This window comes from Gymnogyps californianus, chromosome Z (genome assembly GCF_018139145.2).
Source record: "Gymnogyps californianus isolate 813 chromosome Z, ASM1813914v2, whole genome shotgun sequence".
NCBI lineage: Eukaryota > Metazoa > Chordata > Aves > Accipitriformes > Cathartidae > Gymnogyps > Gymnogyps californianus.
In genome coordinates, this window is record NC_059500.1 from 2,753,783 (window position 1) to 3,300,044 (window position 546,262).

At 39.2% G+C, this 546,262-nt stretch overlaps 5 protein-coding genes across 13 annotated transcripts; 3 read left to right on the forward strand and 2 right to left on the reverse strand.

Moving 5' to 3' along the window:
* Positions 1 to 119,919: 119,919 nt before the first annotated feature.
* On the forward strand, positions 119,920 to 132,358 carry ARRDC3 (arrestin domain containing 3). 4 transcript variants are annotated; one of them, XM_050912498.1, is made up of 8 exons: positions 119,920 to 120,407; positions 123,818 to 123,899; positions 126,425 to 126,572; positions 127,812 to 127,914; positions 128,312 to 128,568; positions 129,572 to 129,734; positions 130,550 to 130,704; positions 132,159 to 132,358. In XM_050912498.1, the coding sequence occupies exons 1-8, from the start codon at positions 120,128 to 120,130 to the stop codon at positions 132,213 to 132,215; spliced, it is 1,245 nt and encodes a 414-aa protein (XP_050768455.1). In that variant the 5' UTR covers positions 119,920 to 120,127; the 3' UTR covers positions 132,216 to 132,358. The 4 variants fall into 4 exon arrangements, with proteins under 4 accessions (XP_050768455.1, XP_050768452.1, XP_050768451.1 ...); XM_050912495.1 differs by having other exon boundaries at positions 120,044 to 120,407; positions 123,833 to 123,899; XM_050912494.1 differs by having other exon boundaries at positions 120,044 to 120,395.
* Positions 132,359 to 200,759: 68,401 nt separating this feature from the next.
* Positions 200,760 to 484,976, reverse strand: ADGRV1 (adhesion G protein-coupled receptor V1). Its single transcript, XM_050912471.1, has 91 exons — positions 484,794 to 484,976; positions 482,650 to 482,799; positions 481,442 to 481,537; positions 480,245 to 480,349; positions 478,727 to 478,840; positions 474,941 to 475,506; positions 472,525 to 472,795; positions 471,380 to 471,709; positions 467,863 to 468,039; positions 466,569 to 466,792; positions 458,706 to 458,738; positions 456,886 to 457,012; positions 456,612 to 456,797; positions 455,534 to 455,714; positions 454,757 to 454,920; positions 453,979 to 454,102; positions 453,333 to 453,599; positions 450,704 to 450,830; positions 447,789 to 448,006; positions 445,891 to 446,634; positions 443,426 to 443,799; positions 441,396 to 441,572; positions 439,513 to 439,693; positions 438,694 to 438,896; positions 437,920 to 438,049; positions 436,305 to 436,385; positions 434,842 to 434,981; positions 433,798 to 434,407; positions 432,636 to 432,851; positions 431,172 to 431,387; positions 429,768 to 430,012; positions 429,391 to 429,572; positions 427,849 to 428,660; positions 426,275 to 426,484; positions 422,142 to 422,272; positions 421,776 to 421,875; positions 420,548 to 420,727; positions 418,829 to 418,992; positions 418,187 to 418,280; positions 417,542 to 417,571; positions 415,389 to 415,467; positions 414,618 to 414,756; positions 413,953 to 414,094; positions 413,261 to 413,523; positions 411,493 to 411,668; positions 410,652 to 410,776; positions 409,339 to 409,505; positions 409,113 to 409,256; positions 408,523 to 408,630; positions 407,781 to 408,033; positions 406,949 to 407,071; positions 406,521 to 406,743; positions 405,845 to 406,049; positions 404,688 to 404,834; positions 398,850 to 399,105; positions 396,964 to 397,172; positions 396,056 to 396,229; positions 395,468 to 395,650; positions 394,552 to 394,731; positions 393,753 to 393,917; positions 392,398 to 392,515; positions 391,709 to 391,832; positions 390,391 to 390,529; positions 390,067 to 390,252; positions 389,508 to 389,740; positions 388,871 to 389,019; positions 388,570 to 388,771; positions 387,856 to 388,075; positions 386,471 to 386,710; positions 384,766 to 384,915; positions 383,443 to 383,916; positions 382,525 to 382,668; positions 381,115 to 381,286; positions 380,591 to 380,726; positions 378,097 to 378,944; positions 375,938 to 376,055; positions 374,887 to 375,058; positions 371,984 to 372,226; positions 369,135 to 369,542; positions 367,929 to 368,113; positions 366,514 to 366,763; positions 366,198 to 366,337; positions 364,364 to 364,524; positions 361,750 to 361,850; positions 292,179 to 292,295; positions 284,675 to 284,853; positions 257,601 to 257,758; positions 241,085 to 241,206; positions 212,544 to 212,735; positions 210,421 to 210,598; positions 200,760 to 201,266 (listed from the first exon to the last, which is right to left on the reverse strand). Exons 1-91 carry the CDS (start codon positions 484,974 to 484,976, stop codon positions 201,148 to 201,150), a joined length of 18,702 nt encoding a protein of 6,233 aa, XP_050768428.1. The 3' UTR covers positions 200,760 to 201,147.
* Positions 484,977 to 511,973: 26,997 nt separating this feature from the next.
* On the forward strand, positions 511,974 to 516,573 carry LYSMD3 (LysM domain containing 3). Its single transcript, XM_050912477.1, has 2 exons — positions 511,974 to 512,243; positions 514,449 to 516,573. The coding sequence occupies exons 1-2, from the start codon at positions 511,974 to 511,976 to the stop codon at positions 515,055 to 515,057; spliced, it is 879 nt and encodes a 292-aa protein (XP_050768434.1). The 3' UTR covers positions 515,058 to 516,573.
* Positions 516,574 to 519,517: 2,944 nt separating this feature from the next.
* POLR3G (RNA polymerase III subunit G) lies at positions 519,518 to 536,277 on the reverse strand. Of its 6 annotated transcripts, none has more exons than XM_050912481.1 (10): positions 536,251 to 536,277; positions 535,761 to 535,953; positions 533,608 to 533,736; positions 531,240 to 531,369; positions 527,000 to 527,062; positions 526,215 to 526,265; positions 525,602 to 525,703; positions 522,703 to 522,773; positions 521,695 to 521,823; positions 519,518 to 521,221 (listed from the first exon to the last, which is right to left on the reverse strand). In XM_050912481.1, exons 3-10 carry the CDS (start codon positions 533,725 to 533,727, stop codon positions 521,135 to 521,137), a joined length of 753 nt encoding a protein of 250 aa, XP_050768438.1. In that variant the 5' UTR covers positions 533,728 to 533,736; positions 535,761 to 535,953; positions 536,251 to 536,277; the 3' UTR covers positions 519,518 to 521,134. The 6 variants fall into 6 exon arrangements, with proteins under 6 accessions (XP_050768438.1, XP_050768439.1, XP_050768437.1 ...); XM_050912482.1 differs by lacking the exon at positions 536,251 to 536,277 and adding an exon at positions 534,876 to 534,989 and having other exon boundaries at positions 535,761 to 536,082; XM_050912480.1 differs by lacking the exon at positions 536,251 to 536,277 and having other exon boundaries at positions 535,761 to 536,082.
* A 245-nt stretch (positions 536,278 to 536,522) lies between these two features.
* MBLAC2 (metallo-beta-lactamase domain containing 2) lies at positions 536,523 to 542,102 on the forward strand. Its single transcript, XM_050912479.1, has 2 exons — positions 536,523 to 536,967; positions 539,717 to 542,102. The coding sequence occupies exons 1-2, from the start codon at positions 536,523 to 536,525 to the stop codon at positions 540,100 to 540,102; spliced, it is 831 nt and encodes a 276-aa protein (XP_050768436.1). The 3' UTR covers positions 540,103 to 542,102.
* Positions 542,103 to 546,262: the final 4,160 nt, after the last annotated feature.

Consider the following 546,262-nt stretch of genomic DNA (forward strand, 5'->3'; position numbering starts at 1 on the left):
CAAGTAAAACAAATATCTAAATGTTCCAGGACTTTTTTTTATTATTTTTATTTACTGGCAGACTTATTTGGTGTTCTACAAATCAAAAAAGTCACAGTTTCTGCCACTGCAAGTTTGTCACCTTTGCTAAAAAATAGCCTGTAGAGAGACTGCATATTCCCTCAGGTTGAAGGTCAAAACTTCAGGTTTTGTTTGTGTCTTTTGCAGAAAAGCACATTTTTCCTAGTCAGCCACTTTCCATTGGAAGCTGTGCATTTGTAAAAAGGTTGGCTAAAGACTGGAAGCTCTTCGTGCAGCGTTCGTTTGCTGTATTTTTATAGCGTGCTCAGCACGCCAGAGACAAGGCCTCCCGGGCTGTGGCTGACCATGGCTGGTGCAATACAAGAAACATTTGGAAAATAAAAACAGAGTGGGAACAGGGTAAGGAGATTACAGAAAACAACTCTCCTGCCATCCTTCTGCGGACTCTGGGCACCCACAAACACACAGACATACACAAATAAAAGCTGATGGATAAACCAGTGTATCCCCAGTCTCTGGGAAAGCATCATTATCAATATTCTTACTTTGGGAAATGAACCCCTGAACAGCATCCTGTACCAGCAGTGCCTCCCAGCCTGTCATTTCTGCTTTTCAGGGGGAAGAAAAAAACCTTATCGTGATATTGGAGGAAGGAAAGGGGTTTCTCAGGTTCTTTTCCATGGGTATGAAAGAACAGGAACAAACGTAATAGCAATTACCCTCCAACTGTAGCTGATTGTCTTACTCTAATCTGCTTTATCTTTTGATTTTGTTACAGCACTCACAATGAAGTGCAAAATCTAAAAGCCCACAGGCCCAGCTATGCACAGACACCCATGCACGCAGGGCATTGCTCTGATTACATCCAGCCAGCACTTTACGAATGCTTAAAAACTTTGTTTCTACAGAGCTGAAACTAGACAAACTCTTTCCTGAGATTCAGAAGCATTTGTCATTTCTGTTTCCAGCTAAAAGAGAAACTCAGATGCAACTGTGATAAGAAAAAGTTGCTCAAGCGGCGTTTTTTGATCAAAAAGGAACGTAAGTTAATTCCAGAAGCACGCCATTTAGGGGATGAAGGCCTTTTGCATCAAGTCAGGTTAAGCAGTTAAACTACCGGGGACTTGCCTGACACAAACAAAATTTTAAAATCTCAAGAAAGCACACTGGATATTTTCTAGTGATTTTCCATGTATCGCTGGGAAACACATCACTCATATAGTTTTCTTATCACAATTTAAAAATATATTTAAAACTTTTACTTCCAAATATAAAGATTACAGATAGTGACAGAATTTAGGAGAAAAACATTCACTGAGAGAGATCTAAATATATTTCAGCTTTTATGTGAAAAATAGCCACAGTCCTGATCTGTTCTCAGTCAGTTGGACTTTTGCCAATATATAATAAGATTAAAATGTAAAAGATGTTTCAAGATACTTCTGCAATAACTAGCCTAAAGGTGAATTCTCACTTCTGTAGCCAGTACGTAAACACACAATCTATGAACAATTAAATAGGAAAGTAAATTTTTCATTTTTTTTCCCTTAAAAGAAAAAAAAAGAATACTATTAATTCTGATATAGACTATTTCAATTACAGCACTTCATGCCTTCCAACTCCAGTGCATTAAGTGAAACAGAAAGGTTAAATTACAGAATCTCTGGAAATGTATGAAATCTTTCCAAAGGAAATCTTAATTATTAAGGAACTCCAGATTGTAATTATTTTTAGCTAATTGGAGAAGAAAACATTTTTAAACCAGCATTTTTGAGAAGGTACAGTTATAATATTCCTACAAAGTCTCTTGGTTTTGAAATGTGGCATAGTATTCAGCCCGGGTCCTTTGATGTGTGTTTTTCCCTCAATCCATGCTCCAACAATTCTGTCATACAGAGAACTGAAAATTAAGTTATTCTCACCAGCAATACTCCCCCACAAAGAATCTATCAAACCATAGATATAAACCTCAGAACAATCCCTGCCAGGTTTCTCATGCAAATGCCGCAGAAAAACTTACAAGAGCACTTTAAGATATTGAGAACCCTTCAATACAACCCAGTATAATAACTTTTACTTGCTAATTTCTATGGGTCAGTTGCAAAGGAATAGACCTGTCAATCTTTTTCAGATGTAGCAGAATTTGTCTGTCTACAAACAGGGATGCTTTGTTGTTGCCATAGAGACTAATCCTCCACTTTCCTTCTGTTGACACAGCTAGTCACACTCTAAACTACCTGATCACACTTCTAATAGGCAGCTGACTCCAGTACCATAAAATGCTCAAATCAAGTTCGCAACACTTGACGCATCTACTGTTGCTTTTTAAAATAATAATAATAATAACAAAAAATGATAATAAAGTGTTGTGTAAGGAAAATTCTACCAGTCTTGTCTCAAAAAGTAGATTGTATAGAAATAGTGACTGTCTAACAATTACTTTGCTCAAGTTCCAACTTAATTATATTATTCTAAGTGAATAAATTGTTATAATAGAGGAAATGTTATTTTAAACTTTCTTTTTTATATCTTAGATATGAGTTTCCTTTAAGCATCAATTGATTAAACATACAAAGTAGTATAACAATTACCCAGAAAATCATTTCTGCTTCTTTTCACAGAATTCAGTATATTATATAATTTTCTCATTTTTAAATTTTAAAACCTGACAAGAAAGCAAATGTGGAGGCGACTCACGCCCTGCAGTAAAGCGATGTTCTGAGAAAGGCAATTTTCATTTGGGTGACTTGAAACTTTGTGATGTTTTAATAAATATTCTATACTTAAAGCTGATTCAAAGTCTATTCATACCTTCTTGGTTTGCAAATCAAATAGTCAGAAGTGAGCCTTTTTCTTTAAAAAAAAAGAAAAAAGAAAAGAAAAAAAAGGTTCAAATACGTTTTCTTTTGTCCACGTTAGAATAATTTTACAAGCTTTTTCTTTTATTATTCATTGCTTAAATAAAAGGTGAAAGGGACAAAAACAACAAAATGGAAGGACATTAATACGTTAAATCAACTTTTTGCTTCTAACATGACAGAAAATCTTAATTAAATTTTTCATGACAGCATTATTTTGATGTTTATTTTATCTAAATTCTTTTGCACATTGGCAGTAAAATGTCTCTACTTCCATTCTTCAAACTGTCTTTAGCTGCCTTCAGTGTTAAATTGCTAATTCTCTTCCTGGTTCCTCCTGATACAAAATGAAAATTCTAAAGGTAATTTTCCAAAGCTATTTTGCCCTGCTTTAACATATATTATAAAAAGTTTGTTGTGACTCCTTCAATTAACAAGAAAAAATTGATGTGTATCATTAATTACGTCAGTAGAAATCATAAATCATCACTGAGTGCTGCAATTAATTATTTTAAAGTCATGTGAAGACAAATGACAGGCAGAAGATAAATCCACAGACCCTTCAGATCAGAGTGAAATGGGAGAGAAAAAATGGAGAAGAAGAAAAGATTCAACAAAATCGGCAACAGTTTATGAATTAAAACACATGAATCATTTTCCCCTGTTTTAACAATGTTAATAAAGAGATTATAGCAAAACTAAAACATCAGTAGAAGTCAAAGGTGTTTCCATTACAAGCCTTAATTTTCAAGGGTTACATATTTTTATTTTCACTATTTATAAACTGACTGAAAAAGATTCTCTTACCGGCTTACTCTTTTTGCTTTCTATTTGTCTTTGTTTTGGAGAAGGGTGGCTAAAATGCCAGAAGGATCAAGCACTCTTTTTTAATGTATTTTACCGTCTTTGCTGCTGTAATGTCAGTGAACAATATGATGTTTTAACCGGCTTTTTTTCTGGTTGAAAAATGACTAGCGTGAATACAAAATAGCAATTTTATATATATATATTAGTCATATTTGAATAATACAGCCTATTAATTTAACTCTATTCATCCTTTTCTCTAACATTTGCACTAAGAAAGGTGGCTGAGAGCATCCAGGAACATGTAGAGGAGCGATGTTAGTACCGCATACCCTAAAACACGGGCTTTTCCTGAAAACTGTGCGAAATAGATAGGATTATAAAGCTCGTGCCTTTTAACAAAAGTTGCTATTCTTACGATCCAAGTGTAGGTATTTGCCCAGTATTGCTACCTGTATGGATACACGGAGGTGCACAAATGTGGGCTAATACAGTCTCACAAATTCTTGCAGGAAGATAGTGTCTTGGTGAAAAAAATGAACTTGGAATTTATCTTACAGGATAAGAAATTTCCAGAAAAACATGAGGATTTAAAATCTGTACCAACATTCTTCATATGGATTTTCACAAATAAAACTATATGTACCAATTCTGTATGTACCTATACATACCTACATTTCACTAGCAGCTCACACAGTTCTAACTCCCTTTCTTAGCTGCAGTCTGGGGTCTTAGGACAAAGTACAAATACCCACAGTATTAGAAAGTTTTCAAGTTCAGAATTTAAACACAGGTTTTTCCAGTTAATTAAGCACAGACATAGTATAACTGTTTTGAAATCATTTACAAAATGCATAGGCATTCATACTTCTCACATACACTGAATGACACCTAACCCTTTCCTAAATTTTTTCCCACCGTAGGGTACATACGGGGAATGCCAGTGTGAACGTCAATGTACACAGGTAACACAACTTAGCATCCTCATTGAATCACCAGCTATGAAACTAGGAAAAGCTCTAACAGGGTACGAGCAGTTGTACTTTGTAGAGGAGAGGAACACACTGCAGAATCAAAACTGGCTGTGCCTTTTACCTTAATACTTGAAGGGCATGTGAGCTTTCAGTCTGCAGAACTGATTCACAACGGTGAAGCAATACCTTTTTTAAAGCATTACACAGGACGCCATCGGAAAAATCTGCAAAGAGGGTGAGTGGGTTCTGGGATCTCAACTCACCCTCATGTCACAAGCACATGAATTTTACAATCTTTTGCTTTAGGTAGTTCAGCTCCTGAAACGAAATCGTAGCTGTTATCACTGCCCATCTGTTACCTGCAGAACTAGGGCCAGTGCTTTTAAATCCCTTATTTGGTTTAAAATTCAGTTGTGCAACGTCGTGTTTAAAATGTCAGCAGCCACTTAAATTTTATTCAGAAAAACGCTTCTACTTCGGCTACCAGTAACGGAGCCAAGCAGGAGACAAGAAAGTGAACCGTTGTCAAAAGGACCCTTACAAAAAGCCATGTTTTCTGTTTGAGTCTCACACCATTGAGAGCATTTGGCAATTATTCTTGTCCGTATCAACAATATTATCATTTTTTTGGATAGTATTCATCATAAAAATATTGCTTTCTCAACTTATCATTGTGCACAGAGGAATAAAAATGGTACATACAGATGAAGGTGAAGACACAACATCTTGTCATTACTTTTCCCAAAGACATAGGGAGCCATAGCATTTCCCCTGACCTTAAAGAGACCCCTGCATTTAGAGTCCTTCTCTTCTTTTTTTGATAAGTCAGCCAACTATAATATCCATGTGATAGCAAGTACACTCTAAACTAAATCGTAAACAGGCCCAATAGGATCATTCGTCGGTTTGGGGGGTCAGCAATAAATGTCCCTTTTTGACATTCAACTCTTCTTGACTACTCTATTCCTTGAATAATTCCAAGAAAATCAATAGGATTACCCACTGAGTAAACTATATGTTAAACACGAAGTTAAACGGTGGGAAATATAGTTCATATTTCTATCAGGAAACATGTCTTTGTTATATTTTTATCCCATATACCCTTGTCTGTTGTGGTAAACATATTTCACTTCACTGAAGCAGTGCAGCAAAAAGTAGATGCAAGGTTCCACGTAAACTCAGTCTTGTAAATGAAGGTCCAGTGCAACTAACGTGACCCTCAGCAGTCTAGTTTGTAAACTTGTATTAAGATATTCATTCCTAAACTACTGAACCAGCAGACTAGTCCAAGTGAATTTTTATACTATACTTTAACAAGACAGCGACATCCTACTTGTTAGATGTTTTTGTAGACCACTAGTCTGGGAACCACTGTTTCTTAAAGCAGTGTAGGTAGCATTTCACACACATGCAAAAACATATATGCAAACTGTCCTTTGTGCAAAGTGAGAAAATAGTGTCATTTTTTGCTATAGGGGATTTAAAAGTAAGTCCAAGTGTAAATAATGCAATGATTCTATTTTTATAAGGAAATGTAGTCAATTAGGAAGGCCTAATTAAAAAAAAAACAAAAAACATTAAATAATCAGAATCTTTCTACAACACACTTTGGAAACAGTTCCTCAAACATAATCATTTACTGGAATATATCTTGTTTTCTTTTTCTTAACTTTTGCTTACATTGGTAAAGACGACCTATTGCAGATCAATTTTCCACTGTTTCCAATCCTTTGTCTTCCTGGTTGCACATTGCATCCTCTCCTTATGCAACTTTCTACTTGCAACAAGAGAAAGGATTTAAAGATCAAAGAATATCGATCTTCATTCCAAAGTCAATGCCACATATCCTAATGTGCGCATCAGGGAGCGCAAGTTAATTTACAGTCATGCACATGAGGCCATGCAGGACAAACCTCTCTGTCAGAGCTGCTGTTCAGAAACAAAAAACTCCAACAGGCCAAAACTCACTTAACAAAACTGCCAGATTAACTATTGATGCAAAATGGAAAAACTGAGCCATCAAAGAGGAATATAAATGCAAAAGTTACATTCCTTCACTGTATTTCAATGCTAGTTTTCCCCCTACTAATTTTTTTTACAGACGCTGCACTGCAGCACATAACCTATTTCTCTAAGTTCTGCGTGCCTTGCTTGGTCTTAAAATTACTACCATGAACAATTCTAACTGTTGTGGAGACTCTAAAGTCTTTATTAATTAAAACCAATGCTAAAAGGACTTCTGAGACAACTTTCTAAAACCGATTTCACTGTACTGTTCGCATTTCTTCAGCCATACTTTGTGTAGCACAGTGGCCCTCGATTGTGCTAGATTCTCAACTATATGATGCAGATTTATCTTTATTTCTGCCCTACTGTAAAGAATAATTGTCTTTGATTAAAATATATTGCTTCTGTAAAAACTGGTAGTAGCCAATGATTATATTTCTTTTTAATATTTTTTTCCCCACAAAGATGGAGTTACTATTAAAGATAGCTCCTCGCCTCCAGAATTCTGGGTAGGGAAAGAGAGACTGAAGGGGGAAAGAGTGCATGAAGGTTTTTTTGTTATTGTTCTTTTGGTTCTTCGTACTTTCAAAAGATAGAGATTTTGTTCACAAAAAGATTACAGAACTATACCCTGCTGCTTATAAATCTTAAGATGTATTTTGTCTATTCTTCCAAAGAGCCCGCTTTTGTCAGTCTTACTCCTCCTGAGCAATATTTTATATCAGTATTAAAGCAGTATTTTCTCTGTGTTAATAAATGGCAGAACAGAAAAGGTTTCTTTTTATTAACTGCCTTTAGAAGTCTGCTCCTCTAAAATGTATTTTTAAATGTAGAATTATTCAGCTTTTGTAACAATCCTCTCCCCTTCAAAAATAAATCAAAATGGCTGATACATAAAAGTTCAAGATAGGTGAGATTTCAAAGGCTAATCCCTGGAAAAATAAAACAGAATATCAAGAAACCCGTTACCCAATTCTACTAGTTCTTGGACTGGGAAGAGTAACACAAAGGACATGTGTGATGGTGAAGTCTGGAAAGTTACTTAAATGCTTTTCAAACCTACTTTAGACCTGGCTATGAATACGCTATGAATTCATTGTTCAAGAAAGAAAGATATTCTTTCCGACAAAATGAGTGAAATCTGTCTTGATTGACGGCTATGATAAAAAGTTCTCCTTGGCATCTGTGGGACCAGGATTTTTCTATGGGGATCTACCCTGCTTCTTATTTGCTATCAGTTCAAGAAACAATCGCCCTTATAGCTAGTTGCTTCGGCATGAAATGGAGTGGTATTTACTCCTGGTGAGGATCCGCAGTAATCATATTTGGCTGGGTGTGAGGAAGCTGCTCACCTACACTACAAACACTCTTACATGAGATAATGAAGTGCTTTTGTCCATCTATAACCCACCCAGGTCATTCTATCTCCCTGGTCATAAGAAAACTTGTCAAAATAATTTGGGTGTAATATCATGAGTGTGAATTAATAAAATTTCATTAATGTGCTAAAATGCATTTTTTTCCTATTACATGGGCAAGACTGAGGCTGAAATTTAAGCTAGTAAACTAACTGAAAATGAAGATTAAAGAAGGATAATATTGATGAGTTAAAGAAATACTTCAGCTATAAGAGGTGTTCTTTCACACAGTAAAATATTTTACGCAGATAACAGCATAATTTCAAATTATTAAGACTATGCAGGCACATCACTTACTGAAGTTGCCTATTTGTGTGGCATATGTTACATTTGCAGCACACCTGACCTTACAAGGTGGACGTTTTTAGAAGTGTGTCTTTTCTGTGAAAAATATACATTGCCTAAGGACACCTGGACTACAACAGTGTCTGGCTACTAATAATTAACAGATTAGTTTGCAGCACGTAAACATCTGAGAAGGTAAACGTCTTTATGGACCTTTCTGTAAGGGAGCTACTCCCTCCCCTTGCACCCACTCATTGGGGTTGGCTGATAGTCTCATAATCTTAATGTTATTTCTGTGTGACTAGACAGCATTCCTGATTAACAGCTTAGCATCTGAGGAAATACCACCATCATCACCCCTCCAGCTGACAGAAATAACATTTGGAAAAGTGAACATGGTTTTATTTTCCAGGAAAAAAGACTGAGTCAGAAATTTTTACAGGGTTATTTTTGCATCTGGTGAATTAATAAGTTCTTTCACTGTTGTTTTTGGAGATTTCTATTAATTTGGATACAAAAAGTAGAGCTCTGATTGGCACGAAGACAATCTTTAACTGTATTTCTCCTGATTGTAGCAAACTTCCAGATTACTTTATCTGCCTTTATTACTTGTTACTCTGTAGAAATATGCATGTATGTACAAACATTAACAGCTTTACAGCAGAGAAGCAAGGATTAAAGAGCCTTTATCCTTTTATCCTTTCCATCATTATCAGCCAGCATGGTATGTGCTCCTGTATTACATGAAAAAGAACATCCCCTGCCTCATCCCCATTTAGATTATGGTAGCGTACTCTTCATTATGTGTGCCTAGAGATATATTAAATAAACATAGTCCTTCTGTTTATTAGTTCTTTATGTATGATTAATACTGTAACTGAAAAAAAGCTATTCCAGAAAGTTTGGCAGTTAGCACGTCCATACAATTACATGCAAAGTATTTGCTGCATAGCTGAAGATCACTTCGGACAAGGAATAGCCTTTACACACAAGCTTAATAAACAGGCAGGTCAAGAAAGGTATGAGAACAATGTCCACTCTGTGAAACTCCCTTTGGGTACATAAAGAATAGAATTATACAGTCTGCAGAGAAGGCACTTCGAGGTAGAGAGTTTAGCTTTTATTAGCTGAGGGCCTCTAAGTAGTTTTGGGTGTATCTATCACATTTTTTTCAGCACTGGAGTAAAGGTAAAATGGCCTTAGTGCAAGCAATAAGTTGGACTCCAGCCTTTTTTTGTTTTTTAAATGTGATTTGGGCCAACAAGAAAAAAAAATACCTGCAAGACAAAGAATAACAGAGACCCAAAACAAAATGAAATGTTTGTGCTGCAGTTCCATACAACAGCTGAAGTCCTTCCTGCTGGTGGGAAAAAACAGTTGCACAGTTTCTTCCCAGCCACGGGTCTCCATTTTCGCTTTTGAATGTAAACCTATACAGCAGGATGTTTGCTACTCAGCGGAAAAGTCTCTGACTTAGGAGCAAGGACTGAGAAGCACAATGAAACTGCTTCATACAAATTCTCTGTAAAGTCCTAAAGGCTGCTAAATTAAAGGAGTGTCAATGGGTACTCTTCTTCGGAAATTTTCTATCCTTTCCGCTCCTAAGGTTTCTTATAACTTTCCAAACCAAATTAAATTATTATTATTATTATTATTATTATTATTATTATACAGTTCAATGTCTCTATTTTCTGAGAAACAAACAGACATTTCTGTATGGGTTGAACCACAGTATGGATGTTCCTTTTTGCTCCTTATTTAATCTTTGGGGGATTTTGTAGCTGAAAATTTTATTTACATGATCCTGTGGACCATTTTCTTCAGGGTTTCAATATTATTTTTAAAAAATCTTATTCATATGCATGGAGTCTTATGTACCTAAAGTGTACTCCACAGACTGAATGCTGCTATCCAGCCAAAAAGCTACATGGGTTACACTCACAACTGACACAGCTAGGAATCTGCAGGCAGAACACAAACCCATCAAGACCTTGGTGATGTAAACAATTGTGAAAAGTGATGAAATACCACTGGCTTTCAATATTATAAAATATTTTGAACTGGGAAAAAACACAATGCTAGACTTGCTTATGTGGACCATTATTTGTGGTGAGCTTTCCCAAAAGCATTGCACGTTGTATAAAGCCTGCTTTAAAATACGTAATTATTTGCGGAGCTAAACTCAGAACTCTTTCGGTTTTAAAAAAAGGAATTAAATTTAGGCAAGTTTTTGGAATGCAGTTTCAGGCAGGAATGGTCATGTGCTTGTAGACAGAGAGTGATGCTGCTGCAGCTGCTTCTATTCATTGTACTGTATTTCACGTTTTCTTCACTGTCAGCCTTTTATGCATTGAATCAACAGCGTTAGGGAAGGACTTACTCACTACAGGAGCATGTTTCTGAGGTACTCTGGGCTTACAGCTATGCACATGAGAGCAGAATTTGCCCTAATATGAAACATGGGAGAATTTACTGAAAGAATCCTTCTGTTTATCCTTCTCCTGATTTTATTTCTTCCGCTTCCTCACTTATCAAACGAAGCAACAGCTTTCTTCCATAACATGGGTAGAGAGTTAATTCCCAAGATTCCCACTTTGATACTTCCAAGTTCCTGGGAACTCACATTCCTGCCAAGAGCAAAAACCATTTAGTAAAGCTCTAAGAGCTTTTGTAAATAGGATGCCATCCAGCAGATTAATCAGACTTTCAAAGCAAATAGCTGAGGGGTTTGGTAAACAAGAGTTATAATAAAGCAGGGTGTTAAAATACATGTATATATATATGTGATTTTTATATATATATATAAATGCTTGCATTACAGGCAGGAAACGATTCACGCCTGGGACGACTGCATTATTAGTCACAGCACTGTGACCTCTCACCCCAAGTGATAAAGTACACAGGTCAGAATTGACAATACATACTCATGGCTGATCATGGCTGCCAGTTATTGATCCGAGGAGGGGAAAAAAAAGAAAACTTTGCAGGAAAAACATTGCCCTGAATTACAAACATGCATTCTCCTGAGACTCAGTAGCTCTCTGGGTTTCTCCCACTGGAGCTGGAAAGCAAGAAGTGAGTTCAGCCAGTATTTAATATCAAGTGAATGTGGTGTTTAATCAATACTATTCTGCTTTTGTTCCACGATGTGGAAAGCAGTGTCTATTCATTCAGTAAAGGTTAATGCCAAGGGTCAAGTGATTTCACACTCTCTGTAGGATCCACAACATTTCAGTAGTTCAGATGCCTTGGACAATGATGACTCAGTTGGACTGATTTATTGCCACTCTAAGGCCCTGCTTAATACTAAAGTGCTATCTTATGATAATACCTCAGAAAATAGCACTGATAAAAGAGGAGGCAATAATTACCTACATTTTGAAGTAATGTCTTCATTTCTAACATCCTATAAAGATGTAAGGTCCATTTAAAATGATCTGCTCCTTGTATTAGCAAGTCAGTTAAATCAGATATTATCAGTGTTCTCTGGTTTATGAAATGCTATCTATGCAAAAGAAATCTGGCGGATGTATTAAGAAAAATGCAAATTGCAAGCAAATGTAATACAGTACATCATTTAACATACATTTTAAAGAATAACTTATTTCCTTGTCTACTTGTGCAAATAAAGAAATACTGTTCTAAGACAGATTAATAAGACAAAAAAGGGAGAAAATTGTCAGACAATGTAGAATAAAAATATAACAATCACAGACGCTCTATGTTCTAATCAGACTTTAATATGTGAGACCACATAACCAACAGTATTTACAATTACTTCTAATTTTTTTTCTTTAAAATTTCTAACTTAAGGGTAGATATGCAAAAAGGGGAAGGCTATATATTCCCCTTCAATATGATACACTGAAAATGACATTAGGTGAGGTCATTGTCTAAATCAGAATGCATTTGACTTTGTCAGGGGTTCTAATTTTGAACATGTTAGGATCCCTGATTATTATTCAGCAATGTCTTATTCAAGATGTGTTTTATATAATGAAAGAAGTTCAGATGTCACCAGGAAAATAGTGTGAGAAGAATTAATTGGAAGGCTTATCAGAGAAAAGTAATTTAGAATCCAGCTCTACCTAATATATCATTGAATGATGAATATACCAATCAATTAGCGAAATAAAATAAATTCTGCAAATTTGACTGAAGACATCCTATTATTATAAGTGGGAGGATATTTGGAACAGTTAATTACTCCTTATTTTAGGTTCTAAGTATGCAAAAATCCTTTATGTGAATTTTCAGCATCCTTCTCTCCCCCCAATTACAGATATTTAGAAATTTTCTCTGACTTGTTTTAAATTACGATGTCATATTTTCTATAACACTACGGCAGATATAGAAGAAAGGCATTTTAATGTGAGTTAAAGGAAAAAAATTCTGCATTCTTACATTTGTAACATACTGTGTTGTCTTACAAAAAAGAGTAATCAGAGCAAAAAACCCCAAAATATTCAGCATTGTATTTATTGAGAGATGGACTTGTTATTGTGAAAGAAATCTATATTGTAAGGCAACCAGTTTACTGTCTTGGATGTAATAAATTGTTACTGATATTGTGAAATTTTTAGTGAGTGAATTTGTCTTTCCACTCTTTGACTACTCTTTGAATAGGAGATGTCAAAAATATCCCTAAAGGTTATGAATGATGGTGAAACAATACTGCTAAAAACCAAAACCCAAAACGCCAAGACTCTCTGCTTAATTTTATAGATTTAAAAAGCTCTAAATAGTTCATAATTCCAGACAACACATTCATACTATCTGACATCTGTTGATTTCTTCCTCTCCCAATGAGGTTTCAAAGTCACAATCTGAACTATAAAACCTGCCACCTTTCCAGTTAAAACTTCGTACAGAAATTTAGGCGTCGGTAACTAACGTGCTTCAGAGATATCTAAGACCATCTCCAAAGACGTCTGGAACAGGAAACAAAAAGTTTGCCTACCTAAAACTGACGGAATTCAAAAAAATAAAATCCTTTGTATTAGGAAGGAAAGTTTGTCTTTTTACTTCAACAAGATGCTTTCTTTAATTTATTTAAAACCAGAATGCCTTGGATGATCTCAGTTTACGATAACAAAGACTTTGTCACACTAAATCAGACCACTGCACCATTAAGTTCAGAATCTTGCCTGCAGCCCCAGCCAGTGCCCAATGTATCAGACAACAGGAACATCCAAGGAAAAAGACATATTCCTTCTGACCCCATAGAGTGTGAGTACCAGCCTTGAAGCACGAACTTTATTAATCCCATTTTTTTCTGCACAAATCAGTATTAGAGATTATTTGCTGGTAGAGCTTCACAAGTTAGCATTCAGCAAACTTATACAGAGGAGTGTAGAAAACACAGTCCTTCTTAACACTAATTAATTTTCTCATGACTACATACAGGCCCAAAACATGTGTAATATGCAGTTTTGCTCCGAACCGGAATAGCTATATATCAGCAACATCCCAAGATCGCAATAAAGAACTGGACTATTTCCAGTACTTAGTGGTATAAACAGCAAGGAAAGCTGAACATGGCAAAACTGGGCCAAAAGCTGTTCCTAGACAATTTAACGTAACTGTGTGATCTAATGATTCAAACATTTCAGCTTTAGTCTAACGGCTGGACTGCATATTACTTCTTTCTGTTTCACACACGGCGGTGGAATTCTAGTACAGCCTGTATTTTGGAAATGAAGTAGTGAAAAATAATAAGTTGTAGAGGGAAGAGAACGGCTATTCAGATCAAGATCACTGTAATACCTAATAGGATACCAAGAATTAAAAAAAGAAAAAAAGACATGCCTAAAATTAGGCTTCTGAATCCATACTTAGGCAATTAAATAAAAGGCCTAATTACGAAGACTGCTAAGCAGCCAGGAGCTCCTATTATAGTGGGTGTCATCCTATTGCAGCGAGGGCAGTGAACTAGCTGGCTCCTGAAAAATGTGGCTGAGTATCCAGGCTAATTATGCAAAATACTTGCTTTGTGACAGAGTGCAACATCAGTGAGATTTATACAGGCAGATTTAGCTGCCTTTTATATACTGAGTGATACAGACTGAATTTGGATCTCCGTTCATGTACAAGTTATATGTGATACGAATGAACATGTGAATCAATCATGAATAAAGCGTTTATTACTACTCTGTTACTTAGTTCTGATTTATACTTTGTCTACTGTTTTGTTCCATTTTTACCACTTTTTTTTGTTTAATCTTCAGTTGTGTATGACTTTGGGGTTTGGCAGGCTTGCAGTTGACTTTTAACAGTGTAACATTATTAGAGTACAAAAGAAATTAAAATATTACAAATAAAACATTTTCCAAATATTACAAATCAATAAAACAAAATTATTTAAGAATTTAGTTATTAGAAAACAGAAGTACTGACTTCATATTACTAGGCCACCTGCCAAAGATGGTCAAAATAATGAAAAAGTTGATCTTGCTTAGTTTTATGAAAAATAACACATCGTTTGAGATAATTCAGTTTGAGAGAAGTTATTTGTAAAACAGCAGTTTACCTAGTGGTACTAAATACATGCATAATTAAAAAACCACCCATGGTAATCTGAATTCTACTCCAACAGCTGGTGTTTCTCTGCAGCTCACGGACGGTAAAAGGACCCTGCCTAGGCTCAGGGCTCTTATGGGAGAGGACTTCCTGAAGGACTGAAAACTTGATTTGCAGGAAATTTAAACAAAAAAATCCTTGCTAAAATGAAGAGATCACCAAACCTTGAGATGCAATCTTTCCTTCTAGAATTGTTTCTGTGCCTTCACCGAGGTGTGCAATGGATTTCATGCACTCAGGTGCAACCTGTTGAGAATGCATACGTGCATCTCAAATCTCTTAAAAATTTCAATCTGAAGTCTCCAACTGTTAAAGGTTGGCTTCCACTGACCTAGAAGATTAAACAGCTACTGCCAGCGTGCTGAACAAGTTTGGCATGCTAACTGAACCCACGGAGTGACTTTGGAAAGACAAGCCACTTACTTTATGCTCCCAGCCGCACAAGAGTAGAGTAAATGTGGCTTTTCGTATCACTATGAGTTGCGATGGACACCATACCAAACTGAAATAAATAAACAAGCTTTCAGAAATTACTCAGATGATAACACGCTATAGTCACTTCAGTCAGAAGAATTAAAACCAAAACGGTTCACCAAGACTAAAAAAAAATCGGAAGAATAGCAAATAATGTATGTTGCTTACCTTCTCATTTTCTTTCTTTCAAGAATTTCTTCAAGCAGTTATTTATGCTGGAAGTGCAGGTCACCACGAGGGAGAGTCTAGGAGAAAAATATTTCCCTTTACTTCTAATTCTAATGAAAACCCCCATCTTTCCTCAAAACACTCATACCATTTGTAAAGTGCCATTATTCTCTGCACTGTGTTCACTATTCACAATGTCTCTAAAACAGGAAATTAAATCCATCATTATGGACCCGTAAGCCAAATCCCCGCCTTTACTCATGGTTATAATATGATGTCTCTCAAGAAAATACCCAGGAGTAGCTACACCCTGTACCTCCAGGCTGCACAGCTCTTGCTGAGCTCCCTGTAATTTCACTTGCTGTCCTCCCTCCATCCTGCTAGGCTTGGCAAAGCATCCCCCAAGGGCATGGCTCCCATGGCTGTCCCCTCTCTGTCGTACATCGTGATACACAGGGCCCACCTGAGAGTGCAGCATCCTGAATCCTGACCCTAGGCATATTCAACAGCCTTGAAATTTTCCACACCTGCAAAGCAGACGGGGGAGAATATGTCAAAGGCAACTGTTTTACCGTGCAGCATTAGTCTGTTTTTAATCTCTTCGCTTCAGTTGCTGAACTGAAATGTTATATAAATATGTCATTCTTTATGACAAAAGCCAAATAAATGCTAATACTATCATTAAAAAGAAACTTGTGTCTGGGGTGTAATGGGGAGATCAAGTGACAGAGGCAGTAGCTTTTGCTCAAGGAAAGCAAATGTAAGCGTTCTTCATCTTAAAAGAGTGATGCCACTGCAGCACATCAGTTGGGTTACATTGATCTGGGTGCTGCATAGCACAAATACTCCAAACCAGGTCTCCGTCTGCTGTTATTAAGCACAGAAACACTGAACTGTGATCCCCAGACTGAAACAATACGCTGGCTAGCTGCTGTGATAAGCCTGGTGTTACTGTTGGAGACTGGGTTTGACTGACCACATTCTGCAAAGAAGCCTCTAATTGGCCCTGAGAGATGACATACGTTGTGCAAGTGCACGACCTCTTTGGTACAAAGTGCATAGTTTTCCAGGAAATACCATTTTTACCTGTAATATACATAACTTTCCTATGAATACGGCCTTGCCACTTCATTTCTTGAGTGTGATTACCAAATAACACATACTTAAACTAGACGACAAGAGGAACCAGAACTCTCTTTGAGTCAATCAAAGACAGTATGGTTTGTCTAGCTGGGATAAAGAAGTCTTTAATCTTTACATGCACATTATTTGTTCTGCCTTTGCACAGTGCCCACCACAGTGAGACCCTCATCCAGTGCTGGAGCAAATAGACAGTATAAAAATACAGAATGCTCTCACTTCCTTTCATAACTGATGATTTATCATCTTCTCAGGCATCTAAATACTGTGCTTACACATAATGCTGACTGAAGATCAAATGAGTGTGTAGACAGCATCCCTCCACAATCTTCCACCCCTCTCCACACAGCTGTTCACATCATATTTGAGGTCAGTTCAGTCAAAGCTACCTCAGCTTTGTTAAATTTTTTGACAATACTGTAGCTTTTGGATGCCAGTGCAAACAAGCTGCCATCACATCCCCAGGATTAGGAAAAGATTTTAAATTTCAGTCAACTTGGCCTTGTTTGTTTGCCTTAGCTAAGATGAGGAGTTGTCAAACTACACAATTTCCATAGCTGTCAAGGATGTTTTTGAACATGCAAATCTGCAGTACATTTTATCACAAACATTGCAAAAAGCTTTAAAACCGGGACGTATGAAATATGTATACTTTCTTTTTGTTAAAAAAAATCAAGTCTCTAGCTCAGCATATAGGCCTTCACCCTGTATATCCTTGTATTACTGTCTTGTTTGTTTTGTAGCCAAATGGAAACAATAGCGCATCAACAGCATTGTCAGCTCCTTCGATTTATCTCATTTGAGCCTTTTATTATACACAGGCATGAAGAATGTTATTCTTATTCAGCTTTTATTTTGCTTGGAAGCCTTGAAATTTTGTAAGGATGTGACCTAATCCCACATACCAGGCTTAATTTACCCCATCAAACAGGTATTGAAGAGAGGTTGGTGTACAAAGCAGCAGCTTACCTAACATACTGAGAGGGATGATGAGCATTCTGGAGCTTATTGGGACCATTTATCGGTTCTCAGGTATGCACTCCCCTTCCTCACTCACTGCCAACAGAAATTTCTCACAATCCAGAAAACGTCTGACTATGGTCTCTGCAGCACACTAACAGTGAGTGGAAGATGTCAGTCTTAGCACTTAATGCATGAGAAACCCATGGTTACACTGACTAGGAAATGACAGCTAATTATTTTGAACAGCCATCACCACAATTTAAAGTAAGTTATTTTGTCCAAACAAGTACATTTAACATTAATGAACTTAACATAAAATATTTTTTGGGACGTGTGTGTGTGTGTGTGTCCCCAATTAATTTAAGTTTGGGGTTTATGCAAGCAAAAATGTGTAAATGTATGAACTTCAGACCCATGCCATTTACTTTAGGCACACAGCCGTCTCCTTTGGCTCTTTCCCCCGGTGCTGCGCTCTCCTCCCTCTCCATAGACCTCTATCGCTGTTGACACACATAGGAGCAGACGTGGCGGTGATTCATCAGCCTGCAGGTCTGCCGCTGAACTCTGTGTTCTTCCACTGGTGTCTAAAAACACACGTAAGCTGGGTCTTGCACACACGACAGAATTCTCTGCTTTTCGTGAGAAAACGTTGCTCTTTGAGTTTTACCTGCTTGGAAGTTTTCATCTGGGTTACAATTAGAGATTTCACGTTAAATGGGCTAACTCTGCTACAGCAGCAAGGGAATATTTGAAATGCTAATGAAAGACCCAGACAAAACAGACTGAAGGATCTGTTGGAGAAACTGCAGAATCAACCAGGATGCAGAGGAGAGAGACTGTGAAGAGAGTACAGTATTTATCTCTGCTGTGGCAAGCGTGTTGCCTTCATCAGGCAGAAATGCTGGAGAGTATTCCCTGGTTTGAAGCCTTTACTTCAGGTTCTTTTCGAGTCATTTATTTCGAATAAGCCAGATCACTGTGTTCTGCCTACAGAACCCCAATACAAAATATCCTGTTTCCCCACTTCCCACATGGAATAAACATACAGGAGCAAAACAGAAAAGATTTCATATTATATTTGGCAGTTAGTCTAATGACTCATTGCCAATATACATTTCTTCTAGAAACACATTGCTTATAGTATATATGGAGTGTTAAAACCTTTATATTCTAGAATATTATAAGACTAAGCTGAACACAGCTATTTCCAGTACAGAAATACAGTTGTCAAGAAATAAGAGCAATTCAAATAGTACGCTTTTACTTTTTCTTAAGGACAACAATCCTCTGTGCTCCTGCAGACATCTTGAAGGGGTTGTTGAAATGTATTGTTCTGCACATTTAATACCACGTAGGACTCTGAGGAGATAAAGTTATACAATGCCTTAGGTAATTATGAACAAGGATTATAGGGAAAAAGAAGGCTGTAATATAGAGTATAAGCGGCATGATATAAGCAGAATATTTAATATTTAGGACAACAAAATAAATACCACACTGTCTTGGCTACCGCAATAACAGAAACCATTTATTTTCTATGCACTTCAGATCCGTTTATCTGAACCAGCAATGTTCAAATTCATTAATGAAGCCATTATTGATTTGTGGAACATGACTTAAAATCTCAGCAAACACTGAACAATCTGTGAGGAGCTCTTAAATACTGAACGTATGTAACTAGACATCTCAATTTAACAACCAGACATACATTAAACAGCATTAATAGCCGGGCACTTAATGGATCAATTCCCACTGTTTGTGTAATGTGGAAATAAAAAAGGCTTATTAAATGACAAGCTTTCCCTGGTTTGTGCTAATTAATTATACACTGCATCTGACTGCTAATTTAGTGGAAAAATGCAGCCCAAAACTATGGTTTCTGCTTGAACTTTGCCTCAGCACCACCTAATTCAGCGCAGAGTGCAGCTGCGACCTGCCTCTGAACGACGACAGTATTAAATTAGAGCACAAGGCCATCAATTTAATAAGTACTGTAGCAGGTAATTTGAATAAGGACAGTATTAGTATTCTACCAGTGCACAACTAAAAGCAGCTGACCTTTCAGACCAGAGAAGATCCTTGAACACATCTAGCTGAATCGGAGAACACAGTAATAATCTGACCATGTTAAGAGTGCCAAGAGAGACTTTTACAGCTCTACACCCATTACTATACATCAGCTACTCTACAGTATATAAGAACACTTTATGTACAGAAAAACAAGGTTATAAATAGAACAAAGGCAATATGAAAGATATATTTGCAGTGGCACATTTGAAAATTCTCCTTATTACCTTGATTTATTGTATAAAGAATGTAAAATTAATCAATGCACATAAAAATGCACTATGAACACCCACATAACAACTCAGCGACTTTTCACCACAAATTTAGTACCAGGAAGAATACAGGTATGTGTTGTGTAGTAAAAGTATAGCATATAAAATTATTTTGCTATCATATCTGTTTTAAACGCAGCAATGTAAGATGAACATAGCATTCAGGCAGGAGAAAGATAATGTTTTTCAGCTAATTGGCAAGTTTTTTGGAGGTTTATAACTACAGTAAAAATTCCCTATCAACAGACTGTTGTAGTCACAGCTCTATGTGAAATTCCTCTAAATTCAGTGAAGCCACTTTGAAAGGAATGAGGAGTTTTTTTGCGAGGGTCTGCTTATAAATATTAAAAATCACACATAATATCGACAGAAGAAAAATCACAATCATACTCATATGATTGAGGGCAGAACAATTTATGTGAACACCCAGAACAATGATTTTCTGTTTTGTTCATTTTCTGAGGGATTCGGGGCAGGGGGGAGTTACTGGGTGAGGGGGAGGTTTTTAAGGAGTAGGTAATACCAGGCTCAGGGATTCATTCCTTATGGATGTCTTCTAGCAGATTTTTTAAAATAGGAGTAGATTTTTCCATATCGCCCTGGCCCCTGTTTATCAAGTTGTCCCTTTCACAACTTGCACAAATAATTCTCAGAACGCACCAGGGGAAAAGTACACTACCCTACCAGAACTGCTCCAAAAGCTAGGATGCATGGTAAAAACCTGATTGAGAGCCTTGTCCTTTATTTCCTTCCTAAGAGATACAGTGCAAGTCCCCAGGTCCTACCATATCCACCACCTATTTCAGAAATGGGCATGCATTCACACAGTGCCAGTGATCATACGAAAAACTGTTTATTGATGCATGACTGAGATGTTTAGTAATGCCCGATACCTCTCAAACCAGCAGGTCATTTATTTTCAATGACATAAGCCTGTTTTACACGATTTTGCTACGTCTTAAAGCAAAACTGTGCAAAAAACTGTGGTGCTTAAAATACAACACAGTTATATGGACATATGAATTGCTAAATAGCCATGAAAGAATTGATATTTCTTTTGTATGACAGTGTACGCTGTTTCCTGGAGCATTGCTTACAAATATTAAACACAGTCTGAGCTTTTAAACTTCTCATCAGAGCAAACAGACACAAGTTCATTTTGGATGTCTACCTTTTATCCTCCTGAGGTGGAGCTAATGATACCCACCTGGTCTGGTTGCCAGTAAGACTCAGCAGAACAGCCATGCATATTTATGCAGGCTCCTGGAAACTGACACAGTTTGTCACATCTCCCCAGAAGCCGGGTTCAGAAAATTCAGGCTGTTTTTACTTTGTTAACACTGGCAGGAAAATCGACCAAATTTGGAGGGACAATTGATATTTTGATATTATTGTAATACTGAACGCATTTTTCGTAGCCATAACCGGGCATACATCATACTGACAGACAATTTACAAAATGGGTATTGTTCAGTTAAAATATGCATAAAGCATTGTGGGCTATATAAAATATTTATGGTCCAGATGCAAATGGCAGGTAGAGGACCCCTCTGGGGCAGAAGGGGTCCAGTCTGGAAGGAACACAAAACAAAAGCAACATGGAGGATAAAAGAGCTGATATGGAAATGGGGAGGATAAAGCCACATATGGAGGTGACTTGCTGCCTAGAAAATAATGTGATCCTCTGTTGTGGGTTCACAAAGTCCCGTAATGTTCATGCCATGAAAATGTTGTTATTATCTGTACATATTCCAGATTAACACCAATGCGTTGTCCCAGATTACAAGTTCAACAAGTATGAAAGCGAACTCTCTGAAGAAAAAAAAAGAAAAGGGCTTAAAATTAGGACATAATATTTAAAAAAAAAAAAAAAAAAAAATAATGACCAGGAGTCAGACAAAAAGAACTACATAATTCTAGGTTTGTTTGTTTGCCCATCCCAAATTCTAGTCTAATTCATGCCTTTACCTATTAACAGGCTAAATACATTGGATATATTTATGTCCAAACCATCCTTAATGAAAAGGGCCATGAAAATAAGGTTTGAAAAAATCAGAAGAAAAGGAGAAAGATAATGAAGAATGAGATATGAAAAAGTATCTACGGAAAGAGGATCCCTTTCCTTCTCCATCTATTTCAGCCTGTGCAGATTCTGCAGTTATGCAAAATCATGCAAGTTTTCTCCTAGTTTCCTGGGCTAAATTAATGCAGGGAATTGAAAATCATAAAGTAGACTTGTAACTCAGTGTTTTTCAGCAAAAAAGTTTTACAAACTCATTTAAAGTTTTCTCTCTATTTCACTCATGCTTAGCACCTCCTTTCTTTTTTTCTTTTTTTTTTTCCCCCCATGATTTTAAAAAAGGTATTGTTACATGTTTAAGCCACAGAGGACTGAGTGCAATGTTGAAACATGCTACACAAAAGACACATGACAAGATATTTCCATTAAACTTACACTACATAAAAATGGAGGGTAAACGGGACATGATTCATTCATGAATAGAGCCTTTAGTCTGATTTGTGGCAATAAGTATGCTGTCATAGGCTTACTTATTGCTAAGAATGTATCAAATTACCTTTGCTGCAATTATTAAAATTCCTTCTCCACCTTACAAGTGAACTTGATTTCAAGTGCCAAGAATCTCCCCAGTGAGCTTTCCCATCAAATATTTCATAACTAAAACGTTAAATACATCTGCTAAAAGAGGACAAGTAATAGTATAATCCATTTTATTTTAAAAAGGCATGCAATTTTGGAAAGTACTAATACTAATAATATAACCACCTAGTTTAAATGTGATGCTGTATAATACCTTACCTGCCAGTCTGCTTATCTAGCATCCACAGTAGCTGTACATACAGATGGCTCTGCTTAACACAAATTGCTTAACTTTAGAACTAAAGTGTTTGAGATCAGTTTTAAAACAGCCCAGCAGAAAATGATAATTACTGCATTAAATACTGATTTTCTTCAGGGCATTCATGTCATACTAGAAAAAAATTCAGTGTCTTAACTCTACTTAATTAGGCAACTCGTGTTTTCACTACCAAAATGGGATAAAAGTAGTCTATAAATTTGTTAATTAGCTAATTGTGTTCTGGCATTTCTGACATAGCTGTGTTCTGGAGAGAAGGAAGCAAAAGGATGAAATCCCACTATGTAATCTAGCAGAAGTATAATGATGAACCCATCTTTCTAGATAAATATATTATTTTTCACTGCTAAAACTGAAGCTCTCACAAAAGAAACAATGACAACCAGATCTCTCTTCCCCACTAGCAATACATATTTTAGAATTATTTTTAATGAATAGATTATTAGCTGTAAGGGTAAAAAATGTTGAAGCAGGTATAGTGTGCTACTATAAGAATGTTTCAGCATAAAGCAAGCTTTACATCTAGCCCTGAATATAGCACAAATAGCTATTTTGGTGGCTGTCTTTTTGGCTGGCTGGTACTTTTGCTCTCCCTCTCTCTTTATTGGTTTCCAGACAGTTTGGAGGTGACTGCTTTGAAGTTTTGGGCTTTGGCAGTATTGAGAGTCCCTTATCGTCAGGCAATTTTATTGCGACAATAGAGCACTGCAATGGAGGGCTGTGGTTGGGAAAAGTTCCTGCTGGTGTGAAGACTAGTCCCGTACCAGGATTTGTAGATCACAAGCTTGAACGGATCTGTGTTCAATGGAAAGCCAGTACACAGTATGGTACTTTGATTCAGATGGTACAATTTACTTGCTCTAGTTTCTGCATTTAAACAAATAACAGAATCTCATTTCCTTTACTACTTCTGATTGTCAATGCTCTCTCTCCTGTTTCTGTGCTAAGGTAATTTAATGAGGTCTTTACATTCATTGTGTGATGAAATTAATCTTCTCTGAATCCAACCTTGATAGTCCCAATCCTACTTGCACCTTGGTAAGAGCTCTGTTAGTCTTTAATGACCTTTTCCTGTTCATCCTTATTCCTCTTCACACAATAAATATCTTTAATGCCATCAATGACACAATCCCTTTTGCCCTATCATTTCTGTGACTCATCACACAGGGAAAAAGCTAATTCTCATAAACATCCCATTCCTTGGCTCTACATTAGTACTTCTTGGGAAAGAGCTCTCTGAAAATGCTGGAAAGCATTACAAAAGTCAAAAGTAATGTTAAAAATTATTAGGAATGGACTTGTGAATCAAACAGCAAATGTGTCATGTAGCAGAAAACTATTTGACGAAGTTCTGAATAAACTCACATCTTGAATGTTACTTCAAATCTAGTCACTCCAGCTCAGAAGAGTATCATAGAGCCAGGTAGGATTATGGCACATAATTGAACAAAAGAATGATAGAATGCAGGGACCAATTTTCTATGAGAAAAGGCATAATAGGTTAGGAATCTATTGGGGGAGAAGAACCTAAACATAACAAGGAGGGGGATGATACAGCAAAGATCTGTACAATCATTAAGGGTACAGGGGGGGTATTTAGAGAATAATTACTAGTTATTTCACCCTGAGAACTAGCAGGCATTCAGAGAAGCAGGTTTAGCACAAACTGAAGGAACCAAACGCATCATGCAAATAAACAGATGCAATCTTTGTCTTAGGATACTGTCAAGCACAAACGGATTCAAAAAGGATTCAAGGAGTATAGGTCCAGATGTAGTCTGCATCCTTCTGGATGTCCAGTTCTCAGCATAACATTAACATGGTCAAAGAAAACTAATCTTTCTATCCACTCAGGTGTCCCGTCATTTAACAGTACAAGGCCAACACAAACACTAAATCATGGGAATTTTCTCAAAAATCAAAATGCCAGGTTTTCATTGCTCTTGTTTATGCTTTATTGCAAAGTCTGAACTAATGGAATTATTTTTCTTCTCAAATACTTCACGTTCATAATTTTGATCCAGGCCCCAATCTCAGTTTATTTATTCAAAAAAACAAAACAAAACAAAACAACCACAAGCCACAAACATTACATGTGCCTGAATTCAGACTTTCAGGTTTATCATTCTCTTCTCAGTGACTGTGGAAACCACCCTGGTCCTGTTACTCATACCGATAATTTGGGCACCATTTTTGACTAGGTCCCCATCCTAAGGCTTCAATTCTAGGCTTTAGCTAAGTGTGCTGATTCTTCCTGCGTAAGGAAAAATCTCCAATATACTGTCTTATCTATTCATCCTCATAGCTAAACCAACTTACGTCCTGATTACTGAGACATCATCTTCCATGACCCTGTTAAATAAAACCTTGCCCTCCTCATATCCTTCATAATGCTACTGCAAAGATACAACGTATTGCTTTTATGTGTGATCTTTGTCTATTTGTAATACAAACAACCCACAATATTATTACTAATAAAAGTAACAATAATATCATGGTAAATACAGTAATAATGTTTAAAAGTAATTACATAGTACACACCACAACACACAAATCTCAAAAAAAGATCTATTCTCCTTTCAGTTTTATTAAGGTAGACCCAAAAATGACTTGATTAACTTCTCTGTATTTACAGCAGTTCTCGCAAGAGGAAAAATCACTATCTTCTAATCTTGACTGGCCCAAAGACCCTAAAACAGGCAATTAAAAAATGCCTAGGGATTTTCCTAAGGATTCGCTTATACTGTTCTTGTTCTCGTATCTATCTGAACCTTCCAGACTGATAAAAGACACATCTTTCCTTGAAAGGGGAACACTGCTTGTTTCAGTATTTCTAACATTTCGTCTTGCTTTTAAAGAGCCCTTTTTAGAATCACAGAATCACAGAATCACAGAACGGTTTGGGTTGGAAGGGACCTTTAAAGATCATCTAATCCACCCCCCCTGCCATGGGCAGGAACACTTTCCACTAGATCGCATTGCTCAAAACCCCCTGAGCGCTCCCAGTGATGGGGCACCCACAACTTCTCTGGCAACCTGTTCCAGTGTCTTACCCCCCTCATTGTAAAAGATTTCATCGTTATATCCATTCTAAATCTACCCTCTTTCAGTTTAAAACCGTTGCCCCTTGTCCTGTCACTACAGGCCCTGGTAAAAAGTCTCACTCCGTCTTTCTTATAAGCCCCCTTTACATATTGAAAGGCCGCAAGAAGGTCTCCCTGGAACCTTCTCTTCTCCAGGGTGAACAACCCCGACTCCCTCAACCTTTCTTCACAGGAGAGGTGTTCCAGCCCTCTGATCATTTTCGTGGCCCTTTTCTGGACCAGCTCGCACAGGTCCATGTCTTTCCTGTGCTGGGATGCCCAGAGCTGGATGCAGGTGGGGTCTCACCAGAGCAGAGTAGAGGGGCAGAATCACCTCCCTCGACCTGCTGGTCACGACTCTTTTGATGCAGCCCAGGATATGGTTGGCTTTCTGGGCTGCGAGCACACATTGCCAGGTCATGTCCAATTTTTCATCCACCATTATCCCCAGGTTCTTCTCTGCAGGGCTGCTCTCAATCAATTCATCACCCAGTCTGCACCGCTACTGGAGCTTGCCCCGACCCAGGTGCAAGACCTTGCACTTGGCCTTGTTGAACCTCATGAGGTTTACATGGGCCCACTTCTCCAGCCTGTCCAGGTCCGTCTGGATGGCATCCCTTCCCTCAAGCGTATCAGCCACACCACTCAGCTTGGTGTCATCTGCAAAGTTGCTGAGGGCACACTCAATCTCACTGTCCATGTCATTGATGAAGATATTAAACAGTATTGCCCACTGTTGCAGTCACTCCGTCGTAGAAGGCCACTAGATTAGTCAGGCACAACTTGCCCTTGGTGAAGCCATGTTGGCTGTCTCTAATCACCCCCTTGTCTTCCATATGTTTTGATGTGTCTTCCATGAGGATCTGTTTCATGATCTTTCCGGGCACAGAGGTGAGGCTGACTGGTCAGTAGTTCCCAGGGTCCTCATTTTTACTCTTGTTTAAAATGAACACGATGTTTCCCTTTTTCCAGTCACTGGGGACTTCACCTGACTGCCACAAGTTTTCAAATATGATGAAGAGTGGCTTGGCAACTACATCGGCCAATTACCTCAGGACCCTGGGAGGCAGCTCATCAGGTTCCATGGACTTACGTATCTTCAGGCTCCTCAAGCGGTCTTGAACCTGATCCCCCTTACAATGGGAGGGACTTAATTCCCCAAGTCCCTGCCTTGAGGTTCAAGGGTTTGAGAGGTGTGGGAAGAGAGATTACCATTGAACACTGAGGCAAAATATTGTTGAGTACCTCAGCCTTCTCCATGTCAGTTGCCACTGTTCTCCTGCCTTATTTAGCAGGGGGATACGTTTACATTTACTGTAATTACTGCTTAGAAGGGATGGAAAACTGCATAAACCAGTAAGTGATGGAAAGACCTTAAACCAAATACACTGAGAAAGAGAAAACCCTAATTTGTATTGAATAAAATTTGCAATTTTGTAACCACTAAACTGGGTTTCTTAAATTGGCCAATACAGACTCTTATAGCTCTAAGCTTACAATCAAATGAGGAGTAAAATTATGTGTAATGAATTGACAACATTGTGCATTGTAAGTCATTGAAAACAAGAGCTTTAATGTGTAACTGGTTCAACAACTCTGCGATCATATCACTTTGCATCATTTTAAAAACTGAAGTAATAAAGCCTCTTAGGCAATCTGGCAATAATAGTTTTGAGGAAACTTAATGCACTGGCATGAGTCAGTGACTATTATGAAAGAAAGTAAAATTAGCATAGGTAAACCTGTGAAAAGGTAAGCTGCCTGCCACATATCAAACATGCCTTTAACTAGGCCATTTTTAAAATTATTCATCTGGGGTTATTTCTGTTCAGATCTATGTAAAGGAAAAAAAAAGTTGAGGGGTTAAACAGGAATAAATATCAAACAATATCAAACAATAACCTGTATATTAAGACTGGAACCAGTTGTCTGACAACCTTCTCCAGCACCGTATTGCTGTTTTCAGGAGACGGCATGCAGGGCTTATGGCACCGAGAAGAGACATAATCAGAAAAAAAAAAAAAATCAACAAAAAAGTTATGAAAATACCTTAGGGCCTTATGATACCAAAACCCAGCAAGAACAACAGGAAATGATCCTATCACCTTTGTGTTTATGTTTATTATCACCATAAACTTTTAACATCTCTGAATGAACTCTTTCCATGCTAAATTCATTCCTTAGACAGAGCCCACATTTCCTGGGAACTATCAGAAGCTTTACTTTATACAATTGTTCACAACAGCTATGATTAAAAAAATAAATCTCAGAAGACATAAAAACAAAAGAATTGCCATAACAGGTCAGACCAAAGGTCTATCTGATACGGTAACCTGCCCCCAGCACCAGCTAGATGAGGAAGTTTCTATAAAACAGGAGATGCACGGAGAAATCCTGGCACACCACCACATCTTCCAGCAGTTAGAAATGTAGGGTCTTCCTGGCTATGGTTTGCATTCCAATCGTATTTAGCAGCCACGAGTGGATTTACCATTCATGAACGTAACCAAATTTAACCTATTCATCCCCTTTGCCTCCATGATACCCCCTGGCAATGAGCTGCACAACACAGCTAGGAGTTGTATGAAAAAGCACTTTGTTTTTGTTCATTTTCAGCCTGCTACCTGATTATTTCTTACAATAAAAGAACCAGCAGGAACACAATGAAACTGCAAATAATTGTTTCTTGTACACCCCCTTGCTGGCTGTGGAGCAGTTATCGCCACCCCTCAGCTGCTAGTGCAGCAGCAGACTTGCAATAGATGTTTTGTCTTGTGCTCCTGTTACCAGGGGACTGTCAGCTTCTAGATTAGTAATAGCACACCACAACACAACAAGGAGACTTTAAAAACAAACAAACAAAAAAAAAGGACTATGTGCTTTAAAGCTTTCCAGACACGCAATGAATTGTTACAGGACCTGAACTCTTCTACTTCCAGTGGAACTGCTTTCCAGCTAGGGAGTGAATTTTGTGCTCATAAGCATGAAAAAGGGTACTGCACTGCACGACACTCAGAGTGAAGGTGTCCCCGCAAATGTTAGGTACAGCACTTCGTTCCAGACCCACGCAGCACCGCTGTTATCCCAACCCTGGTGCCTCTGCCGAGCGAGGATGGACAGCTGTGTCAGGCAGCGCGGTGGCTTTCATTTTGTGGACAAATGGGGCAAGAGGGAGAGCAAAATTATTTCTAATTGACACCTGTATGTGAAATTGGGTCTTGGAGGTGAAAGGCTAGTGCGGTAATACTCTACTGCAGCCCAGCTCCGGTTACACTTATTTCTGGACCTAGATGGATAATGGCAGGACTACGGGAAGGAAAAAGCGGCAAGGTCTTAGCTTTACTGTAGGCGTGAGAAAATAATCATCTTCAAACTAATGGGAAAGTGCAAGAAGAAAAACAAGGACAAGAAAAGAGTAGTTACTTTACCCGGTAGTTACATGACGACACGTGCTATTCCAGGTCCCAACTACTTCATCAGAGTACAATTATATACTGTAAAAAAACCCTGTCAAAATCAGAAGGACAAGAGAAGCAAAAATATCACTCATCCTGCTATACTAAAAGGTAACAAGGCTTACTTGAAATAGACACCATAAAAATAAAATATACTCTATTACGTGAGAAACAAAACCTGAACTGAGTTGAAACTGACCCTGTCAGTCACAGTGGTTATTGTTTCTACGTCAGATGTTTCTTTACCAGAGAAGCTATTTTGCAGATAGATTAAGTTAGGTTGTCAAGTGGCATTCCTCACAATGTTATTATACAGTGTAATAGAAAAATAGTGTATAGAAAATAAAGAACAGCAGCATCTAAAAAACAGTCTCAGAAAGCAACAGTTACCCTGCAAAAGGCAGAAAATAACTTTCACTGCTCAGACAGAGTAAGTTTTCTGAAAAGAGAGCCTGCAAATAGGGGGGATAAAGAAAATAAATTAACTTCCAAAAGTGAAAATTCAGAACTTTCTTTACTACCCTCACAACAGCATTATTTGGTACATTAGCATAACAACCACCTAAATTAGTTTATTATATGCAAAACACTGTGCATAGTTTTTGCTCAATTTGTTTTCCATGTCCAGACAAAATTCTGTCAAAGCACGGCATGCACTCTAGTAGCAGAGAGCCAAAAAATTTTCAGGAGAAGAGGGATTGCTAGGATTTGGAAGAAAATCCATGAGCTGGCAAAAGGTATGTATGTTCTGCTTTGTTCCCTCTCTGGAGAAATGTCATTGTCAGGTGTTAGAACAAAAACAGGTCCAAGCTTTGCAACTGTGTGGCCTGAAAAACTTCTAAAGGTAAAGCACGTGTAGATCCAACCAGTGGCTACCAACAGCTATCAACAGGGGTCAAGTTGTGATCCCTTCTGAAAGGTAGCTGTGAAAGGAGACTTTTACGAGGGACTTCAGCATGGGAACAGAGGAACAGAGTTAGACCAGGAGCCTGTGTCATCCCACAGCTGCTGTACAACACCCGGCCCGCAGCAGCATGTCCTGCCTTACATGCCATTTATCACAGAGCAGCTGAGCCATCTATCAGTTTTACACAACACAGCCGAGCATAAAAATAGTCAATAGCAGGTCCATCCAGCCCAGGGTCCTGTCTCTTATGGTGACCAGATGCTTAGGGAAAGGGGATGAAGAGAGACAGGGTGGTAATGCACTCCCTGCTACTGCCAGAGAGCCTTCCAGCTGCTGGTAGCTGGATGCTGCCACATGTCCTCAGGAGGCATTTATATCCACATCTTCATGTGGATACATCCAAGGATGTATTTAATACATTTTAGACGCCATTTATAACTTTCTTCTCCACTGTATGAGAAAATGAGCTCTACAACTTAATCATGTGGGAAAAAATGCTTTTTTTTTTTTTTTTTTTGTCTGTTCTAAATCTGCCGCCTCCTAATACCGAAAAGAATAGCCGTCCGCTCTTCTTCACCTTGGCTGCTCTGGGGTCAGCCTCCACGTGCCACAAAAATCTCACGCAGCCCGCCGCATTCATTGTGCACTCCGTTAAGTACTGCAGGGAAGAAGTTCTACTTGTTCCCCCATTCTTTATCAAATACCTGCCAAATAGGTTACATACCGGCCAGGGTAGGCTGAAAGCACAAGCACAGCTCTGTAAAACACGTGCTGTATTTAATGTGCTGTTGACTACACCAGTGGGGCAGTTGAGTAATTCCCATTTTACTGCGCATCCTTCATCCTGGGTTTACACTAACCTGATCAACAGGAAAATGCCACGTGCATACACTAGCACAGTGCTTTATCACACGTCCCAGACTTTTTTTGGTTGGGTTTGGGTTTTTTTTGAGCACACCTACAAACATTAGAAAATTTTCTCCCTGGCACAGATGAAAAGCTGAATTTTCATTCCAGATGTACAGTATGCATTGCTGTAAACATCTCTGGCGTTGTTATCATTTCATATACATCTCTTTCGTCTGTCAGATCAGGTGAGAAGTGGAGATCAACTTCAAATTGTTCCTGTCCATTCCTGCCCGGTAGAGGAATATTGAGGTTGAGAGTGTCTTGGATCCTCTAAACTCTCTTTCCATCTCTCTCTTGCAGCAACAAGAGTGTGTTTTCCCTATCTATCTGGTTTAAATAAGTCATATTAAGATCTAGTCTTAGTATTCAGAATGTATGTATAAATACTTCATAAAAAGTTCTAAATTAATTGTTTATAAACCAATTACAGAAATTCTTTGTGATATAGAAATTTTACGGAGATTCTTGGCCTGGTAGACTTAATACTAACTAAATATTAATAGCATATTAACTAAACACTAAAATACATTTTAACTTACTACATTTCTAGGAGTTATTTCTAGCTGTGTTCTCAAGCATGGACCAGTTCACACACATTCTTAGGTGGTGTTGTTTGCATATACGGTTTCTGGGGAAGGGTTAATTACTGCTCAGTGTTAACCAGAATAGAGTATCCTTATTATTATCTTGAATGTCAAAAGTAACTTAGGAGGGTGTACTGGGAAGAAGAATTTGTGTTTTGGAATCAAATATATAACTCTATTGATAAATCAAAAACTGAAAAATATGAGGCAAATTCTAACAGGATATTCCTAGGATGAGCCAGTCTCCTTCACAGTTTAACCAGTCCAAAGAAATCCTAGAAACACCTATATTCATATGTAAAATTTAAAAGAAGTTGATATTTTTATTGACTAAGAAAGTAGTATATGCCTATATAGCACAGTAATGCTAGGGAATATATTTCTAAACCAGTTCACTTGGCTTCTGCATTAAAAAAAATACAAAAAAACCCAGCATGTTTGTGTGCAGAAATTAGACTTGCACATAAAGTAATCAGATGCTTAGCTAGTCCTATGCCTGTTGGCATTCATTTATTTGAATACATGCATTTAGTTATTTGGTGCATATAAATGTTCACGATCTACCACTTCAGGGATACTGAAAAGCAGTACTATTAACTCCCTATAAGCAATGGTGAAAACAGTTATCTGCTTTACCTCATTATTTGATAAATTATCTTTCTTTACTAATGTAAAATGATTTATTTCACAAATAATAACTAACGAATTACTAAGGAACTATATTAGTGTTTTTGTTTTGAAATATCTCAGCTGCACAGGTAAGAATCCAGATTTCACAATACTTTCCAGAGTATTAGAATTCCTTCCTAATCCCTTTATAAAACGTTTTCTATGTTTTATATCACCTTCTCTGAAAACACTGAGACATCACATCTTTCCAGTAAAGCTTCTGCACAGACTGACTTTTGCCCAAATCTACAGAAATTGAAGATAATGTAAAGAATATGGAACAGTAAGCAACAGAGATAAAGCATTTTGTCATATTAGGAGACTGAGCCGATAAATAGACATTCATTACATTATGTTATCAATAAACATGCAGGCAGTTATTTTTGCTGGGCAATGCTAAGTAGATAAGCTTCAGAATATTGATCAAAAAAAAAAAAAGGTTTATTTTGAAACCAGAGTTTGCGGCCAATAAACAAGAAGAACCAGAAAATTTTCTCACGACACAACGTATTAACAATCAAAATCTAACTATGAATGTGACAGATTAATCTCACAGTGAACGGTTGCACATTATCTAGAGCACTTTGAACCTACTAGCTTATCTGTATCTCAGGAAGTTAATTTCTCCAGAGAAAGTAGTTTTTACCAGTTAGGAAGATACTCTAGATTCAACAAATATTTGTTGCGATGCAAAGCTGGGAAGTTTGCTCTTAAACTACTGGAAGCGCGGCTGCTGTCCATCCTGCAAGGGGAGGTGGCAGCCAGGAGAGCCCTGCAGAGGGGAGGTGATGGAGTGCACAGCTGCTCCAGAGGTTGTGGCACCTCTGGAGGTCACAGAGGAGCAGACACAGGTCATTAGCAGGTCGTTCTGCGAACACGCTGCCACGGGCCATTTCAACCACCATTTTCTTTTCTACCCGTTTACTTGTGTCTACGCGCAGGCCAGATATATCTTATGAGTCATAAAGTGCACATATTTTTAGGCACATACCTTGGGGTGCAAAGGAGAGCTGAGGGAATAGCAATAACAGTAAAACCTGCAGCAACAAGTATGTGTTAGTCTGACATTAATGGGTACAGTATGGATTTTGTGTCATTTTGCCAGAATGGAGCAGGAGTGTCAAGGCAAATTCAATTTGCCACAATACTCTTGCAAGAATATCTGCATAACAAAAAGGTCAAGTGGTCCAAAAGAATATCTTTTAATGTATTAGAGCTGAATAGCTGTGTGCGGTCTACCTAGCAAAACACACTATTTCCTACCCGGCTTGCCCCTGCATTAAATAAGATGGACTATATTCTGCTGCTCTGATCTTTTGTTACTCTTTTTTTTCTATTAGGAAATTAGAAGTGAAAATGGGTCTAGAAGAGATGATTTATGACAGCCATGGCAGATTGTGCATCTGACAAGTATAAGCTCTAAGAATAAAAGAGCTTTTGATAATTTTATTCCAAGTGACATTCGATGGGATTTAGGCTTCTACATTGCTCAGACACTTTTGAAATTTTTCCCCATAAAAGGAAAAAAAATGAATCCATTCATCAGATGAGAAAATTACAATCTTAGCTTCAAGCTGCAAAAGTCTTCTCAGAGAGGCAGTTTCAAGATGTAACAGTGGTTTATACCAGAAATGACATAGCAAAAAAGCCTACCAAGTCGAGGCAAAGCCTTCCCTACTTTTGCCACTCAGATGAAGACTCTCCTCCAGACTCTGAGATGTTTGGGGACTTTGCTTTTGATGGGTGATGGTCTTTCTCCCTCTCACTGAATATTGAGGGAGCGTGGATAAGAACCATACTGTTTTCTTGTTAGACTTGAAGGTGGGGATAAAAAAAAAAGGTGGGGAAAGAAAAAAAAAAAAGCACAATGGCTACGAAAATGACTGAAAAAAATTTTACTAAATGTGCTGGCATTTCTGCATAAGTGGATCACATTTTGTCTTGTGCTTTGTTTGTTTTAAAAATATCTAAATAAATGACAATCTGCTCTGACCTTCCTTCCATTGTCAAAAACATGTCAAAAACCCAAGACGTTTATCTCCTGCTAGTAACTTCCAGAATAGAAGTGCTATAGAGAAAAGTCAAGCAGTGCAATCTCATGTAGATAAGATGCATAAACTGCAAAAACATCTACTCTACCCATAAAAATCTTAATCTCCTCAGGTCCCTTTGGGCCTGTTTTTTGTTGTTCTTTGCCTTATGGAGTTGCTTACACAAGTACAGAGTAGGTGTAAGGTTAGGGCAAAGACAAATTAAGTCTCTTCAACTACAGAGGAAAGCCTGTGCAGGTGGAAAACTGGTTGATATTTTCAAACTAACTAAGGGATTTAGCCACACTGTTCCCATTGAAATTAATTAGAAGTGAGCAGATTATTCTCTCAGCTTGCCTTAAGAAGCCTCAAGCACAGAGTATAAATGAGAAAAGGGATGGGAGGAGGCGAAGAAAGTGAAAGCCCCATAAACCTTTTAAACAAAAATAGTCTAAGCAGAATGTGTGTTTCAGTTGTAACAGCCAAAAGATTTGGATGCTTTCTGTAATATAATGCATACCAATGCACAAAGCTTATTAAGAGTACTCAAGCCTCTTGGGTTACTTTATAAGTATGAATTACTTCATAAACCTATCCTTTAGAGTATGGGTGTATGCAGGCACACAGAAAAAAAGAAAAAAAAGAAAAAAAAGAAGAAAAAAAAACAGAAAAAAACTTGTACATTGGAATGTAAGGCTGTAATCTCCCCTAATTTTTCTCAGAAGCTGGAATAAAGCCAAATATTAAATATCAGCTTTACTACTTGCAGTATAAGTTAACTACAGATACACAATGGCACTGCATACGCATTAAAATGCTTAAGGCTCCCTTTCCTTGGAAGTTCAACATCAGTCCATATTGAATGTATTTGCACTGGAAAGCTATGAAGAACAGGTTCCCATAAAATGCCCAAATCTTTATCCATCCAGTTGGCCAGCCAAAAGGCTGCCTTTTGGTATTTTTCAGTTTCCATTCGGAGATACTTGAATATCTTTATATTTAATAGATTAAACTATAAATCAAAGCAGATTAAATCATACCTCCTCATGTTTAAAAATAATACTCTAGTTCCTAGTCATAGTATTATTGCCACTGAACTGATCATCTCTGGAAGCATCGCCTGAGACATGGCTTTCTGTTGGACGTAATGACTCCTTTACAACGGCCACCTCAGGTAAGCAGCAAACTGAGTTTTACAGGGCACTCAGTGAAACGCTGTCACGGACGTTGCACACACTTCCCCTGTTAATTTGAAACTCCATCCACATTCCTTTTAAGTCCCGAGCCTTTCAATTACCATGGTTTGCTTTGAAATACAGAATTTTGAATGGTCAATCAGGAGTCGGGTAAAACTTTTATTTGAGTTTTGTGGAAGAACAAAGCAACAACTTGTAGTTCTAGTATATTTTTCACTAAATATGTCTTTTTCAACCAGTTGTTCACAGCAATGAAAATTTAAGTCTTTATTCTTAAAATGAATAAATGCGCCTAACTAAAACGGGAAATCTTATCAAGCAATACAGAGTATGTGAAAAACAGGAATTGCTATGAAAGAAGGATGTAACAGAGCATTCATTTAAGATAGTATAACGTAATAATTTTTTTTGCATAAAAACAGAATGACTCTCCCGAAATCATGGATGCTGGCCTCAAATTTCCTTCTTCCTCTCTTCTCTCCCTCCTTTTCTGGATTGTTGGCAGTATTTTCGGAAACCTAGTGCCCAAAAAATACATATTGAAATGCCCTTTTTGGCTTTCCACATGGATTTCTATGATGATGTGTTTTGCTTTCATTGCTAGAAGCAGGAGTCACTTCAGAGCCACCTCCAGAGCCATGGCACTATCTTTAGTCTATCTTTAGCAGAGTCCATGCTATTGTTTTTATTCACCTTTCACCTCTCACTGAAACATTATCTCTATTAGATAATGACAACAGCACTGAGGATGACCATCTATCCAAAAGATAAACAAATTTACTTTAAGGAGTCAGACGTTCACTCTACCACGGTGGCTTCCAACAATGCAAATACAGAACGGCTTGATCCGCCTCTTCCTCCAGGCTTCAAGTTAACAAAGTGCTCCTTATCACCATCAGTCCATGGGCCCACATTATCACAGAGCGGACCTATATTCTTGGCTGTCTTTTGTGCATCACCATAGCTGGTTACACTAATGAATGCCAAAATAATGTACAAGAAAAATGAGTGGAAATACATAAGGACAAGGAGGTGGTCCCTTCCAATTGGTGGTCCCTATGCTCATGGTAACAGCCTTTTTGAGAATAAAGGGCATGGATCAACTGGTGAAAAGTCATTTTCACTTAGTAGCATTTCATTGGCTTTTTTCTAAAACCAAAATTTGTTAAATGTGTTCTGTATTGTGACAAAAATCTGCTAAGGTCAATCTATTCCAGAAAGATTTCTGAAAAGTCCAAAAACAATGACAATTGTTACAACACAAAGACATTTATAGATAGCTTTAAGGGTAAGGAAAGCAGACTTGAACAGATGAGCTTTTACAGCCAGTTCAAAATTAGGAGCCGAAATAAAGCTTTACATTATTCATGATTCTTTTGGAAGTTTCTTTAAAAAAAAAAAAAAACCAAACCAAAGAAGCCACAAAACGGTACATGTTTTACAATGTGGTTATTTACTTGCTGTGCTAGGTGATTAAAAAACAAATAAAAGGTGCCATCCCTGCCAGGAAGACTTTACGATCTAATTTTATATGTCACCCAGATGAAGACAAGGTAGAACAGGGCGAGAAGAGAAGACCTTATAACAGTAAACCACCATAACTTTTGACTGTTAGCACTTGGATTGGAAGGGATGTGTGTCTTCTGAAGAAATGAGGAGAAAAGAGGTTTTGGGTTACAGAACTAGGGAATACATTGTGGGGGACCCCAAAGAAACCTCAAAGGACCCAAAGAAAATCTGGAAAAATTAAGGGAACCTAGAAATAAAGGCTAAGCAATGAGATCTGACAGGTAGGTCCAAACACAACTGTGTAGAGACTTTAAAAAAATACTGTGCAAAGCCAGAAAAAGAACTGGAATATGGCATGATATGGGAAGGTCAGTAAAAGGACAGACTTTTGAGGAAGTAGAAGAAAACAGTACGACAACTGAGATGAGGGGGACGGAGTATCCTGCGGAGAAAATGACTGAACCCAAATAATATTTTGATGACAATGGCAGTGGTAGGTGGATTTACAAATGGACTCACCGAGCAAAAATCAGAAAAACTTCAACTCCTCCAAGACTGCAAAAACAACCCTAGCAAATTGTCATTGATGCCATCTTCAGGAATAAGACGACCTTGGTATTTTATCTATGCAGATATTCAGTATTAACACACGACATTTGATCTTAAGCCTCTTTGTGAATATACAAAAAAAGGATGAGAAAGAACCAGATAAATAAATGGGGCAGAGGGAAACAAGTCTGAGGAACAGAATCAGTTTTGCAAGCCTGGACAATAGCCGCATCCAGAAAAACTGACACCATCCTGCAGAGATGCAGTACAGAAGAAGAATGAAAACAAGAAATAGCAGGACTCTCTGGGTAGAAGTTACACAGAGAGATTGTATGAATTTATACCTTTCTGGAATGCTTATACATCCTGAACATGCATAGCAGGCTGCTCCAGTTCCCACACTTAATGAGCTTGCTTTTTGACCTCTGTCTGACCCTGTTTAAGTACTTTTTTCTTAAAATAGAAGTCAGGATGCTTCCCTCTAATAAGTTTAGCAGAAAAGAATCATATCATTTCTTGGGTTACAAGAATTCAGACCTAAAACCTATTTGCAATTCTTTGTCATAGACCTACTGTTTTAACTTTAGGCAACATACAGCTTCCCTTTGCCTCTGATACCCTGTTTTAAAAAATGAACACTTCTTCCTCTAGTAAGATTGTTGGTGAAACTAAAACCACTCCATTGTCAAATACCTTGAAATACTGGCGTTTAAAATGCTTCAAAAGTGCTTAATTGTGGTAAAAGTATAAACTTTTGCTTGATGACATAAGGATAAGAGCTAGGCCGGGGGGTAAAAAGCAGAGATGAAAAGAACTTTGTCAGTTAAAAAAAAAGAAAAATTCGCAGATTTCTGTATATATTTTGCAATTTGCATAGGCATATATATTTTCTCAACATCCCATGTACTGAAATCTCTTGCTTGTCCTATAATCAAACCATTCCTCTGTCTCTATATAGGTTTTCTTGGCCTTTCTTCTGCTTACCACCTGCATGTCCATTGCTAGGGACCACATCACAGACTCTAGAAGACTTCCAGACTCTTCTCCAATCTCACTTACAGCATGGTTCGGTGAGAAGAAACAGAAAATAGTTTGAAGACAGCACAAACAACAAAAATACAAAAGGAGGGTAGTGAAAGTAGGCACACAGAGGAGCCAGGGGTACACTGGTGGCTGGACAGGAGCGCTGGGTCCAGTTCTGGGCTCCCCAGTACGAGAGACACATGGACAGACTGGACAAAGTCCAACGAAAGGCCACCGAGATGAGTAAGGGAGTGGAGCACCTCTTCTATGAGGAAAGGCTGAGAGAGCTGGGACTGTTCAGAAGGCTCAGGGGGATTTTATCCATGTGTACAAATACCTGGAGGGATGGGGCAAAGAGGAGGAAGCCAGGGTCTGTTCAGTGGTGCCCAGTGACAGCACAGAGGCAGTGGGCACACACTGAAACACGGGAGGCTCCATCTGAGCATCAGGAAACACTTTTTCACTGCGAGGGTGACCGTGCACTGGCACAGGTTGCCCGGAGAGGTCGTGGAGTCTCCATCCTTGGAGATATTCAAAAGCCATCTGGACACGGTCCTGGGCAATCTGCTCTAGGTGGCCCTGCTTGAGCAGGGAGGTTGGACCAGATGACCTCGAGCGGTCCCCTCCAGCCTCAACTACTGTGTGATTCTGTGACTAAGGCTGGGAGCAGGAAGATAAAGAGGAAATTTGGATGTGACAGGAAACTAAAAAGGACCAGCAGAGCTCCTGCAGAGGTGTACGGTTTGTGAAGTACATAGAGTTTGCGTACAGAGACAAAGCAAATGTTTGGACTAAGATTAGGAGATCTCAAAAGGGTCAGATATTAAAATCTTACATGCTTCTATCAGTACTTTTAACAAAAAGGGATTTAATTAAAAGAAACACATAGGAGATATAAGGTTTAGCTGCCAGATTAGCAAATAGCCTCATGCAGTTAAAATTAGTAGGATACCAAATGAAGTGGAAAATGACTGTAGCTAAGTGATATTACTGCTCATAGCAAACAGGACTTTAAATTAATAAACATGAATATATTTCTCCACTGTACATTTGTCCTGGTTTCAGCTGGGATAGAGTTAATTTTCTTCTTAGTAGCTGGTACAGTTCAGTGTTTTGGATTTAGTGTGAGAATAACATTGATAACACGCTGATGTTTTAGTGGTTGCTAAGGAGCGCTTATCTTAAGCCAAGGACTTTTCAGTTTCCCCTGCTCTGCCAGCAAGCAGGTGTGCAAGAAGCTGGGAGGGAGCATGGCCGGGGCAGCTGACCCCAACTAGCCAAAGGGGTATTCCATTCCATGGAATGTCATGCCCAGTATATAAACTGGGGGGAGTTGGCTGGGAGGGGCGGATTGCTGCTCGGGCATCGGTCAGCCGATGGTGAACAATTGCATTGTGCATCACTTGTCTTTTCTTGGGGTTTATTTATCTCTTTTTTTTGTTATATTCCTTTTCATTACAATTATTATTATTATATTTCATTATTACTATTGTTAGTATTATATTTTATTTTAGTTATTAGATTGTTCTTATCTCAACCCACAAGTTTTACTTTTTTTTCCGATTCTCCTCCCCATCCCACCGGCCACAGGGAGGAGTGAGGGAGCGGCTGCGTGGTGCTTAGTTGCTGGCTGGGGTTAAACCACGACAACATTGTGCAATAATGAGGGATGCTGATGTTACACATGCATCAAATGTCAGACCACGGTGTGACAGACCAATTCATAGCAACGCAGAGGAATGGGCAGAAGCCTGGGAGAAGACCTCCACTGAAGAAGTCGCCCAATGTGAAATCACCCTAACGATCTCATCGAAACTATTCTAAAACACATTGTGAAATCCTGAGTTACAGAAAGAAAAAAGGATCAAAAGAGTAGATACACAATAGATCTTATTCTGCCTAATCTCTAGCTCTTAGAGGGAGAGAGGCAGAGATGGTTTCTGACTCTCAGAGAACTGCTTCCCTGTTTTCAGTAGCGAAGAGGCCAAATCCTGTCCACTCACTGCCATCCCAGAATAGTATGAATGCTTCTTAGAGTGGGGCACATTGACAGTCCCAGGAAAAGGCAGAAACACTGTCTGCTTTCAAGATGTGAAACAAAACCGCTGGTACCACCTAACATGTAAACTCTTTATCTATTTCCCTTATCTGCTGCCACCATTCGGCCTCAATCCTGCAAGCAGCAGGAAGCTCGATGGTCTTAATTAGGCCTTAGCATAATATTAGCCTCCATTTTTGTGGATCTAAAAACAGGACTGGCACTCACTTTTGAGCTTTGAACTTGTTCATATAATTTAGTCCTTTCCAAAATTTCATTTTCAAAAAGTGCAAAAAATTAACACTTAAAATAGCACGGAGGGATGCCTTAGTTTTTATTCAATCTAGAACAGGCCAATCTAATAACCAAGGTCACCAGTCTTGAGCTTCTATGTGACATGTGGTATAACTAAATATATGTACTTATTTGCATTGATTTTTGTTGCAAGCCAATTGAATTTGCAAATCATTTCCATCTGCATACTTACATAATTTGAGAACTTTGCCCATCCTCAACTAACTTATTTTTAACTTGCTACAGCAACTCAGAAACGGTAAATAATTATTACTTATACTACCTTAGTTTGCAGGGACCACTGCAATCAAGTTTGCAACTGAGACTGGGCTACCATTGGAGATTCCCTGTTGTGTCTTTGCCCAAAAAGAGTTTAAACAGGAAAGGATGAACAGAAATGAAACAACAGCACTAAGTAGTGACTTGCCTAATGTTGTTCATCAGATTCATGTCCTCTCTGTTAGGGTCATGATGCCTCTCAAGTGGTGAATGTTTTTTCCTTAGTTGCACTAAACTTTCCTTAGTTCATTTTGCGAAATTTCTTTTTAACTTTTCAAAATATCATTTGACAAATTTTGAGGATCCAAACGTTTTTCCACAGACACGTTTGTTAAATTAATTTCTAATTCAAAATGTCATGCTTTTGCACTTCATGCATTCAAAATGTCATATACAAGTGCCATGGCAGCAGACTATGGAAATCTTGGCTTGTGGAGGGAAGACGGGAAGGAATACAGTAACAGATGCTCACACATATTTATAGACTATTGTACATAGAGACAGACACACAGCAGGTAAGGCTAGGACAGAAAGGGATGCAGTTCTTCTCTGGAGCCCCTGCATGCTCATTTAAAACCGCTTAAATATTCCTGGTTAGAATACAACTTTAAGCTCAATTGCCAGTATGGCTGGAAATTTCCAGTCAAACAGTCAAGTGTTTCCACAGCTTCCTAATAACAGATCTGCTGTCTCCTAATGGCACAGCTAACCCTGGTGCAAAGCGCCACCGGCTTCGCCTGGTTGTTACCACCAGATTTGCCGATCTGCAGCACGTCACGCAGAGGAGGCCAAGGAAACACAGCACAACTTTACCGTTTACTCCTAACAGAGCTCAAGGCCATTTCTTTGGCAACTTTCAGCTCCTCTGCATAGCTCAACGGTTCAAAGTAGCCATAAAAATGATCTAATTCCTGGGCACTTGGTAATCCTGGCAGGGTCAGCATTCTTCTCTTCCTCCACTCCACGCTCCTCCGCACCTCTCTAGACTGGAAAGCCAAACCTCTCAATAACTACAGGAGTAGCCTTTAGAAGATGCTGGCAGGTGGCAAAGACCATCAGGCAGCCCTAAGACTGATCTGCACTCTGCCATCCTTTGCCTGAAGCTGTTTCAGTCGCCACCTTCTTCAGGTATGCCTTTAGAGTGTTTAAAACACTTTAAACACTTTCTTAATACTGCTCTTTCATTTAGACCGTCACGGGTATCAGCAAAAAAACACATTAAGTTTTCATCCAAGGGATAATCTTTAATAAAAAATGTTGTACAGTATTAAAATGCGTAGGAAAACATTGTCTAAGTGGTTTTAATAACCATCATTAAGATATTTATTTTTAAATATTCTCAGTCTGAAAAAGAAGTATAAAATGTTTACTACTCTTAATGCAACTGAGAATTTCAGAAGAATTATTCTGGAGCCCAAACTCCCTGTAAACATTTAATTTTGTAAGCTGGCAGAACACTGTTAAAAATTTCCTCTTTGGTATTTTTTTTTTAACCAGAAACAAGAAAGTCAGCAATCCAGAAACTGAAGTGGCTTCTCAGTCTGTTTAATCCAGCCTTGAGTTAAAATAGGATTTAGCACCCTTCCACTTAAATGCAACTTCATGGTGGCAGAGAACAATAATGCACACAGACAAAAAGTGACAACCTTCCTCACCTTGGGGCACTGCAAAACTGTATTTCACAAGATACAGAAAGATGAGAGAAAAGGTCATTTTTTGCTGCCCTTTTTTTTTCCTTTTTTTTTTTTTACTTCTAGTCCTGAAATTCATCCGCAAAGCAAGAGAGTCTCACAAAAGAAAAAGAGGTCACACACAAGAAGGAGGAAAAGGAAAACATCCTTCTTTTACATGCTACTCCAATTATTTTCATTATATTAAAGTTTAGATGCTAACAAAACCACTGCTTTGCAAAACAGATTGATACTGAACCACTTGATACTAAGGGTATAGCAGGTCCTAGTAAATAATAGGGCCTTAGTAGCTGTGATTTCTCTGTGGCTGCTTATGGCAGTTCACAGTATAGCTGGTGATAAGAGGTTACGGAACAAACTCAACACCAACAGCGAGCAGAAAAGTCATGTCACGATGATCATATTTCTTCCTGAAATCTTCAAGATGGATGTCTAGTACCTACGGCACTTCTTCCGTTATAGACATATGCATTATAATTCCAAATTTCTGTAACATCACAAACTGAACTATGACGGGGACATAAAAATAAATTGGCGTAACTTTCCTGGAGTCCTGACCTTTTCTGGCTCTCACGTGCTTCTCCCTATCAGTTGTATGTCAGATCTTGTCCCAACCACAGACAAAGGCACCAGTCTAAATTAAAACCAACTGAGGAATCATAGTGAAAGAAGAACTCAAGAATGGTTTCTAAAAACAAATGGCTATTTAAGTCCATCTGTTGTTAGGATGGTATACTATATATACTTTACCTATATATGTACACATATATTTACATATATGCACACACACCCCTGCGTGCACGCACACACACACTTAGTTTATGCATGCTCACACATACATGCATTGAGGTGAAAATCTCACTATCCAATAGAAGGTAAAGAATCATCTAAGCTAAAAATCAAGAGGAAGAACTGGACCTCTTGGAGCATTGAAGTGTTTAGGCTGAAGAAATCTCTTAGACACAGACTCATATCCCAGCTATACTCTTGTGAGGCCACACACAGGACTTTCTTCGTCTTGTCCGTTCACAAAGTCTGCAAATCCTTAGGATACTACAAAGGTTCTCTAAGTCTTGGCCTGGACTATCATATTTTGGAAGTGACTACGGAGTACAGAAGTCAAGTATGGATGTAAGATGCCAGCCCAAATACAGAATCCAAACCACTGCTTCCTTCATGGAAATAGAAGCAAAAGGCCACGTTTGGGGTTTGAACGTGGCCCAATCACTAATGCAAAGGAATTGAGAGTTCTGTGAGATATCATCTGCCTTTACTATCAGATTTGTTCCTGTTTATTTAAATTATTTCAGGAGTCTCCATGTGTTTCAACATAAATAAGTATCAATACCTGGGAAGGAAAATAGAGGATAAGAGAATGATCTCTTGCCTTTTCATACCAAATGCTGCAAGAGCAAAGGTATAGGAATAAACGATCAAGAAAGAAAGGGGAGGAGGAGCAAATACAAAATGAAAACATGAAGCATACCTTGTGCGGTGAGATGTTTCTCAAGTTTACAGCAAAATCTGCTCCTTGTGGTTTACTGAACTCCGATCATTTTTCTTGAAGGATTAGTAGCAATTATCATTAAGGTTCAAGCATTTAACTGTGACTGCTGCAATAAATCTTATTAAAATAACTGAAACATACTTTTTTTGCATGTGGCAACCTGTCTCTGAATCACAACCATCTGTACATAGTTATTGCCTGGTGCACACAGATGGCAGTAAAACAACTATAAAGCTATACCATTCTTTAATCATAACTTCTAACACAACTAAACAAAGTGAAATTTGAGTCAGACCATTAGCATTTGAAAGACTATATGATCACCGTAATTAACAAATACACTTTAGAATCCCGTTATAAAATGTTTTATTGGTTTCTGATTGAAAAAATAATAACAACACTTGCACTGGGCAACAGCTTGTTTTAATCTTTGACAGCTCATTTAAAGAAATCATATGTTAACAATAGAATCACAGTCTTAAAGTTTTTATACTGCACAGTTCCTTTACAGATTTAAAATGACAGTGAAAGGTAGTAGAATAATTTATTCCTTCTTGCTTAAGGCACAGAATCATGAATGCTTCAGGTCAGTAACTGCAGGGCTACACTAAACCCCTGTCACTCCAAATCAGTTACAAAGTGAGCATCTGTACTCTCTGCTTAGCCTTCAAGCAAAAAAAAAAAGAAAAAAAGAAAAAAAAATCCACATTACTTACAAATGTTGGGCCTCTGAACATGAACAGCTCTAAATGAAGCCAACAGGCAGCTTCCCAAATGTCTTTCTTCTGCATAATACCAGATATTGACCTGCTAGATCCAGCACCATCTTATTAGATAGAAGGCACCTGCATATTTCTACTTCAAATGATCTTGTACTGTAATTTTGGGTTGGAGACAAAACGGGAATTTATACTAACGGCTGTCAGCTGATTCAGGATCTGAAAAGTGCACTCACTAGACAGGTTTGAGACCTGTAAGACTGCTACCAAAATAAGCTCTCCCACAGAGACATATTAGTATTTCCACCAGAACACGTCTCTGCTTTACCTAATAAAGGTCACCGTAAAGTACTGTTCATCCTTCATCTCCTATTCACTTCCAAAGAAGCTATGGACACAAAACATCTTCCGAGTTTATCACCTCACTTTTATCTGAAGCAACACGGAGAAGAATAGGGAATCACAAGCAACTGCGTTGTCATGGCTTAAAATTTTACAACTTATCATCTGACCTGCATGAACTAAAAACGTGGATGCTTTTACCTCATTACAAAAGCAAAGGCAAAGGCAAAGCTCTTTCCATTTGAAACGAGCTAGGAGCCTGAACGTGGTCAGTTGCATGGTTCATTTGAGGAGAAGTAGCTTGTCAAGCTATAGTGGCTTGCTCCAAATCCATTAATGTTTCAGAAGGTGTTTTACAGCCTCCTCTGGTTGGTTCAATCTTTGTGAGGATAGCTCTCAGAGAAATCAAAAAGGAACTGAAGAAGGCAGCAGGTCCCCAGATTAAGGCTGCTTGTACTATGTTGTGAGACTGTCAAAGCACCAGATGAAAATGAACAAATTTAGATTTAAAGTACTTGAATAGGCTGTCTTGGTATTTAAATGGATGATTTGGTCTTTTATAGTTAAAGTACAGATCAGCTACAGAAACATTTCACAGAATATACAAAAGAAGTTTCATTATGAAATTATTCACCGAGATGTCTACAACGTTTGTCTTTTACAAGCACCTTGTTCTTGCGCAGTATTAAAAAGGCACATGTTTATCTCAGTCCTTTGTCAGTTCCAAGTGCAAATAATAGGAGACAGATGTAGCGAATGTATATGTATCTTGCGAAGCATAGTAGCGATTCCTTGATGGGCTTAGGGTAAGCAATTGCCCTCCCTGGGGCATATTTGAACTGTTTGAGATTCTTTGCTGCCAGCTACACAGCTTGCTACCTGTCAGGAACTGGAATTGGCAGAAAACAGCTGGTAGAAATCAATGGATGTGCCAGTTCTGGTTCATCCAGCAGAGATACTGTGGAACAGTGCCGTAACTCTGATAGGAATTAGGCAGCACAAACACGTTTTATTTGCACATAGCTTCAGTGCCTTCTCAGCCAGGGAATATTAAGGTTCAAATGATGTTAAGTGATTATTACATTTTAAAACCTGACATTCACTTAACAAGTAATACAAGAAATAAGTTGTAAACAAGGAAAAAGTCAGTCGCTCAATAAGGTATACCACAAATCCTGCTGTGGGTCTGCAACAAGAAATGTCAGCAGCATTATTGGATGTGTTGGTCCTGGGAACATGAAAGAAGGAGAGCTCAGGGAAGCTGTAGGTCTTTAAGGACAGCAGCCTTCAAGTGTGAGAATAGTCTAACCCAATACTCCGGAAAAGAAGTAGAAAAATAAGGAGACCAGCCTGCCTTGGTGGGTAATTCAGGACAGAGCTCCAGTGCAAAGGTGTAGCATAAAGGAGGATGAAGCAGGGACTGGCTACAAAGAAGAAATTTGGAAACATTAACTGAGCACAGCATTAGGATGTTGTTGGGAAAACCCTAGCTTAACTGGAGACTTGCAAGGAGTGTCAAAGGCAAAAAGAAGAGCTTCTGCTTTACATCATCAGTAAACAGCTGAACAAGGAAAAAGTGGGGACATTGCTGAAGGCAGTGGGTGATTTCCAAGAGCAGACGCGGATGAGGATGAGGTACTCAATGCCTTCTTTGCCTCAGTTATCACCATCAAGGTCTCCCGGACCTCCATGCTTAGAGGCAGGGTTCAAGGAGAAGAACTAAGAGCAGTGGATGAGGGTCCAGTCAGAGATTACTGGAGAGAACTTGAACCATACAAATCCACAGGTCTAGACAGGGTGTGTCCAGGAGAAAGTGGAGAGAACTGGCTGATGTCCTTGCAAGGCCACTCTCTATCATCTTTGAAAGGTGACGGAGATCAGGGGAGATCCCGGACAACTGGAGAATGGCAAACATCACAGCCATCTTCAAAAAAGGCCAAAAAAGGGGACCTTCAGGGTCAGTCAGCCTCAATTAGTCAAGAAAACCATTGAACAAATTCTCTTGGAACACATTTTTGGTCTTGCTACAGAGAATAAAGTGACTGGGAACAACCAGCATGGATTTACCAAGGATAAACCATGCCGGACTAACCTGATTGCTTTCTATGACAAAGTGACTGGATCTGTGGATGACAGAAGAGCAGTAGATGTCATTCTCCTCAGCTTTCGAAGGATTTCAACTCTGTCTCCCACAATATTCTTGCATTCCAATGTAGGTGGAAAACCAGAAGGTTGTATGGTCTGGCTCAGAGGGTATTCATTAACGGGTTATGTTCTACCTGGATGTTAATAACAATAGCAGTACCACAGTGGTACCTTCTGAGACCTATTCTGTTCAACACCTTTATCAATGACCTGGAGGAGACAGTGGACCACACCCTCTTCAGGGCTGCAGATGACACCTAATTGGTGAGACCAAATGATAAGCTTGAGGACAGGGCCATCAAACAGAGGCACTTAAGAGAGGACGGCGTTAACAGGCTATAGAAATCCTGTGAAATTCAACAAGGACAAATGCAAAGTCCTGCGTGTTGAAAGGAAGAATCCCTTGCACCAGTACAGGCTGGGCGTTGACTTGCTGGCAAGTAGCTCTGCTGAAAAGGATCTGGGGATCCTGGTAAACAGCAAGCTGAACGTGAGTCAGCCGTGTGCCCCAGCAACAAAGCAAGCCTACTGTCTCCTGGGCAGTATTCTCAGCAGCATAGCCAATAGATCAAGGAAATTACTGTTTCCCCTCTACTCAGCACCTGTTAGACCACATCTGGAATATTAAACCCAGCTTTGTGTACCACAATGAAAGAATAGCATTGACTAAAGTGGAGTGCATTCAGTGGAGGGCCGCCAAGATAGTCAGGGGCTGGATGGAGCACATGCCCTGTGAAGACAGGCTGAGGGAACTGGGCTTGTTCAGCCTGGAGAGGAGTGTGGGCTTAGAGGGGCCTAATAGCAGCCCTCCAGTACCTCTACGGAGGTTGTCAGAGGAATCATGGAAGTTATCATGGAATGGCCCATGGTAGGAGGATGAGAGGCAATGGGTATAAATTGAAGCAAGAGAGGTTCTAACTGGATATAAGGAAATATCTTTCACCACAAGGACAGACAAGCAGTGTAATAGGCGTCCCAGAGAGGTTGTGCAGTTTCCATCCTTGGAGGTTTTCAAGATGTGACTAGATAAAGCCCCTGACAATTTTGACCTTACAGCTGCTTTTTTGAACCAGAGGTTGGACTAGATGACTGCTTTAAGATCCTTTCCAACCTGAATTATCCCATAAACCTGTAAGAAAATAACCATCTCATGGTTACAAATGTAAAAAAGGACTAAAACACCTTCACAACATATCTATCTAGATAGATTAGATGATAGACACATAGATACCTAATCTATCTGTCTATTTAGATACAAAATACTTGTACTTATTACTATATTAAAGCCTTCTGCTGTGAGATTTTGTGCCTACAAATTGGTTTAGCATCACAGAGTAGGTTAGCTTTAAAAAGAGAAGGAAGAATACCTGGAGACAGAGGGGAAATCAATTTTACGATACTTCAGTTACATGGAATTCTCTTCCCTATCAAATGTAAACACACTGCATAAGCCCCACACTTGTGTACTATAGAGCTGAAAATGTCATTATCACACATGATATGATAAGAGAAACAACATCTGTACATTGAAGGAGGAAAACAAAAGCGTACTTTAAAAGAAAAAAAAGAAAGAGAAGATTGGATCAGAGGTTCATGGGATTTTTTTGAGGAAACACCACAATGGAGAATATTTGAAAGTTAATGTACATCATATCACAGAAGTTACAGGTTTAACCAAACTCCGTCAGGCAAGGCAAAAGCTAGGAAGGAGAAACTAGGCACAATAAGGGGACCTAGAGACATCCCAACTGAGCTTGGAAGCTAAGCCCAAGGCCTTGTTAATAACATGTAAGTGTGCAATGAAGCGGCTGCCTTTTAAATCTAAACAGACCAAGCTGACCTGATGCTAGTGTGGTGGGTTGACCCTGGCTGGCTGCCAGGTGCCCACCCAAGCCGCTCTATCACTCCCCTCCTCAGCTGGACAGGGGACAGAAAATATAACGACAGGCTCGTGGGTCGAGATAAGGACAGGGAGAGCACTCAGCAATCACCGTCACGGGCAAAACAGACTCGACTTGGGGAAAAATTAATTTAATTTATTACTAGTCAAATCAGAGCAGGATAATGAGACATAAAACCAAACCTTAAAAACACCTTAACCCCACGCCTCACTTCTTCCTGGGCTCAGCTTCACTCCTGAATTTCTCTACCTCCTCCCCCCGAGCAGCACAGGGGGACGGGGAACGGAGGTTGCGGTCAGTTCATCACACGCTGTCTCTGCCGCTCCTTCCTCCTCAGGGGGAGGACTCCTCACACTCTGCCCCTGCTCCAGCGTGGGGTCCCTCCCACGGGAGACAGTCCTTCACGAGCTTCTCCAACGTGAGTCCCTCCCACGGGCTGCAGTTCTTCCCGAACTGCTCCAGCGTGGGTCCCTTCCCCGGGGTGCAGTCCTTCAGGAACAGACTGCTCCAGCGTGGGTCCCCCGCGGGGTCACAAGTCCTGCCAGCAAACCTGCTCCAGCCTGGGCTCCTCTCTCCATGGGGCCACAGCTTCTGCCAGGAGCCTGCTCCAGCGCGGGCTTCCCACGGGGTCACAGCGTCCCTTCGACACATCCCCCTGCTCCGGCGTGGGGTCCTCCACGGGCTGCAGGTGGAGATCTGCTCCCCGTGGACCTCCATGGGCTGCCGGGGGACAGCCTGCCTCACCATGGTCTTCCCCACGGGCTGCAGGGGAATCTCTGCTCCGGCGCCTGGAGCACCTCCTCCCCCTCCTTCTTCCCTGACCCTGGTGTCTGCAGAGCTGTTCCTCTCACATCTTCTCACTCCTCTCTCCAGCCGCAATTGCTACTGCCCCGTAACTTTTTTTCGCTTTCCTAAATCTGTTATCCCAGAGGCGCTACCACCGTCACTGATGGGCTCGGCCTTGGCCAGCGGCGGGTCCGTCTTGGAGCCGGCTGGCATCGGCTCCATTGGACACGGGGAAGCTTCTGGCAGCTTCTCACAGAAACCACCCCTGTAACCCCCCCACTACCAAAACCTTGCCATGCAAACCCAATACAGCTGGTTACACCATCTCTGCCACAGCTTTGGTTGAATAGGTATCACTTCAAATCCTCAAGATACAGTCCCAATAAAGAACACCAGTGTGAAAAAGGCACCGAACAGCTATTTTGACAGACTTTTCATAGATGCATATGCACACAAACACACACGTACATGCACAAGGAAAATGAAATTATGAAGGATATAAGCTTTTGTAAATGCAACATAGAAGTATTTCCGGCTGTCCAGAAGGAAAATGAAAAATGACAGCAGCAATTTACACCAAAGTACCACTCTTACAGGACCTCCAGAGCTAAAAGCTTGATTGCCTGCATTTTCAGCAAAGCAGTATGGTTCTAAGGAGTCAACTGCAATGGGATTCCTCTGGCTGCACGTGTAATGCACTGCTAAACCTACAGAGCCCATGCATTTTGCCTCGTCTATGAAGAATGCAAGTCATCTGCAGCCTAACTCACCAGCATGCAAATACAGATGAAGCATCAATAACACACACAAAGATCTCAAAGTCTGCCTAGATAAGAATACTTTTTTGTAGCTGTACTCTACTGTAACGATAGTCAGTAGACACCTGGGAGCTAGAGCACCCACTCACTTAAAATGGAGTCCTAAACTTGACCAACTAGGCTGTCCTGGCTTGAAATAAATAATTTGGTGCAGAGAACACATCACAAGCTTTGTCTCCCAACCAGATTTTCAGTGAATTTATAAAGACCACTGAGAACTGGTATCAGGTAAGAGAGAGATTTGGTCACTTTGCCAATTTTCTTTTTTATGGTTCACAGATGGATGACCAAGTCTCTATTTTATCATGCATGTCCTTTAAGAAAACAAAGCTTTCAAAGTCACCAGAGCTATAAACAACTATTTTCAAAATACTGTTTAGAAACAATGAAAAACATGATATAAACCATGTGTAGGTAAAGGCAGGGTTTTTACCTAACAGTTCCCTGGTCTTCAGAGATCACTGAAATACCGTCCAAGTTGGAGGACGGAGTACAGCATCTTCTAACTAGGCACAATAATATAACAATAACAATGAGGAGACTATGATGGTTTAAAAGAAAACAGGAATCCACTTTTTAAAAGACTGTAAGTGAAACCAGTAAAAGTAACCCAGTAAAAAGCAATGCCCTATGATATACAGGAGGTAACAGTAGTCACTACAAGCCTCAAAATCTATAAAATTATAAAAAGTTATATCCAGCTGAAAACAAAATTTTGATTTAGTACTGCGGAAGACCAAGGTTTTCATTTATGTTTTGGTAATGTGAATCACTGAAAATCCAGCCCTATTTGTGATCAGGCTGCTATTCTATGTTTTCATCTGAAATGTACTATATTTAATACTAAAGTTCCTCCCGGTCACCATGCCAACGCTTCTCTGCTTTTGCATCCTTTGATACCTGTTATTCTATCATGACCTCCACAGTCAGTCCAGCTTAATTATGCTTCTGTCCTTCTATGCCTTCTTTTATAAAGATCTTTATCTCCTTCTGATACCGTGCATCACACCTTTTTCCCTTCGTCCATTAGCAAAACTTTTGTCTGCAAATAATAGCTCCAATTAAAGTGAAAAGCTCATACTACTCAAAAAATAGTTTTGCAGATATGTCTGATAGCTCCTAAGGTAACCATGCAAACTTGCAGGCCTTTCCTTTGTCTCCTCATCAGCACATTACCTTCTGCAGCTATTATTTTCTTTCAGTATTGTAGAATTAATGTGCAACAAATCCGGCTTCGTGGACTACCACTTGTGTCATTTGAAATTGTGTGAAGTCACCAGAGCTATGCTGATTTATTCTCGTTGACGATCTGGTCCTAAAATACAGCATGGATGCCTCTGCTTTTTTTAGACAAACAGGGAAGTATGACGAATTAAATCATATACTCCAGTATTTACTTATCCCAGTGCGATGAGGAACATCCTTGCTGAGACCATAGCTTCTGATGTAGGGAAGAAGACATTCATTCAGCGAAGAATTTGGAAGAAAAATAGGCACCAGCACCCTGCGTGTTACCAGTTCTGGAATGAATTAATGGCAAGAACTAGAACACAAAGCTCAGTAATCTTGTAAGCCAAAGTTACTAGCCTTTGGTTGGGAAAAAAAAAAAAGAAGAAAGAAAAATCATGTGAGGCACTTAAGCTTGCAGAAAATATCCCTTGACTGGTTTATATATGGGGATTATGTGCATCATTCTCTAGTAAATCTAACCACTATAGGCTAGGTATGCAGAAAAAGGGTTTTCTTTCTATTAGCTCATGAAGTCAGCAATGTGTGTCTGCAAAGTGAACTGCTAGGGAAGCCATCTGTGAACTCTCTGTTAATAAATATATAATATAAGCTTTTCAGGAACATTCTTATCTTGGAAATAGAAAGCAAATTTCTTCCATTTTAAGTTTTATGCTTTTCTGCAGAATTCTTTCTAACCTTAAAAAGAACTCCAGATATTTTGTCTGATGCGAATTATCATAATTCAAACCTTCTAGGAATCATGTAATCTGTTCTCTGCAAGAAATCAGCTCCTCTGTGTAAGGAAGTCTTTTCTTTTGTGTATCCTCTGCCCAGTTTGGGTTATTGTCAAAATAATTTGAATGATAGGCATTTGGAGTTCACGCAGTTTCCTCTCCCTCTTCCACATTTTTTTTACTCCTACTCCTACTAAATCTGACCCTTTCTAGGCTGGCATAGAGAGCAAATCAATGTCCTGTAGCCTTTAGATCACTAGCGATCTCTCAGCACTGAAGATATTCACATTTACTTTTGCCATCAGAATAACAACCATTGCTAAAATAGCAGCTCTGATATTCCTTACTGAATCTATATTGGTACTCGCTTGCTGGGCATTTAGTGTGTCCAATGCCAAGTGAACAATTGTTGTGTCATTTTCTGCCAAGAAGAAAAATTTTTTGTAATAGTTACTGAACATTAGCAGCGACAACACATGGAAACTGTTCCAGATTACACTGCCTGGTCCCTCCAAGAACAGCCAGCCAGTCTTCAAATACGGACCTCTTTCACCAGAAGGCCAGACTAACTTCAAACACCTTCGGTAAATTCTCCTCTACATTGTGATTTCTTCAAAGAGAGTAAAGCAGAACCATTATTTTCAGAAAACACTCAGAAAGACGAAAATAAATTTGAGGTGGCCGTCCTGCTATATTTTTTTAACTCCTAGTCCCTCTAAGGTGTGATTACAAGCAGAAGAGAGGAGAGAAACTCAGGAGGGGTTCCGTTGCACATCTGCCCATTCCTGGTTCTTATTATTTTTTGTTGAAGTCCCATAATGGATTCCAAGAATGCATGTCTTTGGGTAGCCATCCCACAACAAAGCACACACCTCCGTGGTTCACCGTCTATTGTATCACATGTTCAAAGCCATTCATGAAACCTGCAGAATTTACCCTATTTAAACTTTGAAATAATGAACCCATTCAGTACTGCCTATAAATTATGACAATCTCAAAGAGCACTAGCAGCGTCCTCTTCCCCCCTCTTCCATCAACCCCCTCACACCCCTCGCAGGAGGGTAAATGGGTTTAACGAAATTACTAAGCAGCCAGGACTTTGGAATTTTTATTTAAATGCTCTGGAGCATAACAGTGTTGCTTGACTAAAGGAAGGTTGATGAAGGATTAACTGGGTTTCTAAGTGAGAAGCAGATTACAGCTTCCAGCTTTCGGGACTCTTCGGGCAGATGCTCAGCTCGAAGGCAGCCAGCTCTGAAGTCACTCTCCAGGCAGCCTGGGCACCCTCACAAGGCTGTGCTTCCCATGCTGTCAGTGGACCGGGAACAGCTGCTCCAGTTCCTGGTCAGAAAGTCACCTCCTCTGCGAGAACGAAAGAAGAATTTATATATCTGGATAACAGACACTTTCTCCTTCAAACCTCTTCCAGTCACCAGCTGTAATTTCCCTTGTAGCTCTAAATAGCTTTAGCAGATATCATAGAGCAAATGTGCTCGAGCAAAACCACCCAACAGGTTTCTGTAGCTCAAGGGAGTTGAAAGGGAGCTGAGGTTTCTGTGGATCCCAAATCACTGAAGTCAGGAGTGCCATCAAAGCAGCCTACGCACAGGTCTTTGAGTTACCAAAGGAAACTCCTCACCGTTTCCCCAGGAAGCACAAGGGAATGCATGCGTTCAGTTCCAGAAATCAATTCCTCTGCTGTAAATTGTTTTGTTTTCTTGTTTTACCTTATTCTACTTGAATAGCCAGCCCACAGGCATGATGAGGTAACATTTGTTCAAGATCTCCTGCCTTCAGAGATACCTAAAACTAATCAATGAGGCTCCTCTGAAAAAGGCAATAGGATTTTTTTCATTTGTTTGCTTGATTTATCTTTTGCTGCAGAATAGCCTGGTGCATTTTTAGGTGGGGTGACAGAAAACAAAATGACGATATTACATCTCCAGAAGCATTCTTACATCTCTCTCAAGTAGAAAGTGATGTGCATATGCACGCAAAGCTGCTTTGGCTTTTGCTAATGAGCCGAGTTCTCCCTCAGTTCTCTGGGTAAGGGCTACTAATTTCACTGTGAAAATATAAAAGGCCAGTACAAATAACTATTTTTACATAAATGGAGGGGGTGGGGGGGTTGTGTCTCCCCACCATGCCTCATTTTCCACTCTTGATATTTTTGTTATCTCTATCTTACTTCTTCTCCAGTATTAATTTTCAATTCTTGTTCTTCATTTAACTTAAACAAGGCTGATATTGTTTACTGTAATTAAAAGAAAGCAAAACTTTCTGCAGTTCCTTAAAATTTCTGCGCTGGTTTGATTCAGAACTTCTTGAAGCATATTCTATGAAGACAGCAAAGTCACAACCTGCAAAATTACTGCAGATCTCCATTGAGTTACATATCCTTAGAAGCAAAACAAATACCTAAATAAGATTATTTGGGTCATTTTGTAATCCTTAGCCAGTAGAGATTATTACCTGCAAACCAGGGTAATCAAGCTAAACTATTGCCAATTATTCTCCCCATCAATAAACCTAATTTTATCTAGCATGTGTTGTATATATTAAATAGCAAAGAATTTTGAAAATGTTCAAGTAACACAATGAAAGAGGGACAGTATTAGAATGCATACAGATAATATACACATTTTTCTTCAGCAGAAAACTAAAGGTTTGATTTTCTATCAACCTCTTCTCTGGAGCTTATCTATATTATAATGCTTTTTACCAAAACAATTTAGAAGACCTTTATTAGCATTAATTTCACCCCCCAAAACTGTGGAAGTTGGAGAATGGAAGTAAGTATCCATTTTGTTCACAAAGATATCTGGTCCTCCAGGTGGAGCTTAGCTGTTGTATAACAGTCTAAACCAGGTACACTGAGATCAGTCTCAGGGACTATCAAAGGGCCAGACCGGGACTAGCATTTATTTCCATACATTTCACCTTCACTCATGGGCTAAAATGTAACTTGGTTCTCGGAAATGTTAGGCACATTTCTGCAATAGGAAGAAGAAGGATCAAGTACTCTGGGGATCAAGCACGCCCTTTATCCACGGCTCCTTACCTGGCAGGAAGGAAGGGTAGGAACACAACACAAAAAATATGGGCATGAAGTTCCCTGGGACTGCTGCTGAAGGCAGAACATGGATATTCTGCTAGTCTTCTCCACTGAAATTTACAAAAAGGCAGGAAAAGGCTACAAAAAAGGCAGAAAACCTCTGCCTCATATCAGAACTGAATTCTACCGTATATCAGCATCAGGGATTTGACATCAGTGTCCTGGAGAGGATGTAACACCTAGCAACTCCCACGTTGCTTCTGATGAGATGTTGTAAGTATAGGTCCACCATAAATAGATCATGTTTGCAGTTCTCGTGCCCTTATAACTTCCATTTTGTAGTTCCCAGGACTCTAAGTGAAAGTACAGCTCACTGGAAGAGCTTGATTTAATACCCAACAACCTGAATGGGAAATGGTTTAGTTGCTCTAGCCAGGGAAAGATTTCTCCGATCAAAGGGTGGGGCTAGATTTTCATTGACATCTCTGTCTCCCATTCATATAACGCATTCATCATAGTTTACATAAAATTATTCCATTCCATCAGAAGATCATATTCCTACCCAGATGGCAGTACCAATTCAGACTGCACAGTTTCAAGAAAGCAGATGGGAAGAGAGGCTCTTAAACCTCTGGAATTATCCCAAATATACTGTATGCCACAACTGGCGAAAAAAAAAAGGAAGCTAAAGGATAAGGCAACAGACAGATAATGGAGGGCCCAAGAGAAGTTAATTCAGCCACAGAATGACTGAGCCAATGTAAAATCATCTTAAAGTTTAAAAGAAAAAGAAATTATAAAGCCCATACTTCTCTATTTGTCTTAAAAAAGCAATGCCATGTTCTATACTGTTTAACATGATCAGGAAATTAGAAAGAATAAGTATCTTTAGTTGGTTTACAAGATTGTTTACCCACAGATAGCAAAGCACTTTACTAACATAAGCCGTTAGGGCTTTCTTCCTTATTTTCTAAAATACTAATTTATCAAAATCAGAATGTTTGGTGAGAACACATTGGTTGTTGCTAAATCCCGATAAAACTCAGAAGGTTCTGCCTGGCATCCCGCCAGCCTGTCCATCTGGCCTCGTGGCAACCCGTCAGGCAGGCTGCTGCAGACACCACGCATCCAAGCTCTTTGCCCCTCAGCACCCCAGGAGCACTGCGCTACACAGGACCCCCAAATCCTCGGGTTTCTACCTGGCAGGCGATTGGAGATGACCCAAGAAGCCTCAGAAATGCTCTCAGTATTTCACAATGAAATGTCACTCTGACCTTCTCCAAGCAAAATGTCAGAATTTTCATTACATGGAAAATTTCAAAATGTCATTTTTGTTGCAGTTCTGAACGGTCCTATTTTTAATTTCCAGAGGATAGGAATTCCTGTGTCTGTTTAGCTCTTGTCAGTACACTTTCTCCTTTCTAGAGAAATCTAGGCTCGCTGACTTATTGTCTAATGTTTTAATGACTTTTCTAAAGTAGCGAGAGAGTGCATCAGAAGTCAAGCATATGATTCCCAGTTTTATGCTCAAAAAGTGGTCCATCTTTGTGTTCAGAATAATTTTCCAGAGCTTTCCCAACGTCGCCGAAGACCATCATAACTTTGTCAGTGCCACTATATCAGTTTCAGAGGAAGCAAATTCTAGTAACGCTTCAAAATTTTTCCAGTAAAATTTTCATAACGCTAAAGGAGTTAAACAGCAACCATTTCCTCTGCTCATGGTTAGAAAACGTATCACACCATTGGTGTCATTCCCATTTGTAACCAAAATACTGTGCTCAAACCGTGTTAAAAACCGCCTATTTTAATTGAGTCAATTAACATAAAAATGGCCATTTCTGAGATACAAGATTATTTAATTGCCAGATTCAGGAGAGAAAGCAAGTTGATGAGAAGGAACAGAAAGTGATTATTTGACCTCTCTGGCCACATACGCTTTATCTACTTGATGCAGTCTTGTCTAGGGAGATACAACATCTTAGCCACCAGACCTGATATGCAAGACAAGGACAGCTTAGTGCCTGAAGAATATTAATTCTTGAAGAGACTGCCACATTATCATTTGTTGGCATACCTCCAGCAGGACTCAGCTATTTTAGCATTCGCAGCTCCTCCAGTTAATATTCTTTGACATCCATCCTGAACAGATGTTATTACCGAGGTTATCTATAGTTCTGTCTTCTCTGCTGATTGAATGGGAAGGTTTGGAAGGATGAGCACTTTAGGCAACAGCGACACTCGTTTTTGTCTACTCAGGCCTTAATCAGTTTTATTCCTCATCACCTCCTTTCCGCATTACCTTTCTAGCTGCTGCTGGCTTAAATTTTTCTTCCAAAATATAAAAGGGGGGCTATGAACATCACTTTGCCCCTTCCCTTTTTTTCAGTCTAAGCTTCCGGAGTCTCAAAAAGTGCTGTGGCATTTTGTTATTTTTTTTTACCCTCCTCCGTTTAAGCTGCTCCCACTTATCCCATCCTGTATCATCACCGGTATAGAGATAATAGACAAGGGAGGGACCACATACTGTTCTAAATAGCTCTGGATGAGGTCACGTTCATGCAACAGAAGAAATAGGGAAGAGGAATTGACAAGGGAAGGATGTGGAAGATTGCCGGGGATAGACAAAAGACCACCAGAATGAGACTAACCATACAAGGAAATATTTTGTCACTGCTCTGATATAGACTTTCTAAAGCAGAACAAGAGAAAACCTGTCTTTTTGAACTGTAACTAACAATAGCATCAAGCCCTGACTTCCAAACCACAGAAGAGGGAGAGAGAGAGACAGAAGACAGTTTTGCAAAAATATAATTGTACAGTTATGAGCCTAGTTTGCATGTATCAATCATAGAAAGGCATGAGTAAATAACCAAAAAGGCTTCTAAATGCAAATCATTTGCACAGTCACCTACTTGATCTGTAGCAGGTACTTGATCCACTGCAAATGCAATGCAAGTCTTATTTACAGCTTTGCTTCATGCTTCTGAAATTCCTTTAAAAAAAGATGTACCAAATGTCTAAAATTACAGAAAACTAGGTTCAGCGGCAACACCACAGCTTGAATGGACTCTCAAAGAAGAATGAAAGCATCAATTTTTACTGCAACCTGTCAAATATGTACTACTGAGGCATATGTGTTTCACTCCCTTTCTTCCTGTGCTAACAATTCGATCAACAACGAGAAAAACTAGCAGGCTTTCTCTGCCTAATCCCCCCTCTTCTATCTCCGAACGGACTAGCATAGGAGGCACTAGAATTTACTGCAATTTCTAGCTTCTTGATACCACAAAAATAATGATTTTCCCCTGTTAATTTCTGACGAGATTCATGAGACTTTGAAAACCTCCCGTAACCTTGTTTTGGCATGTGTGCTTGCAGATATCCAGTAACCGAATGCTTTCTAATTGAGATTGCCCAGTACTGCTGATGTTCATGCTGTTCAGCAAATTTCAGTATTTTGTTTGCCCACCCCTAGAAGCAGAATATATTTTGATTACCTAGCATTTGAGCCGACGTCTGCTGGGCTTTAGAGGACACTGCCAGGCTTATCTCTCAGAATTTGCCTTTTCCTCACAGGGTCTAGGTCAGGGTTGTACTTTTGCTGCCGAATTTAACTTACATCTCACGTGTCTTTAGCAGAAAGTGAAGGATTATGTTATGTTCATATTAAAGGGAATTACACCTTTCTTTTCTCATGAACAGATGATAGGCATAGCTGGGACACTTACGTGATGAAATAAAGCAGCTTTGATAAACAAATGAAGTTAGGAAAATGAGAGGGAAATATAAATTTGTAAAATGTGTGACTATACCTGAGCTCTGTTCCCAGTTCCATTTCTGAAAGTGAAATATTGATTCATATGACAATTAAAAACAGGTCCAGTAGAAGACTTTCAGAAAGCCTATTCCCTGATTCTGCGTACTGGTTGCATTCCTACCTTTCAGGATATGCATGCATACACTGAACACGATATAAATGTAACACTGGTTCTCATTTATTCCTCATTAATAAATAACTAATAAGAATTAATTTTCCTTAATTATGTATTATGAAATAAAGAGATCTTAAAAAATGTAGGCAGAGCCAGTGAATAAAGCTGGCATTACAAAACCATAAATACGCCTGGCCTATGATTAACCTCGCAACCAATTGAGTGCAAAAATTGACCGCTCAACCTGCGTGTTAAAACTAACCAGAAAAAGAAAGAAGGAAAAATGCTGTGTTTTGAGTCACCTTTTTTTCCCCTCTGTGCTAGAAATACTACAAACGCAAAAGCGCTTTTTTTTTGCATTTGGCCTCTAAAATAGATTTTTCTTTTCTTTCTTTCTCACAGTCTAAGTAATACTTTTTTTTAACAACTATTAAAAATAGAAAATATTTTCTTAAACTGAGAAATGACATCTCAATCCTGCCTTTTCAAACCCAGCCGTTAGCTTGTCCCTAATACTATCTGCCTGTGCTAGAAGCCCAGCAGACTCAGACACCAGTGATGTAATGCCAGAAGTACAACTATACCAACATTTTATATTTTTAATCGTATGCCCCTATTTTCACTTTTACTTTACAAGCTGCAGAATGATTTTTGCTACCTGCCAGAATTGCACAGACAACAGCAGTCAACAGCTCTTTAACACCTGCAGCCTTACCAAGCTGAATTGGGAAATACCGAGCAATGCCGGTGATGTTATGTCTAGTCCATTAATATAAGTGCTTCTTTAAGTTGCCCTAATTACTTTTGACCAGAAACATATTATTTTTTATTGCCCGTGCTGCCAGCGGCACGGCGCTGCGGGAGGGGGTGCCTGCAGCAGCTCGGCTCCCCGCGGTGTGAGAGGGTGGAAGCTCTACCTGTCCCCGGCTTTACCCTGCACATCAAGGGTTCACGGTAAAACAGTCCTGACACTGACCTCTCAAAGACCCAGCAGCTGAAACAGCCTTAACAAGGTATTAACACAGCAACATGCCCCGTAAACGATTACCAGCTGCAGGCTGGGGAGGGGAGCCAGAGGAACAGGGAGGGAGGAAGGGAGAAGGGGAGACAGAGAAAGAAAAAGAGGGGGAAAAAGAGGAAAAGGGGCTGTTTCACAGCAGGAGGAGTCTTGGCGTGTTCTTTTAACCTCTTTTCTGAATTTACCTCGCAGTTGCACGGCAAGGTGTCCTGAGCGAAGGGTAAGCTATGTCTTATACCCTTACGTCTCGCAGTGCCTGATCTGCTTTCTCTGCCGAGTCCCACCGAACCACACCATGCTGCTTTAGCAACAACAAACATGCTTAAAACAACGCCAGAGAAAGTAGAGTTTATTTGCCTTAATTACGGGTGGCTAGCAGCCTGCTGAGCAAAGAGAGAGAGCAGCAAGTGGGAATATGCCAGCCCCTGCACAGTCCCATTAGCGTTTTATGAGTCTAGTAAATCGAAAAGTATGCTTCCAGTGTAATCCAAATTTACAGTTGGTCTACCTGCAATATATTAATTAAGATAGATTTACTTCACTGGCGATTCTGCCTTTGGGACTCTTTGGGCTACATCACTGCACTAATCAGAAACACTTAAAAAACGGAACCTTAATTTCATTTTACATTCAGTTGAGCGCGTATACCATTCGCCATGAAGCAGTGCTCAGCGTTGGGTTGTTGTTACAGTGCCCAAAAACATAGTTCAATGGCAGCCTGCCTGTCACAGCTGTACCACTGAACTTCAAGGACAACCCACCCAGAAGCTAGAGCTTCTTGAATAGTGGCAGTCGATGTTATTAGGACTCAAAAAGTCAATATTTCAATGGTTTATAAAAGCGTCAAGGGCTACCATAATAAACATTAAGGGAAAGTTTGCTGGAAGGAGAAAAAGCCTTGGGTTTCAGGACACAAGCTTAACACTAACTATTTTGGCTTGAGAGGACGATTTATTCCATACTGCAGTCTGTACTCTGATACAGCCGATTCTAGCTTCTGTCTGGTCCTGTATGCCCACCCTAACAAAGGCTCTTCTGATACACTCTGGCAATGCCAAAAAGACCTTCTCCCTTGAGCTAAAAACATTTACATGAATAACAAGAAGCCGAAGAGCCGCAATGCTTTTCATTGAGGGGCATGACAAAGGAAGAGAAGGAGGTGTTCACCCATTAAGGCTTCAAACGGGACGGGAATGGAGCTGTATTCTTATGTGTTGCAGCTCACTCACCTGCTCTATGAGCACAGCTGAATTATTTGTATGCATTATCTTTCATTGTCTGATCAGTTGTCTGGTGGGCTAGCAAAAGCAATGCGTTGTGCTAGAGGCTAATCAGCAATCCCAGGTATTAAAGAACAAATAGCTAAAATGAAAAATTCAGTAAAGAGCCTGTAGTCATAAAAGATTGTGTCCAAACTCTTCTATGTGACGTTATAAATAAGCAAATATTAGTGGTATTGTAGCAATGACGGTCTAAAGAGAAGACAACCAAGGTTGTAGGGGGATTTGGCCTAATGATTTGGTATGTTTGGAAATAATGTGCAAGCTTTCAGGCTTGAACTTCCTATCAGACATCATAAGAAACAGTAAAATCCATGCTAGGTAAATGTTAGAAATAATTTTTATTAGTTTAGACTAGGGATTATAACATTGATTAATCAGCTTGAAAGAAAACTGGTTAGCACTTGCAGCACAGAAAGATGTTAGCAAGGGAAGAGATCACTGGAACACATGTAAGACACTGTAAAGCCAAGGTTTTTATTTACTCACACACTGTTAGCTTCCATTTGAGTTTGAAATGTCAGCTCTCAGGCTTGGGTCTTTTGAAGATACTTTATATGTCTTAAATGAGGCCCAGAACCGAGCAATCAGTTCTGGGGAAGTGGTATGAAACATTTCGAAGAAGCATTTTTTCACTCATAACTGGGTGTCCCTGCCCTTATCACCTGTCTGTGTGTCATATGTTCACTCTGATGCCTATTGATTATTTAGTTTCAACCACTTAAATTGAATGAAGACATTTGGTGCATACATGATGTATGTTCCTGTATAGACTCCACAGTTAACAACGAGGAATAATAAAGTCTTTGAGAGAAAAACAGAATCAACTTAGAAAGCAAGCCAGTAAGCAAAGGAAACTGAATTCACAGTCTGGGTTGTAAGACATTATTCTACTAGCTGTACTGGAAACCACAACTTTGCAGTACCTAACTGCAGCAAGTCAGATCTGACTGCTGTGGCAAAAATTGTTGTCCAGGCAGTGGTCTGTCATTGCATGTCTTTTTTCCCTTGTCCCTGAACTGATGAGAAAAACAAAGAGTCCAAAACGACAGACGTACTTTTTCAAAGAGATGTGCAGTAAGGATGGGGAGAGTTCAGCTGACCAAGACAGAAGAATAAAGGGACAAAACAGGTAAGAAAAAATAATGAGAAAAGATGACATTCAGAAGGAACAGGAAACAGGAGTAAGACAGGAAAAGAACAGTGAGGGAGGAGGAAGAGGAAGGGAGATTTTAGTTGGATGAACCATGGAAAAAGGTGGGCAGAGTAAAATGTTTAAAACAAGAGAGTGAAGAGGAACATGACAGAAAAGAGAGTCGGGCTGAAAAAAACAAAGTCTAAAGGCCATGTTGCATCCAGAAACAGAACATGGGGGGAAAAGGAAAGAGTTAGAAAGAAAATTAGAGAAAAGTGAAGTTTTTTAAAATACTGAAAATGTGCATAAAGAGTGACTGAAAATGAGTTTTGATGATGGGAAGTATAGATAGGAAAGACACATGAAGGCATAGAAATTGAAAAGTGGAGAATATATGGAAAAAAAATAAAAAAGAAAATAAATAAAATGTTACAAGCTGAGATCAGCTTGTTTTACTTTTGGTAAAAAACTGTAGAGGAAGTCTAAAAATTAGCAAAGCCTCAAGTCTTGTATTTGACTGTATTGAACACAATAGTAAAGAAATCCACTAGCATTCCATAATTCACAATTTTGATTTTACCTGAGCGAGTTCTGTAAAAGGCTCCGGGACCTAAAAAAGCAGTATCTCACAACTCAAAATCAAAACGATTCTTTCTATAGGAAAGCCGTTTTTGTTGCATTTGCCACGTCCTGGAATTCATCCGTTCCAAGACAGAAAAAAAACACATTACGCTTGCATGTTACTTGCAGGCAGGGCAGGCATCTCAGACCCTGCTACTCCTGCTCCCGGCACAGGAGGCCAGAGGACCCGCGGGAGGATGCGCCAGCCCCGCTCCGCGTCCCCGGTCCTGCAGTGACATCCAGCGTCGAGGACCGGGAGAGCCGGCTCCGGAGCAAGCGCTCCGCCCGTCCTCGGTGCTTTCCTGACCGAAGGCAGTTGTTAGATACTGCCAGCGTGGTTTTTCTCCTTGGAAAAAGGGAGGACCGGGTGCCAGTGCCGCTCGGGATGAGGCTTTCTAAAAAAATAAAATAAAATAAAATAAAAAATTGGGAGAACTGCAAACTCGCATAGACCGTGCACCCGAGATCCAAAGCAATTTGTACAATAGCGTGAGCAGAACAAAGAGAATTTCCTTTGCGTAACCAATCAAAAATGGGCAAAACTTACGGAGTGTAAATTCATGAGCAAAAGACCCAACTTTCTCCCCATTTAAAGCTTTGGAAGAACGGGCATTGTTTGTAGCGAAAGCAGTTGATTCATTTTTATTTTTTTTTTTCCACATGATTCTGCATAAAATGGTCAGGAATAGAAGAAATAGCTTCATGACAGTCCATTATGGAAAAAACATCTTTTTTTGTTTTTTTAACTTCGGGAATCTCTTCATTCACACTGGTGATGGGATGAATGTGCTGTATAAATCCAGAATGTACCAGTCAGAATAGGCAAAGTACAAGGAGGCCACTGGAATGCTCAAAACCCCTTCAGTTCTTGCTACAGGATCACAAAGACCTCGATTATAGCTCTCCAAAGATAACCTGTAACAACCTAGAAGAAAGTTTGTGACAAACAAGCTTTTAGAGTAATCAGATTGTATAGGAGGAAAAGAAAACTTCTATGAAACAAGACAGCTTTCCAGCCTCCCACTTTCCTCTGCCTACAGAAAATGCTAGCCCTCTAAAACTACTTGCAAAAATAAAAATATCTGGAGGTGCAGTTGTCATTTTAAAATTTTACGGCTCCTACGGGAAATTTGAATATTTCTCTGGCACTCTGTACATTGCAAAGCTCAGTGGCTTTAATTATGAGGTGCCCTTATTGTTTCCTCTTTTAATGAAGTGTATGTCTATCTGCGTCCACTGGATGTATAAGGAAAGAAAAGAAGCCTGTAAGAGAGGAGCTAACTTTTGGCTAGAGTTTCCATGGATTTAGGCTCCCGAGGTACCTTAAGAAGGCCTTAATAATCTGCCCCAATTCACAAACTCTTAGTTTTTTAAGATGACGGCTACCCAGCTCTTCTGTGTTTAGCAGATGCGATTTGCAAGGGCTCTATTCATTCACAACAATCTGCAACCTTTGATGTCAAAGAAGCTGTGGAGTGGCTGACTGCAAGCTGCAGAGGGTCACAGATCTCTGCTCCGCACCCAGCCTTATCTATTCATCAGAAATTCATCCAGGCCATGGAAACTTTTTTATTTTCACTGCACAGGCCTCAGAAAGCCAAATGGCATGGGAAATTTAATGTAAGTCAGTCTCACATTCCCTGACCATGAATGTGAAAAAATTAATCCTCTGCAGCTAAATACTTTTGTAGTCATTTGGTATAAAAGGCAATGGTCTGTCACTTATATCCTGCACTAAACCAGTAATGAAATCTTGAAAGGGGAGGCGGGGGGGGGGGATCACCGCCACAATGAAGCCAAAATTAGGCTGTTGCTTTCGTACTCCAAACCAATTTGAGAGTTAACATAATTGAATGCACGACATTATTCTCAGCAGCACAGGATGCAAGTGGACCTTGAGAAGGCAGGTGTGATGGCAAACGTTTTCAGCGACATCTGCAGAGCTTTTTGCCCTTGCTTCTTTTTATGCGTTTCCACCATTGACTGGAGGTCTGCAGTGATATTCAATATCTGGGTTGTTTTCACCTTGTCTCAATCCGCTAACTCCGTTGTAAGAATATTAAAAGCTAGTGAAGCCTCGAGGGGCTCCATCAGACACGCACAACCAGGACTTGCCTACTACGTCTCTTCTTGCTTTGTGAGCTCCTTGGGGCAGACAGTTCGGTAGAGGATAAGAGCCACAGGTGACAAATACGGGTGTTACAGTGGTCTTCCAGCCACAAATATAGACAGTAAATACACTATGAGAACAAGTTTAACCTATCAGCGGGAGGAAATAGGAGCACACGAGCAGTAACAAGGCTCCGTGACTGCTGCTTCGAAAAGCACACATGAGTTATGACTGTCCTTAGCATTCATGACACCAATTATCTCTATAAATGGTCATCAAAAACGAAAGGAATGCAGTCTTGTAAATATTATGCACTTCATATTCTAAGAAATAAATATGCTGAGAATGTGCTTTACGAAAAATAATGTATTTTTGTCCTTTTAATTTAAAAGAGAGCAAAAGATTGTTACTATTGTGAAATATGGGAGATCAGCTTCTGATGAAAAATCTAAATGTTAAAAAAAATCCACAGAAAAGATCAGAAACATTTATCAGAAGAGTTCATGTTTCTGATAAATATTTAAGTGTGCAAGGCAGAACCACTGAGAACAGTAAATACTTTATAGCTGGCACTTTGTCAAAACTATAAGTGGCTCTGCCTTCGAATTTTACATCATCACTAAATTTACAGTCATTTGATAAGTGGCACAAGACAAGAATTACTTCTTTCTAAATCTAAACCAAGTAATAAATCTAACATCAGGATTCCTCTTATTGTCCGTTATCGTCTGATGACAATGCCTTTTACCTTCATTGTCTTGACAGAAATATGATATGTAAAATTGTAATGTCACATCGCTCACTATGATTTAACACTATCCAGCCCATACCATTTTAATCAATCAAAATTGTCGCTTTTTAGTGTAATGATTTTCTGGTGGATTCCCTGTGTTTAATATGATATATATGTCTTATCAGCAGTTGATTTACTATTTCATTTCAGAGTCTAACAGCTCAGAAGGCCATTCTTGCCTCCTTCAGACACCACTGGAATTAGCAAACAAGCATCGTTTTAGGTACTACCGGAGAACTAATTGTTGTGGAAAGCAACCAGAAGATACAAAATTATTTTTACCACAAACTAAAGCTGCCTGAGGGGAAAGAAAGATGAGTAAATATTGCAAAATAAAGGAATTGGAGGAAAATGCCTCACTAAAGACAGTACAGCACAAGCAGGAGCAGTTTTTCTGTCTTCACTATACTGAGATGGACACAGGCATCCCTAATTGGATAATGCAATTGCTGAGCTCCACAATTTGTTTTTAAAAGAATCTGAACTGCACGGCAGGTTTCTCTAAGGAAAGAAGCTCTTTTCATTATGTTTCTCTGCATATTATATAGTCTTTTTATTTATTATTTACAGAAAACTACTGCATTTATTTCTTAGACAATTGCAAGAAAAACAATTTGTGCTGGTAAAGCTCTTTCAAACACTATCCAATATATGATTGGAATAACCAACTTGCGTTAAAACTTGTCTTTACATTAGGCTGCAGCAAAGTACAGATGCTTAGAGCTATCAAAGAATACTAAAGCAACAAGTATAACATGAAAATTTTGCTTTTACATTCTCTTGCAGAATACCAGAAAGACTATACACTCATACATGGAAAAATGCACATGCTCAGGTAACCAAGAAATGTGTGGAAATTGTTAGATTTCAAGGCAACAGGTTCCTTATAGGTATCCTCAGTCAGTTAATGTTTGACAATGCATAAGATGTAAAAATTTTAAGTGGCCAAATCACTCCAAACTGAATAAATATATCGCAAACAAAATCCTTCCTTGCTTTGACTAAGGATTTTAGAGGTCTCAATCTGTCAATTTTCATTCCTGTTAACTAGCATTTACATGAAAAACTCCACTGAAGCCAACAGTTCTGCAAGCATAAACACATACCCCTGGGCAGGTCAAAGACTGATGACCCAGGTTTTCAAGACTGTGAATACACGTGGCTCTGGGGCAGCAGAAGGATTACATCTCCACCACGTAGACTGTCAGCCCAAGGAGAAATGCACACCAGAGTGCTCCACACCCACCTTCTTCAGAGGACGACTGTGGGTTGGTCTGCCAGATTTGCCGGTGGCAATTTTAAAATCAACAATTTTATGTTGTTGATCCAACAAGCAAGGGGCTGAGGGGCCACCCATCTTCCTACAAAAGTTGAAAGAGCCTTGCATAGACCAGCTGAGATGAATTATTTTCATTCTTCAGGAACAATTAGCCCACTTTTAGTGACAGATAGAGAAACAAAGGTACGACAAATGGTGTGACAAATAGTGTTCGCAGGGAAAAGTGACATGACACATTTAAGTTGCATCACAGATCATGTAGCTAACTGAGAAGACATGAAGGCTCTTTCATCAGTTCAGAAATGGACACATACTCAATACCCTACTGAGAACCAGAGAAATTAAAACATCATTTTTCCTGTGAAAGAGCAAAAATATTTAGGAATATTTTTTCCCATAAAGCTTATTTTTCACAATAGGAAAACATGTACAATGTTTTCCCTTTTCAGTGCACTTTTTCTTGTTTCATAAATTCTTCTTTCTTCTAAATAGATGATGTAAGTTACTCAACTTAGGACACTACAACTTTTTAGAACAATAACTAAAAAAAAAGTAGTGAGAGCTGCCAGTAAAAAGTAGAGTCCCAGCTGTGTCTTACTGTGCAATGCAGAAATTCGATTTACTTTGACAGTGTTTGGAGACCACAGAATTCCTTCATAATCCCTACTTTTTTTTATTCTCCTTACAAGCAATCACAACTAAAGTGACAAAACCTAGTTGCAAATTACCAAAATCATATTTTCCCTAGTGCAGGAAAATTCTACTGAGAACTTTTTAGGTCTTAGCCCACCTATTTTATGGGGAAACAACATTTGTATTCCAGCACGAAGGGACATTACATTAAATACCATTATGTTCTGCCTTTTTTTTTTACTGCCCTTAAAATACTCCATGTCAATGGTATGTCTTACAGCTGCCTAACTGCTTCCTCTGGCCCTCATGAACAACTGTCTCGACTTCTTCCTGCAGTCTCCAAGTTCCCTGCAACTCTGGCGGTGGAAAGAAACTCATCTGTGGTGTCACAGTGGCCTTCAGATACCACAGACTCAGTTCTTACATGCTGGAAGTAAGCAACGTTGAACAAGAACGGCAAGCGCCTTGATTAAACCCTTATAAATACGTCACTTATTAATAAATCCCCTTTTTGCATATGTATTTTACACCTCTTGCAACGAAGTCTGATATGGGGGAGGAAGTCATATTCAGCTTCAAAATGGCTTAGATGTGGGAGCCTGGAGTAAATGAAGTGATAGGGCAATACGGGAGGACAATAATAGGAAATACTAGGAAAATAACGGGAAACTAAACTGCAAATGTTGGGAAGTCTGAACTGTTTTTGTAGCATTCAATCAAGCGACAATTCACAGCTGCTGCAGGCAAGTATAATTTGTACCTGGACCCCCCTGAGTGTAGGGTATTCCTGTGAAGGACACCCCGACCTGCAGCACATCACTGCCCTTCACACTCACCAGAACATGCTGCATGTGATATTGCTATTTGATGCTCAAATAGCTTGGCCAGCCGCCTCTGGAAAAGCAGATTTGGAAAAAAAGACAAGCTATAACACAGGCCTGGGGAGTATCTCCTTCATTATTTTTTTGTTTTTCTTGTCCTTTTAGGTTGAGGGTATTTCACAGTAGCAACCACTTTACTCCTATTTCTCCATACACAGCTTATACTTTTAGCTATCCATCATACGGAAAGAAAAAAAATAGCGTCAACTTAAGTTAGGAAGAATCTTTTTATGTGATCAGGTTATTCTCTAATTTTCCGTATAGGACTTCCTTCATCTTTCTCCAAAGTCTTTAGTACACCCGCAGTCTCAGTCGTTACAGAAGTCTGGTCTGATACACCAATTCCTACCATAAACCACACGTTACCGTATCTCAGACATAATTACTAGACCTGACTAGGGAATGCAAAAGCCAATCCCCTCTCCCTTGACCCTAGGGATAAATCTACAGCCTGTATCACTCACCATTTGCTCAAGAAAGGGGTCTACTGCAAATTTTAAGTTAAAATATTTCAGAACTAAAGCAGCTTCTAAAAACACCTACCCTACAGCTCAATACATTGCAATTAGTCTGTAGCACTCAGAACTAAATACACCTACGACGCAATTCAGTACAATACTATCAGTCTATAGAGGACACACTCCCACATCACAATTTCCAAAATACCTTCTACTGTTTAAAGAGGAGAAGATACCATATGTCATATCCAAGCTTTCATTAATTTTATGCAAGCCATGGTTTCAAGTCTGAAATGTGTTGTGGTAATTTAACACTCTTCTTCCTTGCTATTATCTCATTGTTATACTCTTCATTTTTGGGGTTATTACTCTTAGTATACTTTCCTTTAGAAATATTTGCTTTGGAAGAGGAGCTTGGCCTAATTTGTAGACAACTTGCAGAGCCTTGTTCAGCCATAACCCCCTGGAACAAAAAATATACATCAGGAGAAAAATCACAGATTATTTCCTCAGCAAGTGGATAATATTTTTATTACGTTAAAAAAAAAAAGTAAGCAGTAGATTTGAATTCCATTTTAATAAACCTTTGGCTCTTTGCCCTTATGAAGAGCTCAAATAAGCTTAGTCTCTCTACCTTTTTTCTATAATTCTTTGATCCAAGGGTTTTTCTTATACGGTACATAATAAAAGTACATAAAAATGGCTAACATAATTAAAAATGTTAGGGCTAGATCTAGCTGACAACCCATACACGGGCTCCCATACTCGTATCAGTGGGAAAATAGGATTTTAAAATAATCTGTTAGATCTATTCCTTCTGTCCACGAAAAAACAGATGATGTCCTGTGTTACCTGTGGCTGGCACAGAGACTCCCTTTTGCTGTCTGAATTGAGCAATACCACCTTAAGTATTAGAAGACGAAGCCGTAGTAATTAACCCAAAAGTTCTGTTACCATTTTTTAAATAGAATTAGAGCAGGGGAAGACACACGTAACTTTCCTTCCAGAGTGTCAGTCTGGAGGTGAAGGAGCCCTGTCCCTTGGAAGATTGCTGTTGTAACCCATTTTTTTAATGAGCTTTTGCTAAAATAGTGTTTTGAGTTTCTGGCTTTCTCCAGATCCCCGAAGTCAAGATAAGGTTTAGATTCCTGCAACTAAACAATCCGAACTGACTAGTAGGGGCTACTGAAACTAACTTTCCCTGTTTGCCTTAACTCTTTAATTGAGAAAGTATTTCCTGCATCCCAGATGGAGACAAGTATGGGAGGAAAAGCAAGCCATACCTTTACATAAGAGAGCACCAGAATACCTTGCAAGCTACATTGGTACTTCTGTGAGGCTGGAAAGCACCTCATTTTTAGAGCACTGTATAATGCAGTATCAGGGCTAGCTGAAGGTCATTTAATGGTTTGGTGATAGGAAAAAAAAAAAAAGAAAACAGAATCCTTTACTCTAAACCCATTGCTCCAGCTGTCGTGCAACATCTGCAGATCAGGTGATCGATATGTAGCTTCAAGATTAACCTGGAAAATTTAGATGAGTATGCAACACTACTTTCTTCAATAACATCGTATAGGGCAGGTCAGTTACTGAATGCCTGGGGCTCAGCAATTCTGCAAGTCAAAATTACCACTAACAGAAAACAATTCTCCATGCAAAGCACTTCAGCTCACACAAATCAAGTGACACAAAGAGGGTTTCATCTACTTAGCCAAGATCAGGTTGATAACCATGACAGGTTGATATTGGTTTTCAATGCATCCTTCCCTGATAAAATTGGACTGATGGAAACTGTATAGAAAACAGTTTGCCTTATACTGGATTACAGACACCCAGGCTAGTTGCTAAGGTCATATTTCCTTCCACCAGATCCTTTACAGCCACCACTCAGTCACCTTTTATGAACAAATGAAGTTTAATCTCTTTCCTCCCTTCCAGAGAAAGGGTTTCAGGCCTGAATGGAAAGAGCAAGTTTGGTTGGTTCTGTGCCATCAGACTTGGCTTGACAGCTATAACCATAGCCAGACTGCAGAAAAAAATAACGGTATCTCAGTCAGTATCTGGCCAGTGTCCTCTGGACATTAATGTTCAGGAATTGCATCTCCCATGCACACATCGCTCTGCTTCTTCAGTGCAGGTTTGGGCCTTGTTTGTGATAAACAGTTAAAGCAACAGCCAAAATACTTTAATCAGATTATTCTAGTTCATAAGCAGTTTGAATGGGCTGAATTTTGTTAGAAATAAAAATATCCCTAGTCATACCCATGCAAAGCACAGAAGGTGATCCTGTTTGTTCCCTGCATCTTAGAAGAATACCCTTTCAGAAAAAAAGACTAAAAAGCTTAAATTTATAGCTCAGCTTTAAAGCATACAGAATATGCAGGTTCATGACCTGTATCCCAACACATGCAACTCTCATTTCGTTAGACAACAGAATGATAATATTTCTTCAAAAGTACACTGGCTAGAAGACATTTCCAAAAAGGGGATAAGGCCACAGCCTCACATGCTACGTGACTTGGCCCTCTGTATCTGCAAAAAGACACGTATTCCACTGAATTAAATAATAAGTAATCTTATCAGTGCAGAAACAAAACATTCTCATATGCCTTTCATTCTTAAAAAAGTGAAAATAAATCCTGAATTGACAGCTAATAAAGCATAACATAAACTCTGCAAATATCTAAAATAATAGACAAGTTAGATTATGCAAAATGGATTACACAGAAGGCTGGTAGATATAGTGCAGGCAGCTGTAGTTGTCCCTCAGGCTGCCTTTCTGTAAATACAATACAGTATCTTACAATATCTTACACTTACAATATCTTTTATTTTCTCTGCTTACATTGAACAAAATGAAATAGTGGACAATGACTGCCTGGTACATACACCACGGCACTGCTTCCATAGTATGACATCCAGCAGGCACTTCCAAGCATACTCCCTTCAGTAAATTAGTTTTTTTATTGAATTATGCTGCAGCTGCTCCTCTGCCTGTGTTCAGCTCAAAACAGTACAGAAGCATAAATGAAACACTGAACTTGCTAACAGACATCGCTCCAGCAGAAAGCACCTTCTTAAGTATAAAATCGAGCTATCACTCGAATATCACTTGAATTTTTTTTTTTACATTTGTAACTCATTCAGAAATCTTTTTACAGAAAAGTGGCAAGGTAAATACAGTGTGCAAGTATGCAAAGCAAAAGTCTATATGAACTATTTTATTTCCTTGCTACAAACCACTTCAGAACAGCGCTGGTCAGGCATACGGAAGTAAATGCACAGCCTTTCGAAAAGCTTTATAATGCTGGTCACCTAATAGATAGCAATTTGGTTTCAAGTTTTATTTGGGTGTCAGTAGAGAGTGGGGAGGAAAAAGAGAGGCTTGGTCTTGTTTTGGTGCACACTGTGTATACACTGAATTAATTTGCTCTACATATACTCTACATACGTGCCGAAAAGCTGAGACAGCCTCCTGTAAATTTTACCCCATAAATAATGGAACTAGGTCCTTCTTTAAAAAGCATAACTCCATTAATTCCAATGTCAGCAATGTTTCAGAGAATTACATCCACATTGTCCATTAATATTTTGACTGGGATTACATCAAACCAGTGTGACATATTTGCTCAAATTTGTTAAAAACGGGTATGGAAATGCTCATTGCAAGTGATAAAGAATTAATGTTGGTGCAAGCCATTAGAGGTAGCTGAGATTTAGCTTTAGTATGGCTATCTTGTCTAACAGTAAGCTGTGACATTCAAGCAGGAATTGTGAATTCAAGTATTTTTACATTACTTATGAATGTAACATACTCAGCGTGTATTATCTTCTCTGAGCTATTCGTGTTTGGCAGGAGGCATCCCATACAGAAAAATGAGAAGTTATGAGTTTTAAGTATTGGATTTTATCCAAAACAAAGTCATAAGTACTTTAATTAGATAGGTGACAATAAAGTCACATTAATTTCAATATTACATAATGGACAATGCATATGTTTAGAGTCAGATGTACCCTGCACTAGGGCACTTTGATCGGGGACTGAGAAACCTGGTAGAAAAATATGGATTTAAGGAAGGTGACCTCAATCTATACACCAGCGCCGCTCTAATACTTATTCATATTTGAAACCAGTAAAAGCAATAAATTCTTTAGCCTAACACTTATTCTATGTTTTAAGAGTTTAAGGAAATTACCGTATTCTCTTGATTCTTCTTAAAAAAGTATAAAGCTGCTGCTACAAGAGTCAGCTCCACTATTGACACCTCTTTTTCCTTGACCATCCCTGCCTTTCCCAGCTGTCCTATGCGAATGATGAGTCCTGTATCTCCAGCAAGGTCCCCAGATCATGGCACCGAACATGCTACACATATTGCATTCAGGGCAATTGGTGGGTCCTACAAGAACTCAGTACAGCTCCCGGAGTTATGCACTGTGCTGGCGCAATCAGGAAAAAAAAAAAAACCAAGTTTAAAAATAATTCTTTTTTTTAACTCACTTCTTGTCACAACATTTAGGTCCCATTCATTTCATTTATTCTGGAGGGCTGGGAAAAGCATGTTTCTGTTAAAAACATATTTGAATCTTTTCTTGAAAACAACGCCACTGTATTTTCCATATAACCTGAGTTTCTGACAAAGTTGAAAGATGCAGCCTACCTGTTGCCACACACTGTGGTCCCTGTCTCCTTGCCAAATGAGCTGGAAATGCACCACTTGATAGAAACACACCATCAAAGAGTGCATTCGAGGATTGTTTCTGAAGTGTTGGCACATGCTAGCTATAAGAAGCAATTTTACTGTTTTTCCAGCAATGTGCATGGAACGCCTTGTCATGATATGATAAACCCTTACCACTGACAAACAAATGAAAAGCAACAAAGTAATATCCAAAGTAATATCCAAAGTAATTCCCCATATTCCTCAGGCTAATTTTTTTTGTGTAAAAGAGCCGTAGTTTGATTTAAAAAATGGGGTTTTTTTAATCAAAAAGTATTCACTTTGACTATGAAAACTAAAAAAGTAGCAACATAAAAACAGAAAACAGTGTAAGCTTGTATGCTGCAAGCTTCCAGGATGAGACATCTGTAATGCTGTCAGCTGGGATTGATGGTGCACTGTGGACAAAATCAGTGGCCAGAACACCCAAAATGGTAATGGCGATTTCCAGCGGCAATTTTCAGCACTGTTCGTTGCTGACCAGACTCAGCTCCTTCTGAAGTCCATGGAAGTTTTACTAAAGATATTAGTAGAAGGGTATTTGGACAACTATTGAATACTTTGGGAAATGCTGACCAAAAATGACACCGTGTTGCGAAGGTCAGCAGTATTGGGAGTATAACCTGAAAAAGCTGAAGGTCCTGTAACAAAAACAGAAGTGTGCCAAGGCATTGTGCTAATCACATACGTTACAATCTTGACCTTATAATAATTAAAAATTGATGTTTAGAGCATAATACAGCTGTGCAACCGTATTTAAACCTACTGATTTCATAGAAAGAAGAAAGTTGTATCAAAAGGTCACAGTCTAATTTCATGACCATATATTTACTCTTTATTCCCACAGTGAAAATGTCTAATTTTCAAAAGAGCAAACCAATAATTACTTATTATGAAAGTATTTTAGTCAATACCTAATTTCTTAGTATTGATTATTATTTAGACATTTAAAATGTACCCTATAGCACCAACAATATGTTTATCATACTATTCTTCTTACTCGTGCTTGTAAGTATTAAAGATATTGATTAAAAGCAGTGGGCTAAAATGCCAAACATGGCATTCATTATAATACAAATAAATTTTGCTTAGCCATCTCAAAAACAGAATTTAATTAGCAAGTAATTTAAACACTCAACTGTTAAAGATATGTTGGTGAAACAATGGAGATTTCTGTTACAAAATGCATTTAGTCCTTGACTGGATTAGACACTATGAATTCTGATTTCTGTTTCAGGGGTACATTACAGGAAGGGTAAAGGGCCAGGGGTGTTTTTTGTTTTGTTTTGTTTTTTTTCCTTAGGTGGCAAGGCATTTGGTTCCTTAACGCCAAACTTTCAAAAAATTATGAAGAGGCATTTAATTAAGAGGTTCCTTGAGTATCTCATTTTAAATTACTGGCATCCTGCTATACACAACTCTATACAACTCAAGCTGCAGTTCATTATGTTGTGTGGTAGGTATTCAGAAATCTAAGATTGCAAACTCAGCTCAGTGAACGAAGCTGAAAATGAACGGATGGTTCAAGCAAGTAAGAAACCTTCAGGCTGACTTTTTCTCTGAATATGTGTCTCATGTAAATATTGGGCTGGAAACTCTGCATGAACACTTGGCAAACCAATCTGATGAAGAAATTCAGATAGATATGAGAATAGCTTTGTAATTATTACTTCTGAATATTGACCTCAAAAAGCAGATACACTACAAAAATTTTTTAAAAAAGAGATAAATCTTGTTTTTTCAATGTTAGAGGCCAAAGTGAAGTGAATTGGTTCGAGTATTAAGAGTTCTCACAAAATCATCATCACCTATTTTCTAAGTAAAACCATGGCATTATCCTTTGGACTACACAAATTGCCTAGCCTTTTCTGGATGCTTTCTGAGGCTTGAGTCTACTTCTCACTATTTCACTAGATAAAGCCCAGAAAGACTATTGCTCATTTTTTCTGTCTCAGTTGGAAGAGTGCAGAAAACATTTGGTTTATACGTGTGCATGCATGTCAGCAACCAGTTAAGAAAAGTCTGTCTCCCGAATTTTATCTTCCTTGATTCCCTTGTTGATACTATCTGAAGCTATGAAAAGAACATCCTCACAGGAGGTTCCCCAGATGAGAAATTTCCAGAGCAAGTATGCATACTCCTTCTCTATGGAATAGTGCCAAAAGTTTATACTAGGAATACGAAAAGGAATAAATGTTCAGAAATGTATGAAGTTGACATACAAATACTAAAATTGTTTGAAGCTCTTACCATCTTCAATTAATACACAAAAATGTTCTGGTGCTTTAAAGTATCTTTCGGTCATTGTGAACAATTATTGAACTTTCTGCTGCTGCCGAATACTTGCAAACTTTGTTTGTACCTACAGACATAATTAACAGCATTAGTCAGTAATTCTGTTTTGTACACTCTGAGAAGACGTGAATTCTACCCCAAAGGAAAATTAATAAGATGTACTGTTTAGCAGGAGACATGTAAAAACATCAGTCTCCATTTCCTAAGAACTGAGTAGAAAAAGCACAGACTGCACAGTAAAAGTCTATTTCTAATAGAAAACTATGTATATCTTACTCAGTTTTATGTTCTTGTTCTGAGAGTCTTCCAGAAATGCACGGTAGACAGATTTTAAAAAATTTCTTTATATTAAAAATAAAGGTAAGTGTCAATTCCTAAGTTTTGGAAGGTGTCATAAATTTAAAAGCTGTATGTTCTTGTGAGCATCCTGTCTTTACATGAGGTTAGCAGGACAGGTGTTACATCAACTGTTCCAAAGCCAAGTCCTAAGCTATAAACAAACACTTTCTATAAATACGTGTATATACAAACCCAAACATGATTTATGATCACAGGTGATGCTTTACAACATTTTGCATTGAAGTACAACATAAAGTAAGTTCTGCCTTTTCCCTTATTTTAGTGATATTTGTGCTTTACAATACATGCCAGCCTGACTGCATATCTTTATCCAGAGAAAAGGTACGAAGGTGGTACACAGAGCAAGTTAAAGCACAGGCTATGAACATAAGGGAACAAATGTAGCTATCCAAGATTCATTTAAGGCTAAAGTAGAACCCCTTCTGCAGTTAATCAATAGCTTTGAAGAGACTCCAACGAAGCCTGCCAACTGTGCTGGTGATATAGTTTTACCTTTTAATACTGATATACAAACAGGAACCTAAATCAATAAGCAATTCATAAAGCCAGTAAAAAGTAACGAACTATGATCACTACTAAGTCGGTCTTGAAATAGTAGCTTGAAATACTCACTATCAGGCTAGGAGTCTACAGAGTCATCAAGTATCTGTCCTCTTTTTTTTGAAACTATTCAGCCGATTTTAACTCTTGAGCCTATTTTAACTATTCAGGTTAGGTCCTCTGTGTAGGCAGACAACATACTTTTTTTTTTTTCTTTAAAAAAATAGGAACCTCTGGTCCTATTAATTTACAAAATCACAAATAAAGCCAAAGACAAGGTTTGAGGAGAATGTGCCGTGCATAGAGGAAGGAAGAGAGAAGAGAGCAGTTCATTTCAAAGCTGAAGGCAATCTTTCCATTTACTTTAGGTCAGGTCATTTAAATGATGGCTTTTCTAATTCTTCCTGCATTAGTGCTCCAGGAATGTGCCTTTTGTGACTGGAACAGTCTTCAGCAGACAGAGCAACAGACCAGAGTATGGGGAAAACAGCTTTTACATGAGGGACGGGTCAGACAGTTAAACAAAAGCAGCAGAAAGCAACTCCAGTCCATCGCAGACTGTACTATTTACACAAAAGGTTAAAAATTGGGGTCTGCTTGTCTACCGCTGGGCAGGGGGAAACCCTACAGGTCAGCTGCCATATTCATCATTTTTCACACAGTCTCTTTAGCGAAGGAAATCAAGAATTTTCACTAGGCACCAGGGGGAGCTGAAGAATGTAATGAAAACATTGACATTAACTGCAAAGGTTAATTAAACATTTCTGTAACAGTAACAAGAGTTCAAACAAAGTGCTTCTCTAGTTTTCACCAGCTACACACAAACATATTTCATGCTATAAAATGCCCCACACAATCACAGCCAGTCAGGGAAAATTCCACATTAATGTAGCAGGTATTTTTATTACAGGTGAATGAGCATGACTATTGAGTTTTGTGAAATGCCCAAACCTCACCATGAGTTCAAGAAAGGACTCCAAGTTCACGAAGAGAATCTTTCAAGTTATTATTACAACTAAGTAGTAAGTCTGTCTGGTTGCAAAGCCAACCATTCTTGACTATATATATCATATGTATCTCATATATATCTCATATATATCATAGACAGTTGGACTAGATGATTGTTGTAGGTCCCTTCTGGCTGAAATGTTCTATTCTGTTCTGTTCTATTCTATTCTATTCTGTTCTATTCTGTTCTGTTCTGTTCTGCTCTGTTCTGCTCTGTTCTGCTCTGTTCTAGTATCTTCTATTCTGCTCCATTCTATTCTATTCTATTCTATTCTATCCTATCCTATCCTATCCTTTACTTAATTAGTAATGAGGACATAAACACGCACCTACAGGATCTTCACAAAGATCATTTTACTTCTTTTGCTTTTGGTTGTTTCTCATGCATATCTGGCCAACTAAACCAGATGATGCTTCTATCTGGTGTACAGAAATCAAAAGAAAGGAAAGAAAAATAAAGTTTGTGAATAAAAAAATTATTGATAGACACCACATATTACAGATGGATAGCGTAGTTCAGTGATAAACAGTATCACATTTATGAATGGCAAGAATTGACCAAAGCCAATGGAAAACAGAAAAACTGTGAAATAAAAGTAATGGGTAAGATCTGGACACAGCTGGAAAGGCCAGTCACCCCTTAATACAAACAAATTTTGGCTCATCTATCTCGCTCTGTCTGCATAGCCTTCTTCTACAGTAATATATCTGTTTCTTTTCTTGCTGTTTATATAACAGAATCTGGCTGAAAAAGGAAAAGTTACCCCTTCTGTTAGGAATAGGAAATTAATCCTCCTCCTCCCCACCATCCTTCCAGACGTTAGTCTCACTCAATGAGTTATAGGACAGAACAACTGGCGGAACAATTCATATTTCTGAAAACCTATGCAAACCAAAGCTCTTCTGAGACTTTTTAAGTGTTTCTGCCTATTCACCTCCCAAAGAATGAGAATTTGGAGGACTTTTACACAGATGATGTTGAAGTGAAACATTTGTTTATGAAGCACAGACAAGGGTATCCGAGCAGGACTTCTGAGCAAAGGCTCCCCTGGAAGTGGGGAACTTTGAGCAAGACATAGAATCACAGAATGGTTTGGGTTGGAAGGGACCTTTCAAGGCCATCTAGGCCAAACGCCTGCAATGGGCAGGGACATCTCCAACTCGATCAGGTTGCTCCGAGCCCCGTCCAGCCTGACAGACCCTGCAACCCACTCCGCTGAAAAAAACAACTCCCTAAGCAGAAATGCTGGTGTGTGGTGGATTTGTGTCTTGAGACTGGGGTTGCCTGAGGTCTAGTAAGTGTTAAGCTTATCTAGCAGCGGAGGGTCAGCGAAACCCCTTCCCCTCTTCACAACTGCCTACTGAATCTGTAGAGACTGAACGACCTCTTTTTCTGGTTTCTTTGAAGATGGTCGAGGTACTCAAATATCTTTATGGAAGGGAAAAAAACGGGAGAAACTGACACATTAAATGCTACTGTATAAGCTTTGCTCCTTAAAGAACAGTGTTAGTGAAGTTTCCTGTTTCTCATCTTTTTTGATAGATTTATTTTATAATCTTTTCTACATGGTCACCAACTGCTTGTGGGCTTGCATCCCAGACTTCATTAAAGGATCCCAATATCAGTTGTGCTCTGTTAAGAAAGTAAATATAATACAGCCACTACAGGATTTTTTTTAAATATGTATAATTTAATTACTTGAGCCTAAATATGGTGAGGAAATAGAGCCAATCCCCTACATTTGGGGATTCAGCTCTGACACTCTAAGTGGATTGATGCATAAAATTAGTGAAATAAAAGAAAAATATTTAAGTATGTGAGAAAGCTAGTGAACAAATCTTATTTGACAGTGTCTGATCTCAGAAGGAAGAATTAATAGCAGTGGTTGGGACCTTTGAAACATATCAAGGGCACACAACTGAGGAGTCTCCTCAAACATAGTGGGCAACCTGAATGTGGGAAAGCAGCTGAACTCCACCCAAAACAACCAGAGACCCAAACCTAAGTCTTACTTGTGCAGATATTACAATGAAATGTTATTTACTATCATGCTTTTAACACGAGTTTCATTAAATCCAGTTCTCTGATATTTTGGATCAGCATTATTAGAGCTCCAAAGGTGCAACATACATGAGCCAGCAACGTGCCCTTGCTGCAAAGAAGACCGATGGTATCCCGGGCTGCATTAGGCAAAGCATTGCCAGAAGGTTGAAGGAGATGATCCTTCCCCTCTACTCAGAACTGGAGAGGCCACACCTGGAGTCCTCTGTCCAGTTCTGGGCTCCCCAGTACAAGAGAGACATGGACATGTTGGACAGAGTCCAACGAAGGGCCACCAAGATGATTAACGGATGGAGTATCTCTCCTATGAGGAAAAGCTGAGAGAGCTGGGAGACCTGGAGAAGAGAAGGCTGAGGGGGATCTTATCCATGTATATAAACACCTGAAGGGAGGGTGCAAAGAGGATGGAGCCAGGTGGTGGTTTCAGTGGTGCCCAGTGACAGAGCGAGAGGCAGTGGGCACACACTGAAGCACAGGAGGCTCCATCTGAGCATCAGGAAACACTTTTTGCACTGCCAGGGTGACTGAGCACTGGCACAGGTTGCCCAGAGAGGTTGTGGAGTCTCCGTCCTTGGAGATACACAAAAGCCATCCGGACACTGTCCTGGGCTACTGGCTCTAGGTGGCCCTGGCTGAGCAGGGAGGTTGGGCAAGATAACCTCCAGAGGTTCCTTCCAGTCTCAACCATCCTGTGATTCTGTGATTCTGTGATTCTGTGAAAAGCAGACAACCTCAGTTCTTACACTTATTTGTAATCATGCAACAAAAAATACCTCGGAGGGAATTCAATGGCTTCTTGCTCTACAGGAGCAGGTGGAAAAGGAAGGAACTTGCAGGAAAATCTTAAATTTGCTTTAATTGGTGGTGACAACTTAGATGTCTCTTCCAGTTAATGATCCATCAAGTAATTCGCCAAACCATAATCTCACCTAAAGAGGTAAAACAGTAAATTCTCCTGCTCTTATTTCAGCAAGACAAATGCCTGTATGTAGGGTACAAGAATGTCATCAGGTAAGTACTGAGTCTCCAAAGGCCATAGTGATAAAAAAAGCATTTTTGTGAGAAACTTATCTTTAAAAATACACTTCATAGAAAATATATGCATCTTCTGAGAAGACATTTAATGCACTGACAACAAACCTGAGCTTTAGCAGATGCCTTATAATAATAGACTCAATCATTCTAAACGTTTCTTGCTATGTATCAACTGCTGGAAATTCATATTATCAGACTCACTTTAATTATTAAGTATGCCTTTATATTTTGATATGCTACTTCATTCTCTCCCTCAGATATTTATTATACATCAGTCAGTTTGATTGCATTGTATGCAGAACACAAGGAAAGATTCACAAATATTCAAACAGTTGTTTCATATAAAATACACTGCACATTGGGAGAGGCATTTGTATTATTTTCTCAGAATGCCACAGTTCTTTCAATTATAGCTCTTATGAATTTATGTGTCTCATTATAAAGTCATTCTGATGGAGTCTGGGGATTAAGAACTGTAGTCATTAGCTGTTTCTTCAGAGGAGAACAACTACAACCTAAAAAAGGCAAGTTGTAAATAATAATTTCATTTTTAATGAAATGCACGAGCAATGCTCCTACTTATCTATTAACCAATCTCCTTGAATTTGACCATTTTCAAAAGACTGACCTAATTCTGATTGTGTAAGTTTGAATAAATCATGACATGATCCTGGGAACTTGGCAAGTACATCAATGATTTTACATCTGGCATCACACACCAGCTACATGTTGAGGGAATGAAAAAAATTTCGATTTCTTTACCTTGCCTCATTAGTCATCATGTGGTGATGCATGCATTACCAAGTGCATGCAGTCTGCAGCTCCCATGACAGTTAGAAATCCAACAATCTCATAAAATTCATGAATTACTTGCTGCAGTGCTGATTATCTTGTGCAAAAGCTAACAAGATTATTAGCTCTGCTGAAAAGTGTATTTATAAATCAATATACGCACTGTCAGTGAGAATATTAACTTACAGTATGTTAGAGGAACCTGTTGAAGAAACAATTAATGTAGGGGTAACCTTCAAGTGTTACAAGTACTCTGTCAACCCTAAAATCATTGCACAGAAGGCAGCAAAAGTCTTTTTGCCAAGTCTGTGTCCACAGATGTTTTTCAATTAGCTGTCAGAAAACACTGTATGCTCAAAAGTCATCTGATAAATTGAGTTAGATGGATTTGATTAAGTTTTCTTTAAACTCACAGAACAAGCCTTTTTGTTTTAATTAGTGACCTAGGGTCTTGAGTTCCTAGAAAGTTAAAGGCTACATTTCAAGCTGCAAGTCAAAAGGGTTATAACGGATTGTTATTTGCAAACTGCATAGTCAGCTGAGAAATTTCCAGTCTACACAGTTTATTTTTCATCTACTGTGTAAGTCAGAGGATTTGTAAGCACAAGTGAGTGTCGTCGTCTTCTGCTACTGAGGCCTGAATGCTGTTCTGCAACATCACTTCTCCTGATTTATTTGAAAACTGCCTGCATAAAATAGATCATTCCAGTCCATGAGTTAGTAAGACTAATATTTATAAAACAGTAGTGGTTTTCCACATAGTTCAACATTTTCATTTTCCATTACATTTCATGTAACAAGTCATCTTGTCTCTTGAAAACTGATTATAGACAAAACCCTGTGTTCACTGAAATCAATCAATATCTTTGCACGCATTCCCACAAGCTGTATTTTTTATGGACATTGCATCAGCTCCAGTGAGAAGTACATTTTACCAATTACGGTAAAAATTAGAGGAAAGCATTTAATCAATTCATATAACTCTTCATAATAAAAAAAAAAAAGGTTGCAGGTTCAATGAAATGTCCTCACCTATGCTCATTATTCATATTTACTCTTTTTAATTACTTGTTCTGTGAATTTATCACATATTAATATTGATCAAGCTTTGCTGTTGAGTGTCAACTGGTAATGGAGCAGTTTCTGCTTTTCACTGCATAAGCAAGCACTTTCCAGATGAGTACGTGCAAGGGTGAGCTCAAGATGTAGTTCCTAGAACTACTCATGCATGTGACGGATACTCGCTTTTTTCAGCCTATTGCCAGCAAGTCTCACAGCACCTACTGAAAGAAAATATAAAAGAGGAGCAGAATGTGTTTTATCGTGCACGTAAATATTTGTTTGCGATTTGGGGGGCAGGCTTTTGTGGGGGCGTTGTTTTATTTTGGGGTTTGTTTGCGGCGTTTTTTTGCATTATTCACTGAAGTCTAGCTATAACGCAAGCAAGCAGACAAAAGGCCAGATCCTAAGAATGATCCTGGCGCAATGAACCTCCATGACACTCTGCTAATTTGCATCTGCTAGAGAGTCACAGCCCAATATATTTCAGCTCATAATTCATGAATAATGTGTTTAAAAGTGCTGTCGAGCAGCGATGGGTGGGAAGGGGGTGACAGGAGGGGGTGCTTTCCTGGGCTCTCGGGAGTGTTGCACTGAAATTCTGCAATATCAAAGTTTGAGACGATTTCTTTTCTCTCTTGTTGTTTACCCCCTCTGGTTTCTGCTAATTCACCTCTGCCAGAGATTGTTTATCACTGCAGCTAATCAAATACTCCAGAAGTCTCACGTTTTAAGCTTCAGTAAAAGAAACTACTATGAACAGACTGTCAAATATTTCCTCCTTTTGCTCCTTTCCTGTGTCTCCTTTCTGAGCTGAACAACCAAGCAATCCCCAAAATATTCTAGCTGCAGTCACCACTTAAAAGTAAACATGCCAAACACCGCTTTAGGTGTTTACGTATAGTCGCTTTAGGATTCAGGTTCAAAATTTATATTTTTCTTATGAATATAATTAGCATGCCTTAGCTCAACCAATTGAAAAATTAAAATCAAAACCTTTTTTCAAAAAAAGAACATATTCAAATCACTACAATATTGTGGAATTGCTGCTTTTTCTCCTTAAAATGAAATATTATGTGCATATAAATATATGTATAATCTATTTTCACGTATACTCATTATTTTTTACCAGTAACACTTATTTCCTTCCTAGCTAACACTAAAAAAAAGGACAGAAAATAAACTTTCCTCGTGATGCCCATGACAACTTACTAACGTGCCTTCTCCATCAATTTTGAGAGAGGGCACTTTTATTCCAAAATCAAGGAATAGGCTCCCTAATTCCTTTGCTCTTCCATCTAAAAGGAGTTGTATGGATGGTTTACAGGGCTTTTCATAAGATAGCTGCTCTTTATTAACATAATGCCAGATCCAAATCTATCTGTGCGTTCAGTGCCAATTTCAGGTTAAAGAAAGAAATACTCAGTATGGTAAGTGGCAATAACCACTATCAGTAATAAGGGAAAAGAGTGATTTATAAACCCTACTTTTAATATTCTTGTGGCACTTAATTCAGCCATCAGTATTCAAATCCAGCTGACATCTGTGGGAGCTCAGAGTGCTCAGCAACTTGCATAAGACTCAATAAATTGCTAGATTGAGCCCTAATCCTGCAGTCAATGTTATGGGTAAGGGAAAACCTAATTATAGTGAGATTTTTTTTTTTTTCCAGGTATATTTACTGCAAGAGTTCAAAGCAAGATCACATCATTGATCTCAAACTATAACACAATCAAACTCAAGAAGGAACTAAAAGCTTCCTTGTAGGTCTGATCTTCTGAAAGCCTTTTATGGATTATGAGTCAAGAAGAGATAATGAACATTTATAGGTCTCTAAGGGATTAAAAAAAAACAAAAAAGGTGACATTATTGCAAAATAAACCTGCATAATTGTGACCAGTGAGCTCAGTGTTGCAGCCCCTCTCGGCCACTAGTTGAATGCAGGAATGGAGTTCGCTCCACCATTGCCACGATGCACAGGACTGACTCTGTGTCTATGCCCGGTTATACTCTGCGTCACGCAGATTCAACCCGGGAGCTTCGCGGTGCTCGAGCAGCAAGTTTTCCATCTGGTCTCACAAGCAGGGTCCCGCCAGACTGAGTCAGGAGTCGTGCAAAGCTTGTCTCAGCTGGAAGTCGTTTTTTTGCGACAGTAAAAATCCACTTTATCGCTGGATAAAACAGACATGTGATCGTGCTCCCAGTTGCGTGTGTCAAAATGAAGCCTGTTCTTCAGGCTTTTAGCCAGTTCACTGAAAGGAAGCTTCAGCGGAATACGAAGCAACTTGTCATGGTGCAGCCTGAGTTTCAAAGAACATGAACATCAGCTAGCTTGTCTGAGCGAATGGAAGCTCACATTTACTTTAATAAATGAACTAGACATAAACATAAGGTTTAAAGTACTATTTTCCATAGAAGTAGCAGAAGTTATATATGAAATATTTTTGTTTGATTTGCAAACATTAACAAATAAACTGAGGGCCTGATTCAGTTACGTTCCTAACCATATGAATACTCCCGCTGTAACCAAAACCGGAAAAAACCAGAGACAAGTATAAAGACAGTAGTTTTTCATTGTACTTACTCACTTAGCAGCACTGTAAAATTCCCTTACTTCAACTACTATCAGTGGCTTCTTTTCAAAACTTGAAACAATAACGTTCTTTGGGGAAAAAGGAGTCCAAATGGATAACAGATTTTAAAAACAGATTTTATTTTTTATCTTCTTGCTAACCAGTCCAACTCCTTACATGAGGCTGACAGTTGTTTGTTGGTTTTTTTTTAATTTTCTGCACACAGCTACACTTTTATTCTTCTATACTATTCCCAATTTTAATGGCATAAATTAAAGTTGAACTAGTTATCTAACTAGTTATCTATCTCCTTAAAATATAAAATACCTTTCCTTTTCAGTCTTTGAAGAATTAAGATGATTGATAACACAAATTTAAATATCTAAAAAAATTCATGTAAACTTGAGAAATAAAATTTAAAAGCAAACACAAAATAAGTGGCCAAATTCTACCACTATTTAGTACCAACTCAGAGAAGAAAACCTTCTCTTGTAGGTCACAGTATGGAAAACATCACATCTCTTCTGAACAAGTACTAGAGGATTTAACAAACTAATCTAGTTGTTGGTTTTTAAGTTACTCATTTTCTATGGAACCAAACACATGCAATATATGCATGCTGACCAGGCTAAAGTAAGTCGCATGGTGATAACTGGAATGAATCTCTTAAAGGCAAGGCCAAGGTATCAATGTCCAGTCCTGTCCGCTGACACTCTACCCACGTGTGGCTGTGAAAAAGCACCTGAAATAAATGGAAACCCAAGATATTCCCAGGTCACTAGAGGCAGCTTACATTTTTTGTAAACATGTTTTGTCTACAGCATTAGCGAGGGTTTCAGGAACCAAAATATGAATTAAATATGAAAATATGTATGCTCAAACAGCAGGGGTGGCTACCATCTTTACCACCAGACATTTTGCAACCTGCCTCCCAACCCATTTCTCCTGCTTCTGAAAAGCAGCAACGAAAGTTATTGCAATGAAACAGGCAGCAACGTTTCTAAACAAATCCCTTTATAGACTTTAATCTGAGGAAAAGAGATTCAAGGTCTGTCGCCAGTGGTAGGAGATAATCTTGTAGGGTAGCAAGAAGAAAGTGCCTGAGCTGTAGATAAAAGACGAACTCCTGCCGCGGAACATTATACAAACGCTGAAGATGCTGGAAAGACGCCAGAGCTCCCTGGTGATGCAGGCTGGAGACACAAGGTACGCAGCCACCGTCCCGCCGAGCAGCAAAGGAAAACAGTTGCAGAATTCGATCCAGCACAGCTACAGTAAGTGCCGGTGGGGACCTTTCATCTTCAGAGCTGTCAGAAAGCACGGCCGTTTGCGGAGAGCCTTCACCGCAGTGAACCGTCCTTTGTTTACCAAGAGTGATGACGACTTAAGACGGGGACGAAACACGGGGAAGAGAAATAACGGGACAATGACTTCTTTTTTTATAAATCATCCACTTTAATAGTGACGCTTAGCCCACGCAAAATAATCCTGCAGCCAAAGCTGACACACTGTGTCACCATTAACTTTGTTAAGAGCCATTTACCACAATTTATAGAAAAACGAAGAGGTGTAAAACGTAACACAGTTAGAGAGCTATGCTGAATGAAGAAGCCATTTATCATTGTCTAATGCAGGTAAAAGAAAAAAAAAAGGAGTACATAAAATAAGTTTGCAGATAAGCAAATTCATAGGTAGTATAAATTGATCAGAAAATGGAAGCAAGTGACAAAGAAATTGTACTAGTTACAGTTTGTTTGCTAGCTGTTTAGAAGATGTTCTGCACGTGTAACCTCGTGCTAGGCAATGTCCCAGAAAAACAAAAAAGCATGAAAGAAGTAACACCCTCTAGAAATCTCGGCAGATTGATAGTATTCAGACTTTGTGGTCCAAATGGTGATTTTGCACAAAAAAGTACTGTCGAGGGTCAGGTTTGGGGATGGCGTGGGGTTGGCAGCACACAGGTTTGCTGGTGGATATGGGGAGATGCTCCTTCCATTTATCTTCCCAGAAAACAAATGTGTGTTGATATCTGTTTCATATCTGGACGAAAAAACCTCTTTATTAAAAAAAAAAAAAAAAAGGCATTACAATGCCTGTCAACACATTTACCATCATAGTGCTTAAGAAGGCCATGCAGTAAAATCAGGAACTGAGTGTATCTTCATTACTCCATTTTTTTATTACTATGCCAGTAGTAATCAACAGTACCTACGGCTCCAGCAAGTGCTTCAGCTCTGTCAGAAAAGGCATACCGAAGCAAAAGATGCAATACTAAAATGTGCACGAAATATGCACGAACATGATATGGGGAAGTTTTTATATGAATTTTAAAATCACATTCATGTACAATGCTGTAAAATCCATTTAGACTCAAACACCTCATTGTTTCAGGCCATTGTGGGGTTGCTGTTGAAACCTATTAACTCCACTTGAGCACAAACAGCCGTTCTCTGGGCAGTTCATTAAAATCCACCCTTTCTTAAGCTCGAAGGGACTTCTGACTGTTTAGTTCCCATGGGAAATATTAAAAGAAAAAAATTGCAGAGAAAAATCATAGCATGTCACAACACTTAATAATAGCTACAAATGGAGTAATTTTAAATAGTTTGCATTAACTTGATGGGATAAATATTCTGAGGTACTCAAGACCCTTAGGGAGAAGTGTCACAGGGATAAGCCATAGTGTGAAATTGCTATTTGAGTGCTGAATACCAATTATTTGTGATTTACTGTAATTTACTTTTAAACCCAGGAGCTTACCCAAAAGCAGTTGGTGTATGTTTTAAATGGTGCATCAAGGACTTGAGATGTGAAATATCCAGGAACAGCAACAGAAAGAGAAACACCCTCAGACAATGTTCTAGTTATTTCCAGCTACCGTATGAGAAAAAATTATAGGGAAAATGTGAGGAGTGAGGCACTGAGAGTGACATGTACATAGACTATTCCGCGTCCGGGAAACTGCAGCACTGCAAACTAATACAACTACATAATCTATTTTTGAGTAAGTTTACTCTTGCAAAGAGCTGAAACACAGGTGGAGTGGGAGCCCACCCAGTCACACTTACTACCTGCTTGTTACATACGGGCAAGAAGCTGAATTTTGTCCTTTTTAATGAGCTGCTAAATGGAGCTGGTTGGAAAACAGTTTCTGCTCTGGGGAACATGCTGCTGCTTGGACCTCTTGAGGTGATTGCATCTTGGCTTTTTAACACCTTTCTCATGCTGGGAACCAACCTCTCCTCCTCCTCCAACCAACTTCTTGACCAAGGAACTTCAGCGTAGCCATTTTGCCTCGTCTTTCGGAGGACAGACATTAGCTCAGAGTGGGACTCAGTGCACCCAGCTTCAGTCACCTGAACATTAATTATACAGCCCAAGTTAGCTGTCATAGGCACCCAACACCATCAGTGGTGAGAGGCAGGTATCAGCAGGAAGCGATGCACTGCAGCTCCTGATCTTAAGATGGAATGAAAATATGTCTCTCTCCATTAATTATAAAGGCGAGTAATAGCTCGGCTGTTCATCACCTGATCTGTAGTTGGTTAACCGATTTGAAATTAGGTGAGATGAATCCAAGGCACAATGACGTGCTTCCACGGTGGAGGCGAGACAATCCAGCTTTCAGAAAACAGGATATGATTTATTCAGAATAAATGTACCCATTATATAACAGCCTACATTTGCCAGATTTCTGCTTGAAGATGCAAGTAGTTCAAGGCTAAATCCACACTGTACTCCAAATGGAAGCTTCTACCCATGACAAGCCCAATTCTCTTCTGTCCCCATGCTGCAAGAAAACAAGCCCTTGATCAGTCACAGGATTGAAAAGTATTGTGGAAATAACTAGTGAGACATTTTCAGAGCTCTGCTGCCCAAAGCCCGCTAAAGGAACACAATTTTGACAGCTACCACCACCCATCCTTTCAGCAATACCATTGAATCTTCAAGGAGCATCTGGATGATGCTCTTAGTCACATGGTTTAGTTCTAGGTAGTCCTGTGAGGAGCAGGGAGTTGGACTCAATGACCCTTATGAGTCCCTTCCAACTTGAGATATTCTGTGATTCTGTGATTCTGTGAATCTTACACCAGGTCATTTGCAGGATGGTCCAGGTAATGACTTTTGCAGGTGCAGATCAAAGGCTATAATGATATTAATTCCCATCTCATAAGCTCTCCTTCTGGTTGTGGCCCCAAATCCTTTCTTAAGTCCAGTAAGAGTTATCTCTTGCACCACTCTCTACACTTTTATTCTCTTTGTAACCAGTGAACTAATCAGTATTTTCTCAGATGCTGTTTGTCTGCATCGAAAAAGTAGATACTTGCAGAAGTTACCTAACACAGACATTGTGTTATGAAAGAAGTGTCTTTTACCTGATCCATATTGTCAGAAGTACAAACCACCAGCGAAGCTATCTATAACACCTGCAATATTCATACAGAAGACCCTGAAAGTCTCACAAAACCTTGCCTCTATACCTCATCACTATGTGTTTGAGTCTTCTTTGATTTTACAGCATCACTTTTATGACAAGTCATGTAAAAATAAATGTCCTGTGAACTGATTTTAAATAGCCAATGCTGCAAACTACAGTGATTTTTTTTTTTAAGAACTTCACTTTAACAAGGTCAAAGAGCTTCATTCGACATTTATAAAGCAATGGAAAATTTGAACTGCTAAACATGAAGCAAAGTGATTTGAAAAGAACCTGAGGACTGGGTGAACAAGCTGAACCAAGCCATCAATCTGCTGTTGTGGCAAATGAAACCACGTGCTGGGCTGTATTACCAAGGTGGAGGGACGGGTTGATCAGGCTGCACCTGAAATGTTGCGTCATCTTTTGCACCTCCAAGTACAAGACAGAGACCCACATACTGGAGAAAGTCTGGAGGAGGGAGGGCCAAGATAGGGGGCTGGAGCGCAGTGACCATGAGTAAAAGGCTAAAGGAACTGGAATTGTTGAGCCTGGAGAAGAGAAGGCTTGAGAGGCATCTAACTGCCGTCTTCCACAACCAAAAGTGGAGTTAGAGAGAAGATGGATCCTTCTCAGAAGTGCATGGAAAAAGGGACAGAAGCAAAACCCACAAGTTACAGCAGAAGGAACCCAAGTTGTACATAAGAAAAAAACCTTTTCCCCTTGTGAGTGGTTAAGCACTGCAACAGGTTGCCCAGGGTGGCTGCAGTGTCCTCATTCCTGGACATATTCAAAACTGGACAAAGCCCTGGGCAACCTGATCTACTGTTGAAGTAGAAAAGGAGGTTGGACTCAATAGTGCCAGTGGTCCCTTCCAAGCTGAATCTTTTTTATTATTATTTATTTCTTTTGTCTTTATTTCATGAAGTTAGCACTTTGTCATACCTCCAGTCAGTTCTATTTCACATATTTCTCCATTGCTAAGCAGTTTTGTCTGAAATGCAAGATGCTTTCCCGTGTTCCACAAACTTTGCTTCCCATTTGGTTTCAGCAGGCCATGTCATTAGTATTTCCTCACATTTTGGAATGAGGGACACAAAATTCAGGTTGTGAGAGGAAAAATCTCCTTCCTTAGCACACTATCCTGCCAGCAACAGAGGACCCTCCACACTCTCAACTCACCAGAAGCCTCATCTGGAGGAGCAGACAGTACTCCTTTAGTTTCACAGCTGCCCATGACAAAATGCTCTTCTCAGTGTTATTCCCAGGCTACGTAACATTGAATAGCATCCGAGACAGGATTTTAGAATCACTTTTGTGTAATTTTGAGTAATTTTAATAGAAGTAGTAGAGGAGGAGAGATTTGGTAGAGCATGTCTAACTTTCACTGCAACAGCATATGAGATGAGAAGTTAATCCTCTTCCCCATCAGATTAATCATGAAATGTCAAAAATACATTTTAAAGTTTCATAAATTTCCATAACTCCTTTTGCCTCTTAAGCTGGAAACTTGAGCAGATTTTTAATCTGTTTTGATTCTACAAATAGACCAGAAGTTCTCCTATTCCACAGTTTTCTTTAAAATTTTCTATCCTAGATATTAGCAAATAGATTTTTCCCTATACAAATAGCAACTGATACACATATATGCATACCTATAAGAAATAAACTCATCTTCAATATGTGAAAAACTCAATTACCTCTGTGTTGTGGTTTAACCCGGCAGACAGCTAAACGCGACACAGCCGTTCGCTCACTCCGCCCCGGCGGGATGGGGGACAGAATTGGAAAAAAGGTAAAACTTGTGGGCTGAGATAAAGACAGTTTAATAGGACAGAAAAGGAAGGGAAAATAATAATAATGATGATAAAAGAATATACAAAACAAGTGATGCACAATGCAATTGCTCACCACTCGCTGACCGATGCTCAGCCAGTCTCCGAGCAGCGGGCTGCCACTCCCTGGCCAACTCCCCCCCCAGTTTTGTTGTTCAGCATGACGTCATATGGTATGGAATACCCCTTTGGCCAGTTTGGGCCAGCTGTCCCAGCTGTGTCCCCTCCCACCTTCTTCTGCCCCCCCAGCCTCCTCGCTGGCAGGGCAGCATGAGAAGCTGAAAAGTCCTTGACTTAGTGTAAGCACCGCTCAGCAACAACTAAAACATCAGTGTGCTATCAACATTATTCTCATCCTAAATCCAAAAAACTGCACTATACCAGCTACTAGGAAGAAAATTAACTCTGTCCCAGCTGAAACCAGGATACCCTGCAAAAAAATCCTAAATCATTTTAAAAACATATTTTTCACAATTTCAACAATTTTTTCCAATTTTTCCCTTCATTTGAAAAGGCATTTTCATTTAAAAGAATGAAATTCAGCTGTGATATATTTCTTTCACTGAAATAAAAGTTATTCTTGGTATTGCATTGGATTCTGATTCTCTCTCATATTCACAATATAGTTTTTCTGCTATGGATTTGTGCAAAAATGTATGCACATAAAATCACTCCACATTCCACTTCTTCTGAAACAGTGTTGTGTCTTCAATGCCCCTCTGAAATATTGAACTCATTTTTTTAAAAAAATCACAAATTAAAACAAATTTTCCTGCTGCTTAGTCTTTCTTCTGACTACAAAAACCATGACCACAAAGCACCCAGTTTCATGGATCTCAACTTCTTCCTTGTTCGTTTCCAAACCTGTTGGACTCGTTCTATCTAACGGGAACAGTATGAGATTATAAACTTCTGAGTAGTGCTAAATTATCATCCCTTTCATTCATTCTTACTGCTATTGGTGTGAAATCTTTTTATGCTATCGGTCCTATCACAGGGAAAAGATTCCTTATCTCTCTGTCCTGTGACTTGCATTTTTCTTTCAAATCTTGAAAACAATCTCAACATTATTTCTCTTGTTGATTACTTATAATTTCTTTTTCGGCAATTTTTCCTTTTATGTGGCAAATGATTTTGTAACACTTCCTCTGAAAAATATTGTCTGCATAGTTTATATATTTTTTCACATTTTTTCTCCCTGTTTCCTTTTTCCCCTAAGACTGCAGTCACATCATATAGTTCTAAAGAAAGTGTCGTGGTTTAACCCCAGTCAGCAACTCAGCACCACGCAGCCGCTTCCCCCTCCCCCTCCCAGTGGGGTGAGGAGGAGGAAAGCAAAGGAAAAAAAGTAAAACTTGTGGCTTGAGATAAGAACAGTTTAATAACTAAAGTAAAATATAATACTAACAATAGTAATAATGAAATATAATAATAATAGTAATGAAAAGGAATATAACAAAAAAAGGAAGGGGCGGGGGGAAGGAAAAAAAAAACAGTGATGCACAATGCAACTGCTCACCACCCGCTGACCGATGCCCAGTTAGTTCCCGAGCCGCGATCCATGCCTCCCGGCCAACTCCCCCCCAGTTTATATACTGGGCATGACGTTCCATGGTATGGAATACCCCTTGGGCTAGTTGGGGTCAGCTGCCCCGGCCATGCTCCCTCCCAGCTTCTTGCACACCTGCTTGCTGGCAGAGCATGGGAAACTGAAAAGTCCTTGGCTTAAGATAAGCGCTACTTAGCAACAGCTAAAACATCAGCGTGTTATCAACATCGTTCTCACACTAAATCCAAACCACAGCAGTGTACCCGCTACTAAAAAGAAAGTTAACTCTGTCCCAGCCGAAACCAGGACAGAAAGGTATCATCTGGGCCTGCTTATGGGTTTATCCATAGGTAGGTTGTACCTATGGATCCAATGGCAAAGTAGGTAGGTGCGTATCTTCCAGTGAATTCGTATTCTGTAACTCTCTTGTCCATGCTGATAACTATTGCTGATAGTTGATAGTTATTTCAAATTCCAAACTGGAGAAGGAAGGAGGGAAGGAAGGAAGGAAGGAAGGGAAGGAGGGAGGGAAGGGAAGGGAAGGGAAGGGAAGGGAAGGGAAGGGAAGGGAAGGGAAGGGAAGGGAAGGGAAGGGAAGGGAAGGGAAGGGAAGGGAAGGGAAGGGAAGGGAAGGGAAGGGAAGGGAAGGGAAGGGAAGGGAAGGGAAGGGAAGGGAAGGGAAGGGAAGGGAAGGGAAGGGAAGGGAAGGGAAGGGAAGGAAGGGAAGGGAAGGGAAGGGAAGGGAAGGGAAGGGAAGGGAAGGGAAGGGAAGGGAAGGGAAGGGAAGGGAAGGGAAGGGAAGGGAAGGGAAGGGAAGGGAAGGGAAGGGAAGGGGGGGGAGAGAGAGAGAAGAGAGAGAAAGAAAGAAAGAAAGAAAGAAAGAAGGAAGGAAGGAAGGAAGGAAGGAAAAAGGAAAGGAAGGAAGAAGGAAAGGAAGGAAGGAAGGAAGGAAGGAAGGAAGGAAGGAAGGAAGGAAGGAAGGAAGGAAGGAAGGAAGGAAGGAAGAGATGTCCTTATTAAAAAGGAAATTTTATTTACCAAACATGTGAGGACAGAGGAAGAGAAAGGCATCTATAGATTTACCAGTCAGGCCTCAAACACCAATTCAAGTAACTATTGCTCAGAGAAAGAATGTGCGTAAGAATGTCACATTTAAGCCAAATCCTCCTAAAGAATAGGTCATCCTTCCTCAGAAGAAAAGAAATATAAGGTATGAATATTTCAGGAACTCTCATGAAGCCTTTGGAGCTTGTCTCCTTTGTATGGTAAGACAGAATTATTTTTTTTTTAGGATTTGTCCCTACACCACTTATAATTAATGCTGTATCAATTAATGACTCTTCCTTGACTGGTTGTATCTCTAGAACAGGTCCAGTATCCAGCTCTTTTCTCCCTTTTTTTGTCGAAGAAGCTGTAAATATCAGCTATTTCACTTACACGTCATTTTTTGTTTTACTATCCCTTTTGAGGAAGAAGCAACTTTATGAGACACCCTAACTTTTTTCTCCTCCTTTGTACATTCTTCTACAATACACAGTTGCAAAGGCTCTAGGTCTTGTCCTGTGAGAACAAAAGCCTTAAGTTTTTAATGGCAAAATACTCTACAATACTCATATTTTTTAAAATTGCTTAAGTAGTTACATTTAAAGCTTTTCACTTATCCAAAATGGAGTTGATGAAGGTCCTTTTAAATGATAGTGCCCCACTATTCATTAAGATGAAACACAAATCTGGCTATGTCAGACATTTGCAAGTACCACCATTTTCCACAGCACAATTAGGCAGTGGATATCCTGAACTCTAAGTAACACCCTTGAAATAAACACCTACTTACAAAATACTTAAAATCACAATACACCAAGAGCTGTAGCTTATTATCTGTTAATACTGTAGGTGGTATGCAAGACTAGCGAATATCAGCTTGATACCTATGAAAACATATTTAACACCTTAATTCTCTAATGATGTATTTTTTAATTTCATTAATTATATTCCAGAACTAACATTCAATGATCCCAACATATATAATGCTACCAGAATTTCAGGCTTAGTGTTACATACATTGCATATAAATCAAGCACTAGTCGTTGTTTTACCTTTTCTTTGTCATGCAATCAAGAAAATAAGATAAAGACTTTTGGTAATACTAAAATAGATTGCTCTTCCTGCTGCAAAATTAGCTTCTCCTTTCCCATGCCTACACTTTCTTTCTCTTTGAGATACAGGCAGCTTCCCAAACTCTGCGGTAAGGGTTACTGACTCCCAGGAAAATCTAGTGTCCAGCTTCCTTGTATTCAAGTACTTTTTTTCATGAAACAGTGTAAAATTATCTTTCCAAGACTTGTAAAGTTTTTGTATACAGTTTTGATGCATTTACGGTATAAGCAATTTTCCTATTGTGTGATCTTAACTTCATTTATTTTCATTCAACGCGTCTTTTGTTGAAGAACCTTTTATTGAACCTTCAGTTAAAAAATTAAGTTCTGTATCAATACCTATAAATAATAAGGGTGATAGTCGCAGTCAGGTTAACAGTCCTAGCTGACCTTTGGAAAATTCCCACAAAGAATGCTCCTTCATCTGTATTGTAGCTACTGTCTTTTTCACTGGATATGTATTTCTTCAGGTATCGATAGTTTCTTTTTAGGCATGTAAAATACCTGTCTACGTGTTTTTGCAAAATGCTCCTGTTTACTATGGATCTCGCGGCTCGGCACGAACACACGGCTCTTTGCTCTGGGTACAGTTCTTCATGCTGCTTCTTGAAAACACATTTCATCTACATTCTCCGGACTCCTCTGAAGTCTCAGCTTTTGCTTTGTCTAGCGTATTCCTATGGGTTTGACATTTGCAGTCCAGCATGGCACTGTCTTATTTCCGTTCCAAATCTAGTCTATTTTTATTCTTATGAATATTTTATTCTTATGAAAGTCTAGCAATTGATTCACACTTTCCTCTAGCCTTTCCCCTCCTCCCACAAATTTTAGTCAGGAACTTTTAGTATTCTTTTTCTTAATATTCTTTCTTTTCTTTTTCTTGGATCTGTGATCACAATTACAAACGTGCTTAAAAAAAGGATCCATGAGCCTTACAAATTGGCTTAGCAGCTTTACATATGCTATAAATGCCTTAAAAGTCTTTCCCTCTTGAGTGAGAGCAATACCAGAACTCAAGAGAACTGTGTTGAGGGCAATTCTACCGTTTCAAAATTGCTCTGGCTTCTTAAGCTGGGTCTATTAACTGGCCTACTTTCCCTTACTTAAATGTAGACTGCTAAGAAAACACAGATCGTCTACCTAGGACTTTTCAAAAAATGAAATACCTTTCACTCCGGATCTCCTTTGTTAACAGCACTTGGTTTCATAAAGAAACAATTTTCGTATTCAGAATTAATGAAATGATCTGCAACATACTTACAGAATTTGGGTTTCTTTGGAGTTTTTACTTTCTCTGCAATTTTTACCTACCATCCTCCGGTTCTACTTTCATTTCTAGTATCATATTCTAGCAGTTAATGAGGTCACAATTGAAATATCATTTCATGAGGACCATGAGGACTGTTAGACACTAATGCTAATGTTAGAGGAAAAAGTTGAGAGCAGAGATTTAAGTTTCTCTGCAAGGCTAACTGACTAATTGACAACTCATAATTAAAGCTGATTGATCCAGACTCTCCAGGGGATACCACATTGCAACCTAAGCCACTTAAGGGGATGATTAATCTTACATGTACTCTACCTTACCCTTAGAAATTTTGGCCATGGAATAATATTGCATTGAAAGTATATTTTGTAATACACTAGGTGTATTTTCAGTTCCTGTCAAAGAGGCTGCATTTTAACTTACAATGTTAAGAAAAAACCCTATACACTCTGACACTTCAAAGAGTTAGTGGTAGAAGTTGGATAAGCAGTAATGGTTTTGTTTTTAAACTCCAACTAGAAACACAGCAGTGTAACTCTGCAGTCAACAGACAGGGAATTGTTCATTTTAAAATCATAAATATTTCAAAATCATTTATAGCACAGTACTGTAAGATTAAAAATGTTTTTAATGAGAATAATTCTTAGGACGATATACTGCTATACTGAAATTCTGCTTGCACCATACCCAAGTCTTTAAATGCCACACATCTAAATGTTACTTTCAACTCATAAAAAAAAGTAGACCGATGAAACATTTTGTCACAACGAGTACCAAATTTTTATAAAGCTTAATAGAAGTTAACAGCCTTGTAGCAGACCTCTTCAAGAGCAACTGCGTTGACATGTTTGTCAACCCCGACCTTCAGCATAAGGGATGGGAGTTTGCTTTGAGGGTTTGAACAGGACCTATCTCGGAGACGTAGGAGGCATGACTGTCGCACAGTTGGCTAGTGCATTCCCACATCCCCTTAAATCTTTAAGGCGAGAATAAAGAATTGCTGATTCTGTAAATAATTTAAATCTTTGGCTCTTTGTCTGGTCCTGTGGGGAACGGTACGTGTGTGTGTCTGGTATCAATATGACCTACCCTGTTCTACATAAAAGAAACCAAGACTCCAACTCGTAGTAATTTGGGTGCCCTCTGCTGAACCTTCGCTGGTGGCACAGATGGTTCCTGAATACCAATGCCCATCGCACACTTTGTTGTTGGTGAAGAATGACATACCTGCCTCTGTAATCAAATGGATGAAGGGACTGTGAACAGCTGACTGCGGTTGTTTCTTGCCGAGGAAAAAGGGGGGAAAAAAAGCCCCAGAGCTCTTTTATGCAAGCTTGATGCATCACGTTTGGATCCAGATTTCAGTACAGGAGTGACTCTCTAAGCATCCCAGCCTGTGCACAGCCATACTGTATAAATTGAGGGTTATATTTTGAAACTTCCACTCTTCTGACACAAGGAGCGGTGGCTGGGGGAAGGGAAAAAGTCATGTATGTAAATGCAGTGTGCCACATGGTGTCTCCTGCCTGCTCATGTTAGAAACCATTCTCCTTCCCAACCTAAACCAACGATCCTTTTATCCATATACTACCTCAGCAGTTCCTGGAGAGGGCATCAGACCTCCTTCCCTACCTTATTGGTTTGTACTAACTCCTCTGGCCCAATGAATCTTGAATTATTTCATACACAGGTGAAAAAAAAGGAGCAAAAAGCAACCCCATCTCACAGTAACGGGTAAATGGAGCCTTATTCCTGCCAAGGACAGAGCTGTAAGTTTTAGCATCTTAGGGTGAGGCGTGGACTGTGGTGAAGCCCAGTGGCATGTGCTGTAAAAAGGCAATTAAATAGGTGGAAAAACTACTCATGCTGAGTAAAAGCAAAGACTGAGCTCTGCTGTGCCTCCAAAACACATATACAAAATTCCAAAACACATATACGAAATTATAAAATACATTTTAGTATGTATGCTGTGTCTGAAATCCTACCCCTTCCTATGTCCGTCCTTCCTTACTAACTTGCTGCAGGCAGCTCAAAATTTTAGAGGTTCTGGGTCCTTCCCAGCAAGCTGATCTACTCTCCTGGGCTTAACGAAGGGTCCCTCTCCCCGTCCCATAGCAGGCACGCAGAAGTTAGGCATTGCAGCTCTCACTGCTGGGCAATCGCAGTAACTTTTTTGGATTTACTCCAGAAACAACATATGGGGAGATGAAGAGTGGCAGCAGATGTATAACGGGCAGAGAGACAGACTATAGTGTTGAGACAGGAGAAAAGGGAAAAGATGAAGACAAAAGTAAAGGTAAATAAAACACAGAAATACAGTGATGGCAGAGGAGAAAAGCCACACAGGAGATCCCACCTCAGGAATAAACAGAGGACAAAAGTGAATGGGAAAAAACAGAAAACGACACTATAGCAGGGAAGATACGTAGAGACAGAAATGTGTCCCAGGGGACAATCTAGGCAGAAAACACTACATCCAAAACCAGGAAAACAGGGAAGAAAAATCATGTCAGCATTCATTGAAGGGAAAATCAGGCTGACAGGTGAATGAATTATTGAACTTTGTTAGCTGTAAAATAAAAACAACACACACACCAAGACACGTATCCTTCTTCCATTCCCACATCTAGACCGAGACTCGCAGCCCTAAGCTGTATACACACAAGATGAATCACAGCCTCTTCCTCTGGTGAGCTTTTGGTTTAATTAACATGAAAGAAGCATAACTTGGCAAAAAGAGAACTGTGGTGAGCAATAAAACGGGATCTGTTTTCCTGCCTTCTTCTGTAGTACACGCACACTTCCATCACTGCCGATCTGCATATTTAATGCTATTGCTACAGACCTTACTGAAGCTTCAGCCCTTCGGTGAGGTATTTCTTGCACCTTACCTCCCTGCCTTCTGAGCACATATAAATTCAGCAGCCAGCTGTAGTTCTTGTGCAAGGACCTGCTCAGCAAGGTCTTGCTGCTGGAGAAGAACGTTTTAGTTCTTCCCACCCAAGAACTACGCCACCACGCTTCCAGCTCTTGCGTTTCAATAATTCAAAGGCACTATTTTTAAATTTTCTGAGATGCAAAAACATCCTGCCTATGCAGGGCACATCCAAAACCTTAATTAGGCCAAGCAGCAACCTGATGCTGTAATTCCTTTTATGCTTTCTCTTCTGCGACAGTGTCTAACTTAGCACGATCTCTGTGGTACCTCTTATCTGCCTTTATAAAGCTTGTTTTGTTGTTTTTTCCATGCAAAATGGTGGATATCAGTTCAAGCCCTAACCAAGAACCTTCTTGAAATATGCTCCTTTATCTTTTATCTGGCTCACAGGTGGCAACATCTGTCATAAACACTGTGATTACATTCTAAACATTAAACCTAAATAGTGATAAAAAATTGGCCGTACTCAATGTATCTTGATATTTAAGTCAGTATCTAGTTAATAAATTATGGAGAGATTCCAGTACAAGTACTTGAACTTCAAAAGAACAGTTATCTTTGCAACACAAGTATGCCATAAACAGTTGTAGCAAATCAAAATTGACAGGGGAACTTGTTCAGAAAGCATTTGCTTGGAAAAGCAATCATCAACCTGCTCCTCTACCTTGCAGGAGCAGGGCTTCAGGGATTGCCTTCAGATTAGGCTCAATAACAGCATAGCTTGAAACCACGTGTAAACCAAAATAACTACAGTAGGCATGATGTCTGGAACCATAATCAAATACATGCACAGAAATCACAAAACAGAAAAGGTAACTAAGTATGCAATAACCCCTGTGACATACCAGAAGCAGCTAATGAAACAAATGAGAACAGCATGTGTAGGAAGGAATATGAAATACTTGAGTCCTAACTAAATGATTCATGCTCTGAGCTTACCATTGTTGGTACGTAAATAGCAGCACTATTATTACACATTGTCCCCGGGCCGCATTTTCAGAAGGATTCATATATACCTTTGTGGTACTGGCTACCCAACTGCTGCTGACTCTAAATGCAAAACATAGGGGCACAAAGGCTTTGCATACATTAAACATACATGCCTATAAATGTGGGTACCTAAACACAAACATCTCGCTGTTTTCTTCACACTAGTACAAGTTAAACTGCTACTGAGGTATTAGCTTTTTGGGGCAGAGCATTTAAAAATCAGCAACCTATACCATCAATTTCAGAGCAGGCTGATGCTAACTTTAAACAAGCAGGGTACCCACTTCCTTAATTGTAGTGAAAATACAGATGCAATTTTTAGTGAAGAGCTACTCCAATACATAAAGCTGTCAAAAATTAAAAAATTATTTGGGTCCATTTACATTACATCATCAAAAATCATACTTATAATCAAGTGAGGGACTACCTTGACTGATCAAGGCAGAATCTGGTTTGCTTTTGTATGGTATTTTTCCTGTTGTGATACTTATAAGCCCATTTTGGAAAAACTGTACAATGATCCCAGACCATCACCATAGGGACGAGTACACAATCCAAAGGATGCAAGTAACATGTATTGAAACATTTGGCTGAAGATTCAGCAGAAGGAAAGAGAATTGGCCAGACAAGCCGATAAGGAATGGCCAAGGAGATGCCATTTGCACAGCGGTAGAGAAATCAGTTCCTGAAATGGTTACAGAAAGACCATGCAGAAAACTAAGTCCCTGGAGAGGACAAAAAAATATTTTTGGCCTTTGTAGTTACTAGTTCTTAATGATACAGTGTACAGGCACAAGCTATTTAGACAGAACCCTGCCAGCATCAGGCTAGAAGGGCAACTAAAAATTGTTGCATGCTTCGGGCTTTGATGCAATCTAGAACTGTTTGCTCAAAAAACAGGTGTTTGCTTTTGCCTTTATGTTGTGACTTCCATTAAAAGGACACAATGTGCTTTACAAACATGTGTTTCACTTGAATTATAGGTCTCACCACAGGTATTTGCTTTTGCATTTCTATTGTGGCTTCCATACATGGGACATGGTGTGCTTTACAAACGTTTCATCATAGCCATAGGTCCCACCACTGACAGTCATTATTTAGAGCTCATAAAAGAAAAGCTACAAGAAGCACCGAAAAGAGAGCTTGACATTTTACCCAAGGCTTTTGCTGTTCCTGCCATGACAAGGGTATTGTTGACCAGCAGTGTGATGATCAAGTTTTGTGGTGAGCTGATTTCTTGCCCATTTCACATATCTAGAAGGCTAGAAAAGCTGAAACAATTTGGTTTTTAGTAGTGTACATTGTAGGGTCCTGTTTTGTATTCATGTATTTTTCACTACAGTGTCTTACTGAGAAATCTACATTAGGTGCTTTGAGGTGTCCTCAAAGGCAACCACCTATTTTTACTAACAACAGAATTTAGAAGTTTTAACTTCATCCTCTAAATCGTATCTATATCAAACACCTCTAGAGAACTAAGTGAATATCAATGTGACAAAGGTACTGGAGCATCTAATGTAACAAACAGAATAAATCCAAGTAGCACAGGAAGGACAAGACTGTCTTTTGCCCTGTATGTGTTTCTGCAGGCAAACTGGACAAAATGTGCTTTGGGAGAAAAGCGGGGGCGGGGGGGGGACAGGGACAGAATTTCATGGAATATGATGACTACAAAGAAATTTACTTCTACTTAGCTTACGAGATCATTAGGAGAAGACCTACGATTAAGGTTTCTATTTCATGCTTCTTGATAAATCAGAAGATTTCCATAACACCACAGCATACTGGATACTTGGCTATTTTGGAAAGCCAAGCACTAGAAGCTTCTTTGATTCCAGTAGAATTTCAGTCTATCAGTATTTTAATCATTTCTTATCTTAAAAACAGAGCTCAATTGCTATTATAATTATTATATAAGCCATTTTAATCCTTCTACGATCTCTTTACTGATATCCTGCAGTAGATAGTTTTGTCACCTCCAGTAAAAACAGCTTCTCAATAAGACTGTTCCTTGAACAGGAGCGGCACTGGAAAAATCTTTCCCAGCACTCCAACTATCCAAGGAATTTTTTTCCTTCAATCTTAGGCTGTAAGTACCATAAATTAAGGATTTCACATAAACTAATACTCAAACTCCCTCTTCCCGCCTAGCTTCAGGCTACCACCCATTCCTGCGAGGACAGCAGCGCTTCCTCAGGCAGCCGGTTTTAACACAATTCCTGTTTGAGTTTTCAGTCCACACACGTGTTTTCTAAGCCCTGAACGAACGATGGAATCAGGAAGTTTCTTCTGGTCGTCAGTGTCAAGCAGGGCCACTGCATCTCACCACGCTGCTGTTTTGCAACCTCTTTAAAATTCAAAGCTTCTGCCATCCTTGCTTAGGTAACACTCCCATAGTCACTGGGAATATAAATGGACACAGAACAGTATGAGTGAACCAACATATCCGTATTTGTTCTCCCGACTGAAACTTGTAAGAAGCTGGCTTACCAATGGCAAGCAAGGTCTTACATATTACGTACAAAGTGTGTCTGCTGGCACTAATGCTCCTACAAATGCTCTACCAGCTGGCTGGCAGTGGCTGAGCCAGTTCCTCTGCTGAGCAGCAGCATGACCTCTAGCTATCAAAGATTACAGCAGCATGAAATTCTGGCTCTCCAGCCCGACGCTAAGCAGGATGAAAAAGGGTACTGGTTTAACCCCTGATGTGCTGGAAAAAGGCACTGCCATAGACCTACAATATCGAGCAATGAGGTACACGTCCGCCCTCTTATTAAGGACCAACATGTAAATTAACGCATTAATGCTTTATGCATTACCTATACTGCAATACCCAGAGATGGACTAATTATCTGTAACCTAGTGTCTCACTTCAGGCATCAGCTCCAAGATTTATATAATGTGCTACATGAAGTTTACTTTGTCCTATCTACTCTGACAATTTTTTATCTCATACTACTCCCTTTTATTCCCTCCCCTAATGACTCGTGACAATTACTCGCTCCTCCCTTGGGGCAGGATCTGGGTAAACAGAAATGTAGAGCCTAACTCGCAACTCTGACATAGCAGGTACTCAGTACTGATCCTGGTTTTGGCCAGGACACATTCCAGGGTAGAGCTGAAGCGCAAGGGCATTTTGCAGATTTCTGTATTTTCAATAGGAAAAGGGACCATCTTTAGTATGAATGTGAAAGGACCATCACCATCAACAGCCCCGCAGCTTTCTCTAAAAGTAAAAACAATAGGAGCCCAAAAGTGTTCCATCAGGCAATATAAGGTTTTCCGTAAGGGTGAACAAGGTCCACAACGCTCTACGCAGGTAAGTCCTGAGGTGCAAATCAACCTCACCAGCTGCCATGGTGAGGAAGTCAGAGCTGTACGAAATCAGTCCGGCGGAGGCGATCCTGGCAATGGTCCCCCATCTAACTGCCACCAGTTTCACCCGCTCAGCTGAGCTGGCTGCCTTGAAGACGTTGCTCTTGGAACTTACAAGATACCGACCTTTCTGTAAAACGTGCAGGGGCACAACGCTAGGCTTTAAAACAGTGATGCTCACAACACTCAGAGAAACGCAGACACCCTCTTTGACACCATCTTTATGACTAGAATGAGATGGCCTAAGAGGAAATCCATAGTAGAGGAGGGGAGAGCACATTTCCTGGTAGTGCTGCGTGATAGGAAGGAATATGTTTTTTAAAAAAAAATTAGCAGGAAGAGGCCTGCTTCAAAATGTTTCATTGTTCTGGTAAAGAATGCTTAGAGAACACCAAGATATGTATTTTTAAAGGATTTGATATAATAACAGTATCAGACATAGCGGATTATTTTTTTCCAGTATAGACTGAAGAAACGTGGATGACAGTCTAGAGCACAAAAAAAGGCTGTAGCAAATGAGGCTTAAAGTACCAGACAGTGTGGACAGTAGCAGAAATAAAGGCGAGAGTTTGCATGAAGGAAAACATGGCAGACAATAACCTCAGTATCAGCACTGGGAGAGAACAGCCCAATGAAAATAGTATTACAAGCCAAAGCAAGAGCACAGCAAAGATGGTGGACATGGCATCAGCAAGATAACCGAAGAGGAAATTACTTTTGGGGATAGCCAAGGCTTTCTTCACCTGCTTCGATTCATTTCAGGTAGCACATGCCCGCCTCCCGCATTCGAGATGCACCGCCGATGGCAGCACCAGTGCTGCATCTCTGGCCGAAGCCTCTCACGCTGCTGTGCGTTACTGCAGATGGCTGCAACAGCTGCCAGCCGATGCAAGGGAAAGCCTTTGTCTTCACCAACTCTAAACACCAGGCAAGCTTTACGTTGAAGTTTCTATTTAGTTCATACTATCCAGACACAGACACATGTCATGGGGCAGGCATAGGGAACTCAAAACCATACAAATTATACTTTAAACCTACATTTAGACTTGTCACCTTGAAAAGGGTCTTCCCCTTTCTTTATCTTCCTTTTGTTAGGATGCTTACCTTGTTGTTAGATCAGGGATCACGTGAAATCTCCATCCAAAAGTTTGTGTCCATAGAAATGGACACAACTTCTTTCTGGGTTTGCATTGAAATGAACATCTTTTCCTCTTCCTGTCTAAAATACACTTTCATAAAACCTGATCAGGATGCTGACCTAAACATTTTCCTGAAGGATTTTCTCTTACCAACACATGGAATAAATAAGGCGGACTACAGAGAAGCTGTTAAGGACTGCTTTTAACAAGCCATAAAAAAAATCACAAACATTACACGAATGGCACTTATTTCTGCCTACGCAGAATGAAATCTCAAGGTGAGCCCTTTATTTACACTGAAACTTACATTTCTGATAAAAGTACAACCATGTATGAAACTAAATGACACAGCAAAACACACAAATATATCAATGAGATTATCAAATAGCATCTATTATTAGCACTTGAGCGTAGCAGACAGGATAGCAACCGAACATGCTGAAGTAGAAATGCAAGCTGAGTTTCAGGAATACTGTACCATATACCTCCTCATACAAAAAAGAATTAATTCAAAGAGCACCTCGAGATCTCAAATATCTTCTTCCATTTTATGATCGCTGAAATTTTCTTTTGGCCCTTATGTTTACAGTTCTAGAGAACTGCACATACCTGATGCTGCACAGTACTTTGTATTCTGATTACTACTGAGGTCAACAAGACTTTTAGGCTGCATTCCGTCACATGTATCCTTATCTCACAGTATTTAAATCCTATGTATTAGTATAGGGTATTACACATAATATTATATAGATTATTATATGTAATATCAGAGTATTTCCCAAATACACTCAACATTGTTTATACAGCTGCTGATTTTATGCTTTCTTTTTGAAATTATATGAATACCAGCAGACAATTCTCAATAGCTCCTTCTGACATATACAGAAGCAGCCACCAGATGGCAATAAAACCCAGCTGATGAGCACAGTTCTGGCTTTACGCCGTGTTCAAAATCACTTTTAATCGTGTTGCCTTCCTTTCTTACGGCTACTGGACACGTAGGAAAAAATCCACTCCCGTAACTCAAGTGCTGTCCACAATTCATGAACAGCTGAAATGAGAACTGGCAGTATTTACTTATTACACCAACACGAGTGAGCTCAGTGAAACAGTAGTTTGATTGCCCACCATAGACAAATATGGCCCAGAAATAACAAGTATTCAGCATAGCTCCCCTGAATTGCCATAAAAACATTTCACAATACTCCCGGTTTCCACCATATCCTCATTCTTTTTCTTCTTCTTTATTTATCCTCTTAGTATTTGCTCAAATTTAGTTAGACTAATAATACTAATCACTGTGACAGAGATCACTACCACTTTATATCCTTCTTTTTCCACTATTTTGTAATTGTAGATGCTTTCAGTGTAAGTGCTAGCATTGGGATCTACAATACACACTGTCACCTGTTTTAGCTGCTCTCCTTTATTAACAAGAACTTCACTATTCTAATATGTATTGTCAGGTGACATATGAGCATTTTCTTTTCTCCTTAAAGACAATTGCTATTTTCCCCATTACTTGCGATATCATCAAACATATCTCGTTTTGGTTATTTAATGGTTTTACTCAGGTACATATGCAAGAACCTATTCTTCGTGAGTATATTGTCATGTACGTAAGAAATTTACTTTAGTCTAAAAAGAAAAAAAATCCATTCACGTAAAAAACCCTACACTGGTAGATGAGAAAAACTCCAGAACTTTCTCAAACTCACTCAGTTAAGCAAAAATTGCTAGCTATTTTCAGACAGAACTACACACAGCCATGCATAAAAACGAAACAGTCGCAGTGAATGTCAATGAATAGCTCTGCAACTTATAGATGACATATATGAACTTGGCCAGTGTATACCAGCCAAAGACCTTGCACTGGGACTTCTTGTTCTTCAGCAACTTTTCCAAAGAATATTACTTAAGCACTTTATCACTCAGGGTTAGTTTCACAACAATTACGTTGTCTGCTGGGATGGGCATTATGCTGAACTACCAAACTGCAAATTACCTTAATCAAGCTTGTTCACTTTTCTAATGCGTCATTAATTTGGGCCACTTGGATCTTCCGCTCAGCTAGTTCTTCATCTCCTCATGTAACAGCAGAATGCTGAGGGAGTTTTGCTCCTTATCCAATAATAATTAAAAAAAAGTAAAAAGAAGAAAAAGGTGGAAAAACTGCTGAAGTATCTTGTCATCTCTAACAGTAAGAGACGTGAAACTGTTGAGTGATGTGGGATTCTTTGCACTCCTCTGTTTCCTCAGCAGGAAAATGGGACTTTCTCCCTTTGCAACCCTTCCTGAGGATCACTGCTGAGGTTGCTGCAACAATTAATTTGTTAAACCACTTTACTGAAGCCACCCGAGGCTCACCAACAAACCCCGGAGGAGAGCTTGGGCTTGAAGGTCTGAGAGCTGTCTGGCCCTAATGAACAAAAATATGTGACAGCAGCATTCGCCATGTTTTCCATAATTTGGCTGCTCAACATTACCCTTCCTTGCACTGTAGCACTTAATAAGGCCCTTAATGTCCCCTTAATCATTACCTACTTAATGTTACTGCTCTGCCACCTTCTTTGTGTGACTCTTTTCCCGAAAGGTATTAATAGCAGTTTCAAAGATAAAAACTACTGACAACTCCATATGTTATACAGTAGCAAGCTCCTTCCTTGACTGATTTATTTAAGTAGAGAAGTTGCAAAAATTTCTAAGCTGTTGTTGAAAGATAAATCAACACGTCCATCAGTGAAGCATTTCATCTTTTGGGACTCCTTCTGTGCACCAGTCACAATCAATCCAAGAAATATATCTGTGTGTCCCTTTGCCAGATCACGGAGAATTTTTCTTGGTCAAGTTCTCAGCGAGAACCATGGGTCATTAAAACTTAACATCTGTTTTCCTTCTTCAGTGGCTATTTTTAATGCTTACCCACGTTGGGTGAAAAGGCAGTAGGAAGCAGACCTGTGATTCAGATTTAGCCACACAGGTGTCAGAAATTTAGCATAACACTATGCTACACGTGATGGTCCTCTTAAGGAGTTTCAAACAGGAGTTTCTGTCTTCAGCGAGAAGGTGATTTTAAGCATCCCCAGCAGGCCAATGAAATAACAATTAACAGTCTCAGCAGAGCACCATCTTCAAACCCGCCCAGCTAAACTTTTTTTCTCAATACAATTTTGCCATCCTGCTGAAAAGGACTCTTCTTTTGCAATCTTCACAGGGTGCAAGATTAACTCGTGGAAGACACTTAAACCCGTATGGGGTAACAATTTACCTGTCAAATGAGGTTACCCATTTTTACAGAAACTTCAGGGGGAAAAAAACAATCTTAAGCTGCATCACTTACATTGATCTGAACATACGAATGCCATTGGAAGTTCATCACCTAATATTTCACTTCTTTGTAATTTCCATGTTGTGTATTCTACTCTGTTGGCGATTTCAGTTAAACACACATGACTACATCTAGAAGAAAGGTTTAATCTGTTGGAGTAAGAGGAAAGCCTGAAGCATTTCTTCCCTTACTTAGTAACCATGTCATCATCATCAGAGACAAAGATGGGAGCGAAGGAGAAAACACTAATGCTACTAGCTTCAGTGTATGAGTTCATCTAGATCAGTGTTGCTCAGATCATCTTGGGTCTTCATAAAAACGCTGTTCATTCAATGAAAGTATTCTTCAGGTTAAAAAAAAAAATTCCCCAAATTATCACTCATTTTCATACTTCACCCAGCATGGTAGTGAAAAAGTATGAGTCACTACAAGTGAGCAAGAAACTCACAGTCCAGTAAAACGAAGAATGCCATTGCCAAAGCTGGTGGTTCCTGGAAAACCAGAGAGAAACTCTAACTACGTGTTTCACTCAAATGCCTAGCTTCAGAATTGAATCCAGGCACTTCTCCTAGGTCCAAACACAGTATGTGTGGAGAATTAAGCATCTGAGAATGAGACTCATAAGCAATGTTACGCTGAATCCACAGCTATCTGTGGTAGCCCACAAATATGCCCCAAGGACACAGATCAGTCTTATCTCACTGCTGCATAGCTACTGAGTTGGGGTGGCAGGGAAATGAATCTGCTCGCTTGGGATCCACAGCCTGGAGAGAGCAAAACTTCAGACGGGTTAAAAAAAAAAAAAGGTGCATTTTCTGGCATGTCAGGTTGCATGAAAGATGAGTTGCACACACACTGTGCCACACAAGTGGAAGAGTATAGATTTCCCTGCACAAATTACATTTGGTACAATTTTATTTATTTGCCTAGACCCCCTCCTGCGTTTACATGGCCTTTATACGAAAAAAACCACACACACACACACACACAAAAACCCCAAACAAAACAAAACAAAAACAAAAACTATAAAAACCCCGAAAGAACTGTAAGGGCCAGTCCCCTCTTTTTTAAAACCAGAGTACCTGAGAGGAACTCAGCAGTAACGCTGTCGACTACAACAGCCTGCAGACATACAAACTTTCGGATGCGGTACGCAAGACTCACTTTTTGGGGACCTGTCGTGGTTTAACCCCAGCCGGCAGCTAAGCACCACGCAGCCGCTCGCTCAGTCCCCCCCCACCCCTGGGATGGGGGAAGAGAATCAGGAAAAAAAAACCTCGTGAGTTGAGATAAAGACAGTTTAATAGGACAGAAAGGAATGAAAAAACAATGATAATGATGATAATAATAATATGGCAATAGTAATACTAAAAGAATTAAACTATACAAAGCAAGTGGTGCACAATGCAATTGCTCACCACTCGTTGACCGATGCCCAGTTAGTTCCCGAGCCGCGATCCGCCCCTCCCAGCCAGCTCCCCCAGTTTATATACTGGGCATGACATCATATGGTATGGAATATCCCTTTGGCCAGTTTGGGCCAGCTGTCCTGGCTGTGTCCCCTCCCAGCTTCTTGTGCCCCTCCAGCCTCCTCGCTGGCTGGGCACGAGAAGCCGAAAAATCCTTGACTTAGCATAAACGCTACTTAGCAACAACTAAAAACATCAGTGTGTTATCAACATTATTTTCCTACTAAATCCAAAACACAGCACTATACCAGCTACTAGGAAGAAAATTAACTCTGTCCTAGCTGAAACCAGGACAGGACCCTACTGCACGTCACTCTGCAGTGATGCCCAAACCCCACAGGACAGTACCAGGGGCTGCCCCCCGCGGGAAAAGGCAGCATGACGAAGCGCTGCCATCTGCCAGACGGCTGCTACGAGCGGAGCAGAGAAGAGGAGTAGCCTTGCCTTGCAAACTGTCCCTAACGCATTTGACACGCGTGCGCCCACGGACGTACCCGCCGCACAACCAGAATGCCATCGTGGCATACTTGTGATACCAGGTTGTGTCCCTTAGGGTTGGTAGCCAACAAATGCCCAGTTGCTGTTTCCTGGCCACCTCGAACAAGAGGCAGACCAAGCTACTCAACTCTGGCAAAAATGAGCCCTGCAAAACTTTCTAATAAACCTTTGAGGTGCCTCTGAAACAGAGTGTCTCAAAGGACAGGCAGGAATCGGGCAGGGATTTCCCCATGATCACTGTTCTGCTTCAGCTCTACTTTGAATGCCTAAATCCTTTCTTTCATTCAAACCTGGCCCCCCACCCCGTGGAACACAAGATGCACCAAGGAGCTGATGGTGAGACATACCTCCTGCTCATCTGTGAAGCATTTCTGCCAGTAGCTCCCTCTCCTGCAATTTCCTTTTTACTCTTCCCCAGCTCACAAGCACTTCGCTTGTGATCACTTCACCCACTAACACTAAAAGTTACCAAATATCCTTAAAACACCCGTGCTCAGTAGACCATCCTGCATCACTGCGCTCTCGCACCGTCCTTTTCTGCCTGAGCATCTTCACACCCTGAGGTTCCAGCACAAAGCCACGTGCGGCTGTCACACCCACAGGCATCACCCCCCTGCCATTTCGGTTTCGGCGGGGCATGAAGGCTGACTTGCAGTGCTGAGCACCCCCGTATATTTCTGCACGCCTTGGAAACCCTCCCCGCAGGGCTGCTGAGCCGACAAAGGGTGCACAGCGTCCGTGTCGTCACTTTTTAAGAGCACTCGCCAGCAAAAAGGAGAGAGGCATCGCTTCCACGTCGCTTAAGGGGCCAGAAATAAAGAGAGTAGCATGGCTTCCCCAACAGCGATAACCATCAGTCTTGCTGCTGAAATGCTTATCTCACTAATAAAGGCAGGCTGGATGTGCTTATTGGTTTAGCTCAGAAAGCTGAAGTAAAATAGATGGTCTGAAACAGAACTCAGCTCGCCTCGGGGTCGCTTTCTTTCTAAAAATACTGCCTTACTAAAGGTCTGAAACTAAGCTAAGGAAGAGCTGGTGTGCTGAAAGCTGGTCTGTTCTTTTTCCAGACTATAAATTAGCCCAATAAAAGATATTACCTCTCCTACAATCCTTGCTTACCAAAAAGCGTAACAGCTTATTTCTGGAGATAAAATCACAGTGTATAACTTTCCATTATGAAACACAAAGCCGACGGGTGTCCTTTGATGAACCAAAAGAAAGAGAAATAAAAAAATTCTTAGTTTTCTTACAAAGCTCCAGTCTAAATATTTTAAATTTAAATATTTTTAAAATCTTTCTTCTTCTGCTTTCGCTGGATGTTGGGAAAGATCCCGCGACAAAAACACAACCAAAAAAAAACCCAAGGACTTTGTATAGCCACATCTATTACAAGATTTCTCTGCAAACTGCTAGCAAGAAGAAGAGATGAACATGGCAAGAGAGGATGCAAAAGCAGTATTAATGAGAGAACGCTGGAGCACGGTCCTTAGCACCACCATGACCCAAGTGTGACGCCAAGTCCTGCTTTCTCCGGCAGCATACGGTCAAACCTTATCAGAAAGCCGCGTAACATGTTTTGCCTCCTGGAATGCCAGTATGGTTCGTGGCCTTCTTTATTTTGTAGCTTAATCACTCCTAGGTCATTTGCATTTCATAATCCTGCCTTTATTCACATCCTTGCCAAAGACCTTCCAGGAAGTTTTCATTAAAAAAAAACCCACTGAGGAACAGCGGCTATCCCACATTTTTCAAGGAACACATCTTCATATGTTTTTTATACATAACCATGAGCCTGAGCCAGGGATGGAGGCTCTGCAGCTACGGCGCGGACCCCAAAGAGATGGTTTCAACATAATAGGGAGCCTACGTAAGGATAAAATAGGCGTGAAGCAAATCCTAGAGTCCAAGCTCTGCTGAACCAGCGCCTGCTCCCTGCAGCGGCAGCTCAGGTATCTTTGCAGCGTGCTTTCAGAAGAGGGAGTGCCCTGCTGAAACACTGAATGGCTCTGAATAGACCCAGATTGGCTCAGACACACTCCCCAGCTTAGTCACGGTGCCAGCCCTTTTGGCAGGAGATGGAGGAGTTGGCAGGAGCCTACAGATGAAGTAGGCTCCTGCTTGCAAGGCAAGAATGGGGAAACGCCTTCGCGGGAGCAGGGAGCAACAACAGGGACAACTAAACCCAGCACAGAACATGGCCACGTCCCTTCTAAACTATCTTTAGTATTCTAGCCCTGGCCCCTGTTTGACTGTCCATCGTCATCTCTGAAGGAGGTATTTGAAATACATGCTTATGTATTACTGACTGCAACTGTAAGCTTGTCCTTTGGTCGCATTTTCCAGGAGAGATTAGTTAAAATATGTGTTCAACTGTTTGTTTTCTCAGTTTAACAGCACTAGCAACTATTTTCTCAAACCAAAACTTGCAAACATTCAGTTTAACACGATTAATACATAACTCAAGTTCTGTTTTTAACAGTAAATACACCTCAGAACTCAAGTTACTCTACATCATTCCTTAGCAAATCTTTAGAAGCAGAAAAAAACCCTAAAAATTGCAAAAAAAAAAAAGTTTCAGTTTGAGTACTTTCCTTACTTCTGGTAGGTACCTTCTGAAAACAGAATGATCAGAAATACAGCTCTTTGTTGTGCACATTCCTTCTCACCGATAAGCACTATTCTGCAAGGATACAGATATGACCGGGGAAAGCTGCTCCTAGCTCCTGATTCCTTCAAATTTAGGAACCGGTTTCACAAACTCCAGGTTTCTTTACATCATTGAGGAGAGCATTCTCCATCGTAAAACCAAACCCAAAATAAGCCTGCTCAGTAAAATCGCCTCTTCTCTCTACCACGGCTCTGGCAGCTGAACAGCCATTCCAGTGCAGATGGTACCAAAAGGAAGGTCTGTAGACATCCCGCTGCATCTAGGAGTTTTGGAAGCAGCTCCTCAGCGCTGCAGTGCATAGATCCACGTTATCGTAGCGTGACGTTGTATCTCACCGTTCCACACCTTAATGTGACAGTATTTCACAAATGTAGCCTCATAACAGGTACGAGGAGGGGAAATTTTATTCCTCTTATTGTTATGGATGGATTGAGGATCAGATGCAACACAAGAGGACCAGAAATGAGTCCATTAAGAGAACTTTCTAAGTACATTTCACATTTTCCATTCATTCACTGCATGAAATACAGAAACCATCCTGGAGCATGCATTTTTTTCTTTCCAGGATTCTCGCTTTGATACAAACACCTTAACCACCAGACAACACGTAACATCTGCTTTGACACTCCAGACCGTTCCCTGCTGCACAGTGAAACAGCTTCAAAAAGAAGGGCAAACACTGTCTCCACCCCAAACCAGATAATAGATCAGGATGGCCTCTGAGGAGATGGGAGAAGAATCTGGATCTTCCTGTTAATGCTAGGTTATTGATTAATGAGTCAGGAGAGCATTGCAAGCTCTTCTGGCTTTGCTTTTAGAAAAAGCACTGAGTGTTCTCAAGATCATTGTGCATCGCACTCATCCTTGCCGATTTATCAAGTACACGGCGAGAAGTCAGATTAGATAAAGACACTAAATGGGCCAAAGCAGAATAATTCCTAACCTCTGGATTTTGAGTAGTCAGCATGAATGTACTGTTCGGTCACATCGAGGCTGGGACAGCTCTGGGCATGGACAAAAGTGCAAATCTAGGCACCCAACAAACTTTAAAACAAACAAAAAAACCCCTCCAAGGCTGGGTGAAAGCTCATCAGGAATTTTTGGAATATTGATTTGAGGCTTGGTGACCTAAATTCTGCCCATTTCTACCTCCACATCCTTCTACTGGATCTCAGCAGTTTGTGACACAAAGGATTCTCTCTCTAGGTTGCCTAAACCCTCCAGCTGAGAGCTGAACCCTGTGGACCTCCCAGAAGCAGAGCAGAGCGTACTGACACCATGCAGTCATCGACACCGGAATAATTAAGCTCAGATGAATCAGTACTAATTTTCAGGGGTTTCCAGGGAAGATTCTCAGGCAATGCAATCTGTATTACCCAGCAGGCCAGGATATTTTTTTCTTTCTTTCCAAAATTGTCCATAATTTTCTAACAAACTTTTCTGTCCTCTTTCCGCTCTTTCCACCAAAAAAAAAAAAAAAAAAAAAAGAAAAAAAAAGACAGGACATACAAGGGAGAGCTTGCCAGTTTCAGGAAATGGTTCGTTAAGTGAGGTCTAATCTTTATCTCTTTATAGAGGCTGGAATATTGCCATCTTCCTTGGAGCTACTGACTCCAATAATAGACAGAGCACCACCTTCATGGTTTTCGTCAGCCAAAAAAAGAAAAAAAAAGATTTGGACTTAATTTTTTTTAAACTTTATGTGGACTTCTATGCGGAGTCTATCATGTACAAGGCCTGAGAAAGGTTATTGGAGGCTCCCGACAAATAATAACCACTCTAAGTGTGTACAAACAAAGTCTTGACTGCCTGTTGTTGACCTAAGATGATAAGACTTGATCATCTTTGCATTCAATTTTTAAAATCCTGTTTCAGGATCTATAAAACTTTTAATATTTAACTAAAGGGCAGTTCATTTGAAAAAATAAAAACTCCTGAAAATTAACTAATAGTTACAGTTAACTAAACAGCTGAAAATAATTGCTAAATACCTCTTTCAGTTACACTTCAGAGCATGTTCTCCATTTAAATAAAAGCAGAATTAGATTTTTAAAAAAATATTTGCTTTTGACACAAAGGCTTCACCGATGAACTTCATGTTTGCAGGAATACACAGGCAAAAGGCTGTAAAAGGCAGTGTAGGCAGTTCACCCCGTTTACCACAAGATGGCACGAAACATAAATTATGAGGACGAAAATAAAATTAATAGCATACTAACAAATATTAAAAAAAAAGAGCTGCAGAGACTGAATGTATGTGTGACTTTCAGCAAGATGTGGGAAATGCATGAATACACGCACATACAATATCATTCTGCAAAACTGTCGGTTTAAAGTTTATTATTCATAACACGTGCTTAACCAAATCGCGTATTAAACCTAGTGCTCCAGGTTCAAATTGCATATAACCATACATAACGGTGCGGTGATCTAGAAGGTGGCTGGAAACAAGCCGGCGTGGGACCAGAAAGAAATGCGGCAAAGAGGTGGCGGGTGGCACTTTGGGTGGGAAACGGGCTCAGAAAACTCAGGACCACCCGGTTCGGAGGAGGTGGGTGGCCAGCGGGGAGAAGGGCTGAGCAGCGGGCACCCACCCAGGCTGAATCGCTCCCAGTTAGAGACACGGGCAGGGGACGGAGATGGGCGAGTGGGTGAGAGATGGGCAGGAGAGCAAGCGCAAGTGGGCAAAAGGCAGATTTAAAGGGAGATTTTTGCATAAATACATACGTGTGATACAAGAAACAAAGATACGGATTGTTTCATTCGTGCGCTGATTTCTGGGCTGTTCTGGTGAACTGAAAGCTCTTTTCTGAACTCATCAGGTCTAAAAGCGTCTGCTAGAGGTGAGCTTCTTACCTCGCCTGAATCTGAGACTTCGGGTTAACATACCAAATACTGCCACATTCACAACAAAATCTTGTGATTTGGGAGTTTACAGCTGTGCCCACAATAACCAACAGGATGCAACACGGGAAATGCTGTTCCCAACCCATTCTCCTTACCCAAAGGACATGGAGGTGAAGGGCTGCAGGAAGGAGACTCCTGTTTTAGGGAACAGATAACAGGGATGAATTAAAAAAAATCAGAGGAAAGTTTCCTGATTGAGGCACTAGGAAAAGAAGGGTCATTATTTCAAACAAGAGCAGATCCCAGCTCAGATGCTTTGGGCGCATATATGTACATAGCGCAGAGTGAATATGAAATTGATTTTTTCTTTTTTCACCAAGCTTTACCAGGAATTTAGAGTTAGTCTTGAAAACCGGGTCAACTTTCACGTAAATCAGCACATCTGATCACTCAGGATATTTTGTAATTAACTCAGAGCAACAGCATGGCAATATATGGAACTCAGAGAGCTTCAAAGACGTGGGATTTTGCATTGCATGGGTATCCAAATGTCCCACTAATTTCAGTGGACTCAGTTCTATGTGTTCAGAAAACCACCCAAGGCGGCTCAAGCATGCCTGCAGCCCTCAAAAGTTGCTCCAAATTGCAGCTGCCTCACTGTTGCAATAAAAATTGGGAGTTATCAGTGGTGTTTTCAACGTGTCCAGTATGCCTTAAGAAGCGGGGCTACCATCCACTGCATTTTCCTCCAGACAGCAATCCAGGAACAGGAAAGAGCCGTCTGCTGCTCAGTATGACGCATGGTCAGGACTCGTAACTGTCTGCAAACGGGCAAAAACGAAAGCCCTAGAAGATGACCCACGAGCTCACAAATGGTGTGATTTTCCTAACAGGCTACTCGTACGAAATGCTTGGCGCACATCCCACATCCCGGCAGCAGCTGTGGCATTCTCAAGTTGTGTGTCGAGAAACGGACCAGCAAAAGACAGGAATCCTAGTGAGAGGGGAGGCAAGTTAGGGCTACAAGGTCTGCAGATGATATACAGGGGAGGGTTTACAGCAGCTCAGCGAAGTACTTTATCCTTCTCCGACAAGCCTGCAATGGGCAAATGCAATCAGTATACAAAACACATCACACATATCAGAAAATAAATGAGCACGCACCATACGCCAATCATGTAGGAACATCCCCTTCCTTATCTACATGGGTACAAAAAAAATCCACGTGACTATCCACTGGGTTAGCAAGATTTGGGTCTTCAACATCCCGGAAAAGGCAACTGCTGTGCTCTTCATCATCTCTGCAGATTCACCCTCAGAGAAGTGGATGGTGACAACCAGCCCAGAACTGGAAGGGCAGGAGCTGTGGCCTGGGCTCCGTGGATGGAACCTGCATCCCGTCTGGCTGCCAGCTTTCACTCCTCCTACAGCAACTACAGACCACGGAGCTGCGGTTTCTACGACTCGTGGGGGACGCGATTATCTTCTAAATTGCAGGAAAGAGGAAAAACGTGCAAATAAACGTACGCGTGAGACCAAGTGCATCTAAAGACGTTGACAGCAACAGGAAAAGCACGAGCAGGAGAGGAATGAAACCACCTCCGCTTCTCTTGCAAGCTACCTTTTTACAGCTGGACTCGATGATCGTAGAGGTCTTCTCCAACCTAAATGATTCTATGATTCTATGATCTAGGGAAGTATGAACGCTTACCACAAGATGGTGCAAAAACATAGAAAGTCCTAACACAGGCGCAGGACACAGCTGAACATCTTCGGTCATAACAGAGCATGAGAACCTCCACCAGGTGTCAGGTCAAGGGAAATATGAATGGCTTTTTTTTAAAAAAAAAAAAAAAACCAAAAACTTGAGAAAACCAGTAAATACAGGCACACGCTTTGAAAACTTCACTGTCGCTCTGAACTTTTGGCGGTGACGCCTCTGCGCGAACCCCCGAAGCACGGCGGCTTGGGGAAGGGTACCCGCCACCACCACCGCACACAACACCTTGTGTCACCGGGGGGGGGGGGGACGACGACACCTCAACAATTAGCAACGCAGCGTTAAACCACCGCACCGACAGCGTGTCCCCGAGTAAATGGCACCGCGGCGGCGGGGGGGGGGGGGGGACAAAAAAACAGCAGCGGAAAAGAAAACCCCCAGCCGGGGTGGGGGGCACGGCTTTTTAGCCACCGGGCTCACCCCAGCAGGGGTTTGTATGCCTCTCCGCGACGCCCCCAAAGCTGCCGCGGCTGCCCCCCCCTTCTCCCCCTTCTCCACCGCCGCCGTTACAGCGCTGCCCCGGGGCGCTCCCCGCCAGGGCGGGGCGGTGGCGGGAGAGGCGGGGCGAGCGGGAGGGGCGGGGCCGTGCCGGGAGAGGCGGGGCGGCGCCTGCGCGGTGGGGCTTGTTTGTCACACGGCTTATAAGGCGGGGCCGGCGGCGGGCCCGGCAGCGCCTTTGTGGGGAGAGCGGAGCGTCGGTATCAGCGGGTGCCCCCCCCGCCGCCTCCCCGCGCCGCCCGGGCTGGGGCCGGGGCTCCCCGCCGTCCCCATGAGCCGGCTGTAGGGTCCGCGCCGCCGCCATCGCCCTTTGCCCTGAGGGGGTTTTTTTGGGGATTTTTTGGGGGGCTTTGGTTTTTGGTTTCTTTCCTCCCCCCCCTTTTTTTTTTGTTCCCCCCCCGAGTTTATTTTTCTACGCTTTGCTATAAAAACATGGTGCTGGGGAAGGTGAAGAGCTTGACGATAAGCTTTGACTGTCTGAATGACAGCAATGTCCCCGTCTACTCCAGCGGGGACACAGTCTCAGGAAGGGTCAATTTAGAAGTAACTGGGGAGATCCGAGTGAAATCCCTGAAAATCCACGCGAGGGGGCACGCGAAAGTGCGCTGGACTGAGTCGAGAAATGCTGGATCCAACACTGCCTACACACAGAACTACACTGAAGAAGTCGAGTATTTCAACCATAAGGACGTGCTGGTCGGCCACGCGAGAGGTAAGGGTTTCCCTGCAGAATGCAATTTTTTTCTTTTTTTTTTTCCGGGAAAAGGACGCATTTTTGCATCGTCTCGGTTTCTTTTTTCTTTTTTTGGAGATGGATGCGGTTCACCGTTGGTGGAGGGGGTCTTTCCGGGGTAATGAACCTCGGACGTTGCAGCTGCAGGAGATGCATCTGCACGGTGCCCGCAAGCAGCACCGGGTTGAATTACCTGCCCTTCCAACATTTATTAATATCTGATTTTTTTTTCTTTTCCATGCATTAGCGTTTTCCCCCCCCTCGGGTAACAGTAGCAGGATTTGTTCTTCCGTGGGGAAAATAGCTATAAAAGCCAGATAGGCAGTGAAGGACTTTGTGGGCAGCATCCTCGCAAAGCCTGGAACACGGCGAGAGCAGAAAGCCAGACTTTTTTGACACATCGGGGTTCTGCTTTTCGGGCCGGTAATGCGATGATTTGGGGCTTTTTGGTTTGGTTTTTTTTTTTTTAAGGATGGCTCGTTATTGGCAGGTAATAGATTCCCCGTGGCTTCCTTTGACATATCACCACCCCACGTGTAAAAATTTTTTTCGCTTTAAAAATTCTCTCCCGGTAAATCGTTTTAATTTCCCTCGCCCCACCCCTCTGGGGAGTGGGGGGGGGGGGACGGGACCCCACATCCCGATGTAAAGATGTGTCCGAATAGCCTTAATGGGGAGCCGGGGAGGGGGGTGTGTGTGATTTGCGTAATGGGAGCATCCCTCCCAAAACTGGAGAGGCGAGGACCTTCAGCTCACCCCCACCACCACCCCGGGGGGTGTCCCCCCACGCTGCAGGGTGTAACACCCCCCCCACGGCTAGCAGATCCCCCCCACTTTGCCGGCTTGAGGCGGGGGGGGGTGTTTTTGGGGTGGTTTGTTTTTTTTGTGTCCCCCCCAAGTTCGCAGCCTTTGTTCGAAGCGGTTCAATCCTGTTTGGGACCGGTCGGGGGGGAGGGTGGGGGGGGTGCGCCGCCTGCTCCGCGCAGATTGGCCGCACGCGTCAGGTGGTGGCGATGACTTAATTCCCTAGGACAAGAAAATAATGTTAAAAACCGGTTATGTAATTTCGGTGCTGCTTGCCTTCCCCCCCCCCCCCTCGTTAAAACATGCATCGTGTTTACTGCAGGGATAGGATATTTCCCCTTCTTTTGGGGGGGGGGGGCGGCAAAAAAAGGTCATTTTTGAAGAACTCTGGCTGCAGGCGGCAGCCCATTACCAAGCAGTTCTGAAATTAAGGCTGTAGCAGAGGTAGGGGCGCTTTTTTTTGCCCTTTTTTTTTTTTTAAATTAAAACCTCGTGCCCAGCTCGCTCACGAGGGGGACGAGCGGCTGAAACCCTCCTCACGCCGCCGCCGACAGAAACCGCTCGCCGGGGGCGAAACTTCACGCGCCTCCGGGTCGCGGGTGACAGAAGCGTGCGGACGCGCACGAGCCTCCCGTGGCGGGGGGGGGCCATGCCCGCGAGTGGGAGTGGGCGTGGGAGGCGGAGGCGGGGGGGACACACGGGGCGCGCCCCGCTGCCCGCGGAAGCCACCGCCGGCGCCCGCGGCCGAGTTTCAATGACTGCCCCGGGGCGCCGCTCCCACCTCCTGATTGGCCGGCCGGGGGTTTGTTGGCCTGTTGCTAAGGCGATGCCAAGCGCTGATTGGAGGGGCGGCTGGCCGCGGGGGTGAGGGAGCAGGTTCCCCTGCCCGCGACCGCCGTGCGGCGGCAGTCCCCCGGGGCGGGAGGAGGGAGCGCTCCCCATGAGGGAGCCGCCACGGCGGAGGGCGGGGGGGGGAGAAGCCGGTCTCTGAGGGAGGGCAGCCCCGCGGCCGGTTGTGTCCCCGTCCCCTGTGAAGGGGTCTCGGCGGAGAACGGAAGGCGAGGGGCGGGCGGCGCCCCGCCCTCGGCCGGCGGGGAGCGGAGCTGCTGAGCGAATGCGGCGGGTGTAACGTATACCGTATGTATATGAGCGGCTGGCTGGGGATCCGCTCGCGCCGGTTTAGGCCGGTCGGCTCCTGCTCCAGCCTGGCCCCTGATTGACAGCTCAGCACTTGTTTACCACAGCTCCGCCGCGGCCGCCCGGCTCGGCGGGACTGCTGAGCTGGCAGAAAGGGGGGCGGCGGGGGGGGGGGGGGGGAGGCAGGACGGGAACTTGTCTGTGAGGAGGAGATCGCCGTGCTGGGAAATGGAGCCGCAACTAAAAGCAACGCTTCCCCCGTCTCAAAAAAAAAAAAAAAAAAAAACAAAAAAAATCACCACCACCCTCACGCCGACACACATTGTCTCGCCCTTTCGGCGCGTTTTTGTCACATACATTTCGTGACGCTGCCTGCTGAAGGTGCGTTCGTGTCGATCACTTGCCGGTGGGGGCTTTTTGGGGGTTCCCCCCCCCTTTTTTTTAAAAGATTTTCGGCGTTTTCAGTGCACTACAGGAAGGGAAGCATAGGCGTTTCTGTAGGACAATGGGAACTTAAAAATCCTCCTGCGTGCCTCCATTAACGCTTCAGACCATTAAACATAAGCGGTTGCCTTTCGCATTGTCTCACTATGTCCCCTCTTATGATTCCAGCCCTTTTTATGTGCGAGATGCTCAGTTATTTTTCTCTCAACTTTCCATTTTGATGGAGTCAGCGTTTTTCTGGTTTTATGGTAATTATGTCGGAATGAGCTGCGAATTTGTTGCAGCGTTTAAAGGCGTACAAGGAATCATGACCATAAACAAAGGTCGGCTTCCTTGGTGGAACCAGCGAATATCTGGGTCTTGCTGTCTGAGCAAGGTCAAGTTAACTTATCAAAAAATAAAAAGTTTAGGTCTAGACAGCATTAATCGGGCAGCTTGCCATTTTCTGTGCCCCTGAATTTGTCTGGTACTTTCCAGGTGGTGCTTGTACACCCCTTTTTTTTCTCCCCCTTCTTTTTTTGGTGATTAATTTCTGGACAGTGTTGCCAGGCAGGAGATAAAAGGAAGCCCAAGTACTAAATTTAATCTTACAGAGCAGATTTTTTGCGGATCGGTTAATGCTGTTAGAAGAGCCGTCTCTATTTCATTTTAACTAGGAATCACAGTGGAAAGCACGATTTCCATTGCAGGTCTTGCAGGCAGGCCTTGAAATGGCAGCACTTGGAACTGTGTCAGTGTTCAGAGGCGGGATTATAAATTAAAGCAAATTAACCTCTGTTTCTCTGTGAGGTGAATATGGCAATCTTGCCTATTTTTCTGTAGGTAAGATTTGTACCTGCATCCAGCAGTTAGTACAAATGGACCAGAGACCCTTGTTTCTGGGACACCACGTTCCTAAGTGCTGTAACCAGTGTGTAAATCCCTTTTATTCTGGATGAGAAGCCCATGTAATGTATAAAATGTGTGCATGTGAAATAGCATATTGTTTTTTTTCCCCTTCCTAGACGATGACAATTCAGAAGAAGGCCTTCACATCATCCATTCGGGAAGGCATGAATATGCATTCAGCTTCGAGCTTCCACAGACGTAAGTGCCTGCACGCAGTCCTCGGGCCCTGCTGCCCACCCGCCTGAGCAAAACTCCTGCTGTGGGTGGAGGGGAAACCTTTTCAATGGTAGTAGGAATTGTGCTCCGACATGGAGCGGAGGACATAATCTCATTAAACTGAAGAGGTTGCTTTTAAACTGATACACACTTCTTTTGTTTCTTTATATCCACAAAATGGGAGCTCGTTGCTGCCCAGTTGCTCACTTTCTTTTGACCAAGTCCTACTGACTTACTAGGTCTTCCGAGATTTCACCCCTTCCGAAGAGGAGGGAGAGGAATTTGAACCGTCACTGGAGTGCTGCAGAGTGGCTGAGATACCTTCTAACCCAACCAACAGTTTACTGGAGCTATGCAGGCCAGCAGAACTAGAGATAAGATCACAGCTGACCTGTTGGGGCTCAGTCTGGAACAGATGTGGCGAGTTTAACTACATTTGAACAAAAGAGGAGGTTGTTCTAGTTTAAGTAGGATGCATGTACCCAGGCTGGCCTTTATGCAGAAAGCCTGGATGGAAATCAGCAGAAGGATGGGTGGATGAAACAAGAAAAATTCCCCTACCTAATCCCATTTGTTTCAGAAAGCAAAGGTGAAGCAAGAGTGAGAGCAGAAGAGTTAAGATTGTTCCCCTACCCCCCAAATCTGAAATGTGTAATGTAGACATTGTGAATGAAAGATTTATACATAGAGGAGTTACCAATATGGAAATTCGCTAAAAACACAAGTTGCAATAAAACTAAATACACGGGAACAGAGGGAGTCTCGACGTGGATGGAAAAAGCAGCCTTTTGCTGTAAACGGCAGTGAAGTCGTTAAGGTTGAAAAAAAAACTTGGCAGTGTATTATGTGAAATAGCTCGGTACCTAATATTAAAGCTAATAAACATGTTTGTTAGAGGTGCTGGTTTTAGCAGAACCTGCAGATGGTAACCACTTTTACGGGTCAGTTTCAAAGTGAACAGCACAGGACTTCACAGTAGATCTTACTGGAACAGTGGAGAAGACCTGTATACGTGCAGTTTTTTAAAGACAATTCAGCATTCTGTGAAATTCTCAGCTACAAAAAGAAGTAAGGCTAATGCTGATCTTCCCTTGAGTTGGAAGGGGCATTTAAATATGAAAAACCGAAACGTTATATACGAACATGAAATGTGTAGCTTGAAGTGAAGCAGATAGCCAGCAAAATATCCCAAGCATTGGTCAAAGCAGAGGTTCTTAAGTGTCTTGAAGGAATAACTGTGAAACCAGCTGTTGATAATCCTGAAAAAATAAAGGCTGGTATTAAAAGCCTGAAGTTTGACACTGCCTACTTAACTGTTATTTTGAGTCCATAGAATGCTTCCAAAATTTACTTAAACTACAGAGCAACAGTGGAAAGAAAGAAGACGCGCTCTGGCCTTAAAGATTTTTGCCCTAAAGAATATGGGGCAGGATGAAACATTGAAGACTGATTAGAAAATTGTTTCATTTGGATTATTAGGGGGGAAAAAGCATAAAGATTTCAGATCTGCAAATAGAGAAGTCAAACCTGTAACTAAAAGAATCATTCTAGTAAAGTACTAGCATGGCTAGTATTATTCCCTATGGAAGATGCAGAAGCTTTGCAAATAATTTAAGTTTAATTTATACATTACAATGTATTCAAAACATAGTATAATAGAAAAAATTTACTTGCTTAAAAATAAGGAAAAAATAAGTTATGGAAAACTACTGTTAATTGGAGATAACTGGAATATAAAGATCTTTTGTCTTTCGTTTTGTGATGTTACAGGAAAAAAAACGTGATGCTGAAAGGTTTGGAGATCCTTTCCACATCGTTTTTCCTCCAGCTCCCAAAAAGGACTACTTTCATCTGTCAAAGCTTAGAGCAGAATAGGCTTGATGATTTTGTGTATATATATGCTTATATATGTGCATCCATATACAACATAAATGTTCTAAGCTGGTCTCATCAGGGTAGAGGAAGATTAGAAGGTACTCAAAGTAGCCTCTCTCTTCAGAACTCTAAATTGAAATATTTACTCTGCTTAAGGCGAAACAAACTACAAAAGTGCTGAGTTACAGCTGAAATTAACCTGATACTGAGATACCAGCCAAGTAAACGATAGGCAGTGGTTACAAAATATGATATCCAAAACAATAATTGGTTGATACTAATGCTAATTTTAAGTTGGTTATCATTATTTGGCCTTAAAAGGGCATGCTTTACTCTAGACATGAAAGTGGCCTCTTAAGTTTAAAGGAGATGTGTACTCTCCTGGCGTTTTCTAGTACAATTCTTTAATTGATTCTTAAAATCTATGCAAAACTATAGTAGGATGAATTGGAGATGATTTTTTCTCCCATCTTGATTTTTTTCTGAGATATGGAAACTTTGCAAATAAGTTACGCTACATTAAATACTACAGTGCATTAAAAATGCAATTCTACATACTAATCCCTGATCTGATCAATTGTATCATTAGGCAGAAAGACTTTACTCAATTTTGACCTTTGTGTCCTGCACAGACCACTTGCTACCTCATTCGAAGGCAGACATGGCAGTGTGCGCTATTGGGTGAAAGCCGAATTGCATAGGCCTTGGTTTCTACCAGTAAAATTAAAGAAGGAATTTACAGTCTTTGAACATATAGATATCAACACTCCTTCATTACTGGTAAGAATTGACAGAATTACTTATTCTTTGTTTCTGGCATAAAAATAATGAAGTATAATAACCGAAACAATATCCACATCTAATTTTACCTAATATTTATTCACTAGTTTAGTTACAGCTGATCTTCTAAGTATTACATCAGTTCAGCAACTCTGTAACTACTGGTGTTTTGAAAGCTATGTTTTCCTGTATTTGGAGTTGCTTCACTTTTAAGATATGTAAAATGGCTTTGTCAATTTAAATTGATAATACTAAATTGTATAATGTCACTAAGAAGGAAAATTGAGAACTGTTCCTCTTTGATTTTGAATAAAGAATAATCTGTGGAAGGAACAGTGAAACTTAAAAGGATATTATAGTGAGAGACTGCTAACTTAAAAATGCAAAGTAAAAAATGTACTGGTGTGCATAATTGATAATTTCCATATGGATAGTTTTCTACCAATGGGGAGAAATTATCACAATTCTGTATAATCTTTTTCTGAAATGGCATTTCATTAAAGTAATTACAGTATCGCATCTGCGTTCGATGAGGATTTGATTTCAATCTGGCCTAAAATTCCTTTTCTTTTTTTCCTTCCTCTTCCTCAAATTCTAATATATGGGGGGGAACCTCAAAGTCCATTGAAATAGGTTTCTTGTGTGTATGGGTGAAAAATCAGACTTGCAAAGGGACATTGGCCTTGCACAAATTCCATTAAAATCAAAGGACTCCCATTTGACTTTAATGGGCTTTGGATCACATCCTAAATCCTGATATCGTGTAAAATAACAAAGTCTAGTTTAATATAGATGAAACGGGATCATTCCGAAACAGAGGAAATACTAGGAGTCAAGGTTACAGTACTTTAGCTTAGTTACTGTTTCTGAAATAGTGTACTGGAAAGATGTTCTAATTTACTGATAAATGAAAAGGTCTGCCAACAATATGTTGGGATATGTAGGCTATAAAGCCTTTTCTTAAGTTATACAGTATTTATGTATAAAAACTGTTCTAAGTGTGACTGTAGTATGAAGTGTAGCAGAAAAAGCAGTGTTAATGAGTAATGGAATTAGAATAAACCTTATCTGCATAGTGCCATTTAAATTGCTTGAGTTTTTTTCCTCTAAATCTAGCTATGTTTATCAAAATATGTAATGAGTACTACATTATGAAAATCACTTTTTGTGTTGATTAAAATAGATGAAGAGATTCATGGAACTCTTAATTAAATGGGCAATGTTGTTCTTCTCTTGCAGTCACCCCAAGCAGGCACAAAAGAAAAGACTCTCTGTTGTTGGTTTTGTACCTCAGGCCCAATATCCTTAAGTGCCAAAATTGAAAGGAAGGGCTACACCCCAGGTACGTAACAGAAGTAATTATAGGAAATGTTTTTCCTTCCCTTTTAAAACGACAGTTTGTACTTACTGCTTTTATGTAAACGAAATATTGAGACTATTCTTGCCACCTCAGTCTGCATTCAGCAATCTTCCTGATATTTTCTTAACTACGACTAATTTTCTTGACTAATGCTAGCTGTGTCTCCAGATTGCCGAAGGATATCTGCTTCTAATAGACGTGTGCATTATTCCTGTAGATTAGCTCATGGTGATCCTACTCCTGTTAGGATCAGTGGATGTTGGTCAAGCTAGAGCATTGCTAGCAGCATCCAGTGCGTTATAACAGTACACAGAACGTGGAAATTTGCTTAAGTTGCCTTGTAAATATAAAGAGAATATGAAATTCTGTTTTGTTTCAGGTGAATCAATTCAGATCTTTGCTGAGATTGAGAACTGCTCTTCCCGTGTGGTGGTGCCAAAGGCAGCCATTTACCAAACGCAGGCATTTTATGCCAAAGGGAAAATGAAGGAAGTCAAACAGCTTGTTGCCAACCTGCGTGGGGAGTCCTTGTCATCTGGCAAAACGGAAACCTGGAATGGCAAACAGTTGAAAATTCCACCTGTTTCCCCTTCAATCCTCGACTGTAGTATAATCCGTGTGGAATATTCACTGATGGTATGTTGGATGGTCTGTTTCAATTGAGCATGAGTAGTTTCCATCATTCCTTGCAAATTGCTAACAAAGCATTCTGTGCTAACTAGTTGGAAGAGAAATACATATCCTAGCATTAGTGTCCTGACAGGAGTTCTGTAAACAAATTCAGTTTAAATCATGCATGTTCCTAAAACAGTTGTGGTGTGCCAGCTAAGTGGACGTGTTATGAGGAGGTGATGTTTCCGTGTGAGGGTTCGTGTTAAGAATCCCGAGCTGCTTTTGACTCAGGGAGCTTTTTGTCTCCATAGGGGCGTTGGCCCTAAAACAGAAAATAAGAAACTTAAGTTCCCTGTGGAAAATTCCATGGAGAGAAGACTTAGTCTAATAATTACAAAGTGCTCATGGTCCTGGTTTCGGCTGGGACAGAGTGAACTCTGTTCTTAGTAGCTGGTACAGTGCTGTGTTTTGGATTTAGTGTGAGAATAATGTTGATAACACACTGATGTTCTAGTTGCTGCTAAGTAGCGCTTCTCCTAAGTTTAAGGACGTTTCAGTTTCCCATGCTCTGCCAGCAAGGAGATGTGCAAGAAGCTGGGAGGGAGCATGGCCAGGGCAGCTGACCCCAACTAGCCCAAGGGGTATTCCATACCATGGAACGTCATGCCCAGTATATAAACGGGGGGGGAGTTGGCCGGGAGGGGCAGATGGCTGCTCGGGCATTGGTCAGCGGGTGGTGAACAATTGCATTGTGCATCACTTGTCTTTTCTTGGGGATTATTTCTCTCTGTTTTTTGTTCTATTCCTTTTCATTACTATATGTTTTATTATCATTGTTAGTATTTTATTTTAGTTATTTGTTCTTAACCCACAAGTTTTACTTTTCTGATTCGCCTCCCCATCCCACTGGGAGTGGGGAGGAGTGAGCGAGTGGCTGCGTGGTACTTAGTTGCTGGATGGAGTTAAACCACAACACTCATATGAACCTACATTTTAATCATACACCTCTTTTGTTGTTGTTCTTCAGGTATATGTTGATATTCCAGGCGCCATGGATTTATTCCTTAACTTACCACTGGTCATTGGTACCATTCCTCTACACCCATTTGGTAGCAGAACATCAAGTGTGAGCAGCCAGTGTAGCATGAACATGAATTGGCTTGGGCTGACACTGCCTGAAAGACCAGAAGGTAACTTGACAATACAAATCCCCGTCAATTTGCTAGTCTGTTTTGATTTTTGTCTGCTTTATTCGTTGCTGTCACGCAAACAGACCCAAATTACATGCTTTGTAATAAAGCCCACAGGAAATCCCTTGTGGATGTTTCCTTGCCACCTGCTTGTCCTCTGTTAGAACAGAGTTCCCTCTTTGTCTTCCTCTGTCAAGGACAAGCAGTGAAATCCAGCTGCTTGGAAGCTGGCACAAGTGAAAGCGCAGGATGCCATTGTACCTGTGCAGAATTAGTTCTGCCTCCAGTATCCCAGTTGCATCCTTGGTTATAAGGCATTGTAACCCGTCAGAATAGCAGTTTATGGTGTCCTTTACCAGCCTTAGTAGCCAAGGCTTTGTGAAAAGATAATGTAATTCATTTCAATGGGAAATCTCTCTTGTCAAAGGAGAAACTGTATGTCCTTCCCTCTGTTTTCACATATCTAATAAACATCCCGCTTTTATGTACAAATCCCAGACTCGGATTTGTGGAATCCAGAGGAATGCAATGTTCTATCATTCCCGCTTGTACAGAAATTAAGTATTCTGGGTATGCTTTAAATTTTAAGGGGATCATTAAGCCACAGTAAGGAGTGGTCACTCTGCTCTTGGATTTGAGCATAATCTTAAAACAGCCTGCCTTCCCCTTCATGTCCAACAACTATTAAAAAGTCACTGAAGTTATTTACCTACCTGCTGGTGCATTTTACAATGACAAAATTTTAATATTTATGTTATATATTTTGACATGCATAAGAACTTGTTGTTCGAACTGCGTGTGCCTTTTCCCTGCAGCACCTCCTAGCTATGCAGAAGTGGTCACAGAGGAACAAAGACAGTCCAGCCTTGCACCCATAGGTGCTTGTGATGACTTTGAGAGAGCGCTTCCAGGACCATTGTTTGCATACATCCAGGAGTTCCGTTTTCTGCCTCCACCCCTCTATTCAGAAGTAGGTACCTTGGACAGAATATGATGATGAATTCACTGTTTTTCTGAATTCTGCCTTGTGGAATAAACGTAGGAAGCTGTTTCTCCTTCCTAAAAATCAGGAGAGATCATTAAAATGATGAACAGGGGTTAAGGTGGCTTTGTTCCAGTGAAGTGTGGGTGGATTGCACCAAGAGTTTTCAGGATTCTTCAGAACTGTAATGCTTTGTAGAAATTTCCAAACTGTTGTGTACCCTCTTAGCAAATTTTATTAAAACTTTGCATTACATACATAATACATTGCGTTGGTTAACACCAACGTTTTGGGTCCATAGATGCACAACATGCTAATGTTTCTCAGCTCTACTTCTTCATAAAACTACTCTGTGCATTTTTGGTTCTCTGTATGTAGTGCTTTCGGAAGTTCCATGTAGAGAAGTTAGAAATATATTTTTTCCTGACTTAGGTTTCTGTAAAAACAGTTCTACAACATTCCTGGCTGCATTTTTAGTTCTGAGAAAGCCGCTCAATAACATGTCGTAACTTCAGAAGCTTTCCATGTTCCTGTTTCTCAGGAAAAAGCAGTGGTATAGGACAAAAGTAAAATAGTGTCCTTTGGCTAAATCTTGCCTGAATTCACCCACTGTTGATTTTTTCTTTTGTTCTCTTGAAACACTAATCTGCTATTGAGTGAGCAGAGAGGAGCATGGGTTTTGTGTGCTGGAGACTTCTCTGAGGACTCTTCTGTAGCTTAACCCTAGAATACAACTGAAGTCCTTTTCAGTTTAGGTACTCAAAGATGTAGAAAGAAGCCTTTTTTGTCCTCAAAAAAGGGTTGTATAAAATTAACTGATAAGAATGTTGACTAAACAATATACTGTACACTTAAGCTATTCTTACTGTCCAGTTTTGGAGACCTGAGTTAGCAGGTTGTTCCCCTTCTTCCTTCTGTAGAAAGGAAGAAGAGGTGAAGTGTGGCATGCATGAACTTCTAAGACGTTTTACAGGGTATTTGAGGATTAATTACTTGTAAATTAAAAGTAGAATGACTTCTTACTCATAACTTTGTGTCTTTAGAAGCAAAATGTCTTCTGAAATCAGATATTTTTTAAGTTACATTTTTAGTGATGAGTCAAGTTGTCTTTTTAGTGTACAGTAAATAATTCAAAAGATTTCTGTGCTACTAAAGTAGATTTTTTCAACTCTTTGTATTGGTTCTTTGTGTTTATCCTTAAATTACCATCACCCTGTAGTTTTAATATTTTCCACTATACTCAGTTACTAATTTTTCATTCAGTTTTGTCTAATTGACTAGAGGTTTTTCAGTTATTTGAACAACCTTTGGATTGGGAATGCCATTTATGACTATGATTGTCTTAAACTTACCAGTCTTGGTGGGGTTTTGTTTGGATTGCTTTATTTCTAGCAGTTGACTCTAAAAACGCCTTGGGTTTTTTTTCCCCCTCTTTTGGTTAGATTGATCCAAACCCAGATCAGCCCACAGATGACAGACCATCTTGCCCCTCTCGCTGAAGGAATCCGTCAAAAGCTGACTTGACTTGGGTTTTGAATCATACCTGCCGTGTTGAAGGTCAAGGTGTCATAGTGGAGACACACTTTCAAAGGAAGTGGTTTTGCTCTTGCCTGTATGGTGAATAAATGAAAACAACCTGTGATCATGCTCTGAAGCCTACAGTAACATAGTAGGACTGCTCCACATGCTTGAAGACCTGAGCTTTTTTTCCCCCCCTCCCCTTAAATACTGGCACATACTAGGAGCAGCCTTACTAACCTACAGTCATGTGTGTCAAAACACTCAAACCACATTGTAAGAGAGGGATGGCTTCCTCTTATGGTTTGGAAATTTGCACATGCTCATTGCTTACGTTGTGCGGTTCAGTGTCACTACAGCTTTTTCTCATTTATGCCAGACTGTTGTTACCCCCTCTTACTTGTTTGTGGTCCGCACAATACGGAGCAAAAGAAAGCTTTGGCAAAAAACAGCAACAGACTTTGACAAATGCACTGACTTTTCTTTTTTTTTTTAATTTAATGTAGCCTGGACTTTACCTGCATATGCACATGCTCAGAATTGTCCTAGTAGGCTGATCATGTATCACCTCTTCAGCTTGGATCCTATTGTGGATTTATTTACAAACATCAAATGCCTTCAAGCCAATCCTTCTTGCTGTATGTTTTGCAGCCTACTGTAGTAGATAAGCAACAGATGTGGGGCTGGGGTGGGGGGTGGAGAGTTAATAGAAAGAAGCTAATAGACTTCGTCAGGATTGTATACCTTCTTGATTTCTTTTAAGAATTTGTTGCCTTTCTACTATTACCGCAAAGCAGCATTTTGTTACAGACTGCCTAAAAATCACTTAATCTCAGGTGAACTCATCACTTGCCAAACTGTTGGAATGCTCTTTGTTTCGTTTCGTTGCACTGTTGAGTTACTTCTCTTTTGTTTTGTGTTTGTGTTTTGTTTTTGTTCTTTATTCGAGAGGGGGATCTGGAATAGGGACATACACAAAAGTTACAAAACCCACCCTTGTTCCTATTTCTCTTTCTACGCTATAAAAAAAAAAAGATGTTCAAGTTGTGAAGCTTTAAAAAAAAAAAAGGCACAGATGAAAGCAGCACCAGCAGACACCAGCTCAGCCTCAAAAGAATTTTAAAAGGAAATAGTCATACACTGTCTACGATTCATAGACAGATTGATATCTCAAGTAGTAGGGATGGGAAGGGAAAGTAAATTTATTTTTATATGTAGTTACCTAATCACCAAAAATTCTATATGTAATGAGTCTCTAGTAGAAAGTATATTTCAGACTGCAGGAAAAGCTTGGACTATGCGAAGAGCTCAGTTTGTGCACTTTGTATTATCTTCAGGGTTTATGATACTGTAAAAAATAGTAAGACTAGAAGTATAATTAAACTGGGCAAGATCAGTGTTACCAGCCATACTCAGATATTAGTTAGCTAGAATTGCTTCGATGATTGCATCTTCTGTGGTACTCTCAAGAGCTTTAAAACAAACAGAACAGCGACTTTTACATTCAGAATGCAAGAAATTATATGGAAAGAGCACTCGCCCTTGAGTGTGCCCCAAGGAAGGAAGAGAGTGCAGTGGAGCCGTTAGATGTGCTAACACAAATACCAGCACTTACATGCTAGAGATTTACAACAAAAGTCAGCTTTCCTTTTCAGAAATCGTGTAACACAGGCCGTTGACAAAGGGACACGCTTCTGGTGTTGACGACTTAAATAAATCAAGATGTAGTCCATCAAGTATCTATCTCCTTGTGCAATAAAACAGCTCGGAAGGGAGCGGGAGGGGGGAGGCTGGTGTTTCTGCGTGGTGCTCGTTCTTAAAAACCGCTGCCTTGTTTTTAAGGCTTCATAAATGTGACAAAATAGGCTTTTCCATAAGTGGCCTTTATGAGAACATGAACGATAATTCATGTTTCACAAATGACAACAGGGTGATAAAACACAAATGAGTCGCGTTTTAAGTGATTCAATTAAAAGGCTTGGGCTTTGAGCAAGAATATTGGATGAGAAGGAAATTGGGTGATGTCTTACGCTATTAGGCCAATTTTGTGAATGTCCCTTCCCTCTACCCTCTCCAACCAGACAATTTTAAAAGCTGATGGGATCGTTGGCATAAAAGGGCATTTGGTGGTTTTACTTTTTTTCCTTTTTTTGTTATTTTAACAGACTAGGGAACAATTGCTGATATACATAGCATTAAAGTACTTAACACAATATAATGGAAAATTGCATACGAAGCAGGATTGACCAATATCGTAGTAATGGACGTGGCATCACAGCTTTTGTGATTAGAGTGAGAAATTCTATAACCTTATCAAATAAAGACTTTCAGTTTAAATTACGTTGTTAGTTGTTCAGAGGCATTACTCTTCCACAAGTATTGGTCAATTCTCAGCATTAAAAAACACGAGGTTCACAGCTGTAGCCCAGTATTTGATGTAGAATTCTGATCTGAATTAGGGAAAAGTAAGTAAAATCCAAACATTAGAGAAACAAAGTGCAATATTAAATGTTTGCTTTATAGATTATATTCTATGGCTGTTTGTACTTTTTTTGTTTTTAGTTTTGGTGCTGAATATGTTCTTGTAGACTCTGTTTCAAGACAACAATATGTGGAAAACAGTTTAATTTTTCCTATTGCTCTTCCTTGTGGAAAATAAACTTTTGTAAAAAAAAAAAAAGCTTTTAAATGTCATAACTTCTTGCACATGACCTAAATGTTTTATTCAAAACATGTCTGTGTATGAAATCAGAACTGCAAGGATTACAGTATAGGATATACAGTACAGGATAACGTATACTACGTTATACGCAGGAACTTAGTACAGGAACACGTAAACTACGTAGGGGGGAACTATTGCTAGAACTATACCACCGAGTACCACCAAAGTCGGGGTTCAGCACCCTCAGCCCCCTTTTATTTTCATCGGCGATCCCTCGGGAGAGGCAGGGTCCCAGATGGGAAACTTCTCGCTTCCTACAGGGGGAAGTGCCCGTAACTGCCAGGACAGGCATGCCTTTCCAGGACGCTCTGTGCCTATCTCCTTGCCGCTGTGGTGACCATAGTTCTAGGTGTCGTAGGTGACGTATGGCTGGGGCCCCATTTTGTTGGAGGCATGAGGAAACGGGAAGGGGAGTGACTGCAAAGGTCTGGTTTGCCGCTGGGACTCTGAAATGGCGTTCGGCGGCTGCGGGGCAGGGAAGGTGCCCTTTTGCCGTTCCCTCGGAAGGGCCGGCGTCACCAGATGTTGAAGGTGCCCACCTCCCCTCCGCGCCCCGCTCTGGGGGGAGGCCCTGCGAGATATTCGTAAAGCTCCCCCGGCGTGCCAGCAGCGAGGCGTCTGCCCCGGCATCTCGCTTCCGCATACCACGCACAGCTGAGCCTCTGACAAAACGGATTGTCGTCATCCTTCGGTGTCAACATGTCGTTTGACCTAAGAGAAGGTTCAGCGGGCGAGCAGCCAGGGGCTCGGGCGGCCGGCCTGCCCTGTTCCTCTCCCTTGGTGTTCAGGTTCCTGGGGACCACTGCGTTTCCACAGTACTGTAGCCTCAGGTTGAACGGTGCAGCTGCTAAGGGGGACAACCCCCACGTTGGATCTAACACCGCACGTAATACAAACAGTCGGACCTCCCTCTGTGAAACGGAGCGTTTCAGCTTAATCTTGAGTTTGTAACTGTTAACGATGGAGAACCCAGGCAGGCTTTTTAGGGTTTTTTTCCCCCTATTAATAACACTGTTAATCATTTTTGCCTGAGTTCTGGTTCAAACCAGTAAGAAACCAAAAAGGTTGTCTCTCATTTTGCTCATCTACTTCGAGCTCCTTCATAGCTGAGTGACGACGAGAATTATTTTTTTTCTAACGCCACCACAACCCTTCCTAGTAACCAAGTTTCTAATGCTACGTGGCAGTGTTAGAATTTAAATTGGCATCAGCATCATTTAAGGGGGACGCACTTGAAGCGGTTCTGTGCAACATTCTCTTGAAACCTCACATTTTTACACCAGCACCTCTACTTAACAATTAATTTACGCTTAGCTTTATTATCAGCTTTATTATGAAGTGGGAAGTTATCAGAGTTTTCTTGAGGTCTGATTTTGGGGTTTTTTTCAATGCAAATGTTTCTTATTTCTGAATATGGAAATACCTGTGCGCACATACAAATCTGTGCTACACCAGGATGTGAAACTAATGGCTCTTCCACATCAGCTGTTCATAAAAACTTACACAAGGGCAGCAAGTTACGATGCTTGAGCACTCAAGCTTCTGAGGGACACATGGCAATGTTGCAAAATTGACCAACGCCTTTTCTGGCAATTACCTAGCTAAAACATGTATATCTCGCACTTTTTAACCCCTTTCTAGATTTAAGCCTTTTTGTGTTTTACAGAAACGAACCACTAACTCGCCGTGAACTCCAGCCACCTTAGCTTTCCACAGCACGGCCGCAAGCACGAAGCCCCGCTGCAGAACTGAGGAAGGGTCTCCAGGAGCAGCGCGTGAAGCTGGGCATCCACCCAACAACGGCTTTCCACAGGGAAACGTCTTTGCCCAGGTCAACGCTGCTGCTTGGAACCAGCTCCTGCGACTCGAGGTACACGGCTATGGGCAACTCTACAGAGAGTCGGGTGCCCAACGTAGATTTTCGGTAGGCTAGTGTTGCAGGAGGACAACTGCTCCTGGGGACGTAGAGTCCAGGCTTCCCATGTGTCGTGGATTTCGAGCGGAGCCCCACGTCAGAGGTCCACAGAGACTTGAGGAGGTACCAGGAGTTGCACTGCATGACCGTTACCGTGGATTTCAGGTCCTGGATTTTGTTTTTTTAGTGACAGCCACTTGCAAAGGCACAATTGCAAATCCACCTGCCCTCCAGACCATATCCTGGAATTACGAGAAAAATAACCTATTTCTTCTCCCAGCAATCATTCACTCCTGGAACTCCCCCACCTAGCTACAGCATGCTATTTTTAGAGCTGGATCTCCCCCTCTCCGGACCTCGTGGACATTAGGACAGAGCGGTAGCTTCTGAGTAGAGGCCAGGTGCTGCCATGAAATCCGAGTTGAATGGTGTACCTCTCCTCTAATCCAGCTCGTAACAGGGAAGATTTAGAGTTCAGAAGGACGCTGCGTTTTGAGTTTGCTTCAGGCACCTTGCTGTAATAAATGTTTGTCATATTTGGGTGAAAGACAATGACCTCGAACAGAGAAGGTGAGAGCTTTAAATATCACATAAAAACGGAGTCGTTCAGGAGATGTATTTTTAGGGGAGCAGGAATATAGAATTGGGGAAAAAAAAAAAAGCAAGCACATCCAGAAACTAATATCAACGTGCAAAGCCTGGCACTATGCGTTAATTCTCTGCCGCTCCAGCAGTAGAGTGATGTCTTACACAAGAAAAACCGAAATCTCTCTAAGATGGTGTGTTCCATCTACCATGAGCAGCTCCCTGCAGGGTTTCCAGCTGGGGACACTGGAGGGAACGACCAAGCGCCCAGTGGTCCCCATCGCTCCTGCACATCACTGCCGAGGGACTCTCGCCTTCCATCTCGAGTCTCGCCAGGCTAAAGCGTGCCTTTGACTTGCCAACTCTCCACCAAATGCTTGGGGATGGGGAGGCCAGGACCCGTCAGCTGTTCATTGGTTTAATAAATGTTATTTCTAAAATGAACTGATGAGTGTGATGCCATTCGGTCTTTCTCAAAGGAGATGTGATACTTTTGTTTTCAGCTGAATACACGGAGGGGAAAAATTATTGCAAAACCTAATATTATTTATTTTTATAATAGTATATTATAAATATAATATTTTTATAATAAATCTGGGCAATTGCCCAGATCTAAGCAAGGCCTAGCTGTCATTGGACTGCCTAGAATCAAAATAAAACTTCCCACTAGAGATGGTCATAGCAACATTCAAGGCAAATCTGTCACAGTTGCCCATCGGCTAATAAACAGAATTTAATAAATCCCTCTGTGGTTTGGTAGCTCTGTAGAAGGTGTAGAGTATTCACCGGGTAATGACTTCTGATTAACAAATGATTTTTTTTATTATTTACACCCTTGTTTGGGTGCCTACCCTAAATCAGTTGAAGTCTGTCAACACTGGTCCATTTCTTCTGTAAGCAGCCCATTTTTCCTGGTGAGGATTGCTAAGAGATCACCATAACATCTTCAGCTCCTATTTCAAAAATTATTTCAGTATTAAATATGTGGTATAAACAAAGAGAAACCTGTGCCAGTGTTTTACAGCTATTTAATTATCTCCCATAAATTAAACTAAAAGGTCCTCTTACCTATCTTTTAACAGGCTAAGATAGGAAAGACAGTTTTACTGCTGCCCATTATTTTTTTAGTGCATCAAACACCATTTATTGTGACAGAGTTGCGCACCTCTAGAGCAATAAAGCGATTCATCAGTTGTACCACATAAAGCTATCCTGCCAAACAAAACCGATGAAGAAGACAATACCTGGCCTGTGCAGAAGTAGAACAATGAATGTACTTTAAATTAACTTTCAAACCACAAAGCTGTGCTTACTTTTCTTCCTGATTTTCCCCTCTTTTTTCCCCTATAATTCAAAGTAATTGAAAGGAGGTAACAATCTTGTCTTAATCCCTTCACTGTCTTCCCTTTCCAGTATTTTGTTCAAACTTTGTTAACACCTCAAAACATCCTACTTCTTTTTGTGCTTGTATTCCCTCTTATATCCCCTGCCACCAATAAAGCCTCATATAGAGCTGGATTTCCTCAAAGAAAATCCCTTTCATGTACCTTTTTGACCTGAAATGCCTTCTCAGAATGCACCTGAAAAGCCACTCTACATTTTCTCCCCCAAACCATCTTTTTATTGAAAAAAAACACCGGGGTAGTCATTAGATAGAAGACTTGTGAATTCCTAGTATAAAACTTACTTTTCATTCATGGTATGACCTAGTAAATAGGGAGTTGCAATATGGGGGCTATTTTAAGGTATTTCAGTACCGTTACCCTGAGGTATCTCACAACGAATGCAAATTGACTTACCTTGAAGGTGATTTTGTCACAGGTTAAAAGCATACACAGGAGCAACTAATATTGGAGTACACCGCAGTGAACTCATATCTTTTTTACCTGTATGATATTGCATCCTACCACCGTCTCACAATTACCCCTCCACCCAAAAAAAAACCAAATTAAGGTTTAAATGGCTTATAAACATCGTTTTCATGTCGCTAACATAAGGAAACCCTGTTCTAATGAAGGCTATATTACCCTACACTCGTGCTGATCCTTTTTCCTTACCATATGCAATTAGACAGTCATTTTAAAATACATTCATTTCTTTGGCATATATTTGGTACTCTTCCATGATTTTGCATGCCCTAATACTAACTAGGCTTCTGGTGGTACCAGAAGAAACAAGAAAAAACACACTTGAGAGCATGCTTAGGGTTGAAACAGAGTACAAGCAGCACGTTGCTTCCATTTATTTGCTGCTGCAACAGGCAAGCTCCGCTGTGCTAAACCTTACTCTCTTGGCAACGAGTTGATAAATACAAAATACTGCAGCAAGTCATTTCTTTCTCCTTGGCTCACTGTGAGCAGATCTGAAGGGGAAGAAAAAAAGTTGCTATTATTACAAGTAAAGAGCCGCGCAGGGAGAAGGAAGACACCCAGATTTTGCACTGGCGACTGGCCCCTCTACCCAGAGCATCCAAGCAGCCACCGAGAGAGAAGCCAGACATCTCACCCCTGACGAACACGTGGATATCTTTAGCTCAGTAGTGCAATCTGCAGTTTGTAAGTGCACTGCGACAGGAAAGTCCCTTGCTGAGTGCAGTGAGAGCCCTCCAGGAACCTCTGATGGAGCAAATCCCCCGTCAGCCTGCACCACCTCCATCACCTGCGTGAGTCCGCAGGGATAACGGGTGCACGCACCCCAAACACACGCACACGCAGACCGAGCGGGCTGCGGATGAGGAACAGCTTTGATTTATGTGATCCAGAAGTCTGTTGACTGGTTACACAAAACAGAGATCTTGCGAGTTCAGACAAGGACATTTTGGACTTGGACGTGCTGTTGTATTTTCCAACCTTATAAGAAGATGTTCTGTTTCTGCAGCCCATAGATCTTTCTAAACATGGTGACAGTTTTAATAAGGGGTTTCAATACGCTGTTATAGGATTATTCTAGGGTGCTCTGAATCATACCCAGGAACCGAACCAAATGCTTTTTTCCAGCCCTCGTGCAAGGCAAGTTGTTGACAGGAGGAGCAAGCACTCTGGTGACCTTTAAAAAGTTTCACATTTGTAAATTTTAACCCAGGCCCCCAAGAAGCATTAGGGCTGGCGTTGTTACAAAAAGACAAAGAGTAAAAAAAAAACTAAGAGCAATGTAGCTTGTTCAAAAATAAAAACTACTGGGATTCATCAGTGGCAGCAGCGTGTGCCATGGATGTAGCCAGTGCGACATAGCAAGGAACCTTGTCACGGTGCCATCTACTTAATTTGCTCCGAGGCAATGGCTGCCATCTATTTGCTTTCAGTTTGGTCCCACGTCACTCAGCAACGTTGAACGCAACACAGCGCGGCAACCAAGGGTACGGCGCAGACTTTGCAAACAGGGCCGCTCCTGGGACGATGCTAACTGCAGCGCACAAGTCCTGGGCCAGCACGGAACACCCTACACCAGGCGACGTAAACCTGGGCACCCAACGTTAGCAGGGGTGCTACGGGAACGCCGTGTCTTGTCAGCAGGCTCCAGACACCGTCCCCTCGAAGCAGGGAGAGCGAAAGTGCACCCTCGTCTGCGGGAAGGGCTGGCTGACTCTCAGGAGGAGCAGCTGCAGAGAAAATCAGTCCCTTGGCTCTCCGTACCACTCCTGTAAAGGGTGCTGCTGACAACAGCCTGCTCGCCCCGTCCAGGGCAGGGGAAAGGGACCGTGTCACCGCGTTCCCTGGGAGGGTCAGATCTGTCCACACTTGCATGGGCTTTATATTCCTGGCTTCTCCTCCAGAATTCACAGCTGACAGTAGTTATTTCTAGGAGTTCTTTCTCTCCAGAAGGAACAAGCAAGGGCGGGGGAAGAAGATGGTTGCAATTATTTAAATAAATAGCACGTAAGCAACCGGTCTTATTAAAGAAACAAAAGTAATAGGCTCAGCCTTTTCACATCTTGTGTGCTTATATGGATTAGGACAAGCCCAGTTCTGCACAATTACTTTTATGAATGCACATTTTGCTTCTACATGATGGTGCATATAGCTAGCTTTCTTTTTTGGGGGGTGGGGGGGGGCCTCATATTCCATCAACACAGTACATAGAAAAGGCAAAAATGATCATCAAAAGTAGGATTTGTGGCTCACTGACTTTGTTTACTGAGTTAAAAAGCTAAAATTTCTTCCATTCTGTTGATTTCCTTGTAGTTCACTGACTTGATTTACTTTTGGCTCTTTAACTCAAGTTTCTTCTAGCTCTGATTCATAACTACTATATTACTAAACCTGCAGAAAAAGAATTTTTCAGCTTCCCCAATCATCTTTCTTTCTGTGGAAGAAAACTGATAGAGGAGCGCTTCACTCAAACCACACAGGATCAACACAAACCAAGACAACCAGAAAAAGGCAGTTCTGGGGGAATGACTGGACACTGATCTATAAAGAACATCCTGTGTTCCCCTGCACCAACATCTGAACGGTCACTGGCGATACGCCTAGGTATTTTGGATGTTGCATGTCTGTCAAATAAATCAAAGATCCAGATGTAGAATCTGGCAGTGATGACATTCTGCTGGTGACTTGCAACGCGTAAGCTAGTGAGTAGGACACAGAGAAGCATAAATATCATGGGTTTCAATCAGATATGTTATTTCAGGCAGCTGTTTTATTTATAGGAAAATTGACATTTATTTCTTTCAGTTCATCAAACCAGTATTTCAAAAACTTCCTTTTTTTTTTTAAAGGAAAGGTTCTAAGAGGAGACTTCTCTCTCGAATCAAAGAGAACAATCATCAAAAATGTAGCATCAGCCTTCAAAACATCACCTCCGTAGAATGACAAGGAGGAAATGGTTTAAAGATGTGTATGAATGAAGGTAATGAAATTTAAACTATTACTTCTGAACTGAAAGGAATGCAGCATCCTACAGAGCAGGCATACTGTAAAATTAAGAGACACAGTCTAGCTCGTGCAACTTACGAAGGCAAATTTACTGGATGCATTCTTGTGTTTCACTTCATGATTTCTTTGGCCCAAACCTGAGAATTCTGCAGCCAAAGCTGCAAAATGCTCTGTCGGACTTGCCAGCTTCACGGATCCAGCATGCTGCACCCAGCGCACCCACAACCGGTCTACACTTATCACGGCACATTTAACATCTCCCAGGCTGATGGCACACCGATTATGTCATTGGGCGCATGGATTCATTTTGCACATGCTCTGCCAGGTTCAGAGGAACTTCTATAATTCACTAGTAACTTATTAGGTAACATTAAGAGGGTTTGGTTTTTTTAGAGCAAAGCAAAAAAAACAATTACTGAAAAATATACTACATTGCAGATTTTTGCTTTAAGTCACTGTGTGTTTCAGAAAGCCGGAAGTCTTGCCAGCCAGCCTGTGCTGAGTTTTCTGATACCCACACCATCTCCTAATAGACACTGCTCTAATTTCCATTGCTCTCTAAAGCAACCGGTGCCCTCACCGATGAGTTATTTGTCCTGTCACTCTGGAAGGACAGCAGTGGTGTCCACCACTCCCAGCGGAGCGCTTGGATAAAGAAAAGTATGTCGTTTAATGCAGCGAAGCCATGGGCAGCACGGAGGATTGCCACTTTGAAGACCCATTATCTGAAATCCCGTTTACTAGCATCCCTCTGACAGTGCTGTGCACAGAAACAGACTCTCTCTGTTTGCCTAATAAAAGGGTGGCAAAGGAAGGAAAGCAAGTGTCCTGTATGCCCCGTGTTCGTGAAACCCACTCTCTCAAAGCGCTGCAATTATCTGACAAGTTACCTAAAACAGTGGCCATAGACCAAATTACGACGACTAAATCTTACAGTTTACAATGGCATTGTTATGTTTATAATACAACATTTTGCTGCCGTTCTCTTCAGAGCCACGAACACGGTGTGTGTTAGCCATCACTGAGAGAGACAGACATTTCAAAGCACGAGGTGACTATCCTAATACCTCTTAATGACTGCACAAGGAAAGGTTAACTATGGTTAACCCTTATAACCTAATCTAACCTCACCTTTTTAACCTAATATGAACTACAGTTGTGGTCTTCCATTTAATATAACTGTATTGGTGCCCGTCTTCTCCTTTCATTCGTTCTCGGGGTCAAGGCTTTAAGTTGAACTATGCAACATTTATGCTAACCATTGGAAACCTGCTTTTCAAGAAAAGTATTTGCTTAAGAAAGCCTTTATTTATTACTGAGAATATTCAGTGTGCACTGGAGTTAATAAATATGCACAAATAAGCATCGGATAAAAAGCAAAATCTCTAATTTGCTCTCTGAATTTGCTCCTGGTGACCTTCGTCTTTGAAGAGTGGATTTATAAACAACCCTTATAGCCAGATATACAGTTTAAATGCCACTATCTAATCTGACTGCTGCAGCTATATGCTAGGTTAACTATCTACCAGAAGTTTAGCCTTGATCATTGTTACTAAGTACAGCATTTAAGCATACATTTTTTGTGAATCCAGAGTAATTCTTATGCCATAAAAGCCTTAGTATGCAGGAGACTCAGTATTTGAAAACTGTCTTGGTGATCTCATTTTACAGGCTTTATAATAACATATTAAGTATTTTGAAGACCACTTTCCCACCTTTATATACTTTTTCCACTATGATCTCAGTAGAGTCTTCAGACTTTCAAAGCTGAGCAGGCTGAGAAACTTTAAATAGCAATATATTCCACATACTTTCCATCTCCCACATCTTACGGTATGACCATAAAGTGTTAAGTGAAGCCTCAGATAATTTTGGATTTGAATGAGGTTTCATGCGAGTGAATCATAAAACACACAAGCAGCAGTTTCTGTAAAGAGAAGGGAAGGGATTCTTCGCCAGAGAGAGCTACCCAAATGATTTCCTTCATTTTGGTTTTTCAAGTCCATGTGCTTCTTTTTAAGTAAAGGAAGACTAGGCAATTGCTATAATCAGCAACACGTTCCAGCTATTCTAGTCTGAAAGACTACATCAAATAACTTGACAGGAAAAAAAAAAATCTAAGACAGATTTCATTTTAAGATTAAAAAATAAGATTTTTTCAAACAAACAAACAAAAAAGACACCAGCAATTTCCTTGTCATACATAAAATGCTTTTCCTTCTTCCTCTGTTACTGACTATAATAAACAAACCTCTGGTGGCTTAAAACTAAAACGTATTTCCTTACAAAAAAATTGTTTTACACTTTATTTTCTGTAGAGCTACATTTTTTAAATGTCCATTGAAGCTAATCTGATAGAACATAGGATTTAGAGCTCAGGTTACATGACTGTATATGAAATTTCTTAGCTTCCTCTTTTCATATACGTGCACATCATTTGGATAGACACTGAAAACAGAATTGACAGACTAGTCTATTGTTGCAGAGTTTCTTAGAGGTATTAACTATTTCAAATTCTTTGGTATGTATAAAAGAAATGAAAGGTGATTTTTGAGGTAAACTCAACAGATTCAAATGTCCCTTTATTATCTGCTCTCCAAAGGTACAGCATGTATTTGCTAAGTTTTGTGCCATAAATCTCAAAGCAATCCTGCACATGAAATGCATCAATTTTCTCCCTTCTGTTGTCTTCATACACATTCAACCCATATGTTTGAAAAGCTTTTAAAAGCCACAGTTATTAAATGTATAATTTTGTTAGGTTAAATATAGAAACAAGGAAATGCATTGAAAACAGTGCATTAAAATTGAAAGGCCTTGTAAATGACACATGCCTATTTCTGATTTATGAAGAGTTCAGGCTTGGAAAATGATTTGAACGTAGGAGCAGGAAGACAGCTGGTGTATGCGTACCAGAACATACAACTGCTGCCTGAATGAAATGACCGCGTTTGTTGTTAAAGGCTCGGACAATGCTAGGACAGCTCTAAAGCTCAAACCTGCAAAACTTGCTCTGATGGAGAGCTGCCCCTGCAGTCCGGGTCCAGCTTTCACACTGTTCTGACAAGTTTCGTTCCTAGCCTACTGTAAACAGGAAATCAGAGCGGACGAGCCAGGAAAGAAATGCGAAATACCCCGTTAAACGTGCTGTGTAATGAGTTGACGAGACGTGCTTGAACACAGGGCTTACTTAACAGAAGCTGAGTCATGTTTTTGTAAACCAATGCCCAGTTTCTCCCCCCCCCCCTTTTCTTTTTTTTGTTATTTCTGAGTCATCTCAGTCAGCCCTGATATATCCCTCCACTGCCCGGATGATCGAGAGCAGCTGTTTATAGCAATCGCCTTGATAGCACGCAAGACTGAACTTCTTGCAACTTCTCAGAAACGCTAGCAGGAAAGGGAAGGGGGGCACAGACCAACAACATCTAAAAAACCTCGACAGCGTCATTTTCATTAAGCAAAAGCTCCTCTTTTGTAGGCTGTGTTATTTTTTTTAAGGAGAAGCAGCAGGACAAAGCAACCGCGATTGCAACAGGGCGCTGTACTCACTCTGCTGTTATTAACCCTATACCAAGCACAAGGCGATTAATTCATTAACCCACCCTGTGAGCCTCCAAAGGTCAACAGTGGACTTTTATCCTCACGTTGCAGGTAGGGAACCAGTGACACATCACAAACTCATTCCACTGCCTGGAGGAGAAATCAGAAATATTCAGCTGCTACAACTCTTAGCGCTCTGCCAGGCAAATATCTCAGTGCTCCAGACGCGGCCAGGCTGCTGATGGAAGGGGAAGGCACAGGCTGCAGGCTGGACTCTGCTGCTTAAACAAACACAGCAGAAGAAACAACTTCACAGCTGGAAGGCAGGTTTTTTTTGCCTTAGATGTAATGATGCCAGGCAGATGATACACAACGTATTATCCACAACTTACTACAAATAAATAAATAAATAAATAAATGAACCAAAACCACAAAGACACCCCAAACCTGAAAAGCACAACATAAAAGTTTTAATTTTAATTGCTATGTTGTTATCAGGGCATGGAACACCTTTCTGAGTGTTGCTTTTTGGTTTCAGTCATATCTGAGCTTTAAAGGCCTTGTGCCTCAAGTCAGTTGGTAACAGGAGAATCCATTAAAAAAAAAAAAAAGTAGTAAATGGTTAATGCTTTATTGAGGAAGGTTTGAAGACACAACCAGAGTGAACTCTGACATCAAAAACCTGACAGTCACAATGCTAGACACATGCATACACATCAACTTCAAACTTACTCCTTTTACGAAAATCCTCTTCTTGTCATTTCTTTTGAATGGGTGGAGTTGGCAATACTGATTATTGTATGTCACACACAAGAACCACTAAGTACTAACAGAAGAAAAGTATGAATTTCTGCACAAGTAGCAATGAGATTGTGCTGCTGAGGACAAATATTCAGTGAGAGCTAGGTGGAAGAACAGAAAGAAAGAGGTGGAGAAGGCAGGGAGAAAATAAAAGGACCTGTACCGGCCTTATCTTATTTTCTTAGATTACATTTTGTCACCTTTTGCTGTTAACTTCATTTCCCAATAAAACACAAAAGGAATTACATTCCTCACTGTTGTTGATTTTCTCATAAAGGAGTGGCACGCAGTGAATAATTCATATTTACTTTTTTTGCCTTCCCTAACCTATGGCTACTTAAGGCAGCTTTCTCTTCCAACTGCCCTTAAAGCTGGCCCTGCGCAAGAGAGACGCATAAAGTAGCAGAGGTGCTCTGCGCTGGGAAGTGATGCATCTGGCAGCTTCAGCTGGAGCCCTCAGCAATACCGACTGAGTTTTAATTAGTGTACAAAATTCTGTCAGTCTTCATTCCGAATTGGCTTGATCTGTCATCAGCATCCTTCAGCGAGATGATTTACAAACGCCTGGGGACACCACCACCGTAGCTGCCCAGAGGCGGGTCATCCACCAGCTATCTCTTTCAGACGAGGCCCAAATTATTCCTGAGAGAAGTCTTCATACCTATGAAAAGCTCAACTTTCAGTAAGAAGATTTTTGCCCCACCTTGCACTCCTACCACTCATTATCTGGCGGCGTGCAGCAAGTTCACCTTTCCTTCAAGTGCTGCTCAAACCCTCAGGTTGCACCACTGCATGGTGAAAAAAGCCAACACAGCACATCACTGTTTTCTCAGTCCTCCACCTGTTCATTTTTAAGCTTGTCTGAGTTTTGTAGGCAGCAGACATTTTGTTTTCAAGGTCAGGATTATTTCCAAAACCTCTCTTAGATAAGGAACGCATTTTCACTGGCACCTGTTCTCGATCCCCAGTTGCGAGATTGGGTCTGGCCCTCCCACCCGTTAAAGCAGGGTTCGATGAAGAAAGGTGGGAAGGAGGCTAAAGGGATGAAGAGGACCAACAGGCTGCATCAGACAAGTCTTCACCTCTGCGATGGTGGAGGCAGCTGTGGAATTAACCCAGCCCCAGGGACTCCTTCTGGAAGGTTACTCCTCTTTCTCAAGAAAGAGGTGCCCACGGATGTGATTTCATCATGTGCCTTCCACAAAAGCTCCAGTCCCTGAAGCGAGGCAACATGACTCCCATGGGAGCCTTGGGGTTTTGACTGTGGCAAGTTTCTAACTACCTTGTTTTGGCAGAAAAGCTTGAAACCTGGAAGGTTAAACAAACTAAAAAAAAAAAAAAAAATCAAGCCACAAAGAAAGGACCAAAAAAAAAAATCAACAGCTACACCCTGAATTACATTTGAAATCTTACCAAAAAAATCTAAAATTGCATTTAGCTCATCGCTTTCCAAGAAACTCATATCCTACTCAGTGTCAGCAAGTACACTCTGGTCTTTTTTTTTGACCTCCATGTTCTCAACAAGCCTCTGCCCTGTCCCAGCCCAGCAAGACCATGTTCTTATATGAATTCAGGGGACGCAACCGGGAGAAGAGAATCCAGGGTTTTACCCCATCATGAGTTCATCATTAAGGCTGTGCAACTTGCCCAAAATATTTAATTGATACTGTCAGTTGCCATTAATTTTCTCCGATGATAGACAAAAATAGAGTGTGGCACATGCTGGCCATACCTTCATATGCTAATGACCCCCTAACTCCACTCCTGGGGGTGGGAAATGGGGAAAATAATCAGCTTGGCACTTACTAAACTCCCTGTTCATGAACATATTCCCTTGGGTACTCACAACAAATGTTATCTTTCCTTTCATACTTCTGTTTGTCTTCACTTATGTCATAAATAACCTTGCAAGCAATAAAATTCCTTATCTCTTAGGTAAATAAAGCTTAGCCCATTTTATAACCTCCACAGTAGGATTTTTCTTTTAAAGGGAAACCTAAATGCAAAAGCAGACATTCATGTTCATAAAAGTCTCTGCGGGATTCACAATTTCATAACCCCCCCCTGCTGTGAAGCAAGCCAAAAAAAGCCGGAACGTTCAGTGTCAACAACTCCAACGTGGCTCCTGACGTTGTGCGTGTTGGCTTTTGCTGCTGTCCTCCTATCTCTCCATCTTATTCCGAGCCGTACGGAAAGGGGGAAATATATTTGCGCCAAGATCAACGCGCAACTGCCGAACAAAGAAAAGGCGTGGGGCAAACATGAGGATTAATTTATTTTGGATCTGCTCCGACGGTAAGGGAAGAAGAGATGAGGAGTTCGGGGAGCTCAGTATGAAACACTGAAGGTGGGAAGATGCAGAGCAGAAGGAAGGACCCAGTGGGACAGGGACAAAAAGGAAGCCTCAGACTTTTTTCCTCCCTCTTCCTAGGTATTACCTTGAGAGCAGACAACCCGCTTTCAGTTTTCATGTCGCCTCTATTCATGAAAAGCCCTCATGAAGATACTGAGTAATTACAGGGCAGAATAAAATCTCAGGCATGTCATCAGGATTTGGCCCTACCTCCTAAGCTGGCAACTTAAGTGAACACGTCATTAGCGCCCAACGAATTAGTCAGTACCATTCTCGGGATTACAAACTATACCATTAATTATCCCAATACACAAATGAGGAAGTAAATTAACCACAAACCAGTTCACGTCTGTCCTACTCAGCAAATGGGAAATACTCAGTCATTGAAGAAAACAGTAGAAACAATACAGGGAAAGTGGAGGAGAAAGTTTTCTTTAACTTGGAAAAAAGTTTTACTGTGTAAAAAGCTTCAGATAGTAATTTTACCCAAACGATCATAACTCTTTCCTCTCCTTGCCCTGTGGCACTGGGACTATCCATTTGCCCCAGTGGTACCAGCAGGATTAGTTAGAAATTTTATAGGATACGCTACCCCATGTTTAAAAAAAATTAGGGTGTACAATCCACAAACATAAATTAGAGGAGCTCAGGGAAAAAAGGTCTTCAGTTTATGTTTAAAAATAGCCATCCAATGGCTAACAAACAGCTCCTTTGAGAGCAAATTCTCCCACAAGAGAAAAAGGTCTCAAAAAGTAGGGTATGTAAAATCTACACACTAATAGCAGGTCGTCATGGCATGGACTCATACGTGCTGAGGAATGCACTGTAGTTAGTTTCCAAAGATGCTGAGCTGGTAAGGAATATTTAGGTGGCCTTAAAAACCAATAACAATACGCATTATTCATCCCCAAAAGACATATATGAACAGAATCGGAGAAATCCTAAAATAAACCAGGAAGACTGATTTTTATTATTGCCTGATCTATGCACTACAGTTAATAAAAGGGCTGAAACCGCACTTCATTAGATCTTAGCTAGCACATCCTTATGTTAGGAAAACCCAACAACTAGCACTGTTACAAATCCTCAATCGTCAACTATCTCGGCTGAACAATGATTCCTATATTAGCATGAAATAATTCATACTTCATTATCTCTCACTTTCATTACTATCCCAGCCCCTCACAGCATTAAGAAATGTACAAAATATAAATGAGGGGAATTACCTGAAATTCCAAAACTTTCAAAAACTTTCAAAAAAACTTTCAAATATCCTATGTCTTAGATAAGGCATAAGAAATATCATAAAGGGGTACAGTTCTCTCTTGAACAGTGTATCAGGGTTGGATACAGCAAGGAAAGACACGGAGGAAAAACTCCACAACAATTCCCTTATTATCTCTGGGTCAGGCTCACGGGGACACCTGTCGTCTCCCAGAAAATACGCTCTTGATTTTAGGGATTTATACATACATCTGCAAATCTTCAGAGGTCAGTTCATTTCAGTTAAAATGAACTTTATGGTGAATCAGTGACTGCCTTTCTGTAGTAGCCGACATGAGTGGCAAAACACGCCAATTCCACCTGCAGCCCTACTACTGCAGTTTGAGGGCATGACATACCTAAGAAAGTCTTATAAAGAGAGAATATTGACTAGGATATAAGGACAGCACTAAAAATAGCCACAGCTTTTTACAACAAGCAGTCTTTTCCACCCTTGGCATCTGCTATGATTCACCCGTTACTCAGAAGGGAGAGAGCATCTAGTGAATGAATCATCAGGCTACATCCTGCAGCAACTTCGTTTTTTCTAGTGGTCTTCCATAGAAGAAATGGTGAGTCCCAACCTCTGCAAGTCAGAGGGATCCAGCTGTGAGCAACACTGCCAGAAGCAAATGAGTAAATGAGTGAAAAGGACAAGGCCATACATGACACCATTTACATTCCCCAGCCTTGACTATGCGTAAACATACGCCTTCATGTAACGTATTTAAGTAGTCAGACTGTAGTCAGTTAGGTTATTCACGTCAATAAAGTAACTTTTGTTTAAATCTTTAGAAAACAGAATGCTTGGTAAACGGCATCCTTTAGAAACAGAGAAATCTGTTGGCTAAATGAGTTACTCAGGTAGAAGATTTCTGTTATCTTTCAGTTATTCTGTTCATTTTTCACTAGCAATGCACAGTCTTAAAACATAGCTGAATGCATTTGTATGAAATATAAAAATACTGGAACTTTAGTCAAATCATAATCATTTCAAGTGTAGTGTCAATCTAAGCACAGCGTTTTACAAGGACTGTCTTGAATGGATCCTTTCACCTCATTAATGGAACATTATTTCTAAAAGCCAGGGAAGAATAACATGAGTCTGAGACTGTCAAATTGCAGCACATCTGCTGAGGGTCTGAGGTGTGTAGGGACGCCTTATTTTTTGTTTGAGATTTATGACTGGAAGTCATGGAAAAGAGGCCAGTTTTCCTGATTTTGCTTTCCTCATCCCAAATAAAACTTCTATCGGTAAAAAAAAGGGGGGAAAAAACACATAAAAGGCTGCATGTCTGCATAAAAGGATAGTAGGTGCTCAAGTGAGTCACATTAATACTCTATTCAATTTCTTTTCCCCTTGTTACAGATAAATTCTTGTTACAGATAAAATTAAGCAATGTTTTTGCAGCATGTAACCTCAATTAGACAGCCTTTTCAAAACATATCAGTCTCATTAGAGGAAAATCTGCTGGTTCCTGAGTTCAGTCAGGTCTGCTTCGAAGCTAATTCACAAACTGCGTGAATTTTCTAAAGACAATAAAAGAGAAAACATTGGCAAAAAGATGCCACCCCCCTGCCAAACATCACACAAACTAAGGTAAACAAGCTTCACATTACAGTACTGGTAATCCAAAAGTATACATTTTCACGGCCAAATTAAGCGATAGTCTTTATTTTTATATGTTATCAGCATTAGCAGATCTTTTTCTGCATGTATAGACTTTAATAATAGAGTTATTGCAGCTTCTTCTTTCAAACAGCAACACAATATAATACTGTCAGTCAAGAAAATTCAGATACTTCTCTTTAAAACAGGTATACATGCACACACATATATACATATACACATACATACCTGCACCTAGTATATACATACAAATACACACTACACATACAAATATATACACATACCTACATAAAGAAAAGCTAGTAAAGTGTGTTCTATGTAATATTCAATTTTATATCAGAAACATTGGCAAATGGGATTTATACCTGGGGAATAAAGTAATTTTTCATGATAGGAGAAAGTTATCAGCAAGATCTCTGTTGTTCAACATATTCATAAGCAATTTAGATAAAAGAATCAATGGTGATATGTCAGCAACCCCTGACAACACAAAACTATTCAGGAGAGTCAGAATGAAGCCAATTATAAAGTTCTACAGGACAATCTCTTGGTATTATACCACTAAGCAACAAAATGGCAGATGAAATTCAATGTGATTAAAGGAACCTTTGATAGCCAGGAAGAAAATGATCCTCATTTCACACACTAAAACATCCGTATCTTCCCTCTTCTGCTTGTGAGTAGCCCTCCAAGGACACCAGGTAAAAGCCCAGGCAGCGTAAGCTCCTGAAGTCTTGAAATGTGGGAGCATATGGGGGCTCCCCTACATGGGGGAGCATATGGGGAATATATAGGGGATGTCTTTTTACAGGACATAAGAATACATATTTCAACTTGTCCGTGATCATTACTTCCTTAAGCAGCCTGTGGTCACTGGTGTAAGCCCTTCACATCCTTCACATTTAATGGTTAATAATTTTTCCCGTTCTTAGACTCTTTCTTAAAAGTCAACTTTCTCACACTCATGATGATGTCTTCAGATGTTATGAAACCTCCTGAGGCTGAGAGGAAAGCCAATGATGCAACCTCCCTCTGCCAAACGAAATTTCACAATTTGTTCTTCAATGTTTGCTTTGACTTCAAAAAATATATACTACATCCATCTTGAATGGAACTTAACATTACTGAGAACCGAGTTACAAAGCCTAAGAAAATATTCTCTGAAGGGATAGGGTGGAGGAGTCTGTTGAGTCTCTGCCAGCTGCTCTCCATTTTCTTTCATCCTGTGTTTATCCTTGGTAGAGATATTAACTCCAACATCCAAACAACCAGTCCCATCATTTCTAACCAACAGAATAGTAAAAGTCCACTGAGTCTAAACTCATTCCTCTCCTGTCTTAGTGATGATGATAAACCCAACAAGCACTGGGGCAAGAGTGAAGAAAGGAGCACTTACAGCCAAGGACGCAGCTATCGTCTTTCTCCAGCTCTCAATCTGCGCACATATACACAAACAAAGAACGATGGGACGTTAGCCATCTAACAGCGTGGCATTAAACACCATGTAATACCGCTTTAATCATGCGTTCATCCTGTTTTCTCAGTCGGTTTCTCCTATTTGTCATTCTTCCGTAATTCATTTGGAAGTCGAAATAGCTGGAGAGCACATTGGACCTATGACCAAGTAGTAAATGATTATACAGCGCTTACACGTGAAGGAAAGTTCCCTTCTTGGCCCCGAGACTGGAGAGAGGATAGCTGTGTTTGAAGGATGCGACATACATCACGGTTACAATACTTACCCCTATACCACGCAAACGAACACCCATAGCTCCATCAGTGGCTGCTAAGGGGGAATAACCACAGTTATGAACACCCAAACAAGAAACTCTGAGCTCCCACAAAATACAAATGAGCTACAGCCACAGATGCCGCTTCCTCGGCCAAAATTTTCTAATGATGTCATGAAGTTGTGACACGAAACATCACTACAGCCCTGCCTTCCAGAAGAGGTGGTTCTTCAAGGATGAAACAGGTATGAATATTTCTGGCGATTAGTTAACGCTTGCGTGGTCGTCGAATGTTCTGTTTTACAGATGGCCTTCCTAGAAGGTCGGTATTTTTGCCAGCTATTTCATCAAAAGTCCTGCTGTCTTTATTGGTCTCTATAGAAAGGTCAGACTCTCAAAAACATGACTTTTTTTCCACAGAGTGGTATGAAGATAATAGGCAATTTTTGAGCCTAAGGTAACTGAAGCATCTATGTAACTACCAGTTCAACCAAGGAACCAAAAAGAAATATGTTGGGCAGATATTTTTCCCACCTCTCATGTCATTCATTATTCCCCAATCCTAAAACGATGATCTTTTCAGAAAATTAAAAAGATACCAAGGCTAAAATACAAATTGGATTTACTCAGTTTAAAGGATCACCAACACAACAGGTACTTCAAAGCAGAAGCTCTCTGGTAATGAACTGTAAACAGTCATTGAAACATTGAATAATACAGATTGGAAGGGACCTCTGGAGGTCCCAAGTCAAATCCCATTCTCTCTTAGTCAGTATCATAAGCTACATGGCTATTTTTCCCCACATATACTGAAACTCTTGCCTTTGACAACTGCTCCTGTAGTCTATAACCGATCCTTAGTATTGCCAGTAGCAAAAGTCCCATTAACTGCTCCAAAAGCAGGACTGCGTTATGAAAACAAACCCTTGATCTGTCTGTATCTGAGGTACGTATTAATGTAACATCCAAGCCAAAGGCTGTAACACTAAATTTTTACTCGAAGATTCACATTATGGTTTTTTTCTGAATACAAGCCATGAATATCAGAAGGAATACCTTTGTTTTGCAACACGGAGATTTCAGTGATAAACCAGCAATTGCGTAGAAAGAAGGAACTTGCACATACCACAGCACACACTAGGTATCTAATTAGTTAGGCAGTCCAATTACTGAATTTGGTCCCCTACAGTGAATTTACATCTGGCTTCCCCAGAGTGAAGAAGTTAACATCTGTTCCAGCTCTTTTATTTGTTTAGCAATTTCTTGCTTATAAATGTAGAATTGTTAAGGTTGAAGTAGATTTTGCACCAGACACAGAACAAAAATAATAGATCACAGATTTTGCAAAGTACAAGACTTGTGGACATGTGGGTGCTTTTTCAAAGTTTCTGTGAAATAACCAAATACCACCATATAGAAGGTCCTATACCTTAACCCATCATTCTCCAGACCAAAGGTGACATTTTTCCTTTCTTCCAGTAAAATTTGCTTCCTTAATTTCAAACTCTGTAAAAGTCAGGGCTCTTTGGCTTCTCCCCTCAGCTCCCACAAGCCACCAGAGGACTTCGAATGATATTTAATTCGTACCAGAAGTTACTTATTTCATGATAACTCATTCCATGTAGCCCACCCAAAACCCAGATGGTAACAGCTTTCAATTACTGTTGACATAAATTGGATATGAAACAGATGTGGAAAGCCTAATGTAAATGTGAATACTGGGTTGCCTGAAATAGAGTTCAATATTTACTGTAGGAGGTATCCTTTAGCAGCAAAGTTTTCCTGTTACACTCCCAACACTATTACGAATTCTTGCTCAAGGAGTATGTAGGAATCATCTATATACTAACTTTAATATAAGCTAGTATATGTCACTCATTTCTGCCTGATTCTGTTAAGCTAAACTAGCACTTCACTTACAATGATTTTTAAGTTTTTCCTTCAGGTCTAATCAGGGTTTCTCATGTTGTTTCTGAGATTTATTTGCCACTTGCTTGTCAGCAGCAGTTTCTAACGTTTCTCCCTCCCATAGCCCCGCCATTTATTGCTCCAGTCCTTGCACTTACTGCCTGATGCCAAGGAAATCTCTTGGGCTGTAAGGTTAAACTTTTATCTCGCTGTGTGTCTGTTTTCAGCAGTGGTGCACATTGTTTTAGCTCTCTGCTTCCACAGAGGAGCCTAAATGTTTCTCAGATTTATCCTAGATGATAACATGGGGTTACACATACCAGTTTTATAAGGTTTTATCTACAACTTCAGCATAACTGTATGTCGAAAGGAATATTAACCTTATTGTGTTTCCATTCCAAGTTTCTCTGCCAAACATATTTCCAAAATAATTACAGCCATTATATTTTCTAGCTGAAATAATTGCAGTATAGCAAAGTACCATATGAATATTCATAGCAGTTGGCTAGCCAATCCTTTTTTTTTGTTAACTTTCACTTCCCCAGTTTGCATTCACTTAGACACAGGCATGACTGAAAAACAAACAACTGGTCAGAAGTCATCTGATTTCCAAAGTTTCAGAGTTTGGGGGTTTTTGCTTGTTCAAAGCTTTGTGTCTATAGATAGCCTGTCCTCTCCAGGGACTCTCTGTCCTCTCCCACTCAGCTCCCTGAGCCCCAAGGATGAAGAGGCTGCCAGGACTTCAGGATCTACCCCCAACTGACAAAACTATCTTATCCAGATCAATTTCTTAGTATTGTTGACTGAACTTGCAAGGTCTTGTACTCAACTTGAAGATACTGCTCCATCTGGATGTTACACAATGGCTTACGAACGTCACACATGCTCAATCAGTTCTGAAGTTTCAGGGAAAATAAAAGGGCAAAACTCTACTGCTCTCATGGGGAAAAGCAGAAACGCAGCAGGGTGGAGACATGAGTCTACTGGAGCGTGATCATCAAGACTTCAAACTCTAGCAATCTTTGACTTTTTTCCAAAGAAGTTGTTCCATTTCAGCTCTTGTCAACTTTCTAAAACACTTCTGAAAGCACTCACATCCTGAAAGAGGGGGAGCAGAAAGAGAAAGAAAGGAGTGAGAGTGGTAAAGGGCAGAGGCATAAAGGCACAAGGGAACAGGAAAAAAGGCACAAACGAGTAGAGAAATATATAAAAATCCCGGAGTGGTGGAGAGGAAGTACATAGAGAGAGCCTTGCCATTGAACAAGTAAAAAATGTGGATTAAAGTTTTGGCAAGAAATGTGAGATCTGTCCCTGGAATTCAGGGTAAGTAGCAAGTGGCACACAGGGAGTCTGGGAGGGGAAAAACAGAGGAACACAAGAAGCCCTTGCTATGCACGATGAGTTGATCCCATAGAAGTAATAACATGTAGCCCTCCAGTGCATATAAGTTACATTTCATCGCACAGGATTCTGACAAAATGATACAGCGTACTTCGAAAAAAAAAATAGCTAGTTTCCATTTGGTATACATTTTGGTAAATTATAACACAAGTCTAGCAGAAGAAATCTTTCTACTCCCCACTGACAATATTGGAGACTGCTGGTGTCTAATCACACTGAACGAAATTAGTGTCAACCAACCACTCTAATTTCTAAAGGCTAGTGCACGCTCCAAAATCTTGACAGCAGGAACACTGCCTGGATCGTGGGACAGCAGAGTAGGGCGAGAGGCATTTATTATGGGTGATGGACAGATTTCACTGTACTGTGATGATTGAAGACCTGCTCTGTCAGGCCCTGCTCACTGAAATGGAGGAGGAGGAAGCCCACCATTGCTCTGCTCCAGCAGCGGAGAGTGGGAGGAACCAGCAGCAAGGCATGTCCCCTCCTCATCCCTTCGCCCACAGAAAGCAGAGTGGTGGCAAGGGCGGGAGCCACGGTGACAGCACATCGCGGAGAAAGGGGGAATGCCAGGCTGAAGCCTTCACAAAAAACAAAGCACCTGCATGGGGTCCTGGTCTTCCAGCAAGACAAAATCTCATTGAGGAACAAGAGGAAGGTAGCGTTAGGGAGATGAGGAGACAAACACATCTCCCTCCTTCATGGTTTATGGTTTACTTACCAACCCCTTAGGATTAGTAGTACATTGTGATGTTTCCATACCTTTTCAGTGTCCACACCATGAAAGACTTAAGATGGCATCACTGATGACAAAGAACAGGGGTGCTCTCTAGGCTGCGGAACAATGGAGGAACTTTTTGGCAGACCCTGCCCCAGCCTGAGATCTGAAGGAGGGTGTGTGTAAGCTACATCGATTGTCCACAATAGGCAACTGTGGACCAGACTTTGGGCCTCAGCATGTTATTTGCATTCCCTGACCCACACCCAAGCCTCTTACGTGACTGCAGGCATGAAACATCCATGGAAGTGTATTCATGGCGTGCAGTTGGTCTGCAGCTGCACTGAGGACCAAGGGCAGAGTATTTATGAATAAGACTAAAGAGATTGCCAGCTTTTTGTGTACTAGAATATTTAAAAATATATCCTTCAGAGTAAAGTTGTAACTGAATGCAGAATATATTTGCTATTTGATCAGCTGAAACACGACATATCTAAAAGGCTGGTAAAAATAAGAAAAAAGCACAAAACAGTGTTTTGAATTTAAAAAGTACTTGCATTAGTGAGGTCTTAACTCCCTTACAAATCTGCTCTATCTGAATTTCCACCGAAGTAAAGAGGATTTGGAGGTTCTTGCTGCCTCACTAGAAAGAGATAGAATTTTATGAGATTGGGGTCTTAATTAGATTGGTCTTGCCTGCTGACTCTTTTTTTTAAACACAAGTTAGTTAATTACACAAATACATTAAGAAAGGACGTAGAGCCACCGCTACATAACACATAGAGTAAACATGAAAGAGAATGCACTACTTCGACACAGAGCAGGTCAGAAATAAGGTAGTGTTATCAAGCTATACAAGTCCTACTAAAAGGACTCCCGTTACCCAAAGTCTAACCTGTATCATGTTTTCTGAAAGAGCCTCTTTTCTAACAGTCTTTCCAAAAGAGCTGCTGGAAACGGCTGCCTTCCCCGCCCCGTTTCTGTGCTACATGAACTGGCTAACGCAGTTCACAGTCGGTTTGGAGAGCACAAAGTGATTGCTATGTTTATGAAATCCTATTCCTGTTAGTCAAGGAAATGAGTTTGACTCACCGGCTTGTTTATGAGTTTTGCTTTATGCAAGCTACTGCCGACCTCAAACTGCTGACCCACCAACACGGCTCAGAACTTCAGCTCAGAGGGAGTTTGCACAAGATAAGTTGCTATTTCTGCAAAGCACTCCCGTTTGTTCAGAGGCAGTGTTTTTTACAGTCTTAAAAGTATTATAGTGAAAGTGGGTGATGGGCGTCATATGGTACAGACGTGTAACCACAGCAATGCAGCGCAGCACCTCTGTCATATTCTTAGTTCATTTACCCTGTGAGAGGATGATTTACTCTCTCTGAGCACTCCCTTCCCATGCCAGTCCTTGCCAGCAAATGTGCAACAGCAGAATTGCTGCCTTTAAATTCAAGAGTGACTCCACAGACTTCAAATTTAATCAATGCCTTAAAAAAAAATAAAATTAGCCTTTCATATCCAGCTCTGAAGAGCTAGAAGGTGAATGCTCAATGATTCTGAAGCAATTGCGATTATGGGTTTGAAACAGTCTGAGGTCTCAGCATTGGAACAATAATAAAGTTATCTTACTGGAGAAAAGAGAAAAATAATAGTTGAATCACTTGCTGAAATCTTGGTTTGAATGTTTCTTTTCTGGGCTCTACTTTCTACTTCATATGCACTGGAAAACTTTAATAAGACTTATCCCCCTCTCCTTTCCAGGGGTACATAACACATGACTGAAGGCTCCGTTCACGTTCAGGCTATTGTTCTGCCTCCCTTTGTTTTAGCCTAGCTTAGCTTGGAAACTGAGGCTGGAAGTTAAAACCATCGTAAACCCATACAAAATACATCTCAGCATGAGTCAGAGGTATTTTTTTTTTTCAGCTAACCAAAGGGAAGTCAGAGAAGGAGAGAAACCACTCTCTGTCTTCTGTACATGGAGTTCACTGATGAAGATATGATAAGAAAATTGCACATATGAAGGTACAGCTATATAGCTTGTGTGCACATGCAAGCTTACACACTGTTTGAATTTGAGCCCATTTTCAAATGCTTACTTCGGGGATTTTAGCTTCTTAGGTAAGCATAATGTTACCACAGACTGTTGGATAGTATAAAAAGAAGGGAACAACAACAAAAAAAAATCAGCAATTGTCAGCTTTTTTTTGCTTTTCAGAGTTCCGAAATCTTACTTTCCTTTTTAAAGAATAAAAACATTCAACCTAGTTATATCCTTCCTTTCTTCATGAAAGGGATGTTCTGTGGGTGCTGCTAAATAAATTTTCCTCTCACCCTCCGTATACCAGGTTTCTCTCGTTTGTGCTTTTCCTGCTCCTTGTTATTTCTATGGGGATAATAAGACAGCGATGAGTCTTGTACTCTTTTGCACTAAAGCATCTGACTCGCTGTTCTCCCTCATGCTGGCATTGGCACTCAGCTGGCCTTACAGTAGGGCAGCTCAGGGAGCTAAACTGGCAAAAAAACAAGCACCGAAAAATAGTTTTCTGCCAGCATAGCTCACCCATTGGCAGGAGAGGCGAGAACCACAACACCACGGCTAATATTCAGCGGGTCAGTTCAAGGGGCATTGCCTGGCGATACCCTAAGCCCAGTTACGTCGGACCCAATTTGTTGTGTAACATTCATATTCTGCGGCTTACGAGCTCTGAGCGTGCTAGAAATGCTTCAAGCACAGCCCCGTTCCCGGTGGCTGCCAGTGGCAGTAAATATAGAACGAATCCAGCCTGCGCACGGTTCATATTGAGGTAGTGTGTCAACAGCCGGTGATCTGAGGAACGGTTTTTGGACCGCTATCAAGTTCCTGAAGGACAGTGCAAAAACCAGGTCACAGTGTGCCGGGCTCTCCCATTTCCAGCTGCTGAATCAAAGGGAAAGAAAGAGAGCAGGAATTCAGTCTATCTGCTCCTCCGAACTAGCTGCGCCCGCTGACGTTAGTGCTGCACGGATATTCTGCAGCTGCAAAAAAGAGGTCACGAGGTCTGCATGGTTCCAACTTGAGACGACTTTTTCTCAATACCTCCCCTATTCCGGGCTTGGACAGGCTTTCAGTATGATAAGAAACGCACAGGATAAAATGAAACAACCCAAGAGCTCCCGCACACTGCTTGCTTTCTCATTCCTACCTGAGTTTACGGCAACTTAATGTCATTCAGGCCAGAAACCCCTTTTTTCCCCTCGTTTAGGCCTGTGTAGCTCTCTGCTGTCACTCTACTTCCAGCTACTGCCTGCAGTCTTCTCTCTCCCAGTCATTATCAGATGAGCAAGATGCTTTTATCAGCCTCCTTGCAGGCCTTTCGAATCGTCTTCGTTTCCCTCCTTCCCCTCCCCTTGGAACCAATCTTGTCTCAAGCCTACGTGGCAAGTTCATCAGCATTTCTGCTGAGAAGCTCTTGCCTCATCTCTCACGTGTTCGGATCTGAAGTGCCCACGGTATCTGCAATCTCAACAGATGCAGTTGGACAGTGAAGTCCACGGGGAATGACTACAGCTGGAAGGACAAAGGCAAGATGAGTGGGGTCATCTAGACCTAAGAGGATGATCATACCTTGAAGGGAGGTTACATTCCTGGTTGGCGATAAGAGAAAAGCTGGGCCGAAAAAAAAAAAGCCCAACGATTAAGAAGAAGGAGCTGGGAGTCACCGAGTTTGAACATCAAAGAATGTTTGATTCACTGCAGAGGCAGATTAACACTCATCTGCAGAGAAAACTCACTGAAGAAATGCGGTTTTAATGAAACGCATCTGCAGTGTTTTCCGAAAACACACAGAGATTTTAAGATAAAAAATAAAATGGTCAAATGGTCATTTCCAATGCAGTTTCTAAAATACTAAAACCGGCCTAATTTTTAAGAAGTTGGAGAGAAACTGAATATCCTGAATTTACATTTCTTTTTTTTTCACCATCAGTCTAAAACAACTAACATTTTTTCAGCTCAAAAAAGTCGTACAATGTGAATTCAAAGTGAAACATTCTTTGTCATTTCCTTAGCACCCCCCTCCATAGAAAAAAAAAAATCTAGTTTGTATTTACTTACCTTAATGGAACCTCATTTCAGGTACTGATATCTGCTTTCTGGAAATCAGTTGCTTCAGTCTGGGCACCCCAAAATCAAGGAGTTGAAAGCTACGTGTTATTTTTAGAAACCCTTTTCCCTAACAAAAACAAACCCACCCCAGACTGCTTAGATAAAAATGATAATGTAGGCCTGTGGGCGCACCCATTTTGCATGTATCTTTTCGCATGTCTCACAGTATAGATTAACAGCAGGCATATCTGACACAGCGCAAACTCTGCATCCGAAAGGCAATCAGGTAGACCGAAATATACCCCCCTTGGTGATGCAAGCTACTAGGAGAATTAGAGAGATGCTGAAGAGCGCGGCTCAAGGTCTGGCCTTACCCACAGAAGACTGGAAGCACACTTGTTAACCAGCTTTTACCTAACATTTTCTGCAATACATGGAGCTGAACTTCACAAAGTGTCTCCAAGCAAAGCTGTACAAGACTCAGCAGTTGCACTCCGCAGGAGTTTCCGTAAACGTTTTCACCTGCCGACACGCAAGTGAGTTCCTCCAGCAACAACATCAAACAAGTCCCAATCTCTGGTAGTGCTAATTCAGTCAGTGATAACCAACTGCAGCTGGTTTTACAATGAGAAAGGGAATTGCGAGACGCAAAAGCACCATTATGCACAAAACTGATGGCAAAGCCAGGAACTTCCCCAAATTAAGCCAAAGAGTTACTTAGCTAATATTGCAAACAAGCATATTTTAACTGTCAGGGTATGCTTCAGCCGTAATCAATCAGAAATCCTGCATATAATTTGCAGTCTTGTGTGAAGGGGGGGGGGGGCCGCAAAGAACGGGGTTGGGTTGATGGTTTCTGCAAACCCTACAAATGAAAAGGCAGGACTCCAACAGGTCTTTCCTTTAAGTCAACACGCTTCACCGCTGACACTACACTTTAAATCTACGTTGCACGCCAAGTGCTCGCTTTTCGCTTGAATTCAATTCTTCCAAAACTCCATATAAAACCAAGAACGGACAAAACCAGCAGAGCAGCGCCAGCAGCTGTACCAGTTTTTGTTGCGGCGCGGGGAGGGTGGTGAGGAGGTTTGTTTTGCTTTTGTTTGGGTTTGGTTGGGTGGTTTTTTTTTTTTTCCCCCCTCTTTCTTTCCTGTTTGTTTGCTTTTGACGCAGTGCTGCGAGCTGAGGAAACACATTGCTTGCGAATATCCTCCGCCCCTCCAGCGTGCGGGAAACCAGCGCTCCCGCCGCGGGATGATGGAGCCGCTTCCCACGCCTGCCCGCCCGGGGACGGGGACGGGGGGGGGACGGGGACGGGGACGGGGACCCGGCGGAGCCAGCGGGACGGGACGGGACGGGACAGACCCGCCGCCCTCCGTCTGCCGGGGGCTGCCCGGGGGCTGCCCGGGGGCGGCGGTGACTCAGCGCTGACTCAGGGGACTCCCCGCCCGCGGCTTCCCGGGCGCGGCTCCCCCGGGACCCCGGGCAGCCCCAGACCCGCTCCCGCACGGGCAGCGGACAGGGTTTGTTATTCATTCCATCGTTTCGTATTTTATTATTTCATTTTTTATGATTTCATTTTTTATTATTTCTTTATTTTACCATTTTATTATGCCATAATTTTATTATGCCATTTTTTAGCATTCCCGTATTTTGCTATAGTGTTATTTCATAATGTTATTATTTCATTATTCCATTACTTTATTCATTATTTTGTTATTTTACATTTTTGTTTTTATTATTGTTATTGTTGTTTTGTTATTGTTATTATTGTTTATTACTGTTTATTGTTACTGCTATTATTATTATTATTATTATCATCATCATTATTATTCCTTTTCAAGATTTATTAAAAGAGCTGAAATGCCCACGCATTTGCGCCAGCCAAAAGGTAACAGGCAAGCAGCTCCCCTGGCAGCCAGTGTCTCCATTGATCCATACCACAGGGGAAACAAAAAAACCCCACCACATATGTCTCTCGTGTCTACTTCTCTTCGCCCTCGCCTCCCTGTAAGCCTCAGAGTTATAAGGTTATTGTTGCTATACATCGCAAAATTAGTGTTGGGGCACAATCACCGTAGTGGTGACACAAATTAGGCTGGCACTTGGCACGGGCTGCTGGCACTAAGTGGCAAAATAAAACAACAAAGGGCTTTTTGGGTTGATAACTGAGTTCCATTTATTCACTTCAGATTGCTATCTAAGTAGATAATATTTCTGGTGTTCTCATTTCTGAAATACCTCTAGTGTTTCCCTGAACATGATAAGGGAACACTGATCATGCAAGTTACTTTTAGACTTTTAAATAACTTACACAGAATTTAACAAGATGTTTGTTAGTAGCTCAGTTTCTTAATCTGGGAAGATACTGCCTTAAGACTAGCTGAAAATCCACAAGTGTAGGTGCTAAATGCTTAGCTGCTATGGAAATGTTGATGCCTGAAGAATGCTGGCCTGAACTTCTGGGACAGATAAAGCTCCCCACAGTTCCTGGCTCTGCACTTCCACTTAAACAGTGTTAAAAGTTACTTGATTTCTCGTTTGGCGATTTCTCCATCTGTGAAATGGAGTTAACACCACAGTATTTTCCAACACGCGTTGAGAAGTGCTGTACAAAACACTGACTGCCAACATCTTCCTGGGATGACTGGAAGGACAACTCATTCAAAGGTCACGTCAGTATGTTATTAAAATGTAATCACAGCACTGGTTCGTGTATGTGCAACCACATTCTTTTGGGGTCATTGTTTCAGTGCTGGAAGAGGAGTCGTTTGCTCCTACTCCACCTGCTTCTCTGGGAAGACGTATGATTTGAAGGACCCACGAAGGAGGAGAAAGGGACAGAAGAGTTGAGCAGGCAAAGGAGGTGCATCAGTTCTCCCAAGAACTTCCAAGGACGTTCAAAGAGGACCATAGCCAGCACTTGTTTTTCCACAGCCATCCCTCCACCAGCAGCAGGTCATAGAATCGTAGAATCATTTAGGAAAAGACCTTTAAGATCATCGAGTCCAACCGTAAACCTAGCACTGCCAAATCCACCGCTAAACCATTTCCATAAGTGCCACATCTACACGTCTTTTAAATACCTCCAGGGATGGGGACTCCACCACTTCCCTGGGCAGCTTGTTCCAGTGCTTGACAACCCTTTCAGTGAAGAAATTTTTCCTAATATCCAATCTAAACCTCCCCAGGAGCAACTTGAGGCCATTTCCTCTTGTCCTCTCACTTGTTACTTGGGAAAAGAGACTGACACCCAAGATAAAGCAGCTGTTAGAAGCTGGAATACACCTCTCAGCTTCACAGACCTCCAGATAGATGAACTGCGGCTGGAGGCTCACCTGCTGGGGGTACATCTCTGTACGCTGGGTCGTGTGTTTGCAGGAGGGAGGGCAAGGGAGAACACACCTACATGTCAAGGCAACGAGGGATGCGCTCAACAGAGCTGCAGGTGTGAAGCTTCCTCCTCCCCAGCGCAGGGCCACAGCTGAGGAACAGCTACTCAGATGAACCTGAGGTCTGAGGTGCCTCAATGAGGAAGAGACCGTGACATCGCTGGAAATGGCAGCACCTGTCTCTGCCGCATGTGGTAGGAGAACTTCTGGACATCTGGGAGGTTTGTAGGCTCAGGAGAAGCAGGACTGCTATGGAGGTAAGGTGGCTCCCCCCAGTAGATGACTTGCACTGACTTGGACAGTGGGTGAGCAGCACCCTAAATTTCCTTCCTGATAAAAATCCCCTTCCCCAAAGCACCCTGAAAAGTGCTGGTGGACCTGTTTAGGAGAAAACAAAGCATGGAAGTTTCCTAACGTATGGCCGTTTCCTGGAGGGGAAGCACGTACGTACTTCTCAAATCTTTCAGCTACAGAGCATTTAGCAACCCATTTTCTGAGTTCACAAACTGCATCCGTCCCTAACACATACCCCCACGCGAAAGAAATCCAGGCCCAGCAAAATGCCTCATTCAAGCTCCTAAAAACCAGATAAGACTGGTTAGACAGTGTTTACTTTCTGCGACTCAGAGACTGAGTCACTCTCTCTTCCTGTACTGCCTTTGTTTCAGATTAGGACATATGAAACTCATTGCCAGAAGTCATCACTACTGGGAAACTACATACTGAGAAACTACATATTTTATTGTTGTTTTTTGGGCTCACGTGACCTTCGTAATAAAATAGCTACACAGATTTAAAAAAAAAAACAAACCAACAAAAAAACCCCAACAAAAAAGCTACAGACGAGTCTTGGTAACTCATGGAAAAAGTATGAGCAAGGCAGCAGTTGCACAAGGCTCCTGGTGTTGCCTCCGGGTACTCCGACAAGAAGTTGCCCTCTTGCTCTCTCCTCCTTACAGGAGGGTTGCGACAGCCCACGTGCGATGCGTTGGCACAGAGGGAGGGCAGGAGGCAAGCCTGTGCGGTAGAAACGAACCACCTTTTCCCCAAGAAAAAGCGGTAGAGGAAGGGATACAGTCACAGCTCTGTTAGCTCTCACCAGCCCATCCATCGTGAAGCCCAGGAGGGCATTGCTGAGGATCTGGGGCAGGACAAAGGAGTTTTCCCACCCTAAAGCTGTGGCAGAGGTAACAGTCCTTCCCCACTCGCTGCCTGCAGGGCAAGCTCCCAGTGTCTGCGCTGTGGAACCCGGGATGGTTTTGCTGAAGAGGGATGCTCATCACTGCGAACTGCACTGAAGCCCCTAAAAGAGAAAAAAAGAAAAAAAAAAAAAAATCAAGCTGTGCTGATAGAGTTCTTGCATTTCAGTACTGAGTCAAAACCCCAATATTTTGTGTTAAAGTTTGACCTTTGTTATTGTTTTCCAATAAAAGCAAATTTTCAATTAAAATAATTTTATCTAAGGATCTGCCTGTTTTCTTTTAAAATAGCAAACTGAGAACTTGCAAGTTTTACAGAGTATTTTTTTATTTTCATTGTTTCAGCTAAGAAACACACCAGTTTACAACATGTCATGAATCTACATAATTCGCAATTTAATTTGTACCTTTAAAATGAGATCTTCCACAAGACTTTCTTTATTCAAAAGTTCTTTAGACGGTAATAATATTTTGGCACTACTGGTGTTAACAAATGATCTTGCAAGACGGTTGTCTCATGACAAGCATTTCTTCAAGTCATCTTTCTCTATAGGACACAGTATTGCTCCTTTCCACTTTCTTCCCAAGATATACAGAAGTGGAAAGCACTGAATTACAAAATCCATGCTCTAAAACCCACATCTAAAAGCACATGGTCTGCTACAACATTTCTGTGCATCCAGAGCTATGCTTGCCAGCTCCGGCTGTTTCTTTTTCTGAAAATCATAGAATTTGGACAGACATTCTGCACTTTTTTTCCAAATAGCAGGATATGCTTTTCAGAAGGGTATTGTTGAAGGAAAAGAAACAATAGGGATCAGGAAAAACATCTTATTATACCCCGATTCATATATTCCCTTCTGCATCCTCATTTTAAAACTGATGAGTTTTTGAATCCAACATTACAACTGCACTTCTCTCTTCAGCCAAAAATTAATTTCCTAGGCAAGCCTTACAGTAACTGTGAGTTTACACTTCAGAGGAATGGTTTCCTCGCTAATATTAGTATTTCATGCACCTGAATTCATGCTTATTATCAACATATGGACCGATTGGTGAGTCATATTTGCACACTTAGAGAGTACGGGAGGGATCCCAAAACTCAGCACTGACTAAACTTGCCACTATTAACACTGTCATTTCTGGATTTATGTCTAGCAGAGCTGCACTGGCACTCCCTGACTTACCACATCAATATTGTAATTAAAGTTTTCCGAGGGAGTGAAAGTCTGCTTTGGAGCAAAAGAAAGGATAAGCATCTAGTTTCCTGCTCTGGAGGCTTAAAAGCATTTGAAAACCCTCTACCTTTTACATCGAGAATGATATTTGTGATTAATTCTTTGGGCAAGTTTTTTTTGAAAACCATATTTTACCTCTTTTTAAGTGCAGACAGGTTTGTACAGGCCAGCACCGTGACAGACTTGACTTTGTTTTGCAAGGGACAAGTTACATATTTTAGTTTGTATTTTTGGCTTTTACTTTGAAGCTGGAGACATATATGGTCTAAACTGAGTATTTTAAGAGGATCTTTTTGCCTGGAACATACTGAAAACTCCATTAAGAATGCATCTAATTAAAACTGCCTCTCAAATTGTTGAAAAGAAGGTTATTTCATCTTGAATTACTAAATTGCTACCCATGCCTCTGTGGAACACTAAAGCCTTTGGATACCGATTTAGTCAATTTTGGCCAAGTGATTTTGGGGGAGAGGATAGGTGAATATGTTACGTAATTTTAGTTATCACTTTTATTAATAACCCCAAAGAAATTCTAAGAAACATGAGCTTTGTCTTCCACACATTCCACAAAGCCCAAATACCATGCCAAAAAATAACTGGTTTGGATATAAGCTGCTAAAGGAAGTATTATGTCAACCAATGTACTTTCCTTTATTTCAAGTGAATTATTTAAGCTTTCAAGGGGAAAGCTAACCATGCCACTTAGATTACTAAACCGTTTCAGTTTTCTGAAGCAACCTTTATGACTCAATGTTCTGTTGTGCTCAAATATTTTATGTTTGTGAAAAAGAGAGAACAGAGTTTAGCAAGATTAGGAATTAAGATATGTGAAGGAACACTGTGGGAGTTAAAGGCTATGCCGATGAGAGAACTGAACGTGTGCATAGCATACCCACGGTAGTTAATGCACTTAGCAAAAATCCTTAAAAATTTCATGTTTTCTAGCCTTATCTTGTTAGGTGCTTGTTGGATCACGCTCTTTGGGCCAGCTGTAGAGAGGAACACTGAATTCTGGATTTAGGTGCCAAGCAGTTGAGCCCTACCTGATGTCTCTTACACATGCCTAGCATTCAAGCTGGGAATTGGAAGGCCAGCAAGGTTCAAGCTGTATGGAAATGTTGGACTTGGTCAGAATCCAGCTCCCGTTTTGGACCTGGTCCTTTCTCAGAGGTGGTGGCTTGCCGAAATAATGCCGCTGACGTGGTCCTCTCTAGATTCTCATGTATTCCTGGCTTAGCAGCGTTGAGCGTGCTTGTAACACACTGTACACAGAAAATTAATAACGCTAATGCATTTTCAGCCTTGTAAGTAAACATGATCCAGTGTTCTAGCTCTGTCAGAGTTACTTAACGAATCCTCCACCTACACATGCATTTACGATAATTCTTTGTTTTGACGGCTGCTAAATCCCCAAACCTGAGCGTGGCTCTTTATCTCTCCCAGGCGTGCCGCGGAGCCTCCTGCGGCTCTGTCCCTTGCACCAAGCTGGTCGCCAGCCGAGTTATACAACAGAGAGTGCATTAGCTGAAAGTGGGAAAAGCTTCAACTGCCTGAAGAGCTGAAGGTCTAAAAATAGTTTCCCAGTGCCAGCTAATACAGCCACCGCCAGGATCCTGGCTCTGGCTTGCAAGGAAAGTGCTGAGTTCCACCGTGCATTTATGAATCTGCAGAAAGAGTCCACTTTAAGTCAAGTAAAGTCCCCAGAACATCTGTTAATTTCTCTACATTCCATAAGGGAATTACATGCATTAAAGTGTCACAGCCATCAGTGGATTGGGTGTTGAACAGCAGAAGCGTCTTTGAAGTAGTACTGCAAAGTTACTTCAGACCTTCCCCCAAAGTCTGCTCCATTTAACTTCTCAAATAAGAAAACCAACAGGTAGGTTAAAATATAACTAGCAGAAAAACAACAATTCTTATCACCAGGGCGCAGTGCAATGGAAAAAAAGGCAGCCCAAAGTAAATCTCATCAGTCCCGCGATGATGAAAATCTAACGCAGCAGCTGCTTGCCTGGGAACAGTCTCTCAACAAGTTTTGATTTCACAGCGCTGAATTAATCTTTTCTAGAGAGCACACAAAACCAGCAGCTCTCCTTGCAGATGGGGTGGACCGTTCTTCCCTTCTGATATAAGCCAGTGGCTGCTGTAGCACTGACGCATTGCTGAGGGCCATGCCGTGGACACAGCGGGATGGGAGAGGGAAAGGACGTCCACAGCTCCGGGAATCTTCAAAGGGAAGAAGCAAAGTTATGCACTTCAGGTCTGATTATATGCACTAATGAAAAGCAAATTTTAAATTAGTAACAGAACATTTGCTTGCAAAGTGCATAATTAACCTTTAAAACTCAAAATGCCATTGGATTTAAGAGCTCAGCTGGAGGCAAGAAGGATTATGTATTTAAGTTTATAATGCAGACATCTATAGATATATTAAGGAAAGAAAGAGAGCTGCCCTCACGCTGCAGATTTGTGTATATGAACTGTTTTGTGCCAATAAGATTAAGTCAGCAGAAAAACTGATATTAAATCAGTGAAAATCCCAGGCTGCAGCGCTATGAACATGTGTCATTTTGGTAAACTGCTCCAGTATAATCAAAATTTCTTTGCATTTTAAGTTGAAAAATCTTCCACTCCTAAAATAAAGTGATATCACAGAATAATGTTTTAAAAACATTGTTATCAATGCTTCTGTAAGCATGATGACAAACGTAGATGTTAAAGCTTACATGTGAGGAAGCACACTAGAAAACAAACAAAAGATACCACGTTTTCTCTAAACCACAATGATTTTGTGCATACAGTCTCAGTTCTTAAAATGATGTTTTTAGTACAATGACTGCACTAAATCAAACTGGTGTGTAGGTATGGGCAAAGTAACTTCACCAGAGTATTTCCAGACCTTTCTGGTTAAGAAACATCAACACAAGTCAGGGAAGAATATGTGCTGATATTCTTTCAGATTTTCAGTTGTAAACCTACAAAACTTTCTTCACAAATATTTTCAGCATTTTCTGAGAAAGGAAAGCAGAATAAAAACAGTAATCCTGATCTCATCAAATAATTTATTTTGGCAAACTTAGATGGGCTTCATTTTCCCCTCAGAATATAATACAGCAATTTCAAGTGGACATTGTAGGTGCTACAGCTGTGTAGAAGAATGTTGAAACAAATGTAAGTTTTTTCTAACAATCTCAATTATATTTTATGTATTGTAATTACATGAGAAAATATTAATATTGTAATATTAGCATGTCATAACACAATGCTTATAGGTCCACAGCAATTTGTTAGCTGTCTTGATACCATGGCATTAAAAACTAAAAGACAGATTGTCCTGATTTCAGCTAGGACAGAGTTAATTTTCTTCCTAGTAGCTGGTGTAGTGCTGTGTTTTGGATTTCGTAGGAAAATAATGTTGATAACACCCTGATGTTTTCAGTTGTTGCTAAGGAGTGTTTATCCTAAGTCAAGGATTTTTCAGCTTCTCACGCCCAGCCAGCGAGGAGGCTGGAGGGGCACAAGAAGTTGGGAGGGGACACAGCCAGGACAGCTGACCCAAACTGGCCAAAGGGATATTCCATACCATATGACATCATGCCCAGTATATAAACTGGGGGAGCTGGCTGGGAGGGGCGGGTCGCAGCTCGGGAACTAACTGGGCATCGGTCAATGAGTGGTGAGCAATTGCATTGTGCATCACTTGCTTTGCATAGTTTAATTCTTTTAGTATTACTATTGCCATATTATTATTATCATTATCATTGTTTTTCCTTCCTTTCTGTCCTATTAAACTGTCTTTATCTCAACTCACGAGGTTTTTTTCCTGATTCTCTCCCCCATCCCAGGGGTGGGGGGGGACTGAGCGAGCGGCTGCGTGGTGCTTAGCTGCTGGCTGGGGTTAAACCACGACACAGATGCACAAAGTCTTAAAAAACGCTACACAGCAAAATGAATATTCCAAAATATTCCGTATTCTACAAAGATAAAAGTTTCTCTTATGTTAATTTCTTATGGAAGGAAAGTTTTTATGTAACTGCATCTGACCATCTGGCCAAGGCAGAAAGGCTGGAAATCAGAGTCATAAGATGCACCTTTACTAGTGGTAATGGTTTTCTTGAATTCTTTAGATCTATTCTACTTTAGGTTGACTCATGCATGTGAGGTTTAGTTTTTATTTTTTAAACACACATGCACACAAAGGTTTTTCTTTACCTGGATTCTCTACTAGTGATTTATTTTATCTGCCAGGATTTTTGCATTAAATGCATTTCAGAAGATAACATTTGTTCTCAGCTGTGACCCTTAATTCTTTAGGAAAGCAAGTGCAGATCACTTCTCCTGGTAATAAGAAGGATGAATGTCAAATTCCTATGGCTTTTTATGGTCAGTGAGGATAACACTAAAGGGATGCAGCATCCTTGCAATGTCAGCTTTTACATTGACATTGTTTGCATTCTCTATGGTTGTTTTTTCAGTAGCATTTTCATTTTCATACATGCATACTCTCTCTATATGAAGAAAAATCTGATAAGCTGCATATCAGTCTGTTCTGGAAAGATTACCTTGAGAGAAAGATATGCAGACATAAACAACAAAATCCTGTTGCTTTCCAGTGAAACTAGTGCATATTTATCTGTTCATCTGCAGAGACAGCAAACACTCAGAATTATTAGGGAGATGAATAAAGTGCAGAAAACAGCTATGTTCATAATTACAGTTTAAGCAAGTTTCCATTCCCATTGTTTGTGCTCTGAAAGACAGAGAGATACAATTCGAAAACTGAAAAAAGTCTTGCCACCAAGATACTGAAATAAGTAGTTGAATGATCTGCATATGGATGATTGATCTAAAGTATTCCATCATAAATTAAGGGCTTTTTGTTTCTCACTGCTAAACCAAAGCGTGCTATTTTTAAAAAGGGCAACTGTTACACAAAAAGGCTGCCCTTGCCAACCTGACAATGCTTAATTCAACAGTGTACTTCTGTTGTGTACCTTGACATCCAGATCACAATATTTCGTTCTGCTGTGCACATTAATTCATCACGTCCAGTTGAGTTTTGACTACCAACTACACACCTCTGCTTGGGTACCTGGGGTCAGCCTGAAAATCACAAAAAGAGATAAAATGCCTATTATGCATGACAGCAGAACAGAAAAAGTTTAAAAGAACACAATCTTACCTAAAATCTAGGCTCATTTTTCAGGTGTCTCCCAGCTGCTCCAGTCCCGATCTGCATCCCTGCATTGAGGCTTGCAAGTCAATTTGAACCTTTGGTTAAAATTTTCCTGACCACTTGTCAATGTCACAGACTAGAAGATGTGAAGAAACCTGATGAGGACATCTTCCATCCTTCTGACTGAAGCAGGATCGATCACACGTGTCATTCCTGAACAACATTTGCCTAACCTGTTCTTCACAACTACAACATGCCACCAGTGCTCCACAGCTTTCCTGCACAGTACTTCCTTACCCCTAAGGAAAAACCTTAACAAGTAGTCGGAGCTCCCTTTTTTCAAGTTAAACTCACTGCTTTCTGATGTATTTCTCATCTGTATGGGAGAACAGACTGTCTTTGGCTTTTGCAACTTTTTTTGTGTGTTAGGAGGCTTACTTTTCTCTTAGTTAGGTAAACATGTAAACAATTTTTATCTTTCGTCTAGAGATCTTTTATTCTAGGTCTTCAACCAGGTTGCTAGTTACTTGATTCTCTCGAAATTATTTTTCCTCTATCCACAGTATCTAAAACACAGCACTGCCATGGGAACCTTGTGGCACTGAAGGATGAAGCAGAAATGTTGTTTCACCTTAATCTCATAGACTATCTGCTAATTGCACTCCCAGAAGGGTGTTTACTTTCTCACCCGAACAGCACTGTTGACTCATCCAACCTGTGGACCACAATCATTCCTGGGTCCCGTTTTACAAAAATGTTGCTAACTTAGTTGCTCTTCATTCTGTGTTTGAAAAGATGATGGTTCCCGCTGAGATGCAGTGCCCTGCACTTGTCCTTGTTGGCTCGTATTCACCAACTTGTCAAGACCAATTTTAATGCTAAGCCTGTCTACACATTCTCATTCTCTTCCAGCTTAATGCTACCTCTAAATTTAATGACTGTACTCTTATTTCATCATCCAATCATTAATACAAAGTATTGATGAGTGCCACACACAGGTCATATTCCCTGACTTTAAGCCACCGAATTCTGAGAATAGTTTTCCAACTAGTGTTGCACTGAGCCTTCAGCACATAGAGCTAACCATGCTTCCTTGCCAAAAAAGTGTCAGGTGAAACAATACAATAATTTTGTACTAAAAGCAGAATGTGTAACATCTGCTGGTTTTATCTGTTAAGAAAGCCTTCCTTATTTGCGAAGGCAGAAATTAAATTGGTTAGACGTGATTTGTTCTTGACAAATCTGATGGCTGTTTCTCAACTCCTTGTTTTCTTCTAGATACTTGCAAACTCTACGGTATTTGTCCAGTGTTTCTGCAGAAGTTTCTAATAAGCTGTGAGACAGTTTGCCATCTATCCCTTTTCTCCCACTTTAAAAATTAAATAAGGTAGACGGCAGGTTTTCGCTTTTTTTCAGCCTTCCATCATTTTGCCCATCCTCCACAGGTTTTCAAAAGTAGCTGCAAGTGCCACAGAGAGATCAAGATCTCCCCCATGGAGTTCACAAGCAATGCTGCCATGAATTTCAGGATCCTTCAGTTTCGCTTGCACCACACTGAAGACGGCCAGCTTTCTCATCTCAGGATGGGTTCTGTCCTCCAACACAAGGCTGCTGGTGAGTGCATTGCACACTACAGTGATCCACACTGGAGCTTGCTGCCTTGCACAGTTCTTTGTCTGGGTAAAACAACCCATTTTCCCTGTGTCACTCATCAACAGTAACCATATAGTCAAAGCCCACTGCCATAGCCACAAAGCAAATCTCACTGACATTCTTCATGCCCTGGCTAGGCAGAACTATCTGTCTTTCTTTTGGACACTTGTGGCCATACAGTTCATGTAAATGGATAAGTATTGTAAGAATATCACATCCCTTTCCACAGTCTGCTCTTTTTAGAAGCCTGGGGGGAGAAGAAAGATAATGAGCCCACTCCTCAGACTTTCCCAAGACGCAAGTTTTATTAGGTCATTGTACAAGTTTTCTGGCTGTTTGGAGTCCATGCTGTGTTACTCATGGGAAGGAATAGGAATTAAATAAAAATAGGGTGACCACTTCCTACAGGAGAGAAGTCTACGGTAACTGATACTGTTTGGTAACATTTCAGGCCAGAGATAATAGCTGCTCCCATCCTCTGCCCAGTATCACCCTATTCAAAATTCCTCCTTAGACAATGTCTGCAAGGAGTTAATCAAGGATTCAATGGGAAAACACTGGAGTTTCTTTTCATGTGGGCATATGCCAGCTCCCACCTTCACTCGCAGACCTGGGAAGATAATTTAATCCAAAATTAATTTCACTGGAACCAGTTAGAAGTGAACATTAAATCTTCTGAATGAGGGAAGACTTTGTTCCTCCAAAGCTTTCTAATACAAGCAAATGAAATAAATCTCTGATTCTCCAAGTCATTTTTTCCTCTGTTCAGTCTGTCTCCACTATAATGATTATTTTCCAGCTGTGTTCTCACATCAGTTCTGCCTACCCAGACTTTCCACATCGATGAGGAGCCCGATTTCCACAAGAAAATGAGAGAAATGGTTTGGCTGAGAAGGAAACCAGCTCTCCATATAATAACAGTGCATATAACTAATCAGGAATTCGGTGTTCTCAAATGATGCTGAATGGGCAAACCTGATCCAACTGTAGTAAACTTAAGCCAGCTGCTAGCAGGAGTAAGTGTCTTAGTAGGAAGAGGAGATACAAGAGGAAGGAGACACCCACATCACCGCACAGCAAATAATAAACAGGGGTCCTCTTGAAGGAGAGAAAAGGGCCTCTCCAAACTGACCAGAGAGATCATGCAAAGCTTGGTAGAAGTCAAAAGGGAAAAGCTGGCAGGAGAGCAGAAACCAGCTACACTCAGAACTTATTTCACTCTTAAAGGGAATGACTATCACATAGTCTTTAAAAAAAGCAAAAGAACAAAAAATCGCCGCTTCTGAGGGACGGCATATCATTTCATCATGTTTCTTGATTTTATTTATGTTTGAAGGGCTGTTGCGCAAATACTATTTACAGAATGTCAGCAAAATTACTTGGAGTCATTCAGCTATGCAAGCTGTCTGGCAGATAATTGGCACATCCTACTGCTGGAGATGGGCAATTAACTCTGTTCTGTATTTCAGAAGTAATATGAAGTCATTGGTCAATATCTTTATATGCTAGTTGGGTTGAGTCATTGGATGTTGTAGAAAAAAAAAACAAACCCAAACCCCAAAACCTAAAAACTAAAACAATAAAAAAACTATCACCCAGATCTTTTTTTGCCAAAAATGATCGACTGCATCACAATATACTAAGTGTCTCCTTTTGGTACACTAAATGGATTATGTTAAAATATCTTTTCTCTGAATTCACTGGAGGGAATTTAAGAATTAAGAGAAAAACAGTTTCATTTGGCCCTGGTCTTTGTTCAGCATTAGACAATCATCATCATCTCCTTTTGAGTGGAGGAGTTTGATGGAGAAGAAATGCCGTAATTAGCTATTCTTGCCCTCACACCTCTAAGGGAGGGACAGTGCTCTGCTCAGAGATGCGTATCAGCCAGGATGCCTTGAGCTCCCGCAGCCAGGCAAGTTGCAGGCTTGCCCTCGACCTCACAGCCTCACGAGATCCTTTCCAGGATTCCAGGTGTCCCTTTTCAAATCCAAATGAAGGCAGAACACGCTGGCAGAAAATTGGATACTTTTTGTTTGTGATAGAAGCTCATCGTATCTTCCAGTCTTGGTTTTGGCTGGGATAGAGTTAATTTTCTTCCCAGTAGCTGGTACAGTGCTGTGTTTTGGATTTAGTGTGAGAATGATGTTGATAACACGCTGATGTTTTAGTTGTTGCTAAGGAGCGCTTATCCTAAGCCAAGGACTTTTCAGTTTCCCATGCTCTGCCAGCAAGCGGGTGTGCAAGGAGCTGGGAGGGAGCATGGCCGGGGCAGCTGACCCCAACTAGCCCAAGGGGTATTCCATACCATGGAACGTCATGCCCAGTATATAAACTGGGGGGAGTTGGCCGGGAGGGGTGGATCGCTGCTGGGGCATCGGTCAGCGGGTGGTGAGCAATTGCATTGTGCATCACTTGTCTTTTCTTGGGGTTTGTTTCCCTCTTTTTTGTCATATTCCTTTGCATTACAATTATTATAATATTATTATTATTATTAGCTAGTATTATATTTTTTTTTACTTTAGTTATTAAACTGTTCTTATCTCAACCCATGAGCTTTACCTTTTTTTTCTGATCCTCCTCCCCATCCCACTGGTGCTGCGTGGTGCTGAGTTGCTGGCCGGGGTTAAACCACGACACCTCCTCAGTTACATCCAGCGCTTTTGATAAAAGCAAGCTACTCGTGCGCCGTGCACCGAAAGTGGTTAGCTTTGCATTATTCCACCGGGATGGCTGCCAAGTTAACTCTTCCACAAACAAATTCGTGGCTGTGACCGGCAGGAACAGGACTCATGCGATTCGTACACAAGCTAAGGAAGAGGCCGGTCAGTCTAGGAGATGATGTCAGCCACGCCAAACGAGCAGCGGGGTCGGACTCGGCTGTTTGCAGTTGGGAGTTTCGGTGATAAGAGGTCCCCTCTTCCCCAGCCTGCTATCGGCTCTGAGTGCGGAGAGGAGGGACCACTTCACCCAGAAAAACCACCAGCACGTTTCTCCCAGAGGAGGTTTCTCCTCAGCGTCGGAGCATCAATGCAGAGAGCAGCCGGTGTTAAATAAACTCCAGATGTCTGAAGGACTTCTCGTGCCTATCGTTTATGGGCAGTGTCCAGTAACTCCCTCGTGCCTCCATCGTGATAAAGAGCGGTGAGCAGCTCTTGCCCGCAGGCAGCATGGGCTCAGACACAGCAAACTCCAACAGCGTTAGTCACCTTTCTTGATAAAATTCCACAAGATCAGACTGGTTTTTATCCTTATCCCTCACCTTCAAACTAAACACGTCTGGCCTCTTAGCGAACCATACGTCTCTTATCTGAGCTATTCTTTGTCCAGCAGTAGAGCCAACCAGAAAAGAGCACAAAGCAGGACACAGCTGCATCTGGAAAAGCACCTATTTTAATATGTTCCACCCATCAGTGTCTCAGGGATGGTACTAGCCTGATCCTAGCTGGTGCAAGAATAGGGCCTCTATAAAATGGTAACAAGCAGCAAAAACCTAATTAAGAAAAGCCAGGGCACACTGTTACGGGGAGTAGAAGTTACCAGGGTTCTGATGAATTAGTGCTTAGCAGCTTTTTGAAAACAAAAGTTGTGTAATCTTAATTCACCCTCAGTCACCATTTCATTAGTGCAAAGCATAGGGACAGAACTATCCAGAATTATATTTTCTAGCCAGCACTTGCTTTCTCTCGTGCGCTTCTACACAAACCGTTTGTGGGTGTAAAACAGTGACCCTAACCTGACAAAATTCTGAACACACTCCCTAAAGAAAAAGAGGAAGACCTGTATTTTGCTGCAGTTCAAAATACACTGGCCTTTGAGCCCTGCTTGCATAAGGTACATGCTGACACTAGTTTCCTGAACGCTGGCAAGGCAACCACAGTGCAGAAAGGCAAAAGCAGCTATTTTGACTCACAGTTTGGGAAGCAGCAAATCATTCATCTGAGCAAGAAAGAGAAAGAAAGCTCATGTGCTGAAGCAGCAGGGAGATGCTCAGCGTTTTCTTCTGTATTTCTTAAATAGACGGTTTAAGAAGGCATTAGCTCATTGTTAACCTTCAGTGCTGTACAGGCTTGCCAAAAGTGATGAAAGCTTGAAAAGGAGGGGTAGGACCTACTTTTGGTAAAGTCCACGTGTATTTAATTTTATAGCTTTTCAGTTACTGAATGATTGATCTTATATCAACACAAGAAATATCGAAGTACCCTTGTAATGAGATGTTTGTTTTAACTAAGGAGCCTAATGCTGCACTGTGATTTCTTGGTTAAGTAAGCTGAATCGCCCATCAATCACGTCAGTTTTTCCACTCTAAGTGACTAATTTGAATACCACACGTGCTTGTTTGCCTGAAGTTTGCTTAACGTCGCACGATTGCAAAACATTTGTAGATTTAGTCTTTAATGTATTGATTCTTGTTAAGCTTTGCTATTCAAAGTCAGCAAAGTCTAGTTAGAAAACAGCAGTGGCCTGATCATCTCCAAGGTACAGAGACCGCACAACCCTTGTTAGCTTCATGGCAAGCTGAAGGTGTAAGAAGATGATTCAGGCACTGGATAAAATAATTTTCTGTATCTTCTATGAGGACTATAGGGAAAGAGAATTTCTTACTTGGAAAAAGATTCTTTTCCATGGTACATCAAAAATAGAGAGGGAAAAATTGATTCTGTTCCTGCTTACATTTAGGAGCAGTGGTCCCCATACAGTAGTGGAACTTGTGTGACTAAATTTTCAGGCATCGGAGGAGACTGGTACAACTTTGTGTCCCAGCGACTTCAGCTCTTTGTGAGTTTCATCTTAAAGTTTGATGGTGTTGACTGTCTCTGGGCAAGTAATAAAGTTGGCAGCAGAAATTCCAGAATACCCTCTCCTAATTGTCTTGTTTAAAAAATTGTCAAAACTGAAGGGTTTTAGAGGATATATGGAAAAGGTTTGAACATAAATTTATCATATATTGGTGGTAAACATATCATTCACCATATATTCAGGCTTCTACTCTAAACGCTGTGTAAAATCTAAGATTAACATAGCATTCAAATTTAGATTCCTGAGTGTTGGTAAAGAAAAAAACAAACTCCTTTTCTTCCTTAAACTTTGGCCAAAAGACATTTGGATCGTCTTTGGCATTCCTAAAGTATTGAATCTGCATGATATGGAGAGCAAATCAGGGACAGAAAAGATTATGGCCCACAACAGAAGATAACAAAAGGCGTTTCATGTGGAGCAGCACCACGTGGTAAGCTTGCTATTTCATTTCCATCAAAATAATTTGGGCAGCCAGATTAAGAAAAGTGCTAAAATTACCTTATATATCAAATGGGTGACATCTCCTCCCAATGAAGTTTTCCAGAGCTTTTTTCATTAATCATTTGGGAGAGCATCTGTAGATGCTGAGCCGGCTGCCACCCTGGAGATCAAGCTAAGAGGTTAATAACCTTCCTGGCTCAACCAGGCTGGGGACAGGTCTGACGGTGACTGTCCCATGCTCAGCAAATGTGGGAGGAGAGAGGGCCATTACAGCAGGTATTCTGAAAAAGAGAGAGATTCGTGTTGTAAGCTCCGAATAAAATGCACTGGCCAAGACGGGGGATTGGGCAGACACTTACAAGAATGTTTTATTGTTGATAATAATTTCATATTGTTGATTAAGAAGAGAGTTGCCATCTATTTAAACTATTTAAATAAAGGCTAAACAGGTTTGGTCAGTGCATATTTTCTATGGGTCAGTGCATATTTTCATTTTTCTAGATTAATCCGTTCTTTTCTTACCCTATCTCCTCCCGTAGCCTCAAAAACCAAAAAAATTTAAAAAACACACTGACAGCTTTAGCAGTTTGGAAAAAGTAGGCATTTTCTAAGCTCCTGGGGACAGATTTTACTCTCCACGCTGGGAAAAATGCAACACGACTTCACTGTTATTTCAGCAGAACACCATAATAATTGAGAATAAAATTTAGCTCCTGCTGGTTTGTGTTTCTGAAAGAAAATTGTTGCCTTTTAGTCTTGTTTATTGTTAAAAAGTTAGAAGGGAGTTGAGACTCGTTTCAATAAGTTCGCTACAGAAGAGGAAATTTGAAAGTTGGATATTCATATGCCATTTCTGTTAAAGTGTGGGATTCAATAGAAAAATCTAGCCCTAAATCAAAGCATAAATGTGTTTATCAGGATCCTAGTCTGATATAAGATCCTATATCAATTAATTAACTCTAAACCCCTATAGCAGTTTATGATTCTGTGGCACAGTCCTATTTGGGGTGAAAAATAATAGGATTTATTGGTCTAAAAGTTCATCTACTGATTTAAAACCCATACTCACGACTAAACTCTGTAAGCCTTGATCTGTGCTGATCTCCATCATGGTAGCGTCTACCCACATCACTGAAGGCTGTTCTGGTGTAGAAATTGCAAAACAAAACCTCCCTCACTGTTTGGGAAAAAAAATGTGGAAAATGCAGGAAGATGCAGAAGGACATAAGGTCCTGTCCTTGCACAGAAAACAAGTTTTGTTTGGACATTGATACCCAATAAAAGGGATTGGGAGGAAGGACTGGCTGTTTGTTTGGCCAAAGCATCAGGCTGATACGCAGCAATCATGCTGGTGTGTAGATAAAAGCTGTGCATGACTCAGCATTGCTATCTGCTAAGTAATGGGGCTCAAGGTTTCTCTGAACCCAAACAAAAAGCCCCAAAAGACGGAGCTTGTGAACAAGCACTCTACCTGCTCAACTCCCTCCTGCCTACAGCATAGTGGAAGCCAGCATCGCAGTATATATTTAAATATAGAAACCTGTTTTGAAGTCGTGTGAAGGCTTTATATAGGTTATCTATATCACAATAGAAACCAATTAGGCGTAGGCAATTGATGCAAAGAAACAAGAGAGCAATTGTGGCATTGCGAGCTCACCAGGAAGTGACAAGGTAATGACTATTTCAACAAATTCACACTCTTCAGCAAACCTCACAAAGCACCCAAAAACAGTCATTTTCTCAGGCTTTGAGAACAGAAACAACAAAAAAAGCGATAGATGCATATTTTCTAAGGAATTTCCTCATCTCTCCACCTCCTTCCTCAAGAAAAGTGTTGACTCTGCGTACAAAATCGTACCTTCGGTCTCAAAAAGTTGCCTATGCAAACTACCAGCTTCTGTATCTCCTAGGAGGTGCATTTCAAAAGGCAATCGGATGCCACTACGCTAGCCAACCTACTTCTGCATTTTGCACCCAGATGACACAGCTTTGCCGCAGAGGACGCCGCTTTGCCGCTGTCGCTTCTTTGATTCCCACCCTGCCAACAGGCAGGCACGGCACCACGCTCCCAGACGCAGCTTTTTCCAAAACGTCAAGTCACCAGGAAGCTTAAGCCCACATTTTTGCAGATTGCTGTTCTGATTCACCTAATCCTGCACAGGCCGAACCTCTGCAACAGCGAGCGGCTGGCAGGACTCAGATCCTGTCAGGAATTATCCCAACAGCTTTCCCCTGAAACTAGCACAGGCGAGGGGATGCTTCAGAGAGCAAATCCCTCACCAGCAGCCTCTCCGCAATGGGATCAGGCCATAGATGTACTCCCTTTGGTGGAAGCCTGGCCGCGGGAGGCAGGAAGAGGCTGTCTCAGAGGATTGCTGAATTCCTGGAGTACAGACTTCTGGTGGGGGGAAAAAAAATATATTAAAATGACGATATCTTTGCATCTGGCCCAGAGAGAGTACATGCTTCAGTCAGATGATTTCAGCTGCCTCTCTAAGGCTGATGCTGACAAATGCAAAGGCTTCCTTCAGCAGGATGGCAAATGTAAAGGCTGACAGCCAAAAAAATAATACTGTGCCATCACCTATCCACCTCTGGAGTTCAAGAAGAAGGAAAGGGTCAGCACGAAGAGTTCACGTTCAGCCATGATGAGCTCTCACCAAGCAGAGGCCAAACTTTTTCAGGTTCATCCTTCCCTGCGGAAAGAGAGAAAAAGCAACAATAAAAATGCAAGGGCTCATGCTGCAGCTGAGGGCACCGCCACCGACTCTTAAAAGGACCTTGGAACAGAGCTAATGGCTTGGCAAGGAATATTAGCATACTTAAGGCACTCTTGCATGACATTATGACTGCATTACCACAGAGCAGACACCTCCAGATGCCAAGAGATATCCACGCAGCACTGAATGCTACTGAGAGTCTACAGATCACTGAGCACCCTGGAAAATCCTTCCAGATTGTACTGAAATGTAGTAGTTTGCCTGTGTCAATGTTGCTATCGGAGATGTTCTCTCATACAGTATCCCTCACAGATTTATTCCAAGGTGACGTGCATTGCCATTGCACAAGTATGTGGGGGACACATAATATATTTCACACGGAATGGTTTGGAAGCCATTACAGCTAAGAGTGTTGCATTAGGCAGATCTTCAAGACTGCTTTAAAACAACAGAAAGCATTAATCCTCAGAGCTAGCAAGAGTTTAAAATAAGATGCTAGATCATAGTCACGGAATGCTAGCCTCCTCAGACCTTGATTCAAAAACGAGCACAGGGTTTTGAAAGAAATAAAATTACAGCTGAATTGCAAACTGCTTCATCTGCAGACTCATTAGACATATTGTGTTCAATATCATAACACACCGTGTCTGTTCCCAACACATGCCTTACACAGTCGCTCTGTACATGGTGTGCACGTTGACACCTAGCAGGAACAACACAAAGGGGTCAGGATTTGGGTGGGCAGGTATACATACACAAGGGTGTAAATTTTCTGTCTAGCAAAGTCAGGGAGTCAGGGAGAAAGGCCAAGAAGTGCTATGTAATGCAAATCCAGGACTACTTCTAGCAGTGCAGGGCCATATGGACAAGCCTGAAATACTTGGCAGAGCACTTCCATAGCAAACTTCTTCCTCTGGTTTTGTTCAACTTCTCAGGCTGCCTGTGGGCTCTGAATTTTCCCAGTTTTTTTCAGTGGAGGGCTAACCTATTATAATTTGGTTTTGCCACCTAAGCCATTTCCCGAGAGTAGTACTGCCTCATAGGTCTTCTTTCATATTTCTTTTCAGATACTCTGTAATAGATTTCCCAAATTCTTTTTCCACCCTCTCCCATGAACTCTATTACAAATTTTGCTCACGTAGCCTAAGGAGAGGAAAGTTATCTGCTCTTCCTTCTCTTCCATGGTACACTAAACAGCTACAGCAGAGTCTCTCAGACCTTCAGCAGTACAAATACTGAATGCCCTGGGACACTGGATTCCAAAAAACTTCACAACTTATGAAGTATCTGCTTATAGTGTAAATTGAAACTGCTTCTGACAAGTTCAGCTTGTCTCTGATAACTAACAAGTTTACAAGACTGAGCAAGAATCTGAAGTGAGAAAATGAAACACTGTCTTCATTCACAACACATTCAATAAGAATCTTTTAAATGTAGAAGTTTAGTTGTTAGGTAGTAAATTTTTGTTCTGGAATAAGCAGTTTCCCTGGTACATGACAAAAATGGTTGAAGTACTCACTGGCCTAACAGCCGGTGTGAGCAGAGGTCCATTTGTAGGAAGTTGTTCATTAACTGATCTTTCTGTCTACATAAGTGCGCGTTATTTGTATGTGCTCACCAAACGCAAACACATTTTAATCTAAGGATTGTTCATCAACGCTTTACTTTGACTTGTTACTTGTGGGAGCGCAACTGTCAAATAAAACATTAATTAATTTTGAATTTATAAACACACTGATACTAGCACATTATTTGTTTTTTTGCACGTAATAAACCTTTCAGTTTGAGAAAACAATGTTTAGTAGCCTGAATACAGACGAACAACAAATGTGCTCCATGCATATAGTAGCAAAATGAAGGTCCCTTTCAGCCCTTTAAAGACTAGTTTAAGTTTGCTATCATTTGGCCAGCTCTAGCATAAAACTTGTCTGTAATTCTAGACTAACCACCTTCAAGTAAGACTTTGCTCCTATTTAAGTCATTAGCAAAACTGTTCTGCTGGCTCAGATCAGGCCCTGAAGTCTTGCACATTTCTTTACTCAGTCAGCTGTAAAGTCAACATGCTGCACTCCTACCATAGTAAGTGATGTCCTACTGCCTCAGGACCTACTACTACATATACACATATTAAACATGCATGTGCAGTTAACCTTGCAAATTAAGCTATTCAATACAACTAAGAGTTGTACTTCTGATTTGCCAAAACAAAAAAAAAAGAGGAGATACACTGACTCATGAGCAGTTTATTTAATTTGCTTATTAATGGCCTTATGCTTGACTGAGTGATTATTTCCTATTGGGCAGTGAGCTAACTTCCTGCAATAACAAAAACAATTCTTGGAGATGTCTATTATTCTATTAGATATATAGATATAGATATAGATATAGATATATATAACTATTATTCTTTTTTTTTTTAAAAAAAACCCCAAACTTAAAAAACCTGCGCACTGAGATTTCAACTAGACTACAAATGTTATTCCTAGTGCCTGAGTTGTTTTTTTAAAGGTAATACAATATTTTCATTTAAAAACACACACACATAAAACATATAGCATGTGATGAATGAGTGAGCAGCATGTGCCCAACAGATCTGCTAAAGCTGGGAAGCAGTCATTATATATATATACACATACAGACACCGGATTATATATATAAATATAAAATAATTCACTATTAAGCTTTTCAATTCCATTATTCTAAAACTGAATAGGTGGGTGTAAGTGTGTACTATTATAACTAGAGCCATATGTGTTCCTACACAGGTATCAAACAGTAAGAAGTAAATTGTTGTGGTAAAAGCCCACCATATCCACTGCGCCACAGCCTGCCGTCCAAGGCTAAGAAGAACAGTATCATTGTGTACTCATTTAGTATTCATTAATATGTTTATGTAAACACAAAGTATGGCACAGTGCAGGGGGAAAAGCCAAGCAAAGAATCCTCAAATGAACAATTTTAGGTAGCTGAAGTTTTCTTTCTTTTCTTTTTTAAAGCAAGAATCAAACAAATCAAAGACAAGCAAAGGCAGAATCATAGAATCATAGAATGGTTTGGGTTTGAAGGGACCTTTAAAGGTCATCTAGTCCAACCCCTGCAATGAACAGGGACATCTGTTCATCAGGTTGAATCCTTCTGCTATCCTTCTTTCGGATCAAACCCACTACATGGCTAAACATAAACAATTTTCTACATGATACGCATAGCAGGAGGTTAAATTGTAAGAAGCAACGTTCTACATCAGTTGAATTTTCAACTTTCTTAAGACTTCTTTTTTAATTTTTTTCATTAAGCCTAGCTGAGTTCTCCAGATATCTTCCTCCAGTACAGAAATCTGAGCTGTCTCAAGGTCCCAAACAACAGCCACATTTCCATTTCTAGCTCTAGGAAAACTAAATTTTATTCCTTCCACAGCACCTTCAGCTGGGGGGAGGTATTCTTTCCCACCGTGTCCAACTGATGAAGTCACCAGAAATATAAAGCAATTGATACTTTTTTCTAGAGGAAAAATAAACAAGCCAGGTACCTGAAGAAAACAAAGAGTTTGTTCACCTAAAGCTGGGCTTTTTTTTTTTTTTTTTAAATCCTGGATTTTTGCTATCCAATCTGATGCTGGAAAAATGAGGAAAATATGTCCCTTCAGAAGCAAAAAAAATTCTGATTCACTGTGGGCTCTGCCCAATGAGGAAGAAAGCGGGCTACATCTACTTTTTTAAGCTTCATTTTTTCTGTGAATATTGTGCTCCAGACTCACATTTTACTGCTTTCTAGCTTGCAAAAACACTTCTTCAGGCCATGCATCTCCAACAGCTGCCTTCTTACATAAGTACACTGACATGTCCTATTTACTGCAAATTCCCAAGGCAGAATGCTGCTAAATTCCAAATACAACCAGAAAAAATGCACTGGGATGGAGCTGCACACAGTATCTTCAGCCCCTCAGAGACAGCCTTCTTTCTGTCTCCAGAGGCCGGGAGAGATCTCCTTCTCACTCTGAAACTCTAAATTTTAATGAAAACATTTTAGATCATCTGCTAACATTAATAAGCATGGGTTAGTGTCAAAGATTTTTGGTATACACACACACGGATGCACATTTTGATTTTCATTAAGCTGCTTTAACATCCTGGACCCCCAAAGCTTCACTCCCTGCTTCTCCGAGAGTTCTGGATCAGAGCTATCGTGAAGTTGCAAAGCATCCTGTGGCCACACTCATGGGTCATTTCACCCTTGCAGCTTTTGCTGGCCAGCACGGACGTTAACCAAGGTATTTCCACAGACATCCACGTGCGAGGACACAACTAAACTAGGATTTTTCCTGAGGCGGACTTACCTCTTTGCTCAGAGGGGTACCTGGGCTGCGGATGCAGGGAGGCAGCTGGGCTTGTGCCAGGTCAAGACAAAGACCAGTGCCCGTTTTTCCCTTGGAGGACTAGGAAAGTCTCCTGTTGAACACCCACACTTTGCAGGCATTTGTCTAACAGGTAGTTTGCACAAGCCCTGTTTTTTAAACTCCCTAGGTAAACTGTACTTTTGCTCTCTCCTCCATGTGTGTGCTTTGAGAGCTTTATTGCATGGTGTGAGTTTGTTCAGGCTCCTGACTGCAGCCTTCTGCAGTTTAAAATGCAACGACAAACCTGCAATTGCAATGGCCCCTCTATTTTCATTGCATCAGCTGATGGCATTTCTAGTACCAATGTGAAAACCAGATGGAAACCGTGCTCACAGGCACCTTCTCTGACACCAAAGTCAGGTAAGGTCTAACTAAGGATTTATATAGATAGGTGTTGTTTCTAGATGTTGGGGAATTTTTATAAGATTAGCAAGAGCTGACTGAACCGTTTGGGTTACTAATATGAAATTGAAAGCTCCTCCTCACCCCAAGTGTTTTTCTAAAAGGTACTGAAAACTTTAGAGAAGGAAATTATGACCAGAGAAGTAGAACATATCCTGCTGCTACTAATGGGAAAATGAACAGTGACTCAATAAATAATAATGGAAGATACAAGTTTGTCTTGACCCAGTGAGCCATCAGGAAAAAGCAAAGAATATAAATATTCACTAAACTCTATAAATATTAATGGAATTGTTTTTAAGTAGTAACAATCTAGCCAGTCACTTTCCCCTCAGACTGTTCCTTCCTAGAAGATCAGAGGTTTTTCTTCCTTTAGTGAGGATTTCATCTTTATTTTTTATATATAAATGCTGCACATCATGTTGATAATTAGAACAGTAAGGAAGCACTCAATAAACAACTCTAAACATTTTTTTCCAGAAATATTGTTGTTATTCTTCCCTGTGGTTTGCATTTGCTTTGTTTTTCTTCCTTGAAATATCTAAACAATATAAGCATTCCTGGAAAGTATTTATATTTTTCTTTTACACACTTCCTCCTTTTAAGTGTTTCACTCTTGACTTGGTGTTTCCCAGGGCTAGCATGCCAGTCTTCATGCGGCACCAGCCACGGTGTTTACACAAACACAGTCCAGCCATGTCTCGGTCACTGCACCCGCTTTTCTGCTGCAGTTGATAAACGCTGATGCTCGTTCATATGCATCCAAGGCTTAGACTGCCCTGTTAATTTCTCCTACGGCCTCGCTTAGTAACACTGTCTTCCTTAAGGAAGATTTAAGGATCACCTTAAGGTCATCCTTAAGGATGACTTCTCAAGGGTGGGAGACACTTCACCTGGTTGCCAGCCCTGGATAATCTGATTCCTTACCATTCAAGGTTTAGCTGTCATGCTAAGTAGGGCATTTAGCATTGTTAGATGTTCATCCCTTTGTACTCAGCACTGGTGAGGCCGCACCTCAAATCCTGTGTTCAGTTTTGGGCCCCTCACTACAAGAAAGACACTGAGGTGCTGGAGCGCGTCCACAGAAGAGTAACGAAGCTGGTGAAGGGTCTAGAGCACAAGTCTTATGAGGAGCGGCTGAGGGAACTGGGGGTGTTGAGCCTGGAGAAAAGGAGACTGAGGGGGGACGACATTGCTCTCTACAACTACCTGAAAGGAGGTTGTAGCGAGGTGGGTCTTTGTCTCTTCTCCCAAGTAGCAAGTGATAGGACAAAGGGAAATGGCCTCAAGTTGCATCAGGGGAGGTTTAGATTGGATATCAGGAAAAATTTCTTCACTGCAAGGGTTGTCAAGCACTGGAACAGGCTGCCCAGGGAAGTGGTTGAGTCACCATCCCTGCAGGTATTTAAAAGACGTGTAGATGTGGCGCTTAGGGACATGGTTTAGTGGTGGACTTGGCAGTGTTAGGCTTACGGTTGGACTTGATGATCTTAAAAGTCTTTTCCAACCTAAATGATTCTATGATTCTATGATTTGGAAGTCCTCTTTATTTTTCGGCATGACACACGTGTCAAGCTCCTGAGCTATCCCAGGGAGCACTTCAGGGCACCTACAAAGAAATGGCACCTAAGCCTTTACAGGAGAGGGGGAGGAAACACAAAGGGTTCAGCCGGTGTTTTGAGGATCACATAAAAATTCCTTCTAAATCCCAGTCCTTTCTAAATCCTTTCTGACTCGACCAGGACTGTTATTCCGGAGAATGTGCCCTGCCCTGTTGTAAATACCCACAGCACAGATGCAGCTTTAGGAGTCCAGCGCTGGTGATTTCGCACCACTGACTGTTAATAAAATGAGGATAAAGCAGTGAAGAAGCACTGCCAGAAAGCAGCTAAGTTAGAGCACAGAAGAAGGAGAAAAACTCCGACCCGTGTCTGCAGTGGCTTCAGAAATATGAGATTGGAATATTGATGAAAATATCAGTAATTAGTGGTTAAAAATAAAGGACTTCTGGCTAGCCATAATTTATGACACATCTAGCTTTGGTGGAATGGTTGCAATTGATTAATTACTTTCTAGCATGTGTTCACCAATTTATGTTCAAACATTAACAGAAACAGTTGAAAAGAACATAGTCTTTTACAGCCCTGATGGTAGCAGCCATGTTACCAGATTGCTCCACTTAGTATATTTTACTGAAATCGAATGCATTTGAATACTTTTGAGATTACGAATGATTTACTAATTAATAGGCCTAACCAGTCTCTTGAATTATAGTTTACAAATTGTTTTAAATTACTTAACCAGTCTCTGGCTTCCTGCTGTTTGTTTTCCACAGTGTGGTAGAAAAGAGGTCAAGGTACACAGTACAATTATGATTTATTGATTTATACTGTGGAAGGGTAACAGTCTTCTTGGCAAGACTTTACTTTCCTAGTGGCTTAAAAAAGGCTATTAGGCAATGACTAATATTATTGTAGCTCTAATTTAACATGATTAAATGGTTGTATTTTATTTGGCAGTGGCTGGTACAGTTTGAGAAACAAAGAATCACTTAATTACTAGAGTGATGGGTGTCTTGGAAAGCCTAATTGAGGCAGGTAGGAAGTTGCATTACTTTTGTTTCAATGTGGACTTAGCAAATGTTGGATCGCTTCTTTCATTTTGAAAATTCATCACGTGGCATTATTAATATTTTAGCTGGGGAAAAAAAAAGAAAATCAGTTCAAATCACTTTGATTAACCCATTTCAAAATAATATGGATTTAAACCCTTAATCATACATCTCCTAGCATGCATGACATGCTAATGTTCATGGTATGCTTTACACAAATTTATCCCAAACATTACTGAGACTGCAAAGAAGTGGTAATGGAGTCTGTATTCCTCGAAAGACCACTATGTCCCATTTCAACAACTGTTGGTTGCTTTTAGTGGCTCTCCTCAGTCACTGCAAGTTGGTCATCTTCATAAATGCTCTCAATAAAATCCTTATGGAGGAGCATTTGAGCAGAGAAGAGTACGAGAGCAGAGCAGTACTCTACTGAAATCCTAGAGGAGTCATGCTGTCGTGCAACAGGTTAGCATAAGGAACTGTCAAGGTGTCTTGCTTCCCAGCGTCATCATCACACCCCTGTGGCACCGTGAACCTTCCCTGCACACTGGATGCTGGTTCAAAGTGAAAAATCTGCAGCCAAATGGAAACTGCAACCAAGTGTCACGTGGTGTGCCTGTATACGCAGTTAATTCTGACTAAATCCCATTAGATACATATGGCAGACACAGGCCAAGTTCTTTTGGGTTGTTTGTTTTGCAAATTAATGATTGAATATTCAGGCTGCTTTCCATGGGAAAAAGCATTTACTTTCAGTCAACTGCATGTGCATAGATAACCACTCCCTTCCTATTCAATCACAAAGTCCACACAAATATTGTTATATTACCTCCAAGCAAAAATATAACCTTGATCTTTAGATGATGTTAAAGACCCTGTATTTGCGTAGGATGAAATGCAGCAGTGTTCAGTGCTTACTTCAGCAATGATGTAGTTATGTATGAAAGAAAAAAGAAAAGACACACAACCACACACACACAAAAAAGGAACTTAGCATGTTATCTATAACATTTCCTTTCCTCTTCCTCTAACACTGAGAAGCATGCTTGGTTTTAATCAAGTTCAGGCATTCTGGAGTATACTGGTCATGTGTAAAGACAGTGCACTACAGCAAGAGACATTTAATCAGACATTAATAATATGTGTATCTTTGGTGTATCCTTCCAGCTTCCTGACGCATAGAAAAACCTTCACATTTTTATTGCTTATAAGCGACACCACAGTTGCTTTGGTATTATTAATAATACAAAACTTCTGTTTTGTATTATTGATAATTTTCACCATTTCTATACAAACTGACAACACCAATACTCTGGAACTCCTGCCTGAGTAAGGCAAAAGCTTAAGTTTTTTGGAACTTAAGAAAAATAGTGTCTCTGGAAGAAGCTGAAGTCCAAATTCACTGAGCTAGAGGGCTCAAACCAGTTGTGTTCTTCGTACAGCAGGCAACTACAGCAGGCAAGGAGCAGGCTCTAACTCACCATCCACCACCACAGCCCCTTGCAACACACATGCTGCCCATCTTTGACTTGCATCGTGCACACACCAATTGTCCAGCGTGTATCAGAGGGCCTACATACCTTCTCGATAACCAAAGCTCCCTTCAGGTCAACAACAAGCAGGTGAGCACTGAAAAGAAAGTGCCGTCACAGGGGACAACCCTAGCAGGCTGTCCTGTAGAAAACTGAAGGAAGAGGGAAAACTGAAGCAGGAAACTATGCAGTCACAGACAGACTTTCTGCCCCAAACTTGAAAACCTGAAACACAACTAGAAGCGTGGCTCTCTCCGGCCCTCACAGTGTTCCTGGAAACCAGGTGAAGATAAATCCAGAAACAAAAACAAGCCTGAAACAACCTCTCAGAATCGAACAGAGCTGTTTTTATGGCCTCAGAGACAAATTAACCAAGCAGTCAGGGAAGAGCCTTGTAGCAGAAGACTTTAAACCACCTTTATTGAATACATAATCTGACTGAGCAAAGATACGGTAGCTTCGCACCCACGTACTCTCCAGCTCCTGCTTACAAGGAAGCTAGACCAGATTTTGCTGATCCTGAGCTGTGGGCTGGGCTGCCATGGGCCCAGGTGATCCACGTCTTGCAATTCAGTGAGGGCTCCTGGTAGCCTTGGTACGGGCTAAAGCTGAGACCTGGAAAGATCCCAGGACACCAGCAAGCTAGCCTGCTCTCTCTTCCTTGTCTGTTGGGCCTCAAGAGCCCAGACCTGGAGCTTCCCATGTCCTCTCCCTCTCTGACCTTGTGCCAGACCAGTTTCCAAAGCTCTTTCCTAACATGCTAGTCATACGCATGCCCTGGGGGCCCAGACAATGAACCGCTTTTCTTCCAGAACATAGCTGGAACTTGCGTGATCCCTGAGGCTGCACAAACTGAAGACATAAAGCGGGATTTGATCAGGTGCAACAAGTTCTTCTTCAAGATCTTCACCCTCAAGACATCCGAAGCATGGGCACTGCAATGTTTTATCTCTGTCCCACCTAGACCTGCTATCTGGATGCCAGCAATAGTCCTCTGGAAGAAGATCATCCCTACAGAATGATCCTAGAGCTAAGATAAACACCCCCAAGGACTGGGAGAGGCAGAGGATCCAAGTCATCATCTGGGCATTGCCCAAGGCTGTCACTGTGGCTGCAGGAGAAGGGGGAAGCAAGACTCTGGTCAAAGGAGGTGACAGAAGCAAAATCTGTTTTGTCTCTGCTGCATGCAAATACTCCCAGAGGGACGCTCATGCTGTGTGCATGTCTAGTGTATGTGGGGAGTGGGCAGCGAACTTCACATTAATAAAGTCCTAGCCAGAAATAAGAGCGATGTTTTCAGACACACTCCAGTTTCTGTAGTGGGAAGCCAAGGGCAGGCGAGTGTTAAGTGCGTTGATGCTGGGACACTGCGCAGGACGGCAGGTGGGCAGGCAAGAGCACAAAGCTCGTGCGTTACGGCTCAAGGGCTGCGAGCGAGCAGGGTCTGCCACCTGCATCTGCACTGCCGGTGCAGGTGGCATCTCTGCCCATCAGCTCCCTCTGAGCTGAGGCATCCTCTGCTCTCCTCCGCAGGAGGGACAGCGTCCAGGTGCCACGTTTGAGACCCAGTATACGCCAATATGCAGGATCGCAGGCGGACAGCTGAGCACAAGCTCACATATCAATATAAATGGTCAGCCACGATCAGGTAAAGTCTTTCTAAAGCTGACGTGTCAGTCATCGCATTCTGCTGTCTTTCCTGGGATTGCACGCGCCCTAGTCTCACACTGAATTGACTAACGCCGTGTTCCAGGTTTTTATGGGAGACCTGGAGATTTGGTTTCTCCACCTGCAAACCAAAAGTAGCATTTATGTTCACAACACAGGTCATTTAAGACCAGATTTTCATGCCTGTAAATACAAAACATAAATCCTAGCCAGTGAGATCTGATGTTAAGAAATATTGTCTGAGAGCCACTGGATCAGGATCTGACCTTGGGAAGCGGCAGAGCGGTCACTGCCGACTGTACCTTGCCAGGACAAATGAAAACAGTCACCCCAGGCGAAATCCTGCAGTTGCTAATAATCAAGCTAAGACAATGGCACCCACTGTCACTGATTTGTTTTCTGTGTTTTCAGTTTTGGCCTAGAATGGGTCTTACCAGGAAGACACTCTTCTTCTTCTTCTTCATACTTCATGGGATTAAACAGCCCTCATCCTTTCCTGCTCTCTGTATTCTTTCTATAGAAATGTAGACATGCAAACATCTCACTTTCAAACCTCCCCTCCCTAATCCAAGAAGTATTATTTGTTTAAAGCCTCACTTATTTATTTAAGACTAATTCATAAAATACTGAGCTATTCACAATGCAGAAGCTTTCTCTCCTGTACAAGGAATAAAGCATTCCTTTATTTCCCTCTCCCCGAGGAAAACTAGAAATAATGGACCTAATTTTGAGCAAAACATGTATTGCCACCACTAATATAAAACTCATATAAGACAAATAAAAAAGAGCTTTAATTAGTTTCAACACAACAATTTTCCTTCTAGAGTAGATATCAGATTAAAATAAGTAACAAGCAGTTCAATTAGTCATAACTAATGAATTCTGTGGTCTACAGGCACTAACTTTGTGTTTTATGATCTAGATGTTAACTTACTTCATATGGTATGTAAAACACTGCCTCTTGTTGGCTAGTACTTCTGAAAAAAAAAAAAGAATAATTCTAACAGTATTTCTGAGAGTATTTGAATATAACCAGAGAAGACATGAACAGAAATGCACACTCTGTTTCTTTGCTAATTCACACAGTTTCAGAAAGCTATGACATTTTTTAATCGTTAGCCTCAGTTTTATGAGAAGCAGAAAAATCTCAACTTCTGTTTCCCTTGCAATAAAAGATTGTTTTCATGAACATTCAAGGCTCCTTTTCTGGGTTAGGAAAGCAAGATGATATTGTTTTTCCATTTACTTTCTCCTCTAGAGCATACTGCTTTCAAAAACAAGGTCTGTGTCCCCAGGGTCGGATGGCATAACTGTGTATACTGGCTCCGAGGATTTAGCTGTCCATCTCCTGAGGCTATGCAGGATTCTTTTCTGTGCTCAGAGGATTATCTTTAATATTAATCTCCCAATGTTCATAATGAGCCATTCCATTTGCAAGTCAGAAGGCTTGCTAGTAACTGCCTGGCATTTGCCCGGCTTGTTCTTGCTCTGCACTCCACAGCAGAGCATGATTTTTAAGGTGGGCAGACTGCTTCCCAACTGGTAATACAGCAGTGGTCCACACCACGGCCATAGGTCAGGCCTTACCCTAATCCTTAGTCCGCTAAGGACCAGGATTAGAGGTCTTCTAATGTGCAACAGAGGTCTACTGCCAGCACTGAGTGTAACGAGTTGATACACTCTTAACCCTGAAAAGCCCCTTAGTGCTGTAAATTAACATGATTCTTATTAAATCTGGCTCTCAAGGTGGAAGAACCTAAAAGCTGTAGGCACGTGGTTCTTGGAGGAGAATCGGAGTGCTTGCCTTAGGTGCTCTGAATCGGCATGCAATGCTCATCAGACGGCAGAGCATCATGCATTGGAAATAGTGGGAAGCAACTGGGTGGTGGAAAACATGAAAAAATGAAGGCAAGGAAGCTCTCAGCAGTTTCTTCTCTTTGCTTGTGTTTTACAGCTGCATTTTTTTCCTGCCAGAAGGACCTACTCTCACCCTTCCAAGGAACTGCCCAGAGCACACGTAAGGGATGGCAGAAGCTGTAGACACCTCACCTTTTATACAGTAGACAGCTAATCAGAGCACTGCTCGCAAACGAGGGCAGGGTTTCAGGCCCTCTGCAGCCCCCCCCAACTCAAACCCACCTCTTAAACCTTGAGACTAGTCTAATGATCGGAGTGGAGAGTTCCCACTCCATTTGCTGGGACAGAAAAATCAAGAGATACAACAAGGGAGCATGCATGTCCCAAAACTTGCAGGAAGTCCCAGTTAAAATGGCTAGACCAGCTTTATTAAATGTATAACAGACAATAGCTGGATACAGGAGTCATATGGGTGAAGACACATTAACCAGTGAACTATGTATTTTGCCATCAGAATAGCCAAAGTAGGCATATGCTCAACTCTGAGGAGGGTCTGAAGTTTTTTTTTGGTTGAGTAGGACGTGACTCCTTAGGACCTTATCCAGCAGAAGGTACAAAATGTGGTAGTTGCAGAACAACAAGAATTAAGAAGGAAACCGCTTCCTTCTTACAAGACAGAAAAGCAGAAGATTCATATTTGGCATTATGTCCTTATGAAGGCCTGGCTGAGGGAGTACAAGCCTATTTGCTATTGAGGCAAATGCTATTAGAAGGAGTAAGTGAATAAGGAGCCTCTTTGGGAAGGAATGTGGGCCCACAGCAGTGACTGAGGTGCTGGACAAGCAGGAGATCGGGGAGAAGGGTCACTCCTTCAGCAGAAGAAAGTCGGTCAGTGGGGTATTTTTAGATTTCTGCTGCAAGGACCGTTGCAAACAATATCCGTGGCATGGAGAACAGATGCAAACAGGGCTCGTTTTGGGGCTGAAGCACCAGCGAACAAGCCCCATTTGAGTCGCTGGTGCAGATACTGCCTGTGTGCCGCAGCAGAGGCAGCGGGGCTGACTGTGTTATCACCCTGCACGAAGGACCACATGCACGCGTTTGGTGAGGAACAACTCGCTATCTCACTTTATCAGGACTCAACAAGGATTTCGAGCGAGGTCACCATTTGTTTGTCTGTTCTTTTCCTCCTGCCCTGCCCCAATCTCCAGGACACATTGTTCTCCCAAAGCAAAAAGAAATATGGTCCCGCGTGCACGTGGAGCAGAAATCTGTCCGGTCCTTGTCAGATGGGAAAATCTTTTGTATTTGCTTCTCTGCTTCCCCACTGTGGGGAACAGACAGACCCGAGGCAGCAGCATCGCAGTGGGTCCTGCAGAGAGGGGCTGCCGGTGGTGCATCGCATGCTTGTGCACTGCGGGAGGCTGAGAGCGAAGGGAGATTTCAGGCATCCCCTTTTTCTGCACCCCTGTTGGCAACTGTATATCCCATGCCTGGATGCGCGACTCGTTCCAGTTAGGAAACTGGGAAATCACATGCTTAACTTCGGTTCAGGAATTGCAAAGCAGGAGCCAAGAAGTTTCCAGGGAAACCTGTTTCATAACCTGGACCGCAGTGTTTTAGCTTCCAGATTAAAACTGAATTTATTTTTATGATATTAAGTTCTTACACCCCATAATAATTTTCTGTCTGTGTGTACACGGTGACACGTACTCGTGTTTCACGCATACTTTGAACCACCGAAAGATACGCCAGATGCTGCTGTTTGCTCTGCATGAAGAGTAGAGCCATACTGAAGAGGACAGCTTTTGGAAGTTAGAGCATCTCTGGATAAAACCACTGTGTTCTCAGATCAGGGGTACTACAGCACGGGAGTGACCACATCCTGACCGCTGCCGTAAAAACCCTTCCCTGCACTTCTGACACCAGCCATTGCTATGAGACGTTCCTGGGGCCGTCTCCAAGCTGTACGTTTTAGTCAGGGAGTGGTGTCAGGGTTATTAAACCTATGCTCTCAAGCTCTGTGCTCACAGTGCCCAGAATACATTTCTCTTTTCTGGATATCCAGGAAAGTCCTGCTGGCAGTCTGTACTTCAAGCCATTGGCAAAATAATCCTGTTAGTAAAACCACCGCCTCCAGGATTAGCAAAGCATTCACCTTCCTGGGGATGCTGAGCAGGACGGCAGGACCAAAGAGATGCCACATCAGTCTCTGGGTTTGCATGGAAGGCAAAAAATGTTGCAACGCCAATAACAGCAACAAAAAAGTATTTGTAATCTTCTCCAAATCCTGTGTATTTGTAAAAATGTTCTCTACCATGAACATGACTTTGACTTGGTTAAAACCCAACCAACCAAACAAGACCATTCTTAGGGTTTTTGGGCTACCATTTAGGCCAGTTTACACAACTGTCTTCTCAGTTTCAGCACATCCTTAGTCCCAGGTATTGCGTTCAATAATGCTTGAGTATTACATTGCAATTATTTCCATGTATTTATTCCATACAAGCGTATTACATTGCAATTATTTCAATTTATTTATTGCATAGAAGATGATTTTGAACCATGAAATGGAAAATGGAAATTCTTTTTGATTTTTTTTCTGTGAAAATCAACAGAATAACATATTGAATTGAGCAGATGACCCCAAACTTGCGTGTGCTATTTTCACTACGTGTTAGTGCCAGTACAACTAACACAGGAGCAAATGCTGCTGCCAGCAAACTGGGCATGCATTCTGATTTCTTACTGATTTACACCAGTGCTGGTGAAGCAGAATCTACAATAGTAGCTCAAGGTTCACAGTATAGGCTGAGCTATAGTGAAATGTACGTGAAGGCAGGATATGCCTGAACTTGAGCAATTTTCTAGTCAAACCTCTGCATGATCAGTCAATTTAACATAATTTTATGTTGAGCACATAGGCACTTTATTGCTGTAAATTTCTCAATACAATTTAATCCTTTGCAGATCAAAGCTCTCACTGTGCAATTCTCGGCAGGATGATGATTTTGGATGTAGGATATTGGAGTACTAAGCATTTGCATGGTAGAGACAGAACATGGATATACTGGGGCTCTCAACTAGGTTTTAAAGAAAAAAAAAAGCTGAATATTTCTGTCCACGTCCCTGACACAAATTGACTTATTTTGTATATGTACCAAGAAAACTGAAATCAGAATCTCCCACAGTGGCTTTCTCTAAAACATCACCTAAAAGATGTCTGTTGAACTTAGCATTGTTCATCACTTACGCGCTTGAATGTGAAATATATTCAGACATCTTTTAAAAAAGTGAATTTACTTGTGTTGGCGTATGAGTGGTGATAAACTGAAACGCATCCATTCATTCATCTGATGTACGTGCATATTTAAGCAGCTTTAGGTGAAGCTTGTCTGGAAAAGGGGTCTCCTTCACACAGCGAACTACGAAATGTTACATCCGTGTTAACCACAGCTCCTTGTGCCCCTCAAAACACGGAGAATGCCCTCTTTCTCATAGAGAAATGATGGCTCCTGTTACAGGGAAAAAAGCAAAGGTAGCAAGCGTCCTGGTGTTCTTCGCTATACAGCAACAAAGCAAAGGGTTGAATGAGTTAGTCATCTTAGCATGGCAGGCCCTGTGGTAACACTTGGTTTGAAAGCTATTTAGCTGTGGATTCATTCGTCTCATAGAAACAAAGAAATGTTTATACTCTCTATTGAATTCTAAATACCGCCTGAGATCAGGGAACCACAGGAGGCATTCAGTCTGGTTAGGTCAAGTCAAGCCAACTGTAAAGGTACTCCTCCTGTCCAGGTGTGGCTTTTGGGCACATCTGAGTCAGAGCACACAGCTGCCCTGCTCCCCTCTCAGTCTTCACCTGCTCAAGGAACAGCAAACACGAGCTGAGAGAGACCCATGCTATTAAAACACTGCATTTCCTACAGACAGAATATTTGCTCTAAAAAAAGAAAAAAAAAAAAAAGGTTCTAGAACAGTGACAAAACTCATGATCTTAAACCATGTGAGCACCACCTAGAGATTTAAAATTCAACAAATGCTGGCAGCGGACATCATCTTACTGATCTGCTCTGAAAATGCTGATGCATTTACAGTAAATCCCTAACCAGGCCAGTTGTGCAACAAGTCGAAGTGACACAAAGTATTAACATTTATGGTGGTGAGTCAAAATCAAACAAACATCCTTCTTTTATAAGCTTTCTCACAGCATGTAGTAGCATGTACTGCAAGTAATGAAACATCTGTTACAGCCCTGACTCCCTCGCAACTGAGCAAGTGTTGCAATCATTCTGCAGGGCCAGGCTTCACGTTAGGGCCTTCGTGGGTAGATGAGGAGTATCAGCGATGGACAATGCTCATCTCAGTTGATTCAGGAAGAACGACGTAAAATAAAAAAACTCTTCAAGAGCCAGGTTTCCTGTGTAGAAAATAAAAAAGTACTATATTGCAAAGTGTCCAAAACTAATTTTACCTCCAGACTGAGAGACCTATTTTGATGATACTTGCAGCTCATTCCAGTGCCCAGAAAGTCCCTTTTCAGCAGGTGTAGGTATGGGCAGAAAAGTGAATTATAAAATACGTGTAGATGGTTCACTCTTGTATAAAGTTGCCCACTGTGCTTCAGATGCACTGCACCCAGTTTTAAAGGCTGCCCCTTCTGCAGACGGGCATGGGTCTCCCCGACTGCCCTGTGCCTCTGTATATTGCCCATGGTGAAGCAAGGCTCATTTTCCCCCCATGCCCCTGCACCCCGCCTGTAAGTTTTGCCATTGACCACAAAGACGTGGCCCTGTTTGCTCCATAGCGTGACCAGCATAAAGAGAGTCAACAAAATTCCTGGGAGTCAGAAATTTAAGACTTGACGCAGCAGAACATGTACTAATTAAACATAGACATACTCTCATTTCCCATCAATTCAAATGTGTACTTAAAAAGCACTTGTTTAAGGACTTTGCTGACTAGAAATAGTTTCCTGTGTCTGTGAATGCTTTTGCATTAGACCTTAAAGATTATGTCTGCTTTGGATGTATGATGACTGTAAGCTCTGCAGTCCTACCAGCTATTACAGAACTGGGACACAGAAGTGGGCTTTGTTTGTTGGTTTTTTTCAGCTCAGCAAGTAATTAGATACAGTAAAATTTGTATATCACTATAGCAAAATTCACAGAAAGATTTCCATAAGAAAAGTTTTCTTTTAAAGGGAGAGGTTGTTGCTCAGAGCTTGCCCAGCGTTAAGCCTTTAGGCAAGTTCCTGAAGAAGGTATGAAAGGCTTGCATTCTCATTTACTGTATTTCTATGCTATGCTCAGAAACGTTCAGAGGAAAATTCCCTTGGTCTCCTGCTTTAATGCGTTTTTCTTCCAGAGTGTCTGTGCAGAAACAGAGTTAATGATTCCTACAAGATCAGCCTGCCTCCCTCTCTCAGTTCTGAAATACTTCCTCTATACTTTCCCCCCCCGAGAGGAACTTTTCTTGCTCATTTATGACCCCAGATTACTGATCTAACTCTGTTTGTAATGCAATACTTGAACCCTTCAATCAGAACAGGGATATCTGTGTAGCACCCAGAGATTAACAGAAAATTCAACTCTTTGGAATTCCCCCTTATTTCTGACTGTGCAAAGAGTGAGAGTTTAATATTATGAAAACAGCAAGGTAACGCAGTCGACAGCATGCAGCTGCCAGTGGTTTCACTCTTGTCCTTCATGTCCCTTTCCCTCTGTTTCAGACCATTGCATATTTTATCATGTCACAATTTAAATTTCAAGCTCTCTGGCTCAAGACTGTGTCTTTATTTGAATTTGTAAAGTTCACAGATTTGGGTACTCAAAAACCAGTGAGAAGGGTACAGCTTAGGAAACTGAGAACAACTGTGTAATTAAAAAGCTTTCCTGTCCAACAGGGTATCTGCATCATCTTCCAGCTCCACAAGCAGCGAGCAGAAATAACACTTATTTGTATCAAATGGACTCTATTGTTTTTATTAATCAGTAGTACACGTACAGGTTAATTAAAAAAGCTACAGCTTGTGAAATATGTCATCTAGCTACAAGATACAAATCTAGGCCTATTGCCATGGTATCTGTTGATGCTCAGCCACTGTAAAAAATTTACAGTTTATTTTCTCATATGCAAAACCTCAAGCAAACATTCCTCGTTAAACGTTCAGTAAAGCTCACAGCATTCTACTACACAGTTTCATATAGTGTTTTAGTGCAAAAGGAAGTACAAATATAAAAATACTGAGGCTTGAATTAAAAAACAAAAACAAAAAAGCCAAAAGAACAAGCAAGCTGCGGAGTTAGAGATGAGTGTCTGCTATGGGTATTCTTCTAAGCTCCACGATCTGGGAGCTGGCCATGCTGCCACCGTCCTGGCTGCCATGACAAGATTCATTGTCGCTGACGCTGAGACCTGCACCTGAAACAGCAAAACAAACAAAAGAAGAATCGGTGAGAATGAAATCCTGACACAGAAATGGTGATATCGTGTCCTGCTCCACTTTATTCTGATTATTGAAACGCTTCCCTACCCCACAATGATGTGGCAAGTTTCGTCTTACTAGTCTACAATTCTGAATCCATAGATTATAACATTATCTGACATAGTTTTGTACCGTCCAGATACGCTTTTTCATAATTCCACTGTCAGTCACTTTATTTGTCTCAGTAAATGGCACAATAGCTATTCAGAGGTTGCCTTGAAATAACAAGAGCATAAATCAAGGCCTGGCTTAGGCTGGTTCATGGTCTGGCTGTTACAGTCTGGTATTTCCAAGGACTTCTTCATGAAGAATTGATTTTTAATGATACAATTTCCCTGTTAAACTATAATTCCAGCTCTTTTAATAGGTTTGTAATTTCAACATGAGAAAAGACGCTGACTAAATATTCTTTAAACCCACATTTGGCACAAGCTGGTGTATTGTGTGTTTCTTCTACTGTGACAGAATGCTAGACTTTGGCGCATTGAAACTTCCAAAAGATGTCTGGAAGAGACCTCAGGAGGCCACCTTCTCCATCCTTTTGTCACAGGAGTTCTGCTAGCTTGTTGCTTCCTTGTTGTTTTGTTGTTTTGGGGGGGGTTGGTTTGGGGGGGGGGGGGGGCAGGTTTGAGTTGATTAGTGTGAAGATACATAATCCTGCACTAGTTTTTATGAAATGTGTATTTTTTCAGCCACTTCTTCACAGAATATCAGTTGTAAGTATAAACTTCTGTGCATTTTCAGCTCCTCTCTTTGAGTTGTAGAGCGAATCCTAAAAAATACATGGGTCTCGTTAGGGTTTAGGGTGTCTAGGCTTTAAATTTGTTGAGAACTGCACATCAGTGTAATTAGGCATGGTGATTTCAAGACAGACTAATTTCAGGCATGGTCTTACAGCGATGTCACTTACAAATAACTAAGGAAGTTATTAGTTTGGGGCAGAAGTAGATCTGTAACTGCACGCAGTTCAAGGGAGTTGCAAAGGAATGACATTTGGCTCAAAAAGCCCTGAACAGGGTATGCTGGCAGAGGCAGCGATTTGCATTTTCATACTAAAAAATATTTTCAGGAGTTTCTATCAGTAGTACAGTGCATCTCTTATTTCTGCCTCAGCTGACATGGCAGGCTTTGGCTTGTTTGGCAAAAGACAAGATAAGGGTCGTTTACTTTTTTGGAGTTACCTCATCGTTTTCTATGCTCCCTATTGTTCCGCTTTTGCAAAGTTTTTCCATAGCACCCTCCCCTTCCACCACCCCCCAAGTAGAAAAGAAGTACGGAAAAGGGGGCAGCGGTGGGATGCTCCTTTGCTGTGGGAAGTCAGGCTGCAATCTTGAATACGGAGCTTGGTTCAGAGAACCTGAGCAGAAGAACCTGCGGCAGTAGGCAGGCTTTCCTGCAGAGGTCTGGAAGAAGTCTTCGTAGGGGCCAAACTCAGGTGCAGCGCTGCGTGAACCCAGCCCTACTGCATCCAGGTGAAAAGTGGGTATTTCTGCACCGTGATCCTTCTTACACCTGGTTTTGGTGTTTGGGTTGCGGAGTGAACATGCATTCATTGACATCTGCTAGATGAGTCCTGTTCTTGGGTCTGCGTGACCCAAGCTCTTGAGAGACCAGCAATTACTGTCAGAGTATGACAAGAGTAAAAATCCATCAACGTACAGGGATACAATAATAAAGACAAGAAGATTAGGCTCTGAATCATTAAAATACTTGTTTATAAGTGTACTGAAGATGATTAAGCCATACTTACTGATTTAAATTTATATGCATATTTAACCTTTTCATTGAATCATGGTCCTAATAACTAAAAGCTGCTTGAAAGTTCTGGGAAAAACACCAACTGCATAAGCAAGTTATTTGAGTTTTTTCTTATCTTCTCTAAAACTGTTTTAGAAAGAAAACCTGATAATAATAGAGAAGATAAATCAGACTGCTGTATTTACCATTTGGGGATGGAAAAACAAGGTAATAACCTCGAAGTAAATAAAATATTTTGAATGGAGAAACAAAACAATACTTCTTATGTAGCATCATTAACATTGAAATTCACTCAAAACATTTATTTAAGCTGAAGAGGGTACAAATTTCAAAAAGGGAAAAGATACATTATTGAAAAAGTTTAAAATCATATTATATAAATATGATCATCCCACGTTGAGATTCTAAGGTGAACACTGACTGTTGGGGTTAGGAAGATATTTGTCTTACTGGTGGCTATACTGCAAGTATTCAGTATGGGGTTTCTTAAAGAATCTCGTGCTGGTCACTATAAAAAGATCGGATACCAGTCTAATATGGTACTACACTATGTATATTCGTAAATATCATATACATGCATGCTTTGTGCATGCTTTGTGCAAAGTAAGAGGAAGTTTTTTTGTTACGGAGGTTTTTATCAGGAACTTGGCAAACCAGAGACTGAAGTAGGCTACTTTAGGTTTACGAGGGCCTTGTTGCGCTGCTGATGCAAAGACAAACTATGTAAGAGCTCATCCTTTTTAGGAATGAGAGCTGAAATGTAACCAGGATACCAGCTTACCAAACGGTCAGCAGACTGGGAAGGGTACGACTGTTTACACGATGGAGTTTCACAGAGTTCATAGGTCTGGCTTGTTCTCAGATTAGAGCAGAATTTAAACTCAATCAGATCCCAAAAAGTATGTACTCCCCTAGAGATGCTAGAGTTGGATGGTAGGTACTTAGTGGGGAGTATTACTTTTCCCCAATTTGTGAAGAAACTATTTTAAGAAAAAGACTCAGGAAAATGAGGCCTTTCTTCCTTTCTTTTTATAGCAAAGGACTAGCTAGAAACTGAAAAGTCACAGCTCACTTTGCAAACCCAACGAGATCCTTCCAGTGACATCTACTGGTTGAAGGATTTCATGGTGCACTCCTACGTGCCCTTGAACACCAGCTGTTATTATCTGTTTGTTCAGATATATCTCAAACTTTCACTAAAACATTTTAAGGGAGATGGAGTTTGTTTCGTATTTACTCTACTCATATCTCTGGGGAGGCTTTTTATCTCATAAGCACTTCCATCTTGCTTTCTGAATCAATCATGATTTATATTGTATGTGTAAGACGTATTAGATAGAAATGAGTAAGCTCCATGAACCAACTTTAATTCTTCTTTCAGGGTTTTGCCTTTACAGAAATGACACCAACAGACATCCAGACTTCTACGAATAAAGTTCAGATTGGACTAAAAATGCTTCCTGGATATTATGCAGTCACGTTCAACAGCTGACAAGTAGCATATCTGTGAGCAATCACAAATGAGAAGTTGAATGAATATGCAAACTGGCTACCCTTCCTTCCTTTTTTTCTGTGAAGTGAGCCCTTCAAAACAGAAGTGACGTAGGCTGATAAGGCAGGGCACGATCTGGCACTTTGCCACCATCTACAATTGATCTGCCCTGTGACAGACAGTCTCCAGGATGTTGCACTGAACACCTTTCAGAATTCGAAATTTCAAATGTTTCCTCTAGTTCAGGATGCCCAACGTGAGATGCTTAATTCTTAAACTGGGCACCTACAGCAGTAACACCAAGTTTTAAAAAATGCTGACTTTGGAACCCTAGCTGTATTATATTGAAAATTATGAGTTGGTTTATATAGCATCGTTGTTGTAATAGCTGCATTTGTATGGGGTGTTTAACTGATACAGTAGATTTTTCCAGGTGTTCTCCATGTAGAATATTTATTTAGGATTTGTCACGTACGCCTCTATTAAGAGCAAAAATACACTGAGATGTGGATGTAGCAACATTCTCCGTTGATATTGTCTAATACATATTTGGAAAGTACCATGCGCTAGGCTGGTATTCTGTGCTCTAACCTATAAAGGTCTTTGCAAACAATGTCCTACAGGGGTGGGTCACCAGTCAGCCCTGGAGGGGTTTGGGCCTCTCTCCAAGGCTTTGCTGTGTTTTGCATTCACATCTCACCCAAAGGAATGAATTGGTTCAGTTTTGTGCATCACAGAAGGGGGAGGACAAGAGCATTGGTAGGATGTGGGAATATGGATGGAAGTTCAGAGATCAGTAAAGCTATTGTGCATTTATGGTATTAATGCTTTAGAGCAAAGCTGATGGACAGCTTGATGCTTTGGGACAGATTCTATCTACTTCTATTCTGTTGGCTCCCTTTTCAACTCCCCAGCCCTAACCAGAGTAGAAGTCTTCAGGGAATTCTGCTGTATTGGGCTTTAGCCTCAATGACAGTAACATACGACTGTGACAATCTGGAAGGCAATGGTCTTATTAAATTATCTATCAATATAAACCTTGCACAAGAAATCAGAGGAAAAATGAGATCTAGTCCAAAATGACAGCACTTCTAAAGTTAATTAGTGCAATTAACAAAAACTAATTACTAAATAATTGTCCTTCTCAGTAGAAGCTAAGCCTTTGATTCATTATAAAAGCCATAAATGAAATATAATAGAATAAATAATTTAAGCCAAATTCATAAACATTAAAAAAAAAAGGTTTTAGCACGTATCAATGGGCAGGACATGTCCTTCAATTATTTTTTCCTACCATAATTGTTCTATAATTTTCTTCACATAAACTGCCTTGGAGCTGGCTGGCCTTCCAAAAGATTCCCACAGCATAACAGACGAGGTGATATAGAGCACGTAGTGAACCCTAACTATATATCTCTGTATGGACATGAACATATTTGATGGAAAGGAGGAATTAATTGATAAGGCATTCAGAGGCCATGGCTTTATGAAATAAGAAATCCACCTTTTGGATTTCTTGCACCAGAGAATTCTATGGCCATGGGATGCAAAGCTTGCATAAAGCTAGCATAAAAGCTGGCTAGGAAACAGTACACTGTTGCCCACCTAATGTGCTAGAAATGCAGTTGTATGCCTTCATCTGACCCAGTCTGTATTTCAGGTTAATCTGTAATTAGGCCCAGCATTAATGATTATGGAACCAAGGGCTGAGTGCATAGTTCTACAACACATTTCTTTAGCAATAAGGCCAAGCGTGCCAATGCATCTATTTGTGGAGCTGCGCTGCAAACTGCAAATCACTAAACCGTTGCACGATAAAAGAATAAAGTTGTGCTGTGGGGGTTTGATTTTTTTAACCTGCATCAGTCATCCTTCACTTCTACTGCTGAGAGTGGCCAGCTGCAGTGCAAGGGTGGGGCAGGAGGACAGGAATGAGATTTTAGCTTTGCTGTAATTATACCCCCATTGTCACTGATCCTGGCTGCCAGATTAAACCTTGTGGCTACAGACAGTGAGCATAAATTAAAGCAACCTTCAGACAGCTCCAAACTACATAAGCAGAAAGGACAGATGAAGTGCAAAGAGGCATAAAGACATTTTTGCATATTCCTCTGCTCATCAGTGCTTATCCTCAGCCAACCTTCAGAGTGGGAGCTAATATTTTAGTACAGCTAAGGCTGAGTTTGGTTATAGATTGACAGTTTTAGGGAATGACAGATAATGGAGGTTTCTGTTTCTGCTTATCAGAAGTAAAGCTCAAGCAATAGCAGAGCAAGCACTTCTATTCTTCCTCTGTACCCAAAAGCCACACCTCCCAGTTTAGGAGTGATAAAAACAGCTAATGTGGTGCAAAGCACCTTTTCCCTGCTCTCCTAGGGGCTTCTCTGCTTGAGATGAGGAATTCTCAGCCTACAGAAATAAAACCTGGTCTAAAAACGTTTGAGAAGCACTACTTACAGCAAATGACAGACAAGAGCAAGGCAGCAAAAAGGCATCTCAGCTGCCCACACATTTTAGCCTATTTAGAGAAGAGGTACTGATCTTCCAGTTGCAGATGACCACTGCTTCCTTGGAGCTGGGACTGGTGCTCAAAGGGCATCAAACTGATGTGGAGTGGCAAGGGAAGAGGGAGAGAGGGAGGGAGAGGAAGCAGAGGAAGAGGAAGAGGGAGAGGAGAAGTCTCTAACCTGAGTTGTTGCGGTTTCGTGTAAGTATGAGCAACAATGCAAGAGAGGAAGAAGAAAGGTGCTGCCAGGAGGGACCAGGAAACAGGCTCCTTTCAGTGCCTGCTAGCTTAACTGTATCATAAAATTCCCATCAGACCACAGCTCAGTGAATACTTTAGCAGCATAAGCCTGTGCTGCCAAACAGAGAAGAAATCCCACTTTCCACCACCTCATCTCCCTTTTTATTGCTTCCACACGGTTCCCTCCCTCATGCCATCGGGAGCACCTTGACTCCTTGGCCATGCACTGAACAGGAGAGCAGGTCTGGATGAAAATAATAAAATAGATATGATTTTTAGTTACAGAAAAGCTCATGGTTTTTGGTTTAAAGTGTTGAGCTACAGCTTGTATCTAAGGCAGACGATAAACATTTACTTTGGTGGTTAAAGCTACTCTAACCTCAACACCGCCTCTTCAGTTTGGCTTGTTCAAATGTTGTGTGTGGGGCTGGAACCAGATGGGACAACGGGTTTGGCTTAGAAATCATCTTTTTTTGCCCCTGTAATGTTGCTGGGGACACAGTTTGGGCACATGAATAAACATTGGGGTAAAATGGTCCAGTACGACTTGAATCAGTAATGCAAACAAAAATATTTTTCTCCAGCTGTGGCCTGAGGTCTCTGCTTCAAATCACATTAATACAAAAGGCTCATTCGAACAAATGATAATAAAATATTAATAAAGAAGACAATAATAAAATTTAGGCCAAATAATCAAAAGCTGGTTCTAGACCTACTTCCTCTAGAAGGACTGAAAACAAATTAACTAAGGATGGAGCTTGAAGATTTATTAAAAAATCATTGAATGCTAAAGTTGTGGTGAATTATATTAACCATGATTTTTAACTACTGCTGTTGCCTAGATTGTTCTTCATGATTTAAGACTCAATATTCCACAGTGTGTAGAGTTTACTGCAGAAAATAGGCCAACGGATGTCAACTGAGCTGCTTAAGCAGTAAACACTGTGTGCGATGGTAGGAGTGTTAGATGTGAATGGTTTCATATCTTGTTAACTATCTATGAATTATCTGGTTTCCTTCAAAATATTCAGGAAGGAGTAAAAGAGTAAAAGCTACCTTCTTAGGTACTTACCAAAAAGGTTTGTAACTGTAACCTTATGCACCTAGATTTGAAAGTCTTGCCCAAAATCTTTAAGTGCATAACAAAGTAGAAGTAGTCTGCAAAATGTCCAGGAAAATGAATAGGTACGATACAGATTTTGTGACAATCTTCATGAAGATTTGTATTTCTTAGCACTAGGCCAGTTATTAATCATCTAATTATCTTCATAATTAGAAGAGTTTTCTGCAATGGAAATTGGCTTAGGACATAAAGTGTTATGAATATACTGAATAAAACTACCCCTTCATTAGCAGCATTCCCAGTCTTCCAACCAGTTTGACTGTTTTCCTTGGTGTCACTGAAAGGAACAAACTCCTGAAATTATCGGTGCCAGAGCACTTAACCTGCTAATGTCACCAGTGCCTTGCTGTTGTCTCTTGCGAGGCTCGATGGTATCCCCAAAGATCATTCAGGTGACCCCCTACTACCAAGCTAGTCCATTTGTATTTCACCTGGTGCCTAGAGGAGGTGGGCTTGGGATAGCATCTGCCAGGTCTTATCAGGTGGAGCGGCTTTGCCTTTGTGGTTGTCTTATCAGACATTCCCATGTTGACCTATCTTTGAATCAGCTTTCACTTCATTTCTTCTGCCTGTGGCCATGTCTGGCTATCTATTTATATTATCATTTGAATAACCTGAAGTTTCATTGGTGGAGTGGGTGAGAAGGCAGAAAAGCAATACATAACTGAGGGCAAAGCCTGGGATTTTGAAGACTTGAACTCTAAGGCTATTGAGGGGAATCTGATTACAAATGTTTTGTTTTGCAGGTTGTCCTGGTTTCGGCTGGGATAGAGTTAATTTTCTTCCCAGTAGCTGGTACAGTGCTGTGTTTTGGATTTAGTGTGAGAATGATGTTGATAACACACTGATGTTTTAGTTGTTGCTAAGGAGCGCTTATCCTAAGCCAAGGACTTTTCAGTTCCCCATGCTCTGCCAGCAAGCAGGTACGCAAGGAGCTGGGAGGGAGCAGAGCCGGGGCAGCTGACCCCAACTAGCCAAAGGGGTATTCCATACCATGGAACGTCATGCCCAGTATATAAACTGGGGGGAGCTGGCCGGGAGGGGTGGATCGCAGCTCTGGCATCGGTCAGTGGGTGGTGAGCAACTGCTTTGTGCATCGCTTGTCTTTTCTTGGGTGTTATTTCTTTTTTTCTGTTGTATTCCTCTTCATTATAATTATTATTATTATATTATTATTATTAGTTAGTAGTGTATTTTATTTTACTTTAGTTATTAAACTAGACTATTATATCAACCCATGGGTTTTACTTTTTTTTTCTTTCCTCCTCCCCACCCCACTGGGAGGGGGAAGGGGGAAGCGGCTGCGTGGTGCTGAGTTGCCGGCTGGGGTTAAACCACGACACAGGTATAGTTTGAGTGTGGACACCTAGAGTGGCCTCCCCTGCTTCTGTCCTCAAGCAGCATGGTGAGCTCATCACAGCTGGCTCTTGTGTTTGGGCAGAAGTCTATCGATCTAGTTTATCTTTCCAGTGTGCACTGTTTTTCAGGCCCAAATGTATTTTATAAATTTTTTGTCTTACACTTATTGGGAGAATCAATATTTATGAAGTTATACTGTTTCTTATAGATATATATACACAAAATAAAGATAGGCATTGTATATACTCTACATATCAATTTGGAAAAGAAAGGAAAAGAAGACAAGACAGCCCATGTCTAGAGGCACAAGTTAGACATTTAAGCACTTATGAAAAAATGTCAGGGCCTCCAATCTGCTGCTACTGCCTGTATGTCTGCTTATCATCATGACTCAAAACATATTTTTGCAGACTCCTTCTCTGTTATTTTAGATAGCCAGCACAAAATTTTTCACGGAATAGCAGTCCAAGGCAAAACAATTTTACTTCAGATTTTTACTGGCAATCAGATTATATTAACGGATCTCATTAATTGGATCTCATGGAATGGTGACACCATTAGGGTGAAGAACAACATAACAACCTTTGAGGAACAAGGAGAAGAGTCACTCACCAGTCTTTAAAGCAAATATTAGGTCATCAAACTCCTGTGATTCCTCATCAGCAACCAATGAGCTGGTACTAAATCCTCCAGGAGGGTGGAAAACATTGCCATTTTGTGGACTCTGCTTAAAGGCAGCACTAGCTTGACTAGCAGGCTGCAAGGATGCCCTCTCCCAGTCTGCAGGCACCTGCAAAGTTTAAAAAGACACAGAAATGCAGTAATCATCACAACTATAGTATAGAAACTGGAAACTATGACCAGATCCAAACTCAAGACCAAGAGATTTTGGAACCAGCTATTCTGTCGCTTCTATAGTGAACCAGGTAGCCTTTTAAAAAAAAAAAAAAAATATATATATATATATATAAAAAATATATATATATATGTAACTCAATTACAAGTCATTTAGCCTTGTGTTTATTATGCCTGTCCTAACTATCTCAAAAAGTTGAAAAAATATTGTTAATTCTGAACATTGGCCCCTGGTACGGAGAACTTTAAATTAAAGCACTGAAAGGTTCCAGCTCACTCCTCCCTTACCACAGCCTCTTCTTCTGCTGGACCCTGCTTCTGCCTTCTATAGCCCCTAATCATCAGTACTTTCCATTATATGATCCACAGTTGGCAACCCACTGCTTCCCATGTTTACCAATACAATATTTTAAAGTAATTTGCCAGTCTTTGAAGGTTCTGGTGGTGGTATACAGCCCTACAGTTTCAATATCAACTTTGCTATAGTTCATCTGCCACTTCAGTTTAAGGTGGAGCCACACAAAAAAATCAGAATTTCAGTTCATGAGAAAAGAGGTAGTTTTGAAAATCTATCTCCTCCTTAAATGTGATGAAAAGCCAAAATACTGAAGTCTAAAAAAATATATTTTAGGACAATCAATATATATTTTCTTGGTTTATTGCTCATCCACTCTTTAGGAGCTTAGGAACATAAAAGATTGCCATGTAGAGCTAAGAAGCTATGCTGTCCGCTAAACTGGGGAGTCAGGAACCACCTTAAGTGAGACGCTGAGAAGTTGAATAAATTTAGTGGTTTGCCAGGAGGCAGCTGAGGAGCTTTAAAATCCAGACAAACCCACAGTCAAGCAGGTAGAGAAATGGGCAAAACAATTGCCAGGTGAGCAGCTTGGTTTCCACAAAAATTATTACTAGAACTGACATGTTCCCTTGAAATATTTCAATTCCGTTACATCGGTGTTTTTCCTGGAAAAACTATTTAGCTGGAAAATTTTCAACTAGCTCTATCAACATGCACATGTACCTAGCAGCAAAAGTCACTTTGGTTTACTACAGGTAGTGAAAAGTGATACTAGCAGCAACAAAGAGACTGAAAATCATCTCCCTCAAAACTCCTTTCCTTTCCTTTCCTTTCCTTTCCTTTCCTTTCCTTTCCTTTCCTTTCCTTTCCTTTCCTTTCCTTTTCCTTTCCTTTCCTTTCCTTTCCTTTCCTTTCCTTTCCTTCCCTTCCTTCCCTTCCCTTCCCTTCCCTTCCCTTCCCTTCCCTTCCCTTCCTTCCCTTCCCTTCCCTTCCCTTCCCTTCCCTTCCCTTCCCTTCCCTTCCCTTCCCTTCCCTTCCCTTCCCTTCCCTTCCCTTCCTTCCCTTCCCTTCCCTTCCCTTCCCTTCCCTCTTCCCTCTTCCCTCTTCCCTCTTCCCTCTTCCCTCTTCCCTCTTCCCTCTTCCCTCTTCCCTCTTCCCTCTTCCCTTCTAATTTTATTCTGTTCTATTAAAATTTCCACAAATTTTGCATAGCATGACTTTGGAAAATTAAACACTTAAAACTCATCTAAGACCTATAGTAAGCTGAAAGAATTAACATGATATTTTGATTTCTAATGACCTACTTTTGACAACACTTTAACAAGCCTCTATATCAAACTGAAGACTCAAGTACAAAAGGGGAAATTCTCTAGATGGGATGTTACCAGGGAATTGTAAGTTCCAAGAATATCATCATGGCTAAAGATAACAATTTTTATGGTAAAAAAATAATAATCCCCCCTTCCCCAAAGCCAACCTATAATAATTAGCATCTCATTCCGTGTATTACACTTCAGTACTGCCACTTAAATCTCCAGGTACATTTTCAATACACAAGGTAATCGCTATAGAGCACTGTTACCTCTTCCATAGCACTGATGAGGTTCTGAGTGGACTTGCTGATCTCTCCACCTGCAGCCGGCAGACCACTGCCATGCGTGAAAAAAGCCGATCCTGGAGTTGTATGCCCATTCATGTCTACAGTATAACTTGCTTTCACAGGACAACAAAGTTGGTTGTGCAGGATAAAATATACCACAAAGACGTAAAGACCCTGAAACAGAGAGAGAAAAAGAACATCAGCGTGTGAAATGCAGAGAGCTTAGCTCAGAGTCATGGCAAGGTCCTATATGCTGTAGCAGATGCCTTCCCTTACACCAGCAGTCTGTGCCTCAAAGGGCTGCAGCCAGTTTCTATGGAAAATAAAAGACGATGTCACTGCCCATCAGAGATCTGGAAGTTAAAAATAAATCCGTATCTTGAGGCCTCCACCTAAACACACACACACAAAAAAACCCCAACCCAAAAGAGTCATTGAAAATTATTATTTGGTTGAACCCACACAGTTACAAAGCAAAGCCAAGATCCCAACAAAAACAAAACCAAATCGAGTTTCACAGTTGTCATAATAGTGAAAATGTGGTTAAGGGCCGCCTTGACAATAGGATTTGGCTCCTGGCCCCTAGCCACAATTCTTTATTTCCTTACTGACCTGCTGGCTCTTTGCATTCTTGCCCCAATTTCAATCTCATGCAAACTGCACTGGTGCTGTCACAGATACCAAGTTGTAACTATAAATTAGATTCTCTATGATATCCACTAATTCAGCACTGTCTTTCATTTGTGATTACTGCAAAGACTCTACTGTATGCCTCTGCAGTTCTTCTCTAAAACTTGCTAATTTTGACCTTTAGACTTAGCCAAGAAAAGTATTATAACCATGTCTTTTTTTTTGCAAAGAAATCCAGTGATTCAACTTCTGAATATGAAATCTGGCTTTCTCTTTCTCTAGTTCTTAAGTTGCACTAATACCGAGGGAAAATAATCCATTTCAATTGATAAATCAACCAGTTCAATAATTACTAAAGAAGGGGTTAACCAAAAAAGTACAGAAAGAAGACTTCTGGATTCTTCCCGATTGCTGCAATACAATTACATTTGCATTGTTTTTTGTATTTCACATTGTCCCCTAGACCCCTGAACCCAATTGTACTAAACAGAACAATTTATTGGAAAGGTAACCATTGGCATGAAAGTCATAACTGGGATTATAAATAGTATGGAGTTTCATCTAATTATATTTGGGAATTCCTGATGGAAGGAATTTTGAAAATACATGGAGACTGCAAATACCCAAAATATATGTTCATTTGCATCCCTATAAAACAGGCAGCAGCACTTCATAATCCACAGATTCATAAATTCTAATGCCAAAACTATATGACAAAACAGTCTGGTCCAAAGTGACACATAACAGAAGTTAATGGGATTCAATGGGTTTTCAATCCCAGCTGGTCAAACACTGGAAATACCCTCACAGAGCTGCTATAAAGCCATACAGCTCCACGCGTGCATTTTTTTAACAGCAAACCAGCAAACAAAAGTGTTAAAACCAACTATTTTGAGAAAACATTTTCCCACTTTTCCAGATTATTGTTTTCGTCACGAGGACCCAGAGCAGTTAACTGAGAGGAAATTTCTTTGTGATACTTGTAAGTAAATACATTCCAAAAACGTGATGCAAACACGTGTTGCACTTAAGAGACACTAAAAAGGAAGCAAAATGTCCTTTCATTCTATAAACAAATCCAAGGACTCTGATGTAGGTCAAGCATAATGGGACGAGCAAATGGATTTCTTTTAATTTAAGTTGTTCAATGGATATGAAAAGGATAAAAAACCCAAGAAGAACAGATAACAGTGACGACACTGAATTCAGAGCAGCCTCTGGCATTTCAGTCTCTGAGGACCTAGCCACAAAAGTTGCACACACGTTTTGAGTGGTTTTGTACTTTTCAAGAAGACCCATTAGCTGAAAACGCTGCACAGCCCTGTCTTTTAGAATCACGGGACATAAGGCATTGGTATGCAAGGCCCATGCTATGTCACTCTCCTGTGCAGCCCCAAATGTGGACACTCACTCTTCTAAAACAAATAAACACGGAATAAAGTGCCACGATTATCTCCTTAACTCGGCCTGGTGTCCTGATTTAACTCTCTGTTCCTGATTTAACTCTCTGTGTGTTTCGGACAGTGCTATTTCTGAGGAACTATTGTTCTACCAGAACGACAGAAAGGCATTTTGACACCCAAAACATCCTTGCTGCCACTCCTCCCTGCTGCCACTACTTCTGCCCCTCGTTGTCATCCAGAGACACAGACCCTTGTCCTGGGCAGCAGGAGCCAGCATCCCTGAGATGCATCGCCTGGTGTGGCACTCCTGCTGCAGCCCTCCTTTTCTCGAGCATGAGAAGGAAGTCCAGTATGTGCAATTGAGAGAACTCCCACGTATTGATGCAGACGGGTGACGAGACAGCTCCTCTGGGTCCTTCCATAACGAGCACATGGGCTCGGCGAGGTTATTTGACTGTCTAAGGACAGGAAGGGTCACAGGCTGAGTTAGCTAACAGAAACAAAAATTGTGCGTCTTATTTCTCCCACTCCTGTAAAATATTATGGCAATGCTTTACAAGCAGAAGCTTATACCTAACAAAACCCAGCACTCCTGAGAAGGTTATATGTTTACACAGGAACGGTGTTGCTGGGTAGAAGATTTCTTGCTTAGCCGGAAAAAGGATGGAACCTTCTTTGACCCATATTCCTATTCAAATCTAGAGTCTCAAGAAGATGCACTCTGTAGAGCTGACTTCCTATGTGCCATCGCTGTGGTTTTGTTTGAAGTATCAAAAGGGGTTTGCGGTCTTATTCTCACTACCCTGTGTCTCTATTAGAAACCACTGCAACTTAGTTTTGGGAAATCAAAGCAAGGCAAAGGGTCCTGCCCAAACAACAGCAAGTTCATGTTCAAACAACACATGAAGATGCCATGGGTCAAGTCAAATTGATCCGTGCTTATTTTAGCACCAGCAGCTACCAGGTTGTTTACTCTGAAAGAGCATGGGCAGGATGCAGACGCTCGAGTTGTGTCAGTGCAACCACAGCTTTCACAGTCTGGGTGGGTGTTTTCAAAAGCACTATTTTGCGACTCGAATTGTCCTTCATCACACTTTTGACACTCATCATGTTCTTTTTCACTTCAACCTCTAATACTGTAAAAATACTCTTAAAGTACTATGAAAATAAGGGTGTTGGCATTGTAATATATGTTTCACTGTGTTTATCATATAAACAACTTTGACCAAGTTGGCAGCACTTTACTTTTTCAGAGACACACAGACATTTTCCTTGCCAGTTGGACCAAGTACGAAATGCAGAGAATAATCAATTTCTGTTGACAAGTCTACCAGACCTACAGGATGTTCAGAGAAGAAACCTACACACTCCAAAGGATCAAAAGAAGATAGGTCTGGGTATGGATATTAGTAACACAGGCAATGACACTTCTGTTAAAAATGTGGTAAATATTAATTTTGTATTCTTAAGAAGATTTCATAAAAAAACCCCAACCTAACCCCAAAACCCAAATCCCAAAACCTCAGCCTAGCGCCAATATCCTCTGCTGTTGCAGACAAATTCAGAGCCATTCTCTTCAGCCCACAAGCATGTACAAGGAGGAAAAAAGAAACTATTGGGTCTCAGAGTGAAATGACTGATTGCTAAGCTGAGAGCTTGACCTGGGCTCTACGGAAGCAGACTGAACAACTAAGCTAAAGAACTAGGACTCTGGAGGATTTAACTGTAATACTACATAACTTCTGTGCACTGGGCCCACAGGGCTACTTACAAAACATTTAACTCCATGTCACTTATGGTTACATTATGATAGTAGTATTAATACAACATCACAGTAAAAGATAACAGGAAAAAGTGTTACTAATGTGTCTCCCGTGGAGGAAGGTGAGAACTACTTCAAGCAGACAATTAGGCTGTCCCGAAGGTGCGAGCACAGACAGCCGACGTACAGTTCTCAGATGTGGTGGCTGCCTGAAAAATGTTTATAAGATATTGTCAGTAAAGGCTGCTGGTTATTTTACTGATATATGCTGATGGAAGACAATTAAGCTTTTGTTATTTCACCTCAGCAAGCTGGTCTGTACATCTGTTCTTTTGCACTGTTATGTCAGGGAAAAAAATATCCAGAAAAACCACAGCTACAACTGTCTGAAGGAAAGCTCATGTGCAAGAGTCCACTGGGACCTTTTCAGCCAGTGAGGTGGGAACTGCCTCGATGCTGTTCTAGGGTATGCCAGATACTTCACCAATCTTCTTTCGGATTTGCTACAGATACTTGACCAACCTGATTGCCTTCTGTGACTGGTCCAGTGGGCAACGGGAGACCGGTGGATCACATCTGCTTTGAGTTTTGCAAGGCTTTCAGCATGGTCTCCCACAGCACACTGGCACCCAAGTTAGGACATTGTCGTCTGGATGGATAGAGCACTGGATGGGTACAAACTTGAGCAAGTCCAGTGGAGGGCCACCAAGATGGTCAGGGGCTCAAGCGTGTGCTCTGTGAGGACAGGCTGAGGGAACTGGGCTTTTTGGCATGAAGAAGGCTCAGCAGGGAATTAATAGCCATTAACTGCTATTAGCTTTCCAATACACAAGAGGTGGTTACCGAGAAGACAGAGGGGCGTGGCAGGAGAATGAGAGATACTGGTCCTAAGTTGAAACAGGGGAGGTTCCAACTGGACATAAGGAAAACATATTTAATGTGAGAGTAATTAAGCACTAGAAAAAGCTGCCCAAAGAGACTGTGGAAAGCTCTCTATAGCAGAAGAAGGGAGATTTTTCCTGGTACATTTTATAATTTGTGGGAGGGTTTTGTGCATGCATGAATGCGAGGGGTATTCTCATATACAACACTTTGATTTATTTATTCTGTGGAGTCACAGCTGCAGCAAGCTAGTAAATTACGGACAGACTTCCACAGCTGTCAATAAAAGGACAGAATATATTTTACACTTCATAAGATCACATGCAAACCTGGAGGATTGTTCCATAGAAAGCCTTCATTGCACTTTTGACACTCATAGTCTCTCTGTCTCTTTATCCTCTAATTCTGCATGTTCCAACTCACTGTGCTGACACCACAGTATGTCTGAATTTGGAAATTGAGATAACTCTGCTAATAGTAATGAGAAAGGATACAACAGACTGTAGGCCATCAACAAACCTCTTCATCATCTCCTTTTTACACACTGAGAGAACACCAAGATGCCTACTGTATCGCATAATTTAAAATTGGTCTTGTAAGATAAAGGACTTTTATTGCTGTAATAAACACAAACACACTGTCCTGGTTTCGGCTGGGACAGAGTTCACTCTCTTCTTAGTAGCTGGTACAGTGCTGTGTTTTGGATTTAGTGCGAGAATGATGTTGATAACACACTGACGTTTTAGTTGTTGCTAAGGAGCGCTTATCCTAAGTTAAGGACTTTTCAGTTTCCCATGCTCTGCCAGCAAGGAGGTGTGCAAGAAGCTGGGAGGGAGCATGGCCGGGGCAGCTGACCTGAACTAGCCAAAGGGGTATTCCATACCATGGAACGTCATGCCCAGTATATAAACTGGGGGGAGTTGGCTGGGAGGGGCAGATTGCGGCTCTGGCATCGGTCAGCGGGTGGTGAGCAATTGCACTGTGCATCACTGGTTTTTTTCCTTCCACCCCTCCCTCCTTTTTTGTTATACTCCTTTTCATTCCTATTATTATTATTATTATTATTATATTTCATTATTATTATTGTTAGTATTATATTTTACTTTAGTTATTAAACTGTTCTTATCTCAACCCACGAGTTTTACTTTTTTTCCTTTCCTCCTCCTCACCCCACTGGGAGGGGGCAGGGGGAAGCGGCTGCTGAGTTGCTGGCTGGGGTTAAACCACGACACACATCAAAGGATTAGATTTTTTTTTAAAAAGAAAAACCTAATAAACATCATGCTTCTCACACAAGTATTTTCATCCATGCCCGAGATACCCTACCCTGAAATCGCAAAAACTGTTTTTCCAAGGAGAAGTGGATTCAGATAACGTCACCTATTTTAGAGCAATGGTATTTCTATTTATATAACTAAAGTATTTTTGCAGGACTTTTGGTAAAGAAAAGTCATTTGAACACTCCATTTGAACAGTACCTCAACCTGTTTCAGGGTATGTATCAGCACTAAAAAAATCAGCACACTACAGAGGCATTCTTTGAGTTCTTATTTTAATTTGGAAAATTTTATTTGATAACTATCATCATGTGACTATATCACTAATCATGTGATGATATCACTAAAAGTTGTTTTTTCAAAAGAGAATACTTTAAGTGAAATCAAGGCTTGTGAAGAAAGATGGTATCTTGTGTCAGACCACAAAAAGACCTCTGTGTCCAGAACCGGATCATTCTGATCCTTGGATCACTGTGGCTACAACATCACCATTATTTTTAAAGTTACACATTTATTGGTGCCAGGTGGTAAAAAACCCAAGAAATCACACAAACAGGTGTCTCTGCCAACAGAAGAGTTGTCTTTACTCAGACCAGCTTTTGAGATTAGCTGTCTGTAGTCAATGTAAAGGAATTTCCACATGCTGGTTTATGCTTTGGTTAGTTTCACTTTAGTTTTTTTTAATCTTATCAGGGTGAGATTTAATCTTATTCTCTGTCTGGACTACGCTAATTTACTCTCGGCAACCAGCCCTAGAAAGTCTTTGCTTGTCAGTTTAATGGTCAGGCTGTCCTTCAGCCATTGATGGCCACGGGTGCTGCTGCCAGTCCTGCTGGCAGCGTCTTGGCTGATGCTTGTGCACCTTAATGCCTTAGCTGACTTCTTGTGAGATTACCTGGGGATTTCACTAATTTACTGGAAGTTCTTGTGTTGCGGACTTCTCTTTGATCACGTAGTTTTCCATCACTGGCCAGTCAAAGCCTGCTGTGGATTAACACTGATTTACATAACAAGTGCCTCCTGCTTTTGGGAAAATTACTGGTCTGATTAATCCAGATAATTTGCATGTTTCACCATGTTCAAGAAGTTGGTATCTACATAGCAAAAAATGACTCACAAGGCTAAAGGAATCATATTCAGGAAATTATAATCAGAGCCATTGTACAATGCATGATATATATTTGACATTGTTGTCTTTCCTAATCGTTTTTGGAAGAAAATTAGCCATGGAACTGAATAGTCACATGCACAATAGCATTCATAATGCTAACCAAGTGACACACATAAAACATATAATTCTCTATTTCCTTCTGCAAGTTTCCTTGTTTTCAGAGATAATTATGATAAATTGCAGGCACAGCATTTTTGTGCATGTCTAGATATCAAAAAGCAGAATTTAATGTACATTTTATTTTTCCGTATCTTCTTCAACGGTCTTTTTCTTTGAGAACAGCTTGAAGATCTTTTATTGGTGTCATCATGACAGAAGTATCATCTTAGTCACATGATACTACACCCTAAGCCATCGCCTAACATCTCCCACTCATAGCTCTCCAGAAATATTAACTTTGAAATGTAAACCAGATCCTTCTGGTTAAATCTAACTCTTTTTCTTAGCATTCAAAATGACTGTTGTAAAAGCCACGTCCTTAGCAGTGCAACCCTGCCAACTGGTGATTACACTTAATAAGTCGACTTTGGACCTGCTGTGTATCATCAAGGGTTTGACTATTTGCCATTAAGGACTGGTTTTGATGAAGCTATGATATTTCTTATCAATCATATCATTTCTCTTACCACAGTTTCTATTTGGAACATTTACCACTTATCTGCACTTTGCTTCCTAAGGTATTTATTCTCCATTTTGCTCTGTAGGAAAACATTTGTGTCAGTTACAGCTAAAGTTCTAAAAATTCACATCAAGAGCAAAAGACAACAATAAAGGTAACTGAGGACTGCAAAACTCATACCATCTTGGTAGGCAACATCATAAGAGCACTTGTTGAACCAACTGCCACCAAATACACATACACATACACGCACAGAAGCCACTATAAAAAATGGAATGAAGAAAAGTAATCATTCATTTATCTATCATTAAATTAAGAATGTATTTACAGGTTTGCACTAACATATAGTTATTTCAAGTGCTTTCTTTTTTTGTAAAGTTATAATTCCACAGATGAACAGGTTACGGGTATATTCTGTAATAACGATAAAAATACTGTGCTTTCAGCATTATGAATACATTTTCCTAATATTAGCGTAACACCTGAAACTTAGTCTAAACTGCCAAGTTTCTCTTTATGCAGAGCCAGCTATGCCAAGACCATGCTGAATCTTGCAGTTTCTACCCAAAGCTAGAGCCATAAATTTCTTTCTGGCAAACTGCATTCAGCTCAGATTTAGTCTAAACTTGGCTCAGGCTTACCTGAAAGGTTCACAAACTTTGGCAAATCTTTAAAAAGCAGATTTGCTTGGATACTCAGGATTCACTATAAATATTTTGCATAGCTCTCGGCACACTTGCAGCTACTCCCACACAACAGCCATTTGTACCTCTGATTTCAGCCCTGCAAGTGGCGGAAAAGGTTTTTTTGGTTGTTGTTTTCTTGTTGTTGTTGTTTGGTTTAAGAGGACAGATTCAAATTTTAAAAGAGAGGGGTTCAGCTTGAAGATACACTGAAAATACAGATGCTTAGCCACACTTGCCAGATGGGCAGATTAGGCTAGAATAAGATTCTGTTACTTCCTTCCAGCGTCGTCATCCCGGAAATATCAAGAAAGCCCTATTTTTGTATTTCAGCTTAGCTGAGGAAGAAACAAACACTGAATCAAAGACCAAAGGTACAAACAGTGGGACAGGCGTGAACTGCGGAGGGCAAATATGGGAGAGTCAGCATGCAGAAGCAGCTTGCGATTCACCTCCGCATTTCTGGCTGCAGTGCCTCGTTACAGAGCTCTGTCAGATTCAGTAAATCACACCAACCACACGTGGCTGCAGGAGGCTGAGAACAGCCAAGAGCAGACAAAGCAGACTAGCACCCCATTGTTCCCCATCTCTGCCCCATTTCTCAGCCCATGGCTTCTTTCCCCTCTGCCTTTTTTATTCTTCTTTCCTGCACAGGCAACAGAAATCGGGGACAGCATCCCTTGAGGTCCTCTTTGCATTAGGTTCTTCTTGTGCTTTGTCCTCTGTGGAGGACCACTCTGGTAGCAGAAAGCAGCCAGATCACATACCAATGAAAAACAGACTATTTGTCCACTGATGAACCTTACACTGAAAATGAAAAAACAGAAAGACCAAAAGCTATAAGGCTATTCCTCACATATTTTTCCACTGCATTGACTTGTAAAGACCTAGAAATATCAGAGGTCATGAATGTGCACATATGCTTTACTAAATTTTACAAACATTTACTCTCATACTTGCTTTCCAAGGTAAACATTTATAACCCTACGTTTCAGCTCACACCTTATAATCTAAACCTACTACTGTTTTCATTTCTTTGTCAAACAGACAAGAAATGGTGGATGAAAAAGCCTTTGCCACCTCTGCCCCTAGGTCAAGAGATTCCCTGACTACAGTGTTAGAGCAGTTAATTCTCAAGTTATATCTGAAAGCAAGCTGAATGCTAGCGTAGGAAAGCAATACTCAGGAGGGAAGCTAGCAGTTGAAGAAACTACATTCAGGAATCACACAAACTAGCATCACTGAATACGGGTCAATCTTACCCATATAAAAAGTCAAAGAAAGTGCTATTCCTGCAGCACATTAAAGTATTCTTTTTATTATTATTTTTTGTTAAAGCAGTAATTTCTACTTATGTATATTAATGACAAATACACAGAGTTAAAAGAAACAGGGAATTGAAAGTCAGCATTGACAGACAGGAAGAGCCAAAAGAGAGAAGCTAACTTTGTCTTTATTGTTGAACTTTTACTTGTTATTACAGAAAATCTCAAAATGAAGAGTTAAGTAAAGGCTAGGAGTTATTGCTATAACAACATTTTTCCCTTTAATTGATTCTTTCAGTGTCATAATCTCTCTTATGCCTACTGTTATCTCTTTATTTCTTGTTACTCTGTAATATCTGACTGAGAAATTGGATAGACCGTTTATTTAGCAGCATTTTGCTGCAGTGGCATAAAAGAGTAAAACTGTAACTGACTGGTGCAACTTCAGAAGCCATAAATGCAAGAAACCTTCAAAAAACTGTGGCTTGGAGGGAACCCAAGGGTTGTGGATTACTGACATAATTATTTTCCATACCTGCCGTTTGGGTGTTTTAGTGCAAGACTGATGGGAATAAGGTGTTTGTATAGTCCAGCGTTCTCTGACTATTGGGAAAACCTTTTGGGGATGCCGCAGCCAGTTAGAGAGCTACAGCCACACAGTGCTGTAAGGAAGCAAATAAAGTCTCACCATCTTCAACCTCCCCTTAGCTAAAACTGACCCCAGCGAGTACCTTACAACGACTTTTTACGCTTTTTATATCCAGAGTAACAGATGTGTAAGTTACTACAAGAAGTAGTTATTTTTGCCAGAGAGCTGTGATTGTCTCAGAAGTAGAGGTCTTGTTTAGCAGGCTTTGCTATTAAATGATATAGGAACCTGTCAGCAGTTTACACTCTCTACTCCCCTTGTTTTTAATGAAAATTACTGTAGGTATTTACTGCCTTTCCGCAGCTTCAGAGACAGCAGAAGGCAAGTCTTATTTATAAAGCAGGAAGTTAACACTGTTTTTGTTAGGGATGCTCCTCAAAAAAAGGGAAACGTGGGCAAAAATGAGGACAAGGACTAGACGTCCTTCCATATCTGACAAGTAGGTGAACAAGAGTAGGTGGAGATATAATAATATATTTGGCTCTGTCATTGAAATCATTCACTCCCTGGCTTGAGATAATGAGCTGATTTTCCGCCCCCCATCCTTGCCCCCAGTCTGTGCAAGGAGAGGAAGCTCTGGATGAATAAAAAGTACCTCAAGAGTTAATGAGATCTCTTTTCATAGGGAGTGTTGCTCAAAGTAAAATTAAAAACAAACTCACATTAAATATGGACATGATGTCAGCCTTGTATTAGGAACTTTTGTTTTGAGGTTTTTTTTAGCAATGGTAGCTCTAAAGCTTTCTAGAATTTGCATTTGTGGGTTACAACTTTTTGTTTTTTTAATGGAAAAATCATTGGCATGAAAATTTATATCAGGGCTTTCTAAATAGAGTCAGACAGAAATACCACTACTAAGCTGTGAACAAAAACAAAGGGAAATTTACAGAAAATAGAAAAGGAATGAAATGAACATTGAGGCAATTCCATTGGCTGACTCTAAACGGGGACTACTCTGTACTCTGTACTTCTGAGACAAGAACAACACTTGGGAGACTAATGGCCTTGTAGTATTTAGTTCTTTCCCTATGATTCTGCTTATAAAAACCTAAATTGTGTGTCAATGCATACCAATATAATACCAAAGGATATATATACATATATGTATTTCAAAACTAAGCAATTGGAACACTTGATTTCCATGCCTGGGTATATTTATTGAACTTTGCAGGAATGCAGCTCTACCCATTGTCAGCAACAGAAAGTGTAAGTCATGAAACACATATCAAACTGTTGGTTCTTCTTGTACTTGGAAAACAAGAAGTTACTTTCCCTCTTGGAAATTCTCTCTAATGGATTAATGCCAGAAGTGACCTAAGACATGTTTGCAGCACTGAACGGAAGAATTTGGATATGACCTGCTCTGTGACCCATTCCTGCTATCTGTGGAGCATTTCTTAAGAGGAAAAAATGACAGGAGCTGTTGAAGGCTGGACTTTCACATATTTTTCAAAGCAATAAGCTTCTCAGCTGTTGTTTTGGTCTTCATTTTAGTTTAGTTTTTCCTATTGCTTAGCATGGAATAGATGTCCTTTTGAGGTCTCCCTCTTTGTGTGAGGGCTGCAGATCACTGTCTATTCTTTTCCAGCACCCTTGTATGGCAATAACTGCTGGCTCTGCAGTGTCATGTTTTCTCATTGCAAAACCGCCCAAAGTGTTTGACAGAGCTGTCTTGGCTGCACAGCGAAGTCCAATGTAAAGCAAACACAGACAGCTGCCAACTCCAGAGCTGCATGGTGGGTCAAGAAGAGAGTACATGCCCGGAAGAAACCCTTCGCTATTATTTTTTTACTCTAGTGCTTTTTGACTTTTCTTCCATTGCACTTTCCCGTCCCCAGATGCAGCCGAGCAGCTACCAGTTCTGCCATTACCCCTCCTTCAGTCAGTGCTGGGAGAAAGACCGCTAGCCTTGTTCCTCCCTGCCCGCACAATCACAGGCAGCACCGGCTCTGCCTGCAGAGCAGGGCCAGCACGTGGAGGTGAGCTCCACCAACCTGGAGGTACTTACAGGTCAGACCAGATCGGGAACGCTGACCTAATTAGGCTTCCACCTCCAGACTGCTCATGTTCAGGTGTTTGGAACATGGAGCATTTTGGCTCCTTGCAGAAGTTAGCAGAAAAGATGGGCTGATAAGGGAGTAATGAAAAGCCTGATGAGAGGTAAAAGCAATCTCCTGAGGGAACTAGTAGGAAATTCTGAAGTGAGGCAGGGAAACTTTGCCAGGCAGGTGGATTTTGAAGCCATTTTATGTTAAGCAGGTCAAACATAAAGCGTATAAACCCCAGCTATATAGGCAAGTACTGGAAGTCTCATAGCCTGGTGTGGCAGTGCCGTTTCACATAATTAATAATTATAATAATTCATACAATTTAATGAATGTGGAAGTCTGTAGGGTGATGTTCACCGTCCCGTTCCAGCGAGGACAGGGGAAATGGTAACAACCTGAGCGTGCTTCTGCTTTCTCTGCTCCAACGTCGGGCACGGTGTCTCCACCACCACTACCAGGACGGTGGTTCTTGCCGCAGGCTCACTCGGAAAACTTCAGTTTGATGTAATATAATGACACTCCTAAAACCGGCCAAGCCAGTTTCTCCCAAGTGCTCTCAGTGGAGAACTGTAGCCTCTCGTCTTCACATACCTACCTTCTGCCTCGCTGTCACTCCACGCTTTTCCTTAGCAGTCTTTCAAAGCTACAAACAGCCTGTGACAGTTTTGTTAAGGTGGTTTCTGTGTTGTCTAAGACAAAATAAATATTTTCTGGGTAACAGAAATACATACTAATTTGTGTTTACCCATAACTATCTGTAACTATATATATATATAACTATGTAACTATATACTTATACATGTAATTTAATACAGATAAACTAGGCACAGGCACAATTGTTCCCTGAACACACTCAGCAAGTAAGGCAAGTTTTAAGATACAGATGAACTTCCATCTTCGGCATTAGATAACTCTGCTCCACACGAACCTACCTCTGAATTCAGACATATAGCTATCAAAGCATATGCATTCAGTTACTTGTAACTGCACTCACAGCCTTAGGTTAAGCTTCATGTGTAATGAATTACTAGGTGTAAAACTAGATGTAAAATTAGATGTAAAATGACATTACTAAATGTAAAATTTGTGGCAAAGATGATAATATGGGTTTTTTTCCTCCACTAAAAAGTATAAACATACAATGAAGATCATACTTACCAATATGAATTAAGGCAACAAAATGCATTTACTTTGTGTCATACTTTAGTTATATGTTGCCTTTACTGCAGAAATGGAATCAATGGTGGCTAAACTGAATTTCTTAATTTGAAAGGAGTCTAGCAGGAAAATGAAAAAAAGTACCAGTAGTACCAATCTTTCCAAACTTTGCGGAAAGCAACAGAAAAGGAATTAGAGATTATGATTTCATCTCACATAGGAGTATCACACATATACCACTTCAACTTCGGTACGCAAAGAAAATGCTATAATAAAATCCAGTACAAGTATAAAAGGAAGACAAGTGGCTAGTCAAAAAAACATAAAATGGTTGGTAATACATTGGCTTATACAAGAATGTCACCCATGCAAGGCATTTGTGTGCTTGACAAATGGACTCTTAGCAGGTGTAATCATGAATTACTATTAATTCTGAGATAATTGGCAGAACCTGTTCCAAGATTCTATTTATGCATAGTTTCTAAAGAGTCGATAAATCATTAACATACGGTATAGACATGACTATTATATTTTGCCGATGTTACTAAGTGCAGTATTTGTGGTGTGGCTGTTGTGATAATTAGAGCCCAACCTGTTAGACATTAACAGACTCTGTGCAACAAAGCACTTACCAAAGCGCCTGTTATTCAGTAAACCTTAATCATACATATGAAATTGAAGTGTTAATACGAAATAAAAATTTAACACAAAACAAAATATGACCCAACCGAATGACCAATCCAAAGGCCACTAAGGAAGAGGGTACCTACAGTCATCATCTGAGCAGCGATATGGAGAGGCCAGGTCAAGAGCAGCGTAGCAGAGTCAGCAGCGCTGAGCCCAAGCTTGGGAGCTTTTCCCCTCATCACTGCACTCCCTGGCTCTGCGTCTCTGTTGACACCGTTATATTACTCTTGGCTCCAAAGCAGATATGCTTTATGTCCGTTTAGGATTATCCGTGTCATATCACATAGCGGATGCCTTTCAAATGGCAGCCCAAAAATCCAGCACTCGCGCTTTAAGGATGCACTGACTTTTTTTTTTGTAAAGAAAATAAATAAATATCCTTACACCTTTTTCAGTATTTGTGGAATGTGCTAAAGGGAAGGTTTCACTTTCAATGAAAAGACTGTTTTTCGATGTTCTTGTTAGGTCATTGAAATTGAGATTTTATCCAGTTTGCTAATGAAAGGATCCCATAGGACATGATAGGAGTCTAATTTCACCATTTAGGAGGAGAGGATAGCGTAACCCTACACGCTGCTTTTTTCTGGGATTATTTTTGCCCTGTTGCCTTCCTGGGGTCAGCAAGGGATAGCAGTGAGCACAGCAGTAAACGTATAGGCCTTTGAAATTAACTTCTGATCCTCTGGCTCAGCAGCACTGGCAATGAGATTACTCAGTGGGATAGGACGAAGTATCCTACAAAACACACCTAAACCCCAAACTGCAAGACTTTTTCATCCTCTACACAAAGTCTTTGAGTACTGACAGGATGACTGATGCTTCTTTTTTATTAAAAAAATGACTAAACCATTTAACACCTACTTAAACACTTTTTTGAAAAGCTGCAGTATACAGTATAACTCAGGCTTTACGTGAACGAAGCTAATGAAAATAATCTTTTAATGCACTAGATGGCTCAATCTACACAAGTCACACACAGAAATCACATTCTTGGCAGAAAGCTATAACTATGATCCTGGGATTTATTTATTTTTTATTTTTGCATTGTTTGTTTTGGTACTGTGCAAGGAGAAATTTCCAGGCAAGTCAGATGTCACTTAGTGTTAAGTACTGCATTATTTTCTTCCAGTCCATGCTTGGCATTTTAGCTATTACAAATCATTTTTACAAACTAAGCCAAGCCATGTTAGCAAAGTGACTAAACAGTTTGTGCTAATGCTCTTTGCCAATGGAAAGGAGGGTGGCAATCTGAGGCAATCCAAAAAGAGATGTTCCCAGGAAGAGGAGGGTCTTTATTTAGATTATGCTGAAAATCATTCATCCCACAGCTCCTTCTACTCTATACTGTTACAGGGATTTAATGAACTAGTAGCACTAAATTTGTCTTCCATTTAAAAAACACAATCCATTCGAAAAATAACGTACTTGCGGCAATACAGACTAAGAGGTTGGTAGTAATGTGGTTTTATAAACTAAGCACAAACCTGAAATGTAGGACCCATTAAATTTGCTTCCTATATTAGCAAGTATGCCGGCCCTACACAAGTCATTTATCTTCCTATGGATTTTATTCCAGCCATCTATAAAACAGAGATGATAGTACCCATCTCAGAAAGGTACTCTGATGATTGGCAGGCTAGTAATTCATGCTGCTGCAGAGCAGACATGACTACTTACAGGTCAGGTGAACTATAAAAAAAAGATAGTAATTAAAAAATAATTTATTCTCAGTTTTTCATATATTATATCAATGTATCCTATTGTGATAATTTTTACAAGCAGAAAAAGACTAATTGTGAATGCTTTGAATTTTCTTTACAATATATGAACTTAAAATTTATATTACATTAGTGAAAATACTGCATTTCTCAAGTTTGTTATTTTCTATATTTTCAAATTTCTATAAGCTTGTCCAAATACACCAGAAAAGATCTGTGTTTTTCTACAAATATATCTTCCGAGAGGCAAAACTATCAAAATTTTTGTTACTTTAAATATTTCTAAAATTTTGTAAGGGCTACCCTAGAGATACTTTCTCAGTTGGTTTTCATGTGTCCTAAAGGAAAGTAGGACAGTTACATTGTTTTTCAAGGGACTGGGATAATAACTTCAGACAAAATTCAGCACACACGGCTAGATCTTGGATAAATTACTTTTTAGACTATTTCTACACTGATTCTTAAGAAAAACTTCAAGTGGTCCAAAAATCTTATATGACTCCATGGCCTCACTACATCCTATACTACTGTAGCCTACGTGAAGGACACCTACGCTGTACTTATTTGCAAAGCAAAGCCCCTATGGAAACGTGGATACAAATTATTTGTTTCTCCTTCTGAGATTACCTGTTTCTTGGGGAAAAATGAAAAAAGGTTCTGAGATAGGCAAAGAAATATTAGAATGGGTGCTAGCAGACTTTCTCTTCTCAATGTATGTGATGTCTAGATATTATTTTTTTAAAACCTATTCAGAAGGGGACAAAGAAGCAGGTGTGTAAGGACAGGGTTGTCTTTGGGACTAAATCTCAGTAGAGCTTCAAGGACGGGACTGGATTCCTGCCATGGGAAAAAAGGGAGAAGCTTCACTGTTTGTTGCAAAACACTCCACAGCAATGGTCCTTAGTGTGTTTTTAGAGCACAGAAACAGTCTTTATTCCTCCCTGACTCAGCTCAAAGGTACCTAGCGTACTTGAGGTTTATTTCAACTTATTCCGATTGTCTCTCATCCTCCCACCATGCAGCACTTTTTGAATAGTGCAGCGCACTGCCAGTTACGAGTTTTATGGACAAACAGCTAAATATCCAACCTGCTCACCATCTTGATGACCTCCTCTTAGGTCTCTGGCTACAAAAGTTTGTTGCCTGCCTGTCATGCTGGCCTGTTGTCTAATTGCCTGCTTGTACTGCGTGTCCATTTCTTATCTCACATCAGAGTTTACAGACACATTAGGGCACAGCACATCTTTTTGTTCTCTGTACAGTATTCATCATAATGAAAGTCTGGCCGGTTCATGAACTCCAAAGCACTACAGTTAATACATAATCATAGTTTCTCAGTCTAAATAATTGCTAGGCATTAGCATTTACTGAGAAGCAAGTATAGAGGTACCCAGCTAAAGCAGGTCGTCCTAACCTGAGCTTATTTCTCAAGACTTTAGCAGATGTTCATCAGCAAAAAAATACTGTAATAAGGAAAGGACAAAGCACTCTTTATCATTAAAGGGCAACCTGAAAGTAACCAGTTCCTAAGACAACGATTAATTATTTTCACTTTTTTATGTGTTGGTTTTTGTTGGTTTTTTTAGAACACAAAGAAATTTCTATTTAATCAAACATTACAGTATAAAGAGCCTAAATACAGAAATGTTATACTAACTGAAAGTAATGAGAAAGCAGGAACCTTACGCGTGTCTGGTGAAGCATCCTCTGGAATCACATTCCTCTCTTTACTGATCGTATGAAAAGCCTTTGGAAACCAGTGTACTAATTTAGGTGCCTAGAGGTGGGGAGTCTGACTAACCCTTTTTTGTTCACTGATGAAAATGAAATGACAGAATTGAAAATAGACCTATAAGTACATATTCCTTTTATGAAGTAAAAATTTCTGTCACCTAGGTTGGCCTACTCGGCTAATAATAGGTGGTTACACAAAAACTAGTGTGAAAATAACAAAGCTTTGCAGGAAAGCAGCAGTCTTCATGGTGAGAATCACTGTTTTCCTGCCATCTTTCAGAAGTCAGGAATGAGAAAAAGGTCCTGCAAGAGCTGCTGTCTCCACTCCACTCAGAAAGGAATCACTCTGCCTATTAAAATGCCAATTTTCTCTTTCCTGGAACTGAACAGATTAATCCTGCCAGTGGGATGGGGAGGACAACCAAAAAAAAGAAGTAAAACTCATGGGTTGAGATAAGAACAGTTTAATAACTAAAGTAAAATTAAACATAATATTAACAATAATAATAAAAATATAGTAATAATAATTGTAATGAAAAGGAATATAACAAAAAAAAGAGATAAATGAACCCCAAGAAAAGACAAGTGATGTACAATGCAATTGTTCACCATCGGCTGACCGATGCCCGAGCAGCAATCCGCCCCTCCCAGCCAACTCCCCCCAGTTTATATACTGGGCATGACGTTCCATGGTATGGAATAGCCCTTTGGCTAGTTGGGGTCAGCTGCCCCGGCTCTGCTCCCTCCCAGCTCCTTGCGTACCTGCTTGCTGGCAGAGCATGGGGAACTGAAAAGTCCTTGGCTTAAGAGAAGCGCTACTTAGCAACAACTAAAACATCAGCGTGTTATCAACATCATTCTCACACTAAATCCAAAACCCAGCACTGTACCAGCTACTAAGAAGAGAGTTAACTCTAAGAAAATCCCAGCCGAAACCAGGACAGTGGTCTAAAGTTTGGAACTCCTACTTAACTCACAGTGGTTGCTGTATGCAATAACCTTTTTATTTACATGAAAGAAGTTCCTTCATGCATTATTCTATAAGGACCATATGCTTAAATGATTGGATTTTCTTTTTCCCAGTCTTGTACACACTTTTCATACCCCTTCCTGTTCTCTTATCAATTCAACAAGTCATCCTATAAATTAAGGCTGGGTGGTGGTCCTTTAACTCATATTCCTTTGACACTCATCAGCTGGATGACATTTCAAAAATCTAGACAATTTCCAAGAGTGACACCTGTTTAAAATGTGTTATATGTCAAGGATAAAATAAAATACCAAGAGGGACTTTACATCGCATGTAGTACTTCAGAAAAAAGTTAATGAAGTCAGTCTTTACTGAATTGCTGTTATTTCAATGTTATTTCAGAATGAAATCTTAGCTTATCGTGGTTTCTGCTAAAATTGCGTATCATGAATATGTTGAGTAATAATGAAACTAAGAGAGATAGAAGTAGTAATGCCATCCACCCTTTCTGCAGTAGTTGCTTGGAGGCCACTGAAGCTGTATATAGAAAAAGACAATGTTTTTGGTTTTTTTTTTTTTTTAACATGAGTTTTACAAGCCCCCAAACAAGGCCTCATCTGTATTTATTATGAAGAAAAGGAGAAAACATCCTCCTTATACTGGTGAAACATCAGGCTTGTACAATATAGAGGGTGCTTGTGCAGGAAATGTGTGGGTGGAGGAAAAGGGAATGGTTCTTTTCCTAGAAGCTATTAAAACTTCACATGCATTTATTTCACAGAAACATTCAGATCAGCCTTCATAACATAATGATGTTCAGCATGAAGATATGTATGCATAGAGACCACTCTGCAGTGCTGAAACATAAGAAACTGAATCCACTGCTCCAAAGTCATTCCTAAAGATGGTTAATATTTTACCTAAACTTTCCTGTCTATCTAATTTCCAGGTCTTTGGGTTTTATCATTAGCTCTGTAATATTTGATGCTTTCCTAAAACCTCATGACCTCAGTGCCATGTGGCTGGTGTTGTTTGTCTGTCTGTCACAATGAATGCATTGAGAATAGAGCTTTCCACATGTCAAATCATACAACCACAGGAAAAGTGGCTGGAGGGGACCTCTGAAGCTCATTCAGTCCACCCAGAGGGTTAGTTCACTGATCAGGTCAGTATGGCTTTGTCTAGCTGAACTTTAAAACCTTACAACCGTGGAGATCCCAAACCTCTCTGGGCAACAGTTCCAGTTCCGTACTTCCTCCTAGTGAATTATTTTTCCTAACGTCCAAGCTGAACCTGCCATGCCACAGTTTTGTGGCCATCTGCCCTTGTTGTTATTACCTGACACTATCAAGAGAGTAGAGGGGAAGAGAATGACATCATCATCGTTTTAACTACCTTTCAAATATTTGCATGCTGCTATTACATTTTCCATGGGTGTGCTCCTCATCTGACTAAATAAACCTAGCTCTTTCAGCCACTCTTCACAGGATATGTGCTCCAGGCCTCCAACCACCGCAGTAGCCCTCCCATGGACCCTCACCAGTTTCTCCACACACCTCGTAAACTGGAGACTCCCAAACTGGATGGAGTATGCCAAGTGTGGCTTCACTAGCTCTGAGTAGACAGGCATGATAACTCAATCCGTTGGCCAAATTCCTCCTGGTGCAGCCTGGTACGTACTTTGCCTGATTTCGAAGAAGAGTTCCACTTCCTCTAGTTACTGTCAGCCACAAATTCCCTGAAGTTATATTCTGCCTTCCTAAAATTTGAGAGCAATGTTACCCTTTTCCTTGCCATCACACTTATCCTCAGTCACCACGATTTTTCAAAAATAGGCTCACAACTACATGGCCAGGTCTTTCAGCACTGCTGGATGGTTCCCTTTCAGCTCCACGGATCTGGGTATTACAGCTTCTCTAAGTGGTCCTCAGCCTGTTACTCCCCTGCTGTTTGCTGCCTCTCTCCTCAAACCCGGCCAGTGCATGCAGCAGGCTTTGCCTGTGAAAACCCATGGGGGATTAAAAACCAAGGCATTAAGTACTTCAGCCAATTATAAAGAAACTCACCATTTTCAAGACTTAGAAGCCACATTCTCAACTTCTGAATTCTATGACCATCAATTAATGGTCTTAAAATAATAGTACAGAATTTAGAAGTCTGGATTTAAAGGCAAAATACAGATTGATTCTACATTATGATTATACTGAGATACTTCTTTTAGCTGAGTTATTGAAAAAAAATGCTATTTATGGTGACACAAAGAGATTGGCAGCAATGTAAAATGAAAAAGCAGGTGATTTGTTACAGATACCAATCAAGTTGGTCGCTATTTTATTCTCCACAGTAAGAAAAGTCGACTCGTATCAACAGAGGTGGAAGAAGAAAAGAACACACCTGATCCCAAGTCCTTTTCAGTGGATATACTTCAACTGATTGCAGCAGCACATGTTATATTTCTTACTTGTTTTGTGTAGTACATAATTCTTGCTATTACTAATGCCTTCCAAGGAGAACGGTTAAAACTGCTTCATCATCTTCTGCCGCACAAAATTATTAGAGTGTTTAGAGATTTTTCCTGAAATACATTTTTAATGTAAAGTTCTTAAAGAATGGCTGAAGGAGCTTCATAGATGCTGGAAGACCTAAAATGTTATTTAATGACTACATTTCTTTTTTAAAAAAGACACTATAATCATGTTTGTCTGTTTTAAGTGGGCAACTGATTGAAATACTCTCTAAATGTTTTTGATTGACAATTGGTTGAAAATCCAGTAAATCAAAGCCCACTTCAGTACATTCTTTCACTCTGTACTTCTTGCAATTTTATTACGCATTATTCTGTATACTTTCATCATCATAAACACAGCTCTAGACACATGCTACTCTCTTCTGACATCAGTTTCTCCTACATATTTAGGAGATACTTAGTTCCAACCTAACAATGCTTCCTTTGTTTACCTGACACTGCACACTTTTTTCTTTGTTTTCTCTTCAGCTATAGACTGATTTTGGGTCCATTACGTAAGGACTTGAATAGGTAAAGGGAATATTTTACCATCATTTCATAAGCCATTACAGGAATCATGTATTAGAGTATGTTTAGGGTGGTAACTAGGAAGACAGAGAATTATTTTTTTAAGAAGGAAGTAATATACATAGAGAAATGGTTATAAAATTGAATACTGCATTGTCTTGATTCACTGAATAATCAAGTCACTAGGATGGCTTCGTAAGTTTGCACGGCTGGTATAATGCATACCAATGCTATTGCCCAACACAATTACATCCCAGAAGTTTAGCTGATGATGTCAAAAAGTGCGAAGTCTCAAAAAGTGACAAGCTTTCTTTCCTTGCTTTATATTAGTTCTTTTTACTTTTTTAAAAAATAAATGCACATACTGAACAAACTTTCAGGGTTTTTTACTTCAACAAAAATAACTTCTTTTTCTACTCCTTTGTTGTTCACTTATTAAACAAGTGAACTGTTCTGAGTATACTATTTTCTTTCCTTCCAGGTATAGTATGTCTGGAAGAAAATCCAAGCCCCCAGAAACAGCATAAGAATCTACTTTATTGCACAGATGTAAAAATGCAATGCCTGCTTTGGATGTGTATTTCATTTTGTTTCTGGGGTAGTGTACGAATTCTTTGAGCTGTGTTTAATTGCGTTTGGTTTATGCACTCAGCTGACAGAAGAGGGTTTGGTATTACTTGTACTGTTTCTACTTGAACAAGCTTACGTGCTTTTCTTAATATTCTGCTTGTAGTTCACCTTATCCTGGCAATACTATGATGACTTCATTGTCTTTTGTTGGGCTTATCTGCAGTGTAGAATCACTTTTTGCAAAAGCTTTGGGCTGCCTTTTGCAGCCCACCACATTTACTCGCACCTCATGTCTGTCTAGTACTTCATTTTGTTTGTTTTTGTGTGGCTTCGATCATCAGAACTGCTGTACGGGATCATCTAGTCCATGTCTGACTCATGAGGAGGAGACGGTTTAGGAAGATGCCATAAGAAACAGGAAGTGAACCTATTTATAGCAGTGGCCTTCTCAGTGTCCCCTGACTATGTCCCAGAGTTAAATAGTATGTTCTAGGAAAAACCATATCTTTCATTTGCGACTGGTGCTGGCATGAAGTTTATAAAGCATATACTTTTGTTTATTTTCTTTATTGCACAAATATAATGCACTTACAAAACTGTATATCTTTGTTCTTGTCTTGCTTTCTCAATACGCTGTATTTTCAAACTTTTTTTTGCTTCTAAAACTGTGGCATATTGATTTCTCTTGCTACATTTATTTTCTGTTGTTCCATAAATAGGGCATTCTCATTATAAGGTTTTTGGTTTTGCCACCATATCTAGCAGTTTTCTTTGACATTTTATCTCCTTTGCTACTTGAGCTAGCCCTTGCTCCCGTTCTGGTTTGCCTCCACTATTTTAACTAATGAAGTTTGGTGAATCACGCCTACCCCAGCCAATGCCAGGTTTGGACATGCACCTGTTCACTTGTTTTCTGTACGTCCATATTACTTGTTAAGGGTATCATGGGCTTTTCAAACATTTGTACCTAAACTCCTGAATCTTCTCTTACTGTAATCCACTACAAATAAGTTGACTTTTAAAAACCATCATATTAGGCAAGTCAGCCATTTTGCCCAGTATGGAAAACCACAAGTCAGCTCTTACTTCCAGATTTTTCCTGTGTTTCTTGGGAAGATGTATTTTACATGTAACGCTGTTGGTCATTATGTGGGCATGAGTCATGCTGGTGTGCTCAAACACAGAACAGGCAAAGACATTTTACCCTTATCTGCATCAGCCAAAGCAACCACACAAGGTCTTTTTGAATACTGTGGTTAATAATGGGACAACTCCCAGTTTTGATTTACTTTTCTCCTGATTTAAAATTGCTGAAAAATGGAGTTTTGATATTGTTGACGGGTAACATTTCAGTATTTCACGAGAGCAAGGTTTTGACTGAAAATTACTTATTAAAAAATTTAATTAATTTGTTGCTGGGGCTAGGGCGTGGTGGGGCTTAGCACAAAGTACAGGAAACCACAACAGGGGTAGCTATGGGGTATCTAATACCTTGTAGTTTGCAGTGTAGATATACACCCTAAATTATAAGATAGAGGACGGGGGTGTGCAGCGCAGTTTGCTGGAAATATAGCCAAAGAATCATCAAGACTATACTAAGACAGTCAGCCGCAGGGAAGAGCCTGAGAACAGGTCTGAAGCCTCATCCCAGCCCCTCTGCAAACAATGGGTAGAGATCCACCCACCGCCCTGAACTTTGGATCCATTGAACGGCAAATATGCCGCTGATGACGTTAGCTATATAAACCAGAAACACTCCCCTAGTTGCATGAAAAACACGGTGATCGTTTAGACGAGTATAGCGTATGCAAAACAGCTTGTGAAATTCTAACCTTTAGAGAGAAGCACATCAGACAGCAGCTTATTCCTTCACTCCTGACCCCAGCAAATATCTTGTGAATAAATCCACGAAGGCAATCATATGTAAAGAAAAGAGGTAAATGCTCCTCTCAGTTTTGCAAGTGAAAAGATAAGGAGCCAAGGCCTTTCACACGAGAGCATGGAGTATGTTTCTACAACACAGACGCTGCCTGGGTAGGATAATCAGGAGCATACTGCCGAGGAACTCAAAACATCAGATATCCCAAACACACTTCTTAGCTTTTTCCTTTCATGCTTTTCTAAATTTATTTTTTATTTTGTAAATCAGCTATTGTCCCCCCATACGGCACTTTGCATGTTTATTCCTGAAGTTACAGGGAAACGGTTGCTTTCCTCTCCATGCACTAGAATAGCTCGTACTATAAACTCGTCTCTGATGGGAAACATTTCCCACAGGAAGTGCTCGGAAACAATCTGTCCTTAGTAGATGATTTTTCTATCAAGTGCATTTCCTAGGATATGTATGTCATAAGGCTAAACAACTAAATGGGATAACATGCATCGTCCTTCCAATCTCCTGAGTTGAATGCATTTGGATATCCAAAACATTTTAATGGGTCATGTTCTGCTTCGTTACGCAGTCTGCAGCTCCTGAGCAGCAGGGAAGCAGGTCTCTGTTTCTCGTAAACTATTTCACGTCCTCTTTCCTGTTGGGGCAAAGCTCTTAATGAACACGGAATTGCTTTCCAGCTGAAACAGGGCATGTTGTATAACAGAAATGCCCACCAATAAATGGAAAACTGCCTTTTATTGCAGAAAAATGGCCTTGTTTTAACAATCATTATCAATTCTGAGAGCTGATAAAGACATAACGCACGGGAATGAGATGCCAACAGCACGCACTAAAAGACAGCTAGTTCCTCTCGAAATTATCATGAAAATGTGTTATCCACTGTTAAGCACCATTTTCCTCTCCTGTTCCCAAACAGCCAGGCTGAGATTAAAGCTTCAAAGGACACCTGCGAAGGCTGTCCATGTCGTGGATGAACCTGGCTCCGCAGAGCCTGCAGGCCAGAAGGACCTCTCAGCAGGGAGCCTGTGCGCCCCGAGACCAGCCCCTCGTTAGCGGGAGCGTGGTCTGCAAAAGCTTTACACAGCTATACCTGCTTACAGCAAAACCTTCATTTATTCAGTATTCAATATCTGTAATGCATGATTTTCTTCTGCACAAACAGTTTGCGTACTGACATTTTCTCTAATTAAGACAATTTGGTGCATCTGGTTATTTGATGAAAAGCATAGATTAAGGAAATTTACAGACTCTTCACCTTGTTCCTTCCCTGTTTTTCATTTCATGCTGCATGTCTGGTCACCTGAATCACACGTCAGTTTTTCTGTTTCCTGATTAGATAAATGGTAACTTTAAAACAGGAGAACAAGATATGTGGGGTGGTTATTTAAAATGGGGGGGGTGTTCCAGGAAATGTTTTTTAAACGTGGTTTTTTTTGTAGAGATTTACAAAGCACTGAAGACAATCACCTATTAAAGCAAACAAATACAAAACCTGTAGTACTGTGAAAGAGCTACTCCATTTTTTTTACTGTTCTCAGGGTACCCAACACTAAAAAGGTATCTTTTCCTTTTATATATTTTGTAACTTTATACTTTAAAAAGCAATTTCCAATATCTAGTAATAAAAGGTAGTGGATACTGTAATGATTACATTTTATGTCTGAAAATTCCAGCAAAGGATAAAAAATGTTTTTAAAATGTGAAGTGTGAAGTTCTTGAGCTCTTCATAGCTAGAAGGAAAAGTTTTTATTTACCACTGTTTGAGTTGGAGCTCCAGACCTGCACTTTTTAATTTAAAACATTAACCAGGAAGAGATTATACATTTGAAGTTTTTGCATCTCCTTTCAATAAAGGAACATTTATTTTATATTTGAGGTTTTACAGATTCTCTAGGGCTAGGAATAACAAAAATAACAGATTTCTCCTTTTGATGTGGAAGATCAGTATTGATGTAATTTGAATGGAGATGCTGTGGTATCTTCTGCAGGCCCATTGACACCTACAGTTATTCCCCAGATATTACCATCTATTATCAGGGCAAGAAGCCAGATGAATTGATTCCAATACAAAAGAGACAATATCTATTGGTGAAGTAGTTGCTTGTGTTGGTAGAGAGTTAAAGGAAGAATTATGGGCAGAAGGGCAATGCGGGCAGTCTGGCATCGCCACGAGTTTGAAACCAAGGCTGTGCTCCATGCGTGGTGTTGCACAGCAATGATAACAACATAAGGCAAGCCAGGCAGGGGAGGGTGAAGCTTGTAGTATTTGATTTCTTAATTTTTCATTTCCTAGCTCCTCTGAAGGATTTCAGACAAAGTTTCTGAATATATATTTCCTAGCTGTCTAACTGAGGGTGGAGATGCAACCGGGGACATGCCTCTGAAAGATTAGAAATGCACTTGCCAATAGAGGTTATTTGATCCTTGTGCACGACCTGCTGCAGGATACAGCTGACAGAAGAGTATAGCTCTTGACAGTAAAAGTTATTTACGTCAGGTCCTTGAGTACCAAAACAATACATACAGAAATATGTATGCTTTTAGTTGCATGAAATTATGGTATAAATATTTCTGAAATTGTAATACCCCCAAAAAAGTTCCAGCAGAAGCACAGAAGAGTTATGTACTACCTACGTAAGTCTTATTGGCATTTAACTTTTGTATGGACAAGCAATGCTGATAAGAGACCGGTCAACAATCAAAGAATAGCCAACGAAAAAAAAATTACTTCCTGAAGTTCAAAGATTTTAGAGTGCATGAATGGAAAGAAAACTACGTAAAGAGCATTAAATTTAACCAACTGAAAAACTTCACATAGATTGAGAAAAGCAAATATTTCTGGTACCATCTCACTTTTAGCTGGATCTAAACAAAATCCTAACTTTGGAGTCATTCAGTGGTGCATCTCTAATAGCAGTCATGACTTTTAAACATTATTCTAGGCATGCTTTTATATCTGTGTTTTCCATATCACCTGCTATCATACTGGACCACTAGTGCAATAAATCCCCCACAGACCTTGTGGGCCTCATATTTTACACGACTAGCTTTCAACATCCTGTTTTACTTCTTGATCCTATTACATGAATTGGTGTCTTGAAACTGGCAACATTAATTAAAAATACAATAATTCCATGGCTTTGAACTTTACTAGAGTAAAATGAAATTTCAAGTTGTATAAAGCAGACTAATATAAAGTCTCTTCTGGCAATTACACAGAATGGTCAACATTCTGGCCAAGAATGGTAATTTTCACAGAGTACTCATATCCCTCTTCTCTAAATACGCACTGGCAATAAAGTAATTTTATTTTAAAGCAAATATCCATGCATATTACAGTGCTCTGGCACTGTTTTACCTCTGCCACAAAATCTCCGTTATAACAAATTACCCTTTTTAAAAATTTGTATCCAAGATAGATCTATGTAACACAAACCCAGATTGGATTCTAGTAATAATTCTTTGTAGAGAGACAGTAAGGAAGGATATATATCTACCTGTACGTACACAAACGTCACCACACATTTATGCTCTATATCAGTGCATTAAGTTTCACTATAAGGCTGCAGTAGTTAAAGCTGTAATGCTAAAACTCCCATGGGGGTTTGCCTGTACTCTGAGATTTTGCAGGGGGAGAGGAAAGGGAGTGAATGTGCTTTGGTACTACTGCCAGTCGTGCAGAGCTGTGGCAGTCTCACTGCAAAAAAGCAATGTATGTCTATGCTGTAGACAATTACTACAGCAAATCTATCCACCTAACTTCACAGAAAGCACTTACATGTGTAAAATTTTGCAAGGGGCTATTTGCATTTTTTATAACTAATAATCAACATCTAGTCTATATTTGATTTTTTCAGTGAAAAGATCTTTGCTTTACCAATATGTGTGCTGTATGAGAAAAGCTAAGCCTCAAGGCTCACCTCTCATAATGGAAAAAATTTCAATATTAGGGTTATATAATTTTAAATCTTTGTGAGTTTGTTTTTTTTTTTATTAGAGTTAACAGATACAGAAAATTGAAATAGTGTTTTTGCAAAGGCTACAGATATTTCAGTTTTACTGGTATAATTATCTCAGTAACACATTACATACAGAAGCAAGCAATTTTCTTTCCCAGTGTATTAGCTATGAAATTAAATCTATGCAATTATACTGCTATTGTTTCAAAACAATGCACCCCTTGCTTTAATACGCATTCTGTATGTTAATTTGAGAAATAAACAGAATACATAATTAACACTTCCACCGTGTCACAATGTGTTTCTGCGTGTTGTTCAGCTGGTGAAGCTGAAATGCCAAACATGTTGTGAGCGGTGGAGATGTCCCCCAGCTCTGCAAGAGGACCGGAGGAAAAGACGCCAGCTCTTACCTGCAGGCTGTTGAAGATGATGAAGAAGACTAACATCCAGAGGTGCCGGTAAGCCATGTGCAGTCCTCCCCACAGCCAGGTGACGGAAATCAGGGCAAAGAGGTACAAGACCAAGGGGATCTCTGAAAACCACAAACACAGCATTTCAGCTGGCGCGCCCTGGGAAGAACACTTTTTAAAGCATTACCGACGCAGGACCCGGTTTCGCCGTCTCTGGCCAACCTTGGAGTTCGTTCTCCAGCGATGGGCAGCCCTTCTCCTGCCCCAGCTGGGTGGGGGTCCCAGGGCTTTCGGGACCCCCCCTGAGGCCAGGAGACAAGCAGAAGGGCACGGCCAGCTGGAGGACTGGGATGTTGGGGATCAGGGGTGCACAGCCCAGCTCAGCAAACCAGGCACGGGTGCTTTGCAGGTGGGAAGAGCACACACGGAGTCAGAAAATGTGCTGACCTTGGGGGAAGCACGGGAGAACTCTTGGCAAATCCTGGAAATTTTGAGAGGATTGTCAAGAATTGAGAGGAAAAGGAAAAGAACAAAAGCATTATCAATACAAAAACTGCCACGGCTCTGGCAGATTATAGAATTATATAGAAATTATAAGAATAGCTTATTCTCTGATTTGTTGTTACTTTCACTGCAAGCCGAACATGAGAAGGCATCTGACCCTGTAAAATTTTAAGTGACAACCTCCACTCAGTCGAGGAGCCCCTCAAAGACAGACTTTGCACCAGTTAACTTCATTCACCTTAAAAAAAAAGTGCAGAATCCGTCCTTAAGCATGCACACATACAGCTGCATTTTATATTCCCTACTGTATTTACAGCGCAAAAGATTTAAGGAATGCTGGCAGGAAGATGTCTGCGTGGACAAAGTTTGCAAAAAGGAAAGCAGAAGTTAGCTTTTGCCCCCACCCGCTCCTGTGGCCGACAGCCAGGTACACCACGCAGGCCCCCCGTGTTGACCGTATTCGCGGCAGACTTCAAAGTCCATGTTTGCCCAGGTCTGCACACTTCAGGGGCAGAGGTGCTCGGCCAGGCATTGCCCCTCTCCGCATTAGTCATGCAGCATCAGCAAAGAGCAGGGACACACTCTTCACAGGCATTGTTCCAGAAACAGCATTTTGGGAGCACTTCAGGCATTTTGTTTAATACTGTACAAATTGTAAGTGCTTTCTGAATGCAGGCAACAGCCAAAGTCAAGACTACCTTCCAGCGAGGCAGGCAGTAGTTGCTTCAGGGTTATAACTATTGCTTTGGCAGAAATGCATGTGTATGGTTTTATAAACAAGGGAATGACTTGAAGCGAAGCACAATGTGAGGAGGTACTATGATCCTAAAGTTTCCCTTATTAAAGCCTAATACTGTTCAGTAAAACCTGGGGTGCAAACCTGGGCTGTCCTGCAAGCACTGTTTGATAGTGTGACATAACTTTTAACAAAGATATGTATTTCCTTAGTGAATTAGAATGAGATACTGTGTTACACATGAAAATTAACATTATGCTAGGGTAGTGGTAACCTAGGACTAGAGGTAATAAAACCGAAGTATTATAATAAACTTAGTTCTTTGGAACAGTTAACAAGGCCTTGCTTTTTCTGTGGGGAAAAAAAAAACCCTACCTGTTTTTACTGGAAAATAACAACGAACATTAGAGCATTAAGAAAATCAGATTCCCTAAGTAAAGGTGTTTGAAACCTCAGCTCTAATCATCATTAAGGTACTCCCATTCTGCCCTTTATGTCTGAGGACATGATATAAATCCTCTCCAGTTTGGCCATTTGTAAATAGTGCTATTTCCGTGCGTGCAGGATTGCAAGTTTGCTTGCAGTGTGTGGGAGGATGCAGTGCTGTGAGCCCTAGGCAGCTAGGGACCTCTAGTAGGACTTGAGGAGGCATCGTGGGTGGGTATTGGTGCCTTAGAATGGCATTAGATCTAAAGGAGATCAAAAGGATCTGTACATGATCAGTACATACAACACAGGCCTTGTGGAAGACCCATTCCTTATGAAGAGAAAGCTGGAGGCCAGACTGGATAACCTTGGTTGTCTCAAATGACAATGAATGCCCATTAAGCACCTGAATCACTGCTCCCAGGGCGAGGTGAGGTCTGGCCAAAATTTACTAAAGGTCTGAGGCTTCCCAAGGATCCCCAATTCAGAACGTAACACTAATAATACATATGTATTTTTCAGAGCAGCATCAGGGGAAAGAAGATTAAGGCATTATACCTCCTTTATTTGTCTGGGAGGAACTTGATTTTCTTAGATGAATAGAATGAAGATGCAACGTATTTCTCACGCCACACTCCAGAGTCACTAGTATCCCTTACACACAAAGCACCCGTCTCAAAGTCCCTTGGGCAAAATGGAAAAATTCCTTGTGGCTTTGACGGATGTTGAAACAAGCTTTTCTTTAACAGCTACTAATATACATGACGAACATCACAATGCTTTTACAATAATTAAAAATGCAAAGCCCTCTTAGGTACCAGGTAGTACAGTAAGAAGCAGAGCATTAAGTATTTCTCTTTATCCCACATTGCATACAATAATGAATCCAAACACTTATTAGATGTGTACTTAATAATGTTCACAAAAAAACCAGCAAAGAACTGGCAACCTCAAAGTTTTTGAGGTTATAATGAAGGAATTTACCAAAATAAAAAATAAGACAACACATCAAAAAATGTCGCTTTTTGTAAATGTAATCGTAAAGGTAAATTCAGTAATTATCTGTAGAGCAACTCATTAATTTATTTGTGCACATATATTAATTGAATGATATAATCTTTTTGTTTAAATCTCAAAATCATGCAAAAAATTTCAGCTGCTTATGAAATTCAACTGATATAATGGACTGGCAACTAATGATCACTAATGCATACAATTCTAAATGCTGTGCATAGACCAAAGCAAACAATGAAGAGAATTGTCTCGGGAAGTTCGAATAATGATTTGGCTTTTGCATTACTTTGCAATACAGTTCAACTAAGTTGGGGGGCAGGTGAGAGAAGAAAGGAAATTGCGGGAGGACAAACCGCTGGCAGTAGAACATGCCAAAAGTTAACACCACGATTGCTGCTTTTAGTGCATAAACATCACCTAAGGAAAAATACCACGATATAACTCATAACCTAGCATCTCTAGATTGTTGAAATCATAGATCGCTGAAATAGCTGTTTAGATGCAGCTGAAGGAAATGGAGCAATATGATATCTAGATCATATACTTTTGAGGTACAATGATCTGACTTTATTACCTTCAAATGTGTGTCAGGGGGAAATTTGATAAAGTCAGTGCCATCTCACCAGAATAAAACTACCACAGGTAAAACCAGAATCAAGCTTACTGAATCTAACAAGATCTCTGTGGAGTGTATCTTGAGTAATTCTGATAAAAGCTTATGTAAAGAATGCTACTCGTACAAACATGTCAATTTAAATATGCATTTGTGCTGGTTTTGGCTGGGGTAGAGTTAATTTTCTTCATAGTAGCTGGTATGGGCCTATGTTTTGGATTTGTGCTGAAAACAGTGTCGATAATTCCGGGATGCTTTCGTTATGGCTGAGCAGTGCTTACACAGCGTCAAGGCCTTTGCTGCTCCTCACCCCAGCCCACCCGCGAGGAGGCTGGGGGTGCACAAGGAGCTGGGAGGGGACACAGCCGGGACAGCTGATCCCAGCTTCCCAGAGGGATATTCCAGACCATGTGACGTCATGTTCAGCATATACAGCTGGGGGAAGAAGAAGGAAGTTTGGAGTGATGGCATTTGTCTTCCCAAGTAACTGTTACGCATGATGGAGCCCTGCTTTCCTGGAGCTGGCTGAACACCCGCCTGCCCATGGGAAGCAGTGAATGAATTCCTTGTTTTGCTTTGCTTGCACGCACGGCTTTTGCTTTACTTATCAAACTGTCTTTATCTCAACCCACGAGTTTTCTCACTTTTACTCTTCCGATTCTCTCCCCCATCCCACCGGGGGTGAGGGAGTGAGCGGCTGTGTGGGGCTTAGTTGCCGGCTGTAGTTAAACCACAATAGCATTATAACAAGAAAAAAAGTCTAAAGATACCTGCTTTTTGCCACATGCTGAATATTGGTCCAGTCTACAATTCTGCTTTTATCTTTGTCAGTAACAATTGCTTCATTATCAGTATCATAAAGGGTTAATACAGAGTTGAAACTTTGGCAGCATTTAAAGTCTCAGCTGTTTGAATTCTCTTCACCCATTTTGTTCAGACAATTTGTTGTATTTTGATCAAACAAAAGCTCAATAACTAAAACAAACATATCAGAAAATCAGTAACAATTTCTTTTAAGTTCATAAAAACAGCACTGCATAAAGGAAAAGGATGCCAGTAAACAGGCTTGAAATGAACCAAAATAGACAGTCTAGTTATCTGTGGTTTTCTTTCATAGGGAAAGAAAACTAACAACCCCCTCCCAAACAAACTCAAAGGGTATTTCTGGGCAGATGAACCTTCACTGACATGAATTTTACTCTAAATTCAAGTGCAAGCAGTTGCCTTTAGACTGCTTGAGTAAACTTTAGCAGATAAAAGACTGCCATGGAGTAGTCAACTCATCATCATCAGTGTGATGTAACTGAGACACTGTCAAGCAGCTCTGTTGGGTATTATATATTCAAACCATGCTGGTCCACTTTTTTTTTACACCATTACCACACCTTTTTTTAGTACTAGGAATGATGAAAGATTTTATTTAAGCAACAGTCAGTCCACCCACTTCTTACATATATATATATGTATATATGCATATATCACCATCCTGACTGTTCATGCTTCTTCCTGAAATATCTCCCCTCTTCCCTAACTACAAGCTTAAGAAACATTGGCAGAGTTGACAACTCAATACAGATAAATGCAGCTTATGTAGCTCTAGTTGCAGTTTTTTGGAGTTTGAAAACTTACCATAGTCCAGCTTGGTATTTGATCAGGTGAAATGACATACATTCAATTTACCAAACAACTAAATGTGCCTACTGTTTCTCACTTCTTCCCCATTGCTAAGAAAAGATTATTTTCCGTATTAACTTATCTATAAAATTTATTTTTCTGCAATGCTTACTGTTCTGAGGGCTGTGGTACCTTGTAATCAGTTTTTATGGGTGGCAAAACTGTAGTTTTACTACAGTAGGAGAGTCCTTAGAGTAAACACAAAATTTTGTCCAGTGATTTACATAAAAACAATGCTGGTGAGAATTTGAAAGACAGGCTGCAATATTTTCATGACAGCTTTGGATTAGATTATGAAATTCATGAACCAGGAAAAGCATTAAAATGACGGAAAAACTCAATTACCTCAACAGGAACCTAAAAGGAGCCGTACTGGATATGAAAAAAAGTTTTTCTGGCCTTGCCTCCAACAAGGGCCAAAAAAGGTGGCCAGATGTGATACTTCTCCCAGCAATTTTCCCATTTACAACTCAGGAGCTTCCTGAACCAGACACAGTTTCTTTCTGTTTAGTAATCTTCAGGGGACTTCTCTTTCACAAACTCATGTTGAACCAATTATGGTGAACTTTGATAATTCAGAGTATCCAGTGGCAAGGAACTCCACAAGAATAGCATAAGATTCAGGTAATAAAATGCCAGATTGCTCAGCTGAAACAGCTGTCAGCCTTGCATTTGTTGTTTGGTTTCCTTATAGCAGAAGCAAGAACAAGAAATAGAAGGAAACAAAAAACCCAGAACATTTCTAAACAGCTATGCTTTCACCTAGAGTGGTTTTAAATCTGTAACAAAATAAACCCACACAATTTTGTATTTCTGAAATAAACCCCACAAAGAAAATAAAGACTATGGTGACAGTTTTAAGTTTCATCTTCTGCCGTGCTATAAGACATCTGTACTGACCTACGCAGAGAAATAATCTGATGATGAGGCTTATGTGTCTACACCTACACCTCCTGCAACCTAAGCAGGTTGCAGTAGCTTACTGAGGTCCACAAAGAAGTTTACCACCACAGGACTGTGGTCCAGTCAGCCTCTGCATGACTTCTTCAGAAATGAGAACTGCAATGGTTGTCACATCTATGTATGTGCCCGAAAGGACTGGAAAAACGGTGAGAAATACTAAATTTTACAACACAGGATGAGACTGCCTAAACTTTATTCGTAGCTGGGGCCTGGAATAGATTCTACCAGTTGAACAGTGCTGGTTCAGACACTGCAGAGAAAGAAAAATAAAGGAGAAATAATTTTCCAGTTTCAAAAGCATTCTGTATACTAATTCCCTTCACATGCAGGATACACCTGTTTTGGAAAGCATGGGAAGGAGATACCTGCCAACCTCTGCCCCTGCACCTGACAGCACTAAGAGCCATGCGGCCTCCCGGTAGTCCTCTTGGTAGTCCAAGGCTGGGAGGATGAGGAGGAATGAAGAAGAAAAAAGTGGAAGCAGCTGCAAAAAGGAAGAAGAAGATGATGCGGAGCCTTGCAGCGTTCCCCATCGCGATCCACTGTCACACCTTTGATGGTTCACCTAATGGCAAGTTGAAGATTGAGGTGGATTCGTGTATGTCATTGTAATTTCACCTAATGATGGCACAGGTCACACGACTAACCTGTCTTATCCCTGTGTAGCGCCTATTGATTATGAAAGAATAATTTGATGGTGCCTGCCACAACCTATTTTACCAGGGAGGGAGGCAGCAGTGGAAATCCTCCTACACAATTTCAGTCAACAACTGCCCACGGTGCATAGTAAACGGTTTTTAAAAATGCCTTCTTGCTATATATGTTATACTTTACAGTTAGGAAAAACAATAGATGAGCACTTGGGCAGAGAGAAAACCTACTATGTGAATGAACCAATGACTCACTTGAACAAAGGCATCAAAACAGAAATAAATCATAAGCCCTATGAAATGATGATCAGCTCATTGCTCTGGAGAAAATCTGTAGCACCACTAGAAAAAGTAGCTGAAATGAACTATAAAAACAACACACTGCCTTTACGGATTACCAGCACTGGAACTCTCTTCAGGACACCAGGATTAGTCCCTTCAGAATACCACGTTCAGTCAAGCAGGTGGGTTTTGATGATGTTTTTGCAATTGGTACCCAGAAAAAAGCATAACTTTTCAGTTTGAATTAGATTATATATTTCAGAAGGCAATACATTATCTCCTTCCTAGAACAGACATGTAACTCAAAAGAAAATAAGCTTCATATTCTGGAATTGCCACTTTAATGTTTCTTCTGTCTGTAGAGTTAGAACTACTCCTTAACTATGTATTCAGTCTGTTTCATTACAAAACTGTCAGGTAGACTACCTGAAGGTTTTCTTCCTTCCTTCCACACCTAATATTATAGATAAAATTCTCCAGGACAACGAATATGAGCAGTGAAAAATGTTTAATCAAATAGAAATTAATAAAACTGGAAATAATTAAATAATATTAAAACTCTGAAGTGTAATGCTGAGTATGTCTTTGCAGAAAACATCTAGATGATTTAACTATGGAAAATAAAGAATGCACTATGCTTTCCTAACGTATCCAAATGTTTGTATTCTCACCACTGTGTTGGCCTGTATTATGTCTTTTTCTATTGCCTGAAGTGTTTAATTTTTTTCTAAAAATAGGAAAGTCAATAAAAGAAGCAATTAAATAATATGGCTTTAATCATCTTCTGAGTTTACCTATAAATATTTACTATGTGTCTTCCCCTTAGGTTGTTAAACTGATAATGGAACTTTAATTGCTTTTAATTGTTCTTGGCTAGACATGAAGACCTACTGCAAAACCTGAAAGATCTTTACAAACATTTTTTCCTAGATGATGGGGGATAATGTATTGCTTCACAGAATTTCACCAATTTGTGGGGGACCTAAATTAGTAAAACATTTACAGACTATTGCTTAAGAAGTCATGGGTTAAACTTAGCAACAGAACTACGAAAATGCCACAAAACCAATTTTTTTCACAATAAGCTTGAATAACAGTGTTCCAAATCCTGCTGGCTCCATTTTCAATTGCTTTTGACAACTGCTGTAGAAAAGGAGTTTGGTAACAGGATTTTGTGGCCAAAACAAAGAAGCTAACAGATTTCCTCATAGAGTTCAAGGGAGAAAATACCACCACCAACAACATGCAATCAGTGACTCATGACAAAACCTCTGACTCCAGATTGGGACTGTTAAAGATGTGCAGAATTTAACAGTAGCTGATACTGAAGATCAGAAAGCTGGTAGGTACATGTCCATGAAATCCAATTGGGCGAAATTGTTCATCGACAATTTGTAAAAATAGGAAGCAGTAAACCCGTTGTTAGCATATTATTTTTGGGTCATTTATATTTTTTGATCTGCTGCTCCTTGTGGCAAGGAAGGGTTTGAAATTAAAGAATACCTCCTAAAAGAGAAGCACACCTCCCATTAAGCATAAAGTCTACATCACTACTACAAAATCATAGAAGATTGGCGCCTCTAACCTTTCCACTAAATCTGTTTTTCAGCAAACTTTCTCATATATCTTTAAGACACTTTATGGTATAATCAAATGAAAGACTAGGTATCTTATTATAGCTTATGCTATTACTATTATGCAGGGAACATGGCAAATCGCAGAACAACAGCAAATCAGAAAAGAAAGAAAAATTTGAACCTACTTATCCCCATATAATAAAATTATTTAGAAATATTATGCAAAATATTAAATGACTGCTAAATTCACAACTGTACAGGCATACCTCATGCAAATTAACTTGCTTCTGCAGATTTCTTTAAAGGAAGAAAGCTAATTTGGGCATGTGAAGCACAGTGCAATCTAAATTACATGCATGCAGATGATGCATTTAAGATATTATCTTATTCAGATCTTTGTTCTTTATTTCAGCTTGTAATAATGCTTGTGCATTTTGTCTTAACTGTATTTGTAAAAATCTCAGAGGCAAAGATTTGTTTTTCTCTTACTTACAAAAAAGAAGAGCCCCTGGAGCCGTATGAAGACTAAAATATTATATCCAATGTGTGACTGTGATGAATACTGTGAATACTGTACATAACTCTTAGTAGGTAGCCAACATCTGGTTCTTGATTTCTGGATGCATATTGTCATCTCGAGATGAAAGTACTCCTGCAATTCAGTGTTCCTTCGATTCCCTTAGATACATGATATGTATCTTATAATCTGAGATAAACATTTTAGCATATAGCTCACAGGATAAGGAAGACATGTAACTACAGGTTTAGATATACATTCTCACTTAGAATCAAAAGCCCTGTCCTCAGCACCATTTCCTGGGCACAGAAGCATGGCTGGAATGTCCTGCACTTGTATTTTGTACAGCTAATTTGTTTCTTGAGAAGATCAGATGGTAGTAGATATAGGTGGACCATCCAACACCTTCTGTCATGATCAGGAATTGCATACTTCTAAGACAATAATTATATTAAAGAAATTTATATGAAGGAATATGCAAGAAGGTAGTTAAAATTTTACAGCTAAATATCCAAGGCATTCTTCATGAAGTTCTATTTTTGGCAACATAAAGTTTTAATCTTTAAATTAATTCTGGCACATTTACAATGATGATATCTGAATCAGGTAAGTTCTACTGCCTATTTATGTGTAGGGCACAAAAATTATGCCACTACATGTTGTTCAATAAACAGAGGTAATCTATTCACAAAGGTATTATCAGAAAAAAATGCAGGTGATTTTTCAATTCAAATTTTTCTGTTATGTTTTCAAATCTTTTTGTGAAATTATGAAAGGTTGGCAAACAGTTGGAAAATAAAATGATGTGTATTGGATTGTTGCCTTATTCATCTCCAATTTCTATATTTGCATATTAGGACTGTCAAGAAAAAACCATCTCTTATATATGCCTATTTCAGCCTCCTGTTATTTCAGCCAAATACAACCATCCTGCTTTATGCCACCTGATTTCCTTCAAAAGCAGTCTTTCTTGTTCCAAACTTAAATATTAGTTCACCCAGAGGCTGTTTATCCAATGCACACTTCTGACTTGGCTCCTGTCAAGGCTAACTTTTGAGAAGTTAGTTTCTATATATAGCAGAATAATCAGTCAACAGAACATGTTTGCTGAAAGGCTGGCAAACGGAACCAGTTCAAACTGAAGTCTCTTTTCTAGCAAACTCAATGCATATCTTTGAAAGAGTATACTAGAGGTAGAGCTGACATTCTTTCTAAATCAGCTTTCATACTACTTTCCAACACTCACTTTTGAGGAGGAAGAGCTGCCTGCTCCAAGAGAAAATTAATTCTTGACTCTCCCATTGCCCTTTCTTCTAGCCTTCTACTGTTGAGGAAAATTCCCTGACCTAAGCAAGCTATATCAATCACCATGTAAGACAACACGACTAGTAACAGAGCAATTCTGGAGCAGTAAAAAAGAATGTGAGAGGGCAGCATCATGTATTTGGTGTTCCAGACAGGGCAATGAGAAGTGTGCATGTTGCTCAAATTAGAATTCGGCAAATTCTATTTATTTGTGTTTATTCTCCACTACAACCTTGTTTTAATCATATTCTTTTACAGTGATATCCCAGGCGTAAGAAAAAAGTATGATAAGCTCTCTGGGAAGATCACAGACCACTGCCAAAGGAATTGGCAACAATTACTAAAAGCAGAATTTTGCTGGGCTAGCTGTCCTTGGGTCATGATGTTTTCTTCAAAGCCTGGAAACTACCAGAACAGGGTATGAGAGATGTGACTCTACTCAAGAGTACCCAGGATAAATCTAGAGGACTGTCCTGGTCTCAGCTGGGACAGAGTTAACTCTCTTCTTAGTAGCCGGTACAGTGCTGTGTTTTGGATTTAGTGTGAGAATGATGTTGATAACACACTGATGTTTTAGTTGTTGCTAAGGAGCGCTTATCTTAAGCCAAGGACTTTTCAGTTTCCCATGCTCTGCCAGCAAGGAGGTGTGCAAGGAGCTGGGAGGGAGCACGGCCGGGGCAGCTGACCCCAACTAGCCAAAGGGCTATTCTATACCATGGAACGTCATGCCCAGTATATAAACTGGGGGAGCTGGCCAGGAGGGGTGGATCGCGGCTCTGGCATCGGTCAGCGGGTGGTGAGCAATTGCACTGTGCATCACTGGGTTTTTTTTTCCTTCCCCCGCCCCTCCTTTCTTTTTTTTTGTTATATTCCTTTTCATTTCTACTATTATTACTATTATTGTATTGTATTATTATTATTGTTAATATTATATTTTATTTTAGTTATTAAACTGTTCTTATCTCAATCCATGAGTTCTGCCTTCTTTCCTGATTCTCCTCCCCATCCCACTGGGAGCAGGGAGGCAGGGACAGGGAGTGAGGGAGCAGCTGTGTGATGCTTGGCTGCTGACTGGGGTTAAACCACAACAAGGACTAGGAAGAATATATGCATGACAGAAAAGAAGGTACAACTAATAAATGAATATCTGTGTATAGATATATGTAAAAACCCCCAAATATATCCTATAGTTTTCCAAGAAACTATATAACCATGTACAAACAGATGCTCTTTGCAGTTACCAAGGGACAAAATTTTTCTCTTAGATATGTATGGTGAAACCCAGCATTGTTATTCTGCTCTTAGTGACAAAAACACATGGAAGTCCCCTTTAGTGTGGGTAACAACAAACTCTCTGCTTCTACAGACAGAACAAAATAGTAAAACACAGTACTGCTACCTAAGTTCAGGAAGACGTTTTACTACAGCAGATATAGAATTTATTCTAATAGCTGTAGAAGACTAATCTGGTAGCCCTCTATGATGGAGTGGCCACATTGGTAGATAAGGGAAGAGCAACTGATGTCACCTATCTTGACTCCTCTAAGGTCTTTGACATGGTCCCACACAACATCCTTGTCTCTAAATTGGAGAGATATGGGTTTGACGGATGGACTACTTGATGGATAAGGAATTGGCTGGATGGCCACATCCAAAGAATTGCGGTCAACGGCTCAATGTCCAAATGCAGATCAGTAACAAGTGGTGTCCTTCAGGGGTCTGTACTGGGACCAGTACTGTTCAATATCTTTATTAATAACATAGACAGTGGGATCGAGTGCGCCTTCAGCAAGTTTGTGGATGATACCAAGCTGAGTGGTGTAGTTGATATGCTTGACGGAGGGGATGCCGTCCAGAGGGACCCTGACAGCCTGGAGAAGTGGGCCCATGTGTACCTCATGAGGTTCAACAAGGCCAAGTGCAAGGTCCTGCACCTGGGTCAGGGCAATCACCAGTATCAGTACAGACTGGGAGGTGAAGAACTGAGAGCAGCCCTGCAGAGAAGGACTTGGGGATATTGGCAGATGAAAAGCTGGACATGAGCCAGCAATGTGCAATGGCAACCCAGAAGGCCAACGGCATCCTGAGCGTGGCCAGCAGGTCAAGGGAGGTGATTCTGCTCCTCTACTCCACTCTGGTGAGACCCCACCTGCAGTACTGCGTCCAGCTCTGGGGTCCCCAGCACAAGAAAGACATGGACCGGTTGGAGCGGGTCCAGAGGAGGCCACTAACGTGATCAGAGGGATGGAACACCTCTGCTGTGAGGAAAGGCTGAGAGAGTTAGGGTTGTTCACCCTGGAGAAGAGAAGGCTCTGGGGACACCTTAGTCTGGCCTTTCAATATTTAAAAGGTCTTATAAAAAAGACGGAGAAAGACTTTTTACCAGGGCCTGTAGTGACAGGACAAGGGGCAACGGTTTTAAAATGAAAGAAGGTAGATTTAGAATGGATAAAAGGAAGAAATTTTTTACGATAAGGGTGGTAAGACATAGGAACAAGTTGTCCAGAGAAGTTGTGGATGTCCCGTCTTCAGAAGTGTTCAAGGTCAGGCTGGATGCAGCTTTAAGCACCGTGACCTAGTGGAAGATGTCCCTGCCTATGGCAGGAGGGTTGGACTAGATAATCTTTAAAGGTCCCTTCCAACCCAAACCATTCTATGATTCTGTGATTCTAGATAGTTCAAGATGAACCTTATTTGCAAGGTAAGCTTCAGAGTATTCCAACAGTAGGAGAAAAGAGAGTAAGAAAAATTTTGACTCAATTTTTAACTTACCCACTTATGTAGGCAATTTATTTGGAAAAAAATCCGAGGATACACTACAAATGAGGATAAACTTTGCTGTTTCTATTCCTGTTAAATTTCTATTAAAGTTAGTAATAGCCTTCCTCAAGTAGAGATCACAAATATGGAACTTCAGAATTACCACCTATAGTTTAAGAGGCTTTTCCTACAATCTATGAAACGACCAAAAGAATATACACTTAGAAGCAGATAACATTTTTTTTTTCTTTCAAATCTGCATATCCAGCCCCTTTTTCTGTTTTATGGTAATATGCAAGCCAGTGACCTTGCTATTTTATTTTTATTGACAACATTCAGTAATGTTTTGCATGAATTATTGCAGAATCCACACGCGGTCATCTGTATCACACTGCAATTTTAACTATCTTCTAACTGAATGATTCCCAAAAAGGGAGTAAACAGTACTAGTTCAAATATTCACATGCAAATAGGTGTTTCTATGAATATCTATGTATAAATGATAATTACATGTCTATATATGCCATTTTCTCCTTTCTGCAAAACTCTTTGCTTTCTGGAATTTAAATCATAGAATCATGAGCAGGTGTCCACAATTACTAGTAAAAGTAAAAGCATATTAAAAATATTTTTGTCTATGTTTACAGCTCTCTACACTTGATATGTTTACAGTGTCATTCACTTGGCATTTTATTCTCTCTCTAGAAAGGGTAACCAATGGAGAGCAGACAATTTTCCAAAGTAGCGATTTTTTTTTTCCACACCCCCCCCCATTACTTACTGCACTGTTCGAAGTGGGGAATTTTGGGTACCAAACCTCAGGCTGGAGGCTGGGAAAGGTGTTTTTGCTGTAGGAATTCATTGTTGTGGGTGACTGAACAGGGAGTAAATCAGTATGGGGATGACAGCCAGAGACGAGCTAGGATAAGACAGTAGACATAGACAACTTGCTTGGTAGCTCCAACTTTTCTCTGGTTTTGGACGAAACAGAGAGAAACCCTGGCATATTCATTGCCATAACAAAACAGCAAAATACTGGGCGCCTGTGCAACTTAAGGAGGCAACGTTGCCAAAAGACCTCCCCACCCCATAGGATCTTGTAAGTCGCACTGAAGCCAGAACTCGGTGCGGGTGTGATCCAGGATCCCCTCTCTGTTGCAGAAGCAAGATATCATCAGGCAGCTGATTGCAGGCAGCTTTGCCATTATGAAAAATGTTGTTTCCCACAGCATCCTCTGAGATGGCTGCAATAACAGCACTGAAGCAGGAGCAGGTCCCACTGAGTTTGTAAGAACATGGAGTCAGTGGAGTGAACTTCTCCAAGAGTGGGTCATATGGTAAGATTCAAAATTTAAAAGTAGGAGGAGGTCTTAGCACTGCAAACCACCTTTGAATATGTCTTTAAAAGCACAATATACCCATAAAACATTAAAAATAATGTAAATATACTACCACCATCTCAAATTTCAGGAGAGAAATATTCAGTCAGAAAGTCAGAGGCCTTTAGTTAACAGTTAGAACCATGTTATCTAGTTATAGGCAACATTACAAACTACAGAAATCACCAATCTTTCTTTCTGGAAGCTTACACTATAAACACAGCTCCACAGAGAGCCCTTATACAACCCTAGGCACTGTAAACCTCAGCAGGCAGCTCTTTTTCTTCTCTAAAACAGTCTCTCTCCAACTTGCTCTCACCCACACTGCATGAGGTACTTTCATTTGTGCTTGCAAAAGCCCTATGGTAGCAAAACACCAGTTTGCCATGCAAGTGCACAAGCAGTAAAAGTTACAACCTGCTTTTGAAAAAAAAAAAAAAAAATTATTGACATTTTACTGAACACGTCTCTTCCTGATTTTTTTTCTTTTCTTCTGAGACCCCAGTATGCTCTATACCATTTTCTGGACTCTATTGGAGAAAGACAACACCCTAAATCCTATGTTAAATCAAACAAAGTTTTGTCTCAACCCTATTATTTCATGTCCTTATGTCATGCAGATATAACTCCTATTAGTACTTTCTGCCATTTTGCATACTGACTTTATTTATGGTATTGTTTCAATATTCAGTATTTTTTTCCTTTGGTTTAACTGCTCGGAGACAAGCCTTAACCTTCAACATATGAATACGGAATCTCCATCCTTAGAGATACTAAAAAAAAGATATTAAATAAGGAGCCACCTTTGTGATTGCTCCAGGCAGTCCCTTTCATATCAGAAAGAAATGAAAGAGTAAAGTGCAGCTAAGGTCTTGAGTATCATACTTATAAGCTGTGTTTATCAGACCTTATCCAAATTCATATAGCTCTCAGTTAAGCTGACATTTTGTAATTAAGAAATTAATATTTGAAGAAATGTCTAGAAAATAAATACTTAATATTTATTTTCATTTTCTCATCAAAGGAATATATTTCTATAACCCAAATGTTAAAAAAACCCACAACCCCTCCTTTCATAACACAATTAGCACTGCAAATTTGAGCATTTGAACAAGACAGCTACTCTTCATAAATCTGAACAGTTACAAGCCCTGGACTACTCAATGGAATTTTTTAATAATCCACTGTCACTTTTAAGTTCAGATGATATTTATTTAATGAATTGGGAAAAATGATTCAAGAATCTTTCATAAGTTTATAAAATCTAACTGGCTTCATGCAGTCAGGGAGAAAATAGATACACTTTTATTAAAATCTGTATATTTGCACTTGTTTATAAAACTCAGATTTTTTTCCAAAAACACCGTGAAAACAAAAGAAATATTCTAAGCTTCCCACAGAGTGTCCTATTATTATGGTATTGGTCTAAACGGCTGCAACTTTATTTTGGGAACATTATTGTATTTGAAATTGTTCTGACAGAGGAGACCGACCGATACTTCCTGTTTTGCACGAGACAGATCTTTTCTTTCAAGCACGTTTCAGTTGCGAGCAGCACTGGGAAATTTCAAAACAGAAACATTAACCCCAAATACTCCAACAGGCAGCCTGCGCGCGACTGTGCAGCCACTGAACACACCGCAAAACACAAGGGCCAGGAGCTGTGCCCATCACCCGGGGCCGAGCGGAGGAGCACAGCGTGGGTTCATACGTTATCGCTGCCCCGCACGCAGGGAATCACTGCTCCTGAGCAGCCCCAGCCCTCCCTGGGACAGGGCTGTTTGGTACCCCCAAAACCAGGCATGGGGACACAGTGCTCCCATCAGGGTGATGCTGTGTTTTATCTTTACCGGACTAGACGTAACCAGTGACACTAATTTCTTGGTTTAGGCTTAACACATTTTTATCCTCCTAAGGCAGTGAAGCATCTGCATAACTTTCACCATTAAAGTACTTTCACAGACCTCAAAGGGACCACGAGCATGCTTAATCTTAAACAAATGCGTAGGTATCTATTGAACTGTGGTTTCTAGTGGGGTTTTCTGAACTGGCGAGAACAGTCAGTACCGTTCTGAAAGTCCAGCTTGTTTGCGTAGGGGTAGCCAACGGATCATACCTGCAGCGTTTGTTCTTCCTCTGAAAATATCATCGTACGCTTTCCATTGTGGGGTCACCTGGTAGGCGTGGATGAACACCACAAAAACCACTACCAAGCACATTAATGGCACCAGAGCAGCGGTGAAGAGAGCAGCGTAGGCATTTGGAATGAAGCACCTGATGGAAAAAAATGGTAAAAAATGCTGTTAATAAACAAAAGAGACATCATGAACAGTCATGAGTGAAATTTCAAAACCAAATGTTTTTGAGAAAGGATATCCTTTACAAACCACAAATTCTTTAACTCTATCCCCAGAGTAACCTTGATAGGATGCATTGGGTTCTGTTGGTTCTTATCATCATATCTTAAGGAATACAACATTTGCACCTTAAAAGTATGCATGTTATATTTTAGCCTAACCAATGTTGGAGAGATTTAAACTGTTGCAATGGAACAAATTATATTTTAACAAACTCTATGCATGCTATATTCATTTAATATGATCACTCTTAGTCACCAAAGTCTAAAAGGGCATTATGCAATTCTCTATACTTAGCTCCTGAAACCACAAATTAAATTTTGAGAAATATATTTTTAAATTAAATGAACAAGTCTTAAAGGCAAGATAACTATTCCTCCTCAAGTTGTTGGAAATTATATGTCATTTGCACACTGAAGCCAAATGCTCCCTCCCTCCCATTTTTTTTTAAATTGTCCTGTCTCTCCTTACCCTTTCCATTTATTAAAGTTATAATTATTTATAAAGATGTGACAGGAACATGAGTTAGCCCTGAAAAAGAGTCAAATTACGCATATAAGATGATGACTTGAAGGATATGGAGATGATAGTTAAAAGAGAGCTCTGGACGGTATGAGAGATCAGGGTTTTCTGTGAACTCCCTGGGGATCAGTATGTGCTTTACAGCCACTGACCTACTCTAGAGATGACGCACAACAGAGCAGCCCAAGGGACGGCTCGGGAGTCAGTATGTCTAGAGAGTATGTGGTCACTGCTATCCCTATTAAGAGGGTGTAACTTACCCAGCCCTTCTGTTTGTCAGGTCAGCTCTGCTAAAGAAGCTTAGAGTCAATCCTGGTATAATACACTTCTGAGAAGAGGCTGGGTACGTGTTTCATTGATATACCTGGTATACCTTCCAGGTTTGCTCAGGTGGACATGCGTACTCTGTCCAGCAAGTCAAGATTGCATTCTGTCAGCTCTTGCAGAGCATCAGCCGGGCACACTCAGTGAATCCCAAAATCATTTCCAGCAGAATCTAGATACCTTCTACAACTCTCTTCAGAAGGTACAGGTTCAGTCAGACACGAAGGTGAGATATACCGCCTGATAACATCACTGAGCAAGTAAGTAAGCAACAGGGAAGGTACGAACTCTCTATTGCAATTAAAGGTGTTTGTTTCACAGAATCATAGAATGGTTGAGCTTGGAAGGGACCTTTGCAGGTCATCTTGTCCAAACCCCCTGCTCAAGCATGGACACATAGAGCTGGTTGCCCAGGACTGCGTCTAGATGGGTTTTTAATATCTCCAAGGATGGAGACTCCATGACCTCTCTGGGCAACCTGTGCCAGTGCACGGTCAGCCTCACAGTGGAAAAGTGTTTCCTGATGCTCAGATGGAGCCTCCTGTGTTGCAGTGTGTGCCCACTGCCTCTGGCTCTGTCACTGGGCACCACTGAAACCACCACCCGGCTCCATCCTCTTTGCACCCTCCCTTCAGGTATTTATATACATTAAAAAGACCCCGCTGATCCTTCTCTTCTCCAGGCTGAACAGTCCCAACTCTCTCACTCTTTCCTCACAGGAGAGATGTTCCAGTCCCTTACTCATCTTCATGGCCCTTCGCTGGACTTTGTACAGTCTGTCCACGTCTCTTCTGTACTGAGAAGCCCAGAACTGGACCCAGCTCTCCAGGTGTGACCTCACAAGTGCTAAGCAGAGGGGAAGAATCGCCTCCCTTGACCTGCTGTCAACACGGTTGTTTCCTGGACACAACATCTGATCCATTTCATCCTTCTAATTTTTAATATTTCTTAGGTATGAAAGTTATTTTTGTTCCCCAAACGTATTCTTGAGTGGGCCCAATTAGCACTAAGACATGAAGGCACATTACCATAACCTATGCTGCTTTTAATGATTATACTGAAGCCAAGAATCTTAGCACAAGTAGTCTTCTATAAAATCATATTATGTTCTGAAACCTACAATTTTTTTCAATTTGAAACATTTTTGTATTTCAGAGATCATGTATACTCTTAAAAAACTATCTGAACATCTTGAAAGTTTTCTGTGAATACTCCTTTATGTTCAGTTAACGAAAGCTGCATAAAAATGAAAACCCACAGAGATGGATCACTTTTACTAATATCCCTAGCTACTTGCTCGAAAAAAGACAGTGAAAAGTTATGTAGACAAGAAATACACAAAACCGTATTAACCTACAAAGCTTATTTTGGATTTTTTTCTTGAAAGCAATGGTGACCAATTCAACGACAACCACTACTTCCTGTATGTTTTATTCGCATATAGGAATGTGATGATATATGTTGAAAGATATCTTTTATACTGGAAATCATATGGGATATCATTATAGAGACCAACTGAAAATATTTATTATACTTGACACTAGGGGCACACATTTATTATTCCATAACCATGACACGTTTGTCACATGGAACTACTGTGTGTCTCGTATTCCTAGCATTGGATGGGAATAGAAGAAAAATGTCCCAAAACATCAATGAAGTTGGTGTTCCAGAACACAACTATTCTACAGAAAAAGGCCTAGAAAGACTGATGTGGAAACTGGAATGAACTACGTAATTACAAACCTTACTTGTTTAAAGAACATTATCTCCTGCAGTATAGCTTTCAAGCAAGTTCTTTTTTGTTTTTTTTAAACAGGCACTAGACTTTGTAAGTCTTTAATCCATGAAAGACAGAGCCATTGTGCATAATGAAGTTATTTTTGTATTTCTTTCTTGGGTGAGTAACTATAAGGTTTTTGTTTTGTTTGCATGCGTTGTGCAATGGGGACAAGAAAAATCAAACACTGTTAGCTTCTTCAGAGAGTGTCATTTTATTACCAAGTTTCTGGGACTTCCTATTAACACTTTCTGTTACCAAATTGTACTTTTTTCCCCCTGACTGTTTTGAGAAGTTTTGCTACCAGCTTACATCTCTTTTAGCATCGAAAAGACAACTGTTTAGCTTTCGTCCAAAGCTGCCTCCACTCTTGCCCTTCTTGACTATTGTTATCTGAATGGAGAGTCCATCTTTGGTTGTTTTGACCACTTTGTTCTGACCACTGACTTTGTTTTGATCCCTGATTTTGTTTTGATTACTGTAAATTTCTCTGGTAACCTTGACAGTAATATATTCCCAATGGTTGATTCTCTTTCACTACTCCTAGATAAACTAATTTGTTTTCATTATCTTCAAGACTCCCTCTGGTAGCCTCCCAATCTCCTACTCAACTCGTGGTGTCACTTTTCCCATAAACAGCACTCCACTTTCATCTCAAATGTTTCTAACTTACAAATTTTTTTTTTTCCAACTTATAAGAACATTAAACACGTCATCCAAAGTCCTGTGTAGGTCTTTATCTGTTATAATTCTACGAAAGAAGCTAGAAATAATTTTAGAAATAATGTCTTTAGTATGTGTCTTCTCCAAGGTATAGTTCCATACTAGTATGTAATGATTTGTTAATCATTTTAGAACTGAAAAAAAAAAAAAATAGAGAAACTATATTAGTTTTTTTCCTTCAATATGAAGCAATAAGACACTTACTTTACATATTTTTTGCCAGTACTAGAATGATGAGAAGCAGCTTTAATATGTAAGATTTTTTATCTCTCTTGAGAACTACTGCAGATGTTCATTCAATCTAAATTGATACTTTTAAATACAACAAACACGGAGAGATTAGGACATACAAATTAACAGACCATATCATCTTCCCTTTGGAAAAGACATAATCTCAGAAAATCATAAACATTTAAGTCAATTCATTGACTAAAATGACCTCACTTATTGGCCAGCCAGAATCAGGGCTTTACCTTGGTTTTGCTTGTTTTTCACCTAATCTATAAAAAGGGATTGCTAGGCTTGCTTTCTTCTCAAGGGTGTGAAGCATGTTTATCTGACCCGTTAAGTGTCTTTGTAAAGTCTTCTGTGATCTCTTAAACCATAACATTTGCTAAAATCTGGAGAGGTATTCCAGCTACATAAGACACGGAAGGCCCTCTTTTATTTTTCTAATATTTTTAAAGGAAAAAGAGAAAACAACTGACAAAATGTATACTGAACTATTTGTTAGCACAATTAAATAATTAATATTTAAAAAGGAAGAAGAAAAAAACCCCAAGCCACATTACTAAGGAAATAGGGACTATTTAAAAAATTCAGGAAGGTATTCAATGAAAGGACTGACATATTTTGTTCCTGTCTAAGCAAGAAAGATTTAAAACAGGTCAATATGTTAAAGACAGTTTCATTCCGTTATTGCCATGTCTTGAATTCTAAGGACAATCTCCTTCAAATGCATCTTGAATCTACGGAAAGTTAAGTTTGACAAAAAATTGGAAGTGTTCTTGTCTATCACATACCTGGTGTTCTCATTTTGTTTTGTCAGCAGGCAGCTAACGTTTTGACTTTTACTTACCATCTGAGTTTCTCTCCAGAGCTAGACCTAGATTATTATTATTACTATTGTTGTCGCTATTTTAAAATTTATTATTTATTTTTATTTTCATTATTATTATTTAATCCTGGCCACAAAGCTCGACAACTCTTGAGCTTCTCCCTCGCTTTAGGTACAGCTGGTTGGTGGGCAGCCTGGCACAGAGAACAGGGAATTGTGGCACCATGTGAATTTGCTCATATTGTGCATGTTACATCAGGAAAGTAAAAGGCAAAGGTCAGACACATGAATTTGCATTTATATTTGTATTTCAACACCTCTATTTAGAGAAAGAAATCTGTGTACCTAAAATAACCTAACAAAAGGCGAAGCTTGAATCACTTATTCATGCTTACTCAGCATATTCTTCACAAAGTAGATGAAACAATGCTAAAAAATGAATATAGGCAAGTTAGTTATGATCTACATACACTTCTATATGTTCATACCTTCTAGACTTTCTTAAAAAGCAACTTGCTCTGTTCCAGATCTTGGCTTTGTTGTGGAAGAAGGCTACATTACCTTTGAGTTGGCACTTCATACTTCTTCTTAGAACAAACTCAACAATTTTCTACTAAATGCAGAGCAGGCCAGACAATGGGAATGTTTTTTAAATAATTACTTGCTAAAAAGTTGCTAATCTGACAAATTATCTGCAGCAAATTGCGTATGACCTGTATCTAAGCAACATACCAAAAACTAAAATGTCTTTCTCGTACGAACTCATCCTAGATGATGATATTTGTTATCTGCTTCTGATGTTTTGGGCTGCTTAATAGTTTGGTAATCAACCCTCTTTTGAAAACATTATAGGTTTTTAATAGGCAGGAGCTCTGGGCTTTTAATTTCGACACAGTTGTTAAGTATAACCCTTTGAGAAGATCTGATCTCTTGCATTGCATCTCAGACTCACCAATAAACTTAGTTCTCTGCTATATGTTCATTTGCAATTTCAGCTGACAAATTGCTCCTGTCTGGGCCTACATCTAGTGCAATAATTCTTATAGGAGTTCATGCTCCTCCCTCTGGTCCCTTCTTCCAACTTTCTGCTCGTTTTGGAATACTGCTGTTCTTTGTATCAAATAATACATTTGCACCTTTTGGCATTGAGGTACAAACCCAAAGCAGTTAAGTGTCCAGGTAATGCTGTAGTATTTTATTTCCCTCAGCACCAAGCTAGAGGCCCCAATCCATGGACACTTCACACGCGATTCAGGATTGCTGATGTTTTATGCACATGGCAATCAGTGCAGTGAATCAATGCAGAGCGGCTCATGAGCCACCAAGCTTTAAAGCAGCGCATTTTACAGCAAACCAAAAATAATGCTCATTTACTTTAAAACTGCATGCAGGAAAATGCTGGGTTTAGCAACTGCTTGAAACCGAATCAGTGGAGGACACACCCTCAAGCAGATAACTGTGTCGGCTTTTGCAGTGTCAAAGCCTCCTGAACCTGACGAATTCTCAACCTGAACAATGGAAAGAGTTCCATTCTTCTTTGTTTTATATTGTAACAGTAGTCATTTTCCATAAATACATTAAGCAACAAGATTAATGGTTGTGCTGTGTTTTGTTTTCCACTTCCCTGACAGGGAAAGAAACATGCAGACAATTTTGTTGTATGTGTTGGGTTTTTTTAAAAAAATGTTTATGTTTCTATGAACTGATGTGAAGAAAACCAGCCGGAAAGGTTATGCTAAGCTCAAAATGAGTAACATTTGAGATGATAGTCACTAGTTCCTGAGGAAATTCAAGCCACATTCACACCAGCGAAATTTGTTTCTAGAGTAGATGATAAGATTCTAGAGATTTCTACAAGATTATACAAAAATTCACAGTGCCAAAGGCACATGGGTTTAGACCCGTTGTCTGCATTCCACTTCATGCAGTCTTCTAGATACACTAACAACAGACTGCACAACACCCTGAAAACACAGACTTTAACACTTTTTAAAACTCAGTGGACTGAATTAAAGAGAGTGGCCCAATCTGATGTGCTTTATGGCTGCCTTGGGCAATGGAAAGTGGTGTAGCATTTATTTGGAGGTTTTTTTGAGCTTTACTGCACAGATAGGAAGTTTGTAACCCAGCCAAAAAACAACTGCATGTACAACAGATGCCACCTTGCTACCTAACATTGCCGCAAGTGTTGGCCTGCGATGGTATCGTGGATACAGCTATAGGATGGTTTAACACGAGTGAGAATTTGAAAATATTTTTGAAGTACCATCAGAAATGACTCGCCGTCCATGTGAACCTTTTACTAAAGGAAATTGTACTGTGGCTGAGAACTAAAAAGCTTCTCTCTCCATAAAAAAGCTTTTCTCTGTACCACACCCTACATCGTTACTGCCTGATGTCTGTCTAGCCTGATAAAGAACATGCAACCTGTCCAAGAAACCTGTTTCAGTGCTTCACAGCACTTACCTCTAGAGACCATTTCCCAGTGTTAAACTTAACTGCTTCTTGGTGCGGTGTATGCACATTACGTCTTGGCATAGCCAACACGGATGTGGGAAACAGATTTTTCCCTTGTTTGCTGCAACATTTTATCTACTTGTAAATTGCTACAATTTTCCCCTCTGGTCTTCTTTTAACTGAACAGTCCTAGATCTTTCAGTCTTTCTGAGCACATTTTATATTTAAGACCTTTGCTGATCTCATTGATTACACCACTTTGCTAATGTATTTCTTAAATTATGGGGTCCAGCACCTCTGATAGCATTTCATCTCAGTACATGACTGCAGCAGAAGGACTTTATGTGTCCTTAAGACTAAGTTGCTTTATATATAGGCCAATACCATGTCTGCCTTTTGTGCCGTAGCACAAAGTTGTTGACTCATGCTCAGTTTATCATCCACAATACGCATGAGATCTTTTTGTGAAGAACTGGTAAACAGCCAGTTATTCCCCACCCTGTTTTTGCATAGTTAATTATTCTTGGCAAGATTCAATTCTTTCCACATGTCCGTACTGAATACCATACTACTTTTTCAGAACAGACCTCAGATGTCAATAACATGATGAATTATAACTGACATTCAATGTACTTCTTTTCCAGCTTTGTGCTGTGGTAAATTCGAATGGAAACTCCTTTATCCCAGGCCCGCGTTATAAGAGGCAAATGTAATATTTTCCAGTCCATTAGTAACCAAGGAAGATGTTGAACAATATGTGAAGGACATTTTAAAGTCATGATTCCTTGAGAAGTTTCATCTAAGAATTCTTAAAAATTTACCTGAGAACATAGTTAGTCTGTTGACAGTCTTTTTCAATATGTCTTGGAATATATAGGGAAATTTGAGATGACTAGGTATGTACTAACATTGTTTCAAAGGTCAGAAACCGAACAAACATGAGCCATGATAAAACATTCGGCTCATGAAGAATTAAAAAGCAAAAATCAAGATGCTTTTCTGGACAACAGACTACATCAGATATAAACTTGATTTCATTCTTTCATGAGGTTACAAGTTTGGTTTATAAATGCACTTGGAAACTTTTGACACTATTTGAATTACACAGTGGGGTGGAATACAAGGAAAGCAAATGTAAGACCTACTACGAACCTACCACATTCACGGGCTAGTTCTTAATTCTGTGGCAAAGGATCTGGAAATTACTGTGGATCACATTAAGCAGAACATGAGTCGTAACTTTATGCTGTTCCAAAAGGTAAATGTCATACTTGGATGTATGAACAGCAGTATATGCTGCAACACATCTGAAGTAACCATTCTGCTCTAGTCAGCATTACAGATACCTCAGTGGCAAGCTGTGTCTGGTTTTGGCACATTTCAAAAACAGGAATTGGATGAATAAGGTTCACAGCAGAACTGCGAAGGCTACCAGAGGTCTTATAAATGTGTTCCACTCTGAACAGACTGAAAAAAATTGTTTTGATTTGTTTTGTTTTGGTTTTGGGTTTTTTTGTCTAAAGAGAACGGACATGTATTGGCAAACTACAAGTAGGCAAAGGAACTGGCAATCTACAAGTAGGCAAAAAGCAAAAGCAGAATACTTTCTCCATGTTGTAATACATTTTTCTTGCTGGAAAACACAAGCCCAGGGGCTTACACTACACCAAGATTGGCTGATGGCTATCAGAGTAGTCACAGAAGGGATTAGCTGTATTTAGCAGATCCACAAGGATCAGGGCTAGGTCCCTTAAAAGAGGATCCAGACACAAACTAGCAAGGTATTTTCAAGCCCAGAAACTAATGCTTGAGGAAAAAAATATAAAAATACCTACAGCACATGCCTTACAATGAAAGATGTTAGCAGCTCTTATTTCTGTGTTTGAATCATTCTTTCCAATGAAGCCCCTGAGCTTCAGTTCTAACGTAAATAAAGCTTTCTCCTCTGGTGAACACTTGTTAAACATTTCCTAGGCAATCCACAGAGTCAAGCCCAAAATAGGAAACAGAGAAGATCAGCTGAGCTTTCTTTTTCCACTGTAGATAATTTTTTAATTCTACGCCTTTTCTTTCCTTGACTCACCTTGACTTTCCATACTCCTTTCCTTTCTCCCTTTACCCCTTTACTCTTCCCTTCCCTTTGTTATCAATAACTGCAAACTATCCACATGCACAGGATACCTGCACACATCCACAGAACATGCCTAGCCCGTATTTTATTTACATCCTATTTGGTGTTTTACTAGGATGTTGCCTGCCAGTGCCTCTGGTGATAAGCAAGCTCACTTCAACTAAAATATTGCACAATCCAAACTGCATAATAGGAAAAGTAATCGTTCCAATGCCCAAGGATAAAAACGACACGTATAGCTCCAGTCTAACAATGCAGTGTTTACTTTATCCAGTACCCAAAATAACATTTACCAAAACCTTTACTTTCACTGCTAATATGTCTTGCATCCTGCTAGTGGTTAGACAATCTCTCTCTAAAGATATGCATAAGACAAACAAGAGAATTCTAAAAAGACCTGTCAGCAAAGATTTTTTTTTTTTTTTCCCTTTTGCAAAGGGCAAAGCACATTGCAATACAGTAGGCATGGAAGCATCCCAAACATTACGTTTTTTTTCCTAAGCCTTCAGAAAGCAACCATTGGTTTCAGGTGTGCTCTGAGTAATAACATGGCATGCAAACTATAGTATTGAGGAATGCTTCTATCATCTATACTTATTATATATTAAGCATAGGCTATAAAGATTACAATTTCCAATCTGCAGCATAGAAAGAAAACTTAGTGATGTAAAATAATTTTTACAAGGCTTTTGAGGATGTTAGTGCCAGGTCAAAAAGTACAATATAGGGGATTACAGCTGCCAGGACAGTGCTTAGACAACCAGGTCTCTCTGTCTCTATGGATGCATTTACATGTAAACATAGCTTGAAACAACATTTTTCAACCAAATGTTGGCATAATATGTCTGCTCAGGTAAGTGAAAAGGAAAAACAAGGATCTAGGAAAAATTCCTGTCCTCAATAAATACTGACTCAGTGAGGCACATCCACACTGGCAAATGAAGATTTAGGGATCTATGGTCAAGCATGGATCCTCTTACCATCCCAAATGCCTAACTCTGTTTTGCGTGGCTCCAAGTAGGCATTTTCAAAACAATGTCCAGGCAGAGGCAGACTGAATCAAAAAAGTCTTTACTGAGGAAACTACATCAGATTTGACTTTTTCCATCCTCTACAGTCTATCAATGCTACTCCAGCTCTACTCCAGGCCTTAGGGCTCTGTGGTGGGTTGACCTTGGCTGGACACCAGGTGCCCACCAAGCCGCTCTATCACTTCCCTCCTCAGCTGGACAAGGTGGGGGGAGAAAATAAGATGGAAAAAACTCATGGGTCAAGATAAAGGCAGTTTAATAAAGCAAAAGCAAGGGCTGTTCGTGGAAGCAAAGGAAAACAAAAATTTATTCTCTACTTCCCATCAGCAGGCAATGTCCAGCCACTTTCTGGGAAGTAGGGCTTCAGTATGTGTAGCGGTTGCTCCGGAAGACAAATGTCATAATAACGAATGCCCACCCCACACATTTTCTCTTAGCTTTTATTGCTGAGCAGATGTCATATGGTATGGAATATCATATGTCAGTTGGTCAGATATATCATATCATTGGTCAGTTTGGGTCAACTGCCTTGGCTATGTCCCTTCCCAAGATCTTGCCCACCCCCAGCCTACTGGTGAGGGGGCAATGTTGGAGAGACAGCCTTGACGCTATGCAAGCACTGCTCAGCAGCAGCCAAAACCCTGGTGTGTTATCCACACCTTTCTAGCTACCAATACAGAGCACAGCACTATGAGGGCTGCTACAGGGAAAATTAACTCCATCTCAGCCAGACCCATACAGGCTCTCAAAAATGCCCATGTGCCACCTGCGAGGGCACACCACACATACCCTCAGTTTCCTGTTATAAAAGTATTCCCCTGGTTGCTGTCAATCCAGGTCTCATGTTGTTTCAAATACTCCGAATTGAAAAAAAGAAAAACACAGAAAGCAATACATTTTAATGCTACGAACACTCTTTGCAGAGAATAGAGCAGATACAGGACCGAGTACTATGTAGTTTTGGCTGTGGGAGAGAGTTCAAACAAATGTGAATAAGAACCAGTCTGTGTCACTTAACCTTGGGGCCAGGTATCAGTCCTTGGAGCTCTATTATTTGGCATGAATGTTTGGAATTTGAGGTGTTATTTTATAATGTAAAATGTTTTCAAAAGTGACAAATAGTAACCTCCTCAATTCTAGGAGGCCTAGTGAAATTGCTAATAGTGTGGCCAGCAGGACTCGGGCAGTGATCGTCCCCCTGTACTCGGCACTGCTGAGGCCGCACCTCAAACCCTGTGTTCAGTTTTGGGCCCCTCACTCCAAGAAAGACATTGAGGTGCTGGAGCGCGTCCAAAGAAGTGCAACGAAGCTGGTGAAGGGTCTAGAGCACAAGTCTTATGAGGAGCGGCTGAGGGAACTGGGGGTGTTGAGCCTGGAGAAAAGGAGGCTGAGGGGAGACCTCATCGCTCTCTACAACTATCTGAAAGGAGGTTGTAGCCAGGTGGGGGTCGGTCTCTTCTCCCAAGTAACAAGTGATAGGACAAGAGGAAATGGCCTCAAGTTGCATCAGGGGAGGTTTAGATTGGATATTAGGAAGAATTTCTTCACTGCAAGGGTTGTCAAGCACTGGAACAGGCTGCCCAGGGAAGTGGTGGAGTCACCATCCCTGGAGGTATTTAAAAGATGTGTAGATGTGGCACTTGGGAACATGGTTTAGTGGTGGACTTGGCAGTGTTAGGTTAACGATTGGACTTGATGACCTTAAAGATCCTTTCCAACCTCAATGATTCTATGATTCTATGATTTTGGGTGATGGTGCATGCCTAACAGTTGGAAAGAAGCAGGGCCCTTTATAGTATTTCAAATTGGTCCTAAAAAGTGATACACCAGTATTTTTTTTCCTTTGTCTTGACTTACAGTGGTAAGATCAAACTTCTACAGAAAATCTATTGATGATTAGGAGAATGTATATCTCCTTACAGTCTTATTACAGTGTTCATATGTAAATTAAAATCAACTAATAAAGTATATTGAAACACTGATTCATTACGCTAATTTCATACTGTGATAGTCGTACTTCAGCAGTTAAAATAAGAAAATATATAAATGAAGGCCTAAACATAAACTGGTCTTTTTGCAAATTTGGATGTCATAATTTCCCAGCCAGCAAAAGTGAATGCTTATGTCTGTGCTTTTCCAGAAACTGACAGCAGTGTTTGCGCATCTTTGTCTGAAGCAGAAAACTCCAGCCACTACAGAAAAAAAAAAAGTCATAATAAAATAATGTACTGCTGCTGCATAATGACCTGCATTAAAAGGAAGCAACAGTTTCCATTATTTTAAAAATACATTATTATTATATAATTATGATGATGCTAATGATAATAATGTTTATGATAATAAAATTGTTTCTCTAAATGCTATGCATCCCTCATCAAAAAATGTAAAAACATGATTTGATAAAAACAAACATCCGGCTTCCAGCATCACTACACAAGGCCATGGATGCCTTGATAAAAATAAGACTCAAAAGGCCATTGCAGCTGTACTGAAGCTGAGTATTAACGGTCAGATGCACCCTGCATTTCTAACAGCTCATAATTCATCATAACCTTTTAAAAGAAGAAGTGACATGGCTTGGGTAAATTGTACACTGGAAGGCAAGCACGGTGGTATTGTGACTCAGGAAGACACAATATGTCCCCTTTCATGATTCAGTGCTTCAGAAACCTTCGTATGAGCACACGGAGCAAGGACCTTCCCTCCAACTAGGCTGATTTTTCTACAGGACTGAGCAGGGAAAAACAATTTCACACTGGTCAGCATAAATTACAGCTGCCTCAGGGTACTCTAAATTACAGTTGGCAGGCCAGAGACGTTGTTCAAGCAGTGGAGGCCGACTGAAATGTGGCATGGCTTCATATTTTGATGACTCTCCAATATGCAAGGGCTTCTTTTAGCAAGAGGTTCCTCTCAGGAAATAGATTTTTTTTTTTTTTTTTTTTGTCTGCTCTGCACCAAGAGAGTAGCTCACAATAACCAGGAGAGAGCTATCTGATTTATATTTGCATCAAGTAACTCCAATAAATGGCCTTATGGTAAGGTGAAAGCAGCTCTGGTTTATAACCGAGTCAAAGGGTGGTGCTGGAGCTTTCAAAGAGGCATGACACAGCCTACATCCCGCTGACATCGTCTTGGCAGGATGTGGTTGCCCACCAGCTCTCCTATATTCTTTGGAAAATCCCTGCCACTTTTTTTTTTTTTTTTTTTAATGACTTGGAAACAAACTGCATGCTTAACCCATGTTGGCCAAATTACATGGACTGTACCAGGTTTTAAACTGAACTCTGATTTTCTTAAATTGAGTTGCAGTACAGCATTATAAAATAGCTCGAATTCTGGTTTTATTAGAAAAAATCTTGGAAATGTAGTCATTACACACAGGAAATTTCTAACCGGAGAGTTTAAGATTTTAAAGTGATATTTACATATGTACATGCCCTTACCAGAAATATTTTGCCTATTTCTTTCCATTAAAAAATGTCGGCAGCTGTGAGAATTGGGTCCTAAATGCAAGCAATTGGGTCCTAAATACTGTTTTGAAATTAAAGGGTACATGATGATTACAGAAGTTTTTTAAAAACTGGCACTCTGCTGGAGTTACATTTTATGAAGCAAAAAGTTTTCTAATATGAGTGGGTTCCAGCCCTGAAGAATAATCTGTTATGTGTAAAGCACCTCTGAAATTTAAGCTGACAGACAGAACAGTTGTAAATATTACACTTCTTTCTGCAGGATATGTATCTGAAGCTATTTAAATGTCAGTTTCTGTTGCTTCTAGTTCTGAAAAAAATCCTTTTTGTAATTTACAAAGTAAATTTGCTAAAAATAAGTAGGCTTTCTACCAGTAAGATAAGACATTTAGGAAAGCTAAGAAAATGTCAGGTAAAACAAATTAGAAATGTAACAAAATGCACCAGCATTTATAAAGATTTCTCTCTTTTTTTAACTTAAACAATACAGTGTTTGCTGAACTTCTACCATAAGCTCATGTTGCTGCTGTTACTGATAAGCAAAGAACACTTATATAAATAAATGTTCTTGCTGATAAGTGAACCACAGGCAGCCCTTCCTGATATTAGTGAGGTTTTTTTAAAACCTTGTCTCAATTCTCAGCTCCAAACAACACGGCCAGAGAATCTCTAGCTCTGGATCTTAACAGAGGCTTTTGCAATATGTAGAGTTTTGCTTGTTTGGGGTTTTCAGGGTGTTTTTTTTTTTTTGCCCCTGCTTTGCAAACAGACACAGGTCTCAGTACAGTGTGTGCAGGACACCGCGCAGAGCGGAAACGCGCAGCGTTACTGCTCCGGAGGAAGTACCAGTTTCTTTCCTCGCAAGCAGTCTGAAAAACCTACATTTGTGAGCCTGCAGGGCGGTGAGTCTGCACCCCCCTGCCCCTTATCGAAAGGGCTGCATCTGCCTTTTCCCACATGGTGAAACAGCAGATAGGCGCCCAGCTGCCTGCGAGGCCACGCAACAAAGCTCGGCTCTTGGCTCCGGGCGCCGCTGCTGGGGAGACGCCGAGGGCAATGCCTGAGGAGCTCGGGTCCCCTCCAGCAGCGGTCCCACAGGGCACAGCCACCTCCAGCAAGGGGCACGGTTGGCACCGCTTCCACGTCTGTTAGCCCCGGGATGACAAACTGCCACTTGTTGAAGGCTGAGCGTTATTGGCTCCACCAGCTGTTTATTAACAGGGTTTTACAAGGCTGTGCTTTGTTAGCCAGCGTCGACATGCTGCAGAAACAGACCTTGAGATAAGCTGCTTCTTGCAGCTGAGCGTTCCGAAGCCGGCGCAGCTCCCCAGGGAAAAAGGGGCACCTAGCAAAGACGTGGAACAGCCCCTGCGCAAACACTGAGCCTCTGCCCCAAAAATACCTGTCTGGTTGGAGCTACAAGTTCGTCTTACAGTTTCGTGCACCTTTGCAAGAAGTCTTAGTCTCTGTACATTGTGCAAGTTCTTCATAAACCTATGGCCACAATGTTCCACCAGCTGTTTCACAGGTTATCCTACATTTAGATGTGGTCTTGATCCATGGTTACAACTGCACAAATTTTGATGTCAAAATGTAAAAGATTCCTGGTTCAATTTGCCCTACTTGCCTAAGAGATGGGGTGCAAGAACTGGAATCAGGGAAAAAACACTTTTCCCCCTGTAAGTTCAGCAAAACAGTTGATTGAGAAAGGTTCTACATACCTATGGAATTATTTTGGAAAAAAATTAAAAAGGCAGGTGCTTTCCCTATAGCTGCAGCTCAAAGATTACATCATGATGTTACTTTTGCTTTTGTTTAATCACTTTTCCTCAAAAGGAAGTAGGGGACTTTCTCTAGAACACCGAACATCATCTGCTTATGGGTTAAAGCAAGCAAATCTCAGATGAACCATAAAAGCTGCCCTAAAGAGTCTAGTACAGCCGTGAAACAAGTCACCCACTTGTACGAGTACATTTTGAGACTTCTGTGATCAAATACTACTGCCCAAAGCACAACACAGCTAGACTGATCCCCTTTGATTCAGTGCTTTACTTGGCCTCTGTCACCTCATCGGGATGATGGGAAAATGAACAACCCAATAAATCTCTTACTGCCCATACTACTGCTGTGGGTATTGTTTGGTATGAACGAAAATGAAAGCCGTGTTTGATGAATTTAAATCAGTTTATATCTTGTGCACATTAGCTCAGAGACAGGCCCATACCTTTTATTTCATATATAATTCAACATGGGGAAATTAATTCTTTTATTGAATGTAAGTTTCAAATGAAATGCAAAATGTTTAATAAGAGTTTTTCCAGGTTTTATAGAGTGATAATGTGGCAGTTAACCCTTTGGCATTATTTAGTTTTCTTTTAGTTTCTTTCCTCTATGCAGCAAAAGAAAAAGGAAAGAGAGTGAGGGGAAGAGGAGGAGGAGGAGGGAAAAAAGGTAACGAAAACACAGTTAGACCATTTTGGTTAAGAAATGTAAACTCAGAAAGCAGTGGAACTTACAACCGCCAGAAATCAAGCCAAGGCTTGCTCATTCTTGTTTACATTTGGACGGATTGTCCCAACAATTTTTTGAAAGACAACTCTACATCAGGGGGAACTGCTGCTAGAAGTGTGACCCTATCACTTTTACTCACATGTCAAAATTCATTATGCGTAGCACCATATTCATTAATGGAGGTACTCACAGAGTAACTACCAACAATAGAAAACAGTGGGGAAAATCCAGTCTACCATGAACAAAGAATGAAGAAGTGCCAAGATGCTGTTTTGAAACAGCAAAGAACAGGATCTTCAGAAGATTCAGTTTGAGTCAGTGTGTGCAACAACAGTCCTGTCAATAAACCAGACCTATTGCATAATAGAGCAAAAAAACAATTTCCTTGTTTTTCTCTACTGCTGCTGTTACTGTAGAGCTAAACAGTTGGGAAAAGGGGAAAAATAAAATGCCTAAGCAATGCTTTTCTATAATGAGAATCCAAAATGTCATCTGCTGTTGTTTTAGAACATGGCCCACTGTGTTTCAGTCTTCTCATTATACCGTCCTCTGGAAATTTCTCTGAACAATTTTATGCCTACTTTCCCCCCCCAGCCCGCTCCTCTCCTGTGAAGGGGGAAGGAAGCACCGATTACCAAAGGAGAAGCAGCAAGGACCTAGCAGAAGCACTGCATTAATACAGTTTAGGCTTCCAAGGCACTGGAAGCTCTGGAGTCCCCAGGCAGATCATCCCAGAAGTCCCAGAAGCCTTGTAGCCTTCAGCATTTGACCAGGAAAATAAGCTGGTAGAAACCTGCTTGAAATCTCTTAAGAGTAAGGTTCTTGCTAACACTGCAATTTTAAAACTATATAAGGAGTTATGTGTCTGATTTCAGTTAATGATCTTGCTCCTGTTTACATCTAAGGCTTCTTCCTCATGTGTATCAGCCATTATCAATGGCTTTGAAACAACGAACTATTATTATGGTTATTTTTTTGTTTTTTACTGTTTAACATTTGTTACAGTTTCTCACATACAAGAAAATGTTTCCCTTGTACTAGCTTTTAGGGCAGACATTCCTAATTAGCTTACTTTTTCTATCCATTCTTTAAACCAAGGATTTTAATATAAATCTAGCTGAAAAAGGAGATGTTTCCATGTGCAAACTGTCAAACATAAATGAGGCTCACGTTCACAGTCCTGCCCTTTGGCAAGAAGAATAACAAAATGTCACGCAAAAGTTTTTTTCCCGCTTCAAAACAGTATTTAGTATGTACACTTTTTTTAATCTGCATGTTTTGTTGTAACATAATAAATGGCCAGGATAAGCACACACTACAACCGCTTCTATTGCAGCCTCTCTATTAGACATACTGGTTCTGTGTAAGCCATACTGACAATTAAATTCAATACTACTAATACAAATCAATCTGCTAAATCTGTGTTCCTTTTTCTCAGATGTACCTTAGCACAGTTCAGTGAGATACAGTTTTAATTACTGGTGCTGTTACGTAGTGCAGACAAGAGTTTGCCTCCCAAAGCACAGCTCACTGCACTACCTACAGTCAATGTCCACGTACTTCGCACAACTAAAATGTGAACACAAAATCGACCTATTGCAGAACAGTCCTGTGGTGAAGTTAAAAAAAAAACCAACTAATTTTTTTTCTACTCTTTTTAGGAAGATCAAATACAAGAGGTTAGATATATATACTTATTATAAGCAGCATGTCAGTGTCAATGAAGTAGTCGGAACCAGTTGCTGGTATTGATCTCACTGCTGCTTATTTTAGCATTTCCTGCTATATTCTAGCATATCAGCTTAAGGCTTTTCTAAACTGTTGGAAAACAGATAAACCAAGAACGAGCTTTTTTAGTTGCAGTAGGTGGTATTCTGCTAATTAAAGATCATAAAGTAGGAGGGACTATCTTGCTAATTTCTTACACAACCTGAAAGGAAATATGAAGCTTTTTAAAGCTGTCAGTGGCAGGGATGCAAGCCTTCATCCTGCAGATGTTCTCGTGCTATTCTTGCCATAGTACTACGCAGGCTTCAGAGAAGTCTCTGGAGTTTTGCTTGGGCACAAAAATCCCCTCATCTGAACTTGTTTGAAGCATCAGGCCCCAAGGTCATTTGTGGGTGCACCTTTCACCTATAACAACCTATCCTTGCAACCCTTTAAAACTACCTTGATTTGTCAGAACTTAACAATGGTTGGGAATTTTACCTTAAATACAAATTTTTTTTTCTACTCACTTTTCAAAATTCCGTCACTCAAATCAGCCAGAATTTATCTTTCTTTATTTTAATGCTTTAAAAGCACAACACAGTGATTATGTCTGTTTCTGATGTGCTAACATTTGCTTAACATTAACAGTAAATATTTGCCAAGATATAAAAAGCACTCAACCCCCTGCCCCTGCCCCCAACTATTTTCCTCCACTGAAAACATATGTTGGTAATGAGGGATAAATAAAAGGTAATTAAAGCCATCACATTTAGCAGTGAGATATTTTTAAATAATCCTTAGCCGTGGGTAGCACATTAGGCAGCTTCACTGGAAATAATGGAGGAGTTTAGAAAATAAAGCACAAGTACAGAATACAAAAAGGCCAAACTTTGTACTTTCTTAACCCTTGCTATAGGTCAGGGAAGTAGGGTAATTTGCCCAGTATATATACGTATATAGATATATGGGAATGTCCATATTGTGGTGCAGTGTGGAATAACCCAAGTAGCTCTGGTTCATCAGAAACACTTCTCTTACAGTAGCACAGAGCTCAGCATGGGCTAATTTACCCTGCTGAGAAGGGCAAAACAGCGAATGGTGAGAAATCAGCCAGTGAAAAATGCAGGTTTTCTTCCCCCACTGCTTCAGCTGAGTGGTTCGCACAGCATTTGGCCCTGCGTCCAGATGTCCAAGCATCATTCTGTGCTGAGTTCTAGCAACAGTAGTTTGCAAAAGCTTTGAAGTCCTAGACGATTTGCCAGTGAACTGAGGGGAAAGGAGGTGGAAAAATTGGGATAACAGGAAGCACAAGCTGGAGAGAGACGACCATGTGGGGAGACACTTCCAAGTCCACGCAGAATATAAAGCAAGGCTCAGGCATTAGTGGATAGGAATTCCACATCCATTTGTCATACAAACCTCTTCCTCTTAGCACGTCTGACAGTTCAATTAAAATCCCTGAATGCTTTTTCTGGCTATGCTTAGCTATTTTCTTAGCTATTCCTGCCTGTAAAAGTCTCGCGTTTCAAGCATGTTGTTCTAAGACTCAGGACTAAATTCAGTGCTTTTGAAGTCATATGGGAAGGGGGACATGAGAATTCATCCAAATATTTGGACAGAAATTAGCTTGCTCAAGCTAAAAAATTCCTGTTACTGGTAATGGCACAAGTCCTTGGGTTTAAGAAAGCAGGATTCCATTTTAGGGAATAGCTAGCAAGCCAGGGATCTGTGCCCATAATGTGTGCCAGCAGCAAAAGAGTCACGCAAGTTGGTGAGACCCAAAGCAGCGTCCAGTATTTTGTCTGACTGGGTTAAGTGTCAGTGCACCAGGCTGGCAGGTGTTCAGTTAGAGAGAAAGCATGGCTCTATCTGTAACAAATAATTAAGGTTTACAAGGCCCTCCTTGTAAGTGTAGGCAGTAAATAATTACAAGTTGCTGGGCTGTAGCCCTTGAAATAAAACTTAACAAAAAGTAGTGTCTAGAAATCTGCTTCAGGAAGATTTTATCCTTACAACAGCATCAAAACAAATGAACCTGGGAGAAGTACTGAGACAACACATCAAGAACTATTATATCTTATGTTTTTGTTCAGGTTGAGCCCTGAGCCTAGACTGTCCTCATCCTCCCACCTATCCCTACGAGTTAAAACTTATTTAAGAAACATTTGATGAGCTTCATCATTCAAACTTCCAGTCCTGGCAAGACTTTAAAGTAAACATTTCTCATCATGTGCAACTTTTATACACTTTGTCTAGCACCAAATATACAATAATCATTTACAGGTTTGTGCTTCTTTCAAGCCTTCCACTTCTTCACTACACTCCGAAGTGATGCGAACCCTGCTACCCTGCTAGCATTTGTGCTTCACCACACGAGAGTATCTTTGGAAGTGTAGACTATCTCTATTTTTGTGCACTGTGCAGCTCTCAGCACACAGGTGTTAAAACAAACCAACATTTAAGGACAGTATCTTAGAGCATTAGTTATCATCATGCCTCTATTTTATCACTAGTTTGTATTACAACCCAGGAGGGCATGACTTGCTCAAGGAAACAGCATTCAGACAGCAACTGCACTGCTTGTTTGTTCTGAAATCCAGGTCTGACTCCCTCATATGTGAGGATACACAAAGTGCCCTTCACCCATTGCTATGCACCTGGTACTGGAACGCATTTTCTGTGAAGTTTCTTTTCCAAATAGTGTTGGCCATGGCTCCTAGACACTAATTTGTGCCCCGTGCCATGCCCATGTGCAAGAGCTTGATTCAGAGAAACTGCAATGTGAGTAACAGGAAGAGCTGTAACTCTTAGTCACAGAAAAAAGTTCATAATTTCCAGCTTTCTGTAGCCTTGTGTTCTGTCCCCTGGATGTGGCTGCACAGTCACAGATCCAGTGACTTTGCTGGAAAAACCTCTGCCTTGGGCTAGACTGTAGAGGAGATAGAAGTGTTTGTTTTTTTCTAGAAAGGAATTTTGCTGGACAATCTTTTTTCATTATTTCTCATAGATATCATCATGGCAGATGATACGATACAAAGAAGATATATTTGTAAAAATATTTAGCTTAGCCTTTTTCTGCCGTTAGATGTTATCATATCACTATCACTGAAACCAAATACATGGATACTTCTATAATTTTAAAGTAGTGTAATGGTTATCCTCGTTTCGGCTGGGATAGAGTTAATTTTTTTCTTAGTAGCTGGTACAGTGCTGTGTTTTGGATTTAGCGTGAGAATGATGTTGATAACACGCTAATGTTTCAGTTGTCACTAAGTAGTGCTTATCTTAAGTCAAGGATTTTTCAGTGCTGGGAGGAAGCATGGCCGGGGCAGCTGACCCGAACTCGCCAAAGGGATATTCCATACCATGGAACATCATGCCCCGTATATAAACTGGGGGGAGTTGGCCAGGAGGTGCGGCTCGTGGCTCTGGCATCGGTCAGCGGGTGGTGAGCAACTGCGTTGTGCATCACTTGTCTTTTCTTGGCATTTATTTCCCCTAATCCAGGTCTTTTCATCCTCAATGTCACGGAAAAGCTGCTGCAGGTGAAGAGAATCTGCAAGTTTCTGCAGGGGTGCTAATAGGAGCTGTGTTTCAGTACAAACCAGAACGAATGCCACAACTCTAAGAGCCAATAAATTAACTTCTAAAATTCCCGGGTGACTGGGGTTTCCCATCTGAGTCCACAGCATCTTCCTTGAAGTTCATCATTTTCCTTTCCCTCACACGTGACAGAAGTCACCTCCAGAGGCTGAGGGCTTGTGTCTTTTTTACTTGCAGGGGTTGGAGTAACCGCAGTGCTGAAACCAGACGCGGTTCTTCTGTGCTCTTTTTGTTTGCCACAGTGGATTTTAAAGAGGAAAATGAATGAATCAGGTGGGACCTCCTGAGAGGGGAGATCATTCTTCCCTTGGGCAAATACATGATCCTGCTAAAAAAGAGACACTTCTAAAAAACTGGAGGGATTAGCAGAGGGAAAAGACCTCTTAAAAGTGCAAGGAGCAGACAGGCATGTAACAGAAATGACCAAAAAAAACATTCTGGGAACTAGAGGAAATTATACAGTTTGCTTCAATTAAAAAAGGTAGACTAAAGCTTGACAAAAGCCATGCTTGAAAACCAGCTTGACCAGCTTTTGCAAGGACGCAATGGGGAGACATTTGTTTATAAACTTTTAAATTTGTATTCTCTCATGTCTAATCACTTCCAGTTTTCTCCTTTTCAAGGGTTACTTGTTTTAGTTTATACTTTAATAAAAACAGTCCTTTGGCCTTCTTAGGGGAGTTCAGTTTCAAGAAGAAGGTCTAGTCAGACTCAGAGCTTAAAGCTGCAACACGAGTACTTCTCAAGTTTATAAAAAACATACTTTAACGCTATTGTAGGTAAGAGTTTTCAAGCTACCCAAGTGAATTAAAAGTTCAAGCTCCTCTGAGCTGTGATTCTGGCCAATTTCAGAGTAGTACTTTTTTTTATAACATCTGTTATAGCTCTGGACAATCTCTCGGGTACAAGTCCAGTGAATGTAGCATAAGTAACCTTTAAATTCATGTTTGTGAACAAAACCTGATGCTTGTAATTAAGTAATTCTGGCCTCTGATCTCAGAACCAGATAAGTTAAGGCAAAACCCTGCAAATGGGTGTGGTTCCACTGACTTCAAAGGGTACTGAAATTTTTACTTGTATGCAAGCAAATACGAGAAATTAGAAAGCTACTTTATTGTGAAGGATTCCCATTTTAGAAGTTCTTTTGCTTGCTTGTATTGTAAGTGTAAGAGAGTTATAAGGTGTCATGAACCCAAAGCCAGCCTCCTCCGTAAAAGATGACTGAATTGTTTCAAGTCTCAAGTCATTCACCAGTTTGAGGTTTTATATCTATACCTGCATTGGTTTCCAGAACTGTCTGCAGTCTGTAAATCCCCTGTGATGCAATCCCTCTAAAGATACATGGTAGACATATATTGCTGATATTTTTCTTCAAAGTAACCACCAATGAGACCAGGATGAAACCGGTGAGAGCTAGATTTTATGTAATTCTTCACATTCCTCTCTTCACCTCTCCATTGCACTTTACATCTCTCTTTGCCAATACCTACAGTTTCGATTTGCCTCCATATGTTTTCCACCATACCAGGTGAACTGTGTCTTTGTACTTTAAGAGACCTATCAGAAATATATTGCTCAGTTTAAACATATTGCTAAGATTAAACTCACTTTAAGAACATTAGCTAAAAGATTTTCAGAAATGAGGCCATGACTGGCTAGCTGTATATACCACGACAACAGCAAATGTTGAACTGTCTGAAGTTTGGGAACCACAGTGAGCTTTGGAATTTTACTTTAACCTGAACTCTTGTCCTGTTGTGAACTCATTTGTTCATAAGTTTTTCTTATTCGACAAGAAAAATTCTTCTCAAAAGGAGAAGGGTGTTAAAGTGTGCAAGGGCATTAACAATTCACACAAATTATGAGTTTGGTTTATAATCCTGAAAGAGACAATCAGATGGGAGATAAGAAAAAAACCAAAAACAAATGGAAGAGAAAGATTATCCTGATGTCTCTACTTATGGCACAACACAAACTCATGGTGACATTCAATGTAATAAGAAACGACAAAAGGAAATACATTTTTAAAACAGCGTGTATGTAAATGGTAGAATTTATGTCCTTAGAAGATATTTTAGACAGAGATATTTTAGACAGAGATTGCAGCAAATTCAAACAGGGGTTGGAAAATTGTCTGCATGACATAAAAACTCAGAAATATAGAAGGATGATATACTTTTTTCTAGAGTGCTTTTAAACCATCTAGTTCAGAGCGTAATTCAAATTTCAGTTATTAGCCAGCTGAAAGGAGCTGACACCTGCCTCATCACTAAAAAACACTAATGCCTCAGCCATCATGGCAATTCTTAAGCAAGGATACACATTTTAGAGCATGGTTACTAGAGACCAGGGTAGACAATATACTTGAAATTTAGAGACACATTAGAGATTTCGTTTACAAACATTGACAAACCTTCCTGTAAGACTTTTACCCTAACACAAAAGTAAAAACCAGGATAGATGGCAAATGCCTATCCAAGCCCCTTCTACATGTCAGCTGCACGCAGAGAACGCCCCTACTTTGAAGTCTCAGTACGTGATTGAGCCAATGGTTATTACACACAGAAATTAGGCAGAGGTGCAGTTATAGACACCTGCACCTGAAATAACTTGTTATTCTTTTTTAAAAGAAGACATGAGAGCTAATGCATATTTTTAAGAGGGGATGAAATCTTATTACTTTCCTTAGTAAAGGTATTGTATCAGATTTTCATAGAACCTCCACATTTTTCTTTACAGATATTCAGACAGACCACTATTCCTCCATTCAAACCCATCCTATGCAAATGCCCATCTCGTTACTTGATTCATTCAAGTTATGCCAATACGCCTTTCACCAGCAACTTTTCTGGTCCTATTCAAACAAACAGACTTTCACCTCTTCGGCTGAGCAATGGGAGAGTTAGCAAAGGGAGGAGTAAAAGAGGCCTTTCCTGGCAGTGAGCTCTTTCACACATCATTGAGCTAGGATCTGAAAAAAATTATGCTGCTTGGTGGCATTGATACAGACAAATTTACCAGTATCATAAAAAATGCACATAATGCCAAAGAGTGCACTGTTCATGCCATACATAAGCTCTGCTAATTATGAAAATAATCACCAATATGTATACTACTGTTACCACCATAGCAGCCTGTTAGTTTTACACTGTGACATGTTATGGGAGTTATTGTACAAAATATATGCATTTGCGTGTAGAATTTGTCATATCTGAAGGAAGACCCTGTCATAATACTTCTTTTGAAGCACAAAATCCAACACAGCTCAAATGATTTTTTGTTCAGTACAAGCATAAAATGAAGTTCTTTCAGCATAGGCATCCTGTTGGCTATTAATTGTGCCCATGGCATTGTGGTCAGGAACAAAACAGTTGGTCAAACACCACAGTAATGCAAAAATGTGTTGCCTCAAGGAGTGATCACTTAGGAGAGAGCTAAGATAACAAGCTTCACTGCTTTTATTACTTTAACCAGTCTTCCAGCTCTCACATGAAATGAGCTCCTTAGCAGCACACCATTGTTCTCAAACTATTTCTGAGGCTGATTCTGAAGTTAGTATGTAATGACCTTGACTTTGGAAATCTCCTTGTCACTTTTTCCACTAGTACATCCTGGTTTGGAGAAAACAAACCAAGTGATGTAGTTCAGTCTGTCATCTTTCCTACATTCTGGCTTTGAAAGTCCTCTTTGTATAATTAAGAGCAACTTTTAAAGTGCTCTTCAAATTAGGAATTAGCATTGATGCTATTTATGAAAATCCTTGCAGATATCTCCTTACAGTGCTCACATTGACTGAGCTGGAATAAGCTGCACACTCACTAAGCTTGGGATGATTTCTGGCATTTGCCTACTTTAATAAGATGCTGGAAAAGTTTTATATTTAACTTGGGCAAACGAGTTGGACTGAGTAATTTTCCTCTACTTAATAATTTTATCAGAACTTAGGGATTTTTCCTTGCTTTTGAAAGAATGAGACACGGACATCAAAAGAAAACAACTGTGAAACTGTGGTTCACTGCATAATGATACCATCAGCCCACTGTGTGATTGCAATCAGACTTGATTATGCTACACACATTTCTTGTGTTTACTGTGCACAGAGAAGCATTTTGCCATGAAGAAAAATACAATACTCTTGTTCGCCATGTTCTGCGAAGAAGTATCTATGTGTATGGGATGGTATAGAGCCATGCAGCACTCCCTGATGTAGCAGGAATATCAGAAATGGTCTACTGTTGTGGACCTCAGATACTCTTCTGACTTGAGAGCCAGTGTCTATTAATGTGGGACTAAACCTTGGCTAACATGGCTAGACAGCTTGTAGTATCCAGTGTAGCTCATTTAGATCTAAATCAGATATCCTTGCTTATCATGCGCTGTACACACATACACATACATATGTATATACAACTAATATTTATAAGTGCACAGATATATGCATACGCATATACTCGAACACACAGCTATTGAATTCCAGTATCTACTTCTCGCAGTAATTCCCTTTGTATGACAAAAAAACACTGTACTGAATTTTGTTCAGTTATAAGGGAATGAGGCACACTGTATCTTCCTCTTTTATTAAAGACAGATGGATATTCTCCTGTTTTGGGTCTATTCTGCAAGCACCCTCATAAGAAGTTTTCATAAAAAGAATTTGTACATTCTTCTATTATTTTAAAAAGAAGTTGTGTATTTACTCTTTCCTGCACATGAAGCATGTAATTATGACACAAAGTGAATAAGCATAATAGCCTCATATCCTAGAATAGCTATTATAAAAGATTAGCTTTGCCAGAAAAGGGGCCAGAGTAAAAGAGGTAGGGAAGGAGAACAAAAATATTTATCTGTGTATCTTTCCACTTAAATGTCTCAAGTTCTATGAAGATGTATTGTTTTAATTAGGACAGTTCTCTGAGGTTATATATAGCTTTGAAAGGGCTGTGTTAATTATTGGCATTACAGCAATGCTCAAACTGGGAACAGTTTGGAATATAACATACTCAATATTCCAAGAGAAACACTTCAGGAAATGTATTTGACATGTTAATGTAGTAACATTGTTTAGCAGAGAATATATTTAATAACCTAAGAGATGAGGGTTTAAGGCTTGGTTTGGTGTGTTTTTTTAACCACTCAAATCAAATGGAAGAAAAACATGCTCTTCTGCTCACTTCTGCAGCAGTAGCCATTTCTATCCTTTACACTGGAATTGCACAGTCTCAGAAAAGAATAATTAATTTACCCACAAAGCAGACATGCTCAAGCTGGCTCTGCCAATGCTCAGCCCAGGACGGAACTGTGGAGAAACTGGAGCAAAGCCCAATTGCACGGAAAGTGCTGCATTGCATATGGGTGACATACTTGCTTCATCTCCACCAAACGAGGAATCCCCCTGCCCCTTACTTGCATGTGGCTGTATGCATATCCCCTTCTCTACGTGCAAGGAAATTAAATATAAAACAACACAGAGAGTACAATAGCTAGCTCACGCTTTTTAAAAGGAAAACTTACAGATCACTGTAGACAAGGCCATAAATCTGTGCTGTGCTGTGGTGATAGATTCCTCTCAGGATAATTAAAAGCAGGATCACAACAAACGCTGGAAGCCCCCAACTCAGAAGGAAGTAAAGCAGATAGCGCCGCTCTGTGTGTTCATCATTCATCACCAGGACGTACCAGAAATTAACAGCCTGAAGAATAATGCAGAATATTAGTCAGTAGAGTTGGTGGATGATTAGCTATCCCAAAAAACAAATCACTCTGAAAGTCATAATACAGCATATTTCTGTCCCCAGCATATGTGTATGTATAAACATTTTTCAACATAAATATTTTGTTCTCATTTTCTTCTCTTAAGTAATCAAAAGAGACTGATTATAAAAGAAGTATGCTTATTTATAAAACTGTTAGATTTGGAATTAGACTATCAGAGAGGAAGGGACACCTTGTTTAGTAGAAAACACTATTTTTGCAGTGCAAAAATAGCTTTGTGGTGCAAAAGTAGCTTTCTTGGATTTCCATACCTTCACAGAAAAGACTGACATATAATATTGCTAAATCAGATCTGTATTGAATCTTTTTATACTATTGTTCAGCTCTATTGATCTTGTAGGAGACGCGCTATCCTCCTTCAACGGTTCTGACTGTGGTCCAGTTCTGGGCTCACCAGTACAACAAAGACATGGAGTGAGTCCAGCAAAGGGCCATGAAGATGATTAACACACTGGAGCATCTCTCCTATGAGGAGAGACTGAGAGAGCTGGGACTGCTCAGCCGGGAGAAGAGAAGGCTCAGGGGGATCTTATCCATGTGTACAAATACCTGATGGGAGGCAGTGACGAAGAGGGAGCCAGACTTTCCTCAGTGGTGCCCAATGGCAGGACAACAGGCAAGGGGCACAAACTAATACACATGAAATTCCATCTGAACACAGGGAAAAGCTTTTTAACTGTGGGGGTGGTCAAACACTGGGCCAAGCTGTCCAGACAGGTTGTGGAGTGTCTATCAAAATAGATAATCAAAACCTGAGTGAACATGGTCCTGGGCAACCTGCCCTAGCTGATCCTGCTTGAGCCAGGGCGTTGGACTAGACACTCTCAAGATGCCCCTGCAACTTCAATAGTCCTGTGATTCTGTGTAATATTTGTATAAGAGTTTGAGAAAAAAATGCAAATAAGGGAAAATGTAAATTCACATGCATCCCTACAACAATCTGTGTCTTCTTATGATCAACTCATCATCAAACAGCATACTAAGAATTTAAAATCATATATGAATCAAAATGAAGAAGTGGAATAGTTGAAATCTCTTGAAAGAACTGGTACTATGAGTAAGGAAACCCTTCAAGTAAAACAAAATTCTTAGAGTTTTGCTTGGATCTTTGCATTGTCTTTAAGAGGTTAATAGTAGAAATACTTTCCTATGTGCTGAGCATTTTTTTATGCACATCTACACACATGTTACTACTTTCTAATAAACACCTAAACTATCCATAATAAAAATATGTATTGCAAAATATTTCTTCACTTCCTCCACTTCAAACATATTATACCAGCTACAGCTCTGCATGTTATATAATTATTTCTGGCCTTTTATATGGAGTGAATCAGGCATTAAGTTTGTCTTTTTCTGTCTAGAGGTCATCTAATTCAAGCTTGTGCCTCTAGCCTGTCTTCACAGTCCATGGAGAGAGGACAGATATCTTCAGGCACTCATTGATCCCTACCCAATCATACTCATCTCTCTCCATTGTCTACACAGGGATTTCATACAATAATGTTGATTTATACGCTTAGTTTGCAGCTATCTATTGTTAGGATAGGTAAAATCTATATACAATGAGAAGACAATTGCAAAGTGATTATTTGTGTTTGTGAAATTTTGTGGATTCCCCTCAGCCAAGGGTTTGTCTACCAGTTTGTTCAGGCAGACTGAATTTTCACAATCAAGCACTTAATTAGTTGTTTGTGGATTCCTTATATGTGTCTCATCAGTTAATTATCATTACAGGTTTTTTTCTGTGATTTATATAGCATGAATGTACACCACTTTCTGTCATGAATCATAAAGCACATTGCATATGCTAACAACTTGTTTTCAAAAAAAATTATTAGTTTAGTAAGCATTTTAAATGCTCCCTTAGAGAATGACATTTTATAAATATGTCCAGTGTATGTAATTATATTAATTATATAGTAATTATTATGGCCCTTTTTGTTTTCATTTGGTGATTGGTGCTACGTGAACAAAGGCCAAGTTTGTTTTCCTTAAAAGAACACAGGAAAATCCTACCATATAATTGTAACTGTCCTGTGTAGGTTGAAAGAACAGAGAAAAACTATTAATTCCATTGTTGGACATTCACAGGAAGAAAATATTAAACAGATGGAAATGGTACTTGGAAAAAAAATCCACAGTTTGTGGAAAGATTTGGTTGTTCTCTTGTAATGTCCTTTTCTCCCTTAACTTCTATATGGGATTGAAAATCCGTTCAAGATTCTGTTTGTCACCTTATGCCAATAAACATTTTTCAGATTACATGCCCTTGTAGTCCTGACTAGGCTGTGCTTCACTGAGAGCATTTCCAGACAGCAAAATCCTTGAACTGATTTATGCCATTATGCTCAGCTGGTTCTACTAATTCTGACAATCTGGTGAACATTGTTCTCAGTCATCCAACTTAGATTGCTTTCCAAGAAATCGTACCTCATGTCCTTGCTCTGTGTTTGCTTAGCCATATTTACCTACCTCACCTCATTTATCACAGAATAACACTGTAACACCAGTGCTGCTGCAAAGATGTAAGCGGGTTTGGACAGTTGACCATTTCCTGCGCAGTGACATTTCTATCTTGATAATTATAAGTTCTTGTCTTCAACCCCTTTTGACGTTCCAAAATTTAATCAATGAAATACAAATAGTGGAGCTAATTTTAGCAAATCCTTTCCTGTTGCCATGCTGCAACAATAACCAGTTCTACAGAAGAATAAAATGTACAGTCCATTTCCCATCTGCTCAGGTGGAAGAACAAATGTACAAGTTGTGATTGTTCTGATGTAGAATGCAAAACAATTACGAATTCAAATAACACTCTAATGAGACAATGTGAACTTCAGTGAAGCTTTTTGCTCTGAGAATGAGGCAATTAATTGAAATTACCTTCCCAAAACTGGGGTGCTTTTGTTTATTTCTTCATTTATTCGTTCATTTATCTTTAGTCATAATCTGTGGATATCTGGTAAATATTAGCTGCAAAACACTTTAAATAAAGTCCTTCCCAACCCAGTGGGAAAACTTCTATTTCCCTTCTTCCTTCTTCTAGGAATGGCCACAGCTTTCATTTTCAGAATGGTTGCATGCTTTCATATAATTCCTTTTTCAAAGCTGTTAAGCAGTCCATAAATCATTCTTAAAAATAAGCATTAAACGTATTGTAAGATAAGTAGTTGTCTTACAAGTCTGCAATAAATTTATAGAAAATTTAAGGTGCCATTAAATCCACAAAGGAGGAGGATTCAGGTATGGGTGACAGCAAGATCATGACATTCACTCTGGTTTGCTTATTGAACTGCCACTCTTGCTGTTGATTTACTCCACTGTAGCAATGGCTCAAAAAAGTACAGAGAGTCCACCTTTTCCCATAATTTTACTCTGTCAGAATTGGCAATTGAGAACTACACAATTTAAATTTTTTCCTCAAAAGACAGCTTTTAACTTTTTTTTGTAACTTTTTTTTGGTAACAAGTTAGAAAATGCTAAAAGAAGAAAATTATTTTTCCTGATAAATGGTTGTCATACTAAAGATTTGTCATGGGAAGAACACCAGAATACAGAAAGGCATCCTTAGTGTGTGCTCCTAAGATAAAAGCACAGACTGCATTTGAAAATACAGGGTTATGCTGTAGCAATATACATTTGTATGAAGGGACATTTGTCAGGATGAAGATTTCTGAATTTCAGGCATTAGTATAAGGCAAATATTTCAGGTTAAGCTCTCTCTGTGGGCACTAAGAGTCATTTGCACCTTGCTTACTCCTTTCATTCTGCAGTCAAGAAAGCCTCATACTTGAAAAACTGGGTAATGTTATCAACATTCTGCAACTTGCAAAAATCTCCCTATAAAAGCCAAGAAATGGGACAATGCAATACAACAGGACAGGAACAATCAGACAAGCAAGGATGATTTGATGTGGCCTTTGTTGTGACTCTGAAAATGGACCAGGGGATCTCTGAGGTCCTTTCCATTCCTGCATTTCAGTCAATATGTGGGTAGTAGCTATGTGTGTAGTACAAATACTGATATCGAATGTAAGCCTACAAATACAAGAAGCTGAAAACAGAAAAAGAATTAGAATACAAAGCTATAGATTTTGTTGTTGTAAGCACTATTAAAATATGATAAAATGCTAAGTATAATTACTATACCGAGCAATATGCAGAAGATGGAAAGATTAGGACAAAAAGGTAAGGAAGTTGTCCTAGAGTCTAGAAAGTGAAGATTTTTGATCTGGACTACAGAATTGAATCTGTATAGGCCCAAATGTACTGTTAAATCTGTGTTTTCCTATAGACTTTTGTTGCCTGGAAATGTTACTCCACCGCCTTTTGATCACTTAAAATTGTCTGGATTTTCTAGATGCTTCAGTTCCACATACCTGCACATATCTGCATGCTGCTTGCACTTGATTACCACATTCACCCACTTCTGTCTGCAGTGATCAAGGCTGATACTGGCAGATTTGTATAAAATGAGTTAGTGTTTGAGCATATACACTACGCTATACAGCCTCACAGAGGGCAGAGCCACTGCCTGAGCAATACAGAATCTGTTCGCATATTTTTGCTGTTTCCCAGACAGAATTAGTTAAGTCCCATTTAAGTATAAATACATGATTAATTCTGCCTTCCAAATCAAGTCATGTGTAGTAAGTATACCATGCTGAGAAATATGAACAGTCCTTTTCCAGGCATTTAAATCTGCCATTTAGACAGCAGTAGCATCTAGATTTCCCAAATCAGTCTGGTTTTCCCTTGGATCCACGAGCTTTGCTAATATTGTCCTGGGGACCAATTCAAGCACAGAGATGTCACCAGCACTCCTTTACTGCCCTGGCATTGCTTCCTGACTCTGCAATACGAAATATAAATTCAGGACCTACTCTCAGTCAAGAGGAGTAAATTGTAGCTGAGGGCTGGGTTGATCTATGTTTCAGATGATTTCTTTCCTTTTGAGTCTTTCAAACTTCAGGAATTACTCACAGATGAAGATCTGCACCTACAAAAAGGGGCAATCCCCTTCACTCTGAGTTTTACTCCTGGCAGCTCTTGTCAGCTCATCACTCAGCAGGCTATAAAGGATTCTTTCTATATATAAAGGATTCTTAAGCACCTTCGTCCCCTCAGATTGGCATGAAGAGTCTTCATGATTAACACAAGCCTGAGGCTCCACTAAATGTAAGGGGACATGCAACTTCTTAGGACCTGGCCAAAATCTGCTCCAACAAAAATAACAATGGATTTCAACTACAGCCATAAAAATGACCAACTGTTAACGGTCATACAATTTTTTGTCATTATAAGTGATTAATCCTTGGAAGAGCAAGCATTCAAAACAGGAATCCTTTTGCAACTTAATGTGATGTAACACACGCAGGATGGGAAGATGAAACACTGTCAAACACGGAGCAGTCAAAACACGAGATAACCCAGTAAAACAGCAGCTTAAAAGCATTACTTTGTCAGTCCAAAATTGTAAATGTTCAAGAGATCTGAAGCGAATTAGGAATGAAGTGAATGAGCAGCTCTGAAGAATACTATAATTTACAGCTCACAAAATAATTTAGGTTAGTTAACTTAAGGGAAAGTCATAAGCCAAGCTAGGTGAAGGAGAAGTACAGCAGAAAAATTTCTGTATTGAGACAGTAGAAAGTAACATCCACTGGAGAGAATATTTAATCTTGCTAACTGTATACATTCAGGAAAAACAACAATAAAAAGAATTATTAGAAAAAATAATTAGAATCACTAGAGACAGAGCAGTTCAACTCTCTCTGCTCCATTTTTACGAGCAGTTGCAGCAGCAGTATACATGACAGGCCATCTACTTGTAGCTTGCTAAGACCAACAAGCAGAGCTGTTGCAGCTGTTAGAGAGGCTGCTAGTGTCCTCAATGAAAGTGAGCCTGTCATAATCCCAGGAGAACGCCAGATACCACATGAACGTCATTGGGAGAGAAAGCTGTATTTAGATATAGCCTAATTTACAAACCTTGGTTTGGTCTGACAACCTGCATATTGGAGGATTTGTATGGTAATGCATGGAGCTGCATATATAAAGCTGTATGCTATAATAAATGTGCTATGGACAAATCCTATTGAAGTAACAGACAAATAAATGGCGTAGTTCACACATTAGTGCTAAGTACACATTTCTAGATGAGGGCATGATAATGTATTTTCCAAATAACCTCATAGCTTGTTATTTTGACTAGTTTACAACTGGTAATTTTCCATAACAAACTTGATTGTTCACGGTTTCCCACATTAGTTCAATTGTTTTTTACACCATTTACTGTTCTATAATGTGTTAAAAGAGCAACGAAGCTGGTGAAGGGTCTAGAGCACAAGTCTTATGAGGAGCGGCTGAGGGAACTGGGGGTGTTGAGCCTGGAGAAAAGGAGGCTCATCGCTCGCTACAGCTACCTGAAAGGAGGTTGTAGTGAGGTGGGGGTCAGTCTCTTCTCCCAAGTAGCAAGCGATAGGACGAGAGGAAACGTCCTCAAGTTGCGCCAGGGGAGGTTTAGGGTGGATATTAGGAAAAATTTCTTCACCACAAGGGTTGTCAAGCACTGGAACAGGCTGCCCAGGGAAGTGGTGGAGTCACCGTCCCTGGAGGTATTTAAAAGACATGTAGACGTGGTGCTTAGGGACACGGTTTAGTGGTGGACTTGGCAGTGTTAGGTTAACGATTGGACATGATGATCTTAAGGGTCTTCTCCAACCTAAATGATTCTATGATTCTATGAAAATTCTGCCAGTATTTATGAATGTATATACTCCTTACTTTAATGCAAACTTATGAAGGTATGTTTGTCATATTATACAAGTCTAATGACTACAATGCTACTGACTCAAAAAATGACAGTGTAGTTCACACTTAGATTTCACTTGTAAGAGGCTGTTTCAAAAGCCCAAATAAGAGATGCTTAGAAAAGCTATTAACTCTGAGAAAAACAGTTCTTCAGTGTTTTGAGACAGTTACTTCTACAGGATGAAGTGAGATGTGGAAATTCTTACACAGTTGTAACGGATATTAGTGGAAAAAGTCTTTATAGGGTTTGAATATTTACCCTTGGGGCTGCGACACTCTAGGTTTAATAAAGACCATCTAATGTTTTGCCTCTCTAGTAGCAGTGAATTGCAGAGATACACATACTAGGATATAACAGAAACAGTCTAAGTATCAGTTACTTTTACAGAGTTTTTGGGGAAAGGGTGAAAAAGACTAAGAGACCAACCTGAATAAGCATCCAGCTGAACTGGCAGAGGTAAAGGTAATGGGTAACAGATGCAAGGGCAGAGCAGCTTTCCTCTGAGAGATGTTGGCTCATGTAAGCAGAGGCCAGAAATGAAATCTGCAGGGAAAAAACGAATACATGCATTTTGGAATTAAACAAAATTAATTTAATAATAATAATGAGAAAAAAAAATATCTTCCGTTTGGAAGTAAAATATACACTCAGTTACCATTCCAGAGACTCAGGAGAGATACCTTGGACATTTAATAATCACGCAAAAGAAGTGACCCTTCAACCACAAAACTAGCTTTAAACTTTTTGCAGACAATCTAGGATCCATTACATCCATATCTGAAAAGACTATAGAGACACTTAATATTTATTGTTTAATATTGTTCCCCAGACTAATTGCCATGCAACATTAGACACCAGTTTTGTAACTGAGGGTGGAGATTTTCCTCCATAAAATAAAAAATTACATTGTCTTCTGATTTCAGTAAGGCCAGAAATTTTATCAAGTAAACAAACTCAAGAGGCATTTACTGTCTTCAGACTGTCAGACATGTAGCAATATTATACCCCACATAGCAATGCTGGACAAAAGGGAGTAAGCATTTCTTCTGTTGCCTAAAGGCAGACCAGGATTTCACACTCACAAGGCAGATAGATATAAGTTTTTTTCCACAGACATGCCAAATGCCAAAGGACTATATGTTGGCCGGGTAAGTAGCCAATGCATTGTCTAAAGAACAAAGGTATTCCAACTCACTGAAATGAATGCTGCTAAACAATTTCAATATAGCATTTAAAATTAAAACACGACTCAGAAACTTTTAGCTCTGTCTTCTGTGAATTTCTTTACAGAGGAAATAGTTCTACAGGCAGACTTCATTAAAGAATTAAAGTGTTCACATAAAGAAAGGCTCAATTTACCTACTGAACACCTGCAGTAACTGATGATTTTTCCTTTCCTTTACAAGGAATATTACTATTGTGACCAACAGCCCATTGACTTGTTAGTAATAGCAATTCGTGGACTGTGCAGACTGATTTTATGTATATAAAATCAGGAGATGGGGTGGGGAAGGAAGTTAAAGTATACCAAGTCATTTGGCATACACCTGGACATTGTATTTACAACAAAAATACATGTATGGTATTGGATAACTCTTACACAGTCTCTTTACTATAAAAATATCCTTATAAAGGCAGGATCTGTATATTGACAGATAGACAATGTTATCTCACCATGAAACGGAAGAATAAGAATGAGCAACTGGACAACAACAGGACTAAAAGCAATTATGAGATGCATGTCATTATCTAAAGGAAAAAAATGCCCTTTCAGTATTTTATGTGGGGTTCATCAGTCTTCTGCTGCAAACTGGAATCTAACCATGGCCACAGAGCCATTCAGTTATTAAGAGCTTAACACATAGCTTAATATAGACTGCTATTTGCCAAATTCTGACGATGCTAAAACAAATGCCATTGTCTGGAGTGGGTTAAACACAATTGAAATATGCGTGCAATAGCTGCCTTCCATTGGGGATAAACACAAGAAATGTTTGTGTAAACAACTCTGTAGCACCAGAGAGCTCAAATACTACCAGCAGTACTTTTCCTAAAACTTGAGCAAATGCTTCAAATTACAGCAAGCAAAATACAACACACATCTGGGTGGAGAGGCTTTACCACCTTTTGTTCTCTGAAGGCTTGTGTATATGTCAAGGACAGACTGTTAGGCTAGAGGTACAGACAAAGACGGGATGAAAACACAAAAGCAGACTGATCGAGTCCTGGAAACATGTTTTTAGCACCTTCTGGACTGAATATTGGCTTGAAAGCATTTTGCATCTGTAATCAAAGAAACTATCATTTCTAGCCTTTTCCTGTGTTTCAAGAAAAATAATTTTTTATATATTCAAAAAGAGAAGTATCTCACTATGTCAACAGTTTTCCAACCAAAACAATGTGAAGAGTTCAAATATTTGCTAAAAATGCATACCTTTCATGGATACTGACTTTTGTTGAAGAAGTAAAACAGCAATATGGGTGAAATAATCACTCAGCTAAGAATTCATTGTAATTAGTGGCATTACAGTATTTTAGGAAAAAAAAGGTTAAAAAGGTAAAAGAGGCAAAGAAACATTTATACATTATTTTCATACAATTGTTATCTTGCATCTTGGGCAGAAGATACAAATGAGAATGGATTATAACACAAAAAACAAATGGCAGACCATGTTTTGAAAAGTTGGGAGAAGAGACCATAGTTTAGCTACGCTGACAAATGCTGGCTACTTTGGCACTTACAACTTAAAACACAGTGCACTGCAATTCAGTAGAAACACATGGAGCACAGGCCACCGAATAGACCTTTCCCCCATAATATCTGAAGTGGATAGGGAAACGTACAAAAAAGCACCTTCCAAATAAATTGTTCCTTAGACCTAACTGCATCATGTCTTCTGTACTTTGCTCAGATTCTAGTTGTAGTGGGCAATCTTTAATAATGAACCTATTACTTTAATAACCAAAATATGTACCATATATTGGAATAATATGCTCCTCTTGGAGCATTAAAAAATATACATTGAATGTGTTCCTTTGATACCAACTGTTCAGAGCTCTTTTTACAGAGATTGTATGATTTTAAATACCCCTTTTCAAACCATCTTTGTAACCCGCCATTTGGTTCTACGCTGAGATTATAACATAATGCTTCTTCCTGGTACTTGTCAAGCTGATCAGTCTTGACCCAATATGATTTAACTAAGGGATAACAAGTGACTAGTCACTCAAGTAGCAGGCTGCTACTTTTGCTAATTTGTGTGCGGTAGTTCTGTGCTGCATTCAAAATTACAGTGATAGGTTCCTCTTGACAAAATTAAAAAAATAAAAGTTAAAAAAATAAAAGATGATAAATTGATGCACTTCTGTTAAAGAGCAAAAAGATCTTTGACAGAGCTCCCATCTGACAGTCATTTACTCGGTTAATTAATTAAAGGATACTGCAATTCTTTTGTAACTCTAAGACAATTACCTAGCAATTACTTGAAGAAAATTACCACCTGGGTATTCAACCTAAGTCATCAACACCAAACTATAAATGAATAAACCCAGATTATTTACAAGACTGTATGTTCCTGTATGAAGAAGAGTATTTTTGTACTGCTGTTTCCAAGCAGCAGGCTGTCTCAGAACATCACTCCTCTGCTAGTTAAGAGCCACCTCCTCGTTTCCAGCCTGCACTTATTCATGGTCAATTTCTACCTATTTTTTCTTCTGTTAGAAGCCTCTCAGGTTAAACAGGATTTCCTCCTCCTTGGGGTTTGCACTATCATGAATTCACGGAAAGCAGCAGTATTCTCCCTCAGGCTTCATTTTTCAAGGTTAAATAAGCTGACCACTGCACAGCGCAGTACTCTGTAGAGATGCCTAAGCTGGGCTGAACAGCAAAAGCATTTTAGCTCAGTGAATACAGCATCTGCCTGGATCAGTTTATCTTGTTTCTCCAAGTAATCCTATGTACTGCCCTGTGAAATATATACTTACATGTGTGAAAACCTGTCCTTGTGCAAAAGTCCCTTCAGCTTGCACACCAATTTCATCGTCCTTCTTTATACTGGTGCCACTTTGATCTGTCCTTCGTGAAAACACGTACTCAGGGTTGGATGGAGAAGAGCTGCAGAGGTCTCACAAGATTCTCATCCAACAGTTTTCTTATCTCCCTACAGACCGTGCAAATACTTCTTCTGATATATGGTAGTATCTCAGTGATCATCTGGTACACACAGTTTTTCTTCTCATTTCCAACTGACTCCCTCTTGCCACAGAGCTAAAGTTTTGCTGTTAGCCTACAAGTTATGACTTTTCACCTTGTTCTAGGAAATATCCCTGTATTTCACACTTCAGTCTTCAAAGCTATTCACATCTTTCTATACACTGCCCCACTACCACTTTGTAGTGTCACTGCTTCTCTACTTTCTGCCATCAGTGCATTTTGCCCAGGCATGTTATTTTCTGTTCCACAAAACAGTCCTTTAGTATCAGTGAAATACCTCTCTTCATTCGCCACTCTCTCATAGCTGTCTTTTCCCATTAGTCTGTCTCTTCCCACATCCGCGTTCTTGGACTAATCCTCCTCTGTTATTATTTTACTAATTACGTGACATATCGTGTATTTTACTGCATTTATCTCATCAAAGAAAACTATATCAGACTAGTCTGGCACAATCTAAGTATAAACACACAGGAGTCTTATTCTCCACTTTATTTATTGCTATGTCTTTTGATAGATTTTTTTTCTAATCTCTTACATGCTTCTGAGACTGAATTAATGGGCCTTCAATTGCCAAGATTATTTTTTTACTATATATTACTTTTAATATATTATTTTCCAGTCACATAGTAGCACTCTGAAGTGAAGGATTTGTTAAAAGCACTTGCTGCGAGACCTGCAAGGTATCATGCCAGCATTTTCAAAGTCAGGAATGGGGACTTTTTTGTTCCAACCTACGAATGCACCTATCCTTTGGGTTCTCTTTCTGCCTCAGTAGCCATAACCTTCACTCCATGCTACTAACTCTATTCACAATCTTGCCTTTATCCCAATGGTGATCTTTAACATCACTATCTTCTCTGCAAATGTGAAGATTTTAATTTTGTTTGGAGTCACACTTAATATATTTGCTTTTCCTGCCTCACTGCAAATTTTTACCAGAAATTTTACATTATTCTCTCTTCATTTATATAACAAAACAAATTTGACAAAAATTCCACACAAGAAGGTTACACTATTGTCAACCAAATCAAATGTACATGGCATATTCATTAATGCCAACTATTGTGACCAACCAAATGTACATGGCGTATTCATTGATGCCAACTACAGATGATGTGAGGAAACCAATCAACTTTCTAATGATAAAAGAATTTATTAAAATCTAAGTTCAGAATTAGCAGAGCTAAACTTGGCCTTGTTACAGAAATTTACAGAGAAAACAATGAGTCTAGGTGAGAGTTGCCTTTCAAATTTTGTATAAAAGAGAAAAAGGAAAGACCAGAAGACTGAAGCAATTCCATAATAATCAGGTTGGCTGAAACCTAAATAAGAAGTATGTATGAAGAATAAGTAAGTGGAATACAGAGTAGCAGTAAATACAACTTGCCATGGTAAGTGCTGAAATGCTACCATATGATTAAATTTAAAATAAGGATACAGCACATGACACATGGAAACGAATCTTATCTCTACTTTGAACCAAAAGGTGGAAGTACTGAATGTCTTCTTTGCCTCAGTCTTTTCTAGCAAGACCAGCCTTCAGGAATCCCAGGTCCCAGAGACCAGGGGGTAAGGTTGGAGCAAGGAAGATGTACCCTTGGTTGAAGAGGATCAGGTCTGAGAATACTTAAGCAAACTGGACCATGGTGCCTGATGGGATGCACCCATGAGTGCTGAGGGAGCTGGCAGATGTCATTGTGAGACCACTCTTGGTAATCTTTGACCAATCGTGGCAACTAAAAGAAGTGCCCAAATACTGGAGGAAAGCAAACGTAACCTGCATCTTCAAGGAGGGCAAGATGGAGGACTCAAGCAACTATAGGTTGGTCAGCCTCACCTCCATCCATGGGAAAGTGCAGCTAATTGTGGAAACCATTTGCAGGCACATTAAGGATAAGAAAATCATGAAGAGTAGTCAGCATGGCTTCACTGAGGGGAAGTCATGCTTGACCGACTTGATAAACTTCTATGATGAAGTGGCTGGCTTTAGATGAGGGGAGAGCAGTGGATATTGTATACCTGGACTTCAGTAAGGCCTTTGACACTGTTTCTTATAAGATTCTCATAGATGAGCTGTTGATTTATGGGATAAGCAGACAGTGAGGTGGGTTGAAAACTGGCTGCATGGCCAGGTCGAGAGGGTGGTGATAAGTGGTGCAAAGTCCAGTTGGAGGCCAGTAAACATTGGTGTACCACAGGGGTCAATACTGGGTCCAGTCCTGCTTAATATCTTCATTAAGGACCTGGATGATGAGGCGGAGTGTACCCTCAGCACATTTGCAGACGGCACATTTGAAGATGACACTGAACTGGGAGGAGTGGCTGATAGACCAAAGGGTCATGCTGCCATCCAGAAGGAACTAGACAGGCTGGAGAAACTGGCTGACAGGAAGCTCATGAAGTTCAACAAAGGGAAGTGCAAAGTCTGGCACCTGAGAAGGAACAACCCCATGTACCAGTACATGCTGGTGGCTACCCAGCTGGACAGCAGCTTGGCAGAAAAGGCCCTGGGGGTCCTGCTGGACACCAAGTTGAACGTGAACCAGCAATGTGCCCTTGGGTAACGGCATCCTGGGCTGCATTAGGAGGAGTGTTGCTGATAGGTTGAGGGAGATGATTATTCCCCGCTGCTCAGCACTGGTGAGGCCACACCTGGAGTCCTGTGTCCAGTTCTGGGCTGCCCCATAAAAGAGAGACATGGACATACTGGAGAGAGTCCAGCAAAAGGCCATGAAGATGATTAAGGGATGGAGAATCTCTCTTATGAGGAAAGGCTGAGAGAGCTGGGACTGTTCAGCCTGGAGAAGAGAGGGATCAGGGGGGATCTTATTAATGTATATAAATACCTGAAGGGAGGGTGCAAAGAGGATGGAGCCAGGTGGTGGTTTCAGTGGTGCCCAGTGACAGAGCCAGAGGAAAGAGGCACAAACTGAACAAAGGAGGTTCCCTCTGAACATCAGGAAACACTTTTCCACTGTGAGGCTGACCGTGCACTGGCACAGGTTGCCCAGAGAGGTCGTGGAGTCTCCATTCTTGGAGATATTAAAAAAATCATCTAGACACAGTCCTGGGCAACCAGCTCTGGGTAGCACTGCTTGAGCAGGGGGTTTGGACAAGATGACCTGCAAAGGTCCCTTCCAAGCCCAACCATTCTGTGATTCTGTGATAAGAGTAATGACCTTAGCTGTATACATCAGATCAGAGCAGACTGAGTCAGTTTTTGGACAATTAGCATATGTACAAAACTCACGTATTATTTATAGCATAATATACTATTTGATCACTGTATGATCAAATCCAAGATTATGCATGGGAAAATTTACCTACGGGTGAAGTTGTGACTGCCTTTGAAGAAACCTAAATATCCTCCTTCCTCTTAGCTTTTTTTGCTGGGCACGACATCATACGGTATGGAATATCCCTTTGGTCAGTTGGGGTCAGAGTTCCCAACCTCTTGCCCACCCCCAGCCTACTGGCCTTTGGATGGTGACATGGAGGAGGTTGGAGAGACAGCCCTGATGCTGTGCGAGCACTGCTCAGCAGTAGCCGAAATATTGGTGTGTTATGAACACAGTTCTAGATAAAAATATGAAGCACAGCACTATGAGGGCTGCTATGGGGAAGGTTACCTCCATCCCAGCCCAGACCAAATAAACAAGGAACTACACACATTTGCAGTGGTACCCACTATAAACTGGGCAGTGCACACTTTCATGAACTCTACTGAACAGGTAGCTTCGTTTCTCTGTGTTTAACATTTCAAGAGTGATAAAGGCCAATGATTCCAAACAGACATCCAAAACGTCAGCACTTCCAATTACTTCTGCATTTAAGGCTGCATCTTGTCTTGCACCAACTGTTTTGAACTTGTTTGGAAAGTACTGTATTAAAATGGTTAACATTCTGGCATCCTTTCAGAACCATTCCACAGAAGTGCAGAGAAACTCATGAATTTGGAATACTTTGATGAAAGACTATTCTTTTTGTTTTTACTTAAATAAAATTTTTTTCCTTACATTTTGTGGCAAACCATATCACATAATCTATTCCTGTTCAGAGAATATGCAACACCCAGTGAGGAGAAGAATGTTTTTCTGTTGAAATCCATATGTAATTGATTTACCATGTTCCCTTCAACTTGAACCAGTCTGTCTTAAGATTCTGTCCCCATTTTTCAGCCTAACAATGCAGTAAATACTGAAAAATTTATTTTACAAAGACCTAAGTGTATCATCTGATGCGATATTAGCTACACAACACCTTCAAAAATACTAGAAAACAGGAACTTTCAGCTCTGATATTGTAAATGTTAAGTTAAAACCCCTAAGTCATATGTAAAATAAAGGGTAAAGGTAAAATAATAAAGCAGTAAAGTATAATCAAAACTTGATTCATAATTTTAAGCATTGCAAAAATTTTTTCACAGGGGGAGAATAAATCTGAGTAACAATCTTTCCCTATTGCAAGAACTGCTGAAAAGGCAGCATGTTGTGCTGGGTGAAGAAAAAAGAAAGAGAACACCTTGCTCTGCTCTAGCGAAAAAGCTGTGGAGAAGGCTAACCCAAGCAGATATAAAAGCATCAAGCAGCAGAACAACAAACATTTAGCTGCGGAAGAGTGCGCAGAGCTAGGGCCTGCCACATCTGCTCAAAACAGTTTCACTTTCTCATCCGAGCAGGAAGCTACCCTGCCTCCTGTAGCTGAGAGAAAGATCCTTCCCCACCAGGAGAAACCTGCAGACCGAGTGGACGACTCCTCTAGAACGCTTTGGAGTGTGCCAGCGAAGAACACGTCAGTATACTCATGTCACATTTTTGTAATTTCTGTAAATTCCTGTTTCACAGTACAAACTCACAAAGCTTTAGACATTGTCTTCTTCTAGACAGAAATGTCTTGCTATGTGTCTTACAGAAATGGATCCTAACAGTGCTCATTTCATTTATTTTCCCATTAAATAAATTTCTTCTCTTTTATCGATTTTATTATTGTCTTTCAGTAATTCAAAATTTATTTCTGTGTTCCACGTAGGAAAAGACTGTCTTCCTTATAGAGCGTGTTTACATGCATTTCTATTAAAAAAGAAAACAAAACAAAGAGCCCAACTACATGCTATCTGTCATTATACCAGCCAAATCTCAAAAGAGGAATAGTATCAAAGGCATAATTTACAGTGCTGTTCCTTTTGTTGGACTTAATTGCAATGAACAATAACATAGGAAAATAAGCACATTTAAACTCCCATGTCCTCACCAAACTGCTCTCTTCTGCTTTGAATTTACTTTATATGGGTAAAAAAAGGGGTTCCCCCTTGAAAACAGGGACGCTGCTTAATAGTGCATATGAATCATACTTTTTGTTACTGCTCGCTAGGTCAGGACAGCACTGATGTAAGCCAAGTGTTCTTCTTGTGTTTTGTGTTCTGATATTAAATGCCAGGACAAAAATACCAACAAAGGATGTACAAAAAATTGCAGAGATTTATGGACACTAGCAAAAAATCTAAGTCGCTCTTCCTGGAAAAAGTAACAATACAACACACAGCTTGTTTCAGAGCACAGAGGAAAAGGCTATATAATTTAGAAGATTCAAAACACTGTGTTTAACTGGGTCAGAAGAAAAGTTCAATAACTAACTTTCCGTTTCATATTTATTCTGTATTAATGATGCTAAAATAAGCAGTTAAAGTTCCTTTGTGAATTTACACAAATGCTAAATGACTTCACTGGTCACTAAATTGTTTCAGAGATTACCACAATTCAGAGAGGGGTGCTTTATAACTGACACCAGAAAAAACAATACATGTGGGTTTAGCTTGCTTTCTGGCTTCAGTTAAAAGTCAGTGAACATATATATTAAAAAATAATGAAGTCTTACTGTACAATTTGCATGCATTGTGTATTTTAGAGATATTTTTGTGTTTATGGATTATTTGCCTGAAGTATGTTGATTATATATCACTGTAAACTAGCACTTTAAGAAAAGCCAAACAGCTAACTAAAATAAAATCACTTGAAATACTGATGGTATATTTACAACAGTGACCCATGGTGCTTTTGTGTAAAGACGTTTACACTTTATTAAGCAGCAGCAGAACTGGCAACCATTTTAAGCAGTGATTAGACATCAGCAACCATATGTTACTCATTCCCTTCCCCCAGCTGAGCAGGGTGGCAGTTGGTTTCATTCTGGGTTCAGCCCCTGCCCTCTTCAGTTCCCATTTTTAGGCTCAGGGACTTTTTTTGCTTCTCCGAGCAAGGCGGCAGGCCATCTGAGGGTGCAGGATACAGGGTAGGAGGGGGTGAGGCACCGTGATGCCGAGCACAGCAGCTCGCAGCTGGCCGCGCAGCAGAAGTTAGCTGTCAGGGAAAGGCTGGGGTAGCTCGCACCCTCCGCAAAACAAGCCTGACACAAGTACCCAACTGCACGATCTCCTCTAACACAGTTTCTCCCCTGCTCCAATCATGCTGTCCCTTACAAAGAATGTGTTGAGTGAGAAGTTATACTTGATTTCTTTTTTTTTGTAGATAAGGAAAAATAAGGACTAACAGGCTCTTAGCAGGTCCTAACCCATTTAGTTTTATACACAGATTCAGAACAATGTATCTGGCATAGTACCCTATAAAGACAGTTCCTATTATCACCTCCATTTAGATCTGGGACAAAGATACACGTTGCTTTGTCACTCATTACAGAACACGAGCCAGACCTCCTGAGTCGCACTGCAAGATCCTCAATAACACAACACTTTTGCTGTAATGATGCAAATAGAAGCTGAAAAAGCCTTTTTTTAAAACAATCAAAAATGTATCTACAGTCTTTTGCAGTTTCGAGTACCCAGACACAGCTCAGGGCAGTCTGAATATGCTGATTTGGCAGGTCCAAAACAAGCTCTTCTGACAGATGTTGACTTTCTACAGTAGGATCTGCCTTGTATTGTTTTCTATCTAGAAGCTCAGATTAGACCCCGAGCAGATCTGCCATGACAGATTAATTGGCTCTAGAAGCTTCTCAAGTGCTTAGAAGCTTCTATATATGCTTAGGGTGTATATTGGGAAAAACTGTTAATAATGTGACTTTTCACTTCCTCCATTTCTGGATATAGTTTTTCTTAAAGTTCAGGTGCAAGTTTCCTGCAATGAATGCACACAAATTTGACAGCATGACCATTTATTGCCTCTAAACTGAATGTAGGACTCTATCCAGGGTCAGTGATATGTGATGTTGGGTAATTATTGCAAGGGAAACCCATCTGTTAACTCCTGATGCTTTATGTAAATAGTTAGAAATGGTCAATGCCCCATGTCCCATGATCGATGCCCCAAGCCTGTCAGCGTTTAAGAGGCATTTGGAAAATGCCCTTAAAAATATGCTTTAACTATAGGTCAGCCCTGAAGTGATCAGGCAGTTGGACTAGATGATCATTGTAGGTCCCTTCCAACTAGAACTAGTCTATTTTTTCTATTTTATTCTAGAAATAACCTGAAGGTGAGAAAGATAAAACCACTCCCCAGAGTCTAGATGCTGGCTGGAGTAATATGCAGCTCTCTTTCCGCCTTCATGCCTACGTTAGATTTCCCCCCTGTAGCAATCACAACACAGGGTAGGGCGGACACCATAAATTGGAGTCAGGATGCAATCAGGGTGCCCCCTTGGTTAATATTTTAATTATGGTAGCAGAGGTCTCCCATGCTTCTCTATATGGCTAGCCAACTGTGAAGGATGACTATTTATTTGTCATCTTCTTAAAAAAGAAATAACCAAGATGTAATTAGAGACACATAGTGTCTTCTGGCTTCGCTATGCTTCAGTAGCAATCCTCTGCCTAGAGATTAGTCCCCTTATACTGGTCTGGACATCATCTTGAAGGGCTTTTCCTTTTCTTCTTCAGTTAAAATGCACTAGGTTAAGCAAAGACCTCCTAGTTAAACTGTTAATGGTAATCTGAGTCATGTTTACAGAATTAGTGGCTGTGTAAGCAGCTCAAAAAGCAGGTACACTAAAAATGTAACCTCTAGCAGAAGGCTGGTGATGGTAAATGGTTATGCTTTTCACCAGTACCTCTGTTGGTAGAGTGCATGCTGCCTACAGTCTCAAGAAAAAACAGAGGTTTATGTATAGAAAGCAAGATCTCCACAAGACTATGGGATCTGTCTTCATTTATTGGTCAGAAGAGCTATTCTAAGATGAAGTCTGGCATCATATGAAAGAACATTTAATTGAAGCAATTCAAGTTTTGCCAGAAGCTTTTTAACACATAAAGAGAAATTTACTTAACACAAACGAAGCATTCTTCAACAAGGGCTAACAGGTAAGTTCCCTAGTTCTACTATTATTTGTAACCTATGATATTAAAGAAATGCTGGCCTTATTTAAATATTTGTGGCAATCGTTGATCCAGATTCCTTCTAAATGTCGAAATACGGCCTAGAGAATGATTCAATGCAGTGATCAGTATCATCTATTGTAGTATAGGTATCTTTAACTGCTGCTTTCTCTGTGCAAACGGCTTCATAATTACAGAGCAGAAGAAGAAGGTTTTCCTCCCTAACAAAAACAGGACACAAAACCTTTGGATTTTTTTGTGTTAATGGAAAGATTGACTTTTGCACCCACAATAATCAATGTGAATTAGTAAATAGCATAGGCTATAACAAGCAGTAAAGATTTAAGATGATTCCACTTGAAGACAGGACTTTTCAGACACCTATAATAAAACCATCACGAGCATGAGCATGCCAGCTGACGTAGATTATTAAATAGCATTAAATAATCTCTTAGTAGTCATAGTTTATCTGTTCTGTACAGACTCACCTCATCTGTAAACAAGCGGGGGAAGGAACTGGGTCACTAGTGCTCTGAGCAATAACTTCGATTAAAAACAGACAAACAAAGAAAAATGCATTAAATATGCCAAAAAGATAAGGATCCTAGAACTGTGACTAACCTAAAGCAATAACATAGATTAGGTATTAAGTACAACTTTTAGTACGCAAACAGTATTGTAAAAATAAGTTCCAGAGTGTGGTTCAAGTATTTATAGAACTTACAAGTTGTATCCTGCTGCCACGGACTTTGTTCAGGGGTACAGACCGAATTGCTTTTTCAAACTCAAACATAGAAACTTCCTTATCTAGCTAGAATCTGTGCTCTGTGGTTCTGCCAACATATGAAAACGAACTGCAGAGAAAGTCACTTATTCCTAAAATAACTGTTATTCTAATTGTCTTCATGCAAAAATGACTTAAAATAAACTGATGTTTATTCTGGAACAGAGCATCTGCATATGAAACTAGTCTGAAAAATTACTCTGTAATGCCTACTTCACTATCTGGATATTACGTGACTAGAAGTTCTGCTGAGCATTAGAGAATATAATGTTTTCTGTAATAGTTTCTCATAGTTTCTCATGTATAATGAGAATGCAGAACACATTAACTTCTTTGTCTAAAGTAAGTGGGCTTGCAGACAGTAGTCAAAAGCCAGACTTAGTGAAATTTCTAAAAATAAAAAGTGATTCAATTCTTTAAAATGACCTCTCAGATGTTATTAAAGAGACTTCTATTAAAACAGTAATGTAGACATAGATTTTTGTATTTAAAAAATAACTAAATACTATCTGTATTTTATCTAGTTAGACAGCCATACCCAAGGCTGGGCTATGTAGGTTCATGTGGTCTAATTCCTGTTTCTTGGTCAGGATCTCCTATCAAATGCTAAAGGAATTTGAGCACACTTCTATACTGTCATTAAGTCAGCTGCTTTTTGCATGTTTCTGTCTTAATTACTCACAATTTGAAACATTAGTTTGGTAAATTAGTACCAGGGGACCCTGGGAATGAAGCACTTAAACATATTCCATGCTTCGGGCACCATTTTGATCATACTTGTACTTATTATCACACTTACTAGCTTCAAATTTCTGATGCACATTTATGGAACATCAAAGTCAGTTTGTTAAGTTGAGAATGGCTGTCCCTTTATTCAGAGTAGAAATAGAAAGGAGGTTTGCTTTCTACATTTTAAATTCACCTGCTATACTTTCATCAATACATAACATTATTTATGCAGTTTATGAAAAGGGGGGGGGGGAACTGGGATGTGAGACAGTCTTTTCATTTCACAACATTTCAAAACCGTTCTCACTGTAAAAATCCTCAAGCTGTGTATAGGAATTAAAGAGATATTTAATCTGTCATACCCAAAGCACAGCCCACAGCCAGTGATTTGGATTCATCATATCCAGATGCAGCTGAATTTTAAGCACTGTAAATGTTCTGAAGCTACAGTAGGTAAAACAAGTTATAACTTTCAAATGCCGTGACTAGAAAGGTGTACTAGTGTCCCTGTATTCTCTCATTTGTACGTACTTCTCTAGCTGATTCTTTCCAACAGTTTTAATGTTATTTTAATAGCTTTGGGGTTTGATATGCATAATGGTCACAGGATTGACTGGTGACTCATATCCCTCTTGAGAGAAGCTGTGGGCCATGGGCTCGCCTTTCTGTATCTCACTTTGTATGGATCCCCTCGGTCCAAAAGTCTTTAAACTGCATTCCTGGGCTTTTATTGAAAACAGACAAAATATCCAAAATGCCCCTGCTCTATCATACTTGAACAGGAACAGAAATGCACTCACTAGTAACTCATTTTCCAGGGAATCTATTGACTAGATTGGAGTTGCAAATACAGCAAGACAGAAGGACAAGAAACAACTCGTAGATTCCTGGTTTCATGAGACACATGCAGTCATTCTCAGAGGAGGACATCCAACGTCCTGGGCCAGATGAGGAGAGTACAGAGGCAGGGGACTGACTCTGTTGTCCATCAAAAACTGCATATTAAGTTGGGACAGGTTGATAATGCATTTCTGCATCCGGCACTTTTCTCTGAAGATGATACATACACTCCAAGCAGCTTTTAAAGTCTTCTCCTGTGTTGAAACACTTCTTTTCCTTGCCCTGATGATGACGATGAGGTAGAGGTGGTGACTTAAGGCAAGTCTCATCCTAGATTTAACGGCACAGTGGCAAGTTTATTCCCACAGTATTCACGTCAGCTGTGCAGATGTGGAACAGGCTACACACAACAAAAGGTCTGAAAGTAAAATAGTAGATGGCTTTCTGGATAGAAGTGACCAGTTAAAAAAGAGGGCTTACAGTAGCTGCAAAAAATGAACAGGAGAACTTGGAGAACTACAAGAATCCAGTTTAGGGTTTAGCCTAAATCTAGCAGGGAACACACAGAAGAGATCCTGCACTAAAGGAAATCTTCAGCGTTCAGACAGAAAAGCTGGGTTTAAAGTATACTTGGTTAAAGCAAAAAGGCCTTTCTGTGCCTGGACTGCAGGGAGGTGTGGAACAAACTAATAAGTCTGGATCAATTCTGCAAATCCATCAGCCAAAAAGGCATCTGGAAAAAGAGCCAGAACCTACGGCTTCAGCATGAATTTCTCAAAGCCTTGTACTGGTGTGAATGAGGCAGCTCACAGCTACCAGGAAACTCTCAGGCTCTCACCCGAATGAGGAAAAAAATCTACTGCATCAAAGTAAAGTTGAAATTGTGATTTGGGTCTATTTCTACTTCCTCAAGTTGTAGGAATATATTTTTAAATGAAAATTCAGACTCCAGAGTACAGTTCTGTCATAAGGCATTTCCAAATTATACGGCCCTTATATTGCAAGGATTCACCCTCGGGGGCGGGCACATAAAAATGGGTCTGTGCAGCTTTCCAAGCTGTGCCAATCCAACTGGCTGGGCAAATAAGACCACCTAGAGAGAGCCCATTATTTACATCAGCTGTAAGCAGCTTCAAGACTCTTTTACGATTGCTGGGCATCAGTAGGGAGGCTCTAGTTACGGTTGCCACCTGATTGCAGAGACTGGACACTGCATGTCAGAGAGACTGCACGGGGGAGTCAAGACAACCTTAGGGAAACCAGATTTGTGTTAACATCCAGCAGGATTTGAGCCCAAACTTTTTTTTTTTTAAAACACCTCCCTGAGACAAAGCTGTTATGTGATAAATTGAAAATTATTCCTGTTTTCTTAAGTATCGCTTATTTGTTATTCAAAAAGATGAACTTCTGGCCTTGACACAGATTCCACTTATTGTGGTAACAAGAAGGAATAACACCACTGAAGGGAAGGGGGGATAAGATGGATACTAATTATAAGATGGAGAGTGAATCAGACTCCTGATCTCCGATTCTTGTTTTATTTTTTTCCCTGTAAAGGCTTAGCACCGAGCGACTTCTATCACCTGTTTCTATCAGCTCATCTCAAAGCAACACAGGCGGCATCCAAAAACCCTCCAGGAACCCTGAAGGTCGGTGCCGCTGCCCAAGACAATACTGACCCTCTCCCACCGACCCCAACGCCCACGAGTGTGTGGCTACACGAGACGGTCTCCGGTGGGTTCAGTGGCAGGTCCCGAGTGGGGACGTTCTGCAGGATGGGGATGAGATGCCTCTCCCAGCAAATGTGTCCCCATCCCCAGCACCTCCTCTCCCGGGGTTTTGTTCCCAGCCACAGCAGCACCGCTCCGGCTCTCGGCATCTCCTCTGATTAACCTGATTGACAGCTGCCATATATTGCAGGACACCTTTTGATAAAAAGGTCACGACCAAAGGCTAGACGACAGCCTTTTTTAGTGGAAATACTTCAAATTGGTTTATTTCAGTCGTAACGTTAGTTATTTATAAATTCTTCCAGCTTTAGTAGAGAAGAAGCACCACCCCCCCAGCCACTTACATTTAATCCATTGAAACTGCATTTAGTAATTCTAATTATGTGATCCACTGACCGTACCTTGTAAGAAAAACAAAGCCCATTCCTAACAGCGCAGTAATTTTAGAACCATCTTCTGTTTCATTGTGTCAGACTGAAACCAGAAAAAGTAACTCGAAACATTTCAAATTCATTTCCAAAGGAACCTCCTTGCACAAAAATTGGTTTTAGACAAGAAAGTACTTCACAGGTGATTAAGATGCTATGGAATTTTTAGGCTGAAAAATAGTGTCTTCTACTGTACCGTCTAGAACATATATAATGACCATGATTTTTTTTTTTAATGATAGTAAAACAATATCCAGACCATTTTGTGTACCACTAGTTGACTGACAAAACAAGCTGCAAGAATAGAAGATTTTCCGTAACTTCGCAGGATATATACTGTATAATGCAGTGCAACGGAGAATCCTCTTCAAATAATAACTCTGATACAGCATTCAGAGTAAGAGGAATAAATATCCATGGCTTAATAATTTTTTCTGGGGTCGTTTAAACACTGAATATGCTCCTGCCACTCATAGCACAGAAACAAATTTTCTCTTGATAGGACACAGTCAAACAACTTCAGATCTAAGTTCTTTAAAAAGAGATATTTGTGAGCTGATAGCTGCCTAGCCCAGTTTACATTCCTTCCCTGAGGTGACTGCAGCTCCTCTGCAGCTCTGTCGCTGTAAAACTGAGAGCTGTTTACATTTAGCAGGCCCAAAACAATGAATATTTCTCACGGATGTGTGGTAGTTCTGCAGGCAAAAAAAGCTGAGACAGAAAACAGAGTTCTGAAAACCAGCTTTGAGGAGCATATACTTAAATCACATATGCAAGGAAAACAGGCCGAGCAGAATGGCTTTGTGTATGGGTGCATATATAAGAAAGCAAACACCCTCTCTGCTTAACTGATAGTTCTAAAGCAATTAATCACCACATTTACTTTCAAGATGTGAAGAAAAGCACTTCTTCTGCAGCCTCTTTTTTCTAGGAACAAGGTATTATCCTCCTCATCTTTTATTGCAACACAAGCCAAACACAAAGAATGTTTGTCTTAAACAGTCACACATCTCAAACCTGTCTCCTTTTAGAGAACGTTTCTGTATTTAGTCTCAACATTTTGCTTGTTCCTACAGAAACAGGGATGTTTTTGCTGTGACCAAGTGCTTCAAACGCTTCCTATGCTTGACTAAACTAATAATAGCAAATGCTCTCCTCAGACCCCTCCCATGTGTTAAAGTAATCAACACTAGAAGGTCAAATGTGCATAAAGTAGCTTATGCACATTAATTTATTAACTGAAATGACCTCATCACCACATGTTTTGCTTTTCTGTTTCTTCTTAATATGTTCATGTAGCCAATTACTATCACTGAAATATCTTCTGAACTCCAGACTTGCATTGATTCCATGCCACTTCCATACTGCATTTGTGGATGAGCTTGCTTGCGTTTGCTTCTCGACAGCAAAGCAAAACTGAATTTTGTCATTTCAAAGAAAACAACTTAATTTCCTCAGTTCCTTAGTTAACCTCATCTGTGCAGGTACCTTCCTGCACTCTTCTTCTCTGCAGCTCCCCATTGTGCTACCCACCTCCAAAGGCTGTGTCTGCAAACAGCTCAAATGCGCGTCCCCAGGCCCCTTGGCGCAGTGAGGACAGACTTTCTGCCATGCACGGCCATTACCCATGTTGCATAAGATCAGTTTTAATTTGTATTGTATCTTGCACACAGATGTGATTTCATCTGCCTTACGCTTTAAGTCAGCTGAATATGAGCTAGCTCCAGATCAAAAGCTGTACAGTTTGGCTAACACTGTGTAGTACTTGAGAAAATAAGTCTTGCTGAGAGGCTGAGTCCCACGTTAGTTTGAACACAAAGCAACTCTAACTGCAGCTAAACAGTTTTTGTTCAGAGCTGGCCTAAGTCCAGCTTGAAGCATGAGAAGTGTATACTTAGGTCCGCCAGGAAAGGACTACACAGGCATATCCTTGCTCTCCAAGGCCTAATGAATAAATGTCACTGGATAAGTTTAGGTTCATATGCTTCATTTTTCGCATGGCACAGCCACTCGGATGGGAGTTCAGGGAAAAGTATTAGGCAAAAAAGTAGGGTTCTCCTAAGATTTTCCAGCAATTGCAGGCTGCTGTGATGGCCCCTTTGGGTGACTGGCAACTGACAAAATTTACAGTGAAGCAAAGCCATTCGGTGAGGTAGTAAATTTGTGCAAACCATCTAATTAGTAAAAAAATGCAGAAGTTGAGGGACACCAGCCCTTTCTTAATTTCTTCACCACTAAAAATGTTTGCATATTAGAAAACTTAGTTTCTCCAACTGTGCTAGCTGGTGTAATAAAGATAGTATCTTGTCCTACAAATTTTGCTGTGAGCAAACTGCAGCTACAGCAGTATTACTACATGAATCATACTATAATTTAGCATATCCTTATGAACATGTATACCTCTGCTTTTTATTTGATTGGATGTAAGCATACAGCATGAAAATACAGAACTGGGCAAATGGATTAAAACCTCAGGTGTACAGCCTATGCCAGGCTGAACCTTTCCTACACAGGCCCAGATCCCTCGCTGCAGATTTTCCTCTGCTTCCCTGATCTGCACACAGCCAGCAACCAAGCTCAGATTCTTATTTGGAAGCAATGTGAATGTAATTGAAAAACCTAAGTTCTACTTTTCACTCCATGTGATTTGTCACTTCAACCATTTCTTATTACAAATTATAAATTAATAGATGAAAAAATAGGATTATTTTCCTACGTTTTACCACATTTTTGTGCCTTGAGTGCAAATGTAAAATCCTAAGCTTACAAAAATTAGTATCTATGCAGAATAAATGAGCCCAAAGTTCTGTTAATACTTTTTTGTCTCCACAGCCTCAAACCTGTTTACTTAATACTTCGTTTGCTGGTATCTGTAGCATATTGCAGATATTGATGTGACTGCTCAAGACAGAGCATTAATTCAAAACATTTTAGAGACTGCAATATAGGATTCCCTTTCATTCCCTCCTTAGGTAAATTAATTGTAAAGAAAGTCCACACAGAATAGGTACAAAACCCCCATATGAATGAGTTTTAAGAAATGTCAGTCTTCTGAGCATTCAGATTGGAGCATGGGTAAAGGCTGCCTCTCAGTGGGCACATCTGTTCCGTCTGAAAGCAAAAGTCATCTAATTAAGTGGAAATCCCCCATCATCATATGTGTTCTAGTGGTTTTGTCACCGTCTAAGTTAAACAGATCTGAAGGGAGATTGCCATCCAGTGTTTCCCAAGAAATGCAGCAATTCATATGACTTACTATACTTCTGTGCGCTATTATGGTTATTATCACTGGAATTCCCATACTGAAAATACAGGAGGCCTTTCTGGGAATAAAAAGGATTTTTTTTTTCAGCTGCACACATTAAAACTGACCTGTTCTTCATATTAAAATCTACTTTGGGTAATTTTATAACTTCTGTTCTCTTTTTATTTTTTCAGAAAAGATGGATGTCAACAGAGGTCTTCACAAAGGTCCCAAACTTATCATTTTACCAGAAGCATCAACTCATTCCCCTCTAACCAAGACCATGGGTAAATAGCAGTGCTCTGCTCTCAAATCCCTAACTTGCACCAAATCTGTTTAAAACAGAATCAAAGAACATTTGCTTTGACCAGAAAGTTGAAAATTAAAATTCAAAAAAATACACCCCTCAGGAATCAATATTTAAATGAAAAACAGGAAGCAATCACTTCTGTAATACTGTCATGATAGTGACGATGTGAAAACAAAAGACAATTCTGAAGAGATTGTTATGAGCTACATAAAGACCAAGCAACTGTTTATTACCTTTGACAGCATACTCTACTATTTGACAGAGCAATATATTTTATTTCCTGTTTAAGTGAGCAGTTCAACAGTACTGCCATAAAACTGAGATGGAAATTAGTACATTTTAATAAATGTATTGGCATTTGTCCTGTATTCATTTTTGTCTCTGAATTTTGATTTTTGTTTATCATAATTTTATTACACTAATCTCTATCTCTGTTCCAGAAATGCAGAGACTTGCAAACTTTCATTATATTATCTTCGATCTCATAAAACTTACTCTCAGGAAGTGATTTTGCAAATATCTACCTTCATTCAAAGTGGCTTTTGTTTTTTGTTATATTTAAACAACACGGCAGAACACACCGAATAAAACCAATACTGCTGTTTGCTTTGGGCTCTGACTAAATGATGCAGGAAGAGACAGTTGGCACAGAGGTGGGAGAGGGGAAGAGGCATTAAGAAAAAGGCTAAGGGTGAAATAAAGTTGCAGAGGGTCAGAGGAATGTTAAATTGAGAGTTTGCAATGCAGCTTTTCTAGAAAGTCTGAATCAGAGCATAGGTGGAGAGGAAAAGTCATGGTTTACGCCCCTCAGGAAGAGAAAATCTTTGAAGCCCATCTGTTTTCTTGAAGACTAGCTCTTTCTAGGCTCAAGTCTTGTGACTACAAGACATGCCTTTGAAATGGAGGCCACTTATGTTCTTTGCACAGGACTGACACAACCAGTTTATGAATTGGCATCTCCGAAGAGGTTAGCAAGCCACAAAACTTGGAGAAGAACATATTTTTAGCACGCACTTGCATTAGGACATGGCTGCGCAGTGAAATCTCAAGCTTTATGCTCCAAGAGCAATCAAACAGGTTTCCATTTCTTTTATTCTTCTAAAACCTCTTTCCTCTAGGCCTGAACTGACCCTAACAAAGGAATTCAGCTAGGCTGGTGAGGTATGAGTCATAGGGGAAGCTGACTCGAAAATGAGTATTCTTTGGCTTCCCCTTTTCTCTCCCTTTTTCCACCATCTTCCCTGACTTAAAGTTCTCGATTTCTTTTCTTCCTGATATCCAGCCTAACAATCAAAATATTTTATTAAAAGTTATCTTTAGGAATGGAAGCAAGATACATGGAAGAATAAAAACACCAGCTGGAAATACAGGAAGGGGCTATAAAGAAAGAAGGCAGAAGCAACTTCAAGTGATACAGAGAATTAATATTACTCATGTTTTGAGGAACCACACAAAAAAGATTACCTAGCCCTTAAAAACTATGACAATACTCAGAAGCAGTACCGTTGCATGTAACAAGTTAGTATTTTGGAGTTGTGACAGTTACTTTTCATGTCTAAATTAACCCAGAATGGAGTTTATTGTTAAACTGACTATCCTCTAAGAGAAAAAGCTTGTTTGCAATGTGACAGAGGGTTCAAAACTGTGTTGCAGTTTAGTTAAAAAACATAACAGACCTTCCCCTCAAAACATTATTAATTAATTATTAGTTGAGTGATAAGTTAAGGTTTAATTCCCAATATGTTTTTCCACTCCGGCAGAATAATGTTGCAGGAGAGCTAAGTAAAAACATTGCCACGCTGATTGCAGCAGTGAGTCTGCACTTGGCAGCTATGCTCACCAGAGACATGCCAGTCTTTGTACGTAGAGGTTGAAGGTATTTTTATTTGAGAATCTTCAGTGCTTTCTGTGGGAATGAACTGTCAGGTATCAGCCAATTTAAAATATTCTCCACTTGTGTTAAAATATTTCTGCTAGATAACCAGACAGCTGTGTAATGCAATGTATTTTAAACTTTAACTATAGAAGCAGTATTATTAGCTTTATCCAGCCAGTACGTTTAAGTGTTTTTCACATTATTCGCGTCACTACAGAGAATTAATTCACAGCTGCAGGCTGGTTTGTCAGTTTTGAGACGCCGTAATAAATCTGTCACAAACGCCACCATACAAATACCTTACATGCCCTTAATGAGAACGTTCCTTTTTTTTCCTTTTGAATTTTAATATCCTTTTATTTGTGATTTGAGGCAAGAAAAAGTTACGAAGACCAATTACAAAGGACTTTGGTACCATTTGCAAGCAGAAGGTGGGAGTGACAAGATTACTGACTGCTAGGAGACAGCACTTTTTCAGGGAGCGGGCACCGGGTCTCAGTAGGTGGTGCTGTGGGTAGAAAAGTCTACTCTGGCTGTCAGCAACAGGCGGAAATTTATTCATACAGAAAGAGGTTCAAGAATACAGTTTATAGGTGAATGGTGTAAACTCGAATATCTGAAGTTTATAAGCAGGAGGAGAAGAAAATTGTGTGTTCTACTGCACCATCTTCCATTTCTCCCAATGATGAAACTGAAATGAATGCTGCATTAAAAAAAAAATAGACTAAGTGGCAGAAAAATATTCTCGCAATAGAATATGTGAGAAATCAGTATGAGATCATGGACATATTAGTGCTGACAATTTTAGTATCAGATGGCTCGTATACATCCTTAAGTAAGTGTGACTTTCAAAGCAATGACTCCTGCAAGTACAATGCACTGTTAAAGACAGACAAAACTTGGGCTTTTTCTGCCTGAACATGCAGGCATTATGGTCAAAGAAAACCTCTCTCCCCTGGTGCACAGGAATGTTCTCCTAATGCGCACTGAATACAGGTATCAAATTAGGAAGTGAAATGATAACAGCAAATGGTGTCCTTAGTGCCAGACAAGAGTTCATCCCACCTACAAATTCAGCTATGCATGAAATTCCTGAAATTCCAGAAAAGATTTGCACGGAAGTATGATTAGTTTATAAATACACTATGACTTTGAACATGGCTTTTTCTTACAGATTTACAAAACATAACCCATAGGTCTGATGTCTTTTACACAAGCCAATATAAACAGTAGATTCCTGATCACCATTTCCCCCCTGACCAGTGCTTTCTACTGCAGGTAAGAAATGGTCACCACTCACTGAAGAACAGAGTTGTTTTGTGTGACAGTGAGCACAACCTACTCAGTTTTGACCTCTGTGGTACGGTGTGACCTGCAAATAAGTCTTAAATAGTAAATGTTCAACAAAACTCCATTTCATCCCTGCCCTCATCCTAGTAAATTATAATTGCTCTTTTGTTTGGTTGGGTTTTTTTTTAAGAAGGGAAAAGTGGAAGAGCTCCTCCTGAATCCAGGATTAACTAAACATTCACAGTTTCTAATGATTATATGTGGAGTTCATATGGAAAAATGTTTTTCAGGGTAATCTGAAAACGATTTTCGTACATTCTCATACTGGCATTTAATTTGTTTGGAGACAGGACACTATGGCTGTTCCACTCATGAACTACCTCAAGCCTTCATTAGTGAAGCTGAAAATATGGTTAGTTCTTAAGACACATGAATTTACTGAAGTAGTTTGTATTTTGGGGAAGGTTTTTTCATTCCAGTGTACATAACAGAAAAACAAGAGACTATTTGCAAAATTCTGTGTGAACACAAAATAATGCTCCTTAAAAATTATTTCCTCCTCCCCCTTTTGCCCCCTTTTCATTCTCTGGATAATGGGAAAGCTACCAATGGAACCACTGGAACCGATCCTGCCTGTTTCTCTTCCAGCTGCTAACAAAAAGGAAAAGTCTTCTTTCCTGCGGAAAAAGGATTGAAGCTTCTGGCTCTAGTACAATTGTTTATAGCTCCCTAAGGTGTTCAGCTACTCACTTGACTCGTTTGTAAATTTATACGTTGAAACAAAAGGAGATATTTATATGCAACCACGGTATGTTTTTAGCACTGCAAGGGCTACTATAGGAAGAACCTTTCTGACTTTATGGTTTCAACCCCTTTCTCAAGGGAGAGATTTTTCAGGAAAATAATTCATTGTTTGAGTGGCGGTTAATGGCATTGTTAATTTATAGAAAGGCATCATCAATAGTTTAAGAACTTTCTACTTACCCTGGTCAATCAGTAACAGATAAACCACGTTATGAAGGGGAACTGTATAAGTGATTAATTCCAAATCTCACATAAACTTCTAAGTAGCACATGGAAAATTACAAAGTGTCTGCCCTGTGGTAAGAATTTAGCATCCTATTTACCGTGGAAAAATCTAGGAAAATACACAAGAAAATGAGAGACGGCTCTGCAGACAGGGAGAATTTTAAACACTTTCAAGTAAACTATTTTGAGAAACATAAAAAATAATAACTATATTTACATTTACCTATATTAAATTTTAAATTTAAATACTATTATTTAAGGAACTTTGTTTAAACATTAACATCTTAACCTAACAATTAATATATAGCATCAATTTAAAAACAGACAAGAAGAATACTGCTTACCTGAACACTAACCCCAAATAACCCTTCACAGACTTGAATTCCAGCAAGTTACTCTCAGGCAGTGGAACTGCTTTTTAACAGAAAATTTAACAGAGAATTTGAGCTGTTGTCAATGGGAAGCTCTTAAAGTTTAAGGTAGAAATGCCTCCTCAGAGTGGAATCTTTCAAAGAAAATCCTAATAGCTAGAGGACTAAATTTCTAGAAAAGCAACTCAGAATGTAGTATAGATCTTAGCTTTGGTTAGTGTCTCAAAGACAAAATGCGATTATAGAATTGGTAGACCAAATTTAGACTTTTTACTAAGAATATGCTTATGTTGTGATTGTTTTCACCTTGGAGTAAATACAGCACTGGACTTGGACTGAAGGGACCTAATCCTGGCTCTGTTTGAATCCTGGCTCTGCCCTATCCTAATGTAAGGACTCACAGAAGAGTAAGGATACTTCTCTGCCTCTCACTTTCTCCATCTACAACACAGAGATTTCAAATATTTGTTTTAAGCACTTTGCAATGGGCTGTGAAAAAAATGACACATAAGTATTACATGCTGTTGCTGTGCTTATTTTTAAAACCATCTGTCTCTTGAAAGAATAAGAGACAAGTTGTCACGCTTGAGCCATGCAGCTGCATTTCAGACCTCTACTGACCTAAGGCCACAAAGATTAATAAGTAATACCATAATTATGAATGGTGGTTAAACAGCAATCTAGATTCCAAAGCCAAAATATACAGTTCTCTTTCATGTACATAAACTTGCCCCAAATTAAACAAACTAGCTTCAAAGGTCTACAAGACCAGAACTGAACTCTGTCACCTTTGCAGGCCACTTTATTTGAGAACACTGTCCTTGATGTGTTAAAGTTCACTGGGCTACATTCACACTGTTTGTTATTGAACATTAAATCTGATTCCGTGGAAAAAAATATTCTTTTTCTGGAATGTTACACCCTGCGCCAGAAGCTTACAATTTACAGCTCTACTGACACCATTTGAAACATCAGCCTATAAAAAGACTTAGCGTAGTATTCTCTAGTGGTGTTTTCACTTCTGTTTTTCCTACCATAGCGATCAGAAGACATCAAGGCCCTTCCACACTGGGAGGTTTTCATCTGCCAAGCTTAGCTTCAACATATTATTTGACTCAGGAGACACCCAGCTGGCTGAAACTTTTTACGCCAACACGTATGATCATTTTTTGCCTAGAGGAGTTTTGACTATCTTTACTATAGTCCCCTAGACCTCACTGCAAAAAGTGTATGCTGACACAGCAATCTCAACAAAAAGGTATTAATGTCATGAGTCACGGTCACTATGACAGAATAATGTTAAATTGCAGCAGAGGCTACTTGTGGAAGCTTTATTTGTGGAAGATGTGTTGAATGAACCTCGTCCCAGGACTTCCTAGTACACCTCTGGAACTACTCCTTACAGCATTATCAGTTCATTCATTTTGAAGTTGCAAGGTGTACAGTAGAGTAAGGATTGATAGGGGCAGCAGAAGGAATGGTTACATGTTACAAGGAAAGGATCTCAGAGAGAAGATAGAGAAGTGACACATTTTGGTGGCTGGAGTGTTGTCATTGGTGTCCCTGCTTTAAGGGTTCCCCTTGCTGAGCAATATCAGCAGTCTGGAAGGCTCAAGCATGATTGTCTTGTTTCACTGCTCTTTGGCTCTCAACAACTCTGTAGAGTAAGTATGTTGAACACCTTTTATTTTCCTTTTGCTGTCATGAGAAAAGTGCCTTAACAAACCACAGCGTACATGATGTTTTAGTACATGATCTAAGCGCAATAGGTAAACATGCGAGATCTTTCCATAAAGATATTTCCTATAGAGTTTGCCAACTCTAGATTTCCAGTGGCTGGTCTGGATCAATAAAACAAAATGCTTCAGTTCTACCCATTGGAAGCTTTGACTGAAATTAAAATTTTGAGCACAATACTTCTGTTTTGGTATAACACCACGTGCCAACGAGAAAATGATCAACTAAAATTCTTCCAGAGAGCCCTGCTGTTAACCTAGAAATGTCTTCTGGAGAAAATTAAGTTAAGCTGATGGTTAAGTTAACCATTCTGCAGAATGGTTATTCAAGGGCAACACAGTGGCTGTGTCACATATCTGACACAGAAGCTCTTGTGCCCTAATGGCTGTTTACATGGGTGAATCCCATTGAGCAGGCAGATTCTAATTATTCCACAACACAAGAAAAGGCACAGTGAGCAGGAGCTCCTCCATCTAACAATCTATGGTACTGTATTTTGGATTGAGGGGCCAAAAGGTATCTAAGCAAAACTTGATTTATTATCCAGTTATGCCCTTTATTATTAAGTCAAAGATGCTAACTGCTGTCTCCTGCTTCTCCCCGTGTTTCGATAATTCCTCTCTTCCTCTACCAAATTGACTCACAGAAAGACGTTCTTTTCCAAGAAAACACTCACATACTGTATCCTCATCTGACTTTTAATCTCTGCTATTCCATTCCTGTGAATCTCTATTTCACTGCTTTAAAATCTCAGATTTTCACTGTGATTTTCTATGGTTTTACCAATCCTGAATAAATGTAAAACACAAGCAAACTTTTTTCCCTAGTATAGCTAGAGTTTATACATAATAGAAATTTCAGCTTATGGAGGAGACATTTCTTTCTTTCTACTGTTGTTTCATAGTTTCAACATTGTGAACAACCATCAAATTTGTAATCTCTTCTAAAATGATACAAGCTTTTTGAGCATGACCACAAATTCATTGAAAAATGAAGTCTGTTAAGACTCAAAATACTTAATCCTTTTTAATTACCCTGGTAAGTGAAAAAAAATGTTCAAAATCCCTCCAGTTCTGCTTGTTTGTGTGAGTAAAGCAGGAAAGTACAAATTACTTCTTATTTACAGTTGCTTTTTATATTCCTTTCTTCATATTCCTTTTGGGAACATAAGCCAGGGTAACACAGGAGATGCACGTAAGGCAGCATCTCCCAACTACACAGGAAGGACTGACAGCATATTCTTGCAAGAGAAGCCAAAATGCGATGCTGTATGTGCTTTGTGAACAAGATTTCCTACATTTCTCCTGACTTCCAACAGAAACAGTTACTATTTGGTATCTGAAATTTGTAAAAAAAACCTTGAATGATGCTTATACAGAGCCAAGGAAAAATACCATCATGGGCATTCAATGTACTTTGCCACCAAACATGATATTCCCAGCTGTTTAGTAAACCACTATTATTCTACACTGTGTCTGTTTCCTGGGAAACAAAAGAAGAATGAACACAAAGTAGACCTCAGCATGAACTCTGGAAAGATACAAAGGTGACTTGGCCATGCACTCAACACGTGATTGCTGAACGAGAATGTTTGGGTCTGGAGATGCTGGCACATACCTATATTTACTGAGAATGAAAAAAAGTTAATAAAGCCACTGCACAACTTCCAACCTCTCTGCCTGTGAACGATTACCTAAGATGCTCTTTTTAATAATTTTTGTTTGTCCTTTTGAAAACTGAACTATTCCTGGCTACATGACTTACTCCATGCCCCATTTTTATCTCTCACTGGAGTGTTTGCAATGAAAGTATGACAAAAAGGTTAGCCTCTGAACTGCCTGTTTGTTTGACCCACTCTAAGATTAGGTAACTTCTTTCCTAAGGAGCAAAAGCATTACTGTTGTGCAAAAGGACAATGTCCTGATGGTACTTTGCTCTGTTTGTGAAAAGGCCCAGTAACAGGCTTATATCACATTCTCAAAAGCATTAAATTACAGTACCAGAGAACACACTTAGTCGTGATGGCAGCCTGAACACACTTGTTTTTTGCTGGCGGATCCCTGCTTGTATCCACCCAAACGTGGGCAAATTCTCGCTAACTCTATTTAATCCATAAATCTAAGACTCTGGACTTAGACCTATTAAGGTTCATCAAAAGCACCAGGGACACCATTGCAAGAACAACATAATCAGAAATATTTGACAACAAAATAATGCTATAAAAGGGGTTGGATAGACTACATTTACTCTGCTACATAGACTGCATTTGCCTACTGTCAGTACACCCCAAAGCGTAAGACTTTAAGGCATATAACTCAGAAAACAAAGATAGCAAATGATTTTCCATGTTGGATAGTTCAAATTGGGGTCACAACTGCAAAACACCAACATCACAACAACGTATCATTTCCCTTGTAGTAAAGAAGTGCACCTTCCCAGAAAGATCAGGCTTTTCTCATTAGTGAAAAACAACCTGAACCATACTGCTGTTAACAGTTTAGTACTTCTGTCTGCCAGTCGCCAACATTATCACACCTAATCCTCAACAATGGATTTAATTTACTATTTCTGATTGGAGAAACAGAGCACTAACAATAATCATCCCCACTTCTGTAAAATTCCACATACAGGGATTTTCCATCAGTAAAATATTTAATCAGAAACTCTTATTTGCCAAAATGAATACCTAAGCTATAGCTGGCAAGAAAAAAAAAATCTATTCAAAGACAAATGAATCCCTCCTGTGGAATATTCAATAACCTATTAGTTAGGATGCTCAGCTAGGACACAGCAGACAAATGGCACTAATTCATCTGAGGTGAATATACTAATAATGAGCCACAAAACACTTTATGCAGAGTGGAACAGCTTAACAGCTTAACACGTCATTTGTGTGATGGTCACTGAAAAACAATTTTCCCCAAAAAATTCTTAAGCCAAAACCAACCTATGTTATTATACAGTAGAAAGGCAGTACAAGGGGAGCAACATGTAAATGATCGAATTACAATTGTTTGTGGGGTTCTAATGAACAACTCTCTGCTTTAAAGAACTCTTTTAAACTTTAACTTAACTTTAAACTCTTTCCTTTAAATAATTAAATAACTCTTTGCTTTAAACTTAAGCTGGTCACATCATGATTCAGTTCTTTTGCAGTGTTTTACATGACATTTTTAAAGCTAAACTGCCGCTGTGAAATTATAATTGTTTCAGTCCATGAGTATAATGTGTTTCTGAAGTCACCTAGGGCCAGATTTTCACCGTTTTATTCCCCTGTGTGAGTCATCCCATTGGCTTCAGTAGCAAAACCTGCATGACTAACATCTTACCAGCATGAGTATGAAGAGCTTAAACTGGCCTCACTGCTTTATTTATTTGACATGCATATGTATTTATGTGTATTTTACTATCCTGACATATATTAATATAATACTGTGGGAATAACTTAAATGAAATGCATGGGATTGTATATGCTAGAGAAAGGAGAAAAGTTGCAATGATCTTGCCAGTCATTTCTTATAGAGTCCAGTCTCGCAATGGCGAGCCATCTGCCGCATGATAATACCTCCATCACGGAAACTCCCTGTTTCAAACAGATTCCAACAATTCTGCTGGGACTACAATAATGTAGAATTTCATTACGAAGCTTTTGAAACAACAGCAAGTGCAGCAGTCTTGAAAGTTACCTTCTGTCAAGCAAGTCTATCACACATCCAGATATCACAGTTACATGCTTCTTTACGTTGTTCTGCCCACAGAAAAAAAGTCAGAAAGGTGATTTAATCAAACAGCTACAGCATTCCAAGGACCACCGTGGAATACCTACCAGTGAACACTACAGTGTATCTTGGCTTCCCAGCTAGTAAACGGCATTTCATAGACTGGAAGGGCTTTATGAGAGCTTTCTGGTTGCTGTGGGAGACGGCAGAGAATGATTGTAAGCTGACACATGTTCTAAGTGTACTCTAATTTTCATCATCAGCTATTTCTAGCTGTCAGCAAAATGAGAGGAGGCAGACATATCATGCTGAGTCAGCTTTTTAAGCACCCCTGCAACAGATTAATGGATTCATCTTGGTATTGCTCCTTAGATATATATGGTTGGAGTATAACTATTCAGAAAGCTAGACTCTGTGGTATGCCAACAGCTATTGATTTGCAGGACTAAGTGCCACATTTTCTGATACTCCCTCTACTAAAAAAGTATACCCATTTGTACAAAGTGTGCTTTGAGAAACTGTAAACTTTGCAGGAAAAGCATGGGCACCATTCAGTTTCAATATTTTCAGTATTTAAAATGCTTTACAGTAACATTCATACGTGAAGACAAATTTTCTTAAGGATTTCAGTTATCTGACTGATTTGTATTGATGGATTTGCATCTCCTTTTTTTGACAAGCTTGGGAGATGCATGCAAAGAAAAAAGTTCGCTTGCTCAATTAAATATAGGTTTCAGGAAGCAAATTTAGCTACCATTTTTGACAAGTTCCTGCTTTCTTAGGATCACCAAAAAGATGTCAGCTTTTCTTGGACTTTTACAGTTTTCAGAAAGAAAGCTCAAACAGAAGCATATTCTGCTTTCAGTCTTGAGCAAGACTGACTAACACATCAAGGAATGACGAAACCACCACATTTATGTTTTTCTCAAGAATACTTGATAAATCTAATCAGATTATTGCTACATAGTGTCAGGAAAATGGAGCATGTGCCCTCTATTGAGCAAAGAGCATGTAATAGTCCTACATAGATTTTTCTTCACTCTGAAAGAGCAAAGCTAGCCTAAAGCTTGGCTGTTCGCTACATAACAGTGTGCAAGACAGGCTGCTTGTAAACACCGTGCAGGGCAAGGAAAATTTCAGAGCGGCAGCAGAGATAAACGTGTCCTCCATTCAGATCACGGTGCTCATAATTACAGCAAAGTATGCCATGAGCAGTCACTCAGGATGCTGTACTACAGTGGCTGAGGCAGAAGTAGTTTCATATAACTGGTTACTCAAGGGATGGAAACGGACTTCTTCAAAGCAGCAGCATCAAAAAAACCCACAAAAACCAAAAAACAAAACAAAACAAATCAAAACCCAAACTCTACCCATGATTTCCAGGCATATAGCAGAAGGGAAACAACATGAATTCTGTCAAATCAAAGGCCTGAAGTGCGGTAGATTTAGGAACTACTCTGGTTATCAGAAGTAGAAACTTTAGGAGGCTATCTTCAAACAGCTTTTTGAACACTCTGGGATGGCATTTCCAAGTATTTATATTTCTTTTTTGCTAACACAGTTTGCTTCAGTAACATTTGCATGTTCTCTCTTCCTGCCAATAGCAAAAAATCCTGTCCTACATAATGAATGCAGGAAAATCTGCTTGGTCTTCGTAATAGGCTAGATTCCATTATTTTCAAACCAGGACCACAATAAAATGCTTGCTTCTGATATATGGTATACCCATCACATGGTGAGCACATGGGACTCACGCTAAGTAGACTGGCAGTACAGCAAAAAGGGTGTTAGGCGAAACGAGGTACAAGAAAGTGGTGGGGAAAGCTCCCCTCCATGGAGGCAGAACAGGAAATCTGCACCAAAGCACAGCTTTTTGAGGAACTGGAGCTAAGGGGAGGCACTGAACCAGACCATGGGTGAAGTCAGGAGGAAGACGACTTGCTGTCTGTGACCTGCACTTAGACAACGGCAGGCCATTTTGGAAAATACTGTTCTATAACTTCAAAGCTTTTATATTGAAAATCAAAGCAGCCTAAAGTTGGTCTCCCTACCAATGAGAGTTGGATACATAGAAGCTTTTGGCTAGTTGCAGCATCTCCCCGCATGCAAGTTTTATACTGCTTGCTTAAAACTATTTCAACAAATAGCTATTCACTTTAAGGTTATTCTTTATTCTAGAAACACATTAATGCTATTTTTAAATTTGCTTTACTTTAATATCTCACATAAGCATTCCATGAACTAGAAGCCTGAGTAGTACTCCTCCTTAACGTTGGCTTGTTGAGAAGCTAATGCAGAACAAACTCCAGGTTTGGCTCCTTCCAGGATTTTCTCTCCTAGCATTGTACCTATCCATACCCTACATTCCTCCGTTCAGATAAGCCACTCTTACCTCTGCTTCAACTGAACTAAGAAAATAAGCTGCCAATACTGCAGTGAGTCAACAGGACCCAATTAGCATCTCTGTAAGCCTTCTATCAGCTACCACCTGGGAAAGTCAGGAAAAGAAGGTAGTTGCACTCATGCTTACTTGGGCATTTTCTTGCTTCTTATTTAACTGTTTTTAACTCGTTTACATGATAGGAAAACAAAGTTAGCGGACCTAGTATTCCCGTAAATGTACTAGGAATGAGTTAGAGAGGCTGCACCTATTTGCCTGTAACTCAACCACTCCATCTCATTCTGTCAAATACTCAATACTAAATAATCAGCTTAAGGGCTGTTTTTGTTGTTGTTGTTGTTGGGTTGTTTTGTGGCTGGTGTTTTTTTTTTAATTGTAGGCATGAATAGGACTTTGTTTTTAAAATCCAGAAATAGAAACTCCAAAGAAAGTGGGGAATTGAAGGCTTTTGGCCTCAATCGCCATTTCTAGTTTCTCTGTTCCCCTCTCCATTCTCTAACAGTTTAGCTAGCCCAATAATTCTTTTGTGTGCTTTCTATCACTAAAAAAATAAACACAAATCGGTTAAGTATTCTCTGTGATAGACTGGTCCATGCTCTGAGTAGGATTTTTTCCTCAGATGACCTCGAGAGGTCCTTTCCAATGTAAATTATTTTCTGATTCTATGATCATACCCCAATATCATGTCTAATTTGTGACAAAGAAGTCTGTTTACTCATCTTCCTTGCATATGAGAACCTGAAACCAAAGGGAAGGAATTGAGAGGAGACATCACTCATGGAACAGAAGGTGAGAGATATATAATAAAAGAAGAAAAAAGAATATATGGAGGACTAGGTCTGCATAATGTTGCTCCTGAAAACTCAGACAAGAAATGTGGGTGCCATGAGACCCAGAGGAGCAACTCAAAGTACTTTCATATTCCCTACACGGCATCATATACAAGAAATAATATTTTTGCAAGACGAGCTTGAATAGATAGAATTCAAGCTCATGCGGATGAGCTCCAGGAAACAAGCAAAATATCAGAGTGTATATGAAGGATTTGGGATATAAATTAATGAATGGATCTTTAGAATGTTACAAAGAAAACACTTGATCACAGCCTAGATATGAATGACAAGGAGATAGAAGATTTCACAGTAAATCCCAGGTTATACACACCTCACATACAAAGGCTGATGATTAAGTTAGTAATAAAGATTAGAAGATAAATTTTAAAAAGATTTTTTTTTTAAGCTGAGACAATGTCAATTAATTCAAGAAAGGAATTAGTGTTAAAAGGTGAAAACAAATTGGTTTGCATGAGTTTGCAGTTATCCACAATCAAAAATATTCATTACATCTACACTGAAATGATATTGTGAATGTTGTTTTAATACTGTGAATTTTTGCCTTACGTTAAAAATCCATGCAACACCACTAATTAGAAAATGCCATATTTCCATTAGCTGTAGTACATACAGTTTTAAGGAACATCATGCTTGTTCACAGTATATCTAAAAAGACTGCCAACTGACTGCTGACAGCGCACTGTTATGGTCTTGTTTTTATAAGTTAAGTTACAGAATGCAGCCATTTGGCAAGCGGTGTGGTAAATTACAGCAAAGTAATATTTGCCAGACAATCTCTGTGATGACCTTGTTTTCACAATATGTACCACAATATATGTTTAAGAAATTTTTAAAAATTGCAGAGTTGGGCTTTGAACATAGAAGAAGCAGACCATATTAACCATAGTCTAACGCTTTAGTTGCTTAGTTGCTGAGCAAATCCTATTCAGACCAAGTTAAGGATTGCATTCATCATTTAAGAAAGCAAAGTCCCTCATAATTAATAATGTCTAAAGAGATTGATATACTTCAAATTTCAGCAAAAATGGTAGTATTTTTTATGTTGTCCTATGTAAATTAAGAGTACCTCAGAACAAAAATATAATCATGCCTCTTATAAATCTGTTGAAGGAAGACATGGCCTAGAATAAAAACTGCGGGAGAATAACAGGAATAGGAAGATAATAAATTTGTGAAGCCCACACATAAGGAGTCTTCTGATGCCTTGATATTAATGATAAAGACAGAGAGGCCGGAAGAGATCCTGTTCAAAGAGAAAAAAAAACCTGAAGGCTGATCATTGATACCCAGGCAATGTTAAGAAGTTAAGTATTTCAAATAATGTGCAAAACAGACAGTGGAAGCCTCTAACGGTACCTCAGACACGTGAGGAGTATTCCTGTCAACATGCATGAACCTACCAATGAGTCAGCTTAAAAGGGGTAAGATCACCAATGAGGAAGGTGACATTTCTGAGTCACCAAATGCAATACAAATGCCACTTAACCATCAGAAAAAAATCCCGTTCACTACCTTGCTCTTTCTTTTATGGACAGAATTCTTGACACATTAACATCCCTCTTCAGGCTGTTCCACTAGCTGGTCCTATGTTCTTCAAATGGTATTATTTTCAGGGTCATTACCATGAAATTACTCAGGAAAAAAAGGAGAGTTTATAACCTTTGGAAGAAGGGGCAGGCAACTCAGGAGGACTACAAGGATGTCGTGAGGTTATGCAGGGAGAAAATTAGAAGGGCCAAAGCCCAAGCAGAACTTACTCTGGCTACTGCCATAAAAGACAATTAAAAATTTTTCTATAAACACATTAGCCACAAAAGGAGGGCTAAGGAGAATCTCCATCTTTTATTGGACGCGGGGAGAAACATAGGGACAAAGGATGAGGAAAAGGCTGAGGTACTTAATGCCTTCTTTGCCTCAGTCTTTAATAGTAAGACCAGTTGTTCTCCGGGTACCCAGCCCCCTGAGCTGGACGACAGGCACGGGGAGCAGAAAGAAGCCCCCATAATCCAAGGGGAAGTGGTTAGCAACCTGCAACACCACTGAGACACACACAGGTCTATGGGGCCGTATGGGATCCACCCAAGGGTACTGAGGGAGCTGGCAGAAGTGCTCACCAAGCCACTTTCCATCATTTAGCAGGAGTCCTGGCTAATCAGGGAGGTCCCAGTTGACTGGAGGTTAGCAAATGTGATGCCCATCTATAAGAAGGGCTGGAAGGAGGATCTGGGGAACTACAGGCCTGTCGGTCTGACCTCGGTGCTGGGGAAGGTTATGGAGCAGATCATCTTGAGTGCCATCACGCACCACACACAGGACAACCAGGTGATCGCGCCCAGTTAGCATGAGTTTATGAAAGGCAGGTCCTGCTTGGCTAACCTGATCTCCTTCTATGACAAGGTGACCCGCTTAGTGGATGAGGGAAAGGCTGCGGATGTTGCTTACCTGGACTTTAGTAAAGCCTTTGACACCATTTCCCACAGCATTCTCCTGGAGAAACTGGCTGCTCATGGCTTGGACGGGTGTACTCTTCACTGGGTGAAAAACTGGCTGGATGGGCAGGCCCAAAGAGTTGTGGTGAATGGAGTTAAATCCAGCTGGCGGACAGTCACAAGTGGTGTTCAACAGGGCTCGGTACTGGGGCCAGTTCTGTTTAATATCTTTATCAGTGATCTGGACGAGGGGATCGAGTGCACCCTCAGTAAGTTTGCAGATGACACCAAGTTGGGCAGGAGTGTTGATCTGCTTGAGGGTAGGAAGGCTCTAGAGAGGGATCTGGACAGGCTGGATCGATGGGCTGAGGCCAATTGCATAAGGTTCAACAAGGCTAAGTGCCGGGTCCTGCACTTGGGTCACAACAACCCCATGCAACGCTACAGGCCTGAGGAACAGTGGCTGGAAAGCAGCCCAACAGAAAAAGACCTGGGGGTGTTGGTTGAAGCAGGCTGAATAGGAGCTGGCAGTGTGCCCAGGTGGCCAAGAAGGCCAACAGCATCCTGGCTTGTATCAGAAATAGTGTGGCCAACAGGACTAGGGCAGTGATCGTCCCCCTGTACTCAGCACTGGTGAGGCCGCATCTCGAATCCTGTGTTCAGTTTTGGGCCCCTCACTGCAAGAAAGACATTGAGGTGCTGGAGTGTGTCCAAAGAAGGGCAAAGAAGCTGGTGAAGGGTCTAGAGCACAAGTCTTATGAGGAGCGGCTGAGGGAACTGGGGTTGTTGAGCCTGGAGAAAAGGAGGCTGAGGGGAGACTTCATCGCTCGCTACAGCTACCTGGTAGGAGGTTGTAGTGAGGTGGGGGTCGGTCTCTTCTCCCAAGTAGCAAGTGATAGGACAAGAGGAAACGGCCTCAAGTTGCATCAGGGGAGGTTTAGATTGGATATTAGGAAAAATTTCTTCACCGAAAGGGTTGTCAAGCACTGGAACAGGCTGCCCAGGGAAGTGGTGGAGTCACCATCCCTGGAGGTATTCAAAAGACGTGTAGATGTGGTGCTTAGGGACATGGTTTAGTGGTGGACTTGGCAGTGCTAGGTTAACGGTTGGACTCAGTGATCTTAAGGGTCTTTTCCAACCTAAACGATTCTATGATTCTATGAAGGCCAATAAAATTACTTCCTGTTCATACTCATTTGAATGAGAAGAAAACACTGTTTCTTTAATTTTTTGCTTATTTTCTCCACAGGATTTCATTTTTCAATAACTTAATTTTCTTTCAAAGACAGTACATCTTTAGCAGAGAAAATTAAATAACTGTATTCTCTTTTATAAATTGCTTGCTTTTATAGCACAAGGTAAAAATATTATCTTATTCTTGATCTTTTTATATTAATATCTGTTCACCATCTTTTTTTTTATTAAAATGCAAGTCAAGGAAAAAAAGCAAGTAAAGAACAAAGCACGAGCATTAATAGCACTTACAAAGCTATTTGATGGCCTAAAAAGATTAAACAACTACACTTAGTATACAGAATTGAATGATCCGCATATCTAGGATTTTTTGTTCTATCAAATTGCTACTGTTTTAGGTTACAATCTGGGGTAGAGTAAGAGATGATCCAGGTTCTTCTCTCCAGTGGAGAGAACGGAACTTTGCCATTAGCTTCTCAGAAGGTTTTTTTTTTATATTGCTTAATGTTCTCTAGAGATGGTTATTTAATCACTGTTGTTTTAGAGATGAAGTTGGCTCTGATTGTATATATAAAAAAATAGCTGCTGAAATATGTGAATGTAGGTATTTCTGTGTATGAAACTTTTTTTTTAACAGTTTGCTGTTATTTGAGGGAGGGAGTTGAGGGGGCTTGGCAATATCTGAATTATGCCTGAGGGTAGACTTCATTAATTTGCAGAGGAAACTAAAAGCCCCACTGCAAATTAACTGAGATGATTGTCAATTTAAATAGTAAAGGAAAAAGCAAGTATATGTGAAAAACAAAAAGCTCCAGAATATCAAGGTATCTTAACATGCTCTATATTTCAGAAACTTACAGAATGTGTTATATCATTAATAATATTTTATAAACCATGGAAGTTGTTATAGCATATCATTCAGACTATTGCCAAACATTCTCAAAACTATGCTTGATTAATCTCTTTAAATATTCATCAGAGTGGGAAAAGGCAGTCTTTTAAATGCAAATAATGCTTAGTGCTATGGAGAAAGTATAGTTAAGGTGCCAGTCTGAGGTCCAGGAGTTCCGCAAATTCCCAATATCACCATAAATGCCCTGTTTGACCTTAAGCAGGTAACTTAATATTAAAAACCTAAAAAGCAGATTGCAGCCCTAAAATGTAGGTGCCTGGATCTTGTACTGGGTCCCTGCTTCGAACTGGGACTCTGACCTCTCTGTCAGAGAGGTAGCTCCAACCAGACATGCTACAAACAGTTCTCCAAGATGGACAATCAAGAGACAAGACAATAAGAACATGCTTCGGCGCACACAAGGCCATGCTGGCGTGGGTCTTGGTCCCATCACTGCCACAGTCTCCCATGAACGTACTTCACAGCCCCCAGCATTTTGAGCACAGCCTGCACAGAGCATGAGTTCCCATCAACAGGGAACACAGAAGGGAGAAACCTTCATAAAAACTTGTCTCTTCTCAGAAGTTAGGCTTGCAGTTCAGAGTTGCAAGGAGGTGTTGATATTTGATTAGGGTTCACAGCCAGAAAATTTCTTCTAGACTTGGGCAGGAGACTTATCCTTTTCTGAAACAAATGTTTCAGATGGTAACAATGCCCTTCTTTTATACAACAGGTCAGTGGTTGTAAGATCCACCTAAGAAGTGGAAAGACTTGGCTTCCATGCCCTCCTCAACCTGTGGGTTGGCATGGGGGGCTGACCCACATCTTTGAACTTTAACTCTTTAACATAAGGCTCTTGTGCCGTCTTTTGAGCAGAAATCAGAACCGGGATCTCCCCTCTTCTAAATAGGTGCCCCAATCATTTAGCCGCAGAGTCATGCTCCCTCTTGCTCCCTCTCTTTGACCTAAGGAATTCTGATATATTTTTTTCGAGCTGGCACAGCATCAAAAGGTGAAGTGGAGGGAGCCTCCCACCCAGACTAGCCTATAGCCTGGTAGTCAGGTCCCAAGATTAAATGAACCATCTTTATTCAGGCTGAGAACAGGGCATGCTGAAACATTTCACGTTAGGGTGTGTAGTTTATGTGGGACTGTATCTCCATATTAAAGTTTCACTCTTAGGAAACTGACTGTAGCTGACAGTCAACAACACTCACAAATCCTTACTTGGACAAATGCTCTAGTGCTCCTGCTTTTAAAAAAGTCACACTGTAAATGTATTAGCACACAACCTCTATTTGGTTTTTACAAGTTAAAACCAGATTAATCATCTGGGAGAAAAAAAATGAAGCTTTATATGCAGGGGCTAGTACGCACGTTTTCGGCGTGGGTACTATGTATAAAGTATTTATCGCTAAGAGAGAGCAATGAAAAACCTTCCCAGCCAGTCTGATACTACCTTGCCAAGGTCACTATATATTGGTGTTTCACAAGGCTGCGACTGAATCCAAACAGATTATAAACATGAACCTGTTCATTGATAGGCACATGGGGAAGAGGAAAGAGAAATCAAACAGGCATCAGTTGCAATAGCAGCACTGGGACATTAGCATCTTTGGCGCTGCGCTTTCCTCGTAGTCAAAGCTTGTTTGATAAAAGCCAGGGAATGCAGCACTGTTGACAAAGTCCTTCTACAATAGCAGTACTCAGAATGGAAAGGGAGATAAGTTGAGAACTGGCACATTCTCTCTATGGCAAACATGGCTGAAATATTAGCTCATGTGGCAACAGTTTGAATAAATAGGAGCTGGTATGCTAAATCCTAGTGATGTTGGCTGGTGAATACTGCTTGAGGTTTAAGGTGTGGCAACTTTTCTTCACATACTCATTGGCACACGCACACTGAGCCTTATTATCTCTCATTTACTGAAGCTGGCACACCTTGGGGTTTTTTTCGGTTTTTTGTTGTTGTTTTTTAAGGAAAGAAGAACTGAATCATAAGAAGACAAGATGGGAGATGTCAAGTCTGAGGCATATGTTTGAAGTTTATGAAAAAAGAAACCAAAGAGTCAAAATCAGATTACTGTATCTCAGCAGCACATGCAGAGTGAAAAACTCAATGAGAAAAAGTTTGAATCTGAGAAGGGAAAGAAAGATCAGACAAAAAAAAAATACATGTTTGTAGGTTCCTCTTTAAACCAGATCCCTGGCACAACTTGTTATGGATAACAAAAATTTTTATATCCCTCATCCATTTTGGTAGGTTAACACAGCATGTTGCAGTGCAGTACAAACTTTCTTTCCAGGCTTACCTGCTTCTAATTTTCTTCTAAGATGTGTGCTATCTTATCCAATCTGGACATCTCTGCCAAAGAACCCCTCCCAATCTCCTCATATACTAGTAACAATACATATGCAAAGAATGAGTCAGAAAAATGCACTTAAAATTCTATGGCAGAATTAGCAGCTGATAATACACTGTCAAGCAAGCACCTGGATAATTTCTAAGCTTCTTTGACATCTGTTGGTCACAAACAGTCACTAAAAAGACAGACTTTTATGTAGAACTCATGAAAAGAAAAACTTTTTTCGCTGAAAAGGAAAAAATAAGATGCATAAAAATTATATTCCAAATTAGGACTAACCTAAAGACCATCTGAAGTGCTTTCAGAGTGTAAATGAGAGGAAAAGCATGAGAAACCTTCAACAGAAGCAACAGCCCAGGAGATTTAACTGCCTGCTGAGCCATCCTCCTTTATCCCAGAGGGACACCTCAACCAACAAGTCTCTGCTTATACTGCATAGGGTTCATATTAGTCTTTCTAGATTCAGCTTTCCATTTTTTAATAATGTTCAGTAGAGCCAGGTTTAGTCTCTCTCTCTCTCTTTCTCTACAACTTTGGTCAGAAATAAATCCAAGGTTTTCATTCTAAAAATAAAACAATGAGATAAGTCTTCAGAAAATGTCTCACCAGCTCTAATTTCTAGTGAAGATGTAAGCCGAGAAATTAAGGAAAAAAGTGAGGCTTTTTTTTCCCCTCAAATATACTGGAAGGCTTATTGTTAATGTCATTCCTAAATCAACATTATATTCATTTTAAGCCTATGTTTATCAGGCAATTACAGAATTATTTGCAGGTTTCAGAAGTAATGAGAAAAATCTGCATATGATATATCATGTTTGGTATTTTTGCTATTCCATGTTTTGATAGACAAGTTTGCAAAATAGGATGCAGATTTATTTCTACTATCTAGTACTAAATAACCAAAGAATATAAATACCATTTTGTGACCTTTACTTTACATCCACTAAAACAAGGCAAAGTAAAGGTTAAAATACTAGTGAAGGTAAAAAAAAAGCCCTGGTGAGTCAGGTATATTCTACTTTTTAGGCAGAAGTAGACCTTGAAAAACAAAAAGAAACCCCTTAATTGCTGTTCCTTAAAGCACAGTTAAGGGAGATTCAAGGAAGAGATTTCACAATCCTTGGGCAGAGGAAGACTGAGGGAAATCAAGGCAATAGTGACAGGGCCAAACAAATTACAGTAGTATTTGAAATTCCAGAAATATAAAGAGTAAAAGGAGTGGGTGGCCTTTACTGATAAATTACAGATTTCCTTATTGAAGCAGAAAATGTATTTCTGGATATTGCAATGTGCTTGTCCAAAAGCAGCTGGCCAAAAATCTGGTAAGAAAATTCTGTTGAACTTATTTCAAGAAACTGGTATTTGGGTAAATTTGTTCACTGATACACATGAAATTTAATCATACATATGATATTAATAAATTTATGAGGGTGACTTTTAGTCCTCTTTTCTAGGCATTTAAAACATTAGTCAGAACATTTACCACATACATAAATCCCACTCACAGTTTTCATTATAATTTTACTGGGAAGAATGTTTACTTCTAGAAAGGAAATGTAATATACTCGACACCAAGAAGACAATTCTTACTCTGTCAGGAATAGTTGCTTAGGACATATGCCTGTTCCTGCAGTATTTCAGTACTGTTATAGTGGCGTATTTAGAAAGGAAACCTTACTATGATGCTTCTCTCCTTCCTAAAAACTAGTTTTTCTTCAACCAAAATATCAGATGCAAGATGGTGGAAAATTAAAAATTAGAAAAATAATAAAAATTTTGAAAATACTTTCCTCCTTAGCTTTCAGCTAGATCATATGAAAAAAAATGGGAAAAATATTCATACAAATGAAAAATCAATTAAACTGTACATTTGCTGCAGTGCATAAAGTTTGTTAAAGGCATTTGTTAAAGGTAGCACAAAGTTATGATTTCCTTTCTAATTCTTAGTTACTACCTTTTATTTTTGAAATTGCACTGGGGGGGAGGTGCTGAAGTGTTCCCAGGCCGCCAGTAGCTCAAGGTGTATGTGGTGGGTTGACCCCAGCCAGCAGCTAAGCACTGCACAGCCGCCTGCTCACTCCCCCTGCTCCAGCGAGACAGGGGAGAGAATCGGAAAAGCAAAAGCAAGAAAACTCATGGGTCAAGATAAAGACAATTTGGTAAGCGAAGGAATGGGAATAAAAACAAGTGATGCAAAAGCAATCACTCACCACCTCCCACAAGCAGACAGATGCCCAGCCAGTCTCCAAACAAGACCAACCCCCCACCCCTCACTTTTTATTTCTAAATATGACATTCTATGGTATGGAATATCTTTTTGGTCAGTTCGGGTCAGCTGTCCTGGCTGCGGCCCCTCCCAGCTTCTTGCCCACCACCAGCCTACTTGCTGTGGAGACAGAGTGGGAAAAATAGAAAGCCTTGACACTGTGCAAGAACTGTTCAGAAACAGCCAGAACACTGGTCTGTTATCAACACTGCACTATAGAGGCTGTTATGAAGAAAACTAACTTCATCTTGACCACAGCCAGTACAGTATACTGAAAAGAAAACCAACAGAAAGAAAAAAGCACATTGGAAGTATGACTCTTAATTGAGCTATACAAACATACACACAAAAATACATAGTCTTTTATATGATCACAGTCAAAACTCTCTGCTTTGTAAAAACACCTTAAGAACATCAAATATATATATAGATATACTTTTTTCTATCTCAGTGTATATTAAATCGAGAAGTAGCCCAATTTGCTAGAAATCAGGCTCAACAATTCAGAAATTATTAATTCCTGACATTGGCAATTTCATACGTATATGTTCTTTTTATTTCTTTCCAAGCTGCCTTTATTTTTAGATATTATCATATATCTTACAGAAAGATATCCTTTACCTAGGAGAGGGCATTAGAGCCTTCCTAAGTATTAAATTGCCCAATCCGATTTCTTAATTAATAATGTAACTTGCTTTATCCTATTTTTGTTACCAATTGAAAAACAAGTTGGAGATGCTTCTGCGAACAACGAGAATCAAAGGTGGAGGGGGGTGTAGAACAGGTAAAAAATATAAGCAGATGAGATTGAGGAGAAATGCATATACTGCACCACACTGCTAATGCGAATGTAAGAAATTGAGTCTAAGTGTATTAATGACACACGCAAAGGTGTCTAGCACATGGGTCCTTGACAATATCAACAGCCTAAGCCTTTATGTCCCAACAGTGCAGTACAGCAGCGTGCACAAATACTGCCTGGTGTTTGGAAGAAGAACAGTTGCATCAGGTCTAGATGGAAACAAATAAGCCTTGCCTCTGGGTAGAACTAATAGGGTTGAGTTGAATGTTACCCTAACATAGCTGTGCAGTTTGCAAGTCTAAACCAGGTTCGATTAGTGGTAACTTAGTGCTCTCTGCATTTTACTGCGTTATAATGCATAGCATAAAGGGCCTCCTGTGCAGAGTTAGGAACACCGTTCTATTAACCAGCCTTTCAAAGCGCAAGCTAAGGTAAGATCTGCTCATGTGCTGCAGAACTCTATGTGGGAAGAATACCACTGAATAGTGATTACTCTATCAAATAAACCAACAAAATTCAACTCCATAAAACTGAAAAAAGGACAAAAGCAAATACAGCTCAGAAATAAGGTGTGAGGACTTGCTTTACAGGAATTGCCTTGGTATACTTTAGACAGAGTTGTAGGCTTATATTACATATTCTATTTGTCCCTATTTTTGAAGCAAGGCTTATGTATCTATACAGTTGAGATAAAAAGATTCTGTTAAATCATAGTCATCTGGAACAAGATACAATGATATTATTTAGGTAACCAACATCATATCTGGTTAATCAAAGAACTAAATGAACAAAATCAGCATGTTCAACTTCTTAAAACTTCTCCATGGTTCATAATCAAAAGCAAGCAGGTTAATAAATGAAGTGAAAACACAGTATTATTTTATACTTAATTCTGAGTATTACATATAAAAATACCCTTGACATTGTACAGCCCTTCTTGTGTTTAACTTTACAGCTTCTAAAATAGAACTGAAAGTCTTATCACTTCTGTTAAAAACTTTTTCATTCCCTCATGGTTTCCCACCAACAAATGCGATAGCCAAGAGGGAGAAATTTCCAAAAAAAGAAATCACTTAAATGTAGACAATTTAGGGGAAAGATGACTGATCCTCTCTCTCCAAGCTGCTACTGCTTATTAATTTCAAATTTCCAACCCTGATCGCTCTTCAGGTCTCCTCAAAATGCCATCCTCCTACCCTACTGCTACTGGCTGCAGTATCTCGATTTAAACTACGTGTAGTCCTAATGTTCTCTCATTAGAGCTTATTAGGTATTCAAAACATGCCTGAACTGTGCACGCCACATTCATCTACACAATTACAGCAGACTAATGGGACATGTCAAAGGAGAAGGCTTGTTTACCACGGAACGAAGTTGTTTTGGACCTGAATGGCATCCTGCTGTGATGTTTCACGGGAAAGGAGAAGACAAGTTTCTCATGTTCACCACCACATAGAAGGCATTTGTAACTGAGCACACTAAAAGGAGTCCCACAGCATGAAAGAATAAGGAGAGTACAGTGCCCAGTAACAACTGGTGACCATCATCTGAAGAGTTAACAAGGGCTACTGGTTAAAAAAAAGGGAGATAACAGAGTTAATTAGCTTAGCTAAATCCAAGAAGTTTATGTTGGGATTAGTGTGGGGAGTAACAGGAGTTGCAGGGAAGTATCAGAAGGAGAAAAGCTTTTATAAGAGAGCAGCAGAAAGTCAAATTACAGCATCCAGCATTCAGCTAGAGCTAAGGACTAGATATGAAGAGGTCATGGATGGTAACGATCAGTGAAGGAGTGAAGTGGGCTTAGACAGAGAGACTGCCGAAGAAAGAAAGAAGGAAGAGATCAAGCAAATACAGAATTTCAATGTAGCAAGGGTGGGAAGCAGGACAGGATGGAGAGACGGCTATAATGAGCACAAGCATGATATGAGCCATTGTTAAGCAGCAGCTGATCAAGATTTAAGAAAGAAAGAAAAACAAGGAAAATTCCAGCAACTACTGTGGAAGGAAACATACTAGTCCTTCTGCTTATGAAACAAATTTTCTTTAACCTGGCAAAGAGTAGTAATGGGGGTATTCTGACCTCTGCACTTTGAATCACTGTAGGACAATTCAGAGGAAAATGGTTTGTGCCTCATGAATCTGGAAGGCCTACAAGAGGCTAAGTAACTAGATTAACTACAGCATATGTGATCAGAATCTTAAGAAAAGCAGGAGATTACATTTCTTCAATATAAATCCATCTTGGAACACATTTGAAATACATTGAAAACAGTTGGGATTGCAAAAATAAGAAGCAGAGTCTCCTGAACAGGTGAGATTTCAGGAATAAATTGGAGAAAAACCAGGAAGGCACTAGAAGGGCACAACCAGCAGGTTCCCACATTGGCTAATGCTGTTATAGAAAAGATACAATTAAAAAAATATATTTAAATATGCACGCATTCTATAGTCTGTCATTTTGTGTAGGTTTTTTGTTGCAAGTTACACCAGTGCTTATGTTTTCAGCTTAGTCTTCTAGTCTGTCTCAGCTAGTTTAGTCTAGCTTGTCTGGTCTGGCTAGTCTCTGTTGCTCTCTCTTTTCCCTATAACTGTATCTATGCATATATATCCATCTCATATATATTTTTATATCCACATATATTTTTATGTGTATACCTATGCATGCATACAAAGAGAGGTCAGTTTTTAGTCTGGTACAGTTTAGACACATTTTTAAAATACGGAAAGTTTTATATACTTTATACTTTTATACTTTATTTTTCGCTGACACAGTGATCCCTGAGGAATTATATTAATCCACTGAAGATCCTCAAAACATCCTTAATAGAAGATCCAGCGTCAGTGTACTGCAATCAGATTTTCCCAGTTCTGAAACAGATGCCAGAATTAGATTCTCCCATCTTGACATTCTTATTCCTAAGCAGGCCTGATGAAATAAATGAACCTACTCAAAAAGTAACTTACAGTAAGTGGAAAAGTGACAGAAATTTGTTATTGATTATTGATATAAACCCTCTCTTTGGAAACAAAGAACTTCAATCAGATGAAAACTACTTCTTAATAGTCATCATCCAGAAAACAAAGGGGGGCAAATTTTCTAAGTTTTGGCAAAAATATTTCAGTAATATCATCCTTTCCAATCTAGCTCTAGGTATAATTAGGACGATTACAACTACAAAAAATTCCAACATGTAGCAGTGTTAGACATGAAAGACTTTTTTTCTACAGTCCTAGGATATTAAAATACCAGTTGTCCAACATCAAGGGAAGAACAGCAATGCCAACTGTACCTTAATTCTTCCTTCTCTATTAACCACACAGTGTAGAAGATGCACTCACAACTAAACACAAAAGTACTGGTTGCTCAGTTTCTCATATTGGGATTGTATCTACTTCTGCCATTGGTCAATTGTGAAACTCGGTACTGTTTAATGGGACACTCTTATCAAGACAGGGGATTGCCACCTGATATTAAGGCCCACAGAACAAATAAACATCACTGTAACATCATACAATAATTTCAAAGAGGACAATGGAAACCGATGAAGCTTGTTTCCAGTTTCTTATATCACCTGAAAACTACATAATCCTCACCTTCATCAAGGGCCCAAGATCTCATATTCACTGTCCAAATAAAAAAATTTCCAAATTCATAGGGACACTAGGAAATATAACACTGGATGGATGGAAAAATACAAGATTACAAAACCCCCCACAGTAATCCTTTAATGAAGGTTTTAAACGAACACGAACCCATTAAATAATGTCACATTTAATGAGTACTTAAATAATATCATTAATAATGGAGTAATTGGACCTCTTTACAAAAAGAAAATCTATTTAACGCTGTCATCATTTCCGGCAATACAAGTTACTGAATAGTGTCTTATTCTTAGTTGTTATTATTTTTTAAACATAAATAAGCCAGAAATAATGAGTGAGAGCAACTTTTCCGGGAACTGCAGCCCAACCATTTAATTTCTGTTCTGTAAAAAAAACCCCACACTGTCTATCTGTGATTACATCAGGTGGGGATATAAAATTACTATTGTGCTTGTGTTGTCTTGGAAATGCCTGCAACCTGGCCAACTGACTCAAGCAGGATGGTATTGTATGGAATTTCACAGCAATTATCACCCCAAAGACAAAATCTACAATGAGTTTTTGCCACGTATGTATTCACTTTCACATATGACTTAAATAGTTTATCACATGTAGTTTCATATATTGTTTGTTATCAATTAATAAAATTAATTTAGCAATCATCATCTAAGTCTTTAAACAAAGTCATAGTTTAGACACTATCGTGCAACTTAGATAAACAGACCGATGTCAAACCAACCAAAATTAATTTTGCTTTTGTTTTGTCCATTCAAGGGAAAGGAATTACTTTTATAATTATAAACACATACTTTTTAGAGCAATGATTTTGAAAGAAATTCAAAATTTGAAATATTTCTATATTGACATTTCGCAAGAAATTAAATCATTATTTAATGATGCAAAACTGGACAGCTAAGAAAAACAAATGTGTCAAGTCCAGTAGCCAAATCAGTAACTTTCAGTTAGTCTAGTAACTAACCTTTTTACTAATGAAGTTTCTTATCATATGTAATTTCAATTCTGATGTTCTACCCCATCATTTATTGTATAAGATTTAAATTACTGATCCAAGATAGCTAGACCACTTTTAGATGTCTAATTAAAAAATATATAGTCGGACTACTTATGTAATCACCTAAGCAAAAATAAGCATTGATGTTTCCTTTTCTATATGTCTCTGCATATAGTTTTCTCCTTATAGAATTTTAGAAGATACCTTAATTTCCTTACTCATAGTCTGAATTTATACTAAAAAAAAAAGGAAATATTTGTTATTGTTGGACAACTTTGTGACTACTGCTCATTTCTACTTATATGCTTTAACACTCCAAATGCTGATTAGGTTCTGCTTTGTTTTGATACTAGCAGGATGAAGACACCACTAAAGAGAAGTGGAGGCCTCACTCACAAAGGCTAAATTCAACCTGGCGAACGTAATCTCACTATAGACAAGAAAGAGTGATAGACTTCCCCACAAAGCAATTCAAAGCAGGAGTCTAACTCGACTGCTCGGATGCTGAGGAAGACTTTCTCACCGCAGGCAGGGAGCAAGGGGAGGTTAGGGTCACTGAACTAAAGCCAGCCTTTGTGAACAGCCCTTATGTCAGCTGGAACAGCTGCTGAAAAGGTAAAACTTCTGTGACATGCTCATGCAGCTCCACCTCTGTCTGACAAAACTACCTAGAAAACACAGGGCAGAAAGTCTATGCTAACATAGGTTACTGTACAATTTTGTTAGTCCAGTACTTCGAGGATGTGGAGTTTTTCAGCGATGAAATGTGTGTTTAATTATGGGAAAATTAATTTTGTTCTCAACTCATATTTTATTAATTACTAACCACGCTAATAACTTTTTGTTGTTGTTTATAACAAAGACTTGCAAGAGAAAATGTTGGTTTCGGTCCCTGTGAGCAATTATTGACAAAGAATCTGAATAGAAAGGTGGACCCTACAGACTTCAGCAGCATATAGCAGGTATAACTTGGCAGTCACATGTAAACTGAAGTCAGGTGTAAGTCAAAAACAGAAGTGAGTGACTGCAGGGCTGGATTGCTTCCTTTTTTCTAGTTTCTCACAAAACTCTTTGGAGTCTACTACCCGTTTAGCTCAGGAATGGCCAATGCTAACAGAAGCTTCAGTTCTCCTGTACACTCTTGGATTTATCAGCAGTCTTTTCTGTTGTTATTCTTGATCCTATTAATAACTTCAACACAATGTATAAAGCACATGATCATTTCTTTTCACTTGTTTGCTTTTAAAAGTTTTTTTTTTAAACAAAAGGAGTATTTTTCCTGTACCACGGTGCACTGCTTTTCTTCACTTTTCTATGTAAAATAAAGAAAATATTTTTATCATAATAGGCTTAAAAAGTTTGATATCGACGAGCTCCCTAACTGTGAATCAAATGTATCTTCATTTCACATGAAGCAGGACACCCTTGACAGGAATTAACCTTACACTACAGTGCTTGATCTCGATCCATATTCTAAATCAAAGTTAAGTTTGAGAGGAACAAGCGATCACATCAATAGAGACCACGTGAAAGAGAAACAGATTAGAAGATGAAATGAAGGTGGAGATTAGGCTTCTAAAGGATTCTGTGAGAGATATGCAGTAGTCTTGCTTTTAGTCAAACCTGCTCTGCAAGAAGAACCTCTAGCACAGCATTTCAGCATTTCGGTCTTCAGCAGGAAATGGTGACAGTGTGCATCTCAGATACACCTACACAGTTATTCTGGGCAGCTTATTAGAGCGTGAGAGAAAGTCTGGTTTGGTTGTTTCGCTTGAATTGCTTGAAAACAGCTTGGAAAACAATATTAAAAACTTAATGTATCTGGTAACTCTACGTTTTTATATTCTATAAAACTCTTAAGTTAAACCCACATATCTCTGAAACCAAAGTGATGAAGACTGAATCTTCTCTCCACATCACCCAGAATTACATATCATACAATAAAATACCTGCATTGGAACCATTGAAATTAACCACATAAACGTGTTTTCTGAAATTCAGCAGGCAACAATACAATCTGCAGAGCTAAACCATCAGAAGTATCTTAATTCACACCTCCAAGTGTAACCACCAAATGTAGCATTTTGAAAAATAAATGGTGGTTGGAATTATTTAGACTATTTAGAGCATTTAGACTATTGTTTAATTATGATCCATTTCAATGAGAAGCTGTATTGGGTTTGCACGGCAAGGTTTTGGTAGCCGAGGGGCTACAGGGGTGGCTTCTGTGAGAAGCTGCCAGAAGCTTCCCCCGTGTCCGATGGAGCCAATGCCAGCCGGCTCCAAGACGGACCCGCCGCTGGCCAAGGCCGAGCCCATCAGTGATGGTGGTAGCGCCTCTGGGATAACAGATTTAAGAAAGGGAAAAGAAGTTACAGGGGAGTTGCAGTTGCAGCGAGAGAGAGGAGTGAGAAGATGTGAGAGGAACAACTCCGCAGACACCAAGGTCGGCGAAGAAGGAGGGGGAGGAGTTGCTCCAGGCGCCGGAGCAGAGATTCCCCTGCAGCCCGTGGGGAAGACCATGTCCTTATCTCGACCCACGAGCCTTTTGTTTTATTTTCTCTCCCCTGTCCAGCTGAGGAGAGGAGTGACAGAGCGGCTTGGGTGGGCACCTGGCATCCGGCCACGGTCAACCCACCACAGAAGCTTTTATTTATAATTTGGGACAATCTGAGTTATATCAAGAAAAAACTCCCCAAACCCCTTTTAAATTTCAAATCCATCCAGAAACACTAGAAGTGCAAGAAACAAGCCACTTCTAAGTATATACTTGTTTGATCAGAATGAAATATAAACTACACAGTTCTCTGTATATTCTCTCATTTGAACAGGGAGCTTTCAGCAAAGAATCGGACTATATGATCTCTAGAGGTCCTCCAATCCTAACTATTCTGTGATTCTGTTCTATGATTTATCTATTAATGACCAGTTAATTTCTACCATGATGCACACCTACTCAGGAGCTGTATTTCGGTCAAACTCGCTCTGTGTTCATAGCTCTGCTTAAGTCACCTCAAATGTTACTAAGCACTGTGCCAAAGAACTACATGATAGAAGGAACTTTCATGGACAGATTTGTTGTTGGAACAAATACCAGCAAAAACATAGAAAGAGAAGAGGTGGCCCACTGACAAGAAACATATGGAGTCACAACTTTCATCATTTTATACAGAACTGTGAAAACAAGAATAACAAAAATGACAAGGCCAAAATTGATGAGCTTCGTATCACACAGGGAAAAAAGCTCCCCATTCCCAAAGTGGATTGAGAATCACTAAGTGCTACATTGATGGCCTATACCTACATAAGAAAGTCTGCCAAAGCAAAAAAACCCCACCTCCAAACCCCTAAAGCAAACAAATAGCAGGCTCTTTCCTTGGGCTTAGAGAGAAAGAAACCTCAGTACCTTGAGGAAAGGGCAGTCAACTGTGAAGATAGAGGACGTAATTTTTTTTTTTTTTCAAATGATAAAGTAGATCTACAGAACTTTTTCTTATTTTTAACAGACTTCCAGAATTGCTAAAAATCCAGTGAAAGCAGAAGGATATATTAAAAGCACACTTATTCTTTAACCTACTCCATACCTTTGGCTCCACAGCTATTAAAGTTAGGAGGAATATTTTGGCAGCTAAAGTAAAAGTAGGGACAACTGCAAGTAATATATTCTCCCAGTATTCCTCTGACCACACATGTTTTAAACAATGAAAGAAAAAAAACCTCATCTAGAAAAGAACATGAAAAATTCCACGCAGACCAGCAAAGCTCTGTAATCTGATCTAGGATATGGCTATATTGTCAACACTTGATGGATAGGCATTTTAGTGAAACACGGCAAGTTTTACAACATCTACAGTCCAAATGGTTAGAAGGGTATGCTGGTTTTGGCTGGGGTAGAGTTAATTTTCTTCACAGTAGCTGGTATGGGGCTGTGCTTTGGATTTGTGCTGGAAACAGTGTCGATAATTCCAGGATGCTTTCGTTATTGCTGAGCAGTGCTCACACAGCGTCAAGGCCTTTGCTGCTCCTCACCCCAGCCCACCCGCGAGGAGGCTGGGGGTGCACAAGGAGCTGGGAGGGGACACAGCCGGGACAGCTGATCCCAACTTCCCAGAGGGATATTCCAGACCATATGACGTCATGCTCAGCATATACAGCTGGGGGAAGAAGAAGGAAGCGGGGGAAGTTCGGAGTGATGGCATTTGTCTTCCCAAGTCACCATTACGCGTGACGGAGCCCTGCTTTCCTGGAGATGGCTGAACACCCGCCTGCCCATGGGAAGTGGTGAATGAATTCCTTGGTTTGCTTTGCCTGTGTGCGTGGCTTTTGCTTTACTTATCAAACTGTCTTTATCTCAACCCACGAGTTTTCTCACTTTTACTCTTCCGATTCTCTCCCCCATCCCACCGGGGGTGAGGGAGTGAGCGGCTGTGTGGGGCTTAGCTGCTGGCTGGGGTTAAACCATGACAAGGGGGTAATATGTTAATACCACATAGAACAAAAAACAATTACATGGGCCCAGTCCAAGTTCATCAACACCTGTAGGATGAAATAGGCTTTGGATAAAATCCATGTGCTTTTTATATACTGCTGATCTGTTCAGTAGGGCAGTAAATTTATCACTCCCCTTGTTAAATATATTTTCCATTTTATCATTCTCAAAATATTTTAAAGACCAAACATTTCAGGGCAGTGCCTACCCCTTAGGCTACTACTGTAATTATACAGTCAGTTCAGGGTAAATATTCAACTCTATCTAACTGAAAGTTAGCAAACCAGAGCTCAGCAGTGGGATTAAGCTTAGAACTGAATTTTCTGAACAGTACTGTCTGTCATAGGAAGCTACTACACAAAGCTTTGCAAATCTTAGTTAGAAAGCACTGGCCATATTAAAAATTATGTTCAACGTGACCTAGCAAATCATTTATTTTTGGGCGTGTACCACAATTAATCCATCTATCTCATTCTATCTTAAGAAAACCCACTTTATTAGTGAGTGAATGACAGCTCATAATTTGCTAGATTATTTAAAGCATATTAGCTTGTAATTATCAAACAAGGGCCTATTCTTAACCTTATGAATTTGTTTCTTTCATTTGATGAAAATAATCTAGAACGCTTAGCTGAAAGTCTTGACAAGCTGGCATGAAACAATATTAGAAAGCAGAGTGTCGAGCCTGAGTTGAGAATACATCCCAGCTCCCTTTGTTTCAGACTAGAAATGCTGAAAATGAAATTACAGGGACTCTACCCATTTATTTTACTCTATAGAACTGCAATCCTATTTAAAAATCATGCTTCTCTCCCCTTAAATAATGTAGTAAATTCATCTGAGGTTTTGAAAGCATAATGTTGGACCTTGGTTGAAAGCTAGCTACTACAGCTACAACTTCTTCAACTCTTTACCTGTATAGTAGCTCAAAAATTAGGATGGTGCCAAATGAAGTCTTACAAAGCATTTCTTTTCTGTAGCTTGGTGTTCCCTCAGTGTTTGACTACGGTCGTGTGATATACCGGGTTGTTTAAGTAATGGACCTACTTAGGATTATTTCGCATCCAAGATCATTCAGTGCATGTTAGGACAGCATCACTACAACTTCTTGTGGTCAATTTAAGACTAAATTGTGGAGGAATATGAAATAAGCCAAGTGAAGCTACAATGCTTACATTTTCATCACTGATGGCAAGTGATGACCACCAAAGTTGGAGTCATCTGCTATATATATATCTCAATCAACAACCCTCAGCAACTTAAAATATTCTGAAAGGGCAATATGATGCAATGTTCGGTGGAAACTTCAGGCAGGAAAGATGTCTGCTGGAGCTAAAGCCAGTGTGGAATCTTTATACTAAAAATTCTTCAGGTGAGTTCTTTTCTTCAAATTTCTGTTTATAATGTTTAGTACATTGTCAGCATCACAAATAGTGCAGCACTTCATAAACTAATGAAGCTACAAGTGAGCAACCTGTATACAACTATGGGCTAATTAAGCGGGCAATGAACTACTGAAAAGTAAAAGCTCACATTAATTTGTTTTTGCTTTATAAAAAAATGTTTCCAGTTTTGTAAAACTATAGTAACTAATTACGCAGTTAATTTTGAAAAGGGGACGACTGTTGTGTTATACCTAGCTAAATGTTAGCAGAATCCTGTAGAATATTATAACATTCTGAAGATAACTTGTCAGTAATTTCAGAGGTTAGAAAAATAAACTGCTTTTTTTTTCATTTGATAAACAGACTATCTACTGGAATCTGACATTTATCAGTCTCACTAATAACACCTGTGCATCTCAGCATCTCCAGACAAAGAAAGTTTCTGAAGGTGTTTTTTCCTGTGGTGAAGCTTAGTAAGGACACTTGCCATTGTGAAAGCTGGAGGAAAGAATGACACATGCCTTTGGGCAGACTGCTTAGATCGGCAAAGTGATATGTTGTGTTTCTGCCTCCAAAAGCGAACGGTCTCAATACAAAGATAAAAAAATTAAACCTGAAATACCTAAAGCATTAGCAAATGCTGTGAAAGTTACCACAGCTCTCTGCACGTGGACGAGTGCCACATATTGCAGCAGGATGTTAAAACTGACAGCTGTGAACAGTTATCTTCAGAGAGGTCTCTTATCACGTTTTATTATTTTACAATGCATACTTTCTGGGCGTCTAAACTAGGCTGAGCTTAGTAAAAGTTTATTATAAATCTGATGGAAAATCTTCCAGGCAACAAGAGAGTGAGGGTTTGAAGGGAAATTCCCAGTGACTCCTGCTCCTGGCCAGAGCAAGCCAAGCTCAGCCACAGGCTCGGTCCACAGATATCACTGGATTTCAAAGGAGCTACTTCTTATTTGTACTTGTGATAGAAAGACCCATTTTCCATTCATGCTTCTAAACAGAAGATCAACATAGCCTTACATTTGCTTCCTATGTCAGGAATGATCTATTAGTACAATTAAGATCAAGTTCACCTTTGATTTTATCCTTTTAGTAGTACTGAGCACACAGGCACAGAACAAAGAAAGCTTACAATCTAAATGCTAGAAGTGTCAAAGCTAAATTCATTTAAAACTATTAAATAAACACAACCAAGAATACATTATGGAGAAAAAAATTTCACATAGGTAGAGGAAGACAAATGTGACCTTTCCATCCCTAATTCGTCAGATTTTATAACACACAAGGTGGCTGAAGAGCTAATGCTTTAGACTTACTAATCACATAGTGAACACCATTTCATCCAACTTCCTGATTTGCTTCTATTCCATTCCTTTTCCAGTGAAACCACATTTAAGCAAGGCTTTAAGAAACCAGCCTGATGTTAACAAAAGATATTTTAACAGTAGATAGCATTTGCTATCAAATATATCCTGAAAGCTTTTTTTCTTCGAAGTTGGGAAGCTGAGACACCCAAACTAATAATTATCCTGAAGCAATTAGTTGCCATCATGTCTGATCTCAGCTAAAAGTTAGTAATGAGCTGTAAAGTATTAATGCCATATATTGGTCTGCATAAAGTAGAAGGCAAGGTACGTGTTTGTACAAAATAGAAAGATTAATATATGAACATCACTTTAACCTGTCCCAGGTCAAGGGTAGGACTCTGTATCACAATGAATTAATGACTTGGCAATCGTTAAGATGAGGGTTTAGGAACACATTAACCACCCATCTTCCCAAAACTCTGCTCCAAGGTAAGAGACTGCAAGGATCTGCACCAATTAAAGAGCATGATTTAATGTGAGGATAGATTTTGTTATAGAGCTCAGCCTTTTATCTCCTGTGGAGACCTTTTGAAAATGTTCATGTAATTGTCTCTAATTGAAGTACACTACTGTGTCTAGATCACAGATTATACTTAAGCACAACTTGCAATATTTTAAAAATACTTCAGAAGTAACAAATAGCAGTAACTATGAGCCACTTTTAAGTGTGAATTTACACAGAACAGACAGTTCTTTATCTACACTTTTCAGCTATGTATTTCTCTATCTGCCTCTCACTTTGTGCTGAATCATGCACACCTATGAAAGAGGTGGTGGGAAGATAAAACACCTGTGTATGTTAGATTTAGAGGACTGATGTATCTTCATAAGACACATTTACATTGTATGACTTCTTGATCCTTCTTTTCCCAACTTTGTTCTCATTGTGGGAACACATTAAAAAAAAAAAGTCACCTATCATGAACCAGGGCTTCAGTTATGGTTTTAGAATTTTTTTTTGTCTCAAAAAGAGAAATTATTTCCTAACTTACATTCAAGGCTGAGTTTTCCGGATTTTGAATGTGGACACTGTAGAGCACAGTCAGCCTAAAAGCACACGTAAGGAGGATCCACTTGACCTTGTCAAAGTGAAAACATTTATATGTCCCCTGTTTGCCACCTGCTTCTATACAGTGGTGAAAGATCTATGCTTGGACTGGCTGGAACACACAGTTCTCTGTCAGTACCTGTCTAAAACTGTTGCAGGACACAATAAAATGCTGTATGTCTTTGGACACAATCTGTACAAGGACCAGGGATAAATACTGGGAGGGGGCTAACACTTTTCATCAGAAAAGCTATCCTTTGGGTGGAGCAGACATTTCATATCCCTGGGTAAATGATGAGATGGCTGAGTGTTCATTTGATTCAATTCTGTTTGTTTACTCACAGACAGCCAATCTTAAGACTTTGAATTCCTGTGCTTTCCAAGTTACTTCTTGCCAGCTGACCCACAATTATTGACTAAGGGAAGACTCCTATCCCATTCCAGCTGCGAAGTGAAACAAAGTAGTTAATTATCTCATGTTTGCTTATTCCCCTCTCTCTTCTCTCCTAGAGACACATAAAATTCTATCATCCCCAGCAAATGTTCCAGCCACACAAATTAATTCCTACTGATGCACATGCCTTGTGTTTTAGAAGTTGGTTTCTATTCTTTCATCTATCTAATTCCAAAAACAGCTTTCCTGGTTCCTTCATTTTCTTTGAATGAATGGTTGTCCACCAACTGCCTAGCTGTTAATTTAGAAAGAACTGAGCAGAATTTGATATATGATGTATCTTCAATGACTGGCTTCCCATCAAAATAGCATCTCAGTGGGTTTGAACTGCTTTGTGCAATGTTTTGAAGTAGGTGACATGATCTGGTCATATACTTTGCAATTTTGTTACATGAGGCCTTCTTATGCAAGCAATCCTTTAGATTGCTTGAATTTCCAAATCCGTTAATACAAAAAAAGACTTCCAATAAAATGGAAATATGGAAATGTGGCATAATCTATAATCAACCATCATGGTTATTAAACCTTTTTTCATGACTGAACACGATCAGTTTTTTTTTTTTTCTGCACATGAACACACACTTTATATGCTCCTGGTTTCTCCCGCTGGCTAATATACAGCCCAAACTCTTCATTAATTATTTCACTGATCATTCACCATCATTCCCAGCACTTACGGTTTTCATGGTCATTCTTCAGAGTCTATTCAGATCTACATTTGTATTAGTGTCTTTGTTTCAAATAATTTTGTATTTGAACAAAATACTGACCTATTATATAATAATAAATATATTAAGAATAACCAAAATGAACAGTCTGTCTGGTCTTTGTGTTATGACCTATTTGTTTGATTCTTATAAATCCATATAATGTCGTTTTCAAAAGGCGCTTTCTGTACAACAACAGAAAAAATCACCATGTGAACAAAATCACATCCACCAGTGTATAAAATTCTATTACAGCTTGCTGATTAAACTATCAAAAATTATACAAGTGTATTTAATCACAATTAACTGTAATCATTAGTCAGCTAGTATTTATTAAAATGTTATTCAGTTATTTTCAAATGCAATCAGGACCCCAATATGCTTAAAACTACACTTGCTGTATGAATCTGGCAAGGACAGGCTCTGGTTTCATGTATATCAATAATTAATCCAATTAAGTCTTGAAAAGGACTTGTTAAACATCTACTGTGTATGGAACATTAGCTGCCTGGAAGATATGAAGAAGTAGGTCATGAGAAAACTGCCAAAAATGGAAACAAAAAGACCCTTTTAAAATATTCTTGCACATATTCCTGCACATGGAAGTAACCAAACAAAGTGACAGTGGTGGAGTGAAAACAGAAGCTAAACATTCAATGGTTAGGATAATTTTAATTAGCTGTAAAGGAAAACCATTGAGGCACTATTGTTCATGAAAGCCTATGGATTTCTTCCTCCAAAAGATAAGCTAAGTTAAGAATGTTTTGGAAACTTCAGATTAACACTGCACAGCTGTTGCTAGGGCCTGAATTTATGAGTAACAGCAACTGCTGAGGTTCTTCAAGACGGGGCTGAGGAAAGCCTTTAGTGGGGAAACGAGCAATGGGAGAGTTGCTAATTAGGAGAAGTAATCGATATCTATCTTTCGATTAAAGCAGAATGTCACGCATGAGTGGACAGAACAAAGGGAGAGGAAGAAAGGGGGCAGAAAATGGCAGTAAGACTTGAAAAATGACAATGAAAAGCATGAAGCAGAGAGAGGCAGCAGTATAACCTGCTTCACAGTAAGATACAGAGAAAAGCAATGAATAGGCAACTTGGGAATGTTGCTGTCTATTCTTCTCCGTGTGTGGTCCCCAACTGTTTGTGATGTTGGGAAAAAATAGGGTATAATGAAAAAAGAGCTGGAAGGCACTAGCTGATAGAAATCTCATACTCTTATACTTTAAAGTGATAAACAGAACATTTAACTGTTTGCAATGAGGACAGGAGGTGTGAGATAATGTAGCAGCATTCTAACATATGTTATAGTATTGCTCATATATCTGAGTTTCGGCAAACACTAGGAGATAATCTATAAGAAGATACTAACAGCCTGTGCATTAACACTACATGGTGACTCAACATCAGAAAGTGAACAAGGGTGGTAAAGTAACATTATCCCTATGAATAGCAAAAGTAGAAATACATGGGAACTGCCGTTGCGATAAGTTATCAGTGAGAGACCAAAATCCTGTGTTGGTTGATGAAAAAATGTAACATAAAATTTAAATTATATGAGTATTTTGGATTTATTTCTTACATGCTCCATCACTTGGCCGTGACTACTAGAGCACTTCTTGCCCTCTTTCCATGGGATAGAGGTATTTCGGCTGCTTCTGTATCTCCACATTCCCTAGACTGAGACCTTAAAGATCCACTCTTATAGCATCTGCATTGCCTTTTACTTTTTCTGAGCTTTAAGCATCTGCAGATTCGGTCATGTTTATATCAAGCCTCTCAGAACCACAGCAATTTGACATCTGAAGGAACTCCATCGGCAAAATGACTCCCTCTACTGGAAAAAAGGGAAAGATGCTGCAATACGGTTCCTGTGGGTAAGCTACTCTTCCCACTTCCTCACATGACGTTCAGGGTAATGATCAGGGTAATGAACTGCTTGTTGTTTTATGGTAACAGTCCTTCCTCACCCTTATATTATGTATAATACCTATTCTGATGATCGGGTGCCCCACTGCTTGAGATAAGGATTTCTTGACCCTCAGATTCTAAAGGAACTCATACACCTTATCTATCACCTGAGGACACCTTATATATATACTTAAAAGTGTGTGTACATATATGATCAATACAGCTTATAAAGCCACTGACATCTTGAGATAAATAATAATTTCTTCTACTACAAATCCCTGATTAGCTCCAGCTTTGACTATCTGATTCTTCTTGGATATTGCAGACTCACAAGCAGTAACATAATGTAATAGAGATGGGCCCTCAGCACCTTACTGATCATAAAACTGTATTGCTCTCCTATAAAAGCATTAAATTTAGATTACTGTACTATGAAATTGTCTTTTATGTAAACTAATCCCCAAATAGTTCTACTTATTACTAGGTTGAAACTGCTTCTGAAAGAAGCTGCATGAACTTAACACTGTGCTCTGACTTAGTGGGAATGACTGAAATCAGCTAGTAGGTAATTAACTAATTCAGTATGAAACCTACTAACATAGTCACTGGGAGGAAAGGTTTAGGTGCTAATTCTTCTTGCAAAGGTAACAAAGAAATCAGGTGAGACTCCAAGAAATCACTGCATGTTGTATTATACTGGAACATGCTATCAGCAGGACTAGGGAATATACATCAGATACCCTGGAACAGCGTGGCTGTTGTTGTAAAGCAACTAACATTTACTTACCGTGACCACACAAATGTCATGTAAGGAACTGGTGAAAGCAGCTTACCCACATAAACATTCTTATTAATGCATCTTTCCCTTCTGACATCCCCCACAAGTGTCTTAGCTAGCTATGCTGTACAGAACTCTGATTTTAACAGAAACGCAGCAATTTAAACTAATTTCACTACTCTTCTACTACAAAACGAAAATTAATTGCTGGAAAACATAATTGTCATTCTTATATTTGATCAACTTAGTAAATCATGTGGTACGAACTGAAGTCCAACACTGACTCTTGAGTGTGACCCCATCCTCTGTGGAAGTAACGTAAGCAGGACTTCCAAGAATATTTACTTAATTATTCCTGCGAGATCAAATGATTACCAGAAGGGCTGTCTTCCTTTATTAGGAAATATGACATCAGAAGGTTTAGCAGGAAAACCTGCCCATCCTATGGAAACTTCACTTATCCCAGGATGAATGGAATATTCCACAAATGTCTTAACACAAGTTGTGCAGGGACAGAGAGATTGCAAAACATCCTTAAGAAATCTAGCCATTGTGATATCCCACCTAGGGAGTTAATGGCTGAGTACTCATTTGAGAAAGGTTCTGATCACTTTAATGACATCAAATAATCCAAAATACAAAGAATGTCCAGGTTTTTTTAATAAGTCACAATATTCTTCTAACAGAAGTGGAAATCTTTTCCACTTTGCATTGTAAGTAACACCTGTAGAATCTTTCCTTCTCTAAATGAGAATTTTTAGACATTATTATCCCAAAGATAGGAACATTGGCATTAAGGGTGGAAGAAGACGACCTACTACTCATCATTCTTCTTACTGAAACATTTCACATCGAAGAGTAACAGGATAAAATATTAACATGGAGCTGAATTTCTAGAGTGGGCACCAATTGTGGATCACTGGGTCCAGTTCTCGTTTCCTCTGCACCCTCTCAAACCTTATGGGTTGCTCAGCTTCATGAAGGGCTGATGGTACCACGTTCAGCATTATTTACTACTGTCAGGTTACAGCAAGGAAATCAGAGCAAGGAAATCTCAGGCCTAGTTGTCCTCAAAGACAATTAGGTTTTAGAAAGCAAATTCCCTCACCCTGGGCAACTGGGCTCTAACTGTATAGTAACGCATAAAAATATTTGTTGTTTCCTGTTCCATTAAGAGTTTCATATTTCATATGGACATGGAGTTTAGTGAAGCTCTGCACCAGGCTTCTTCAGAAACAGCCCTTTAATTAGTATTTCCCATCAACTGACTAAAAAGCGCACACTTACCATAAGGGAGGACTGAACTGACATGAAGGCTTCTCTCTACTGCCAGGAGAGAGGCAGGCACTCAACCACTCACCGGCACGAGCTGCCCCTGTGGTGGATGGTACAGAGGATCACTCTACCCACCTCATTCTGGAATATGCTTTGCAAACTCCTCCTATCCAGGTATATACGACAATTTCTTTTGGGTTTTGATTATGTATGGGGGAAAGTGAGAATTCCCCTAGTTTGGAAGAGAAGGGTTAAGATGAACAACAATACAGCAGAAGCAACATTTCACAGTTAATGTAGAAGCTTCACTTTTATACAATGGCAGAAGCTACAGGCCCTATGATGATTCATCCATATCCTGCTCCTTCATTACCTCTTGGAGATTTCATCATATCTTTTAAATTTATCTTAGTTCTGGCAGAATTGTGTTTTCTATCTTCCTCCAAAGCTGAGTAAGTCCAAATAATAAAACAACAATTCTACCAAGGCTGCAGTTTATAATTTTCAAATACATGTTTAACAATTTTTTAAACTAGGATTGTTTGCACGATTTCTTCTTAAAAAACATAACTGACATGTATGTTTGTATTATTGCTCAGGTTGAATAACGCACAGCTTTCAAACAGTTAAACACAGTAAGTATAATTCTTCATCATGTATTTCTATCAAAGTCAATGGTAGGATGAATTTGGCTTGCCAGCTTGGTAATTATTACAGATATTACAGTGACGGATGATGATGCTAAGTGATACTGTAGCTTGAGGACTGGTTAAGCTAGAAAATATACACTTATAGCTTGACAAAAATAGGATGACACAGTTCCCCATATGCCTTTTTTTCTATTTGACTGTTAGACTTTAATTTTGCATTACTGGCCAGAAGGATAGCAGGCCATTTGTATACAACTATTGCTGTAAACAGATTGGGAATGTTCAAATATTCCAGAGAAATAGCTAGTGCACATATACAGAGCAGTTCAGCAGTGCACACACAAAAAATCTAAATGGAGAACTTAGCACATGTTCATGTCATTTGCAATACTCAGCATGAGCTGTAGAAACAGCCTATGCATCCACACTAAAATTTAATGTGGACAAGAAGCATCAAGCTGAGTATACATGCACAAGCCACTTACAAAGTGCTTATTCATGTATTTCTGCCTGGGAATTCCCAGGCAAAGCACGAGAGCCATAAGCAATGGTTCCTATTAAGATTGTAATCTTGGTTTATAGTTTTTTCAAAAGGAGAATTTTACTGATTAGTATGACTGTATTGAGACACTGTGAAGTATGTTCTCATTATACTTTAATTTTTCAAATACACAAATCTTCACCTAAATTTACTCCAAAACTGAAAATCTCAGCCCAGTAATTTTTTCCCTTGTGCATTTAAGGTATCGTTGCATGAACTTATTACATGCTGGTTAAACAAACAAACAAAAAACTATGACTAACTAATAATTCAAGAAATAATGTTTGTTGGAGACATCATGATTCTTTGAGTAAATATCAGAATGGAAAGGAAGAAAAAACGTTTTAGAAATATCTAGGCTTTTATGTCTTTCCAATGAGTTTCACCAAACACTTGGTGAAACATCCATTCTTGAATGCTTTACAAATGCTCCATTAATGCTGGAAGCTCTAGACACACCGAGAATGAAATGAAGGTCGAATATTGTGAATCACCATTCCCCATCACCGACAGAGTAACGAATTATTGTAAGCAACCACAAAGCAGGCACAGCCTTGCAAGAGCAAATTTCTGAGCAACGTGCTGAAAATGTTTGACTGCCACCTACAGATAATAGTAATTAGTGCACCAGTAGCAATTAAAAAAAAATTACTACAAGCCTAATAAACATCCAGTGTAGATATGAGAGGAAAACTAATTATTCATGTATGCATAAAACAGGGGGCTGAAAAGCTTCTTAGGTTTTTTTTTTTCTGGTAAAAATATAACTGCACACAGAAACACCAGCTTCCTTCATTCTCTAGAGTGGTTTGAGATCTAATAGGTACAAATCCAGTGTCTACTACTGCGTAAATATTAGCAGATAAAAATGCAAAGTACTAACATTTTCCTTATATTTAAACTAGGAATTATTAAGTGCTGATTTTCATATCATAATTTCTCAGTTAAAACTGTCTTAAATAACTTCTCTTATACAGAGTCATTGGTTAGCAAAACCGCAAAACTTGTAATTGTATTGTAAATATCTAATCGGATGTATACTGTTCAAATACTTGTAGGTGAGTATAGCTGTACAAACTTCTTCTATTTAGAGTCTTCTGTTAAACTTAGGCTTCCTAATCAGGCTAGTTCTCTCTAGGCAGAACACGTGCCAACATATCACAACACAAGTAACTGTATAAAGATTGTCCTTCAGCTGTTCAGAACAGCTAGCACAGGAGTTCAGTTCACTCTTGTCAAACATACCCCTTCTCTTTTCACTCTGCCTTAAAGCCACTTTCTTTTCCTCAACAGCTGCTGCCAAGCTGTCTTTAGTTCCTCTCCAAGCTAGCTAACTGGCTAAGCAGTTACCCTGCTAAAATCCTCTTTCAAAAGTTTTGTTCTGAACTTGCAGAATAATTGCATGGCAAAAGGAAAAGAGATCAGGAGAGCCATGGATTTTAGGGGTTCGGGATTAATAACAAAAGGACTGAGAACCATTCTAAATAGTATCTCTATAATTAAACTAAATTACTATACTTACACACCACATGGAACTTGTCAAGAATTATTCTGCACAGATAAGTATTTCATATAAAAGCTTCAGTGCAGTGTATTTAAACAAAAAACAGCTAGCAGACAGAAAAGCCTGTGGACCCACGCTAAAGTTAACTTTCTCACTTTCTAAGTCCTTCAGCAGCTAGAACCGAGCACAGTATTCCAGTAGCCAGAGATATCTGACTTCTCAGTATTACTTTTATACATGAAGAAGGAAAGGCAATAATGGCATTTTTATGCTCTTACACCTTAGTAGAAAATCCTTTCTATCTTAATCTGTTACCTTATGTCATCTTTTCCTGCATTAACGATTCCCACTTTTCTCCACCCATGAAGTACATGCCTTTCAGATAGTTTTCCTTTATATATAGTTTTACTAATTCTCAAATTTTTTTCTACTTATGAGAAGAAAGACTGAAAAACAAAGGCATTCAAACCCATGCTTAAAATGCTTACTAGAGATCAACATAAAAATGAGAGAAGCTGCCTTTATGTCAGGGCATTAAGGGCACTACTATATTTTAATGGTCCTGACCAGTCCCGACGGGAGTCTCCACCTACACCCTCTGCTCCAAGGCCCAGCAGCTCTATCCAAACTCAGCCCTGGGCCATCAGTCTCTGCCTGAGCTGGTCTCCAGCCCGTGCCCATGCTCCTGCCCAACCTTGAGAAGAAACCTATGAGATTACAATAGAGGTACTGTTTGAAACCTGGAATTGTCAGCAGATGAGAACGGCTAGGCATACTACTGACAATATGCTTGCACATCAGTATATGAAAATTTAGAAGTGATACGTTTATAACATTTAAATAAAGCCGCATTTAACAGAAAATGCAGCAACTTGTTATTTTAGCTCCCATTTAGGTCACGCTTTAAAAATGCCTTTGTTTAGGTTCTTCCAGACGTATTTTGGAGATAAGTTGACTTAGACTACTTTCATGAAAACTGAATTTCAATTGAATATGCTGTTCAAGTGACATGTTTCCCATAGCTGTACCCGCTTTGACTATACATTCTTTGGCAAGTGTGTGTGTGACAGCGTGACATTCATTTTACAGCAAAGCAGCTGCAGCACGGGCCTGAGAATGGAGGAACACGAGTTTAGCAGCTTGTTAAGACCTGGAATTAAAATTCTATCAGTAAATCAGGGAAATCATGTTCAGCATATCTTCAGAAATAAATAAGTTCACTAACTACTACTGCAGCTAAGTAACTCTAAGAATGATAAAGATATCTTACAAAACAACAGAACGAAAACTGAGAACCAAGGCGGGTCACAGAAATGATCCCTCAAAGTGCAACAAATTCTGATTTGGGATATTATTTAACATATGACATATTTTAGGGTTTTGACAACTTTGAACATGCAGTTAGGCCTCAACTCTTCACCTAAGGTACAGATGGTTATGAAAATGACCCTTTAATACCACGTTTCTAAAGATGCTTCTTGTACAGGTGAGGCATCAGTTTATTTTTATTTGTCCTTCCTTCTGATTGACTTCTAGGCATGGAGAGGAATCATTAAATTCCTGGAAAAAAGACCACTGTACTATACACCAACGAGCCTAACCGCCGTCCCCAGGGCAGTTATAGTGTAAATCCTGCTGGAAGCTGTACCTAAGGCAAGGACAGGAGGGCGGCTGGGAACAGCGATCATAAATTTATGAACGGAAAATCATGCCTGGCTAACCCAATCTCCTTCCGTAAGGAGATGACCGGCTTAGGCAAGTGCAGCAAATGTTGTTTTCCTTAACTTTAGCAAGGCCTTTGACATGGTTTCTGTGGTATTTGCAGTATTATCATTAAAATGCTGAGACATGCTGTGGTTAGATGGATTACAGAGTGGAAAATTGCCTGCACCATGAGGCTCGAAGGGTTGTGATCAACAGTATGAAGTCCAGCTGGAGCCTGGTTACTAGCGGCACTCCTCAGGAGTCAGCATACAGTGGCTAGATACTACTTAAAGCATCTCGGCATAGATGATGGGACAGAGGGCCACAAAGAAAGTTTGACGAGGACCCAAAAATCTGGGTGCAGGTGATTTGTAAGGCTGCTGTTTAAAGGAAACTCAACAGGCTGGAAAAATGGGCTGAATTCTGACAAAGCTCAACAAAGGCAAAGGCAAAGTCATACAGCTGGTGACAGTAATGCCATGTAACAGCACAGGCTGGGGCCAAATGGCAAGGCAGCAGACCTGCAGAAGACCTGGGGTTCCGGGGGATGGCAAGTTGACCATGAGTCAGCAGTATGCATTGTTGCAAAGGAGCCTAGTATTGCTGTTTGACTTACACTAGCAAAAGGTAAAGGGAGGTGATTCTTCCCTTCTATTCCAGCACTTGTATGACCACATCTGGATACAGTTGGGATCTCCACTACAGGAAGGAGACTGACACACTGGAGCAAGTTCAGTCAGGGTCCAACAAGATATTCAGAACACAAAATATACAGAAGAGCTGGGGTTCTTTAGACTTAAGAGTGTGGAAGGGGGAAATCTATAACTGTTATAAATTACCTCATAGAAATACCTAGAAATGAGGCAACCAAATTCTTCTTGCAGACGCATACTGATAGCGTGAGAGACAATGGATGTAAGTTGCAACAAATTAAATTTAAACTAGATATTGGGAGACACTTTTCACAATGGGTAGTCAAACACTGGACCAGGTTGCCCAGAGAGCTTGTGGGATCTCCATTGCTGAAGATGCTCAGAATTCAACTGGACAGGGTCCTGAGCAACCTGTCCTAAGTTGGGCTTGCTTTGAGCAGGGGTTTAAACCAGGAAGTTTTCAGAGGTGGTTTCCAACCAAAATTACTCAATATGTCTAAACGTATGCAACAGACTTAAGAGAAATGTTGAGTCACCATCCCTGGAGGTATTTAGAAGACATGTAGACATGGCGCTTAGGGACATGGCTTAGTGGTGGACTTGGCAGTGTTAGGTTAACGGTTGGATTCAATGATCTTAAGGGTCTTTTCCAACCTAAACGATTCCATGAGTCCATGATTTTAACTATGCAATCAGTGTCAAAATAGCAAAACTAACTTTACTTGAATGAATGCACCAATATATGCTGGAGGCCACCCAGCTGAAAAACAGCTTGGCAGAAAAGGCCCTGGGCGTGCTTGTGGACACCAAATTGAACATGAACCAGCAATGTGCCCTTGTGGAAAAGAAGGCCGATGGTATCCTGGGCTGCATTAGGCAAAGCATTGCCAGGAGGTCGAGGAAGGTCATCCCTCCTCTCTGCTCAGCACTGGTGAGGCCACACCTGGAGTATTGTGTCCAGTTCTGGGCTCCCCAGTACCGGAGAGACAGGGACATACTGGAGAGAGTCCAATGAAGGGCCACCAAGATAAGTAAGGGATGAGGCATCTCTCCTATAAGGAAAAGCTGAGAGAGCTGGGACTGTCCAGCCTAGAGAAGAGAAAGCTCAGGGGGATTTTATCAAAATATATAAATACATGTAGGGAGGATGCATAGAGGACAGAGCCAGGCTCTGTTCAGTGGTTCCCAGTGATAGGACCAGAGGCAACAGGCACTAACTGAAGCATAGGAGCTTCCCTCTGAACACCAGGAAACACTTTTTTACTGTGAGGGTGACCAAGCACTGGAACAGGTTGCCCAGGGAGTTTGTGGAGTCTCCATGTCAGGGAATATTCAAAAGCCATCTGGACATGGTCCTGGGCAACCAGCTCTAGGTGTCCCTGCTTGAGCAGGGGGGGCTCGACAAGATGACCTCCGGAGGTCCCTTCCTATCTTAATCATTCTGTGTGATTCTGTGTGTAAATTAAGATGTTTTAATGGGTCTGAAAGACGTGGTAAGGAGTCCTTACAGAAAAAAAACCAAAAGACTTCTGTGAAAAAGAAACTCACTGTAAAAAGAAACAAGCTTCTCTGTACTGGAAATGCAACATATTGCCAAAGAAATGGAAAAGTATTGGAGATAGAAAGAACGCAACATGGATAAGGATAGTTCCATTATATGCAAAATATCAAACAATTCTGGGAATACAGACAATTCAACATCCACTGCAAAGGAAAAGTAGGAGAATCTTTTGCAAAATCTATCATTAGACTGTAAAATGCGCTGCAAAGCTCTCAGTAGTCTTGTTTTGTATAATCTTGACACATTACCATATGCAAGTCCTTACCTGTATTATGAGCTACGTGTCCCAGATTAAGTCTGCACGTTTGTACGCTAGTAACCAGGCACATTACAGGTCCCTGGAACAAACTTGCTTTCCATGTAACTACACAGAATTATTAAAAAACATTAAGTATGTATTTCAAAAATCAAGAACTGAGATGTCAAAATACTTTCACACCCTAAGATGCAAGAAACCTGCTGGTATCCAGTGACCTCTAGAAGTGCTGTGAGGACCTTTCCTCCTCCTTCTGTTTTAAGTCCAGTTGTGTGATGAACATTATCAATGCACTCCATTGTACAACAAAGAACTACATCATGAGGTAACACGAATAAAATGATATACTAACCATGGCAGTACACAAAACCTTGTCTGAGAGATATGCCAGTTGCTAAACTTTTACAGGTAACCCAAAGCTGTTTCAATTATCTACAGAGCATTTCCCTGATATGACACATTCCTCTAAGCACCTGCCTGCTAATATGCCTAAAGTCTCCCAGCATCCCTGCCTTCAACAGATATTTAAATTTGTATTTACATCATCTTTATAGCATTAAAAATACACATAAAATCTCCTTAAGGAATCTTTCCATAAAGTAATTTTAAGATACTTGAGGTTATTCATAGCTTTCCATTTCGCCAGATGTACCAAAGCTGAGGAAGTTATGTTTCATAGGACAGAGAGACATGTTGTCCTTTTATATGCTCCTTCGGTTTGCTGACATTCTATTACCTACTATTTGAACCAGTATGAGAGAACTAGGAAGACTTTCTACAGTTTATTCTCTTTTATTATTTGCATTTTTCATAAGTATACCTCCCCACAAATACTAGAGTGCAAAAGAGCTTTCATCATCTACTACTCAAAATAAACCTTTTCCACAAAATTTATGATTACTGACATAATCTATTTAATAAATAATGATGTTAATGATGGAACTCTTTTGTCTCAATTACACACCCCACCATCAAAACATTTATTATTCCACATACAGGACTATCTTCTCATGTAGCTACATCATCCATCAGTTTTCTCTAAATATTTTCAGAAAACGTATAATTTCAATTGAATTCCCAACACAGGATATGAATACTGGATTAATTATAAGTATCATATGTTGAAATTTTACATTTTCCAAAAACATTTGCACTGTGGAAAAGAAAAGGAGGTCTGTTCAGACATGGCCATGGAAGCGAGGAAAAGGAAAATAAAGATGTACTTAATTTACACTTAGAGACTTCAGCCTTTTTTCTTACCTGAGTACCCAAACAAGCAACCATCATGTGAGTGAGAAGTTTAGCTGCAAACATTGCACACCTGGTGCAGAAAAGGTGGGAGATAATAGCCAAAGTGAAACCTACACAGAAAAAAAAACAACAAACAAAAACAACAACAACAAAAAAAAAAGGAAATTTGAAGCTTAGGCTAATAAATGTTACGAACAACAATGCTGGATCTCTTGAAAGTGCACATCATTAAACAAAAAAAACCCCAAACCTTACAGAGAGAATATGTTCACTTTGGTTCACACTGGGATCTCTCATGAATTTATTACTGAAGTACTAACATCTATTTAACTTTTTTATAGGCTTGGAAACTAAAATAATTGCATAATGTAAACAAGTCATTTTTTTTTTAATTTCTGCATGATATGGATGATTGTCATAATAGTTACATATAAGGCAAAGGTAACTCTTCAGTGTTCGTATTACTGCATCCAAAAATGCTTTTAGAAACAAATAAATAAAAGATTGCCTCCAGCTGGGTAGCATTGCTTTAGCAGATAGCTATAACCTTGTAAATGCCAGTCTCCCATTTCATCTGTGTTCAGCGTAGAAATCTATTATAGCAGTACTCAGAAAGAATAACACCACTTTTCATTTCACTAATTCATTGTGAACATGAACAGAACTGAAATGGGAAGGGCCCCTTACCTACCAGTAAGTAGTTCTTGGAAGAAGGACCCTGGGAAAGCTGAGCTACTAAGGAAAACACTGCTAAAGCTCATGTAGAGTTAATTGTTTGTGCACTTCCACACCCCAGGAAGGGCAGGAATTTGGATCCTTAAGGCAGATCTTTTATTCGCTCTTGAGACAGACTGGTTGCTCAACTACAAGTATTTGTAAGATACGAATGAAACAAATCATTGTAGAAAGAATTATTTTTAAACCTTTCAAAAATTAGCTAGTGATATTTATACAACTATCTATGTAAGAAAACTTCTGAAATAATAATATTCTATTTCACTCTACTGTGCTATTTTTTTCTTTTTTTCTTTTTTTTTTATTCTTCACACCTAGGTGGAGATGTTTTAGAGAAATAAATAATATCCTCATAGCTCTTAAATCTACAACAATTTGTTAATCACTAGATTTAAATATATATAATCATGTAATGAAACACCTTCAACCAGCCAAAGAAGCTGAAAGGCATTGCAGTTATATTCAAGGCAAACCTTTAACCAGGCTAAACTGTTGTAATTTTTAAAATACAATCTTATAACACACAGCTACAGTAAACGACTAGTGCTGAACAAGGATTTGTAGGTCTTTATTACTTCCAGTTCAGCAAAATATTTCTCTTAGCCTCAGTTTCTACAACATACTGGCTTACTTTGTATTGTTTTTTTCTTCAGTTTCTATAGCATTTTGCATTCAATGGCATATGTGTCTCATGAATTTACTTTTTTTTCTGTAAACCAGCAATTGCATTTGCTTATTATAGTTTGTCTTTTTTTTTTACTTTCACTAACAGAATCTAAGTTAGAAGCTTAACTGTATTTTAAAATCTGCTTATTTTTATCTGCTAAAAAATTCTTTCATTATTGTTAAATAAAACAATAAATTTGTATGAAGTAGGTGAAAACCAGAAAGTTTTCTTCTCTTTCTTTGTATTCTTTTTTATGGCTGAGGTTTTAAAACAATTAAGGAGCCTAGCTTTAGTCTGTTAGGACAGTTTGCTGGGAGGGGATAAACAGGGGATTTAGCTGCTTGCATTGTTTTTGTTACTCATACAGTGATGATCTAGTATAGACGTCATAAACCTCACAAGAAGCAGACCCAGAACCCCATTTAAGTGCCTTAAGATTAGACTAAGAATCCCTTTAGCACGTTTTCTTAGTGACCCCGTTACTCTTAGGTGCCTGCTTGCACAGTGCCTATCAACACAAGAAGAAAAATTTACTTTCATCCGGGATTGCCTGCAACATAATAGTGAACTGACTGCAATGTGAAAGGTGTAATTTCTGTCTCTGTCAGAAGCCAAGCAGAGCTTAAAACTTAGATCTCCTGCTTCCTGTCTGACATTTTGGGACTTCTGCAAATGCTGTCGTAGCTGTCAATGAAGTGAGTCATGATCCTCATCGCTTAAACTCTCGGGCTTCTCCCAAGATGTTAGGCAGCAGAGTGTAATGGAGCTCTACACGCGTGATATGGAATCTACCTCCCTCAAGTTATCACTTCTGAGTGTAAACTGTCAATGAAAATCGTCAAAGAGCTTTCAGGCTAGGTAGAAAAGTGTCTGAAAGATTCGACAAAAGAGGACAACTGTACTGCTGCTAGAGACACAGGTGAATTTAGGATTTTTTTAATTTCTTCCCCCAATTGAATGACGTATTTCTCTTTTGTATGGTTCAATAAAGCATCAGAAGGAAACATATTTCTTTGGTGGACTTTTTTTTTCAGTGGCAAAATTTGCCACTGTGCAAATACCAGACCAGATGGCAACTTTAATACCATGAAGCTAGTTAACATTCCTCCAATACCCCTCCAAATAAAAAGATTGCCACCAGTTACTGAAATCTCTAAAAATCAATCAATCTTACTGGTCATCAATTGATATTAATGAGAAAGCTGTCTTAAATCAACTGACCTGAAATGCAGATGAATCCAGAAGAGAAAAAAGCCTCATTGTATGAAGACAAGTTATCTGTTTGGGCATAAACTGCATAAATGGACATATGAGAACAAGAGCATTCCACATAGTCTGACGTGTCATCAACCACTTTGCAGAACCCGCTATCAGACAGCCAGCTGCAAAACAAAAGATTCACAAAGTTGGAAATGGACTTGTGTAACTTACATGGTAAGCAGGCTTGAAAATTGTTGTTGTATCTCTGAAATAGCAAGTTTTCTAAACTATTGCATAGGTGTTTTGTGTAACCTTTCAGGTGCAGTTCTCAGAACAGCACATTTACGTGTAATTAAAATATTGTTTATAGCTTTTTCTTACTTTTATGATTAAAAAAAATTGTAAATATATGATAATGAACATTTTTTTCCACTAGAGAATTTTTGTGGCCATGTTTTTAAAACTTCTGCAAGATTTACAGGTCTGTCTGACTTTTTAAATAGTTTGTCACTTAACTTGCACAATACCTTACCCCGTTACAGAGAACACTTCATTTTATACTGCTATTTGTTGTTTTGAAACTAAAATTCATGTTTTGTTTTCTTTCAGTATCGCTGAACTGATTTTGAAAAAGGATACTGCAGGTGACATCCTAAGCCATTTCTAGTGGAAATCATGTCTGCTCTGTGATACAGTGTCTAGATAAAAGGAGAGAATACAGGTAAATTCTGCTGTGTCTCCTTTCTGAAGAGAAATAGTTGATATCAGTGACAGACTGATATAATCCAGTCAGTCTAATGAAGTCATATCTAAACCAACTAGATCTCAGCAGAATAGAGAACATAATTCTCTCCGAATTCATTAATACTGTGTGAACAGGAAAGACACAGGCTGATCAAAGAATGGTGCATTGAAGAGCATACACAGAAAACTTTATTCCATGGTTTGCAATGGTATGAGTAGCAACAAGAAAGGAAAATGATCAGCAGTTCACCATTTCTTCTAAAAACCAGGAGACATCAACTTAAGCTAGTAGCAGCAATATTTAAGAAAAAACAACAGGAGATGGCTTTTCTGTCAAAAAGTAATAGCCCTATAGAGATCATTGTCAAAAGATGCGCTAAAATTCTGGGCAGTGCAAGGGAAGACTAGACAAGTTTGTGGTAGACAGATCACCTGGGGTATGAAATACACAAAATCACATTCAGCTCATAGAGTCACTGGCGAGTATAGTATTAGGGGAACTACTATTTATTCTTGTCCTGATCTTACTCTTCCCTGGGCATTGACTTTTAGCCACTACTGGAGACAGGATACTGGTCTAGATAAATCCCTAGTCTGCCCCTTAACAGGTTTTTTTGGTTCACTTTTACACAGTGTCTTTCACAGACTCAAAGAAAAGAGTGGATATTAGCAAATTAGGAACATTCTGAGCCAGTGACTTGAAGCAATACCAGAGATGCAGGTTTAATTCTTTACTTCTGTAAGAATGGACTTGAAGTGTTGTCCGATAATAATTGTAAAGAGTACAAAGTCATTAATATTAATGAAGTGATGCAATTCTGGGATTTATGGCCTGTCAGCGTTGCCTAACGCACCATTACATAATCTAAATGGTATTTTGGTGAAAGAAGTCAAGAGTAGAAGTCTGAGAAATGTGTGAGCTAGAATATGCATTTTATTGTATGGAAAGTTTTATGTGCTGGTATAAAGGCCAGAAAAATTAATGAAAAAAGACAGATAGGAAATGGATCAATTTTATACTTGCAAATGATCTAATCGGAGTTATCGCATCTTAGGCAAAAACACAGGTTCATGGTAGAAACTGGAAAACTAAACAGATTAATAAAATAACCTTTCAGCAGCTTGATTCCAGAGGAGACATAGAGACTTTTGTGGAACAATCCGACTTCCTGTAGCATAAATCCGATAAATGACTTCATTGTTATCTTTCAAATGGTATGAACTCCTACCCTTCAAACTCATAGAAAAAACCTGAAACAACACATACAATGTAAATACAAATTTAATATTAAAATTCAACATTCAGTGCTCATTTTAATCAGACACACACAAAAATGTTCACATTATTTTAAACACATTTAAGATGTTTTGAGCAATATCTAAATTAAAATAATTTCTTGAAAAAATAAATTTCATTATCTTCAAACCTTGTTCTTCAGGGCAAGTTCTTTATCTCCAGTAAGGAACCACTGCTGACTGCTGTATTCTGTGAACTGTACAGATTCACAGTTCTCTTCTTGAGGAGGTGATAATACAACAGAGACCTCCAGTAAATGTTCAGGTACTTGAATAGAATCCCCATCTTTTCCATCAAATCTGTGTCCATTGATTTGCTGAGGAAACCAGTTGTGAGCCATTATTGCAATGTACGGGCAGCTGTCAAGGATATTTTTACCTCTGTTGAAATGGAAAAGCAATAGGGTTTAATACTTTATTCCTCCATCATTTTTAGGCTTTATGACATTTAATTGACAGACAGTTTCAGTTTCTGTGAAAAAAAGACGGGCTGAATTATTATCTTTTTCAGCTTCTCCATTTCCCCTCTGGGTTTTGCTCACTATGATCTGCAACCAAAACCCCTCCATGGTAAACTAGGTTATCATAATACTCATCTTTATAGCTTGATGTAGAGATGAGCCTACAAGAAGGAGAGGCATTAAAATGGATGATCTTGATTTACCTCTTTTTCCCAACAGATGATGCAAAAAAACTTGGAATAAAGAATCTGAACTTTCAAGTTCTGGACACTGTTCAGGATAGTGTTGATATTTATGCCATTTACCGTCTTTTGGCTCAGATCGGCCTCATAGCCCCTACAACTTAGGAAATGGCAAGAAAAGTGACATCTCCAAAAGAACTTGAGATAGAAATCTAAACTACAGTGATTTTCTGAGGGAAAAAAAGGTATTTTTTTTTAAATTCAACTACTAGTTGTTTAATAGAGTCACAGTGGGAGAAACCCACTGCTTAAAACCATCTGTCTCATAAAAGTGTGTCATCTATTTCTGTAGTCACCTATTTCCCCTGCCCATTAGCCTGACCACAGGGTATTATGCACTTGCAGACAAAACTAGCAAAAATTTGAAACTGCATGTAAAAACTACGAGTAGCTTTTAAAAAATTTTAAATAATGTTCAAGTGAGCAAAACCAAGCACACAGAAATTACAAAATGCCAGTAGAAATTCTGGGTTACTTACTCTCATCTAAGTCTTAGAACATAGCTCTCCATCATACAATTACATATTATTTTCTTAGTAAGATTAAGGAATACTTTTCCAGGCAATATTTGAGCTAAAGGTGAATTAATACATCCCAGATCTCCTGACTCCTACTCCCACAACTACCCCGTATCAGTGTACCAGTTATTTGTGACACCAGCTCATAGTGCCAATATAGTGCTTTGTGAGATTGTGACAGTGCAACAGATTTTCATATAGGTAACATATTAGATGATAGACAAGTCCCTTTTCTAAAAATGCCATTTAAATTTTGGTATTTGTCATTTATATTGATAAGTTGTCATGTATTTCCGAAACATGTTATGAATTCAAGTTTACTAACCTTTGTCCTGGTGATCCACACATTATCCCAGTCAACAGGGAAAAAGCAAACTTCTCCGTCACCTCAGCAAGCAGGCTATATCCTCGTGTGTCCTCGCGTTTCGGGCTGGCCAGAGCACACAGTATCTCATAGAAAAGACTTCTACTTTTATCAGTGAGTAACTGTTTTTCACCTACATCTGTAACCTAATGAGAGGAGAAGAAATCAAACAACATTTTATGCACAGAAGTCTGCTTATAACATTTCCTCATGTTGAATGGTTTAGTAAGACCTCCATTTTTATCCCAATGTTCATTCTGAAAGTTCAGAATATTTTTTCCACCTTCTGATCACTGCTGCCAAGACGTGAGATGCAGTCTATGCCAAAACTACATAAAGATATGCTTACTAATAGGGATTTGATTATTAAAGAAACCGTGTAGCATTTTTCATTCTTTCACAAATCAAAGACTGTTGAGTCCTGAGAATTTTTGACATTATTTTCGCTGTTTTCTGTGTCAAAATGGCAACAATCACAAATGAACTGTTGTTCATGAATATTTTTATACTGCTTTGTGTCTAGGTATTTAAACATCTTCTAGCTCCGGTGCATTATTCCACAAGTCCAGAAGAGTCAGAAAGCCATAAAACTAGCCCCAGAGTTTTCACAGAACTTAGTGCAATGCTGAAGTGCTCAGCTACCCTGCCAACCCAATTCCCAAAGCTACTGCAGGAAAAAAGACAAGCTGCATGCCTGGTTAAGAGCACAGCAGACTCCAGCTGGCCCCAGCAGGATTTGCTTGTGTGTTGACTGCAGTCACCTGTGAAGATATGAGCAAACCTCTGGCCTCACTGTCTTGTGCCAGGTCTAAAACCACCAAAGATGTGGTCTGAGAATCAAGAAACCGTAATAAGCTCTATGAAAGTATGGCACCAAAGAGAAAATTTTGCACAGCAGAAAATCTTGAGCTATAGGTATGTATGCAACATTAATACTGGTTGCTCTTTTCAACCTATTTGGTTTTTTTATTTCCTGCCACCATCCTAACCAGTGGCAGACAAACTTCTTCCTTGATTGTGGGACTTCACAATTTCTATTTTTACCTTTGCAGTCTGTGCCCCTGAGTCACTGCTGTGGGTGCTAACCTTGATCTTATCACAGGCCTACATGTTACTATACTCTTATTAAAGTCATTGGTCGTTCAGGAAAGAGCAGGAAAGGTTTACCTTATCTATTATGTGCATCACAGCAGTAAGCTGCTCTTCTGTTGTTTCTGTAGCTACTTTGACGTTCAGATTCTGGAGGACTCTGTGTAAAATGGTGTCATCAAGAGGCTGATGCAGTTGATCAATCAGCCCCCAAACTGGCAAGGAGTCCAAATCTGAGACAATGGTGACGTTAGCAATACCATACACGTCACCTACTCTGGCACCACCTGTGGGGTTAGAAAGTACAACCTGGAAACGTTTAGGAAATGGGTTTAAAGATGCTGTCTTTGGAGTCAGGGTCACATCCAGAAACGTATTTCTCTGTCCAGGTTCAAAAGTCAATAAGCCTTCAGATCTGGCAAAATCTTGTCCTGCCACAGCTGGAGATATGAAGGTCCGACCAACAGGTTCAGGTTTTTGTAGCTCCTTAAAACAAACCAAAAGAGTTTTAGGTAACATTATGATAGATACAATTGTTCAAAACCAGCTGCTGTAGAACACACATATTTTAAATGGGTAAAATTTAAATGTGTAAAAAAGAAGTCCTCTTTCAAAATGCAGTGAAGAATGATATAACAATTACATTAAATGAAATATCTCCCAGAAATAGCAATCTGTCACTTGTGGTCAGTGACAACCTAGGGGAAGAATTATATATATTGTCAACAGTAAACAGAATCCCTCTCTTTCTTTTCCAGAACGAAAATCACAAAGCTTTTCTGGATGAATAGATACTACAGAAATGTTAGCACATCCGTAAGGTGAATTCCGGAGGGGTTGATGTAAGTTTATGTCTGCAGCATGAAGTCCCTCAGTTCAGGCTACAGACAGGCATTACAGATACATAAAAACTAAACGAAAGCAAAGCAAAGGTTTTCAAAATCTGTGCCCAAACTAATACCAATTCATGATATTTTCAGTCCCAGTATAAATACTTAAAAGAAGAATAATCCATTTAGGTCCAAAGGCAAAGCAAACACTAGAGAATACACAGGCAAGGCAGACAGATGAACTTATCTAGGAATGCTATATGGCCTCATTTCCCTGTGAAGTAGCACTATTTTTACCTTCCATGAGGTTTGCAGATACTGTTTCATTCTTCACATTCTTGCTCTTTTTGTCAGTTGCCATAACCTTGATATTATATCTGGTAATATAATAAACTTTCCTTAAGTGGAAACTAACATTCTGGACTACTATTCAAATGTATAGTTTTTCAATAGTATCTATTCATTTAATAAATACAGATTGTATACTGACTCTTAAGTAAAGGTCTCCTACTGTAAAAAACAAGGATTTTTATTTGTGAAATACTAGACCTCTTTTGAAAACTTTTAGCTTTAATTAGTAGAGTTTATTTATGGAATAAATCATAGATTTTTTAGTTCACCGGAGAACTTAGTAAATCAGTGCAGTGTGTATCTGTTCAAAATTGCTCTAGAACATGATCACATTATCTGTGCAAATTCTGCAAATTTGAGAAGTTTCCTTTTGTTTATCCCTTCCAATTGAGAATTAGGAAACAGGCAAATAAGTGGTAATAAAAGCACTAGTGACAAGAACAATGTTTAAGAAACCTTTGTAGGAATGAGATAAACATCTGTTTCCAGTTAGCGCCTCACGCTTCCTGTCTGCCGTGACCTCTTATTTTACAGGTACCAATAGTACCAATACTTTGGGACTTGGCCATGCACCCTCAAAACCTAAAAATGTCCAAAGAAAGGTTGTTATATAAAAAATACAAATGGATAAGGAATTGCCCCCTATATTTTAGCCTAAATATACACTGGACAGTAGCAATTTCTTCTCCATTTAACAGCTACATTATAATGAACTCTTGGCTGGAAAGAATGTGAAAATTTCTTACCACACAATCTAACTAAAGCACTGGCCAGCTACTGTATAATAAATGCATGGAAACACCATGTAAACCTATGCAGTTACAATAGATATGCATGCAATATAACAGCAGAATGCAAAACCTTTTACTATAAAGGGTGAGTACACTGGTCACACAATGCTTTGTTATAATAACCCTCCCCCAAAATAATGCCTTTAGGCATAAAATCCCGCATATTCAAAGTAGATCAGGCTAAGCAGTATTCCAATGCCATGGCAAAGTTGGAGGAATTCCTTTTGCAGCCTGTACCCTGATGTTGGATTCATAACTATAAGGAAGTGGAAGGAATCATGTTTTTGCAGCTGTGTTACTTCTGCTAAAGGAGAATCTTCATCATCTGTCAATAATAATGAGGTACTCATTTAGAGATAAAAGGATCAACAGTTAGAAGAGTCTGGTGTCACAGCTGTAAACATAACAAAAATGAATGGGGATGACAAAATTGACTTTAACACAGGAGATTTTCAATCGGAAGAACCATTTTCAAGTTTAGTACTTCAAGAACATGGAATAAAATTTGATGAAAGTTCCCTCTCTCTTTTCCTAAGTGTGCTCTGTGTATTAATAAATTTGTGACCTAATACAGTAAGTGTGCTGGTATCTGAATCTTGTAGTCATACCCACCATGATAAAATCTTAATTTCAGAGAAAGAAGCCTCCAAAACTGGAGTCTCATAAGAACCTTAGAATAAAGAAAGAAATTTATTTAAAGCCTGACTGACCATAGTCTTTAAGGCTACTGGAACATACTATGAACAAAATCACTCTTGACAATGCAATGAGAACAAGATCTTTTTACCAATGGAAGACCAAAGAAGCTAGAGCACACAGGCCCAGCAAATCTTTGACTGTTTCCTGAAAAAATGCTAATTACTGTCACATTTACTTTAGAGAATGAACAACGATTTAATGATAAAAATAATAATAAAAATAAGGTAAATAATAAAAATAACAATAAAAGTCTTACCTGCATGCTGTAGCTAACCATTGTGGTTACTGATGTACTAGACTCTCTAAGCACTTGCAGACTGATTAAAGTTGTCTTCTTATGAGCTACAGCAAAACGAGATCCCACAGCAAAATATACTAAACCATGAGGAGCATCACTTTCAAGGACTGTTATAAAAGCAAATCTGGCGCTGCTGTTCAATGCAGCTCCCGTGCTTACAGCATACAGCTCAACAAAAAAATATGTTTCAAATTCAGGTACCTGTAAATGAGGGATGATTTTCATATCATTATAAGACCTACTAATTACTTTCAGCTTTAAAAAATGTATATATTATTTTGTATGCACAATGGATTACTTGTACTAACACCACAAGCATGCTTCCTGAAATGTGCAGTAAGTACAATGAAGTATATCCTAATAATAATATTGCAACAGGCACCACTCTGTCATGTACGATAATGAAATCTCAGGTTTTCACATGGAATTTACTGCAATAAAGTAGCTATTGATACACTACATGTTTTGTGGCTATAAATTTGCCATAATACATGACAGTAAACTCTCCAAGAGCTCCATATTCCAGATTATGGATTTACATAGATGTACATCTTGTGAAGAATTTGCTCTTTCATTTTCTTTTTGCCTTACAAAAAGGCATGTACACACCTACTCACCTGTGGAAAAACTGCACAGAAGTCTAAGTATGCAGTTTTGAAACTGCAATTAATTAACCTGACTGTATTCGAGTCCTGAACTCAGGTAAAATTCTGAAAAACATTTTATATACAGCCTTAGTGTTTAAACACTAACATGTTTATGCACGTTTTTACAAGCAAATCTCAGTAGACTTGAATGCTTAACTGAATTTATCGAAAATCCCAAAGCTTAGAGATACTATCTGATAAACTTTTGTGAGGTTCGAGATACAGAGAAATCTGTCAATCTGGAAATACAGGCTATTGAATTTTAGTGTTCATATGTCAAAGAATTAGCCTAGTCAATTCTACATTCTTAATGCTTGTTTGTTGAAAATAAGGTAGCAATATTAAACTACAATATGACGTAGCGCCTCATCTTTGATTTTGTACCTACAATACAAACATAACATGTTTAGGAATAGACATCTGATTACTAAGATTCCAGAAATCATTGGAAATATGTTATTTGTACCTATTACACGCAATCGTGAAGCAGTAAATCTGCAAAAAAAAGTAGTTCTTTACAAGACAATAGCATTACAAAAAAATTTATGATCATTGAAGACAACTTTTTTGTTAGTAAACATAGCTTTTTGTTTCAGCTCTGGATTTTTGGAAATCCTACTTCAATTCTAGAAAAGCAGGATTCAGCTCTTAGCTAACAAAGTCAGTACAGCGGACTAAGTAAAAACTTTCGAAAGCTAGAATGTGTCATACCATATGCCATAAAAAATGTAAAATATTTATTGAATGTATTTATTACTTCATCATTTCGTAATGTATTTGTTACTAATTTATAAGCTAACTTATGGAAGAAGAACTGGAAGAAGGATTAGGAAATATTTGGGGAGTTAAACAGCATATATTTTTAATTGAGTTGTTGTTAAGTAATTCTTTAAATGGAGTGATCTTGACTAATTGATGACAGGCACAAATTTACTGGAATGCCATAGGGAACTTTAGCCTTCCATTAGCACCTGTTAGAGTGGCACACGCTTGGGCTTCATGTGGCACAACTGCATGTCTCTGCAGCTGCTGCACTGCTGTCATTAAATAATGATATCACTCCTTTGGACTAAACAGGTTCAAAACCCCAGTTTACTCAGCAAGGCAGCCTATGCCCCACGTATATATTTTATTCATTGGCTCTGTAATGTAAAAGTAACGTCTGAAGATGAAGAAGGAAAATGGCCCTCTTACTGAACTAAGAGATTGCACCCTGTTCCCTAGTGGGAAATCACTATTTCCCACATCCTACATCTTGTATGATTGTCTAGAAAGTAGTCAGAAAAAACGTGGAAATGTTCTCGTCTTGTCCTTTTCCGTTCCCCAGATCTCAGCTTTGCCACTAGCCTGGCTGTTAGGATAATTTCTTGGGAAGTTTGAAACTCTCCACTCTGAAAGAATGGCAAACATTAATCGTTCTCGTCTTAAGGGACTGCTCTAACCACTAGGTGTTCACACAAAAATTTTTTTTTCCTTCTCTTTTCGATAAAAATTACTGAATGCTGTGCTTTGTGTTAATTCAATGACATCTGCATTTCTGAGTGCCAGCTGGACCTCTCAAGGCTCTTAGGCTTAGGCATACCCAACTGACAAACGCCAAATGGCTTTAGTGGATGATGGCTGCTAAATTGAACTTCGCTACTCACAAGCTGGATGTGCAACATCCAATCAACAATATTGGATTCGAAGCAACAGATTTTTAGACACTCAGAGATTCTTATGCAGCTTTATGATTGAGTAGAGTTTTCACAGATCATTGTGCTAGATTTAGGCATGTAAAATTATGCATAAGTTGCAATAAAAGTTTTTTTGTTGAATGAGATGTTATTACTTACAGGATATGCTTTCCATAAACCACCCTAAGAAGTGCTTTGATAGATGAAAAATTTACTGTGTGAAGGATAAGAGTCCAGTATATGAACATGCATCTCACTGAAATAACTCCATTCTTTTTTTCTCATTGTTCTATAAAAATATGAGATCTGCAATTTACTCTTCAAACTAAATACTCGTCTCCTTCCCAAATTTTTACCAGTCACAATGGAGGTAGTACAAGCCTGTAAATAAACATGTGTTTGTGGAGGAACTGAGCAGATGTCAAGTTACCATCTTCAAACTGCGCATCAGTTCCTCTGGATCCGAGGGGTTTTTTTGTCTTGATAAATTGCAATTCAACATCATAGTGCTGTACATAAATGAGCAATAATTACTTACATTATCAGGTTTTATTTCAATGGAGATGTTACACGTTGTTTGACCTGCCATGCAAATAGTGGCTCCCAGCACAGATACAAGTTCGTTCTCCAAGTTCATGCCATCCTTTAGAAGGACAACAGCTGTTTTATTAAAGGTCACACGCCAAAAGATCTTCACATCTTCAAAAGCCCTATATGCAAATCAAAAGAGTATACATGTACTGAAGGAGAGCACTATTGCTTTAGGAAACCTAAACCACAGAGGTAACATACATTTTGTGTTATTATTCAGAACTTATCACTAGGGAACAAACTGCTTTAAGATGAAAAATTCTCTCTTTTTATTTAAATTCCTTCCTCTGAAATCTGTTTAGATTACCAAAAACTAACACAGGAAGAAAATAAAGCAATTACAGTCACCCAGATCCTTCTCAATTTTTGTTTAAGAAGACATGAGATTAGCTGAATAAGAGGCACTGGTGCTTGGAAGACAGGGATGTGCCCAAGTACTTTCCTTAATACTGTAGTAACCATTTGCCTGGAAAGCCAGGCAGAATTTGTCTTTCCTATAAGTTTAAGGAACTTAGAGTACTTGAGCATATTTGTTTAAAGTACACATAAATGTGCAACGTATATATGTGTTAATTAGAAAAAACATAATATCTGTGTGAGGGAAGACATAAGCATAGTACTGACAGGTAACTTCTTAATTGGTCATTTTGGTATTCATACCTACTTACATTACACAGGGAGATGAGAATTTGAGTTACACCTTTAGCAGTGCAAATACTTTACCTTAAACAAAACTTTCACACTTGCTGCCTTACGGTATAAGTTGGAAAATACTTGTTTTTTCCGCTTCTGCCCTAGAACAGTACAGTGACAGGCCTAATCACATTCAAAATTTAAAAGCCCGTTTGCCAAATTCTGGGAAGTTATTAAAGGAGCTGAAAGGCAAAGATTTATTATAAAATTCTACGATAACCTCTTCCGCTAACAGCAGCTTCTGCGATTCAACACAGCTTATTAAAGCATGTGGGAAGAGCACTCGAATCAGCTGTTGCCTGCACCTGTTTGGTTGCCTTGCGACAATCAGCAGCACCTCTCTGTTTTCTGAGTCTTCATCAAGTGCAAGACCGCTTTGTACTTCTGGAATGAATCCCAAAATGCCATTCTGGAGATCACTTCCTATATAGGAAACAGTCCATGAAAGTAATTAGCAAGAAAGTTAAGCTGAGACTAAATTATAATTTTAATATGGACAACTGCTAGGAAAATAAAAACCAGGTATCAAAAGCATGCTGCAAAGTACCACTTGGGGACGCCTCAAGAAAATTTTTTTTAATATTTCTATTCTTAATTTACACTCCGTACTTACCTAGAACTTGAAATGTTGGCATTTCTAAATTTTATTTTAACCGGTAGAATAAGTATTTTTGAACGTAAATTCCTTACGAAAGTCCTGGCACCATCTATTCACATAAGCTTGTATTTTCAGCAGCATTCAGCAAACTGACTGAATTCTGTGTCCCTTGACTTCAAGAGAGTAGGTGTTACAGTAGTGTACAACAGTGTCAAAAGCCTTGCTTATAATGCCCTTACGAGACAGCACTTCAGCTATATTATTTTGTGTTTACCATAACCTTTAACACATATTCTTTCTAAACAGAAATGGCCCTCAGCATGCCCCTAGATGGACAGCATTGCCACAGTAGGTTATGGGATAAAGATGGGCTTCCAAGGACATGACTTTAGCTTTCTTATTCATCCCACCCATAATGTTGTTGAACCCATTCATCTTCCCAAATTGTTACATCAGCTTTTCTCCTGCATCTTTAATTCAGTGTGTGGAACTAAGGAGCTGCAAAATACTGCATTGTTCTCATGGGAATGTAAATAACTTCAGCAAAACAGCAGTGGAGGAAAAAAAAACAGAATTAATGAGGGGAAACTAATGTCTTCACAGTGCCCCATTAAATCTTGCTTCTAAAGGATTTCTCCTAACAGGTAGTGATGGCTTTACTCTGCAATTGAAAGGGCAATCTACTTCCAACCCAGTGCTTATTAAATGTCAATATATATACCGAAGATTAACAGAAACTGTGTGTTTGCTTATGCACGTGCACAAATATTTAACCTGTGGTATCTTTCTATCTATACAGTTAAATTCAGATACATGCTTTGACCCTTCTCCTTAATGTAAGTAAGTTGTCTCCTGAGCTTACTTTATGTACTCATTGTACTCAGGGTGTAACTCTGGAGCATGTTAATACACTTCTGTGCGATTCAATACAAGTTCAAATTCCAACCTGTGCCTATGCACATACTTCTTCGGTTAACTTGCACATACAGGCAACTGATTACTTACATGGTGAATTCTAGAGAAGGTGCACATGAAGGGAACATGTTTTATATGGTCTGTTCTTGCATACATAATTTTGGTTGCTGCATACGCTCATCCAACAGCACAGTTTAATCCTGATTCTCAATACCTACCTTGTTTTGTTAAGGCTATCTAAATACACAAAACTTCCAGTATATGTTGGACCTTACATATAATTTTCTTGATTAGCCTAAACTGTTCCAATTCCCAGCTTATTTCTAAAACTTAATCTATATTTTGGTTAAACTTGGTTTATATTCAATTGATAAGTCTGATAGATATCTAAAAGCTAAGGGGAATTGGAGCTCTGACATCACATTCTCACAGTAGCGTGCAGCGACTGAAAGAAAAATCCTTCCCTGGTGTCCATGTAAGCCCATTCCTATCCTCCATCCCCAGAAGCAGAGGATGACTACACTGCAGATATGAACTGCATAGTATCAAAGAACGAAAGCAGAAACTGTTTTTTATACTTTGTACAAACCCTATACAATGTAAAAGTGACAAAATGGCAAAGAAAAACAAAAAAGCCTGCAATGCTACCACATCTGCAAGAAAAACACTCCAGTTTAGCCTTTTCCCTTCATGAAGTAAAACAGGACAAGAACAGAGATAAGCAGCATCTATAAATGTATTTTGAGCTATGCAGCTAAGGGATGCATGGTGGGCTTGGTGCATTAGATGCTTCCTCTGATCTGGAAGACTCAAGATTTGGGAACAGAATACCCTGCTTATTATAAAACAGAATTCCAGTCTTTACATGAAAATTACTATGAGAACATACAGTTATTTACTGTTATTTAATTCAGATGTATTTACTAATTTTCTGGGGGGGAAAAATATTACCTGCAATAATTACTGTTGCAAAAGCAGCAAATCCATATTCATCCTTTCCTTCCACAATCTGAGCTCCACATTCAGGATTTGAGAGGAAAACATAAAACAATTCCGGTCCTTCAGGCTCATCATCATCAAAAATTTTTATGGACACCTTGTTTTCTCTTTCTCCATCCTGCAAAGTCAGAGAGACTGACTGTTCCTCAAAATCTTCTCCTTCCATTGCCCATGTGAAGTTTGATTTTCCATAAACATTTCCAAAAGGATATGAATCTGCTCCACTCTGTGCACTCACTCCCCCAAAGGTTTTAACAGTTACTTCAATATCACCAGTAAAACCCTTGGTCCTTCTGATATGAAGTACCACTGTGTTGGTGGTACTGTTGGTTGCATCTTCTTCAACATAAATAAACTCTGGCCCCAAACTTAGTATTCCATGAAGAATATCATTAGCCAGGATATTAACAGTTGCAACACTGAAAGCTGGATTCAAAAGTGGACTCCAGGCAGGATTCACATGTTGAACACCCAAAATTTCCACAGCAGTCAAATTCACAAAAAAAAATTCCTCCATTTCAGACACAGTGTCATCAATTATTGATATTTCTATCACAGCACTTGTCTGAAATCCTAAAAACATAAGCTGTCCATTGTAGATGGGTATGAAGTCCTCTAGTGGTTTGGCACTTCCTGGAATGGTCTGGTATGTCAATTTAGTGAGATTACTTTGAAAACCAAACAATCTTTGGACATGTAGTGTGACTGCCTGAACATCTTCTTCAACTGAAACAGATCTTGAGTTAAGAGCAAACTGGAAGATCCCCATTGGCTCAATTTCAGCTATCGTAAATCCTGATCTGAAATAGAGAAGATATCGAAGTTGAGAGAGGAAATACGAAGTATGAAAAGTAAAACACCCAAACCCAATAATCTCCAGTGAACAATCCATGATGGCTGTAAGAAAGTGGATTAAAAAAATGTGTAACAGTAGAGGGAAGAAATAGCAACCATACAAAGCAAGATGTAAAGAGGTTCCCTGAAAAACGTTTTTGCAATGATTGGATCGAACAGCGCTCCACAGGCTTAATGCATCCTGAATCAGCACAGGATACAGAGTGAAGGATAAATAAAATTAGGTCTTCCTGAGAAAATGGAGAGGCAAAGGAAAGTATGATGTCTTTCTATTGTGGGCACAATGGAGGGAGATATATTACAATACAGCCACTCTGAGTAACACCAGCTTTAACTATTGAACAAACTTCCTGTACCAAGGGAAAACTGTGGAACAGACAGATGCTAGCAGATATACAGCTTTAGCCAGGAAGCTAGAGAAGGAAGGGAAGTTATTTTAAAACTTACAGTGGGGCTTTGAAATACTAACTGCCCCCTCACAACATTATTCATACTAATTAGCCCTATTATCAATATCCATTTAAGCTCTACTTTGTTCGTATTAAACATAGACCCTTCTTATTAGAAAACAAGCATAGAGACTAAGACTCTTTGCTAAACCTTGGCTCTTACACTTCTCTCTGGAACTGACCCATTATTCAGCGCTAGAGGCTACCAAATGGCACTACAATCACAGCGAGTGGTTTTGGTTAACAAACTAGACCCTTTCCACCACTAAGGGAGCCAAAACCTCTTCAAAGTAATTGTCAGCTTTACCTCCTGTGGGATGTAGTCTTAAGTTTTCTAGGAAAGGTCATTCTCGTATACTCAGGGTATTTGACTCACACGGTAAATAGGTGCTCTGAGGACACCAGTCCACAGGACAGACAAGCCTAGGAGAAGGGGTCAGTCTCAGGAGTTTAGCCATCCAGTTCGTTCCTTACTTCCTTCAGATTTGCCAGTGTAAGTGTAATATGGTGAAGCCAATACCTTTCTCCATACGCAGTGTTACTCTATGTCCATTCTTTTTACACCACTTTTAGCTATCAATGAGTAAGAAAGAATGAAAAGAAAATAGTTTGAAGAATAGATAACAACTTAGCTGAGATGGAAAGCTACATTAAATGTAATGGGCTTGTTTTTAAGAATAAAAAGGGATTTTTATAGAAATTAGGTATTTTCAGAGCATTTCTTGTTTCATTTTATTTATTTTAAATAACGTTTGTTATCTAAGATCTACTAAATATAGATTTTTAGGGACACTAATGAAAACTGTTAGAGTTGCTTTCATTCTTCAGCTTCCTGGCTAAAACTGTTGATCTTGGTTCTTCATTTTCCTAACTGTGTCCATCATTCTAGACACATTCTAGGCACCTTGGATGCCAGTGATATGAAGCAGACTGGAATTGGAGAAAAGCCTCAATTCTGATCAGGTCAGATCTGCAGTACTGACGCTTGTTTCCACCTGAGACAAGACATACAAATTTATCAAAGACGGCACTACAACTTGCTACTTATAATTTAATAGGGATTTGTATAAGGTGTATGCCTGTACGCAGGTCATAATTCTTACAACATCTGTGCGACTCAAAAGTATAAGTAATATCCTTACCTCAGGCGAGCCCCACCAGACACATTGCTGTGCACTGCTGTTAAAGTGATGGCAAATGACTCACGTTTATTTAGGCTTGGAGTAGCCTGAAATGAAATTACTTTACTTTGCTCACCATGGGAAAATACAACAGTACCTGAAGGAAAAGAGAGCGTGAGAGGGAGCACAAGTCAAAATCACTAAATAGGAATCCTCTTTTTACCTGGGAATATGCTGAGATAGGGATTTTAATCACAATTCCACTCCATTTAGGAAGAAGAAATCTGCATGGTAAGGGTCTTTCCTATATAAAGCTGTCCTTCAGGGGCATAGCATTGTGCCTACCTCCCAGACATGTATCTATGAAGCTTAATTCTTTTTTTGCTCATAAAATAAACATATCCCTTAGAGATAAAAATTAGACCATACAGTTTCATTCTAATGACTCTTCATTAATAGAGGAAGCACGTAGAGGTACAAATAACTGAAAGGTGGTATCATCACTTATGAAACTTTCATAGCTGTTTCCTCAGACAAGTACTTACCAAATGGAGGAGTAATATTGCCTGGCTGAGCAAATTCAGTGATTAGGTCTGGCGGGTATCCTGAAATCCAGCTAACTATTACAGAGCCATAAACTCCTTTTCTGGTTATGACAGCCTGGCCTGTCCCTGCTACAATGTCTGTAAGTCGTAAAACCACAGATTCAAAGCCAACCTGTGGAAACATAGTAGATTTTGTTATAGAAAATGGAATAAAAATGGGCAATAACATATGAAAGCATACTATATTTTGTAAAATAGGCATTTTACAATAATTATGCGTGCATATAGATGTATGTATGTACATATATATATATGCATGTGTGTATATATATATACATACTTCCTTCACAACTCTTTAACAGTACTTCTAAATATTAGATTTCTGAGAATTAGATCTGAGGGAAAAGGAACCAGTATGACTGACATTTCAGTACTGAAAACACTGAATATAGCATTCCGTGTCTGTTGTTCAAAAGAAAAACAAACCAATCTGCCCTTAATGCTCACAGGCAATGGCTGTAGTACTGTATATACACACACAGGTCTAAAATAAATTACTAGTTGTGTATCCAGTGAAAAGTAAATTGTTGCCACGTGACATTGTTCACAAAATTATTCTTGCTAGTATGATCTACTGTTCTTTTTCTTTGAGCAGCAAATGGGACTGAAAGCATAATTTGCACATTCTAAAAGTGACGATAAAGATATATGGTAGTAAACAATGCTTACAGAGAGACCGTTTGAATTAAGTTCAATTACAAATTAAAAGAACAGTGCTTTAAGACAATTAAAATCATTAAATAAAAACTTCAATAAAATTTAAGAGATAAAAACTCAGCATGGTATTGTCTTTGCCTGACATACCAAAAGGGAACTGTGGCACATGTACCATATCAGAATAGGCAAATTCTCTTTTCTCACTTTCATACAAAGTAGACAAATGGAAAATTTCCCACTCAGTGATTAGCCAAATATACTGTCAACTGCATTAAAACCCAGAATGACCTCCATCTCTTTTTGCACATAATACTGCATACATGCTGTTATCTACTTCGGGGCTGCTATACTTAAAGGAATAACATTGTCCAGAATTAGTTATTTTCCTTTAAGTCTCAGAACTTCCACTTCATGTAAACAAAAGTATAAATTAACCATAATATTTACACTATTTAAATTTTAAAGATGAAGAAACATTTTCAAACTGTTTTAAAACATTTCTGTAAGAATTTGTATCAGAGAAAAGATAATATGCAGTACAAGTAATAACTGGAAAAGTCTTGTCAGTCATTAAATCGGTTGCAATGATGAAAACTTTAAGGAGTCAATTGAATTCTTGCAGCAGCTATCTTTTGTAATGAAGTGTACCTTCCTTCTGTGGTAGAAACGTTACACTGCAGCCAGTCTACTGACCTGTGAATTGGCAGCTTCCTCAGGAATAAGCAGAACAGCTGACTGTGCTTTTCCTAATATTTTAGGCACATCCTTGGCACTTCCCCTAACCAGGCTTACATTAATCAGTTCCAGAGTAAAATTCAAGCCCAGTAAAATAAATGCCTTTGAGAGAGAGAATTTAATTAAAAAGGTCAAAATTTAATTCCACTAAAAACATGATATCCACCAGTTCAAAGAATTAAGTAGCAGAATAGTCTGCAGATTTTGTTCCACTTGCATACAAGAAGTAGTGTTTTCAAAAGACAAGTGTTTTGTTGATTATGTTTCTCAAAAGAAATACAGCTAAAACATCAATACTGTGAATGTGATTTACCAGCAGTTTGTTGGAATGTGAGTTTGTAGAGCAACTATTGCCATTTTAATAAATTGTATCTAACACAGTGGGCCTCAGCTTGATTTTAATCCTTAGGATTAAAAAGATGTAAAATGGATGTAAAAGGATGTAAGTGTGGATGTAAGACTGTAATAATAATAACGAACAACCAGGGAACACAGAGAACTGCAGGTAAATTTATCTGCTGCTTCATGAGTCAGCACCGACAGATCACTATTTACAATCCAAAAGGGAAACTTGAGAAAATATTTGCATACATACAATAATAAAATATTGAACTGATAGTAACACAAAGCAATGATGAAAGGAAACACTGAATATTTGAACATACTCATAGCAGTGATTTTGCAATTATCTGAAAATGTGATATTTGAACCCAGTTCTATTCCATAAATAGGAAATTCATCATAGTAAAACTCTCTTTTCTGCTTTTTCACAGTGGATACTATTGAGAGTTTAGTATATTATTCCAGAACATTTGTATTGTGATGAACGCAAATGGAAACAATCGATATCATAGCAGCTAAAAGGATAATACAGACCTGGTTGCTTATTGGCACTCTTGTCACTCCGAAGCTGGCACCATCTTTTACTGTGAGGTATCCCACCTCATTCTCAGGTTCAATTAGCGCTTCTTCATGATGAGACGTGATATGGTAACCGACGATCACTTCTCCAAATGCCCCAGCATGCCGAGTTACATTAATCTGAACATACCGATCCAGGTTTCCCTCTACGAATACTGACTGCTGCTCAGAGTACAGGGCAAACACTCCATAAGGATCATCATTTGCAAACACATTGATCTTTGAAATTCTTTTCTCTTGGTCTAAATCTGCTCCACCTTCTACTGAAATCAGCTGCACCACATAGTTTTCATCCAGTTCTGGAACATCATCAGGTAACAGGTAGATAATTATCTCAGCTGTACTCTCCTGGTCAGCAATGACAACAGATCCCTCTGTCCTAAGAAAGTCACCTGTGATGTCAGACTCACTACGTATTTCCCAGTAAACCTGAAATGAGTTTGGAAAATGCACAAAACGAAAGCAAAATTACCCACAGAGTCAGAAACTTTCATATTCAGGATTCAGTATAGATAGGATATGGAACAGATTGGTGTTAAGTGGGTAAAATAAAATTTGGTTTAGGTACGCACAGAAAGAAGCACACAGACTATCTGACAAAAGGGTGTGTTGTTCCTCTAACAGTACTATGAATGTAAAGATTTCCTTTGGACATCTTCAGAAGATTTATGTAAAACTATATGGAATCTCTGAACAATTTTTTGAAATTATTTCTATTTTTACACCAACATATCCTTGCTGTTTTGCCTGTTTCCAAGATTGCTCACATCAGAAAGGGGTGAAGAGTTCCCATTAAACACAGCAGATGCTTTTATTAATTGATTTATTTTTAATTAAACAAATAAGTGTTAAAACGTTGACTTCCAAACAACTTTAGGTTAAAAACAATGTGAGTGACGGTTCAAAACAGTCTGATTCTTACCTTTAAGTATACCTAGAAAAAAGCAAATTGTGATGATCTCAAAGAAAGCTCACTATGTAAGTATGCTCTGTTCTGTTCTCCCATCAAAAGCACAGGGGGAGAGGGAGAGAGAAAGGGAGAGAAGCACTGCAGTACTGTTTTTCTTTTTTTTTTCCTGACCAGAGGAGACTGAATCTGAATCTCCAAACCACAAGTACTAGGGCTGAGTCCTTGCTAAATTCAGTCTAAAAGGCAAGATTTCAAAAATGAATTTGAGAAACAAGCAATTGAAAGGCACAGAAAAAAATATTCCTCCATACATGGATACTGAGGATGATTTCAGATTATACTGTTTATTAGGAAAAGAGTGAGAATACCGTTATGTTTCCCAGAGTGCCTTGAATTCGTCTGACAAACAGTGTAATACTTTGTGGCCCTTCCACTGCTGAGGGTTCTATATAGTTATTCTCAGTTAATGATTCAGGAGTAAACTGTACTATTCCATTGGGATCACCAAACTTCTGTATCTGTAAGAAAAGTAAACAAACAAAGAAAAAATCAGAAATGTAGGGTGAGCTGTATTCTTGTTCAAACCATTAAGATTCTCACTGCTAGATGCTACAGGGGACATATCTATTAGTTCTTCCTACCGAGTTTTCTCCTCTTAAGAAGATTCGACAGTACATTAGTAATTAGAACTGAGACTGAGAGAACAGAAAAAAAACAAACCAGCAGACAGGGCCATCAAGATAAGAGAAGGGAGTGATATCAAGCCCGTGTGCACACACACACACAAACACACACACGCACACAAAGCAAGACTGTTATATGAAATCTATGGGTAACTTGCTCTTTTGTGAGAAAATCCTACAATGATACGTAAATAAGTTTAAGCAGGATCTAATTTGAACACGACTCAAAATATGATGTTGCCAATAAATATGGAAAGTTCTCAGACTTGGATTAATAAAAGCATTATATGTAAACAAGTTCAGGCACTTGCAATGATTCTGTCCACTGAGTTGAGCCTCACTCAGCTTTAAACAACTTGTAAATTATAAATGGTCTAAACACAGTTCAGAGAGTAAAGTAAATGTGAAAGGATTTGGAAAACATATCCCGTGGATACAAGATACTAAGAGACAGCAGAGAAAGTGTGAATGTCCCCTTTTCAGATTTTCAGCACTATCCAAGGAAGAAAAGGACAGAGTTTTATTTCTGTCTGTTTTATTTGTATCTGAATATTCTGCTATTAAAGTCAGAAATGCTCAGGCACCTTGGGCTAGTGTACAGAAACTCTTCTAACATTATCACTTTGCAAACTCAGCCCTCTGGGATAGAGCTTATCCACATCCATCTGCGTTAATCACTAGCCGCAACAAGAATTCATGGTGAACTGACTTACAACCGAGTTGTAACACCAGTGCCTACTGAGAAGCCAATTCACTGGCGTGCAGGGTGGAACATTCCAGTCCAAGGAATAAACCTGGGTCCCTGAAGGAGAAATTGAGGCATCTGTGGAAATAGGAGCTAATTCCATGAACACACTACAGACCCGAAAAAAAAAAAAAATCCAGTTTCTAGGAAAGATTTTTTTTTTTTGTGGGCTTCTTAAACAGCCTTATAAGTATTTCCTTAGTTGCAGTATCCCTAGAGCAATAATTTGTCTTTGACAACTCCCTCTGCCTTCTCCCACAAATGTTTTTGCATTTTTCTTGCTCTGCAACAGTCAGATTCTCTCCTTTCTCTTATATATGAAAGCTGGAGCAGAAGAAGAGGTCAAGAATGGATGAACAGCAAACTGACATTTAGAAATGAGGACCCAATCCATGCTCTCTCCAAAGAGAACCACAGAAATCTGCAAAGAAGAGGGCCAGGTCAGGGCTTATATACCAATTTTTACTGACAGATTCTTTGCCTTCTCTTTTAAGAAGTGAAGCTTTAACAATGGACCTAAGTAGTACAAGGGACAAAAAAGCCAAATGACAAACTATGCAGTAATTACTAATTTTTAAAAGCTTTGGAGGATAAATACCAATATCAACAGAGATCTCAGAAGAAAGAAAAGCAATAATGACTTACTATTAGTGTAATGTTGTTTGCCTTAGGATCTATTTCTGTTTCACCTTTCATAAGGCTCAGTCTAATAATGAAGATCTCCTGAACTTCAACTTCTTCATGAGGATAGATCTGTAGATTAATAGCTCTCAGACCTCCTTCTCCTTCTCCAAAATAGAACGATCCATTCACAGGGTCACCAATGTCACTATTCAGGGCAGGTAAAACCTCTTCTGAATTGGGTCCCAAGATGTCCCAATAAATCTGTGGAAGATATCAGTTTCAGATTTAGAGTGGCGATATATTATAATAGCCTCCCAGGGGGAGAAATGACAGAGTACCACAAGTGACATACATAAAAATTCTTGTATCTGGTAACTAGCTATGTTTAAATCTTTGCTGTTAATACAGAATATAAAATATTCATAATTAATTCTATGTGTGAAAATATATAATCCTTTGGAAAAACAGACATGACAAATTACAAATGAAAATTTTGAAGTGCTAGTTAGCCACCATGCCAGTTTATGAAATCCTAGATATTAGTAATAGAAAATAAAAGAAACTGAGATTTCTTTAGCACATAACAGGAAACACACAGGCCAGTTTCTATTTCTCTCCCTTTCATGATTTGTTTTGGGAAGCTCCCCAAATGACTACTTATGACCAAAACCATTCCCTGTGAAGTATGATATCAAGACAGAAAACGACAAACATTTTCCTAAGAGTCTACAATAAAAGTTTTTAATTCCTCAAATGACGATTCATATTTCTTCAGCCTGATTAAAAGCTAGAATATTTTCAAAATTTGCTTTTGAGGAGGTCATATTCAGCACTTTAAAATTATTAGTTTGGCCATTTAAATTGTTTTCCAGTTTTCTCAAATGACTTCTAGAATAAGTCAAAGAAGGCCAAGGCAATTTTGATATGGGGAGAGGAGGAGCTGATGGCCTTTACTGCCAATCTTCCAGTCACTTGCCAAGACTGTGAAAGGCCTACCTTGGTTCATATTTATACCTTCACTTTGTCAGAGTAAAGAAAAAAATCTAGAAAACTCTCAATAAACAATTTACTGAAAAAATTTCGACCAGCTTTAGGAAGTAATTCAACTGAATTAAACTAAATTAGTGGTGGTGCATGAAATTAACCATATTTTCAATGGGATTAGGAGCTAGTTCAAAACAAAGTACACCAGACCATAATAAAAGAAAGAAAGCAGGAGGAGAAAGAGAAAATTATAAAGGGTAGCAACATTTTCTGTTATCCTGCAACTATATGCAATTCATGCTTAATGAAAAGCCGCAACTATCCTATTAGAAATCAATCACAAAGACGCTCTTGAAGGAAAATGCAGGAGCTTTTTGACCTAGTCACTGGAAAGCATTCAGTCTTTGACAGCCAGGGCCCACCTCTGTCTCCCCTAACAATCTTCCAGTCCTTTCCAGCACCAGGGACACTGCCGTGGGTGTATCGGGATTGGGAAGAATAATTTGGCTTTGGTTGAGAAATCGGACGATGCCCTGGGGGGAGTCACTCTTGGCAATAGTGACCTGGCTCACTAGGTGGAGCCCAAGGACTGCTCCACCAGTGGCTCCTGTCAGCTGGATTTCAAATTGCTCTGCAAATTCACTGCATGGAAAAAGAAAAAGAGATTCTGAGACATCCGAGAAAAAAAAAAAATTAAAACTATACTAGTAATTCAATCATGCATCCAACTGGATCTGTTTAAAGGTATACAGAAGTCATCTCTGTAAGCATACAGTAGAAGATTCCCCCCATTTGCATAGAATGGTGATATCTGAAATAAAAATAATGTTCTATTTTCTACGCATGTTAAATTTAAAAGAAAAAATACGGCAAATTATGTTATTATTCACAGCAGTACTATTAACAACCAAAATTTCTGATAATCTAATTAAAAAATGTATTTGTTTGCATAAAATTTAACAGGAACTATGAAACACTAATAACAGCTTCTTTTTTCCCCCTTTAAATTTAGGTGATTTTTCAGCATTGCAGAAATTTGTGTTTCAATTCCAATTCTACACACAGGCATACTGCACATGCTAAAAAAGGATATCTCAGAAGTAAATTAGTGAATAAATATCTGAAAAATTAATCACCTTTCTTCATCATCTATAATAGAGATATAAATAAAAGTCTGGTTCTGGCCATGATAAAAAATGACAGAGTCATTATGGATGACATAGTCAACACCATTGGGAAGCGCAGAAATACTTCGAGAAAGAAAATCAGCTGTTACATAGCCGTAAGTTCCACGCCTTCTCACAACAGGAATCATGATTAATCCAGCATCCTCTTCCACTGCAGGAATAATTAAAAAAAAGTTATTTTATTTCAAAATCAATGCCATAGCCACAGACTTATCTTCTAAACCACAGTGAAAACTTAAGGTAAACTTACCTTGTAGAAGGTTATACTGTGGGTCAAATTCTATGATGCCTTCCGCATTATCACTTTTTGCTATAGTGACTCGTACTGTGGAGATATTTCCTATTATTGGAGGCTGATCCATCTGTAGACCATTTTCTTTTATGGTAAAATCAAATCCACTTGCAAGCACATAAAAAAGAAAATTACATAAAAAATTCTTGTGAAAGTATTAAGATGCAGGTATGACAATCTGTCAATTACCACAAATACTTTTATTTTCTGATAGTTATCACTGAAGACTTTTTGGTCACACTTTTTCAAACTATTATATATGCTAAAATAGTATTTTATTCCCAGAAATGCGTGGTTTTGGTTTTTTCTTTCTCATTTTATCTTCTTATTTGAATTTCATGCAACTTGACACCTTGTATGTAATGTATGGACTTTTAGCTTTAACAAATCTTAATCAGCAAAATCTTTACAATAATGTTAAAAGAATTGGGTTCCCCATACATCCAGATTCTACTATGATTACTATTATAGCTGTCTTATGAAATTTTACAGTAAAACAGCTGAAATCCAGTGGTGACTTTATGCAGGTAGATCAGATTCCAAATGTAGTTTGTTCTTCTGCTTGTAATCAATCAACTGGGAATTTTATCTTTACCTTCCTTGGAGTTCCACTTTGGTAATCATCACTGAAAAGTCTTCAGGACCTTCAGGAAAGTCATCATCATGAATTTCAAGGAAAATCATTTTACTCGCCTCATGTGGTTCAAAAAACAATTCCCTTACTGTGGGAGTGAAATCAATTCCCTCCTCCGCAGTCCCATTTATTATCTGAAAGCAAAGACGCACTTTGCCATAGGATCCCCTGGAACGCTCAATAGTGATGTTAACCTGAGGGAAAGAGGACATTTTCTTTAAAAAACGGCTTTGTTTTTCTGTTACAGTTGCCTTTAGGAGACTGTTCTAAAGGCATCTTTTCAATGGTTCTGTCAGGTAACAACAATTTGCTGTAGTAAGTACAGAGTACACGTAACTTAGCAGATAGCCTTCTTCTCAAAGTATTAAAAAACTCCAAAAGCCTCAGACGGCCATTCTGGAGACTGTGCTATAATAAATGTAGAATAAAACTTTATTTTTTTTCTAAAGTTAAGCATAAATCTAGCAACAATGTTGACATCTATCAATATTTTACACAAGAAGGAATTTAAATCCAATACCCATTTTTCTTCTTCTGTTGTTTGCAATAGTTCCCGTGAAAATGTAAACTCTCCATACGGAAAATCACTGGCGGCCATGGTAATATTTGCTGTGCTGCTAGATTCATTTATGAGTCCTCCATCACTGATTCCAGTTAGTTGAAACTGATAGTAATGCTTCTCCTCAGGACGGTTGTCATCTACAGCCTAGGGAGAAGAACCAATGAAAGCTAAAAGGATTTAAACCATTTCCAGGGAGAGAGGTATAACTAATTTCTAACCGAGATACTAACTAAATAAAAGGAAGTACTTGAAATAGCTGCTGGTGTAAAATCTCTCATATACCTGTATTAGAACAACTGCTGCAGACTGCCTATCTCGCATTGTCAAGGTCCCCGATGTCTCAATAAATTCTGTGTGATGAGGAGGTGTTATATTCCAATATATTATGATCTTACCAAAAATCCCTGGGCCACGTATCAGGCTGCAGGTAAGAACACAAACACGGATTTTATTTTCTACCTTTAATATTTAATATCCAGTCCAGAGACAGATAGTATATCATATTGTTGTGCATGAAAGAAATGTTATCAGCACTGTGAAGCTTGAGTTTTAATGTACTAAGTCACTATTAAGATCTTTACAATTCCCTCTTCAGAGCAATAACATTCCTGCAGTTCTGTTTTATTTCCCTGTGGTGGGAGGCATCTTGAACTGTATTTTTACAGAGAGGTCTTTAAAGTTTCTTTGCATGTATAACCTTTGGGCTATAAGGGGCTAAAAACTGAGCTCTCTTGGTTCCATTCTGCTTTTCCATAGATAGATATGCAAAACAGAAGGGAAATGGGACTTAAGGGTAATGCCCAGAGGCAATTTGGTTTTTAAGGCAAAAGGACACTAGAATACTACTGAGATTGCTTGAGAAATGTTCTGTCTGCCGCCTGTCTAAAAACCTAGAGCCTAATCCTACTCATGACATCAGTCTTGGTGAACTAAGTCACGGCAAAAATTTGTCTATACCTAACATGATCTACTACATGATCTACAACTACTGCTGCACAAAGCAACGCTTTGTCTTTTGGGCTTCTCAGGGCAGCATGAGAAACTGTTTTGTTGCTTATATTTGCTGGTTCACCAAGGGAAAGTGTCGTCATCCTTTTTTCCAATACTCTTAGAAGGTATGGTAACATCTTCATTTCTTCATCCTGTTTTCATTTGACTGAATGCAGTGAAATAGTTGCATCTTGTTTCAACTAAAAACCCAGTTCCCACTTTGGTTATGATAGCCATCATAGCCATGTACTGAAATGCAGTTCAGGAACCAATCCTGAACTGAATCCTGAAAAGCACAAAGCATCTTCAAATATCATTAATTCCCTTCCCCGCTTCCTTTGATTAGAATTCTCTTTCCTTTAATGCATCAGTGTTCTAAATAATTTGAAGACTGAGAGGAATATTTGGAGCTCCCCAGTAATACTGAAGAGACACATACATAGTATATTCTGCCCTTCTTTAAAAACAAGCATCTAATTTTAAAAATAGTTCTGTTTTTAGAAGTGATAATGAAATGCAGCACTCGAGAAATTCTTGCCAAATGTGGAGTCTCAAAGCTTTTGAAACTGAGCTGTTGTCCTTCTTTTGGAAAAATAAGTGATGTACCCACCTAATAAGAGCAGTTCCGTTATAATTTCCTGAAGGTTCTCCAATCAGAACATGCTTGGACGAATGGGCTATCCCAACCACCCCAGAAGCTCCTTCATCGCCCACAATAATGATGGTTGCAACACCTATGAAGAGAACCAAGCTTCTCATGGTAAATGAAAACTAACTGATGAGCCAACTTTTTAAAATTTTGTGACATGAGTGGTTAAGCATCGGCTACCCAGAGAGCCCATGGCATCCCCATCCTTGGAGATATTCAGAATTTGAGTGGACAAGGCATTCAGCAACCTGATCTAATTGTGAAGTCTCCTGTTTCTTGAGCAGGTTTTTCAACTAGATGACTCCCTGGACGGTCCCTTACAAATGAAATTACTCTATGATTCTTACAGGTCTGAACCTGGTTTGATTTCTGCTTCTTTTTGTTAAAGAATTCTTTAGAGACAATGTTAACTATCTGAACACAAAAGTCTACACCAACAATTAATTTAGAATGAAAAATTATGATCTAAAACTCTCTTTGATTTCTTTAGACAAGGAAACAACTTAGGGAAAAAGACTGACAGTCAAAACTGCTACCAACTAGCTGCAAACAAAATATATAAGCACTGCAGACTAAAATAATATGAACAGATCTGCTAGAATTCTCATATGAAATGTCTCAAAATAGAATGTAATGGATTAATTCTTTACCGTTTACAGGGGATATCTCTGCATCACCAGTAGAGACTAGCTGAATGGTAAATGTTTCATTCCCCTCCAGCAGACCATCTTGTACCGCATGTAAAATGATCAACTTCTGGGATTCAGTCTGCATCACATAAAGACCAGAAGATATATATATATACATTAAGTGAAACTAAACAGAATACGGTGTTATAAAAAAAGGGTTTTTTTTCCTTTAACAAATCAAGTGTTAAGCCTGCTTAATATATTCTGTAATATTTTTTAAATATGACATTTCTGATCTGGCTGAAATGTTTTCTCACAGATTAATAAATAGTAAAAATTGTCTCTCAAATATTGTGTGCCACCCCAAAAATACCCTGGCTATTTTCAACTGAATAACGATTAACATTATTAAGATTAGATATATTAGGTCATAGAAAATTCCTGTCTAATCCACATTTTTGTCAGTGGGCAGTACCAAATGCTTAAAATAAGAATATAGGAAAAAAGTAGGTACACATTGCATAACTTTAGTACACAATACATACATACTTGTATTTTTACATGTACGCATATATAAGAACTTCAGGAAGAAAAAACAATGTCCAAGCCGATCAGTAGAGAAAGGATAGCAAAATGATAGCAAAACTTTGCCAAATACTGGTGGTCTTACCAAAAAAGCTGTTTTCCAGCTGATTAAAAGTAAAAGAAACAACTGGTATGCCTTTGCATTTATTTAATGCAAAATAGCCTTGTACAGACAGACTAGATTATGCCTTATGTTAAAAAACTTTTCTTCATTCAATATTTTGAGTAGACTGTAAAAGACCAATATTAAAATAACAACAACAGCTTGACAATATCCAGTACTTCGGATCCTACTTCAGAGTTTTAACCTGCCATGAAATACAATTCAAATAACACTGTCCAGTTTGAAAGTCACTAGGGTGTTTTATTATTTATTTTTAAAATCCGCAAATTTTGAGCATTCGTTTATCCTTCTCATCCTTTCAATATCAATTTTCTCTTTCAGTTGTCTGATACTGCAATGGAATAAATGTTTCTGTAATCATTCTTCACATTCAGTACATTTTTGTTCCTCTTTCTTAATTGTAAAAACAATTCAGATTTGAAGAGCCTACTTTCCTGATGATTACATTATGCCGCCTTAAAAAGAGCATGTCAGCTTTCCTTTTCTGGTTGAAAAAACACTGCATACTGCTAACCCTCCCAGTTCAAACTGGCCTTTTCCTAGTGTTGTAATACTTAGTAACCCCCTACTTCTATAAACACGTAACAACAACCATGCAAACACACACAAGAAGAAGAAAGTATATATAAATCTAATAATAAATGATTTATTGCAGTATCAGAAATACCTCAGTGAAGTGAAGGGTTCCATTCAGAGGCGTCAGATCATATCTGGCTGCTTCCTCAAGAATCCACAACACTTTAACTGCTCCTCGTCCTCCTTGACTTCGACTTACAGTGAGCAATACAACTGCAGCAGAGTCATTAGCTGTCTGAGGTTCCTTCACTGTTACCTGATGAAGAAAGAGAAGGAGGAAATAGGAAAGGCTGTAGCAAAAGGCATCGATACTGACTTGAGATAAACAACAAAAAACATTATCAACGACAATGTAAAATAAGGACAAGAGTGCAAATCAACAGGAAGATAATAGACGTAAGGAACGTGTTGAATTCTGCTAGCAAAGGTTAGTCACTCATGTTATTTCTGTATGCCCTATGATTCAAAATAATTACTGACAATGAGTCACGAGCAGGCACAGCACCAGCAAAATGGAGAGCAGAAGAATCATTCACTGACAAGAACTAAGATGAGATACGTTTCATAACTTCTTTCCAAAATTTCCTTTCAGTAATACACATTATTACAAAAACGTTTTAATATTCAGCAGACTACCAAAAATCCTACCTGGGATGTCCTGAACTGTTAGTGTACTGAATTAAATTGATTCAGTCATGCAGAAATCTACATCTATGCAGCAGCACTTTCATTGTTATTACCATCCTACACAGCTAGATGAAGACAAGCACTAATATGCCTTTCAATGAAGTCATGTCTTCCACTGCGATGAAGGCTTACCAAAATCAGCTATGTGTTAGTGACACAAACCCAGCTTTAGCAGAAAGGAGTGCAATCCAAATCAAACTCACGTTCTTTTCTTCAAACCCAAATACTCCAACAGGGGAATCGTTTGGTGGAATAGCGACAGTTACCAGGGTGTCATCCCCAAGTCTTGCACCACCTGTTACCCTCACCAGCGCAATCTTGAATATCTCAAGGAATTCAACTTCACTGTCATCTATGATTGTAATTTCTATTTCTCCTGTAGCCTGCAGAAATTGTTAAAAAAAAAAGACCAACAAAGTTTCATTTATAATATTCTGTGAATTGTTTGAAAAAATTTGAGATTTAAAATAGGTAATTTTTATCTAATAATAGATAAACACACATTGTTCAGTTGTGCTTATTTCTTATTGTCCTTGTATATTTATAATAAGATAACAAAATTTCAAGAGTGGTTTTTAAGTCCATCAACATAAATCATGTATGTTAAAACCAGCCGACGGCTCTGCTTTGGTACTCAGTAGAAACTGCAGGTAGACAATACTGTACTTAAGCCAAAATCCTGCTCACAAAGTATATCCTATTTGCCAAAGACCAGTTCTGTTCACTTGAAATCAAGACCCCTTGTGTACACTAAGTATTGTCAAGGGCAGCATGAAAGTTAAAACTATACGTAGAACACAGCTAAGAAAACATATAGGCTGATTCTGAGAATTTATAGAGAGGACAGGTTATGTTACAAATTTTCAGTGTAACAGGCTTTATTATTAGAAATTATGTTGTCACTTGTGGAGGTCCCAAAGGCATACAACCCTATTTGGTCAATGCTTATGAACATTCTGCTTTTCTGTGTTAAAGAACTGAAGTCAGGAGCGTCATTCACATACATAAGGCCACAAAAAAAATGTTTTCAGTGAAAAGATGCAAACCCTGCTGGAAGAAAACAGGAGAAACTCCGAAGCTGGTAACCCAGAGACAGTTAAACTTTCAGCAAGCGCATACCTGCCCATCCGCAAATGTAAGGTTTCCAAATGATGGTGTGAAGTCTTCAAAGCTAGCAGTTGAAGGAATGGCTTCCCAATACAGAGTTGCTGACCCAAACCTCCCAGCCTGTCGAACAACTGGAAGTTTCAGTACATTCTGTGGTGGCGGTACCTCATAACCAGCAACAGCTCCAGTTATATCCTGTAAATTCAGCAAGAAACTGCTGAGTGTCACAGTAACTTTTTTTTTTTTTTTTGCATATTGACTTGCAGGTAAAAATAAATGAAGAAATACATAATCACTTATAAATTGGCCTGAATTTAGCATTGACCTTGCTCTGGGCAAAAGTCTGGATTAGATGACCTCCTGAGGTCCCTTTCAGAATATTCTATGACACCAGTTTCAGCACTTCCAGCTCCCTAATAAATTTCATATATTAATTGTGAAGAACCTTTTAAGAAGGAATTGTTTGTCTAGTATCTGGCCTTTTTATCCAGAATAATTTAGTGTCATAAAGCCTATTAGAACACTACCAAAACTGGTCTAAAAACACAGACTCTCCTGCTGGAATGCTACTTTAATTATTTTTCATTCAGACTTACTTACCTTTGTAACATTGAAACTAAATACACCTCTGGCATCATCATTTTCTTCAATTGTTATTTCAGCTATTTCTAACCCAAGCCTCTTCACGCTTGGCTGACCTCCAGTGGGAGAATTGACCAGTTGCACATCAGTAATATTGATTATAAATCCTTCCTGTAATTCTGGAACATTGTCCTGCAAAAATATTTTTAAATGCCACTTTTTAAACAAAACACTGTAAGTTATAATACATGCAGGAAGCTGACTACTTGTAGGTTGCTTACTGTTCAAAAATTCTCAGCACTGGGGACCATATAACCAATCCCTTGCTTCACACCATATGGAAGGTGAAAAAGACTACCTTTGCTGAGCTTTAGAAACTGAAGCTGGCAGTCAGATTCCAGATCTGTAAGAACAGTGGGAAGTATTGCTGGCTGTCACTTGTTTCTCCTATCTATACGAAAGGTGGCTAGATTTCAGAAACTAAGCCAGAACTTGAAAAGCAATACCTCCATTCTGAATATATTTAAAGAATATACATATTTTTGGTGGGAAATTAACATTTCCTGAACTACAAAACAAATTTGTTAGGAGGCATGTAAAGTAAAATAAATCCTCTGTAAAAACCTGCAATAAATTGAAAAACCAGCAAGCACCTAAGACATTTATAATTTTTTCCTTTGACATCATCATGTGTTAATTTTGGGACTACAACAAAACAAAGAATTTGGTTCATTCTCAGTGATGAGTACTTGAATTCTTTTGAAAGAGATGGATGCAATTCTTACTAATATACAACCATCTGACGAGGCAAGAATCCCACCTCAGCCATTCCTAGAATGCTAAATCCTACTTCTGGTATAGAAACAGCACCATTTTTCCTTTCCTTAAAAGACATTATTAGCTAAAGCTGTTGTTAGACTACTCACAGGCAAAATAGTGACGAAGACAGAAGTGATTGTTGTGTTCTCTGCCATAATGATTGTCTTCTTTTCCAGTATATAATCCTCATTCTCTGTTGCTTGGTTGGAGAGGGGGAGTTCAAAGTTAGGCGCGGTGCTCAGCCGAACTGCCATCTCTCCAACAAACCCTTGTTCTCGAACAATTTGTAAAGTAAGAGTAGTTGAATTCGCTTGCCCTATAACAAGGAGGGGGAAAAAATCAAGACATGATTGTTTTAACCCTTGCCCTGCTTGATTTTCAGCTCACCTAACTGTACTGGAGCTGCTTAGCAACACAACCATAGTTGGATAATTCAATGATTTAGGCAAATGAGCACATACAAGTGGTGAACAACACCACAGTATGTTCATCTGGAAAGCATTTTAAAACTGGATCTAGAGGAATAATAAAATACTGCGTATTTACAGCTTTAAATGCTTGCTACACAAACTGTTACTTCAACATTGCCATTTTTATTCAGTTTTCCTTCAAAACTCCCATCTCACTATTTTGCCTGGCCTTTATATGCCTAGGAGATCACTATTGATTCCCATACAGAAAGCAGCATTGGAGGCATTCACTCTGGCTGTAAATTTTACATTTCCTTAACTCAAATGTTGAAGAAAATGAGATATACTTGTATCAGTCAGGCTCAGATCCCTTTTGGGAAAGCAGATTTGCAATTTTTTCCAGTAAACCGCCAAACACAGCATTTGGCTAAAAGTACTGGGTTTATGACTGGACAAATAGATAAAAAGCAACAGGCTTTGTACTTCAGACTAGTTTCTGTTACTTGTATTAGCTAGATACTACTTCACAGTTAGCACCTGTATATAATTCATTAAAAATACAACATTTAAAGATTGGAAAAGAAACTGTGCAACAAATGAAACCTAAGAACATGCCTCGAATCCTAACTTCAAAGTATAAATGTTTATAACGTGCGTGTGTGTGTATGTAAGGAACCAACAGAATCCCTTCACAATACTTTCAGGTGCTAAAAAAGGGGCAACACTAATTCACTTTAAAATAGAACCGGTGAGGAGGTTTTATCTGCAATAACATTCTGATGGAAAGTGTATTTTCCATAAATTTTATTTGTTAATATGGACAGAACATTAAATTGCCAGGAAATTTCAATTGGGCTTTTGAAGTATGAATAGCCCATCAGGCAGCTGCTGGAAAACCACCAGGCTGTAGAGAATGCCAGAGCAATCAGCTGCCTAGCTCCCGGGGCCAGCAGGCAGGGCAGGAGCCCAAGCACCGCCGCAGTCCTCCTCTGGCCGACTGCCTGGCAGATCCTTTACAACTTCACGTGGTGCCTGGAAGGAAGACTGACATAACCCAATCAAACACGCAGCTGGCAAGTAGAAAAAACCCAATTCCGTTTTCTTGAAATGGGATTCACTCTTGCTCTGCTTCCTTCTCCTACCCCACAGAACAAAAAGCTTCCCTTTTTGACCCAATTCATGAGGAAAGTATTTTTCTGTCGATTATTTTAAATAATATGTTAATCCCATTAAATAGGCAAGTTTGGCTTTTTATCTAAATAGAAGTATTTTATGTATTAGTGATGTGCAACACAAGATGCCAAGATTTTACTAACTTACTCCCTAAACAAAAATGACTGGATAATGTTGATATATGTAATGTGAAATACAGCATAGAATGTATGTAATGAAATAGCATAGTTACATATTTTAAAGGATATTTCTGCTACAAATTTTTATACAAAAATGCTGAGATATATATAAATAAAAATATATATTATATAGATTAAATATATTATATATATAACACCAATGTTACAGCTTCAACAACGCTGACTTTGAAAAAACATTTTTTTTTCCTAAGAATCAAGAAACAGACTTACCTTCTGGCTCTGTGACTTTAACAAAGAGGGACTCCATATGCCACCCAATCACTCCGTGTGGAGAGTCACTGGGTAAAATGGTAAGTATAGCTCTTGCCCTTTTGGGATCAATGACAGCTCCTTTTGTGGTATCCTGAACACCCACAGTGGTAACATGAGTGAGCGTGACTTCCACGGTCTCTGAAAGCTCTGCAACACTGTCTGCAAGAATCGTCAGGGTGATTGTGGACAGGGCCTGACCTTCCGAAAATGTAATCTAAAGTTTTAGAGGGAGGGAAAAAATAAGTCAAACTTCTCAATGCTGTTATACCAACTGTCTTATTCTGTAAAACTCTACGAATTAAAAGAAAAATATATACACACACATACACACACACACACACACACACATATATATATACACACACAAAATAAAATCATAGAATCATAGAATACCAGGTTGGAAGGGACCTCAAGCATCTTCTGGTCCAACCTTTCTTGGCAAAAGCATGGTCTACATAAGACGGCCCAGCACCCTGTCCAGCTGAATCTTAAAAGTGTCCAGTGTTGGGGAATCCACCACTTCCCTGGGGAGATTATTCCAATGGCTCATTGTTCACATTGTGAAAAATTTTTCTTTTGTGTCCAATCGGAATCCCCCCAGGAGTAACTTGTACCCTTTACCCCTCGTCTTTTCCATGTGACTCCTTGTAAAAAGGGAGTCTCCATCTTCTTTGTAGCCACCCTTTAAAGACTGGAACATGGTGATAAGGTCTCCCCTAAGCCTTCTTTTCTCAAGGCTGAACAAACCCAGTTCTCTCAGTATAGCAGGGACCAAAACTGAACACAGTATTCCACGTGTGGCCTGACAAGCGCTGAGTACGGTGGGATAACGACTTCTTTATCTCTGCTGGTGATGCCCTTGTTGACGCAACCCAGCATACTGTTGGCTTGTTTTCCCGCAGCAGCACACTGATCACTCACATTGAGCTTGTTGTCCACCAGGACCCCCAGGTTCCTTTTCACAGAGCTGCTCCCCAAACCAGGTAGATCCCAGCCTGTGCTGCATTCCTGGATTATGTTTTCCCAGGTGCAAGACCTTATATTTGTCTTTGTTGAACTTTGTAAGGTTCTTGTTAGCCCACTCTTCCAGTCCAGCTCTCCCTTCCAAAGTGTCCACCTCCCCGCTCAGTTTGGTATCATCAGCAAACTTCATCAGGGTACGCTTGATTCCATCATCCAGATCACTTATGAAGATATTAAACAGCGTTGCGCCCAATATTGCTCCCTGGGGGACCCCACTTGTGACAGGCTGCCAGTTTGAAAAGGAGCTATTTACTATCAGCACCCTATCAGTGCTGCCTGTCAGCCAGTTCCCCACCCACTGCATGGACCACTTGCCTAGACCATAACGCATCAGTGTCTCTAGGAGGAGGCTGTGGGAAACCATATCAAAAGCCTTGTAGAAATCCAAGCAGACAATGTCCACTGCTCACCCCACATCAACCGAGCAGGTTACTTTGTCGTAGAAGGCAATCGGGTTTGCCAAGCATGATTTGCCCTTGGTGAATCCGTGTTGGCTTTTCCCAGTCACATGCTTCATTTGACTTGTGACAGCCCCCAGGAGGATTCATTCCATAACTTTCCCAGGGACTGAAGTAAGACTGATGGGCCTATAATTGCCTGGATCTTCCTATAAGCCCTTCTTGTAGATGGGGGTGACATTAGCCTTCTTCCAGTCTTCTGGAACATCACCCAATCTCCACGACTTCTCAAAGATTATGGAGAGTGGCCTTGCAATGACGTCAGCCAGCTCTCTCAACACCCTTGGGTGGATAATGTCAGGGTCCATCGATTTGTAGGGGTCAAGCTCCTGTAATAGTTCACATACCAACTCTTCCTTCACTGACAGTGGGTTCGTGTTTGCATCAATCTGGATTTTTGTTCCCAAGGCCTGGGGCCCAACAGTGCTGGTAAAGACAGAGGTGAAGAAAGTGTTGAGAACCCCTGCCTTTTCAGCGCTGTTGGTGACTAATTCATCTCTCCTGTTTAACAGCAAACTAATATTTTCCTTCTGTTTCTGCTTGTTGTTTACGTACCTGAAGAACTCTTTCTTGTCGTTTTTGACATCTCTGGCCAATTTCAATTCGAGCTGAGCTTTTGCTTTTCTAACTGCATCTCTGCACACCCTGGCAATGCCTTTGTAGTTCTCAATGGGTATTTGTCCGCTTTGCCATCTCTGGTATGCTTCTCTTTTGGTTTTGAGCAGACTCAGAAGCTCGCAGTTAAGCCAAGGGGGTCTCTTGCTCTGCCTACTTCCCTTACCTTTAAAAGGGATGAACTGTTCTTGTGCTTCCAGGAGAGCGTTCTTGAAAAACTCCCAGCACTCGCTAACTCCTTTATCCTCCGTGGAAGCTTCCCACGGAATCCCTCCCAACTGAGCTCTGAGCAAGCTGAAGTTTGCTCTTCTAAAATCTAAAACCTTTGTCTTAGTACTAACCTTCGGCATGCTCAGTAGGATCCCAAACTCCACAATATTTTGTTCACTGCAGCCAAGGTTATCACTAACCGAGATACATATTACAGAACAGGTTTTCTTGGTTTGTGAGTAGCAAGACCCGCGGTGCCTCATTCCTAGTTGGCACATGTAACATTTGTGTGAGGAAGCAGTCCTCTACGCATCCCACGAACTTGATGGATGACATGTGAGCTGCTGTATTGTTCTTCCAACAAATGTCTGGGTAATTGAAGTCAGCCATAAGAACCAGGTTCTGTTGACCCAAAGCTTGCTTAAGTAACCCAAATATTGCTTCGTTGGCCTTATCATCTTGGTTTGGAGGTCAGTAGCAGATGCCGACTGTAACATCCCTCTTGGAGATGACCCCTCTGATCTTGACCCAGAGACATTCGATAGGGCTTCCACAACCACTGTAGCTGACTCCTATACGTTCAAGGTTCTCCTCAACATATAGCGCAACTACTCCTCCTCTTCTTCCCTGCCTGTCTTTATGAAACAGCCTATAGCCATCCACCGCGATCCTCCAGTCGTGTGAATTGTCCCACCATGTTTCAGTTATTCCTATGATATCATAACTTTCTAATTGGGCACAGAGCTCCAGTTCCTCCTGTTCCCCAGGCTGCATATATGTATAAAAGAAGTGTATGGAAAAAAATATGAGACCCAGAGAGACAGGTGACATAAAGAAACACTTTGAGAAAAATGCAATGTGGTAAAATAATTCGAAGCACAGGTCACAAAGCAAGAAATAAATTCTCAATCAATCAGAAGCATAATAATCAGAGAGACCAAATTCCCAGCTGAAAATGATTCTATGATTCTATGAAAATAAGTTTGGTATAATCAAGCTACCTATAGCTATATCTGCTTTATAAACAGGCATTCAACCTGAGACCTCTTTCTGACAACTACACTCCAAATTCAGGCAAAACAGCTCAGTCGTTTCAAAGTGATGATATATCTTCATTATCACAGAATCACACAATGGTTGAGGTTGGAAGGGACCTCTGGAGATCACCTAGTCCAACTGCCCCTGCTAAGAACTGGTTCAACCACAGCAGGCAGCTCAGGGCCATGTCTAGCCAGGTTTTGAATACCTCCAAGGACACAGACTTCACAATCTCTCTGGGTAACCTGATCCAGTGTTTCAATACTCTTACAGTAAAGGTTTTTTTCCTTCTGTTTAAATGGAATTTCCTGTATTGTGCCCTTTGCAGGCATAGGACACGGCCAAGAAGTATCTGGCTCCATCTTCTTTACTCTTGACACCACGTATTTATACACAGTTGTAAGATCCTCCCTGAGCCTCCTCCCATGTGTCAGATGCTCCAATCCCTTCATCATCCTCATGGCCCTTCGCTGGACTCACTCCAATATGCCCATGTCTCGTACTGGGGAGCACAGAATGAGACCCAGCACTCCAGATGTGTCTCACCAGTGCTGAGTACAGGGGAGGGATCACCTCCCTCGACCTGCTGGCAATGCTCTGCCCCAGGCCAGTACGCACCCATAGCTGGCTCATGTTCAACTTATTGTCTTTGGTTACATACCTTTCAAATTATTCAAAATTACCTGTCTTCACTGAGGTTTCTTGCATAATACACTTAAGTTTAAGACCCTCTCAAAGATTAAAAAAGGAGGAAGAATCAGTAAACCGCTGACAACTCAGCATCCTTTCTTCTGCAATGTACTGGGTCTGGCTGGGCTGGAGTTAACTTTCCCCACAGCAGCCTGTACAGTGCTGTGCTTTGCATTTGTGGCTGAAACAGTGTTGATAACACAGCAACATTTTGGCTATTGCTGAAAAGTGCTCTCACAGCATCATAGGTTGGGGTTGGGCAAGAGGTCAGGAGAGAACACAGCTGGGATAGGTGACCCAAACTCACCAAAGGGATATTCCATACCACATAATATCACACTCAGCAATAAAAGCTGAGGGTGAGGAGGCAGGGAGGACATACATATAGATGACCATTTGTGGCTATGGCACTTGTCTTCCAAAGCAACTGCTACATGCACTGAGGATCTGCTTCCCATGAAGTGGCTGGACATCTGTCTGCTGATGGGAAGTACTGAATAAATTCCACTTCTTGCTTTGCTTCCATGCATGGCTTTTGCTTTTCTTGTGGAACTGCCTTTATCTCAAGCTTTTCCACCTTATTTTCTCCCCTGTCCTGCTGAGGAGGGGAAGTAAGAGAGCAACTGGGTGGGGGTTTGGCAGCCAGCCAAGGTCAACTCACCACATATAAATACGTCAAAAGAATGATGAACATGTAATATGTATCAAAATCACTGCTAATTGAAGAAATGTCTAGTCAACAGTTTTGTTGATTTTTTTTTTTTCCAGGTAAAATGATTAAGAAATGCTTTGTCTACCTATATTCTTCTTATTTTTAAATTCAAAGGCCTGGCCACTTGATTAGGTGTCTCTCAACAAGGAAGATGTGTTTATAAACACTTAGGCTACACCTACGCTGAAGGTTAAACAGAAATTTCCAGGGAACAACTTTATACCTTTACTTTACCTTTCTGTCTCTTCCTACCTGCAAACGTACGCAGGGAAATCACGTAGCATCCATCTGGAATGCTCAAGGAGTACGTTAATAATTTCAGCATGATAGTTTTGGCATCCTTGATTTCCCCTCTGTTGATTTTTCTCTAAATGTTTTATCTTACTTCAGACCCATTATTTCCAGGTGTAAAGTTTATTTCTACAGTCTTTTGGCCTTTCTTCTCTCAGCTGTGGCTTGTGCTACAGCTCTACAGCCTCAAAGCCCATAGGGCTTTGTGTCTTCTACAGACGGCCACCAGGCGCCTTGACTTAAATAACCTGGCATCTGTCGGTCCTAAGGCGCACCAAGAGCTTTGGCTAGCAGGAAACATTGGATTTTAACATGGCTGGAAATCGAAACAGTCTCAGAAACAGAGAAAACTGGGACTTGTCATATCCTCCTGGGCCACTGAAGCTCTCAGTTGTACTGACAAGGACAGGACGAAGAACAAACACTCCCAGATTCCCACCTATGCAAATGATTTGACACAGTAGCTGGATCTCACAGCAGGAAGAAAGGAAGATGGGAACAGGATACTACAGATACACATTTCTAGTGCCTGGACAGCATTGCAACATCTGGTTCTAGAAGAGCGAGAGTCATGCTGCGGTATTATGTGCCAGCCAGACGTGCAAACTGCCAGATTCACAGGAAAGGACCAGGAAGCAGGAATTAACAGAAGAGTGGGGCAATCTAACATGTACTATCCTTCTCCCTCAGTACATCTGCACCTATTGTCTGAGACAATACAGTCAGTGCTTCCCTAATATCAGTGATGTTATTACATACCACTCCTGAAGCTGGAAATACATCACTTATGCTCCCATTAGCGAGCCACTCCACTGTAACTCGTCCATATGTTCCTATTAAACGTTCAATATTCAAGGTGATTAAGCTGTCCTGTTCCATTTCTTCAACTTGCTTAAATAAAGAACTCTGGAAAACATAAAGTAGCAGAACCATAACATTATTTTCTTATAACGAAAAGTTTCTTTAAGGATCTGGGTATTCAATGGAGGCCAGTGACATTGGGCATCAATAAGCTGATCTACTACTAAGTCACTAAATACATGTTCATTGATTAAATTTATATGTCCTAATTTTCAGAGGTACTCAATACTCCCAGGTTTCATGGACGTAAGAATTTAAAATGTCAGGCCTCTTTATCCTAAGGCAAAAAACCCAATGTTTTTTGCTTGGGTTTTTTGCTGCGGTTTTTTTTTAGTACAGTATTTTATGTCCAAATGGTATGAAGCAGATAACAGACAAGTGGACCTTCAAGAGAGAAGGTCTTTTTACTGCTGTTACTTTACTGTTATTCAATCTCATCACACAAGTCCAGATGCAACATTTCATTTCAGTAATGACTCTTCTGTGTTTTATATCTTCAGTATGCATTTACTATATACCTGTCTAGATAACTTCTACAGTGTTTGATGATTTAAGACTTAACCACTGCAAATAATACCTTCAGTCCAACATTTTTTCCAAAGAAACGATTTTGTCCTGGCAGACTGGCTCATCTTGTGACATAACCCAATTAGTATCTTTTTCAAGGGAAAAGGATCTTCAGATTTGTTTACTTATTTCCCTTGATTAACCAACCAGTAGCGACTTTATGATGATATCACATATGCCACCTGAAAACTGAATTTTTAGGTTGTTGCAAAACCAAGCTGATAAACTAATGTGTTAATCTAAATGTAAGGGAATTATAAAAATCTCACAATAGGGACAGACTGTGGAACTGATATTCTATCACCTTGTGTTCTATATAATCACATAGCAAAGCTAAATGGATGTTAAAAAGCTTCTAACTCAGGTTGCTACAAGACTTCAGAAAAACAGTCCTGTCACATGCTCCAGGTTACAGTTTTAGTATGTTTGTGTTCCATTATTCAGAAATTATATATACATATTCTAATCATTTACCTTAGAAGTTTTACCTGAGCAAATGCAATGACTCCGTAGGCATTGTCATTGGAAGGAATAATTATGTTAACAAAACCGTGAACACCAATCTCTGCACCTCCCTTAGGGTTTTTCAACCACACTTTGAAGCATTCTTCCTCCTCTGGGATGACGTCATCCAGGATATTGACTGCTATCACAGCTTCCATGTCCCCAGGCTCAAATATCAATTCACCTGAACTAGCATAAAAACACACACATCAAATAATTATAAATTGAGAATAGCTGATTAATGAACTCTGAAAGCACTGCTGTAAATTTAACGAGCATTTTTGGAGCTGGAATTATTGTTTATATATCTGAGGAAGTAATTTAGGTTTAAAGGTTGTGGGTTTTGTGTTGTGGTTTTTTTAAATTACAATAGATCATAGAGTAACTGAAATTAATTATGAAAGTAATTTAGTTTATCCTAAACAAAAGCTTTAAAAAAATCAGGTCATAACTGCAAGTCCTTTCTTGACATATTTTAAAGCCAGTTGTGAGGCTGTTTGACTTCAGGTTATCTTAAACCTACTTGTGAAAAATTCTCTTTAGTGTTAACAAGCACACCACACACAGAAGTATACAACGCTCTCTACTGTAACAAAAACAGTATCACAGAAAAAGAAATGCAAGAGCCGGGAGAAAGTTATATAAAACAAAAAAACTTACCTAGGTATAAAATCTGACTGGTTGGAGATGGTGGTCAGCTCATAAATCTGGGAGCTGGACTCTACGGACAGAGCAATCAAGCTCTTGCTGGAGTTCAGAGACCTTGCAGTAGCTGAAGTGATATGATCTGCATATGGGACTTCCAGCGTTAGAGAGAACTGGTTCCCTTCCGAGTTCCAAGAATACAGTGCTGTTGTGTCCTTACCAGATAGGAGGATGTGAACTACATTGAGCAAGGAGGAGAAAAAAGAAACATTCAGCGATATATTTAAAAGTTCTCCTTGTAATGCTAGAAACGCCCTTAGTAACACAATGATCATAGAAACTTTTAAAGTCTGATAAATAATACGAAAAAATGAGCACGTCTATTTCTGCAATTCCAGCATTATAAACTACGATTTGAACAAATATTGTCATTTAAGTCTTACCTAAACCTGAAGGAGGCATGAAAACATGGATGTTTCTTACAGCGCAGACTGGAAGCGACTGAAAGTGTCTAAAGGTAGACTGCCCTGTCTCCCAGATGAAAATCTCAGAAGAATTTCCAGATTCTACAAAGGAGCAAAATGACAAAACTTACATTATTTTGCTGCCTGTTAGTTAAATCACACACTAGTGGCCATTGAAAAGGCAGAGTTTGGCAGCTTTAATTATGAAGTGAGACCAATTATCATATTTTCCTTTTTACTCGGTGCATAACACCATAGTATGACTGATCTCCATGGGATGATTCACCCACTGACATCATTTAAGGGCTTTTCTGCACACATTCACGTATAAGAACACTAAGATTGCCAGCAGACAACAGCCAATTGCAAAGAAACCTGTAGACTGCAACATAAACTTTTCAATCAGCACAGGGATGCAGTCATAAAACAATGCCTAAAATGTCATACTTGTAATAAATAATTACATAATAAATAAAAAACACATGTACTTTGCTGGTCAATGATCTTTGCATATCACAAAGCTCAGAAAAGCTTACAAAGGGTGCAGTCAGCAGCTAGATGAATAGAGTTGTTATTTCCTATTGTTCTTGGGAAAGTATTTCACTAGTTTCATAAGTATTTGAGAACACACACAATGCTTTTATTTTCTGAGGGACAAAACAGAGATTACTTTGATAAAAGGCTTATCAGTGAATTGTCACTCCCCAGTAATACTTTAATCCCTATCTAAACCCCTTTACCCCAAACGCTTTTGCTACCAAACAAGCCAGCATATAGTTAGCAAGCTCAGTGTTTGTCTTCTGCTAAATACCTTTTGCAATAATTAAATAGATATCAGATCCAGAAATCCAGGCCTCCATATGTTTTGTTTCTTTTGCTGGTAACTGATGAAGACTCCTAAACTCGTTATTCACCCATTGGTACAAGAGCATGTTCTGGCTGGTATTTGACAAAGAAACTAATAGGTACATAACACCTCCTCGAGGAAACAAGGCTATGTTCAGAGCTCTGTAAAGTGGAAGTTGATGATGCAGCACAAATATATCTTTATTCCACTGAAAAACCTGTAGAAATATGAATTTTTTTCATTATATATTCATAATTAGCACCAAGAGAAGAGAAATTAAGTGTCATGAAATAAAACTGGGAAGACTTATAGTGAACTGAATTCCTCATTCCTAAGGTGGACCCTACATTAAGGCAGAAGCACACTGGTAAGTAACAACCCTACTGCAAGCAGCTGTGCCTGTTCTTCAGATGAATAGGTTTATGGTCAGAAGCTATTTCTGTTCTTATAGGTGTTTAACATGCTAGATTTCAAAACAGGAATAACACTAGCAATAAAATCAAACCAAATGTAAATTATATATTAATGTAGAGAGTATTGCTACATTTAAACAAGTCTAGAATTTTAAGTCTTATAAATCCCTAATAGAAACATAAGTAATTTTTCAGAAATACATACTTGTAGTTTTTTTATTATCCCTTCATATTTCAAACTCAAAAGTAACCAAACTACCCACATCAGAGCCAGGGAAGACAAGTGTTCTAACCTGGATGGAACTGGAACTGGTTGTGTCACTCACAAAAATCAAATAATCTTCTTCATCCACAGCAAAATGTTTCACTTGTCTGGTATCCAGAATAGAGAGAGTCTGTATCTGTGAGGGAAATATGACAAAAACGATGTTTGGAAGTCACTGCAAGTGACAAGTTTATACATATACAGACAAATTTTTAAAAATTGCAAGACTACACTTAAAACTAAAATACATAAAATTACATATTTTATACACAGATGCATATGTATATATACATTTAAAAATATGTCTATATATGTGGGGTTAATTTACAAGATTAATATAACTTATCATACATTTTTCAGAAAACGTTCTATGACTTGATTGCTCCACAATTTCTTTCCTCACTTCCCAGGTCATTTTGCCCCACACCCAAAATATAAATATAAAACCACAGTAGACAACCAGCTGTAAAAACTTACATCATTGAAGTCATGTAGAGTGTTAGGGCCCCAAACTAGCTGAGCACAGAGTACTTTCTTCTAAAACGGCTGCTCTGGAGGACCTCCTAAGGTCCTTTCCAACCCCATTATTTTATGATTTTGTAAATAAAACAGATTTACCTTCAACAGTTTGCGTCCAGGTATGAATGCATACACGCTGTTGTTGGAAGCTCCCTGCCTGGCTGCTCCGTGAGTAATCACAAGGTAGGGAGAGGCACGGATTTGGAAAGACACACAGCTCTTAGGATTCCACATACTGAAATTCTGAGAGAGGAATAAAAAATTAAAATTGAGACTTAAATTCTTTATTAAGTAGCATACTTGATGTTTGCAAGCAAACATTTACCTCGACAGGAACAAAAACTCCTTTCCACTGGTAGACAGTAGAAAATGTAGCTGGAGGTGTACGCAAGAGAAGACCATACAGGATTTCTCCCGATGTAAAGAAACACCAGCTAGACGCTGACTCTTCCACAAAACTTTGCAAGACAGACAGGACACTGATACTACCCCCTGCAATATAATAAAAGACAGTACTATTTATTCTTAAGGTCTTTTTCAATGCCATTTTCATGATTTACTTGCCAAAACCAGACCTAGTATCAGAAATGTTGAAGTTGTCTCCAAATAGTTGGTATAAGTGTATGTAAATGCACGGAAATGTTATAGTACTAGGGATATAATGACAGTTAAGCAATAAATGTATTCTTCATATATTACATTTGCATATGGAAGATGCATAGGCAATTTGAGTCTGATTCAGAATGATTTGGAATCAAGCTAGTCAGAAAATTAGCTAGACAGCAGGTAGTGAAAAAAGTGACAAAGAAACTACAAGATATATGTGTTTGTCTTCTTCTCCCCCTCATCAGAAGCAGTCATGGCACTAAAATTCTTAAACTGCTTAGGCTGTTCGACTGGCTTACAGAAAAAAGCACTGTGTTGTCAGAACTAAACTCCAAGAGCTAAACTCCCAGTCCCACTCATAGGTTAGACCAGCTGCTGAGCCAGACAGGGTATTCATCCATGTTCAACATCAGGCATTTCCTTTTTTGCCTCGTTCGTTTCAGTCTGGATTAGTGAGCAGCTATACGCATATCAGTACGGTGGCACAAAACGCTTAGCATGGAAATGGGAACAAGCAGGCAGAGATGGAAGGATGGCTTCCTTCAACCGCAGTGCTTTGGACCAGATTAATGTGTTCATGAAATTACAGCCTGAGACTCCCACAAATGCATCTCAGCAGGCACGCTGGGAGATAGGATAGAAAAAGCGTGGTGGCATTTTTTCAGACTAAGGCTATGTCAGGTTTATGTAAAGTGTGTCTCTTATATCATGTTAGAAAAATCCAGTTACAAGTAGTAAAGAACAGATTTTATTAAACAAAAGTCTAGAGACAATAATGTTCATATAAGCAGCATGGAGAGCAATACAGATTATTGAAACTCTGGCAGAAGAGACTGATGACAAGGTGACTCTTAAGCAGCTAAGCTCTTTTATCTAATGAATTTTGACATGGTCAGAAAACTATTAATTAATGTGATCAAGTCTGAATACGTGAATTTACACTCCAAAGTTACATCTCCTGTATGTTTGGCTAGTCTCTTGCTATCTCTATTCTGACAAAAGCAGTGGACACTCTTGATAAAGTGAACGTACTGATGCCAAATGCAGTATCCGACAATGTCTCCCACTCAACACTCACAGACACGTTGAGCCCATTACTCCGTGAAACTTTCAGATAAACTGTAGTGTTGGCTTCTTCAATTATGAAGAAATTTGTCCTAAATGTGAGAATTGTGAAAAAAAAAAAAAGGAAAAAAGAAGTACTATTTTTATAGTATACGAATCAGATTCTTACAGTACAGTTCCAGTGCAGAATATAAAATAGAAATAAAAAGAAAAGATTAATAACTGGTTTTGCTATCTGACGGACTGATAATTACATTAATTAAGGTTGTCCAATGTTTCTTACCTCAAGACCTTGGCAAAATCATAGGAAATTCAACAAAATCTTAAACCAGACTGAAATTTAACACACCAGCTGTACGGTTTAAGCTGAATGATTTTTTAAAATGTCATCCCATATGTTTCATTTGCTTCTGAAGAACAGCCCTGAGCGGAAGTGTATTATACATGGGCTTAAAAACAAAAATAAATTATAAAATGTATGACTCCCTGGGCACTGATCTGAGGTTTGGAGCTCTTAACATGGATTACTATTCGTGGAATGTTTAGGGACTAATGAAATACTGTTTTATCAAAAAATCTACAGAGAAATTGACATTTCTAATGATGAATAGTCCATTTTAAGTGGTTTTCTGTTCTTTTGTATAGCAGTAATAGTACTTGACAGATAGTGTACTTTTCAAAATTACAGATGTTTTACAATTGGATTGCTGAATTTCTTTAAAGGGATTCATCAAAAACAAAATTGTAGCGAGACACCATCTCTATTGAATATGAAAAATCTCCTTTTAACTGAATCAGTGTTTAGTACCTGTTTGTAACTGGATAGATGCTGAAAAGCCCTAGTGGAGCCTGGTTCTGTAATACTGTAATCATAGTTTGCACTCTTGTGCCTAGCCTGGCTCCTCCAGTTGGATTGAACAGCGTGACAGTAAAGTGCTCGTCCATTTCTGGTTCTTCATCCAGTATTGCAGAAATATGCAGTGTCTGACAAGGAAACAAGCACAGAAGGCTGTTGAGAGTTGACAGCTAATGATGACACAACCCTATCAGATCGTGCTGCTGTTTCTGTTCTTTCACTGTACGCCTCTGGATAGCACAGCAGGAGAATAGCAGCTCTTGAAACTGGAGAGGACAGAAGTGAGGCAAGGACGGTTCAGGCTGAGGTTCTGAAGTCATCCGTCTGGTGACCTCCACTGGTGCAACACTAAGACGAGCATATCCACTTTTTTTGGTTTTACTTCTCCCTTTTTCTCCTCTCATCCTAAGACCCTCTGAAATGTAATAGTTTTTGATCCTTTTTTCATACTTTGGTTCTCTACTTATTCCACATGTTCCTCGGTAATTCATAGTCCCTGTACAGCTACCTGATCCCCTAACGCAGCTCTGTCAAGTTGGTTTTAATTTACTTCAGTTGGCAACTAAACTAGCTCCAGGGCAACAGGGTAATTCCACTACTGGTGCTGGGAAGAAAGAAGGAAAAAAGGCAAGAATAGAGGGATATTTGAAATACTCTCTCTCTTCTTGATGCTTCTTTCCCTCTGCTGCACCACTGTGGATGAGAATAGGATCCTCTCAAGGTGGTCTCAAATTAGCAGAGAATTATCTAGAAAGAGGTAGGTGTTTTCACTATCATTTGGGTCTCACTGTCGTCCTTCCCACTACCCAAACAGGCAAAAGTTACAGAGGTACACACAGCTTTGCTATAGAAAAAAGAAGTCAGTCGTGATGGACCTGGAACTACACTGGAGCTTACAACCTTTTAGATCCCTGTTTACTTCTGCAATAAACCATATTTAGAGACTGTTTTAAGAAGTCTTTGACTTCCCACAGATCTGCTACACTGGCTGGCACTGCGGTTCCAAATGCATTTAAGGTTCAGAAATTGAAAATCGGTGCTTCCAGAAAGGTTTGTTTCAGACTCTACCCCACTAGCCATAATATACTAACCTGTTACTGACCCTAGCTTCACTGACAAATAAAAAAAAATAAAATAAAAAAAAAACCCCTGCCATTAAACTTCAGAAGGGTCCGGATTTCACAAACTTAAGCTAGCTCATCTTCTAGCTGACATTCTCATGGGGACACTATAGAGACAGTGAGCTTAATACTCCCAGAAGAAGAAGTCACTTTCTATTCCTAGGACTCTGAGAGCTGCTCACTTTTTGCATTTCTTGCAGCATACTCTGCTCAGTTCAGACCAGCTGAAGTATCACATTACAGAATGGGATTTTTACTTCAACCTTAACTATTTACCCTTGTAAATTACCACTTCATTTCAAAGTTTGTGTTTCAGCTACATGCTGAATACATACAAAGAAATGTTCCTATGCATACATAAACATTATATACGCATTATATTGTTTTCAATTTACCTCAACTATTACAAATAGAGAAATATCTGCAGAAGAGCACATTTAATTTTTATGAACTCCCACTACCATGACTCAGTTTGCTCCAAGAATGGGGGAAAACATAAGACAAAAATAAACACAAGAAAAAACACAGACATTTCTGAAATCTTTCCAACAATTTCAAAAAAGCTTTCTTCACTTCTTTGGTAATAACTGTCATATTACCTTGAATCTGACTCCCTCTTCCAGCACAACGTATCCTTGAGAAGGGGTCAAATCCACTGATGCCTCTGAAGAATTAATTTCACTTACAAGATATTGAACAGTCACGGTGCCAAATATCCCCTGAGGAGGTTCTCTAACAATATTTAATACTGCAACACTTTCCATCAAATGGAGAGCTGTTTGCTCTCTTAGGAAGAAGTGATCACTGTTATTGAATGACAAAACTCCATGGCCATCATCATTGGCAAGTATAGTAACTGTGGCTTTTGAGAAATAAATAATGGAAATATTCTTTAATTAACATAGTAAAATACAATTGTACATACATACAAATAAAATACATATAAATACAAATCCATTCTTCCTTTAGTGTATATGTAATGCTTTTATGTCCATTATATTACTTGAAGAGAATATGTAAGTATTTTACTTTATCTAGTAAGATTTCTAGACAGAAGAATCTAGACTGTCTTATTAAAAAGCTCATTTTCATACTTTTTGATTCCTTATTTTACATATTATCTTGTTAATTGCATAGATTTCATAGGGATGTTTAAGAACTTTCCAAAGGAGTATAAAGATCTACCATAGCAGGGCAATGGTGTTTTCTGAAATATGATTATTCAGAAGAATGAAATTAAAATGACTGCCATACAATTCCAAAGAATGAGAACATAAAAACTAAGTTTTACCTGCTGTGTTCTCCCCTAATTCCAGCCCCAGAGAGGGATTTGTTAAAATTAACTGGAACTTCTCATCACCTTCAGGAATATCATCATCAAAAATTGTAACAATAACAGATTTATTCCTTTCTCCATCAGCAAAAAAAAGAGTCTAGCATTGAAACACAGAAAGCATTGAATACATAACAGCTGTTAATACACACAGAATTTTTCAACTAAGGTAAACAGAATTGTCTTAAATAGGAAGGAAGAGGAGGCAAGAAGAGCTATAATCTCTACGTCCCTTATAAATTGATTGAAACAGAAGTAAAAAAGTTCAGCACATTGCAGAATGAGGACAAGCAAGACCAATTTACTTTGAAAGTTCTGTTGTAAAAAATATGAAACCTTATATGAAATCTTAAACGCTCTTGTCTAAGCAAAATTGTATTTGAGATAGATGTTTGGAAGTTTATGATGTGTCTTATATTTAAAAGTACTTCAGTATTGAAAAAGAAAGAAACAGTAAAATAAGATGACTAATTTTATCTCAGTCTATTCAGATGACCAAAGCAATTGAAACAAGTTGAAAAAATCTAGCTGCACTACTGACCATTCTGCAGACTAAACAAGAAGACATTCTTTTGAGGAAGATGAAGGAATGAAAAGTACTAGATTTAGAATTTGCTTCTTACCCTGGAGGTCACATTAAAATCCAAACCCAGCTGTGCCTCCAAATTCTGGGCATAAAAAAATACAGACACATTGCCATATGATCCTTTGTTTCGGTATGCCATTATTGTCAGATTCCCGTGAGATTCATTAACTTCAAAACTAAAACAAAAAGCAAGAAAAATTCTCAGTGCTCACTGAGCATGTTCTTTTGAACAAGATGGTAGATAGTTGTCATACTTTCACTTCAAATCATTCCCTCTTCTTTATAAGAAAAAGGCATCATTACAGCATCAGCATCATTACAATTGTCTAATACAACCTTTTCATCTTTGTTTCTTATCTAAATGGAATTAAGGTATAGGAGGTTGTGCTTTTTTCCTGCTTATTAGTGGCAGATTAAGCCTGTCTATGTTCATGGATGCCTTCTTCCTAGCTCCTGGAAATTAGTCAGAGAAAAAGATCTGGGAGATGCCAGTGTGTATGCTTACACGGATGCAGAGGCTGGAACACTGGATGGAGGCTGGGGGAGTGACGCAAGTTCACAGTATAAAAGGACAGCAGTGAAAGTAAGTACATGGTAGCCAAAGATTTCTGAGTAAACATACTGTAAATGTTGGTTTTCAGTGTGGGAATTATCTTACACTTTCCAGTTCTACTGAATTGAATGATGCTTTGCCATCTCAGAGGTCTGGCCCTATTTTTAGTAGGAGTTTTACTGTTAATTGAAAACGAAAATAATTGGGCAACTCCAATCACTAACACAGTGAGTTCTTCAAGGAGACAAGACTTACTTGGTACTTTCCCATTCAATTACTCCGCTTACTCCATCATTAGCATCAATAATAATTTGAGAAGCTAAACCTTCCACATCTAAAATGGAAAACAGAAGGGCAACAATGAAATAACAATAAAGTCCATTTTCGTTATTTTCAAGAATAATAGAAGCATTTCTTAAATCTCTACTAATTTTGCAGAAGAAATACATAATTTTCTGTTTCCAAAATGTGGAGGAGAAAAATGGTAGTGGGCAAGATAATTGGAAAGGCTCAAAGAAGACCTGTCCTTACTACCTTACTATTAGAACTGCAACATAGTGCCTTGAATTACCACTGTTACATTTAATAATGCATACAAAAAAGACTAAAGAAAATTTAGAAAGCAAAACACAGCCCAGAAAAATCAGGAAATACCAAAAGCAAGATTTGTCATGGAATCTTAATTTATCTTCATTGTGTGTGTTTATTATGATGACATTCAACATTTTGCGGACTGTGCCATTCTGAATATGGGAGGGAAAATGAGTAAGAAAGAATAATAAATGATCCAGTATTTCATCTCCTATTCATGTTTCAGTGCCTGATCATAAACCTTACCAGCACACACCTCAGATTCTGCTATAAATACAGAATTATTAATTTATTTGTAGGCTGTTCATGTACTGTAACATTCTATTGCTCCATAAAGACATATGTATCTTCACAATAACTCTGAAAGATTATTGTATGTATTGCACTGTGAAAATACTGAATAACAGATTAATGCCAGAAACGTCCACTAATTTCAGGGACCAGAACTTGACAGTCAGAACCTGATTCTTCTGAGAAAACAGTGCCTTAATTTCTTCAGACAACAGCACTGCATGACTACCTTAATGTACTTCAACTTACTTCTAATAAGACCTAAAAAGAAATTAAGAAAAGAATGACAATTTCTACAACCAAACTGACTCCACTGAATCTGTAGCAAATATACTATATGTAGATCCATAGGAAAGATTCTATCAATTCAGATAAAACTGAATAAAAGTAAAAGGTCATTGCCATGAATCCAAACCTGTCACTACGACGTAGCAATGAAGATCAGCAGTAGCTGCAAAACCTCTACACAAACTGCAGAAATGTTACTGAGGTTTAGAAATCCAGAGGGAGTGCTAGTGATTACAGACCTTTCAGCTTCACTCCTAACCCGCATTTTCCCTTGTCGTGTCATAGTCAGATCAGCTCACCCAGGATCTGTAATACTTTGCTTTCAACATCAGACCTCTTATTTCATGTTTGGCATCCTTCCTCTCCCGTGATGCCCCCCTGCCCCCCTCTCCCAGCATAGCTCTTTCTTGTATCCATTAAGTTCATTCCTTTTTCTTTCATCATTCTCAGCTGTTGATCACTTTGCCTTCTTTTAATTCCTTGCACTTTTGTATTTGAGTCAGGCTCTTTCTTCCACCTCTTCTAGAAGATGGGAGCAAGAGGAGCATGGAGAAAACAACAGAACCGTCTTGATGCTTGCTGTTTCTGCTCCTTATCAGTGAAGCCTCAGATCAGAAATAAAGGCCACTTAAGTTCAGTGTGTTCAACGCTACATCACAGACATACTAGACTTACGCCACATATTGCACGCACACGGCCATGACAGGAACAGCACGAGCAATATATTCCCGATGTGTAGGATTGACTGCACATGCCTGTATCATGTGCAGAACACCCATCTCTTTTGATATTAGACACCTCCTAGAAATACTTCAAATATCTTGTATAGGGTATGGGATTGCTAGAAATCCTAAACAAATGCATTGCACCAACAAGGAGTTAAATTGTCAGTCATAACAAATCAAAATATACCAACAGGGAAAACAAGATTGGAAAGTAGTTCGATAACAGAATTCGTAGTGACATGTTACAATGAGGACACGTTTTTGCCTCATGGGTTAAAACTATTATCTGTTCATCCTAAGTACATTTACCCCAATGCAGATATCACAGCAGGACTGAATGGTCACGATTCAAAGAGACTGCCAACCCCTTACAACAGAAGGTGAGACTATACAGCACTCAGCACAATTTAGTTCAGAAAAACCCTTTGTACTTATATGTTACTCTTTATGTTTTAGATTTTAGACTTGCCTAATTACAGCCTCTACAAATCAGCGATGAGTCTTGCAAGTTACCTTTCAATCTGTAACGAATTAACTCTGTCACTTCTATAGGCATGCAAAGCAAAGAGAAAAGAGTCAAAGAAGATGTTAGAAATAATCAGTATAACTAGTCTCTAGTATCACAGGATAATCCAACTGTCCTTAAAGCCAATGGCAGCTATGCTACTGAATTCAGAAGCAGAATGAGGAGCTAACTAAGCAAATGATAAATGAAGTTCACTGGAAGAGTAGGAAAACCATAGGATATGACTCCTAAAAGTAAATCTGATAAAGAGTAATAAAAAGAGACTTTTAAAAGAGTGAACAAAGTAATCAGATAAAGTAATTTTTTTGACATTTTTGTTTCCATTATGTACTTGGAAATGAAAATCAGATTAACATACTGCCAATAAAACTTTTCAGATAATTGTGTTCTCAAGCTGTTAATTACTAACTCCTCTATGAAAATTGCCTTATTTTTACAGAGCTTAAAAAAGTAAGAAGCAAGTGTAATAATGAATATGTTTGATATTCTACAACGTTCCTTTAAGAATACCCTGTCTCATATTGGCATAGTTGGCAAATAAGTGGAATAATGATAATATGCCAGAGTAATATAATCTGCATGCAATTCATATAAAAGGAAAACCAAAGATAATTCTGTATAAGTTGTTTTACCCAGCCTAGGTGGGGATGAAGCTGAATGGTTCATGATGAGTTCCACTGAAGTTAAATTAACCAAGAAGAATTCTTGCACCTCTGGTACATCATCCTGCAAAACACAAATTCAATACATCCCCTTTTCATTTTCCTTTAAGAAACTGTTACAGAAGTCACCAAAAAGCAACATATGAGAAGTCTCTAATATTATAGCAACACTAGAATTAATTTATTTTTCCATTTTCCTGAATACTTTTATTGGGTGTAAAATTGATTATCTTGAATGAATTATGAAGTAAGACATTATATTTCATGAAGAAGACTCTGTGGTGACAGTAAACTATTCTTGTCAATAAATTTCTGCCCAATTTTAAAGGCATAAACCCTAACCACTGAGAAAGTAAAAGCCTGTAGCAAGCAATGAATTACACTGTTCTGAACATCAGATAGTGAAGTCTTAATGAGACAGCTAAATTTCATTTATGCTCTCTGTTATTTTTCGTCCTTCTGTGATTTTAACATTAAGATAAAAACTGTCTTTCTAAATGACAATGAGATATATAGCTTCAAGTAACATATAGGTTACAAGCTTTAGGTTCCAAAATATTCCTCTTCTGATGTCATACAGATCAGTATAGAATGAAAGGGTTTAGAGTTTACCTCTAGAACAGTAATATTTATGGCAGCTGATGTTTCTCCTTCATCCAAAATCAGTGAGTCAGAAACAGCTATATAATCAGCTCCTGGTTCAGCCAAGGTCCCTTCTGTCTGATTACTTAAGGTGAGTAATCCTGGAACTGTGGCATACGTAACGTTGATAGCACCTGTTTAATTTGTGACAAAAAAATCTTTTTTTTCAATTCTTATGTAATGCTCACTGGAATAGACAAAGAAAAGAGAACAAATGCTCATCCACAAAATGAAAAGCCTAACTGCAAAACAGAAAGATTAAAAGATTAATCTGGAGCCAATGGAACTTTGTTATTGTTTTTAATGTGCTTTCAGTCCAGCCTTTGGTGATTCGTCCAACGTCACAGGACTTAAAAAGCATTAGGACCAAATGTATTCAGATATTTGAGGTGCTGCGGACTGCAAATATTACATTGCTGAAGTACTGCCTGGGACATCCAATGTATTATTAATATCAGGTTTGGTGCCACGGGAAGTAGAATGTTTCAGGAATGACTGATATCTAAGAAAGGCTCTAAAGACAGTGCTGGGAAATACAGCTTAATAAATCTAGTTTCCTTCCCAGGCAGATTGACATAGACTTCAATAAAGAGTAAAAATTAGGGGACACACTGATAACTGTTACCAAGGGAAAAAGTTAGATGTAATTTTTTTATAATAAAGCCATGTCTCACTAATCTGCCAAGGTAAGTCAAATTGCAAATTTAAAGAGAGTGATCCTGGAGATAAAATGACAGATGAAATTCAAAGCTAGTCTGTATGAAATAAAATATAAGGTATAAAAGAATCTTAGTTTTAATAAATAATGATGGATTTTAATTTAAGTAAGAGATCTTACATTTACTATGGACACTTATCTTAAAGCATTAGTTTCCTGGGTAGTGTTCCAAAAGTAAATTAGATACCAATTGATATTAAAAAAGAAATGGGAAAACATTAAAATGTCATTAAAATGCCTCTACAAATCTGTGGTGTGTCCAGATCTTGAATATTTGTTGTAACTGGTCACTTCACTTCAAAACAGATATAACAAAATAAACTAAGAGGGATTATCACTGAAGTCTAAATATAGTCTAAAAAGGTAAGTAGGAAATGACTACACATGTCGTCTCACCATATAAGTTGAAATTCTTAGGCAACAAACACAAGAAAATATTTTTGCACACAGCACATTATTCAATTCTGGAATTAAGTACCACTTAATTTTATGGAAGTTAAAAGACAAATTGATTTTAAAAGGAATAAGAAATTCTCAGAGGAGACATAAACTGAATTCAGTGGTCTGAATGCAACTTTTTCCATGGGACATTCCTAAGCTGCCAGCTTCTGGAAGTTTAGAGGGGAAATATGTGGGAACAATCATTCCATACAAGCTCCTTTTCTCATATGTTTTTTATTTCTTCTGGAGAGGCTAACACTTTGAGACAGATTCATTAGACATAAAGGTAGCAACCCTAACAGCCATCTAGTCACATCACAGCTCCCAGACTCCTTGCTGTGGAAATGAGGGCTATGGCTCCAGTTTTAACTAAAACTTAGTTTCCAAGCCTGCAGTAAGAAGCCCAGAAGTTCTGAAAATATCAACTGTATCTAAGACTCTTCAAAATTTCCAGCCTCCCTCTCATGGCTTTCATTTGCCTAATGATTACCAAAACAGAAATTCCTTTCTCTTGGAGTTATTATACAAACCTAGAGATCCAAATTCTCTGTTAATAAAAAGCTGAACCGTTTTGTTTTCCTCTGGGATCAAAACTACTCTGGACGGGGAAGCAAAATTCAAGACTCCATGTGGTTCATCACTAGCTTCTACTGTCAGAACAGCTTCATACCCTTGACTATCCAAAACAGCAGCACCTGAAGAAGAAACTCCTGCAAAAGAATCAATGGACTACAGTGAATAAAGTGTTATGCAACTATTTTTTTTGTCTTCTATTACTGCTATTATTACTTCTAAATGACAGTCAGTAACTGCACATAAACCAAACGCATGATGTGCTCACTGAAGTTTATGGATGGTGTGGAATGTATATATATTTACATTCTATAACAAATACAGGAACATACAATCACAACAGAAATTGTATGCATACTAAGTATAGAGTCACAAAAACATATTAAGAAATGAGAAAACTTAATGGGCCAGTGCCAAACATCAACTTCCCTGAACTTCCTCTATTGTAAAAGGAAAGAGAAAGTTTTCCCAGGAATTAACTCCAAAAGTTAAAATTACATTCAACTTCTCAATCATTCCATTAAGAAATTACTCCCTTTTCCAAGTGTTGCCTTGATGAATAATTTTATGCTTATCCTGGTGGATTACAAGAGTCAACAAATGATTCTGGCAAGTTGGCAAGGCACCTAGCAGCAACACGATCCATGTCAAGTTAGTTTGGTGTTTAGACATTAATTTCAGTTTAACAAAGGGTATTTCAGAAGGGATGCAGTTTAATGCTTCTTTTCTCATAATAACTTGAATGGCACGAATAAAATATTCTGACCTCCTTGAACTCAGAGACAAATCAGAAAGTCAGCTTGCGGCATGACAAGATTACTTTAAAAGATAAAAATATCTGCTTATTTCATGGCAACTGTACCCAGAACACATTAGTAAGCTCAAGTTTGTATTCAGTTAAAGGGAAGCAAATAACCACTGAATTAAACAGGCAGAGTTAAATCAGGTTTAAAACCAATTAAGGAAAACTGCAAAGACACTGTGGGGTTTTTATATATACCTATATATACACACATGTACACATAAGGATCAAGCCTGTTTCAATAAAATGTGAAAGAAATTTGCATAGTTTACACCAGTTGCAGTATGCTTAGTCCTACACTTCCAAAATGGATTAATACATATGAAAATATTACACTACTAAATGGTAGTTTTAAGATATAGCAGGCTATAGTTCTGCATTACCTTCTGTTTTGATGTTGTATAGGATGATCTGGTATTCTTCTTTTTCTTCAGGAATATGGTCATCCAGCAAGTGAACATACAATGTTGTATTCAATGTCTCCTATTTATTTTATTGACAAATTGATTAGTCATTATTGTATAAAATACAAGTGATACCACTGTATCTTACGTATTTTGAACACCACCTTTAAGAAATGTAAAGTATCAAAAACGATAAACTCCCTCCAGTTTAGAACTCCAAGAGTAAAGGAGCAAGTAAATAATCAGATCAAGAAACAAAGACTGCTATAAAAGCACACTCGTTTTCTCAGCTCAGTTCTAATTACAGTATTCTCCTGTAGCCATTAGCTTTGCTTACGGACTTACCTCAGGAAAAAAGAGTATTCCAGAATAGTTTTCAAAATTCTGTTTTACATTATGCCCAACTATCTTCCATTCAACAGTAACATTTCCCAGTCCTGGGGCAGTTCTTACAATATGGAATTGCAGTTGTTCTCCTAGGAACAAAGGACAAGACACAATATTTTGGGGTTTCCTCTCCTACAAATCAATTATATAAATGAGAAGCCAAAAACATGCATCACAGTTGAAATAATTTTTCTGAGAGACATTAGTATTTTTAATAGTGAGCTTCACAGTAGTTACATAACACATTTTTTTTTAATACTGAAACAAAAAACCCAAACCTAAACTCTTTCCTCCTGGGTTTTTCCGGTTTTAGTTCACTCTTGGAAAGAACTATCAAAATATGAGGGAACCTGGTACAGATGAATAACTTAGAAAGTAAATGCCCATCCAAACACGCACAAACAGAGGAGCAATACCTGTCTGTGAACTACACAAAGTAGTAAATGCTGTGTGTACCAGCTATAACACAAACAGTTTCTACAACAGCTAACTGGCAAGGAATATACAGTTTCCTAACATTTGCAGTGTCTTGTGAGTTTACATAGCGCATGCAGAAAAATGCTTGTAATTACCCATAAGTTCCATTTATGTGAGTTTGAACTTACAAATATCATCAGTGTTAGAAAAGAAAACATCCAGAAAATGTTAATATCTATTAATTTATAATTTTAAAAATAAAGTATTTTAAAACATTAATATTTAATAATTTATAGTTTAAATTTTTAATAATTTCTTCTAATTTCTGGGATAATCAGTATCAATTGACAATGTGCATCTATAAGAAGCAATTATGGTATTTTTCACATTTATAACAATTAACCCAATGGGCACTTTAATTAAAAAGAGTAAACTCCTTAGAAATCTTTGTAGAATTAAGAAAAATTATATAATCTATATAATATTAAATATTTATATAAATTTATAAAATTTATGTATTTTATATAATATTAAATATTTTAAATATGGACATGTGAAATTAACATGTTATATCAATATGAAATAGATCAGCAGGTAAAATTAGTAATATTATGCAATACATTCACATTAGAGGACAGATGTCTATTTATAATATGTAAGTATATTGTATCCGTATGTCAACAGCATTTTTCAAGTGCGCGGAATTTAAGTTTGCCAGTATGTACAGTGTTGCATTGGCTTTCAAAGACATGAAATATGCAGAAATCTATAATACTGAGGTGCTTGGAAATAATAATACATTCTTACTAAAGAATGAAGAAAACTAAGCAAAAAATTTGTCAAAATGTATTTTACTGATGCAGAAACAGAAATCTGACAAACTTAGTTCCATCCCCAACTGACTGAAAAAGTCTTTCTTAGTACTGCTATAAACTGACTTGAATTTTTTTCACTGTTGTGAAATCTGGGAATAATTCCATTTTCTGATTTGTGTTATGTACACGCTTAGAAGCAGCCCTATTGAGAAAGACTGAGATACACCTATGAAAGTGAAAGAGAAGATGTGGTGCTATGTGGCTCTTTACTTCATGGCATAAAGAATTCAGCAGCCTAGCTAGTCTCTCTGATTATGTAATTTAAAGAGCATCAAGTTAGGCTGCTATCTGGCTATTCTAGTAGATTATACTGCAGGACAGTATTGTATAACTAAAACTGGCAGGAAAGATTTGAACATTTTCTAGACGTGTTCTTTTTTTGGTAATGAAATATTAGAGAGATGCATGTATATTGGCTACCAATGAGAGAGATATGAACAACTAACTTCAAGAGACCTTAATATAATTAATTAAAATATAAAATTGTGAAGAAGTAATACAAGAATTGTATACACCCATTTTCAAATAAATAGAATTGGTATGTGTTATTCAGCCTCAACACTTCAAACTTCAGTTAAGCCTTGGAGATGTACCAATGTTCATATCTTTGTCTTAAGTTGTTTCATGTTGCTTCTAAGAGAATAAAAGAATTCAAAATTTATTGACATCACAATGATTCTGCTTCTACAGTCAGATATCTGAGGATAGACTGCCAGTTTACAGGTTCCCGGGGCTAATTTATCATATCGTTTAACACTGCAGTGAAATCCATTCTATCTTATTTGAGAATTTTGCACATCCATTGCAAAGAAATAAATATTTAACAGAAAAATGGTTACTTTAGTACCATTGCAGAATGCATAATAGACAAAGCCTATTTCAATACAACATTATGTAATACAATGAATTTTCACTGAAGACTGTGACAAAACACTGTAATCCAAACACTAGGAAGAAATCTGAAGTACAAATCATCATAATTACAGACCCCAAGTAGTTAATTACTGACCCATGTTTCTTGGTCAGCTTTATCAAAATTTTTGGCATCCCTAACCAGAAAGAAATACTAATACAAGTACTAATTGATTTCTGAAGATTGAAAGTGTTATTAGGCTAATTTCACTATTTTGTTTTAAGTTTTTTAATATTTAACCATGTTATCCATATGTTTAGATTTCTACATTTATCAGTGAGAAGGGTGCCTTGGCCATCCTCCTCGTCTTCCTTATTTCAAGCTACTGCAGTGCATTTTCCTCTAATACAGTCATAGCCACAACTGTTGCATGCCTCTGCCTGTACTAAAATGCTACCCTTGCCCTCAATAAGGTGATAAATAATATACACAGCTTGAAAATAATACAGATTTGCTTGACAGAAATTGTTCAATAATACAATAAATATAAAAGATAATGATATTTGGATTTATGTCTGACAAATTTGTCAGAACAAAAAACTTGATACTGCAAATGAAACACAAACACTGAAATCATCTAAAGGCCTTAGCTCATTCTTTGTTTTTTTACCAAAGGCAATTAGTTTGGTTGGGTTTTATTGTTGTAAGACAATGCGCTATTTTTCCCAAGCTGGAGGAACTGGAATCAAGTAATTTTCAAACTATAGCAGAGTATTTCAGCTCCAAATGACCAGCATTTGCTAGCACGGTATGGATAATATTTAACGAGTGGAAAGTATTCAGGGTCATCATAACCTTTGGAATGAGACAGTTTGTATTAATTCCTTGTGCTCATTAACAGCTCTTCTTAGCCTGCCAGACTGCTGCTGGCTTGGCAGGCAGATCAGAACCATTAATGTGGAGGAATAAAGGATGAAAACCAGGCATACAACAGCACAGAATTAACACAAACCATATCTAGATAAAAAACAAAAGGTTATGATGTCCTTTCATTTCTGGAAAAAAACAGAACATGTTTGGTTGAGAAAGACTTTTTTCTTCAAACAGAAAATGCAATGCACACATTCCTGGACAGCAAATTTCTGTTTTGTTAACTTTCCCTGCTCATCAGTTTACATGTCAGAGAAATATGATACTGCAATACACTGAGATTCCAGCAAAGGCTGCCGAAAGTAATCACCATTAGTACTGTTGTTATCCTATGCAAAACTGCATCAAACCTTAGATCAAACATGCAACATGCTCTTTTAAAGCACTAGTAGAAACCTTTGGTCCATATCAAATTATTATTGTTCTTTCTCAAATGTCATGACTGAGTGATGACAGCAAGATTGCTACATTCCTAAATTAGCTACCATAAAAAAGCATAAACAGAAAATTTTAAAACAGCAGGTTACTGAGTCAGGAAAAGGGAAGATGTGATCCTAATCCTTCTGTGGGAATATTTTCTAGACCATTTAAAGTGAATTGTAAGTCACTGACAGATGAGATTTGCTTATGACTACCAATAGGTGTGTACGATGGGCGTTACGTACAGTTCTGGAATATGGCATAAATGAATGAGATAAGAAATGCTAAAAGGAGCTTTGAAATGCAATACCAATAGAAGCAAGGCATGATCTTCAGAAAAAAGGAAAGCACAGATGATGATATATAAAATGGTTTTGGAAATGGCGTACTCATCCTTTCCATAGATCTCATTTAAGTGCTATGCTTGCAAGAGTTAAAAATTCAAAGAAATACATTCCAAGTAGTTGGTTATTCTCTGCTTGCTGGCATTCTCTGAAGAGTGATACAAACAATCACTGTGAGTCATTATCAACAGAAAGCATGGAGATGGAAGCTAATGTTAAACAAACTGAGTGTGGTCAACACAAAGAACTCACCTTCATGACCAATAACAGATCTTGAGGCTGACTGGAAGCTAATAATTCCTGCCACATTGTCACTTGCCAGAATAATCACTGTGACAGTATCAAAACCAGGCAGAATCCGACTCCCTCCTTCAGTATGGACCAGACAGATTATGATACTTTCATTATCCTCTGGCTCTGGATCATCTAAAATGGTCAGCGTAACCATCTTTTTTGTTTCCCCTACAAGGAGAAGAACATATATATACTTATGTGTGCACAGGGAAATCACCTTTTAAAAAGACTTAATCATCTCCTTTTGTAGGAAATACTTATAAAAAAGGACTTGAAGGATATTTATTTATTTACCTGTCTAGAAGTTACTGAATGTCATTATGAAGTTTTATATTGAAAAGTTACATTAGGGCAATGTAATTATCAAATTATTAAATATGCTATGTAGAAATTAACAATGCAGGCATAATTTCTGAGTGTTTAGAATTCTTTATTTGCATTATAAGTTCTCTGACTTTCAAATTTAACTTAGAAAAGGGGAATATCATTCTTGTAAAAACATTACCAAGTGCATAAGTTCTCTGATGAACCATATACACAAGTATGTACACTCAATTTGAATATATTTACTGGCCAGGGAATGCATTAAAATGGGCTGTCATTGTGTTAGTTACTCGTCCTCTGGACTATCAAAGAATGATAATGTAAACAGCAAACACGATCAATTACCAGTCTATAATCCGTTATAATGTACAACACAATCCTGTTGCTCCGTGCACGTGCATAACCCGTGTTTTATGTTTATGAGAATATCAGTTTACAAGATACACATATTTCTTGCTAAATTGTCTTTCAAAATATTTTGAAAACAGTTTTTACTAAACTTATAACCACTAACGTAATTACAGGCCAGCCTCAGAATCACGGCTGGCAACCCTTCTTTTGAGTTCAGATGATTTAGCAAGCTAGCTAGCACACTAGAATCTTTACTACACTCCTATAAATTGCTTTCAAAATAACTGTGCTATCAACTCAGACTTTGAAAATATAAAATATATCTGTCATGCTGTGTGGTACTTAAGTAATGTCTGCCATTGACTTGTTCATCCTGTTTGCAATTTTTTTTTAATATGCTGCTATGTTATGTTGTGAAATCAATACAATCTCAGAACCTAAGAAGAGACGTCATGAAAAATTAGTAGTGTACTGACTGAAGGTTAATAAAAGACCAGTTAGGCTTGATTCTCATTTTTGTTATCCTTGATATAACAACTATCTTCAGCATTATTATTCCTTATTTATTTGGTAAAAAGGTAATCTTTATAACGCACACTGCAATATTTCTTAAAAAAATACTTAGATATTTATGCTTTTCATCTTTTTTTTTTATTACCACTGTGTGTGTTCTGCAACATAATGCTATATGTTAATGAACTATATTCTTTTGAATACGTATCCTGAGCATTCAGGGAGGTTTAGCCTAAGAATAAGACATCACTTATCAAAACATCCAGAGGATTGTGTGCTTGTCAGGTTCTTTTTGCTTTTCTTTAGTTTTATAAAACAGAAGCTAGTGCAAAACCTTGCCTCACCTTCAGTGAACACCAGAATCTCACCAACACCTACAAAATCCAAGTTTGGGGTAGCAGTTCCACCAACCACACGCCATTCCACTGTCACCTGTCCCAGGCTGCCTTCTGTCCTATGTATCATTAGCTGCACGTTGGTCTGAGGACGTTCTTCTACTTCAATATACAGACCTTTCTCTGTTGCATTGGGACTTACGCTATAGATCTTAAATACTCCAAATGCATCTCCATTCATCATTATGATAACTGTGGAAGTAGCTGGCTGTCCTATAGTTGGTTGATTTTTTAAGCTGGCTGAGATGTTCATCAGTTCAACTTTCAAAAGGGATACAGTGAATTTCTCATCCAGCTCTGGCAGACTGTCAGGGAGTATGGTAACTGTGAGATTTGCAAACTCTTCCCCTTCCTCCATTATGGTCCATTGTCTTGTAATAGATTCATAATCACTACCAGCGATGGCTTGTGCGCTAAAGAGAGTGGATGCACTGGTGGTGTTTTTCTTGTAGGTCCAGAATCCTGAAGTGTTAGTTAATGGGCTGATCTCTGATGTCAGCCAAAGGCAGAGAGGAATCTCAGAGGCACTGGAAAATGTAAAGGCTGAACACGCTTGTTCTTTTAGGCACTGAGTTGCACAGGCGTACAGTGGGTCACCTGCTGCCGACACGTTCACTCTGGTCTTGGATGGTTGGTCAGGAATTCCTTGTACAGGAGACTCGAAACAGGCCAGGATATCCTGACCTTGCTCAATGGCAAGAGCTACGACATCAGTCTCAGAAGTGTTGTAAAATATCTGTAGCTGACCAAACCTTCCCCCACTAAAAGACATTAAAATAAAAAAGTAATGTTAGTTGCATGTTTCTCGGTTAAGAATAAAAGCGAACAAAATCGACTGGCCCTTTCTAAATTGCTGAAAAGTTCCAAATAGCTAATTAAAGTGGATTCCCTTGAAGCTAGTACCAGAATAACTGAGTTGTCATTTTTTGTGGATAGCAAGTTTGATTATTTATAGCTTGGGTAGCAGTCTGTTAAGAATGCATGTTTGCAAACATTTGTTTCTAGGAATTAACTCAGTCTTCGTAGGGCTGGCAAGGAAGGAAAAGCCTGTGCTGCCTAACCTTGTCATCTTTCCTCCTAGGTGTCCTCAGGATATCACATGCATAAAACCTGTTTTCCTTTTCTTGTTTCTTTCCATCCCACAAGGGTTGACCCATTTTGTCCTCCAGTTCAAATCACAGGAGCAGGCTGTTGTGCAGCTTTAAATGATTTGATGATTAAATTGGCAAAATGAAACTTCAAGTATACTGTGTACATTAGGTTTACATTGTGCATCACAATGTATATTACATTTAAGTACTTTCTGTACATTTCTAATAAGCAGACATCTAGTTCAAAAACAACGTATATGAAATAAAAATGCATTGAGCTGGCAGATCAAGAAATTAATGCAAATATTTATACAAGAGGAGTATGACATTTGAAATTATAGCCAAGGCAAAAAAAAAAGAAAAAAATAATAGATATAAATATAGCAAACATTATACAAACCTTCGCCTGACTGTTATATTTGCAAGCAAATTTCTTTCTAGTGGCTCCTGAATTCGATATAAGGATTGATGAAAGAAAACTGTGCCATAAGGATTATCATTGGCAGGTATTATAATATTTGCCACGCCATCTAACCCAATAGCACCACCATTGGAGGCCTGAGTTAATTCTACATGGACAATCTCAAAAAGAAAAAAAAGAAAAAGAAATAATGCAGCTAAACGATTTTCGGTATTTCCAACAATAATCACAAGCAAAGTAAAATCTGAACTTCTTGCACCTTCCTGCCAGAACATTCCTTGCTTTTCTTTGCACACATTTCTATAACAAGTTAAAACTCTAATACTATTCAAGAAAGATGTAACTGTTTTACTTACTTCTTCTATTTCTGGAACATCATCAGCCAGGATTTCCAACAGCAACATCTGAATGGCTTCCCCAGGGGCAAAAGTAATATTACCCAAGGTGACCTGCAAGTCAGCATCAGCAGGATGTCCATTAATGGTAGCAACCCACTGAACAGCAACATTACCAAGTGTCCCAGCATTGCGGATTATTGGCAGATTTATGGTTACTGATCCAAATTCAGGCTCCTCCACAGTGAATTCGGTAATCTGAAAAACTGAAGTACAGCACGGAGAGATGTATTTCATTAACAATGAAACTGAAAGTAAATATATCAACTCCTGAAGTACGTAGTTTTATTTCACTTGATTGCATTTACTTGCACAGGTAGATCACTTTTAATCAGGTTTAAACTTAAGAGAGAACTTTCAGTATTAATATTTTCATCTACAGAGGAAATTAGCATGAAAATAAAGCCCTCATCCAAAAAGTTTATTGCAACATACCCATTGTTTGAGGCTAACCATTAGCTGTTTCTAAGCTCTTAGAATACAGTTTCATAACTATTCCCAGCAAGGAAACTCTTTAGCAGCTTTCATGTCACTTACTGAAGAAATAAGTCAACATATTCCATCTGAAATTGTTTCAAGTAAAAGTCTTCCTTGTATTAAACTTTTAATTTTTAAGATTTAAGTTAACTAATTACCCATCTGGAATTATTTATTTTTGACATTTTTTCTTTCTTTCCTCTACCTTCTTTTACTGACAAAATGGAAAAAGAGGAATTAAGTAGGGTACTGAAGGGAGAAAAGGGTAAGCCAAAGGAAAAAGCAGGAACAAATACACAAAAAACAAACAACAAACAAAAAAGATTTCTAAAATATCATTAAATTTTTGAAATCACCAAAACACTCCTGAAAACTTCTATAATGAAACTAATTTTGGAAAGTAAACACAATTCATTTTATTGCTTGACAGCAAATAACAGAATGTTATTTAATTTCTCTTCATATTTTTCAATTTCTCCAGATTTTTAAATCTGCTTTGGCTGATTATCTAGTAAAACAAAGATATCAAAGTATTTAAGCAACAGATATTAGAATGCAGATTTTGGCTTAAACCTATTACAGAAATGCAGCACTTAGAATAGATAAAAATAAGAAAGCAAACTAAAATCTATCTACCTCTATTGCGAGACTCCAAAATCTTGCTGTATCAACTGACTAAATAATACTTTTTTGTTACATTAAAGCACCATTACTCCTTAATTACATGTTTTAATTTAGTTTATCTTATCTTTTCCTTTACTGTCTTCATCCAGGCTTCCTCTTTGTCTTCTGAAAGTTTTTATTCAGTTGCTCAGTAACAGCTCACCCACAAATCTGCAGTAAAAATGTTAACAGAAGAGAGAAAATATGCAAATAAGACTCATTTACCAAAGGATCCAAATGGGTCATCAGAAGCCTCAATAGTTATGATTGCCCTAGTCAAAGATCCAAGCAAGGCTCCTCCTGTTGTTTGATTCAGCAGCTGAACATAAAATGACTCCTCAACTTCAGGACTGATATCATTAATTATGTAAATTGGCACAGCTTTACTTGTTTCTCCTTCTAGTAAGACAACATCTGATGAGGCTACACTGTAGTCCTCGCCTAGATTTGTAGACAAAAAAACCAAAACAATAAAAAACACAGAATATTAATGTATTATGGTTCAGTGTATTTAACATCATCAGTAATACTTATCTTCTCTTTTTGCTTACACATGCATTCCTCCATGGTTATATGGGTTTTTTTCTTTATCTTCAGACCCAGACAACACAGGCTTTTTTATCTTCCATTGCCTTTTAGATATCTGGATGGATTAAAATAAAACTCGGCTTGGCCAAAACAGAGTTTGCACTGTTAGACCAAAAGGTAGTTACAAAAGGTCCATTATTGCCTTCCATTGACAAGGCCACACTACTAAGATGTGTCTGTCTTTGATTTCTAATTGCTCTCTGCCTTTCCAAGAGATAAAAGTGAACAGAAGCACCTTTGTCAAAGTAGATTTTAGTAAAGGGCACATTTTGTGTGTGGACCTCACTTTAGGCAAACTTGGTTCTAAGAATGTGTAGATGAACAACTGTGATACACTAGACAATGGCTCTGTTTCAGAAACTAATTGAAAGCATACTCTGACATCAATCTAGCTACACACTTATTTAGAAAAGTCTGTTACATAAAAGAGAAACTAAAATACCAGTTCTCAGAGCATGTACCACCCACCTATTCAATTTTGGACACAGCTGAAATACAGTGGGTTTGATTTATAACTTTCTAAGCGGTTTTGACCCTGCACACTTCACATGTTTGGTCCTTTCTTAACGTACCTTCTCTATAGCAGGGACCAACTGGAGAACTTAACCTCCCATTTTTAGAAGTTCAGGTCTTCTTGGGTTTTGATTGTTTTTGCCTGTTTGTTTTACAGCTGAGTCCCCAACTCTCACCTCCTCTCCAATAAGCTCACCTAAACAATGCATGGTGGGTTTAAATATGTAGACAGGACTGAATAGTAGCTACACATAGTACTATAGTATTTTTTATTTTTATTTGTTTTCTTTTTTTGAAGAGGTGGTGGGCTACTAGGGAAACAAACACCCCGATTCCTTCACTCATTTCTCTTGCTAGATTCTTCAGTGATGATGTCTCAGAGCTTTCTAAAAGCTGATGCATGGTCTCTCCCATAGGGCTTGGATTCCTATTTGCTAAGCAGAGTCAGTAAATGTCTCGCTACTTTTTTTCACTTGTTATACAATAGTGCATTCAATAAACACTTGTTTGCTTTAACTGCTCAAAGCATACAGTATGCTCTTTCCACTTTAACATAGACTGCATACTTCTGCTATTCTGATTTCTTACCAGCTGTTGCAGTTATTGGCATAGCTTTAAATTTCACAGAAACATCTGCAAATATTCCCCCAGTTCTGGTCACGTTAATGATTGGTCCAACATAATTTTCAGCAACTCGCACAGCTGAAGCTGAAAGCTGAAGGGTTCCAAAAGCATCATCATTGGCATTGATAATTACATGAGCTATTGTCTCACCCACTAATCCAAGTCGAGGAGAATTTACAACTGAAACATAAAGAAAACTTAATGAGGAGGTGCCTGAGATGCTTGCTATCTATGGCTATAGAGTTCATAGACATACATGCGAGTTTAGTGGTTAGTTGCCACTAGCTTTCAACAAAATTATCTTTTTTAGAACTGGACAAAGTATAACTACAAACTGCACCAACATGCTTTTGGTGTTTGAATTATATTACGGCAGAAAAATCTCAATTTTTAATAACTTATGATTCTACCCTGCTGTGGAGCATACAAGCCATAATTTTTTTGAAGAGGTGAGGGACTGTGAAAAAAATTGTTTATTTTATTTATTTGTCCATAAGGTCAGTAGCAAGATCAATACAGTTCAGAAGAATTTCATTTTTACACTTGCTATGATGAAATACAAATAAGATTTCAACCTCCCAGCAGAATTATATTTGAAGTTTCCCTTAACATCAAGATTAATCTGGGGCAGAGGCAGCAATTAGACATGCCAAGAAACTTTGAAGCACAAATCAGGCTGTAATGACCTGAATTTATCTGAATGAGGGATGATGCAAACATTGTCTACACTAAAAAAGCAACATGCGGCTATAATTCTACACCAGTTTGTTTTTAAAAGAATTTTTTGGCTTTCAATGATCAAAACTAGCTTAGTTATTTCCTAATACTGAACTTTACAGAAACAACACTAGATGAACAGATATTAGTGCACAAAACCAATACTGTAACATATTTGGCCTGAAAGACTTTGGATAAAGTGATGCAAAAGGGATAAAGAAATGCTCATCCATCCCTGACAAAATATTGTGCTAAAGGAAATATACGCCAACAGCACACAAGGCAGGTAACTCAAAGATTTCTTAACTGTACAGAGTTTGGCGGAGGTAAAAAGTTTACCATTTAACTTGTTGCATTTTATCGTATTAAATATAAATACTAGCCCTTAAGATAAGTTTAAGATACTTACTTGGCCGATCCTGTACTTTCTCGATCAAAACAATACTGCTTAGCTCCACAAAAATGGATTCTGACCTCTCAGGATCATCATCATCCAAAACAGGCAAAGATATTGTGGCCTCACTTTCATTGGCTGCGAAGACCATGTAACCTGTAATGGGTATATAATCTTTTCCCTCTGTTGCTCTAACAACATCAGGTAGAAGAAAGGGTGACTTTTCATCATCACCAATAGTTCTGTATGTTACCATTACTGTACCAAGGAGACCACCACGCCTTATTATTGTCAGGGAGATATTTTTTGTTTCTTCCTCAACTTTTATTGGTCTGTTTCGCTCAGAAAAGATGAAGACTCCATATGGATCATCATTAGCTAAAATAGTTAATGTTGCATTAGTATGATTTCCAAGACGACCACTGGAGACATTGATGATCAAAACTGAAAACACCTTATCAAATTCAGGAACTTCATCAGGAGAAACCTGTACTGTAATATTTGCTCTCGCTTGGCCAATATCAAATGTCACATTCCCATCTGTAGAGATCAGGTCTTTGGTAATATCACAGACTATGATCCAATGCAGTGTCACCTGAGACAAGGCCCCATGCGTTCTCACAACCTAAGTGAAAAATATAAAGATCTGCATATTTTTGTTCTACGAGAAAGAAAAACATAGAAGTATGAGATGGAGTTAAGCAAAGACATTGACATGATGGGTTACAAATAAACTAGTGTTTTAAAAAAACAATGTAATCTTTACTATCTCAGCTTTGCTGTCTTTGTTCTATCATCAGCACTGTTATTTTAAGAAAGTAGTACCTCAAATGTAAATAAGTGGAAGTAATTTTAAACCTGTGGATATTATTATTACAGCATTTTAACTTCAAGCTGAATGATACACGTTAGAAAACTCAGTATGAAATTGCAAAACAGATGTGCATGATAAAGTTGTTATAAACCCTACAAACGTATGGCAAAAACATCGCAGAACGCCCAGTAAAAACAGAGACAGAAGAGGACTGCACAGCAATATGAGACTCAAAGCTTTCTAACCTGCAGCACAATATTGCTATCTCCATCTTCAGGCTCAGTTCCATTTACCGAAAGTGACTCAGTACTGAACTCAAACACACCATGAGCGTCATCAGAAGCCTCAACAGTCACAAGGATGTGGGATGCAATTCCCAAGCTAGCTGTTAAGTGAAAGTTCCAAAAAGGGTTATTTTTTCTAGCATCTTTTCTTACATGAAAGAAAAAAGCTAAAGAAATATGTTACAAAAAATACACAGGAGATCATGACGGGAGTATCCCTGCTATTTTGGCTTTGCTTTTTTGAAATGCATGATAACTATGCACATGGTTAAGGAACTGACTTTCAATAATGCAGTCCTGGCAGCCCTTCTATGGAACTACGCAACAAAATAATATAATAAATATGGTATTTTAAGGGAGGGACAGAAATAAAATTACAGGTTTAATGAATGAAAATGGAGTAGAATTTAGGATGGTGAGGAATTATATGGTAAACTACAGTGTAAGCAGATAGACCAGATGAATGCATCCTAACATAAGCTGGAATGAAAAACAAAGAAAAAACCAAGTCCGGTAAATCCTTCTACTAAAAAGACTGTCTTGGATAAGATAACTTGCTGCTCAGAGAGAGAAAGAGTCTGGCACTTAAGAAAACCACTTCTGGAAACAAGGAAAAGGTAAACAGCACTTCAAATAAACCCAGGAAGCTCCAAAAAGTGGCTAAACCACAGACTTACTCTCAGATTCAAACTGAAATCCTTTGTATTTACAAATAAAATTGAAAATCAGGCTGTGACAGGGGAATAAATTATTCAGTTTGGATAATGAGTGCACATATAACTTTTTCAGGTCTGTAGGGTTTAATTTGAAGTCCTATATGATTAGGGTTTTCCCTCAGATCTTATGTTATTTCTGCATCCAGTATTTTTTAGATTTTCTCAGTATTAAATTATCTTTGTTTTCTGTATGTCATGACATAAATATAACCTTAAAGAGAAGAAATGAAAAACAGTCAAAACATTCCTTTAAAAAATCTAACACAGCTTACTTTTCTTTAAGAGTATTTTTGACATGCAGAGAATCAAAGTAACATAAAGCACCTTTCAAAGCATACAATCATGTCATTTTTATATTAACTTCCATTTAAAAAGTGTCTTTGCTTTTAGCTCTCCAGAAAATTTGATAATTTTCAAACAAAACTGATTTTCTGAACTGTACTTCTGGAATTACTATATTGTTTTACAACAATATAGTTTTGATGGTACAGAAGCTGTTATTTTCTGTTACACTAAACACTGACTGCTATTGAAATTATGCCTAAATTAAAATGGAAAAGAATGTTTTGACAGAACTGTATGATAAACCTGAATTAATCCCCTGTAACTGCAAGTAAAGTACCACTATGACAAGTTGTGTCAGTATAGTAATTTATGAGGGATATTACAGTTAGCAATAAAAAAATAGGATTAATCGAAAACGCTTACCATGTTGATGGACAGTTGGAAAGAAGAAATCCATGTTCCCATCACCACTACCACTGCCATCATTTCTAAAGAGCTCAGCAACTTTAAGATGACAGACATACAGATATATACACATACATACATTTATAAATAAAGACAAAGCAGAAAGTAATTTAAACATTTCTGGACAACACAAAAAGAGAGGGAAGTATTCTGGGAAGGCATCAATTTTGGATATGAAAGTATACAGGATTTCTGATAAAAGCCAGAAGAAGTATTGTATATGCCACCTCTTATTTAATTTATGACATTGGAAATAGCAATGGGAGGTCAGAAGGAAAGAAAACACATACACCTCTCTTTTCTCTTTTCTTTCTTTCCCTCTTTGTGTCCCCTCTTTGTATTTCCCCTTTCTCACTCCTAAATGAGGTCTGTCATGGAGAACTTGGAAATGTTAATTAAAAAAAAAAAAAACGGCGGCTAAAAGCCCCCAAACTGCCTTATTCTAATATTTTCTCACAAAGCGAAAACATGTGTCAGAAAGTTGGAAAAATCTGCAGAAAGCTTAACTAATGGAGACCTCACCCAAAGTTTTGTTCTTGTAATGGGGTTTGAAAGGCCAAAAAGAGGGTTTGTGTTAAGAGTTTATCTGCCTAGTGAATTACTCAAGTTAGCTCTAAGTTTTCGGGGGGGCAGGGGGAGGAATAAGAGAAAAGTCCATTTAACTAAACAACTATTTGACCAAAAAGTCCACATGCATGAAAGGTCTGAAGTTTTTATCAAAAGGATCACTACGTTGCACCACAGTGCCACACTGCACCATAGACATTCAAGGTAGTAAGATATACCTTCCCAGAGGGCATCACACTTGCATTTCTGGATTGCTTAGAAAAATAACATCAGTTAAAAAGTCACTTTATGGCTGCCAATGTTTCAAATTACTTTTTTTTTCCTCCAACCAGCTTTCAATCTCCCTTAAAAATTTTCTCCAATAGAAGCAAATTCTGTAACGGCAGAGTGGTTTTATGTGGCAGGAGCACTGATGCTTGCCATCCCTTGTGAGACTACCATCTCACACCAGGTTTTTGAGTGTTTTTCTTGTTGTTCCACAGAGCTACCAGCTACCTCTCAAACTCAGCTAAACTTCCTAGCCCTCTCAACACGTGCAGACTCATACTGCTATAATCCAGTTGTATAAGTTATGAGCCAGTGTATTGCAATTCCTCTGATTTCGCTCAAGTGGCAGATAAAAACCCCACTTTGGCTGTTTAGCCTTCAATATTTTATAAATATTGACAAATTTTTTAAAAAATTGAATTAATATATTTTTTACATTATTTTAATTCGCATTCTCAACCATGAAATCATGTAACGTGAAAAGCAGCAATTGTCTTTAAATGACCTAATGCATGGTAATAATACACTTTCTTTGGGATCTGGTGGTTTCCAGCAATGATTAACAAAACATCTGAAGAACAGTGCTTTCTTAAGAAAAATTACAGCTGTCTGGGGGATATGGGGGTGTTTGTTTGTCATTAGAAATAACATGGAAATAGTACACGTAAGAAAGATAAGATTTTAACGGACGAGTAGAGATCATGAAAATACAACCAATGGATGGATGTGTGTGCCTTACCTCCTCCCTCTGGGTTCAACAGCTCCACTTTAAAAGTTTTTTCTAATTCAGGAATGGAATTATCAGTGATGTTAACAGTAATGTACTTGTATCTTTCTCCTGGCTGAAATTCCAGCGTGCCCACAACAGCCTGCAATATGAAAGCTCTTCACATTTTTGTTCAAGTCTGATGTTTGCATCCATATGAAAAAAGAAATAGACTCTTCATTTTGTTTGTCTTTGTCAAATCATCTACTTTTCTTCACTTAAGCTTTTAAAAAATCTGCTGAATCTTTGTTATGAGAAAAAGGCATCTAAATTCACAGAATTATGAGCATCTGCATTCATTACATTTTTCTGCACAAATATCAGTTAGACAAGCAAACACAGATACGTACAGGTTATTCTGCTGAACATGTACAAATCCTCGTATGTACAAACATAATCTTAACCTGTGCATGCACTTGAATGCTCATATAAAGTTTGATATACTCAGCAACAATAGCAAATATCCTTTCTTGCTGCATTGGCAATTCTCTTAAGAAAAAAAAATCAAAACCAGAGGCTTTTCCTAGGAAATACAACATGCTGCACAGAAAGGAGGTAAAAGTCACATAACGATACATATTTTTAAAGCGAGTATTACACGTTCATTTATCACATCACTATACAAAACAAAGTGTTTCTCTGAAAAGAATCATAGCTGGGCTGAAATACTCAAACTGAAGGCTACCTCCAGGACAAATAACTCTAATTAAATTCTAAAATAATTACACGCCTTGGCAATGGCCATACCTGATAATCTTTAGGACTGAAAGCTGTAAGCGGCACTGTTCTGTATTCCACTAGAACTGTTCCAAGAAGGCCTTGTGCACGAACTACCAGTAACCTTATGTGTCCAGCTTCTTCTTTAATAGTAATATGGGGCACAGTAGAGGCTGGCAGAATAATTTCATCACCTGGCTGAGGAAGTGGCCCCACTGAGAACTGTAGTAGACCTGGCAGACAAGAAGTACTATTTACATGGCTTCTCGCACCAAATTTATATTATGATAATAAACTGAAACCAAATTATTTCTAATATTTATACTTAACATTTCTGAAATTAAAAAGCAATCATTGATATGCCCTTGAGACGCAATCATGCTATTTCCAGGGATGTGCTGTGTACCTTCCCCTCTCTCACTGATGTCCCTATCAGTCTTGATAAAGCCACAGCACAACAGTGAATTCAGCTCTTCCCAAAAGAGCCTCAATATGTCATAGTATTGGGTACTTATTGGTATAATAAGCATGCAGAAATGTCTCTCTTTATCAGGAGTTCTCAGCTGAGAAAAACTTGCACAGGATCAACTACATGCAACCTTTATTTGCTCTCAGAAGGGAATCATCGCCTGTTTGGTCAGGGCAGCTTTGATGCCTTTTTGTAATATTCTCAAGAACAAGTAACTCAGTTTTCACTCTTGTATAAAAATTACGAATTAATCTCAAGTTAGATAAAGTGGAATACTTGGCATTGCTTCCACAACTATCAAGGCTAAGCAAAGTTTTATCTATTGAGCTAGAACTATACAATTATCTGCAACAAGGCTGTATCATCTCCATCATTGTTACCATATGGGTGGTCACTGGCTTTGATGCTGATATCAGTAGTTTCCTTTTCTGGATCTATACTTGCTCCACTGGTAGGAGTTGAACCTAGTTTTCCATCTCCAGACACTGCAGAGACTAATGTCACACGGAAATATTCATTTAGCTCCGGAATGTCATCATCAATAACATGCAAATTTAAGACCTAGAGAAGGACCAAATCATGGAGAAATCAAACCATGCAACATACATCACTTATGAGTTTCATGACCCTGCTTAACTCATCAAATTCATTGATTAGTCAGTCAGCTGTATCTGCTGTGTAGTTCTGAAAGTAATGTAGACAACGTTTTTGCTTTCCACTTACTTTAACCTAACTTCTAGGATAATATTTTATGTTTAGAATATGCATTCCAAAAACAACTTTACCAAGCTACCAGAGATGGAAGGCATATTTTCTTAAGTGTTTCAAATTACAGAAACATATAACCAAGCAATCAATTATTTATTATCTACCTTAACACAAGCATAGTTTAAATTGTGTACATTGAAAATGAAATATCTGATTTCAAAATCTTGAAGAAATTGTGCTTCTGAAGAGACATTACAGTGATTAATCCAATTTAGAGAGCAAGTAAAGCAAGCTTTTTATGCCACCTGACACTTGAGATTGCAGATCATACTATTAATTAACATAACCCGCTCTGCACAGGCTAACATATTCACCTCAGACAATTCCAGCTTTCTATATATTGTGATACGATTAGACAAACATACAGAAGAAAAGGTTTAAGTAGCTGATCATATTTAGAGGCGTGGCAATGAGTAGCTTACAAACATCAATGGAAAGTCTCTTAGGATATCTCACCTGACAAGCAACTGCTCCCAATCTGTTTCTTAGGGCCATGCCCATTAACTCCTCCTTATGTAGACAATAAATTGGACCACATAGCACTGGAGCAAGAGGGTACACCAGCCCTCTTCTGCCACTAAATAGAATCAGGCAGGCCTCACCCATGCTGCCAGACTAGAAAAGCTTCGGAAATTTTTGCTTTGTATGACCGTATGCAATGCAGTAACATGATTCAATGGAGAATTAAAGCTGAATGAACAGTGACATGAACAAACTATTTTCAGATATCACAAGCTTTTGCCAAGTTCTAATCACTTGCATTGTTTAACTGGGACCAGATCCACAGTTCTAGTGCAGCCACTGGGATCCTTCCAAATGGTGTCAGTGGGTTTCAGTCCATCCATACTGACTTCAGCAGAGTGATAAAAGTGAAACTGAGGACAGCATTTTCTACTAACAATTCACCCTTTCTATTTTACGAACACTAATAGAAAACACACATTAACTTTCTACAGTACTGTGGTCCCACACCTCTTCTTCAATAAATGTGGAATTCCTGTGCTGCAGGTCAGGATTGAATTCATAGAAACAGATTAAGCAAAAGGGACAGAATGTGACCAACAGCGGTTACAAGACAATTACAGCAGTGAACTTTACTGCTGTCTATTTAATTGCTGTGGAGATAAATCTGAGTTCCAAAACTCAGATCAAAACCTGATCATTTTCCGATTTCAAAAGTAGCTGGATCCATTATTTCAGCCCAGGACTATCCACACTTCAATATATACATATATGTAAGTATATCTCATATATCATGTGCATTCAAACATACATGCACATATGGTGACCCCTGAACCAAGATACACACAGATCTATAACCATCTATCATATCACTTGTTAGTTGTCAGGGATGCAAAAAACCCTGCAAAATACAACAAAAGCCATGTGAAGGAAACACTCTCTAGTATAAAAACCAGTCAAGCATCCTCAGAAGGTGTTTTCCAGCAGGTTTGCAAAGGACAGGATGAATAGTTAATAGGAAGGTAGGGTTTACCTCTGATCTCTGCCAAGGAAGGAATGTGATAGTGCCACTGCTGTTAGAAAAATCGGTAACAGAGTAATTAATGCCAGTGGAATCAACCTGTGAGATAATGTAATCTATATACACATAGTCTAGGGCTCCCCTTGTACGCTCCACGACACAGGATATAGTGGAACCCTCATTGGCAGTCTGGAAGAAAGCAAGAAATGGAAATGTTTGTTATTGTCAAAGCAAATCAAAACAATAAATGCAAAACATGGAATTCTCTAACGCTAGTCAAATGTTCAGGTAAAAAAAATGCTGTCATGTTACTTTCAGCACTTTTGGAGTGGTAGGAAGCTGAAACTGAACTTGATGGTGGTCAGAACAATCTTAGTGGAATTTGCAACAGCTTCTAGTATCTCCCTGAGGACTATAAGGTTAAGCCAATAACTATACCCTGTTCTTTGTTTTGGACACATCTCTGCCCCCAAACTACATGTCAACGACAGAATCAATATGCTTGAAACGTACATGTCAAAAGCAACTGAAACTATTGTTTTATATCAGTGTAAATTATTTTAATTAACAATAATTTAAAGAAAGATTTGTATTCCCCCTTTCCCCAACTAGAAACAGTATGGAAAAAAAATAGATATGTTAAAATTAAACTATACTATCATCATTCAGGAAAAACTTTGAAAAATTTTCTGTGCTACAGTCCTCTTTACAATTCTGTCTTCATAGAGAACATGACTTCAGCAGCAACAATTTTACATATTTGGAACAAAGTAGGTATTGATACTGACCATATATTTTAGAAAATGATGATCACAGAACTAAAATAGAAAATAATTTTATTTGAAAATCGCCAGAAAGGCTAAAGCCATCTTAAGGATTAGATAAATTTCAGAGCTGCCGTATAACACAGTGCAGATCCTGCATGTGCCTTCAGCTGCCTAGCAGACAGATGTGCACATAAAGCATTTGAACTACTGATAAAACAATGCTGTGTATCTGCATCATCACTGAGAGCTCTAATACTTCCCTGGTGAAATGGACATAAGATAAGTGCAAAACAATTAACACGCCACATAAATTTTTAATTTTGCTTCACGGTTGGTTGATGATCTGTGGCATCGCAGTATTATCAGTGGCATCCGAAACTGAAGGAATCCATTATCATAGCATATGGTAGGCACATAGAAAGCAAACTGAACCAAATTGAAAACCAGTGTCACCCAGGCAAGCTAGTTACTTTCAAACACATCATAAGCACTTTGGTTAGAAAGAATGTAATTAAATGTCTTGAGAGTTCCCAAATTGGAAAGTATTCTGAAATTTGTTTTCCAAAATAATCCAATACCAACAGAAAAAGGCATCTTGTCTTTCTCCCTCGTAATTGATTACAGAAGTAAAAATGAATTATGTTTATTTCAATCCTCCCCCCAAAAGTAGCAAGTTTATATATTATATATATGGTGGCTACCACCAAAGAACAATTTAATGTTTAAAAAAAAGCACCTCATAGCCAGTATCAGCTGAATTCACACTAAACATATGCAATTTATACCTTATAACTTATGACAGCAAATGATTGTGGAAAAATATATCACACCTTGTCATTACATGACCTGTAGTAAAATTCTTTCAAACACATCATGTAACACAGAAAAATAAAATAAAAATCTTTGTAATAATCCATTCTCCAAAAAAGAAAATTAAATCTTATATTTTAATTGATAACCCAGTCTCAGATGTGACAGAAGTAAAGGAAAAAAACATCCTTCTAGAAAAATGTAAGCCTTAGTCTTCAGTTTATGTAATAAAATCAATTTTCTTAACAAAAATAATTTGAATGCATTTTTAAAAATGATACTGCAAATGCCAGTGAGACCGAGGCTGTATTAACAGAACTTACACATTTCCAAATTCTAGAAAAACTTTGCTTAACTACAAAAACTAACCATGTAAAATCAAAGCCCTGTGCAGGTCAATTGGTCTTGCCATTAATTTTTCTGTGTCCAAAATGTCACCTATAATTTTCCTTATGAACACCTTACCTCAGGAATACATGCTCCAGTGAAGCCAAATAAACCATTAGCATTATCACTTTTCTGTATTCTTAATCTTGCTGTTGTATTTTCTTGTGAAATTCGAGCTCCACCACGTACAGAAATGAGCTTTAGGATGAATAACTCCTCTCCTTCTTCCTCTTTGTCATCCTTTGCAGACACAATGAATGATTTATTGGTCTCTCCTTGCCGATACTCCAAATACCCAGAGACAGGGTGGACATCACTCTTCGCAGGAGTTGCATGGAGTTCATAGATCTCTGCTCGTGTCAATTTACGCTCATAAAGCCTTACATCCTGCATTAGCCCTGTGTACCTACCGGTGCCATTGATTCCTGCTCCAATTCTCACTATTCCTGGACCTGAGAAGGAAATCATAATTTTCCTCATGTTATTGCATTTCTTCAAAGTAATAAATCTGCAGGTGAATAGCTGTAATTGTTAAACTGTTTATTATCCCTGGATTAGGAATCATATTGATCTTGAAATGTAAAATCACGAGGTTCCTCAAGCCTCATCTCAGTGTTACAGGTAGATCATCACACGTCAAACAATTCCATCCTAGACTGTTCAGGTTTTTCATCCTACTAGTTCTACCAGCACATTGTCACCATCCCTTATTTTAATGAGGCTTGTAAACTTCTCTCTTTACATTAGAGATTTGCAGAGCACAACTGCAACCCCTCTCAGCTTTTGTTTTGCTAAACAGACCCCATTTTGTCTCTCTCTGCTAGGACAGTGAATCTATTCTGATGATACTCATCATCACTGCATTAGGCCTTCTGGATATGCTTTTCCCCTAATTCACGGGGAATATGGACTTTAGAAATGTACACCAAATTCCAAATGCTTTTTACAACAGCATTAATATTTCTCTGTCTCCAAACAATTACCCTATTCAGCAAATCATAGGATCACAGCTGCCTTTTTCACAAATATACTAAGCTGGTAGCTTATACCAATTCTTATTGTGCTAAAACACACAGATATCTCTTCTTTGCAGCTGTTTTCTGAATTTGGAAGAAACCGTGCTTTGAATGTACTGGCCTACGTATGACACAGAGTGTCAGTTCTAGAGACAGCAACCACAGCAACTGATAATGGTCCCAGGGCACAAGGTGGAGGATGGTGAGAAAAACTGGGCTACTATGCTCACCACTGTGTAGTATCCAACATTAAATGGAGAGAGATTAAATCCTTACCTTATAGTTGTAGTATCTCCAGACAGAGCATATGCCATCTCCACTAATATAGAAAATTTACAACGACTCAGACATATCCTTCTAGCAACAAAAGCATTACTGCATTTCACACATCTTTGTTTTAGAAACTGAGGGGAAAAAAAATCCTTTCTCAGCTACAGTACTGCAAGTCTGATGGAAATTATTAATTGCAGAGGCACTACTTTGTTACAGAGGGCAAATTTATTTCTCAGACTTCAACCATTGGAAATTTACAGGCAGAAGTAAAATACTACACTATACAATTAATGAAGTCTTCTGTCTATTCTCACTCTGTGTTTGTGTACGTATATGCGTGTAGATGTATATGCATTTAACATCACTGTATGTTTTTTAATTCTTCTTTGATTACAGAACAGGAGATTGTATTCAAGAATTTGATAATCATTCACTGCGTATCCCCACCAAAGAAAACATGTGAAACTGAAGGTAAGAAGAAGACAGGCAAAAGGATGGAGATGATCTCCAAGAAAAAAAATGCACGTGGAAGAGTGGGAAACTGCAAAAGAAAGAGTAAATATAATGTATTCCGACCACATAATATCTGACTTTATAAAGGTATTGTTCTGATACTTCTCTGGTCACTGCTATGCTAGTTCAGAGTGAAAGTCCATAATGGTTACCTATGACTAAAATCACATCTGGGACTATCCAGTTAGATAAACTGAAGTACGCATGCTAATGTTCCTTGGAACATTATTAAACTTATAGGCATAATTTTCATATACCATGTAAATACGTACTTAAGTAAATCTACACCCTGAAAAATTCTACTTCTTACAAGATATTGGCTTAGTTGTAATACAATACACAACTAGAAACAAAATCATTATTGCATTTTGTTTCAGAAACTAAGAGGAAAAAAGTCCTTTCTCAGCTACAGTGCTGAGATCTTATGGAAATTATTAATTGCAAACATATATAACTGTATGTCTATATGATAAGCATACATATATAAATATAAATTATTAATCTATTCTCAAATTATTGCAATTCAAGCTCTGTTACAGTTCTGAATTTTTTTGAATTTTCCCAGCTGTAATTTCCATATGCTTTTTGAAAATCCTCAGAATTTTCTATCCGTTCTTTTCAATTAACTAATCAGACATAGAATAATTTCAGTATCTTGCATACACCTGTCAAGGAGCTAGACTCTTGTATACATTGCAGAACTTTACATATGGAGAAAAATAATGCAGGCTACTGGCTCACCATCAGCAACTGCTTCTCCTTTAAGGCTCTTCATTCCTCCCAGAACTGGAATTCCATCCATGTAAAATTCAATTATACTTTCATCCAGAGTAATCAGAAGGTGAAGCCAAGTATTTTCATCCAGATATTTCAGGACTGCTGCTTTAGCCATATATGTCATATTGGATCCTAATGCTGTATAATGAAGCACTACGGAAACATGAGAATCATTTGTTTGGATTTTCACACCGTAATATAAGGTCCCATTATTGTCATCCTTTTCAACTATGTAACCATCAGTCGTGATGTTAGGAATTAACCACGCTGAAAATGTAAAATTGGTTACTGCAGTATTTCCATTGTACGGGTATTCCGGACCAATAATCCCAAATGCATCCTCTTTTCCACTGAAATACAAAGCATCTGTTCCACTGTGATGGCGTCTCATGTGGGGCTGAGATTGTACTGAACTTGGAAATGATCCCAGCAACAAGAAGTCTACCATTGATGGTAGTCCAGCTTGGAACGTACTAGACAGTATTTCCCAGCCTAAACGGACAACACCAAAGGTGCCTTGTTGTCTCCAGATAGTGAAGTCTGTAATATAGGAAAGATCATCTTCAGAAAGAACATCTTCCACTATCTCTCTGTCCTTGCTCTCTGGTTCTATAACAAAGACTCCAAAAGGGTCATCATTGAATGGGATCATCACGGTTACAGCAAGGCTTGTTTCGGATAACTGACCACCAGGACCAGGAGACCCACCTATATAATGGAATTTAGAGCAGAAGTTAATGGTTGGTTTCAAACAACACAGTCTTTAAAAAGTTACTAAGTACTTAAAGTTCTTTTTAATAAAATATGTTTCTAAAAAGGCTTAAATCTTCTTTAAAGAGCCTCTGAACTCTTAGAAAATGTTCTGATTTAAAAATAAAATAATTTAAAAGTGTTGTTTCTAAAACACTATAGTAACAATTTTCATAGAAAACAAAGCAATATGTTATTTTTCAACTGCAAAACACACATTTGTCTTTCAGCTAAAACAAGATTAGCTCCAACTTTTCTGAATTAGTCAATGAGCTAGGTTACCTTTGATGCATTTGACAAACATGGGGCCAAATTCAGTTCTCATCTTACTCCAAGTTTTACACAAATATGGAACGGCAAAATTTGGCCCATTGCCTCTGAAACAGCAGCAGAGATACCTTGCAAAATTAGTAACCAGTTGTGTATTAAAACTGCTGCCAAGTCCTGCCATTAGTCATCTATTTCTGCACAGTAAGAATTCATGATATGAAGATCATGATGTGAATGTAGAGCCTCCATGTTCAAAGTGTGCAGTGATCTACCTATTATAAGTAGGAAATCTTCTGTACATGCATATGGATTTCACGTACAGGAAAGGTCAACACATATTTTCAGTTGTATCTGGGCATAGAATACCATAAATAGTACTGAGGTGGAATGAGTCCAGGAGATTTGGAACTCTGCTCAGTAGCAGACCTGTAGCAGCTGTAATTTAAGTCATATGAAGTGGTAACTACAAGTATTTTATCTCCTCTAGAAAAAAGCAAACAAACCAACCAACGTCCACTATGATAGACATACATAGCCTTTAATAGCTTTATTTTGCCTTCAACTACACAAAGATCTACATCTCTGAAATCACCAAGAGGCACCCTTTTTAAAGGTCAGATCACCAAAATGTGTATAACAGTAATTCAGGAACTGAATAACTGCATTCATACACCTAAATTAAGATTAAATGAAAAATAAAACCTAAAACCTTACCAGAAAAGTATAGGCTATCAAGACATCAGTCAAGGCAAAGCTCTTTCCAGGGTTGGTTTCTTTTTGATTGATTAAACATAATTCTTTTCTACCAGATATGAAGGGAATGGTGATATGGAAGACAATACCTGAAGCATTCACCAGCTTTAGAATGTAAAATTCATTGAATTCAGGAATTCTATCTGAAATAGCACGGAGTGTTATTGGCTTTGATCCTTCACCATCCACAAAGCACACAGTCCCGTAAGTTTCATAGAACTCTTCTCCTGGCCTCAGCGCAGAGTCATTATCAAACAGCTGCCAGGTCAATGAGACATTGCCAAAGTGTCCTCTATGTCTCAAAACCCTGTTCAGTGATACAGAGAGAGTGAACATCCTGGCAGGTATGCATTAGCATTCATTAGCAAGGGAAAACACAATTACACTAATCTTCCTTACTGTGAAAAATAACGTACAATGTTCTAAATAACCATGAACAATAACTACAACCATGAACAACACAATTCTCTTTGAAGGCCCGCAATTTCACAGTATAATTCTATTCCCAGGTATACCACAGGTCTCTTAGAAAAAAAGTAACCAATGCAGGTCCATGCAAAGTAGTACTGTTAAGCTAAACATCAGTTCGTCTTGCACTTCTATTATGTAAATAATAAATACGAATGTATAATTGTTCAGCAAGTTGACATTAAAAATTGATATACCTGGCCACCCTTCGACAACAAAGAGAATCATCTACATTTAACCACAAACACTTCTGCCTTTAACCTTCAAGACTCCTTAAACTCTTTCTTACATTGGTATTAAATTTGGGTTATGTTCTATGTCCTTCAGAAATCTGTGGTTACTCTAGATTAAGCATGTAGTAAACGTATACCTATCTGGTAACATAATTTCACCGATTTCCAAAAGGCATTATAAATAAAAAATCAAGCATATAGTGCCTTTAACAACAAAGTGTGCTTTACATACAAAAAGTGTGCTTCTGTTTGCACGGTAAAATAAAATGCTGTACAAAGAGATTATATCACGCTGAAAAATTAGTTCAGCAAAACTAGTCTAGGCACAGCAACACAATTATGTTGTTTCTGTTTCCAAAGGTTTTTCTTTTTTTGCCATTAACCAGGAGGCTATATCCCAGCTGCGTAGCACTGCTGCAGTAACTCCAGTTACTCCCTTTAAAGCTCAGTGCTGCCATAGCTGTTCTCAGTGGTTAGGCTATATGCTACTCTGACCCTTTTGTTATGTACTACACAATAGCCAAAGCAGTGAGGGTATGGAAGAGACAGGTCCCTACTAAATATATTTCATCACTGAGGACTAAGCAAGGTCCTGTCATGGTTTAACCCCAGCTGGCAACTAAGCACCACACAGCCGCTCGCTCACTCCCCCCACCCAGTGGGATGGGGGAGAGAGTTGGAAAAAAAAAAATCGTGGGTTGAGATAAAGACAGTTTAATAGGACAGAAAGGAAGGGAAAATAATGATAATGATAATAATGATAACAGTAATATTATGACAATAATAATACTAAAAGAATTAGAATATACAAAGCAAGTGAAGCACAATGCAATTGCTCACCACTCGCTGACTGATGCCCAGTCAGTTCCCCAGCAGCGAACCGCCCCTCCCAGCCAACTCCCCTCAGTTTATATACTGGGCATGATGCCATATGGTCTGGAATATCCCTTTGGCCAGTTTGGGCCAGCTGTCCTGGCTGTGTCCCCTCCCAGCTTCTTGTGCCCCTCCAGCCTTCTTGCTGGCTGGGCACGAGAAGCTGAAAAATCCTTGACTTAGTGTAAACATTACGTAGCAAGAACTAGAAACATCAGTGTGCTATCAACATTATTTTCCTACTAAATCCAAAACACAGCACTATACCAGCTACTAGGAAGAAAATTAACTCTGTCCTAGCTGAAACCAGGACAGGTCCTCAAATGTTGGTGATCTTGGTATCATGTGCTTCCATAAAGCACCTGTATATAAACATGTTTAGTTCAAATCATCATTCTTCACATCATCAAATCAAAAAAATTTATTCTGCAGATAAGATTATAAAGGACAAAAAAGCCCCGAAGAGCAGCATGACAAAACCAAATACACAATATATTTAATATCCTCTTTTCTCAAGGATTTTCATTTTTCAGATGTGTAACACAAGCATAAAGATCTAATTCAGAATCATAGGCATCTGCTTCAAGGCCTTAAAACAAACAAAAAAATAAAATAAAAAGATATAAAAGATAATTAAACAAATGTGAAAAGAGCCTCTTCCCTAACTGTTCACACTATCACATTTATTGTGACCTAACTTCTCTTTATATCCTGTCCAGAGGTTTCTTAATGAAAAATCAGTATTTTTGCCAAATTATAATCCCATCCTGACTTTATGGAACATAACAAGGTAAGATGCCAAGCAAATTCATTTCTTAACCCTTCCCATTCTTGAATACATCCCAGTGGCTGGAACGAAAATACTTTCAGAGGTCAGACTAGGGAAGAGCATTTTCAGTCTAGGAGACAGTCACATCTGGACTTCTGAGTATAGACTTCCATCTGTAATTAACAGATAGAAGAAAAACAAGCTAACAGAAAGAATACAGTAATATAGGTTGTATGCAGGGGAAGGCTTCCAAGTAGGGTGCAAAAAGAAATGAACAACCACATAGTCGTATTTAGCCGTATTTTGAAAAGATTTTTTACTTTTCTGTTAGTCCAGGTTATATTCTGCCTAATCACCTAGATTGTTCTCTATCTAAAGCTTACTAAGAATATAACAAAACAACAATGCTATAGTCTTATTTAGTTACATTTTAACATGAATTTCTGTATACATTTTAATATGCACAGTCTACTTGTAATTTAACAGTTGATGACTTCAACATGTTTACAAATCATTTAATCCAAAATTTGGTGAAGCCATTTTTCTTTAATACATTTTTGTCAATGCAAACTTGTATGGGACTAGATCAAAATACTATCCATAAAGTACCACGTACATCAGTTCAAAAAAAGTGCGAAAGTATTATTTAAAAGTTACTTACAAAAAATTGCTACTTTTGCCTTCTTCCACTGGCTTCTCTAAAGGTTCCAAGGAGAAAATTCCATTAGGATCATCATTTGCTTCAATAATAACTGTAGCTACTCCAGCCTTAAAGATAACAGTATCCCCTAAAAAGAGGGTGATTAATTTTATCAAAACTGGAATCAGAAATGGAGGTAAATCTAAAACTGAAAGTGTTTGTTCTCACACCAACTGCTTTTATGCAAACAAAGAAATGAACAATGATAAAACAATCAGTGAAAACCAATATTCAAGATATTCAGTAACAGGCAAATCAGAGTAAAAATACTTAAGTAGCATCTCATGCAGAGAGCAAGACATAAGATTTGCAGGAGAAAATATATGTGACATGACCAGAGAAGATGTGATTCTGAGCAGAAAGGATTGTATGAGAGGTAGTATTTCATGTTTGATCAATTGGTCAAGTCAAAAGGAAAAGATATGTATTCAGAGATCCCAGCTCTCCATTAGACCTAGAATAGAAATATTGCACTTAAACTAAATATATGCTAAGAACAATGTCTAAGAGTTTATTCGTATCCATATCACAGCCTATCTGAAAGGAAAAAATATAAGATACCTGTGAAGTAGAGTGGAAGCTAGTAGGATTTCTGTGTGTATATTAGCACTGTAGGGACATTCTAACACTCTTCCTGTGTCCACAGATGTACATTATGTTTCCACCCCCATTCCATTTTTCACCCTATTTAAGAGCGTTAGACTAGCTTTTGTTTCAAAGTAAATAATGTGTTTACTGCTTTAACTTCATATACCTCTGTCTGTATTTTCTCTGAGGTACAACTGTCCAACGTAATTTTCAAAAAGGATATAACAATCAAGGCCAATATATGCAACAGATCATAGAAAGAAAATATTTTTTTTTTTGCTTTCAGGAATGCGTATAGAAATATTCTGTATTCTTAGTGATTCTAGAGAGGCTGCACAATGATGTGATCCTCCTTTTAGAGGCAAAGGGAGCCTGCAGCTATCCATTCTTGTAGGACCAGTGTGCCAGGAGGAAAGCTATCATATGTTCCCAACAGAGTGGTAAGAGAAAATACCAGTAGATCCTGAAGAAAGTTAGTAAAGTAGAAAGAGATCACCAAAGAGAAAATTTAAGAAGGGAGAAGAACAGCTTTGTCCAGTCATTTCCGTAAGGCTGATGTTCTGTAAGAGGCCTGGGTACCAGCGTGAATGCTAGCTGACCTCAGGAAACGGATAAGCTACCTTATACTCAAATAATTGCTAAAAATCCCCCTATAATTTTATGGCTGCCCGCTACCAATGTCTAGGGCAGACGCAGTTCGAGATCAACGAAGCCTTGTGAGCAATTCATAGACCAGCCACAGGGTGTCCACTCTCGTGTGACCTGAAGCACTCTCTTAGTCTCACTGACTGTGAAGACTAGGTCATTATAGACTGTAATGAGGGCTAAGACACTCAGTATGCATGTCTAAATGAAGAAATCTAATTTTATGTTTCCTCATCTTGAATTGAATCCCTGGTAGGTATTTTACTTTGTGAACCTACCACACAATCTACTGTGAAGGTATAGTCTGATGGTTAATTTTGACAGTTTTCCTTTGCTTTATTAAATTACAGCCCCTCAAGTCTCAGTCACTGTTTTGATGGCTTATTCAATTCAGTTTTGGTTTGCATTGCAAAGACACGCAGCGCATTCACAGCCTGTTATTACCTCTCAGCTACAGAATAAGAACAACTGAAGGACAGTAAATCATTAAAATTTGCTAACACAATCGTAGATGACTCTCGCACTACACCTTGAGTTTTGGCAGGGCTAAGGGTGGGGAGAGTCTTTATTAAGCAGGTAGAGCCCAGGAAAATGTACCTATTTCTTACATCGGACTTATATTTTCCTATCAATATTACACAGCAGTGACGGTTTATTCCAGAAGACGTCTATTTAAAAAATAGCAATGTGCTGAATAATTTTTTATCATTTCCTGCTAAATGATAACTTTTTCTTTTTTTTAAGACAATGTTATTTCTAAGATAATAAACCCATTCTTTACTGGTGGTACATTAGGTAATTTCTAACACATTTTTCTGTAGATTAAGCCTTGTAAAACTATAATGTCAGACTGAAAAAAATGTACGCACACATTGCATTACTACAAAAATAAAACAGAGACCAATTTACATGGTTTTTCTCTAAAATAAGGCAGTTCTGTTTGTTTTTACAAAAATCAGGCAGTTGTGTAGTATACATTAGAGCATGACAAAAAATCTAAAAGAATCCCTCTTTCCCTAAGACTGCTGCAGTACTAACATTCTTTAGCCTTGTGTTTCTGTAGTCAAGTCAAAACCCCATCTAATTTGGAGCATTTACATATGAAAAGAGACTTTCACTCCAGTTGTTTTTGCAGGAAAGGTTTCAGCTGTATCATTTGATTTTTGTTTCCAATTAAACAATTCAAGATGAAAATCCAAATACACTGTGTACAGTAATTGTGTAGAAATGTTGAAGCAAACCTTATTCATGTAATACTTGGCATTTATATATTGCTTTATGATAAGACCAAGCTGGTAAAAAATTGCAGCAAAGAAAAAGGAGACTTACTAAACATACGTCAAATCATTACTTTTACCTGTAGAATTCAAAAGGAAGATATAAAATGTTTCATCAGTTTCAGGGGTATCATCATCATTAATATACACAGATAAGTTCTGCTCTCTTTCTCCAACATCGAACAAAATGACACTGCTCTTTCCACTGGGAACAAAGTCTTCCTCTTCAGCTGTTGCATCTCCATTAACAGTAATATACTGGACAGCAACAGCAACATCAGCAGATCCATTCCTTAGGACCATAAAGTTTGCAACACTTCCTTCTTTAACGCTCACTGTCAGAGGTTCTGAAAATACACAAGTAACAAATCTACCTGAGTTCAAACCTGAGCTGCTTGCCTGTGGCCTATTTTCTTAATCCTCCCCAAGAGGATCCTTCTCCTCAGTGAAACAGAAGGCATATGTGGTAAAGGCATGGAAATACTTGCGGGTACAAGAGAATATTGTTGTACTTAGCCACCTAACCAATCCCAGCATCAACAAAGAGAATAATGAAATAAAATAAGGGAAGGTCCTGGAGGAAAAAAATACAAATTCAACACAACAAAAACATGAACGTTTTATACTAGCTCCATTGGGATTAGGATTTCTCAGTGATCTGGTCTATCAATAAAATCTGTTCGGGGTAGTATATGTACTCTACATTTAAAAACAATAATATCTAACCTGCAAAATAAATAGGATCATCATTCCTTGCAATTTGTAAAATTGCACTGGTTATATTGCCCAGCCTGGCTCCACCAGTAGCATTGAATAAGCTGATGATGAATATTTCCATCTCTTCAGGTACCTGAAAGAGAAAGTATTATGAAATTATTTTCTTGCATACGAAACAATGAAGAGATTAAAATGAACAGCTGAGGGGGTTAACAAACCATAGATTTCTGAGCGTTGTTTTTTATTTATTGATCCTTAAGTGTGTCAAGAGGGAACACAAATGACAGTTCATACAGTTACACAGAAATCATCATCAGTCTAAAATCCTTGTAAATAAGTTCCCTCATCTTTACTGTTGTACAGATGACCCAAAAGTTATCTTGCAGTTTCCTGCCTCTGATACATGTAATTTATTTTTACAGCTTTATTTATTATTAATTATTCTCATTCTTTCTTATATTACTCCAAATATATCAGCACTGAAAATAAAAATTAGGATTCCTGCTATCAAAACTAGGGTTTTATTCAAATGAACTTTTCTATAATTTAACCACATTCAACTGCTCTCAGCTTCTAACTTTTTTTGTTTATAGGTATGCACAGCTTCTCAAGTTCTTTTATGATTTGCTGAAGTAATTTCAGTTTTACCCAAGTATTTTGATTTGTCCTACAAATACTTATCAGGCTTTTAAAAAACAGACATTCCTTCTTTTTCCTTAAATTGTAATGTTTTAGCACCTACTCTTTGTCCCATATACTCACACAAAAACACTGTAAAAATGTTTACCTCATCTGGCAGTGCGTAAATGGTGATATTCTTTGAAAACTCCAGATGATCAAAGAAAATAGTCCCTTGTTCTGGATAGATGTCATTGGTACATGCTGGGTCAACAACCCAAGACACACTAACATTGCCATAGTTTCCTTGGTTTCTTACAACTCTGTAAGCAGCTAAAAAGTGCAAACATATACAGTCAGCGTGCATCTTCAGAACAATACAAATCAAAAATAAAAAGGTCAGCAAAGCTGAAACAAAGAAAAAGGAAAGGAAATAATAAGCAAATCCACGTCTTGCAAAACTGATGATATCTGAGAGCACTACAAGAAAGGACACACAAAGATAGACCATTAAAGCAGTTCAAACTTGCCGAAATCTGTTATTTGTTGCCTGTAAATGTACTCAATAATTGAACAGAGATAGATAAATTGAAGTCACCCATATGAAGATTCAGCTCTATTCTTCTCTCATATAGCACCCTATTCTTCATGCTCCACAAGCAGAGCTACTACCTCCGTGTTGCACTTTGCACATACATCAACACTCCGTCCCTCCTGTCTGGCATATTCTCTAGCCATTTTTTTTACTGGATTGATCCCTCTGGCTTTCCAGGCCCATCCTCCTCCACTTCAGTCTCCATTGCTCATCATGCTGCCACTGTACCACTCTGGAAAATCCTGAGTGGAGACTTGAGTCAGACATTGTCCTAGAAGGGTGAAATGGGGAAAAGAAGCCTTGCAGGGGCAGACAGCAGATAAAGCAGTAACTCTAATAAAAAAGAATTACCAGAGTAGATGATTTCTCCTTTACTTTCCTTTATTGTTACTGATAGTTCATCAGGTAGAAACTGAATGACACCATGTGGATCATCGTTCTTCAGAATGGTTATATTGACCGTTGTGGCATTCCCCAACTTGCCTGGCATTTCACTGTAGCCACTGAGTACTACAGAATATAGCTCATCCAGCTAGAAGAGGGAAACTCAGTCAGAATAAAAACACATATTCAGTATTTACATCCAAAACCAATGGGCAAACATCCACAGTCCCTAGTCAGGCAGAAAGAGATACAAATTTAAACAAAACAAAATCACACACACTTTCTACATGCACAATGTGTTTGTACATTGCCATCACAACAAATAAATAATTAGAAATGTCTATCTCTGATAGGACCATTTTATCAAAAAATCTAGCATTATTATAGGCAAGGACTTATTTTGTGTACTTAATTTAGAATCACATCAATTCACTAGTACAAATGCTCCCTGAAAGGTAAGTTTTCCATAAGATTTATTAACGTTTCTGGCTTTGTAACAGGGAAAGCAAAGATATTAAAACCATTGACAGCAAACTAATTTAAAAAGAATGTATCAGCTTGCTTTATTAATCTAATGGGACTTTGTACTTCATCTATTTCTTGAAAAAAAGCTTCAGGGAACATTAAGACAAGTATTGCATCTATGTACCTATACGGCAAATATTAGTCCAGACTGGGGAGCACTGAGTGAAACTAGCAGACGATTACTAGAAAAGAAACAAAAAGGAAGTGGTTCTTGACACAGAGTTCAATTAAACAATGGCACTCTATACTACAGAATGTCATGGATGCTAAAAATCTACATGGATTCAAAGCATAACTGTTTCAATTCACAGAAAAAAATCCAGTGACGACTATTAAACCCAAAGACACCTTCTATTTATCCAGGCATCCCTGGTTGGGAGGCTGGGAAGACATTCTGGAGAAAAGCCATTACACACTTGTTTACCTTGTTCTGCTCCTATATATTTGCTTATATTTTAATAAGTGACAAACCGATATGCCTGTGAACACAATTTGAAGAGAGAAAAATATTATTTTTTACCTCTGGAATCTCATCCATCCTTGTCAGAAGGGTAATTATGATCTCTCTTTCACCAGGCTTAAACTCCAGAATTCCTGTGCTTCCATAAAACTCATTATTGTCTCTTGGTTCTACAGTGTAGCGTAGAAACTGCCTGATGAGACTTCCTCTACTGCGGACAATCTGCAGTTCAACAGACTCCCCTTCCTGTAAAAAAGAAAATCCAGCTTTTTTCTAGCATTCTGCTTAAACTAAGTTGTCCGTAATGACTAAAAGAAATTACTCAGATAGCTACCTTGATACTGTAGGGACCTCTGGAAGAGGAAGAAAATTCGAACACTCCTCCAGGATCATCATTTTCCAAAATAACAATTTCACAAGTAGTAAACCCATATTTCAGGATCTGATTTTCCACACTGACCCTGAGAAAGGAAGGCAAGAGGCTTTTTTGAGTGACAATTCTGTTTGGCAAGTAAATCCACACCTGTGCGAAGGACATCAGAATACTGATAAATTTTATTAATAACTTATGAAAACAATTACCTGCAAAGAATAAAAAAAATTAAGAAAGACACATCAGTATGTTTTATCCATTTGTAAACAAAAATTTTCTTCTGAAGTAATTTTGTTTTCTGACTAGTTTTTATAGTTGGTGATTCTGTTTTTTTTTTAGTCACATATGCACAAAACACACAGGAAAGGAAACAAATTTGTGCAGTAAAAAGTTAGTTACATTCAGTATTACTTTGTATTTGGATCAAAACATAAAGGATCATCCAAAATCACTTAAACAAATAGAAATTACATTGACAACTACATATTTGTACCCTCTTCTGCAAAATTTACTATTGCCACAAATAGGAAAAGACCTGCCCCTCAATATTGTGGATTTCATCCTCACCTGTGTGTTAACCTGCCTTCTGTAAGATGTGGACACTACCTGTAGGATCCCAGTATGGCTCTAGTAAGTGTTGGACCTACTCTCAGCAGCTCAGACTCATTCCCTTTCCCCTCCCTTACTCACAAACCTGCTGCCTAAAAGCATATGGTGAACGGTGCAGGCATGATCAAATAGAGCTCCTCTTAGTGGAGGATTTCTCTCCCTGGGCTACTGCTACACTGTCTTGGTCTTACTCATGAATACAAATGGGCCATATCTGACAAGAGAAAGAAACCTTGCACGTTTCTTGCATTCATTTCCTCAGATGTGGTAATTTTCAATGACATTGTTTTAAGTTTGTTACATTAAAAATGCCAGAAAAACTACTACTGAAGGATGCATCAAGAATGCACCTTCAGACTGACGGTTTCGATATGGTTTATTACCCAGTGGTTTATGTATTTAGATTCCTGTGTATCTTCTGTTTCCTGGAAGAAAATTTCAATGAATTCTTGGTCCAACATATTGTAAATATTTTTATGGTTTCACCGTACTACAACCCAGACTTCATGAAACACTACTTCATGTAGAAAGAAATGTGATCTATTACATCCAATATTTGAAATCCGTTCCAGAATTGTTTCCACAAACACTCCATAAATAACTGGAACACCCCCCCACAAAAAATAAATAGCAATGTATCTTGTAGCAAAGGCTACAGGGAGGATGCAAGATGCAAAACAGGAAATATCTATTTAAAAGGGTAACATGTCATGTTTATTGCACATTAAAAAAATATGTCAGCAGACACAATAACTTGTGTTAACATAAACTAAATGTAGGTTATTCAGAAACAAGACAACTGCTCATCTTTGACCACAGAAAACTTCTTCTCTATAATTCTAGTCAGTTCAGCCATTTAGTTGGGGCAAATCGTATTTCTGGCAGTTTAAAACAACTAATCCATTATTGCATCAAATGCTCAAATATCAAACACTGAGCCATGCATTCATAACTTTCATCATTCACAGATCCTAAATAAAGAAACGCCTTCAAGCCAGAACACCATGCCATCAAATTAAACTCCAAAGGGCAAGCATGCATTGTCTGAAGAGATGCAGAAGACGTGATTCCTGAGAGGAAAAGAAATGATAAAGACAGATTCTGTCCAAACCAATCACTTGTAAAACAAAGCATTGATTCACTGAAGACAAACCACAGTTCACTGCACTTACCCAAAGTACACGACAAACCTTTCTGTCTCTACCCTGTCAATGCAGAAAGAAAGAAAGAAAGGGGATGGGGGAAGGAATGAAAGTGCCACTTGCTAGAATTTCAATAGTACTAATCTTAGAAAAGAATAATAATAATTAAAAAAACCAACACAAAGCTTTCTTTTTCTTTTCTAAGCGCTTATAATGTTCATTTTATGGGAACTCTACTTGCTTGGCATTTTCCTGTTGACAAATGCTAGCAAGCGGGCAGTTCCCACTTAGGAGAAATGACCTCATGACCAATTCAGCATGTCAAGACCCATTCATGGTATACCCTACCAAGCCCTCCTCCAAGAGCTTGATTACTACCAACCTCTGTGCCTGCTCACAACTGCACCAGCAGCCCACATTTATAAATAGCCTTTCATTTAAAAAAAAAAAAAAATCTACATGCCTCCATGATATGTTATTTCACCAATCTGCCAAAGTAATCATAAAAACAGGTAAGCACAGTGGGAGTTGTAATGGGTACGCATCAAAAACTGTTTTGGCACAGAATCACATCGAACTTTATTTTTGACAGTTTTCAGATTACTAAAGTAAAATACCAATATAAAAATATAACAAACAAAAATACAAAAATAAGAAAAGAAAAGAGTATTTGCTAATCTCTTAATTGGTTCTGTTTTGGCCAAGCACTTATAACAAAACTACCACATCAAGTCAGATGAAAGGGCAGTATTATTCTGCAATGGCAATCATGCATTTTGACTTTCTTAATCTAAAATAAATATATATTAAATATAAACCCTGTATTTCCTATCAAAATACCACAAGCAGATTACCACACCATTTACAAAGTGAAATTCTGACTTCACTAATCTCAAAAAGAACTCAGATTCAGAATTCAATAGAGATAAGCGTTCACTCAAAAGCTTCAGAAAATAACACAAATACACTTGAAGATACATTCTTTCAAATATGAGATCTGAGTTAACAGAAATTGCTCATTGATTTCCAAAGAGGTTAGATTTTAAATACTCTGTATTGAGACATTCTCCCTTCCTTCAGAAACATATGCAAAAGTGTTCCAAAATGATCAAAATATTAATACAATGAAAAGATCAAGGAGAAAATTCCAGAGTTGGTAATGCTAAAATTTAATTATATTGCTAAGCTGTTGGTAATATAATTTACAACAGAGAATACAAATGAACCATTATGTCAGGTGAGTTTTTGATATGTATGTACAAGCTTAAGTAGTTAAGATATAATAATTCATCAGAAAGTGAAAGGGCATGCCAGAAATAAAATCTCTTTCAGCTTCATGAAGTTACACTGCATGAGTCCAAACACAGCTCAGACAAAAAAGCCTGTTAAGATGAACTGAGGAGTAGTGCTAGAATCTAACATTGTGTTGTAATGCACAAGGGCAGCACTGCAGAAATCCAGAGGGCAGCAGAAATGAAACAGCCACAAGGTGCCATGAGGTGTGCATCTTGAGCACCTCCATGTGTTCTTGGAAAGGACTGAGAAGACTGGCAATACTTTTGTCGTGGTTTCGGCTGGAATAGAGTTAATTTTCGTCTTAGTAGCTGGTACAGTGCTGTGTTTTGGATTTAGTGTGAGAATACTGTTGATAACACGCTGATGTTTTAGTTGTTGCTAAGTAGCGCTTATCTTAAGCCAAGGACTTTTCAGTTTCCCATGCTCTGCCAGCAAGGAGGTGTGCAAGGAGCTGGGAGGGAGCATGGCCGGGGCAGCTGACCCCAACATATCATGGAAGGTCATGCCCAGTATATAAACTGGGGGGAGTTGGCCAGGAGGCACGGATCGCAGCTCTGGCATCGGTCAGCGGGTGGTGAGCAATTGCATTGTGCATCATTGGGTTTTTTTTTCCTCCCCCCCCCCCCCCCCCCTTTTTTTTTGTTATATTCCTTTTCATTGCTATTATTATTTCATTATTATTATTGTTAGTGTTACATTTTACTTTAGTTATTAAACTGTTCTTATCTTGACCCACGAGTTCTGCCTTCTTTCCCGATTCTCCTCCCCATCCCACCGGGAGTGGGGAGAGGGGGACGGGGAGTGAGGCAGCAGCTGTGTGGTGCTTGGCTGCTGACTGGGGTTAAACCACGACAACTTTATTACTTTTAAACAGTCACAGTGTAAGTCAGATCAGAATCTAGAGAACTTGCAAGTCAGAAAGCAACTAGTCAGATTCAGCCCATCCACTGCTAAAGAAAACCACTGTTCGGGAGGTTTCTCCATCCCAGTCCTATTTTCAACACTAGGATGAGTTTATTTATTTATTTATTGATTGATCTGACCATGTTTTCTCTCCACGACTGGCCAGATCACTATCACTGCTGTGATACAGTAAATGTTGGTTACTATTCAAAAAAGGCATAAAATAGCCCATGCAAAAATGGAATAGAAGCACCCAGGCTTAGGCTTCCCACTCTGAGCTGCTGTTACATGAGCAACGAACAGTGTACACAATAGGATCCCTCGTGTCTACACTTTGAGGTACACACATACAAATTCCTATAACATCCCTGGACCAGGACCCACCAAGTGACTTCCTGGCTCCACCTTGGATTTGTCTCCTTGCTGTGGACCTGCCTGGCAATCGCGGGGCTGTGCCTGACCCCCGTGACCATCATCTGGCCTAAACCTGATGTGTGTTCCTGGCTTGACCTGCCCCACCACCATGACCTTGCCTGATGCCCTCCACTCCAGGTTGCCCCCAACTACCTGCTCCAGCCTGCTCTCCCGCCTCACTGGGGGCGGTGGGATGGGCCCCTGCCCAACCAGCCATGTTATGGTTGGTCCGCCATGCCCACAGGCCACCAGCCATCAGCTCTTGCTACATGCCCTGACAACGTCCAAGAACAACGCACTGTTCATGTACCGTCCTGTCGTCGCGGAGTAAAGATGTCCAAACTGCCACGGAGCGCACAGGATCAGTTTATTTCTGTTTCACTCTTTGTGGTGTGTGAAACCATGTCTTTAGGCACTCCTATAACAGCAGTGTGGAAACGGAACAGAAATGGCTATTCAGAACTTCCAAAACTCATGGTTTGCCCTGGTGAGGGCATTCAGAAGTAACGATAAAAGTTAAAACAGCTCCTTGTACACAGTCACTTAGCCATACCGAGGAGCTCCAGCTACTAGAGAGAGCACTTGACCGGGAGTAAGGAGATCCCTCTCACTGGGAAAGCCACTTGCCTTTCTTTCTCCTCAGCTTAACTTTTTCTGTAAAACGGCTATCTGTGGACATGAAGTTTTATTTTATCACAGAGGATAAGCGCTGGCAATGTTTATGATGCTAACGTAAGAAATGCAATCTCAAACTGCGTAACTCTGTTTTCTGTGATGAAACAGCTGTAAAAAATCCACTTCCCGTATGACAAATCTCATGTGAAATGATTCGTCATTAGGGAAATTCTTTCTTTTAAAAAAACTTAATTATTATTTAGCAAGAACTACAGATTAATTAGGACAACTAACAGAAGCTTCAAAAAGGTTTCTTGCACTTTTTTAAACACACAGTGCTACAAAATAGCAGAACGAAGATTTTTGACTGAGTTTAAAGTACCATGGCAATTTCAATGCTATTATGAATGAAATACCACTGCAAATAAAATAATAATTTTTAAGAGATGCAATGTGGTTGAATTTGATAGCTTTGGACCAAGAATTGGAATTCTGCAGAAAGTGAACGTTTTGAAAGGCACCTGAGAAACTGAATTGCAACTGTGAATCTGTATTGCTGTTACTATTAAAAACACACTTCTCTAAAAAACTTTATTTTCTATCAGGGTGTCTCAGAAAAGGCGCATTCAGATTGCCTGTGGAATGTTGCTCAATTTGCTTCCTAGATTTGTAGTCAGTGTTCACCCCTTCTTCAATTTTTTCAGGATTATGTACTGATTTAATTAGTGGCAGGACCTAGCTTTAAAGAACAGTATTAAAGTAGGATTTGCCACATTATAAATTCCACAGTGCTTCTCATCAGAGGGAACACCTTCTCTCCAGGTTTAATCCATGAATTATTTGATTTTGGAGGCTATTTTAATTTTTGTTACCCATAGCAGGAGATATATGGTGTTATTATTTTGAAAAGTAATAAGAGCTAGCAGTAGGTGTCCAGTAGCACTCATTTAAACATTCTACTACTATTTTCAAATAATTTTTTCCCCATCAAAACAAAGTCTGATCAAAGCCTTGAAGAAAAAGCCAACATTTTACACTGAAAGAGTTAATTCATACAGCATCACATGTATTACTTAACAGAAAAATTACTTAAGAAAGAAAGATAACTATAGTTTTGAAACAGACACTAACCACAGGAAATCACCAAGTTAGGATAAAATCCCAGCTCCATTAAATACTACATTAGTGTTTCTGTGCATGCCAGTGCAGACAGCAACCCACAACATATAAACATTACTTAAGCCCTGAATTAAGGACCATAGACAGTATGCAGTGCTTTAAATGGGCCTTCTATGATTTGCTAACTTTTTGTGATGAAGTAATCTCTTAAACACAAAAGTGTTAAAAAACTACCAGACATTTCACAATGAAATAGTCAAACCTATGTCTTGCATTTGCAATTCTTAAAAGATCTATTTTCTAAATTTACTCAAGAGAGAATTTCAGCCTGTGGAAACTTGTATCGCATCACAGAAATCACTAGAACTATAAAAATCCCCATGTTACACTGCTTCAGTTTTGCTTTATCATATATAGTAAATGAGATTTAGGTCATAACATACGTACATGAATCTGTTCTGGCATCCTAAATTATATGAGTCATGACTCAAAAAAAAAAAAATGAGCATAAGGACTATTTAAATGGTCATTGGTTCATGGATTATCACTTTCACAAGTTAAAATCAATTTATTGGTATATTGCTGTTCCCAGATCCCAAAGTCCACAAGCTCTCACTCTCAGCACCATTCACTTAAGAGTGCAAACACAACCCGCGTGCCCTGGAGGTCCTGGCCCTTGACTTGTGCCAGTTGCCAAATCGATAGCTGTGTATCTGCACCTTACTGAGGGGATGACAACTGCCAGTAGGAGAATATGTTGTGCAGAAGGAAAAAACAACAATCAGATTTTTAAAAAAGCTGATTTCTATTTGTGCTTACCAGGTAAAATGAACAGCCCTAGTATGTGTATATGCTTTCACAAAGCATGCACACAATTTCCATGGCCTGTTCCACCTACATTCATCAAGAAGACCAAGGCCTTTTCTTTCTCATACAAATTTCACTACAGACATCTGGCTTTATTTATGTTTGGTCTCAATTCAGGCCTATTCAGATATGGGCAGGCATTCAACCTGAAGCTGCTCCTAAAAAAAGAAAATATGAAGAAGCTTCAGCAGGTACAGGATTTTCTTGTTTCTTTATTACTCATCTGTCTCCTTTGGAAGTCTGTTCTTCATGATATACATTGGTCTCCACTTTGTGGACAGAATTCAGAGTTATTTTTAATATCTATGGCCTACAGACAGAGGCCATAGAGCAAGGAAGGCAAATACTATTTTTAATGGCTTGGAAAGTTTCTTTTATAGTTATGGATGCAATCAAAGCTCATTTAAAATGTAAACCGCCTTAACAACACCACTGAGTTGTAAATAATACCTCCTTGTTAGAACTAATTATTTTTATTATTTTATCCATGCTATTACTAATCGCAATAAATAGAATGCTTATGAACGTATTTCTATGTCTATAGTTTCATTAAAGTTCTTGCATGCTCTATTTTCCTACTGACTTATGCTACAATTTATAGAATAGTACAAGCACATCCGCAGCACAGTGCATCTTTGTTTTCATGCTAATTCACTACTGCTGTGAGGTGCTGGCTGCCAGCCTTGGAAACTGAAATCTTCTGTTCATCCAGAAAATACAAACTATGCAGAAAGCAATACCACAAGCTTACACACATAACCCTGCCAGTATCCTTCAACCCTGATTTGAAGAGTCATCTCCAGTACTGAAAGGATGATCTTTGCAGTCATTTCATTCTTGGCTTCTGCTAATGTGAAAGTTGCCAAATTTCGCTCATAGCCTTGAGGGACACTATCCAGGTCTAGAGAAAAGTTCAGATTTTATCTCCTCCTTGTTTACTTCTTTTTCCAGGCCAGACCACCTGTTCCTTACTTCACTCTCTGACCTTGCCAAGTGTGGGAAAGCTGCTTACTGCTGGCACACTTTTTACCAGCCACTTCATGATCAGCAGAACCCGCTTCTCCCACCATACACAATAAAAGCAGAACAGTGGTTATGTTTGTTCAGCTGCCAGCTCAATCCTCATTGCAGCCATCATTTTCAAGGCACAGCCTAGGGTTACTACTCAGAATAAGTGGCAGAAAGCTGTAGTTACACACACCTGCAGAGCTGTTGGAACTTAAAAAGTTAATCTTTCATGCTGTCCACTTCCTCTGTCTACTTATCTGTTTCCTACCCTTCCACTTAGATTTTTTGGCCACCTTACACAACCTCTTCACAACTTCGATCATCATTTGTAATCTTAGTTTCCCGCTTTGTGCCAGAGACTCTAATGAATTCCTTAAGATGAACTAGTTTCGTCCACAGGAAGGAAAGCAGAGAACTGCTTGCAATAGTCTCCATTTGTTTTTGTCTTGAACAGGACTGTCTTTTCAACACAGCGAGCAGCCAAGGTAGAATGAAATAACTCATTCTGCCCTAGATGCATCCACCAGCCAGCTTTTACAGAACCAGGCCAATCCTGCAATGGAGTAACGTCTTTCCTGTGTGATAGAACGATGTTCAAAAAAACAGGCTTTCCAAAACAGGATCAGCAACAGCTTGAGGAGCTGGTTGCTGGTTTGCTAGTATGTAATCACCACGTGTATCTGGTGTTGAAGCTCCCAAGAGCTAGTCTGCACTTCCTATATAGGACAAGAATACTTCTTCTGCGTAAGGTAAGGACTGTGTAAGTAGTAGATGTTCAATGTGGACATTGCAGCTGGCAGACCCCTGTTAGCACGTTTCCAGAAAAAGTGGAAAAATGTACCTTAGACTAACAGGAGGTAGTAGAAGTGGTGGTATTTCTAAACTATATATACAACTGAGTTGTTGGAAGCAGGACAGAAGACATAGCCAAGATTCTCCTGTTAGTAAATCAAAGAGGCAATACACTTCTGGATATGAATAATTTAAGTATTCTGAGTAGTGTTCACATGCAGATAATAGTATCTCCTGAGGTCCCTTACAGCCTTAATTATCCTATAATCCTGATCTCATGCAGAAGGGAGACCACAACACTGTGCTTCAGAAACACCATTGCTCTCTTTGTAGCCGACGCGTGTGGTAATGGTCACACTGGGCTATTTTGGAAGCCAGGGGTTGCGATGGAAGTATCTAATTATCAAGAGCAAGCAATACTGAACGCACAGATCAAACAAATAAAAAGCTGATCTAATTCTGCAACAACACCCTAGCTATAAATCTTTTTTCTGACAGAAACGCAGTTATGCATTGCTTTCTACTCTTCATTATAGTTTTCCCCACTATCTCACTAAACATTACTTTTCTGAAAAGATATGTTATAACCAAGAGCTATAACTAAAGATCAAAGCTGAAAGAACTTTCTAAATAGCATACATAATTTTCATCAAAATATAAACAAAATTAAGTCATTAGATAATAAATACAACACAGTTTCTTACATTGATCTCCAGTCAAAGAGGAATCCATATACAGTCTGAATCAAGGGCCTAATATTCTTTCAGGCACTTATCAACACAATACAGGCAAAACCTCCTAATTAATACTGTGCTAATTTGTTATATATAAATTGAGTATTACAACTGATACATATGAATAGAGACTAGGGTACAATACCTGTCCAAAGTTAATAACACAGTTTCATTCATTTCAGGTATATCATCAGCTTTAATAGTAATGTTGATTGTAGTATCACTTTGTCCAGATAAGAAAACAACGGAGCCATTAAAAGGACTTATATCGTCATGTGTTACTGCCTTTTGATTGAGACCAGAGGGTTTCAAACTCCAAAACACAGTTGCTTGACCATCAGTCCCATCTCGATGCAATGCAATAGAAACCTACGAAACACATGAGTCTGTTGTGACTTCTAAAACTAGATGCAAAAGAATTACACCTTTGAAAATCACTATTTGACTATGAGCCTCACAATGTTCAGCTTGGTTTTTTACTCATACCTATGTATAAGATATGAAATCAAAGATGGTATATTAACAAAAACACATACTGAATCTTATCCTTTTAACCATTTATCAGTTATATATACTCAGACAGTGGAGATGACAGATTATTAATATCTCAAATCACTAAGCAACCATAAACACAACAAGCCTTGTATGAATGATTTAATCAGTGCCCACCTCATCAAGACATAACCTAGGTTTTAAATGTAACTACCATAATTTTACTCTGGTTGTTATAGTACAGTGCCAACCTGTACTATGCTTAAGGAAATTAGCAGTTTTAATCTGAGAATGAGAAACAAGTTATCTAATTCAGGATTTGTGGGAAGATTTCAGGGAAGACAACTAGGGAAAAAAGGGAAAATATACGAAAAAATATTTTTAAAAAGGTTTCTCCAGCTGGGACTAAAGCACTTACATGGATGGCAATGCTTTTGAAAATGTTTCTTTGGGTTCTCAGAAACGTAAAAAGCATAATTGTTGGAAAACACACCCAGCGAGCCAAATTATATGTTCACATGTAAGTCAGTCAACTATATAATAGACAGACATTTCCACGAAATTTAGGAGCGATATCAGCCCTACCTTACATTACTACCTTTGCAGTTGGTGAGAGGGATTAAAACTGTCTGCAGTATCTTTTGTTCCGTGTGAGCATCAAGACCTAACCGGTTTTAGATGTTTACAGAGAAAGCAAAGATCAGCCTCACTTTTCTGATAATGACTAACACATTATTTCAGACCTTAGTTTTACAAGCACTTTTTTGCTCTCTCTTTTTTTTTTTTTTTTTTTTTTTTTTAAAGCAGGGGAATATTTGGGATCAGGCAGAACTTAAAGGAAGGATTTTCTTCACATTAACTTTCAAATGTTACACTGAATATAGCAAACTTTGCTTTCTCCAAATAAATTCCCTATACCAAGGGACAATATAAAAAGGTTTACTTACCACTGTAGCAGGAGAATCTTCTGGCTCAGAAAGAATAACTGGAAGATTGCTAGTAAAGCCTATTTCTCCATTTGCAATATCTGGAGTAATCCTTAGAGAAATATTTCGAATCTCGCCTAATCTAGGACTCAGAGGAGGGACTAGAGGAATTCTATTCACCAGCTCAACTTTTTCCAGCTGTAGGAAAAAGTAAGAAAAAATTGAGAAATAAGAAGCCTTAGTACCAAGTCAGAACAATTCTGACATTTCAGAATAAGTTTCATATGCAGAGAGCAAAACATCTCCAGAACAAATGTCTCTTACTGGCAACATTGCTGTTACAAAAATGTAGAAGTAAATGTGTCAGAGAAATGAAGTGGATATTGTTGGGCTTTGTCAGCAGAATGGTGTACCTCTCAGACAAATCATGTTTGTGTACACAACTAAATGTATGTAGAGGGAGAATGAACCTTCTAGATCAATGAACCTTCAGAACCTTCTAATTCATTACTAGACCTATGAATAACAGCATTGATTTGACAAGTGGCCCAAGCTATTGTCCTAACTTCATTTTTTGTGCCATGCATTGAAAATCTGCTAACGTCACTGGAACTATAATAATTTACAGCCTCTGACGAAGCCAAAGAATGATCCAATCTTCTTTCCTCTCTCATACAACTTTAAGGACTTCTCTATTTATAATAACTAATACATTAGAATTGCATTCAGAATTGAAAATCAGTACAGTATTTCAAAACTGTAGTCTCCTCTTGTGTTACCATATTTATGATGGTTTATTTATACCAAGAAGAAATAGAAAAATGTTTACCCTTTCTTTGAATGGGACATACCACTCACTAAACCCAACAGCAGTACTGACACAGTTAGGAAAGCAGGACTTGCCTCTTCTAATATTTCTTTCAAATATAATTTATACCATGTGATTCTGTCTACATGCATCATTGTAATAAATGTTTCCATAACTGATCTGCATATACTTCTGCAAACATTTCCCTGGTGCATGAACCACCAATGACAACCTCCTTTTAACTCCCACAAGGATGTTTTTTGCTTGGAGTTATCAGATGTTATCATATAGTAAGGTTTTATTGGAGGAGGGGAAAGTGGCCTTATTTAAACCCGTATAGTGATCATAAATCACCGTTTCAACTGATGAGTATTAAAGCCCTTCAATTCTTAAAACCAACCTATACAAAATACTTGGGCTGTATCGTACTTTGTTCTACCATTGCTTGAGTAACACACAAAAACATTGATGCACATTTTATTTGATGGTAGATGGAACTGTTTTACAAATACTGTATTCAGTAACTGATTCTCAACCATACCAGCTAGTTACTGAGAGTCTGAGGAACAGATGGTGGGGCTGTTTGTTTCACTTGTTTTCTAAGCTTTCTTTTACAGTAGGCCCTGATCCTGCAATTAACAGTATGCAGGTGGACCACTGTGTGGTTGTTAGCTCAGTAAAGTTTCTGAAATACTACACAGCTGAAACAATTAACTTTGTTAAGTGCTTCTGATCCTGGATAGTAACTTTGAGATTAAAGTAATAATTAACGAAGAACCAAGAAATTTTTTTTAGTTCAGTGTCTCCTTTCAAAGCAAATCAGCTCATGAGGAAAAAAGAATGCATTGTGAATCGAATAATAATGATGAGTAGTTTATTAAATTAGTTAATCTTCCTGTCCATACGAAAAACTGCGCCTCAGACTACAGTAGGTTATTTAATTGAAGATGTCACTGAAGAATGTTAATCTCACTTTTCCAGTTCCTCTATCCATTCTCTAGCTGTGTTTAAGCTTCATTTCCTCCTCCACTCCTCCTCCCGATTCCTGAGTTGATCCTTTATTGTGCCTAGCACAAACTCTGTAATCTTCTCATTCTAAACATGTTCGCTGAGATTATCGTTTATTCACAACGTAGAAGGATTGTCATAGTGATAAATAGGGGTATTTTTCTTCCTTCTCTAAATGAATTATTTGTGCTGCAAAGCCCCTCTGATTTTGTTTATTCAAACAAAAAGATTTTTATGGTTCATGGAGAAAGTACAGAACATCCACCCCCTGCCTCCCTGGAATCCGCAGTTTGAAAAGCCGGGCAAAGTGCCTGCATTCTGAAATACTTATCATATGTGTGTCTTGTCCATAGTCCACACTGCAATGTTATTCATAATGTATCATTTAAAAGGGGCTTGGAATTAGATATTTCAATTCTTCTGTAGACCTTTCAGATCTCATGCAGATGTAAAACACGCCAACCTATTCTAGTATTCCGGAACACAATTCCCTATCTAACTGTGAACGCAAAAAATTTGCATACTAGTAAAACAATAATATAATTCTGGCAGTAATTTTTTTACTTTTTTTTTTTTTTTAAGAGAATGTGAGGAGAAGGAGGTGGAGGGAAGAAAAGTTTCCAAGGTCCCAGAAGTAATTAAAACATCTTCGGAAGACCGTAAATTAAAGACAAAACCTGGCAAATTTTAAATCTATGGATTTAACATCAACATTTTCATTTGAAAACTCTATAAAGACATCTGACTTAAAATGAAAAGATTAAAAGGAAGTAAGAAATGCCTCTGTGTTTTGTGCTTTGGATGTGCCAAGTCTTCCCTTTGTCTGTGTATCAAGATTGCTACCTGGGCTCATCATGCCAGATGACCAGTGGCAATAGTTAATCACAGGAAGTAGAGATTATGGAATAGTCTTAAATGCAGATGAGAAAATAAGTAAAAAAATACTGATTACAATGCCCAGGATCTTCCACAGCAGTATTTCTGAACAATAACTTGCTAAAATGTAAGCAAATTTGATTTTCTCCAGTGAAGATGAAAGCCTTCATTGGACAGTAGAAATTCTTTCTTTAACTATTTTTGCTGAAAATCCAGTTTTCTGTCAAAAACATAGTTTTAGTGAATTTTTCCAGCGAATTTTAATTAGCAATGACAGAAGTTCCCTTCTTACAAATTCAGATAGAAAAAAAAGAGGAAAAAATTCAAACGGGCATATACAGGGAAAACTAGAAAAAATACTTTTCAAATTCTCTGGCCAAATTTATACATAAATATATGTTTGACTATTTTTAATTTATATTTACTTGCTTTTAATTTCTAAAATTTGTCATGCTTCTGTAATTTAATTTTAAGAACCTTAATTTGGTTAAATTGAAAGCCAAGGGGTAGACAGAGAAACGTACTTCAAAAGGTAACTAACTTCTGCAACTTTATCTCATTTTGTTAAATTCCATGATTAACACCCGAATCCTGTTACAACAATCTATTTTTAAAAAATGGTGTAATTAGTAAATAATGATTACGAATAAAGCTCTTGATGGCATATTTATGGAAGCTGTCTCTAAATAAGGAAGTTTTCTTAGCTACAGGTCTAATAACTTTTTTCTTTTTTTTTTTTAACAGGTAGGATTGTTTTAATTAAATTAAAAGGGAAGGAGCCACTACTAAATTATATCCTTTATATTACACGGGTTAAAAAAACACCCCAAAACACAACTGAGATACCTGTACGAGGAAATGAGCGCCATTTTGAAGAAATGCATCATTTCTTATTGGTATATTTAAAGTATCTTGTGTTTTTCCTTCTGGAAACATGAGAATGCTTCTTCTAGACATATTTAGAATGCCATCTTTTGCTCTCTCAGGATCCAGAGCTCCAGCTGGAATATACAGTGCAGTATAAACCAACTGCACATCTCCAACTGTTCCTCTCTCCCTTGCAAAACTCAAGGATAAAAAGCGTCCCATTGGATTACTTTCAATCTTCTGATTCTCCAAAGGATAAAATTTTATTAGGCCATAAACGTCATCACTGTCCTGAATGTAAAACAGAAGCTGCAAAACAGAAAACAGCATCACTCACTCTATGCTAAAGTTACTATATACCATAGTTTTCATGCTTTCACAAAAGCATGTCCTGACTGTCACCATACATTTTTGTCCTTAGTGAATTGGCACTCAAGAAAGAAATCAGACTGACAGCCCCAACGTATTCTTTGTACACAAGCAGCACAACACTGACAGTGGCAACTTTCCCACTATGCATCATCCATGTGCCAGAATGAGCTCTGAACAACTGATTTTTGGTTCAGCAGCCAAAGCAAATAATGTAAAAATGTTTCAGATTGCGAAAAATTTCATTTTATTCACCAAGTTCATGCCAACCATTTTTGAGAAAGGCAAAGTAGCAACTTGACTCACAAAACTGTCAGCAATGCTAGCCACCCTTTATTTAACAGTTCAGAGGTTACAGTCTTAATCACCACCCCCTCCTCTTGAAGCTATTAGGCTGTGTAAAACATTCCAATAATCATTAAGACAGCAAATGAGCAAGTGAAAATAACTTTCCTGCCTTCTCTTAGCGAGCAGTCACTCAAGACAGCATTTATACAATGCTATGTATGTTGGGAATAATCTAAGCTGAATGCTACCGCATTAAAAATGTCTGGCTTTGTATACTATACTAAGCCAAATACTTTGGATATGGCTCTATATACTAAAATTATATTAAGGATTAATTTGTTTGATTTATATTCAATCCCAAATCCTTTAGCCAGTTTAGCCAATCAATCAATGTTATCAAAACCAGTAAAGTCCCCAATTATCACCTACTATTACCTTCTCCAAAAGAATTCTAAAAGCAAACTTACCTCAGATGGTTCACTGACTTCTGCACCTCCCTGTATTGTAGGAGCTAAGAGTTTCAGAAGATAGGGCTCTGCCTCTTCTGGTATATCATCATTAATAATGTTCAGAGGAAGTGTTACCAGCATCTGTCCTTGATCAAAACATATCTCCCCAGTCTCTGGAATGAGGTCTGCAGTCACAGGTGAGGGATCACTGCTATTTCGGATTATAATCCAGGTAACAGAAACATTTCCATGTGTTCCACCATTTCTTACAATCGTGATCCCTTCAAACCTATGGTTTTGAATGGAAATAAAAACCCACAATATAAAATTACAATTAATATTGGCGTGCTTAGTTATCGATTCCCTGAAAAATTTACACTGACTTAAGTGGAAGGGACTTTTTACAAGGGCATGTAGTGATAGGACAAGGGGTATTGGCTTAAACTGCAAGAGGGGAGATTTAGATGAGATGTAAGGAAGAAGTTCTTCACTATGAGGGTGGTGAGGCACTGGCACAGGTTGCCCAGAGAGGCTGTGGATGCCCCATCCCTGGAAGTGTTCGAGGCCAGGTTGGATGGGGCTTTGAGCAACCTGGTCTAGTGGAGGTGTCCCTGCCCATGGCAGTGGGGTTGGAACGAGGTGATCTTTAAGGTCCCTTCCAACCCAAACCATTCTATGATTCTACGAAATGTTAACTGCTGCAACTGATGTTTGAGTCAGGACTTAAAGTTTGTGAAATCATAACACACATGTAAGATTTTTCTTAGAGTGCTTATTCATGAGCTCTCTGTAATGTCTCTAAAGATATTTGTTAGAACTTATTTTGTTTACAGCGAGAAAGCTACTGAGAAGTGGAGACTTGGCATGTTTTACATTTGTCTCGAGAAACACATGTCAAATTTCAGAAAACTTTATTAACTTTCTACACCATTTTATAAACTATATCAAAATACAGTTGTCAGGCATGAACATTTAAATAATGATTCTGAATGAACTACTTGCCTCTGTACTGAAATTAAGTTATCAATATTAGTGATACTGGAAATGTCATGTTTCCTACATCTGACAAGCCCATGACTACAACAAAAAGTCTGGGAATCATGACTTACAAAAATTTAGAAAGCAAGATTTATTTCTTTACTGTATGTCATGGTTTAACCCCAGCCGGCAACTAAGCACCACGCAGCCGCTCACTCACACCCCCCACCCAGTGGGATGGGGGAGAGAATAAAAAAAAAAAACCCTTGTGGGTTGAGATAAAGACAGTTTAAGAGGACAGAAAGGAAGGGAAAATAATAATAATAACAATAATAGTAATAATAATAATAATAATAAAATGACAATAATAATACTAAAAGAATTAGACTATAAAAAACAAGTGATGCCCAATGCAATTGCTCACCACTCGCCGACCGATGCCCAGTCAGTTCCCCAGCAGCGAACCGCCCCTCCCAGCCAACTCCCCCCTGTTTATATACTGGGCATGATGTCATATGGTCTGGAATATCCCTTTGGCCAGTTTGGGCCAGCTGTCCTGGCTGTGTCCCCTCCCAGCTTCTTGTGCCCCTCCAGCCTTCTTGCTGGCTGGGCACGAGAAGCTGAAAAATCCTTGACTTAGTGTAAACATTACGTAGCAAGAACTAGAAACATCAGTGTGCTATCAACATTATTTTCCTACTAAATCCAAAACACTGCACTATACCAGCTACTAGGAAGAAAATTAACTCTATCCTAGCCGAAACCAGGACACTATGTATAAAAAAGAAAGATGAATACTAAAGTGCTGGGCTCTATGTACTATAAAATATTCTTTTGAAATTGTTCATAGTATGATAGCTTGATGCATTACCTGTTTCTCTGGGGATGAACTACCATCAGTAGCTAGTAGTGGACATTTTTATTGAGACTGTCAATATTGTGCATCAGTCTTGCCTGTAAAATTTGTACAGAGCTTTGATTTTAATCTCTCTGTAAAATTACAAATACTTAACTTATTCTTAAGGTTAGTATTTCATGGGAGACACTCAACACCTTTTTTTTTTAACCAGAGACTGATTTTATATATAGTAAATACAAAGATTTACCAGGGAAGGAAGCCAGAAATCTGTTTCCCACTCGTATGAACTGGTGTGTGGCAGCATCACGACTTCATTGATCCTGCCTTTAGATTAAGGGTTTTTCAGTATTCTGATAATGTGATTAAATATTTACAGTTTTTACTGTGAATATTAAAATACTTCCTGTGTAATCAGACATTCCCACTTCCTTGAAATCTTTGAAGATATAGTTGATAATAACAACACACTAAGTGATTTCTACATTATATTTTCAGTAGTGATTTTATAATTACTTTCAATGAAATCCTAAGGATGCTTAACAACGCCAAACAAATCTCTTAAACTGACTAGATACTAGATTTGAAGATCTGTAGTACCTTGAAATTTGGTCTTCATCAATGATAACAGTCTGAGCAAACAGGATACTGTTGATTGATAGTACTCCATGGGGTTTATCATTCGGTTGGATGGTGACATGAACAACAGATGGATTAACCAAAACAGCATCTCCCTGCAAAGTGTCCTTAAGAAGCATAATCTGAAAGGTTTCAGCAATTTCTGGTATGGCATCATCAAGAATCTTAAATTTCATATACGTTTCATGAATAAGAGGTGGGAAAACAATAGTTGTATTTGGCTGTAGATCTAGGAAGTCTACATTAAGCTGTGCATGTGCTGTTGAATTCCCAGTTATGATGGCGTAACTGACAGAGACTTCATGTTCATCAGGTCCAATTAATTTTCCACTGACATCCTTACCACGAACCACTTGAATTGTTACCACATCAACTTCCTCAGGCACCATATAAGCACTCTGAACAAAACGCACAGGACTGTCATTGTTCTTAATATTAATCTGAACAGAATTTTTTGTGTTGTTGATTTCAGCCCCTCCCTCCACGCTCCTCAGATGAACAACAAACAATTCATCATTTTCAGGTATCTGGAAAAATAATATTAGCAAGTAGGTGTAAGTCACATTTCAAATACATGCAGAACACTCTTACTGAGAAATATGCTTTATATATTTTGCAGAAAAGGGAAATAGTTACAAACTTGACCGCTCATTTCATATTAAAAAAAACAGGAGAGAAGTCTTGCTTTTAACTTTGGCTGAAAAATCGCTTCTCAAAATCGAATGTTTCCATTTTCTAAACATACTTCTGTGCTCTGACAATATGAAAAAGGGTGGAAAGCCAAACAAAAACTAGGCAAGAATCAGGAAAAGCTGGATCTTTCCAACTTGGGACTATAAGAAGATCCGAACTCTACTTTTGGAAGCCACCTCTATTTGGAAGCAAATGTTCCTCCCTGTTATTTAGATTTACATCTTGATTTTCTGATGTTGATACTGATTTACCTCTATGCATGCCTGAGAGAATATAGGAACAACTTATGGACACAACCTACCTTGGCCCATCCATTCCTATACAACTGGAAAAGGAACACTTCCTATGTTCAGACACATCTACATCCCCAGAGAAAATCTCCGTCACAGATCTGAGAAAGTGTCTTCTGGTGCTTAGCAATTAATCAGGCTTTGGCATTTCTACAAAATGACTGTTTAAATCTACATTTTAGTTTTAGCTATTTCTTCTCCAACATCTGATGCATCAGACAATAAAGAATGGCTTATAAACCACAAATTACAGAACTTAACAATGAGATTTTTGCTCTATATTACTACGTTTTATTCCCCAAATCTTGATTTGCTAAACCTATTTAACTGAAAAATATTATTATTTTATTAATAAATATAGGTAAAAAGTAAATCTTTAAAAATTATTTATGATCTTTGCTTCTTATCCTTGCTGTGGACTCCTGGAAACTAGTATTATTTGCTTCTGAGAGGAATTCCAGGACAAAATTACTTCTTTTTTGCTAATGGTAATACTCTGTTTTAAAGTTGACAAATCCTTTTTATGCACTTTTGTTTACCGAGCTAAAAAAGTTCTGAAAACCCTGCTGTCCAATATTTCTTCTCTTTCACACTCATTTGTTAATTGGCCACCCTCAGATCCTTTTCTGGGTCTAAAAGAGTGGGCATGCAACTGCCTTTATAGCTGATGCCAATTCTGTCCCTTGTTTGGCTTGTGGCACTTAAACTTGCATAATGTTGTTGACTGATGCAGGGGCTTTTTTTGTCAACGTGAGATCTGGAAGCTCTCAGTCACCTCTCTCCTATACTGACATACAACACAGTTATTTTACCTTATTAGAATAAATGCTAACTTATGTTTCGTTTAGTTCACTAATTAATATACCATCTTGCACCATAAAAATTTACATTTAAGAGACAGTCAAAATGTTTCCACAATTGTAGTTGTAGTTTACATCTTAATATCTCATATAAATGGGACATTCTGGAGTTCTTAATGGCATTGTGATTGACCAATAAAAAAACCAGTCAAACTTCAAAGACAACAGTAAAATGGATTTCCAGTGCTGCCTCACCTCTTTCATTTTCTCTTAACAAAGTTGCCATTATTCCTCACTAAAAAAGGAGATGTACATGATAAAATTACTATAAATGTAGTGCTGCGGAGATCAAATCTGCAGTCGCCTAATTTCTGTAGGAAAAAGGCCACTCAATTCAGAAAAATACTTGTTTTGTTGTTCTTCCTCACTTCAGATCCTAAAAGCTCCAACTGAGTTCTGAGAGTAACATCGGATTCTTGCGAATCCCATCATCGTCATCAATAAAGGTTTTTTATGCAAAATTAACCTTGTATGTACGCCTGTGGAAGACTTTCATGGAGTGGACCAGCCCCACCTGTACAGATCAAGCTTTGAGAAACAGAACTTTGAGAGCATTTCTCAGAGGAAAAAAAAATCACATCCTCCCAAAAAGCCTAATGATTTCTTTCTGTGTATAAGTCACAGAAATATTACATTTAATCTGAAAGAGGTGTTTCGGCACACCAGTCTGGCACTGTCTCTTAACATTAAAGATATCAGTATAGATGTGGAAAACCACTTTTTATAACTAAAAAATATGCAAAAGTTGCTTTACAGTTGCTCACTTTTGAGACAGTCACTTTTTTGCTATTAATTTTTTCTTGTGAATTTCCTTATTAAGTTGTTCTGTATCGTATTTACTTATTTTAGTGCCCCTGTTTTCCCTCTCATCCCCATTATAAATTAAAAAAAAGCAAAACAGAAGAGCGTAAGAAAAATGAAAATCACAAATTGAAAAGCAGAAGAGTATGTTTTGTTTACTCTGAAATAGAAAGAAAGGCTTACAATATATAAACATATTTTTTTCAAAGACGAATCTAAAAATTGAAAATTTTTAACTATCACCTAGAGTTCACACTCTTCACAAGATTGTCTGTTTCTTTTAGGAATCTTATCTATTTTTAGTATTTTTTAAAATATGTTTCTACCTTGAAACATATCTATATAAAAACATACAAATTTTTTCAATCTATCTTTTCCCTGTGAATAGTCAATGTGTTATATTCTCTTCTGTGGCAAACATAACATGTCTGCTCTTCACATGAGTGAGAGCCAATCAAGTTAACAAAGAATAAACTGGATTGTTATGCACCGTTAACTGAAGGCAGAGGAGCTGCACAGGCATCACTGAGGATGTAATAAAAAATGCACCGTGTAAGCAATGTTATGATTAGGTTCCTTTTGCCTAAACAATTAATAAAGACAAAAAGGATAGCCAATAAGTTCATTGTGCAAACATAGCCTGAATTTGCAAGGCAGACAATTAGGGAAAAGCAGAGCACATTTAAAAAGAAATACAGAAAAGTTAAATATAGAAAGGACAGTCTAATAGATAAAACTATATCTAGTTCAAGAACATCATCCTTGCCCATACAACAAGGACCTCAGTATTTAATCTGAAAAAAAAGTATAATGCTTTCCTGATTATTTATACATTTACTGCAGTAGCACCCAGCAGGTCTAGTCAGAGCAGCCAGGATATGTTCAGAAACTAAAAATATTCACTGATGAGAATTACAGAGGTAGCATTAGAAGGAGTAAAAAGGAGAGCCCATAGAGCTAAAATTTAACATCACTTTATTAGGTAGAAGCACTTTTAACCTTACTTAAAACAAGCATCTTTGTAACTTATTACTCAAGTCTCTCCAGAACAGCAGTTAACCTTCTACATATCCAAGCTAAAAATGAAGTCAGCTTGTTCTTACCTGATCATCAAGCACTGTTAAATTATAAATCAGCATTGATCTCCCAGGGGTAAATGTAATATTTCCCCTAGCTGGACTTAAGTCTTCTTCAGCTGGGTTTGGTCCATCTTCTATCTGCAAAGAATTGATTTTTACGGTAAGAAATATATAGAGCAGGAATACAAAGCTAGTACAAGTACAATAATCAATATACAGCGTGTGACATGCATAACAAACGACTATCTATTCAGTCATCTCCTGCTCACAGGCACACATATTCAGTTGTGAAAATCTGCTCTTTTTTGGCAGATGGAGTAAGTCAGAGTAACCACTGCGAAGAAATTCTGTATTGCCAGAAAAAGAGGAAGAAAACTACTTCCATATAGGCCTATGAGGACTCTGTGGTATCTACTGATGCATAACTGACTCTTTTACATGATGGAAAGGATATTCATTCTAATTCAATTTAAATCACTAATATTTCATAATAAGTTCCAAGACAAAATAATAGCAGTTACTGGTTTTGTGTCCTTTCTATCTTGACTTGCTATATTGAGGAAATTACAGTTAATACTGAAACCTAAAAGACTAGGAAGACCCTTAGAGGCCATATGTTGGGGGTTTTTTTAGAAAATCTTGTAAATTTTTTTCAACATATGTATATAAACTACACTGTGAGATGGACCTGATTAATTGTGCAGATAGTAAAATTTATTGGACCTTAAAACAAATAGATCTGCAATAAATTACACAGAGAATCTCATTCTGTACGTTAACTATACAGGCTGTATTTAGTATGCAATAATATCCAGTACAAATCTTTTGAGATTTTGACAGGTCTAGATTAAACCCTTGATGATGTATAAGACCAGACAACTGATAAAGAAGTATCCATATGAAAGAATTTATATGTAAATTTAAAGTGAGTAATAGAATTGGAGCTAGATAAGAAAAAAAAAAAAAACAACCAACAAAAAAACAATAAAGGCAATAACTATATCACATTCAAATCAAGTACGTAAATAATGGCCTAAATATTCAACATGAGTAATTATTTTGAAAGGTTTAAGTTTCTGGGAATTCAAACTGCAGTCTTACAGATACAGAATTTCACTAAATACTGAGCTCTCATACTTAGATGTTCGAAGTTGGCACAAGCATTAAAGACTCACTCAGATGTTTATTTGTAAAATATAGATAAATTTTGAAGAAATACTAAATAAGACTTTTCTTACAGATTTAATACACATTGTTTTCTAGTAATACCAACTAATGCTGCCTCAAATATCTTCCTAAATGACAGAGAATACTCAGTTTTCTCTAATATCTCTTAATTTTTCCTGAAATTAAACAGTCAGATAATTACAATATTTTCCATGTGACAGGTAGCATCTTTCCATTTTGTGAAACACATTTAACAAATGTAGACATAGGTATTTTGCCCCTCTTTCACTTTTATAAACACTTTGATAAGTTATGATTATGGCCTCACATTTTCGTCCAACAGACTAAGGTATGAAGCCTTTTTGATAAACTCACCTCAAAAGTTACGATGACCGTCCCGTAGGTTCCCCTCTCCCTAATTAGAGTGAGAGGCACAAATTCATTTCTGCCCCTAGGCTCATTCACTGTGATTAAGGCAGACTAATGAGGAAGAAAAGGGACAGGCAATCAGGCACAGATCAAATATCACAGCAGAAGGAAGAAACTGTTACCATAGAAATACCAAACTCCCACAGACAAGTTAATCCAATCTGCAAACCAGTCCACTGATGGCATACATTTCCTAGCAACCAATTAGTTCAGCTAATAAAAAGCTTGAAAGATTCCAGATAAAAAAATTGTCATGTTATGCAAGTAGAGTGGGGTTTTTTTTGTAAATTAACATAGTCAATATACACACAGAACTGGCATACTAGCACTGGTATTTATAGGAGCTCCTAACCCCATTAAAAATAGGTTTTCTCCATTAAACAGTAATTTATTAGATAACTAGCTATAAATGGACTCTGTCTATCAAACTGTTGTAGCTGAAAGATATCAAAGAATTACACCAATTCAGGAAGCAGCACGGCTTAGTACTGTGGCGCTAAAAATTTCTGATGTTCTTGTGCTTTTTCAGGAAAGTCCTCTACGAAGATTATATTGCCATAATGCTGGCAATAAGGTGTAGCTTCTCTTTCTACTAACACAAACTCTGTGTTATTGCAAATAACCTCCACACCACTACAGTCACACCAGCGTCTTATCGCAGAAGGTGTTTTACAATGCATACATCATCATACTGTTCTCTCAGCTTGAGAGTTAAGTATAAAATTGCTCACTAAAGATGGGAAAATGTATATATTCTCAAGATCTCCAAATCGCATCTTTAACTTTCCTGTGGTATTACTCCTCACTTCCTCCCTACTATATTTAGATCTTGACTTATAGATGAGGGGCAGTGGGACTCAATAACGTTTTTAAAGTCTTCTATTTAAGATGAGCAACACAGATATTCATCCAAGTGTGAGGGTCTCAGGCTATGTCTCAACACCTAAAAGCGTACAGAAGTATTAAAGCTGTATATATGTATGAATTACATACATATGTATGAATTACCTCTAGAGATGTTTTCAAAGATGTAACTCAGAATCAGTTTTCAGGGGATTCAGTTGAATAACTAACCAGCATCTTTGAAAATGTCACCTTTATGTTTTTCTATTATTTTCACATATACCGTATAAAAAGCCATACCATGTTAAAAGAAATTATTCCAAAGGCATTGTCATTTGATAAGATTGTTACAGTGACCGCTTTGGGTGAGCCAAGCTTTATCCTTGCAGATGGTTTCTAAAATTAACAAAACAAAATAAGATACTAAATATGGTGATGGGCAAAAAAATACACATTTTGATTTTACTGTCTTTTAAGAGTAAACATTAGCCTACAACAAATCGTATGTCTTTTTATTATATATTACAATGAAAATTATTTAAAGCAACAGAATGCACCTAAATAATTCTTAATTATTGAGGAAATACACTCTATACAGTCAACAACAAAGTGCTTGAAACAAACTTTGTAAATGATTAATCATAGTTTGGCAATCTATTAATGACACCATCGCAACAGAGAACTAGGTATGAAGCATGTCGCACGGCCAGGAACTCTGAAGTTGTTATTTTTTTCCTAACATTTGTATAAAACTGAAATTTTGTAGCTATTATACTGAGATATTGCCTAAAGGAAACAAAACTTTATAGTGTTGTAAAAATGAGCTACATTTACAAATCAAAGGAAGAAGGAAGGGAAAACATGCATTTTTATATTCACTGCAAACATCCCCTGAGATGTGCTGTAATTGGCAATAAAGTATAAAATTTATCTTTACTGAACTGACATCAAACTTAGTCATGAACTGTTACCTAAAAAAAAAGTTAATGTGAACCCCTTTCTTGTAGCATGACTCCTGTGAGACAGAACAATATGAAGAGATTTATTGATCAGTATTTAAAAAATTGTTTGTTTGTTTTTAGGTAAGTCTTGTTTACCCTCTGCTTCTGGAGGACTGGAACTCATCCTCTTTCTTTTGCTACTTCCACCCTCTATTCCAGGTACGGTCTATGCAGGAGAACAGGAAAGGCTGAGAGTCTCTTCACAGTCTAACTCTTCTGGGCTCCGGTACACCTTCAAATGTCCACTGCTGAATGCAGTGCCCACTGAAGTTCCAGACTATGTCTGTACTGCACAGCAACATCACACAGAGACACCCACAGGAATGGCAAAACCTTCTAAAGAGCACTAAGCACCATCCTGGCTAGTCTCCAGATTTTAGTCCTTACCTATTAGGATTCAGGCTCACAAGCAGTACGACTACATTGAAATCTATGGAATACCATTCATTTATGTCAGATCACCCACTGTTTTCTGGGGAACAGATAAATTGAAAAATTGAGACTTACTGGTAGTGTCAAGTAAAATGTGAATGTCTCATCAGCCTCTGGAAGATCATCATCACAGACAGATATATACACTGTACGGTTTGTTTCTGTATCGGGTATAAATGCAGCTGCATATGTGTCAAAAAAATCTCCTGTGTTTTCTCCATCAATCTGCAATAAATACACAACTGAATGCCATCTCCTTCTTCCCCCACTATCTTCTATAATATTATTCTGGACTCATTTAACAGACTTCATACGCTCTTCTTTGCACATAATTCTTCCCGCAGTTTCCCCTGCTGTCATACAGTTAATTTCTGAACAGAAGGTATAGATAATAGCCCCTTGTACCCATGCTGAGTGACCAGGAAAACAAAACAAAACAAACCAAACATGACACTTTATTCAGAACCATTTATGAATTCCTTCCTTGCAACTGGGTATCTTCTGCATAATGCACCACATGACCAGTTTTTTAATGGAAAAGCTATTCTTAGCACAGAGCTGTATACCTCATAATACCCTACCTGAATTAAACTTACCTTAAGATGTAACTGCCCTCTGCCTTCCTGTCTCACTCTATGGACTAGAAGGAGCCTAGGCATTTAACCTAGATTAACATTTTGATTGCCAAAGTTGGCAAGATGAATCCTTCTATAATGAACAGTCCTGCTTTCACTTCAGTCAACAGAAGAAAGTCCCACTGATTCTACTGTAAGTAAGTGGTTGGAGGAGAGATTACAAAGGCAGTAGTGTCAAGACAGCAAAGGGTTTAGGTTAAGTCTACAGTTGGAAGCTGAGACTAAATGGAGAGAAGCAACTGAACCAGCATAGCTGCCACACCTGAAACTACCACCCTTATAGGCACGAAAGGTTTGAATGAACCATTGTGAAAAAGGCTATTCTTCATTTGAGAACAGTGAAATTAGAAGTTCAACGAAGATGAAACAAAGTACGGAAGGTATTTTTGTGGCTTTCACCTATCATTGGACATACTGGCAACTACTCTTTATGTATCTGAGACAACATTAGACTTACCAAAAAGCTCTTACAAAAACAGGCTATAAACATCTTCCTAAAAGAGCTGCTCAAAATATCCATGTTAGGGACTGTCGTGGTTTAACCCCAGCCAGCAGCTAAGCCCCACGCAGCCACTCAGTCACTCCCCCCCGGTGGGATGGGGGACAGAATTGGAAGAGTAAAAGTGAGAAAACCCATGGGTTGAGATAAAGACAGTTTCATAGGGAAAGCAAAAGCCATGCACATAGGCAAAGCAAAACCCAGCCAAAACCAGCACAGAAACAAATTTTGGAATTTCAGGTCCTTAATAAGGAAACTAAGTTACTCTGCTTGTTACACCAGTGAAGAGCACTAGTTTCAAAGTACAATCACATTTTCTCAAGGTTTTCTCCTCAGATATTAATAAAGTGTGAATTCCCTACAGATCAATTTCTATTCCTTGTAATTTCTAAAACATGTATTTTTCATATTTAGTTACAGGAGAATAAAATATTGTGCAGGAACATAGACAATTTATTTTGCAGACTGTAGAAATTCATAAGTGGTGCATCTTCTCTGGTACACTGCTGTGTTCTCATGTGGTACTCATACCACATAGCATCTTACTCCATACACATATGGTATAGCACACTCTAAGGGGTTTAAACTTTTAAAGGGAATACAGTCAAGATAATGGTCAACAATGGCTAAGAAATAAAGGAAATAATGTAAAAATACTATGATCTCCAAATGAATTGAACAATGTAATTTTTAAAATTCATACAGAAATCTGACTCAAACAGTGGAGTAGCTATTAAATTGCAGGTTCTACAGTAATCTGGAAAAAGAAAAATTGTTACATATCCACAATTTCAGTATGAGCTCACAGCCACAATCAAAACCAAACAAGCATATCAGTTTGGACTTCTACCCCAGCAGTAGGAGCTGGCTCCTTGAGGAGATGCTTATACCATTATTTTGAAACTATTGATGCAGCCAGCAGGAATTTACTCAGTTACAGAAACTGGGTGTTGCTCCTTCAAAGTGAAGCATTGTCGCAGTGGAACACCACCCTCCTTTTCAGCGGCTTGATAAAAATAGGCAACATTCAAAACTTCAGACAGATATTAATATTTATTGAGAATATAACTGGCATAGTTTCTTACCGACACAATTGCTGTGATGTTAGCAGGCTTCCCCGTCCTTTCAATTACAAGACGTATAACAGTTGTACTTGTTTCATTAACTACAAATTCTGTTTGTCCACTGAACTTCACTTCTGTTTCTCCAGATGTGAAATTAATGAGTAATGCTAAAAGCAAATAAACTAATAAAGAAGCAGAGGGCATCCCTATAGAAAAAGAAAAGAATAATTAAAAATAAATTGTGAATCTAAAATACATAAAACATTCCCGGTCGACCTTACCAATCCAGTCAACCCTTCTCAACCCTTCAAATACTGTGATTATCTTGTGAGCTCCAGAAATGAGAGGAAAACATGCACAGGTCTCAGCTATAATCAAGTCAGATAATGTAATTATCGTCTACATCTAATTCTATTTTCATAATTTTCATCTAGTGATTTTCTCGACAGTATTTATCAACTTCTTTCAAGTGGAGGAATGAGTAAATTCTTTGAAGAAAAACCAATGACATTGCCACAATTGTTTTCACTTTCAACCAACAAATAATTAGCTTATGGGTTGACACTCCTATTTCCACTTTCTTTGCTCTCTTGATTCTCTTTAGAAATAAACATAAATTGGCAGGAAGAGTGAAGGGTTGGATGTTTGCAGTCATCTCATAGACCATCTTCTGACATCTTATGGACCACGAAATGTTCTTAAACATTTGCATATTTACTTGAGATTCTTTTCACTGCTTCTCTTATCCCATGATTCTTTCATGTTTTCTTGTCACGGAGAATCATTGTGGCACATTTTAACGCCATTGTAACCTTTGTACAGCCAGACCTTTACTTTTATTTGTTTCTGCACAAGGTCTAGTTTTCTTTTCTGCTAGGATAAGACAACTTAAAACTAAGATGGTTTATTTCTCTTACATCAGAGTCCAGTTATGTAATGTAAAATACAAGTTTTAAGTTCCAGTGAAGTCATCAGGTGTTAATACTGTGAAAGACCTATTTTTAAGAGGCTGTGGCACAACAAATTGGAAACAGCTGCTATGTTATGCAGAGGCTCATCCTGTACAGTGCTGACCAGAACTGAGAACTTGGATGCTGGATGGAGCAGATTTGTGTCATAAGGATCTGAGCAATTTTTGAACAAACCAAGAGAACAAAGTTGTGCTCTAAACACCAAAAAGCAGTACAGCATGGATCTTTAATGGAATTAGTTCTTTCAGAAAGTTTCTTCTAATCTGTAGTCACTATTTTATAATGTTACTTTTTAAAATTTCTGTACAAAAGATACAAACAATTTTTGTGTAATTACACATATAAATAAAATGTCACTTTGCTTAAAATCATACTTCCAAGTGCTATGATTATGAGACAAATCTGGTCAATGACAGTTGGATAAACTGTGCAGAACATATTACATTAATATTTGCATATCAATAATATTTAAGCTCAGCCATGTTTGCAAAGCACTTGTTCTCATTATTTATGAGTGACAGTAAATGAATACTTAGTCATAAATGATCACTGAAACAGAAAACGTCGTGTGTATATTGAAACATATTTTTGTAAAGTATGTACCAAATTTGTAATCAGAATACACTTCAGGTCCAGCACAGATTCTGAGTGTTTTATGCAGGCAGTCAGGTAGCTTTACTCTTGCACTGAACAGAGAATAAGATAGCCTTCAGACCACTAAAATTAACACAGCTTCAGAAAGACTTCAAGACTTTGATTCACCTTACAATAAATTCTGTCTGGGCAAGAGTTAATATTAAGTTGTGAGGACTTGAAATAAACTGCTTTCAGGCAAGTTAAAGAAGAAAAATTATCCACAGACATGACATATTAACTAATTATAAGTTGGGAGTACAGTCAAGAAAAAGACCAGTGTCTCTCAGAATTCCTACAAGCAAAGACTGGTGGGATGACACAATTAGTCAATTTTCATTACTTGTAATAAAAAATTCACCTAGCTCTACTGAACATCACAGAGGCAACAGGCAAGCAATGACAGTAAGTGCAAAAAATCAGGACTAACCATCTTCCCTATGAAACCAACTATTCATTTTACAACCTATTTGAACAGTGTTTTGTTACTTCCAGAAAAAATGTCACATAGTAAAACAATTTTGCTGCAGAACTTCACATTGCTATAAACTTTTACTACCATGAACACAGTCCTTGAAGACATCCATGGCTTTTATTGAGAATTCAATGCGTAACAGACTTTCAGGAACAATGCTTGATTCCTACATATCTGTCTATTTAGTAATTTTAGTGCAGAAAAAGTTTACAGTAGGAAGCAAAGACAAAATATGTATACATAAAACCCCTAGGATTTAAAATTGTCAGCATTTCCAAAGTTGACTGTATTAACTTGCAAGATGGTTTTGTTGTTTTTATGTGGAACTGCTCTGAAAAATACAAACCTTCAAACTGGAAAGAGAACAGTTGTCTAACCTTTGTAAACTCTGAGACAATTACACTGTCTGCAGATGCAGGCATCATCCATACTAAACTGAGGAATTTGTTGACCTTTTAGCTTCAGCTGTTACCTTGTCATAGACTTTGCAAATATCTTCCCACGGTACATGCTTCTAGTAAATAATACTGAAAACATGATCCTTGAGGGCAAGATTACAAAGTTTAGAATTACTTGAATTCTATTACTTCTACTAGAGAGCATTCTAAAACTATAGGATTACTCCTGTGGAACAAGAGAGGTTTCACAATCATACCATCAATTATTTAGCTGGTGTGTATTCTTCTTTGTTACATTATTTGTACTAAGATTTACTTTGCACAGCCTGCCAAAAGTAGTTTTTACTCTGTTTATATAAATTCAACTTTGAAAATCATGGTTATTTTTAAAAATTGCTGTAATATAGTAAAAATAACATAAATCAAGACAGAGAATGCAGAACAAATTTATTCAAATAGCCGAAAAAATATTATAGGTCACAGTATTTTACTTCATTAAATATGAACTCACTTTGTACACTAAATTCCTACATAAATTTATATGGGAACACAATTTGTTCCTTATTAACTGTATTGCATAAAGTTCAGCAGAAGCCTTTGCAAGATCAGGGATTAACAGATGACTCTGCCCCACCCCCCTTACCCCAGTATATCACCAGTGAATTTAATTTTTATTTTTTTCAAATTAAGCTGAAACTCTAGTCCTTGTTCACTGCTAAATTTTGGTAAACTATGCGTTTGGTGCATCAAATACTCCCCTCTGCTTCAGCTACATATTATTGAGTTCAGTTCTCTCAATCCAGGATATTCAGTCAGGCTTTAAAATGGATTAATGAGTCAAAGTCATTTAAATGTTTTTGAAACAACAACAAGCAATGGAATATTATACATCTTCAGAGTATGTACAAGTCAATGGACCAACTATTCTGTTACTATGTTGTGACTAAAGCCATTTTGAATAAAGATTTGTAGTATCAGTGGTAGTTTAAATCAATGCTACGTACTGAAGCCTAGATGATGTTTGTAAGGGGTTTATAATGAAAGTTTCTGGCATCAAAACCAAAAGAAAGTACCTCTCCAAAAATTATCTAGACATTTTAATGGTATTGAAGAATCTTAAAAGTCTAAAAATCACATTCTTCAACCATATAATTAAAAAAAAGTAAAGAAATGTAACTCAGAATTCTGAGTCATGATCCCTAAATAACATTTTCTTTTAGTCTGTGTTTTATGGCACTTTCTGAAGCGCATTTGTGTTTCCCCTGAAAACACAGAATCCTAGTGTAAAACCCAGCAGTGCATATACTGATTCCACACAGTAATTCCCACAGTAATGTCACAAATTATGTGAGGAATGCCATTTCAGTCTATTGCCCAGTTGGAGCCAAGGAGAGGTAGGGTTATGAAACTGGTGTTTCTCGTAACTGATGAATCACTAGGATTAGCTTAGTTTTTCTGCTCAGTTTATGGAACAAATTTCAGATGAAGATTTTAAAGTTTATAAAGAATGAGTGGTCTTTTCTGCAGACTTCTGTAAAGAATGAGAAGTCTTTTCTGCAAATTTTTACGCTGGCTTCTGTGCTTAATAAATCAAAACCCTCAAGAATGGAAAGATCTCCTGGCTATTTTCATTGAAGGGTGAGGGTACCTACAAACTAGTGGCACATAGAGAGATTAAGAAGGGAAATGAAAGGGCTGCAGAAGATTCCAAATCTGAAATAAAATGAGCATAAAATGCCAGATATGGAACGGAGAATGGCAGAAGAAAGGGGAGTTCACTAACAAAGAAGCAGATGGAACGAGGGATTAAGTACTCTGTACCTCAGACTTGCCATTGCTGCTCTGGAGAAGAAACAAGCAGGTATGCTGAAGGAGCACCTCTCCCACCCAGCAGCTACAACTTGATTACCACCACTCGTCTTCGCCCAACTCGTTGTAGATTTCTAAAGTCCACGGACACAGCACAGCAGAGCAAGTGTAAAGCCTAGTGCACTTTTCACTGCCTGGCCTTGTCTACTCCCCGCGATTACAAATACCCAGCCAAGTAGAACACTCAAAAACTGGCATGCCTAGTACTTTGCATTGAGTACAGCATTACAGCTATCAATGGTTGCCAGAGAGAAGTCTATTCACAGCAGAGATGTCAGCACCCAGCAGCATCTTTGGCTGAATACAATGGGAGAGAGATACATGCGTTCTTTCATATGTAAAGAGGAGATTCTCTGTAGTACACAGAAACAGCACAGAGCAAGAAGTTTCACAAGGTCATTGCCCTTGCTGCACCTGTTGTAGAAGCATATTAAAAACCTGCATATTTTCAGCATTTTTATTTTAGGCATTCTCGGAACCACTGAAATTTACAACAGTATTGGAGAACAACCTAGGAAAGCAGCAGGAATTATAAAAACTTTGATTTACTAAACTTATCCTTTCTATGTTGTTATGATCCCAAATTAAGAGAGAAGTATTTTCTTTCAGACTGGGGTTTTCTTTGCCTCAAAGTTCCCACAGTTCACACATATGCAAAGGAGGACATAACAGCTGTGTCTGCAAAACCTAGCATTTGGACAGTCTGCTAGGTTGGTTGTTGTTTCTTTTTTGGTTTGGGTTTTTTTGTTTAAATGTGGGATAAGTAAGTCTCTCACTCTAATAGAGCCTGGAAAAGAGAGTGTTCCAAAGGTACTATTTCAAAATAGTATCTTCCTATATCCCTTTTTTGCCTTCAACCTGCTTTAAGGTGGATAAAGCATGAGTATTATAGTAAGTCACAACAAGTATGGCTTTGTCTGCACCCCTGGACTGCACTAATAGTTGCAGCATTTGGGGCAAGAGTCTGTCTCACCAATTTCCACGCACGTTGTTCAGTGTCACTGGATGCCTTTGCTTCCAATTCTTCTCTTGGGCTTCCCGTCATCCTCTTTACTACAAAGACATTCCAGGTACCTGCTCATCATCCTCCTTCTTATTACTAACATTGGAAAGTCCTAGCCAAAGCACAAATGCAGACTACTAGGTGCTGAAAATCCCTTGATCAGCTTTCACTGTCCTGAAGTTTTTGGGCTCAGCTGCTTACTTACCTACTCACTATCGCTGCCACGACAGAACAGTACCACAGCGCAACCTCAGGTGCTAAGAAGATTTATCTGCATTTGAGTTAATGACGATGACATCAGTCAATGATTCTCCTGACCATTTGCTTTCTAACAGTTGCAATATTTTAAAAAAATCTTATTATCTAGGACCATATGTATCACTGGGAATGGCCAATTTAATGTAACCTGAACAACACCTCCCTATGAAAATTCTAGCTCATTCAATTATGTTCCCTTGAAAAAGGCACGCATCCTTCAACACAGACGTCTTATCCTAAGGAAGAAAAGATGCTTCAGCTGCCTGCCATTGTATTTATGTCAGAAAGGTAAATTACTTGTCAGAAAGGTAAATCCATCATCACAGCCAGGAACCAATACTGAAAGTGGCCAATCTGCAAGCCGAGGCCAAGACAGAGGCCTGATGAGAAATCCAAATCATCTCATCCTGTTATTATCGCTCACTGAGAGGTAAAAGTTGTAATACGCCCAGAGTACCCCTTGTGAGTTTTCTGGCAGCTTCTTTTCATTTCCTCAGAAGACTCTGAGTGGATCTAAACTATATCCTTAAATTTTAAATTCTAAAGCATGTAAACATCACTGGAGAACCAAGTTTTATCTCTTAAGCCAGGTAATGCTAAAGCCTTTCTGAGGTAACCACCAGCTCTGCCTGTTCTCGTTCTGAGCAGGGACTAAAGGGCAAAACTCTCAAGCAGTGCTGAATCCACTAGTTCTGTTTGCTAGCAGCAAGCAGAGAGCACACAAGCCTCTTCTACAAATATTTGCAGTTACCTTATAATTTGCTGGTCAAACAGAGAACCAGACAATAATTTTGACTAGCTGTAAGATCCAGGTTATTTTTACCCCGAGTACCTCCAGTGAAACGACTTGGAGTTATTAAGGTTACTTTATATTTAGAACAGAGATCAGAGTCTAATGTAAACAAACTTTGGCCGAAATCTGCTAATTATCAATGATAAGAAATACACCAGTAGGAATCTGAATTTGTCCTAATTTGTACCAACAAAACAACACTGATTTCAGCTGCAGAACTTCTAATTTATCTCGTGCAATTGATGAGAATCTATCCATACATAGTTCTAACTACATACTGTAAAAAAACAAGATATTATTTTGGAATAGTTCCACTTAGCATATAGTATGGATTTAAGCAAAAGGCAAATCTAGTTTTCAGCTCCACACTGGAAATCCTATTCCACCTATATAGCTCTAATGAAAACAGCAGACATCTTTCACTACTAGAAATTATTTTACAGGGTTTTCCAGAATCAGGGTCTAGCTGGCATTTTGCTCCAGGTAGGGCTTGAGAAACTATAAGCACTCATACTCTCAGACGGTTTCTTGCACAAAAAAGCAAGCAGATCAAAAAAAAAAACCAACCAAAACCAACCAAAACCAAAACCAAACAACCCAGCCATGAAGATGCTTAGCACTCCCAGCTCATGCTTATTGTAGAAGTAACTGCATGACTGAGCCTGCCACAGGATCAGGCTCTTACACATATGGAACCAGAAATCCAGCCGAGGAAGGTCTGCAAGCTTCAGTGAGGAACATCCATTTATTCTGCTTCAGTAAACATCTGAAGTTTCACGATAATTTCCATTTATATCTCTACTTTGGAGGTTTCTCGCATGTCCTCAACACTTTTACTTAACCTATTTTTAGAACATGTGAGCTGAGGACAAAACTACCATAGTTTCAAATACCTAGTACTTGTCCTGAATGAAGTACGATGGCCTGAATGAATAGCATATATCAGAAAAAGTAATTATGGGCTTCGGCAGTATAGTGGTTATTTTCCTCATACTTAAAACCAAAAATATAACAACCTGTTTTGCAATAGTGCTTCACACATAATAATCTTGCAAGAAAAAAAATCTGTAATGTATAGAACAGTAAATTACAGCCTCATGGTGCAGATTAGATGGCGTTATTTCAGGTATACAGACAGAAGAATTATTGCTATCCATAGTGGATTCTTACAAGTTAATACGCATGTATGAGCCAAACAGAATTTTAACATCTTGCCTAATTATTAGAATAATTGTGTCAGTGAGTTATTCTTGAGTTCATAAAAGCGTATTATTAAATGTGAAAATTTGTATCAACTATATATATATTAAATTTAAGATGTATATCAAAACAAGCTTCATTGCTACAGTTAAACGTATTCATTTTTTATTAGATTGTAGCAACAAATGTTGGTTTTATTATAGATCTGTATTTTACAAAGTCCCCCTGAAGACTTCTTTCTCTAGAAGTAAAAATATATTTGTATCATTTTCGAGAAGATGATTAGCATGGGGCCCTCACTCTAATCTATACTGTGAATTAATCTCTTAAATCTAGGCAATCAGTTTTTAAATAAAACACATGATAAAGTATTTATGTGGTGAGGAGAACTCCCCAAGCAAAATTTGTTTGGGTTCAAAGACTTCTCACACTACCTTTATCATGTATTGTGCTTTCCTTGGCTTTCTAAACCTTTTAACCTATGTCACAATTTAATAATCACTATTTAATAATTATAATCATTCCCTTATTAACTGGGTATTTCTTTTCGTTCTCCTAAGGCACCCTGTAGTTCAAGACAAGGAAATCTCTTTGTTGATTAGTTATTTAAGACCAGCAACAATAACTATGCTGGAAAGAAAGGTGCTTTGAGAGGATTACACAGAGCTAGTTCTCAACAGCACCAAGCCAAGAGCAGCAAATTACAAATCCAAGTACTTCATTGCATGTAACCAAATTGGCTGGTTGAAATGCTAATTGCCTTTCAGCAAAGCTAAAGGCAGACAGAGGACCCTGTGCTTCAAAGAATGACATGCATTTTTTACCCCACTTCTGCACCATTGTCTTGCTGAGAATTATTTAAAATCTATTCATAAAGGTAGCTCTTTTCCTAACCTTTAAAAATGTGGGAAATTTCTAAAGCTCTGACCAATACCTCAGATCTGTTGGTCTGCCAAACCCGTAACAGATGGCTGAATTAAGGCCATGTTAAATCCTTAATGAAGCAAAGCTTGAAACAGTTCAGAGCAGTAACATATTGGACCAGTCCAGGACAACTGACTGAGGAGAATGAAGTCTCTTTTGCCATCTGAAAATGAGAATAATCATAACTGTACTCTAACTAATAAATATCTACTAGATACAAAATGAGATAAGCAAACAAAAATCTCTTGGTATGTAAAAAGATATTGCTACAACATTCTAGAGGAAATTCTGTCTTCAACTTGCTAAAAAATCCACAAACACAAAAGCTGTGATGAACATGGAAACCATCTTCTCTGTTGTTTAATTTTGCCACAGAAATTTAGCCTGTCAAATAAGCCTGTTTAAATAAGTAAAACTTTATCTTAATTGCAACCTTGGTTTGGACTTACAAATTATTTCATTAAAAAGAATTTAAACAACTTTAACTAGTTTTATAGGAAATATGCATAAGCCAATCTATGAAACAACGTTTTTCGTATTTTAAGCGTATTTCAGAACGTCCAGTTACGAAATTCCTTCTGCAAACAGCCACAAGTTCTCATGTATGAAGTAAACTCAATCTTGAAAATGCTTATTGACACAAAGTATTTTCCAGTGAGATTATTCACTCGAAGAGTGACTTAGGCAAGTGAGGCTTTGCAGAAATAGTATCAGTTGTGATTCAATAACTTTTTTCAGAGTAAAAAAAATTACAGTGGGTCCACCTGGAATAAGATAAATGGCCTCTGGCATTTGATTCCTTCTGTCAATCTTTTTCCCAGGAAACAGTAATATAGCTCCTATTAGACAGACATAATTCTTGAATTTCTGGAACTACGACAAATGCCTACAATCAACAGCAACGGTTCTGTAAGCTTTGATTTGATGATGGAGATGTTACACAGCATCTGAGTCTTAATACACATTGAAAGAAGTATTCAGATACTGTGTATGCTTATTTCTAGCGAGGAAAAGTGTTATATTCACCATTATATACAACAGTGACTATACCTAAATCAGCCAGTCTTGTAGAGCTGAAATGCAAGCATAATTTCTACAAATGAGTAAAACCACTCAATAGGATTACAAATGTAGAAATAGTTATGTACGTGATTATATCTTTAAGAGGTCAGGGCCAAATACTCCCTGAGCAAAGAATTTCAGCGTATTCTTTGTATTTTCTCTCACCTACCTACATTTTTTTATTTCTTAGTGAACAACTAAATTGACCCAATACCAAGAACACACTGGAAGAGGCTGGCCAAGAAAGAAAAAAATCAAAGAGCAGGGTTATCCAGCAATAAAAAGAAGCTAAATTGCATCAGATACCCTATCTCAAATAACAGCAAGAGTCAGACATACAGTTTACTGTTTTGATGTTTCCAAAAACACCTTAGGCTAAAAAACTTCAGATGTAGTTGAGACAAATTTTAATTCTCCCTTTCTTCAAAGTGTGATGCAAGGACATACTTTTCCATCAAGTTTTCAATGAAACATTCTAAAATTAAAGTTTTGTTAAGCTTATAGACCATTGCTACATACTTTTAAAAACACAATAATTAATAATCATCTCATCGTTACCATGTTGTAATTCTTAACAACTATGGTAGTTGTGTAACAATATCAAAGGTGATCTGTGGGTCATCAGTATTTTTCTCCCAAATTGCCATAAATTGTTTGTAGCCCATGACTGAGATCCTTACAGACCTCTGTAGTGGTATTCTTCTTTAGTGCTATACACTAAAGGTATATGCTTTCATAGCTTTTCCAATAGTTCAGTTTCAGTCATCATATTTACGTGTTAAGTAAAATATGTGTGTAAGCATTTGCAGACTTAAGCACTCTTATTTTTTTTAATGGAATTCCAAAAGCAAATAAAAAACTCCTGGAAGACAATAACTTTAAATAACAAAATTCCATGTATATTAGAGATCTTAGTAACAGGTTATGATTTACACCTGATTCTGAAAATTTCTTTCAAATAAAGCTCACAACAATCTCCAAGGGAAGTATTGCACTGTAGGTTTGCATGCATAAAGATCAATCTCATTCACTAGTATCAACTCTTTAAAACGCATCCAGTATTATTTTTCAGCCTTAAAAATGCTGACAGCACAAATAAACTGCCCAGCACTAGTTCTCACAAAAGCAAATATCATTTTTCCCATTGATTTCCATGTGACCAGGACACAGACCACAATTACAAGCTAATAAGCACGTGCTCCCATTATCGATGTTGATTAGTTCAGTCAGATGCAAATTTAGTAAATACCATTGATTTCTTCATGTAAAGCTATTAAAACACACAAGTGTATTAGAAAGCTAGCAAAGCACAAAACTGTATGTTAGAAATCAATAACAACATAAATATTAGTAATAACAGCAAACTAGAAATCAAAAATTGTACACCCTTGAAATACGTTAGCTTTTACATTATCAAATATTGGGCCATTTCAATTCTAAGCCCAATACACCACAAATTATTTTATTTCATCGGGAATCTGGTTCTGCTTTCCACATGGAAACACTGAATACATTTAGGAGGAAAAAAGCTTGTTTTAGGCTTAAGGGACAGATAACACTAAATATATCACATTCTACCTTCAGTTAGTAAACTGCCCTCATGGCAGATTCTCAAAATGCTTAGTATTTAACTGAGAGACTCATTCTACAAGATGTGTGCAAAGTATTATCAGAAAAAAACACTTTTGGCTTCTATATAATGAATAAGATTGTTTAAAATCACATGTTATTTCACATATGCACTATAAAGCAATTATAGACTCATTAAAAAACAATGATTGATGTTTGGCAAGCAGTTCCGTATGCATTTGATCTTAAGTTTATCTGGGCTAGCCAGAGTGAATTATGCAATGTCTTATACAGAATCAGCATATCAAAAACAAGACGCACGAGCAATACTTCCAATTGTAATCACTTACATGTCATATTTTAATGATTAACATGTTTAAAACTCATTCCTTATCAGATGACGATTTGAAAAATTCATTCCTTTAACTCCCTCTGCTTTGCAATACACAATGCATACGCAGCTCCTCCACTTCTTTTATTTTCACCTAATTTAAAGAGTCAAATAATAGTTTTGCGCATTTTTGAGAGTTAAAAATTGCCAGCTAGGACACTTCAGACTGAGTTTCATCCTGACGTGATCCCCTGAGAAGAGGATTTTCCATTGGAAAGACTATTGTCTCCACCTGCCCTGCTCTGCAGTGCAGAAAGAGGAGCTGCTGGAACAACAGAAACCTTAGCAGACTCTTACTATCCAGCAGCCGCTCACGGGTGAGCGACATGCTCGCTGTCTGCTGCTGGTTAAACCCTGTCCCTGCTGCAACAGGTGCTGCTGGCAGAACCCTGGAGCTGGACAGTGAACATCTCTGCAGCTGATACGTGATGCTTCCAAAGCAACTACCACCTCAAAACAGAGAGACAACAAACCTACCTAGACCCGGGGACATGGACATCCGCGTCTTCTGGACTCAGCCAGCCGCCTGCACGCTCTCTGTCACTCACGCATTATGCATTCCCCTCTCCTACTCCTCCCTCCGCTCCGCGCAGCGTCCAGCACTCTCCTCCCTCTCCTGACTCCTGCTGCCTTCCCACTGCCGTGGAGATAAAAGGGGGTGGGATGGAAGAGGACAAAATTTTTTCAAACCCCAGCAATTGCCCCCGCGCTGCTGTAGGTGAGATAGAGCTAGCCCCGCCAGTCACTGCCTCGGCAGTTCCTCCACTGAGCTAGGACTGCACTCTTTTACAACTGGAGGCAGCAAAACTGGCAGGTTTTATTACTGGATTATGACAGACTTTGGATTCAAGTCCTCGGCTGCACCAGGACACGCAGCTCATCTTAATTCACAGCTACTCAGTGCTCGGCAGGGAGAAACAATTGCCAATCCTAGAGCAAGCGTTCTGGACTCAGTAATTTCTCTAACTAATATCGAATTCACATTTTGTGGTCACCACCGTTCCAAGCAAATCCTGAGCCACAGCAGACATACAAAGACACAAAGGCGGCACTTGGATCTTGCCAGTGTTGGCCCCCAAACTCCCCAATTCTCCCACGTAATGGTAAACAAGTGTTAAAATTCCTACTTATCCAACCAATGTTGAGGCATCTAAGCCCCAAAACATAGAAAATACTGTATTTTGATGGAATTTCACTTAGTCCCATTTACACAGTCTTCACTATGTTTCCGGAACCTGTGAGATAGCTACTAGATCTTAAAAAGTGGAAATGTTACCGCAAACGAATGCAGCAGCAGCAGCACAGCTTCACGTAGCTGAATCCAGTTAGATCCATTAACACTCCCACACTCCCTGCATCTCTCATACAAATTGAAACCATTCTATCAAATTTTAAAAAAGCATCGATTCCAACTCCAAGGAAATCCAGCTCCCAACACCTTCCTAGTCTACAACAGTACACAACCACATATCAGGTACTTAGAGCTTGCTGGATCCTGACTTTTTTTTTTTTGTCCCAAATCCTCAGACTGTTCTGTCAAAACAGTAATCCTAAGTAGCTTGAAAAATCATGCCTCTGACAGAACTCGGTGCAAAAGCAACGTAACAACCAGCATGCATCTAATGTGAAACCTCACTGATGCCTTTTGTAAAATCCCACATTGCTTATTAGTATTGAATACACAGAATCTATTGTAAATGTCTATTTTAATACATATTAGCACATAAGTGTTTAGAAACAAATCCAAATATAACTCTAGCCTAATTTTACATATTAATACTCACAGCTTAATTTCACAGACAGCATATTTACAGAAAGGGTGAGAGAAATGTTAAGCACAAAATAGGACTCTGCCCTGAATGAAAGCAGAATGGTTTTTACCTTTGCTATAGTTTACTGAGAAGTCATGCATTTCAAATGAGCTTCCTTTGCTTTTTTAATTTATTTGGAGCATATGGAAAAAGCAATCACAGTGATAGAAATCACAGAGAGTGGAAGCACTGGTTCTGCTAAGGCTAACATCATCTTTGCATACAGAAGGAAGGCATACAGTGCAGAAGTATTAGGGCCAAAAAAGTGACAGGATCTAGAAGACATCTATGCCATCTGTGTCTTCTGATGGCATGAGCCTGGTCACTACATCAATACTGTGTTGAGTTATGGTGATCACAATTCAGGAATAACGTAAACAAACAGGAAAAGGCAAAGAAGATGCTAGAGAATGACGAAAGGTTTGAAAAATTACTTAGTAAAAGACTCAAAGACATCAAGAAGTATTTTGTCTATAAAACTAAAAGCAATGCTTTGAAGCAGAAAGCATTCCACCTAACATCTGCCATCCAGTCTAACCTAGTCACATAGTAGGATGGGATGAACTACCTCTAAGAGGTGCTTAATTCTCTCCTCTGACTAAACAGGGAGTCCAAATGACTATCTTAGACTATCACCTAGCTTTTGGATAATGACATTAGGTTAATGTTAGGTAAGATGAATCTCTGGATTTACTCTTTATACAGCTACAGAGAAAATGAACACTGATAAATAAAAATCCGCAGTATAACAGATAAAGGCATAGATCAATCTATGATATATATCATCAGATGATATATATATCATCTAATACGCAGATGCCAAAGTAGACATTAATAATCAGAATAAACTCCAGTTCTTAAGAGTGAAGGAAACAATTCACTGGAATGACTCACCAAACATTATAATAAAATTTCTACTTTTTTTAAAAAACACAAGTGTACTTTTTTCTTCTAAAAAGCTATGCTGTGCACCTAAAAGAAATTCAGGTAGATGTGTATGATAATCTGTGTTATATGTCTGATCAGTTCTTGCAGTAGTCCACCTGGGTTTATTTATGAATATATTTTTTGATCAATACTTTATTATGCATTATTCCCATGCACCAGCTCCAATTTTTCTGTACTGAAAACAGAGCAAGAAGCAGTCCTTCAAAGGTCCATACTATTATCTGCCGAATTTTGCATTAGACAGAACTTAATGAATAAGCATGAGAGATAAGTAGTATGTTTTTCGATACCATAATGTTATTATTTTCCTATTTCAGCCTTGCAATCTACATCCCACATTGTTTTTCCTCTCTGGATCAACAGGCGGAAAGGATACTTGAGGTATAAGATTCTTTTTATCTTTTATTCTATAATGTTGTTTCAGCTTATATAAATTACTTCACGTTGTCCTTTTGTCATCCAGTTTCTGTGGGAAGTTTGGCTCCCACCAACAGCTATCAAGCTGCTCAGTATCAGAGGGGCTGCCTTAATAGTCATCAGTTCTCAATTATAGCAGACCTGAGCACATTAAATGTTGCTAATTACTGAGCTAGAAAACAAAGGAAGAGTGAGAACTCAGACTTGGGCTCACTAATTCACATGGCTACTTTCAACAAAACTGCATTCAGATCCCAAATGACTGTAGCTTTTGCTACTCTCTCCCACTCAACACGCAGTAGTCCATGTTTTCTCTCGATCCCTGAGGATTTCCCGATCACTTTTTTTCATTTTCATCACACCACGCCAGAGACCTGTGCTTCCCTTTGTTACACACGAGGATGAGACAGGGCTCCCGTGGGATTTTGTCGATGGCGGTCCTCAACCAGCTGGAAGGTGGCTGGTGATTGACATGGGACACTCCATACGCACTTCTAACAACTCAGCGTGCTGCCCACACAGTGCTCTCGGCCCTTACAAACGTCAGGGATAAACAATCAGGGCTGGTACTGGACCTACAATAGATCTGGCATTGCACAGAACTATGCCTCCAGGTCAGCCTTAACTTCTCTTCTCAGTAAAAGCAGTAAATAAGGTGTACTCAGTACACCCCTCAATTCTTTGTTTGTTTGGATTTCCTTTGTCTTGAATTCATTAAAACTCTGCAAGTTAAAAACGGCTCTGCTGCGAGTAAACCAATATTGAAAGCAGCAGCAATAGAATCAATGGACTCCAGTTTGTTTGTTTGTTTTGAAATCTTGCCTTTTCCCTTTATTGGCATCATCTGAAAGGAAAGGCCAGAGAAGAGGGAGTTAGAAGAAGAAACAAATCCCTGTGAAGGAAAGCAGGACTTAAAGGAGCAAGAAGAAAAAAATCCAAACAAAGGCCTTCAGAAGGGAGTATTTTCTCTTCTTGTTTACATTTTTGTCTCTTTTAAGGAAGATTTTTGTGTTGTATGAAGGTCATTTGGTTTTCAATCACAGGTATTGCAATCTTAATCTACTAATATTAGAAAGCAAAAATAAGTGCTGATAGTAAAATTTTCTGAATATCCATAAATGCCACCAAAATTGAGATTTGTTTTCACCTGTGGCATCCAAGCTTTAACATTCTGGGCTGAGCGCTTACTAGGATACAAGTAGCAAACAAGGAGCTTCTGAGAATTTTGAAATTTCAGTCCTGCACAGATTTCCACATTGCTCTATCTATCACATTTTCTGGTACTTCAGCTGAAGCAGACTGAACTACTCAGAATGAGGACTGTTAAGCATGTGCATAGCTCTTTCACAGATCAATCCTTAACTAAAATGCACCAGACACAAGTTAACTTTACTTCTTTCCTGTTTATTAATGAATCACTTCCAATATGACATAACACTTCAAAAATACATGACATCCATCAGACACTGTTCTGATTGGTTCTAGCATATAGGCAGAATACTGAGGCTGCTCTCGCTCCTCTCTTCACAGAGTAATCGACAAGATACAGATGATTTTCTTGCAAGAAATTCACTTGGTTTTGGTGGCTGGGTTTTTTTTTTTTGAAAAGTAGATTTTCTTTGAACCATGGTCCACAGTGGTGAGCACTTCTGCAACAGACCATTTTTAAGAACATTATAGACCACCACAAGCGCTTATATTCTTCCCTGTGCAGCTGCAGTTTGATATTTGATTCTGTATAGATAATTGTTTTCTTGGCTGATGTCTAGGACGCATTCCCCGTGTTCTTTCTTATTACTTCTTCTCAATGCGATTCACACCGGGGAGCAGATCTAACTGGCAGTGTTGAAACAGCAGCCAGAACTACAGAAGATGACTTAGGTAGCGTAGTCTTCAGGGAGCTATGCTCAAAGTCATGCTTTGAAAGAGGGCAGAACTGACCAAGACTGATACCACAGAGGTGCGTTCACCTCAGAGCCTGACTAGTCCGTATTACCAGGCTTCTGACCACTATCCCATAGCAGCTTATGATCAAGCTTGTGTTGCCTGTTCTTCAAGAGGTGAAATGAGGTTTCTGACCACTTTCCTGTTGCCATCTAGCTGCACTCTCTGGAGACTCCTATCCGGCTACCCCATGCCGAAGAAATGCGCAACCACTGTCAAGCATCACCTGAAGCCTCTTCAGCTGTACCAGGCACTTGCACTGCTCTCTTGCCTGAACTGCTCCACATCCTTCTTGATGGGCTGGGAATGCTTTAATATAAAAATCTTGATTTTACTACATAGCTTCCTGATGAATAAACAAACACATGCAAGAAAGAGCACAAAGTAGACAAATACAAACAGTACTATTAATCTGAGAAGACTGGATGACAAAATTTGAGTATTATGCTTCTGACCCAGTGGTTTAAGCCAGACTGGTTGATGTGCAGATGTATGTAGATAAATTCAGGTTTTGATCCTCTATTTTTCAGAGATGTCCAGGATTTAAGAAACTGAAAAATGAGAACTTCCAAGCAGATGGACAAACATTAATTTGTTTATGCTTCCTGTCATGAGCTTGGCAAAGGTTAACCTTTTTAGGGTACAGCTCCTTACTTGTATACTGATAAAGCATGCTGAAGTTAATATTTAAAAGAGCTTTTAACTGAAAAAATTGAAGTATTCCTACCACGAGGAAAAAAGTAAATGTTCCCTAGCATCTGCTCATGGGAGGTTGCTATATTTTAACACATGTTGCAGCAGAAATGCCATTCATATAATCATAACCTTTTTACTACTGAACTTAGCTACACATTTGACAAGACTCACAAAAAATGAGATGACTTGTAGAAAATGTTAACTTAAATACGTTCAAGTGTAAAAAACTGAACAAATTAATGAGAAAACAACTTCTTTGTTTCAACTTACTGCATCTCAGACTTGGTTGCTCAAGTTCCAGCGTGCAATTTTGACACCGTTTCTGTCATTTTGTGTCATTATAATGACACAAAAAGAATGCCATGTCTGAAGAGATGGTTTGGTCTTACAATGTTCAGTGGCTCCTTTCAAACCACAGTGGACGCTCACTGGCTTGTAGGTCACATGGAGGAACAGCAAGATGAGAACTTGGCAAGAATTGTCTGCCTGCTCCTCTTGGGCAGTTATTGTTGCTAAATAAAGTTCCAGTCTTGTTTCTTCCACTCAAGTGTGTCCAGCTCTTCATTTGCGGCATGTCACAGACAATGTAGATAGTATGCAGCAAATCAGAAGCTTTCTCATAAAACATCCATCAAAACACACAACTTCAGAGCATGTCAAGCACTAGACTGTAAATTCAAAACCAATGCTTACCAAAAGCGCATTTTTTGGAAGGTAGAACATAATACAAATATTAAAAACTCTCCGTAATCTTTTGCATCTAGATTGCTCTTAACTTCAAAGTCCTCAGAAAGTATTTCAGACTAATGAAGATAAAAGCAAAAGGGTTCCAGCTGCTACATACAACTTCACTTGCTTTCCCAATTCACAGATAGGTATTTTGTTTGCTTCCTTTCGAATGAGGAAAAAAACTACTTGAAAACACAAATAACTTAGTTTTTTAACTTCAGAGTTGACCCTTCTCTTTTCTGAAATTCTTTAAGTGCAACATTGAAGTGTTTACTCATTTGTTGCTTACTTTTCCCCCTTGAGATCAAAGAGATATTACTTGAGTAAATGTGAAATTAAGTACCCACAATAAATGTAAGCTTCCAATGGAAAGCTGTAAGGCCAGAATTTCTGTCTCAGAATTAACTATCCTCCATGTTTATGAATTTATTTTCCTGGCTGTGGGGAATCCTGGCATCTATCCTTGCTGTAAAATTGTGTCTACAAAGGGGCACTGAAACACCTTAGCATTGCAATGCTGAGATAGTGATCCTGGGGACTGTCAAGCACATAGAGAAAAAAAAACCTAACAGCTGCTAATACAGAGGATAACACACGCTCTTTTCAGAGTTGGTCTGCAAGGGAAAAAGATGCAACTACTCTCGACATGTGCTTTTAGTTTAATTTACACTTTGTCCTGAACAAAATCTAAGGCCTTCAGGATTTCCTTCTCTTAATGTAATGTTTGATCTGCAACATTTTTAAGGTAATGAAGTAACTGTATGCCATTACTTTTTTTTTTTTTTAAATGTGACATCTATGAAGTTTACTTGTTTATTATCTCCCCCTTCCCTGTACATTAGAGTACAATTTGAGTACATTAGATGCAAGGAGATGGAAAATCAAACCACTTAATTATGTTAAACTGCAAAGCACCCTAAAACAACTGCACAGAAAGGTTCTATACATGAATTTTTATTCATTATCTAGGTATTGCAGAAGCCCACATTGATGCAGTAACATCACTTGATATAAAAATACTCCTAGAAAAATGTAACCCATGTAACACTACTATGAAACACACTTTCACATAGCCTTTTAATTTATGGCATTGCAAATCAAAAGTGAGAGGTGGTTCAGACAAGAAATGAAAATGTTCCATGAGAAAGTGATATACGAAGGAGAAAGTACTGAAACGCATGTTTAGGGTATACAGTATAAATCAATAAACCTCATGTTGTTTAAAATCTGTGTAAGATCAGCTAACTTGATCTTCTAAAGTTGTTTCCAGTTTATGCCCACCATGTGTGGTGCTTCCCTGTGGTTTGTTATTTTACTTCAATGGCAGAGGGAGGAAACCAACAAAGCTCGGTAACCATACTGCATAGCACAATGTAACCATGGAAGCATTTGTCCACTTGTCAGAGCCTCTCCAGAACGATTCAGCCATTCATTTCATTGAATCAATATTGAAGCTTTTAAGATTTATTACTTGAGGGTGGAGGAAAACTAATAAAACAAATTCCTTGTTGCTTCCCATTAAATACATCTTGTCACAGTAGGCATATTAATACCTTGTAAACACTTTAGTGATGTTGTGTGGGCTATGTTACTGTCTCTCCTTATGGAGGGATTACTTGTAATGTATTTGCATTAACATGCCTGATACTCATTGAAAGAACTTAAAGGTTTCTGACACATTCTGCTGTCCCATATAGAAGCTGAATCGAATAGAAAGACAAAAGTTGTAAGAAAACAGGGGTGGAGGGAATCTCTTTTAAAATTCATGAAAATGCTCCCATCAAAGTTTCTATGTCTACCAGATCACTCTCTTATTTATGTCATAAACTGGACATTTGTAATCATACTTTAAATGCTTAAAAAAGTTGAATGGGATGATTTATTTTACAAGTCCTTTCATATTTGTTAAAATACGTTATAGCTATCTAAAAATGACAAAGATAAAGGCAAAACTGAAACCAGCATGTTTTGTATGGAAAACAACCATTTCTTAAGCTCTGTGCTGACAGTCTAGATTACAGATAGCTATAGTACATGATAAATTTTTCATTTTCTTTTAATCAACTTTACACTGAAAATTTGAAAGAAAGCATAGCAAGATGTTTACAATTACAGTACCATTACTATTACTAATATCAGGAGCAGAGAGTATTAATTCAACAGTTTAATTTACATTTGCATGCCATTGTAGGTGAAAACTGAAGGCACCTTAAATACACAGTTGAAACATTTACCAATATAGCAGGCTGTGAACGCCATACCTGCTCATATATTAAAGCTTTTCAAGGCTCTGAATCAGATCCTTTACCATGAGACAGTCTCCCTGCTCCTGCTCCCACTCCCTTCTACTATTCCCTCTCCCTTTTGTAAAAGCTGTTCAGCACACACCACTATTCCAGCCATGAGGAGCTTAAAACAAAAGATGAAAGTAATGCTAGGGTATTCCAGACAACTCCCTTGCTTGCCTATAGGCCTCTCTTCACGGGGGAAGAACAGAGGAAGGGTGGAAGAAGAGGCTGTACAGTTGATGGGATTGCACGGGTGTATCGGGGCCTGCGTAAGGGCACTTTCCCACTCAGTGGAATGACATCAAAGGACTGTTTGCCAGGGAAAGCTTTTCTCAGCTGTAGCTGTGGGCAGCAATGTACCAATACAGAACACATCCACAGTAAAAATTCATGTGCCGGTGGGCTTGTAACCAAGGAAAGGTCCGTGTCAATGAAGATGCAACCATTCCTACACAGCTGTGCCACCAGTAAGGGTGTATTACCAGTACCAAGGAGGCCAAAGAAAGCTTCTGCCACAGCTGAAATCCCAATGCTTAAAAAAATACCATAGAACATTCAACTCCTTCCTGGGGGGGAAAACTATCAAAATCCTTAAGCTTTTTATTTCCAAAATTAAGAAGAAGAGTTTACTAGAGTGACAAAAAGCCAGTATCCTACAATCAAGAAAAAAATTTGAATAAGCATGCATCTTGGTGCAATAGTATAGTAAAAATTCAGTCAGAAACAAAATAAAAAATAAATCAGTATACAGGTTATGGAAAAGGGAACTAGAGAGCAGACACTTTAAATTACACTGTAGAAATTATAGAAGATTAAAGACACAAGGGAAAACCACTGGGTTGGCAAGACAATGACGAGTTTAATAATCATATTTTAAATGTCCATCATAATCAATTCCAAAGATACAAAAGGAAGTTTAGACTATAAATGCAGCCTGACAGCAAACCTAGCCAAAATAATGTAAAGGCTGATGTGGGATTTCACTTATAAGGAGGTAAAAGAAATGAATGGAATAAATATGTGAACTTATACAAATAGTGCAATTTGGTTTAATTCTGAAATATTATAAATTTGAATGACAGTAATTGTGCTGGTATAACAGAACTGAATAGTTGGAGGACTTACTTTTTAATCACATTACCATATGGTAAAGACATAGTGCAATGCTAGGAAGCAGTGCAATGCTGTAAAATGGATTAAAAACTAGCTGGTAGATCTCAAAAAGCACTGTGCAGTAAGAGATTATGAACAAAATATAAGTTTCGTTTTAAGCAAATGAAAACACTTCTATTACGTAGTTCAACAAGGGTTACAAATAGATCTGCTGCTCCTCAACACTCTCTCCCTGTAAATACAAAAACCACAACTGGATGTTTGTGATGTCAGTATTAGCAGAAAGGAAATCACAGTATTACAGTGATATGGCTCACCTGGCAAGCTGGTTCCATTAAAACAAGTCATGTTAACACTGCTGAATACCTTCAAAGATAAAATATAGGTTATACCTTACAAATGATCTTCTGGATCATTTTCATCTGAAGAAAGTCTAGCAGAGAAGCAGCTCACCGTAAGTGTCCAACGTGATGCTGTGACTGGGAAAAAAACAGAGTTAGTGTGATCTTCAGATACATCAATAGTAGATTAGTGACAAGTAGTTGGGGTGGGGAATCATTTACCTTTGTATGTATCACTAATGGTGTGGATATTTGAAACTGCATAAAGTTCTGGTGTCCACATTTTAGAAACAATGCTGAAACCCACAGAGGATGCAAACAAATCAAATTCCCAAAAACTGAGAGCTAGAGAAAGCAGAAAGCAAAGTTGCCAAGTTCTGAATGTTTAATTCATAAAAAAAAAAAAAAAAAGAGGGAAATACTTGACTACAGTGCAAAAAACTCCCTCAGAGAAAAAACAAGACCAGCAGTGAAAGGGTTCTTTAATTTACTCAGGGAAAACATATCAAAAAGTAACAGCTACTCCTGGACTTAACGACAGATTCATCCAGCTAAAATTGGAAGGAATCTATGACAACCTTTAAAAAAAAAAAAAAAAAAAAAAGGACTTCCATTATTACACTACAGAAATTCTTCTTCATCATACAGGTATACGAATAGGAATTCAGAATCTTACAGCAAAACCCATCTGTGAATAATTTGAAATAAATTTTCAAGAGTCTATACTCCATTTTTGCATACTGTCTTTACCATAACTGAATGGTTTCACTGGTAGATTTTCATATTCAGAGGATACCTGAGCTGAGCAAAGTAAAACATAAATCAGAAGCAAATATGCAGTTCTTTACAGATTTTTGAAAACTAAGTATCAAACGACCAATGCACCCTACTGGCTGTGTTATGGAAGGTACACAGCATATTTCTATTATGAATAAATATTAAATTTAAATAGAATTAATTAAAAAGTAACCAATTCAAGTCGTGTAACCAAAGGGAACCAGCAAATACATGAAATATGAAATGGGGAAATAACAGTCTCAATCCAAAGATAAATTTTCATTTATTCTCATTAAAACCATAACAATACTAAAGTAAACAATTAAATTTTGTGGTCATTTTTAACCCATTTTAGAGAGAAATTGTTCAAGCCTCACTAACTAAAAAGGGTTTCCGCCCCTTTTGATGATCAAGGCCCAGATTATAATACTTATAGTTAAAAGTATACATGCAAACATTCCCACTGCAGAACACACTACTCTGCAAGTATCTGCAGATTTAGCATTATTTGCTTCCTGCATACTTTCATAGTTCTTAAATAGCTCCTCTTACTGTACCTTACACATCTTGCAGTCAGACACTGCTTAATAACTTCACACTTTATTTGGACTCTACTGGAGCTGCAGATCTGCCTTGACATTACTATTTCCTACAATTTTAGTACCATTCCCAAGTACCAAGCAGGGAAGCAGAGACAGACAAAGGCTGTATATTTATTTCTGTGTCAATCTTTTAATGAGTCATAGCTTATCATGTCATTCAAGCAATTAAAACGTACATTTAGATACTTGGCACTAGCTATCTGAATGTAAACCTAGCCCTGTGGTCCCAAATCATAGAATGACTTAAAGACTTACAAAAACAGTGGTGGCACATGACATGTACATTAATTTCCAGACAGAAAATTTTTTTTTTTTAATTAAAAATGACTAACAAGTTATATCAATCCTCCAACATCTCCTTTACAGTTCCTTTCTATTAATTCCTTAAGATCTTTTTAATATTCCTATGTGTATACTTAACCTCCTAGCTCTGATCAAGCCACACTAGATATAACATGACCAAGGGGAATGTGGTAGAGATCCCTGCAGTTGCTCTTGGAATGCCATGGAGTGATTAACACTGACCCTGTTGCTCATTGAGAATGCACTATTAGGATATGCAAAGTAACTTACATGGGGATGGAGAAAGGCTGTATTCCTATTAGCATTCATGGGAGCTATGCAGCTACAGTCTTGTTCATCAAGTTTGGAATATACCCTTTTGTTATTGATGGGAAAATGTCACTAGTTACAAATGGTTACACACAGGGGTGTAGCAGGGTCAAAGCAAACTCCAATACTTTCTTTCCCCCTCTAAGGCAGAGTGCTGCTTCAGCAGTTCTTTTCTGACCTGATGGTACACCTCTTTAGATAAAAGAAATGGTGAAATTCCCCGCCCTGACCTCTTCTGCAGCCTCACCACCCAAAGATTAAAGAAAACCTCCAAAAGGATATGCCATTACTGGTGTATGATGGGACAATCATCAGACACCGCTGCAGGCATCACTGCGTATGAAGTCTGCCTTCAAACTCCTCTCCAGGTCCACCCACAGCTCTGACGGGTCTCATAAAACAGTCTTTCAACAGCATGAATAGGGTCTGAGTCATCAGTTTCCCAGCCACAGACAACTACAGTTGCTTCACTTCTATTACTGAAAGCTTCCTTTAAAAACCAAAACAAAACTGGTTGGTGCTGGAGATATTCTTTGCCAGATGTGGCACGACACCTCTTAAAACAGATGGAATTCTCATTCACTAAGTTATAATTACTTTTCGCCAACTTGAGATCCCACGAGAAAACTTGAGGTTTATGGGAAATTAACTCAATTTTGTCACCTTCGATATTGCTCTTGCTGGAAATACAGCTGGTGGAAGATTCAATCTACTTGCACTTTGCCGTCCCCAGAAACACATAAAATCATTCTGGGACCCCTACAAGTATGTTCATACATTTGTCATGTAATCTGACAATCCAAGCTTGCCTTTGTTGTATAGCAGCTTCTATGTAAGGCTGTATCTAAGGCCTTCAGTGCAGCTACGTTAATGAGCACAAGCTGTGCATCTGACCCATGATAAAAATAGAAGGCTTATTTCTGATCAGGCTTTGATTGGGAAGATGCTATGAAATACTCCGAAGAAAATAAAATATCCCTAGTTAGGCTCCTAAATGGTTTAGAAATAGTCTCCTGACTTGCAAGAAACTTCTGTTTGAGGGTATTCTAATTAAATTTGGCATCTACAGCAATATTTTAACAAATGCAGAATAAGAACGCCTGAAAATTAGCTTCTACTAACAGTGCCCAGCTTCCTGCTGGAAGGAAATCCTGTTTACACATTAGTACTGTTCCATGCTTCTGCGCAAAGCGCAGCAATCAGACCTGCACAATCTGGCCAGCTCGTATTTTATGCTTACTGCTAACTTCTGCACCTGAGAATATTTATATTCTTTCATGCAAACCTTCTCTTACTTACCACATAGAACTTCTATGCTCTTGACAGAACATCTATGCTGAAACGTGTTGCTTTTCTTGTTGATGCTATTTGGCTAGGGAGTATCTAGACAGCCTTAGGAATACTTTAATTTTACCCGATCCATCCTGCATCCACAATAAAGCCGTATTTTGAGGTAGATACTGAAACATATATATTTACTCTTTAAAATAAGCTGAGACACAAGAACACAGTGCATCTTGATAGCTTATTCTACAATGCCTGCAAATGTGGCTTCAATCATCTTCAGCTTCTGTGGGCGTGAAGCGTGACACTCAATAGAGCTACACAATCATTAGCTCTTACATTTGTGTCTTCAGACTCAAGTAATTTAGTTTTCAAAACTGAAGTCATAAAAGAATTCTGCCTTTCTTAATACCAAACACATTTCTAGCCTCTTTGGTTGCTCAGGAAAACCTGAAAACATCACATAACAAAGCTCAAAAACAAAAGGCAAAAAAATCCCTTATTTAAAATTACTTCCTTTTTTTAAGATATTTAATCTGTTGAGGAACCAGACTCGCAACTGCATTTGTCTTCAGCAACAATGCAAGCATTTGTTACAACATATTCAGCCTAACCCTAGAGCTGTCAGCTTTTGTAAGGAATACTCTTACTTGCTCCTGCCGTAACCAAAAACTTCCTTCTAAAGCCGTGTTAGAAGAAACCCACACTAGATTAAATTTACTGGTTAGAGTAGGAAGTCGTCTTGCTACTGCCTATTGCCTCAGCAACTGCAACAGCTGCTGACCGTTCCTTAAAAGTGAAAATTACTCTATTATGGAAGGGAAGTTGAAATACCTACAGGGCTTAATTTATGTTTTCTTGCTTCTGAAAAAATACATCAGCATGGGCTGGCCGAACACCTTCATCTCTGCAGTACCAGCCCTGAGGAGGGGGGAAAGGCGTGAAGGGATAAAAAGAAACTGCCTGGCAACTTCTGAGCGAGCAGCAATGCAGTAAGAGCCAGGCGGGACTAAAAGGTACACAGACTTCGGAGAGGAGCTGCGAACTGCTACAGGCAAAAAGGGCTCTGAGAAGAATTATCGTGCCGGCCCGAATACGCCACAGCTTCGCATCCGAGCAGCCTCCATTTCTCCAGACACAGGATCAGTAACAACGATGTATTAAAGCCTCAACAGGCGGGACCCGCATGCCCCACCTGCTCTCAACACGCCGCCTCGGGCCTCTCCTCGGCCCACCTCAGAGCCTCCGTGCCAACCGGGTACGGCGGCAGCAGGCTGCGACGGCCCAGCGCCCCGCCACACGGGGACAACGGCCCGCCGCTGGAGGCCGGCCGGCCGGCCGGCCGCCGCAGCCTGCCGCTGATGGCGGGGGGGGGACATTCCCTCACAGCCCCGGGCGGGGCCGAAGGCCGCGGAGATCCGCGCCGGAGCGCTCCTCTCCCCTTCGCAGTCAGAGACGGGCGGTTCGGGGCGGGGAGAGAGCGTCACCGCCCGGCAGCCCCGGCCCCGAGCAGGCCGCCTCGGCCTGCAGCGCCCAGCACCTCAGCCACGGAGTTCCCTTCAACCGAGGCCGCGACGGTCGGCGATGGGGAGGAGCGGTGCGGGTCACAGCGCCGCGGCACGCCTCCCCACGTCCGGGCAAAGCTCCCCGCGGCACCCGAGGGGGCCCCGGCGAGGCTCCTCGGGGGTGAGGCGCGGCCGCGTCCCCTCAGGGGTGAGGCGGGAGCGGGAGCGCCGGCGGCCCCACTGACGGCCGCTTCCCGCCTCTCTCCCCTCAGCGGCGGCACCTAGGTGAGGCGGCGCGCGGGCCCTTTAAGGGCGGGCGCGCGGCCGGCGCTGGGGAGGGGCGGGGCCGCCCTGTGGACGTGGCGGGGCGGCCGCCATTGCGGTCGCCATGAGGAGCGGCGGCAGGTAGGGCCGCTGGTCGGGGAGGAGCGGGGCCGGGCCGGGCGCTCCCCCTCGGCGGCGGGGCTGGCTGTCGCCTGGCCGGGAGGGAGGTGGGCGGGCGTGGCGGGTGGGACGGGACCCGGTGTGGGGATCCTCTTGCGGAGAGCGCCAGGGCTGCGGTTTGTTCCACAGAGCCACCCGCGGAGAATGGCCGGCAGAGGCGCCGGCTGCGGCCTGCAGCCGCCGGCCGTAGCGCAGCCGCCCGTCGGCGGTCACCTGTACCCCTTCGTGAGCGCGGGGGGCGCGGAGAACGAGGGGCCGGAGGAGGAGGGCGAGGTGTCGGAGCTGCGGCCGCGGGGCAGGGAGAAGTTCCGGAGGAGCGCGTCGAGGGACAGGCTGGATGATATCGTCCTGCTAACGAAGGATATCCAGGAAGGGGACACTCTGAACGCAATCGCGCTTCAGTATTGCTGCTCGGTGAGTCCCCAGGCGCTTACCGCTTCTTCCTTCTCCCGGGCGGTGAGACCAGCCCGAGGGCCGGCCGCGGCGCGGTGCGGGCCGGGGCTCTGCCTGCGGGCTGGGCTGGTCCCTTGGTCGGCTGGGTGAAGGCAGCCGCGAACGTCCGCGTAGACAACGCATCGGAAACGCCATGCTCTTTAGAAGGGAGAAATGTGTTGGTATAAACAGCGCAGAGTATGCTGGAGTTCCAGTTCCGTAGGCTTTTTCCCTTAAAGCTAATGTAAGCGTAAGAAACAAATGTATGGTTTTGGTTGCGGCACTGTCTCTTAAAGTGTCCACGTTACAGTAAAAGTGCTCGTGCACAGTCACCCGTGGGCACTTTTACTAGCTCTGTCTTTGCTGTCAGAGTTACCGATGAGGAGGGTGTTGCTGAACCACCTTCAGGGTTTGTGTGGAGCCTTAATTCCATTAAGGGAGGGGAAAAAAAAACCTCATTGTAGTTTTAATTCTGCTAAGTTGCCTAAATATTTATTAGCACGAGGATGCTGTACCGTTGGGAGCTCTCTGCCCACATGCCCCAAGCATTCTTTTCTGGTGCTCAGACCTTGCTACTTCTCCTAGCTAAGAGTTCTTAAGTTAGTCTGGTGAACGTCCTTCCTACCCGGTCCTTTTGGCTGGCCACTACTAATTAAGGCAGAGGCTTCTGTCTTGGTTGATGTTAGCCTCTGCGTGAGTCCAGTTTTAACACAAAATCAGCTGTGCGTGTTGGTGGACTGACTGCCAACTGTGCAGTTTTCAGGAGGTCAAATTCAGTCAGATTTAAAATCCATATTTACAGAAGTCTTGCTCTCATCTAATTCTTCAGGCAGAAACAAAATTAGGAGCCTCCTGTCATGAGCTTAGGTACCAAAGTCTTGACATAACTATTTCATAATCATGACAGACCTTAGCCTCATTAACCAATTCTTGGCTTCAGAACCACTGCAATTAGGTATTTTGAGCAGGCTTACTAGATCAGGCGTCAAATAAGAAGTAAAAGGTAACCGAGTTGTGCTCTTTCTTGGAAATTCATGGAGAACGTGGAAGAGCGGTCCAGAGCTTTTGGCAGAAAGCATGACTTGCGTTGTGGTGGAATCACTAATCACTGGGGCAGATGCTGCACGGGCAGTCTTTTATGCTCATCTGATTTATTCAAGGTGGTGCACTCACAAATACACTGTCACAGGAACTGAAGCACTTTTTCGTGTTACAAGGTTCGTGCAGGCAGTCGGCACTGATGGCCCTAACTTACTTTTTCTGGCCACATGTGTTGTAAGTGGAGATGACACAGCAACAAGGGTCTCTTGACTACCTTGTTTTCTGTCTGTAACTTCTCCTGAGGTAGATGTCCTCCCAGTGAGGACAGGAAGGATCTGAACTCGGGTACTGTGCATCTTAAAGTGGGCACAATTCCTGTGTGCTTACCAGGTGTTGCAAAAAAGTACTGATATTTAAGTAATTCATTGTACTGAGAATGAGTGAGATTTGTGGCTGTGCCTTCCATGTTAAGGAAGCTACTGTCTCAGAATGAACCCACTAATTCTCCAAGGGCACTTAAATCCTTGCAGAGTATTTCACATGAGACTTAAAATCTGAACCTATTGAGAGCAAAAGGAGATTCATTTTGAGCAAGAACAGGGGAAGGGGAGAGCTGACTTGATGAGGGAAGATGCCAGTTTTAAGTTATGCTTGGTTTCTGCCTTAGCCCCCAGAAGCAGAAAGAGTATTCAAACCACAGCTGTGGCTAGAGGAACTGGAAGCTCATATGTTTCAATATTCCTTACTCAGAGGTTTTCAATTTAATTAGGAACTCACAGTAGTTTACTTCATTTGAAAACACTGAGGTAAAGTCCCATTCATTTCACAGAGACAGTTGCCACTGATAGATGAATATACATTAAGTGAATATATATGCGTGAAGTGACTTTCAGTCATCTTATCTGAAGTGAGGAGGTTTGTTACCTCGTAATTACCTTCTCGCTTTAACATCGTTCAGATGTGGTCTTTGACCTCTTCTCACTTCATACTGTTTGAATGGGTATCGGTTTAAAAAAAAAAAGGGGGGGCAAAACAAAGGCCCTGCCTTTGCTTCATTAGGGAAGAATTGTATTTCTCAAGGATGTAGTACTCTTAAGAGTTTCGGTTCAATGGGGGTTTGACATTTAAACTTGTTTTTATTTTTAGGTTGCAGATATCAAGAGAGTTAACAATCTTATCAATGATCAAGACTTTTTTGCCCTGAGGTCTATCAAAATTCCAGTGAAAAAGTTCAGCGTATTGACCGAAACACATGTCTCTCCAAAAGGAAGACCAGTCCTTCGGCCTGCTCACTGTTCCCCAGAAGTGCAGGAAACATCACCTTCTGATAAATTCTCTGCTAATGAGACTGCTGGCAACTTCTTAAAAGAAGTGGATCGAGATATAGAAGAAATAGTGAAGTGTAATGATACAAAGAGAGAGAATCTTAACGAAGTTGTTTCTGCCTTAGCAGCCCAACAGATCTGTTTTGAAACTGATGGTAAAACTAAAAAATGCAAGGATCCTTACTATGGAGCAGATTGGGGTATAGGATGGTGGACAGCTGTAGTGATTATGTTGATTATTGGCATAGTAACTCCAGTTTTTTATCTCCTGTATTATGAAGTTCTAGTGAAAGCAGATGTCAGTCACCATTCTACAATGGAATCTTCGCATTTGTTTGTCACAGCAGCATCGCATCAGAAACAAACAGCAAATGGAATAAATCCGGCGAACATTATAAATGTTGATAATCAAGGAGACCCCCAGCCTTAACAACGGAAAACCCCAGGCTACTGTTATTCATAGACACATAACATAGCATTAGATAAAGGGGAAACCACAGAAGGCAAAATGCATCTGGAACGCAGAGAAAATGCGTCCTGATGTGTGACTTGCCTTTATGGGCAGCGTTCCAGTACAAGGATATTTCTGTGGATCATGTAATCTCTGACTGTGCCTGAGACAGGCGATTTTAACGCAAGATTGGGATATAAGTTAAGGTATAAAAATGTCTCTGAAGCTTTGCACTTTTTTCTATTTTGATAGGAGTATGTTTTTTAATTAATGATGAGGTGAAAAGATGTAGTTTGAACTAACACATGAGTAGTCTCACTGTATATTTTACAGCCCTAAAATGGGCATTTGGGGATATCTAACTTTTAAACATCTTAAAGTATTTATAGAATGCATAGTACACTTGACATTTTAATATCAGGTTTACAGTTGTCAGTTAAAACTGCGTTCTCATTATTTTATCTTTCTTAGAGTAAGATTTTTTTTTTTAAAACCCAATCATTCCATAATTAATTGCCACTATGAAGTTCTTTTTTAAAAGTGACTTTTATAGAGGCAGTAGCTAATACTTAAGCTGGAATCTTCCAATCTTGTGCCTGTGGTCAACCCACTCTTCAGTACTTTTCAGTGTGGGCAGTAGGGTAATTTGTTTCCTGTGTGTGTGACGCTGTGCCTCAACACAGTCCAGTTGAGAGAGTCGTGCTGAAACTTCACGTCCTTCCGTGGTATCCTACTGAAAACTGACTGGACTGGACTGCACTTCTCATCTGGTCAGCTGTGTATAGAAGGAAAGAAGTGCACGTCTGGCACCTTGCTGTGACTGCTTCAGTAGTCTTTATTTTATGCTAATGGATTCCCCCCCCCCCAGTTAATCTCAGTTCAGGACCAACTGATTCTTCAGACAGCAGTCATGTGGGTGCTGAGTAGGGTAATGGTCGTGTGCCTGTGAATCTCAAAACACTGACTTTTTCCTGAAATCTAGAAAAGTTCAGATGAGATTTAATGGCTGCTAGCAAGAAACTTAAATTGCAGCAGAATAGACCAGTTGCAGCTTCAGACTTGTTCTTTACATAGTAGTATATTCATCAACCACTCTGTTCGTGAACATTTCACTTGGGGTTTCATGAACAACCTTGTTTTTCCCCTCTTTTCTTCCCTACCTGAAAATACTACAAATGCTAAACAAAAAAAACCCTGGACTCTTCCTACAGAAAGGAGGAGGTACTTGTGTACTCAGCATATTTTTAAATAAAAACTGAGATGCTGCCTACAATTTTTTTGTTATATTTGCCTTGTGGAGTAAGATTTCCATTGCCCTGTTCAAAGTACCATTTGTTACCAAAGCCCGAGATAACTGACTTGAATAGGACTTAAAAAGAGACAAATGGAAAAATAATCATTATCCTTTAAACTACTGTTATAAGCTTTCCTTTGAGTGTCTTGACTGAGTATATACAGTATTAAAAAATCTGATTAAATGAATGTTTCCTAACTATTGGAGGTATTCCAAAGTGCTTTATCAACTTAAATTTTGAAAGTAAAGACTCATGCCCCATCTATGCTTGGGGCATCTGTTGCCCCAAGAAGTGGGGCAGATATTCTTCACTAGCATGCCAAGTGTATGAATGTAATTGGGTAACTTGTAATGTATTATATTGAAATTGAAGCAGGCCAAAGCTTGAAGGGAAACGCTGTACAGCTGGATCTGTGAACTGTCATCTGTGGCTCCTGAACCCTTTGATCAAAGTGGTATTTGTGGAGATAGTGACACTACTCATAGTTTCCACACTAGAAGAGGGATTGCAAACAGGCGTGAACTTCATGTTTCACATAACACTTGTTTTCAAAGATCTTTTCAAATAATAGTTCTTCCCATGAAAAGAATATGCCAATAACACAAGCATGAATACTGAAGTACCAGTTCTGGGTAAGTCTGTATGAAAAACTGCATTGCAAAATAATTTATGGTGGCTAACGTGATACAGCTTCTGTGGCTGAAACTTTAAAAGGTGACTTGCTGTAGTTCAGACAACACAGCTTTGGCACATTAAGACAAGTATTTTCTATGGAGACCTGAAACTTGGTACATAACGCGTCAGTTTTTTGCTGCAAGCTTATTTGCTGGTTTGCTTCTTTCCCCTCCGTTCTGTTTCTGAAACCTCAACATTTTTAATACTTTATCCGTCCATTTCTTATGGAATTGTCAAAGAACATGAAAGTAGCTATTGTGATGACGCAACATAAGCCTAATTTACTGCACGTACCTGAACTGATGGTATTAAATTGCCATCGGTATAGAAGTGAACTTAAGTTCAGTTGTGGCATGACTCGGTCAGGAAGGTCGCTATCCTGTTCATGTACGAGTAAAGAGATCGGTTGTTAACAGTTGCTTTTCGTCCTCTGGTGGTACAGCTGAATAGTTCTCTAGCGTATCTCAGGCTTTGGGCTTTGACAGTGTTGGAAGGCCTGTGGCTTATTGTCACCGAGTTAAGTGTGATGGGCCTTTATTTACCTTAGGATAAGCAGTCATTAGAAAAACACAAAGGGATAGCCGTTTCATTGGACCATATTATACTCTGACCAAGAGCCTAGCGTGTTTTTACTATTTTATTATGTAGCATATTTCATGTAGCATATTTCTAATTTAGTGAGTTAACTTTATCAGAAGATACAGTAGGTCTCTCTCAAAGATTGTAGGACTCCGGGTACTGGTAATCTACAAGCATCAGCTGGCTTGGCTTTCTGCAGGATGCAGGGATCCTCTCTGTTTTTTCCAAAGTACAACACAACTGGCAATGCATCATCACGTCAGCCCTGAATAAACAGGGTAACTACTCTGTATGGAACTTAAATCTGATTTAAGTTAAAATCTGTAAAGTTTGTCTTTTAGAAACTGACTTGTTTAAAAAAAAAAAAAAAAAACAACTGGGTGGTAAATCATGTTTTAGATTAATTACAACACATTGTTGATCAGGAAGTTGCTTTTAAATTTAAGTGCACATTGCACTGTTGGATCATGTAAAATGTAAGAGCTTTAAATCTGCTATATTTTGGAGTATGTTGTCACAAACAGTCTTTGTATAACTATTTTATAAAGGCTGAAAAATATAACTTTGTAAAATAATCCTGAATGAGGACACAAGTCTTATTTTAAATACTTTTGCTCCTCTGCTTTTAGAAGAACATAAGTAATATATGTAAAATAAAGATTTTATTTTAGACTGCAGTGAAAGTAGTGCATATAATGCATTCTTAGCTTTATATACTTTGCATGTTTTATTACAGGAGGCCACTACTTCTATTTGTTTTGCTAGTTTTTATGTATAATCTAAAATAAAAATCCTTGGCCAACAAGTATTTTGTTGGCAGTAGCTGCATATAGCATTCACATCTAGCATACCATAACTGGAGCCTTAATGGTTTATCCTGTGCATGCCTTTGTAGAACTTGGAACTTTTCTGCATAAAGTTCTGAGATCTTGTTAGTTCTGTGAAATGAGGATTAAGAAACAGGCATGAAAAATTAAGGTAGGGATCAGGGAAGTTCTTAGATGGTGATCTCCCTACACACTGAAAGCAGTGCCTTCTTGTATGAAGTCGCAATGTTCTTCTGATGTGCTATTAAGATAGGATTTGAATATATGCCTGTCCAAACCCGAAGTTTGCTGAGACCCAAAGAACGGTCTAAGTTTTACGAGCATTATGGTTTTGCAATAAACTCTAAGCAATCGGAAAATCAGCTTATAAAAAAGCTGCAAGTGTTATGCCTCTGGAACAGCACACTCTCATTTCATTTCAGAAGTGCCTTGGCACAGAGCTGCATCATTGCAGAATTCGGCGTGTTCATAAGCATTGGCCTTATTTGCCATTGTTAAACTAGTCCTAGAGGGTTCATCCTAAGACTCTGCGGTTCCCTCTGGAGGACAGAGGTGACCATAGTCACCTTTTAAAGGTCTCAGAAAGACCTGATTTCCGACAGTATTTCTCAACAGTACAGCAGGGAGGCAACTGTCTCTCCCATTAGCAGTATGATGAACGAAGAAAGTTACCGGCCCTCAAGAATTAGTGTCTGCCACAAAAGAAGGTATTGTACCTGTTCAGGGAAGCCACAGCTTGTGACCAAATGGTGACTCGTGCAGTAATGCTTTTCCAGTGTGAATTCTCTGGTTCTGTCTTTGGCAAAAGCCATCTTATTTGCATTCCTTGTGTGAGAGGCAAGGAGTCTCCCTGTTTACCTTGCATAGGGGGGAACAGCTAGTAGAAGATAATGCTAGTTCTACTTGAGGCAAGCAAATTTAATTTTCAACGTGCTTACCTTGCTCATGACATCATCTCTCTCTCTTTTGTATATCACATGAAAGAAACAGGCACACTTGTTAAGAAACAACTGCTGGCATGTGTGATGTCAAAAGAAAATGAACAGAGAGAATACATTACCTATGCAATGCAGCAGAATGTTTATTAAACATTATCTGAATAGGTATGAACACTTCAAAATAAAATTGGTATACCTCTGAGGTGTGACCTGATAGCATTTTCGTTTCATTTCCTTTACATCTGATACGTATTTTATCAGAACACTTGAAAGCTACACCTTAAGGAACACATTCTTATTGCATACAGAAGTTCATAGAACAATGCAGTACAGTTTTCCAGTCACCGGTGAGGTAAAGTACTGCTTGACAGAATGCCAAACTTGCAAGAAAAACTTCTATAGTTTCCTTTGCTGATAAAAGAACTGGTTTTGTTTTAAAACTGTTCTTTCATTAGACCTGATAACAGCACTAGTTATCAGGAACAGAATGTTTTAAGAAAGGAAAATAAAAACCAACCCTGATCAATAGTAATATAACAACACTGACCAATGATATTTTGTACCATCAAAGGACAGTAGGACACAGAGAATGCTCTTGTCACTGTGTTCTTCAAGTATCTAATCTCAGAAGTAAGGCGTCTACACTTCAGCTGTTGGTTCTTAACTAAAATTGGTGTTTCCAAACATTCTGTTTTTGCTATTCTCAGCATTCTTGTTTTCCTAATTAAAACCTCTTCCATCAAAATACTTCACCACATTCTTTTCCTACATTTTTGGTTTTTTTGTATTGATTTGCTGTCTGTTAAGTTTCTGTCTTGTTTGTTCTGTAGGAAAGTAAATAAATGCATTAACAATTACATAGATAGCTATCATCTGCCATCTCAACAGCTCTGTGAGGTAATAAAGTATTGCCTTAAGAGGCGGAGAAACTAAGGCGAAGGACTGAAATTCTTATCACTAATCTGTGTGCCACTGGTAAAAACCAGGATTCCATAATTTCTCAATCTTAAATTCTGCCATATATTCTTTCTAAATGAAATTACCCTTATTTATCACTTACGCTGATTCATAAAGGTAATGTAACACATTTAAAATATTACAGTCCCTTTTTACCAAAATACTAAAAATAATGAGTTCTTTTAACTAGAAGAATAGCTCTTCAAAATACTCTCATTATGTTGTTTGTCCCCATTACTAAGGCCCTTTCAAGTCAGTTTATGTTGAAGTGCTTAGTTGTCAATTATTTTCAGTCACCTGAATTCAGAAGTTACATAAATTCTTTCAGAGAAGTCAACTGCCAGATATGAGCAGCTTATGTCCATAAAGGCCATATCTCTTTTTTGCTGCAGTCATCAAGAATTTCACTATTATTTTCAAGATTTGACTGCTAAAGCATAGAACTGACTAGTGCAAATGCTTAGGCACAATTTCGAATAAAATGCATACATTCTTTTTCTGTGCAGAGGCAATACAATGGTATATAGCTTACTCCATCAGTAGGCATTCCAGAGAACCTTAAAAAGGTGCATGTCTGCAAAACATTTGGCAAAAGAACAAAACAAAGGATCCCATAGCCTGTTTTACAGCATAGTACAATTAAAAAGAATCGTCCAACGTGGTTTTGGAGAGTACACTTAAAACCAACAGAGCTAAAGCATTAGTTCTGTTGATACTCGGCCTACCTCCAGAATTCTATTTCAAGTAGTGTAAGGCTTGAGCAGTGTACCACCTAGCAACAGTAGCTAATATGTTGCTTCATCCATATTGTCATCACTGCCAGCACCAAAGTCATCTCCATCTTCAAAATATGAAGAAATGTAGTCATTTTCCTAAACAAAAGGAAAAAAAATCTATCACTGTATCTGTGGAGGAGACAATTTATGAAAGAAATGCTTTAAAATGCACTTGAGTACCCACGTTTTGAAACAGTAATAGGAGTTTTTTCTTATTTCTTGGGAAAGAAAAAGGAAAATATTGTAATGAAGTTCTGGTATCTATGAAAGAAGAGGCATCACTTTTTTTAGTGATGAACATGAGTAATTGTATATATTGATTGTGGCAGGACACATTCCTGCTTGCGAGATCTTTTTTCAGAGCTCTTTGGGAGTAACAAGTCTAAAACACCCACTCAAATTAACTACAACACAATGTACTGCAACGAAGAAAATTAATGTAATAATGCCTCTTGCTACAACTCTCCCTCAGCGTCAGAGAGGCTAGGGACATTTCTTTGGCTGACAGCCAACATGCTACTCAGTGAGTGGGATCTGACTTTGTGTAAACAGGAAAACGAACATTATACCTCTTCATGCTCCTCTTCATCATATTCCTCTGGTTCTTCTGCTTCTTCATCATCTTCACCTTCTTCGTCTTTTGTTTTGTCTTTCTCATCTTCAGATTTTTCTTGTTCATCATCCTTCTTTTCCAACTCCTGTCACAAGGCAATCTCCTTTACAAGGTAATCCCATGTTACAGCAACAGCATATCCTCCACACTACCAAAATGTTATGCCGCAGTTAACAGCAAGACAACTAGCATAACAATGGTGTGCAAATGTTTTCTGTCAACATTTAAAACAACACGATGTGAAGCACAAAAACTTCATAAGGACTTAACTTGATCAAGCATTAGCCATTGGACTTGAAGCCTAAAAAAGTATGTCTTGTGTAATACGAGATGATCATTTCCCTTTACCATCCACTGTTAGAATAACTGACAGCAGAAGGCCATGTCATACTTGATAAAACAATACCACGTATTGTATGTAATAATGTATCTGCACCAAACAACTGATGGATCACCAAGAGAAAAAATACAAGGCTATTTCACCTTTAAGCTTCCCATTGCTACCCATATGGTGGGTAGTCGCCCCCAAACCCGAGGTCACTTTCCTCCTAAGTTTCTTTTGCTATGTGTTTCTCTCCTCTCAACTTATTAAATTGTTTAATTTCCAACATCAGTAGATTGGCGAAACAGCAATAGATTTAAAAGCTCTGGCACCAATTCCTCCTTCCATAAGCTCTAATAGTAGCTCTGCTGTTCACAATTAGGCTACATCGCTACCCAGCGAAGAACAACTGCGTGTTGTGTTCAAACAGGAGCAAAGAAAATAGTTTCTCCACAGCCAGGCTCTATCCTTATCCTCTCCCTTGTGCTACCACATTGCAGAACAGTTGTCTGTCAGAGTAACAAGACAAGGCCAGAAAAAGGCCGCTCTGGTTATTCCATTTGTACCAAAAAACATACTAAAGGTTTCACTTTCCTCCAGTAATTTCTATTGTACAATTTAGAAAGAGTATGCATATCTTACCTCAATTTTTTTCAACACATCCAGATTACTTTTAGGCTCAGAACTTTTTGCCTTTTTTGGTTTTGCACCTGCTGAAATAAAATACATCACTATTATTTTTTTAATATGGAAGAATACAAATTCTCTTAATTGCTCTTAAGAGCTTACATCTCGAGTATGCCATGGAAATCCCATACTGTCTGTATTAAAATTACCTTAGACTTTGAGCTACATCATTCATGGAGGTGTAAATGCCCAATTCATGTAAGTGATGCCTATAGGGCCAGTCTGAAATTCACTTTGAACCGATAGTTGACCAAAGGTTTGGCCAAAGTATGACATTCAGCTTCACAAAATACTTTTCACCTACATACAATATGTTAAGAAACTAGAACAAAATCTCAGTTATTTTTCATCCTCTTGAAAAGATAAAAACTCATTAATGTTACAAATTTATGCAACACATTAATGACAGCTGGGTGCTTCAGATAGGTAGATAGAAAAAGGCAGACAGCAGTTTATCAGCTCCAACACTGTAGGCATGGTTACTGCAGCTAGACGGCTTGTGGACCACAGCTGGCTCTCATCTAATGAGTCCACAGTGCGTACTTCCACCTAGTCCCTTGATTCATCAACATAACCTTTATCCAGTTAACTCCCTACAATCCAACCTTATTATGCTGCTTAACTATATGGTGGAGTGAAGGTCAAAAATAGCATTCCATATACCCAGGTAAGAGCTACCTGAATTGCAGCACCCTAAAGTAAGGTTGCCCCAATTCCAGGAGTGCAGTTTGACCAGTAGATGAGGAGAAACGATGAGCTCCGGAGCAAGAGATGTTACAGCATTTAGAGAGCTCTGTGAGATGTCCCATTTCCACAATGTAACTGTCTTTCAGCTCCCCTGCTATTTTCAGCACAAACACATAAAACTTACAACATAGGGCTGTACCTAACACAGATTAGCTCTTCTCAGCAGGGTAAAACTGCCGGTGTAAAGTGCCACACTGGTGTAGCTACACAGCTTCTGATTGACAAGGCAGCTTCAGACAAGCTAGCTTATGTAACTTGCACCTTTTTTACGCTAGGCTGCACTAAGCTGTATCAGAAAGAAAAATAGTGGGCATTGACAGAGGGGATATCCTTTCTGGAGCAGATAGTAACCCAACGCAGTTATGTATTTTATCTGGCCAAATACTTAAGGAAGGAGAACACTAAGAGCTGCTAAGCAGACAACTGTATTTTGTCAAAAGCATTTGTCGTAAATAACATTCAATTCATTTCAGTGTTTTGCCTAGGAAGGAATTATGTGACAAAAGCACTGCACAGAGCTGAGGGGAGTCAAGCTGCTCTGTAATAACATAAGAACAGCGTCAAAGCAAACACATCCAGAATGAAGTAGGCTTTCAAGGAAAACAAGTGGAAAGTGCGATTCAAATTATCATCTCTGCACAAACCCCCGCAGGCTTTTAGAGATAAGGCCTATAGAACAAACAGGCTGGAAATGAAAACAGACATGCAAGATCTTTCCTTAAATGCTGGGCGTCTCTAGAGTCTGTCATAAAATTAGAGACACTGAGCCATCGTTAGTAGAACTTCAAGAAAAATAGTTCCTTACAACCATGTAGCTTAGAGGTGCAATGGAATACAATCTAATCTTTCCAAATACCTGTTCTTGCAGTACTTGGGCTTACATGCATACATCTGATTGCCATATACATATGTATATAGCTGGCCTACAAGAGCTGAACCCAGTCGACGCCTTTTTTTTTTTTCTTTTTGGCAGGCACTGCTGGTATCTAGGATACTGTGGTCCACAGCCCCAGGGTAAGTGTGGGAGAGATGTGGAATTCTACCCAAAATGTTGTCACTAAGGAGGCAGGTGATCAGGTCTTAGGTTAAAACATTCAGGGAAACCAGAAAGCGGGAGTTAGAGGTGTGTAAAAATGAAGCCGTCCCTGTACATGTAACTGCGTAGTGATCCCAAAGCCACTCCTGCAATCTACAATGGTAGAATGGTAGGAAGGCTGTTTGAATTTTGGTGCAGATTCTCTTGACTCCCTCACCTTTGTTCCACTTGGTTATAAAGTGTCACCTAACATGGCTGTCCTCAGAATACAACAAAGATATGTACCAGAAGGGCTAACGTGTCACTGGTCAGCTATTTACAAACCTCCGGAGTCATATGACTTTTGCATGGCCTCTGTATCATCAATATTCCCAAAAAAAACTAAAACCACATGATTTTGGCTTTTAGAGGAACCTATTTTTTTAATCCAACCAAATTCTGATGGTCAGCTGATCTTTGCCATTACAACTATGTAAGAAAATGTACTTTTAAGAGCAAATAGAGAAACCGACACAAAAGAAAGAGGAAAAATCCCCCACAGTGAGCAGTGATTCTCTTTATGGTAATCACAACATTATTGTAATAATGGAATATTATTACGAGGAATAATAAATCGGCATTTATGGCTTCACTGGATCTTGGGGAGCCAATTATTGCATATAGGCTTATAAAAGCCAATGCAGTTTCTTCTTTTGAAAAAAAAAAAAAGTAGGTATGTACTGGTTTCATCTTTAGAGATTTTGCAAATAAGTATTTAATTTTCAGTTGAATCTTGCAGTCTACCTTTAGTACCATGCTTCTCAATGACGCTCTTAAAAGGAACAAAGCTTCCAGCTGAGCCAGTCTCCATGACTACTGCACATTCCCTTTTATTTTTCTATTTTATCCTTGAACTGAAAAATGACACATGAAGGACTTGGACAAAGAGAACAAGAAAGTAAACAATTATATGTAACAGACAGCTAGATACAGGAGGCCAAGTGTTATTTCACATCAACAGAGCAACAGACTTCTACAGAGAACTTAAAATAACAGTCATGCATACTAGAAAACACTTTGAAAAACAAATACATGTATGATGCTGTGTAATAAAAAAGTTTTTTCCTGTAAGAACAACCAATACCAGCTCCAACTGCTGTTGAAGGATCTGACTCACAATTCTGCAGAAGAAAGCTGAAAATAAACAAAAAAAGTAAAACCAGGGAAAATAGAAAATAACCTACATTAAATCACATATAAAAGGCTTAAAAAAAATGCAAAAGTCAGCCAAATCATAAACAAGATAATTGAGAAACCCAAAATATAAAGGAAATCTGAACAGCTTGCTATTCATTGAATAGAAAAAGGGTGAGCATTGACTAAAGATACAAACTTTCAAAACAAAGTTTTGTGGTTTTTTTAATGTTTCACTGTTAGGTATCTCATATGTTAATATGGTACATCAATATGAAAGGCAGGAAAGGAAGATAAGTCTGTTCCAGTAAGTTAAAACATCCTAGAGAAGCAAAGCAAAAACCACAAAAAACAGGTAGACTAGTAAGTTATTTAGAAAAAATCTGCCAAAAGCCCTGATTATTCGGACTAATTAACATTTCTACCATTTTTTTTTCCCTAACCAGCTCCAGTATGTCTTCTATCCCTCAACTAGTGTGTACTAAATGCTTCTTAAAAATATATAATATACCTTTTTTGGTCTTTTTCTTTGGCTTCATCTCTCTTGGGAGTCTTCTCCAATCTGTACAGAAAATAGCTTTACTATATATGAATGATGATTTACAGCAGTAATCCTCCCCCTGCCACTCACCAAGGAAAGGCAGGGGCTCCTGTTGTGCTTGATCCTATTTATATGCATGCCTAAGTGTTTTAGCACACAACAGTTTTATGGAATTCTAGCCGTACTTTAAATTGAGGAACTGGAGTGAAGACTGGCATTTCACCCACTTAATGACAACTGGCATCTGCCCCAAAGAGACAAAGTTCAGCCCTTCCGGTGGCCCTTCAATTTACATTCTGTAATTAAGTTTGCAGTAGTGAGCTATACAGATATGGTTGTGGCAGTTTAATGTTATAAAACCCAGCTACCTGTGACTGAGACATCAGGTTGGGTTATTTTTAGTAACATCAATGTTTGCTCCCAGTTCAAAACTGGTACCTGCATGGCAAGTAAGGAAGAAGGAAAGATAGAGTGAGAGCTAAAGCTTGCATTTTTGCTGTAAATCAGTTGTTTCAACCGAGTAAATAAATAAATTCAGATTTTTTTTTTTTTCCTTTTTTTTGGCGGGGGGGACAAAACAATACTTCACCTTGATCTGAAAACATGCAAACGTCATAACCCTCAACAAGGAATATGTGACTTGGTAAGGATTTGCATACTTTTTATTGCTTGAAAAATAATGAATCAAACATTTAAAAGAGCAGAACATTTCACAGGTTAATAAAGAATTAGCCTTTGATAATCTCAGATATTACCTGGGGTCCATGCTGCATGCTCCTTTTCACTGTCCTGGTACTTTTTACTGTACCTCTCAATTGCTACAGAGAAGGTCACAAAGAGTTATTGAATTCAATTAATTAAGAAGGCAATCCAGACACTGTTCTTGATATTTTCCTGTAACTAAACATACAGTGTATTTTTTTAATCCCACATTGAACACTTTCTTGTGCTGTTGTCAAACACTTAAAAAACAGTTTAATGATGTCACTACTTTGAGCAGTTCTCATGGTAATTCCCAGGACTAATCATTTGCTAAGTACTTGCAAGACCTGGATTTTGTATCCCCCAAAAAGAGGCAAAAACGCCCAATATTGCTTTACATTTTTGGAGTATCTCCTTTCGATCGTAACACTTCCCCACCGCCCCCCCATACCCCACCCAAAAAACACCTCCAAAATTATTATAATTTGTACTTCTATCCTTGGAAAGCATGAAAACATAAAATGCAGAAATGCAGATACAGTCACGGAAACTACGTTGAAACATCAAATGAACGCTAACTCTTCTACTCTTCGAGTTTCACAATCAAACCTTTGCTAAAAAAACAGTCAGTGACATTTATCACCACTGTGCTAATCATACAGAGTATCCAGAACTCCCAGGTCTCAGAAGGCCGCGTCTCAGACTGATCATGATCAACTCCCAAGACTTTAAGTACTTCTGCAATGGCAAAGCTTTGCAGCATAACAGAGGTGCCTAAACAGCAGCAACATATTTTAGTCCATTTAACCTTTTTCCAGGCACAAGAACTAAACTGAGAAATGCATTGTAAATAATAAAGTAGTTATACAGTGTAAGTATTTCCATTTCTACTGCAACAAAACTTTATCGTACAATCTCTAATGACAAAAGCAATATCAAAACTTAAGTATTTTAAATCAGTCCCATTTTTTCTTAGCAAATTACCATGCCCAACTACAAAATCCACTTAATGCAAAATTACTGATTCTGATTGCACTAATAACTCATTACCCAAACAGGGATAATTTTTGTGGGTATTGTACAACAAATGGTGACAAAGACAGACTGTGTCTGACCTTTGCAGTCAAAAACTTCTAACATACCCACCACAGAAAAGGAAGGGAGAACGAAGACATCAGAAATGAAGCTCAATTTTAAACTTAGTTATGACAAGGCAAGCAGAAGACGTACTTAAAACTGTGCAACAAAGAGCCTGCAGTTAAAATGACAGTGTCTCAAGTGGCATTTACTGTAGGTGGTCTTCACAGATGCTGTAGGAAACTGTCAGCACAGAGAGGGAAAGAAACTAGTAGTTTTGATTTCAGCTCGAGGCTCTTCACTGAAGAACTAATTGCTGATGCCAACAGTAAAACAATATGTCTGACTGACTCTCGCCACTCACAGCTAATGAATTAATTCCAAATCACTGCCAAGGTGACAGTCACCCAGTCATAGCAGATATACCTACAGGAAATATATGAATGATTCATAGCTTACGAAGTGAGGAAAACAGAGAACTAACTTACTATAGAATACGCCTGCTACTCACTCAAAACGAGTGTTGAAATCAATGATGAAAATCTCTTCTATATGGCACACTAGCACATCAAAATTGCCAGGTAGTATTAGACATGGCTTTCATCTACTACCTGAATAATGAAAGAAAGATAGATAGCTATGTCCTAACTAATTAAAATGTTTCCCTTCTCACACTTCAAAGGACCATTTGGCTCACCGATGTTGTGCTGAGGGTTTAAAACAATCCATTTGCTCTTGTAGCAAAGCCAATTTAAGAAGTTCCTGCCCACAGTCCCACTCCTACCTGTCTCTTAGTCCTACCAGATGTTTTGATGAAATACAGGGGAGCAAAGGGCTGTAAACCAGATAACAGAAAAGATCAGTTAAAAATAATCTACCCTGGGGGAAGAAAGCGATTTTCTTAAAGCTAGGCCGCTTCTGCCACATCATGCAGTCCCAGAGACAACTGCATACTGTGACTGAGATGAAAGCAAGCTTTTTAAGCTGCAGACCACCGCTGATGTAATTATACCCCACCCTTCAGATGAGGCATTTTTCTACAACTAAAGGTTCAGTAAAAAATTACCTGAACTTACCAACTTACCCTTTGGGAGATGATGAGAACATTTGAAGCATTATTTGAGTCTATCAAGTGGCTGTCTACCTGCTTTCCCTGCAACTGCCAGTTTTTGTAGAAGAACAGTCTTCAAGGCTGGCAGTTCTACTAAGGAGCACACTCAGCAACAGAGAGAGATCACTCCATCTCAGAAAGAAGGCTGCAGAAGCAAAGACAATTTTGAGGTGAACAGTAAGAACGATCACATGAGGCAAAGTTGGAAAAGAGAGATAATACATTCCCATAAAGTGGCTGGTTTCTTGGAAATAACCCTGACCAGCTCTCAGGCATAGCAGTTTTCTTTTTTGTGCCTGAAACGGAAATACCAAACTTCAAGCCTGACAAAGATCAAGAGCACGACAAGCCTCTAGTGAGATGAGAATCCAAAGAGATTGAAAATTGTTTACTCAGAAGGTGAAAGAGGAGATGTGATAAAAGAGTAATCTGGAATTCTTCTACCATCATAAAGGGATCTAGAAATGAAGATCAGATCTGTTCTCCTTGCCTCATAACCAAGGTTTTACCTGGCTGCACCGTGAGGGTCCACCCTGGGCCGTGCTTCTGCTGCACTACAGCTGCCTGCTGCATCCCGGTGACTGCTAGGCTCCAGCTGCAGGTCAGAGGAAATATTCTGCCTTTTGTGAGCCACAATGTCTAGTCGGCAGTGTGTTCACTGCTCACATTGCAGAGTGCTGCTCCATTTTAAACAGTGCTTTAGTACAAGAACAAGTGGACAATCAATAAAGTGTGTTAATCAGTGTTACATTCAAAGCCTAATTAAAAAAAAAAATTGCACGCAGTCTCAAAAACCTCTAGAATTCACCGCTACACCATGAAAAAAAATTACCAAAAATTCAGAGGGGATTGGATTATGTACCTGTATCATATCGACATCAGGAATATTCAGTCAGAAAATATTCTGATGTTTGGGGTGGAAATTAAACCTCTCATTTTAGAGTTCAAGTCAGCTCTCATTATTCAAAATCAGCACAAGATAGCAAGGAAAAGATTATCCAGTGTTTGGCCACTTTGGATTTCTTAAACATTTTTATAAAGCTTTTTAACGACTGCCTGTTGCACTGACTGGGCTTAGGGTCTGACACGTGGCATTTCCCAATATGTTGTATTTCCTATTTTCCTGTAACAGCACTTGCCATTTGTACCATTCAGAACAAGCACTCAGGAGAACGATAGAACTAGGCAAAAATCACAAACAAAAAGAAGCACTACCCACAGTAATGACCTCCTGTGACTACTAGGTTTACAATGCCCCCACAGCAAGGTAAACAGACATTAAAGTCTTCCTACCCTGCTCCCCCTTCCTTCTTTCCCACTAGCTCAGTTTTCTGACCACGAAGCTTGGATTTTAACAGTATAACTATGTATGACTGGATGTCAAGTATAGCAGAGCATTTATTGTTATTGAACAATAACAAAGCAGTTAATTTTTAATTATGTATAAGCAAAAGACATTCTTAGGTCAAGTAGAGTAAGATCAAGCTTTGGCTTCTAATCCAGCTCTGTTTCTGATGCAAACCTCAGTAAATCACTTATTCTCATCTCAATCTTCATATTTCAGGTGACTTGTCAGTAATACTTACTGATCTTTCCTGAATGGACTTAGGGGAAAAAAAATCAGTACCTTTTAGAGCGTCCAGCTATTAAATATAACATTGATTATTTTAAGTATGTCTTTACACAATTAAAATGGAAGCTGAATTTCAACACTAGTATTTACTACAGATTTCTTTGCTCCAGTGCAAAATTGTTACGGTATTTAACATGTAGAAATGCCTATTTCACTTGTATTGGTTAGCATATAATTGAAAAGACTGCATATAGTTGGTCGAAATGTTTCTTACTGTGTATCAAATGGAACAGATGTGTGATACCTCTCTTTTTCACACAGTAGTTGCTTTCCAGTTACAGCACTTGTAGGTGTGACCTACAACTTCAGTAAATGTAAAAGCAGAAAAATTCCCTATTATCTTAAGCTGCCAATTTTTATTCCTCATTATCAGTACAAAATACATCTTCAACACATGCATTTCACTACATTATCCTTCACGGAATAATAACTACTGAAGATATAAATAAAAATAAAAAACACACAAACAAACCTTCACGATCTTCTTCTACTGCCAAAAAATATGGCATTTTTTTCATAGTTCCTCTAAGATCTTGTTTTAAGGCCAACATGTAATCTTCATCTTCTCCTGTTTTCAGAGGCACTGGCTTATTGTCTGTACTCTGTACAAATTATGTTTATTATTTATAAGGTCTTAATATCCATCAAATATACAGGAACACTAACAAAAGCTACAATAAACACAGCCAATCACAGAAGAGTGCAACTATGCATTATGCTACTTTGCAAGTATTACTGCATTCTGACATGCGTAACTATGCTTACAACTAAATTTAAACCTTTTATGACTTCACTGTATCCTTCTGCAAACATGTATCAAGATATCAAGGAAAAAAAAGTATTAAAACTGTGAAATAGTCATTCATAGTCATGCTAAGCTCTTAATTGCCAAAAGCAGTTTTTCACACCAGCCTAACTTACTCAGAAACCATTGCTTCTCTCCTCAGTCAGAGCAGCGCTGGCCTTAACCTCTTCTAAAACAGTGTTTTAACTACATGAAGTCTGATTACTCTGAGTAACACGGACACCCTTTCCATGGCTATTGTCAAGGAAACAGGTGGTGCTGTCATACAACCAGGTAGCACACAGGCCCTCACACAATTCAGTTTCTGTCAGCTGAATTTAAATGAATTGTTAAGGTTTGGATTTTGGGTTTGGTTTTTTTTTGAACTATGAATCTTGAAATTGGGAAAGATAAATAAGCAAAAACAGTTTAAAAATTCAGTTTCTGTCAGCTGAATTTAAATGAATTGTTAAGGTTTGGATTTTGGGTTTGGTTTTTTTTTTGAACTATGAATCTTGAAATTGGGAAAGATAAATAAGCAAAAACAGTTTAAAAAATATACAGAACACTGGAGCCAGAGACAGAATTAGAGAATGGATGTTGTTTCTCTCACACGACAGATGGTGCACAATCAATACCTGAGTGGTAGGTTGCAAAGCGCAAAGTGCTATCATAAGTCCCAGAGCTGGATCATGAAAGGAGTTTACTGCTTCCAGCTATATTTGCTAGCTGGCCAACGTTTTAAATCACTAATGTTACTGATGGTAAGCTGATGCTCCTTAATTGGGTTTCTAATTGCATTTACAGGAAATTCGTAAGAACTCAGAACGTGTCTATCAGAAATATGCAATAGCAATAATTCACTGCTTAAAATAATTTCACTGTAAGTCAGTCAACAGCTGTAATATACTTGTGGTCACTGCCCAGTCATTAAATCTCACTCTTGAAATTTTTATTGTTCCTAGTTATGCCATTGGGTTAACTTTGATTTTTTTGAATGGCACTGGATTTCCCCTGACAAGTTTAACTCAGTTCTGAAACTTTGTTCACAGAAGGAAGAAAGCATCTTTAACTTCTCCATGGTATACATTAGATATACTGGGGCTAGTAATTCTCCTACAAGCCTGATCAACTGCTGACTGTAACTGCAGAAGCTGTAGTTCACGCAGAACTCAGTTTCTTTGTGCTATCAAGCAGACTGCAACATGCACATCAGGAACAGTTACAGATGGCTTAGTATCAATGAAATCACACAACTTAATTGTAAAGATGGACTAAGAGGATATGTAACATCTGGTTCAGTAAGTCAAAACCTTGGGTGAAATAACTATTCAGAGAAATCTCAGCATAGCACCAATTATATGTCAAACTTGCAAGTTCTGTACCATAACATGTGAGATGATTGAGAAAAATTTCATGCACCTTGATCAAATCCTGACATAACTGGGAAGCTCTCTTATATAACTGCAACATTGTAAGACTACTTTTCCACCTCAAAATTGTCCAAGCTTCCCTGCACAGCAAAACGCAGTCAGAAAATGCTCTTTCTTCCCCTTTAATTTTCAAATTCATCCCAAATGCCAAATCTCAATTAAGTTTCCTTAATTACATAAAATATCTTTCAGTTATTTTCAAATTATTTTCAAATGCTGGCTACTGAGGTACAGGACGATCATCCAAAATCTTTTATGTTTGCATCAACAGTAAATTTCTAAAATCAGCAAATTCATTCACAGCTTCAAAGACTAGTGTAACTTCATTTCAAACAAACTCAGATATCCAGTGTTTCCGTTACTGTAATGTCCAGAAAACCAAATCATGATGAGGACTTTAATGAACGAACATCTTGCAAGCAATCTAGTCAAATATGGGATACAACAGGTAGCAAAGGGACCGGAAGTAGTAGTAAGAAAAACAACGATTTACATTAAATACTTCAAAACTGAGCTAAAGTGCTTAGGGTTGTGCATATATTTCATTACAGTATCTAAACATGAGAGTGAATACACTTTACCTGAACACAGAGAGTGTGCTCTAAGATACTTGCTGTACTTACAGGAAATGGTGGTGGAGGCTTACACATGGCATCAGGCAGAGTAGCACCTTTAGCAAAGCCAATAGCCTCAATGTTGAAGGTAAACGCAGCACGTCCTCTTCCTCTACCTGACCCAGCCATTTGGAGTTACTGAAAATATTACAGATTTTTAATGACTTATTTTTCTTACATGTATCAAATGCATGTATCTATTACCTATAAAATTAACGTCTAACAAAGATTACAGTAATTCTAAAACCACTCTCAAAGATCATTTTAAATAGCAAGCCATTTTTAATGCCCATCTTAGGTTCTTCCACATACTACAAATTTGGTACATGCTTAAAATCAACTCCATTCCCTCATTTCTGCTAGCCACCTCTGCATGTCTGAAATTACCTCCTAACCTAGGAATTTTAAACTTTCTTCTTCTAAACCTTAGATGCACTGACTTGAGTTCCATCAGGGTAGAAAAACCAGAAACAAGGAAAAAAAAAAAAGAAAAAAAAGTTCAAGGACCCTGAACTTTCTGCAAAAACATTTTGCAGCTTCTGAACTTTTCTCCAAAAAATGGTTTGTGTTTGTCACTCATGACTTCTTCGTCCTTCAGAGTATTTTTTTTTCCTTTATCTTTGTAACTAGTTTTGGGTACTGACAAAGAGCCAAAAGCAAAGAGGTTCAAGGTAAAAGCATCAAAGGACTCCAGCATGTCTGCACGCTAACTGCTGATAAAAGGAGGTTGTTTCTAACTAAAATATTTCACCAGGGATATAAAAGAAAAATAGCCTGCAAAACTACATTTACAGTCACATCTCACCACCTTCGCTGTTACGCCAATCTTCATCTCAAGATTGTATGACCCATGGGTTGGCAAGTAAAGCAAAATGTGAGAAACACATTTTTTGCAGGGAAGATGTCAACAAATGGGACCCAAGAGAAGCCTGGCGGAACCACTATGCTACTGCTCACTGCCCAGGACCACGTCAAGATCAATTCAAGGCCCCAGCCCAGAAATCCCATGTGCTGTTTACCATTAACTACAAGGTGACCGTATTGCACCCTGCTTGGTAAGAACGTGTCTGTTCCAGAGTTACACAGACTTGTACAGCAGTGATGATAACTGCTGTACCTGTATCATCACATCTATTCCCACCATCAGTGTGCGGGTGAGATAAACAAGTTCAAACAGGAAACATGAAACAGCACAATGCCTACAGCTTCTCATACACTTGTCTAAAATAACACGGAATCCAGGAGAGAATTATGATTAGGAGCAAAGAAATGCATACTTAAGATCTTTTAAGATTCCCCCAAATGGAAGCAATGGCCTTTTCATTAAATGCCAGTGAGAAACAGGTTGATGCAAGTATTTTCCTACTATTTTCAACAGGAATAAGCTCTGCCTGGATAAAACAAAATCACATTATATATTTCCACATCACTCAGCAGCACAGAAAACTGTCTAAAAATAAGCAGAGAGACCTAAACAAATCATTTTAAGGAAGACAACAAAGCTAAGCCTGAGCATTTAATTAACTGGAAATAAAAAAAAAAGAAATAGCAAACTCATTTGAAAACAGGATGAAAAGCAAGATGTAAGCCTGGCAGAATGGTGAAAGATAAAAGATACAGTAAAGCCCCAAGCATGAGCAATTATATTATCTAGGTGTGAAAAAAGTGAACCAACAACAGAAGAAAACCAAAAGTTAAGTGAGATGTCCAGCTAGCAAGGCGAGGCACACTGTTTGCATTAAATATAGTGAATATGAAGGTCCATTTTTAAAATCTGCTTTAAAATTAATTCTCAGTAAGATTCTTTTCAAATAGCGCATTAGTCTGAGGAGAAGCAACAAGCTTTAAAACTAGTGGTATTTCAACTCCGCAGTTTTACTGAAACTCGTGATTTTTTCAAGCATACCGGCTTAGAAGGCTTATGTCTACTGACACCATAAAGTGACAGCGACAGATGATCAGAGAAATTGTGAAGGAAAAGTTCAGTTGTACAACTAAGTCACCAAGCATGACAAAGTTACCATGACAACCAGTCTTTTGGATGCCTAAGGGAGCACCTGGGTGCATTTTCGTGTTTACGGACAGTTTGTGTGCCATTTACTCTACAAACGAGAAGGCGAATTTCAGATTTAAGCTTTTAAGATGCCTTCAAAACTACGTACGCTGTTGCTCGGGCAGTCGGTCAGTCAGTCAGGGCAAGGCTGCAGAGGCCTGCGGGAGGGAAAGGCCTGTGGAAACGGGGTCCCCGCCGGCTGCGAGGCGGCTGGCACGATGGCGGCGGGCGTGAGGAGACTCGGACGAGCTCTCGTTATCATACGTCTTCCTCAGAACAAAACTCTCGATCGTGTTCGGATCCTTGGTTTTCAGAGACAGGTGCAATCAGTGGAAGGGAAGCGCAGATAAAGGAGAAAGGACTGAAATTTAAATACTGAGATTTTGTGGTTTGGGTTTGTTTTTTTTACCTGATGCCCCTGAAAGTAAAAGGGTGAAAACCCTTCTCACGACGGCCACAAGCCCCTGCCGTGTGAGAACAGCCCCCCTCGGCGCCTCCCTCGCCCTTTCCCGCTCCCTCTCCCCGACGCTTCCCATCCGCCGCACCGCCACCCCCGCCGCTCCCCCGCTCCCCTCAGGACCCGGGCTTTACGGCTTTACTTCCCCCTCCGCAGACGGGTCTCGGCCGCCTCCCCCGGGCAGCGCCCGACCCTGTCACGACAGGGAAGGGGGCTTCAACCCCGCCGCCCCCTCACGCAACGGCTGCGCCCCGCCCGGCCCCTCTCCTCAGGGCTCCTTCACCGCCCCTCAGGCCGCCCCCGCTCGCTCACCCGCCCGCGGCTGCCGCAGTGGGCCGGGCCCGGGGCCGCCCCGCCCGCCGCCGCCGCCGCTGAAGGAGGGGAGCTCGTCGTCGAGGAAGCGGCGGCCGGGCCATGTCGGCGCTGGAGTGGTTCGCGCACAAGCCCCTGGGCGACGGCATCTTCTGGATCCAAGAGCGCTTCTACGAGTCGGGCAACCGGGCTAACATCTGGCTGGTGCGGGGCTCGCAGCGGGACGTGGTGATCGACGCGGGGCTGGGGCTGCGCAGCCTGCCCGACTACCTGCGAGCCGCCGGGCTGCTGGCGCCGGCGGAGGGGGCCGGGCCGCGGCCGCTGCTGGCCGTCGCCACCCACGTCCACTTCGACCACTCGGGCGGGCTGCAGCACTTCGAGGAGGTGGCGGTGCACAGCGCCGAGGCGGCGGCCCTGCTGCGCGGCGACAACTACGAGACCGTCACCTGGCTGTCGGACCGGGAGGTGGCCCGGCCGCCGCGGCCCGGTTGGCGGGCACGGCAGTTCCGCGTCCCGCCCGTCCGGCCCAGCCGGCTGCTGCAGGAGGGTAAGGGCGGCGGGGGCCCGGGTTTGGCTCCTCCGTTGGGATCGGGGTTTCTCTTAGTGGCTGAGCTGAGGTAGTCTAGAAGCACGTTTTGATCCCTTTGAATCCTGCGCCGCCGAGTAGCGTCTCTCTTGCCGCTGTTGCCGTGCTGCTGTCTGCAGCTCCTCGGGTAATAGTTAAACCGGTGTTTCTTCGCTTACGTTCGGTCTCTGCAAGCCCACTGTGCAGCATCTGCAAGCCATCCGCAGTCCTCAACGTGGGGCAAAAAGGATACGCAGCGGGTTACGTTCTTGTTTCTGCCAGTTCTGAACGCATTGAGAGGAACTGAGAAACGCACCTAAAGTGCCCTGTGCTTGCCTAACCTGTTTGCCTGTTGGTGGAGGATTTTTTTTCCTTAGAATCACTCAACGGTCGTTTGAGTGACTGACTAACTGAGCACCCCAGGGTTAGCCTTAGGCTTCTAACAGTATGTCACCATGTCAGTCAGTTCTGGCATCTGGTGACCCTGATTATTTACAAACTGTCAAGGCATAGCAGCATAAAGAACAAAGCAGTTTATTGAAATATGTACTGCGAAGAATATGGATTTTGTTCTGTAGAATTTACGGAAGTGGCTTGTTACAGATAAATTCCATTTAGTCTCTCATAGGTAACAATGACTAGGTTATGCTGGCAACAACCAACCTGACTGTACAATATGGTGAAGCAGAAGTTAAAGGGTAGTTGTCTGACATGACACCTTTTGCAGGGGACTTAGTCTCTTCTTGGCTGTATTAGGCCATTCCACATAGGTGCTTGGAAAAGCAGAAATGAACTTGCTGAAGGCTTCAGAGAAGATCTAATGTGACATTTAACTATAGTCAATCAACAGAAGTTTTTTTTCTTTTTTCTTTAAAAGGGAGGAATTCTTAAAAAAATAATCTTGTGAAAGATCAAGCACACTCGCTATCAAAGTAACATCAGAGTTTCTAAGATAACGTTCATTGAGACATTACTTCATACTGCCTGGAAGTGGCATGTCATCTCAGTGCATGTGTCATTGCTGTGGGGTGAGGATATCCAGTAATGCTCAAAATACAGAATGTGGCAGGGGCAATATTCTGTTACAGTCCAAAGCCGCAGCTTTTCCTGCTACATTGCCTACTTCGTTTGTTTAGTTTTTTGCATTACCTTAATCTTACCAGATCTTTCAAGCACCTTTTGTTTTGGCTGTTGTAGCTAAAATTGCATTTACTTGTATTGTGCCTTACCATTTAGTGTTTTCCTAGTCACTTGTATCTTCTAAGACTCACAGTTTCATTCAGCTGTCCCTTCAGCTTCAGAATTTTAGAATTTTTCTTAAAATCTGTACATTTCTTCTTTAAATTTGGATGCCATATTCTGTTTCTTTGTATTCTTTTCAGTGCCAGGAGCAGTTTGAAGCCCACTGGAACACTTTCCTCCATTAACTTCACCACCTCCGCTGTGGTTTCATTCACCAATACAGGCATTTTCTGCACAATCTTCTCAACAGTCAAGTCTATGTCTTTCTCCTGCCATGACTTCCCAACATTCCCCTGAAAGAGAATTTGGCTAAAAATTGTCTTTGATAATTTTGAAACTAGCTGCTTCTGGAAACGTAGAGATCTGTTCCCCTGTTGGGTACAGCACAGTAAGACGTTAGGTCTCCAGGGACTTCCAAACGCTGTTCTAGCATTTTCAGTAACCCTTTTCAGTTAAATATCGAAGGTCCTGTCACAAAAGGTCTGCTTTTCAAGAGTTAAGTACCTTTAGGCTTGCTGAGTCTTGAGTAAATTTGTGGCATGCCTGTCTCTGGTGCGAGACAGATCTGTAACTTTCAGATTTCTAATACAGTAGAGGTTTGGTAACTTTTTTCTTGTTCTCCTTGGAACTTGAAATGCACGTTACGGTTTTAAGCATCGTTTTATGATGGTACTGGATGTTATTTCTTTTAGAACTGTTTCATATAGTTATTAAGTAGCTGCTTCTGAGAAGGTTGCTTATGTGTTGGTCTTCTGTCCCTACACAGCCCTAAAGTTTACATATTTACCACCTGCAAATTAATGGGTTTTGCACATTTATAATTAAGCTGGCATTACAATTTAAAATCAACAGCAGACTTACTCGGCCTGTTCTCCATCCCTAGACTGTCTGCCTGCTGAAAGTACCAGTTCAGTGGCTAGTACAGTGAGAAGGCATTCACGTTTAAGCTGGCAATAAAAATGACCTAATGTTAAGAAAGTTCTATTTTTATATATCTGATTGAATGAGATGAAGAAAGTGTGTGGAGGCCAGTCTTGGTTCTCCTCCAGCAATTTACGTTCTGTCCTTTTGCCTTTCAAAAGTAACAGCAGTGCAATTCTACGTGAATTAAGTGAGGGTAAAATGATAATAAATTGTGACATACTTCGTAGACTTTCAAAGGAGGCCCGGCTTAGATGTTTTCTGTTTGTTTGCTGTTTTATTTGCTCTGTCACATTTCTTTTCACATTGTTTAGTTTATTAGGGTGGGAATAAATTCAATTAATACAGCCCAAGCTTGTGTTAACTATTACTGTTATTGGAAAATACCCTTTTGTCAAGTGTATTTTTCAGATGCCTCTTTGGCCCTCACCAAGAAAATAAATGTCCCGCTTTCATTGTTGTGGATATATAGTATGTATAAACTCTCAGCGTATGGGTAGGTCGTATGCTTTGTGGTGTTTAATATACAATAAATGCATATGTTTTCCTGTAACACATTTGTTTGCAGGGGATGTGATCAGCCTTGGAGACCGACAGCTTACTGTCATGCACATGCCTGGTCATTCAAGAGGCAGTATTTGCTTACACGACAAAGACCGGAAGATTTTGTTCAGCGGAGATGTAGTGTACGATGGATCCATGATTGACTGGCTTCCCTACAGCAGAGTAAGTGACTACGTTGCAAGTTGCCAGCGCCTCATGGAGTTAGTGGACAGAGGTCTTGTGGAGAAGGTACTGCCTGGGCACTTTAACATATTTGGGGCAGAAAGGCTGTATCGGTTAGCTTCCAACTACATTTCGCAAGCTGGAGTTTGTCACAAGATTTCTACTTGTGCCATGAGATCCATTGCCAGCATAGCACTTCGCATTACAAATTCGAGAGTCACTTCTTAGTGACAGTCCATTTTGTCTGATCTGTTCCCTGTTGAAAAACCAAATGGCTTGTGACAGTGTTGATAGAAGCAAAAGCAGTGTGCATTAGTAAAAAGCTGGCAAATTGATACAGATGAGCTGCAAAAATTCTCCCTATTTTTGCCTACTTTATTCTTATTTTTATAAAAAGTATGTAAGCTAGTAGCTTTAGCCAAAGCTAGCATTTTTCTTTCTATTTTTTCAGGGCATGTTTGTACACGTATTGTGATTGAGATATATTGTTTTATTTTTGTTATGATTCTGACAGACGCATATATGCCAAAATGAGAGGTTTTAAATTCATGCCTGAAACCTTGTTGATGTAGCACTAGGCTTGTGACTATTCACTCAACTCCTGCTCAGGTTTTGGCCTAACACAGCTTGTGCTAAGACTTGGTGTGTCCTGGGAGCAGCGCCGTTAGGTCAAAGCAAGAGCAACACCTACGCAGGACTCAGTGGACAGAAAGAGATAAGGGCCATTCTGCAGGGGTTGTCACCTGCCACTTGGTGTCTGCTGCACCCGTCATCGCCTGCATCTTTGCAAAGGAGCTGTCTGGCAGTTTCTTTAGAATCCGCTAACATATGGAAACGCTATAGACCAAACTTCCAAGCTAGAAGGTGTCATAACCCGACTGCCCTGAGGGGTTTTGTGTTGGGAAAGGTTCAGACTGCTGAGGAGACAGATCCGGGCTATCCTCTGCAGTGCGATGCCCCGATGCCGCCTCGGCTGCCTTACTTCCGCCCAACTGTTTAAAGTAGGTATACATCCAATACCAAACCAATGTACACAAAATAATACTTGAAAATAGGAGATAAAAGTACCCATTGGGTTCCAATAGGAAGAGAATTAAACCAATGAAACATCAGGGTTGCCGATATATGTACGTTTTATTAAGCATCTAGGTATGCACTAATAGTTGCTATGTTAGATCTAACTTCATTCAGATGGTCATTGGTAAAAGTATATAGTAATTTACTAGCAACAGAAACGACGCTAATACAGATAACACTTAGGATTGCAGTTACAGCGACTGGCAGTATCGTATGGACGTGGCCGGGAGGATGTCACCGCACTGGTGAGATCCTCACTTAGCTCTGTCCTAAAGTCAGCTTTTATGGCACAAGGTTGCTTTACCTACGCGCAATTGCTTGCAGCTGTGATCCGAAATCCAACCACAAACCACAGGGCAAGTGCGTTCTCGATTTTAGGCACAGAAAGTGCTGTGGCACACTTAGGCGCAGTCAGGGGTTTTCTAAGCATCCTCTGTGTGCGTGTGGTTTGTAGGCCAGTGTGCATCCTGTCGGTGCACATCATCCGGCTAGAGAGAGGCAGAAGGGGGGGCGGATCGGTCACCACACTCCACCCTGTGATTTCAGATCAACAAACTCAGCAAGTGGACCGTCTCTCCAGGATCCTCCTGAGGGCCTCTCTGTAGGACTGCAACCTTATGGGTTACATGTTGCATATTGATTATATGATTAAAGCAAGCTTTAAAAATACAAATGCATAAACTAACAGTGATTACAATGATGAGCAGCCATTTCAAGCCATGAAAATAAACCTCTCCACTTAATGCCTAATGTGTTAAAAATTGAGGCGAAAAAAGTTTTATCTAAAAATTCCTGCTGCTGTCGTAATTGAGAATTAAGGGTAGACATTCTGTTCACAATATCTTGTAGTTCATTGTCCGTGGTTTCTCTGTCAAAAACTAGACAGCATTCATCTGCAGTTTGATTTAGAACAACACATAAGCCTCCTTCTTTCACCAATAAGTCATCTGTGGCAAATCCGTTTTCTGATAGCAACTGTCTGGTGACTTTCATTTGACCTCCAAGGATGTTTATGGCATCCCGAGTTAAATTGCCAAGATGTTGAACACCTGTATATAAATCTGTCAGTGCAATCTGTTGTTTAACAGAAACTAGATGAGGGAGAAATACGGATTCAAGAACCTGGGAAAATGTTATAGACTTCCACAAAGGTTTTGGCTGAGTATCTCTCTGTTGTCTAGAATGTTCACATATGTTAGCATATTTTACTCAGGTAGCACATTTCCATGGGACTCCCAATGTACCATTTATTCCTTTAAGATTAATAGGAAACCCTGGGTAAGTATTCCCATCAGTACAGGCCCACAAAATACCCTTTGGGGCTTTTATCATATGCAAGTTACAATCAAAGGATTAGTAATAAAAATATGGTTCAAAATTAGGAGGTACTAAATTAGGGCGATTATTACACACATCAATAATTCGAGTTGCAAATTCAACGAACTGATTCCAAGGGAAATGCTTCAAACACTTAGGGGTGTATTGCTTCTCGCCAATGACGGTGACGTTAACTACTTCACGGTTAGTCCAGTTGAAAATTGATACGGACCAGTTGTATTCAGTACATAATGATCAAATTGGCCATGGTCCAAGACGCCAAAAACATAATGGTTAATCTGTTTCATGAGTTGGACTCAGAAATTCGGGTCCTGAGCTTTGGTTATATGGTATCTGGGTTTGGTTAGCAATATAATATGTCACCCTTGGAGATTCTGGAGAAACCCAATAGGGTTTCCGAATGTCTGTCTGATTTTGACCAGTTAGCTTGTCAATAAGATAAGGAAACATAGGCCATAATACTGGACTATGAGTGCAGATGAATATATTAGGATAGGCGGCGGTGATATTCATGATCCAGCTTTCTCCCGTATTCTAAATTTCTGGTGATTGTTAGCAGCCATATAGATCATAAGAATTATTAAACAATGTTACATTAATATAGTTGACAGCCCAACCCGAGTTATTATATAATGCAATTTGGCCGTAATAATTACAGACAAGACAGGAATTTACCCTCTTGGTATGTACAGATTCCCTCCACCAATGTTGATTATAACATCCATCCTCCATAGGGACGTTAGCGATCCACCACCAATGCGTACTTGTCCCATGAATTTCAGAGTACAGTGAAGCTAAATTTGTCATCTGATCCATCTTCCAACTTCCATCTGATACATCTATGTTTTGGAGTAGAAGTTCCATCTGGGGAATAGTTGGTATCACTATTACCATCAGTATTCGTTGCGATGCCACTATTAGAGTGGGGAGACACATTTGCTACATACCTGACGTGGTCATGTTAAGAAGCTGGTAAGAATGGTACATTGTCCAGCACCACATTGTCCAGCAAGTCCTGAGTCTGTGCAATTCGGGGCTGACGCTGGAGGTTCAGTTAACAGGTCTGCATCACAAGCATCAAGCTGGCAATGGTCACAGTCCACAAAATCAAGGTCCAGATCCAGGTGCCACAATTCTTCATTTTTGTCTGTCGGATCTGATACACAGTTTTCTTGATCTTTTGCTTTTGCTACAGTAGTGGACATGTCCCATCGGAAACTCGCAACAGCCATGCTCCAAGGCAATTTAAGTGGGTATTGCACAAACTGAAACCCACGGAATTTAGACTGATCTAATGTTGGATAGCGTTGAACATCTCTACAATTTGAGATACAGGAGATATATCGCTTCCACATTTTGTTATAAGAGATCAAAGCATTATACCAATTTTTTCCTTTTGCCCAGAGAATTACTAACCAACGATCGTTAGCAGGATTGAAATTAGGATCATATCTATTAACCCATCTTACTATAAATAAACCTTGTACTTACTATGCCATTGGATTTGCTCTGGATCAGTCTCTTGCATCAAGTGGTATAACAAAAATATGGAGATTTTATCATTATTAGGATCTCCATCTGTTGCCTGGATGATGTGGCTGTTGCGTGCCTCTGGATCCATTTTCGCGGAACGTGATACAGTCCACCCGCTTTCTCAATAATTGCAATATGACAGGTACTACAAGATAAAATTATAGCGTTAAAAGGCCCATATTTGGGATGGAATACTTTCATCTGTTCTCCTGTTTTAAAGATTGTATTTCTATGCCAAGCCAAATAAATAGGAGCCCCTCTTTTCCCGAAGCGGTTATTAAGTCTCCACAAGATAGTATCTAATTCAGATCAGTCTCTCGGCTGCTGGAGTTTCAGTTGCTTTTTTAATAAACCATTAAACCGTTCAACCATTCCTGAAGCCTGAGGATAATAGGGAACATGAAATACCCATTTTATACCTCGTTCCTGTGCCCACTGTGCCACCTGATTATTTTTAAAATGTCCCCCATTATCAGATTGTATTTCTTGGGGTTTAGGATAATGTGATAATAATTGCTGTAAAGCTTGTATGGTACTTAGTGCTGTAGCTCAACAGCAAGGAAAAATAAATCCTAAGGCACTACAGACTTCAGCTGCTGTGAAAATGTATTTAAACTGTCCTATAAGGGGACCAATGTAGTCTACTTGCCATGTAGACCATTTTCCCCTATCTTGTTTAATACATAAAGGATCGTAATCTTGTAGCCATTCTAGTCTGTCTTGACATTTTTCACAAGCAGATACAACCTGTCCAACCATTTCATGGGTTATGGGCCATCCCTTCTATTTTGCTGCACTATATAAATCTGATATTCCTGAATGGCTGTGTTGGGTCTGTAGCCACCCCAATAACCGTTCCCAATGACTATCCAGTCTTTGGATCTTAATCTTACTCAGTTCATTGATTCATCTTAGTTGCTTCAGTTTCCAATTTTTTACCCATATGTGCTGGCACCCGTCCAATCTTGATAGATTTGTTTGATCTACACCCCATTTCTAAGATTTTTTTGCCATGTAAGACTATATTTAACTTCCACTGCATTAATTACAAAATTTTTCATCTCCCAAAACAGAGCCCATTCCAAACAACCTTTATATACCCAATAAGAATCAGTATATATATACTTAGCTTCTTTCTCTAAGACTGTAATAAGGGCCATCAGTTCTCCTAACTGAGCAGAACCATCTCCTTCTGTTACTACCTGTCTCCCTGTTTTGGTTTCTATTCCAGCTGTTCTATACCTCCACTGCCCTTTTACTCTTCTAGAACTCGCGTCGATAAACCAAACATGTGGTTGTTCCCCTATCTCCCTAGAATAAGGAGGTGCTTCTTCAAATGGAGAACAAATTTTTTCATGATTATCAACAAAAGAGATTGCAACATTTCTGATTCGGGGGTTAGTCTTTTCTGCATTAAATCTGCCATTGTTAATATGGCAGTGGTTTTCTTATATATAGTTAACTTTTGAGCGATTTTTGAGGGAATCTCTTTTCCTTCCCTTAGCCACGTTAATAATTTCAAAGGTCCCACTAAAGAAATCTCTTTGTCTGTTGTAAGCATTAAGACCAACCTGTAGTGCACATTGCAAAGCACACAGTCCTTTCTCTAGAGGAGTGTATTTTCCATCAGTTTGCTTCCAAGCGCACAAGTCAAATAATACATGTCTCTTATCTTGCCATAATTCTACCATACTCCCATATTCAGAAAATTCCCAGTGCAATTCTATAGGTTCATCAGAAGCCAATCCTAATACTGCAAATTGCTGAACTGCCTCCAATATTTCAGACAGACTGGCTTGTTGAGCTGGTCCGCACTGCCACGTAGCTTGCTTTGTTAGCAAATCATATAAAGGTCAGGCTATGCTGGAGAACCCTGGTATATGTCTCCTCCAGAAATTAAGAGTTCCTAATAAAGCCTTTAAGTCCTTAACATTAGTTGGATTCTGTGATTTTTCTATGTCCAATAATACCTTTTCTGGTATTTGTTCCCCATCTCGGGTCCACTTGATACCCAAGAATGTGACTTCAGTACTTGGTCCCTGTCATTTCTCTTCTGGGACTTCAATGCCAATTTCCTCTAAACACTTAATAATCTCCTCTCCGATTTCCTTGGTTGAAGCCCCGTCTTCCCCCCAAATTATTACATCATCTATATATTGTAAAATATCCATATTATGTTATTTTGCCTTTTCTACCCATGGCTTCAAAAAGTCACTTAGTACATTATGCGCTTGTAGGGACTGATTCACGGACTCTGGTGCGGGTAAAACCAAAGACCTTTATTGCATTCAAACTTGTGCTTTTATAGCTACAATACTGATCACGCGTCTCCAAGCTTCCATTGATAGGCTCTTAGTTAGTGTGCATGCGGCCGAGCTGTATAATTCATTGGATATCATCTTGCTATTCAGTCTGTTTCCACACCCTCTGCTATCAGCGT

What these genes read in the sequence shown, in the direction of transcription:
- ARRDC3 (XM_050912498.1), top strand. Translation starts at nt 120,128, where the DNA reads ATGGTGCTGGGGAAGGTGAAGAGCTTGACGATAAGCTTTGACTGTCTG. An exon ending in GCTGGTCGGCCACGCGAGAG is followed by an intron (nt 120,408 to 123,817) that starts GTAAGGGTTTCC and finishes TCCCCTTCCTAG; the next exon opens with ACGATGACAATTCAGAAGAA. An exon ending in ACTGCCTGAAAGACCAGAAG is followed by an intron (nt 129,735 to 130,549) that starts GTAACTTGACAA and finishes TTTTCCCTGCAG; the next exon opens with CACCTCCTAGCTATGCAGAA.
- POLR3G (XM_050912481.1), bottom strand. Translation starts at nt 533,727, where the DNA reads ATGGCTGGGTCAGGTAGAGGAAGAGGACGTGCTGCGTTTACCTTCAAC. An exon ending in TATTACACAGCATCATACAT is followed by an intron (nt 522,774 to 525,601) that starts GTATTTGTTTTT and finishes ATTTTATTTCAG; the next exon opens with CAGGTGCAAAACCAAAAAAG. An exon ending in ATGTGTTGAAAAAAATTGAG is followed by an intron (nt 521,824 to 522,702) that starts GTAAGATATGCA and finishes GCCTTGTGACAG; the next exon opens with GAGTTGGAAAAGAAGGATGA.
- LYSMD3 (XM_050912477.1), top strand. Translation starts at nt 511,974, where the DNA reads ATGGCCGGCAGAGGCGCCGGCTGCGGCCTGCAGCCGCCGGCCGTAGCG. An exon ending in CGCTTCAGTATTGCTGCTCG is followed by an intron (nt 512,244 to 514,448) that starts GTGAGTCCCCAG and finishes TTTTATTTTTAG; the next exon opens with GTTGCAGATATCAAGAGAGT.
- ADGRV1 (XM_050912471.1), bottom strand. Translation starts at nt 484,976, where the DNA reads ATGCCCTCTGCTTCTTTATTAGTTTATTTGCTTTTAGCATTACTCATT. An exon ending in CAATATTACTCCTCCATTTG is followed by an intron (nt 380,727 to 381,114) that starts GTAAGTACTTGT and finishes CTTTTCCTTCAG; the next exon opens with GTACTGTTGTATTTTCCCAT. An exon ending in GTCGCAAGGCAACCAAACAG is followed by an intron (nt 375,059 to 375,937) that starts GTGCAGGCAACA and finishes ATTTGCATATAG; the next exon opens with GGCTTTTGAAGATGTGAAGA.
- MBLAC2 (XM_050912479.1), top strand. Translation starts at nt 536,523, where the DNA reads ATGTCGGCGCTGGAGTGGTTCGCGCACAAGCCCCTGGGCGACGGCATC. An exon ending in CAGCCGGCTGCTGCAGGAGG is followed by an intron (nt 536,968 to 539,716) that starts GTAAGGGCGGCG and finishes ATTTGTTTGCAG; the next exon opens with GGGATGTGATCAGCCTTGGA.